The sequence below is a fragment of the Heterodontus francisci genome, chromosome 1 (genome assembly GCF_036365525.1).
Source record: "Heterodontus francisci isolate sHetFra1 chromosome 1, sHetFra1.hap1, whole genome shotgun sequence".
Taxonomy (NCBI): Eukaryota; Metazoa; Chordata; class Chondrichthyes; order Heterodontiformes; family Heterodontidae; genus Heterodontus; species Heterodontus francisci.
Window position 1 is genome coordinate 113,614,860 of NC_090371.1, and position 576,716 is coordinate 114,191,575.

Sequence of the window (576,716 nt, forward strand, 5' to 3'; positions counted from 1 at the left end):
TGTAACAAAAGCTAACATACCATTTTCTTTCCTAATTGCTTGCTGTACCTGCATGTCAACTTTCTGTCATTCATGCACAAGGACACTAGGTCCCTCTGAATGCAAGCATTTCCCTGTTTCTCACCATTCAAAAAATATTCTGCTTTTTATTTTTCCTACCACTTCGCCACATTGTATTCCATCTACCATGTTCTTGCCCGCTCACGCAACCCGTTAAACATGATGTACCTTTCATAAATGTGTGGTGACTCTGCTTAATCATATTATAATTTTTTAAGTGGCCTGTTACCATAGCCCTAATAATAGATTCTAGCATTTTGTCTACGACTGATGTGAAAATAACTGGCCAATAGTTCTCCTTTTTCTCTCTTCCTCCTTTTTTAAATAGTGGGGTTATGTTTGCTACTTTCCAATCCTTGGGAACTGATCTATAACCTAAGGAATTCTGGAAGAACAAAACCAATGCATTCACGATCTCTGCAGCTGCCACTTTTAAACCCTAGGATGCAGGTTGTCAGGTTCAGGGGATTTGTCGCTAATTAGTCCCATTAGTTTCTGCAGTACTATTACTTTATATATAAAGTTCCTCATTCTTGCACTCAGTTCATTGGGCAGCAACTTGCTAAACACCAGAATGCATGCGAGCTGACCTCCTAAAATGTCCATAGTTTTCCCTAGCATTGTCAGAGTAAGTGAACGGTCGCTACAGTGAGACACAGCTACCCTCACATATGGGGAAACATTCAGATGGGGACATCATTGAAGGGATCATCAGGCCACATGTATGTCATAGAAGCATAGAATCATTACAGCACAGAAGAAGGCTATTTGACCCATTGTGTCCATTCTGACCCCCCTAAGGAGCAATTTATGTACTGCCACTCTCCCACCCTCTCCCCAAATCCCTGCACATTCCTCTTCTTCAGATATTTAGAATATTTAGAAACTGTCGAAAAATATACAGTCTGCGCCTACCGAGAAACAAACCACCCAGCCTAATCCCATTTTCCAGCACTTGATCTGTATCCCTGGAGGTTACGGGACTTCAGGTGCATATCCAGACACCTTTTTAATGAGTTGAGGGTTTCTGCCTCTACTATCCCCTTACCAGCAGTGAGATCCAGACCCCAACTACCCTCCGGGTGAAAAAAAAATTTCCTCATTTCCCCCCACTCTCTAATCCTTCTACCAATCACTTTAAATCTATGCTATCTATATCTATAAATCTATAGTCACTGACCTCTCTGCTAAGGGAAATAGATTCTTCCCATCCACTCTATCCAGGCCCCTCACAACCTTGTACACCTCAATCAAATCTCCCCTCAGCCTTCCCTGTTCCAAAGAAAACAACCCGGGCTTATCCAATCTTTCCTCATAGCTGCAATTTTCCAATCCTGGCAACATCTTCGTAAATCTTTGCTGTACCCTCTCTAGTGCAGTTATATCCTTTCTGTAATGAGGTGACCAGAACTGCATGCAGTACTTAAGTTGTGGCCTAACTAATGTTTTATATATAGCTCCAGCATAACCTCCCTGATCTATATTCTATGCCTCGGCTAATAAAGGAAAGGATTCCATATGCCTTCTTAACCACCTTATCGACCTGTCCTGCTACCTTCAGGGATCTGTGGACATTCACTCCAAGGTCCCTTACTTCCTCTACATCTCTCAGTATTCTCCCATTTGTTGTGTATTCCTTTGCCTTGTTTGACCTCCCCAAATATATCACCTCACACTTCTTTGGGTTGAATTCCATTTTTCTGCCCTTTTCTGCCCATCTGACTAGTCCATTGATATCTTCCTGCAGTCTATAGTTTCCCTCCTCGCTATCAACCACGAGACCAATTTTTGTGCCTGCGAACTTCTTGATCAAGCATCCTACATTTAAGTCCAAATCCTTATATACCACAAAAAGCAGGGGTCCTAATACTGAGCCATGTGGAACCCCACTGGTAACAGCCTTCCAGTCACAAAAACACCTGTCAACAATTACCCTTTGTTTCTTGACAACTGAGCCAATTTTGTATCCACCTTGCCACATTTCCCTGGATCCCATGGGCTTTTATTTTTTTAACCAGTCTACCATGTGGGACCTTGTCAAAAGCCTTGCTAAAATCCATGTAGACCACATCAACTGCACTACCCTCATCAGTCCTCCTTGTTACTACTTCAAAAAATTCAGTCAAGTTGGTCAGACACGATCTTCCCTTAACAAAGCCATGGTGACTATCCTTGATTATTCTGTACCCTTCCAAGTGACAATTATCCTGACTCTCAGAATTGATTCCAATAATTTGCCCACTACTGAGGGTAGACTGACTGGCCTGTAAGTATTTGGTCTATCCCTCGTTCCCTTTTTAAATAGAGGTACTACGTGAGCAGTTCTCCAAACCACCGACACCACACCTGTATCCAATGAGGATTGGAAAATGATGGACAGACATTCTGCTATTTCCTCTCTGGCTTCTTTTAAGCCTGGGATACACTTCATGTGGGCCTGGTAATTTAACCATTTATGTCATGATGGAAGAGATGAGAGAGGGAAGCTTACTTATGAATCTTTCTCCTCTCGCTCTGCAGGATAAGAGAGCCGATAATACAAGGGAGATGGCCAGAATGGGAGGTGGAGTGGACCAGCTCCCCACTCTAACATCAGTGGATCGCTGGAGATTGCCAGCACGCCATCGAGGCAGTTGGTGGGGAAGGCGAGAGGGAAGGCCATGAGCAACAGTGTCATTGGATATCTCTTTCTTGAGGTGAAGGGCATGGAGGAGACTCCTGTCCAATGTGGACTATGGATCTTAGATCACTGTCATCTGAGGGGCAGATTGTGCTAAGGCACTTGTTGATTAGGACCACTTCTCATTACAATAGGGCCAGTTGCAGAGCGGGACCAAAGTGGACCTGCCGTATCGGCACCGACATCCACGGCTTGGGGGGAGTCCATGAAATCTGCACCATCTGATCCCACCTTGGCACTCTCCACCAGCACAGAGGCACTCACTTCAGTTGGGCCACAGATTAGCCTAGAGAGGGGAGCATTAAGTGAAAAACACATCACACGTGAGCAAGAGGAGGAGGGTGTAAGTGGTTTTCTCCGGCGTACAGAAAACACACCTCTTACTACAAGATCTGGACGATGGGGATTATATGGACAACTCAGACTCAGACCCATGTTTTTCAGGCTCAACCGAATTGTGTTTAATAAGATTAACTGTAATACTTGTAAACAGTACAAAACAGTACAACCTTGGCTTGTCCAACAAACCCTACTGTGCTAAATTACCACTACCTAATAAAAGAACCGTCCCGTGAAATAAACTAACACAGGACCCCCAGCACTAAGCCCTACTAAGGTTTGGTTGGGACTTACAATCACCCCCTCACACAGTTAAGGGTCTTGTGGATGTGTAGGCGCAGGCAATATGCTCATCCTGATTGCCCATTGTCTTGCTTGCAGCTTCTTCCTGTACGTCTCTCTCCTGGTTCCGTACCTCCGACGCAGTTTGAGTCGAGGTCCGTTGATGAGGGATGAAGAGCAGCGCTCAGCTTCTGGCAGTATTCTGTTGAATCGAGCCGAGCCCCACTCAGGAGACTCGCGGTAGATTGATGCCGAGGAGAAAAGAGAAGAGCCAGGACAGGCTCCATATATATCCAAAACCCATCACCTTTTCTGCAGCAAATACTGATCGATGTATTAACTCAGGTGATCTGTCTGGAACCCCCCCACCCCACTGTGGCCTGGAGTGACTCATAACCTTTGAAATCTTTGTGAAAAATTGTATATTGTTTTTCTGCTCCCAGGCCTGGCACCTGGAGAGACAATGAGTGCTGATTACTGAATGTCTGTCCTTTGCTGAGTTGTTGGCCCCCATTAGCAGGTAATGGGTTTCAATCTCAAACCGATCTTGCTTAACTGGCTTATTTCCTGCAAGACAATGGCCCGGCCATCTCCTGCCTTCCGCCTTTAAGTCCAAGGCGTCATGCTTTATGCGTACTGCAACGCCATCGGGTATTCACGCATGCGTCAACCTTCGGCGCAAGTTTCTGAAAGTCATTGCATTTTCTGGCATTTTATTGGAAAGAGGAGGGTTCTCTTGTAGCCATAGTCATTTTGGAGATTTCAGTTTGCTTCATTTTTATTGGAAAGAGGAGATTGCTTGAAGGTAAGTTGATCTGCTGTTGTTTGCTCTGAGATGCATCCCATTTCCAAGCCAGTGCATTGCACTAAAATCCCTTTTCATTGTCTGGGGCTGTGTGCAGGCAGTACATGTGCTCCAGTCCAGCGCACTGCACTAAAACCCATTCACAACTAGGAACAGCTTTCCATCTCAATGGTCATGTTAATTTCTGTAAAGTTAGTAGGAAGTGCCTTCTGTATTTCTCATCTCATCTCATGTTTCCCATGTGGTCCCTTAATAACCTTCCTGAACTGCAAACGTCGATGATGGCTACTTCAGTAGAGTCCACAGAGCAGTTCCTTGCCACCTACAGCTGAGGTGGGTACTAAGTGTTTCATTGGCGATGCATTTACTGCAGAACTTAAAGTGTGCTCAACAGTAATTTCATTGGAGGGAGGGAAGCTCTGACACTGATGTTCTTTCTTTATTTCTTTTCATGTAAAACATGCCCTCGAGAAAACAATCCTTGAAATTTAAGGACGGCATTCAAACAATGGAGGCAGTGCAAGACAAGACACAAGGATGTGCTGAGCAACCGGTTCACGGTGCGGAGCTTGTCACGACGTGGAAAGGAACCTTGCATTTATGGATGAAGTGGACATCGGGATGAATCATCTGCAGCCCAGACTTGTGACTTTGCCTTCTTCACATGGACAATACAGTAGTGGAATAGAGAGCCAAGCGTTCATTCACCGCAAGGCTCTCCAGGAACAATCTCTTCAGTTCTGCATAGCAGAGACTCGGCTGTCTGTTTCACAGGAATGTCGGCGACACAAAACTCATGTATCCATGCACAGCAGTGCCTCGAATGCCTCATGTACTTAATAAAATTTCTCAATAATTAGACATGGAATTGTTGAGGTTACTTTGTTGATATTGTTCCCTACTTTACAACTGTACTTCCGATATTTCAACAGTGGTCCTTGTGCGGAGGCGGAAGGAGTTAAAATCAGAACTGCCTGAAGATGGGATATGCAAAAGGTAGGGACCAGAGACCCGGAATACCTGGCGTACAGTTGTGAAGTAGGGGAGTGAGCGGCCAGGTGGGGGGGCTCTGAACCTGGACGGAGCGACTGGATGGGGGGCTCTGAACCTGGAAGGAGCGACTGGATGGGGGGCTGTGAACCCGGAGGGAGCGACTGGATGGGGGGCTGTGAACCCGGAGGGAGCGACTGGATGGGGGGCTGTGAACCCGGAGGGAGTGACTGGATGGGGGGCTGTGAACCCGGAGGGAGCGACTGGATGGGGGGCTGTGAACCCGGAGGAAGCGACTGGATGGGGGGCTGTGAACCCGGACAGAGCGACTGGTTGGGTGACTCTGAACCCGGAGGGAGCAGCTGGACAGGGGGCTGTGAACCTGGACGGAGCGGCTGGACGGGGGGCTCTGAACCTGGACGGAGCGGCTGGACGGGGGGCTCTGAACCTGGATGGAGCGGCTGGACGGGGGGCTCTGAACCCGGAGGGAGTGGCTGGATGGGGGGCTGTGAACCCGGAGGGAGTGGCTGGATGGGGGGCTGTGAACCCGGAGGGAGCGACTGGATGGGGGGCTGTGAACCCTGAGGGAGTGACTGGATGGGGAGCTGTGAACCCAGAGGAAGCGACTGGCTGGGGGGCTGTAAACCCGGACAGAGCGACTGGTTGGGGGGCTGTGAACCTGGACGGAGCGACTGGTTGGGGGGCTGTTAACCTGGACGGAGCAGCTGGACGGGGGGCTCTGAACCTGGACGGAGCGGCTGGACGGGGGACTCTGAACCCGGAGGGAGCGGCTGGACAGGGGGCTGTGAACCTGGACGGAGCGGCTGGACGGGGGGCTCTGAACCCGGACGGAGCGGCTGGACGGGGGGCTCTGAACCCGGAGGGAGCGGCTGGATGGGGGGCTGTGAACCTGGAGGGAGCGGCTGGACGGGGGGCTCTGAACCCGGAGGGAGTGGCTGGACGGGGGGCTGTGAACCCAGAGGGAGTGGCTGGATGGGGGCTGTGAACCCGGAGGGAGCGACTGGATGGGGGGCTGTGAACCCAGAGGGAGCGGCTGGACGGGGGGCTGTGAACCCGGAGGGAGCGGCTGGACGGGGGGCTCTGAACCTGGATGGAGCGGCTGGATGGGGGGCTCTGAACCCGGAGGGAGCGGCTGGATGGGGGAGCTGTGAACCCGGAGGGAGCGACTGGATGGGGGGCTGTGAACCCAGAGGGAGCGGCTGGATGGGGGGCTGTGAACCCAGAGGGAGCGGCTGGACGGGGGGCTGTGAACCCGGAGGGAGCGGCTGGACGGGGGGGCTGTGAACCCGGAGGGAGCGACTGGATGGGGGGGCTGTGAACCCAGAGGGAGCGGCTGGACGGGGGGGCTGTGAACCCGGAGGGAGCGGCTGGACGGGGGGGCTGTGAACCCGGAGGGAGCGACTGGATGGGGGGCTGTGAACCCAGAGGGAGCGGCTGGACGGGGGGCTGTGAACCCAGAGGGAGCGGCTGACGGGGGGCTGTGAACCCGGAGGGAGTGGCTGGACGGGGGGGCTGTGAACCCGGAGGGAGCGACTGGATGGGGGGCTGTGAACCCAGAGGGAGCGGCTGGACGGGGGCTCTGAACCTGGATGGAGCGGCTGGATGGGGGGCTCTGAATCCTGAGGGAGCGGCTGGACGGGGGGCTCTGAACCTGGACGGAGTGGCTGGACGGGGGGCTGTGAACCCAGAGGGAGCGGCTGGATGGGGGGTTGTGAACCCAGAGGGAGCGACTGGATGCTGGGGGCCGGAAGTGAGAGGCCGGAGAGCGGTGCGGCAGCTGGAAGCAGGAAGCGAGTGAGCTGCCGGAGAGAGCGGGGTGGGGTGGGGTGGGGGGGAGGCGGGGAGCGAGCGGCCAAAGACCTTGGTGGCGGCGGGTGCGGGGAGCAGCCGGAGAGCAGTATGTTTTGCTGTGGCAGGGCTAACTGGCGCATGCACAGGAAAATGCTCTCCTCCTCCCCACTCCACCCCCCCACCTCGGCCACTGACTGCAGCCGATCGATCTCTGCTTCCTCCCCGCTCTCTCTGGCCGCTCGCTCCCCGCTTCCCCCTCGCCCCCACTTCTCCCCTTCCCCCTGCTTCCCCTCCCCTCCTTCCCCCTGCTTCCCTGCTCCCCCATTCTTTCCCCCTCACCCTGCTTTCCTCCTCCCCCCCGCTTCTCCCTCCCCCTCGCTTCCCCCCTCCCACCCTGCTTACCCCCTCCCCCCCTCAACCCTGCTCCCCCCTTCCTCCCGCTTCGCCCCCGGCTTCCCCCCTCCCCTGCTTCTCCCCTCCCCCATCCCTCTTCCCCCCCGCAATCCCTCCAGACACTAGCTCTGGGCCGCGCCCCTTCCCTCCTCTCGGGCATGTGCTCCTACATCGCCTTGCTTCTTCAGGCGGCACAGTACAGTAGGGAAGCAGGGAGCGAGCGGCCAGAGAATGGGATGGCGCTGAAACCTCACAGAATTAAGGATGGTGTGCAGCACTGTCAGTGGTGCTGTACTTCCGATGAGACTTTATACGTTCTCCGAGTGTCCAACATTTCCATTTTGTGCTGCCATGGGTTTAAGTTGCCTTTCTGTGATTATTTGAGCAGCGCCATCTTTAGTCCTGGCAGCTGCCTGAACGTCGCAGACTGCGACATTTTCGTGGAACAGGCTGCATTTGTGCATGTATCAGTACAGCGCCATCTAGTGGTTGCATTGTCAGCAAACACAGCCTTTAAAATATGATTCATAAAAATGGCCAGAAAGCTGGTGCTACAAGGGTGAGGCAGAGTCAGCTGTGGGCAGTCCTCCACAGGGGTCGGCAGCACATCCGTACACGGACACCAGTGTCGTGGTAAAAGTTTTGAGGTCCGTGGTAATTTTTTATGTTTTGCTCCAAGCCTTTAAACTTGTGTTTTAATTGCAAGGCTTGGTGACAATCAGGTGAAGGGCTGCTGAATCAGCGTGGCCCTTGCTGCCATGCCAGCCTGCAGTTCATCCTGGGCATCCTCTGCTTCCTGGTCGCTGGCTACCTCGGGAGTGAGCCGTTCCCCCTCCTGTTTCTCCTCTTCTTCCTGTTCCCAGTCCTCCTCTGAGTTGGAGTGACATTCTAGTTCCTTCTCCTCATCCATCTTCAGGCCTCTTTCCAGTGTCATGTTGTGTAGGGCTCAGCAGACGACCATGATATGACACGCTCTGGCTGGCTCGTACTGAAGGGCACCACCCAACCAGTCAAGGCTGCGGAAGCGTGTCTTCAGAAGGTCAATGGTCTCTTCAAAGCAGGTCCATGTTAGGAGATGGTTCAGGTTGTAGCTCCTCTCTCCATCTGTGTCTGGGTACCAGACAGGTGTCAGGAGCTACCTCCTTAGGGATAACACTTATTAGCAGCAGCCACCTATGGAGTCTGGATGTGGGCCTGCAGAGGTGCGGCACCTAGGATTCTCACAAGATGAAAGAGTCATGACAACTGCCTGGGAACCGGGTACAGACCTGCAAGATTCACTTCCAGTGGTCACTGACCAGCTGGACATTCAATGAGTGGTAGCCCTTTCTGTTGAGAAATCTGGCTGGCTGGTCTGTGGGTGTCTTGATGGCTATATGGATACAATGCCCTGGACCTGCGGGAATCCATTGATGGTAGCAAAGTCCAATGCCCTCTGTGCCTGCACTGGCCCATTTGTGTCAAAGTGGATGTTGTCCCCCGCCCTACAGAATATGGCATCCATGACCTGCCTGATGGCGTGCTGAGCTGCTAACTGAGAGATGCCACCTAGGTCTGCAGCTGATTCCCGGAACGAGCTGGTTGCATAGAAATTCAGGGCATTGGTGAGCTTGATGGCTGTAGGCAAGTGAGTGTCATGGGGACCCTGAGGCCTCAGGTCCTGTGGATCGGAACACACAGGTCCGAGACCATCTACCTGGAGAGGCGTGGCATCCTACAGCACTGGCGCTTTGTCATTTGCAGGTAGGGGACTCTTGGCCAGTAGAACTGATGTGTTGGGTACTGCCTTCTTCCCCTTGCAGCCCCTGCTGTGCTCCTCTGGCCTCCTTGAATCCTCCAGATTCTACCTGGAGGTTGAATCTGCTCGAGGGCACAGAGTGTGAAGAGGGGTGTTTGGGTAATGAGGGAGTTCGGTAAGGAGGGAAACTGTAAATTAATTAAGAGAAAATAAATGTAATTCAATTAACACAATAAAGCTGACAGGACAGGTGATGTGTCGTGGCTGCAGTATGTGGGAGCTCCTGGATGCCGCGGCAAGCCATGGTAACCACATCTATAGTGAATGTTTGTGGCTTGAGGAGCTTTGGCTCAGAGTCATTGAGCTGGAGGCTGAGCTGCAGACACTACGATGCATCAGGGAGGGGGAAAGTTACCTGGACTCTTTGTTCCAGAAGGTAGTCATACTCCTTAGGAGAGGTTCATCTGTTTTGGTCAGTGGTCAGGGACAGGAGGGTGTGACTGCGAGTCAGGCAGGTAAGGGGATCGAGAAGGTGGGAGTGGAGGAGTCTCAGCTCTTGCAATTGAGCAACAAGTTTGAGGTTCTTGTAGCTTGTTTGGTCAAAAGCGAGGGCTGTAGTGTGGATGAGCAGACTAACCATGGCACCATGGTACAGGAAGCTGTTCAAGTAAGAGGAGCAAAAAGGAAATTAGTGGTAGTAGGGGACAGTATAGTGAGGGGGATTGACATTGATCTCTGCCGCAAAAGACGAGAGTCCAGAAGGCTGTGTTGCCTGCCTGGTGCCAGGTTTTGGGACATCTACTCAAGGCTGGAGAGGAACGTATAGTGGGAGGGGGAGGATCAGTCATTGTGGTCCATGTAGGTACCAAAAACATAGGCAGGACAAGGAAAGAACTTCTGCATAGTCAGTATGAGGAGCTAGGCACCAAATTAAAAAGCAGAACTTCAAAGGTAATAATCACTGGATTATTACCTGAGGCACATGCAAATTGGAGTATGGCAAATAAGATTAGAGAAATGAATGCATGGTTCAAAGACTCGTGTGGTAGAAATGGGTTCTGGTTCGTGGGGCACTGGAACCAATACTGGAGAAAGTGGTGGCTGTACTGTTGGGACGGTCTACACCTGAACCGTGCTGGGACCAGTTTTCTAGCAAGTCGCATAACTAGGGAAGTAGAGAGGGTTTTAAACTAAATAGAGGGGGCAAGGAATCAAATTTGGGAAGATATGGTAAATCAAATAGTAGAGACAAGGCAAGAGAAAAAGGTATTAATATGAGAAAAGGTAAACAGACTGTGACAGGAAGGGACAGTGATTACAAATCTAAGAGTAAATCAGCAGACAGAACAGCACAACAACACAAGAAATAGGAGCAGAAGTAGACCATATGGTCCATCGAGCCTGCTCCGCCATTGAATACGATCATGGCTGATCTTGGGCTTCAATTCCACTTTCCTGCCAGCTCCCCACATCCCTTGATTCGCTGTAAGACCAAAAATCTATCAATCACAGCCTTAAATGTATTCAATGATGGAGCATCCACAACCCTCTGTGGTAGAGAATTCCAAAGATTCACAATGCTTTGAGTGTAGTAATTTCTCCTCATCTCAGTCCTGAATGATCGGCCCCTTATCCTGAGACTGTGTCCCTGTGTTCCAGATTCTCTGACCTGCGGGAATAATCTCTCAGCTTCTACCCTATCAAGCCCTTTTGGAATCTTATATGTCTCAATTAGGTCGCCTCTCATTCTTCTAAACTCCAGAGAGTATAGGCCCAATTTACTCAGCCTCTCATCATTGGACAACCCCCTCACCCCAGGGATCAATTTAATAAATCTTCACTGCACTGCTTCCAGTGCAATTATATCCTTTCTTAAATGTGGAGACCAAAACTGCACACAGTATTCCAGGTGCAGTCTCACCAAAGTCCTGTACAATTTTAGTAAGACTTCTTTATTCCTGTACTCCAATCCCCTTGCAATAAAGGCCAACATGCCATTTGCCTTCATAATAGCCTGCTGCACCTGCATGTTAACTTTGTGCGTTCCTTGTACGAGTGCCCCCAAGTCTCTTTGAACATTAACATTTACCAGTTTCACACCTTTTAAAAAGGCTAGACGTTACAAAAATAATTAAAGGACAAATCTAAAGGCTCTGTATCTGAATGCATGTAGCATTCGAAACAAAACAGATGAACTGATAATGCAAATAGAAATAAATAAGTATGATCTGATAGCCATTACAGAGACATAGCTGCAGAATGGCATAGATTGGGACCTGAATATTGAAGGGTACATGACATTTAGGAAGGACTGGAAGCTAGGAAAAGGTGGAGGGGCGGCTCTGTTAATTAATGATGGTATTAGCACAATAGAGAAGGATGACCTAAGTTCAGGAAACAAGGATGTAGAAGTGGTTTGCGTCGAGATGAGAAATGATAAAGGCAAGAAGTCACTTGTGGGAGTTGTGTAACCCCTAACAGTAACCACATGGTAGGACGGGGTATAAAGGAAGTAGTAATGGGTGCTTGTCAGAAAGGTACAGCGATAATCATGGGGGATTTTAATCTACATATAGATTGGAAAAATCAGATGGGCAAAAGTAGCCTAGATAAAGAGTTCATTGAATGTTTTCGGGATAGTTTCTTAGAACAGCACATTCTGGAGCCAACCAGACAGCAGGTTATACTAGACCTGGCATTGTGCAACGAGATAGGATTAATTGATGACCTCTTAGTGAAGGCACCCCTAGGCAGCAGCGATCATAATATGATTGAATTTTCACATTCAGTTTGAGGGAGAGAAGAGTGCTTCTAAGACTAGCATTTTGAACTAAAATAAGAGAAACTATGAGGGCATGAAAGCAGAGCCAGCAAAAGTGAACTGGCAAAGTGCGGCACAGTGGCGCAGTGGTTAGCACCGCAGCCTCACAGCTCCAGCGACCCGGGTTCAATTCTGGGTACTGCCTGTGTGGAGTTTGCAAGTTCTCCCTGTGTCTGCATGGGTTTCCTCCGGGTGCTCCGGTTTCCTCTCACATGCCAAAGACTTGCAGGTTGATAGGTAAATTGGCCATTATAAATTGCCCCTAGTATAGGTAGGTGGTCGGGAAATATCGGGACAGGTGGGGATGTGGTAGGAATATGGAATTAGTGTAGGATTAGTATAAATGGGTGGTTGATGGTCGGCACAGACTCAGTGGGCCGAAGGGCCTGTTTCAGTGCTGTATCTCTAAATAAATAAAAAATAAAAATAAAAAAGTAGGTGAAGGGATAGGTCAATAGAGATGCAGTGCCAGACATTTAAGGGGATATTTCAGAATACACAGAATAAATACATTCCAACAAGAAAGAAAAATTCCAAGGGGAGGACCCACCATCCATGGTTAACTAAAAAAGTTAAAGGTAGTATCAAACTTAAAGAAAAAGCATATAATTGCGCAAAGATGGGAGGCAAGTCAAAAGATTGGACAGAATATTAAAAGCAGCAAAGGACGACTAAAAGATTAATAAGGAGGGAAAAAATAGAGTACAAGAGAAAGCTGGTGAAAAAGATAAAGACAGATAAGTAAGAGTTTCTATAGATATTTTAAAAAAAGTAAAGTTAACAAAGTGAGCATTGGTCCTATAGACAGTGAGTCTGGGGAATTAATAAGGGAAAATAAGGAGATGGCAGGTGAATTGAACAGGTATTTTGCATCGGTCTTCACCATTGAGGATACAAGTAACATCTGAGAAATAGCTGTAAATCAGGAAATGGAAGGGAGGGAGGAACTCAAGAAAATTACAATCACCAGGGACATAGTACTGAGCAAATTGTTGGAGCTGTGGGCTGACAAGTTCCGGGTCCTGATGGACTTCATCCTAGGGTCATAAAAGATGTGGCTCATGAGATAGTTGATGCCTTGTTTTTGATTTTCCAAAATTCCCTAGATTCGGGGAAGGTTTCATTAGATTGGAAAATAGCGAATGTAACTCCTTTATTCAAAAAGGGAGGAGACAGAATGCAGGAAACTACAGGCTAGTTAGTTTAACATCTGTCACAGGGAAAATGTTAGGAGCTATTATTAAAGACATGATAGCAGGGCACTTAGAAAAATTCAAGGTAATCAGGCAGGGTCAACATGGTTTTATGGAAGCGAAATCATGTTTAACCAATTTATTGGAGTTCTTTGAAGAAGTAACGTGGATAAAGGGGAATTGGTGGATGTACTGTACTTAGATTTCCATAAGGTATTTGATAAGGTGCCACATCAAAGGTTATTGCAGAAAATGAAAGCCCATGGTGTAGGGGGTAACAATTTGGCATGGATAGAAAATTAGTTAGCTAACAGGAAACAAAGAGTAGGCATAAATTGTTCATTTTCTGGTTGGCAAGATGTAATGAGTGGTGTGCCACAGGGATCAGTGCTGGGCCCTCAACATTTTGCAAGTTATATAAATGACTTGAATGAAGGGACTGAAGGTATGGTTGTTAAATTTGCTAATGACACAAAGATAGATAGGAAAATAAGTTGTGAAGACATCATAAGGAGGTTACAAAGGGATAGAGATAGGTTAAGTGGGTGGGTAAAGATCTGGCAAATGGAGTGTAATGTGGGAAAATGTGAAATTTTCCATTTTGGCAGGAAGAATAAAAAAGAAGCATATTATCTAAATGGTGAGAGATTGCAGAGCTCTGAGATGCAAAGGGATCGGAATATAATAGTGCATGAATCACAAATGGTTAGTCTGCAGGTACAGCACGTAATTAGGAAAGCTAATAGAATGTTATCATTTATTGCAAGGGGAATTGAATACAATAGTAGGGAGGTTATGCTTCAGTTATACAGGGCATTGGTGAGACCACTTCTGGAGTACTGTGTACAGTATTGGTCTCCTTATTTAAGGAAGGATGTAAATGCATTGGAAGCAGTTCAGAGAAGGTTTACGAGACTAATACCTGCAATGGGTGGGTTGTCTTATGAGGAAAGGGTGGACAGGCTAGGCTTATATCTGCTGGAGTTTAGAAGAGTAAGAGGCGACTTGATTGAAACATATAAGATCCTGAGGGGTCTTGACAGGGTGGATGTGGAAAGGATTTTTCCTCTTGTGGGAGAATCTAGAACTAGGGGGTCACTGTTTAAAAATAAGGGGTCGCCCATTAAGACAGAGATGAGGAGAATTTTGTTCCCTCAGAGGGTTGTGAATCTTTGGAACTCTCTTCCTCAAAAGATGGTGGAAACAGAGTCTTTGAATATTTTTAAAGTAGAGGTAGATTGATTCTTGATAAGCAAGGGGGTGAACTGTTATCGGGGGCAGGCGAGAATGTGGAGTTGAGGTTAAAATCAGATCAGCCATGATCTTATTGAATGGCGGAACAGGCTCGAGGGGACGAAGCTACTCCTGCTCCTAATTCATCTGTTCATATGTATCTGCTGTTGCTCATCCCAGCTGTTTTGTCCAATGTCAGAGTAGCCTGTTTCCATCTGAACTCCCTCAATTGGGCTTTGTGCATTCACCAGGCCTTCACTGCCAATTCCACCTGCTGAAGTGATACCAGCAGACCCAATTCCCTCTCTGGATTTCTGCCACTCTCCACAGAGGAAAGCTACTCTTAAAGGGGCAGATAGGGTAGATAGGAAGAAACGTTTTCCGTTAGCGGAGGTGTCAATAACCAGGGGGCATAGATTTAAGGTAAGGGACAGAAGGTTTAGAGGGGATTTGAAGAAAAAAAATTTCACCCAGAGGGTGGTTGGAATCTGGAATACCCTGCCTGAAGGGGTGGTAGAGGCAGGAACCCTCACAACATTTAAGAAGTATTCAGATGAGCACTTGAAATGCCATAGCATACAAAGCTATGGACAAAGTGCTGGAAAATGGGATTAGAATAGATAGGTGCTTGATGGCCAGTGCGGACACAGTGGGCCGAAGGGCCTTTTTCTGTGCTGTATAAATCTATGACTCTATGGCTGTAGCAATGGCTGCTCTGAGGCAATTCTGAAGCAGCTGTGCTTTATTTGCTGCCTCTGCTTTTTGTTTATCAGCCCTTCCCATAGGCCTCATGGCCCTTCACATTGTTCACGTCTTCAGAATCCTGTTATGTTTCACACATGGCGTCTTCCCCATTCCCAGTCTTTAAAAATTATGCACTGCTCCTTGCAAGCTTATTAATGAGCTCTTCAATGAGCTCAACAGGCACTTAATTGGAGGCGTGCAGGGTTGGCGTTCCTCCATCCTGGTGACCCTTAGAAAATGACTTTGCATTCTCGGAGACAGCGGGGCCCAGTGCCAACGTCCGAGTACATTGCCTTCAAATTGCCTTCGCACCCAATCCTGCTCCCAGCAGACTTTAAAAATCTGCCCTAACCTATTTGTTTAATGTTTCAGCCATTTCCTTATTTCTCATTATAATTTCACCTGTCTCTGCCACTAATGGACCCATGTTCACATTCACTAATCTCTTCCTATTTACATACCATTAGAAAGGCTTGTCAGCTACTCACATATTCTCTTTCTCTTTCCTTATCAATTTCTTGGTCCTCCTTTGCTGAATCCTAAATTCCTCCCAATCTTTCGGCTTACGATACTTTTTGCCAACTTTACAAGCCTCTTCCTTTGATCTAATATTTTCTTTAATTCAGTTGGACCACTTTTTCTGTGGGGGTTTTGTGCTTTATAGGAATGCATATTTGTTGCAAATTATCTATTAATTCTTTACATGCTAGCCATTTCTTGTCTGCTGCCATACCTTTTAATGTATTTTCCCAATCTACTTCAGCCAACTTGCCGCTCATACCCATGAGGTTTGCTTTGTTCAGATCTAAGAAACTATTTTCAGACTTAACTAAATCACTTCAAACTCAATAGAAAATTGTCCTTGGAAGGAATGCAGTGCAGATTCGCCAGAATATTACCAGGACACCAAGGATTACATTTTGAGGAGAGGTTACATAAACCAGGATTATGTTTCCTGGAATATAGAAGGTTAATGAGCGATTTGAACAAACAAAGAACAAAGAACAATACATCACAGGAACAGGCCATTCGGCCCTCCAAGCCTGCATCAATCTTGATCCCTGTCTAAACTAAAACCTTCTGCACTTCCGGGGACCGTATCCCTCTATTGCCATCCTATTCATGTATTTGTCAAGATGCCTCTTAAACATCGCTATCGTACCTGCTTCCACCACCTCCCCCGGCAGCAAGTTCCAGGCACTCACCACCCTCTGTGTAAGAAACCTGCCTCGCACATCCTCTCTAAACTTTGCCACTCGCACCTTAAACCTATGTCCCCGAGTAACTGACTCTTCCACCCTGGGAAAAAGCTTCTGAATAGCCACTCTGTCCATGCCACTCATAACTTTGTAAACCTCTATCATGTCGCCCCTCCACCTCCGTTGTTCCAGTGAAAACAATCCGAGTTTATCCAACCTCTCCTCATAGCTAATACCCTCCAGACCAGGCAACATCCTGGTAAACATCTTCTGTACCGTCTCCAAAGCCTCCACATCCTTCTGGTAGTGTGGCGACCAGAATTGTACGTAATATTCCAAGTGTGGCCTAACTAAGTTTTTTAGAATTAGAATTAGAATTAGAACATTACAGCGCAGTACAGGCCCTTCGGCCCTCGATGTTGCGCCAATCTGTGAAACCATCTGACCTACACTATTCCATTTTCATCCATATGTCTATCCAATGACCACTTAAATGCCCTTAAAGTTGGCGAGTCTACTACTGTTGCAGGCAGGGCGTTCCACGCCCCTACTACTCTCTGAGTAAAGAAACTACCTCTGACATCTGTCCTATATCTATCACCCCTCAACTTAAAGCTATGTCCCCTCGTGTTTGCCATCACCATCCGAGGAAAAAGACTCTCACTATCCACCCTATCCAACCCTCTGATTATCTTATATGTCTCTATTAAGTCACCTCTCCTCCTCCTTCTCTCCAACGAAAACAACCTCAAGTCCCTCAGCCTTTCCTCGTAAGACCTTCCCTCCATACCAGGCAACATCCTAGTAAATCTCCTCTGCACCCTTTCCATAGCTTCCACATCCTTCCTATAATGCGGTGACCAGAACTGCACGCAATACTCTAGGTGCGGTCTCACCAGAGTTTCTGTACAGCTGCAGCATGACTTTCCAATTTTTATACTCTATGCCTCGACCGATGAAGGCAAGCATGCCGTATGCCTTCTTGACTACCTTATCCACCTGCGTTGCCACTTTCAGTGATCTGTGGACCTGTATGCCCAGATCTTTTTTTTTATTCATTCATGGGATGTGGGCGTCGCTGGCCAGGCCAGCATTTATTGCCCATCCCTAATTGCCCTTGAGAAGGTGGTGGTGAGCTGCCTTCTTGAATCGCTGCAGTCCATTTGGGGTAGGTACACCCACAGTGTTGTTAGGAAGGGAGTTCCAGGATTTTGACCCAGTGACAGTGAAGGAATGGCGATATAGTTCCAAGTCAGGATGGTGTGTGACTTGGAGGGGAACTTGCAGGTGGTGATGTTCCCATGCATTTGCTGCCCTTGTCCTTCTAGTTGGTAGAGGTTGTGGGTTTGGAAGGTGCTATCTAAGGAGCCTTGGTGCATTGCTGCAGTGCATCTTATGGATGGTACACACTGCTGTCACTGTGCGTCGATAGTGGAGGGAGTAAATGTTTGTAGATGGGGTGCCAATCAAGCGGGCTGCTTTGTCCTGGATGGTGTCGAGCTTCTTGAGTGTTGTTGGAGCTGCACCCATCCAGGCAAGTGGAGAGTATTCCATCACACTCCTGACTTGTGCCTTGTAGAGGGTGGATAGACTTTGGGGAGTCAGGAGGTGAGTTACTCGCCTCAGGATTCCTAGCCTCGGACCTGCTTTTGTTGCCACGGTATTTATATGGCTACTCCAGTTCAGTTTCTGGTCAATGGTAGCCCCTAGGATGTTGATAGTGGGGGATTCAGCGATGGTAATGCCGTTGGATGTCAAGGGGAGATGGTTAGATTCTCTCTTGTTGGAGATGGTCATTGCCCGGCACTTGTGTGGCGCGAATGTTGCTTGCCACTATCAGCCCAAGCCTGGATATTGTCCAGGTCTTGCTGCATTTCTACACAGACTGCTTCAGTATCTGAGGAGTCACAAATGGTGCTGAACATTGTGCAATCATCAGCGAATATCCCCACTTCAGACCTTATGATTGAAGGAAGGTCATTAATGAAGCAGCTGAAGATGGTTGGGCCGAGGACACTACCCTGAAGAACTCCTGCAGTGATGTCCTGGAGCTCAGATGATTGACCTCCAACAACCACAACCATCTTCCTTTGTGCTAGGTATGACTCCAACCAGCGGAGAGTTTTCCCCCTGATTCCCATTGACCTCAGTTTTGCTAGGGCTCCTTGATGTCATACTCGGTCAAATGCTGCCTTGATGTCAAGGGCAGTCACTCTTACCTCACCTCTTGAGTTCAGCTCTTTTGTCCACGTTTGAACCAAGGCTGTAAATGAGGTCAGGAGCTGAGTGGCCCTGGCGGAACCCAAACTGAGCGTCACTGAGCAGCTTATTGCTAAGCAAGTGCCGCTTGGTAGCACTATTGAAAGCACCTTCCAACACTTTACTGATGATTGAGAGTAGGCTGATGGGGTGGTAATTGGCCGGGTTTGTCTTGTCCTGCTTTTTGTGTACAGGACATACCTGGGCAATTTTCCACATTGCAGGGTAGATGCCAGTGTTGTAGCTGTACTGGAACAGCTTGTCTTGGGGCGCGGCAAATTCTGGAGTACAGGTCTTCAGTACTATTGCCAGAATATTGTCAGGGCCCATAGCTTTTGCAGTATCCAGTGCCTTCAGTCGTTTCTTGATATCACGCGGAGTGAATCAAATTGGCTGAAGTCTTACATCTGTGATGCTGTGGACTTCAGGAGGAGGCCGAGATGGATCATCAACTCGGCACTTCTGGCTGAAGATTATTGCAAATGCTTCAGCCTTATCTTTCGCACTGATGTGCTGGGCTCCCCCATCATTGAAGTTGGGGATAATTGTGGAGCCACCTCCTCCAGTTAGTTGTTTAATTGTCCAACACCATTCACGGCTGGTTGTGGCCAGACTGCAGAGCGTAGATCTGATCCGTTGGTTATGGGATCACTTAGCTCTGTCTATTGCATGCTACTTATGCAGTTTGGCATGCAGATAGTCCTGTGTTGTAGCTTCACCAGGTTGACACCTCATTGTGAGGTATGCCTAGTGCTGCTCCTGGCATGCCCTCCTGCACTCTTCATTGAACCAGGGTTGGTCTCCTGGCTTGATGGTAATGGTAGAGTGGGGGATATGCCGGGCCATGAGGTTACAGATTGTGGTTAAGTACAATTCTGATTGGCCCACAACGTCTCTTGGATGCCCAGTTTTGCATTGCTAGATCTGTTCGAAATCTATCCCATTTAGCACGGTGGTAGTGCCACACAACACGATGGAGGACATCCTCAATGTGAAGGCAGGACCTAGTCTCCACAAGGACTGTGCGGTGGTCACTCCTACCAATACTGTCATGGACAGATGCATCTGCGGCAGGCAGATTGGTGAGGACAAGGTCAAGTATGTTTTCCCCTCATGTTGGTTCCCTCACCACCTGCCGCATACCCAGTCTAGCAGATATGTCCTTTAGGACTTGGCCAGCTCGGTCAGTAGTGGTGCTACCGAGCCACTCTTGGTGATGGACCTTGAAGTCCCCCACCCAGAGTACACTTTGTGCCCTTGCCACCCTCTGTGCTTCCTCCAAGTGCTGTTCAACATGGAGTACTGACTCATCAGCTGAGGGAGGGCGGTAGGTGGTAATCAGTAGGAGGTTTCCTTGTCCATGTTTGATGTGATGCCATGAGACTTCATGTGCTCCACAGTCGATGTTGAGGACTCCCAGGGCAACTCCCTCCCTACTGTATACCACTGTGCCACCACCTCTGGTGGGTCTGTCCTGCTGGTGGGACAGGACATACCCAGGGATGGTGATGGCAGTGTCTTGGACACTGTCTGTAAGGTATGATTCCGTAAGTATGACTATGTCATGCTGTTGCTTGACTAGTCTATGGGACAGCTCTCCCAACTTCGGCACAAGCCCCTAGATGTTAGTAAGGAGGACTTTGCAGGGCCGACAGGGCTGGGTTTTCCGTTGTCGTTGTATTGATAAAACATCTTTGGGTTCACCTTGATTTTGCCTGCCAATGTTTTTTTATGACCTCTCTTTGCTTTCCTAATTTCCTTTTTGATTTCTCCCCTCCACTTTTTTTAAATTTAGAGAAAGAGCACTGAAACAGGCCCTTCGGCCCACCGAGTCTGTGCCGACCAACAACCACCCATTTATACTAACCCTACAGTAATCCCATATTCCCTACCACCTACCTACACTAGGGGCAATTTACAATGGCCAATTTACCTATCACCTGCAAGTTTTTTGGATGTGGGAGGAAACCGGAGCACCCGGCGAAAACCCACGCAGACACAGGGAGAACTTGCAAACCCCGCACAGGTAGTACCCAGAATCGAACCCGGGTCCTTGGAGCTGTGAGGCTGCGGTGCTAACCACTGTGCCACTATACTCCTCTCGGCTTTCTGTAGTATTGAGTTCTCGGTGTCGGACATAAGCTTTCCTTTACTGCCTTATCTTACCCTGTAGGCTCCTTAACAACCATGGGGCTCTAGATTTGGCCATCTCACCCTTTTCCTTTGTGGGAACATGTTTACTCTGAATCCCTTGAATCTCCCCTTTGAATGCCTCCCACTGCTCTGACACTGGTTTACCTTCAAGTAGCTGTTTCCAATCTTCTTTTGCTAAATCACTCCTCAGCTTAGTAAAATTGGCCTTGCCCCAATTGAGAACGCTAACTCCTGTTCTATCTCTGTCCTTTTCCATACTATGTTAAAACTGACTGAATTATGATCACTACCACCAAAATGCTCTCCCACTGCCACTCCTTCCACCTGCCCAGCTTCAGTTCCTAAAACTAAGTCTAAAACTGCATGCTCTCTTTATGGACTTGCTACATACTGGCCAAAACAATTCTCCTGAATGCACCTCAAGAATTCTGCTCCCTCAGTTCCTTTCACACTAAAACTATCCCAGTTAATATTGCGGTAGTTAAAATCCCCTACTATTACTGCCCTATTGTTCTTGCTCTTCTCAGAGATTTGCCTACATATCTGCTCTTCTATATCCCTCTGACTGTTTGGGGGTCTATAGTACACTCCCAGCAGTGTGATTGCCCCTTTTTTGGTCCTTGCCTCAATCCATATGACCTCATTTGATGAACCTTCCAACATATCATCCGTCCTCTCAGCTGTAATAGTTTCTTTGACCAAAATTGCCACTGCCCCTCCTTTCTTAACCCCCTCCCTATCATGTCTGAAAGGAAGATGGTTGTGGGTGTTGGAGGCCAATCATCTCAGCTGCAGAATATTGCTGCAGGAGTTACTCAGGGTAGTGTCCGAGGCCCAAACAATTTCAGCTGCTTCATTAGAAGATCAGAAGTGGGGATATTCGCTAATGATAGCAAAGTGTACCATTTGGAATTCCTCAGATATTTGTTACGGACAGGCAGGTGGTTTCCATTTTTGCCTCTCAACTTGTAACATGAGGCGCCCTCCCTGCAGCCTTGTGGGGTGGGGGGGAGGCCCTCGTCCCTGGGCAATCTGAACCCTCAGAGGACTCCCACCAGGAACCAGTTTACCCCCCATGACCCCCCCTCCCCTGGACTGCATGATTACCCTCCCAGCCCCCCATTGCTGTGACCTTTCAGACTGGCCCCAGCGGCCCTGCCTCACCTACCTCTGGTCTGAGGTTCCAGCACTGGACCTGGTCTGAGGCCTCTGCAGTACTGGCAGTGGCCACCGCTCCTGGTAGCGCTGTTAATTCTGCTGAGCTGCCAGTCCTCTGATTGGCCAGCAGCTCTTGGAGGTGGGATTCCCGCTTTTGAAGGGATGGGGATCGGGGCTCCTGAAAGATTGATTGAAAAAGATCAGATGATCGCTACAGGGGGCGCAAAAAGGCTGAGGCTGGGTTCCTCCCACCTTTTCAATCCAGTCCTGGGAGCCCTGGCTCCAGCACAAGGTCCAGCCCTCTATGTCTGCAAAGGTCATTGTTAGTCCAATTGGTTGAAAAAGGTAGCTATTAACATTGATTGGGGCCATTAGTATTTCTACTGCTTTCCTCAAGGCTGGTCCAGACATAATGATCGGTTCAGTCTCCAGCAGTCACGATGTATATTCGCAGTACAGGCGAGGTCACCTGACCTCTTACACCATTTTGTCTTGTAGCAAAAGCGTGTCCATTCTGGGAGGCTAATTCATCAGTTCATTTTTATAGTTCATAATTGCTCCTTGTGTGAGCATGATATTTTGAAGCAATTCATGTCTGCATGCAGCAAGACTTGGATAACATTCAGGCTTGAGCTGATAAATGGCAAGTAACGTTTTTGCCACACAAGTGCCAGGCAATGACCATTTCCAACAAGAAAGAATCTAATCATCTCTCTCTGTTATTCAATGACAATACCATCGCGGAATCCCCCACCAACATCCTGGGAGTTACCATTGATCAGAAATGTAACTGGACCAGCCACATAAATGCTGTGGCTACAAGAGCAGGCCAGAGACTGGGAATTCTGTGACAAGTGGCCCACCTCCTGACTCCCCAGAACTTGTCCACTATCTACAAGTCACAAGTCAGGAGTGTGATGGAATACTCTCCACTTGCCTGGATAAGTGACGCTCATGGTTGGGTCTAGGACACTGCCTTGAGGAACCCTAGCAGCAACATCCTGCCTTCCATCCAATCACACACCAAAAAGGAAGCATTCGTAAGGGCTAGAAGGCCGGGAACAGACGAAGCCCTTGAGGAATATAAAGAAAGTAGGAAGGAACTTAAGCAAGGAGTCAGGAGGGCTAAAAGGGGTCATGAAAAGTCATTGGCAAACAGGATTAAGGAGAATCCCAAGGCTTTTTGTACATATATAAAGAGCAAGAGGGTAGCCAGGGAAAGGGTTGGCCCATTCGATGACAGAGGAGGGAATCTATGCGTGGAGCCAGAGGAAATGGGCGAGGTACTAAATGAGTACTTTGCATCAGTATTCACCAAAGATAAGGACTTGGTAGATGATGAGTCTAGGGAAGGGAGTGTAGATAGTCTGGGTCATGTCGTTATCAAAAAGGAGGAGGTGTTGGGCATCTTGAAAAGCATTAAGGTAGATAAGTCCCCAGGGCCTGATGGGATCTACCCCAGAATACTGAGGGAGGCAAGGGAGGAAATTGCTGGGGCCTTGACAGAAATCTTTGTATCCTCATTGGCTACAGGTGAGGTCCCAGAGGACTGGAGAATAGCCAATGTTGTTCCTTTGTTTAAGAAGGGTAGCAAGGATAATCCAGGAAATTATAGGCCGGTGAGCCTTACGTCAGTGGTAGGGAAATTATTAGAGAGGATTCTTCGGGACAGGATTTACTCCCATTTGGAAACAAATGGACTTATTAGCGAGAGGCAGCATGGTTTTGTGAAGGGGAGGTCGTATCTCACTAACTTAATTGAGATTTTTGAGAAAGTGACAAAGATGATTGATGAAGGAAGGAAGGATGTTGTCTACATGGACTTCAGTAAAGCCTTTGACAAGGTCCCTCATGGCAGACTGGTACAACAGGTGAAGTCACACAGGATCAGAGATGAGCTGGCAAGATGGATACAGAACTGGCTCGGTCATAGAAGACAGAGGGTAGCAGTGCTTTTCTGAATGGAGGGCTGTGACTTGTGGTTTTCCGCAGGGATCAGTGCTGGGACCTTTGCTGTTTGTAGCAAATATAAATGATTTGGAGGAAAATGTAGCTGATCTGATTAGTAAGTTTGCGGACGACACAAAGGTTGGTGGAGTTGTGGATAGTGATGAGGATTGTCAGAGGATACAGCAGGATATAGATTGGTTGGAGACTTGGGCAGAGAAATGGCAGATGGAGTTTAATCTACACAAATGTGAGGTAATGCATTTTGGAAGGTCAAATACAGGTGGGAAGTATACGGTAAATGGCAGAACCTTTAGGAGTATTGACAGGCAGAGAGATCTGGGCGTACAGGTCCACAGGTCACTGAAAGTGGCAACGCAAGTGGATAAGGTAGTCAAGAAGGTATACAACATGCTTGCCTTCATCGGTCGGGGCATAGAGTATAAAAATTGGAAAGTCGTGCTGCAGCTGTACAGAACCTTAGTTAGGCCACACTTAGAATATTGCATGCAATTCTGGTCGCCACACTACCAGAAGGACGTGGAGGCTTTGGAGAGGGTACAGAGGAGGTTTACCAGGATGTTGCCTGGTCTAGAGGGCATTAGCTATGAGGAGAGGTTGGATAAACTCGGATTGTTTTCACTGGAACGACGGAGGTGGAGGGGCGACATGATAGAGGTTTACAAAGTTATGAGTGGCATGGACAGAGTGGATAGTCAGATGCTTTTTCCCCGGGTGGAAGAGTCAGTTACTCGAGGACATAGGTTTAAGGTGAGAGGGGCAAAGTTTAGAGGGGATGTGCGAGGCAAGTTCTTTACACAGAGGGTGGTGAGTGCCTGGAACTTGCTGCCGGGGGAGGTGGTGGAAGCAGGTACGATAGCGACGTTTAAGAGGCATCTTGACAAATACATGAATAGGATGGGAATAGAGGGATACAGACCCCGGAGTGCAGAAGGTTTTAGTTTAGACAGGCATCAAGATTGGCGCAGGCTTGGAGGGTCGAATGGCCTGTTCCTGTGCTGTGCTGTTCTTTGTTCTTTGTTCCCTTTTGTTTTTTCCTCCACACCTCCTTCCCTGCTTTCCTCTGTACATGCTTAAAACCTGTTGCATCTCTAATCTTACCAGTTCTGACAAAAGGTCATCAACCTAATGTGTTAACTCTGTTACCCTCTCCACAAATGCTGCTGAACCTGCTGAGTATTGCCAGCATTTTCTGTTTTTATTTCAGATTTGCAGCATCCTACATTTTTGGTATATTCCATTGAGAAAGAAAGACTCAGAGAAGGATGCATCAGGTGTGGCTAACTAGGGAAGTTAAAGGTGGTATCAAATTGAAAGAAAAGGTGTTCAATGTTGCAAAGATTAGTGGTAGGCCAGAAGGTTGGGAAAATTTTAGAAACCAGCAAAGGACAGCTAAAAAATTAATAAAGAGGGAGAAATTAGAGTATGAAAGTAAACTAGCAAAAAATATAAAAACAGATGATAAAAGCTTCTACAAATATATAAAAAGGAAAAGTGTAGCGAAAGTATGCATTGGTCTCTTTGAGGATGAGACTAGGGAACTAATAATGGGAAACAAGGAAATGACAGAGACTTTGAACAAGTATTTTGTATCTATCTTCACATTAAAAGCATCCCAATAATAGTGGAAAATCAGGGGGCAAAAGGTGGGGGGAGGAATCTGAAACAATAACTATCACTGGAGAAAAAGTACTTCGGAAAACAAATGGGATGAAAGGCTGACAAGTCCCCTGAACCATTGGCCTGCATCCTAGGATCTTAAAAGAAGGTGCTGCAGAGATAGTGGATACATTTGTTGTAATCTTCCAAAATTCCCTAGAATCTGGAAAGATCCCAGTGGATTGAAAAACGCAAATGTAACGCTCCTATTCAAGAATGGGAGAGACAGAAATCAGGAAACTATAGGCCAGTTGGCGTAACACCTATTATTGGGGAAATACTGGAATGCATTATTAAGGAAGTAATAGCACAACATTTAGAAAATTATGGTCAACATGATTTTATAAAAAGGAAATCGTGTATGACAACTTTATTAGAATTCGTTGAGGAGGCGTCGAGCAGGGTGGATAAAGGGGAACCAATAGATGGAGTGTATCTGGATTTCCTAAAGGCATCTGATAAGGTGCTACATAAAAGGCAACTACACAAGAGCTCATGATGTTGGAGTTAATATATTAGCATTGTTACGCCAATGTGCTTTGTTGAATGATAATTTTCTTTAATCCACTGATTGGAGATCTGAATTTTTTTTTTGATGAAATTTAAAAGGAACAGGTAAAAAGGAAGATGATTTTGCTGGCAGCTTAGGATGGTCACCTAATTTGCAACACTATATCCTACATTGCAAAGGACTGTGAGGAGGGAGACGAAATGTCTGCTCGTGTCCCAGCAAGAGCCAAGACCCAGGAAGTTGAAGGGAACTGCTTGTTCTTTTTCTTTTTGAAGTGAATCCTGACAACGCAGCCCAGTGCAGACATCATCAGAGCACTCCCAGCTTCGCACATGCACAGAATGGACCCTTGCTGTTAGTATGGTGCTGCGCATGTGCAGCCTACATCAGTACCCAGCTTGCCAGGACTGATTCGGCATGTGTGCGAAAAGGTCATCGCATACTGCAATGTCTTCTCGCTGCTCCGTCCCCACCTCGTCACTGCTCCTCCCTTGGCCACTCGTTCCCCACTTCACCCCCCCACCCTCACCTACCTGTGGACCACTCACTCCCGGCCTCGCTGCTTCCTACCCTCTGCTCTGCCCCTGCTTTCCCGCTCCCTCCCACATCTGGTCCCCGCTCCCTCCCGCTTCTGGTCCTCACTCCCTCCCGTGATTGCCGCCATTCTTCTCCGCACAGGGGAAGCGGGGGAGAGAGAGAGTGATGAGATAGGCAGAGGAGGGGAAGGAGACTGTGAGTGGGAAGCAGAGGCAGAGCAGAGGGGATGAAGCGGCGAGGCTGGGAGTAAGTGGCCCACAGGTGTGGGGGGGGGGGGGGGGGGAGGAAAAGCTGGGAGTGAGTGGCTAAGGGGAGAGAAGTGGCGAGGCGTGGAGCAAGCAGCAAGCAGACAGGCACTGGAGGCAGCGGCAAAGAGAAGCACGATATCAGGAGGGAGTGGGCTACTGTTGGGGGTCGAATGGAGGTGGCGATTGCAGCCACTGTGGGCATTTGGGTTTCATTTGTTTTTGTTTTTGTGCTAAATTGAGCAGCGCCATCTTTGCTATTGGCAGCTGCCAAAAATATCGCAGACAGTGACATTTCAGTGCATGAGGCTGCATTTGCATATGTGCAAGTACTGCACCACCTAGTGGTTGCATTGTCAGCAAGCACAGCATTTTCTTTTTAGCAAGAGAGGAATACTGCTAGCTGCTATGTTTAAATGACTGATTGACTGCCATGTGACAAGCCCCTCCCCATCTGTGGATTTAAGCTTGTGTCTTTCTGCAGCAGAGAGATGGGAAGCAACTGGACTCTGACACGTGCAGACCTAAGTCGGGGTCCCCCTCTCTCTGTCTCTCCATTCCAGCTTGAAAGCTTTCAAATCCTGCTTGTTGACCGACCACCTTTGCATACTGTGGCTGCAATCAGAATCTCCATGGGAGGAAATCATCTGCATCACTATCTCCAAGAGACCCACCAAACCAGTCACAGAATCACAGAATAATACAGTGCAGAAGAGGCCCTTCGGCCCATCGAGACTGCACCGATGCATTAAAACACCTGACCTGTCTACCTAATCCCATTTGCCAGCACTTGGCCCATAGCATTGAATGTTATGACGTGCCAAGTGCTCATCCAGGTACTTTTTAAAGGATGTGAGGCAACCTGCCTCTACCACCCTCCCAGGCAGGGCATTCCAGACTGTCACCACCCTCTGGGTAAAAACGTTCTTCCTCAAATCTCCCTTAAACCTCCCGCTCCTCACCTTAAACTTGTGAATCCTCATAACTGACCCTTCAACTAAGGGGAACAGCTTCTCCCTATCCACCCTGTCCATGCCTCCCATAATCTTGTACACCTCGATCAGGTCACTCTTCAGTCTTCTCTGCCCCAGTGAAAACAACCCAAGCCTATCCAACCTCTCTTCATAGCTTAAATGTTCCATCCCAGGCAACATCCTGGTGAATCGCCTCTGCACCCCCTCCAATGCAATCACATCCTTCCTACAATGTGGCGACCAGAATTGCACACAGTACTCCAGCTGTGGCCTTACCAAAGTTCTGTACAACTCCAACATGACCTCCCTGCTTTTGTAATCTGTGCCTCGATTGATAAAGGCAAGTGTCCCATATGCCTTTTTCACCACCCTATTAACCTGCCCTTCTGCCTTCAGAGATCTATGGACAAACACGCCAAGGTCCCTTTGTTCCTTGGAACCTCCCAGTGTCAGGCCATTCATTGAATACTTCTGTGTCACATTACTCCTTCCAAAGTGGATCACCTCACACCTTTCAGCGTTAAATTCCATCTGCCACTTTTCTGCCCATTTGACCATCCCGTCTATATCTTCCTGTAACCCAAGACACTCAACCTCACTGTTAACCACTCGGCCAATCTTTGTGTCATCCGCGAACTTACTGATCCTACCCCCCACATAGTCATCTATGTTGTTTATATAAATGACAAACAATAGGGGACCCAGCACAGATCCCTGTGGTACACCACTGGACACTGGCTTCCAGTCACTAAAACAGCCATCTGTCATCACTCTCTGTCTCCTACAGCTAAGCCAATTTTGAATCCACCTTATCAAGTTACCTTGTATCCCATGTGCATTTGCTTTCTTGATCAGTCTCCCATGTGGAACCTTGTCAAAGGCTTTGCTGAAATCCATGTAAACTACATCAACTGCACTACCCTCATCTGTACACCTGGTCATATGCTCAAAAAATTCAATCAAATTTGTTAGGCATGACCTCCCTCTGACAAAGCCATGCTGACTATTCCTAATCAAATTTTGCCTCTCCAAGTGGAGATAGATTCTCTCCTTCAGAATTTTCTCCAATAGTTTCCCTACCACTGACGTGAGACTCACTGGTCTGTAGTTCCCTGGCTTATCTCTATAACCTTTCTTAAATAGTGGGACAACATTAGCTGTTCTCTAGTCCTCTGGCACCTCCCCCGTGGCCAGAGAGAAATTAAAAATTAGGGTCAGAGCCCCTGCAATCTCCACTCTCGCCTCCCACAGCATCCTGGGACACAAATCGTCCGGACCTGGAGATTTGTCCACTTTTAAGCCTTCCTTCCAAAACCTCCAATACCTTGTCACTCCCTATGACAATTTGCTCAGAACCTCACAGTCTCTCTCTCTAAGTTCCATATCTACATTCTCTTTCTCTTGGGTGAAGACAGATGTGAAGTATTCGTTCAACACCCTACCAATGTCCTCTGGCTCCACCCACAAATTTCCCCCTTGGTCCCTAACGGGTCCTACTCTTTCCCTGGTTATCCCCTTCCCATTGTTATACTTATAGAATATCTTGGGATTTTCCCTACTTTTACAAGCCAGAGCTTTCTCATATCCCCTCTTTGATCTCCTAATTGCTTTCTTAAGCTCCATCCTACACTTTCTGTATTCCACTAATGCTTCCATTGATTTGCTCTCCTTGTATTTGCTAAAAGCCTCTCTTTTCCTTCTCATCGTACCCTGAATGTTTCTGGTCATCCATGGTTCTCTGGGCTTGTTGCTCCTACCTATTACCCTAGAGGAAACATGCTGGGCCTGTACCCTCCCCATTTCCTTTTTGAATACCCCCCACTGCTCTTCTGTAGATTTCCCGACAAGTAACTCTTTCCGGTCTACCTTGGCCAGATCCTGCCTTATTTTACTAAAATTCGCTCTCCCCCAATCCAAAACCTTTTTTTGCAACTTGTCTATTTCTTTCTCCATAACAAGATTAAATTGTACCATGTTGTGGTCACTGTCACCAAAATGCTCCCCCACCAACACATCAACCACCTGTCCGGCTTCATTCCCCAGAATTAGGTCCAGCACTGCACACTCCCTTGTTGGATCCTCTACATATTGAGCTAAAAAGTTCTCCTGTATACATTTTAAGCACTCCACTCCATCTAAGCCCTTAACATGATGACTATCCCAATTAATGTTGGGAAAGTTGAAATCACCTAATATAATTACCCTATTATTTTTACACACCTCTGCAAATTGTGCACCTATTTGCTCCTCAATTTCCCGCTGACTATCTGGGGGTCTATAATAAACACCTAGCAATGTGGCTGTCCCTTTTTTATTCCTAAACTCATTTGATGCCCCCTCCAAGATATCATCTCTCCTTACTGCAGTAACTGACCCCTTAACTAATATTGCAATGCCCCCTCCTCTTTTACCCCCTCCTCTGTCTCGCCTCAAGATTCTATATCCCAGGATATTGAGCTGCCAATCCTGCCCCTCCCTCAACCATGTCTCCATGATGGCTACTATATCACAATTCCATGTGTCAATCATTGCCCTTAACTCATCCGTTTTACCTGTAATACTCCTGGCATTAAAGTAGAGGCCTTCCATTCTGGTCTTACTCCCTTGAAACTTACTTCTGCTGTATTCCCTCTGACTTGTCATCTACCTCTTCAGACTAAAAACCTCAGGACCACTGAATTCAGCTCGAAGCCAGCCGAATCACCAAATGCCACAGACTGTATACTTTTTTATTGACTCTAACTCAGCCAATCAACCTTTCCCCACTTTGTAACCTATTTGTATATGTGTAAACCTCCAGAGTGTGTGTGTGTGAGTGAAAGTTGGCACATTATTTTTATTAGTTTGGTTTAGCTACAATAAAGTTAACCTCTTTCTTTGTTAATTCAAGAAAGCCTGTCTGATTGGTTCCTGTTATGATCATAGCAAGTAAGTAATAAACACCTACTGAATTGGCCAGTACATCCACTTAAGAAAGAATTATACCTACTGTGGTCAAACGAGGAGAGGGAAAAGAGGGAAGCCCTTCTACCCCTCCTCAGTTGACCATATCAGGAATTTGGGGAGTCATGTCCGGGATCAAACCAAAAGACAAATGGGAAATGGGAAGTGGGAAACCAAACTGATCCCTGGTAATAATTTAAAAACTTCAGTACAGGATTTCTTGTGGTTTTCAGTGCTAGAGTACTAAAATGGCCACATTCGAGGCCGGAACCTTCCCAGAACAGAAGTGGAGTAACTTCGGCCAGGTTAAAAGCCCTATCTGTTGAAGAGCTGAGGATTGTAACTGGGAAGTTAGAAATTACTATTCTTCCAAAAGCTAGGAAGCTTGAAATCCTAAAACTTGTGGCCAACCATTTAAAAATTGACACTGAAGAACCGGAGACAGGCATAGAATCTGAAACAGTCAAAGTAACATTAGCTAAGGTACAATGAGAACAGAGAAGACTAGAATTAGAATTTCAGGAAAGAGAGAAAGAAAGAACTTTCTAGGAAATGGAGAAAGAAAGAAAATTCCAGGAAATGGAAAAAGAGCTTTTCAGAAGGAAAAGGAGGAAAGGGAGTTAAGGTGGCTTGAGCTAACTAGGGGAGGACCCAATACAATCAATGAAGGCACCACTAGTGAGGGAGTTATGCCTAGCTCAGGACCAGGTGCTGAACTCTTAAAGTTCTCCCAGTTGATACCAACGTTCAATGCGGGTGGGGGCGGGTGCGGTGATGTGGAAGCATTTATTGTCTCTTTTGAAAAGCTTGCAAAACAGTTTAAGTGGCTGGCTGAGAGCTGGCCACTGTTATTGCAAACTAAAAGGAAAAGCTCATGAGGTTTATTCACTGTTGTCTAATGAGAGTTCATCAGACCATGAGATGACTAAAAATGCTATTCTGAGTGCATACAAGCTAGTACCGGAGGCGTAATGCCAAAAATTCCGAACCCTCCGAAAGCAGTCTGAACAAACTTACCTCGAGTTTGAAAGAGTTAAGCAGCTTGTTTTTGACCAGTGGATACGGGCACTTAAGATAGAGTCCACCTATGAAAACCTCAGCTAGGTGATCTTCCTCAAGGAGTTCAAAAACTCACTTCCCCTTTCCATAAGAAACCACGTGGAGGAACAAAAGGTTCCAAGAGCCAGGCAGGCAGCAATCCCGGATGATGATTATACACTTATTCACAAGCTCTTTCCCTAAGGGAAACCCTTCCCTGGTTACCTCCAAGAACCTGAAACGGACAGAAGGTGGGAGGGTGATAGGAGGATGAAGAGCCATGAGCGAGAAGGACAGCTGAAAACACAGGGGGCCCTCCATAGGCCAAAAAGGAAGGTGCTGAGAACAGGAGTGATGCCCAAAAGCCTATATGTTTCCATTGTAACATAGCACCGTTGAGCTGACTGCTGGAAGTTACAGGGAAAACCCATAGGTTTAGTCAGGGTATACAAGACCATTGCAGGAAAAGGGGCCTTGATGGAAAGCACAGTGGACCAGGCTGTGGCTTTAACTGCGGCAGTAAAACCCAGTAAACCTACTGCTGAGAGTGCAGGAAAACTTAACAAATTCCCTGAGAGTTACTGGGATTTTGTGTCCAGAGGAAAAGTGACTCCATACTCCTTGCATGAGGCAGGTAAGCCCATAGTCATACTTAGAGATACAGGGGCCACCCAATCCGTTCTGCTGGGAAAAGGCATGACCTATCCCCCAGAGTCTGCATTTAATGCTAGAGTGCTAGTGAATTATATCGGAGGAAAGTATATGCCCATACATTTATACTGGGTGCACCTGGAGTGCAACCTTGTTTCAGGACCAGTAACCATGGGGGTTGTCCCAAGTTTACCTGTGGGTGGGGTCGGCCTGCTCCTGGGTAATGATATGGCGGGGGCGAAGGTGGTAGCTTCCCCAGTAGTTTTAGGAAGACCAAAGAGGTCAGGGAGACAGGACAGTTACAGGAAAAGGTCCCTGGCATTTTTCCTGAATGTGTGGTGACCCAGCCCATGGCCAAACAAGCTCTATCAGAGGAGGCTGAACTGGCACTGCAGACAGATGACCGTACTATCTGGTTATCTGAAACTTTCTTGGGGAAGTCAGAGGACCTAGAGGATGGGTTAAAGAGGTCTTCCTTGGTTGAGGCTCAGCAAGCTGACCCAGGATTAATAAAGTTAGCACAGACTGCCCAAATTAAAACTGAAGCAGAGGGAGTTCCAGAGTGCTACTTAAGGGATGAGGGGCTAATGAGGAAGTGGAGACCTCCTCACTGACCTGCAGATGAAATGTGGACAGTGGTTCACCAGGTAGTGATGCTGCCAAGGTACCATCGGGAAATATTGAGAATAGCCCACAAGCTTCCAATGACTGGACATCTCTGTATCAAAAAAAACCAAGCCCACATTAGACAGCATTTTTACTGGCCAGAACTCCACAAAGATGTGGTGGAGTTCTGTAAGACTTGCCACACGTGCCAGGTTGTGGGGAAGCCTCAACCTGCATTAAAACCTGCACCCCTAATTCCCATACTGGCTTTTGGGGAACCGTTCAGCAGAGTGCTGGTAGATTGCGTGGCATCCCTGTCGAAAATAAAAGGGGACTACCAGTATCTTCTCACCATTATGGATGTGACTACCCGATTTCCAGAGGCCATCCCTCTAAGAACTATCTCCGCCAAAGTAGTGGCAGATGGGCTAACCCAATTCTTCACCGATATGGGCTGCTTGCCGCGATCCAGTCGGATTAGGGCACAAATTTTATGTTCAGTATTTTTCAAAAGGTCATGGGTAATCTAGGCATAACCCAGCTAAAATCCTCAGCCTACCACCCACAGTCACAAGGGGCTTTGGAGTGGTACCACCAGACCCTAAAGACAATAATCAGGGGGTATTGCTTTGAATATCCCCATGACTGGGACAAAGGGCTGGGATTTCTTCTGTTTGCTACCAGGAACTTATCCAATGAGTCCACTGGCTTTAGTCCCTTTAAATTAGTTTATGGACACAAGGTGAGAAGTCCTCGAAAACTAGTCAAGGAGAGGTTTTTGGGACACAGGGACGAATTTTCCCTGTTAGACTGCATCTCCATGCTCACGAGAGCCTGTGCAGTGACTCAGAAACATACACAAACCTCCCAGACAGCTATGAAAAGGCAGGCGGATAAACATGCCAAGGCCAGAACATTTCAGTCCAGAGACCATGTGTTAGTGCTACTACCAATACAGGAAGAACCACTGAAAGCCTGGTTCAATGGCCCATACATAGTAGTAAAGAGAATTAGCCAGGTGAATTATATAATTGACATCCTAGATCGTAGGAAAAAGCAAAGGCTGTGCCGCATCAATAGGTAAAAACAGTATCACAGCTGGGAAGGGGACAAACAAGCACAGGTCTGTCAGGAAATCAGGTAAGAGGAGGGTGAAAGGGACGGTGAGGATGCATTAGAGGGAGGCCTGGACGATTCCCAAATCGAACCCCCTATCGTCTGGTTAGCTAACACTGAAATGTTTGGGAGATTACACACCGTACACTCCCATTTAAATGCAGAACAGAGAGAAGACCTAACAAGGCTGCTCACAGCATTTAAAGGGATCTGCAGGGATAAACCAGAGTGCACAACCCTAACTCTACACGATGTGGATGTAGAAGAGACCCCTCCCATAAAACAACAAGGTTGTTATGGCAGATTTGGAGGGTGGTGATAGTGGTGGTGACTGCAAGTCAAGTAACCTAACTGAGGAGTATTTGTGTACCAGGCTGGATGAGCTGGAACAGCAGGAAGAGATGCAGGACTTCAGATCATCTTTTACAGCAGCTGTGTATCCTACAACCAAAGCTGGGTATGTGAATCGAAGTTAGAGACAATTCAATGACATACAAGATAATTTTTAACCAGACCAGTGTTTATCCAATGTTTCAAACTCTTTGCTGTTTTCTAAATATAAAATGCATGAATTACATTTCCTAAAATGTAACTGATGTATTGAAAGGTTCTTCCCATAAAGTTGTTCAGTTGCTCATATATTAACTGCATTTTTTATCAGTGAATTTAATGGAACATTCATCTTCAGTTTTCATCATTAGTGGATGATTGAGTCAATATTTGCAAATGTGGGCTAAGTGCATGGGGGTGAGGTGCTTTAAAAAAAACAAATATCCATTGAAGTAATTCTTCCATTATTACTATATTAGAAATACAAGATGCTAAGTTCGTAACAGAAAAAAGCACTATACATTTTGGTAACTAGTAACCCAATTTTACAAGAATATGCACACAAATTCTTTAAAGCACAACTGATTGAATCTTACAATTTTATATTATATGCATCACAGGCGTATTATTTTTAATGCCTTTGTTAGGGAGTAATTTCATCCTTAATGTCATCATTACAACAAAACTTTATAAATTATAAAAAATAAATTATCCCATTAGCTTATCTCTACCGTTAACTGTAAATGGTTCAAATATTCAGTTAGTTTTCAGAAGAAACTTTCCAAGTTAGCCAGCAAATGAAGCCATTTTGTTAATTTAATCAGCAATTATCCTCCCTGTCTCCTCAAGGCATTAACCCTACTGAGGGACAGTATCACAGGAATTGGGCACCAACCGAAACTATGCCCAAAAATATCCATTCTTTGCAGAACAGTTCTGGAAATAGCAAGTTCATCAGCTTCCACGAAAAGGCAGGAATTACACCCAAACTGTAAATGCCTTTTCTCTTCACCACTGCTGGCTGTCCTGCTGTATGCTTCCAGCATTTTGTTCTTATTTCAGATCTCCAGCAATTCCTTTTTTCTTCTTAGCTCAGGCTATTCTTCATGAGAGAGGCTGAAAGCCAATATCGAACCTCAGTGCTGGCAGGTTATTTGACCACAGGGTTATCACAGATGAGAAATCAATTGGATTCAGTTGACAGTTACACACATACTTCCAGCAGGGGTCTTAGAAAAGGATCACAATGGGAATTCTGGCCAATTTTTCTCTCCTAAACTTGGGTACTGTGTCCAATTTCCCCAATTGTTATCAGCTAACTCAGCACAGACTGGCCTTGAGCCTGGGACCTCAATTTGATTTACCATTGGAGGTGTCAGTATTGGCTCAGTGTTATCACTGGTTCAGAAGGCTGTGGTTCAGAGACTTCAGCACATAATCTAGGCTGGCACTTTTGGTGCAGTATTAAAGGAATGCTGCACTGCCAGAGATGCTGCCCGATTTTAACTCTCTGCAAGTGGATGGGTTTTGAATGAGTTAAAATTTCACCTGCTATCTTTGGGATGAGATGTTAAACTGAGGCCCATTCAAGTAGATGCAAAAGATCCCATGGCACTAAGCAATAAAAAGCAGGAGTGTTCTCCTGGTGACCTTGCTGTGCGCAATTGGCTGTCATTGCTCTCTATACTTCAAAAATATTTCATTTGCTATAAAATGGTTTGGGACATCCTAAGGTCATTAAAGAAGCTATAGATATATTAACCCTTCCCTATTTCCCTCCTTCCCTATTGGTACCTCCCCACCAGCATGCCTTTTCCTTCTATCAGGAGAACCTGCAGCGCTGATTTCTTGCAGTTAATGCCCCTCAACTATTGACTACAGGGGATCTTTTATAGATGGATCTGGTCCAGGCAGCCATTTTTTTTCCATAACTGATGAACCACTTCATGACAGTGCCTTGATAAATACATCCAAATAGGGAGAGTTTTAGCCTCAACTAAAGTCTAGATCATAACTTGCAGCCCTCTGCTAGGAATTATGTGCTCTATACACTTTCCATGTGGTGCCATTTCATTATGGAATTTTCTTTAAAAAAACCAAAAGTTTAATTCTGAATTCTTTCCTCCAAAATGTTCTTCTCTCCTGAAGGTGCCAACTCATGTTGGTTTCTGACCCCACAAATGTAGCCTTTCAGAAGCAGAGGAATGGAGGATTTAGGGAGAGAGTTCTGAAAAGTAAGCTGAGGCAGCTGAAGACTGCCACCAACATTGGCTCTCTGTTTAGATGAAGAAATCCATCAATCACTGTCACTTGGTTTTGCAGAGGACAGTGGAGGGGATGGGGATAGTTGTGAAAATAGGAAATGCTGGTTAACATAGCTGAACAAATAAACAATTCTCCAATCCTTTCAAGAGCTTTTAACATTTTTGATTTAAAAGATAAGGATTTTTGAAACTAGGCAGAAATATCTGTGCGTTTGAGTATATTTTCACATATCAGCAAACAAAAACTGCTATACAGAGTCTATTTAAAAATACTCTCCCCCAAAAACTTCTTATCCTTTGGGAGTCAGGGTGGAATTATACAGAACATTTTCAAAAACAGCTTAAGCAGGTGAGTAGCCTTTGACATAGCAGATTGTACATGGTCTATGGAACCAGTAATGGGTGCAAACATTCTTAAATTTCACTGTGTAATGTTCTTATCCTCACAAACATATCTGTACATTATTTTGCATCTTAGGTTTTTAAAAGATACTCCAAAGACACACAAAAAAAGTACTGGTGAGTTTTACCAGAGTATTTGCCAGACCTTTTGCAACTCATCAGTGGCTGCCCTCGTGTTTTGCAATGATTACCTCCATTGCACCCACTGGGTTTCATTTTCAACTTTGTTGTCTGTGCAGTAATCTGGTGGAACAGATTCTCTGCCTGTTGTATCACCTATCTGATTTTTCCATTCTGGGTGCGTGATCTGCTCCGCCAGGTTACCTTGCACTTTGAATATTAGCTCATTGTCTCATTTGCAGAGCTCTATATCGCTCTACTAACACCGGCAGTGCGGGGTGAGTTTCCCTTAACTTCAGTAATTATTGAAAATAAAATTATTAATTTTTTCAAGATGCAAAAAAGACTTTTGGTTACGCAGCAATAGTTCAAAATAAATTTTGGGTCTGAACTGCAATTTATTTAGAGATACAGCACTGAAACAGGCCCTTCGAGTCTGTGCTGACCAACAACCACCCATTTATACTAACCCGACATTAACCCCATATTCCCTACCACATCCCCACCACCTACCTACACTAGGGGCAATTTACAATGGCCAATTTACCTAACAACCTGCAAGTCTTTGGCTGTGGGAGGAAACCAGAGCACCCAGCAGAAACCCACACAGTCACAGGGAGAACTTGCAAACTCTACACAGGCAGTACCCAGAACTGAACCCGGGTTCCTGGAGCTGTAAGGCAGCAGTACTAACCACTGCGCCACCCAATTGGGAGCATTACAAATGGTGCTCACTGATGGATTACAAAATAAAATAACTAATTAAGCAGAGTTCTTGATAAGGAATTGGCGAACGTTCAGATTTTACAGAAGTATTTCTTTAATTATTTTTAAACTTCTTGTTAATCAAAAGTAGTTTTTCTTCCTACATATAATTTGCTATGTTCCAGCTTACTGGGCGGACAGGCAAATTATTCTCGCCTAGTGCCAACTGCTCATGAGGAGGTTTAACAACAGTAGCCTGAAATAAACCTTCTTTTAAACTTGTCTTCCTTCCTGTTATAAGGTCCTACTCTTCAGCTATTCTTGATGACGTGACCGCAATTGGGAACTATGTGGAGAATCATGGGAATGTGCCAACACCCTGCCACTTGCGTATACAGGAAAATTAGTCCTCAGTTGCAGAGCTAAATTCAAATAAATCAATGTCTTCATACATACAATTACACTGTGAATTCTTCTTCTCAACACTTGCCTAATCACTTTCATCCAGTAAAATCTGATACAAAATTATTTTGTCTTCTATCTTCTTGAAACGGCTTCATTAATCATAATGCACCAAAATACAGTTAAAGTATATTGCTCTATTGTACAAGTAGTGATTCAGCAGCACTGTGAATGAAATACATTTTTATAAACTGTCTCTTTAAGGCTTCAGTAATTTTATCAAATGAAGTAAACTAATCAGGATTAATTTAGGAAAGTAAAAAGGACAATTTGTGCCTTTTCCCCCCAGCATATTTTGTGTTTCAGCACAATGAGCAGTGAAAACAGTACATTTATTACGAGCAGCAGATCCTGATATGACAATAGCATTTTTTGTAAGTCTTTCCCAATGTTAACCGATTATCGTTGTAGCTGAGGACAACTTAATTTTAATGAAATAGATAAAGGTTAATGATGTTCAAAAGATTTGAATTGGCAGGCTCCTTTTGTTCATTATACATATGATTTTGTTGCCCTCATATTGAACAAGTAGTAACATTTTTGATTAAAAATCAACATGTTACTTCCTAGGATGGTGGAACTTGTCTACCGCAGCCCTTAAAATAGTGCCCCTTTAGTTATAGCTCTACTGAAGCTTACAGTCACCAAAAATATGTCAAGGAACTGTACGCATATATAATGAACAAAACTACAACTGGGAACAAAGCAGAAAGTACTAGCAGATTCCATCAATTCAGCAAGTAAATTAGGAACTCACAGTGTTTGAATGAAGAACTGACAAGATTCATCGTGAAGGTAATTTTTGCTTTTGGTGTGGGCAGTGAAGAAGTGGCTGCAGATCAGGCCCTCTACCCCCTGCCACCCCACCAGACCCATTCTATATCCCAACCAAAAATCAAAAAGGGTTTATAACAGATAGTTGATCTGCAAATGCTAGTCTACCACCCACATCGGCACGTTTTACTAAACACTTGATGTAAAAACTTGCCATTTGGATGATTGCTGAATTGTAGTATGTAATAGCTATCAATTTCCCAGTATCACTGCAGCAATAATATTCCTCTATCACCAGCTGTTTATGTTACATGACTTTAAATATTCAAAAATTTAAAGGCAGAATAGTCAACTGAAAGAAGTTACTGTAGTGCTGGCGGGGGCGGGGGGAGTCTTGGGGAGTCAGAATTGGTTAGATTTTCCTGCCCCTATAATATTATCCCTCACCACCTACCACAGAATTGTGAAAACTACTTCAATTGAGGCAGTAAAGGTTGAATGACAGGAACAGAGGGATCGGGGGTAATACGTGCACAAATCATTTAAAGTGGCAGGGCAGTTTGAGAAAGTGGTTTTAAAGCAATACAGGACCCTGGGCTTTATAAATAGAGGCATAGGTCACAAAAGCAAGCAAGTTATGATGAACCTTTAATAAAACACTGGTTCAGCCTCAATTTGAGTATTGTGTCCAATTCTGGACACCGCACTTTAAGAAGGGCGTGAAGGCTTTAGAGAGCATGCAGAAACAATTTACCAGAATGGTTCCAGGGATGAGGACATCAGTTATGTGGATAGATTGGAGAAGCTGGGGTTATTCTCCTCAGAGCTGAGAAGGTTGACAGGAGATTTGATAGAGGTATTCAAAATCAGGAAGGGTCTATTGGTAGAAGGGTCCCATTGGCAGATGGGTCGAGAACCAGAAGGCACTAATTAAAAAGGCATAGGAAGCAACAGCAACATGAGGAATAGCTTTTTTATGCAGCGAGTGGTTAGGATCTGGAATGCACTGCCTGAGAGTGTGGTGGAGGCAGATTCAATTGTGGCTTTCAAAACAGGAATTGAATAAGCACCTGAAGACAGAAAAGTCGCAGGGCTACAGAGATAGGGTTGGGGAATGGGACCAGCTGAGTTGCGCTTGCCTGTGTTGTAATAATTTTATGACTTTATAATTCATTTTTGAGAATTACTTCAATTCATCACTAAATGGGAGGTTGGTGTTTAAGCGTTTTCTTCTATGTTCCTATGAAGGTGACTTATGATCATGATCTTACAAAAATACAGCACCACAAAAATAGATAGAAACATCCCTTATAAGGACTTGCCAACACGAAATCACTTGCTAATTCACAGTAAATGCTTTCTGTATAGCTTTTGAACTTTAGAAGCATGAATAGTTGTCACACATTTTCAGATAAAACTGAAACACTGTGATCTGAACTTTTTTGTCATAAAATGATGGATTACTAATATTTAGTGGATATAAACTGGAATTTGCAGGTAAATGGAGGTTTAAAAGTTTAGAATACTAAACTTTTAATTCATTTAGGGTGGCATTTTCCTGAGATTGCTGAGTTTAGTGAATGGAGAAAATATACATTTCTTCCCTCCCCCTATTTGTTTCTAAATTCAACTGACTCTGAGATCACTTTCTGATTTAATTTTTTTTAAAAACTGAATGTAAAAAAACTCAACAATGCCACAGTGATCTAACTCAGTGGAGCAGGCTCGAGGGGCCATATTCCTATTTCTTATGTTCTCATATCCCACATTCTGAACAAATGCAATAACACCCACAGAATACTCTAAAATAATTTGGAATAATTATAGAAAATCTTAAGGACAGTAATACATTTTGTATTACACTGCCAAATGGTTAAAAAAATTCATATTTTCTTTTGCTGCTTTTCAAAAAAACAATATGCTGCAAATTGGAAATTAAAATCTTTGCAGCCACTTGCCTCCCAGTAGATAGTCTCTTCTCATGGCAGAGATCCTTTTGTTTTGGGAAAATATATTTAGCTTTTCACTCAACATTATTTTGATGAGACTAAATCAGCCATGGAGCTGCTGCACGTGGTTATAGAGATACCTGCAGCTAATCAGCACACATTCAGTTCTCCTATAAGTAATTTCAGGTGATCTGCTGCAAAAACACTCATTTGTTAGTACAATTTGTCTATTAAGAGTTTTAACATAATTCTGAGGCCAAAGTCAATACAGCTTCACTGCTCCTGATAACACAAACATGTCTGAGGTGGCAAACTGGCATGTTATATTGCTCTTTAAAGCTAACATTCGCTTGTCTTTTCATGCAGAATAAACTGGTCAAGCTCAGTTGCCATTTCATTGTCGTCCATTCCTTCTAAATTCTTTATGTTCTCAGGTTCGCTGTGCACTGATTCATCATCGTGGTGACCTTCCACACTATTTCTGATGCCATAACCAAAATAGATTGCAAATCCTTTAAACAGAAAAAAATTATTAAATAGAGCAAGGAATGTGAAAATACAGTTATTGTTTCGCAGTGTAATGTACATTGTAATATACAAGGAAATTTGACTAAAATTCCAAAAATATTGAAATATTTTCTAAAGTTTTCTTTATGAAAGTCAAAAAGTTCAGGAAAGCTAGGAAATTCTGCATTTACTACTGCGATAAGATGCTGAATTTTGATAGGATGTTTGAAAATAGTTGCAGGTAGGCTGTGTATCAGTAAAGTCACCCCTTCCATCTTTTTGTCATGTGCAGTGGACATACTCGAGTATGATGATTAGCTATAACAAAGGTTCACGCGAATAAATCTCCTATTGGGAAGCTTAGAAAAAAAACAAATGAGTCTCTGCAAGACTGGAAAACCTTTTTGGTTACCTGACATTATTGAACCCTTCCAGTCTGTTAAAGCCTTAGAAATCACCTCAGCTACAGTGCATCAACTTATGACTGAATTTTTAAAAATAAATCATGCAGTTGTTAACTATAACCAGAAGATGGCATCATTACATAGAAATCACACCAGTCTCTCCTCCCTGGATTTTTTTTACCAAGCTACTCAACCTCCTCTTGCATTGCACATGTAAAATCTGATTATGGTCACTTTCTCTTACAGTCTCTGATGACTTTGTTTCTCTGTGTTTCTCTTCTGGTTCTGTCTCTCTTTTTCTCTTCTCTACTGCATTTCTCCTCATAACTCTTTTTACTTCTCTCCGTCCTCTTCTGCACCTGTCTTTTTATTTTCCTTTCTTCTTTCCTTTTGAATGGCAGGTGGTGTGTGGTGTGACAGTGAAAGCAGCCATCAATGGCTGCAGGCTGCATTTGGTTTGGGGAGGTTTGGAGGGAAAATGTCGCCCTCAGTGGCTCCTATTGCATCTCTAGCCCCCTTACTTTCCCACTAACCGTTCCAACCAACCCCTACATCTTGCCACTTAAACCCTTGAATCTTCCCCTTTACCTTAATCGTCCATCCACTCCCTCTGGAGCCCCCTTCACCCTAAATCAATTTTCGTCCCGCTTTCTCTCCCACCCCCATTCTTACCTGGTTCCCTGTTTGCTTTCAAAGTTTAATTTTTTTTTGAAAGAAATCAAATTAGAATGAGGAAAGTGTTAATTGTATATCAATTGGGTGTTGTTGTATTCAGGTAATTGGGGTCTTACCTGTGCTCATATATATATATATTTATATTATATTATATATATATAGTAGATTGAAAGAGAAGTTGTTAGTTGGAGGTGCAGAATATGCAATGTGTGTCTCTCTGTAAATAAAAACTTGTAAATGTATAAAGTCTAGGTCCAATGTTCTATTTTTCACTGTCTGTCTATTCGAGTTCTAACATGGTAGCAGAGGGTGTTTGCCTAAATGTGAAGGTTGGAAACTATGATATTTTTTCAAACATAAAACTAAAATCCAAGTGGAAAAAGGCAGAAAGCATGTTTAAATCATCAGGGTATGATAACCCTCTGATATTCTCAGTCTGAACCATATGACAAGTGAAAGAATGAGGCTGATATATGGATACAGGTTACAACTCTACCAAAAGGAAAACAAGGCATGGCCTTCCTGCATGAGGTAAAATCAGAAGAAAGGCATTTTTTGAGATGGATGCCAGTTAGATAGTGATGAAGGTTTGAACTCTCTGATAGAATTTCTGGCTGAAATCTATAAGAAAGATAACCTATTTAAATGCCTATGAGACCTGGTCAGAATTTGATAACTTTTGGAAAATTCATGGTCATTCCATGGAAGAATGTATCACAGACTTTAACAAATTAGACAAAAAGTTGACAAAGTTCAAGTTGGGGATCCCTGGATTGGTACTAGCATTTAAATTACTAGATTATGCTAATGCAACTGCTCCTAACTGCCATTCAGTTCTTGGAGAAGGGGATGCTAGTGAATTAAACGTCTGCTGCTTTAAAAAAAATTCTGGAGGAACTGTCATTCCCTTCAGCCGTCATGGAACAAATGAAGCATTCTGCTGTGATACAAAAAAATCAGACTCAATGGCTACCAGGTACCGGATGCAGGCATCAATCTAACAGAATGATTAAAGGCAGACAAAATAGTGATAAAAGCACATAGCAAATTTGGTTATATCAGCAGAAGATGAAATTGAAACAGTAATATTGGGTGAATGAATTTGAGAAATGCCCAAGGAAAAGTTGAGATGTTTTTTGATGTGACTGAGAGTATTGTTAATGTGGCAAATTGTGCAGAGCAAAGAGGCAGAGTCCTCGAAATGATACATGAAAATCATTCTGAGGAAGAGGATGATGATATGATGAATCTGAACACATTATACCGCTCACAAGTTTTATTTGCTCACTCAACTTGCTATCAGTCAAAAATCCTTCTAAAAATTAAGTGTAGTTGATGCAGAGATTATGAGGCTAATACAAGAGATTAGTGAAAATGGTGAAATCTGCAAGCAGTATCGAAGGATGTCCCATGTCTTATTGTAAGCCTTCCATTGGCACGTGACTTTAACAAGATAACTGTAATGAATCTAAAGGTATGCGACAAAGACACATTTTTTTTATTGAAATAGAAACAAGAAATGCTGGAAATAATCAGCTGAGTATTTCCAGTATTTCTTGTTTTTATTTCAGATTTCCAGCATCTGCAGCATTTTGCTTTTATTTTAATGTTTTTTATTGACCTGGTTATGAGATTTAATATTTCTACACTAATGTAGAGTAAGGAAGAGATAGTTACAATAAAATATGGAAAAATGGATAGGGGTCATCCGTAAAGTTTATGGCCGATAATGGAAATGAATTTGCTAATAAGGAGTTAAGAGTTAAGTATAATATAGGTATCACTGTCATGAATACAGCAGCTGGGAGTCCTTTTAGCAATGGTCTTTTGTGAAAGGAACCTTGCTATGTTTGACAAAATGGTGAGTAAAATATTGGCTGATTGACTAGAATGTAAATTATCAAAGCCCTGACATAGGCAGATCATGCAAAGAATTCTCTTCAGATGATTGGAAGATATAGGGCTCGATTTTACCTTAGGCGGACGGGAATTCGCCACCGACGTAAATTGTCCCGAGGTAGGACTTCCACCCACTTGAGGGAGGAAGTCCCGCCTCAGTGAGCTGCCGGCAAATCAGCGGGCCAGCAGCTCTTAGTCCCAGCAGTGGTGGCCACTGCTGGGTCTGCAGCCCAGCCGGCGCAATGGGGCCTGGAGATGAGGTAAGTTGGGCTTGCCTCACCAGGGGGATCGGTCCTTCCCTTGTGAGTCTGGAGTGGCCGTTTGGAGGGAGGGGGGTGTCTTGGGTCCCAGGGTTGGGAGGTGTGGGCAGCCCTCAATTGGGCACCCTGTGCCTAACTGCCATGGCCCTGCACCTCCCCCCACACACGGGGCACGGAAAGGCTGGCAGCTATCGCTGGGTGACCTTTTATGTCCCCAGCATGCCTGCTTGCCATGCGTAAAATACCCGTGGAGGCGGATGAGGGCCCCTAAGTAGCCGTTAAGTGGCCACTTAAGGGCCTTGACTGGCCTGTGGCGGGCGGGCCATTTACCCCCCTACCTGACCACCATAATGTTGACCGGAGGCATGTGCAGGGCGGGTAGGCCTCCCGGAGCCTCCCGCTCAATTTTATGCTGCCCCCACGACACCATCCAACCCACTGGGGTGGTGTAAAATTCAGCCCATAATTCTTACCAACTAGTCTGTAGGCAAAATCTTAAATTACCTTCTGTTTTTTGTGATAATCCTCCTACTCTAGAAGATACTACAATTAGTCCCTTTTTTGAGCATTTAAATTCTTTGTACACAGGGAGACAAGGCTGAGATATCAAAGAAAATGTGTACAGCACTGAGGCATTGTATTAGACCATCTTAGACAGAGTTCAATTGAGGAGATTTGGTATACTATAAGAGGGAGGGTCACAGGGAATGGAAAGGCCCTGGTAAGGTAATAGGTCATGATAGTCAGACAGTACTTGTTAAACATGACAATCAAACTGTTAAGGTTCATTTCTCATAATTAATCGGAATTCATTACAAATTCTCGTACTCTGAGCTGATAGAAGTAAACGAGGAACCTTTTACCTCAAATGCTGGTGCTTTTTGTGTTGAGTGTCCAGAGGCATAGAATGTGGTAGGTCAAGGGCTGGACAGTGGTAATGTGAATGATTATGACACATGACAGAGCTATTACACTCACAGATCAATTATCCACAGAGTGTATATAAACAGGTGACATATCATCCAGAGGCGATGAATGAATGGAGAGATGCAACGATTATGGGATATGTAGGAAAAACTACTGGCAAGTTTAAATATTAGTTGAATGTTCAGGATGATGGAAAAGAAGCGAGATCCATGCACTGGCAAAACGAGGTGAAAGAGTGTAAAGTAAGAAAGCGCAGTAAAATAACGATAGCGACTCCAGATGTGACTCTTGCATCAGAAAATGATACCAACTAGAGAATAAACCTTCGATAGTACAAGAGGGAGGGAACTAAGCTGGCAGTTACGGAAAAATGACCATTGCATCTTCAGATCATTTCTGCTCACCAACTGATATCTTGGACCTTTACTCAACAATTTTATTCACTACTTTAGCTCTCCAAATTTCTCTCCTTCCTTCTGTTTAAAAGGCAATGATTCTCTTGCTGGATACAGCTGCACAGGTAGGTACTGATCATCTTCCAGTAAGTACATTACCTAAGTGTCCATTGCTCATGAGTGACCGTTGACAAGTGCTGGCAGACAATTTGTTTGTGGCAGACATTGCAATTGATCCTGAGCGATTTCAGCTGACATTCATACAAATCCAGTGGCGCAATGGCCCACCAGGATTTCAGGGCTGTGAAACCTGACATGTGATGGGCGCTTTCAAAAATTTGAAATAGATAAATAGATAAGAAAAATTATACCACTGGTGCTTACCAACAGCCATCCAAATAGAAAAACGAATCCAAGTGTCCCCACTCAGCTGCATCATCAGGTAGATATTGACAAAGATGCTGATAATAGGCAGGAATGGTAAGAGTGGCACCTAAAATATATCAACATTGTTTCGGTTAACTTTCTGTAGAAGGCATACACAAGTCTTGAAATCCTACAACTTAATCTTTCATAAATTGCAATTCACAGAAAATCCATAGTAACATTATTGACATAGCTGTGTACGTTGTAAAATAATAAAATGCTATTGGATACCTGAAACAAAAGATGATAACTAAGAGTCAAACAGAATCCAGAAGGTCAAACCCTGGTTTTATTTAGTTAAGCTAATCTCAGCAGACAATAGCAATAAGGGAGTGACAACCTGCATTTATCTCTCCGTGTTAGGCAGGAAAAAAATAACTAGTAAGTAAGGTTCTTGTTGCTGTTCACCATCAGTGACGCCTGCTGGAAAGTGCATGTGTGGACGCCTGGTAAAGACAGCATCAAGTTTGGCCGCACTTCCCCACAATAAAATAATCTGCTGACATACAGGTCCTGAAAATTATTTGGGCCTACTGCGCCAATGTAAGTGCAGTGGAATAGAAATTCTACTCTTCCCCAGACCACCACTCTTCACCCTGACAGATTTTCTGGGGTTATCTAAGTTAAATAATCGCATCAGGGATGTGCAATTGTATAGGTGTATCTTGCCCACAAACAGATGAAAGAAGAAGATGGCAGCTATGTGACTGCTTGGAGATGCTTTTACAACCGAGGCAACTGTCCTTCTCTAGTTCCACTTCTCCATGGGTCACAACATATATTTAAATGTTTATCAATTTACTGATATGGCCAATTATATACTCTTTTTTTATTTCAAAATATAATCCACCAACCAGGTTTCTTTAATAAACAACAGAATTATTAATTTATTATGAAACAAGACTTATTCAATAAAGATGCAAAGCTTAATAACACACAGGTTGAAATATGAAAGTTCCCTTCTAAATTTTAACTCAACACACATGCACACCGGTTAAAAAAAAAAGTTTTCTCTGCAGAGATCTCTTTACAAAAAAACCCCCAAAAAATCTTTGGCCAAATACTTGCTAATTTGTGGAGGAAAAGGATAAGATATGATATGTTCCAAGCTGGTCCTTTATTGTGGCGTCCAGATACGTGTAGACGTCTGTCACTGGGATCTTTTTTGGAGCAGTTCTCTTCACGTGAGGTTGAGGATTAGTCTGGCAGGCTTTTCAGGAGAAATGCGGCATCAGGGGTTTTGGCTATCACACTGGATTCTCAGGGTTTCTCAAAAAGGTGGAAAAAGATGAGCTGGTGGCTTCTCTCTTAGCAGACTTACCCCCAAGTGACTCAACACAATATCCAAACATGAAACCAACTCTTGACCTCCGTAAATCTTGACATGTCACTTCTCTGTGAACAACTCCCCTAGTCACCAAGGCTCCTGCTGTTTACGTAGCTTTAGGCATGTAACTTGCAGCAAGGGTTTGTTTTTAAACCAAGTTCCAAGTCCTTCCAGTGACCTTTTTTTAAAAAAAACAAAGTCTAGCATCTATGGAATCTCTTCAGTCTTTCAAATGAATCGATTTCCACAATTTTTAAACGCGAGTCCTCAAAAAATATTTAAAAATGGAAGCACTTTCATAACAATGCAGCTGATGAACTCTACCAGAAGGTACGCAAAGCAAGTCATTGGTCCCCTTTGTAAAAGCTGACAAAATAACTGTTTGTATCAATTCTGGTTTCCTGCAAGCCATGACCAGAGCCTGGAGACTGTGGTGGCCCCACTTCTGCTGTTACAATGACAAGGATACTGGTTCTTCCCAGCCTCAGATTGCTGGGCAGAAAGGAGATGGGAATTCTGGCAGAGGACGCTGTCTCACTGGTCCAGCCTCCTCATGATGGGAGGGGCCTTGTATGGGACAGACAGAATTTTCACCTGTTCCAATAGAAACTTGCTTCTGTTGCTCTTCTGGGCAGTGATGCACATTTCCAAGGTCTGTCTGATTTTCCTTCCTTACCACTGCACCTACAGGAGTGGTAGTATCCCAGAAGCAATCATGGTTTCATTTAACTAAGCTAATCTTAGCAGGTATCTAGGCACCAAGGAAGTTTGGGACCTCACTAGTTGGGCTCATAAGTGTGTAACGGTCACTTGTGTAAGGTACTGGAAGGTGCCAAGAGGCATTTAAGCTGCATTCTTGCATCAGCCATCATATTCACGAGAGCAGGCGAGCCAGGAGAAATGGAAATAAATAGCATTACAAGCTACAAAAAAAAAACTTGAGGTTGGCACCCATTCCATTCTTTTCAATTTAAGGTTTATTGTTGAAATTTGAAGTTTGTTCATTAAGATTCATTTACCTTTATTCCCACTGCCAATTACATAGAATATACAACACAGAAACAGGCTAAGTGGCCAAAAAGGTCCATGCCAGCACTTTTGTTCCACACAAGCTTCCTCCCATGTTATTAGCATAATCTTCTATATCTTTCTCCCTCATGTACTTATCTAGTTTCCCCTTAAATGCATCCATGCTATTTCTCCCAACTACTTCTTGTGGTTATGAATTCCCCATTTTTACCACTCTTTGAATAAAGAGTTCAGCTGGGTGGAACCACACTTGCCTGGTTCCATTCTCATCCATTTAATCATAAGCCAGAGAATCGCCTGCAATAGTTTCTCTTCCTGCTCCCACACCGTTACCTCTGCTGGCCTCCAAGGATCTATCCTTGGAGTTCTCCTATTTCTCATCTGTATGCTGCCCCTCAGTGACATCATCCAAAACACAGCATCAGTTTCCACATGTTTGTTGACAACACCCAGCTCTACCTCACCACCACCTCCCTTGACTCCTCCACTGTCTCTAAATTATCAGAATGCTTGTCCGATATCCAGTACTGGATCAGCAGAAATTCCCTTCAACTAAATTTTGGGAAGATTGAAGCCATCATCTTCGGTCCCTGCCAGAAACTCCATTTCCTCTTCCTGGCAACTGAGGCTGAATCAAACTGTTTGTGACCTTAGTGTCATATCTGACCCAGAGATGAACTTCCTCCACATATCCGTGCCATTACTAAGGCTGGCCATTTCCACCTCTGCAATAGCACTTGTCTCTGTCCTGCCTCAGGTTATCTGCTGCTGAAACTCTCAACCATCCATTTGTTCCCTCTAGGCCTGACTATTTCAACACATTCCTGGCCAGCCTCTCACATTCTACCCTCCATAAACTTGAAGTCATCCAAAACTCTGCTGCCCTTTGTCCTAACTCACACCAAGTCCCTTTCCCACATCACCCTGTTCTCGTTGACGTACACTGGCCCACGGTTAAGCAATACCTCAATTTTAAAAATATCATCCTTGTTTTCAAATCCCTCCATGACCTCGCCCCTCCCTATTTCTGTAATCTCCTCCAACTCTCCGAGGTATCTGCGCTTCTCTGATTCTGGCCTCTTGAGCATCACTGATTTTAATCGCTCCAACACTGGTAAACATGCTTTCAGCTGCCAACGGCCTAAGCCCTGGAATTCCCTCCCTAGATCTCTCTGCCTCTCTACTTTTCTTTCCTCTTTTAAGATGCTCCTATCTGCCCAAATACCTCCTTATGTGACCCTGTGTCAAAATTTGCTTTATAATGTTCCTGTGAAGTTCCATGGAACATTTTATTATATTAAAGACATTATACAAATACAAGTTGCTACTGTGAAGAAGTTTTTCCTGAAATCCCCATAGGATATATTAGTGACTATCTTATCCTAACAGCCCTGTGAGTGTACCAACATCTCAAGGACTGCAGTGGTTCAAGAAGGCAGCTCACCACCATCTTCTCAAGGGCAATTAGGGATGGGCAATAAACGTTGGCACAGCCAGCGATGCCCACATCCTCCGAACGAATAAAAAAAAATTATGGCCTCTAGTTTTGATCTCCCCAACAAGTGGAAACATTTTTTCACGCCTACCCTAGCAAACACTTTCATAACCTTAAAGACCTTTATCAGGTCACCCCTCAGCCTTCTCTCTTCTACAGCAAACAGCCCCAGTTGTTTAATTTTTCCTGATAGGTATAACCTCTCAATTCTGGTATCACCCATTTAATTTTTTTTTGCCACTTTCTCCAGTGCCTCTATATCCTTTTTACAATATGGAGACTAGAAATGAGCACTGTGTGGTCTAACTAAAGATCCATATAAGTTCAACATAACTTCCCTGCTTTTAATTCTATCCCTCTAGAAACAAGCCCCAGCACTTTGTTTGCTTTTTAATGGCCTTATAAACCTGCAACACTAATTTAATGATCTGTGTTTCTGTACCTTTGCTCTTCCACCCCATTTAGACTCTAGTTTCAAAGCAGTAGGTGGTCTCCTTATTCTTCCTACCAAAATGCACCACTTCACACTTATCTATACTGAAATTCATTTGCCATCTATTGTGCTGACCACGTGGTGTTTCCATCTATATGAGCAACTAGAAAGAAAATACAAACTGTAAATTGTCAGGAAAATTTGAAAAGACATGATGCAAATGATCACGGACAAAATTTACTTTTTGTCAGTGATACTAAATTGCAGCTTACACTAAACTAATGGCTGCAGTAACACATGTATGCACTACCCATTGTTGTTCTCCTGTTTTTTAAAATTCATTCTCAGGATGTGGACACTGCTGGCAAGATCAGCATGTAATACTCATCCTTAGCTGACCTGATAGTGGTGTGTCTTCTCGAGCCTCTGTGGTCCATACGGTAACTCTTGTTATTCTTTGTTAGGGTTTGATTTAACTGAGTGGCTTGCTAGACCACTTCACAGGGCAGTTAAGAGTCAATCACATTGGTGTGGGACTGAACTCATATACTTGCCAGGACATTAGTCTAAGCGACATTAGTGACCAGTTGGATTTTTACAACATACTAACAGCTTCATGGTCACTTTTTTTATTTCCAGATCTTTAGAACAGTATTCAACTTGCCATGATGGGATTTGAATGCATGTTCTTTGGCTTACTAGTTTGGTAACATAACCTCCATGCTACTGTACCCAATATCTACTATATATCATCCAGTTACCCTCTCAGGAGATCCCACAAAATCAGTTAACCCCTAGTGGAATTCAGCAACAGAAACTCTACAATAGAATGCTGATCAATTACCATGAAAACCACTTTGATCTGACTTTGAGGTTGTTTCTGGATGATGAAAACAGAGACACCAAGCATGACCAGGAGTACAGCAAGAATCCCTATGCTCCAGGGGACCGCAGAAAGAATTGCTTCATTGGCATAAGTAATCAGCACACTGAGTGCACAAATGACAACAGCTGAAAAAAAAATGAAGCAAATTAGAATAGTCAGTTAAAATAATACCTTACATTTAAGTACAAGCATTTAAGGGGTAAATTTTGGATCACCTCGCCTGTCAATGGTGCATATCAGAAAGTTGTGAACATACTACCCGTGATTTTCTGATATAGATTTCAGCAGGCCAGGGTCCTCGTGTCAATACGCTGCAGGAAATTACCCCCTTAACATTGTATTATCTACATCCAACCTATCCATTTTCACAGAAACAGATAATGCTAGAAATACATAACAAGTCAATCAGCACCTGAAAGAGAAAGTAAATTTTTAGGTATTACCTTTCATTCAGGTGTCCAGCATCTGCACATTTTTTACAACTTCTTATTTTCATTTCTCTATTGTCATTCTTCCCCTTTTCTTTTAAATAGTTTTGCCACCTCTTCAGGTCTCCCAGTATAACACACCATTCCCATAGCTCATAGGCAGTTTTCTCTCTTGCATCTTGCAAAGCTGCAATGACCAACCCAAAAATTTCCTACTGTTCCTCTGACGAAAGATCTCTCATCTGCCTATAATCATTCTCATCCCACTGCGTTATCACCAACAGTTGCTGTCCAAAAATAAAAAAAAAGTAAAATAAAAAGTGGGCAGAGTTTATGATCTGAAATTGTTGAATTCAATATTGAGTCCGGAAGGCTGTAAAGATGAAATGCTGGGCTGAATTTTACCGGCGCCCCCCCAACGTCGGGGGTCGTGGCGGGGGGTGGGGGGGGGGCGAATGCCACCTCCTCAAGGGCAATTAGGGGTGGATAATAAATGCTGGCCTCGCCAGTGACGCCCACATCCCATGAACGAATAAAAAAAATTCCAAAAATGGTGATTCTAGCAGTGGGGCGATGGAGCTGATAGATTTGTTTGACAAAAAGTGGAAAATTTTGGGCTAAAAATTCATTAAGGCCCATATTCAGGGATGGTAATGATGATTTGCGATCTGCCTACACCCATTTCTGTTGAGGCAGGGAACATGCAAACTTTGTGCTGCCTCATTTGCATGATTTCCGTTTGCAGCCCAATGCGACCCCCACTGATAGGGGGCCGAACAACATAGGAAGCAAGCATGTGTTCCAGCTAGTCTCCAGCTCTGACCCTCTTAAAGGGAAGCTTAACTGAATCATTGGAGGGCTGCTGCTAATTATCATGACTGCAATTGGAGAGAATGGGATTGGAGCACCAGGGCAGAGACAGGGCTCTGTGATTCACAGATGTGGAGCTCGAGACCTTAGTCATGGAGATGAACAGGAGTAGAGACACTATGTTTCCACAGAGAGGCCAGCAGGCCAGAAAGGAATGCCCTCCAAAGGCAATGGGACCAGCTGGCTAGGGAGGCCATCTCCTGGAGTGGCTTAGAGGACCTGGCAGCAGTGCCAGAAGGGCTTTCAGGATCAGTGAATGCCACACCACCAACCTCTCATGCTGCTCAATGCACCACACCCCATCACACACTCATCAGTCCCTAGCATATACTCCACCTCACTCTCACACACCTTCCAATGATGCCAGCCTCCCACCCACCTCTTGCTACCTCCAAAGAGCTCCAGATATTCAGCTGTGGCAGGCACATCACCCACACACAGTGCAAGACAATCACTCAAATTCTGCCCCTTCTCTCTTATAGGACAAGGTGGCATGAAATACAAAAGAGGTGCAGATAACGGGGGGGAGGGGGGGGCGCCTTTATCCTGAGCCCAACGGCCATGAGCCCATATTATCCGACATCGCAGAGTGCATTCAGGAAGATGATATGTTGCTACCTCATGCCCCTTCTCACCCTGCTATATGGCATGAAGTGCAAGCTGCAGGTGGTCTTTTTGCTTTACACCCCATCCTCCCTCCCTTATCCCAACCCTCCCCTCCTTTCCTTCTGATCTTATGCTTTCAGCTACCCAAGAACTGCCACCTGGCAAGCCACAGCAGTCCAAGGCAGAAGAGAGGGAGCTGCACCAGACCTCTGAGGAAGAAACATTATCACTTCATCTAACGCAAGTGGCCACCAGCTCAGATATTAGCACTGCATGACCTAGAGGCTAGAATTTGGAATTGGTATCTGTACATGGTGAGTCATTGGGCACAAATGGGCTGCAACCTGGCTATGGGGACAAGATTTACTCCCATTTGGAAACAAACAAACTTATTAGTGAGAGGCAGCATGGTTTTGTGAAGGGGAGGTCATGTCTCACTAATTTCATTGAGTTTTTCGAGTAAGTGACAAAGGTGATTGATGAAGAAAGGGCAGTGGATGTTATCTATACGGACTTTAGTAAAGCCTTTGACAAGGTCCCTCATGGCAGACTGGTACAAAAGGTGAAGTGACACGGGATCAGAGGTGAGCTGGCAAGATGGATACAGAACTGGCTCGGTCATGGAAGACAGAGGGTAGCAGTGGAAGGGTGCTTTTCTGAATGGAGGGCTGTGACTAGTGGTGTTCCGCATGGATCAGTGCTGGGACCTTTGCTGTTTGTTGTAAATATAAATGATTTGGAGGAAAATGTAGCTGGTCTGATTAGTAAGTTTGTGGACGACACAAAGGTTGGTGGAGTTGCGGATAGTGATGAGGATTGTCAGAGGATACAGCAGGATATAGATCGGTTGGAGACTTGGGCGGACAAATGTGAGGTAATGCATTTTGGAAGGTCTAATGCAGGTGGGAAGTATACAGTAAATGGCAGAACCCTTAGGAGTATTGACGGGCAGAGAGATCTGGGCATACAGGTCCACAGGTCACTGAAAGTGGCAACGCAGGTGGATAAGGCAGTCAAGAAGGCATACGGCATGCTTGCCTTCATCGGTCGGGGCATAGAGTATAAAAATTGGCAAGTCATGCTGCAGCTGTACAGAACTTTAGTTAGGCCACACTTAGAATATCGTGTGCAATTCTGGTCGCCACACTATCAGAAGGACGTGGAGGCTTTGGAGAGGGTACAGAAGAGGTTTACCAGGATGTTGCCTGGTCTGGAGGGCATTAGCTATGACGAGAGGTTGGATAAACTCGGATTGTTTTCACTGGAACGACAGAGGTGGAGGGGCAACATGATAGAGGTTTACAAAGTTATGAGCGGCATGGACAGAGTGGATAGTCAGAAGCTTTTTCCCAGGGTGGAAGAGTCAGTTACTACGGGGCATAGGTTTAAGGTGCGAAGGGCAAAGTTTAGAGGGGATGTGCAAGGCAAATTCTTTACACAGAGGATGGTGAGTGCCTGGAACCTGCTGCCGGGGGAGGTGGTGGAAGCAGGTACGATAGCGACGTTTAAGAGGCATCTTGACAAATACATAAATAGGATGGGAATAGAGGGATACGGACCCCAGAAGTGCAGAAGGTTTTAGTTTAGACAGGCATCAAGATCGGCGCAGGCTTGGAGGAGGAGCTGCTGCCTCCTGCAGCTAGGGGCTGCTCCTCTGCCCCTCTGGCAGTATCGTCAGATCCTCCTTAATCCCTGCCAACAGAGTCGTGCTGTTGCTGTGCTGGAGGCCCTCGGATGCTGGGGCCCCCCAGCCTAAGGCATCCAGAGAACGACTGCCCAGCTCATTCCTAGCTAAGGAACAACAAGGGCAGCAGCCTGCACCACTTCAGCTGACACTGAAGGGGGAGCACCGCATAGGCTTTCATGCAAGAGAATAAAGAAAAACAAATAGATTCATGGGGTTATCATGTGCACAGAGTAGGGTCTGTTGTAAATGTGAATAAATTGTTTCTTAAAAGCATGGATGAGCTCCCTTCTCTTCTGTCAGGCCTTTGGTCCTTTGCTGCAACCCAGCCTCTGTGAAGAGGCTGAAGGCGAAACAGCATGTTGCGAGGGCCAACTCTGGAGCCTGGCCAGTTCAGCGCTGGGAGGGAAGGGAGGGGAGGAGGGAAGAAAGCAATGTGGCTGCATAATCCGATGGCCATCTCAGCTTGAGTTGGGATCCGTGTGGAAGCACACAGTTGTTGGCCCGCCTGAAAAGGCATTGGTGACCTCTTTGATGCACCAATGGGCTGTTGACTGCGAGATCTCACACATGTCCCCAATGAATCCCTGGACTGATCCAGAGACATAGATGTTCAGCACCAGCTGAACTTGTATTGGATTCCCACCAAATCCCCTGGGGCACAGCTTATCCTGCATCATAGTGCAGAGATCAGTTCTGCCCTCCCTGGAGAGGGGAATCTTCATTAGCACTGCCTCTCGGACATCTGTAGGTAGTTGAGTCTCAATCTGTAGATCCTCTATGGATGGTGCCTCCTTCTGTTTGGGGAAACCCTTTCACTTTCTCCTCTGCTCCCTTCTCCACCCACTGGAGGCTGCTGCAGCTGACCCTTCTGTGGGCTCACAGGCCATTGTGGTACAGCTGCAGTGCCTGTCCCTCCCTCCCACTCTGCTGCATCTCCACGTCAATAGGATCCCCGAAGCCTGGATGAATGAGGTCCATGATAGGTGGCCTCTCCCAAAATCCTAGTCCATCATTGCCAGCAGCTCCCCCTTCTTACACCCATTTGTGAGCTTTGCTGAGGTGGTACTTGCCTACTGCGCCCTTGCAATGGCCCATTACAGGTCAGATACACTTGCCCTCATGCCTCACACAATGTACAATGTCCTCCTATTACCACCCTGCCTAGCAGTCGATGGTTGCCCTCTCCATGGCCTCCCCTAGCAGCCAGCCATGCTCTCCCACCTCCATGTTGCATCCTTGAAGGAGGCAAGCCTCTGAAGTCCTGTGAAACCTATGTGCCATTTATAAAATTCAATCCCAACCATTAAATCCCTTTTGAATGGCCTCTTAACTACCTTAATTACCTGCCTGCCACATCGCCATCAGAACACCCTTCCATGCTTGCCGCCATCGGTAAAACCGAATGGGACGTCATGCGCAGGGTTCCTGTCTGACGCATCCCATCTTGATTTTACGTCCCCCCGCCTCCATTCCTGTATCCTGGGACCGCTTGAAATTCGGCCCCAAATACACAAAATGGAAAATGTTCCATTCTTCAAAACCACACCCTTCAGCTCAATGAATGCCAAATGCACATAAATAGCACATTTGTACTACCTGTACCTCAGACCATTAATTCAACTTTTTGTGAAACTGAATGAGGTCATAGTGAATGACCTAGCCAGTTTTATGCAGGAATAGGTGACAAAGTTAATCAATGTACATGGTCGGAGCCTGTTTCTTTTGTGTTCCAACTTCATATGTTGGTAATTGGGGCTCAACAAGAGTGGAAACATTTGGATGGATTTGGAAATTCATTAGTAGGGCTTTTAGTTAAAATATTCCTGGTCAACATCAAGGAATTTCCTTCCCTTTGTAGCTGCTAAAGTTCAATATTGTCTTTGACCATTTTTCTTCTGATATTTTTTAAGTATATTCTCCCATTAGTAAGGCTATACTATATACAGAAATTTAAAAAATAAATAAGTACAAAAGAAAGGCAATTCAGGTGCTAAATTTGTGGGGATCCATTTTTTTTTTTATCATGCTCTGGTGAATGCCTTAAACAGCTATTAGGCTCCTGGATGTGTAAATTAGGGACCCAACACCTGTTCAAAAGACAATACATCATTACAACCTGGTTGCAAGTTTAACCTCAGGCCTGTGAGGAGAAAGCCCTGTAGTTTACCCAAAAGATGAACCTAGTGTCGAGTGAATCTGGGGCCAGAAGTGGCCTATAAAAGTTAGTTGTTTTCATTTATTTGTAAGCCAGGAGAAGCAGGAGAGCAAACCTGGGGCTTCCTTCCTCCTCCTCTTTACAGTGATGCCCTCCCATCCTCACTCCATTGCACTCACCTAGATTGCAGGGGATTGTTTCTTCAGGTCCCTCGAGGTGGCCTCCTGAATCTGACATCCCACTCCTACCCACCAGCCAGGTAGGGCTTCCCACTGGGTTTGGGTGGGAGACTTGACTTCCAGATGCAGATGAAGCCGAAGAGTTAAAATCTCCTGGACCTCACGCTGCAAAGACACAGAGGGCTTGCCATCGTCCTCAGCCCCTTCCCTTACAACTCCAGCTGGGAGTTAAAATCCAGGTGTAAATTCTTCCACATTGAAACCCATTTTCAATTCCTTCATACATCCCCTTAATTTGCCTTGATCCTTTGGAATACTCTCAATCTTGCTTACATGTGTTGTCTGGCTTCATAGTTTGTAATCATCAACAGGTTTCATTATCTAAAACACGTGGCCCCCAGTTCAAATTGGTCTACTATGCTGGGGAACTGAGTCGCACCTGCGCCATTACTTTTATTATTCGTTGGTCTGTTCGTTTCAATTTTGTGATCAAGGAGGTCTAGAAATGGCTATTCTCAGCAATGCTGCCTAATTGACAGATAAGTCCTATGTTATGCATGCTAAGTTCTTAGCATCAATAACTTGAGGTATATCTAAATTAATAGGAATATGGAGTTAAACATGTGGTCCCCGAATTTCAAAGATATTACTTAATTTCCCAAAATGACAAAAGCCTTAGACCTCTTGGTCTTGAGGTCTCCTGACATATTATTTACAAACAGCACACAACAGCAGAATAGTTAATAAAAACAAAAATTGCTGGAAATACTCAGCAGGTCTGGCAGCATCTGTGGAAAGAGAAGCAGAGTTAACGTTTCAGGTCAGTGAGCTTTCATCAGAATAACTTCAGCAGAATAGTTAACAGTGGAACCTTTGTTTTAGGATGACAAGTGTTTTGTGTTTTGGGATACACTTCCCTTGTGCTCACAGTGGGTGGGTCTGTGAATTGCATAGAGGTGCCAGCAACCATATCTTCAGAATATAACCATGGTTCCAAGGATACAGTCCTTTCATTTTGTTCAAAAGCTCTCCTCATCCCAAAATAGGCAGCCCAAACTAATCCAGGAAGCTGGCAGTTACTGATCATGTTGTACACTGTAATCTGCACAATGACACAGTATCCCTTGCAAATAATGCAGGTTAGTTGTGTCAAGGGATCCTATTTTCTACACATATATAGTCAATGATTCAAAGCACAATCAGAATGTAGCAACACCATAAACACATTGCACCTCTACTGCTCTTAGGAATTATATCTATCTATGTCTTCTCAGCAGAAGTGTGTATGTCATCCTTTTGATTGCACCGTGTCACAAAACTCCCTCCTGGAGCTTTGAAAGTTGATTGCAACAACAACTGCTGCTGTTACAGTCAGTGCTGTAACAATGTTAACTCAAATCACTAGCTCTGTGTGTGGAAATTGTTTGTAATAGCATGTCTGGAGAGGCAAAACTGACTGCAAACTCCGTGACAGCCAGGCTAATTCTTGGCCGATAAATCTCTGAAAATGATTCTCTTGAAGTTGTCCACAATGGATGGCATTAATGAACAATGTAAAATTTCACTCTGTAAGGCACTTCTGTTCTCAGAAATATGGCAAGAGCAGTCAGTGATTGGGTACTGCACCACAACTAAATACTGCATTGGGATTTGAAAAAGGAATTTCAATACAAGAGCTTTCTTAACCTAATCAGATCCAGCTCTCAGTAACTGCCTTGCATGATGTTTCAGTGAAATATTTCAGTTGAACTCACCATAAAACTGTAGTAGCTGCCAAAACTACTGCAGTAATATGGTAACAGTACTCTACACTGAATGATCCAATAAATGTTTTCATGATCACAAAGATAAGTACAGAAGACCATTCAGCTCATCTTTCTACAGAGCTTCAGTCTACCTATCACAGCATTGAACTACCTGTTTGAATTATCAAGCAGGTATTATTTACTTCAGGTGAAGAAGTGCTTCCCAGATATCAGTATTGAATTTGCCCTTTAACAGCTTGTGTCTAGGTCTCCTTGTCCTGCAGTCCTAGCTCAGTTTGAAAAACCCTCCAGATTAACCTTTTCTAATCCATTTAGTATCATATACCTCTATAATGGCCCCCGTCTCTTTTGCTGCTCTTCGAAGATTTTAAAACTTTTCCTCATGGCTCAGTCCTCTGATGCTAAAAAAAAATCAGCCTTGTGGTTCCTTTCTCCACCACTTCAAGGTAATGAGATATTTCCCTTGTGACTTGGTAACCAAAACTGAATACCTTACAAAGAATAGAGTACTCAAGGTTTGAAGCATAATGATCTTAGACTTTTAGGTTCTGATTTTATGCAACCTGCAATATTTGTAAACATTAACAACATTAGCTGGAAACAGCTAATCCAAAAACTGTGTACAATTTAGTGGATTCAGATCATTTGTAGTTTGCATAAAATCCCAACACAACTTTGGCTTTGTTGCTGGCAGTTAGTCTAATGAGGCAACGTATTAAGGCTTATTATTCAAATTTAAAGGAAAGTGCCCACTTACAGTTAAATGGCTGCATTTTGCAGCAAATATAAATTCAGCCTTTATAAAGTTTCAAAATCAATTTGAAATGTTTGCCAGCTTTTGGCAAAGTTGTATTAAAGGCAGGGAAGAATGAAAATTGATAGGCAAAGATGAATGTACATAGAAAAGTTAATTGGGCAACACACACACTCTATGAATTATATTGAAATAGCCAAGGGTGAAATTGGAAAAGAGCCAAGCATGTTAGTAGACTTGACAATTAATATTTCCAATCAATGAAGAGCAGCAATCAACAAAGCCAATAAAATGCCAAACTACACAGACAAAATAGTAGAATATAAATCAGAGAAAGTCAGGATCAAACTATGGTGCAAAATTCCCAGGGCTGGAAAGGGTGATTGTCGCATTTACGTTGGACAGGGAGGGATTCCGACCGAATATGAGCTGGATCCTGCACCTTTTTATTATTTGTTCGTGGGATGCGGGCATCGGTGTCTAGGCCGCAGTTATTGCCCATCCCCAATTGCTCTTGAGAAGGTAGTGGTGAGCTGCCTTCTTGAACCGCTGCAGTCCTTGGGGTGTAGGTCCACCCACAGTGCTGTTAGGAAGGGAGTTCCATGATTTTGACCCAGTAACAGCACATCTTGTAGATGGTACACACTGTGTCACTGTGTGTCGGTGGTGAAGGGAGTGAATATTGAAGGTGGTGGATGGGGTGCCAATCAAGCGGGTTGCTTTGTCTTGGATGGTGTCGCGCTTCTTGAGTATTGTTGGAGCTGTATCCATCCAGGTAAGTGGAGAGTTTTCCATCACACTCCTGACGTGCAATGTAGATGGTTGACAGGCCTTGGGGAGACAGGAGGTGAGTTACTAGCAACAGAATTCCTGGCCTCTGACTTGCTCTTGTAGCCACAGCATTTATGTGGTTGGTCCAGTTCAGTTTCTGGTCAATGGTAGCCCCAAGGATGTTGATAGATTCCGATCCATGTTGGATCAGACCCTTAAATTTCAGTTGGGGAATGTGGGTGGATCATCTGCCTGTGTTCCCTATGTAAAAGGGGAATATTAGGGGGAGTTCCTGGGCTTCCTTGAGAAATTCCTCCCTTTACACATTGAAATGCCTCAGTGGAACCCAGCCAGTTGAAACGGAATGCGAGTATTGTGAGGCCTTCTGAAGACCCCAAACCTTCACTAGAGTAAGGTAATCGATCCTGGAGGGGATCAATCATCTTCTCTAGTTGAAGTGGCTCTACAGGAAACTGAAGAGTCTCAGCAAAAAAAACCTTCTTTAGCCATTTGACCCTCCAAAGAACTCCACTCTGCCTTAGAAGGGTGGACCGGCTTAGACTGAGGTGTCTGCTGCTTATGCAGTCTTGCAGGCGCCTGTAACCCACACAGCTATGCAAATGACCCCATCATCAAAATTTGCTTTGGGCCAGAATCTCCTTCAACTGTTTTCTCAGCTTGGCCATTTTCTAGCCTTTCCTGTGGAAAAGTGATCAAATGGGCCTTAGGTACACTTATTGGCAAATATATAGATTTCAGTAATTTCCTTGGGATGGTGCATGTCCAGGTGGATGCCCCAAATCTGTAAGGATGCATTAATGGTGCCTACCTGAAGGAGTATTGAAAAACTGATGTAGTGCCCTGACAGAGGTTTTAAACCGAACTGAATCAAACCAAGTTATAAATAATGATTGAAACTTTTAAAGTTTAAGGGCCCCAAATTCCATCCTGAACCTGCAAATTGCTGGAGGATCTGGAAAATGGGGCGGACCACATTTCTGCTGGGACTCTACCCCACAGAGAGAAAGTTAGCATATTCTGATGGGCTTCATCAAACATAACAAATATCTGGTAATTTCTTTCTTCTTTCCCCCAAGGTGAATAGGCATAGGCCTCATGAAGTGCTGTTGTCCCTCTGGGGTTGATTAACTTTCCCCTGAAGCATTAAGGTCCATAATGGAATGTGTACTGACTCTCTGCAGGCATGAGTTCTGTTGAACCCATCAGGTAGCATACTGAGTGGAATTTTGTTGAGAAAGCACAGGAACGCACATCTCCGCAGCCAACCCCTTGACACGGTATAAATCAGGAAATTAGAGGTGCATGTAACATGGATAATCCAGTAATAATGGGCAACTTCAATTTACATATACACTGATCAACCTAATCTGTATTAATGCTGTGGAGGATGAATTCCTGGTGTGTGTACGAGATGAGTTTCTGGAGCAGTATGTTGAAGAACCAACTAGGGATCAGGCTATTTTAGATTTAGTATCATGTAAGGAGAAATGGCTAATTAATAAACTTGCTGTAAAGGAATCTTTGGGAAATAGTGACCATAATATGGTTGAATTTTACATTAACTTTGAAAGTGATTCAAAAATCACTCATTTTGAAACTAGGGTCTTAAATCTGAACAAAGGAAACTATGAAGGTATGAGGGGCAAGTTGCCTATGGGGGATTGGGAAAATACACTAAAAGATTTGACAGTAGACAGACAATGGCTCATATTTAAGAAATATTACATGGTCTACAACAAATATACATTCCTCTATGACACAAAAACCCAATAGGAAAGATGAATCAACCGTGGCTAATAAAAGAAGTTAAAGATTGCATTAGCTGAAAGGAAGTGGCTTATAAGGTTACTAGAAAAAATGGTAAGCCTGAGGATTGGGTGCAATTTAGAATCCAGCAAAGGATGACCAAGAAACTGAAAGAAAGGGAAAAGAGAATATGAATACAAACTAGCGAGAAACATAAAGGTGGATTGTAAACACTTCTCTAGGTATGTAAAAAGGAAAAGATTTGCAAGAACAAATGTGGGTCCAATATAGGCAGAGACAGAAGAATTTGTAACGGAGAATAGGGAAATGGCAGAGAAACTAAACAATTACTTTGTGTCTGTCTTCACAGAGGAAGATACAGAAAATTTCCCAGAAATACTAGGGAACCAAAGGACTTGTAAAAATAAGGAACTGAAAGAAATTAGTATTATTAAAGAGGTAGCACTTGAAAAATTAACTGGATTGAAGGTTGTTAAATCCCCTGGACCAGATGAGCTACATCCCAGAGTATTGAAGGAGGTGGCTATAGAGATGCGTTGGTGGTTATCTTTCAAAATACTATAGATTCTGGAAAAGTTCCTGCAGACTGTAAAGTAGTAAATGTAACCCTACTATTTAAGAAAGAAGGGAGAGAGAAAAAAGGGAACTACAGACCTGTTAGTTTGACGTCTGTAGTAGGGAAAATGTTGGAATCTCGTATAAAGGATGTGATAACTGGACACTTAGAAAATAATGGTAAAACTGGGCAGAGCCAACATGGATTTATGAAAAGGAAATCATGTTTGACAAACCTGTTGGAATTTTTTTGAGGATGTTACTTGTAGCATAGATAAAGGAGAACCAGTGGATGTGGTGTATTGGGATTTTCAGAAGGCTTTTGATAAGGTCCCACATCGGAGATTAGTATACAAAATTAGAGCACATGGGATTGGGGTTAATATACTGGTATGGATTAAGAATTGGTTAACACACATAAAACAGAAAGTAGGAATAAACAGGTCATTCTCAGGATGGCAGGCTGTTACTAGTGGGGTACCGCAAGGATCAGTGCTGGAGCCACAGCTGTTTACAATCTATATAACTGATTTGGATGTGGGGACCAAATATAATATTTCCAAATTTGCTGTTGACACAAAACTAGGAGGGAATGTAAGTTGTGAGGAGGATGCCAGGAGGCTTCAAGCAGACTTGGACAGGCTAAGTGAATGGGCAAGAACATGGCAGATGGCATACAATGTGAATAAGTGTGAAGTTATCCACTTTGGTAGAAAAAATAGAAAGACAGAGCATTTCTTAAATGGTGAGAGGTTTGGAAGTGTTGGTGCCTAAAAGGACCTGGGTGACCTTGTTCATGAGTCACTAAAAGCTGGCATGCAGGAGCAGCAAGCAATTAGGAAGGCAAAAGGTATGTTGGCCTTCATCGCAAGGGGTTTTGAGTACAGGAGTAAAGAGTAATTGTATAGCGCCTTGGTGAGACTGGACCTGGAGTATTGTGCACAGTTTTGGTCTCCTCATCTAAGGAAGGATATACTTGCCACAGAGGGAGTGCAAAGGAGGTTCACCAGACTAATCCCTGGGATGGCGGAATTGTCTTGTGAGGAGAGATTGAGGAAACTGGGCCTGTATTCTCTCGAGTTTCGAAGAATGAGAGGTGATCTCATTGAAATTTACAAAATTCTTACAGGGCATGACAGGGTGGATGTAGATAGGATGTTTCCCCTGGCTGGTGAGTCTAGAACCAGGAGGCACAGTCTCAGAATAAGGGATAGGCCATTTAACACTGAGATGAGGAGGAATTTCTTCACTCAGAGGGTAGTGAATCTTTGGAATTCTCTACCCCAGGGGGCTGTGGAAGCTCAATCATTGAGCATGTTTAAGACAGAAATTAATAGGTATCTGGATACTAATCAAGAGATTATGGGGAGAGCGTAGGAAAGTGGCAAGTAGGCTCGAAGGGCTGAATAGCCTACTCCTGCTCCTACTTTCCTACGTGGGAGGAGGGGGATGGAGAGGGGAATGAGGGGGACAAGCGAAAGAGCTACATCCTGATCCCTCACCACAATTTCCTAGGTTCTTCTCTATAAGGTAGAATTCTAGTGTAACTGGCTTCTACCCTATTTTCCACTCTCTGCACACTGACAACGGCACCCAGACTCAGGGCAAAACTTTAAGCCTTTAGATTTCACGAATTCCAATTGTCTGTTTCTTTTTTTAAATTCTTTCATGGAATGCAGGCGTCGCTGGCTAGGCCAGCCTTTATAGCCCATCCCTAATTTCCCTTGAGAAGGTCGGGGTGGTGACCTTCTTCAACCCCTGCTGTGATCTTGCCTTGATGCAAATTGATTTAAAATCTCTGTCATTTTAACAGAAAACTGTCACAAAATTAGTGCTATGTTTCCTGAATTCCACAGTACAGAAATAACATGACTGTTCATAATCAAAAACGTTTTCAAAGTTTACCTATAAGTCCAACACAACCGTATACTACAGTTGATGTTTGTTCGGTTGGGATCATAGAGGGATTCAACAAGAAAGAACAGAAGATGTCTGGATTTTTGAGCATGGTCATATGGGAATCTGATTCATTTTCGTCTAAATCACCATCTTCTTCCGCTGTGAGATTCAGTCTTTCCGAAGAGCATTTTTGTTTTGTATAGACTGAATCTGGCTGATACCTAGCAAGTTTAAAAACAAAATATAATTGAGAAACAGGTTAAGTTCATTTAAAAGCAATAAAAGTACATGCTACAAATTCTGCAAACCCAATGTAAAAATAAAAGTCAGATTGTATGCTTTTCGTAGTACTTCTGATTGTTAATTGACCAGGACAGCAGATTTCCTTCCCTAAAGGACATTAGTGAACCAGATGGGTTTTTACAACAATCGACAATGGTTTCATGGCCATCATTAGACTAGCTTTAAATTACAGATTGAAAAAAAAAGTGACTTCAAATTCCACCTTCTGCTGTGGTGGGATTCGAACCCATGTCCCCAGAGCAATACCTGGGTCTCTGGGTTACTAGTCCAATGACAATACCAATACACCACCGCCTCCCCTGTCCACCCAACAGGAAATCTAGTCGAAGGGAACTTCTCTTCCATACCTGAAACAAATAACCAACTATCTAAAGTACAAATAAGATCCCCCCTCTACTCTTTTTCAGAAGGTAGTGAATTCATGCTGGATACATTTCCACAAGAATCAGAGGCCATCTGGAATCTCAGAGGAATGACAATTCTTCACATTGTGCATAAGCTTTTTTTTAAGTGATGCTTAATTTATTCTTTGCTATCTATTCCATGTATTCGAGCCAATTTTGAAGCATTTCACTTACTTTTCTTTCTCTGTCTCTGCTCCAATCATTTATTTTGGTATGGGAGTGGGGAAGGGTTATGGTTAGCCAGAGCATAGTGGGAGATGTTGTAAGAGAACTAACCCTCTGAATGATTGCTGGCTTGTGATTGTAACAACAACATTTAGATTAGATTAGATTAGAGATACAGCACTGAAACAGGCCCTTCGGCCCACCGAGTCTGTGCCGAACATCAACCACCCATTTATACTAATCCTACACTAATCCCCTAATCTTACCAAACATCCCCACCTGTCCCTATATTTCCCCACCATCTACCTATACTAGTGACAATTTTTAATGGCCAATTTACCCATCAACCTGCAAGTCTTTTGGCTTGTGGGAGGAAACCGGAGCACCCGGAGAAAACCCACGCAGACACAGGGAGAACTTGCAAACTCCACACAGGCAGTACCCGGAATCGAACCCGGGTCCCTGGAGCTGTGAGGCTGCAGTGCTAACCACTGCGCCACTGTGCCGCCTTAAGGCCAAATAGCCAAGCAAAAAGAAGCACTTTCTTCACAGTGGGGTAATTGCTCACAAAAATAATTGCATAAACTAAAAATGAATTATCATGACTCATGGTACTATGTCCAAAATGTCCTCTGATCACAGTGGTGAAGAACAGGAATACTATCTACTGAACTTGAAATATTGCATAGAGGGTCCAAATACGTACCTAAGGAGGAGTACACATGCAGCTACCAGAGTGTATGCCAGGAGTGTTCCAATAGACATCATATCCACCAAGGCTTTAAGATCAAAGAGGAATGCCATGATAGCTGCCAAAAAAATCACCAGGGTATGAACAGTCGTGTTGAAACACAAGTCTGTAGCTTGTGTGGGAAAATACACACAAGTCTAGAAATGACTATTGCTAATATTAATGGATGATCAGTTAACATATACAGGAAACATTCCTGTCCGCTGTTTTAACACAGGCACCAATCCTTTCATATAAAATTATTTAACGCCTCTGCCAAAAGAGAAAATAAACAAATATCATGCTCGCCTGTTAAGTGTTTTTCAGTAATTTTGTATAGTTGTATAGTCATTTTAACCTAATTTGCACAACTACTGTGCAATTTTAGAATTCTCTACAAAGCGTAAGTGGGGGTTATAATGTCATTCAATTTCTTCAAAGATTCTTCTTTAAAGAGTTAATGACGCATGTGAGAATACATAGAACCAGTAATAATTTAGTTCTGCAGTATATTTCTTAAATCATGCTAATCATTACAGCCTGTTGCATGCAATTAGCGAAGCTTCAATTATAGCACACAATATGGGTTTTATCTCTACTACTGACATGTTGGCAGATTGTGTCTTAGATCTAATGAAAGTATACTACAATGAAATAAAACACACAATGGGTTAATTCATTAATAAATAAGACATTAAATAAATAAATTTGAAAGTGTTATGCTGGTGTTACCATTGATAGGTAAGATAGAATGAATGGTTTCCTAGTGTTTGGAAACAACCAATGCCACAGCCAATAATTAAGTTGCAAACATTAACACACATTTAAACTTAACAAGAAAAATCCCCAATCATGCTTAAATTTTCTACTATGACCTTTATTCACAGGTAAACCTGAAACAATGATGGAGATTAAAATGTGGATTATAGATCCCAGCCAGTGAGAATTCCAAGGGGAAAAAAAAAGGTGTGTTTGAAAAATTCAAATGCTGATTGGAAATGAAGCTGCTCTTCTGCCATAAAAACAGCTTCAACTGCTTTATCTTCAAGTAAAGTTCTGAAACAAATGTACAGCAACTGGGAAATCAGAAATTTCTAATTTATGGGTTTACTACAAATTTCTAACTTACATTGCTATTTTGTCATGTGACACTATAAGGCAAAGCTTTCCTAGCACAAAATTAAAATAACAAATGCAAACACACTAAACTACACACATCACAGTGCACACCATGAGTCAACCTTAACTTTCCTAATCACAATAAACTTGTGACACTTTAGTCCACTAATTTACTTCACATGTCTCTAACACAGACTCCCAAAAAACAGAAGAGAACAATATTAGACCAGATGCTTTGGGTCTCTTGTCTTAATCTAATGAAATCAGTCAGTGTGCAATATTTCTTCCTTCGAAACAAACTCCTTATAATCAATGCAGCATCTGCATAGAACCATGATAATCTGTGTAAATTCCCTTCCTCCTTTTTTTCTTCCACAGCAAGTAGTCACTACAATAAAATTGTAAAAACTGCATGAACAAACAGCAATAAAAAGAGAATGAGTACTGTAAGCAGTCAATTGTGGTTTGGTTAGAAAGTGTTGTAACAGATGGATATATAGGTACACAAGAACACAAGAAATAGGAGCAGGAGTAGACCATATGGCCCATCAAGCCTGCTCCACCATTCCAAACGGTCATGGCTGACCTTTGGCTTCAACTACACTTTCCAGCCCACTCGCCACATCTCTTGATTCCTTGAGAGACCAAAAACTGTTTATCCCAGCCTTAAATATATTTAAGAGCGAAGCATCCACAATCCTCTGGGGTAGAGAATTCCAAAGATTCACAACCCTTTGAGTGAAATAATTTCTCCTCATCTCAGTCCTAAATGATCGGCCCCTTATCCTGAGACTGTGCCCCCATGTTTTAAATTCTCCGACCACCGGAAACAATCTCTCAGTGTCTACCCTATCCAGCTCCTTCAGAATCTTGTATGTTTCAATGAGATCGCTTCTCATTCTTCTAAACTCCATAGAATATAGGCCCAATTTACTCGGCCTCTCATCATAGGTTAATGCCCTCATCCCAATGACCAATTTAGTGAATCGTTGCTGGACTGCCTCCAATGCAAGTATATCCTTTCTTAAATGTGGAGACCAAAACTGCACACAGTACTCCAGATGTAATAATAGATTCCAGCATTTTCCCAACGACTGATGTTAGGCTAACTGGCCTGTAGTTCCCTGTTTTCTCTCTCCCTCCATTCTTGAAAAGTGGTGTAACATTTACCAACTCACAATCTGATGGGACCATTCCCGAATCTAAGGAATTTTGGAAAATTATAGCTAATGCATCCACTATCTCTGCAGCTATCTCTTTTAGAACCCTAGGGCATACGCCATCAGGTCCTGGGGATTTGTCAGATGTTAGTCCCTTATGTTTCTCCAATACTTTTTCTCTGCTGATATTAATTTCCTTAATTTCCTCATTCATTTTAGCCCCTAGGTTACAGTCTATTTCTGGTATGAAACTTGTGTCTTCTACTGTGAAATTAAACACAAAATATTTGTTCAATGCCTCTGCGATTTCTTTATTTCCCATGATAATTTCTCCTGTCTCTGTTTCTAAGGGACCAATGTTTACTTTAGCTACTCTCTTACTTTTAAATACCTATAAAAGCTCTTATAATCTGTTTTTATATTACTGGCCAGTTTACTCTCACTCTATCTTTTCCTTTTTTATCAACTTTTTGATGGCCCTTTGTTGCTTTCTAAAACACTCCCAATCCTCAGACTTGCTACTCTTTTTTGCAACACTGTAAGCCTCTTCTTTTAATTTAATACTGCCTTAACTTCCTGAGAGAGCCACAGGTGGGTCTTTTTTGCTGAGTTTTTGTTTTTCAATGGAATGTATTTTTGTTGAACATTTTGAATTGTTTATTTAAAGGTTTCCCACTGTTCATTTATCACCAAGCCTTTTAGTCTATTTACCCAATTTACCTCAGCCAGTTCTCCCCTCATACCTACATAATTGGCTTTGTTTAAGTTTAAGATTCTTGTTTATGATTGGAGCATGTCACTTTCAAACTTAACATGGAATTCAATGGTATTATGATCACTATTTCCCAGTGGATCTTTTACTATGATATTATTGATTAGCCCTGCTTCATTACACAACACTAGATCTAAGATAGCTTTATCCCTCGTCGGTTCCACAACATACTGCTCCACAAAACTGTCCTGAAATCATTCTACAAACTCATCTTCTAGAACACTCTTGCCAATTTCATTGTCCCGGTCTATATGAAGATTAAAGTCCCCACCTTTATTACACTGCCTTTGTTACAAACTCCATTAATTTTTGTTTGTCTGTCCAACGATATAACTACTGTTAGAGGGCCTGTAAACTATTCCCACCAGTGTTTTCTGATTTTTGCTATTCCTAATTTCTACCCATACTGATTCTACTTCATGATCTTCTAAGGCCAGATCCTTTCTCACTAATGTCCTTATGTTATCCTTTACCATCAGTGCTACCCCTCCTCCTTTGCCATTCTGTCTGACTTTCCACAATATTGTGTACCCTGGAATATTTATTTCCCAATATTGATCACCATCTAATCATGTCTTTGTAATGGCGATTCGATTTAAATCATTTACCTCCATTTGTGCCACTAGTTCATCTATCTTATTGCAGATGCTTCGCGCATTCAGATAAAGAACCTTTAATTTCATTTTTTAACTTCTATTCCCTGCAATGACCTTATTTGCTGATGTACAATTTTTGTTAAATTCTCTGTCCCTTCCTGTCCCATTCTGTTTGTCTTTACCCACAACGCTATACTGTTCCGATGCCTCGACCTCTCTCTTTGGATTTCTAAATCTCCCTGCACCTGAATCTTCTCCCCACTCTGTTAGTACACAACCTCTAGCCTTATCTGCTGGCGCACTCTTTCTCTTAATTTTGTGCGCTCTGTCCCTTCCTGCCACACTCTGATTATCATTACCCTTATTGCTATCTTGCTCTCTTGCCTTCTCCTCTCTCTTTAAATTATCACACCTTCCCTCACTTGATCCCTCGCCCCCACTACTTAATTTAAAGCCCTCGCTACATCCCTAGTTATACTGCTTGCCAGAACACTGGTCCCCACACAGTTCAGATGAAGACTGTCCCAATGGTACAGCTCCCACTTTCCCCAGTACTGGTGCCAGTGCTCCATGAATCTAAACCCATTTCTCCCACACCAATCTTTCAGCCATACATTTAACTCTCTAATCTTATTTACCCTACACCAATTTGCTCGAATCTCAGGTAATTACCCAGAGATTATTACCTTTGAGGTTCTGCTTTTTAATTTAGCCCCTAGATGCTCATACTCTCTATGCAGAATCCCTTTCCTAGTCCTATCTATGTCGTTGGTACCCATGTGGTCCATGACAGATGGATTCTCCCCCTCCCACTGCAAGTTCCTCTCCAGCCCTGAGCATATGTCCCAAACCCTGGCACCAGGCATCAACACAGCCTCTGGACTCTCATTATTGGCCACAGTGAACGGTGTCTACCCCCATGACTATACATTCCCCCAATACCACTACATTCTTATATTATTCCCCCAGCTTGAAAGGCTTCCTGTACCACAGTGCCATGGTCAGTTTGCTCATCCACGCTACAGCCCTTGCTCTCATCCATAAAAGCTGAAAGAACCTCAAACCTATTGAACAATTGCAAGGGCTGAGACTCCTCCATTACTGCCTTCTCGATCCCCTAACCTGCCTCATGCGCAGTCACACCCGCCTGTCCCTGAAACCTGACCAAATCAGAAGACCCTATCCTAAGGGGTCTGACTGCCTTCTGGAACAAAGGGTCCAGGTAACTTTCCCCCTCCCTGATGCATCGCAGTGTCTGTAGCATGGCCTCCAGCGCATTGACTCTGAGCTGAAGCTCCTTAAGCCGCAGACACTTACTGCAGACGTGTTTGCCATGAAACACACTGGCATCCAACAGCTCACACATACTGCAGCTGCAACACATCACCTGCTCTGTAAGCAGTCAATTGCAATTTAGCTAAGAAGTGCTGCAAAAGCTGGTTATATAGCTAGGATCTTAGTCTGGGTGTTTGGTTCTATTTTACTTATGTAGGTTTGTGTGAGTCAGCCATGTTAAATCCAAAACACTTGCATGTAGACAATGCAAGGAGCTGGCATAGCTACAGTGAACTTGCTATATGTAAGAGATTAATATGAACAAATTTTAAACACATGGCTGGAGCTAAATGGCCTGTCTTGGGCTATATTTGCTAAGAGCCCATTTTACTGAGAAGCATAGAAACTTTATGACACAGAAGGTGGCCATTTGGCCCATTGTGGCTGAAAAAGAGCTGTAAGAGCCTAATACAGAACAGCCTAATCCCACTTTCCAGCTCTGATCTGGAGTCACATGTAGGCCAGATCAGGTAAGGACGGCAGATTTCCTTCCCTAAAGGACATTAGTGAACCAGATGGGTTTTGACAACAATGGTTTCATGGTCACCGTTAGACTAGCTTTTTAATTTCAGATTTATTAACTGTATTCAAATTTTACCATCTGCAGTGGTGGGATTCAAACCCAAGCTCTGGGCCTCTGGATTACTAGTGCAGTGACATTACCACTATGCCACTGCCTCCCCTCAAGGAAAGTATCCTATATGACTTCTTAACCACCTTATCCTGCTACCTTCAGGGATCTGTGGACATGCACTCCAGGTCCCTTTGTTCCTCTACACTTTGCAGTATCCTACCATTTATTCTGTATTCCCTTGCCTTGTTTGCCCTCCCCAAATGTATCACCTCACGCTTCTCCGGATTGAATTCCGTTTGTCACTTTTCTGTCCAACTGAGCAGTCCATTGATACAGGTTGGACATCCAAAATCCAGCACCCTCAGGACTGAGACCGTGCCAGATTTTGGATTTTCCTGGATTTTGGACAATAAAATGAGGTGGCCTATACTAGGCCAAATTCAATGAATAACAGATACACAAAAGAGCTCAAAGAGATAACAGAGTTCCAATGTACATCCACCCAAACTTCAAAAGCATTCGCTACTTCACTGCTTCTATTTCCTATGGCAGCCATTTTGTAACCCCTCTTGGTTAGATTGCCAATTCGTGCAACTGTAAAGGTTCCTGAATTGATTTTCACAGTGAGCATCAGATGATTCCGAAGAGACTTTCATTTGGTTCATATCGGCTTATTAAAACACAGCTCCTGATGGTGAACGATAGTATCCTCAATATTTTCAAAAATGTCCAGTTTACGGACAACCAGATTTTGGACGTCCAACTTGTATCCGCCTGCAGTCTGCAGCTTTCTTCCTTGCTATCAACCACACAACCAATTTTTGTATTATCTGCAAAGTTATTAATCATGGATATACAGAATGAAAAGCAAAGGACATTGTACTGAGCCCTGCAAAGCCCCCTGGAAACAACCTTCCAGTCACTGAAATACCCATCGGCCATTACTTGTTGCTTCCTGACACTGAGCCAATTTTAGATCTAACTTGCCACTTGCCCTTGGACCCATGGGCTCTTACATTTCTGACCAGTGTGCCATGTGGGACCTTGTCAAAAATCTTGCTAAAATCCATATAGACCACATCAAATGTGCCACCCTAACTGTTGCCCTTGTTTCCTCCTCAGAAACTTCTGCTAGTTTACCCAATCTTTTTTTATCATTTAGAATGTTCTTGGGATAGAAATTTATTGAGGCTTGTAAATTTTAGCTTATCCAGAGCTCTGCTGCCGATATCTTGTTCCACACCAAGTCCCACTCACCTATCATCTCTGTGATCACTGACCTACATTGGCTCCCGGTCCTCCAACACCTCAAATTTAAAATGTTCCTCTTCACGTTTAAATTCTTTCATGGTCTCACCCTTCTCTATCTCTAATCTCCCCCAGCCCTATAGCCCTCCATGAGCTCTGTGTTCCACCAACCCTGGCTTCTTGTATATCCTCCACTCCCTTTGTCCCACCATCAACTGCTGTGCCATCAGCCATCTAGCCCCCGAAGTTCTGAAACTTCCTCCCTGAACCTCTCGGTTCTCCACTGCACTCTCATCCTTTAAGACACTGCTTAAAATCTACCTCGGTAATCCATCTTTTAGTCACCCTTCCTAATATTGCTCATTGAGTACAAGAGTTGGGACGTCATGTTACAGTTGTACATAACGTTGGTTAGGCTGCATTTGGAGTACTGTGTGCAGTTCTGGTCGCCGCACTACAGGAAAGATGTGATTAAGCTAGAGAGGGTGCAGAAAAGATTCACAAGGATGTTGCCTGGTTTGGAGGGCTTGAGTTATAAAGAGAGATTGGATAGGCTGGGTCTATTTTCCCTGCAGCGAAGGAGGCTGAGAGGGGACATGATAGAGGTATATAAAATTATGAGAGGCATAGATAGGGTAGATAGCCAGAGTCTGTTTCCCATGGTAGGGGTGACTAAAACTAGAGGGCATAGATTTAAGGTGAGAGGGAGGAGGTTTAAAGGGGATCAAAGGGGTAAATTTTTCACACAAAGAATAGTGGCTATCTGGAATGAGCTGCCTGAGGAGGTGGTGGAGGCAGGAACAGTAGCGACATTTAAGAGGCATCTGGACAGGTACTTGAATGAGCAAGGCATAGAGAGATATGGAATTAATGCAGGCAGGTGGAATTAGTACTGATAGGCATTATGGTCGGCATGGACGCGGTGGGACGAAGGGCCTGTTTCTACACTGTACAACTCTATGACTCTAATATCTTCTCCTCTGGCTTGATAGACATTTTTTCCTAATTATACTTTTGTGAAACACCTTGGAATAATTCTTCTATATTGAAGGTGCCACATAAATGCAAGTTATTATCATTGTTGTTCAAGGGCCACCACCCATTTGAGTGCAACTGGCACTTGAAATCCTAACTCCGCCAATTTAGCACTTTTCCACACATTATGCAGTGGAAGCATTTGAAGTGCTGAAATAAACTGATCGTCCCTTGGTGAACAACGATCCCAGCAAGGACCACATTATCAGCCCTCATGTGTATTAGGAAACCCAATAATCTGTTTCAGGCACATATCACAAGATATGGCATTAAAAGTTAAATATTATCAAATGGAACCATGTGCCTTCAAATCCCTGGAATTAATGCCTATTAGAATTAATAACATTTGTCAGGCTGTGCAAGATTAGTAAAAAGTAAGTAATGAGTTGCAAAATACTTTCATATCAACATCAGTTCGCTCCAGAATAGACACAACTGGGTCACTATGAAAACATATGACTTGACATTGACTGGGCAGATTTGATATGTCTGTTTACAAAAGGCCATATTTTAATCTCATCATCACTGTTTAATATCCATGTGAACAACTGCCACCAGAGGCTAGGTATGCTAGGTTATTTCTGTACACATTCTTTGATAAAAAGATATTTTTTCCTTTCAGAAGGTATTTTCATTTCATGAAATTAAGCATTCTCATTTAGTCTTTTAAACTGATGCCAGATTTTTTTTAATCCACTTATAAAATATAAAGGAGATTACAATGTCTGCTACTATAAATTTGTTTTACAGAATTGTAATTGTTGCTTCTTAGAACCGAGCATACCCACTTGTAGTACAATCCTAACCACCTGATTAATGAAGGCACCAGGACTCTGCATGCTTCAGGAAACAGCGCATCAAGCCCAGGCATGCTTATCGACAGAGGATGTCCCATTGGGGGAAGGGACAAGTTGCATCAGCTTACCAGAGATGACCCCTGATGCCAGTGTTGCAACAACTGGTGTTTGCCTCTTACTCACTTTTGCCAGAACACTGAACAGTAAACCATCTCGTGCCATTGCAAAGAGAATTCTGGGTAAAGGGAACATAGACCCCAAAAGGCTAAAAAGAAAAAGGTCAAAGTTCAAATAAAAACACATTCAGTGCTATGTACATGTAATGGATACATTGAGCAAATGTAGAATTGCCAAAGTCAATGGTCAGGTCACTTTTGTATCTTTGATGAATTGTCTTTTTGTTCATTGAGATGCACAATGTTTATGTGGAGAATAAAACTCTCTCTACCCCATTCTAACAACTTTGCTTAACCCCTAACTCAGATGACTAATCTCTATTGCAAAATGCAAATTTGTTTTCTTCCCACACCAGCGATCTTGAGCAGACTATGCAATAAATGAGAATTTATACTGTATTTTTGGTAGCATTTGTAATGTTGGACTTTACTGCTGGGAGCTGGGTTTGAGACAAGCCAAACTCATTAACCTTCCAACATTTGCGTGCTGCCAGATATGTCTCGCATTACTTTATATGGTTGGAAGCTAAAAGGTAGTGCGCACCGAAATTTCTGTCATGTATTCTTTGCTGTCAGTTCACCTTGGGCTGGGTTTTATGGGCCCCCTCTGAGATGGGGTTGGAGGCAACGAGGCCCGTAGAATCATGATGGGTGGCGGGGGTCGGAAGGCCTGTTGCCGCGCGATTTTGCCGGGGGCGGGATAGGCCGATGACAGCCTTTCCGCCCAGAGGACAATTGACGCCCTTGAGTGGCCTATTTACGAGCACTTAACGGCCTCTTCCTGCTGCTGCTGAGATCTAGCCAGCGGTGGGTGTGCCTCTGCCATGCAGGGAGGGTGCCTTGTAAAATGAGGCAATCTGTGACCCATGGAGGACCCCTGCCGCCAAAACTGCCACTTCCATGGGCCCCCACGCACCCCCTGGACTTCACACCCAGCCCCCCACATCCCCTCACCAGGGAAACTGGACTGGCCCCCAACAACCCTGCCTGACTTGCCTGAGGTCCAGGGTTCCAGCGCTGGGCCTGGGTCCAAGGCCTCTGCACCACCAGCAGTGGCCAATGCTAACAGTGACACTGCCAATACTGCCGAGCGGCCAACCCTCTGATTGGCCTGCAGCTATTGGAGACAGGATCCCCAGGGAAGGAAATCTCGGCGTTGGAATTTTCGCTTCCAGAACAACAGAGGATCGAGCCAGAGTGGTGCGAAAAGGCCGAGGTGGGGTTTCCCCAGCCTTTTCAGCCTGGTGCCGGGCACCCCACCACCCCTACAGGATCCTGGTCTTCGTATGCAGCTCTGATGCAGAAAATTACATCTATGCTGCCAATTCGGTCAGTTTTGATCCCATTAATCCAGGTTAAATTTAAACTCAGGTCTAAGCTGAAATGACTTTGTGGTAACAAAATTTAAAGGTACAACATGCAAGTTAAGTATTTCCCTTTAAACCAGACCAGATCCTTAATATAGGTATTGTTGCTCCATATTTCATTGTGCACTAGTTAAGAACAACAAACATTTATTCCGGTCAGAAGGACGGACTCGAAGAGAACAATGAACCACCCGTGGACAACAAAGGGAGTTAACGAGAGTATCAAATCCAAAACAAAGGCATACAATGCGGTGAAAGCTAGTGGTAGGCCAGAGGATTGGGAATTTTTTAGAAACCAGCAGCGGATGACTAAAAAACTAATAGAGAGAAAATTAATTATGAGAGTAAGCTGACAAGAAATATAAAAACAATCAGTAGGAGCTTCTACAGGTATATAAAAAGAGAGTAGCTAAAGTAAATGTGGGACCCTTAGAGGATGAGACTGGGGAATTAATAACAGGGAACAGGGAAATGGTAGATAATTTAAACCAATATTTTGCATCGGTCCTCACGGTGGAGGACACTATAAACATCCCAACAATAATAGATGAGCAAGGTGTAATATCACGAGGGAAAAGGTGTTTGACAAGCTGATGGGACTAAAGGCAGACAAATTGCCAGGACCTGATGGCCTACATCCAAAGGTTTTAAAAGAAGCGGCTGCAGAGATAGTGGAGGCATTGGTCATAATATAACAAAACTCACTGGATTCCGGTAGGATACCAGCGGATTAGAAAACTGTTAATGTGACACCCTATTCAAGAAAGGAGGGAGACAGAAAGCAGGAAACTACAGACCAGTTAGCTTCACATCTGTCATTGGGAAAATGCTGGAGTCCATTATTAAGGAAGAAATAGCAGGACATTTAGAAAAACATAATGCAATCAAACAGAGTTAACATGGTTTTATGAAAGGGAAATCATGTTTGACAAATTTGTTAGAGTTCTTTGAGGATATAACAAGCAGAGTGGATAAAGGGAAACCGGTAGATGTAGTGTATTTGGATTTTCAGAAGGCGTTCGATAAGGTGCCACATAAAAGGTTATTGCACAAAATCAGATTGATATTGATATTAATTGGCATTGATAAATTAGATAGTAAGAAACTTTTTCCCTTAGCGGATGGGGTCAATATCCAGGGGGCATAGATTTAAGGTAAGAAGCAGGAGGTTTAGAGGGGATTTGAGGAAATGTTTTCACCCAGAGGGTAGTTGGAATCTGGAACGCACTGCCTGAAGAGGTGGTAGAGGTAGGAACTATCACAACATCTAAGAAGTATTTAGATGAGCACTTGAAATACCATAGCATACAAGGCTACGGGCCAAGTGCTGGAAAATGGGGTTAGAATAGGTAGGTGCTTGATGGCCGGCACAGACACGATAGGCCGAAGGGCCTGTTTCTGTGCTGTATGACTCTAAGAGCTCAGGGTATTGGGGGTAATGTGTTGGCATGGATTGAGGATTAGCTAACACACAGCAGGCAGAGAGTTGGGATCAATGGGTCTTTTTCAGGTTGCAAAGCCGCAACTAGTGGGGTGCCACAAGGATCGGTCCTAGGGCCTCAACTATCTATATTAATGACTTGGAGGAAGGGACAGAGTGTAGTGTATCCAAATTTAATGATGATACAAAAATAGGTGGGAAGGCATGTTGTGAATGAGGACACAAAGAATCTGCAAAGGGATATAGATAGGTTAAGTGAGTGGGCAAAAACTTGGCAGATGGAGTTCAATGTGGGAAAGTGTGAGGTCATCCATTTTGGTAGGAAGAATAAAAAGGCAGATTATTATTTAGATGGAGACAGACTACAAAATACTGCAGTACAGAGGGATCTGGGTGTTCTTGTAAATGAAACACAAAAAGTTAGCATGCAGGTACAGCAAGTAATTAGGAAGGCAAATGGAATTTTGGCCTTTATTGCTAGGAGGTTAGAGTTTAAAAATAGGGAAGTCTTGTTACAACTGTACAGGGTGTTGGTGAGGCCACACCTGGAGTACTGCGTACAGTTTTGGTCCCCGTATTTAAAGAAGGATATACTAGCATTGGAGGCAGTTCAGAAAAGGTTCATTAGGCTGATTCCTGGGATGAAGGGGTTGTTTTATCAAGAACGGCTAAACAGGTCAGGCCTTTATTCATTGGAGTGTAGAAGAATGAGAGGTGATCTTATTGAAACATATGAGATTCTAAGGGGGCTTGACAGGGTAGATGTTGAGAATATGTTTCCACTGGTGGGGGAATCTCAAACTTGGGGACATAGTTACAGAATAAGGGGTTACACATTTAAAATTGAGATGCAAAGGAATTTCGTCTCTCAGAGGGTGGTGAATCTCTGGAATTCCCAACCTCAGAGAGTTATGGAGGCTAGATTACTAAATGTATTTAAGGAGGAGGTAGATAGATTTTTGAAATCTCGGGGAGTCGAGGGTTATGCGGAGCAGGCCCGAAAGAGGAGTTGAGGCCTGGGACAGATCAGCCATGATCTTATTGAATGGCAGGGCAGGCTTGAGTGGCTGAATGGCCTACTCCTGCTCCTATTTCTTATGTTCTAATCATGAGAGCAATTCGGGTAGAAACTAGACTTTGTCTCATGCCAACCAAATCACATAATCGGTGCTGAATGATTTTAAAACAGTAATATATTCTTTTTCAAAAAAGAGAACATCGCAACATATGGGATTTAACAAGAACTAATTTAATTAAAAATATTTGAGTTAATGATGCATCTTTAACCTAATCGACTTGGTGAGCTTAAGCACAGTCAAATCTGTTACTGTACTAATGGGCAGCATTTGAAATGGAAAACAAAACAGACAATGCTGGAAATACTCAGTATGTGAGGCATCATCAAGAAACAAGAGTTAATAGTCATAAATTTAACTGCCTGGGGTGTGGGGGTTGGTTGGGGGGAGGGTGTGGTTAAAGCTCCGAAAAGCGGCATTGGATTGGAAATCTGACATGATCCTGCCCACTTCCTGTTTTAACCCGGGTGGCTTTGCAGGCGAGCGGGAAACCCCCATGGAGCTGTTGGGTTCTGTAAAGTAATTAAAATATTAAATTCCCAATTAACTCAGGATTTAACTAAAATTCTGGCTTTAACAGTCGGTGCATGGGTTTCCCAAGCTGTGTGGAACTCACCAGGGTCAACCAGGCTAAAGCACAGCAGGGAGTGCTTCTTCAGTGAATTGACAGACTGGAAGCCTTCAAACAGTGCAACTGAATAGCTGCAGCTATGCCTAGGTGAGAGGTTGGTGCTCACAGCACTTCTCCCAAGAGGGTGCTCTTACTGCTTGACAGGTGATTTCCAATTTCTTGGAAGTCATTTCACCTGTCTTGGACTTCACTCACCTTGCTCTAAACTTCCCTGCTGTCAACTTTCAGTGCAGTATGGGAATAGCTGATGCAGCTCTACCTTGCACCTCTGATGAGGAACAAGAGGAGCAGCATCATCAACACCAACAGCACCAGTAACTGCCTTCTCCTCAGCCCCATGCCACTCCACAGGACAGAGGGGACGAACACAATGATCCAGCTTGAAGGAGGCGAGACCCCCAACTTAACAGGCAGAGGATCAGCTTTCTGGACATGTCTGAACACCATTGCCTCAGCCTTTCACAGCATGCCATTGCTAATATCATGGAACAAGACTTCCTTTTCAGTGGAAAAGGTGGGGGCTTTCAATATGGTTATCACTGGAGGGGCCCCCCACTCCCCTACCTCCACAACGCTCCCCCTGGTTCTCTGACTCTCCCTGGAGTTGTGCGCTCTTTCTTCTGCAAGGAGAGAAAGCAGAGAGGTGTGATTCGATAGTCAGGGGAACAGACAGGTGTTTCTGTGGCTGCGAACGTGATTCCAGGATGGTGTGTTGCCTTCCTGGTGCCAGGGTCAAGGATATCACTGAGCGGCTGCACAGCATCCTGAAACGGGGAGGGTGAACAGCCAGCAGTCGTGGTCAACATCGGAACCAACGACATAGGCAGAAAGAGGGATGTGGTCCTGCAGTCAGAATTTAGTGAGCAAGGTAAAAGATTAGCAAGCAGGACCTCTAAAGTAGCAATCTCCGGATTACTAGTGCCACGTGCAAGTGAGTATAGGAATAGGAGGATAAGACAGATGAAGGCTGGAAAGTTGGTGCAGGAGGGAGGGCTTTAGATTCTTGCGGCATTGGGACCAGCTCCAAGGGAAACAGGACCTGTACAGGCTGGACGGGTTACACCTGAACAGAGCCGGGACTGAGTGCCTTGCAGGACGTTTTGCTAGTGCTGTTGGGGAGGGTTTAAACTAGATTGGCAGGGGGAGGGGGACCTGAGGGTAGACTCAGTTGGGACAAAATCAGAATTGAAAATGGAAGGCAGAAATTTAGTGGATGAGTCTGGAAGACAGAGGAAACAAGGGTTTGAAAATAAAAAGAATTTGGCAGTTCTCAAGGGTATCTACATCAATGCAAGGAGTACAGCAAATAAAGCAGATGAGCTGAGGGCACAGATAGACACATGGCCGTATGATATCACAGCTATTACAGCAACATGGCTTAAGGAGGAACTGGAATGGCAGCTCAACGTTCCTGATTACAGGATTTTGAGACGTGATAAGGAGGAGGATAAGAAAGGAGGGGGAGTGGTAATTATGGTCAAGGAAACTGTGAGGAGGGATGATATGTTCGAAGGATCATCAAATGAGGCCATATGGATTGGGCTAAGGAACAAAAAAGGGGCAATCATACTGCTGGGAGTGTACTATAGACCCCCAAATGATCAGTGGGAGATAGAAGAGCAAATATGTAGGCAAATCTCTGAGAAGTGCAAAAACAATAGGGTAGTAACAGTAAAGGATTTTAACTACCCCAATATTAACTGGGATAGTTTTAGTGTGAAAGGAATTGAGGAAACAGAATTCTTGAGGTGCATTCAGGAGAACTTTTTTGGTCAGTATGTAACAAGAGAGGGCGCAGTGGGAGAGCATTTTGGTGGTCGTGATCATAATTCAGTCAGGTTTACCATAATTATGGAAAAGGACAGAGATAGAACAGGAGTTAGAGTTCTCAATTGGGGCAAGGCCAATTTTACTAAACTGAGGAGTGATTTAGCGAAAGTGGACTGGAAACAGCTCCTTGAAGGTAAATTAGTGTCAGAGCAGTGGGAGGCATTCAAAGGAGAGATTCAAGGGGTCCACAGTAAACAAGTTCCCACAAAGAGAAAGGGTGGGACAGCCAAATCTAGAGCTCCCTGGAGCTTACAGGGTAAGATAAGGCAGAAAAGGAAAGCTTATGTCCGACACTGAGAACTCAATACTACAGAAAGCCGAGAGGAGTATAGAAAGTGGAGGGGTGAAATCAAAAAGGAAATTAGGAAAGCAAAGAAAGGTCATGAAAGAATATTGGCAAGCAAAATCAAGGTGAACCCAAAGATGTTTTATCAATCCATTAAGAGCAAGAGGATAACTAAGGAGAGAGTAGGGCCCATAAAAGACCAAAAAGGTAACTATGTGTAGGGGCGGAAGAAGTTGGTATGGTTCTTAATGAATACTTTGTGTCTGTCTTCACAGAAGAGGGGGGAACGATGCAGACATTATAGTTAAGGAGGAGGAGTCTGAAGTATTGGATGTGATAAACACAGGGAAAGAGGAAGTATTAATGGGATTAGCATCCTTGAAGGTGGATAAATAACCAGGGCCACATGAAATGTACTCCAGACTATTAAAAGAAGCCAGGGAGGAAATAGTGGATGCTCTGATCATCATTTTGCAATCCTCACTGGACACAGGTGTTGTGCCGGAGGATTGGAGGACCGTTAACATTGTACCTCTGTTCAAAAGGGGAACGAGGGATAGACTGAATAATTACAGGCCAGTCAGTCTAACCTCAGTAGTGGGAAACTTATTGGAATCTATTCTGAGACAAAGGATAAATTGATAATTAGAAGGGCACAGATTAATCAAGGAGTGTCAGCATGGCTTTGTTAAGGGAAGATCGTATCTGACTAATTCGACTGAATTTTTTGAAGGAGTAACAAGAAGGATTGATGAGGGTAGTGCAGTTGATGTGGTCTACATGGATTTTAGCAAGGCTGTTGACAAGGTCCCACATGGCTGACTGGTTAAAAAAAAAGCCCATGGGATCCAGATAAATGTAGCAAAATGGATACTGTTACAAGAGTTTTGTTTTTGTGTTGAAAACTTAGAATTCTGTGTGTTTTTAAAAACTGAGGAAAGGATTTTTCTCTGTGGACATTGATTGCTGAAACTTGTGTTTGAACTGAGTGGAATACACAGACTGCAAGAAACCTGTTTCCAAACAAATCAGCACTGGAATAACAGGTCAAGGTTTATGATTATCATGTGACTTGATTGTTGAAGTTAGTTTCACTTTTGGATTGTGAAAAGACCAGTGAGTTGGACAAGGAGCAGGCAGTTTGAAATCTGGCTGTGACCTGCCTGAAGACTGGAGAAAGACCTCTCTCTGTAAAGGAAGACTTGTATCTCTTGAAAATAAATCCTGCATTTGAAATGTGGCTGTGATTTGCCTGGAGAGAGAAAAAAGACCCAGGAAAAAAAGTTATTTCTCTCTGTAGAGGAAGACTGCTTTTCAGAGTAAAAACCTTTATACGTCAGAGGTAGCAGATTCCTATCGCCTCCAGTCTTTGAAGAATCCCTACCTCAAAAGTGGTTTCAGTTGCCTCCTGTGTTTTGGGAAACTCTGAAATCTCAAGACAGCTTTTAGTGCTAGACTGCTGCTTTTTAAAAACCCAAGCAGACCTGTTATTACACCCTTTAGTGAAAGACCTGTTTGATGCCTGCTGCTGTTAAATTGCCGTGAACACCTACCCATCACAGACTGTTCATCAACCTTGCTTGGAGAGACGCTGCTACACCTCACCATATCGAAAACATCCTACCAGAACGTGATAAGCTCAATCATTTTATTTTTTCCTAAGAAACAGCTGCAAACCAAAAATCTCTTTTCCCCGGTTAACCAGTTTTTGCATGTATGTTTGTATGCTTGAGGGCTAGGAAGAATAAGGAGTTTTTAAAAATCTTTTCACATATTGATTTATCTCAGTATTGTTTAAGACTTATTATTTCTTTTCTAATAAATAGTTAATACTGTTGTTGTTTGAAGAAACCTGGTTTGGTGTGCTTTATTCTGGGGGACAAATAGAGTGTCTAATTGGCTATTCTTTGGTTGGTGAAAAAACTTTCTTGATATGCTGTGACCCGTGGAGTAGTGGGACTAAATTAACAGTTCATTACTCCCACCTTGGTCGTAACAATACAAAATTGGCTCAGTGGCAGGAAACAAAGGGTAATCGTTGACGGGTATTTTTGAGACTGGAGGGCTGTTTACAGTGGCGTTCCGCAGGGCTTAGTACTAGGTCCCCTGCTTTTTGTGGTATATATTAATGATTTGGACGTAAATGAACAGGAATGATCAAGAAATTTGCAGACAACACAAAAATTGACCGTGTGGTTGATAGCGAGGAAGATATTAATGGACTGGTCAGGTGGGTAGAAAAGAGAAGTGTGAGGTGATGTATTTGGGGAGGTCAAACAAGGCAAAGGAATACACAATTTGTGGGAGGATAAGGAGAGGTGTAGAGGAAGTGAGGGACTTTGGAGTGCATGTCCACAGATTCCTGAAGGTAGCAGGACAGGTCGATAAGGTGGTTAAGAAGGCATATGGAATCCTTTCCTTTATTAGCCGAGGTATAGAATATAAGTGCAGGGAGGTTATGCTGGAACTGTATGACTCATTGGTTAGGCCACAACTTGAGTACTGTGTGCAGTTCTGTTCACCTCATTACAGAAAGGATGAAATTGCACTGGAGAGGGTATAGAGGAGATTTACGAGGTTGTTCCCAGGACTGGAAAAATGCAGCTGTGAGGAAAGATTGGAAAGGCTGGGGCTGTTCTCCTTGGAACAGAGGAGGCTGAGGGGAGATTTGATTGAGATGTATAAAATTGTGAGGGGCCTAGATAGAGTGGATGTGAAGGGCCTATTTACCTTAGCAGAGAGATCAGTGACTAGAGGGCATAGATTTAAAGTGATTGGTAGAAACATTAGAGGGGAGATGAGGAAAACTTTTTTCACCCAGAGGGTGGTTGGGGTCTGAAACTCACTGCCTGTAAGGGTAGTAGAGGCAGAAACCCTCAACTCATTTACATGATGTCTGGATATGCATCTCAAGCGCAGTAACCTGCAGGGCTACGGAACAAATGCCGGAAAGTGGGATTAGGCTGGGTGGCTCGTTTTTTGGCTGTTGCAGGCACAATGGGCCAAGTGGCCTCCTTCTGTGCCCTAAACCTTCTATGATTCTATGTGAGTGTGAGAAATGGATTGTGTGGAGAGGAGGGAAGGACAACATTTGTGGAGGGTGACTATGATGCACGGGCATGAGATCACATAAAGATGAGGGTGAGTTTCAGTTTTGGCTGTTTAGATGGAGATGTGAGAAAGTGTCTTAAGATGAGGAATGATTGGAGCTGTAAGGTCTGAAGAGTTTTGTGCAGGAGAATGCTGGGAAAGTCAAAATGTGGGGATTGTCACTGGAAAGTGTTGTATCACTCGCTATACGTGCCCTCCTGACGTTCTTGAATCTCTTGGGACACTGGATCTACATTTCAAAGACCATACTCCTGCTGCCTACTTCCTTGCTACTTACATCCGTGCCTGCTTGGTTTGTGAGGCTGGCCTCTTCCTCCCCTTACTTGGGAACATCACCTCACTTTGATCCCTCAGAAACCCCAGCAGGACCCCTGGTCAAGAATCAAACACCTGGGGCGGGAACCAGCCTTCCCAGGTTTCCTTTGCATTCCTGTGGCTGCTGAAGCCTCAGGAATCAATGTACTGTTCAGCCATTCTGACTCCTGACGGGGTCCCTTTAACTAGAAATCCTTCCTCTGACAGAATAGGTGCGTCAACCCACCCACTGTGATTGGTTGAGTAACCCAGAAGTGGGATTCTAATGCCATCGCTGAGTTAAAGAGCCACAGTATCGCCTGCTTCAATTAGCAATAGGTTACTGACCCGTTACCAGCACTCCCGCTGCATGCAGGTCTGTTTCGTTCAGATTCTGCCCAACCTTTCAGGTTGATAACGTTTCATCAGAACCAGATAAAATTAGAAACATTACAGGTTTTAACAAAGTTTACAGGCAGAAAAAGGGAACGTCTGTGATAGGGTGGAAGGCAGGAAATTAAATGAGATAGGGATTGATGGTGCAAGGTCAAAGTGGGTGGTAATGGGTCAGGAAAAGATACAAAAGATGAGTCCAGAGGAAGTGTAAATGGCAATAGCAAAATCATTACCAACAGCTGCTGTCCAAGAAAGGAAGCAGTGGTTATGGTCTGAAATTGCTGCACTCAATGCTGAGTCCAAAAGGCTGTAAAGTGCCTACTCAAAAGATGAGGTGCTGTTCCTCAATCTTACATTGAGTTTAATTAGAATAGTGTAGGAGGCCAAGGACAGAGAGATCAGAATGGGAGTGGTGTGAAGAATGAGAATGCAAATTTTAAATTAAACTCAGCAACGAATTAACACACTGACCATCTGACAATTTTGTTCTACATTTGCTTGTCTTAACACAAATTCCCTCTTTACTTTCCTTCTTCCATCCATCCATAAAATCTCACCTGCAACCACACCTGATGACATTGTAGCAACAGCTGGAGTCTTCGTCTTAGAATTGATGTGGGCTAAAACTTTGAAAAGCAACCCATCTTCAGCCATAGCATAGATTACACGGGGCATGGGGAAAATGGAACCAAGCAGACTGAATGAAGAGCAAAGACATGCGCAATGTTGGAAGTCAGAGTTGCAGCCGGTATGTAGTAAATTAATGAAAAATCAACATTCACTTTAGGGCTCTACATAAAACTCACAAATTCTCCTTGTTCAGTGGGGAAGTGATTTGAATAATCCACTTAGCTCTTCTCCCCAAAAATAAGATGACAAGGATTTTTTTAATTAATGCAGAATAGTTTTACATAATCAAAACATGGCATGTTGAATTCCACCAATGCACTAGTGGGCAACACGCTACCTGGTGTAATGCGAAGACATATAAAACAGCATATTCCAATTTTATTGCCAGCCTATATCTGGTTAGATGATCTGAGCTGGGGTCCTACAATTAGCCTCAATATCCTGGCCTATGCTATGGAGGGGATTATGGGACTCTGCTGGAAAGTGAGTGTATGCACAGACTTCAGCTGACGACATGATTGTGTTTGGCTTTGATGACACCTCTGCAGAATAAATTCATGGTCAACACTGATATCTAGGCTTATATAAAAAAGGATGACTACTTAGGCGAGGTTCAGGAGGGTTGCCAGCCCCTCTGGCCTCATATCCTAGAAAGAGTCTGCAGCTTCAAGAGAGGAGATGAAAAACTGAGAAATTAAAGCAGATTATAAAATGTACTTGATTGCCTGGATTCTCTCCCACTGTAACTTCGGCAGAAACTCTGGAGAAACACCTATAGCCATTTAAGCCATTTCTCTGGCAATTCCACCAAAATTATGGCTGGAAATCAGGAGACACCCCACCTCCCAAACAATACTAGGCACCTCAGTTTATAAAGCTATTCTGTGGACAAGTTGGAGAATCAGAAATGCAATGATGTTTAGACTAGATTAATCTAAGAGTGCAACTTCTTTTATTTTAGGATATTTTTTTAAACCAGTTTCTTTAATCTCTAGGTCACCAACAACAATGATATATCCATCATCACAGGCCTTCACCAATGCTGGCTACAGCGAGTTATACAAGAGTGATACGAGGGCAGCTCCACCAATGCCATTCGAATTCATAACTATGACTTTTTCATGACTTTATTTAAGATGGGGTTTCAAAATTTTTTGTTTGCTTTAATAAAAAGAGTGATAATGTTTGGTTGTGTTCAACCACTTGAGCATGCTAGACAAACTTTAGTTGCCAAACATGATTTATGTTTATGCTCGTCAAACAGGCAACAGTCCTACAGTGTAATCACTTAGTAAAAATTATCTTGACTTGGAAACAGAAAAATGTAGTGCTAGGCTTACCCAGAAGTTTTGAAAACTGTATTCTCCTCAATGTTCTCACAAACAAACAAACATTTTATATTGAATGTTTCCACAAGAAAGTCACAAAAATGCAATATGTATTGCATACTAAAAAATGAGGGGGCGGGGGGGGGGAGGTGGACTTTATCTTTCTGCAATGGATGGTAAACTTGGCGTTGGTGGAAATTTGCCAATTATACACTCCACTCGATCTATGCAGGTACAGCAAGTGTTGAGGAATGCAAATGGAATCTTGGTATTTATTGCAAGGGGAATCGAATATAAAAGTAGGAAAATGTTGCTCCAGCTGTACCGGGTATTAGTGAGACCGTATCTGGAATACTGCGTATAGTTTTGGTCTCCTTTCTTAAGAAAGGATATAATTGCATTTGAAGCAATTCAGAGAAAGTTCACTCAACTGATTCCAGGAATGAAGGGATTATCTTATGAGGAATGGTTGAGCAAATTGGGCTTATACCCATTGGAATTTAGAAGACAGAGGGGTGATATTGTTGAAATATATAAGATCCTGAGGGGACTTGACAGGATGGATGCTGAGTGGATGTTTCCCCTTGTGGAGGAGTCTAGAACTCGGGGACACAGTTTAAAAATTAGGGCTCTCCCATTTCAGACTGAGATGAAAAGAAACTTTTTCTCTCAGAAGGTCATTAGTCTGTGGAGTTCTCTCCCACAAAGAGCAGTGGCGGCTGGGCCATTCAATATATTCAAGGCTGAGTTGGATAGATTTTTGATCAACAAGGGAATTAAGGGTTATGGGGGGCTAAAAGGAAAATGGCGTTGAGGGCACAATCAGATCAGGCATGATCTTATCGAATGACGGAGCAGGCTCAAAGGGCCGAATGGCCTACTGGCGTTCCTAATTTTTGTGTTCTTGTGCTTTCTTTTCCACTGAAATCAATGCAATGAAAAATCAGGTGGGGTGTATAACTGGAGGCCAAACCACAAATTCTAGTTTACCACCTTGGAAGTGAAAATTAAGATCTACCCCAGGGTGTTTTAAACACCACTACTAGATAGCCAAACGCCAGGGCATCAATGTCTGGGAACAAGGGCCTCCCTCAAAACCATGAATAATGCCCTTATGAGCTCTGCTGTAAATTCACAACTTCACAAACTTCTAACAGGGTGCAGAGAAATACCCAAAAGTATCTTTGACAATCTGGAGGGAAGCCTGCTTCACACAAGAAGTGACAGTGGTTCTGTCAATCTGCTCCCTGCTGTGGGGAATAGTCACACCGTGGCATGAGGGGAGCATTACGGAGTTGGGAAAACCTCTCCACTAAGGCTAGATCATGTCCTTCCAGCAGCTGGTTAGAAAATCTCAGACCTCTGTTCAACACTGTGAATGGAAAGGTGTGCAACAGGTGCCTGATGTGCCACCATCCATTTTACACCCTGCCAAAGTTGAAAGTTCCACTCAACCGCTTCAAAATATTGCTTGCTCAATTATTTCTTAAAAGTTCTCTCCCTCTTACTTTTATTCTTAGCTCACAAAATACGCTAGTTCAAGAATTACTATTATTCAGAAGCAAGGGTCAATTAAATCAGCAACATTTTTTCATCCACTGAATACTGGAGCTTCATATTTGTATGGTGGCAGATCTCTTTTGATTTTAAAAATATCATGTTGAAACACAAAGTACACTCACATTGTTAATCACCTGTTTCAAACCGACTGGACTTATGCCACAGAACAAAGTTTTTCATACACAGATATACACATTAATGCTAGAGATCAAAGCAAAACCAAATGCTTTAGGATTCATAAGATGCTTAAGAGGCTGCAGGTTATCCACAGAGAGGATTTGAACTGATTGTGGAATCTTGGTTTTCTCAGCAATTGCATGAAGGTGCATTAACACAGGAAATACATTACTAAATCTGTACAGCACAAACCCAATTGGGGAAAACATACATTTTCTCTCCCAGGTTAAAACAAAATAATATATTTCTGTACGTATTATATTGTGAAAACAAATGTCATGAAAACTTGGAAAACAAAAACGGTAATAGTGACCTCAAAAACCAGCATCATCAGACTGACCTGGGTCTTTCAATGTCCTCAGATGCACATAAGATAAAATGGCACACATTTTCTTGGGTCCCGATGTGTGATGAGGAAGGTATTAGGAGGAAGTAAATAAGGTGTAAGGAGTGTGTCTGAGATTTCCGTTTACACCAATCATAGCCAATAATGTCACAGGAGGTTGGGTAGGCCTGTAGGCAATGGGGGTCTAGGCCACCGGCTGAAGAGTCAATGAGAGCCCCGCATTGCCTCCTTTGAGGAAGGCCTGCTGCATTACATACTAACTAGTAAATAGGGAAGAAATTGCTGGGGCCTTGACAGAAATCTTTGTACCCTCATTGGCTACAGGTGAGATCCCAGAGGACTGGAGAATAGCCAACGTTGTTCCTTTGTTTAAGGGTAGCAAGGATAATCCAGGAATATATAGGCCGGTGAGCCTTACGTCAGTGGTAGGGAAATTATTAGAGAGGATTCTTCGGGACAGGATTTACTCCCATTTGGAAACAAATGAACTTATTAGTGAGAGGCAGCATGGTTTTGTGATGGGGAGGTCGTGTCTCACTAACTTGATTGAGTTTTTGAGGAAGTGACGAAGATGATTGATGAAGGAAGTGCGGTGGTTGTTGTCCATATGGACTTCAGTAAAGCCTTTGACAAGGTCCCTCATGGCAGACTGGTACAAAAGGTGAAGTCACACGGGATCAGAGGTGAGCTGGCAAGGTGGATACAGAACTGGCTCGGTCATAGAAGACAGAGGGTAGCAGTGGAAGGGTGCTTTTCTGAATGGAGGGCTGTGACTAGTGGTGTTCCTCAGGGATCAGTGCTGGGACCTTTGCTGTTTGTATAATATATAAATGATTTGGAGGAAAATGTAGCTGGTCTGATTAGTAAGTTTGCGGACGACACAAAGGTTGGTGGAGTTGCGGATAGTGATGAGGATTGTCAGAGGATACAGCAGGATATAGATCAGTTGGAGACTTGGGCGGAGAAATGGCAGATGGAGTTTAATCCGGACAAATGTGAGGTAATGTATTTTGGAAGATGTAATGCAGGTGGGAAGTATACAGTAAATGGCAGAACCCTTAGGAGTATTGACAGGCAGAGAGATCTGGGCGTACAGGTCCACAGGTCACTGAAAGTGGCAACGTAGGTGGATAAGGTAGTCAAGAAGGCATACAGCATGCTTGCCTTCATCGGTCGGGGCATAGAGTATAAAAATTGGCAAGTCATGCTGCAACTGTACAGAACCTTAGTTAGGCCACATTTAGAATATTGCGTGCAATTCTGGTCGCCACACTACCAGAAGGATGTGGAGGCTTTGGAGAGGGTACAGAAGAGGTTTACCAGGATGTTGCCTGGTCTGGAGGGTATTAGCGATGAGGAGAGGTTGGATAAACTCAGATTGTTTTCACTGGAACGACGGAGGTGGAGGGGCGACACGATAAGAGGTTGACAAAGTTATGAGTGGCATGGACAGAGTGGATAGCCAGAAGCTTTTTCCCAGGGTGGAAGAGTCAGTTACTAGGGGACATAGGTTTAAGGTGAGAGGGGCAAAGTTTAGAGGGGATGTGCGAGTCAAGTTCTTTACACAGAGGGTGGTGAGTGACTGGAACCTGTTGCCGGGGGAGGTGGTGGAAGCAGGTACGATAGCGCCGTTTAAGAGGCATCTTGACAAATACATGAATAGGATGGGAATAGAGGGATACGGACCCCGGAAGTGCAGAAGGTTTTAGTTTAGACAGGCATCAAGATCGGCGCAGGCTTGGAGGGCCGAATGGCCTGTTCCTCTGCTGTACTGTTCTGTGTAACTAGGCACTTAAGTGAACAGTGGCAGGCCTTCCCTGAGATTAAGGATGCCAGCGACAGAAGTCCTGTCTGCTGAGAGTTGCCAGCCAGAGAACTGCTGCTCTTTTACTGAGCAGCCCCACTGCGGCCGAGGATTGTTGAGGGACTCAGGCCACAGCTGACTCATGGCGGGAGGGGTTTTACGGTCTGGGGGGGATCACAGGGGAAAGGGGTTCGGCAGCAATGCGGGGTGGGGGTAGGGGGGGTGGCACGCAGCGGGCCCCCCCCCCTTCCCGATGCCTGGTCCCGCGATCAGGCACTAAGTGTCTTCGACCGAGGGACGCCCACCCCCCGGAGCCAGCAAGCAAGCCACACAAGTTTGCTGGGCGTGCTCCTGCATAGCGGCAGGCCCGCCCACAGCTGGGCTAATACTGGTGGAGGTGGAAAGAGACCCTTAATTTGGCATTAACTGCCCAATTAAGGGCACAACGGCGGTAGGACGGGAAGGCTATCCATGGACTGAAAGCGCTGTAAGATTCAAAACTGACACTGTGAGCCACTTAAAACACCATCCCACAATCAAGCCCAGATTTACACATGGAGAGGCAAGTGATATTCCCACAGTAAGCAAGTGGTTGAGTAGATAGGCAGTTACAGAAGTATTCTTGTGAAAGACTGGACAGTTGGAAGTTTGGAAGTATAGTGGTAAGTGACTTGGGGAAACATGTATTGCAGCAGTGGATGCAGATGGGAGTGGGTTAAAGTGGATAGGGGATGTGGGTGGTGAAGGATACAAGGAGAGGTCCTTGCCTGCAATTACGACCGTGGGAATAGAGAGACTCTGGAGCAGAGAAGGAGTGGTGAAACATATGAGTAGATCAGTTTATATGGAGGGAGAGGTTTAAGGAGGACAGGAGAGTAATTAAATCAAATGGATTTAAGTGCAGTGCCACGGCTGAGGGAATAGAGAAGGGAGAATATCTTGGTGGGAGTGACAGTAGAAAGGTAGACAAGATAAGGTGCTCAAATGGACATACTAACCATTAAACGCAAACTGTAGGGATGAGCTCTTTCCTCACTGAGGAAATACATCACAATTTTAAAGATGATCAATTACGAAACAACTTCAACTGATGTAAGGAAGCAGAAATTCTGAATCTAATGTGTGTTTGTATGCATACTACGCAATAAGCCATTCCAATGGTCTGTTATGAAAAATAACTGAATTTTCTCTTCATACCTTGTTGAAAGTGCACAGAGGGATCCCACTGCCACTAGGTATTTTGCAGGATCCCAGCCAACATATGCAAAGGCAACTGGAAGTGGGCTTCTTGCATCCAGTAGGTAGTAAGGCATCATGAGGGTCAGTGCTGCGGAAACTCCAAAGTAAGCCAAGAAGCAAACCAAAAGGGAAGTCACGATTCCTATGGGAATAGCCTTTTGGGGATTTTTCACCTCTTCACCTGAAGTGGAACCAAAGAACAATGTTTGGTTTGAATACAAATAGATGGGATGGTAAGATGAGCTTTGTTAGGTGAGTTGATCTTCGAAAACCCAGACCCAGAAAATTCTTCTGAGCTGCTCCTGCTCCACATTTACCAGATGATTAATTTCTGATCTCAATCATACTGTCATTTAGATGATGAGGAGAGGTTCAGTGCTTGCATTTGGATCAAAAGAGGGAGAAAGCAACATGAAAAGGAGGAAAAATAGGCTGAGCCTCTTTGGGCTATATTTGTAGACTGTATAGTATACAACCCAAGGTCTGGGCATAGAACATTTGAATGTTCTCTCATACATGAAGAGTAATGGAAGGGGTTGCAATAATATAATAGGGCCAAGTATAATGATATTTGGGACATAAATGAAGCATCAATACATTTCATGACAGAATTTATTTACTAAATTCCATCCAAAAGGAATAAAATATTAGGAGATACAAAATATTAAGTCGAACATTCTTTGGTGTAGAAGCAGCATGAAAAAATTCTGCGTGGTATATATTTACACAGTAACAAAAAGACAATTAAGTACTGATGTTATCTTGCATCCCATAAACTGTAATTCCTTATGAATTTGACATTGTGAAACAGATTGTAGTAATTCACTCCAGAATTGGAACTGCTTGAACATTAAAAATTCTTGAATTTTCCTTAATAATTTACAAATCAAAATATATTTTGCATGTTCTTAAGTTTACAATCACCTTTGTTTGACAAACATGTAAAACTGAAAGTCTGAGAAATGTGTTTGTGCTGTCTCAACTCAGTTCTTAATGGGTGCCGACACAGAACAAACTACCCACAAGTTGCCATAAATTGACATGGGAAGAGGGGAACTTCATTTCTTAGCACATTGGTAAACACATTTGTGTAAAATTCCTTTGTGTATTATTTAACACAGTAATTTCCCATTTAAAATAAACAAGTTAACAACTGCACTAAAATAGTGCACAAAGGAATTTTATGCAAGAGTAGTAACCAGTATGCTACCAGTAGAAATCAAACTCCTGGACTGCGAAGCCAAAAAGATGACTGTGGGGTGTGAAACTGAATAAAGAAAATCACACTTATGCAGTGGAGTACTTGTCTGACATCAGAGCTAAGCATATTGTTGGGGCAGATTAGAAACTTTAGTTTGTATATCACATGATATGCATTTGATAATGACAATGAATGGTGAAGAAGGAAAAGCATTTCATTCTCTAGCACCTACACCACATGTTAATAAACACAAAAATTGACTAAGAAATAATTATGGGGCCAAGTCTAGAATTGTAATTGCACATAGAAGATCCCTACAATGGGATAGAATGTGAAATTGTGATTATTAGTTTTAGCCCCTAATTGCATGGGATTGTTGGGGATCAATTACAGGGTAAATTTAGCTCTCTCAGAAGGGAGCCATGTTCAAAGGGAGCACAGATTAGAGAAGCAGGGATATGGCGTTATAGTCCAATATCTGATCCATGCTTCGGTACTAGAGTGTGGAAGCACTAAATTTATCAATGCAGTGTTCAAATTAAAAATCACTGCAGATGACAGGTTGTTGCTGCATAAACCATCAGACTAAATGATGCAGTGATTAATATACTCATGGTCCTTACCTGTAGTAGCAATACAGTCAAACCCAACAAAGGCATAAAAGCAGGTAGCAGCACCAGCTAATGTTCCAGCTAATCCATATGGTGTAAAACCACCTATACCATAAATGCTGGTGACATTCTCATAAGATGACAGATTGCTACAAAACATAGGAAAGGGAAAAAAATGTACATTATATTTACAGAACACATTCAACTTTCAGCTACTTATGCAACATCATTTTGGAAAAAATATTTTCAATGCAAGATATTTAGGCAACTGCACAGATACATGAAAATAACATTTCTTTTTTAAGGATACAACAGACAAAAAGGTGTGGTAATAACAGAATTACATAGTGTACATAGTTGAGCTTTTTATTAATACATGATCAATACTTTTTACTGGTCATTTTCTCAAGTTTGTTATTGGAGGCTGTTACCATGTAACAATCCAATTATTGAATTGCTACTTACTAACTTAATTGTAGTTATATTTTCTACATTTGTATTATTGAAAAAAACTATTTGTATTTAAAAACTGAAATGTAAGTCATAAAATCTGTCTCTCTACTTGAAATTTCTACTCAAAATTACACAAATCTTGTAAAAGGTGATGCTCGGAGAGTTTTCCATATGCATAACTGCAGACAGTTTTAGGGTTGTGAAAAACAAACTCAGCTGCCCAGCAATCCATGGCTCAGTTGGTAGCACTCTTAGGGGAGGCGGTGGCGTAGTGGTATTGTCACTGGACTAGTAACCCAGAGACCCAGGGTATTGCTCTGGGGACATGGGTTCAAATCCCACCACAGCAGAAGGCGGAATTTGAATTCAATTAATAAATGTGGAATTAAAAAGCTAGTCTACTGATGGTCATGAAAACATTGTCGATTGTTGTAAAACCCCATTTGGTTCACTAATGTCCTTTAGGGAAGGAAATCTGCTCTCCTTACCTGGTCTGGATTACATGTGACTGTAGACCCACAGCAATGCCCTCTGAAATGGCCTAGCAAGCCACTCAGTTGTATCTAACCACTACAAAGTCATTAAAAGGAATGAAACCGGACAGACCACCCGGCATTGACCTAGGCACCGGAAACGACAATGGCAAAACCACCACTGTTGACCCTGCAAAATACTCTTTACTAACATCTGGGGGCTTGTGCCAAAGTTGGGAGAGCTGTCCAATAGACTAGTCAAGCAACAGCCTGACATAGTCATACTCACGGAATCATACCTGACAGACAATGAACCAGACTCTGCCATCACCATCCCCGGGTATGTCCTGTCCCACCGGCAGGACAGATCCACCAGAGGTGGTGGCACAGTGGTATACAGCAGGGAGGGAGTTGCCCTGGGAGTCCTCAACATCAACTCTGGACCCCATGAAGTCTCATGGCATCACATCAAACATGGACAAGGAAACCTCCTGCTGATTACCACCTACTGCCCTCCCTCAGCTGATGAGTCGGCACTTCTCCATGTTGAACAGCACTTGGAGGATGCACTGAGGGTGGCGAGGGCACAGAATGTACTCTGGGTGGGGGACTTCAATGTCCATCACCACAAGTGGCTCGGTAGCACCACGACTGACCGAGCTGGCCGAGTCCTAAAGGACATAACTGCTAGACTGGGTATGTGGCAGAAGGTGAGGGAACCAACAAGAGGGGAAAACATACTTGACCTCGTCCTCACCAATCTGCCTGCCACAGGTGCATCTGTCCATGACAGTATTGGTAGGAGTGACCACCGCAGAGTCGTTGTGGAGACGAAGTCCCGCCTTCACATTGAGGATACCCTCCATCGTGTTGTGTGGCACTACCACCGTGCTAAATGGGATAGATTTCGAACAGATCTAGCAATGCAAAACTAGGCATCCATGAGGCGCTGTGGGCCATCAGCAGCAGAAGAATTGTACTCAGCCACAATCTGTAACCTCATGGCCCGGCATATCCTCCACTCCACCATTACCATCAAGCCAGGAGACCAACCCTGCTTCAATGAAGAGTGCAGGAGGGCATGCCAGGAGCAGCACCAGGCATACCTCAAAATGAGGTGTCAACCTGGTGAAGCTACAACACAGGACTATCTGCATGCCAAACTGCGTAAGCAGCATGCGACAGACAGAGCGAAGCAATCCCATAACAAATGGATCAGATCTAAGCTCTGCAGTCCTGCCACATCCAGCCGTGAATGGTGGTGGACAATTAAACAACTAACTGGAGGAGCTCGCTCCACAAATATCCCCATCCTCAATGATGGAGGAGCCCAGCACATCAGTGCGAAAGATAAGGCTGAAGCATTTGCAACAATCTTCAGCCAGAAGTGCCGAGTTGATGATCCATCTCGGCCTCCTCCTGAAGTCCACAGCATCACAGATGCCAGACTTCAGCCAATTCGATTCACTCCGCGTCATATCAAGAAACGACTGAAGGCACTGAATACTGCAAAGGCTGTGGGCCCTGACAACATTCCAGCAATAGTACTGAAGACCTGTGCTCCAGAACTTGCCGCACCCCTATCCAAGCTGTTTCAGTACAGCTACAACACTGGCATCTACCCTGCAATGTGGAAAATTGCCCAGGTACGTCCTGTACGCAAAAAGCAGGACAAGTCCAACCCGGCCAATTACTGCCCCATCAGCCTACTCTCAGTCATCAGTAAAGTGATGGAAGGTGTCATCAACAGTGTCATCAAGCGGCACTTGCTTAGCAATAACCTGCTCAGTGATGCTCAGTTTGGGTTCCGCCAGGGCCACTCAGCTCCTGACCTCATTACAGCCTTGGTTCAAACATTGACAAAAGAGCTGAACTCAAGAGCTGAGGTGAGAGTGACTGCCCTTGACATCAAGGCAGCATTTGACCGAGTATGGCATCAAGGAGCCCTAGCAAAACTGAAGTCAATGGGAATCAGGGGGAAAACCCTCCGCTGGCTGAAGTCATACCTAGCGCAAAGGAAGATGGTTGTGGTTGTTGGAGGTCAATCATCTGAGCTCCAGGACATCACTGCAGGAGTTCCTCAGGGTAGTGTCCTCGGCCCAACCATCTTCAGCTGCTTCATCAATGACCTTCCTTCAATCATAAGGTCAGAAGTGGGGATGTTCGCTGATGATTGCACAATGTTCAGCACCATTTGTGACTCCTCAGATACTGAAGCAGTCCGGGTAGAAATGCAGCAAGACCTGGACAATATCCAGGCTTGGGCTGAGAAGTGGCAAGTAAAATTCATGCCACACAAGTGCCAGGCAATGACCATCTCCAACAAGAGAGAATCTAACCATCTCCCCATGACATTCAATGGCATTACCATCGCTGAATCCCCCACTATCAACATCCTAGGGGCTACCATTGACCAGAAACTGAACTGGAGTAGCCATATAAATACTGTGGCTACAAGAGCAGGACAGAGCAGGGAGAAGACTCAGAGGGCGGAGTTCCGGACCGGTAAGTATAAAAAACTTACCTCGGGGATTCGCGGCCTACATCCAGGGAGAAGACTCGGAGGGCGGAGTTCCGGACCGGTAAGTATAAAAAACTTACCACGGGTAAAAAAAACTGGGAAAATAAACTAAAAAAACTGAAAAAGTGATGTCACAGGAAAGCTGTGACCTGATTGGCTGTTAGGGAATCAGTACTGAATTTGAAAATAAAACATTGATAAAAATTGATTAAAACCCTAATTAACTAATTAATTAATATGTAGAGTAACTAAACCGGAGGGAGGAGATTGCTGTATTAGTTAGCATTTAATATTTATAGTAGAAATCTAGCACTAGGGACGATATAGTTAATTCTAATATAATTTAGTAAGGATTTAATAAGTATTTATTTATTTTAAATTAATTTATTAATTAGTGCTAGAAATGTCAGTTAGAGGGGTAAAGTGCTTCACCTGTGAGATGTGGGAGGTCCGTGACGCTTCCAGCATTCCGGACGACTACATCTGCAGGACGTGTACCCAGTTGCAGCTCCTCACTGACCGCATGGATCAGTTGGAGCAGCAACTGGATGCACTTCGGAGCATGCAGGTGGCAGAAAGCGTCATAGATAGGAGTTTTCGAGAAGTGGTTACACCCAAGGTGCAGGCAGAGAGATGGGTGACCGCTAGAAGGGGCAGGCAGTCAGTGCAGGAATCCCCTGTGGCTAACCCCCTCTCGAACAAGTATACCGTTTTGGATACTGCTGGGGGGGATGGCCTATCAGGGGAAAACAACAGCAGAAGCCAGAGCAGTGGCACCACAGCTGGCACTGTTGTTCAGCAAGGAGGGACAAAGCGCAGAAGAGCAATAGTTATAGGGGACTCTATAGTCAGGGGCACAGATAAGCACTTCTGTGGACGTGAAAGAGACTCCAGGATGGTATGTTGCCTCCCTGGTGCCAGGGTCAAGGATGTCTCTGAACGGACAGGGGGCATTCTGAAGGGGGAGGGTGAACAGCCAGAGGTTGTGGTACACATCGGTACCAAGGACATGGGCAGGAATAGTGACAAGGTCCTGCAGGGGGAGTTTGGGGAGTTAGGTAGAAAGTTAAAAGACAGGACCTCTAGGGTTGTAATCTCGGGATTACTTCCTGTGCCACGTGCCAGTGAGGCTAGAAATAGGAATATAGTGCAGCGAAACACGTGGCTGAACAGCTGCTGTAGTAGGGAGGGTTTCAGATATCTGGACCATTGGGATCTCTTCAGGGACAGGTGGGACCTGTACAAGAAAGACGGGTTGCATCTAAACTGGAGGGGCACAAATATCCTGGCTGCGAGGTTTGCTAGCGTCACTCGGGAGGGTTTAAACTAGTGTGGCGGGGGGGGGGTGGGAACCAGAGCAGTAGGTCAGCAGGTGAACTAACTGAGGGGGAACTAGTAAATAAGGCCAGTGAGACTAAGAGGAAGAGCAGGCAGGGAGATGTTGCTGAGCACAGCGGGACTGGTGGTCTGAAGTGCATTTGTTTCAATGCGAGAAGTATAACAGGTAAGGCAGATGAACTTAGAGCTTGGATTAGTACTTGGAACTATGATGTTGTTGCTATTACAGAGACTTGGTTGAGGGAAGGACAGGATTGGCAGCTAAATGTTCCGGGATTTAGAAGCTTCAGGTGGGATAGAGGGGGATGTAAAAGGGGTGGGGGAGTTGCATTCCTGGTTAAGGAGAATATCACAGCTGTACTGCGGGAGGACACCTCGGAGGGGTCATGCAGCGAGGTAATATGGGTAGAGCTCAGGAATAGGAAGGGTGCAGTCACGATGTTGGGGGTTTACTACAGGCCTCCCAACAGCCAACGGGAGGTAGAGGAGCAGATATGTAGACAGATTTTGGAAAGATGTTCTTTGTACTAAGACTACAGTGCTGGTACCAGTTACATAGCATTTTACATTTTAAAATCAGTACATTTCATAGAATCAAAAATGGTTACCGCACACTGATCTGGCATACATATTTGAATGAATCAGTTTCACTCATAAACAAAGATTTGGTTAATTACACTTAAACTGAACAAGCTCATATTTTCATGTACTTACTTGTTGCATGGTTGTTCCACTAATCTGATTTCAAAGGTCTACAGTTACTTAACAAGAACCTCAAAATGTATGACCAGCTCATTTGTAATAAACATGGTATGGATAAACAAATTTGTTGTTTCACTTTGACAGAAAACACTATTGTTAAGGTCTTTTCTAATACAGTTTCAAATATTCAAATACAGTTGTATTTATTTTTAAGTATTTTTGATTCTGATAACTTTCCTCTTTCCAATCTAATTATGTCTCCTGTTCTATAAAACAATCCTCAGTGCAGAGGAAGAGCAGCTTTCCTGTTCCCAGGTTCTTGCAGCCAACTGTTGGGAGACATATGAAAAAATGCCCAGCTCACTTACTGGACTGTTTAAAACATCAGAAAACAGAATGGAAACGTGGGCACAGCATTGCATCCCTGGAACAGGACACCAAATTGATGCGCCACAGTCTACGTTGGTTAAAAGCATCCCTGATAAAAAGGCCATGGCTATATACGCAATTGTGCTGCATAACAGCAGAAAGGTAAATTGTTTACCAAAACTGTGTTTCTTAACAGCTAAAGGTTTTCTGTGTCTCCCAACAAGATTCAAAACTTTCTCATATTAAATATCCTACTGTATTAAATGTGTAAATAACTACTGGAATAAATTATTTCTGTGGTATCCAGTTGCTTTCAACAAACTTACTTTGTAATAGCTGTGAAGTTTATGAGAGTCTCCTCGCTGATCTTCCAGTTCGCAGTGTCTCCTTTCACAAACCCCGTGATCATAACAAATATAAGGACCACGATGTTGATGGCTGTAAATATTTTGGTGACCCATGCAGACTCCTTCACACCAAATGACAGAAGACCTAAGGTGCACAGAACATTAAACGTATAAATGCATCAACGTACAGTTTCGTCACACACAGCAAAGTATTTTCACAGCAGACAGGAGTAATTACAAAAGGATATAGCCGAGATATTGGCCGGAATTTTATCCTCGGCGGATGGGAGCTGCCACTGACTGAAAAATCGGTGGCAATCCTGCCTCCGCCTGGCCTGGGGATCCAGACCACATTTTGCGGTTCCAAGGCCCTTAACAAGTCTGGGGTGGTCCTTCCACTTCATTAAAGCAGGAAGTCCCACTTAATGCTGGCCAATCAATGGGCTGGCAGTGCTCTGTCCCAGCAGCGCTACCAGGGATCAGTGGCCACTGCTGGGACTGCAACCCAGCTGAAGACGGAAGATGTCGAGGCGCCCCGGAGAACCGGTAAGTTTTTGGGGCCTCGCCGGGGGCATCAATCGGGCCTCGGCAAGGCAAGAGTGGTTGATTGGGGGGGACAAGGGGCATGTTGGGTGTTGGGGGTGGTTAGGGCATCAGGGGCAGCCCTCCGTCGGGCACAGAGTGCCTGATCAGGAGGCACCCCCCCACCACCCCCACCCCCAGAAAACCGCCTACTTTTAACAGGCAGCTTTTCTCCAGCCTGGGCCGTCCGCCAGCCAAGGGTAAAATCCCCATGGCGGTGGGTGGAGGCCCTTAAGTGGACATTAACTGGCCATTTAAAATCCTGGATTGGCCTGGGGCAGGCGCGCTGCTGCCCTGCGTAAAATGGCGGCAGAGGTGGGATCAGGTTGGGAAGAACCCCCCGAACCTCCTGCTCCATTTTACGTCACCGCCCACCCACCATCCCCCCCCACCCCACCCACCGCCACCATCCTGTTCTTTGAGGGGGCGTAAAATTCCAGCCATTGTTTAATGTTAATTGCACAAAATTAGCAAAATTCTACTCTGGTTCAGAAAATGGGAAAGGACATAGTCATGGCAAAGACCTGTACCTTTTGCTCTGTGCAGCAAATTCCACCTAAGGAGAAGGTGGGGGGGGGGGGGTGTATTTCCTTTGCCCACAAAATTTACATCCCAGCAACAGTTTGACATCTTGTCTAAGGTATTCCCAGGTTATCTGAGAATCTGTCCAATATACCTCTGATAGGCATGGTGGTACCTGAGAGCAGACACAGGTGCCATTCTGGCCACTAGTGGGTCACACAGCATTGGATGAAATAAGAATGTCAATGAATGATTTTGGAAAAAAATGACTAAGACAGCTGTCCTGAAAATATTTTTTTCCTCTCTGCAAAGAATAATGGTTTTAACCCAGAACAAACAAAATAAAGGCTCTCCGTCTGAAATAACAACTAATATATTAATATCGTCTTCATGTGAAATTTTACTTCAAAAACCTTAAATTCATTTTACCGTAGGTTTTCAAATCATTTGGAAAAATCAAATCAAATACTATTATTGGCTGAGGAAAGAGCTGATTCCACTTGAGCGTGCAGAAAGAAATTCTATCACTGATCACTATGAGAATTCTCAGCATAAAGAAAACTACAACATCACTGTCTCTGTTCTTTTTAATTCATTCATGGGGTCTGGGCGTCGCTGGCCAGGCCACCATTTATTGCCCATCCCTAATTGCCCTTGAGAAGGTGGTGGTGAGCTGCCTTCTAGAACCGCTGCAGTCCATGTGGGGTAGGTACACCCACAGTGCTGTTAGGAAGGGAGTTTCAGGGATTTTGACCCAGTGACAGTGAAGGAACAGCGATATAGTTCCATGTCAGGATGGAGTATAGCTTGGAGGGGAACTTGGAGGTGGTGGTGTTCCCATGCATCTGCTACCCTTGTCCTTCTAGGTGGTAGAGGTCATGGATTTGGAAGGTGCTGTCGAAGGAGCCTTGTTGAGTTGCTGCAGTGCATCTTGTAGATGATACACACGGCTACCACTGTGCGTCAGTTTTGAAAGGAGTGAATGTTGAAGGTGGTGGATGGGGTGCCAATCAAGCAGCCTGCTTTGTCCTGGATGGTATTGAGCTTCTTGAGTGTTGTTGGAGCTGCACCCATCCAGGCAAGTGGAGTGTATTCCATCACACTCCTGACTTGTGCCTTGTAGATGGCGGACAGACATTGGGGAGACAGGAGGTGAGTTACTCGGTGCAGGATTCCTAGCCTCTGACCTGCTCTTGTAGCCAGTATATTTATGTGGCTGCTCCAGTTCAGTTTCTGATTAATGGTAACGCCCAGGATGTTGATAGTGGGGGATTCAGCGATGGTAATTCCATTGAACATCAAGGGGAGATGGTTAGATTCTCTCTTGTTTGAGATGGTCATTGCCTGGCACTTGTGTGGCGTGAATGTTACTTGCCACTTATCAACTCAAACCAGGATGTTGTCCAGGTCTTGCTGCATATGGACACTGGCTGTGTCAGTATCTGAGGAGTCACAAATGATACTGAACATTGTGCAATCATCAGCGAACATCCCCACTTCTGACCTTATGATGAAGTAGCTGAAGATGGTTGGGCTGAGGACACTACCCTGAGGAACGTATGCAGTGATGTCCTGGGACTGAGATGATTGACCTCCAACAACCACAACCATCTTCCTTTGTGCTAGGTATGACTCCATGTGGGCCCCATCTGAGAGTCTAGACTCCAATCAGCTATATTTGTGCCAGAATTCATGCCCTTTGGGTCAAACTGCATGCACTAGATGAACTCCTTGTTGTGTGGGCATCAGTCAATGTCATGGGAAGTACGAGATGTGTCCCTGACCCTGTAAAGTTTGGATAGACTGGTGGCAGAAGTCTGGGAGGGAACAGTGTATTTTCCGTATATTATTGTGGCACATGGGGAGTCATCAGATATGCACATTTGGCCGATCACATCTATACTAATTCAAATTCCTCAACTAAAATGATTCATTCTCATTTCATTTTCCCATATATGTCCCAGAAAAGTCACCCAGTCTGGTTGGGATGTATCTTAGCTTGCTGAGGGAAGTAAGGGTGGAAATTGCAAAAGCTATAATCTTCCAATCCTACCTCCCCTCCATCACCCAGCCAGCGGATTGGATGATTGCAAATTTTACAAACCTGTTCAAAAAAGGGGAGCTATTACAGGCCAGTAAGCCTAACATTGATAGTGGGGAAACTTAGAGAGATATTAAAGCCAGCACAGAGTTATTAAAGGCAAATTGTATTTGACAAACTTGGTTGAGTTCTTTGATGAAATAAAGGAGAATGAGGGTAATGCTGTTGATATTGTGTATCTGGACTTGCAAAAGGCATTTAAATTGTACCATATCATGGATTGGTCAACAAAATTGAAGCCCATGGGATTAAAGGGGCAGTGGCTGCGTGGATATGAAATTGACTAAAGGATAGCAAGCAGACATGAATGGTTGTTTTCATACTGGAATGAAGTGTGCAGTGGTATCCCACAGTGGTCAATGTTGGGACTATTAATAATAGATTAATGATTTGGACGTGAAGACACTGGGCAAAACATCAAAGTTTGCAGATGACATGAAACTCAATGTAGTAAATAATCAGGAGGATACAGACAGACAGACTGGTGAAATGGGCAGACACATAGATGAAATTTAGTGCAGAGAAGTGTGAGTGAATCATTTTGGAAGGAAGAATGAGGAAAGGCAACATAAACCAAATGCTACAATTTAAAAAATAGAGACACCTGGGAGTGTACACAACTAAGTAACAAGTCTTTGAAAGGGGTAGGACAAGTTGAGAAGGATATTAAAAAGGCATATGGGATGCTTTGCTTTATAAGTAAGAGATGATGAGCACAAAAGCAAGGAAGTTATGCTAAATCTTTATAAAAGACTGGCGAGGCCTCAGCTGGAGTACTGTGTTCAATTCTGGAAACCGCATTTTAGGAAGGATGGAGAGGGTCAGTGGAGATTTACTTGAATAGTAACAGGGATGAATGACTCCAGTTACATGGAGATACTAGAGAAGCTGGGTGTTCAAATTCATGAAAGGTTTTTGTTGAGTAAATAAAGAGAAACTGTTTCCAGTGGCAGAAGGGTTGGTAACCAGTGCACACAGTTTTAAGGTGATTGACAAAAAAAAAACAAAAGCAACAAGAGAAAAAACCTTTATGCACCAAGTTTTTAAAATCTGGAATGCACTGCTTGAAAGGTCGGCAGAGGCAGACTCAATCATAACTTACACGAGGGAATTAAATACTCTGATAGAGTTTGTAGTGCGAGACTGGTGGAGGAGCGTCTGCAGGCCATTATCTAAAGAGATGACTTGCTAAATGAACTGTTAGTTGCTATGACTTTGGATTCCAAGTTTGTGATTTTTCTGAGGCAATAATGTTGGTTTGATGGTGATCTCCACGGAGATCATAACAATACTTGAAAATGAAAAACTTGCAGGGCTATAGGGAAAGAGGAGGGAGTAGGACAAATTTGATAGCTCTTTCAAAAATAAAGCCAGCACAAGCAAAATGGGTCAAATGGCCGTCTTCTGTGCTGTATTTGTCTATGATTGTATGATTTATTTTCAAATACCGGCTGGAAGTTTTAGTTGGAGGGGGCCCCGTCCACCGGCTGAAAAGTCGGTGATGAGCCCGCCTCCACGGGCCTGGGGAGCCAGACCGGATTTTACGATCCCCAGGCCCTTAATTAGTCTTGGACCAGTCTTCCACCTCATTGAGGCAGGAAGCCCGCCTAATGGAGCTGCCGGCCAATAAGCAGGCCTGCACATCTTAATCCCAGCAGCGCCACTGGGAGCGGTGGCCAGTGCCGGGACTATAACCCAGCTATCTGAAGATAATGAAGGACGGCCCCAGAAAAAACATAAGTTTTTAGGGCCTCACTAGGAACAATCCGTCAGGCACTGGCGAGGCAAGGGGGAGTGTTGTGCATTGGGGGCAGTTGGGGCTTCGGGGGCAGCCCTCCGTGGGGCACAGGGTGCCTGATAAGAGGGCTGCCCCTCCACCCCACCACAAGGCCACCTGGTTTCATCAAGCTGGCTTTTTGAGGCCTCTGCCGCCTGCCAGCCAAGGGTAAAATACCTGTGGTGGTGGGTGGAGGTCCTTAAGTTCCAGTTAATTGGCCACTTAAGGGCCTTGATTGGCCTTAGGCAGGCGGGCTGTTTCTTGCCGCCGCCCTGCGTAAATTTACAGAGGGGATTGGGAAGGAAGCCCCACCCCCAGCCTCTCACTCCATTTTATGCACCCCCCCCCACCCCAACCACCAGCCCACCCTTTTGGGGGGCCTAATATTCCAGACATCATTTTTTTTAAACAAAATTGTTCTTGGGTTGTCTACCATACTGGTATGACAGCGTTAACTTCCCATCCCCAGAGAAGGTGGTGTTGAGCCTTTTCATTGAGCCAGTCCTTGTGATGATAGTGCCCCCACAATGTTTGGATGATTTTATGTGGGAAATTTCAGGATTTTGACCTAATGAAATTGAAGGAATGACAACATATATCTTAGTTAGGATGGTATGTGATTCGAAGGGAAACTTGAAGGTAATGGAGCTCCCATGAGATTGTTGCTCTTTCCCACGACGTGGTGCAGGGTACAGGGAAGAAGGTGCTGAGTGAGGTGTACAAAATCATGAGAGGTATAGACAGGGTGGATAGCAAGAAGCTTTTTCCCAGAGTGGGGGATTCAATTACTAGGGGTCACGAGTTCAAAGTGAGAGGGGAAAAGTTTAGGGGGGATATGCATGGAAAGTTCTTTACGCAGAGGGTGGTGGGTGCCTGGAACGCGTTGCCAGCGGAGGTGGTAGACGCGGGCACGATAGCGTCTTTTAAGATGTATCTAGACAGATACATGAATGGGCAGGAAGCAAAGAGATACAGACCCTTAGAAAATAGGCGACAGGTTTAGATAGAGGATCTGGATCGGCGCAGGCTTGGAGGGCCGAAGGACCTGTTCCTGTGCTGTAATTTTCTTTGTTCTTCTTTGTTCTTTGAAGTAACCTGGTGAATTGCTGCCATGTATCCTGTAAGTTAGGGTTCCCAATTAAGCAAATACTGCTGGACAGCTCATCAGAAAAGTTGTTTATGGAGCTGAGCACAGTGAAATTGTCAAACAAGCCACTCCTGATCTTGTGAAGGAGATAAACCAATAATGAAGCAGCCAAAGATGGGTGATTTAAAGGTGCAGTGATGACTCACTCAGTCATGACTGAACTCAGACCATTGTGACCATCTTCCTTTACGCTAGGTAGGACTGCAGCCACTGTGGTTGGGGGGGAGGGAATCCTCCATTGACCTCAGTTTCATTAGAGATCCTTGGTACTTCAGGTGGACGGATGTTGCTTTGTTGAAGGCAGCTGCAGTCACCACTGCTCAGGCTTGGGCTCGTGTCAGTGACTGAATCAAGGCCGTGATGAGACCTGAAGCTAAGTGGTTCTGGTGGAACCCAAAAGAGTGTCTGTGAGTAAGGTGCCACTTGATAACCTATTCTACCACAAACTGTTCAAGAATGGGGAAAGAGAGGAAGTTGGAAAGTTCAGGCAGTCAGTCTTAACTCAGCCGTGAGTAAACATCAAGGGTCCACAACTTGGAATAAAATTAGTGAAAAATTACAAGTCAATGGAAAAGAAAATTGGGTGAGGTGTAAAACCGTGTTGCCCACTCACTACCATTCATTTTTTTGATTGGTGATAAAAATTAAAATCAACCCCACCTCCCCCCTCCCCACCACCCCCCCCGCACTGTTCCTTCACTCTGATAGGAACTCTATCTGCCACCTATATGCCGCAGCGATCGGTGCTGGGCCCTCTGTTGTTTGTCATATATATTAATGACTTGGATGTGAATGTAAGGGGCATGATTAGTAAGTTTGCAGATGACACCAAAATTGGTGGTATAGTGGACAGTGAAGAAGGTTGTCCAAGGTTACAACAGGATATAGATAAACTGGGAAAGTGGGCAAGGGATTGGCAAATGGAATTTAATGCAGACAAGTGTGAAGTGATGCATTTTGGGAAGTTAAAGCAGGGCAGGACATATACAGCGAATGGCAGGGCCCTGGGGAGTGTTGTTGAGCAAAGAGACCTTGGGGTGCAAGTACATAGTTTCCTGAAAGTGGCAACACAGGTAGACAGGGTGGTGAAGAAGGCGTATGGCATGCTTGCCTTCATTGGCCGAGGCACTGAGTACAAGAGTTGGGACGTCATGTTACAGTTGTACATGACGTTGGTTAGCCCGCATTTGGAGTACTGTGTGTAGTTCTGGTCGCCGCACTACAGGAAAGATGTGATTAAGCTAGAGAAGGTGCAGAAAAGATTCACAAGGATATTGCCTGGTTTGGAGGGCTTGCGTTATAAAGAGAGATTGGATAGGCTGGGTCTGTTTTCCCTGGAGCGAAGGAGGCTGAGAAGGGACATGATAAAGGTATATAAAATTATGAGAGGCATAGATAGGGTAGATAGCCAGAGTCTGTTTCCCATGATAGGGGTGACTAAAACTAGAGGGCATAAATTTAAGGTGAGAGGGAGGAGGTTTAAAGGGAATCAAAGGGGTAAATTTTTCACACAAAGAATAGTGGCTATCTGGAATGTGCTGCCTGAGGAGGTGGTGGAGGCAGGAACAGTAGCGACCTTTAAGAGTCATCTGGACAGGTACTTGAATGAGCAAGGCTTAGAGGGATATGGAATTAATGCAGGCAGATAGGATTAGTATAGATAGGCAATATGGTCAGCTTGGACACGGTGGCCCGAAGGGCCCGTTTCCATGCTGTACGACTCTATGACTCTATAAATGCTGTCTCCTATGCTCAGATGGTGCAGTCCAAAACCAAGCCTTCTAGTCCCAGAGCTGCTCAAGGTATTCTCCAAGGCAATTTCCAGCCTCCTTCACTGAAAGTCAGCAGCCTTTCACCAACCATGCTGCAGCCCCTGTGAAAGCAACAGTAGGAGCAACTGCACTTGCTAGCGACGCCCCCATCCCATTACAGAATAAAAAGAAAGGATATGGGTGTTACACGTTCGGCCTGCATTTATTGCCTATTCCTAAACTGCCCTTGAAACACTGTGTTGCTTATTATACTTTGTCGTAGTTTTTTTGATGCAAATGAATGGCTTACTTGACCACTTCAGAGGGCAGTTAAGCATCAACCACATTGCTATGGGTCACATATAGGCCACACCAGGTAAGAATAGCTGATTTCCTTCCCGAAAGGACGTTAGTGAACCAGATGGGTGTTTACGACAATACAGTAGTTTAATAGTCACCATTACTGATAATAGCTAATTTTTTCAAAAAATTCCTGATTTATTAAAATAACTGAATTTAAATTCCCCAGCTGTCATGGTGTCTTTGGAACTCTCATCTCTGAATCATTAGTCCAGGCCTCTGGATTACTAGCCCAGTAACAGAACTTCATTTCATTCCCTCTTGTCAGAGAGAATCAAGCAAAGCAAGCACGAGGATTCGCAAGGATTGCAGGCTTCGCCATGGTGCAGGATGACTTTGCATGCACATTGCTTTGCGTGCGCCTCATGTCAACTCTGCCATGTACTGGAACCGAAAGGAATTCTACTCCCTCAACATGCAGCTGGTATATGACCATAGGCACCGCATCATGCAGGTCAATGCCTACTATCCTGGCAGCAGTCATGATGTATTCAATTTGCAGTCATCCTCTGTGCCAGCTGTATTTCACTCATCATGGCAAACCAAAGGGTGGGCTACTGGAAAACAAGAGTCATCCGCTGACGAAATAGCTCATGATAGCTCGCAACCCACACATGTGCGCAGTAGGCACACCAGAACAGTCATGCTGCCACAAGAAATCTGATAGGGCAGGCCACAGCATCCTGAAGCAATGGTTCCTCTGCATGCAGCACTCTAGAGGAGTACTGTAGTACTCAGCTGAGCAGGTCTCAAGATTTGTGGTGGTCTGCAGTATGCTGCACAACCATGCCATCATGAAGGAACAGCCCTAGACACCAACTATCAAGTGAGAAGATGAGGAACAGGAGGACAAGGGAAAGGAAGGGGCAGAGTAGAGAAAATGAAGAGAGGCTGCAATCTAGGCAGCCCCTTTCTGTCCGTGCTGTACTTGAAGAAGTAATTCAAGAATGACACCAAGTCCAATTCACCATTCACCAACAATCCCACATTGTCCACCTTGCCCCGCCACTCACCATTACATCATTCTCTTGGCCATAATGCAAAAATAAAAGCCAACACAAAATCCACATTTCAATCCAAATTTATAAATTATGTCATACTGCGTACAAAGAACAAAGAAAAATGACAGCACAGGAACAGGCCCTTCGGCCCTCCAAGCCGACGCCGATCCAGATCCTCTATCTAAACCTGTCGCCTATTTTCTAAGGTTCTGTATCTCTTTACTTCCTGCCCATTCATGTATCTGTCTAGATACATCTTAAAAGACGCTATCGTGCCCGCATCTACCACCTCCGCTGGCAACGCGTTCCAGGCACCCACCACCCTCTGCGTAAACAACTTTCCACGCATATCCCCCCTAAACTTTTCCCCTTTTACTTTGAACTCGTGTCCCCTAATAATTGAATCCCCCACTCTGGGAAAATCTTCTTGCTATCCAACCTGTCTATACCTCTTATGATTTTGTCCACCTCAATCAGGTCCCCCCTCAACCTCCGTCTTTCTAATGAAAATAATCCTAATCTACTCAACCTCTCTTCATAGCTAGCGCCCTCCATACCAGGCAACATCCTGGTGAACCTCCTCTGCACCCTCTCCAAAGCATCCACATCCTTTTGGTAATGTGGCGACCAGAACTGCACGCAGTATTCCAAATGTGGCCGAACCAAAGTCCTATACAACTGTAACATGACCTGCCAACTCTTGTACTCAATACCCCGTCCGATGAAGGAAAGCATGCCGTATGCCTTCTTGACCACTCTATTGACCTGCGTTGCCACCTTCAGGGAACAATGGACCTGAACACCCAAATCTCTCTGGACATCAATTTTCCCCAGGACCTTTCCATTTACTGTATAGTTCACTCTTGAATTGGATCTTCCAAAATGCATCACCTCGCATTTGCCCTGATTGAACTCTATCTGCCATTTCTCTGCCCAACTCTCCAATCTATCTATATTCTGCTGTATTCTCTGACAGTCCCCTTCACTATCTGCTACTCCACCAACCTTCGTGTCGTCTGCAAACTTGCTAATCAGACCACCTATACTTTCCTCCAAATCATTTATGTATATCACAAACAACAGTGGTCCCAGCACGGATCCCTGTGGAACACCATTGGTTACACGTCTCCATTTTGAGAAACTCCCTTCCACTGCGACTCTCTGTCTCCTGTTGCCCAGCCAGTTCTTTATCCATCTAGCTAGGACACCTTGGACCCCAAGCGCCTTCACTTTCTCCATCAGCCTACCATGGGGAACCTTATCAAACGCCTTACTGAAGTCCATGTATATGACATCTACAGCCCTTCCCTCATCAATCAACTTTGTCACTTCCTCAAAGAATTCTATTAAGTTGGTAAGACATGACCTTCCCTGCACAAAACCATGTTGCCTATCACTGATAAGCCCATTTTCCTCCAAATGGGAATAGATCCTATCCCTCAGTATCTTCTCCAGCAGCTTCCCTACCACTGACGTCAGGCTCACCGGTCTATAATTACCTGGATTATCCCTGCTACCCTTCTTAAACATGGGGACAACATTAGCAATTCTCCAGTCCTCCGGGACCTCTCCCGTGTTTCAGGATGTTGCAAAGATATCTGTTAAGGCCCCAGCTATTTCCTCTCTCGCTTCCCACAGTAACCTGGGATAGATCCCATCCGGACCTGGGGACTTGACCACCTTAATGCCTTTTAGAATACCCAACACTTCCTCCCTCCTTATGCCGACTTGACCGAGAGTAATCAAACATCTGTCCCTAACCTCAACATCCGTCATGTCCCTCTCCTCGGTGCAAAGTACTCGTTTAGAATCTCACCCATTTTCTCTGACTCCACGCATAACTTTCCTCCTTTGTCCTTGAGTGGGCCAATCCTTTCTCTAGTTACCCTCTTGCTCCTTATATATGAATAAAAGGCTTTGGGATTTTCCTTAACCCTGTTTGCTAAAGATATTTCATGACCCCTTTTAGCGCTCTTAATTCCTCGTTTCAGATTGCGCCTACAATCCCGATATTCTTTCAAAGCTTCGTCTTTCTTCAGCCGCCTAGACCTTATGTATGCTTCCTTTTTCCTCTTAGCTAGTCTCACAATTTCACCTGTCATCCATGGTTCCCTAATCTTGCCATTTCTATCCCTCATTTTCACAGGAACATGTCTCTCCTGCACGCTAATCAACCTCTCTTTAAAAGCCTCCCACATATCACATGTGGATTTACCTTCAAACAGCTGCTCCCAATCTACATTCCCCAGCTCCTGCCGAAATTTGGTATAGCTGGCCTTCCCCCAATTTAGCACTCTTCCTTTAGGACCACTCTCGTCTTTGTCCATGAGTATTCTAAAACTTACGGAATTGTGATCACTATTCCCAAAGTAGTCCCCTACTGAAACTTCAACCACCTGGCCGGGCTCATTCCCCAACACCAGGTCCAGTATGGCCCCTTCCCGAGTTGGACTATTTACATACTGCTCTAGAAAACCCTCCTGGATGCTCCTTACAAATTCTGCTCCATCTAGACCTCTAACACTAAGTGAATCCCAGTCAATGTTGGGAAAATTAAAATCTCCTATCACCACCACCCTGTTGCTCCTACATCTTTCCATAATCTGTTTACATATTTGTACCTCTATCTCACGCTCGCTGTTGGGAGGCCTGTAGTACAGCCCCAACATTGTTACCGCACCCTTCCTATTTCTGAGTTCTGCCCATATTGCCTCACAGCTCGAGTCCTCCATAGTGCCTTCCTTCAGCACAGCTGTAATATCCTCTTTGACCAGTAATGCAACTCCTCCACCCCTTTTACCTCCCTCTCTATCCCGCCTGAAGCATCGGTATCCTGGGATATTTAGTTGCCAATCATGCCCATCCCTCAACCAAGTCTCAGTAATAGCAATAACATCATCCTCCCAGGTACTAATCCAAGCCCTAAGTTCATCTGACTTACCTACTACACTTCTTGCATTAAAACAAATGCACCTCAGACCACCAGTCCCTTTGCTTTCATCATCTGCTCCCTGCCTACTCTTTCCCTTAGTCACGCTGACTTCATTATCTAGTTCCTTACAGGCTTTAGTTACTACCTCCTTACTGTCCACTGACCTCATTTGGTTCCCATCCCCCTGCCACATTAGTTTAAACCCTCCCCAACAGCGTTAGCAAAAGCACCCCCAAGGACATTGGTTCCAGTCCGGCCCAGGTGTAGACCATCCAATTTGTAATAGCCCCACCTCCCCCAGAACCGGTCCCAATGTCCCAAAAATCTGAACCCCTCCCTCCTGCGCCATCTCTCAAGCCACGCATTCATCCTGACTATTCTTTCATTTCTACTCTGACTATCACGTGGCACTGGTAGCAATCCTGAGATTACTACCTCTGAGGTCCTACTTTTTAACTTGGCTCCTAACTCCCTAAATGCTGCTTCTAGGACCTCATCCCGTTTTTTACCTATATTATTGGTGCCTATGTGCACAACGACAACTGGCTGTTCACCCTCCCCTTTCATAATGTTCTGCAGCCGATCTGAGACATCCCTGACCCGTGCACCTGGGAGGCAACATACCATTCGGGAGTCTCGTTTTCGACCACAGAACCGCCTATCTACTCCCCTTACAATCGAATCCCCGATGACTATAGCCCTTCCACTCTTTTTCCCACCCTTCTGAACAGCAGAGCCAGCCACGGTGCCATGAACCTGGCTACTGCTGCCTTCCCCTGGTGAGCCATCTCCCTCAACAGTATCCAAAACGGTATATCTGTTGTGGAGGGAGATGACCACAGGGGACACCTGCGCTGCCTTCCTGCTCTTTCTCTGCCTTTTGGTCACCCATTCCCTTTCTCCCTCAGCAATCCTAATCTGCGGTGTGACCAATTCACTAAACGTGCTATCCATGACCTCCTCAGCATCGCGGATGCTCCAAAGTGAGTCCATCCGCAGCTCCAGAGCCGTCATGCGGTCTAACAAGAGCTGCAGCTGGACACACTTCCTGCACGTGAAGGAGTCAGGGACATCAGCCGTGTCCCTGAGCTCCCAAATTGAGCAAGAGGAGCATAACACGGGTCTGAGATCTCCTGCCATTTTTAATCTTAAGCTTAATTTAGTCTGAAACTTAGATAAATGAAAAAGGAACGAAAAGTTTTTACCAATCACACGATAAAAAACAAAGTAGAAAAAGCCTTACCTTATCTACACACCACCGAGTCCTTTTTTTTTGGTTAGAGGAGGAGGGCGGGTGGGAGACACTACCCGTGTAGCGTCTCGGGTTCAGAAACGGCCCAAATATATAGGGTTTTACTTACCCAGCAGCCCCTTGGTCTGCCAAAAACAAAAGGAAATTAAGTTTAAGCTGAAACTGACCTTCCCGGCTGCTCACTCGCTCGCACTCTCTGCTCCCGAATAAGCTGCTGCAATGAAAGGCAAGTTATTTTAAACGGCCCAAATATATAGGGTTTTACTTACCCAGCAGCCCCTTGGTCCGCCGAAAACAAAAGGAAATTAAGTTTAAGCTGAAACTGACCTTCCCAGCTGCTCACTCGCTCGCACTCTCTGCTCCCGAATAAGCTGCTGCAAAATTAATACAAAATTAATACAAAATTAAACTAATAACCCTTGTGCATTCTCTTAGTGTCAGTGTTCCATATGCCTTTGCCTGTCCTAGTGCTCCTACTGGTGCTACCAAAGTGACTGCAGCATGGCTGGTGAAAGGCTGCTGACCTTCAGTGGAGAAGGCTCCAAATGGCCTTGCAGGACAACCTTGAGCATCTCTGGGACTAGACGGTCTGGTTTTGGATGCACCAACTCAGCACAGGCGACAGCAGTCTGGGCTGGCTGACTGACAGGCAAAGCAAAGGGCACGGAAGGAGTGACAGGGCTAGGAGCAATACTGTCATCCTGAGAGAGGACAGTAGGTTCATGCTCCATGGAGCCACTGCCAATCCCCTGAGGTGGTGCTTCAGCATTCCTAGCAATCTGTTGGAGTACAGATTGCTGGACTGCAGTGACACACTGCAAGCCCATTTGCACTTTGTAATCTACAGCCATGATGACAGCAGTCTGAGCTTGCTTGGCAGCACTCAGACTTTGGAAGGATGATGCTTGTGCTGCAGTGGAAGCTGCAACATCAGCTGCATCATAGTTGGGTCCACAAGTGCATGAATAGAGTTGGCCACCATTTCCATGCTTGAAAGGATGGGCCCCAAGTTCTGCACTAAGCAGCATGCCAAGATGGTGCTGGACTTCTCCATGTTCCTTGACATCAAACACAGGCACATCTCCCAATGCACCAAGTATTTTGTTGTGCATACCCATCGGTGTTCTTCTGTAGGCTGCCCCATCTAAGACCTCATCTGAGTCCTCTGCAGTGGAACCAGTGTGTGACCTCGTCCTCTAGCAAGCTGGCACCTATGCTATCCTTGTCCCCTGTCCTGGCAGCAGCCCACTTTCTCCACATGTTTAGATCCCGCTTCTAATCTATTCCCTGAGACGTGCAGTGTCAGCATCTGAGCTGGTGGCTGTGAGTGCAAATCCAGCTGATGCTGCTGTGTCTTCATCATCATTCGTTTGTTCATGTTCCTCCACTACCCTGCCAGACTGCAGCTCTTGGGTATCTGAAAGGAAAAAAGCACAAAGGTAAGGTTGTGGTGTGGGGGAGGGGTGGGGGAAGGTGCAGGGGTTAAGTAAAAGGTGCATGGTTGCACCATTTGTAGCTAGCAATTCAGAAGAAAGTGCTTGTTGAGAGGGAAGTGGGATATGAGAAGGAAAATTAGGTTTTAGCATACTTTCATCTTTGATGGTCTCAGCCCTGCTGCTGGTTGCGACCTCAGCAAAGGCCGTCCCAATAATTACCAGCATGGTGTCTTCCATCGAGGTTAGGAGAAGCAGGCCTTGCCCCCCCCCCCACCCCGCAGTTAGCTCCTGCTGCTTCCAGTTGTGCGCCACCCTGTCCTGCAAGTTAGTGCCATCCAATCTGTTTGACTGAGTTAGCTGTCATGATTGAATAACTGACCGTCTGTGCAAGGAGTGAGACGTAGGGTATGTGGCTTGCAGCAGTGCTGAGTGTATGAGGCTGAGATGAAGCATATGAATTTAAGGTTATGAAGATTTGTTGAGAGAGATTGTTGGTAGATGAGAAATGGGGCTGTGGTCGTTTGAGCAGTGGCTGGGGCTACTGATGCATTTGGTAGGATATGGCATTTTATGATGCATTCATGGACCTTGGCCACTCAAGTGAGGAGACAACTTCATCTAGCTCACAGAATTCACAGAATTGTTAGAGTGTAGAAGGAGCTAATATGGCCTATTGTGTCTGCATCGGCTCTCCGAATGAGCAATTCACTTAGTGCCTTTCCCCCACCTTCTCCCCATAACCCTGCGCATTCTTCCTTTCCAGATAACAGTCAAATTCCCTTTTGAATGCTTTTTTTTTTACAGATACAGCACTGAAACAGGCCCTTCGGCCCACCGAGTCTGTGCTGACCAACAACCACCCATTTATACTCTTTCTTTTGGGCCTCCTTATCTTGAGAGACAATGGATACGCGCCTGGAGGTGGTCAGTGGTTTGTGAAGCAGCGCCTGGAGTGGCTATAAAGGCCAATTCTAGTGACAGGCTTTTCCACAGGTGCTGCAGAGAAATTTGTTTGTCGGGGCTGTTGCACAGTTGGCTCTCCCCTTGCGCCTCTGTCTTTTTTCCTGCCAACTACTAAGTCTCTTCGACTCGCCACAATTTAGCCCTGTCTTTATGGCTGCCCGCCAGCTCTGGCGAATGCTGGCAACTGACTCCCACGACTTGTGATCAATGTCACACGATTTCATGTCGCGTTTGCAGACGTCTTTATAGCGGAGACATGGATGGCCGGTGGGTCTGATACCAGTGGCGAGCACGCTGTACAATGTGTCTTTGGGGATCCTGCCCACTTCCATGCGGCTCACATGGCCAAGCCATTTCAAGCGCCGCTGACTCAGTAGTGTGTACAAGCTGGGGATGTTGGCCGCCTCGAGGACTTCTGTGTTGGAGATACGGTCCTGCCACCTGATGCCAAGTATTCTCCGGAGGCAGCGAAGATGGAATGAATTGAGACGTCGCTCTTGGCTGACAGACGTTGTCCAGGCCTCGCTGCCATAGAGCAAGGTACTGAGGACACAGGCCCGATACACTCGGACTTTTGTGTTCCGTGTCAGTGCGCCATTTTCCCACACTCTCTTGGCCAGTCTGGACATAGCAGTGGAAGCCTTTCCCATGCACTAGTTGATTTCTGCATCTAGAGACAGGTTACTGGTGATAGTTGAGCCTAGGTAGGTGAACTCTTGAACCACTTCCAGAGCGTGGTCGCCAATATTGATGGATGGAGCATTTCTGACGTCCTGCCCCATGATGTTTGTTTTCTTGAGGCTGATGGTCGGCCAAATTCATTGCAGGCAGCCGCAAACCTGTCGATGAGACTCTGCAGGCACTCTTCAGTGTGAGATGTTAAAGCAGCATCGTCAGCAAAGAGGAGTTCCCTGATGAGGACTTTCTGTACTTTGGACTTCGCTCTTAGACGGGCAAGGTTGAACAACCTGCCCCCTGATCTTGTGTGGAGGAAAATTCCTTCTTCAGAGGACTTGAACGCATGTGAAAGCAGCAGGGAGAAGAAAATCCCAAAAAGTGTGGGTGCGAGAACACAGCCCTGTTTCACGCCACTCAGGATAGGAAAGGGCTCTGAGGAGGAGCCACCATGTTGAATTGTGCCTTTCATATTGTCATGGAATGAGGTGATGATACTTAGTAGCTTTGGTGGGCATCCAATCTTTTCTAGTAGTCTGAAGAGACCACGTCTGCTGACGAGGTCAAAGGCTTTGGTGAGATCAATGAAAGCAATGTAGAGGGGAATCTGTTGTTCAAGGCATTTCTCCTGTATCTGACGAAGGGAGAACAGCATGTCAACGGTCGATCTCTCTGCACGAAAGCCACACTGTGCCTCAGGGTAGACGCGCTCGGCCAGCTTCTGGAGCCTGTTCAGAGCGACTCGAGCAAAGACTTTCCCCACTATGCTGAGCAGGGAGATTCCACGGTAGTTGTTGCAGTCACCGTGGTCACCTTTGTTTTTATAGAGGGTGATGATATTGGCATCGCGCATGTCCTGGGGTACTGCTCCCTCGTCCCAGCACAGGCATAGCAGTTCATGTAGTGCTGAGAGTATAGCAGACTTGGCACTCTTGATTATTTCAGGGGTAATGCTGTCCTTCCCAGGGGCTTTTCCACTGGCTAGAGAATCAATGGCATCACTGAGTTCCGATTTTGTTGGCTGTACGTCCAGCTCATCCATGACTGGCAGAGACTGGGCTGCATTGAGGGCTGTCTCAGTGACAACATTCTCCCTGGAGTACAGTTCTAGGTAGTGCTCAACCCAGCGGTCCATTTGTTTGTGTTGGTCAGTGATTATGTCCCCTGATTTAGATTTGAGGGGGGCGATCTTCTTGATGGTTGGCCCAAGAGCTCTCTTCATGCCATCATACATTCCTCTGATGTTTCCGGTGTCTGAGGCCAGCTGAATATGACTGCATAGGTGTTGCCAGTCGTCGTTTGCGCAGCGCCTGGTTATTCTTTGTGCAGTGCTTCTGGCTGCTTTAAGTGCTGCGGATGTTAAATCGCTGGGGGCTTTCTTGTAGTTCAACAGTTCAACAGTACTAACCCTACAGTAATCCCATATTCCCTACCACCTACCTACACTAGGGGCAATTTACAACAGCCAATTTACTTATCACCTGCCTTTAATTGAACCTGCCTCCACTGCATTATCAGGCATAACATTCCAAACCTTAACCACTCGCTATGTGAAAAGTTTTTATTCATGTCTCTTTTGCTTCTTTTACCAATCACTGTGCCTTCTCATTCTTGATCCTTTCATGAGTGGGAACAGTTTCCCACTATTTACTTTGTCCAGACCCATCATGATTTTGAACACCTCTATCAAATCATCTCTCAGCCTTCTTTTCTCCAAGGAAAACAGTCCTAACTTCTCCAATCTATCTTCATAGATCCTCACCCCTGGAACCATTCTGGTGAATCTTTTTGTACTCTCTCCAATGCCTTCACATCTTTCCTAAAGTGCGGCGCCCAGAACTGGATGCAATACACCAGCTGAGGCCGAACTAGTGTCTTGACAAGTTCAACATAAGCTCCTTGCTCTTGTACTCTATGCCCCTATTAATAAAGCCCAGGATACTGTATGTTTTATTAATCACTCTCTCAACCTATCCTGCCACCTTCAATGACTTATGCACATATACACCCAGGTCCCTCTGCTCCCCCTTTAGAATTGTACCCTTTGTTTTATATTTTGTCTCTGCATTCTTCCTACGAAAATTAATCATCTCAAATTTCTCCACATTGAACTTCATCTGCCACCTGTCTGCCCATTCCACCAACTTGTCTATGTCCTTTTGAAGTTCTATAACACTATCCTTCTCACAGTTCACAATGCTTCCAAGTTTCGTATCATCTGCAAACTTTGAAATTGTACACCAAGGTCAAGGTCATTAACATACATCAGGAAAAGCTAGGGTCCCAACCTTAACCACTACAAACCTTCCTCCAGCCTGAAAAACATCCAATAACCACTACTGTCTGTTTCCTGTCACTCAGCCAATTCCTTATCCATGTTGCTACTGTCCCTTTCTTCCATGAGATTTAACCTTGCTCACAGGTCTGTTGTGCGGCTCTGTATCAAACAGGCGAATGTAAAAGCCGAATGCTGGAAGTTAAAAGGGAAACCTTAAATTTTGTAAGTGTTCACAAGGCTAGCCTAGAAAAGAATGCCCAAGCAGGCAACAAGGCAGACAAGCCTGTGACCCTAACCACAGTAATGGACCGCTCAAAGGATACCACCCTAGGTGTGGCAGAAATAGAAAAGGTCCCAAAGGTTATCAGGATTTTGTTTCAAAGGGAAAGTTGTACCTATACCCCACTAATGAGACAGGCAAGTCCACTGTCCTGCTCCAAGATATAGGGGCCACTCAATCCTTAATGCTAATGTCAGGCAAGCCCCCCACCTACCAAGAATGAGACACATATTTCACCATATGAACACTGAAACTTAAAATTGGTGCTGGGAAGAGGGCCTATCACAAGGAATTGCCAGGCCCCTCGCCAGAAAGACCTTTTTTGCAAGCTAGCAGACAATGTTGGAACAAGGGACCCAATCCTTGCTTCCCCAATACACAGAAGAAGTGGTCAGATCAGTTTAGTCACATGATGAACTGGCTGTTGGTTTTTTGAATCTGAACTGGCTGCAGAGCTTTGAACTGACCGGAAAGCTGTTTGCTCCTGGACCGAGAACATCTCTCTCCTGTTTGGTCCCATCTCTTTCTCACAGAACTGAAGACCCACAGAAGACACGTGAACTCAAAGAGAAAAGTCTCCTACGTGAACAAGGTTTAAGAAGAATCCTGGGCCCCAACGAAAAGTAAGACCTGTCTGCAATCAAAGACTCTACAGCGAGCTGGAAACACAGAAACAGTAACAAGAAATCCCCTTCAGAGACTGCCTCAAACTTCTCTACTTTGTTTTTCTTCTGCTCTTTTCTGTCCCTATTTGCATGTGTGTATCACGTGTGCATGCTAGCATGGGTGTGTTGTATATCCGTAGGCGTTAACCGAATTAGAGTTTAAGTAAGTTTGATAAATTTCACTTTTCTTTTTTAAACCTAAGAAAACCTGGTGTGCTCATTTCTTTGCCTTATAATTGGAAAGCTGTGAACAAGGATTCACCAAGGGGGAGCTCAAAACACTGTGTATTTAAAAAAAATCAAACCCTGTTACAATAAGACCAGGTGAAAACAATAAAAGACCCCTAGACACCTTTCTCACCTGGTCGTAACACTAGGTAAAGGCATAACCTTTCCACCAGAGCGCGCGCTCAAGGCAAAGGTTCTGGTAAGAGGCATTGAAGGAGGATACGTGTCAGTGCCCTTGTATCGGGTCCACCTGCAGTTGGACCTCCTCAGGGTTTGACTCCTGGCATTGACCTCCTATCTGCTCTGCTTTCACTGTGTGTCTAGAGGGCCTCCTGTGGACACAGAACATCGCTCCTCCTTTCCACCTCCTCCACAAGACCTCCAGAACAGTGCCTGCAAACTCTGGAGCTTGTTCTCTCTCCTGTTGGACCATTTCTCACTCTTTCCCAGTTCTGATTTTCTAAAACCATGACTTCCAGCACCTGCTATGGCCACAATGCACCTTCCTTTTAAGTTGTGCCAGCCACTCATGACACTCTGCTGATCCATCTGGCCAATGAATAGCACGGTTAGCGTTGGCTGGATAGAGAGATCACAGAATCATAGGAAGTTTAAGGCACAGAAAGAGGCCACTTGGCCCATCATGTCTATGCCAGCCGAAAAACGATCCACCTATTCTAATCCCACCTTCCAGCATTTGGTCTGTATGAGCAAGGAGCACAAAGTTGGGCTGTTACCTGCATTGCAATCAATGGGCGTGGGTTAATCACGCATTGTGATCCTGTGCCCATTTTTGGAGGCTATCCAATTTAGCCCTCCCCACTACAACCCTGTATTTTTAAATGTGAATGTATGACCCTGCCCTGCATGAAAGCAAAATAGACATTTCTGCCATTTTATAAGCATCATAATGAATGTCTTTCCCAGCTTACTGTAAAATGACATATACTAAAACTTCACTTTCAGCATACCTGCCAATAATAATATAAGACACACTGCAAAGAAGTCTGGATATTCTGCTAATCCTGGTGAATTCATCCTGAAGTATGTGCCAAAGAAATTTCCAATCTGTTTGCCAACAAGTTCATCAAAGGTACCACTCCATGCCCTGGCAACACTTGAAGTACCTAGGTGCAAACACAAATGAAAAGTAAACATTCACGTTAGTGTTTCACTGGAAACCTGCAGCAACAAATAAAAGCACAGTATATAACTAAATGAACAAAATGTTCATTAAATGAATAATTGTAGCTTGAATCCATTGCAGGCACCCACTAGTTGGGTTCCCTCAATCAAATTCCACTTGAGAAGGCTCCATCTGTTCTTCCTCAATTTTTGGAACTGTTCCTGGTAAGGTTGGCTTACACAAACTATAATTATTGATCTATAAAGGACAATGCTTAAATAATTCACTGGAACCCTTCGAATTTGTGACATTAAAAAAGTGTTACTCAAACAATTGAGCAAACATCTGCAAGAAATCTGTATATTTTAAAAAGATGAGCTACAAATTAGTGAGGCTATGGTATAAATGCATTTCTGGCTTCTCTGCCATTTTAGTGGAAATATTATTTTTAAAAAATAATTAGCCATTAAAATCAAGGGTTAACCCCTCCACTAAAACATTGAGAATAACTTGAATTGAACTCATTAAGCATTTGCAAAATTGTATCCAATTATAATTTCCAGGCTACATTATTCAAAAAATTACACCTGTTGCACTCTAAATGCTTGCACCATTTTTTCAGTATATAACTGCTATGGGTTATTATGGGTTACAACAGTTATATAGTGCTCTGGGGTAGGGGAGTATTTTCATGCTGAAGTATTCCCTTCATAAACACTGCCACTAAGCCAATTTTGGATCCAATTTGCCAAATATGCCCTGGATCCCATGGGCTCTTACCTTCCTAACCAATCTCCCTTGCAGGACCTTGTCAAAAGCCTTACTGATGTCCATGTAGACTACATCAACTGCCTTACCCTCATCAACACATCTAGTCACCTCCTTGAAAAATTCAATCAAGTTTGTTAGACGTGATCTCCCCCTGGCAAAGCCATGCTGACTGTCCCTGATTAATCCCTGCCTCTCCAAGTGGAGATTAATCCTGTCCCTCAGAATTTTTTCCAATAGTTTCCCTACCACTGATGTTAGACTCACTGGCCTGTAATTACCTGGTTTATCCCTGCTATCCTTCTTGAATAATGATACCACATTCGCTGTCCTCCAGTCCTCTGGTACCTCTCCTGTGGCCAGAGAGGATTTGAAAATGTGTGTCAGATCCCCTGCTATCTTCTCCCTTGTCTCACATAACAGCCTGGGATACATCTCATCTGGGCCTGGGGATTTATCCACTTTGAAGCCTGCTAAAATGCTAATACTTCCTCCATTTCAATGCTAATTTGTTCAAGTATATCACAATCCCACTCCCTGATCTCTACACCTGCATTGTCCTTCTCCAGAGTGAACACAGATGAAAAGCAATCATTTAAAATCCCACCTATATCCTCCGGCTCCACATACGGATTGCCACTTTGGTCCCTAATGGGCCCTACTCTTTCCCTGGTTATCCTCTTGCCCTTAATATACTTATAAAATGCCTTGGGATTTTCCTTTATCTTGCCCGCCAGTTTTTTTCATGTCCCCTCTTCGCTCTCCTAATTACTTTTTTCAGTACCCCCCTACACATTCTATTCTCCTCCAGGGCCTCCACTGTTTTCAGCGCTTTGAATCTGCCATAAGCCTCCTTTGTTTTCCTTATCTGATCCTCTATGTCCCTTGATATTCAGGGTTCCCTGGACTTGTTGGTCCTACCCTTCACCTTTACAGGAACATGTTGGCCCTGAACTCTCACTATTTCCTTTTTGAATGACTCCCATTGGTCTGATGTAGACTTTCCTGCAAGTAGCTGCTCCCAGTCCACTTCCGCCAAATCCTGTTTTTATCATATTGAAATTGGCCTTCCCCCAATTCAGTACTTTTATTTCCAGTCCCTCCTTGTCCTTTTCCATAACTATCTTAAATATCAGAGTTATGGTCACTATCCCTGAAATGCTCCCCCACTGACACTTCTACCACTTGTCCGGCTTCATTCCCTAGGATTAGGTCCAGTACCGCCCCTTCTCTTGTAGGACTTTCTACATGCTGGCTCAAAAAGCTTTCCTGTATGCACTTTAAGAATTCCGCCCCCTTTAAGCCTTTTGCACTAAGACTATCCCAGTTGATATTGGGGAAGTTGAAATTCCCGACTATTATTACCCTATTATTTTTACACCTCTCTGAGAGAACTACTAGTCCACCATACCCATAGATAGATACAAAACAGGCAGTAATTAAAATTAAATCCCTGCCTAGCAGCTTAATGAATGGAATAGTTTCTCTTCAACTTTACTCAGAATCTAGCTCCAATAAAACAAACATAAGCGGATGCTCTGAGGATCATCTTCAAATCCTGACTGGATACAGGCGAGGTACCAGAGGTTTGGAGGACTACAAACATTGTACCATTGTTTACAAAGGGTGAGAGGGATAGGCCAAATAATTATAGGCTGGTCAGTCTGACCTCGGTACTGGGCAAATTATTAGAATCAATTCTGAGAGATAGGATAAACTGTCACTTAGAAAGGCACGGATTAATCAGGGATAGTCAGCATGGATTTCTTAAGGGAAGGTCATGTCTTACTAACTTAATTGAATTTTTTGAAGAAGTAACAAGGATGATTGATGAGGGTAGTGCAATGGGGATGTTGTCTATGGATGGATTTTAATAAGGCATTTGACAAGGTCCCACATTGCAGACTGGTCAGAAAAGTAAAAGCCATGTGATACACGGGAATGTGGTGAGTTGGATCCAAAATTGGCCCAGTGACAGGAAACAAAGGGTAATGGTCGACGGATATTTTTACGAATGGAGGAAGGTTTCCAGTGCCGTTCCACAGGACTCAATGTTGGGTCCCTTGCTATTTGTAGTCTATATTAATGATTTGGACTTCATTGTGGGAGGCATGATTGGGAAATTTGCAGATGACACAAAAATTGGCCACATAGTTGATAGTGAAAAGGACAGCTGTAGACTCCAGAATGATATCAATGGTTTGGTTGAGTGGGCGGAAAAGTGGCAAATGGAATTAAATTTGGAGAAGTGTGAGGTAATGCATTTGGGGAGGGCAAACAAAGCAAGGGAATATACAATAGACGGGAGAATATTGACAGGGGTAGAGGAAGTGAGAGACCTTGCAGTGCATGTCCACAGGTCCCTGAAGATGGCAAGACAGGTAAATAAAGTGGCGAAGGCGGCATTATGGAATACTTTCCTTTGTTGGTCGAGGTATAGAATACAAAACCAGGTATGTAATGCTGGAACTGTATAAAACATTGGTTAGGCCACAGCTGGAATACTGCATACATTTCTGGTCACCACATTACAGGAAGGACATAATTGCTCTGGAGATTTACAAGAATGTTGCCAGGGCTTGAAAATTGCAGCTATGAGGAAAGTTTGAATAGGCTAGGGTTGTTTTCCTTAGAACAGAGGAGGCTGAGGGGTGACTTAATTGAGGTGTACAGAATTATGAAGGGCCTGTTTCCCCTAGCGGAGAGGTCAATTACCAGGGGATACAGATTTAAGGTGATTGGTAGAAGTATTAGAGGGAACATGAGGAAACATTTTTTCACCCAGAGTGTGTTGGGTGTCTGGAATTCACTGCTTGGATCAGTGGTGGAGGTAGAAACCCTCAACTCATTTAAAAGGTACCTGGACCTGCACCTGAAGTGCTGTAACCTGCAAGGCTACGGACCAGTGGCTGGAAGGTGGGATTAGATTAGGTGGATAGCTTTTTTCAGCCAGCACAGACTCAACGGGCTGAATGGCCTCTTTCTGTGCCCTAACTTTTCTATGGTTCTACGGTTAATTTTTAAAAAGATAACCATTAATTTACCTTCTACTGTAATCTTTAGCAAAACTAGGATAACTGAAGATTTAGAAATGCACAAAAATAAGTGAAAAGTGAATCTTAGTTATATACATCAGAAACACTTACCAATGACATAAGAAAGAATTAAGTTCCAGCCAGTGATGAATGCCCAGAGTTCACCAACAGTCACATAACTGTATAGATATGCAGAACCAGTCTTTGGAACACGGGCCCCAAATTCTGCATAGCACAGACCCGCCATCACTGAAGCCAATGCCGCAATTAGGAAAGAGATGATAATGCTGGGTCCAGAATCCCATTTAGCAACCTCACCAGCTAGAACGTAAACACCAGCTCCAAGAGTGCTGCCAACTCCCAGCGCTATGAGGTCTATGGTGGACAAACAGCGACATAGTTTGGTTTCTTCAAGGCTATTTTGGCTTATGATTTTTCTACGAACTAAACATCGAGTGAAAGACCACACAGAGCCACAATGAATCATCTTTGATGGGGATAGCTGAAACAAAAAGAAAAATACTTTAAAACGCTTTAAATAGGCTATCTTTTTTTTTGCATCTTCAATTTCTTCTGTGTGAAATAGGCTTAGTCAGTCATACCACTGCCCAGAAACCTTTTTCTAAATATCTGCAATGCTAGATTATAATTGAATGACAGAATGAAGCATTTCTCTTTTTCTCATCAGACTAGGTAAACAAACAGTATTAAAAACATAGGTGGATTCCCTTTGGCATTGCTATGATGCTGTTTTATAATGCCAAGATGTTTTTTTTAAATGTACAATGTATTATTCTACTGCTGAGATGCAGCTGTATTTAATCTGACCTTTTAAGACTACAAACTGTAATAGATGCTCAAGGTACACAGCAGTGACTTCCCCCCACCTCGAATTATGTTCCCTGGCATTGTTGTCTCAACAAATAATATTAACATTAATTAACCCAGGAAATTCCACCTAAATCAGCGCCAAGAGCCATTGGTGTGGACAAATCTTGATCTGTTGCGGATCTGGTGGGTTTACCACTGAGGAAGACTATCCAGGGGTCTAAATTCAGTCATTTCTGCAGCAGGGGAATTTACTGGCCATTACAAATGACCACTTTTCTTTCCTGAAAAGGTGTGACCCAATAAAGACACCATATTTATGATATACCAATTTAACCAACAGTAAAGAGGATAGACTGCTATATCAGCATAGTGTAAAATATTACATCAGGGATAGTGTTTTACAGCAATTGTATCACTCAAACTACATCTTTATCACATGGATTTTTTTTCAACTGTTACTTCAGCTATTTTGTTTATTGTAAGTTCCTGGATTATGTATTCTATTCATATATTTTCTTTTCTTCAAAGCCTAGGACATTCAACAAGATGTGGGTGTTGTTTGTACTGGTTCATGGCATTGGGGCATAGGTTGACTCATGGCTTTAGTAATTTTGTAAAAAAGGTGTGTTGGGGTGGGGGGGGGGGGGGGTGGTGGTTGGAGTGCAGGGGCTGTTGTGTTAATGTGGTTTAACCACAATGGTGATATTGGCAGGACATGGGAGCACTGCAGTGGGTAACCTAAGATTTTGCAGCACTAGAGTGTGTCTGGGGATTTTGCAGTGCTGAAGGAGGATCCTAAGGTTTAGCAGCATTAACATGAGCGAGACGCTGGTAGAACTGGGGAGTGGGGAGCACCGTGGGGTGGGTGTGCTGTGGTAGCAATGCACTGTGGAAGAACTATGGTGTCATTCTGGAGAGTTGGGACTACAAGCCTAAAGGTGGAAGATCAGTGGTGGTGGTGGTGGCGGGGAGGGTGTGGGGGGTGGGCGGTGGTGGTGCTTGGGAGGAGTCCCTGATCTTTAGAGGTAGTGGGGCAGCTCAGGCTGGTTTTATGGAGCCTGAAGGAGCATCCCTGCTCTTCCTGACCTCACAAATTTAAAGAGAAACTTCCTTTTGGGATCCACTTTGGCCCAATATGTATTTCTGCTCGGCAGAAGAATTGAATTTCCGCCCAACATCTTGACATGCCCATCTAACACCATCAATACACAGGACATGGACTGTAGGTGTTTTAGGGCAAAAAAAAAGTCGGCAATAAATTTGTTACTCACATCCGAGAAAAAATTTAAAGAAAATTTATCAGAACATTTACCCTGACTGAATGAGTCAAATTCTGTCTATTACATGGAACTATGGTGATTTTACCAATGATTTAGACATCAAATTCCATAATACTGCACATTTTTAGATAAATGTGTCTTGCTTAAGTTTTTTGCTTCTATATTCAATTTTCCTACTGTGACTTTTTAAAATGTCCAGGATACAGAGTAAAATAGTGGGCAGCACGGAACAGATTGGAAATAGGTATGTAGAATTTATTAGTAATAAAGAAGAAGGAGGGCATTAAGGAAGAGAGGACATGAGTGGGGATGCTAGGCTTTGGTAGCATTGTAGAGTGTGGCTTTTGGGTCCCACAGTAGCAAAAGCTGGGGTTTGGTGGCAGTACGTAGCAGTATGCATGGTTTCTTTTGCTTGTCAATTCCTGAGATCTGGCAATAGTGAACTGTTCCACAGTTTAGTTGGATTTATTTGGACTGGTCAGTCCATTTTGCTGACTTCTCACCCCTGTGTGTCAGAAGCTGCACCTTCTACAATCCATTCGAGCATACATCTAAAATAAGTCCATTCTGGTATACTTACGTGATGATACAAGATTAAGGAATTTTGACCCTTTTATTTTCAGCCTAAGCCGGTAGATGAGAATTATCAGAACAAACTAAAAAATATTTTGAAAAATTTCATAGAATCATACAGCATGGAAGGAGATCATTGTGTCTGTGCCAGCTCTTTAAAGAGCTTTCTAAATAATCCCACCCCCCTGCAAATTTCTCCTTTTCAAATATACATCCAACACCCTTTTAAAAGTTACTACCGAGTCTGCTTCCACTACCTTTTCAGGCAGTACATTACAGATCATCATAATTAATTGCATGAAAAACTTCACATCTCCCCCTGCCCTTTTTGTCAATTATCTCAAGGCTGTGTTCTTTGGTTACCGACCCCCCTGTCCGTAGAAATAGTTTTGTTACATCTATTCTATCAAAACTCCTCATGATATTGAACACCTCTATTAAATCACCCCTTAAATAATTCCAGCATCTCTAATCTTCCCACATAACTAAAGTCTCTCATCCCCGGAACATTCTGGTAAATGTCATCTGCACCTGCTCTAAGGCCTTGGCATTCTTCTTAAAGTGTGATGCCCAGAATGTAACACAATTCTCCAGTGACTTATAAAGGTTTACCACAACTTCCTTGCATTGTTTGTCTTCTCCATGCATTTTTTATTCATTCATGGGATGTGAGCATCGCTGGCAACACCAGCATTTGTTACCCATCCCTAATTGCCATTGAGAAGGTGGCAGTGAGCCACCTTCTTGAACCGCTGCAGTCCATGTGGTGTAGATACACCCACAGTGGTTAGGGAGAGAGTTCCAGGATTTTCACCAAGTAACAGTGAAGGAACAGCAATATATTTCCAAGTCAAGAAGCTGTGCGGCTTGCAGAGGAACTTGCAGGTGGTGGCAGTCTTATGCATCTGCTGCCTTGTTCTTCTAAGTGGCACAGGTTGTGGGGTTGCTAGGTGCTGTTGAAGGATTCTTAGTGAGTTGCTGTAATGCATCTTGTAGACAGTACACAATGCTGTCAGTGTGCGTCGGTGGTGGAGGGAGTGAGTGTTTAAGGTGATGGATTGGGCGCCAATCAAGTGGGCTGCTTTGCCCTGGATGGGGTTGAGCTTCTTGACTGTTCTTGGAGCTGTACTTATCCAGGCAAGTGGAGAATATTCCATCACACTCCTGACTTGTGCCTTAGAGATGGTGAACAGGCTTTGGGGAGTTAGGAGGTGAGTTACTTGCTGCAGAATTCCCAGCCTCTGACCTGCTCTTGTAGCCACAGTATTTATAAGGCTGGTCAAGTTAGGTTTCTGGTCAATGATAGGACATTGATAGTGTGGGATTCAGTGATGGTAATGCCATCGAACATCAAGGGAAAATGGTTAGAATCTCTCTTGTTGGAGATGGTCATTGCCTGGCACTTGTGTCGTGCAAACATTACTTGCCACTTATCAGCCCAAGCCTGAATGTTGTCAAGGTCTTGCTGCATGTGGGCACAGATGGCTTCAGTATGCGAAGTTGCAAGTGGTACTGAACACTGTCCAATCATCAGCAAACACCTGCTGCAACCTCTGTTCTTCACCATTTACGTTAATGACTTGGACTCAGAAATCGAAAGTACCATTTCAAAATTTGTGGATGACACCAAATTGGCAGCTGTAGTTAATACAAAAACAAGGAATTGGTAAAATACAGGAAGATGTCAATAAGATTTCAGTAATTGGCAAATGAATTTCCATTTGAAATTTGTACAATGGTGCATTTTGGCAGGAAGAACAGGTAGGCCACATGTTATGAACGCTTAACTTTGTAACATGATTATGTTTTAAAACTATGCTTTTTAAAAGTTTAAGATGGAATCCGGACGAATCCACTCTGCTAAAAGATAAGTCAGATAAAAGACTTTTTTTTTTGAAAAAACTGAGACTGCGGGGGTAACACCTGAAGAACAATGGGTTTCATCCTCCGAGATGTTCAGGTTGTAAAACATGGAGTCAGTGATTTTGAAGATGTAAGTGTGCCAAGCAGCTGTTAACATCTGGGAACAATGGAAGGCCCAGGTGGCTCTGAAACCAGACTTCTGGACTTTGCATATTGGAACAGGACAATAAGCTATTGATGTGTGGTTCCAGATAAATGTTAGAGCTTCTGACGGTGGACAGGCTGTAAGAGAGAGTGAGAGTGAGTGAGTGAGTGAGTGAGTGAGAGAGAGAGAGAGTGAGAGAGAGAGAGACCTGCTCTCGGACGCCTGATACAGTAAAAGGCTGCAAAGACTTCAACCTATCTTGAAATTTGAAGCTTTCGGAGCAGTAGAAGACCAGCAGGATCAACAGGAATTGCCTTATTCACGGACATCCATGTCAAAAGTGCTCAATAAGCAAAGAGAACATTGATTTTTGAAAAGGTCTGGGAGATCCAACCTATTGCAACTGGGAAGAGTTTGGGACTTTTAACCACAAAGATTTCGCCAAAGAGGATTGTGTAATGTATAAGTGTGGTGTGACATTTTCAAGTATTTTAATAAGTAAAGAATACACCTACCTTTCTTTGTAATTTGGTGTAACAGTTACTAACAAAGTTAATGGGGATTTACTTAACAGGGGTTTTTAAAATTTAGTTGTTATAAATCTTAAAATGTGAAATTTTGTGTAATTCTTTAAATTGGTCTGGGAGTTCGTATTTCGTATTTTTCATGTTTAACAATCTCACTGAGGTCGTAACACCACATGATCCTTAGCTAATAAGAGTCTAAATGGGGTAGAAAAACAAAATGATCTAGGGGTACACAAGTCGCTGAAAGTAGCAACACAGATGAACAAAGCCATAAAAAAAGACATAAAAAAGACAGAAGTGCAAAGAGAGAGCCAACTGTGTAACAGCCCCAACAACCAATTTTATCTGCAGCGCCTGTGGAAGAGCCTGTCACTCTAGAATTGGCCTTTATAGCCACTCCAGGCGCTGCTCCACAAACCACTGACCACCTCTAGGCGCTTACCCATTGTCTCTCGAGACAAGGAGGCCAAAGAAAAAAAAGAAGAAAAAAGGATAGAACTGAAACGTTATGTTAAACTTGTATTGTATCTTGGCTAGACTACATTTGGAATACTAAGCTCAGTTCTGGTCTCCATATTACAAAAATATAGAGGCATTGGAGAAGGTGCAAAATAAATTCACAAAGGTAATAAACAGAACTGAGAAGATATATGTGTCAGGAAAGGCTGAACAGGCTGGGACTCTTTGAAGGCTGAGGGGTGACCTGATAGAGGTCTTCAAGACAGTGAAAGGGTCTAAAAGGGTAGACAGAGAAAATGTTTCCACTTGTGGCGGGGGGTGGGGGGGGCGTGGAGTCCAAAGGTCATAAATATGAGATAGTCACTAAGTAATTCAATAGCCAATTGAAGAAAAACCTCTTTATCCAAAGAGTGGTAGGAATTTGAAATACACTACCATAAGCAGTAGTTGAGGCAAATAGCACAGATGCATTTAAAGGGGAAGCTGGATAACAGCATGAGGGAGAAATAAATAAAAGGAAATGCCAATGAAAACAAGAAATGCTGGAAATACTCAGCAGGTCTGGCAGCATCTGTGGAGAGAGAAGCAGAGTTAACGTTTCAGGTCAGTGACCCTTCATCACAACTGGCAAATATTAGAAATGTAAAAGGTTATAAGCAAGTAAAGCGGGGGTGGGGCAAGAGATAACAAAGGAGAAGGTGTTGATAGGCCAAGGTAACAGAATAGCTGACCAGAAGGTTGTGGAACAAAGGCAAACAATATGTTAATGGTGTGTTGAAAGACAAAGCATTACTATAGATAGGGTGTTAATGGACTGAAAATTGAACAGGCGCAAGTACAAACATGAAAAAAAAGTAGGTAAGCAAACTGAACAAACTAAGATGAAATAAAATAAACACAAAAAAATATATATATATAAAAAAGGAAAAAGAAAAAAATAACTAAAAATAAAAGTAAAATGGGGGGCCCGGCATGCTCTGAAATTATTGAACTCAATTTTCAGTCCGGCAGGCTGTAGTGTGCCTAATCGGTAAATGAAATGCTGTTCCTTGAGTTTGCGTTGATGTTCACTGGAACACTGCAGCAATCCCAGGACAGAGATGTGAACATGAGAGCAGGGGGGAGTGTTGAAATGGCAAGTAACCGGAAGCTCGGGGTCCTGCTTGCGGACTGAACGGAGGTGTTCCGCAAAGTGGTGACCCAGTCTGCGTTTGGTCTCCCCAATGTAGAGCAGACCACATTGTGAGCAGCGAATACAGTATACTACATTGAAAGAAGTACAAGTAAATCGCTGCTTCACCTGAAAGGAGTGTTTGGGGCCTGGGATAGTGAGGAGAGAGGAGGTAAATGGGCAGGTATTACACCTCCTGCGATTGCAGGGGAAGGTGCCATGGGAAGGGGATGAGGTGGTGGGGGTAATGGAGGAGTGGACCAGGGTGTCACGGAGGGAACGATCCCTTCAGAATGCTGACAGGGGAAGGGAGGCGAAGATGGGTTTGGTAGTGGCATCACGCTGGAGGTGGCGGAAATGGCGGAGGATGATGCTTTGGATATGGAGGCTGATGGGGTGGAAAGTGAGGATAAGGGGAACTCTGTCACGGTTCTGGGACGGAGGGGAAGGGGTGAGGATAGAGGTGCGGGAAATGGGCCGGACATGGTTGAGGGCCCTGTCAACTACGGCAGGGGGGAATCCTCGGTTGAGGAAAAAGGAAGACATATCAGAAGCACCGTCATGGAAGGTAGTATCATCAGAGCAGATGCGTCGGAGACGGAGAAACTGGGAGAATGGAATGGAGTCCTTACAGGAGGCAGGGTGTGAAGAAGTGTAGTTGAGGTAGCTGTGGGAGTCAGTGGGCTTATAATGAATATTAGTAGACAGCCTATCCCCGGAGATGGAGACAGAGAAGTTGAGGAAGTGAAAGGAAGTGTTGGAGATGGACCATGTAAAGGTGAGAGAAGGGTGGAAATTGGAAGCAAAGTTGATAAAGTTTTCCAGTTCAGGGCAGGAGCAGGAAACGGCACCAATACAGTCATCAATGTACCGGAAAAAGAGTTGGGGGAGGGGGCCTGAAACAAGGAATGTTCGACATATCCCACAAAAAGACAGGCATAACTAAGACCCATGTGGGTACCCATAGCAACACCTTTACTTGAAGGAAGTGAGTGGAGTTGAAGGAGAAGTTGTTCAATGTGAGAACAAGTTCAGCCAGGCGGAGGAGGGTGGTGGTGGATGGGGACTGTTTGGGCCTCTATTCAAAGAAGAAGCGGAGAGCCCTCAAACCATCCTGGTGGGGGATGGTGGTGTAGAGAGATTGGTCGTCCATAGTGAAGAGGAGGCGGTTGGGGCCAGGAAACTGGAAATTGTCAAAATGACGTAGGGTGTCAGAAGAGTCACGGATGTAGGTGGGAAGAGACTGGACCAAGGGAGAAAAGATAGAGTCAAGATAGGAAGAAATAAGTTCAGTGGGGCAGGAGCAGGCTGACACAATGGGTCTGCTGGGACAGTCCCGTTTGTGGATTTTGGGAAGGAGGTAGCAGCGGGCTGTCGGGGGTTGTGGGACTATGAGGTTGGAAGCTGTAGAGGGAAGATCTCCAGAGGAGATGAGGTCAGTGATAGTCCTGTGGACAGTAGCTTGATGTTCAGTGGTGGGGTCATGGTCCAGAGGGAGGTAGGAAGAAGTGTCTGAGAGTTGGCGTTGAGCCTCTGCAAGGTAGAGGTTGGTACGCCATACAACAACAGCACCACCCTTGTCTGCGGGTTTGATGACCATGTCGGGGTGAGACCTGAGAGAACGGAGTGCCTCAAGTTCAGAGGGGGACAGGTTAGAGTGAGTGAGGGAGGCAGACAAATTGAGATGACCAATGTCTCACCGACAGTTTTCAATGAAAAGATCAAGAGTGGTTAAGAGGCCAGAGGGAGGGGTCCAGGTAGAGGGAGAATGCTGGAGGCGGATGATTGGGTCTGCTGGTCGGGGGGAGGACTTTTGGTCAAAGAACTGAGCCCAGAGGCGGAGGCAACGGAAGAAGAGCTCAACGTCAAGCCGAGCACGAAATTCATTGAGGTGGGAGCAAAAGGAAATGCTAATTTAGTTAGATGAAGGGTGGGAGGAGGCTCATGTGGAGCATAAACACTGGCACAGACCAGTTGAGCTGAATGTCCTGTTTCTGTTCTGTAAACATGATGTAAAATCAAACTGAACTCTTTAGGGTTGAGTTTGATTTGTATTATCAGGTAATAAAAAACAAACTCAATTAGATTGGCTATATCTGTTTATGACAAACTGTATTAGCACACATCACACAAAGTGGCAATATGAAATATTAATACAGAAATTATGACCTGCATTTTTCAGGGGTTGATGGCAAACTGCAAGTGTCAGCTGATAGCGTTGCGGCTGTCCCTCGATTCGAGGATGACATCTAATCAGGGCGCGAATTTCTGCCATGGTCTTCCTGTGACTGAACAGGCTGATTCTCGAATCACAAATCTTTGGGCACACAGGGCTGGATGTCCCATGAGGTAGTGGGATCCGGAGTGCAGGATTTTCTTCCTTTTTTTTCCTTCTCTGCTGCCGCTCTGCCTCATCATTAAGGCGTTTGGACTCTCAGCATGATGCAGCTGAATGGACAAGTTGTCGCCACTTTGAACGATTGGTAGCAAGCTCCTCCCAGTCTTCAATGTCAATGCTGCCATGATTCAAAGAGAGTTTCAGAGTGTCTTTGGAGCGTTTTCCTTGTCCTCCCCAGAACGCTGGCATTTGAGAGTTGAGAAAACAGAACCTGGCTGGGGAGATGGTTTTCGGCCATCCGGACACAGTGTCCAGTCCATCAAAGTTGATTTTGCAGGAGTTTTGCCTGAACATTTCTGGAGCTGGCTTCAAGAAGGAGACTAGCGTTTGTTTGCCAGTCCTTCCATTGAATCTGGAGGATGCAGCGGAGGCACAGCTGATGGAATTTCTCTGGTGCTCTTATGTGTTGCTGCTACACAGTCCAGGTCTCATTACAGAACAGGAGTGTGGTGATGACAACTGTTCTGTACACTAGGACTTTTGTTGACTTGCGGAGATCTTTGTTGTCAAACACTCACTGCTGTAGTTTGTAGAAGGCTGAGCTAGCGCAACTGATCCGATGTTAGATCTCCTCATCAATTGTGGCCTTTTGAGATAGGTGGCTGCCAAGATATGGGAAATGCTCAACATATTCCAGAGTCTCTCCTTCAACATATATAGGAGGGCGAACATTTGGCTGCCTAGGTGTGGATTGATGTATGAGTTTTGTTTTGGCAACATTCAAGGACAGGCCAAGTCTCTTGTATGCAGAATTGAAGAGATCGAGAGTGACTTGCAAATCTGGTGTAAAGTGGGCAACGACACTGCAGTCATTCGCAAACTGTAGACCATGTATGCCTATGGTGGTCAGTTTAGTTTTGGCACGGAGGCGACTGAGGTTAAAGAGTTTTTCATCTAGGCAGTATTTAATACTCACACCGGAAGGCAGTTGATCTTTGATGAGGTGAATAGCCACTGTAAAGGTAGATTGAATCTGACCGTAACTTCAGGATTTAGCGCAAGTGCAGATTACTGCAGAAATCCTGAAGCTGCAGTCTGTCATTGGTTGCTTCACCACAGGCTGTATTGTGGGACCCCTATCCCCGCCACATGGACAGAAATCAGTGAAGTTAGTTGATGTGACAGGAACATTCCCTTTCCTGCTCTTGCATCACTGTTAGAAACATCATAAAAAGTTGCACCTTGTTCAATCAGCTGTGACTGGGTTTTCAATGGCGATCTGAGTAATGACTATTGCTGAACAACAGATCTGCACCTGAAAAATTTATTTTGTATTGTGGAACGTTGCTAAATGGCTCCATTATGATTAATTACTAGATTTTTGAAATCAATTTTTAAAAGTTTTTTCATATTTCAGATTCTACCTTTACTCCATATATATTTCCCAATCTTTATTTTGCTCTATGTAATATTTTTGAAAAGTGATTTGATTTTAGTGCTTTTCATTTCCTGGTTGGCTGTAAGAATTCTTTAATGTGATTGGCTGCTTTGACAGCTTGATGCTATCATCGCAGCTCCATGCTGGGAATATCCATTAAAGAATGCTGCAATTAACTTCACTTTGAGAACAGCAAAGTTCTCACCAGAGAGATCGACTCAGTAAGGTTTTCTTCAAACCCTTGCTTTGCCGCTGACCACAAATTCCAGACCAATATCTTAAAGGTGACTTAAAAATACTCACATTTACCAATTCAATCAGATAAAAACTACAGCTGATACCCAATATCTTCTGACACATATCAAAGCCAGATTTATTCCCTTCTGCTGCTGGATTTAGCTCACTATCCTACCTCCCACTCTGAACTTCAGTAGGTGGGACTAACTATTCTATTCAGTTTTGATGCCACTGAATTTAACAGCAATCTTCAGTCAAGTCTCACAAAGGAACAATGGGTGCTTCAGTGAAGCACTAAACAGATGCTGCAAACCTTGAAATTGTATTCTAGTTCAAGTCATTGCTTCCAGGAGAAGAAGACATGGAGAAAAGATATAAGGGAAAAAGTAAGAGTTGTACACCATGTTATGTAAAGTGAAAGCTATGTTAGTCACCACGTTGCCAACCTAAGGTTCAGATGAAAACTGTTGCTGTCAAACTATTAAAGAGTAGTGCCACATATTTCCATTAAACCTACTCTATTTGTCGGGGGATAAGGAGGAAAGTCAAAGTTGGCATCCTCCCATCTACAAAAGATGATGGGACATGCAGCAAACAACTTATTTAGGTGGGGTGTCTTTTCTTGGTGCACCTTTGCTGATGCCTGTGAAGGCCAATCCTTGAGAGGTAGGTTTTGCCACAAGTGCCACATGTGAAGCTGCCAAGTGACGCTGTGAGTTGCTTTTGACGTTGGCGCCTGTTGCCAAGCTGCTGTATCCCCTGGTCGTTGTGGTAGTGCACGTCCGTCCACAAAATGTACCGCCATTTCCCTCTTTCATCAGCTAGTGACACCCTGGTCTGATAGTTGACATTTAGGGTCTTCATGTCACTCTTGCAAGCATCCCTGAAGCAGAGCTTTAGGCACCCCGCTGGTTGTCTGGCCCTGGCTACCTCACCATATCTCACCTCCTTGGGTATGCGACCATCTTCCATCCTGCGGACATGTCTGATACACTGAAGCCGGCTCTGTTTGATTAGTGCCAACACACTTGGGACCTCTGCCTTTGAGAGAACTGCTGCATTTGTGACTTTGTCCTGCCAGGATATACCCATAATGCACCGCACACAGCAAATATGGAAATTATTGAGCTTCTTTTCCTGGCAGCTGTAAGTCAGCCATGTTTCACAGCCATGCAGCAAGACGCTGAGAACACAGTCCTTATAAACCATCAGCTTGGCCTTAAGGGTCAGCTTGGTGTTATCTCATGCACGTTTTGGGAGTCGACCAAAGGTGGTAGCTGCTTTTCCTATGCGTGTAACGAGCTCTGCATCAAGGGACAGATTGTCTGTCACCATGGACCCAAGGTAGTAGAATTTGCTAACCACTTCCAGTGAGGTATTATTTAGTGTGATCAGGGGCAGAGATGCAACACCTTGTCCCATGGCCACAGTTTTCCTGATGCTTACAGAAATGGAGAACAAGTTACAGGTACGGGAGAGACAGTCCATGTATCTTTGTAGCTGAGTTTCCATGTGAGTGACCAATGCAGCATCATCAGCATAGAGGACTTCTATGATCAGGGTGTGATGAGTTTTTGTCTTCACTTTCAGCCTTGATAGACTGTAGAGCTTGCTGTCTGATCTAGTGTGCAAGTAGACTCCTTCCATACTTGAAAGTCAGGAGCATGGAGAAGATGATGCCAAACAGAATGGAGGCTAGGACATAACCCCGTTTTACTCCATTCTTCACTCCGAAACTGTTGGAAGTGGAACCATCAAACTGTACAGTGAAGTGAATGTTGTTATGGAAGGAACGGATAAGACTGAGAAGCTTCGGTGGACAGCCAATTTTTACCAAAATCTCGAGCAACCCTGCTCAGCTGATGATGTTGAATGCCTTAGTGAGATCGACAAAAGGTAGAAGAGGAAAGTACGGCAAACAAATTATAAATGCAGGAAGTGGATTTTTGTTTGAGTTCAAACATCAATGATATTCACACTTGGAAGCATTGTGAACTGTGAGGAGGATCGTGCAGAACTTCAAAGGACGTAGACAAGTTGGTAGAATGGGTGGACAATTGGCAGATAAAGTTCAATGTGGAGAAATGTGAATTGATTCATTTTGGTAGGAAGAACATGGAGAAACAATATAAAATAAAGGGAACAATTCTAAAGGGGTGCAGGAGCAGGGGGACCTGGGTGTATATGTGCATAAGTCATTGAAGGTAGCAGGACAGGTTGAAAGAGCGATTAATAAAGCATACAGTATCCTGGGCTTTATTAATAGGGGCATAGAGTACAAGAGCAAGGAAGTTATGTTGAACTTGTATAAGACACCAGTTCGGCCTCAGCTGGAGTACTGTATCCAGTTCTGGGCGCAGCTCTTTAGGAAGGTTGTGAAGACATTGGAGAGAGTACAGAAAAGATACACAAGAATGGTTCCAGGGATGAGGAACTTCAGTTCCTCAATAAGATTGGAGAAATTAGAACTGTTTTCCTTGGAGAAAAGGTTGAGAGGAGATTTGATAGAGGTATTTGAAATCATGAGGGGTCTGGACAGAGTAGATGGGGAGAAACTGTTCCCACTCGTGAAAGGATCAAGAACGAGAGGGCACAGATTTAAAACGATTGGTAAGAAAGCAAAAACAACATGAAGAAAACCTTTTCATGCAGTGAGTGGTTAAGGTCTGGAATGCACTGCCTGACAGTGTGGTGGAGGCAGGTTCAATTGAAACATTCGAAAGGGAATTAGACTGTTATCTGAAAAGGAAAAATGTGCAAGGTTATGGGGAGAAGGTGGTAGAATGGCACTAACTGAATCATTTGGAGAGCCAGTGCAGACACGATGGGCCGAATAGCCGCCTTCTGCACTGGAACGATTCTGTGATTCATGCAACCTGCAATTGCTAAATTAAGACATACAGTGAAATCTCCACGATCTTTGCTCCAATTATCGACCAGAATATTCATATTGCAGTGGCATACATGAGATGTTATCTCATGGAACACCTGCTAACACCACAAATCTCCTGTCTGATCCAAATTAACCCCACAACCCGTGTAAGGTTAGATTAGTCAATGTGATTGACAGGGGGAAATCATGACTGAGTACAATAATGTCTTCACTCTTTGAGCAGCAGTTACCGAATAGTGATCTGAAACAATAATCCTGAATGGTTTTTCCCCTCTACTCTAACCCAAGCACAGTACACTCAGGCCTATTTTAGCTCCCTTTGCTATTCCCACAAATATAATTTAACTCAGCATAGTCCTGTGCCCTGATGGTTCAGCAAGTTTATCCAATGAATAGCTGTGCTATATAGACCAGGTACCACAAGTAGCTGGTCTGTATGGCTCAGCTACTTACCAGATAATCTTGCAAACCCACCAGCACACACAAATCTGTTTTTAACAGATACATCACGTGTCAGCCAGAGCCATAAGTTTTGCTTCCTGTTTAAAATATGCCTACAATCCTGCCGGAGAGTGCACCTGTGCAAATGTCAGGTCCCAAGGCGATGGTTGGGTTTTGCTGTGGTGCATCTTGCAGTTCAATGATTTGCCAATGCTTGTTAACATTGGAAAATAGTCACATGGGCAAGGAGTCATGCTCCTGCTGGTACGTATGAAGCTATATTGCAGCATGTATTGTTGCCATTGGGAGGATAAAGCAGGAAAAAGGGGAGAAAAATTGAGATAAAACATAACAAGCAAGATCTAAAGTTACTAACAGGCTGTGAGAGTTCTAAAACAGCTATCTGTTTCAGGTATGTTGTAGCACCTAATTCAACTTCGAAAGCTAATTGTTCCAAATCACTGGAAAATCACTTGCCCAGCAGCACTAGGAATCACAACCAATTATTTCAGTTGGAGTATTAAGGAACAGAACATTATCTATAGAGCTCAAAAGCAGGCTAAATATTTAGCTTTACAAGTACAAATATTTGCTTTGCCTGTGTAATAGGGCAAGGTTTCAGAACCAAGAGAAGTAAAACAATGGTATTCACGCAAACCTTTCCACATTTCATTAATATTTCAAAAAGTGTACTGTCTTTATGAAACTTGAAGGATAGACGTATTATGCTTACAAGATACAATATATTAACAAAATAGGGTAATTCAACCTGAAATCAGGTTAATTTAAAAAACAGGCTTGTTTCTATAACTAACAAAATGATAATAGGAGTATCTAGCTAAGGAGGGTTGAAAATGATTTAACCTGTGCACAGTAACGTCATCGACTAGGGACACAACTCCAGCTATGGGAAGCACCATTTAAAAAAAAATTTATTCAGCATTTTAATTAAAAATGTCCTTTATAACGCAGCTTTGATAGTAATGGAGGTGCGTGAGCGGGCTTACAGCTGTGAAGTCAATTTCTGTGTAAGTTTAAAAGTGAATTCCCTTTTGTTTTCGGAGGACCAGGGGACTGCTGGGTAAGTAAAAAGTATATATTTGTGTGGTGGCTGTACCCGAGACACTACACGTGTAGTGTCTCCCACCCACCCTCCTCCTCTAACCAAAAAAAAAGGACTCTGGTGTGTTGATAAGGTAAGCTTTTTATTTAAGAAGTTCTGTCCGTTGGATTGCTAACCTAACAAGTTTTGACTTTTTGTTTTTGGTTTTTCAGATTTGTTGGGAATTTGGAATAGTGGGAATGGAGGTTAAGGCAGTTGTATGTTCCTCCTGCAGAATGTGGGAGTTAAGGGTCGCCAAGAGTGTCCCTGCTGACTGCATCTGTGGGAAGTGCACCCAACTCCAGCTCCTCGAGAACCGCATTAGGGAACTGGAGCTGGATGAACTTCGGATCATTCGGGAGGCGGAGGAGGTTATTGAGAGGAGTTATGGGGAGGTAGTCACACCTCAGGTAAAAGAAGTAGGTAGATGGGTTACCGTCAGGGGAAGGAGAGGGAACCAGCAGGCAGTGCAGGGATCCCCTGTGGCCGTTTCCCTCAACAGGTATACCGTTTTGGATACTGTTGCGGGGGACGACTTACCAGGGGTAAGCAATGGGGTACAGGTATCTGGCACAGAGTCTGTCCCTGTTGCTCAGAAGGGAAGGGGGAAGAGGAGCAGAACATTAGTCATTGGGGACTCCATAGTTAGGGGAACAGATAGGAGGTTCTGTGGGAACGAGAGAGACTCACGGTTGGTATGTTGCCTCCCAGGTGCCAGGGTTCGTGATGTCTCGGATCGTGTTTTTGGGATCCTTAAGGGGGAGGGGGAGCAGCCCCAAGTCGTGGTCCACATAGGCACCAACGACATAGGTAGGAAGAGAGATGGGGATTTAAGACAGAAATTCAGGGAGCTAGGGTGGAAGCTTAGAGCGAGAACAAACAGAGTTGATATCTCTGGGTTGTTGCCCGTGCCACGTGATAGCGAAGCGAGGAATAGGGAGAGAGAGGAGTTCAACACGTGGCTGCAGGGATGGTGCAGGAGGGAGGGTTTTGGTTTCCTGGATAATTGGGGCTCTTTCTGGGGTAGGTGGGACCTCTACAAACAGGATGGTCTTCACCTGAACCAGAGGGGTACCAATATCCTGGGGGGGAGATTTGCTAGTGCTCTTTGGGGGGGTTTAAACTAATTCAGCAGGGGAATGGGAACCTAAATTGTAGTGCCAGTGTACAGGATGTTGAGAGTAGTGAGGTCAGGGATATGGTTACAAGGATGCAAGAGGGCACTGGCAAGCAAGAACCTGGTTTAAAGTGTGTCTACTTCAACGCCAGGAGCATCCGGAATAAGGTGGGTGAGCTTGCAGCAAGGGTTGGTACCTGGGATCTCGATGTAGTGGCCATTTCGGAGACATGGGTAGAGCAGGGGCAGGAATGGATGTTGCAGATTCCGGGATTTAGATGTTTCAGTAAGAACAGAGAAGATGGTAAAAGAGGGGGGGGTGTGGCATTGTTAATCAAGGAGAGTATTACAGCGACAGAAAGGACGTTTGAGGACTCGTCTACTGAGGTAGTATGGGCCGAGGTTAGAAACAGGAGAGGTGAGGTCACCCTGTTGGGAGTCTTTTATAGACCTCCGAATAGTTCCAGAGATGTAGAGGAAAGGATAGCGAAGATGATTCTCGACAGGGGCGAGAGTAACAGGGTAGTTGTTATGGGGGACTTTAACTTTCCAAATATCGACTGGAAATACTATAGTTCGAGTACTTTAGATGGGTCAGTTTTTGTCCAGTGTGTGCAGGAGGGTTTTCTGACACAGTATGTAGACAGGCCAACCAGGGGCGATGCCACATTGGATTTGGTACTGGGAAATGAACCCGGCCAGGTGTTAGATTTAGATGTAGGTGAGCACTTTGGTGATAGTGATCACAATTCGGTTAGGTTTACCTTAGCGATGGGCAGGGACAGGTATATACCGCAGGGCAAGAATTATAGCTGGGGGAAAGGAAATTATGATGCGATTAGGCAAGATTTAGGATGCGTAGGATGGGGAAGGAAACTGCAGGGGATGGGAACAATCGAAATGTGGAGCTTATTCAAGGAGCAGCTACTGTGTGTCCTTGATAAGTATGTCCCTGTGAGGCAGGGAGGAAGTTGTCGAGCGAGGGAGCCGTGGTTTACTAAAGAAGTTGAAGCGCTTGTCAAGAGGAAGAAGAAGGCTTATGTTAGGATGAGACGTGAAGGCTCAGTTAGGGCGCTTGAGAGCTACAAGCTAGCCAGGAAGGATCTAAAGGGAGAGCTAAGAAGAGCAAGGAGAGGACACGAGAAGTCATTGGTGGATAGGATCAGGGAAAACCCTAAGGCTTTCTATAGGTATATCAGGAATAAAAGAATGACTAGAGTTAGATTAGGGCCAATCAAGGATAGTAGTGGGAAGTTGTGTGTGGAATCAGAGGAGATAGGGGAAGTGTTAAATGAATATTTTGCGTCAGTATTTACAGTAGAGAAAGAAAATGTTGTTGAGAATACTGAGATTCAGGCTACTAGGCTAGATGGGATTGAGGTTCACAAGGAGGAGGTGTTATCAATTTTGGAAAGTGTGAAAATAGATAAGTCCCCTGGGCCTGATGGGATTTATCCTAGGATTCTCTGGGAAGCTAGGGAGGAGATTGCAGAGCCTTTGTCCTTGATCTTTATGTCGTCATTGTCAACAGGAATAGTGCCGGAAGACTGGAGGATAGCAAATGTTGTCCCCTTGTTCAAGAAGGGGAGTAGAGACAGCCCTGGTAATTATAGACCTGTGAGCCTTACTTCGGTTGTGGGTAAAATGTTGGAAAAGGTTATAAGAGACAGGATTTATAATCATCTTGAAAAGAATAAGTTCATTAGAGATAGTCAGCACGGTTTTGTGACGGGTCGGTCGTGCCTCACAAACCTTATTGAGTTTTTCGAGAAGGTGACCAAACAGGTGGATGAGGGTAAAGCAGTGGATGTGGTGTATATGGATTTCAGTAAGGCGTTTGATAAGGTTCCCCACGGTAGGCTATTGCAGAAAATACGTAAGTATGGGGTTGAAGGTGATTTAGAGCTTTGGATCAGAAATTGGTTAGCTGAAAGAAGACAGAGGGTGGTGGTTGATGGCAAATATTCATCCTGGAGTTTAGTTACTAGTGGTGTACCGCAAGGATCTGTTTTGGGGCCACTGCTGTTTGTCATTTTTATAAATGACCTGGAAGAGGGTGTAGAAGGGTGGGTTAGTAAATTTGCAGATGACACTAAGGTCGGTGGAGTTGTGGATAGTGCCGAAGGATGTTGTAGGGTACAGAGAGACATAGATAGGCTGCAGAGCTGGGCTGAGAGATGGCAAATGGAGTTTAATGCGGAAAAGTGTGAGGTGATTCACTTTGGAAGGAATAACAGGAATGCAGAGTACTGGGCTAATGGGAAGATTCTTGGTAGTGTAGATGAACAGAGAGATCTTGGTGTCCAGGTGCATAAATCCCTGAAGGTTGCTACCCAGGTTAATAGGGCTGTTAAGAAGGCATATGGTGTGTTAGCTTTTATTAGTAGGGGGATCGTGTTTCGGAGCCACGAGGTCATGCTGCAGCTGTACAAAACTCTGGTGAGACCGCACCTGGAGTATTGCGTGCAGTTCTGGTCACCGTATTATAGGAAGGATGTGGAAGCTATGGAAAGGGTGCAGAGGAGATTTACTAGGATGTTGCCTGGTATGGAGGGAAGGTCTTACGAGGAAAGGCTGAGGGACTAGAGGTTGTTTTCGTTGGAGAGAAGGAGGAGGAGAGGTGACTTAATAGAGACATATAAGATAATCAGAGGGTTAGATAGGGTGGATAGTGAGCGCCTTTTTCCTCGGATGGTGATGGCAAACACGAGGGGACATAGCTTCAAGTTGAGGGGTGATAGATTTAGGACAGATGTGAGAGGTAGTTTCTTTACTCAGAGAGTAGTAAGGGCGTGGAACGCCCTGCCTGCAGCAGTAGTAGATTCGCCAACTTTAAGGGCATTTAAGTGGTCATTGGATAGACATATGGATGAAAATGGAATAGTGTAGGTCAGATGGTTTCACAGGTCGGCGCAACATCGAGGGCCGAAGGGCCTGTACTGCGCTGTAATGTTCTAATTCTAATTCTAATTCAGACTAAATGGGAAGCAGGCAGCAATTTTAATAATGTATTAAATACATTATAGTAACTTCATTCATCAAATCAACAGTGGCAAATAAATATTTTGGGGTTAACTGACTGAAAAATTGGCCTATTGGAATTTTAATATTCTAATCTAACACAAGCAAATGGACCGCTGGGTGGAGCACTACCTAGAACTGTACTCCAGGGAAAATGTTGTCACTGAGACCGTCCTCAATGCAGCCCAGTCTCTGCCAGTCATGGATGAGCTGGACGAACAGCCAACAAAATCGGAACTCAGTGATGCCATTGATTCTCTAGCCAGTGGAAAAGCCCCTGGAAAGGACGGCATTACCCCTGAAATAATCAAGAGTGCCAACCCTGCTATACTCTCGGCACTCCATGAGCTGCTTTGCCTGTGCTGGGATGAGGGAGCAGTACCACAGGACATGCACGATGCCAATATCATCACCCTCTATAAGAACAAGGGTGACCACGGTGACTGCAACAACTACCGTGGAATCTCCCTGCTCAGCATAGTGGGGGAAGTCTTCGCTCGAGTCGTTTTAAAGAGACTCCAGAAGCTGGCTGAGCATGTCTACCCTGAGGCACAGTGCGGCTTTCGAGCAGAGAGATCCACCATTGACATGCTGTTCTCCCTTCGTCAGATACAGGAGAAATGCCACGAACAACAGATGCCCCTCTACGTTGCTTTCATTGATCTCACCAAAGCCTTTGACCTCGTCAGCAGACGTGGTCTCTTCAGACTACTAGAAAAGGTCGGATGTCCACCAAAGCTACTAAGTATCATCACCTCATTTCATGACAATATGAAAGGCACAATTCAGCATAGCGGCGCCGCATCAGACCCCTTTCCTATCCTGAGTGGTGAAAAACAGGGCTGTGTTCTCACACCTACACTGTTTGGGATCTTCTTCTCACTGCTGCTCTCACATGAGTTCAAGTCTTCAGAAGAAGGAATTTTCCTCCACACAAGATCAGATGGCAGGTTGTTCAACCTTGCCCATCTTAGAGCAAAGATCAAAGTACGGAAAGTTCTCATCAGGGAACTCCTCTTTGCTGACGATGCTGCATTAACATCTCACACAGAAGAGTGTTTGCAGAGACTCATCAACAGGATTGCGGCTGCCTGCACCGAATTTGGCCTAACCATCAGCCTCAAGAAAACGAGCATCATGGGACAGGATGTCAGAAATGCTCCATCTATCAATATTGGCGCCCACGCTTTGGAAGTGGTTCAAGAGTTCACCTACCTAGGCTCAACTATCACCAGTAACCTGTCTCTCGATGTGGGAATCAACAAGCGCATGGGAAAGGCATCCACTGCTATGTCCAGACTGGCCAAGAGGGTGAGAGAAAATGGCGCATTGACACGGAACACAAAAGTCCGAGTGTTTCAAGCCTGTGTCCTCAGTACCTTGCCCTACGGCAGCAAGGCCTGGACAACATATGTCAGCCAAGAGCGATGTCTCAACTCATTCCATCTTCGCTGCCTCCGGAGAATCCTTGGCATCAGGTGACAGGACCGTATCTCCAATGCAGAAGTACTCGAGGCGGCCAACATCCCCAGCATATAAACACTACTGAGCCAGCGGTGCTTGAGATGGCTTGGCCACTGAGCCGCATGGAAGATGGCAGGATGCCCAAGGATGCATTGTACAGCAAGCTCGTCACTGGTATCAGACCCACCGGCCATCCATGTCTCTTCTTTAAAGACATGTGCAAACTCGACATGAAGTCCTGTGACATTGACTACAATCGTGGGAGTCAGTTGCTGGTGATCGCCAGAGCTGGTGGACTGCCATAAAGGCGGGGCTAAAGAGTGGCAAGTCGAAGAGACTTAGCAGTTGTCAGGAAAAAAGACAGAAGTGCAAGGGGAGAGCCAACTGTGTAAGAGCCCCGACAACCAATTTTGGAAGAGTCTGTCACTCTAGAATTGGCCCCTATAGCCACTCCAGGTGCTGCTCCACAAACCACTAGGCGCTTACCCATCGTCTCTCGAGACAAGGAGGCCAAAGAAGAAGAAGAATGTAGTGAAAAAGGCAAGAATTATGCTTGAGTTGCAGTAGCTGAGGATCAAATACAAGTTAAAGGAAATTATAATGGGTAATAGTCAGACTTTATCTGAAGTGCAGAGTGGAGTTTTAGTCATCTAACTTTAAGAAGAAACTTCTTGTTCTGTAAGAACATACAAAGATGAGCAATGATGGTGATGCTGCTTTGAGAAACAGTAAAGGAGGTTGGGCTTGTTGCTTTCTTGGAAAGGGAAGACCTCAAGATGATATAATTGAAGTTTTAAATATTACATGAAGGAAATTGAAAAAACTGATCGAGACAAATAGTTATGATGTGGGGTGGCGTGGAGATGGGGGAACCATAGATGAAATACATTTTTTAAACTCAGAGAAAGGGATATTTGGGGATACACACAGAGCCAGAGCCAGAGTGACAGAAGACCATGTAAGGAGTGCTGCATTCAGGCAAGAAGCCACAGCTCCAGTGGCTGTCTTGTCTTGTTTTGTCCTCTCCACAGCAGCAGGAACCTCTTCTTCATGTTGCTGAATCATTAGCATTGTGAATAAAAGTTATGGAGTAGCGTACATCAGATGGGCATGAAATCAAGTCTATCTGTTCAGATGGATTCTAAAGATCCCATGGTACTATTGGAAAGCAAGGAGTTCTCTGCGTGTTTTAGCCAACATTCCTCAACCAAATATTGGTCATTCATATAATTCCTAGTTATGGGATCTTGCTGCGCACAGTTTGGCTGCTGCGATTGTCTCCCTAACCATAGCATCTCCAGTTCAAAATAACTGCTTGCATATGAAGTGCTCTGGGCTATTACCAACAAAATAAGATAAATAGAATGCAAATCTATACAGGGCTCACATTAATAACCTTTACCAGTTCCTAAAAATACTTACAAGTTCACTTCAATTACCATGTTGCGTTTTTAGTGTCAAAGATTTTTCCCTACATTTGCCATTGTATAGTCAAAACCTGAAACACAGGTCCACTATCTAGAAAACCACCATCATTTCAACACTGCACATGTGATAAGAAAACAGGTTAGCAATTTCCAGAGAGGGTGGAGGTACAGAACAACTGGCCGTTGGCCAGTGCAGTACCTAGTTATCTTGTCAGTACATAAGGGCCGCTTGCTACTCCATTACTTGGCTACTACGCTTAACGTCATTTATTTACACTTATTTGTTTAGTGAAGCAAGGAACAAATTAAAAAAACATTTACTTTGGAGTTTTGTGTCCCTACAGGGTGAACATCTCAAAATAAATTTATATATTTACACATTACAGTCATATTCATTTAAGCAATAATCTTCATTTGTCAGCACAGAGTACGAATGGAATAAATTATCTCCATGCTAATTACATGTACAGCGCACAGACAAAGTACAACAGCTGTTTACTGCTAAGGAGATTTAGGCCACAAAATTCAGCTCTGTAGCACTGGTAGGTTTGGTGCTACGGGTGCAGGTGTGGGACAGCTTTCATGTGGGCATTATGTGCATTAAAGGCCTGCTACCCGACCCGAACCCGACGACATGTGTAGGATTCGGGTCAGGTCGGGTCGCTCTTCCAGGTCCGGCTTTCGAGCTCGGGTCGAGTCGGACCGGGTTGCACACACAGTCTTAATTGGACTTGAAAGGTTGCTTAAAGAGAAACGGATTTGGAATCGGAAGGTAGGTAAAGTGAACATTCTGGTGGTCGAGTTGGGCTTGGGTTGGGTTGGGCGCGGGAAAAAAAAATAGAGGGACTCGGGCCGGGCTCAGGTCTGATGTGGTTCTGTCGGATTCAGGTCAATTTTTTTTCTCTGACCTGAGCAGGCCTTTAATGTGCATGCACCAGAAGTATGTAGAGTAGGCAGAACGTGACAACACTCAGACCGTAATGCTGATTTGACGCCCAACCTGCCATTTTTGACCTCACTACTCTAGTTAATAATGTCTTCTCAAATATGCACAGCTGAACATGTCTTCTTCAACATGAGGGACCCCTTCCCCCACTACCAGCGCTATTTAAAGGGATCATCGGCGAACTTGAAGGTTAGTTGCTTGTTACTTTCAACTGGCTTTTGCTCAGTTAATTGAAGTACTGTGTGTTTAGAGGAGTTGATAAGAGTTGGTAAAGTCTGCAGGGTGAGGTGCATCACATGGGGAAGGTGTTAGCTGCTATTGCAAGGGCTTTGAGCACACCACTTGCTCTCAGTCATGGGGGCTAGGGCAGCAGTACCCATTCCACTGCAGCATCAAATGAAGATGCAGCAGTGACAGCAAAGAAGACAAGCTGCTCGCAAAGAGAGGGGGAGGATAATGATGTGGAGAAGGCCTCATGGCAGGAAGCCTTACCTGTCTAGGGTCTTCCAGAAACACTTCTGTTGTCTCCACCTAAGCCAGGAGCAGTGTGCTCAGTGTTTGCGATTCACCGAGGTGGTCACAGAATCATACCACCTCTTGGAACCAGACCTGCAGCCTCATAACTTAAGAACAACGTTGCCAGTGGCAGTGATGGCCCTGATTTTTTTTCAAGAGCAGATCCTTCTAGGCTGGAACAGGCAACATAGGTAGCATTTCAGTTTGGCATCCATTGCTGCATCTGGGAGGTATAAATGCTCTGTATGGCAGGAGAGGGCACTTCCTTGTATTCTGTCTGAACAGAGAGAAGCAGGCGGAGCACGCACGCGGCGTTGCCAGGATAGCGGGTTTCGCCATGGTCAGGGCACCAACGACTGTACACACCTGGGTTTCCGGGCACCGCATCTCAACAGTGATATGAGGGAAAACGATAACGTTGCCACTTACTCAACTTCCAGCACAGCAGGCTGGTGAATACCCGTTATCCCAGAAGCACTCATGATGCATTCATCCTGCGCTAATTTGCTGTTCCAGCAATCTCTCAGCTTCCATATCAAACCAGAGGAAGGTTGCACGCTAGCAAGAGCAATCCTCTCTACGCCCACTGATGACTCCCATCTGCAACTGAACCACACACGGCCAGCACTCATATAATGACAGCCATGCTGCGACTAGGAATGTCGTCGAGCAAACAACTAAAGTGCTGAAGAAACAGTTCTGCTGCCTCAACTGTTCTGGGGAAGCCCTCCAATACTTGTTGGAGCAGGCGTCCTGATTTATGGTGGCCTGTTGCATCCTCCACGATCTTTTCATCATGGGGGCACAGTTCTTGCCACCACGGATTTGCTGAGCACCTCAGCAAAAGGAGGAAGAGGAGGAGGGGAAAGGGAGGAGACAGCTGGTACATCTACATTCTGGACTGGCTGTCCGTAGCAGTGCTTAACAGTTCCACGCCTTCTCATTCCTCAAATATGAACCATCAGCATGTCTTCTTGGCCACAATCCTGACATAAAAGCCACCATAACTCAATCATTCCTCACCAATTTTATTCCACAAAATCTCCAATACATTCCCTTAGTGCCCGTCTTGTGGGTGCCTTTGCCTTGCTTACTGCTCCTGTGCAGTGCTACCCCAGTGGCTGTAGCATGACTGGTAGAAGGCTACTGACTTTCACTGGGGGGAGACTGCACATGACCTTTAAGGAAGCCCTTAAGCAGCTCTGAGCCTGGGCGCTGACTGGCTGACAGGCAACAGCAAAGGTACTGGTGGGATAACAAATCCTATAACAAATGCTGGGAATTACAGACCAGTCAGTCTTACGTCGGTGGTGGGCAAATTATTGGAGAGGATTCTGAGAGACAGGATTTATGATTATTTGGAAAAGCATAGTTTGATTAGAGATAGTCAGCATGGCTTTGTGAGGGGCAGGTCATGCCTCAAAAGCCTTACTGAATTCTTTGAGGGTGTGACAAAACACATTGATGAAGGAAGAGCAGTGGATGTGGTGTATATGGATTTTAGCAAGGCGTTTGATAAGGTTCCCCATGGTAGGCTCATTCAGAAAGTAAGGCGGCATGGGATACAGGGAAATTTGGCTGTCTGGATACAGAATTGGCTGGCCCATAGAAGTCAGAGGGTGGTAGTAGATGGAAAGTATTCAGCCTGGAGCTCGGTGACCAGTGGTGTTCCGCAGGGATCTGTTCTGGGACCTCTGCTCTTTGTGATTTTTATAAATGACTTGGATGAGGAAGTGGAAGGCTGGGTTAGTAAGTTTGCCGATGACACAAAGGTTGCTGGAGTTGTGGATAGTGTGGAGGGCTATTGTAGGTTGCAACGGGACATTGACAGGATGCAGAGCTGGGCTGAGAAGTGGCAGATGGAGTTCAACCTGGAAAAGTGTGAAGTGATTCATTTTGGAAGGTCGAATTTGAATGCAGAATACAGGCTTAAAGACAGGATTTTTGGCAGTGTGGAGGAACAGAGGGATCTTGGGGTCCACGTCCATAGATCCCTCAAAGTTGCCACCCAAGTTGATAGAGTTGTTAAGAAGGCGTATGGGGTGTTGGCTTTCATTAACGGGGGGATTGAGTTTAAGAACCGCGAGGTTATGCTGCAGCTCTGTAAAGCCCTGGTTAGACCACACTTGGAATATTGTGTTCAGTTCTGGTCGCCTCATTATAGGAAGGATGTGGAAGCTTTAGAGAGGGTGCAGAGGAGATTTACCAGGATTCTGCCTGGACTGGAGGGCATGTCTTATGAAGAAAGGTTGAGGGAGCTAGGGCTTTTCTCATTGGAGCGAAGAAGGATGAGAGATGACTTGATAGAGGTGTACAAGATGATGAGAGGCATAGATAGCCAGAGACTTTTTCCCAGGGCGGAAAGGGCTATCACCAGGGGGCATAATTTTAAGGTGATTGGAGGAAGGTTTAGGGGAGATGTCAGAGGTAGGTTCTTTACACAGAGAGTGGTGGGTGCGTGGAATGCACTGCCAGCGGTGGTAGTAGAAGCAGATACATTAGGGACATTTAAGCGACTCTTGGATAGGTACATGGATGATAGTAGAATGAAGGGTATGTAGGTAGTTTGATCCTAGAGTAGGTTAAAGGGTCGGCACAACATCGTGGGCCAAAGGGCCTGTACTGTGCTGTACTGTTCTATGTTTTATGTTCCATGTTCGATCGTCCCGAGAGATGACAACAGGTTTGTGTTCCTCAGTGCCACTGCCACTCCTCAGAAGGGTGGGGGGAGCATCCCAGCTATCTGAGTAATCCAGCAGATTGATGGACTGCTGTGAGATCCTGAAAGCCCCTTTGAGCACTGGTATCTGCAGCCATAATGGCAGCAATCTGAGCCCGTATGGCAACAAGCTGATATTTCATGAGGTCAGTCTGAACTTCCATTGCAGCACTCAGAAGGTGTTGCTTCTGCTTGTGCTGCAATGGAAGCTGAGACATCAACCATTAGGCGCTGCATGATGGTTAGATCTGTAAGTGTTTTCATGGAATTACCCACCACTTTCACGCTGGAAAGGATGGGCTCCAAGCTGCGCGTAAAGCCCTGTGCCAAATTGGAGCGGGTCTCCTCCATGCTGCTTGACAATGACTGGAGGCTTTCCGGCAAGCCCGTCAATGCAGCAAGTTTATCTGTAGATGTGGATGACTCTTAGCAATCTGGATGGCTCTTAACTGCCCTCTGAAATGGCCCAGCAAGCCATTCAGTTGTGAAGGACAATTAGGGATGGGAAACAAATGCTGGTTTTGGCAGCGACGCCCACATCCCATGAAAGAATTTTTAAAAACCAGAAGTTCCTGTGCAGGCCATGCACAGGTCAGCCCCTTTACGTTACTGCAAGTGTGCAGTAACACCAGAAAATGTAAAGTGCCCGCGCACTTAAACAAAGCACCCGCACATTACAAAAAAAAAATTGAGAGTACAAGGTATGCCACCCGACCAAAGTCCTCATCTGAGCCCTCTGCATCAGAACTTGTGTGAGACCTTGCTCTCTAGGGAGCTATTACATGAGTAATCCTGGCCTGGTTGCAGCCCACTCATGTTCAGTGACTCACCACATACAGATCTCACTTTATGGTACCCTCCAAAGTTCATACAGTGCCAGTGTCAGAGCTGGTGGCTGTGAGTGTGAGATCAAGAGTCAGTGTTTTTTCCTCCTCAGTCTATTCTCCCTCTAGACCTTTAGCCTTCCACATTGCTGGCAGGACAGGTGGCAGTTCCTGCATATCTGAAAGCATAAATACACAAGGGCAGAGTTGGGATGAGGGGAAGGGGTGGAAAGCAAGAGGTGTATGGTTACACCATCTGCAGCTTGTACATCATAATAGTTGGTGCGATGAGGGTGAAGTGGGATTTGAGAAGGAGCATTCGGCAGGACCATATAGGCATCCTCGAATGCTTCAGCGGCTCACCAGCCACAGACTCAGTGGGAGCTGCTCCAATTACTCCTAGCACTATCTCCTCCATGGGGGTGAGCATATACAACCATGCCTGGCTCCCCTCTCTTCTGGTTAGTTACTGCTGATGCCAATTATCAGCCACTTTATCCTGCAAGAGAGGCAAGTTGACTAGCTGGCAGCACGCGCAAACAGTGAGATGCGAATGGAAAGTGCGTCAGTGAGTGTGGTGCAATATATTTGGGTAGTTGAATGGCTGGCAGTTGACTAGCTGGCAGTATGCGCAAGCTGTGAGAAGTGAGTGTACGGTTTTCAGCATTACTGAGTATGTGAAGGTCAGGTGAAGCATTTGAAAGTGAGGTTTGAATTATGGTTGATAGAAAATGTTGGCAGGCAAGTGAAGGTGAATGGAGCAGTACAGGAGGTTAGTGGTACAGTTGGTAGGATATGGCATGTGAGGATGTATTCACTGACCTCGACCACTCATAGGTCATTAAATGTATTTTGGCACTGCATCCAGGTACATAGGGCATTGACCGCTACGGCTACCTGCTCCCACTGCCTTCTCAGTATGTTTCTAGAGGGCCTCCTTGCCCTGTGGAAAAAGGCGGTTTCTAATCCTGTCCATCTCCTGCACCAAAGCCTCCAGTGCAGCAGCTGAGAACCTTGAGGCCCACTCTCTGGCCTGTTGTACTATTTCTGTAGCTTCCTCCTGCTCTTTCACTCTTCTTTAAACATTTCCAGTCCCTGCTGTAGCCAGAATGCACCTCATCTTTAAGAGGTCCAGCTGGCTTCCAATAGTGCAGGCTAGCTTTAAGTAGTGCTAGCCTTGTACAAGCTTGGGTTTACTGCATAAATGTGCAGCCACTCAGCAGAATGACTGGCACTGGGCTCCACACCACAATCATTATAATTAGCAGGCAGCACGAAGTTTGCATTCTGCTTGCATCACTTTGAACCGGTGTGGGGCAAGAGCACATTGCGATCCCCTGCTCAATTTAGCCCACTTAGTTCCAATCTACCATCAAATCAATCTGAAATTTGGATTGCAATAGCTGGTCAAATAGCAAATGCGAAACACATAAACCTATGGCTTACTGTGGACAATAATATATCACTTGTTTTTATCAAATTCCTCATTCCACTAATTTAACCAAACTGTTAACCCATTTAAAATAGTTTAACACCCCTGCTAAAGTAATGAAGAGAGCCATTGCAGAAAAACTTGTGAAACATCTGAACGCTATTATCTCACAGCATAATTTAAGAGCTTAAAAAGTTCACTATGTAAGGATATCTGGTATGTTTCAAATATTGCACAGTTCAAATTCGAGACTAACAAAATCCCTTTAGTTGACAGCTCATCACTTCATCTTGTCTATTGTAACTTCAAGACAGAAACCTCCATAATAAACAAGGGATGTATGTACTTAAGTAAATAATAAAGACATTTATAAATTGGACCAATGTAGTAATTCTGCAAGTAGTATTCAGCCTGAAATCCGGATAGTATTTAATCTGATCAAATCAATATGTCTGAAATACAGACATACACCATTAACTGGAGGATGGGGGTTAATACATCAACCATCCATAAACTATAGAGACATAGGAATAAAAATTCTTGCTTTTGACTATGTAAAATTGCTGTTATTTGTGCAGGAGGCTGAGGAATTTGGGGATGGACACCGTTCTGCCAGGTCCCTACTCCTTTCACTGAAGTTCTAATGGGACACAGGTGGGATGTTTCTTGTGTTGAACTCTATGTTCATGTTGGAAAAGGAAGGCATTACCCAGCAAAAATCCTATTGGGAGGCCCCCAATAGTCAGGATATCTGCTTGATTCAGGCACACTTCACGTGCTAGGATGACATCTTGGCAGAAGCGGTGCTCACAATACCAGTTTCTGAATGGCAAAAATTATTAATTGCCATTATGAAAGCAGCAAATGTCATTTAATTGCAATTTTTAAAGAACAGCCTGACCCTAATGGGGCAGAAAGAAACTGCACTGAAATTCTTTGCCTTCCCCACTCTCTCTGGATCCAGTGGCATAAGCGAACATGTCCTTTATGCTAGCGACCTCACCCCTGAGACTTCAGATGGAGGCACAGTAAAGCAAACTGGTGGATAACATCCCTGTCCAGCAAACTTGAGGTTGCTCAAGAGCCTACCAGAAGATTACGGTGTCATACTACCAGCATGATCTGGAATTTGACTCCAAAATCAAAATGATGAGACCTTATCATTGTTTTCCCACTTCACCCAGTTAAATCTACTTCACTGCTGTGTGAGTAACTTGGTTAGTGAATTTATAAACAATTTGTAGGAAACAATACATGTTAAAATGGATAAGCACACTAAACTTGGCAAGACCAGTTTGTGTCTTTAAAAAAATGCACATGTGCACAACAATCCTAGCCATCAGTAACCTCTTTTCAATTCAGCAGAACCTCATTTCAACTCTTTAAATGCTAATGCTTTTTCCATGTATCAAAGTACGTAGTCGAGTTGGTAATCAGAGCAGCAAAATGGGTTTTCTGTGAATCTTCTTTCTGTTCCAGCTTCTCTTCTTTCTGTTCTGGCTTCACATTACAGTATGTAAAGCATTCCTCCACCAAGTCAAATGAGGAAAGAGCTCACAAATCAAAATGTGGTTAAGCTCACTTGCAAGCAACCATCAATCAATCTTTCAACTCGATGGGTGAAAGGCCCTCGTGCAGATGAAAATAAGTCTGACCTTCTGTCTGGTATATTGATCCGTACGTGGTAAGAGCCCCTACATAAAAATAACCCCTTAACAAATATTAAAATGATCTCCTGATGGAAATCACCTGCTTTGTACCAAAAACTTCTGGGGTTAAAAAAATCTTTACATATAGAGATGAATGTGTTGATTTGTTATTTTTGGGAAAGTATTGCAATTAAATAAAGTCAGAGGTCTGACTTGATGTGGATTTTTAAGAAGATGTAGATCACCTCTGCCACTTTACAGGGGACACAGGAACAGAGAGCATTGGGATTTCACAGACTTAAATCTTTGAAGGTGGCAGGACGAGTTGTTAAGGCTGTTACATCAAATGGGATCCTTGGCTTTATAATTAGAGTCATAGTCATACAGCACAGAAACACTGTGTCCCTGACGGCCATCAGGCACCTATCTATTCTAATCCAATTAGCAGCATACACTACAAAAGCAACAAATTTATGATAAACATTTATAAATCGCTGGTTAGGCCCCTGCTGTAGTACTGTAGTTGTCTAAGTGCTCAGTCACTGTGCCCGTAATAGGCCTATAATTTCTTACATTATCTCCTCTACCCTTCTTAAATAATGGATGACATTGGCAGTTTTTCAATCGAAGGGAACAATTCTGAATCAAGAGGGTTTTGGGAAATCATGACGCGAGTAGTTACAATTTCCTCATCTACATCTTTAATATCCTGGAGTGGAAACCATCATGTTCTGGAGATTTATCTAGCTTTAACCTCATTACTTTCTCCCTTCCCTTTTGTTAAAAAAAACTTATAATAAATCTAAGACTGAACATCTAATCCTCTCCTAAGCCAATGGCCACATATGAGGGGGGCAGAGGTTTTGCCCCTAAAAATTTCCAGCTTCACTTTTGTGAGACTGGAGAATGGTAAGGCACAGTAAAAGTGACAGCTTCCTATTTTTATACACATGGATCCCAATCGGGTCCTTACCACTCTAATAACAAAAAAAAAAATGAGCAGGATTTGATTGTTAGACTTTAAAAAAAAAGACAACACACTATGTACAGTGAAGATACATTGATTGAATTGTAATACAATTTATTATGCCCTTTTGCTTGCACGTGAGAGAGTGATCTCAACGGCAAGGATGGTCCTTGCAGTCTTCGTGTAGGGAGCGAGGCATTTCATCTGCACACTTTCACTGTCTATATTCCATTGCTCAGCATAATTAAAGACAAACTCAGGGCAGAAAGGGAAAAATTAGACGCTGATATGTTAATAATGCTGTACTTTCAACATACTTTTAATAACTGCATTTGCAAAAGGTGCAAACATTGCTAATAGACGCAACAAAAGCAGTTTTAACATGGTAGCTTTTTAGTTTTAGAGATACAGCACTGAAACAGGCCCTTCGGCCCACCAAGTATGTGCCGACCATCAACCACCCATTTATACTAATCCTACACTAATTCCATATTCCTACCTGTCCCCACCTGTCCCTATATTTCCCTACCACCTACCTATACTAGGGGCAATTTATAATGGCCAATTAACCTATCAACCAGCAAGTCTTTGGCTTGTGGCAGGAAACCGGAGCACCCGGAGGAAACCCACGCAGACACAGGGAGAACTTGCAAACTCCACACAGGCAGTACCCAGAATTGAACCCGGGTCGCTGGAGGTGTGAGGCTGCGGTGCTAACCACTGCGCCACTGTGCCGCCCGGGAGCTTGCTGCTCCATTCTGTATTAATTCAAAGAAATGTAAAATCCAGAACAGGAAAAAGCATAAATTCAGGAGTACCTCACAACAACAACAAAAATTCATTACCTGGGGTATGATTGTTAAGCACGATTTCAGGGCCATGATGCACTACAGCCCCAGCCTCAGAAACAGCACAAGAGGTATCCCAAATTGGGAGGACAATCACTGCATGGTAGCAATTAATTTCAGATTTTAATGACGTATTTTCCATAATTTGAAATAGCTCCTTTAAATGATTAAATAAAAAAGTACAACAGAAAACCATTTACGTACGATATGGAATTGCTGTATAACAGCACAGTGGTGCAGTGGTTAGCACCGCAGCCTCACAGCTCCAGCGACTCGGGTTCAGTTCTGAGTACTGCCTGTGCGGAGTTTGCAAGTTCTCCCTGTGTCTGTGTGGGTTTCCGCTGGGTACTCCGGTTTCCTCCCACAGCCAAAGACTTGCAGGTTGATAGGTAAATTGGCCATTGTAAATTGCCCCTAGTGTAGGTAGGTGGTAGGAGAATGGTGGGGATGTGGTAGAGAATATGGGGTTAATGTAGGATTAGTATAAATGGGTGGTTGTTGGTTGGCACAGACTCAATGGGCCGAAGGACCTGTTTCAGTGCTGTATCTCTAAATAAATAAATAAACTCAAATAAGACATTCATTTAGATCCTAAACTAAGAACTTTAAATGTGGAATCTACTGAAGGTTTCTAGACTACAGAACACATTCTTTTATACCACATACACTTGTACAAATTTTTAAAAAATTCATTCATGGGATGCGAAACTCGCTGGCAAGGCCAGCATTTATTGCCCATCCCGAATTGCCCTCAAGAAGGTGGCGGTGAGCTGCCTATTCCTGCTCCTAAGTCCTATGTTCCCATGTTCTTGAGTGGTTGCAGTCCATGTGGTGTAGGTACACCCACTGTTAGGGAGTGAGTTCCAGGTATTTGACCCAGCAACAGAGAAGGAACGGTGATATAGTTCCAAGTCAAGATGGTGTGTAACTTGGAGGGGAGCTTGAAGGTGGTGGTGTTCCCATGCACCTGCTGCCCTTATTTTTCTAGGTGGTAAAGGTTGTGGGTTTGGAAGGTGCCGTCGAAAGAACCTTGGCTAGTTGCTGCAGTGCATCTTGTAGATGGTACACTGCAGCTACAGTGCGCCGGTGGAGGAGGGAGTGAATTTTTAAGGTGGTGGATGGGGTGCCGATCAAGTGGGCTGCTTTGTCCTGGATAAAAATATAACTTCTACAAATGCATTGTACAGTATGAGCTGGATTTTATAAGCATGCCGCCGGTGAAAAAAATGGTCGCGGAGCCGCCGTAATATTAAGCGTGGCGGCTCATGAACATGCCCATGTCGCGTCGCGCCACCCCCCCACCCACCCAATAATGTGGAGGGGGTGGGCCTGACGCCACCGTGAATGGGGTCAGCCGACAGGCAAGCAGGTGCTGGCACCATATTTAAATGGAACCAGCCCTGCATTCATTGAAAACCTGAAATAAAACTGTTTTGTCTGCTGCTGCACACTAAAGAAGCCACAGAAATGTCTTGACAAAAACATCCCTGCGATTTTGAGAAGATGTCAGAGGCGATCCAGGGTGGCCCCACGGTTCAGCGATGCCTCCCTGCTCAGTCCCCTCCAGGCGGTGTGGGCAAGGTGGGAGGTCCTTTTCCCCAGCGAGGTAAGAAACAAGCAAGCCTGGGTGGAGACGGCAGAGGAGGTTGGTAGCCGTGGGGCCATTCGCCGAGACTGGGGGCAGTGCCGCAAGAGGATGAACCATCTCTTGCACTCTGCAGTAAGTGGCACTTTGTTGCATGGCTCCGCTGAACCAGGGTGTCCCCACACAGAGTGGCACGTGTGTGCCACTGCCAAGCCAAAGACAGGGAGGTCAGGCAGGGAGGAATGACGTAACATGAATGGATGTATGTATAAAAGAACTCATCCTTGTCTGCTGTTCTGAGCATGGCACCAACATGACAGGCTCACTCAGTAGTGCAGACTGATTCTCCCCCACTTTTGGGCCCAGCACCCCTGTTGTGACATGTGTCGTGTTGTTGCTTTGCAATGCTCAATATCTGCCTCCTTGCTCTTCCAGGCTAAGAGGGCCCACAATGCGCGTGAGGCAAACAGGACTGGTGGAGGTCTGCCCACTTACACAAGTTGCAGAGGAGGCTATGGAACTCGCTGAAATCCATATGGAACGTTCCGTCGGTGACATTGAGCTCGGGGTCCTGGGTGAACAGATAGCCATTTGATATACACAATGATTATTGTGAAAATCTTATTGTTTGAGACAATCCTATGATAATCGTTACATGCACACCTTAAAGACTGACAGTCTGCTCTTCATATTGTATCTTGCAGATCCACGCTCCGGATCCAACCTACTGGCTCAGGACTCCTCCCGCACCTCTGAGGAAGAGACAACCTCAGAGGAAGTTGTGCACAGCACAGCAACGATACGAGCTACCCTTTCTGGTGCGTACTGCAGGGCACCACCCTATCTATCCAGGCAGTGGATGTACATTTTCAGAATGCCGATTGCCTGCTCAATGGTGGTTCTTGTCGCGCCATGGCAGGCATTGTATCTCTCCTCTGCATCAGCAGCCATGTCTGCAAGAGGTAGCCGTAGTCTTCAACAAGCCACCCCTCGATATGAGGCCAGTTCAGTGAACAGCAACAGCACCTGGGACTGGCGCAGTATGAAGATGTCATGGCAGCTACCTGGAAAGTGGGCACAGATTTGCATAAAGCGCTTACGGTTTTCGCATACTAGCTGCACGTTGAGCGAGTGGAAGCCCTTTCGGTTGAGGTATGCGGGAGCCTTGATGGTCACATGGGTGCAGTCTATGACCTGTTTCACCTGTGGGAATCCCGCGATGGACCCAAATCTGACAGCTGTCTGGGTCTGGCTCTCAGGGTCCGTCCTGAAGTGGACACAGTCATCAGCCCTATGGTATAGGTCATCGGTGACCTCCCCGATGCAGCGGTGCACTGCTGACTGTGTCACCCCACATAGGTCACCAGTGGGTCCCTGAAATGATGCAGAAGCATAGATGTTAAGAGTCACTGTCACTTTGAGGGCCACGAGCATAGGATGTCCACCAAAGCCCATTGGCTGCAGGTCATCGTTCAGCATGGATGTGTCACCGCCTCTCTCAACACCCACAGTCACCTCAGACACTGGCACTCAGACATTTGCAGGTATGTCATGTGGGACCTGTAGATGTACAGATTCTATAGTGGTGAGTTTGCCTTGGGGGCTGCTGCTGCTCATGACCAGGGGCTTCCACATGGGCTGCACCTGCCTCTTGGTTCTGCCTGTGGCGCATATGGCTCCTCATGACAAGCAGATCAATGAACACAGGGTGTACCATCCCCACCTCCAAGTTGCAATTAAACTCAGTTCCTACACTACTTCAAAGGCACCTAGCAGGGCTAAGAATGGCATTGATTGGTACATCAGGTTCTTTCATGCATCAACTATGTGACATTGCATGGCATTGCCCATCTTAGCTTCCACTAAGAGTGGCTGAGCATATCCACATTCAGATTGGAGCTGCATCGATTGGCCCACCAGCCAAATTACCTTGAACCGCCTACCATTTGTAGCCCCAAACCCACACAAAGGATTCCTGGAGTGTCAGTGTTCCTTCACTCCCACAAACATTCAAAGGCGCAGTGTGTCACCCTTTACAGACGGAGGGGATGTGGTGCCTCCATACATGACTGCAAAGTTGTGCCCCAGTAATACCATCCCTCTCCCACCTCCCTTCATGACTGCAGGATTGTGCCCCTGGTATTATTATCCCCCTCCCACCTCCCTTCATGACTGCAAACTTGTGCTCCTGGTAATACCATCCCTCTCCCACCTCCGTACACATGCATGTAGAGTTGAGACCCGTCTCGCAAGTCCAACCTTCACAGACTCCGAGCACTGCAATTTTTTTCCCGCCAGCTTTTATCAGTCAGGAATGGAAAGGCACGTGAGAGACGCCCATTCAGCTGAATATTCAAAAGTGTTTGAGAAGTCACAGCGGGATGTATTATGCGGAAAGGTAAGTAGCTCTTTGCATATTTAAATTGGGCTCCCGTCACCGAGCGGCGGGCGGGGGCTGCCACGCGGCCTTGCCACACTGGCGATATTGGGCCAGGCCTACCCGGTGTCGAGATCCGTGGCAGGCCTCTCCCGGAGACATTTTCCGGCTGCCCCACCACGATCCCCAACATCGGAGGGTCTGTAAAATTCAGCCCTATGTCTCACTGTTCTGAAATAAGAGTTTCACAAGTTCAACAACTACTGGAAATTAGAATTTACTTAACAAAAGAAAAGCCATCAAGCACAGGCAGAGTGTTAGTAAATAAGATAATATCTAAACATTACTTACCCAAGTATACAGGCTGGGTTATTGAACCCGAAAGGAATTTAAATACAAACACAGAAAAAAACTCCTCCCAATAATTTCAAATAGCGCACTGCACTTTTAACAGCCACAATATAACCGTCACTCACCCTGAAACACAAGGAAACACAATGTGCAAGTGTACAATGTAGCACTCAGCAACTGACAAGACTTAATGACTGGGCAGAGTAAGATCCCCAAGATTATGCATCAACATTTGCCAACACTGGATATTTTTATCCGTTCCAGCCAACTGGTTATAACAGGTTTGCCACTTGCCTACAGATGATTAATAAAAAATTTAGATCACAGGTGCACTGATACACTGGCAATATGATATATGTATGGATTCATATGGAGGTAATATATGGTTTCCTAAATAAGGTATTACAGCTATAGGCTAGAGAGGCAAGGGTTGTTATTCTTAGAGCAAAGAAGCATAAGAGGAGATTTGATAGAGGTGTTTAAAATCATGAGAGGTTTAAATAGAGTAAATAAAGAGGAACTCTTTCCAATGGCTGAAGGGTCAATAACCGAGAAGGTTCAGATTTAAGGGAATTGGCAAAAGAACCAGAGGTGACATGAAGAAAAACATCTTTACACAATGAGTGGTTAAAAATTGGAATGTATTGTCAGACAGGGTGGTGGATAAAGATTTAATAGCAGCCTTCAACAGGGAATTGAATGAATACATGAAAGAGAAAACTTTGTAGGGATATGTGGAAAGAGCAAGGAAGTGGGACAAACTGGATTACTCTTCATAAGAGCTGGCACAGATTCAAGGGGCCTAATGACCTTCTGCTTTACTGTTCTATCCTCTGATTCAATGGTAGGCCCCACACATTTGCATATTGCTGTGTGACACTCATTTCCTCTCCTTATAAATTTGTGCAGTAGCTGTAACTGAGATAGGAGAAATATGGGAAGTACAGTACTCCCTGATTTCAGGAAGAAGCACATGCAGGAGATGGCTGGATGGCTTCCTCCACCGAACCTGCATGGATGGAGATAACATAGTTAGTGAATAATTTTACGGATCTATAGGGCCTGGATATTATTTTTAAAAATGGAACCGAGGAGTGCGAAAGTAAGTGCTGCATATTTTGTTTATGGATCCAGGAGAATGCTCATCGCCAAAATGACTGTTTAAGTGCAGGTACATACATGGCACGGCAGTAGCATAGCATACATTAGCATTGTATCTGCTTTAAGACATTCTGTCAAGGAATCAGAATAATACAACTTCCTTTTCTCCTCTTACACACTCTTCCCAAGATGAAACGGAAACAGTTGGTGACTGTCAGCAAAAGGCCATTTCACAGTGTGTCCTCTTTCACAATCCAATAGGTGCAAGCAACACAGATCAAAGTACGCTGGAGCATTAAAAAAAGTCATTTCAATAAGAAGCACAGATCATAATTGAGGAGGAACAAGTTGAAATTGCAGATAAGAACAGTCAGCAGCTGATGAGATTTCCAATTCACAACGTTCCTCAGTTGCATGAGCAAAGGATTGCTACCCTACTGGAAAAGCACTTATGACATCCTCTGGTCTAGCAATAAGGATTTTCACAGTGCACTGTGGAGCACTACTACATGGTAATCTACAGGGAAACCCCAGAGGACTTAGGAGCTAAATACTCACACAGATTGTCTCTCAAACAATGCGAATCAGGCAATTGAGACCTTGGATTCCAGCTGTTTGTTACAGCTGGTCATACAGATTCAGAATTTAGCTCAAAGAGTCCATGTTGGCAAGATTCACACACCTCAGTAATATCCTATAGTCTATTCTCATTCAGATCACAGGTGACTTTTTAAAATTTATTATGTGGGCGTCACTGGCAAGGCCAGTATTCATTGCCCATCCCTAATTGCCCTCGAGAAGGTGGTGAGCTGCCTTTGTGAACCGCTGCAGCCCATGAGGTGTAGGAACAGCCACAGTGCTGTGAGGAGGGGAGTTCCAGGTTTTTGACCAGCAATGTAGTTCCAAATCAGGATGGTGTGTAGCTTGGAGGAGAACTCGCTAGTGGCGGTGTTCCCATTTGTGAGCTGCCCTTGCCCTTGTGCTAGAGGTTGTGGGTTTGGAAGGCGCTGTCGAAGGAGGCTTCATAAATTGCTGCAGTGCATCTTGTATATGATACACACTGCTGTCACTGTGCGCCAGTGATGGAGAGAGAGTGAATGTTTAAGGTGGTAGATGGGGTGTTGATTAAGTGGGCTGCTTTGTCTTGGATGGTATGGAGCTGCTTGAGTGTAGTTGGAGCTGCACCTTTCCAGGCAAGTCGGGAGTATTTCATCACACTCCTAACTTGTACATTGTAGATGGTGATGGACAGGCTTTGGGGAGTCAGGATAGGAGCTAACTGCTGCAGAATTCCTGCTCTTGTAGCCACAGTACTTATGTGGCCGGTACAGTTAAATTTCAAGTCAATGGTAACCCCCGGATGTTGATGGAGGGAGATTCAGCAATCATAATGTCATTGAAAGTCAAGGGGAGCTGGTTAGATTCTCTCTTGTTGGAAATCATCATTGCCTGGCACTTGTCTGACACAAATGTTACTTGCCATTTATCAGCTCAAGCATGAATGTTGTCCAGGTCTTGCTGCAAGTGGGCAAGCACTACTTCAGTATCTGAGGAATTGCGAATGGTACTGAACACTGTGCAATCAGTGAACATCCCCACTTCTGACCTTATGATGGAGGGAAGGTCATTAATGAAGCAGCTGAAGATGGTTGGGCCTAGGACACTACCCTGAGGAACTCCTTCAGCAATGTCCTGGGGCTGAAATAATTACCCTCCAACAATTACAACCATCTTCCTTTGTACTGGGTATGATTCCAACCAGTGGAGGGTTTTTCCCCTGATTCCCACTGACTTTAATTTTGCTAGGGCCCCTTGATGTCAGGGGCAGCCACTCTCACCTCACCTCTTGAATTCAGCTTGTTTATCCATGTTTGGACCAAGGCTGTAAGGAGATCTGAAGATGGGTGGCCCTGGCAAAACAGAGCATCAGTGAGCAGGTTATTGCTGAGTGCCGCTTGATAGCACTGTCAATGACACCTTCCATCACTTTGCTGATGATTAAGAGTATACTGATGGGGCAGTAATTGGCTGGATTGGATTTGTTCTCCTTTTTGTGGACAGAACATTTGTGGGCAATTTTTCACATTGCCAGTTAGATGCCAGTGTTGTAGCTGTACTGAAACAGCTTGGATAGGGATTCACCTAGTTCTGGAGCACAAGTCTTTGATACTACAGCTGGGATGTTGTCAGAGCCCAGAGTCTTTGCTGTATCTAGGGCCTCCAGCAGTTTCTTGATATCACTCCACCTGATACGCAGGTTTGTCTAGAATGTTGGACATGACAAGGGACACTATTGCTTTATCTCAGGGGAACTGAACATCTATTCAAACCAACCATTCCCAAAGGATGAACAAAGTGCCAGTTATTGGGCAGGCAGTTGCAGTCACTGTCATTTTCATTAGGGGAGGCGGTGGCGTAGTGGTATTGTCACTGGACTAGTAACCCAGAGACCCAGGGTACAGCTCTGGGGACATGGGTTCAAATCCCACCACAGCAGAAGGTGGACTTTGAATGCAATTAATAAATCTGGAACTAAAAAGCTAGTCTAATGATGGCCATGAAACCATTGTCGATTGTTGTAAAAACCCATCTGCTTCACTCATGTCCTTCAGGGAAGGAAATCTGCTATCCTTACCTGGTCTGGCCTACATGTGACTCCAGACACACAGCAATGTGGTTGACTCTTAGATGCCCTCTGAAATGGCCGAGCAAGCCACTCAGTTGTATCTAACCGCTACGAAGTCAATAAAAAAGGAATGAAATCGGACGGACCACCCGGCATCGACCTAGGCACCGGAAACGGCAACGGCAAACCCAGCCCTGTCAACCCCGCAAAGTCCTCCTTACTAACATCTGGGGGCTTGTGCCAAAGTTGGGAGAGTTGTCCCACCAGACTAGTCAAGCAACAGCCTGACATAGTCATACTCACGGAATTGTACCTGACAGACAATATCCCACACACTGCCATCACCATCCCCGGGTATGTCCCGTCCCACCGGCAGCACTGACCCAGCAGAGATGGCGGCACAGTGGTATACAGTAGGGAGGGAGTTGCCCTGGTATTCCTCAACATCGACTCTGGACCCCATGAAATCTCACGGCATAAGGTCAAACATGGACAAGGAAACCTCCTACCGATTACCATCTACCGCCCTCTCTCAGCTGATGAGTCAGTACTCCTCCATGTTGAACAGCACTTGGAGGAAGCACTGAGGGTGGCAAGGGCACAGAATGTACTCTGGGTGGGGGACTTCAATGTCCATCACCAAGAGTGGCTCAGTAGCACCACTACTGACCGAGCTGGCCGAGTTCGAAAGGACATATCTGCTAGACTGGGTATGCAGCAGGTGGTGAGGGAACCAACAAGAGGGGAAAACATACTTGATCTCGTCATCACCAATCTGCCTGCCACAGATGCTTCTGTCCATGACGGTATTGGTATGAGTGACCACCGCACAGTCATTGTGGAGACAAAGTCCTGCCTTCACATTGAGGATACCCTCCTTCGTGTTGTGTGGCACTACCACCATGCTAAATGGGATAGATTTCGAACAGATCTAGCAATGCAAAACTGGGCATCCATGAGACTCTTTGGGCCATCAGCAGCAGCAGAATTGTACTCAACCACAATCTGTAACCTCATGGACTGGCATATCCCCCACTCTACCATTACCATCAAGCCAGGAGACCAGCCCTGGTTCAATGAAGAGCGCAGGAGAGCATGCCAGGAGCAGCACCAGGCATACCTCAAAATGAGGTGTCAACCTGGTGAAGCTACAACACAGGACTATCTGCGTGCCAAACTGAGTAAGCAACATGCAATAGACAGAGCTAAGCGATCCCATAACCAATGGATCCGATCTAAGCTCTGCAGTCCTGCCACATCCAGTCGTGAATGGTGGTGGACAATTAAGCAACTAACTGGAGGAGGTGGCTGCACAAATATCCCCATCTTCAATGATGAGGGAGCCCAGCACATCAGTGTGAAAGATAAGGCTGAAGCATTTGCAACAATCTTCAGCCAGAAGTGCCGAGTTGATGATCCATCTTGGCCTCCTCCTGAAGTCCCCAGTATCACAGATGCCAGACTTCACCCAATTTGATTCACTCCGCGTGATATCAAGAAACGACTGATGGCACTGGATACTGCAAAGGCTACTGAATAGTACTGAAGACCTGCGCCCCTAGCCAAGCTGTTCCAGTACAGCTACAACACTGGCATCTACCCTGCAAATGTGGAAAATTGCCCAGGTATGTCCTGTACACAAAAAGCAGGACAAGACCAACCCGGCCAATTACCGCCCCATCAGCCTACTCTCAATCATCAGTAAAGTGATGGAAGGTATCATCAACAGTGCCATCAAGCGGCACTTGCTTAGCAATAACCTGCTCAGTGACACTCAGTTTGGGTTCCGCCAGGGCCACTCAGCTCCTGACCTCATTACAGCCTTGGTTCAAACGTGGACAAAAGAGCTGAACTCCAGAAGTGAGGTGAGAGTGACTGCCCTTGACATCAAGGCAGCATTTGACAGAGTATGGCATCAAGGCGCCCTAGCAAAACTGAAGTCAATGGAAATCAGGGGGAAAACTCTCCGCTGGTTGGAGTCATACCTAGCGCAAGGGAAGATGGTTGTGATTGTTGGAGGTCAATCATCTGAGCTCCAGGACATCACTGCAGAAGTTCCTCAGGGTCGTGTCCTCGGCCCAACCATCTTCAGCTGCTTCATCAATGACCTTCCTTCAATCATAAGGTCAGAAGTGGGGATGTTCGCTGATGATTGCACAATGTTCAGCACCATTCATGACTCCTCAGATACTGAAGCAGTCCATGTAGAAATTCAGCAAGACCTGGACAATATCCAAGCTTGGGTTGATAAGTGGCAAGTAACATTCGTGCCACGCAAGTGCCAGGCAATGACCATCTCCAACAAGAGAGAATCTAACCATCTCCCCCACTATCAACATCCTAGGGGCTACCATTGACCAGAAACTGAACTGGAGTAGCCATATAAATACCATGGCTACGAGAGCAGGTCAGAGGCTAGGAATCCTGCGGCGAGTAACTCACCTCCTGACTCCCCAAAGCCTGTCCACCACCTACAAGGCACAAGTCAGGAGCGTGATGGAATACTCTCCACTTGCCTGGATGGGTGCAGCTCCAACAACACTCAAGAAGCTCGACACCATCCAGGACAAAGCAGCCTGCTTGATTGGCACCTCATCTACAAACATTCACTCCCTCCACCACCGACGCACAGTGGCAGCAGTGTGTACCATCTACAAGATGCACTGCAGCAACGCACCAAGGCTCCTTCGACAGCACCTTCCAAACCCGCGACCTCTACCAACTAGAAGGACAAGGGCGGCAAATACATGGGAACACCACCACCTGCAAGTTCCCCTCCAAGTCACACACCATCCTGACTTGGAACTATATCGCTATTCCTTCACTTTCGCTCGGTCTAAATCGTGGAACTCCCATCCTAACAGCACTGTGGGTGTACCTACCCCACATGGACTGTAGCGGTTCAAGAAGGCAGCTCACCACCACCTTCTCAAGGGCAATTAAGGATGGGCAATAAATGCTGGCCTGGCCAGCGACGCCCACATCCCATGAATGTATATAAAAAAATTTTTTAAGTTGTAGCGTCAGCTACAGCAGTGTCATCTGATGAATTCTCCAACCACAGTCTTCCACCAGCCTCACTGCTTTGAGCATTGAGAAGTAACACTAGATTAAGACATAAAAGGAAAAGGACAGTAGGGAGTAACTACAGACAGTATAATCGCAGATCGATGGAAAATGCAAATATTATGCAATAAATTTGGAGCACTTTATTTCTTAGCTTGGACTGCTTCTGTTAGGAAAGGCAATTTTAACATTACAACTGAATATAGGATGGTTTAATTAAGATGGCAGTGAATCTGTAATAAGTGGAAATATATACAATGATATTTCTGGATAATACCATGCGGCGTTTCATTTGTCTCCGAAACTTGTGCAAATATTTATCTGAAAGTTATCGACAGCAAAGTTCCTAGCTGTAACTGAATTTCCTCACTGAAACTGAATTTCCTATTCTTTTTCCTTATCTTTCACCTACCCTGCTATTGTTTGCCATGTGCTACCTCTTCCTCTGGCAGCAGGTTAAACCATCCAATTATTAGTAATCATAGTGAAGTACTTAAACTCATTGTACCCGATACCAAAATGCATAAGGTGGGTTTACAATTAGTGCTTTAAGTCAAAAGAACAAGCAGTTTTAAAAGAATGAAACAAGCACAAGAAGCAATGGCTTAAACATGCTGACAAGCTGCTGCATATCATAGAAATGACTTGATTTTCAGAACAATTCTCACTCATCTAGATATCACTAAGGACAAAAGTGGAATTTTTACCCATGGCTTATCTGGTTTTCATTTAGTTTTAAACAATTGCTTTAAACCTCAACACTCACTTTAAATCAATATGCTTACTTGGAAATCTGAGTAGTAGCTTTACAAAGTTCCAGCATGCAGCTTTGCTCAGTGGGAGAACATATCAGGAATAGTCATACTAGGTCCCCACCTGCCAAGAATGAGGCACATTAATTTTGTCATGAACATTGATTTTAAATTGTACTGGAGTGAAGAAAGGACTTGTTAAACAGATCAGCCGTGGCTGGAAAAGACATTTGCATATTAACAGAGGGTGCTTGGAAGGCCAAAGGACCATTCCCTGACGTATTCAATCCACAATGGACCTTGATCACCAAGAGGAGCATTCCAGAGTCTGCTAAGGTGATTCAATCCAAGACTTGATCAGACCAGTTAGTTACGTGGCTAACCTGCTTGGCAACCTGTGTTTTTCTGAATTGCAAGAACAGTTCGAACTCAAAGACTGTTTGCTCCTGGACTGAGAAGATCTCTCCTGTCTGCTCCCATCTCTCTCACAAGCCTCTGAATCCACTGAAAACACATGAACTCCAAGAGATAAAAGTCTCCTACAGGGAACAAGGTTTAAGAAGAATACTGGGCCCCAATGAAAAGCAAGATCTACCTACAATCAAGGGCTCTACATGAGCTCGAAGGACCATAACAAAAACTCTTCAGATATTTTTTCCACTTTTCTTCTGCTCTTTTCACTCTCTATCTACAAGTGTGTATCATGGGTGCATGCTAGCGTGGGCACGTCATATATTTGTAAGCGTTAACCGAATTAGAGTTTAAGTTTAATAAATTTCAACTTCTCTTCTCTAAGAAAGCCTGTTTGTGCTGGTTTCTCTGCCTTATAATTGGAAAGTGGTGAACAAGGATTCACCAAGGGGGGAGCTAAAAACACGGTGTGTTTAAAATTACACCCTGTTACGGCAAGACCAGGTGAAGGCTGAGAGGGATCCCTAAACCCCTTTCTCACCTGGTCATCACAGGAATTCTAATGCACGGTTCACATGACTTTCTGCCCTATATATAAAATGGTGAATAATGCATGCCTGAATTTATGATATCTTCTCTAAGTGGATGAGGTGCTGTGCCAAGAGCCGGATTTTGTAAAATTACTCCTGAAGTGTTTTATCTACTGCCTTTGAAGGGGGCAAATATTTTGATATGCTGATCTCTCAGCAGCAATGTTGTTAAGACTTGGAAGCTATCCTGTACAAGAAGCTATCCTGTAATCCCATTGGAGTAGGCAGTAGAAAGGAAGCTTCTTCCTCTAATCGGAAAACAAAAATTAAGTTGATGGCCTTGGTCTCAAATGGAATGGTCTATACCTGGTTAATACTGTATGTCTACACAATCATGGTCTTCAACATCCCCCAGCTAGTCATGCTGATGCCTTTACATCTATAGGTTGCTGATGCTGCTCAGTTAATCACCTTTAATAAACATAGTGATCTTCAAGAAAGTGAAAATTCATTTGCAGAACAGGCACTATGAAAAGTAGCACGTTTTGTGTAATAGTAGCTTACAGCTCATCCAGTCTTGCATGTGCTACAATTTCCTCCATCCTTTTTGGCCCTCACTACAACTCCATATCTTTAGCACCAATTTAATTCACCGTTGTCTTAGGCTAAACCAGACTGTTCACAGCCTTGGTGTCCTACTCAGTCAAGAACTGAGCTTCTGACTCCATATACTTGCCATCACAAAAACTACCTCCCCCCCATCTCTGAAGTCATCCACCTCCATGCCTACAGAAACAATAGCAACTTGTATTTATATAGCACATTTAATGCTTCACAGGAGCTTTATCAAAAGAAATTTGATCGAGCCAGGGATATTAGGGCAGATGATTTTTTTTTTCTGCTGATGAAACCTAGACCTCATTATTCACCATGCATTAACTTCAACTCATCTACAGCTCTGCTGGCACTATCCTATCCCTTTCCAAGTCGACTCAATTATCACCCTGATTCTTCTTAACCTACATTCAGTCTTGGTTCCATAAGGCCTCCGATTTAAAATTCTCAACTTGTGTTTGAACTTGTGTTTGACTGGCCTCACCAGTCCCCTACCTAGCTAACTCCTGCCCCAGCCTGACAACCTTCCCCATCCCTGGTACTCACGATTGCTCCAACTCTGCCTTTTTGTGCAACTTTCCCCTTTTATCTCACCACTGGCTGTGCTTTCAACCAATTCGGCCACATTTTCCTGTATTTTTTCCTAAGCCACTCCACCTCTTCATCTCCCTTTCATCCTTTAACTGCCTTCTTAACACACCTGTGATCAAGCTTTTGACCCCCCATCTAATATCTGCTTCGTTAGCTCAGCATCCATTTCTTTGATTATGAGACCCTGTGAAAGGCAATATATAAATGCAAATTGCTGTTGTTATAGTCTTCTCCCCATGAGGGTAGTTAGCAACATTTTACACTGGAAGGTTTTGATAAACGCATATCATTAGAGACAGCGCACAGGCATCAGTTGTAATACATGCAATTACATAACAGTTCAAGCACACTGTCAAAATTATTCAGCTGATCTGACAATTTCGAACCGCTGTCTCTGTACTGGACTTTAGTCACTTTCTTAATTGTTGGCATTTTACTGTTTCCTAATCCAAACAGAAAAGGGAAGATGACACCAAAATTGGTGGTATAGTGGACAGTGAAGAAGGTTGTCTAAGGTTACAACAGGATATAGATAAACTGGGAAAGTGGGCAAGGGATTGGCAAATGGAATTTAATGCAGACAAGTGCGAAGTGATGCATTTTGGGAAGTTAACGCAGGGCAGGACACATACAGTGAATGGCAGGGCCCTGGGGAGTGTTGTTGAGCAGAGAGATCTTGGGGTGCAAGTACATAGTTCCCTGAAAGTGGCAACACAGGTAGACAGGGTGGTGATGAAGGCGTATGGCATGCTTGCCTTCATCGGCCGAGGCATTGAGTACAAGAGTTGGGAAGTCATGTTACAGTTGTACATAACATTGGTTAGGCTGCATTTGGAGTACTGTGTGCAGTTCTGGTTGCCGCACTACAGGAAAGATGTGATTAAGCTAGAGAGGGTGCAGAAAAGATTCACAAGGATGTTGCCTGGTTTGGAGGGCTTGAGTTATAAAGAGAGATTGGATAGGCTGGGTCTATTTTCCCTGGAGCAAAGGAGGCTGAGAGGGGACATGATAAAGGTATATAAAATTATGAGAGGCATAGATAGGGTAGATAGCCAGAGTCTGTTTCCCATGGTAGGGGTGACTAAAACTAGAGGGCATAGATTTAAGGTGAGAGGGAGGAGGTTTAAAGGGGATCAAAGGGGCAAGTTTTTCACACAAAGAATAGTGGGTATCTGGAATGAGCTGCCAGAGGAGGTGGTGGAGGCAGAAACAGTGGCAATATTTAAGAGGCATCTGGACAGGTACTTGAATGAGCAAGGCATAGAGGGATATGGAATCAATGCAGGCAGGTGGGATTAGTAGAGATAGGCATTATGCTCGGCACGGACGCGGTGAGCCGAAGGGCCTGTTTCTATGCTGTATGACTCTATAAAAATTGGTGTAATGTTGGAAATCAGTGTGAAGTAGGCGATACACCGGGAATGCGTGTCCAAAGAAGCTGGTTGGAGGATTTCTTTGAATTGGGCCTCAGGTTCATCTCCATAAACTCAGTGAGTCATGGACAGCAATTGGGTGTCCCAAGGAGCTCACCAGTCCAGGCTTTGGAAAATCTAGCCGTCTCCAATGTGGAGCCATGTAGACTCCACCCAATTTATGCAGAATTTGGAAGCAGCGTCCTAAAATAGGTATTAGCATCTTCAAGAGGTCTCATACCAGTTTCAGGAGGGCACATTGGACACCTGGAATTCATTGGCTTTGAATTTGGCAGATGGTGCACTCTCAGAAAAATTGGAGGTGTGAGATTGCACCTGAAAATTGGTCACCTTGTCACAATATGCTGCCCTACAATGAACAATTACATCACCATACTGCTGCGACCTCAGTGAGACCATTAACAAGAAAGTATGAGCTATCAATCTCCAGACCAATTTAAAGAATTACACAAGATTTCACAAATTAAGTCTATTATGACAACTAAGAAATCCCCAATTAACTGAATAGTACTTTGTAAGTACCCAAATACCCCAAATTACAAAGAAAGATATTTTCCTTACTTATTACAAATACTTAAAAACTTCACAGCACACTTATATGTTACACAGTCCTTATTGATGACAAAATACTTTGCGGTTAAAAGTCCCAAACTCCTCCCAGCTGCAATGGATTGGATCTCCCAGACTATTTCAAAAATCAATGTTCTCTTCCCTCACTTCAAGCACTTCTGATCTGGGCATCCATGAACAAGGTGTTTTCTGGTGATTTTGCTGCTCTTCTACTTCTCTGCAAGCTTTAACCCTCAAACAGGTGCAAGGCTTGCTGTCTTTTACTGTAACAGCTTCCAAGAACAGGTGTCTCTTCTCTCCCTCTCTCGCGAGGCCACAATGCTCGTTTCTTCTGTTACAGTCTGCTGTGAGATTGCAACCACTGAGTTCCCTTCTTCCAGCCTGTCTTGAGGCCACAGTCGTTGGTTTCTTCTTACAGCCTGTTTGCCTTCAGAAAGTCAGGAGTCAATAGCTTATTGTATTGTTTCAAAAATGCAGAGTTTAGAGAGCCACTTGGGCCTTTCCATTGCTCCCAGGTGCTAACAGCTGCCTGGTACATTACATCTTCCAAATTATTGATTCCTTTTGTTTATGACCCAAAAGTCTGGGAGGGCGAAACCCACCATTCTTCAGTCAGCCCTGCAGTCTCTGTTTTCCAGAAGAAAGTTTTTGATCAGTGTTTTCTGCTGTAGCCTTTCGCAGGATGGAGGTAAGGTCACCTGACTTTCTGGACTCGAACTTTTAAAAAGCACAATTTTTAAAAACATAATCATGTTACAAGGTCCAGCATTCATAATACATAATAGTTGCAAAAAAAACTGAAGCCTGAAATGGAAAAATAAAAAAATGCTGGTGAATATATAAAATAAATTGGAAAAAATTAGCACAATTAATGGAAGAACTAATGAAATCGCCAAATGGAAAGTGCAAAGCAAGACTGCTGAACCACTCTCACCTGAAAAAACAGATTCCTAAAATCATTCAAGCCAGTTACTAAGTGAGTTCTAAAATTTGCTACAAACAAACATTTTAAAGATCAAAGAAAGTTGATATGGGATAGCTTCTCACAACTTGGCATTCTGGGGAAAATTTATGTTGAATATCAATACAGGTTGATTTCCGTATCATAGTTTAGTCAATGATACTGATATTCAGGCCAAAGATTTAAAAATCAATATACTATTTGTGCCAGTGTCATAGGATGTAAAGCTTATGCACACAACTTGCTACAATCAGAATTACAATCTTGGCTCAGTTGTCAGTGAATGACATGAGCTGATGTGAGGCCCTTTCCCAAGCAGGAGGGAGCAGAAAGTAAACCAAAATTCAGGACAATGTTATGGTTGCCTCTCTCCCATCCAGGAAATCAGGATGAGACCGACACCTGTTCCTTGATCAAAACAATTACAAAAAAAATTGTGTCCGAGGGGTTGTGGCTGGACAGGGGAGGTTGACGCAAGGGCTGTGAACCAATTTTCAGGCACAATCTCACAGCAAATTCCCCTGAAAGTACGCCATCTGCTAAATTGAAAGCCAGTGACTTACAAGCGTCTAGCCCTCTCGTCTGAAACAGGCCTGAGGCCTCCTGAATATGCTAATCAGAGTCTGTTTTAGGATCCCACTTCCAAATTCAGCATTGGAGCTGGACAAATTTTCCTAAGCTCGGGCCAACGAGTTCCCTTTGGCCTCCCCACTGGCTTCCATAACTCATCTGGTTTATGGAGATAAGACCTGAAGCTCAATTCAGAGAACCTCCACCCAACATCTTCGGACATATGCTCCAGGTGCGTCACCCACTTCCCGTTGATTTCTGCTGCCAAAACAATTCCTCTCCCATTGTCTTTTCTTTTCATTGGGAAACAATAAAGTACCAACAATTAAGAATGCAACTCAAATGCATTACAGAGGCAGTGGTTGGAAACTGTTTTCAATCCATTGTCTTCAAGCCTGTATAAACAAAATCAAACCCAATTTATGATCAGTCAGTTTCCTGTTACTTTTTTTTCAGATCATCTCCATTTTAACAACGCTCCGTCCCCACAACCCAGTTATCACTGGGCCGGGCGTTAATGATCCACGCTAAGAATCAGGTAACTGTAAAATATTTTATGCCTAAATTACAAACATGGTAATTGGGTTTGATCCCTTGAAATTCTGTTTTATTAAGCAGTTTTGCATTCGGAGTAGATGGCATAATTCTCTTGAAAACACTAATTTATTATCAGTGTGTACCGCAGACTAAGCAGCCACAGCATGTGGCTATTTCCAATAACTCAAAATTACTAGAGTTTCAATTTTATGCTGTGTGAAAAAGAATTTCCTCATGTCACTTTTGCTTCTCTTACCAAATACAGTAAATCTGTGTCCTCTCTTTCTTGATCCTTTCACGAGTGGGAACAGTTTCTCTCTATCTATTCTGTCCAGACCCCTCATGATTTTGAATAACTCTATCAAATCACCCTCAACCTTCTCTTCTTGGAAAACAGTCCTAACTTCTCCAATCTATCTTCATAACTGAAGTTCCTCATCCCTGGAACCATTTTCATGAATCTTTTCTGTACTCACGTCTTTCCGAAAGTGCGGCGCCCAGAATTGGATGCAATACTCCAGCTGAGGCCGAACTGGTGTCTCATACAAGTTCAATATAACTTCCTTGTTCTTGTACTCTATGCCCCTATTAATAAAGCCCAGGACACTGTATGCTTTATTAATCGCTCTCTCAACTTGTCCTGCCACCTTCAATGACCTATGCACATATACACCTAGGTCCCTCTGCTCCTGCATCCCCTTTAGAATTGTACCCTTTATTCTATATTGTCTCTCCATCTTCTTCCTACCAAAATGGATCAGTTCACATTTCTCTACATTGAACATCATTTGCCACCTGTCGGCCCATTCCACCAACTTGTCTATGTCCTTTTGAAGTTCTACACTATCCTCCTCGCAGTTCACAATCCTTCCAAGTTTCGTATCATCTACAAACTTTGAAATTGTGTCCTGTACACCAAGGTCTAGGTCAGGAAATATCAGGAAAAGCAAGGGTCCCAACACTGATCCCTGGGGAACTCCACTCCAAACCTTCTTCCAGCCTGAAAACCATCCATTAACCACTAATCTTTGTTTCCTGTAACTCAGCCAATTCCATATCCATGCTGCTACCGTCCCTTTTAGTCCATGAGCTACAAGTTTGCTCACAAGTCTGTTGTGTGGCACTGTATCAAATGCCTTTTGAAAGTCCATGTACGCCACATCAACAGCATTGGCCTCATTAACCCTCTCCTCAAAAAACTCCAGCAAGTTAGTTAAACATGATTTTCCCTTAAGAACTCCATGCAGGCTTTCCTTAATTAACTCACATTTGTCCATGTGACGATTGATTTTGTGCCGAAATATTCTTTCTAGAAGTTTTCCCACCACCAAAGTTAAACTGACTGGCCTGTAATTGTTGGGCTTATCATTACACCCTTTTTTGAACAAGGGTGTAACGTTTGCAATGCTCCAGTTCTCTGGCACCACCCCCGAGTCTAACGAAGACTGAAAGATTATGGTCAGTGCCTCTGCAATTTCCACCCTCACTTCCCTCAGTATCCTTGGATGCATCTCATCTGCTCCTGGTGTTTTATCCACTTTAAGTACAGGCGGCCTATCTAATACTTCCTTTTTATCAATTTTAAACACCTCTAGTGTCTGACTTACCTACTTTCAACATTGCCTGGGCTGCATCTTCTTCCTTGGTAAAGACAGATGCAAAGTATTCATTTGATACCTCAACTGTGCCCTCTCCCTTCATGTGTAAATGCCCTTGCTGGTCCATAATCGGCCCCACTCCTTTTATCACCCTTTCAAGCACTACTTAAAAAGAAACTCACTATTGCATTGCTAGTGGAGCTGTGATGAGAACTGTAGTGTATTTTTTAATTATTCATTTTATATGTAGTGTATTGTTCATTTGAGGTCACCGTACATCCTTGGTATAGCATGTGCAGTGTGCCACTAGAGGGTGTTGATAATAAAGTTTTGGTTTAGAGCAGCAATCCAGAGGTTAGTGCCATGTGTTCCTTCCAGAGATTTACATTAGCAGAGATACCATGTGAGATCTTATAATGGCTACAAGGTCTGAATCTTCATTTACTTTATAGCCAGGTATACTTTGCTGTGCTTTCAGTCGTCAACTCCATGTAATGCAGATCGTCAAATACAGACAATATCTGCGGTTTGTGTATCTTTGTGCAGCTAATGCAGGACACCAATGCAAGGGTAGCTTGGTCTGCTTAAATCTTCAGCCATCTGGCAACGTGCCACCCAGAGCATTCCACATCTGCAGTGGAAGTTGGTGCAAACAGCTCACATATATGGCTCCATGAAAACTGCACCTAATCAGCACTTGAATGCTCAAGCTACAGGTGTCTGGTTTAGCATTTCCAGGCAAATTCAAATTATGGTAATCAGCAATTAGGACCAAAACTCTGTGCTAAATCCAAACTTTCCAATAGGCTAGTCTTAGTAGCACTGCACCCATTTAGAGTCATTTAAGGCACAGAAGGAGACCATTTGGCCCATCATGTCTATGCTAGCTCTCTATGGAGCACTGCAGTTAGTCTCACTCCCAGCTTGATTGCTGTAGATCTGCGAGTTTATTTCTCTCAGGTGTCCATCCAATTTCCTCTTGAAGTCATTGATTGTTTCCACCACCCTTGTGGGCAGAGGGTTCCAGGTCATTGCCATCCGCTGCATAAAAAAGTGCTTTCTCATATTCCCTCTGCATCCTTTGCCCAAAACTTTCAATGTGTCGACTAGTCCTTGTACCATTTGTTAAAGGGAACAGTTTTACCTTATCTAAACCTATCATAATCTTGTACACTTCTATTAAATCTCCCCCAATCCTCTTTGTTCCAAGGAGAACAAATCCAGCTTTTCCAACCTAACCTTGTAACTAATATCCTCCATCCTTGGAAACATTCTGGTAAATCTCCTCTACACCCTCTCAAGGACTTTCACATCCTTCCTGAAGAGTGGTGACCAGAACTGGGCACAATACCCCAGCTGAGGCCTAACCAGAGCTTTATAAAGGTTGATCACCACTTGGAGGAAGCAGTGAGGGTGGCAAGGGCGCAGAATGTACTCTGGGTGGGGGATTTCAATATCCATCACCAAGAATGGCTTGGTAGCACTATTACTTACCGAGCTGGCCGAGTCCTAAAGGACATATCTGCTAGACTGGGTCTGCGGCAGGTGGTGAGGAAACCAACAAGAGGGAAAAACATACTTGACCTTGTCCTCACCCATCTGCCTGTCACAGATGCATCTGGCCATGACAGTAGGAGTGACCACCGCACAGCCCTTGTGGAGACAAAGTCCCATCTTCACTTTGAGGATACCTTCCATCGTGTCGTATGGCACTACCCACAGTGTTAAATGGGATAGATTTTGAACAGATCTAACAATGCAAAACTGGGCATTCATGAGGCGCTGTGAGCCATCAGCAGCAGCAGAATTGTACTCAACTAAAATTTGTAACCTCATGGCCCGGTATATTCCCCACTCTACCATCACCCTCGAGCCAGGGGATCAACCCTAGTCCATTGAAGAGTGCAGGAGGGCATGCCAAGAGCAGCACCAGGCATAATTCAAAAGCAGGTGTCAACCTGGTGAAGCTACAACATGGGCCTATTTGCATGCCATCAGTGCAAGCAGCATGCGATAAATAGAGCTAAGCGATCCGATAACCAATGGATCAGATCTAAGCTCTGCAGTCCTGCCACATCCAGCCGTGAATGGTGGTGGACAATTAAACAACTAACTGGAGGAGGCGGCTCCACAAATATCCCATCCTCATTGATGTGGGAGCCCAGCACATCAGTGCGAAAGATAAGGCTGAAGCATTTGCAACAATCTTCAGCCAGAAGTCCCAAGTGGATGATCCATCTCGGCCTCCTCCTGAAGTTCTCAGCATTACAGATGCCAGACTTCAGCCAATTCAATTCACTCGCGTGATATCAAGAAACGACTGAAGGCAGTGGATACCGAAAAGGCTATGGGCCCTGACAACATTACAGCAATAGTGACCTGTGTTCCAGAACTGGCCGCGCCCATAGCTAAGTTGTTCCAGTACAGCTACAACACTGGCATCAACCCAGCAAATTGGCAAATTGCCCAGATATGTCCTGTACACAAAAAGCAGGACAAATCCAACCCGGCCGATTACTGCCCCATCTACTCTCAATCATCAGTAAAGTGATGGAAGGTGTTGTAGACAATGCCATCAAGCGGCACTTGCTTAGCAATAACCTGCTCAGAGATGCTCAGTTTGGGTTCCGCCAGGGCCACTCAGCTCCTGACCTCATTACAGCCTTGGTTCAAACATGGACAAAAGAGCTGAACTCAAGAGGTGAGGTGAGAGTGACTGCCCTTGACATCAAGGCAGCATTTGACTGAGTATGGCATCAAGGAGCCCAAGCAAAACTGGATTCAATGGGAATCGGGGGAGAACTCTCTGCTGGTTGGAGTCATACCTAGCGGAAAGGAAGATGGTTGTGGTTGTTGGAGGTCAATCACCTGAGCTCCAGGACATCACTGCAGGAGTTCCTCAGGATAGTGTCCTAGACCCAACCATGTTCAGCTGCTTCATCAATGACATTCCCTCCATCATAATGTCAGAAATGGGGATGTTCGCTGATTGCACAACGTTCAGCACCATTCGCGACTCCTCAGATACTGAAGCAGTCCGTGTAGAAATGCAGCAAGACTTGGACAATATCCAGGCTTGGGCTAATAAGTGGCAAGTAACATTCGTGCCACACAAGTGCCATGCAATGACCAGCTCAAACAAGAGAGAATCTAACCATCTCCCCTTGACATTCAATGGCATTATGATCGCTGAATCCTCCACTATCAACATCCTGGGGATTACCATGAACCAGATATTGAACTGGAGTAGCCATATAAATACCGTGGCTACAAGAGCAGGTCAGAGGCGAGGAATCCTGCAGCGACTAACTCACCTCCTGACTCCCCAAAGTCTGTCCACCCATCTACAAGCCACAAGTCAGGAGTGTGATGGAATACTCTCCACTCACCTGGATGGGTGCAGCTCCAACAACACTCAAGAAGCTCAACACCATCCAAGACGAAGCAGCCCGCTTGATTGGCACCCCATCCACAAACATTCACTTCCTCCACCACCGGCGCACAGTGGCAGCAGTGTACACCATCAACAAGATGCACTGCAGCAACGCACCAAGGCTCCTTAGCCAGCACCTTCCAAACCCACGACATCTACCAACTAGGAGGACAAGGGCAGCAGCTGCATGGAACAGCACCACCTGCAAGTTCCCCTCCAAGCCACACACCATCCTGACTTGGAACTATATCGCCGTTCCTTCACTGTCGCTGGGTCAAAATCTTGTAATTCCCTTCTTACCTGTATTGTGGGTGTACCTACAACCCAAGTTCTGCAGCGGTTCAAGGCGGCGGCTCATCATCACGTTCTCAAGGGCAATTAGGGATGGGCAATAAATTCTGGCCTAACCAGCAATGCCCATACCCCATGAATGAATAAAAAAGCATAACTTCCCTGCTTTGGTACTCAATGCCTCTATTTATGAAGCCCAAGGTCCCATATGCTTTACTAACCACACACTCAATATGTCCTGCCACCTTCAAAGACTTATGTACATGCACTCCCAGGTCCCTCGGTTCCTAAATTTGCCATTTACTATTTTGAAACCATGTCACCTTTCCTACTCTCAATTTATTTTTAAATCAGTTTTTTTGTGTACCTGCACTTTTTTGAACGGTGCTATTAAGTATATATTGCCTCTCCCGACTCCTTCTGCCAACATGCATCAACTCACACTTGTCTGCATTAAATTCCATCTTCCACCTCTCTACCCATTATGCTAGCCAGGTGTTTCATATCATCCACATTGTTTGCCACACCTACAAGTTTGGTGTCATCAGCAAATTTTCAGGTTCTACTCTGTATTCCAAGATCCAAGTCATTTATATATAGCACAAAAAGTGGCCCTTGGGGAACACCACTGTCTACCATCCTCCAGTCTAAAAAGCTTTTTTTTTCTTTACTATGACTCACTGTTTTCCGTCCTTAAGCTGATTTTTTAAAATCCAATTAAAATTGGAGACTGATCCTCCTATTCGAGGAGCCTCAATGTTGTTAACCAACCTGTTATATGGCACCTTATCAAACACTTTCTTAAAATCCATACAAACAACATCCACCGCATTCTCTTCATCAACCTTCTCTGTTACTTCATCAAAAAATTCAATTAGATTAGTCAAGCATGATCTGTCATTTACAAATCCATGCTGGCTATCCTCAACTCAAACCTGTCTGAATGTCCGTTGATATTTTCCCTGATTATTGTTTCTAAAACTTTACCTACCACTGATGTTAAACTAACTGACCTGTAGTTGCTGGACTGTCCTATTTGCCACTCTCCAATCCTCTGGCACTCCCCCATATCCAGGTAAGATTGGAATATTATGGCAAATCCTTACGCTATTTCTGCCCCCACTTCCTTTAGCAACCTGGGATGCAAACCATCGGGACCAGATGACTTATGTACCCTAAACATAGGGTACCTCCTCCCTCAATCTTTTAGCACCTAATTACATTCTTTGACCAAAATAACCCCCAAAACTCTCCTGCCCATATCCTAACTCACAAGAAGTCCTATTCGCCGATCACCTCCATGCTTGCTGACCTTCATTGGCTCCCGGTTAAGAAATGCCTCTTTTAAAATTCTCCTCCGTTTCCAAATCCCTCCATGATGCTGCTCCTCCTGATCGCTGTAACCTCCTCCAATCCTACAACCCTGAGATACCTGCACTCCTCCAATTCTGGCATCTTGTGCATCCCCAATTTTAATTGCTCTAAATTGGTGACAATGCCTTCAGCTGCCCAGGACCTAAACTCGAATTCACTTCCTAAATTGGGGTGGCACAGTGGTTAGCACTGCAGCCTCACAGCTCCAGAGACCCAGGTTCAGTTCTGGGTACTGCCTGTGTGGAGTTTGCAAGTTCTCCCTATGACTGCGTGTGTTTCCGGCAGGTGCTCCGGTTTCCTCCCACAGCCAAAGACTTGCAGGTTGATAGGTAAATTGGCCATTGTAAATTGCCCCTAGTGTCGGTAGGTGGTAGGAGAATTGACGGAAGGTGGGGATGTGGTAGGGAATATGGGATTAATGTAGGATTAGTATAAATGGGTGGCTGATGGTCGGTACAGACTCGGTGGGCCGAAGGTACCTGTTTCAGTGTGTATCTCTCTATGACTCTAAATCCCTCTCCCTTTCTTTCCTCCTTTCACACACTGCTTAAAACTTGCCTCTCATCTGCCCCATCAAATTTTTTTGATAACGCTCCTGTAGACCTTGGGATGTTTTACTATGTAAAAGGCACTATATAAATGCAAGTTGTCGTTGCTAAATATGTGTATTTGGTACCTTATCTGTAGGATTATTTGAACTGGTAATAGCTTAATTAATTGGTTATATAAATGGTGTGATCCGCTGTTCTCTGACTAATATTACCCGTGAGAATTGGATTATTATGTTAATTAAAATAGTGCAAAATTGAGGTTATTGGTGAGAGATTAGTCTACAACTGCAAAACATCAGTGCAAAAGATGTCATGGTATTTATGGATAAGGAATGCTATTTGTCCTATTTTAGTTCTTCTATCTAAAAAAGCTCTAAAGATTCCCCAAGAAAGCATTCAATTGTCCCCACAATCATTCCATGTCCATTACATGTATTGATTACTATTTGTGTGAAGAACTTCCTAATATCGGTCCTAAATTTTCCATTTACTATTTTGAACCCATGTCCCCTTTCCTACTCTCAATTTACTTTAAATCAATTTGCATGGTGCATTACCTTTTCCATACTATTATCTGTCTTGTAAACCTCTGGTTACTGATCCAGCCATCAGCAGAAACAGATTCTGCTTATTTGTTCTGATAAAACCCCTCGTTTTTTTCCTTACTTGGCAGCCCACAGAAGAAATAAAGGCTGGCAATTGGCCACCGGTGTCTTCTGAAATTCCTCATTTGGAAGCCCAGCTTCAGTTTTGTGGAGAAATTAGTCTGAGATGCTATCTACAGCGCTAGCCATGGTGCATTACCTTATTTATTATGATAAGTACAGAATTACAGTTGTGAATTTATTGAAAAATTACCATGTCTGTTCTGAAGCCTAATGTGGGCAAAAGCAAAAGGATAAAGTTAAAAGAAAATGCTAAATCTAACAGAAAAATGTTGCTAAACTGGCTAATGTCATGACAACTGTGCCCTCACTGAAACTAGCTCCCTGATCTTTAGTAAATAATGCAGATTCATAACTGTCGATGTTCTAGAGAACTGACCACTTGACTCTGAAAAAAAAAAGAGCTCCAGAAAAAAAAAAATCAAACTGTGAAAAGCATGAGAGAAATCAGGCAAATCAAGTTGATTTTAGTTGAAGATGCATATTAAGCACATCAAATAATTACCTGGTTATTTTTCAAGTCTGCACCCACAAGAAAACTGCCTTAAATGCATATTAAGTATGACTGTTAAAAGCACTTTGTACAGCTCACAAATTAAAAAAAAAATTGCACCTGAATAAAATAGGACACATATTATGGTAACTACACCATGATTGACAGTTTATTTTAAAATTTTGATGAATGATATTTAAGATAACCATGAATAAATCCTTCAATAGAAGCATTTTGGTGACCTCTTTTACCCTAATGGGTTTTCTTTTAAATCATGAGTCAGGAGAACTGAAATGTTTACTAAATTACTTTTAGTTGAAGTGATTAAGCAATATGGGCATATCACTTACGCTTTCTGCATGTAGACCAATTTGTCATATCAGTGTCACATTTAAACCTGCTGCTCTTTAATTTTCTTAAAGCTATTAAGGGTGAAATTCCTCTTTGCACATGGAATATCGATTCAAGCTGGGGTATTTTACTTGTGTCAGACAAACCCCTACCTGCTAAGACTTCGCCACATGAATAAAAACTTTAAATTACAAGCCCTGACTGGAAGGACATTTGCATGGTACCAGACAATGTTGAAACACTGGGGACCCAGTAGTTGCTTCCCCAATACACAGAAGTGGTCAAACCAGTTTTAGTCACATGACTAGCTGGCTGGAGTTTTTGAATTTGAACTTCCAACAAAGGATTTGAACTCAGAATGCCGTGTGCTCATGGACTGAGAACATCTCCTCTCTGTTTGCTTGCCTCCATCTCTTTCCCACGGAACTGAGTCTTGTGAAGACACGTAAACTCAGAGAACAGTCTCCTATGTGAACAGGGTTGAAGACGAATACTGGGCCCCAACGAAACGCAAGGCCATATCTTCAATCAAGGACTACAGCGAGTTGAAGAAACAGTACCAAGATATTACCTATTGCCTCAAACTGTTCTGCTTATCTTTTTTTCTGCTCTTTCCTATCCCTATTTGCATGTGTATTGCATGTCATGCTAGTGTAGGCGCGCGTATATCCATAGGCGTTAAGCACATCAGAGTTTAAGTTTAAGGTTTAATAAATTTCATCTTTCTTCTTTAAACCAAAGAAAGCCCGTTTGTGCTCATTTCTTTGCCTTATAATTGGAAAGTTTTGAACAAGGATTCACAAAAAGGTTGCTCAAAACACAGTGTGTTTAAAATAAAACTCTGTTACAATAAGACCAGGTAAAGACAGCAAAAGACCCTTTGATACATTTCTCACCTGGTCGTAACACTTGACATTTTAACTCAGAGAAATTAGCTATTTTAAACAGCACATAAATTTCATGCTGTCAGTTAATTTAAATGATAGCAACTTGCAGCCCAGTGCTAAATGAGTATGCCTCAGTAGGGGGATGGGTTTGTGCCACTTAAAGCCAGTCTGTTCCTTTTAAAAGGGAGGTGCATTCCAGCTCCATCAGATGCTGGAAGTTGTTTGGGGAAGACTGTCTGACTGTCAAGACGATTGAATATGGTGCTACAGTGCAGAATGCCTACTCCAAGATTCTCTGATGGAAGCCTTGGTGAAGGAGGTGAACAAGAGAGAGGTTTTCTGTTCAGCGGGACCAAGGAGGCCCTCTAGACAAACTTTGCGAAGGTAGTGGATGCAGACAGCCATCGCTGTCAATGTAGCCCCAAAGGACCTGGATGCACTGCAAGAAGTTTAATGACCACACACAAAAGTGGTCAAGATCAGGGAGTTCATCTTCAAATGACATATCCTTACAAATGAATCACGAGCATCACACACTATTCCATTATCCAAACTGCCTTCACTTGCATACCAACAATTGAGAACGAGAGGGCACAGATTTAAAGTATTTGGTGAGAGATTCAAAAGTGACATGAGGAAAAACTTTTTCACGCAGCAAGTGGTTAAGTCTGGAATGTGCTGCCTGTGAACGTGGTGGAGGCAGGTTTAATTAAAGCATTCAAAAGGGAATTAGACAGACAGTTATATGAAAAGGAAGAATGTGCAGGGTTATGGGAAAAAGGCAGGGGAATGGAACTGAGGGAATGCTATTTCAGAGAGCTAGTGTGGACACGATGGGCCGAATGGCCTCTTTTTGCTCTAACACTTCTGCGATCTCTATCAACCACACTCACATTCAGAGCTACATCTCACCCTCAGAGCATTGCTGAACACCCACATCTCCCAGTTGCACACACAGCCAGCTATTCAACCATTCCAGACACATCAGTCAAACATAGTGAACCACACTTGCTGACACACTTTCCTCTCTCTTGCAGGATAAGGTGGTGCACATTCACAGGCTTCAGGATTTGGCCAGTGGGAGACAAGCACGGTTGCATGTCCTCATCCCAATGGAAGAGACAGTACTCACCATCATTGGAGCAGCCATGAATGAGGCCATGACCAATGGGAGACTGAAACAATTGAAGATGATAGTATAATCATATCTAATCCTCCTTCTCACATCTCACTTCTCCCTCATCCCACAATCTCTTCTGGTTTACGAACTGCAGATGGTTTAAGGATGCACCTCTTGCTTTCTCCCACTCCCCTCAAGACAACCCTACCCAAGGGCCCAAGAACTACAACCTGGTCAGAAGTGGTGTAGAAGCAAGAAGTGGGAGAGGAACAAGACGCTGAAGAAGGAAGTCCATCACTCGCTCTCATGCCAGAGCCACCAGTTCAGGTACTAACGCTGCATGCACATTAAATGGAGCAGAGAGACAGCATCTACACACAGTGAGATTCTGGGCCTGCAGCCAGGGTCGTGCAGGTGCCATCTCTGTGGAGGCCAAGGTCACACATGAATTCTGTTGCAGAGGATGCAGATGAGGACTTCAATGGGGCAGTCTGCAGAAGAAGGCTGATGGTATGCACAGTGAAATGCTTGTAAGTGTCATGCACAGAAGAAGCTGTGATGAAATGGAAGAATTATGAAGGAAAAAAGTCAACTGTTAAACAAAACCACAGGAACATGGACATTTGGATCACAGTCAAGATGGAGAAGCGGTCATGTGACCCCCTCCTGTACTGAAAAAAATCAACAAACCTGTCTGCAGAGCTGAACCTCATGAACCTTATCTGAAATAGCTCTGGGGAGAATCCCTTTGAAATTGAAAAGAGCGCTATTGCATATTAATGACTCTTATCGACATGAATGAACTAACAAAGGAGACAGACTGACTCACAGCCCAAATCAAAATAAACGGGTGTGAACTAGCACTGTTCGACCAGAATGGTCCCCATTCAGACATCAATCGATAGCCATGATCATCATATCCTGGTCCATTGTGTGGTCACACCAGGGGAGTGGGCCATGTATCTCCTAACAGAAACTCTAATGTGATGGATTCTTACCTTAAAAAGGTAACCCTCTAAAGAGAGAGAGATATGGGAAATCATACCAACACCTTCAGAAAGCAATCCAGCCAGAGGCTGTTCAAGCGATCTAGCCAAGCAAGAAACCTGCTGAACAATAACTAAACGACTATAGCAGAGACATCACAAAGTGATTGCAAGACTCTTCATCTATGTAGGTAATAAAAATCCACACCACCAGCTTTCTGTTGCGTTGTAACCACGAGAACTCTACAACACCTCATCAACAAGTTTGAGACTACAAACACCAGGCCTGCACCTTTAAAAGAGACTGTCCTCCTGAGAAGATTCAAGAGGTTTATTGTAAACCATGAACAGTTTTTTTTTTATTCGTTTCATGGGATCTGGGCTGGCCAGGTCAGCATTTTTCTTTTCTCTCTATCTCTTATGTATATGTGTGTGTGAGAGTGATTATGTCAATGGGTGAGGTTGCGATCATTTTGGGAATAGGTTAGAAATAGTTATTTTTATTAAACCTACGAGAAACCCTATCATTTGTCCGTTCATTTGACCTGAAAGGCACTCAGGGCCAAAACATTATTTTTAACAAAATATGACTGCAGTCAGTTGGGAGATGAACAGTGGGAACTGTTAATGGTTAATTATGTTGTTCCAGCTGAAGGGCATTATTAAATTAAGGATTCGAAGAGAGCCTGCTGGACACAAAGGTGGTTGGTAAACAGAAAGCAGAGATGTGTAATGCTGCATTCTATTTATATTTTATTTAGAGATACAGCACTGAAACAGGCCCTTCAGCCCACCGAGTCTGTGCTGACCAACAACCACCCATTTATACTAATTCTACATTAACCCCATATTCCCTACCACATCCCCACCACCTACCTAAACTAGGGGCAATTTACAATGGCCAATTTAACTATCAACCTGCAAGTCTTTGGCTGTGGGAGGAATCCAGGGCACCCGGTGGAAACCCACGCGGTCACAGGGAGAACTTGCAAACTCCACACAGGCAATACCCAAAACTGAACCCGGGTCGCTGGAGCTGTGAGGCTGCGGTGCGAACCACTGCGCCACTGTGCTGCCCAATTCTGTCAATAACCTGACTATCAAGAAAAGGATCTATGTTTAGTTTCATTCTTCACTGTTTGGCTTGGATCCATTTAACTTGGTAGCAGAGAATGATTGCCTAAAGAACAAAGAACAGTATAGCACAGGAACAGGCCATTCGGCCCTCCAAACCTGTGCCGATCTTGATGCTTGCCTAAACTAAAATCTTCCGCACTTCCGGGGACCATATCCCTCTATTCCCATCCTATTCATGTATTTGTCAAGATGCCTCTTAAACGGCGCTATCACACCAGCTTCCACCACCTCCCCCGGCAGCAAGTTCCAGGCACTCACCACCCTCTGTGTAAAGAACTTGCCTCGCACATCCCCTCTAAACTTTGCCCCTCTCACCTTAAACCTATGTCCCCTAGTAACTGACTCTTCCACCCTGGGAAAAAGCTTCTGACTATCCACTCTGTCCATGCCACTCATAACTTTGTAAACCTCTATCATGTTGCCCCTCCACCTCCGTCGTTCCATGAAAACAATCCGAGTTTTTCCAACCTCTCCTCATAGCTAATGCCCTCCAGACCAGGCAACATCCTGGTAAACCACTTCTCTACCCTCTCCAAAGCCTCCACATCCTTCTGGTAGTGTGGCGACCAGAATTGCATGCAATATTCTAAGTGTGGCCTAACTAAAGTTCTGAACAGCTGCAGCATGACTTGCCAATTTTTATACTCTATGCCCCGACCGATGAAGGCAAGCATGCCATATGCCTTCTTGACTACCTTATCCACCTGCGTTGACACTTTGTGACCTGTGGACCTGTACGCCCAGATCTCTCTGCCTGTCAATACTCCTAAGGGTTCTGCCATTTACTGAATACTTCCCACCTGCATTAGATCTTCCAAAATGCATTACCTCACATTTGTCTGGATTAATCTCCATCTGCCATTTCTCCGCCCAAGTCTCCAACCGATCTATATCCTGCTGTATCCTCTGACAATCCTCATCACTGTCCGCAACTCCACCAACCTTTGTGTCATCCGCAAACTTACTGATCAGACCAGCTACATTTTCCTCCAAATCATTTATATATGCTACAAAGAGCAAAGGTCCCAGCACAGATCCCTGCGGAACACCACTAGTCGCATCCCTCCATTCAGAAAAGCACCCTTCCACTGCTACCCTCTGTCTTCTATGACCGAGCCAGTTCTCTATCCATCTTGCCAGCTCACCTCTGATCCCGTGTGACTTCACCCCTTGTACCAGTCTGCCATGAGGGACCTTGTCAAAGGCTTTACTGAAGTCCATATAGATAACATCCACTGCCCTTCCTTCATCAATCATCTTTGTCACTTCCTCAAAAAACTCAATCAAATTAGTGAGACACGACCTCCCCTTCACAAAATCCTGTCCCGAAGAATCCTCTCTAATAATTTCCCCACCACTGACGCAAGGCTCACCGGCCTGTAATTTCCTGGATTATCCTTGCTACCCTTCTTAAACAAAAGAACAACATTGGCTATTCTCCAGTCCTCTGGGACCTCACCTGTAGCCAATGAGGATGCAAAGATTTCTGTCAAGGCCCCAGCAATTTCTTCCCTTGCCTCCCTCAGTATTCTGGGGTAGATCCCATCAGGCCCTGGGGACTTATCTACCTTAATGCTTTGCAAGACACCCAACACCTCCTCCTTTTTGATAGTGAGATGACTGAGACTATCTACACTCTCTTCCCTAGGCTCATCATCCACCAAGTCCTTCTCTTTGGTGAATACTGATACAAAGTACTCATTTAGTACCTCGCCCATTTCCTCTGGCTCCACACATAGATTCCCTTCTCTGTCCTTGAGTGGGTCAACCCTTTCCCTAGAGGAAAGAGGATATCACAGCTGTGCTGAAGGAGGGCACTATGGAGGACTCGAGCAGTGAGGCAATATGGACAGAACTCAGAAATAGGAAGGGTGCGGTAACAATGTTGGGGCTGTACTACAGGCCTCCCAACAGCAAGCGTGAGATAGAGGTACAAATATGTAAACAGATTATGGAAAGATGTAGGAGCAACAGGGTGGTGGTGATAGGAGATTTTAATTTTCCCAACATTGACTGGGATTCGCTTAGTGTTAGAGGTCCAGATGGAGCAGAATTTGTAAGGAGCATCCAGGAGGGTTTTCCAGAGCAGTATGTAAGTAGTCCAACTCGGGAAGGGGCCATACTGGACCTGGTGTTGGGGAATGAGCCCGGCCAGGTTGTTGAAGTTTCAGTAGGGGACTACTTTGGGAATAGTGATCACAATTCCGTAAGCTTTAAAATACTCATGGACAAAGACGAGAGTGGTCCTAAAGGAAGAGTGCTAAATTGGGGGAAGGCCAACTATACCAAAATTCGGCAGGAGCTGGGAAATGTAGATTGGGAGCAGCTGTTTGAAGGTAAATCCACATGTGATATGTGGGAGGCTTTTAAAGAGAGGTTGATAAGCATGCAGGAGAGACATGTTCCTGTGAAAATGAGGGATAGAAATGGCAAGATTAGGGAACCATGGATGACAGGTGAAATTGTGAGACCAGCTAAGAGGAAAAAGGAAGCATACATAAGGTCTAGGCGGCTGATGAAAGACGAAGCTTTGAAAGAATATCGGGAATGTAGGACCAATCTGAAATGAGGAATTAAGAGGGCTAAAAGGGGTCATGAAATATCTTTAGCAAACAGGGTTAAGGAAAATCCCAAAGCCTTTTATTCATATATAAGGAGAAAGAGGGTAACTAGAGAAAGGATTGGCCCACTAAAGGACAAAGGAGGAATGTTATGCTTGGACTCAGAGAAAATGGGTGAGATTCTAAACGAGTACTTTGCATCGGTATTCACCGAGGAGAGGGACATGACGGATGTTGAGGTTAGGAACAGATGTTTGATTACTCTCGGTCAAGTCGGCATCAGGAGGGAGGAAGTGTTGGGTATTCTAAAGGGCATTAAGGTGGACAAGTCCCCAGGTCCGGATGGGATCTATCCCAGGTTACTGAGGGAAGCGAGAGAGGAAATAGCTGGGGCCTTAACAGATATCTTTGCAGCATCCTTAAACACGGGTGAGGTCCCGGAGGACTGGAGAATTGCTAATGTTGTCCCCTTGTTTAAGAAGGGTAGCAGGGATAATCCAGGTAATTATAGACCGGTGAGCCTGACGTCAGTGGTAGGGAAGCTGCTGGAGAAGATACTGAGGGATAGGATCTATTCCCATTTGGAAGAAAATGGGCTCATCAGTGATAGGCAACATGGTTTTGTGCAGGGAAGGTCATGTCTTACCAACTTAATAGAATTCTTTGAGGAAGTGACAAAGTTGATTGATGAGGGAAGGGCTGTCGATGTCATATACATGGACTTCAGTAAGGCGTTTGATAAGGTTCCCCATGGCAGGCTGATGGAGAAAGTGAAGGCGCTTGGGGTCCAAGGTGTCCTAGCTAGATGGATAAAGAACTGGCTGGGCAACAGGAGACAGAGAGTAGCAGTAGAAGGGAGTTTCTCAAAATGGAGACGTGTGACCAATGGTGTTCCACAGGGATCCGTGCTGGGACCACTGTTGTTTGTGATATACATTAATGATTTGGAGGAAAGTATAGGTGGTCTGATTAGCAAGTTTGCAGACGACACTAAGATTGGTGGAGTAGCAGATAGTGAAGGGGACTGTCAGAGAATACAGCAGAATATAGATAGATTGGAGAGTTGGGCAGAGAAATGGCAGATGGAGTTCAATCAGGGCAAATGCGAGGTGATGCATTTTGGAAGATCCAATTCAAGAGTGAACTATACAGTAAATGGAAAAGTCCTGGGGAAAATTGATGTCCAGAGAGATTTGGGTGTTCAGGTCCACTGTTCCCTGAAGGTGGCAACGCAGGTAAATAGAGTGGTCAAGAAGGCATACGGCATGCTTTCCTTCATCGGACGGGGCATTGAGTACAAGAGTTGGCAGGTCATGTTACAGTTGTATAGGACTTTGGATCGGCCACATTTGGAATACTGCGTACAGTTCTGGTCGCCACATTATCAAAAGGATGTGGATGCTTTGGAGAGGGTGCAGAGGAGGTTCACCAGGATGTTGCCTGGTATGGAGGGCGCTAGCTATGAAGAGAGGTTGAGTAGATTAGGATTATTTTCATTAGAAAGACGGAGGTTGAGGGGGGACCTGATTGAGGTGTACAAAATCATGAGAGGTATAGACAGGGTGGATAGCAAGAGGCTTTTTCCCCAGAGTGGGGGTTTCAATTACTAGAGGACACGAGTTCAAAGTGAAAGGGGAAAAGTTTAGGGGGGATATGCGTGGAAAGTTCATTACGCAGAGGGTGGTGGGCACCTGGAACGCATTGCCAGCGGAGGTGGTAGATGCGGGCACGATGGAGTCTTTTAAGATGTATCTAGACAGATACATGAATGGGCAGGAAGAAAAGAGATACAGAACCTTAGAAAATAGGCGACATGTTTAGAGAGAGGATCTGGATCGGCGCAGGCTTGGAGGGCCGAAGGGCCTGTTCCTGTGCTGTAATTATCTTTGTTCTTTGTTCTAGTTACCCTCTTGCTCTTTATATACGTATAAAAAGCCTTGGGATTTTCCTTAATTCTGTTTGCCAATGACTTTTCATGACCCCTTTTAGCCTTCCTGACTCCTTCCTACTGTCTTTATATTTCTCAAGGAATTTGTCCGTTCCGAGCCTTCCAGCCCTTACGAATGCTTCCTTTTTCTTTTTGACTAGGCTCACAATATCCCACATTATCCAAGGTTCCCGAAACTTGCCAAACTTATCCTTCTTCCTCACAGGAACATGCTGGTCCTGGATTCTAATCAACTAACGTTTGAAAGACTTCCACATGTCAGATGTTGATTTACCCTCAAACAGCCGCCCCCAATCTAAATTCTTCAGTTCCTGCCTAATATTGTTATAATTAGCCTTTCCCCAATTTAGCACCTTCACCCGAGGACTACTCTTATCCTTATCCACAAGTACCTTAAAGCTTATGGAATTATGGTCACTGTTCCCGAAATGCTCCCCTACTGAAACTTCGACCACCTGGCTGGGGTCATTCCCCAATACCAGGTCCAGTACGGCCCCATCCCTAGTTGGAATATCTCCATATTGTTTCAAGAAGCCCTCCTGGAAGCTCCTTACAAATTCTGCCCCATCCAAGCCCCTAGCACTAAGTGAGTCCCAGTCAATATAGGGGAGGTTAAAATCACCCACCACTACAACCCTGTTACCTTTACATCTTTCCAAAATCTGTCCACATATCTGCTCCTCTACCTCCCGCTGGCTGTTGGGAGGCCTGTAGAAAACCCCCAACATCGTGACTGCACCCTTCCTATTCCTGAGCTCCATCCATATTGCCTCGCTGCACGACCCCTCCGAGGTGTCCTCCCGCAGTACAGCTGTGATATTTTCCTTAACAAGTAATGCAACTCCCCCACCCCTTTTACATCCCCCTCTATCCCACCTGAAGCTTCTAAATCCTGGAACATTTAGCTGCCAATCCTGTCCTTCCCTCAACCAAGTCTATGTAATAGCAACAACATCATAGTTCCAAGTACTCCAAGCTCTAAGTTCATCTGCCTTATCTGTTATACTTCTTGCATTGAAACAAATGCACTTCAGACCACCAGTCCCGCTGTGCTCAGCAACATCGCCCTGCCTGCTCTTCCTCTTAGTCTTACTGGCCTTATTTACTAGTTCCCTCTTATTTATTTCACTTGCTGTCCTACTGCTCTGGTTCCCACCCCACCTGCCACACTAGGTTAAACCCTCCCGAGTGACACTAGCAAACCTCGCAGCCAGGATATTTGTGCCTCTCCAGTTTAGATGCAACCCGTCCTTCTTGTACAGGTCCCATCTGTCCCTGAAGAGATCCCAATGGTCCAGATATCTGAAACCCTCCCTTCTACACCAGCTGCTCAGCCACGTGTTTAGCTGCACTATCTTCCTATTTCTGACCTCACTGGCACGTGGCACAGGGAGTAATCCCAAGATTACAACCCTAGAGGTCCTGTCTTTTAACTTTCTACCTAACTCCCTAAACTCCCCCTGCAGGACCTCGTCACTCTTCCTGCCTATGTCGTTGGTACCGATGTGTACCACAACCTCTGGCTGTTCACCCTCCCCCTTCAGAATGCCCTCTGTCCGTTCAGAGACATCCTTGACCCTGGCACCAGGGAGGCAACATACCATCCTGGAGTCTCTTTCACATCCACAGAAGCGCCTATCTGTGCCCCTATAACTATTGCTGTTCTGCGCTTTGTCCCTCCCTGCTGAACAACAGTGCCAGCCGTGGTGCCACTGCTCTGGCTGCTGCTGTTTTCCCCTGATAGGCCATCCCACCCAACAGTATTCAAAACGGTATACTTGTTAGAGAGGGGGATAGCCACAGGGGCTTCCTGCACTGACTGCCTGCCCCTTCTAGCGGTCACCCATCTATCTGCCTGCACCTTGGGTGGAACCACTTCTCTAAAACTCCTGTCTATGACGCTTTCTGCCACCTGCATGCTCCTAAGTGCATCCAGTTGCTGCTCCAACCGATCCATGCGGTCTGTGAGGAGCTGCAACTGGGTACACTTCCTGCAGATGTAGTCGTCCGGAACGCTGGAAGCGCTTCACCCCTCTGACATTTCTCGCACTAATTAATAAATTAATTTAAAATAAATAAATACTTATAAAATCCTTACTTCTTTTTCTTTTGGGCCTCCTTATCTCGAGAGACAATGGATACGCGCCTGGAGGTGGTCAGTGGTTTGTGAAGCAGCGCCTGGAGTGGCTATAAAGGCCAATTCTAGAGTGACAGGCTCTTCCACAGGTGCTGCAGAGAAATTTGTTTGTCGGGGCTGTTGCACAGTTGGCTCTCCCCTTGCGCCTCTGTCTTTTTTCCTGCCAACTACTAAGTCTCTTCGACTCGCTTACTAAATTGTTATAATTAACTATATGGTCCCTAGTGCTAGATTCCTACTATAAATATTAAATGCTAACTAAATACAGTAATCTCCTCCCTCTAGTTTAGTGACTACTTGTTAATTAGGTTTTTAATCAATTTTTATCAATGTTTTATTTTCAAATTCAGTAAAAAAATTCCCTACCAGCCAATCAGGTCACAGCTTTCCTGTGACGTCACTTTCAGTTTTTTTTACCAGCGGTAAGTTTTTTATACTTACCGGTCTGGAACTCCGCCCTCCGAGTCTTCTCCCAGTCAGCTGTGCTCTTTGGAAGCTCTCAGCTCCCCTCACTCTGAGGACAGGTAGGAAATGAAAGGAGCTCCTCACTCCCTCCTTACCGAACTTCCTCACTTACCAAACTTCCACTGTAGCACTCTAATACAACCCAAGTCAGCACTCCAATGCAAACAAAGTCAGCACTGTAAGATGGCTCACTTTTATACTGACTGACTCTAGCCCCCTGAAAACTGGTTTAAGCCAATTTTCTAATTAACACGGTGCAGCTGCAAGCAGAGCCTGAGTGAACCCTGTTTAAAGCTGGTCTAAAACTCACCTTCCCCAACCCAAACAGCAACTGTTAAGTTACTCTGCTAAATAAAAGACAGATTAGATTTAAGATAAAATTAACCCTTAATTATCCTCAGTTACCAAACTTCCACTGTCGCACTCTAATGCAACCCAAGTCAGCACTCCAGTGCAAAAAGGTGAAGATTGGAAACTATTTTTTTTCCAGATGGAAGGTTGCAATCTGAATTACTTTTGAGAAGAATGGCTGAAACCAACTGCGAAATGTCAGGGTATGATTTCCCACCAATGTTCTCTGAATCTGAATCTTATGACCAATGGAAAAAAGAAAACCAGGTATGGCCTTGGCACTGTCCCTTCCTAAAAAAAAGCAAGATCAGGTGCAAAGTGTTTTGTGAGGCTCGTCAGTTGGACACTGAGGAAGGTTTGGAGCTTCTATTCAGCTTTATGGATAAAATTTATAAGAAAAATGATTTTATTAAATGCATACCAGGCATGATCAGAATTTGCTAAATTTAGAAAGACAGATGATCATTCCATAAAGGGAAAAATTATGGAATTTTACACACTATATAACAGACTGCAGAAATTCTACTTTGAAATTCCTTGTTCAGTGCATGCTTTCAAATTGTTGGATTGTGCTAAAGCAGAGGTGTCCAACATACAGCCCGCAGGCTAGAATCTGGCCTGCTGAAGGTTTCCATCCAGCTCGCTGGTCCCCTGTGACTGACAGCAGGCTGCAAGGGGCTCACCTGTACAGTCGTGTATGTCAGGTGGAGGGCTGGATGGGGCCTGCGTCTAAAGGATGGTGGACGTCTGTCAGTGATTGGTCACTGTGTGATTGACAGAGGGTTGCTCATGTGGTGGTGAACGCTGATTGGCAGTTCGCAGCGCAGGCGTACTGAGATCAGCCACCCCTGCTGTTTTTGCACGGTTCAGGGACCGGGCGCAAATGCAAGCGGGGAATGCGAGAGATGTATGGAAGGGGGTTGAGAGAAACAGATGGAGAGCGAGACAGGGAGACAGACAGATAGAGAGGGGGGGAAGAGAGAGAGAGACAGCTGGGGGGAGAGAGAGAGAGACAGGGGGTGGGGGGAAGTGGAAGATGATGATATTGATCAGTCTGAGGGAACTGTACTGGTCACAAGAAGCTTCAGTCCGGTAATGAGGGTATTAGTCGCAGATTCATTTAATTGCTCCATGTTGAATAGTGTTCCACAGTATGTGGAATGGATTGACTGAAGTGTTATTTCAATTCACTAAGTAGTAAGGATCGAAATAATATCAGGGAGTATGAAAGTTCGACTTTGGGGATTGTAACACATGAAAGTCACTGAAAAGAGCGGTGATTCCATGTAGAATAGCTGGAGTAAGCCACTTATTAGTACAAATGTGGTATCTAGTGAGATGCCCTTGCTGCTGAGCAAGCCTTCCATGAAAGAGGCACAAATTAAATTGGACATGGAACATGATAAAGCAATTTTCCTTGAGTAAATTGCAAATCTACTGACTTTCCAATCAGGACGTTATTGCAGCCCTTTAACAGAAACTAGCATCTCAAATAGGAATGTTAAAGCAGTGTTAGTGGCATCAGGTGATAGGAGTTTGACAGACAAGAAGCAAATTGTCTTAAAGTTACTTCGCTAAATTGTTATGTAATTTAAAGACAATTTTCTCATCCCTCGTCACAGATTCAATTCCTACTAAAAGATGTGGGGGTCGATGATGACTACACAAAGCTTATTGAGATTAGTGAAAAATATGATACATGTAAAAAGTATTGGGGGACGCCATCACAGCCTATTGTAAGTCATCCATTAGCAAGAGACTTTAATGATGTAGTAACTATGGATTTAAAGGTGTGGGACAAGGACAAACATTTTCATTTTGCATTTCATAGATATGGCAACAAGATTCAGTCATTTTACAGGATTACATGGTAAAAGACAAAACAGTAACTGTAGATAAAATAATGGAAAAATGTATACAGACTCGACTGAGGACACCAGCAATTCCTGACTGACAATGGTGGGGAATTTGCCAATGATGCGTTCGGAGACATGTGCGAAAATATGAACACTGTAGTGATGAACACCACAGCTGAAAATCCTTTCAGTAATGAACTTTGTGAAAGAAATCACGCAGTGATTGATGAGATGCTCCAAGAGATTTTAGCTTGCAATTTGGTTGGTTGGCTAACATCTGCTATAGCGTGGGCAGTCCATGCGAAAAATTTGCTCCAAAAGGTTTGGGGGCTATAGTCCGTAACAGTTCGTCTTTGGGAAGAATCCCAAAATACCTTCTGTACTGCTTGATCATCCCCAGCCATAGAAGGGACTACAATTAGTTCCACCTTCTCTGAGCATTTGAGTGCCCGACATGTAGGGAGATGGGCGTTCATCAAGGCAGAAGACTCAAGAGAAAATTTGACGAGCTTTATGGCATTGCATAAGACCGTCAGAGATAAACTTTAATCCTGGGGATTTAATATACTATAAAAAAAGAGGGTCAGAAAGTGTGGAAAGGTCCAGGTAAAACGATGGGAAGACTTAGATTCTCCAACATCTTCCCTTGATATTCAATGGCATTACGATTGCTGAAGCCCTCACTATCAACATCCTGGGGGTTACCATTGACTAGAAGCTGAACTGGAGTAGCCATATAAATACCTTGGCTACAAGAGCAGGTCAGAGGCTAGGAATCCTGTGGCGATTAACTCACCTCCTGACTCCCCAAAGCTTGTCCACCATCTACAGGGCACAAGTCAGGAGTGTAATGGAATACTCTCCACTTGCCTGGATGGGTGCAGCTCCAACAACACTCAAGAGCCTCGACACCAACCAGGACAAAGCAGCACGCTTGATTGGCACCCCATCCATAAACATTCACTCCCTCCACCACCAATGCAAGATTTTTAAAAATTCATTCATGGGATGTGGGCGTCGCTGGCCAGGCCAGCATTTATTACCCATCCCTAATTGCCCTTGAGAAGGTGGTGGTGAGCTGCCTTCTAGAACCACTGCAGTGCATGTGGGGTAGATACACCCACAGTGCTGTTAGGAAGGGAGTTCCAGGATTTTGACCCAGCGACAGTGAAGGAACAGCAATATAGTTCCAAGTCAGGATGGTGTGTGACTTGGAGGGGAACTTGCAGGTGGTGGTGTTCCCATGCATTTGCTGCCCTTGTCCTTTTAGTTGGTAGAGGTCGCGGGTTTGGAAGGTGCTGTCTAAGGAGCCTTGGTGCATTGCTGCAGTGCATCTTGTAGATGGTACACACTGCTGCCACTGTGCGTCGGTGGTGGAGGGAGTGAATGTTTGTAGATGGGGTGCCAATCAAGCGGGCTGCTTTGTCCTGGATGGTGTCGAGCTTCTTGAGTGTTGTTGGAGCTGCACCCATCCAGGCAAGTGAAGAGTATTCCATCACACTCCTGACTTGTGCCTTGTAGATGGTGGACAGGCTTTGGGGAGTCAGGAGGTGAGTTACCCGCCGCAGGATTCCTAGCCTCTGACCTGCTCTTGTAGCCACGGTATTTATATGGCTACTCCAGTTCAGTTTCTGGTCAATGGTAGCCCCTCGGAGGTTGATAGTGGGGGATTCAATGATGATAATGCCATTGAATGTCAAGGGGAGATGGTTAGATTCTCTCTTGGTGGAGATGGTCATTGCCTGGCACTTGTGTGGCACGAATGTTACTTGCCACTTATCAGCCCAAGCCTGGATATTGTCCAAGTCTTGCTGCATTTCTACACAGACTGCTTCAGTATCTGAGGAGTCACAAATGGTGCTGAACATTGTGCAATCATCAGCGAACATCCCCACTTCTGACCTTATGATTGAAGGAAGGTCATTGATGAAGCAGCTGAAGATGGTTGGGCCTAGGACACTACCCTGAGGAACTCCTGCAGTGATTTCCTGGAGCTCAGATGATTGACCTCCAACAACCATAACCATCTTCCTTTGCGCTAGGTATGACTCCAACCAGCGGAGGGTTTTCCCCCGATTCCCACTGACCTCAGTTTTGCTCGGGCTCCTTGATGCCATACTCGGTCAAATGCTGCCTTGATGTCAAGGGCAGTCACTCTCACCTCACCGCTTGAGTTCAGCTCTTTTGTCCATGTTTGAACCAAGGCTGTAACGAGGTCAGGAGCTGAGTGGCCCTGGCGGAACCCAAACTGAGCGTCACTGAGCAGGTTATTGCTAAGCAAGTGCCGCTTGATGGCACTGTCTACAACACCTTCAATCACTGTACTGATGATTGAGAGTAGGCTGATAGGGCTGTAAGTGGCCGGGTTGGACTTGGCTACTTTTTGTGTACAGGACGTACCTGGGCAATTTTCCACATTGCAGGGTAGTTGCCAGTGTTGTGGCTGTACTTGAACAGCTTGACTAGGGGCACGGCAAATTGTGCAGCAACGCACCAAGGCTCCTTAGACAGCACCTTCCAAACCCGCCACCTCTCCCACCTAGAAGGACAAGGGCAGCAAATGCATGGGAACACGACCACCTGCAAGTTTCCTTCCAAGCCACACACCATCCTGACATGGAACTTTATTGCCACTCCTTCACTGTCGCTGGGTCAAAATCCTGGAACTCCCTTCCTAACAGTACTGTGGGTGTACCTACCCCACATGGACTGCAGCGGTTCAAGAAGGCAGCTCACCACCACCTTCTCAAGGGGAATTAGGGATGGGCAATAAATGCTGGCCTGCAATGCCCACATCCCCATGAATGAATTAAAAAACGATTAGGGTCCATTCATCTAGGTTAATAGGGATTGATTATAAACTTGCAGAATCTGAACAATTATTAGAAGGTGATGCACTAGTCGGTACTAGGGTAATGCACATACCAGAGGGATCCACTGAATGGAGGGATACAACCATTGTAGTGAGAGCAGGGAGAGCCACCTGCAAATTCAAACATTGGCTAAACATCCAAGATGATGGACCAGAGGCAAGATCTATGCACTGGCAAAATGAAGTGAAACAGTGGAAAGCGAGAAAAAGCAGTGCGAGTCCCCATAGTGAGTCTGAAAGTGACTACGGCACTCGGAAACTATCACGTGCTGGTGACAGAACCTCTGATCATAGGAGGGAGAGATCCTGTAGGAGAGGTCCAGAAAGAGATAAGAGGGCAAGTAGAGGCCGTAGCTTGACTAGAACAAGGATTACAGAACAATCTAGGAACACTACTAGAAGTAGAAGGCCTTATGATCGGCAAGTTATGGTGGTTGCAAATAAATTAGAAGAAAAACTGATGAGAGACACACAACAAAAAGTTGGAGGGAATTTGGTGTCTATTCTGAAGTGCAAGATAGGGGACAGCCAGTCTCATCATACAGATGGATATGTACGGAAAAGTACTCCCAGATGGGAAATAAAGGTTAAAGCGAGACTAGTGGCTCGGGGTTTTGAAGAGAGACTTGGTGATCAAGATGTGACACTGGACGCCCTCACGGCAGGAAAAGTGATCTTGTAAATTTTCTTCGCTCTTTTAGCCACATACTCTTAGGAATTTAGGTTGATTGATTGCAGGGTGAAAAATTGCAAAGAGAAGTGTTTTTGAAATCACGTAGAGAAGCGAATGATGTAGAAGGGAAGCTGTGGAAAGTAAACAAATGTGTTTATGGATTCAATGATGCGTCAAGAGTATGTTATTTCTCTGTTAGGTCTGTCTTCTTGAAAGTAGGCTGTATTGAGCTGAAAGCAGATCCAGCAATGTTCTACTGGCATCACAAAGAGAAACACGCAGTCATCTTTATGATGCATGTCTATTTTCTATGGGAATGTTCTGCAGAATTTGAGCAATTGGTTATAGATAAATTAAAAGGGGAGTTTAAGATTGGAAGCCAGGCTTCGGGGGCTATTAAAAAGGGTTAGAAATTGATCAGAATAGGTTGGAAATTACCCTTGAAATAACAATCATATTTAGAAAGCGTTAATCGGTTCCCCATAAATTGGACCAGGTCGTCAAAGAAAGGTGATCTTACGACCAAAAGAGAAACAGCAGCTAAGAAGCCCGATTGGGTGGTCCAGCTGGTTATTTACTCAGAAGTATCGGAACTCAGTACTATAATGAAACACACGACAATTGAGGAAGTTTTGAGGGCAAATAAAACATTAAAGAAATTAAACTGAGAAATTCATACTCAAGTTTCCATCATTGGGTGATCCGAAAACAAGAAATTAATAATTTTTAGAGACACTTCTCATGCCAATCTTCTGGATAGATAGTCAAGTACAGCCGGGTTTATCATATTCTTGGTGGGAAAACATGGGAAGTGTTGTAAGCACTCTAGCTGCAGAAACACTGTTCGACACTGCTAGAGGCGTTAAATATGGGATTTTACTTACCTAACATTTAGAATGAAATCTTATACAAGGGGCATTCTGAGAAAAGTTTGCCCATTGAATTTTATGTGGATAACTGTTCACGTTGAGATAAAGTTCATTCGACAAAGAGTGTCACTGAGAAAAGATTACAGATTGACCTTGCTAGCATAAAAGAAATGTTGGAGAGAAAAGAAATCTCTCAGATTAAATGGGTCATCGCAAGTCACCAACTTTCAGTCTGTTTTACAAAAAGGAATGCTAGATCCAAGAAATTTTTGGAGGAACTAGAAGGAGGACATGAGTTGTATGAAATATGGAAAATCATTTTTTTCTCTTTTTCTTTGTAATTCTTTAAGGTTCCTTTAAAGAAAATGATTTTTTTAATGGTTAATTATGTTAACGGTAAACAGCTGAAGGGCACTGTTCAATTAAAGAAAGTGAATATAAAAAGAGATTGTGCTGGACACAGGGTGTTGGTGAACAGAAGGCAGAGATCTGTAATGCTGCATTCTGTGAATAAACAGACGATCAAGTAAAGGATCTGCGTCTAGTTTCATTCTTCGCAGTTTGGCCTGGATCCATTTAACAGAAACCACCCAATCCTTTCTACCTGTCTGTCACAAATTGGGGACTCGTCTACGATATTTTTGACCAATCAAATTAAAGGAAAGATTTGGAAACACGAGCAAAATTGACCTCGTGGAAAACTGAACAAACAGGTTTTCACGTATCATTCTGTTCTTCTCTACAGTGCTAGAAACAAAAAGACAGTCACATTTAGAGCAGGGAGCTTTATCCCATGATAAGTTAAATCAATTAAGTATTGAAGATTGAAATGTTGTAACTGCCCACGTGGGAGTCACTTTCAAAACAAAGAAACCTGAAATAATGAAAAAAAAAAATAGCTAGCCATTTTAATCCTACCCCAAACTAGAAGAAATGGGCATGGAACCTGAAACGAATAAAAATTACACTAGCTAAGATTCAAGTGGAAAGGGGCCTTGCTATGAGAAAACTGGAATGACAAAAGGAAAGAGAGGAAAGAGTTTCAGTTGAAAATCAGAGAAAATACAATTGCAGAGAAGGGAAGAAGAGGTGAAGACTGCTGAGTTAGAAAGGCTGCACGCACAAGGTGAGAATGCCACCAGACACTCAAACCTTATCCCAAATCAGAGCAAAACTTTGATGTATTGAGACACTCACGGTTAGTACCAAAATGTAATGCGGAAGAGGTCACGTCCTATTTTATCTCCTTTTGAGAAAATAGCTAACAGGCTAAACTGGCCAAAAGAATATTGGACCCTCCACTTACAAAGCGAATTGGTGAGTTTGTGAAGCTCAGTCCGTTATCAACAGAAAGCTCCCTCGATTATAAACAGACAAAAACTCCAATACTAAATGCATACGAGTTAGTTCCTGAAGCCTACTGAGAACAGTTTTGAAATGTTAGAAAATGACCTATCCAAACCTTCATCTAATTTGAAAGAATTAAACATATGACTTTTGATCACTGAATCTGATCTCTTAAGTTAGAGGTCTCATATGAAAATTTGAGAGAAGTGATTTTACTAGAAGAATTTAAAAATAGCATTCCCTTTAACATAAAGACTCATTGAAAAACAAAGAATTACAAGAGTAAGAGAAGCAGCTGCAATTGCAGATGATTATCAGCTTACGCATAAATCCTTTTTTCAGGGAAAACCCTTCCAGGAACCCTTCTGGGAAGGACAGAAAGTGGGATAATGATAAAAGATGGGGTGCTAGTGAACAGTGAACCAAAAGTGAGAATGCAAGAAGCTCTCCGCCAGTAAAGAAAGAGCAGAGGGCAGGAATGTTTTCCACAGATTGTGTGTTCCCATTGCAGCAAAACAGGGCATGTAAAAGCCGAATGCTGGAAGTTAAAAAGGAAACCCATAAATTTTGTAGGTGTTCACAAGGCTTGCCTAGAAAAGGATGTACAAGCAGGCAACAAGGCAGACAAGCCTGTGACCCTAACCACTGTGATGGACCCCTCAAAGAATACTGCTCTAGATGTAGCAAAAATAGAAAAGATCTCTGAAGGTTATCAGGGTTTTGTTTCAAAGGGAAAGGTGTCCCCATACAATTCTAATGAGATGGGCAAGTCCATTGTCCTGCTCCAATATACAGCCGCCACTCAATCCTTCATGGCATGACCTTTCCACCAGAGAGCTTGCTCAAGGCAAATGTTCTGCTACGAGGCATTGGAGGAGGATACATGCCAGTGCCTTTGAATCAGGTCCAACTGCAGTGTGACCTCGTAGCTGGACCAGTTACTGTAGGGATTGTCCCTAGTCTACCTGTGGCCAGAATAGATTTGCTGCTAGGTAATGATTTGGCTGGAGGTAAAGTGATAGCAGCTCCAGTGGCCTTAGACCAGCCAAATGAGGCCAGTGGGACAGAACAAATACAGGAGAAATCCCTGGAATCTTTCCTGCCAGTATAGTAACCAGATCCATAACTAAGCAAGCTCCAACACAGCAGCATGAGCCAGTAATTCAGCCAGATGACCCTGAGGTCTGGCTGGCTGAAACTTTTTTTTTGGACATCTAGGGTAGGCATACAACAGATCCTCCTCAATGAAGCCTAGCAGACAGACCCTGATTTAAGAAGGACACCGCTAACAGAATATTCTGAGGTAAAGACAGAGAAACTGCCTGAGTGCTATTGTTCCAAAAATGAAATCCTGATGAGAAAATGGACACCCCCACAGCAACCTGTAGAGGAGGAGTGGACAGTAGTTCACCAAATTATAGTTTGCCCTAAATATCGTAGGAAAATTTTGAGAATTGCCCATGAGATCCCTATGGCTGAGCAAGTGGGTATCAGAAAGACCCAGGCCCGGATAAGCCAACACTTTTACTGGCCACAAATCCACAAAGATGTGGTTAACTTTTGCAAGACCTGTCATACCTGCCAGGTTGTTGGGAAACCGCAACCTACAATCAAACCTGCTCCACAGATCCCCATTCCTACTTTCGAGGAGCCTTTCAGTAGAGTTCTAATCAATTGCATGGGACCCCTACCTAAAACCAGAACAGGTTATTGACACCTCCTAACCATCATGGATATAGTCATCTGATTCCCACAAGCCATACCCTTGAGGAAAATTACTGCCAAAGCGGTATTCTAGGGACTCCGACAAGTGACTTCTTTTTATTCGTTTGTGGAATGTGAGCGTCGCTGGCTCGGCCAGCATTTATTGCCTTTATCATTTCTTATCTTGACCCAAACCACTTCTAAATACCTGAGCTTAGGTCATCCCTCTCTATTGTACGGCACAGTGGTGCAGTGGTTAGCACTGCAGCCTCATAGCTCCAGCGACCCGGGTTCGATTCTGGGTACTGCCTGTGCGGAGTTTGCAAGTTCTCCCTGTGATCGTGTGGGTTTTTGCCGGGTGCTCTGGTTTCCTCCCACAGCCAAATATTTGCAGGTGATAGGTAAATTGGCCATTATAAATTGCCCCTCGTGTAGGTAGGTGATAGGGAATATGGGATTACTGTAGGGTTAGTATAAATGGGAGGTTGTTGGTCGGCACAGACTCCGTGGGCCGAAGGGCCTGTTTCAGTGCTGTATCTCTAAATAAATAAAAATAAATAATACCATTATTAATTTAAAAAGCCACCCCTCCACCTTTCCCAGCTTCCTGTTCTTCCTAAATGTTCTGTACCCTTCAATCTTCAGGTCATCCTGCAGCCATGTCTCTGTAATGGCTATCAGATCATACTTATTTATTTCTATTTGCGCTCTCAGTTCATCTGTTTTGTTTCGAATGCTACATGCATTCAGATACAGAGCCTTTAGTTTTGTCCTTTTATTATTTTTGTAACCTCTAGCCTTGACTGCTGATTTACTCTTAGATTTGTAATCACTGTCCCTTCTTGTCACAGTTCCCATATTAATACCTTTCTCTCTTGCCTTGTCTGTACTATTTGATTTACCATATCTTCCCAAATTTGATGCCTTGCCCCCAAAATTTAGTTTAAAACCCTCCTTACTTCCCTAGTTATGCGGCTCGCTAGAACACTGTCCCAGCAAGGTTTAGGTGTAGACCGTCCCAAAGGTACAGCCACCACTTTCCCCAGTACTGGTGCCAGTGCCCCATGAACGAGAACCCACTTCTACCACACCAGTCTCTGAGCCACGCATTCATTTCTCTAATCTTATTTGCCCTACTCCAATTTGTACGTGGCTCAGGTAATAATCCAGAGATGATTACCTTTGAGGTTCTGCTTCTTAATTTGGTGCCTAGCTCCTCATACTGATTAAGCAGAACCTCTTTCCTTGTCCTGCTTATGTTGTTGGTACCTACATGGACCATGATAACTGGATTGTCTCCCTCTCACTGTAAGTTCCTCTCTAGCCTTGAGCAGATGTCCTGAACACTGGTACTGGGCAGGCAATACAGCCTTTCGGACTCTCACTCTTTGCTGCAGAGAACATTGTCAATCCCCCTCACTATACAGTCCCCTTCTACCACCACCTTCCTTTTCGCCCCTCCCGCTTGAACGGCTTCCTGTACCATGGTAGCATGATCAGTCTGCACATCCACATTACAGCCCTCGCTCTTGTCCACACAAGCTGCAAGAACCTCTAACTTGTTGCTCAATTGCAAGAGCCGAGGCTCCTCCACTCCCACCTTCTCGATCCCCCTTACCTGTCTGACCTGCAGTCACACCCTCCTGTTCCTGATCACTGTGCCATAACTTATCTATGGTTCTATAGTACCTAAGGGAACTTTTTAAGGGTTTACAGAGACCTCACCTAGAGGTCAATCTAGCAAAGAGCGAGTTCACTAAGGCTAAAGCAACTTATTTAGGTCGCATCTTAGGCCAAGGTCGCGTGTTGCCAAGGACAACAAAGGTGCATGCCCTGGTAGATTTCTCCAGTCCCAAAACAAAGAGAGAAATAATGCCTTTCCTAGGAATGTGCGGGTTTTATTGAAAATTTGTTGAAAATTTCAGCACCATAGCTGCACCTTTTATTGACTTGTTGAAGAAAAGTGTAAAAGTGGTGTGGTCAGAGCGATGCCAGCTAGCCTTTGAAAATTTGAAGGCAATCTTAACAAATGACCCAATACTGGCAGCCCCAAATTTCAACAATCAATTTAAAATGGCTATTGATGCCAGTGATGTCGGAGTGGGGGCCATCCTACTCCAAGATGATGATTCAGGCCTAGAAAGGTCAATTGGTTATTTTTCCCAAAAAAATTAAACATAATCAAAAAAGAAATTCCACCATAGAAAAGGAGATATTAGGGCTCCTACACGACCTTCAACATTTCCAAGTCTATGCCAATAACAGACATGTAGAAATTCAAATTTACACCAACCACAACCCCTGAACATTCCTTGAAAAATTCAACAATTCCAGACAGTTTTGATGGAGCTTGATGCTCCAGCCATTCAACCTGAAAATTGTACTTATAGCTGGGAAGAACAACATTATAGCAGACACCTTGTCCAGAAAGTAAAATACTGTACAGCTAAAAAGCCTGTACAGAAGTCATGAGTGGAAGCCTGAGGAATGCATAGGATGAAGGTGTACATGTGTCCATGTGTCCTACTTTCCTGCTTTCGGAGAAAAAACAAAAAGGGAAGGTGCCATGCAAAGAAGGAGCTATGACGAAGTAAACAATGAAATGGAAGAATTATGAATAAAAAAAAGTTAACTGCTAAATAAAACCACAGGAACATGGACATTTGTATCACAGTCAAAATAGAGTAGCGGTCATGTGACCCCCACTCCTGTACTAGAAAATCAACAAACCTGTCTGCAGAGCTGAACCTCATTAACCTCATCTGAAATAGCTCTGGGAAGAACTCCTTTGAAATTGAAAAGAGCACTGCTACATATTAATGACTCTTACCGACATGAATGAACTAACAAAGGAGTCTGGAGACAGACTGACTCACAGTCCAAACCAAAATGAATGAGCGTGAACTAGCACCATGCTACCAGAATGGTCTCCATTCAGACATCAATTGATAGCCATGGTTATCATATCCTGGCCCACTGTGTGGTCACACCAGGGGAGAGGGCCATGTATCTCCTAACAGATAGATTCTTACCTTAAAAAGGTAGCCCTCAGGAGAGAGAGAAAGAGGGATGGGAAATCAAGCCAACACCTTCATAAAGCAGTCCAGCCAGAGGTTGTTTAAGTGATCCAGCCAAGCAAAAACCCTCCTGAACAATAACTGTACAACCACTATAGCAGAGACATCATAAAGTGATTTTAAGACTCTTCATTTGTAAGTAATAAAATCCACACCACCAGCTTTCTGCTGAGTTGTAACCACTAGAACTCTACAACACCTCAACAAGTTTGAGACTACAAACACCCAGGCCTGCACCTTTAAAAGAGACTGTCCTCCTGAGAAGATTCAAGAGGTTTATTATAAACTATGAACACTTACCTCACTTTGAACTATAAACTACCTACCCTTTTCTCTCTATCTATTCTTGTGTATATGTGTGTGTGAGTGAATGTGTGTGTGGGTGAGGTTGAGACCATTTTGGGAATTATGTAAAAAAAGTTATTTTTATTAAACCTACAAAAAAACCTGTCATAAGCAGGACGTTCTTTTGGCTTGCGGCAGCATCCTGTTAGTGGCGAACACCACATCTGGTGCTACTGCATTGTAGTAGTGTGGAACAGCTAGCTGTTGCTCAGATCTTTGGGATACATTACCCTTCCAGGGTAATTTGAGGTAGATTGGGCACTTTTCTGGGCTGAAAATGACGTCTTTAGGCCTGTTCATAAGTTTGTGCGATATACAGCGAGAAATGATCTGATCAGGGTAACCATTGTCATGCAGGATGTCTTTGATTCGCCCTATTTCAGCATCAAACTTGCATGATGAGCAAATGGCTCAGGCCCTATTTTGAGGTTGCCGTCCTGCCTATCACACAAATGAGTAATGTGATGTATGAATTTCAATACCAGTGTGATGCTAGGTACATCGGCCATACGTCCCAAAGACTGGCGGATTGTATCAAACAACATGTCCCTTCTGCTGTTCACAAGGGGCAAGATACAGGCCGTACCCAACCAGCCCGTGCTTGCAAAACTTAAAACACAGTGTCCAACATTAGATGTGATTCTGCGATTGGACAACATTTGCTAAATAATGCTGACAACCAATTTAAGATGGTCAGTAGGGCTCACAGTGTGGTGCATTTACGCGTACTGCAAGATACATATATTAATACACAGGGCCCTGTTCTTTGCAGACAGAAAGAATATGTACAAGCATTGCACCTGTTTCAGCTAAACAAAATAAGTGACAGCCATTCGCTGGTTCATTCCTCAGGGCAATGCCTTGACCAATCAGAGTCAAGCTGCCTGTTTTAAATTTCAAACAAAGCTTGGCAGTTAACTGTCAGTCACCGTAAACTGCTACGTTCTCCATGGCACCACCTCTACTAATCAGAGTTCACTTGCCAACCCATCAACACTCTCCACTTGCCAACCAATCAGCACTCTCTTCCCATACTGTATAAAGTTGTTGTTTTCCCTGACCTTGGTATTCCGGCTTATTGTCCTGATCAGTACAAGACGAAAAGTTTCGGCATGTCTCTATTTTCAGCAATACTTTAAATCTGTGCCCTCTCATTCTTGATCCTTTCACGAGTGGAAACAGTTTCTCCCTACCTACTCTGTCCAGACCCCTCATGATTTTGAATAACGCTATCAAATCTTCTCTCAGCCTTCTCTTCTCCAAGGAAAACAGTCCCAACTTCTCGAATCTATCTTCATAACTGAAATTCCTCATCCCTGGAATCATTCTTGTGAATCTTTTCTGCTTTCTCTCTAATGACTTCACATCTTTCCGAAAGCACAGCGCTCAGAAATGTACACAGTACTCCAGCTGAGGCCGAACTAGTGGCTTATACAAGCTCAAAATAACCTCCTTGTTCTTGTACTCTATGCCACTATGAATAAAGTCCAGGATACTGTATGCTTCATTAACCACTCTCTCAACCTGTGCTGCCACCTTCAATGACTTATGCACATATACACCCATGTGCCTCTGCTCCTGCAGCCCCCATTAGAATTGTATCCTTTATTTTATATTGTCATTCCATGTTCTTCCTACCAAAATGTATCATTTCATATTTCTCCACATTGAACTTCATCTGCCACCTGTCTGCCCATTCCACCAACTTGTTTATGTCCTTTTGAAGTTCTACATTATTCTCCTCACAGTTCACAATGCTTCCAAGTTTCGTACCATCTTCAAACTTTGAAATTGTTCCCTGTACAACAAGGTCTGGGTCATTATTAAATATCAGGAACAGCAAGGGTTCCAACACTAACCCCTGGGGAACTCCAATACAAACCCCCCTCCAGTCCGAAAAACATCCATTAATCACTACTCTTTGTTTCCTGTCACAGTCAATTCCGTATCCATGTTGCTACTGTCACATTTATTCCTGAGCAATAACTTTGCTCACAAGTCTGTTGGCTGGCACTGTATCAAATGCCTTTTGGAAGTCCATGTACACCACATCAACTGCATTGCCCTCATCAACCCTCTCTATTACCTCCTCAAAGAAACTCCAGCAAGTTAGTTAAACATGATTTTCCCTTAAGAAATCCATGCTGGCTTTCTTTAATTAACCTACATTTGTCCATGTGACTATTAATTTTGTCCCAAATTATTCTTTCTAGAATTTTCCTCACCACCAAAGTTAAACTGACTGGCCTATAGTTGCTGGGCTTATCTTTACACCATATTTTGTACACGGGTGTAACGTTTGCAATTCTCCAATCCTCTGGCACCACCCCTGAGTCTAAGGAAGACTGAAAAAGTTTGGCCAGTGCCTCTGCAATTTTCATTCTCAGTTCCCTCAGTATCCTTGGATGCATCTCATCCAGTCCTGCTGGGAAATACTCACCAGCTAATCACCTACCTACTTTCCTGTAATGTCACATCTCAATTTTTCTTTCTGAACACCAGTGCTGAACCTACAAACTGGCAGCAACGGCAACAGCAGCAGCAGTTAGCCCCACACAGCTCTCGCTGTTTATACCTGCTCCACTCTCACTGTTTCCCGCTGCTCTCTCTGCGAGCTCTCACTCTCCTCCTCCTAGGTTCTTTATGCCCTGCTCAGCTCTCGCTGCTTCCCGCCGCTCTCATTGAGTTCAAGACTACAAACATCCAGGCCTGCAACTTTAAAAGAGACAGTCTTCCTGAGAAGATTTAAACAGATTTAATGTAAACCACGAAAACTTACCTCACTTTGAACTTTAAACTACCTGCTCTTTTATCTCTATCTATTCTTGTGTCTGCGTGCAACTGAATTTGTGTGGGGATTAGGTTGCAACCACTTTGGGAATTGTGTAAAAAAAAGATACTTTAAAAAAAAACTGTCATTTGTCTGTTTATTTGAGCCAGAAGACACTCCGGGATCAATACATTATTTTCAAAAAAAGACAATTGCAGTTAGTTGGGAGGTAAAAAGTCGGAAACACACATACCCCTTACTAACTGCCCGTAACATAATTCTGCAGTCACTTTCAAGGAACATGGAGAAGTCTGACACTGTCTTAGCACAGGGCTTTATGCAGAGCTTGGAATCCATCCTTTGTCAGCATGCAAGTGCAAATGCAAGAACACTTGCTTCCATTGCAGCACAAGCAGAAGCCACCAACATCTGGGTGCTGCATGAAAGCTCAGACTAAAGTAATACAAGCTCAGCTTGCTGTCACACAAGCTCAGACTACTGCCATCATATCTGCAGATACCAGTGTGCACAAAGGGGCATGCAAGGTCTCACAGAATCCAGCAATCTGCCCTCCAACCTGTTGCTAAAGTGCCACCCCATGGCAGTGGCAGAGGCTATATGGAGCAGGAACATCCAGTCCTCTCTCATGTTGACAAAATGTATCCTCCAACCAAAGTCACTCCACCAATTCCTATGCTGTTGACTGTTACCCAGCCAGCCTTGACTGCTGCCAACATACTTAGGTGATGCAGTCCAAACCCAGGCATTCTAGGCACAGGGCTGCTCAAGGTCATCCGACAAAGCCATTTGCTGTCTTCCCCACTGGAAGACAAAGCTTTCTGCCATCCATGCTGCAGCAACTGGGAGTAGGACTTTGTAGGAGCACTAGGACATGCAAAGACACATGGAAGACAGGCAGTAAGAGAATGCACAAGGGTGATTATTTCATTTGAGTGGAATATTGAATGGCTTGTTTGTTTGTTTGTTCTGATGAAGGGTCACTGACCTGAAACGTTAACTCTGCTTCTCTCTCCACAGATGCTGCCAGACCTGCTGAGTGTTTCCAGCATTTCTTGTTTGTGTTACAGATATCCAGCATCTGCAGTATTTTGCTTTTATTTTACTGTTTGTTTGTTTGTTTAGAATTAGAATTAGAATTAGAACATTACAGCGCAGTACAGGCCCTTCGGCCCTCGATGTTGCGCCGACCATCTGACCTACACTATTCCATTTTCATCCATATGTCTATCCAATGACCACTTAAATGCCCTTAAAGTTGGCGAGTCTACTACTGTTGCAGGCAGGGCGTTCCACGCCCCTACTACTCTCTGCGTAAAGAAACTACCTCTGACATCTGTCCTATATCTTTCACCCCTCAACTTAAAGCTATGTCCCCTCGTGTTTGCCATCATCATCCGAGGAAAAAGACTCTCACTATCCACCCTATCTAACCCTCTGATTATCTTGTATGTCTCTATTAAGTCACCTCTCCTCCTCCTTCTCTCTAACGAAAACAACCCCAAGTCCCTCAGTCTTTCCTCGCAAGACCTTCCTTCCATACCAGGCAACATCCTAGTAAATCTCCTCTGCACCCTTTCCAAAGCTTCCACATCCTTCCTATAATGCGGTGACCAGAACTGCACGCAATACTCAAGGTGCGGCCTCACCAGAGTTTTGTACAGCTGCATCATGACCTCGTGGCTTCGAATCTCGATCCCCCTACTAATAAAAGCTAACACACCATATGCCTTCTTAACAGCCCTATTAACCTGGGTAGCAACTTTCAGGGATTTATGTACCTGGACACCAAGATCTCTCTGCTCATCTACACTACCAAGAATCTTCCCATTAGCCCAGTACTCTGCATTGCTGTTACTCCTTCCAAAGTGAATCACCTCACACTTCTCCGCATTAAACTCCATTTGCCATCTCTCAGCCCAGCTCTGCAGCCTATGTCCCTCTGTACCCTACAACACCCTTCGACACTATTCACAACTCCACCGACCTTCGTGTCATCCGCAAATTTACTAACCCACCCTTCTACACCCTCATCCAGGTCATTTATAAAAATGACAAACAGCAGTGGCCCCAAAACAGAACCTTGCGGTACACCACTAGTAACTAAACTCCAGGATGAACATTTGCCATCAACCACCACCCTCTGTCTTCTTTCAGCTAGCCAATTTTTGATCCAAAGCTCTAAATCACCTTCAACCCCATACTTCCGTATTTTCTGCAATAGCCTACCGTGGGGAACCTTATCAAACGCCTTACTGAAATCCATATACACCACATCTACGGCTTTACCCTCATCCACCTGTTTGGTCACCTTCTCGAAAAACTCAATAAGGTTTGTGAGGCACGACCTACCTTTCACAAAACCGTGCTGACTATCGCAAATGAACTTATTCTTTTCAAGATGCTTATAAATCCTATCTCTTATAACCTTTTCCAACATTTTACCCACAACCGAAGTAAGGCTCACAGGTCTATAATTAGCAGGGCTGTCTCTACTCCCCTTCTTGAACAAGGGGACAACATTTGCTATCCTCCAGTCTTCCGGCACTACTCCTGTCGACAATGACGACATAAAGATCAACAACAACGGCTCTGCAATCTCCTCCCTGGCTTCCCAGAGAATCCTAGGATAAATCCCATCTGGCCCAGGGGACTTATCTATTTTCACTCTTTCCAAAATTGCTAACACCTCCTCCTTGTGAATCTCAATCCCATCTAGCCTAGTAGGCTGTATCTCAGTAATCTCCTCGGCAACATTTTCTTTCTCTACTGTAAATACTGACGAAAAATATTCATTTAACGCTTCCCCTATCTCCTCTGATTCCGCACACAACTTCCCACTACTATCCTTGATTGGCCCTGTTCTAACTCTTATCATTCTTTTATTCCTGATATACCTATAGAAAGCCTTAGGGTTTTCTTTGATCCTATCCGCCAATGACTTCTCATGTCCGCTCCTTGCTCTTCTTAGCCCTCCCTTTAGATCCTTCCTGGCTAGCTTGTAACTCTCAAGCGCCCTAACTGAACCTTCACGTCTCATCCTAACATAAGCCGCCCTCTTCCTCTTGACAAGCGCTTCAACTTCTTGAGTAAACCACGGCTCCCTCGCTCGACAACTTCCTCCCTGCCTGACAGGTACATACTTATCAAGGACACTCATTAGCTGCTCCTTGAATAAGCTCCACATTGCGTTTGTGCCCATCCCCTGCAGTTTCCTTCCCCATCCTACACATCCTAAATCTTGCCTAATCGCGTCATAATTTCCTTTCCCCCAGCTATAATTCTTGCCCTGCGGTATATACCTGTCCCTGCCCATCTCTAAGGTAAACCTAACCGAATTGTGATCACTATCACCAAAGTGCTCACCTACATCTAAATCTAACACCTGGCCGGGTTCATTACCCAGTACCAAATCCAATGTGGCATCGCCCCTGGTTGGCCTGTCCACATACTGTGTCAGAAAACCCTCCTGCACACACTGGACAAAAACAGACCCATCTAAAGTACTCGAACTATGGTATTTCCAGTCAATATTTGGAAAGTTAAAGTCCCCCATAACCACTACCCTGTTACTCTCGCTCCTGTCGAGAATCATCTTCGCTATCCTTTCCTCTACATCTCTGGAACTATTCAGAGGTCTATAGAAAACTCCCAACAGGGTGACCTCTCCTCTCCTGTTTCTAACCTCAGCCCATACTACCTCAGTAGACGAGTCCTCAAACGTCCTTTCTGCCGCTGTAATACTTTCCTTGATTAACAATGCCACACCCCCCCCTCTTTTACCCTCTTCTCTGTTCTTACTGAAACATCTAAATCCCGGAACCTGCAACATCCATTCCTGCCCCTGCTCTACCCATGTCTCTGAAATGGCCACAACATCAGGATCCCAGGTACCAACCCATGCTGCAAGCTCACCCACCTTATTCCGGATGCTCCTGGCGTTGAAGTAGACACACTTTAAACCAAGTTCTTGCTTGCCAGTGCCCTCTTGCGTCCCTGTAACCTTATCCCCTACCTCACTACTCTCAACAGCCTGTACACTGGAACTACAATTTAGGTTCCCATTCCCCTACTGATTTAGTTTAAACCCCCCCGAAGAGCACTAACAAATCTCCCCCCCAGGATATTGGTACCCCTCTGGTTCAGGTGAAGACCATCCTGTTTGTCGAGGTCCCACCTACCCCAGAAAGAGCCCCAATTATCCAGGAAACCAAAACCCTCCCTCCTGCACCATCCCTGCAGCCACGTGTTCAACTCCTCTCTCTCCCTATTCCTCTCTTCGCTAGCACGTGGCACGGGCAACAACCCAGAGATAACAACTCTGGTTGTTCTCGCTCTAAGCTTCCACCCTAGCTCCCTGAATTTCTGCCTTAAATCCCCATCTCTCTTCCTACCTATGTCGTTGGTGCCTATGTGGACCACGACTTGGGGGTGCTCCCCCTCCCCCTTAAGGATCCCAAAAACACGATCAGAGACATCACGAACCCTGGCACCTGGGAGGCAACACACCAACCGTGAGTCTCTCTCGTTCCCACAGAACCTCCTATCTGTTCCCCTAACTATGGAGTCCCCAATGACTAATGCTCTGCTCCTCTTCCCCTTTCCCTTCTGAGCAACAGGGACTGACTCTGTGCCAGAGACCTGTACCCCATTGCTTACCCCTGGTAAGTCGTCCCCCTCAACAGTATCCAAAAACGGTATACTTGTTGTTGAGGGAAACGGCCACAGGGGATCCCTGTACTGCCTGCTGGTTCCCTTTCCTTCCCCTGACGGTAACCCATCTACCTACTTCTTTTACCTGAGGTGTGACTGCCTCCCTATAACTCCTGTCAATAATCCCCTACGCCTCCCGAATGATCCGAAGTTCATCCAGCTCCAGCTCCAGTTCCTTAACGCGGTCTGCGAGGAGCTGGAGTTGGGTGCGCTTCCCGCAGATGCAGTCAGCAGGGACACTCTTGGCGACCCCTACCTCCCACATTCTGCAGGAGGAACATACAACTGCCTTTACCTCCATTCCCACTATTCTAGATTCCCAACAAATCTACTGAAAAACCAAACGAAAAAAAAAAAAGTCAAAACTTGTTCGCTTAGCAATCCGACGGACTGAACTTTTTAAATAAAAAGCTTACCTTATCAACACACCAGAGTCCTTTTTTTTTGGTTAGAGGAGGAGGGTGGGTGGGAGACACTACACGTGTAGTGTCTCGGGTACTGCCACTGCCCAAATAAATAGTTTTCCCTTACCCAGCAGTCCCCTGGTCCTCCGAAACAAAAGGGGATTAACTTGTAACTTACTCTGAAATTGACCGCGAAAGAGTTGTTTGGAACCTTATTTGTGGTGCCTTTTATTTCAGCAATGTGGCCAAGAAGAAGCTGTGATGGTTGTAACAGAGATGGTAAATTGTGCAAATGTTATTGCTTGGGGAATTGGGGTTTTACTCAATGGTACCACAGTCAGATGAGCCTATCACGGACAGTTGGCTACAAAGGGAATGTGTTAGCTGCTTCCACCCCTCAGCTACCTGATGGCAAGGGTTGTGCCTCACAATGGCAAAGTTGTGCAACATGCAGCTGACCATGACAAATCATGACATGTGCTCTGGAGGGCTCCTGCAGAGTGGTCCAGGCAACGGAAGCGTTGGTTAAGCACCTCAATGGTCTGAATGATGACATCCAGTGTGGCAGCATGGCTCTCATTATATGCTTACTGCCCATGTATGTGTGTGAGTTGCACACCAAAATCATGATCCAGGTAGTCAGCGATCAGCCCTTTTAGCCACACTCTGGTCTTTTGTGGTGGCTCAAGTGCTGATGGTACAGCAGAGTGGCACAGAATAAAGGCATCATGACTGCTGCCTGGATACCGGGGATTGACCTGCACAATGTGCTAAGCATGTTTTTTTTATTCTTTCACAGGGTGAGGGCATTACTGGCTAGGCCAGCATTTATTGCCCATCCCTAATTACCCTTGAGAAGGTGATGGTGAGCCTCCTTCTTGAACCGCTGCAGTCCATGTGGTGTAGGTATACCCATAGTGCTGTTAGGAAGGGAATTCCAGGATTTTGACCCAGCGACAGTGAAGGAACGGCGATATCGTTCCAAGTCAGGATGGTGTGTGGCTTGAAGGGGAACTTGCAGGTAGTGGTGTTACATGCAGCTGCTGCCCTTGTCCTTCTATGCGGTAAAGGTCACGGGTTTGGAAGGTGCTGTCTAAGCAGCCTTGCTGAGTTGCTGCATTGCATATTGTACAAGTGTGAACGTTGAAGGTGGTGGATGGATGCCAATCAAGCGGGCTGCTTTGTCTTGGATGGTGTCAAGCTTCCTGAGTGTTGTTGGAGCTGCACTAATCCAGGCAAGTGGAGAGTATTCCATCACACTCCTGACCTGTGCCTTGTAGATGGTGGACGGGATTTGGGAAGTCAGGAGGTGAGTAACTCGCCGCAGGATTCCTAGCCTCTGAATTGCTCTTGCAGCCACAGTATTTAAATGCCTTCTCTAGTTAAGATTCTTATCAATGGTAACCCCCCAGGATGTGGACAGTGGGAGATTCAGCAATCATAATGCTGTTGAATATCAGGGGGAGATGGCCAGATTCTCTCTTGTTGGAGATGGTCATTGCCTGGCACTTGTGTGGCATGAATGTTACTTGCCACTTATCAGTCCAAGCCTGGATACTGTCCAGCTCTTGATGCATTTCTACACAGACTGCTTCAGTATCTGAGGAGTCGCGGATGGTACTGGACATTGTGCAATCATCAGCGAACATCCCCACTCAGACGTCATGAAGGTCATTAATGAAGCAGCTGAAGATAGTTGGGCCTAGGACACTACCCTGAGGAATGCCTGAATGATCCCCTGGAGCTGAGATGATTGACCTCCAACAACCACAACCATCTTTCTTTGTGCTAGGTATGACTTCAACCAGCGGAGAGTTTTCCCCAATTCCCATTGAATCCAGTTTTGCTGGGACTCCTTGATTCCACACTCGGTCAAATGCTGCCTTGATGTCAAAGGCAGTCACTCTCACACCTCTTGAGTTCAGCTCTTTTGTCCATGTTTGAACCAAGGCTGTAATGAGGTCAGGAGCTGAGTGGCCCTGGCAGAACCCAAACTGAGCGTCACTGAGCACGTTTATTGCTAAGTCAGGATGGTGTGTGACTTGGTGGGGAACTTGCAGGTGGTGGTGTTCCCATGCATTTGCTGCCCTTGTCCTTCTAGTTGGTAGAGGGCGCGGGTTTGGAAGGTGCTGTCTAAGGAGCCTTGGTGCGTTGCTGCAGTGCATCTTGTAGATGGTACACACTGTTGCCACTGTGCGTCAGTGGTGGAGGAAGTGAATATTTGTAGATGGGGTGCCAATCAAGCGGGCTGCTTTGTCCTGGATGGTGTCGAGCTTCTTGAGTGTTGTTGGAGCTGCACCCATCCAGGCAAGTGGAGTGTATTCCATCACACTCCTGACTTGTGCCTTGAAGATGGTGGACAGGCTTTGGGGAGTCAGAAGGTGAGTTACTCGCCGCAGGATTCCTAGCCTCGGACCTGCTCGTAGCCACGGTATTTATATGGCTACTCCAGTTAAGTTTCTGGTCGATGGTAGCCCTTAGGATGTTGATAGTGGGGGATTTAGCGATGGTAATGCCATTGAATGTCAAGGGAAGATGGTTAGATCCTCTCTTGGTGGAGATGGTCATTGCCTGGCACTTGTGTGGCACGAATGTTACTTGCCACTTATCAGCCCAAGCCTGGATATTGTCCAAGTCTTGCTGCATTTCTACACAGACTGCTCCAGTGTCTGAGGAGTCACAAATGGTGCTGAACATTGTGCAATCATCAGCGAACATTCCCACTTCTGACCTTATGATTGATGGAACGTCATTGATGAAGCAGCTGAAAATGGTTGGGTCCAGGACACTACCCTGAGGAACTCCTGCAGTGATGTCCTGGAGCTCAGATGATTGACCTCCAACAACCACAACCATCTTCCTTCGCGCTAGGTATGACTCCAACCAGCGGAGGGTTTCCCCCCGATTCCCACTGACCTCAGTTTTGCTCGGGCTCCTTGATGCCATACTCAGTCAAATGCTGCCTTGATGTCAAGGGCAGTCACTCTCACCTCACCGCTTGAGTTCAGCTCTTTTGTCCATGTTTGAACCAAGGCTGTAATGAGGTCAGGAGCTGAGTGGCCCTGGCGGAACCCTAGCTGAGCGTCACTGAGCACGTTATTGCTAAGCAAGTCCCACTTGATAGCACTGTCTACGACACCTTCCATCACTTTACTGATGATCGAGAGTAGACTGATGGGGCGGTAATTGGTCTGGTTGGATTTGTCCCGCTTTTTCTGTTTAGGATATATCTGGGCAATCTTCCACACTGCAGGGTAGATGCCAGTGTTGACGCTGTACTGAAACAGCCTGGCTATGGGCGTGGCAAGTTCTGGAGCACAGGTCTTCAGTACTATTGCCGGAATGTTGTCAGGACCCATAGCCTTTGCAGTATCCAGTGCCTTCAGTTGTTTCTTGATATCACGCGGAGTGAATCAAATTGGCTGAAGACTTGCATCTGTGATGCTGGGGACTTCAGGAGGAGGCTGAGATGGATCATCCACTTGACACGTCTGGCTGAAGATTGTTGCAATTGCTTCAGCCTTATCTTTTGCACTGATGTGCTGGGTTCCTGCATCATTAAGGATGGGGATATTTGTGGAGCGAGCTCCTCCAGTAAGTTGTTTAATTGTCCACCACCATTCAAGACTGGATGTGGCAGGACTGCAGAGCTTAGGTCTGAGTCGTTGGTTGTGGGATTGCTTATCTGTCTATTGCATGCTGCTTACATTGTTTGGCATGCAAGTAGTCCTGTGTTGTCGCCTCACCAGATTGACACCTCATTTTGAGGTATGCCTGGTGCTGGTCCTGGCATGCCCTCCTGCACTCTTCACATGGTCTGAGCACAAACCTTGCAGTCAGAACTCAAGCTTTCACCACTTACCAGACCACTCCCTGTTGAGTTCAGCAAATTTAACTCATAGTACAAACCACCAAACATATCTACAAACTCAGCAGCAGGCAGTGAATATCAGATCAGCAACTAACCTCAGATAGGTTGATGATCTCTTTAAATAGTGCTGGTGGCGGGCGGTGGGGCTGGCATGGTCCTTCCTGCTGCTGAACACACATTCAACTGGGTAAGGTTAAGAGAGGGCAATGGCTGGAGCACTGAGGTCAAAATGGCACAGCCAGAGGCAAATCAGTGTTATGTGCTGAATGGCGTCGCGATCTGCCTATTCTGCATATTTCCTAACGACTGCCCTTTCAACCTACCCAAATTGGTATACAGTGCAACCCGCATCAGAACTGTGACATGGAGACCATTTTGGACCTGAAACTACACCTGTAGTGTCAAAGATACAGGCACTTTGGTGCCAAACTTTGTGGCCTTAGGTTCCTGCAATATTGAAGGAGCTAGAATGCATGCATAATTAAACATCCAATCAAATGTGGCTCAATTCACATTAATGGGAAGCTCTCCTAATTTTAATAAAATCTGAGGCCTTAATGAGCCATCCATTTAGAGCATATGCAGCATGCATTTTCATGCATTGGGTGCTGATTATATTACAAGCTTCAGCATCGGATACTAAGTATGTAAGGAAACTGAAGTTAAGTATCAGAAAGGAAAAGAAACACAGGAATGCAAAAATAGAGGGCTACCCAGCAAAGCCAACTAATATGTAGATCAAATTGCAAATAAATAGAAGTACAAAAGAATCTAAAATAAAAACTGCTTTCAGTAACAACCATCTTGGGGATCACTAAAATAAAAGCAAAATATGACAGATGCTGGAAATGTGAAATAAAAACAGAAAGTGCTAGAAATGCTCAGCAGGTCAGGCAGCATTGTGGAGAGAGAAGCAGAGTTAACGTTTCAGGTCCTAAAGCATGACCCCAGCTTCCCAATGCTTGCCATTTCAACAACCCCCACCCCCCACTTCCTTGCTTTCATGCCCACATTTCTGTCCTTGGCCTGCTGCAGTGTTCCAGTGAACATCAATGCAAGCTCAAGGAGCAGCACCTGATCTTTCTACAGCCTCGCAGACTCAATGCTGAGTTCAACAATTTCAGAGCATGACTGGCCTGTTTTTATATTTTTATTATTTTATTTTTTAAACATTTGCCTATTTTTTCATGTGGTCAGCGATGCTCATTACTCTGCCATTAACACTCTATCTGGACTAATGCTTTGTCTTTCACCGCAAGCATCAACACACTCTTCATCCCATTACAGCTTTGTTATTTAATCTCTCCTGCCCTCTGCCCTATCACACACCTTCCCTTTTATTCTCTTCCCCACCAAACACCACCAACTCCGCCCCCCCCACCTTCACTTGCTTAAAATCGAATTCTTTTCTAACCTTTGCCAATTCTGACAAAAGGTCACAGACCTGAAACGTTAACTCTGCTTCTCTCTCCACAGATGCTGCCAGACCTGCTGAGTATTTCCAGCACTTTCTGTTTTTATTATCTTAGGATCGATCACCTTGAGCTGATCAGAACTGGTCCTAATATTCCCCCAAGCCCAGATTTAATGGACAGTATTAGTGATATGCAGAATCTTTTCCACAGTTTGCTTGGAACCCTTTTCATACATGTTTTATATGTAAATGAGGTGGAGCATTCCACAAACATATATTTGTTGTCTTAAATGATCAAGCGGAAAATCAGGCATATCACATGTGGTCCCGTTCCTTCACCTCTCTGTCTGCACTACAGCTAGAACTTCCAAGCCTGATGCCAACAGTTTGCCTGCCTACTTCCTCATATCATAGCCACACACTGCAACATACTGCTTCCTCCTCCAACCAACATCCTCTCCTCTCACCCCCAACTCCCAAGAAGAAATATATTTGGGATCCAGAAGTGCCTAGCTCAACACAGATAGCCTCTTCGACATAAAAATACAGTAAAACTAGGGAAATCTAGAGCTGCAGCCCATCTCTGGAAATGCTGAATCACAGGGCTGAATTTTATGGACTCCTAAGGACAGGAATAGAGGCAGGGGAACCCATAAAATTGTGTGGGAAGGCAAGGGGGTGGAGTGCCCGTCACCTTCCAATCTAGCCCGACTACGGCCTTCCTGCTTCAAGCCAATTGAGGTCCTTAAGTGGCCAATTAATGACCACTTAAGGGCCTCTTCCTGCCACCACCTCAATTTAATGGAAGACAGAGGTGCCCACCGTGGTGGGGAGATGCCGCCTGGTAAAACTTAGCAGCCTCCTAGCGAGGTCAGGGAGGGGTGGGGGGTGCCTCCTTTGGTGGCAATCCAGGGCCCCCAGTGGGGGCCTGCCCGGTGTCGATGGCTGCCCCAACCCAGGAACACACCCTGAACCTCACTGACACCTTCCCCCACTGTGTCACCGGGCCTGCCTGAATGGTCCTGGCAACCCCCACCCCACTTACCTGTCCCCTCCTGGTGGCACTGCTAATACAGCAGAGCTGCCGGCCTTCTGACTGGCCAGCAGCTCTGGAGGCAGGAGCTCATCCCTTAAAGGAATGGCAGCCCGGACGGTGGGCTGTTAATTGACTGCCCGCCATTAAATAGGACCAGGGGTCCGACCGAGGGCCAAGGCAGGGTCCCCGACACCTTAGAGGAAGCGAGTCATTTTCGGCACAGAAGGCCATTCAGCCCATCGAGTTCAAGCCGGCTCTTAAGAGCTATCCAGTCAGTCCCACTCCCCAGCTCGATCCCCCTAGCGGTGAAAGTTTATTTTCTTCAGGTGGTCATCCAATTTCCTTTTGAGTCACTGATTGCCTCCGCTTCCACCACCCTTGTGGTCAGCGAGTTCCAGGTCACTATCACCCACCATGTAAAAAAAAATTCTTCCTCACATTTCCCCTGCACTTCTTGCCCGAAACTTACATCTGTATCCACTAGTCCTTGTACCATTGTACCTGAGCATGTCATAATCTTGTCCACCTCTGTTAAATCTCCCCCCAATCTCCTTTGTTCTAAGGAGAACAAACCCAGCTTTTCCAACCTAACCTTGTAACTAGAATCCTCCATCCCTGGAACCATTCTGGTAAATCTCCTCTACACCTTCTCAAGGACTCATCTTTCCTGAAGCGTGGTGACCAGAACTGGATGCAATACTCCAGTTGGGGCCAAACCAGAGCTTTATAAAGGTTCAGCATAACTTCCCTGTTGTTGTACTCAAGGCCTCTATTTATGAAGCCCAAGATCCCAGATGCTTTACTAACTACTCTCTCAATATGCCCTGCCATCTTCAAAGATGCATGCACATACACCCCCAGGTCCCTCTGTTCCTGCATACTCTTTAGAACTGTGCCATTAAGTATATATTACCAACAGCTCTCAGGCATATCTAAAATATTAATGCATCATCTCACACTTATCAGTATTAAGTGCAATCCGCTACGTGTCTGCCCATTCTGCCAGGCTATCCATGTCCTGTTGCAGGCGATTCATATCATCCTCACAATTTGCCACACCTCCAAATTTGGTGTCATCAGCCAATTCTGAGATTCTACTCTGTAATCCAAAATCCAAGTCATTTATATATAGCAAAAAAAGCAATGACCGTTGGGGAACACCACTGTTTACCATCCTCTAGTCTGAAAAGCAACCATTTACGACAGCTTGCTGTTTTCTGTCCTTAAGCTGATTTTTTAAAATCCAATTGGACACTGATCCTCCTAATCCAGGAGCCTCAAGTTTCCTTAACCAGCGTTTTATGTGGTATCTTATCAAACACATTCTTAAAATCCATATATACATCACATTCCCTTCATCAACCTTCTCTATTACTTCATCAAAGAAATTCAATTTGATTAGTCAAGCATGATCTCCCTTTTACAAATCCATGCTGGCTCTCCTTAATTAATCCAAATCTCTCCAAGTGTGTGTTGATATTTTCCCTGATTGTTTCTAAAACCTTACCCACCACTGATGTTAACTAACTGGTCTATAGTTGCTAGGACTGTCCTTACACCCTTTCTTGATTAAGGATGTCACATTTGTCACTCTCCAATCCTCTGGCATCTCTCCCGTATCCAGGGAAGACTGGAAGATTATGGCAAACCCTTCTGCTCTCTCCACCCTCACTTCCTTTAGCAACCAGGGATGTAAGCCATCTGGACCAGATGACATATCTACCCTAAGCATAGCCAGCCTTTTTAGTACCATCCCCTCTAAAATTTTACCCTATACATTAAAGCCCTGCTACCTGACCCAAACCCAAAGGGACCCTACGACATGTGTCGGGTTCGGGTCGGGCCCATCTTCCGGGTCCGGCTTTCGGGCTTGGGTCAGGTCGGGCCAGACACACACGGTAGGTGTTCTGCTGGTAAGTATTAAAAATAAAAAACTTAGCTGAGCTGGGAGTCCAGGACGAAACGAAGTCTGCGCAGTGAGCGAGTGGCGTCACTATGACGTCATCACGCATGCGCTGCAGTTTCGTGCAGCTTCCCTGTCGGAAGGTAAGTAAACGGATGTCGGGTCAGGGTAGAGTGGGGTCGGGCTTGGGCTTGGGGCGAAACTGGAGGGTCTCGTGTTGGGTCCACTGTGTATCGGTTGGGTTCGGGTCGGGTTCTTTTTCCTGTCCTGAGCAGGCCTTTACTATACATTGCATCTAATCTCTCTGCTTCTACCAATATTGTGTCAGATTCCAATTCCTGAAGGAGTACTTTGTATTAGTGTTCACTAAGTATATTAGCCTTGCCTCTAAGCACATATTATCCTCAATGTCTGTTACAGGTTCCTCTCCTCCTTTTACTACCTGCTTACTATTTACATGCCGGTAGAAGATCTCTGGGTTGCCTTTTATGTTGACTGCCATTCTATTCTCATGTTCTCTCTTTGCCAGTCTTCTTTTTCTCTTCACCTCCTTTCCCAACTTTTTGTATATGGCCTGGTTCTCACTTGAAGAATTCACCTGACATGCATCATACACTCTCTTCCGGCCTGCTATCGCCAGAATAAAATCCAGCCCACAGTATCTAACTTGCTTAAAATAAAGTACATTATACTTGAACATTGTTTTCTTTCCTTTCATGCTCCTTGTAAAAAAACTCAATGGCTGATGTTTTAGTCTATTCTACATCCAAGAATTTACATTTTATGATATTTAGTTACCCTCTTTAGTGTTCTTTAATTGCTTTAAATACAAATATCTATTTTTTCTATTATTCCTTAAAAAAATTGTAATTCCAATTTTAATGTTTTAAATACACGAACTTATTTTATAGGGTTTATTTTCTTTTACTGTTCAAAAATTAGACCTACTTTCATTCTCATTCTTCAGCTAATACAAGCATACTATAGGTATAATTTTTTTAAATTAAACTTCACACCTACCAACCAACATTTAATACTCTATTCCTATTAGTTCATTAAATATTTCAAGTTCAATTAATTTCTTTGCTCTATCTTTTTCCTCCAACCTCCAGTCAGCAGGTAACAAGAAATCTAGTGGTATCTGTAATATATTAAGATTTGTTCATAGTCCACAAGAGTCATACTTACTTCCTGTAATGCTTTTCCATTGTTGATAAAACTATCAATCCCCTCACCACCATGGAGTAGCACCATGTTACTATACAATTACTCGATCACCCATGACATTTCATGCAAGGGAGTAGAAATTCCTCGGGACCTGGTAAGAGCCAGGGGATGGACAGAGAGCGAGACCGAGAGCGAGACCGAGAGCAAGAGCAGACAGTCAGGAGGTAGGCAGGCAACAGCTCTCAGGCATATCTAAAATATTAATTTGTATGTATATATTAAACACATTCACATAGAGACACTTAATATTTTTGTTTTTTTCTTCTGGCTTTATGGAGCAGATGGAAGCATGTTTCACGTATTATGATACAGAATTAATATACTCTTGTTGAGTTGTTCTTTTGAATTAAAACTGATTTATCAATTTCAGAAAGCAAATCCTCAAACCAAAAATAAATTGGTTTCATATTACTGGCTTCAACTGTGTTCTACCGAGTAGGATAGTTTTTCATTATTCACTAATGAGTTATGAAAAGAAACTGTGATTCTGCAAGAATTTCATGCAAGGGAGTAGAAATTCCTCGGGACCTGGTAAGAGCCAGGGGATGGACAGAGAGCGAGACCGAGAGCGAGACCGAGAGCAAGAGCAGACAGTCAGGAGGTAGGCAGGCACAGTTCTGCAACATGGGCGGCACAGTGGCGCAGTGGTTAGCACCGCAGCCTCACAGCTCCAGGGACCCGGGTTCGATTCCAGGTACTGCCTGTGTGGAGTTTGCAAGTTCTCCCTGTGTCTGCGTGGGTTTTCTCCGGGTGCTCCGGTTTCCTCCCACAAGCCAAAAGACTTGCAGGTTGATAGGTAAATTGGCCATTATAAATTGTCACTAGTATAGGTAGGTGGTAGGGAAATATAGGGATAGGTGGGGATGTTTGTTGGGAATATGGGATTAGTGTAGGATTAGAAGAAAATGGGTGGTTGATGTTCGGCACAGACTCGGTGGGCCGAAGGGTTCTGTTTCAGTGCTGTATATCTAATCTAATCTAATCAAGAATGCATTTTTCTGATTACACATTTTAGGCTTCTTCACTTTTGGTTGATATTTGACTATTCCGATGATATTCGGATGAATGGGAAAGTACTGATCACAAATGCTAAGACGACATTAATCAAATCAAACCAATGTGCGGTACTCATTATTTGTTTGTCTGTCTCAAAGAAAGAAATAAAACTACAAAATCATAAAGAAGAGTGACATTTTAGTTTTAGGTGGTGAAGTAGCTGAGCTTGAAGAAAAAACAATATCCTTGCACCTGACAGCTCAAATCTTGCAAATCTCATTGAAACAAAGTAAGCTTTATTTTGCATGGGTCTGTGGCAGATGTTGTTATTAAATATGTAATCTCTATCGATTAATATTGCACATTAATACTGATGCTGATTGATTAGAGCACTGTACCTTTAAATGAATGCATCTAAAGATCCAGGTAATTACAGAGCTGCTCTTTATACTTGCCAATGATGTTAGAAACAATTCAGTTGCAAGATGGACAAGATTACCTCAAATTTGTAGTGAATTTTGTATTTCAGAAACTTATTAGGCATCAATGGCCTGAAATATTAATACATAGCACAGAAATACAAGAGGTATAAAGCACAACTGCCAAGGATCATCAATGAAAGTTTGGAGCTATGATTCTAATTAGCAAACATCAGGGTGGTCAATCCATGGTAAACATTCAAATAGAGAGTAGACAAAATGCGAAACAATTTAAATGTAACTTTATTTATAATGATGGTTAAAAGCACTTACCTCCATAACTTTCGTTGGTTCCCTTCTTCAGTACAGAACATCAAGGCATGCCTTATTAAGACACTACGTAGGACTGTTGAATGGCAATAAGCAGTGCAGCGTGCCAATTTTTGATGAGGACAGCCCCCACTAGAACAGCCTGCACTGATTTCACTTAGAATACTAATAGTCATTGAGGATAGTTCATCCCATTTGTCTGGGTTGAATGAATTCAGAGCCATGTCCTGAAGGTTAAAAGCCTACAATATACTTCATTAAAACTCAGACCATGATTTGAAATGCAGAGAATTAACACTCAACATGTGATCATAGTTTGTGTACAACAAATAAATGATGTGTTATACTAATAGAAACACTACTCCTTGTTATCAGACAAAGCAAGCAAAGCAAAAACATCCATTCTAAGTTATGCCTGCTTCAAGATCCTGTCATGCAGCATTAGAGGCTATTGTAATTGCACAATGCTATACTATGACTGTGTCCTTTATCCATTTGATTCTTACAATTTGAACTTTTGTTCAGTGCTTTGGCCACTTGTAAATATCAGTGGCTTCAGGGAAAATATAGCCATTGTTCAATCAAATGATTTCCCTTAGAAATGATCTTTAAAAGTAAAAATATGATTTGATTGATTAAAGAAAAAAGGTTTAATCTACCTGCTTCACAGTATTTCACAAGGTAATGCAATAAAACAATATTTTAGTTCTTAATTGTGCACAAATATTTAAAATTACTTGATATCTATCAGATAAAAGGATTTTGAATTGACAGATTATTTTGCAGCTTATATGGATTGTCTCCAGAGAATTCAATGTCTACCGACATTGTCAAGTTTGTTCAGTTCATGGCTACTGAACAGAGGCCACCTCAGCTTCGAAAAGCAATCTTGAAACCTTTGATCTATTGTCTACTTTGAGACAACCTTCTCTCAAAGCAAACAGAGTTAATATTGATGCTATCATCGTCGTGCTTTATCAATGAAGAGCATGAAGTGCTTCTGACATCCTTCTTTAGTCTTTTTAAATGTTCACTAGGCTAATGCACAGCATTTCCCCAGCATGGCTAAAATGTCTAGACTGATGTGATCACGTTATAAATTGTAAGAGAAATCTGACAGCTTGGCAAATTATTTCCACAGGCTTATGTCAAACCAACGATCAGTGCAATGCAAACACAACAAATTAGCTTTTGGTTTAAAGATTTCATGATAGACTCCCACGCAATACATAATGTGAAAAAGATGCAGATCTTCTAGTTACAGCACAGAAAATTATACAAAGTAAAAAATATCAAAATTTTTCATGCTATTCCAAGGTACTTGACTGGCAATGCATTCATAGTAATTTATTAACCAATGCAACAAATTAAAACACCTTTGTCTATGAATCAAAACTAATGCACCAAAAAACTTACCAAATTTGCTCCTTTTTTAATAGTACCTAGTGAAGTACAACTGCAGAGTTATGAGAACTATGCTTTAAAATAAAAAAAAGCCTGAACGTTGAATAATCACCATGACATCGCCCTCTATTTGTGCGGACAGGGAAAATATAGCTAATTGAAGCAATTTGAGCAGTGACCCTAAAATGTACATTACTCTCCTTTAAATTCATTTAATTTAAACAAAAAAAGGGAGAGGATCAAAGGAAAGACAAATATTACGATATCATGTATCCACTATGCAAAACCATTGTTCTGTAAGACATCAATAACTCTTACCCCCTAGGCAGAGCAGATACTTACTAACCAATGTAAGCAAGTTTGTTAAATTTTGTGAAAGATGCAAACATTTCTAAGATGAGAATCGTAGTGTGCCAATCCCTGGCTTCCCAATTTCTAAATTGAAAAAAACTACAAATTAACTGGAAAACTTTTTAACAAAAAAATTATGTATTTTTCAGACTATAAAAAGTAGTCAAAGTAATTGTGAGCCAACGACCACTACACAGGCATATTAATTCAATATTACTTTCACCTTCTATGTTTGTAGTTATCTAAATATTGCCAGTTGCTTCAATATTAAAATATCTATATTAATAACTATTCTAAGCTGTATTTTGAAATCAGCCTGTATTTGCATGTACTGTAAAACCCAGTGTGCAGGTCATATCTCTTGTTTATAGAGGGCTATAGTAGAATCAAACAAGATTGCCTTAGTGTGCAAATCAAAGACTTCACCTTGCAGGGTGTAAAATAATCTGCATAAAGATTGGGTGTATATACTGGATTTTAGGTAAATAACAGTATGTTATAAATAGATTCTGTGCCTTGGTCTGGGATGACGAAAATCATAGCCAACTGTCCTGGTCACTATCTAACAATCCTTGCTGTAAATGGGTGTGTGTAGACATCAAATGAGAACAGGAAAAAAGGCTTGGCGATGTTGCCCCCACAGCCGGATAGTACTGTCACGGTCCATACATGAATATGGCCATTTGGCAAAGTGGAGCTACTGCCTATGGAGCTTCACGCCAGAAGGGAGATCAGAGGGAAGAGAACTGATGATGCGTAAAGAAAACAGATGTTGACTTAATCTACACACTGATCCAAAGTATTTTGAATTCTGAAATCATTCACACAAATACGTTAACACTATTCCCAAATTTTATAACTAATGATTTGCGCCACTAGAAATAATCGAAGAAAGAGTCATCTCTACAGTTTAATTACAGAACTCAGTTTGAATCAGTAGCTCTACGTTAAAAGTAATGCACAAAGCTTTTGCTTCAATTTTTTTCTTTACAAGATTTTGTATAGTGAATGCATTCATTAGGTAAATAGATACAAATATACTTTTGGACTAAACATATGGCATCATTTCCAAATAACTTTCAAGAAATTACCTTAATTATAATGCTTGTATTAAGTCTATAATTAAGAATAGTGTGACAGAAAACCATAAAAATTTCAGCTGATCTGAGCAAGCCAGTGTTGGTTTGTAAAGGGTAGGTCATGCCTGGTGAATCTGGTTGAAGTTTTTACAGAGGTGACTAAAGTAGCGAGCAGGGGAATGCCTATGAATGTTATTTATATGGACTTCCAGAGGGCATTTGATAAAGTCCCTTATAAGGGACTGTTAGCTAAAGTTGAAGCTCATCGAATTGAAGGCAAATTATTGACCGGTTTAGGAAATTGGCTGAGCGACAGAAGACAGAGAACAGAAGACAGGGATTATAGGCAGGTTCTAATTGGCAGAAAGTGACTAGCAGTGTCCCTCAAAGATTTGTGTTGGGGCCTCAATTACTCTCCGTATTTATTAACGGCTGAGATGATGGGATAGAAAGCCATATATCCAAATTTTCTGATGACACAAAAATAGGCTGCCATGGAAGCCTAACACTTCAAAGCAATATTGATAGATTAAGTGAAGGGGAAAAACTGTGGCAAATGGATTTCAATGTAGGCAAATATGAGGCCATCCACTTTGGACCTAAAAAGGATAGTACAGGGTACTTTCAAAATGGTGAAAAGCTAGAAACATGGAGATCCAAAGTGACTTGGGGGTCCAGGTACATAGACAATCAAAATGCCAGGAACAAGTACAGAAAATAAATCAAAAGGCAAATGGAATGCTGGCCTTTATATCGACAGCACCAGAATACAAAGGGGGTAGAAGACATGCTTCAGCTATACAAAGCCCTGGTTAGACTACACTTGGAGTACTGTGAGCAGTTCCAGGCACACCACCTGAGGAAGGATATATTGATATTGGAGGGAGTGCAGCATAAATTTAGAACCAGGGGACATAGTCTCAGAATAAGGACTGAGATAAGGAGGAATTTCTTCACTCAATTGTGGAGGCACTGGCCATAATTTTCCAGTCTTCCTTAGACTCAAGTGTGGTGCCAGAGGACTGGAGAATTCCAAATGTTACACCCAGTCTGGCCTACATGTAACTCCAGACCCACAGCAATGTGGTTGACTCTCTGATACAGAGATGTATCATCCGCTGTATTGGTAAAGGCTCCTGCGTAGTTGTCCAGGATCCGCACCTCAAAGGCCCAGCAGGCCGTTTTTCTATGCAAATAGAGGATCTAAGGCATGTTTCAGGCCCCCTTTTCAAAATTTGCTCTGGTACATGCTACGGTCAATATCTTCAAATGCTTGACAGCCAAACCAGCATTTGCTAAAAAGGTTAAGTTGTAACTTTTTTTTAAAAACTAATTTTATTGTGGATCCAGGTGAAGCACGATGGTCCAAGTGGCTCCACATTAAATTTGCGACTGCTTCCAGCCACTGCTCACCTCACACTTGATGACACATCCCCACCTGCTAGATTCTCCTTACCAGCTGCACGCTGGCCGACCTTCATGTTTCTTGGTATCAGCGATCTGCCTCTGGGGCTATAACTGGCCTACTGCTCACCACTAAATAAACAAATGAGGTCAGTGGACCAATATTCCACTTTTCTGTCACTGATCTTATAAGCCACATGGAACATGTGCTATCTTGGAAACGCACCTCGATTCAGATGCAAATCAATTGCTAGGCCTGTACGTTCTTGTAATTAGAGGTGAGAAAATTATTTTGTGAACTGTATTTTATTGATAGTTACCATCCATATGGATATAATAAATGGGAGCAGTAGACCATTTCAGTCCCTCGATCCTGCTCAGCTATTCAATACGATCATGACTGGTCTTCTACCTCAACTCCACTCTCCTCCCTGCTACTCATATTCCTCGATTTCCTGAGAGATCAAAATTCTGACTATCTTAGCCCTGAATATATTCAACAATGGAGCATCCACAACCCTCTGGGGCAGAGAATTCCAAAGATTCACAACCCTCTCAGTGAAGTAACTTTTCTTCATCTCAGTCCTAATTGATTGACCCCTTCTCCTGAGACTGTTTCCGTGTTGCAGATTCCCCAGCCAAGGAAAACAACCTCTCAATGTCTACCCTATCCAGCTCCTTCAGAATTTTGTATGTTTCAATGAGATTACTTCTCATTCTTCTGAACTCCAGAGAATACAGGCCCAATTTATACAGCCTCTCATCATAGGATAACCCCCTCATCCCAGGAACCAATCTAGTGAATCTTCACTGTACTACCTCCAAGGCAAGTATATCCTTCCTTAGATATGGAGACCAAAACTACACAAACTATTCCAGGTGCAGTCTCACCAAAGCCCTATACAATGTGACATCATAAAATTCCATGCCAGTGACAGTGACTTCAAGTGGTGAATTGATGTCAAATCTGGAGATCCATATGAAATGCTTGTTTCTAGACCGCAGCTTTCCAGCAGTCTTCAATGACAATAGATAACAATGAGGGATGATTGAGAAACACTACTAGCTGTAAAACTTTCTTATCTCCATTATTGTCATTGTATAGGTCAACAAAACTAAATTAACAATGTTGATTCCAACACCAATCTGTTAACTTCCCTTTTTAAAAATGTTTCTGTAATGCCTACAAAGCAATATATGATGTGCTATGTACAATTTGCTGACTGTCTTATGTCAAAGGTAGAGCACTTCCCCAGCACAGATATTCTCCACCTTGAAGCAACATTGTCCACATAAACAGGTACAAGATTAACATACACGGATTTGAAAAATAAAAAATCTCAAAATATCATACAAAATCTGACAAATTATGTGGACAGAATCTAATGATATGCACTGTAACTGGTGACAGATACAGAAGAGACAGGTGGTGCTGACATTACATGGTGATTTTGCTGAAATCTCCCAAAAAATTTTTTTTAAATCAAGTCAATTTTCTATTTTTAAGATTTCCTGACACAGTAGAAACTCTTCATGTCGTGGTCAATGTTCACTTAGTCCCTAAAAAATCATTCACAAAGACACACTGTTCAAACAGGTCCCACGCCGTCTGGACTCTTGTGCATTTTCCCACAATAATTTGCCAAAATGTTTCAAATGTAAACAAATATAATGGGTACTCAAGCATTAATCAAGCTGAAGAGATGCTTTTTGTGTGCACACATACACTCAGAAAACAAGCTTCCAACTTGCTCTTTTTATGGGCTTAAGTAAATTAGGCAGAAAAATCACTGAGCTATCATTTAGAAATGTGCTGATGCTAGCAGTGATTCTAATATGTCCATCCAATTTTTTACCATAGCTTCAGCTTTGTAACATTTTCTAACCTTTATGTTTAAGTGGATTAATAAGAATAAGCAAGCGAGGTGAGTATTGCAATGAACCTATTCAAAGAATTTTTTTTAACCTAGAAGCAACTGTATTAACCCCGTGCAATTTTTGACTGATTTAGTAACAATTTTGTTTCAGATGTTCCCCAACGCTGGTTTCCTTTATCACAGGAAAAGGGTGAGGCAGTTCACTTTCTCGAGCCTATTCCACCACAGGTTTAAACCATGGCTGTTCTTTATCTCAATGCAAATTTACCCTCCATTGCTCCAAACTCTTAGATTTATCTATGCTAAGGGCGTCAATCAATCTCAATCTCGAATACTTCAATTGACCCAGCATCAACAGTAGTTTGAGGCAGAGAATTCCAGATTTCCACTACCCTTTGTTTCAAAAAACAAGAGTCTGTTTCGGGACCTCTTTCTTTTAATATCTTCAAAAGTGATCTCGAACTCTTATCAGGAGCTGAGAATCAAAAAACACAATGACTAAATATGCGATGATACAAAGGTGTAAACTCCAAAAGTAAATGGAATAAGCAACAGGAGAATTTGAACATTTCTTCCAACTCTATATTGTGGAGACCAAAGCCATAGTCTTTGGCCCCGCCACAAATTCCATTCCCTAGCCATGAATTTCATCCCTCTCCCAGGCAACTGTCTGAGGTTGACTCAACCATTCGCCACCTTCATGTCATACTTGACCTCAGGATGAGATTCTGATCAAATATCCACGCGATCACAAAGGCGGCCTGCTTCCAACTTGGTAACATCACCCAACTCTGCTCCACCTCAGCTCATCTGCTGCCGAAAATCTCATCCATTCCTTTGTTACCTCTAGACGTGACTATTCAATGCACTCCTGGTCAGCCTCCCATCTTCCACCCTCGATAAACTTGATCGCGTCCTAAACTCTGTTGCCCGTATCCTAACTTGCGCCAAGTCCCATTCATCCATCACCCCTGTGCTTGCGGACCTGCATTGGCTCCCCATCTGGCAGCGCCTCAATTTTAAAATTCTTATCCTTTTCAAATCCCTCCATGGCCTCACCCCGTCCTTTCTCTAATCTCCTCCAGTCTTACAACCCTCCCACATCTCTGTGCTCTTGCGCATCCCCTATTTTAATCGCTCCACCAATAGTGGCCATGCTTTCAATTGCCTGGGCCCTAAACTCGAATTCCATGCCTAAATCTCTATGCCTCTCTACCGCTCTCCTCCTTTAAGATGCTCCATAAAACCTACATCGTTGACCAAGCTTTTGGTCATCCTAATCCTCTCGTGCTCAGTGTCAAATTTTGTTGGTTAACGCTCTTGTGAAGCACCATGAGACATTTTACTATGTTAAGGGCACTATTTAAATACAAGTTGTCATTGTAGTTGAATATACTTGGCAAATTGGACAGATAGGTGGGAAACAAAGTTCAATGTTGAGTAATGCAAAGTGCTTCACATATGGACAAATCTCCAGGTAGGTACTATTACTTAAATGGGAAGAAAATAATATGCGTAGAAAATGAAAGCGATCTGCAGGATTACATTGGATAGCAATCAAAAACAGGGGCGAGGTTCACAATGCGTGATTAACCCATTCAACATAATGCAGGCAGCAGCCAACTTCATGCTGCCTCCATTATTATAATGATTTCTGCATGTTACCAGTGCTAACCATGATTTTCTTTTGGCTGTATGCAGCAGTAAGTGGCTCAACATTGTTAATGGCTAAAGCTAGCCTGCACCTATTAAAAGGGTGGTGCATTGTGGCTGGAGCAGATGCTGGGAGTCATTCTGCAATTAAATATGACCTGGGAAGGAGTGAAGAATGGGTGACTATGGGAGAGTGCAGACACACAGATTTTCCGATGCTGCACTGGAGATCTTGGTGCAGGAGATGGAAGGGAGATGTCCTCCCTCAGCGTGATAGGAGATTTTCCAGACACAGGATGAAAAGGCAGTGGGAACAGATATCTGGCACGGTCAATGCTGGGTGTTCATCCCCAAGGACCCAGATGTAGTGCTGCAAAAAGGTTAGTGACCTCACATGCGTGGTCAAGGTTAGTGAATGCATCTTCAAATGTCATCTTCAACTGTGGCCCCTGGTGGGCTGAATCCATTGAAGTATCCTCATATCTAATCCTCCTTCTCACATCCCACTTCCTCCATCATCCCTAATCTCTTCTCATTTACAAGTTGCATATGATGTAAGCACGTTCTTATTTGCTCCTCTTCACACACATACAATTTAACCCTTGTTCCTTTTACATTTCAGATACTCAAGAACTGCAACCTGCCCAAGCAGTGGTGGAAGAACAGAAAGACACTCATGATGAAACACACCATCACTCAATTTCACACATGCAGGCACCAGCTCAGGCACTGACATAGCGCATATCTTAGAGAACAGCATAGAGGTGAGATCTGAGACACTGGGAGTAAGTGTGCTACAGCCAGGGAAAGAGGCAAGAACAGTGCAGGAATCATCACAATGGGGGGGCGCGGTCGCACACCAATTCTGCTGTAGAGAACTCAGGTGAGTACATTGATGGGCCAGGCTATAGAAAAAGGCTGATGGGTGTATACACTCAAATGGTTGAGAAACCTGCAGAAAGCCTATCTTTAATGCCAAGGAGCATGGAATAGTCCAACACCAAATTGGCACAGGGCTTTGCACAAAGCTTGGAGTCCATCTATTTCAGCATGGAACTGGTTGCCAACTCCATCAACACAATTGTGGAACCAATCATTATGCAGTGCCTGATAGCCAATGTCTCAGCTTCCACTGCAGCACAAGCAGCAGCCACCAAACATCTGAGTGTTACAGTGGAAGCTCAGACTGTTGCCATCATGGCTCCAGATACCAGTGTTCTAAGGTGCTTGCAGAGTCACCCAACAGTCCAGCAATCTGTCCTCCAGCAGATTACTAGGATTGCTGAGACACCACCTTGGGGGAGTAGCAGTGACTCCCTGGAGAACAAACTTACTGTCCTCTCTCAGGAGGACAGTGATCATACTCCACACACTGCCACCCCACCAGTGCCCTAGCACATCAGCCAGATAGCTCAGACTGCTGCCACCCACGCTGAGATGGTGCAATCCGGTGTTGGGCCTTCTAGACCCATAAAGTGCATAGCCATGGTCACCTTCACAGCTGCTTGTGATGTGGTCCTTGCCCTACTCGTAAGTTGGAGTCATGGCTGCAGCAGGTGGCAGATTTCAGTGACAACCTCCTTAGTGAAACGCAGACGTCTCAAAAGTTGATTGTTACTGAAGTTCAGGTAGGAGGGTTGCTCCTTGAACAACTTTGGCGAATATAGCCTCTTGCTGACAGCCCTTCCCCTCCTTCTCCCTCTTCCAACAGCTTTCCCTGTTCTGCTTATTCTGCTAGTTATGTTCGATTCCAAGATGAAAGTCTACTAGTGCGTCCATGGCTGGGAGCAACTGGTTTGTGTAGAAGCCTTGAACTCAGCAAATAGTACTTGAGCATTTGCCATGCCACCCCCTAATGACATTTTCTTTTTTTGCAACGACAGGAAATGTAAACTCATTTGTAATTTGGATCAATGGCTTAGGTGTATAGTTAGTGTGGTATCTTACACTGCGTAGTCAGGCCCTGTACTGTTTTAATTGTAAGTATCTGTGGAAAGCAGATAGATTGATTCATTCAGATGTAAATTAGATCAGATTTCTTTCAGAAAATATTTTAGGATACAGTGGATGAGTAATTTGAGCTGTAACATATGGTACATATGAATGTTTGGGAGGAACAAATGACTTTGAATCAATAAACCTGCAGAAAGGTAAGGTCACCCAAAACTCTGCAGCCTGTGTCCTAACTCATACCAAGTCCAGTTCACCCATCACCCCGTACTCACTGACCTACAGTGGCTCCAGGCTAAGCAATACCTCAATTTTAAAATCTTCATCCTCATTTTCAAATGCTTCCTTGGCCTTGCTCCTCCCTATCTCTGTAACCCCTTCCAGCCTTACTACTGTCCCGATATCCGTGTTCCTCCAATTCTGGCCTCTACTGCATCCCCAATTTTAATCACTCCACTATTGGTGGCTATGCCTTCAGCCGCTTAGGCCCTAAGCTCTGGAATTCACTCCTTACATTTCTTCATTTCTTTACCTCTCTCTCTTCCTTTAAGATGCTCCTTAAAAATTACTTCTCTGACAAAGCTTTTGGTCATCTTACCTAATATTGCCTTATGAGATCAGTGTCAAATTTTGTTTAATAATGCTTTGGTGAAGCACCTTGGGATGTTTAACTACATCGAAAGTGCTGTATAAATGCAAGTTGTTGTTGTTGTGGTTTGACTAGTCAACAACTCCATTACGGTTATATCATGTGACGACCAGGAAAACAGAAGGTGAACTGGATGGATCTTGGTCTTTTTTTTTTGCATCTAGCAATTCCTACGTTCCTAAGGAAGGACCATATTGCATCCTGCACCCATCTCACCAAAGTCTGCAATCACTAACACAGCTACACACATCCTAGACAAAATGAAGACATAGTGCTGGTTGAAGTTGAGTGCAGAGGTGAGGAGCAGCAAACTTTAGTGACATTGGATGAGTAGCAATCTGATGGCAAAACAGAACAGTACAACGCAGGGAGGCCATTTGGCCCATCAGGTCTGCACTGGCTCTTTCGAAGAGCAATTCAGTTACTCCTACTTCTCTGGTCCTTCCCCAAATCTCTACAATTCCTTCTCCTTCAGTCTTTATCTAATTCCCTTTTGAATGCTACTACTGAAACTGTATCAGGCAGTGCCTTCCACACGTTGCACAAAAAGTTTTTCTTCATGTTGTCTCTGTTCTTTTGCCAATCACCTTAATTTGGCCCTCTGGTTATCAACGCTTCAACCACTGAAAGCAGTTTCTATTTATTTACCCTACCTAAATGCGTCAAGATTTTATATACTTTTATCAAATCTCCTCTTAGCCTTCTCTGCTCTAAAGTAAACGCCCAAGCTTCTCCAGTCTATCCACGTAACTGTAATACCTCATCGCTGGAACTATTCTAGTAAATCTCTTCTGTACCCTCTCCAAAGCCTCCACACATCCTTTCTAAATTGTGGTGCCCAGAGCTGGACAATATTCCAGTTGGGGCTAAACTAGTGTTTTATATAGGTTAAGCATAACTTCCTGTCTTTTGTATTCTATTCCTCTATTTATAAAAGCCCAGTACCCCACATGCATTATTAATCTGTTCTACCACCTTTAAAGATTTATACCCAACTACCCCCACGTTTTTCTCTTTCTGTGTCTCCTTTAAAATTATACCATTTAGCATGTACTGTCTCTCCTTATTCTTCCTACCAAAATGTATCGCCTCACACTTTTTTGCATTGAATTTCATTTGCCTTGTGTCCGTCCATTCCACCAACCTGTCCATGTCCTCTTGAAATCTATTAATATCTTCCTCAGTGTTCACTACACTTAGAAGTTTCATGTCATCTGCAAATTTCAAAATTATGCCCTGTACTCCTCCATCCAAGTCATTAATCTAGATCAAAAAGAACAGTGGTCCTAGGGGACTACAGCTTGGGAAACTCCACTGTATACCTACCTCCAATCCAAACAGCAGTCATTCACCACAACTATTTTCTATCCCTTAGCCTATTTTGTTTGCATGTTGCTACTCCCTCTTTTATCCCATGGGCTTCAATTTTGCAAACAATCTTAATATGTGGTATTTTATCAAAAGCCTTTTGAAAGCACAGTAAAGTTCAGAGAGTTAAAAAAGAACTCTCAATCAGCCAAGCAGTGGGGTTTCAAAAACAGCACAAGAGGCAGGGCTTCAAAAAAAAAGTAAAGGAAGTGGAACTGCAAAAGGAATGTGAGGAGTAGGAAACGGACGAGCCAGTTCCTACTAAATGCTGGTTGAAGTTTCAGATACGGACAATGAACAACTATGCAGGAGCCTTTACCAATATGGCGGACACACCCAAGGCCAACAGGTTCACTGCAGTAGGAACCTTCATACACACAGGATTAGCCATCCCTATTGTATCAGTTGCCTCTGCGTTGGTCTTCAAGATAGGGCATAGTTCTATGACAGCAGAGACAGCAAAGACAGTTGTCCTTTGACATGCCCAGGTAGAACTGCCTCAGTCTACAAGAGTGCATAGGACAGGTCCACACATAATTCCTATGGAATAACTGCATCTGCCTTTCTTGTTGCCTCAAGACCTGATTTTCTTCCTCCAAATCTGGGAGGAACAGAAATGTAACTTACACTTTCATCTGTTTCTGAATTATCTAAATTATTCAAGTATTTTACAGCAGCACCGAAAGGCAGTAGTGTATAGCTGAATACAAAGTGCATTTCAATCGAAGGTGATGTGTGTTACCAAGTGTGCAGATTGCCATATAAATATTATCAGATGTCATGAAACAGTACAGTCAGCAAGAACATGCTGAAGCCTTGGTCCTCTTAACTACAGTTCAGTGAACAAAGTGTCTGCCATCTGTCACTGTATAATGAAAACATGGTCCGGATATCATTGATCGACAGTCATATTACAACCGTTTACTGCTTATAGCATTAGTGTCACTCTGGCACTTTTGTTACAATTGTTGCAAGTTTGCATTCTCCACATTGAATTAAATGCAGTCATAATGGACTGGTGCACAATAATTAATACATTACTGAAACCACTAATTAAAACTAAAGTAAGCCAACTAGCCATTTTGTGCTTTTTTTTGGTGAGCTCAACACATGTTCTTTTCAAATCCTGAAATAAAATTTACTGTAGCATTAACAATTATAGATTTGTCAGAACAAGAATTCTGAATATTCATAAATGTATTTTGTTTTATACTCCCTACTCCTATGCAATGTATAGAGGCCCACATTATTAATGGTATTATACAAATATTTTTGTAGGTCAGATCATCGAGTGAAAAGCATGAAAATAATTTTACCTGAAAAATAACCAGTTCTGCAGCAATATCTCCCGCATTGCACATTTGTTTAGTCACATGCATCTTGATACATTTGACTGTTTCTAAAAATGCTGTAGTTTATACGAGTGTAGGAACTCATTAGTATAGACAATGATACAATCTCACATGGAATTTTAAGATTTAAAACCAATTACAATTGCAATCGTAGCAGAATACTGTTGCAACCCATGCAGAATTTCAGCTCCCTGTTCCTCGTTCCTCTTGATATGCTGCAAAGCAGTCACCATTTTCATTAATATTGATCTACAAAATGAAGTCATAACAGACATTTTGTTAACAGGCAGTGTATTTAAAAGTTCATTTTTGCTCAATTTTGCATCAAATAACACAATCTCTTGGAGCCTCTTAATAGAGAGACATAGGTCAGGAAAAGTTCCAGCAACTGAACAGGAGCAGCAGCAAAGAAATTACTGGTGATATTAAATATTATATTTTTACTTAAGATTCAGGAAGGGATTTGTATGAAAATGTCATCTTTAGAAAGGATATGTGAACCCCATTGTAAATTCAGCAACAAGATTGCTTCTGATCATGATTCTGAGTAAAATCATTCGAAAAGAAGTTTACAATTTTGCTGGAGACAGCAATCAGACAAAATAGTCCCTCCAAAAAGCCAAATTTCTTCATTGCATGTTTACTGTGCAGATTAAGTAAAATGCCAGTTTCAAAGGTTATTTTGTTATTTAAATACAGTGATAAAAGACTTGCATAATTGTGCTCATAAGGGGTTGGCCCAAAAATCTGGATTGCAATTCTATATTTTCAATTAATAGGCTACAAGAGATTGTGATGTTATTTGTTGTAAAACTGATCAAAAATGATCTTTTAAATACACTTCCAGTTAACAAAATTTCTAATCTACCCCTCCCCAAGTATCCCAAGTCTATTAACATTAAAAATGTTAGCTAGAACAGTACAAATATTTCGTTGATATTACTCACATACATTCCACAAGCTTCCAAGCTGTTCCAAACCTATTAGCTTTCAACAAGGCAAACCCTATTCTATTGTATAAGCATGTTACAGCACACAAAAATGGATCAAACCATATTTGCATACTTAGGATTGGTTACTACATACCAGCTCAGACTTCAAATCAATAACAAAGTGGGAGTTGGTAAATATTTAACAGCGTGGAAATCGATTTGACTTGTCCAGTTAAAATCTTTTAATCCTTCTATGAAGTGTAGGTTTCACTAAACTAGTACTTCATCAAGGTATTTATTTTACTGTTATTTCATTTCATCACATCAGGCTAAGTCTCCAAAATGGGAGACTGGGCAAATCTGAGCACAGTGGAATCTGATGATAGGCAGTAAAACAGGAAAGGTGTTAAACATAGGCATACTACATAAATTGTTAAATAATGATATAAATTTCAAGAAAATTATTAATTTCCATATGCTAGATATATCAGAGCAGTCGTTGCCACTAATTATTTTTAATCACAGATATTGCAAAAGACAAAGAGATCATTTGATCCATTCGACCTGTGCTGATACTACCTACCTCTTTAGCTAGTGCAACTACTCTAATCCCATTAGCCCCTGTCCCTATTGCTACATGCAGCCTCCAGCCTTGGGCTCAGTCCCTTTTCCCAAAGCCGTAGATATATCATTCTAACTATAACTTAGAAAAGAAAATGCATTAATCAAAATCCCCAAAAATTAACCAATCAAAAAGATATTGTCGGTCTGGCAGCATATGTGGAGAGACAAACAGAGTTAATATTTCAGGTCTGTGACCTTTCATCAGAACTTGCAAAGGTTAAAAATGTAACTGGCTAACCTTTGCCAGTTCTGTTGAAAGGTCACAGACCTGAAACATTAACTCTTGTTTCTCTCTCCACAAATGCTGCCAGACCTGCTGAGTATTTCCAGCACTTGCTGTTTTCATTTCAGATTTCCAGCATCCGCAGTATTTTGCTTTTATTAAAAAGACATTGGTAATATGCGATGGAAAATAAGGATTGTAATCTCTCAGGGAAATGGTGTTCATTTACCTTTAGACTTTAGAGGTATTTTCTGATATTCACTGTTGACAAAGATCCTGCCAACAACATAGACTCAGAATTAGCTCTTGTGTAATCTTTTCACATGCTCCCCTTTCAATTCACAATGTGATTGCATAATGTTCAGCACCATTTGCAACTCCTCAGATACTGAAGAAGCCCATGTCCATATGCAGCAAGACCTGGACGACATCCAGGCTTGGGTTCATAAGTGACACGTAACATTCGCACCACACAAGTACCAGGCCATGACCATCTCAAGCAAGAGAGAATCTCCAATTGATGTTCAACGGCATCACCATCGCTGAATCCCCCACTATCAACATCCTAGGGGTCACCATTGACCAGAAACTGAACTGGACCAGCCACATAAATGCTGTGGCTACAAGAGCAGGTCAGAGGGTGGGAATTCTGTAACGAGTAACTCACCTCCTATCTCCCCAAAGCCTGTTCACCATCTACAAGCCTCAGGTCAGAAATGTGATGGAATACTCTCCACTTGCCTGGATGGGTGCAGCTCCAACAACACTCAAGAAGCTAGACATCATCCAGGACAAAGCAGCCCTCTTGATTGGCACCCCATCCACCACCTTCAAAATTCACTCCCTCCATCACAGATGCTGAGTTGCAGCAATGTGTACTATCTACAAGATGCACTGCAGCAACTCACCAAGGCTCCTTTGACAGAACCTTCCAAACCCACGACCTCTACCACCCAGAAGGACAAGGGGAGCAGCATGAGAACACCACCATTGCAAGTTCCCCTCCAAGCCACACACCACACTGACTTGGAACTATATCGCTGTTCCTTCACTGTCGCTGGCTCAAGATCCTGGAACTGCCTTCCTAACAGCACTGTGGGTGTACCTACACCCCAAGAACTGCAGCGGTTTTAGAAGGCAGCTCACCACCACCTTCTCAAGGGCAATTAGGGATGGGCAATAAATGCAGGCCTAGCCAGCGATGCCCACATCCCCCAAATGAATACAAACAATTGTTTCCAGCCTCTTGTGACTAAGTAGTTGATATCAGTAACCATCTAAAGCTGTTTTTGGCAAGCAGCCAAGGAGTACTTGGGAGCAGCCTGGTAGACATCACCCATCAGGTTTTTCCTTCGCTCTCTGTGTAAAAATTGGTAACAAACTCAAGATCGAAATAATTTGTGCAGCTTTCACCTTCTCCCTGCTGGCATACCTATAATGCCTGGAAGTACTATAAATTGTGTGAAGGTTTGTCCACGTGCTTGAACACATTTGTGTACATACATTCACTTGAGTAAACATGAAACATACAAGTTCTATGTCTTAAAGCTCTAGAAAACATCATGGTCTCTGAATACAATTTAAATTAGTCTTGTTAATTGAAGGAAAAGCCACTTTAGTAGCTGAATCTAGTCATTGGCACTGATGTTTTCGGGTTTTCTTTGGTCAGCTGTGTGTCTGACACAAGCAAATATCAAACACTGTGGTTAAGACTAGAGAATTCATACAATTATTTTCTGTTTGATCATGAATTATACAGTTCCTCCCTGTTAGGATGCATTCCTCTGAGCTGAGCCCAGAAACCATAGGTTGCTAAGAGCTAAGGCTCAGGGGTACTGTTGAGTTTAGCCAGGTCAAACTGCACAGTTTAATAGCACAAAAGACTGCTAAGCTTTCTGCTGTTAATCCAGATAGGACTAAACTAGCTATTAGTGTATTATTTTGTAGAGCCAAGTCAAAAGTTGGCCTCAATGTTCTAACATTGAGCCTGACCAATCAGGGACAGTGCTGTGGGGTACAGTGGACCTGTCTGGCTCAATTATTGGATTATCTTCTCTGCCTGAGGTTCCAATCTCCCATCACCAGGCAAGAGTCATCTTGGTGCCAATTTGATGCAAAACAATCCTACTTCAACTCATTCTCTTTTTTGCCTCCCAAGTGGATAGTCACCAGTTGCTCACAAGCATAGTTTCAGCCTTTCCTTTGTGGTTATCAGGCACCAGGCATGCTGTGGAGTACATCTCGCCAAATAAACATGAGTGCAGTCAAGACATGGACACACCAGTTCCACAAGTTAAAACATGCACAACTTGAGCAGCAACTGTTTGCCCCTTTAAAATCAAAAGCAAAGTTCACAAAATGGATATGTGAGTGCAGGTTCACAAGCTTGGCCTCCAGGACTTGCATTCCAAACCCAAGTTTTCTCATCAGACATTTGATTTACATCTCTGCTTTCAGTGTAGTGCAAGGACCACACCGAACAGCTTGAGACTTTTCACCCTCTGATACTGTGCAAGTCCAACTTCCTTCCCAAGTGCTGAATCCAGCTTTTCATTGCCTTTGGCAAAGAGATGTGCATACATGATACTGACTCCTATATAAGAGTGCTGGTAACAGGGTTGTTTAGGTCAAAGTCCTTCAATTCTGCAATCATTTCTTTTTTGCCACAAATCCATACCATAAATTGATAACTGGATCTTGATCATGGGCTGAAGGAAACCTTTCTGTTGCAAGGCCAAGAACTCTAAATCAAAAAGGGGAAATACTTGGCCACATGTCTTAAAGAACACAAGTTGAACCTGCATCAGATCTTTTGCTGAGGAGAATGACCAGGGTGCATCTTTCACCCCTTTCCCAGCACATTGCCAAAGAACTATGCCCAAATTAAAGCTGGCATTCCCAGATCCACAGATATTGATGGAAATCTAAACCTGGGACAGGTGCCCAAGTACCTTCTGATCAATACCTTAGGGAGGCACTCAGAGCCATAATCTTGCAGCTGGGGACACCCATCAGTAGAGCCCTCTGTATAGCCACTTTTCACAATATCAAATGGAGCACAGATTCCCAGCAAATCCACCAACAATCATCTGCAAAACTGTAGGGAGAAGTGGCCTTGCAGAAGTCAGCTGCTGGCTCCCGAGTCAGAAGCAAAATATTTCTCAGCCTGAAACTGCTGTAAGACAAGAATTGCAGAATTTATTTTTACTTAGAAAACCAAACCTGCTGCTTCAGATAAATAGTCAAAGCCTGTGAACCCAACCATTTTCAGTTTGACAAATCAACACAGGCAACTTTGTCTCTTTTCAACAGGCTAAACGTGTCAGGTTCAATGCTGGTGTAAATGGTGGAAAGTCTGGGACAGTGGGTTTTGCCCTCTATTATCATTTGCAAATATTCACCACTTTCGGGGCAAGTCCACATTCTTGTCAGCAACCCATTCTACTGGAATTTGGCATGAGTTTTAGAATTGTGTAACTCTGACATATCTGACTTGTGCCACAAATTATGGTTCCTCAAGCCAGAACTACTACACTTTAGGGTAGTATAATGTAATAGAGTGAATTGGGTTGTTACTGGGCAGATTATGTAAACAGACTGTGTGCATCATCATAGGAAGTGATGTAATGTAATCTGTACAGAACCTCGTGGAGAGTAGTAGAGAAAACCTTATATGCAAGACGTGTTCAATAAACTCCTGTTATTTCAACCGTCAGACTCATATATATTCTGTACTAAGCCTTAATAGTTATCAGAATATTGAAGATGGAGAAATCTTTGCCTTTACCGGAGGACTTCGAAAAGGTAGCGGGACCGAACCAAGCCGAGGCGTGGTCGAAATGGGTTCGGAGGTTTGCAAGGTATCGTAATGCATCGGGCCTCGCACAGCAGCCAGACCAGAAGTAGGTCAGTATGCTATTGGGGAGTGTGCAGACAACATCCTCATTACTTAAGGCATAGATGAAGAGAAGGCTACATATGAAGAATTTATTAAGGCACTCGAGACTTACTTTAATGTAAGGAAAAGTGTCATCGTGGAGCACGCCAAATTTAATAAGTGTACCCAGCAGAAAGGGGAGAGCATAGATTCATTTATCAATATTGCAGCTTACAGGAACAGCTGATTAGAGACAGGATTGTTATCAGTGTATTAGGTGACGCCTTTTCAGATCATCTATAGTCAAGGGATGATCTCACATGAACAAAAGCAATTTAATTGAGCAGACAAGCCGAGGTTAGATGGTTTAACTGATTCAAGGGGACTGGGAGAGTTTGATCTGAAAGACAAGAAAGACGGGAAGCGCATCAGATAGCAGCAACCAATTGCAGTACGCATGACCGAGTGAGGCACAAGCGGAAAAGCTGCCCAGCCAGAGGAGTGTTTTTCTGCGAAAAGGGATACTTTCAGTCAGGATGTCGCAGTAAAAAACCAAAACTGCATATAACGAAAGAAAAATCCCACACAGGAGCAGCAGTTTCAGTACTAACAGACACAGAACCGTGGCTGAAAAAGAAAACTCTCAAACCAACAGCTAAAAAATTATATGGGTCTGAAGGCATCGACTTGTAGGTAATGGGAGAGTTAGAGACAGCATTGCATTACCGCAGAGAGGAAATTTCTGAGAACATACACATAATTAAAAATTAAAGTTGTTCACTCCGAAATAGGAAGGCTTGCATAGACCTGCAACTCAGTGGAAAAGCTCGAATGCAAGGAAGATCGGCCTAGAAATTTTACAGCTGAATTTCCAAAATTATTTAGAGGACTGGGGAAGTTAACAATGGCATACCATATTACTCTAAGGAAGGAAGCACAGCCAGTGTGTTTGTTCGCACCTAGGAAAGTCCCACATCCACTTCCACAAAAAGTAAAAAGGGAAACTGAATTAAATGACAAAACAAGGAGTCATTTCACCTGTAACAAAACCTACAGGATGGTGCACCGGTATGGTTCCAGTGAAGAAACCCAACGGTTCAATGAGAATTTGTGTTGATCTCACACAACTGAATAAGGCAGTTCAAAGTGAAATACATCCAATGTCGTCAGTAGATGAGAGTTTGGCAAAGCTAGGGAGGAGCTCAATCTTCAACAAATTGCACGCAAACAGTAGATTTTGGCAATTACCCTTAGATTAGGAATCTAAGCTTCTAACAACATTTATAACACCATTTGCAGGATTATGTTACAACAGATTACCATTTGGAATAACATCAATGCCAGACATCTTTAAAATGACGATGTGGAGGATTTGACGGAATTATTTGCCATATGGATGATGTCCTAATCCATGGAGCCAATTAAAAATATGATGCTAGAGTGAGAGCAGTATTACAAAGATTGGAAGAAGCAGGTCTCAAACTGAATTAAAAATGTGTTTTCTCGCAGCCAATGGTAACATTTCTTAGACATATAATAGATGAGTCCGGTATTAGAGCAGATCCATAAAAGACAAAAGTGATAAGGGAATTCCCAGAGCCTAAAAATGTGACAGAACTTAAGGGGTTGATTAGAATGGTGAATCAAGTGGGAAAATTTCTACCCAATTTAGCCATGATCAATGAGCCGTTACAACAGTTGTTGAAAAACAACAATGCTTGGTGAAAGAAGCACAGCAAGAATCATTCGAGAAAATCAAAAGAAATGTTAACATTGGAGGTGTTAGCCTATTACGACTCGGAGCTATTCACCATCATAGCTGCAGATGCAACATCTATAGGATTGGGAGCAGTCCTATTTCAATTGCAGAGAGATGGGAGGCACAGACCAGTATATTTTGCTTCTCAATTGTTGACAGAAACCAATGAGATACACAGTAATAGAACAGGCAGCACTTGCAGCAACTCGAACATGTGAAAAATTTTCACATTATGTCCTAGGACTTCAATTCAAAATTGAAACCCATCACAAACCCTGGATTACTCTATTAAACTCAAAGGAGCTTGCGAAATTACCTCCAAGAGTACAAAGGTTTAGGTTAAGATTGATGATATTTGATGCAAAAATTCAATATGTTCCAGGAAAACAACAGATCACAGGAGACACTATCATGTATTTAAACAGCAGGACCAGAAAAAGGATATATTTTGCTCTTGAAGAAGTAGAAAAGTTTTGGCGATGACAATAACTTTACCTGCTGCAGTTCAGAAATGGAGATCAGGAATGCGTAGAAAACAGATTAAGTAGGAGCGAAAATCAGGGAATATTGCTTGAATGGATGGCCATAGTACATGCCACATAACCCTGTTACAAGACAGTATAATGAACAGAGGGGTTATCTAGGCATAGTTGATGATTTACTGATCTATGATGAGAAATTAGTTATCCCTAGAGTCTTGAGATTAGACATCTTGGAGAGATTGTACCAAAGTCATCTGGGTGTTACAAAGTGTACAGCAAGAGCAAGACATTCAGTATGGTGGCCTGGTATATTGAAAGGAATTGAAGAGATGATATCGAGATGCATCATGTGTGCCAATCATCATGAGACGAAAGTACCACTCATGTTATGTTCTTTTCCATTGAGATCATGGGAGCAGCTAGGAATGGATCTTTTTGAGCATAGGAGTAAAATGTTCCAAATAGTAGTTGATTATTATTCAAGGTGAATTGAAGTTAAACAACTACAAGGCCAAAGTTCAGAAGCTGTAATCACATCCTTGAGAGAAATTTTTGCTACGCATGGAATTCCAGATATTGTGATATCTGACAATGGGCCCAATTTGCAAATGAATGCTTCAGAGAGTTTACAGAAGTATACGGATTTGTCCATATCACTAGTTCGCTAAGGTACCCTCAGGCTAATGATGAAGCAGAGAGAGAGGTGTAAGGACTGTGAAGGCATTGTTGAAAAAGAATGAAGATGTTCAATCGGCACTTCTAAATTATCGATCGGCACCTCTTCGGAATGGTTTAGCCTCATGCGAATTGTTAATGTGAAGAAAGTTTGCTCCTCTTGCTGCATGTGGGAATCCGGGAACATTTCCAGTCCCCGGGATCAGCATGTGTGCAGGAAGTGTGTCCAGCTGCAGCTCCTGGAAGCTCGGGTTTCAGAGCTGGAAAGGCGGTTGGAAACACTGTGGAGCATCCGCGAGTCTGAGAGCATCGTGGATAGCACGTTTAGAGAGGTGGTCACACCGCAGCTGAAGGGACTTGAGGAAGGAAGGGAATGGGTGACCACCAGGCAGTCCAAGAGAATCAGGCAGGTAGTTCAGGAGTCCCCTGGGGTCCCGCTTGCAAATCGGTATTCCATTTTGGAGGCTGATGAGGCTGGTTCCTCCAGGGAGTGCAGACAGAGCCAAGCTTCTGGCACCGCAAGCAGCCTGTCTGCACAGGAAGGGGGAAAGATAGGAAGAGCAATAGTAATAGGGGATTCTATAGTCAGGGGAACAGATAGGCGCTACTGCGGCCGTCAACGTGATTCCAGGATGGTGTGTTGCCTCCCTGGTGCCAGGGTCCGGGATGTCACTGAACGGCTGCAGGGCATCCTGAAGGGGGAGGGTGATGAGGCAGAGGTCACGGTACATGTTGGTACCAATGACATAGATAGAAAGAGGGATGAGGTCTTGCATCAAGAATTCAGGGAGTTAGGCAGCAGACTAAAAAGCAGGACCTCTCGGGTTGTAATCTCTGGATTACTCCCAGTGCCACGTGCTAGCAAGTATAGAAATAGGAGAAAAGCACAGATGAATGGGTGGCTTAAGAGTTGGTGCAGGAGGGAGGGTTTTAGATTCCTGGACCACTGGGACCATTTCTGGGGAAGGTGGGACCTGTACAAACGGGACGGTCTACATTTGAACCAGAGGGGACTAACATCCTTGCTGGTGGGTTTGCTAGTGCTGTTGGGAGGATTTAAACTAATTTGGCAGGGGGAGGGGACGCAGACTCCCAGCAGAATAGGGATACAGCTAAACACAGGAAAGCAAATAAGTCAGAGGGAATACAACAGAAGTAAGTTTCAAGGGAGCAAGACCAGGATGGATGGCCTCTACTTTAATGCCAGGAGTATTACAGGTAAAACGGATGAGTTAAGGGCAAGCATTGACACATGGAATTGTGATATAGTAGCCATCACGGAGACATGGTTGAGGGAGGGGCAGGAGTGGCAGCTCAATATCCCGGGATATAGAATAGTCAGGCCGGGACAGAGGAGGGGGTAAAAGAGGAAGGAGCATTGCAATATTAGTTAAGGAGTCAGTTACTGCAGTAAGGAGAGATGATATCTTAGAGGGGGCATCAAATGAAGCTTTATGGGTAGAGTTTAGGAATAAAAAAGGGACAGCCACATTGCTAGGTGTTTATTATAGACCCCCAGATAGTCAGCAGGAAATTGAGGAGCAAATATGTGCGCAATTCGCAGAGGTGTGTAAAAATAATAATAGGGTCATTATATTAGGTGATTTCAACTTTCCCAACATTAATTGGGATAGTCATCATGTTAAGGGCTTAGATGGAGTGGAGTTCTTAAAATGTATACAGGAGAACTTTTTAGCTCAATATGTAGAGGATCCAACAAGGGAGGGTGCAGTGCTGGACCTAATTCTGGGGAATGAAGCCGGACAGTTGGTTGATGTGTTGGTGGGGGAGCATTTTGGTGATAGCGACCACAACATGGTACAATTTAAGCTTGTTATGGAGAAAGAAATAGACAAGTTACAAAAAAAGGTTTTGGATTGGGGGAGAGCGAATTTTAGTAAAATAAGGCAGGATCTGGCCAAGGTAGACAGGAAAGAGTTACTTGTCGGGAAAGCTACAGAAGAGCAGTGGGGGGCATTCAAAAAGGAAATGGGGAGGGTACAGGCCCAACATGTTCCCTCTAGGGTAACAGGTAGGAGCAACAAGCCCAGAGAACCATGGCTGACCAGAAACATTCAGGGTACGATGAGAAGGAAAAGAGAGGCTTTTAGCAAATACAAAGAGAGCAAATTAACGGAAGCATTAGTGGAGTACAGAAAGTGTAGGATGGAGCTTAAGAAAGCAATTAGGAGAGCAAAGAAGGGATATGAGAAAGCTCTGGCTGGTAAAAGTAGGGAAAATCCCAAGATATTCTATAAGTATATCAACGGGAAGAGGATAACCAGGGAAAGAGTAGGACCCATTAGGGACCAAGGGGGAAATCTGTGGGTGGAGCCAGAAGACATTGGTAGGGTGTTGAATGAATACTTCACATCTGTCTTCATCCAAGAGAATGAGGATGTAGATATGGAACTCAGAGAGACTGTGAGGTTCTTGAGCAAATTGTCATAGGGAGTGACAAGGTATTGGAGGTTTTGGCAGGCTTAAAAGTGGACAAATCTCCAGGTCCAGACGATTTGTGTCCCAGGATGCTGTGGGAGGCAAGGGTGGAGATTGCAGGGGCTCTGACCCTAATTTTTAATTCCTCTCTGGCCACGAGGGAGGTGCCAGAGGACTGGAGAACAGCTAATGTGGTCCCACTATTTAAGAAAGGTTGTGGAGATAAGCCCGGGAACTACAGACCAGTGAGTCTCACGTCAGTGGTAGGGAAACTATTGGAGAAAATTCTGAAGGAGAGAATCTATCTCCATTTGGAGAGGCAAAATTTGATTAGGAAAATGGCTTTGTCAGAGGGTGGTCATGCCTAACAAATTTGATTGAATTTTTTGAGCATGTGACAAGGTGTGTAGATGAGGGTAGTGCAGTTGATGTAGTTTACATGGATTTCAGCAAAGCCTTTGACAAGGTCCCACATGGGAGACTTATCAAGAAAGCAAATGCACATGGGATACAGGGTAACTTGATAAGGTGGATTCAGAATTGGCTTAGCTGTAGGAGGAGACAGAGAGTGATGACAGACAGTTGTTTTAGTGACTGGAAGCCAGTGTCCAGTGGTGTACCACAGGGATCTGTGCTGGGTCCCCTATTGTTTGTCATTTATATAAACAACATAGATGACTATGTGGGGGGTAGGATCAGTAAGTTCGCGGATGACACAAAGATTGGCCGAGTGGTTAACAGTGAGGTTGAGTGTCTTGGGTTACAGGAAGATATAGACGGGATGGTCAAATGGGCAGAAAAGTGGCAGATGGAATTTAACCCTGAAAAGTGTGAGGTGATACACTTTGGAAGGAGTAATGTGACACAGAAGTATTCAATGAATGGCCTGACACTGGGAAGTTTCGAGGAACAAAGGGACCTTGGCGTGTTTGTCCATAGATCTCTGAAGGCAGAAGGGCAGGTTAATAGGGTGGTGAAAAAGACATATGGGACACTTGCCTTTATCAATCAAGGCACAGATTACAAAAGCAGGGAGGTCATGTTGGAGTTGTATAGAACTTTGGTAAGGCCACAGCTGGAGTACTGGGTGCAATTCTGGTCGCCACATTATAGGAAGGATGTGATTGCACTGGAGGGGGTACAGAGGCGATTCACCAGGATGGTGCCTGGGATGCAACATTTAAGCTATGAAGAGAGGTCGGATAGGTTTGGGTTGTTTTCGCTGGAGCAGAGAAGACTGAGGGGTGACCTGATTGAGGTGTACAAGATTATGAGGGGCATGGACAGGGTGGATAGGGAGCAGCTGTTCCCCTTAGTTGAAGGGTCAGTTATGAGGGGACTCAAGTTGAAGGTGAGGGGCAGGAGGTTTAAGGGGGATTTGAGGAGGAACTTTTTTACCCAGAGGGTGGTGACTGTCTGGAATGCCCTGCCTGGGAGGGTGGTAGAGGCGGGTTGCCTCACATCCTTTAAAAAGTACCTGAATGAGCACTTGGCACATCATAACATTCAAGGCTATGGGCCAAGTGCTGGCAAATGGGATTAGGTAGACAGGTCAGGTGTCTTTAATGCATCGGTGCAGACTCGATGGGCCGAAGGGCCTCTTCTGCACTGTATTATTCTGTGATTCCGTGAAGGTTGAAGACACAACTTCCTACACTCACAAGTACACTCAAACCACAATTACATGCAGAAGATTTGGTAAAATTGAGAGAGAGAGATTGCTCAAATCAAATTAGAAAATTATGGCAAACATCATAGAACAGGCAACTTATCAGAAATTCAACCAGGGGAATCGGTTTGGATTCGAGACCAAAATTGGTAAGGAGAAGTGATCAATTAATCACTATATACACGATCATACATTGCCCAAACTGACCACGGGATGGTAAAAAGAAACAGGAGGTGGTGATACCAAAGAAGCAGCAAATACAGGAGAACCAATCATTTCAAAAGGTGTGATGAACCAGTGATGCTGCAATCATTCAACCACCCAGAGAACAACCTGCATGAAGAACGTGAGTCATCAAGCAGTTCTACTTAAGCACTGCAGAGTCAGAAGGAGGAACAAGAAGACTCAAAACCTCAAACCCCTTCAAAAGAAAGAGATACTAGTTATGGCAGACTTGTGAAAACGCCACAGCGATTATCAATCTGAAAAGGGAAGTCAAGAGATGTAGTACAATGCAATATTGTCGGCATTGGTTTGTTACTGGACAGATTATATAAATAGACTGTGTGCATCATCACAGGAAGTGATGTAATCTGTACAGAAGCTCGTGGAGAGTTGTAGAGGTAACCTTAGATGCAAGAAGTGTTCAATAAACTCACGTTATTTCAACCGTCAGACTCTTAAACATTCTGAACCAAGCCTCAATAGTTATCAGAATATTACATTTAGCACCAGAGAAGAATGCCATTTCAAGTCCATGTACCCTAAATTTTGTTAAAACCCAAATGCAGTGAAGAACCACCTCTATCTGGTCATCAGTGAGGCCAATAAAACCTATATCTACACAGCCGATAGTTAGGGGATGGGGTCATTTCTATGATCAAGATGGGTGCATCACACCAGCAAAGGTACTTCAGCATTTCCTGTCAAAACTGTCTGATAAGAAATAGGAGCTGGAGTAGGCCATTTGGCCCTCCGATCCGCGTTGCCATTCAAAAAGGATCACGGCTGATCTTTTATCTCAACTCCACCTTCCCCCACTATCCACATATTCCATAATTCCATTAGCACCCAAAAATCTATTAGTATCTAGCTGCTCCGAGAGTAAAAGCCAAAGGCTCAAAAGGGTGTAAAAAAGAACAAAGTAAGTGAATGTTTTGCTCCTAACAGGGTGACATTTCACCAGTAAGCCATAAACTTAGTATCCTAGCCACTTACTCCATCCCTTCCCTGACCACTGTTTGAGACTGAACCAGACTTTTGGTAACCTTGGTGCCATTTCTAACCCCGAGATGAGCTTCTGACCACATATCTACACCATTAAGAGCATCTATTTCCACCTCCGTAACATCACCCGACTCCACCCCGGCCTCAGCTTATTTGCTGCTGAAACCCTCATCCATACCTTTGTTACTACTAGACTTGACTATTCCAATGCACTCCAGGCCAGCCACCCCATCTTCCATAGTCTCTGCTGCCTGTATCATAACTTGAACAAAGTTTTGTTCACCCATGCCCGTGTGATCACTGATATACACTGGCTCCCAGTTTAGCAAAGCTTCGATTTTAAAATTTTCATTCTTGTTCTCCAATCCCTCCATGGTGTTAGGTCAATGTGTTTTGTTGAATGATAATTTACTTTAATCCACTGACTGGAGATCTGAAATTATATATTGTCTTTAAAAAGACATTTAGATGGCTACCTAATTTGAAACGCTGTATCCTACACTGCAATGCTTGTAAGGCGGAAATTGAAATGTCTGCTCATATCCCAGCAAGAACCAAGACCCAGGAAGTTTAAAGGAACAACCTGTTCTTTTTAGCAAGACAGAAATACTGCTAACTGCTATGTTTTGAATCAGAGTTAGTCATGTGACAAGCCCCTCCCCATCTGTGGTTTTAAGCTTGTGTCTTTCTGCAGCAGAGAGAGGAGAAGCAACTGGACTCTGACACATACAGACCCAAGCGGGGGTGGGTGGGCGCGGTGTCCCTCTCTCTCTGTCTCTCTCTCCATTCCAGCTTGAAAGCTTTCTACCTTTCCACCTTTGCATACTCTGGCTACAATCAGAAACCCCATTGGAGGAAATCATCCACATCACTGTCTCCAAGAGACCTAATGAACCAGTAAACTACATCTTCAAACTAAAAGCCTCAAGACCATTGAATTCAGCTAGAAGCCAGCCGAATCACCAGACCTCACAGACTATATGCCATTTTTTTCCTGTGGACTGTAACTGAACCTCAATCTACCTTTCCCCACTCTGTAGCCTATTTGTGTATGTGTAAACCTCCAGACTGTGTGAGTGAAAGGTGGCGTGTTGTTTATCGTTTTTATTAGTTCAGTTTAGGTACCTCAGTACCTTGCTCGATGACAGCGAGGCCTGGACAACGTATGTCAGCCAAGAGCGACGTCTCAATTCATTCCATCTTCGCTGCCTCCGGAGAATACTTGGCATCAGGTGGCAGGACCGTATCTCCAACACAGAAGTCCTCGAGGCGGCCAACATCCCCAGTTTGTACACACTACTGAGTCAGCGGTGCTTGAGATGGCTTGGCCATGTGAGCCGCATGGAAGATGGCAGGATCCCCAAAGACACATTGTACAGCGAGCTCGCCACTGGTATCAGACCCACCGGCCGTCCATGTCTCTGCTTTAAAGACGTCTACAAACGCAACATGAAATCCTGTGACATTGATCACAAGTCGTGGGAGTCAGTTGCCAGCGTTCGCCAGAGCTGGCGGGCAGCCATAAAGACGGGGCTAAAATGTGGCGAGTCGAAGAGACTTAGTAGCTGGCAGGAAAAAAGACAGAGGCGAAAGGGGAGAGCCAACTGTGCAACAGCCCCGACAAACAAATTTCTCTGCAGCACCTGTGGAAGAGCCTGTCACTCTAGAATTGGCCTTTATAGCCACTCCAGGCGCTGCTTCACAAACCACTGACCACCTCCAGGCGCGTATCCATTGTCTCTCGAGATAAGGAGGCCAAAGAAGAAGTTTAGGTACAATAAAGTTAACCTCTTTTTTTGTTAATTCAAGAAAACCTGTCAGATTGGTTCTTGTTATGATCATGGTAAGTAATCAAACACCTACTGAATTGGCCAGAACATCCACTTAAAGAATTAAACCTGCTGTGATCAAACAAGGCGAGGGAAAAGAGGGAAGCCCTTTGACCCCTCCTCATTTGACCATAACAGAAATGTGGGGGCTCATGTCTAGAATCAAACCCAAAGACAAATGGAAATCAAATTGATCCCCAGAAATAATTTAAAAACTTCAGTTTTCAGTGCTAGAGTACTAAAATGTCCACATTCGAGGCCAGTACCTTCCTAGAACAGAGTGAAGTAACTTGGGCCAGGTTAAAAGCCCTATCTGTTGAAGAGTTGAGGAATGTAGCTGGGCAGTTAGAGATTACTATCCATCCAAAAGTTAGATTAGATTAGATTAGAGATACAGCACTGAAACAGGCCCTTCGGCCCACCGAGTCTGTGCCGAACATCAACCACCCATTTATACTAATCCTACACTAATCCCATATTCCTACCAAACATCCCCACCTGTCCCTATATTTCCCTACCACCTACCTATACTAGTGACAATTTATAATGGCCAATTTACCTATCAACCTGCAAGTCTTTTGGCTTGTGGGAGGAAACCGGAGCACCCGGAGAAAACCCACGCAGACACAGGGAGAACTTGCAAACTCCACACAGGCAGTACCCGGAATTGAACCCGGGTCCCTGGAGATGTGAGGCTGCGGTGAACAAAGAACAAAGATAATTACAGCACAGGAACAGGCCCTTCGGCCCTCCAAGCCTGCGCCGATCCAGATCCTCTCTCTAAACATGTCGCCTATTTTCTAAGGTTCTGTATCTCTTTTCTTCCTGCCCATTCATGTATCTGTCTAGATACATCTTAAAAGACGTCATCGTGCCCGCATCTACTACCTCCGCTGGCAACGCGTTCCAGGCACCCACCACCCTCTGCGTAAAGAACTTTCCACTGCGCCACTGTGCCGCCCTAAGGAAGACTGAAATCCTAAAACATGTGGCCAATCATTTTAAAATTGACACTGAAGAACTGGGGACAGGCATATGATCTGAAACAGACAAAGTGACATTAGCTAAGGTACAACTAGAACAGAGGAGACTAGAATTAGAATTTCAGGAAAGAGAGAAAGAAAGAGCTTTCCAGGAAAGGGAAAAAGAGCTTTCCAAAGGGGGTTAAGGCAGCTCGAACTCTATCAAGGAAGACCCAATGTACCCAGTGAAGGCACCGCCAGTGAGGGAGTTACTGCTAGCTCAGGACATGGTGCTGAGCTCTTAAAGTTCTCCCAATTGATACCAAAGTTCAAAGAAAGGGATGCGGAAGCATTTTTCGTCTCTTTTGAAAAGCTTGCAAAACAGTTGAAGTGGCTGGCAGAGAGCTACACACTGTTATTGCAAAGCAAACCAACAGGAAAAGCTCATGAGGTTTATTCCCTGTTGCCTGATGAGAGTTCATCAGACTATGAGATGACTAAAAATGCTATCCCGCCTGCATACGAGCTAGTACCGGAGGCGAACAGCCAAACTCTCCGGAAGCAGCCGGAACAAACTTACCTCACGTTTGAAAGGGTGAAGCAGCTTGCTTTTGTCCGATGGATATGGGTACTTTAGAGTCCAGCAAAGAAAAACTCAGAGAGATGATACTCCTCAAGGAGTTTAGAAGCTCACTTCCCCTTTCCATTAGAAACCACATGGAGGAACAAAAGCTTCCTGAACCAGGCAGGCAGCAATCCTGGCTGATAAGTATACACTTATTCACAAGGCCTTGCCCCAAGGGAAACCCTTCCCTAGTCACCTCCAAGAAGCTGAGAAGGATAGATGATGGGAAGATGATAGGAGGGTGAACAGCCATGAGCGAGAAGGGAGAGCTGGAAACACAGGGGGCCCTCCACAGGGCAAAAAGGAAGGTGCTGAGAACAGGAGCCCAAAAGCCTGTATGTTTCCATTGTAACAAGACAGGTCACCTTTGAGCTGACTGCTGGAGGTTATGGGGAAAACCCATAGTTTTAGTCAGGGTACAACAGACCAGTGCAGGAAAAGGGGCCCTGATGGAAAGCACAGCAGACCAGGCTGTGGCTTTAACTGCGGCAGTAAAAGCCAATAAACCTACCGTTGACAGTGTGGGAAACTTAACAAAATCCTTGAGAGTTACCAAGATTCTGTCCAGAGGAAAAGTGACCCCATACCCCTCAGGTGAGGAGAGTAAGCCCACAGTCATACTTCGGGATACAGGGCTATCCAATCCCTTCTGCTGGGAAAAGGCATGACCTTTCCCCAACAGAGTGCACTGAATGCTAGAGTGCTAGTGTACAGTATCGGAGGAAAGTATACACCCATACCTTTATACTGGATCCACCTGGAGTGCAGCCTTGTTTCAGGACCTGTAACTGTAGAGATTGTCCCTAGTTTACGTCTGGACCGGGTTGACCTGCTCTTGGGTAATGATCTGGTGGGCGAAGGTGGTCAGGGAGACAGAGCAGTTACAGGAAAAGGTCCCTGGCATTTTTCCTGACTGTGTGGTGACCCGGTCCATGGCCAAACAAATTCCGTTAGAGGAGTCTGAACTGGCACTGCAGACAGATGACTCTACTGTCTGGTTATCTGAAACCTTTGGGAAGTTAGAGGACCCAAAGGATGTGTGTTCAAAACTGGGCATCCAAAAGGCAAGATGGACCTGCAGCAGTAGGATTGTAACCTCATAGCCAGGCATATCTCTCACTCTGCCACTACCATTAAGCCAGGGGACCAGTAACATAACCACTATGCTATTGTATGCATTTGCCAACAGATCAGATCAAAACTCTGCTGACCTGCAACATCAGTCATGAATGGTAGTGGACAATTAACTAAAAGGAGGAGAGGGCTCCATGAATACCCCGACCTCAAAGATAGCACACACCAACACGTGAGTGCAAAAGACAAGGCTGAAGCATTTGCAGCCATCGTCAGCCAAATGTAAAATAGATCACAGTCTCCTCATGAGGTCCTCACATCAAAGAAGCCAGTCTTCAGCCAATTTGATTCACTCCACTGGATGTTAAGAAATGGCTGAGCACACTGGATACAAAAAAGGGTATGAGCCCCAACAACACCCTGGCTGTAGTACTGAAGACTTTGCTCCAGAACTAGTTGGGCCTCTAGTCAAGCTGTTCCAGTACAGCTCCAACACTGGCATCCTTGACAAAGTGGAACATTGCCCAAACATGTCCTGTCCACAAAATGCAGGATAAATCTAATCCAGCCAATTACTGCCCACTTTCAATCATCAATGATGGAAAGGTCACTGACAATGCTATCAAGTGGCACTTGCCAATAACCTGCTCACCAAAGTCAGTTTGGGTTCTGCCAGGACCATTCAGCTCCAGAACTCCTTAGTCCAAACATGGACAAAAGAGCTGAATTCCATAGGTGAGATAAGAGTGATTGTAAAATGCTGCTTTGATGTTACAGGCAGTGTGTGAGATCAAGTAGCCGTAGTAAAATTGAAGACAGTGGGTCTTCCTTTGTGATGTATATGACTCCAGCCAGTGGCAAATTTCACCCCGATTCCCACTGTCTTCAATATTACTATGGCTCCTTGATCCCACACATTGTCAAATGCTGCTTTGATGTTACGGGCAATCACTCTTGTGGTTGTTGGAGGACTATCATCTCAACCCTAAGGTATCACTGCAGGAGTTCCTCAAAACAGTGTCCTCGGCCCAATCACCTTCAGCTGCTTCATCAATGACTTTCCCACCATCACAGGGTCAGATTTTGGATGTTCATTGTTGATTGTAGTGTTCAGTTCCATGTGCAGATCCTCAAATAATGAAGCAGTCTGTGTCCACATGAAGCAAGACCTGGACAACATCCAGGCTTGGACTGATGAGTGGCAAGTAACTACACAACACAAGTTGCAGGCAATAATCATCTCCAACAAGAGAGTTTAACCAATTCCCCGTGACATTCAATGACACTAACATTGTCGAAAACCCCACCGTCAACATTCTGGGGGTTAACATTGACCAGAAACTTAACTGAACCAGTGAGGCTGGGAATTATATGGCGATTAACTCACCTCCTGACTCTCCTTTCCACCATCTGCAAGGCACAAGTCAGGAGTGTGATAAATGCTCTCCATCTACCAGGACAAATACAGCTCCAACAACATTCAAGAATCTTGACACCATCCAGGATAAAGCAGCCTGCTCGACTGGTACCCATCCACCACCTTAAACATTCACTCCCTCCTCCAACACCAGCGCATCGTGGCAGCTGCATATACCAATTTTTAAGATGCACAGCAGCAATTCATCAAGGCCTCTTCAGCAGCACCTTCCAAATCCATTATCTCGACCACCTAGAGGGATAAGGGCAGCAGGTGCATGGGAACACCGCCAGCTCCGAGCTCCCCTCCAATTCGCACACTATCCTGATTTGGGAATATATCACCGTTGCTCAAGGGCAATTAGGGATGGGAAATAAATGCTGGCCCTGTCAGCGAAGACTACATCCCATAAATGAATAAAAAATATACTTAATATCTAAGCAAATGTGGCAACCATTCTGCCCAGCTACGCCCAAACAGGTATGAGATGGTGTGACCAGTTAATATATATGTTTCTTGGTAGTGTTGGTTGATGAAGGAATGTTGTCCAGGACATAGGAGGCAGGGGGAGCTACATGCTCTTCTTCTAATAGTTCCCACATCGCCCTTAAACCAGCACAACTGGCAGAATGGATGTTTTAACATCTCATCTGAACTAGCAATGTAATTGAGAAGAGGCAACTACATCACAAACTTGTGCAATCAAAGCTGTATTGGTTTATATAGTTAACCAAACTATGGGAATAGATTACATTAGTGAATAAATGGCTTGACATTTTACAATATACCCCATTTATCTTTTGAAGGTTTCCTACTGGAGTTTGCATTTATCATAACTCCAATCCAGTTGCTAAGCAGTAATGACCACAAGTTATAATTTATGGTGTCATATTTGCAGGAGAGAAATTGTCAAAATGGGTATTAATGTTAAAAGGTGATAGCCTAGGGTGTAAATAGGGTCACAAAGCAGGAAGAGGCTTATAGGAACATAGGAGCAGGAATAGGCCATTCAGCCTGCTCTACCATTCAATACAATCATGGCTGATCATCCACTTCAATGCCTTTTTCCCACACTATCCCTATGTCATTGGTATTTAGAAATGTGTCAATCTCTGCTTTAAACACACTCAATGACTGAGCTTCCACAGCCCTCTGGGGTAGAGAATTCTAAAGTTTCACAACCCTCTGAGTAAAGAAATCTCTCCTCATCTCTGTCCTAAGTGACTTCCCCCTTATTTTGAAATTGTGTCCCCTGGTTCTTGACTCCCCAACCAGGGGAGACATCATACCTGCATCTATCCTTGCTACCCCTTTGTGAGAAACGTAGCCCACTTGATAATTTACACCAAGTCAAACTCTGAAGAAGTAAGTTTATTTAACGTTCTTGCAAGATCGGGTGTCCTACAAGCAGGCACACCGATCAACATATTCAGTTCATGTTTATACAATACAAATCCATTTGTCCACGCCTTTATTTTACATTATTGGTTATAACGTATTATGACACTAACCTATCCTATGGTTGCTACAGTCTCCTCCTCTGTTTACTTCTCCCCCTACTCTAACTTTCTAGCCCCTAACTCTTGTTTTTGTTTTACCTTATTTGGCTCTCCATTATGTGTTTTAACTTGCAGCTGTCAGCCTTTATCTTAGTGGGGCAGTTTCTTATTCACTACATCCGTTGTTCTAACTCTTGCTGTTTCTCTGTTATCTGCCTAAGCACAATTTTTAAGTGATGTACTGTCCCAAGGTCTCCACTTACATACCCTTATCAATTCTTTGTCAGTGATGTACTGTCTTAAGGTCTCCACATACCCTTATCAGTTCTCTTTGTCAGTGATGTACTGTCTTAAGGTCTCCACTGACATATCCTTATCAGTTCTCTTTTTCAGTGATTTCATTATGTTGTGCACAAATGACTTCTTGGTAACTTTCCACAAGCTGTAGAAACAACATTTCAGTATTTCTTATTCTCACACCCTTGAAGTGTTTTGTAGGTTTCAAATGAGATAAGATCATCTCTCATTCTTCGAAACACTCGAGAATACAGGCCTAGTTTCCCCAATCTCTCTTCATAGGACAGTCCCGCCATGCCAGGAACAAGTCTGGTGAACCTTTGTTACACTCCCTCTATGACAATAATATCCTTCCTAAGGTAAGGGGACCAAAGGTGCACACAGTACTCCAGGTGCAGTCTAACCAAGGTTCGATACGATTGAAGCAAGATTTCGCTACTCCTGTACTCAAATCCTCTGGCAATGTAGGGTAACATACCATTAGCCTTCCTAATTGCTTGCTGCATCTGCATGGTAGCTTTCAGTGACTTATTGATGAGGACACCCAGGTCCCTTTGTACATCTACACTTTCTAGTCTCTTACCATTTAAGAAATACACTGCACATCTGTTCCTCCTACCAAAGTGGATAACCTCACATTTTTCCACATTATATTCCAATTGCCATGTTCTTGCCCACTCACTAAGTCTGCCGAAATCCCCTTGAAGCCACTTGGCATTTTCCTCACAACACACATTCCCACCTGATTTGGTGTCATCCATGAACTTGGAAATATTACATTTGGTCCCGACATCCAAGCCATTGATTTATATTGTGAGAGCTGAAGTACTGATCCTTGCAATACCCCACTAGTCACAGCTTGCCAACGTGAGAATGATGCGTTTATTCCTACTCTCTGTTTTCTGCCTGTTAATCAATCCCTACTCCATGCCAATATCTTCTTCTTTGGCCTCCTTGTCTCGGACGACAATGGGTAAGCGCCTGGAGGTGGTCAGTGGTTTGTGGAGCACATTGGCATGTGGAGCATGCCAATATATTACCTCCTATACCATGTGCTTTAATTTTACTAAACAACCTCCTGTGGGGGACTTTATTAAAAGCCTTCTGAAAATCCAAATATACTATGTCCACTGACCCCCCTTTATCAAATTTGTTAGTAATATCCTCAAAAAGCTCCAATAGGTTCATCAAACATGATTTCCCATTCATAAATCCATGTTGTCTGTGCCCAATCAGATCATTATTATCCAAGTGTCCATTTATCACATCCTTTAGAATAGATTCTAACATTTTCCCTCTTACTGATGTAAGGCTAACATGTCTGTAGTTCCCTGTTTTCTCTCTCTCCTTTCTTAAATAGTGGGGCTACCTTTCAATCTGCAGGAACTGTTCCAGCATCTATAGAATTTTGGAAGATGATCACCAATGCATCCACTATCTCCATAGCAACCTCTTTCAACACTCTTGGATGTAGAATATCAGGTCCCAAGGACTTAACAACCTTCAGCCCCATTAATTGCTCCAATACAAACTTCTTACTAATACTAATTTCCTTCAATCGCTCATTTTCCTTAGTCCTTGGATGTCTAATTCTGGGAGAGTTGTTGTATCTTTGTCAGCAAAGACAGACACAAAGTAATCATTTAGCTCCTCTGCCATTTCTCTATTTCCCATTATAAATTCTTCTGCCTCTGCCTGTAATGGACCCACATTTGTCTTAGGGAAACGTTTCTTTTTAGGTACGTATAGAAGGTTTTACAGTCGGTTTTTATATTTTTTGCTAGCTTACATTCATATTTGATTCTCCCTTTCTTTATCAGTTTCTTGGTCCTCCTTTGCTGTATTCTAAAATCCCCCCAATTCTCAGGTTTACTACTATTTCTGGCAACTTTATAGGCCTTTTCTTTTAATCTTATACAATACTTAAATTTGTCTGTTAGCAAAGGTTGACTGCCTTTTCTTTTGGGGGTTTTGTGCCTTGAAGGAATGTATAGTTGCTGTAAACTATGTAATATTTCTTTAAAGGCTATCCATTGCCTATGTACTGTCATACTTTTAAATGTATTTTCCCAATTCACCTCAGCCAATTTGCCCCTCATACCTTCATAATTTCATTTGTTCAAATTTGACAGCCTGGCTTCAGATTGAACTACCTCACTTTCAAACAAATGTAAAATTCTACCATATTACGGTCACTCATCCTTAAAGGTTCTTTTACAAGATAATAAACCCTTTCTCATTACATAATATTAGATCTAAAAGAGCCTGTTCTCTAGTTGGTTCCTCAACATACTGCTCTAGAAAACCATCCCTAACACACTCCAGAAACTCGTCCTCCACAGCATTAGTGCTCATGAGGTTTACCCAGTCTATGTGCAGATTGACGTCACCCATGATTACTGTATTACCCATGCTGCATGCTTCTCTAATCTCCTGATTAATACCATGCCCCACACTACCACTGCTGTTTGGTGGCCTATAAACAACTCCTACCAATGTTTGTTGCCCCTTGCTGTTTCTTAGCTCCACCCAAACAGATTCCACATTTTGTTCTTTCAATCTGAGATCTTCAGATCGATGTGAGAAATAATGACCCAGATTTTGATGGAGTAAGACACGCATGGCCTTTTAGACATTTCATGTACTTTTAGGTCTTAAGAAATTTTGTCCACAAAAGTTGCTAAAAGCTGATAAGAGCACGGTGAGGAAAACAGGGTACCAGGGATCTTAGTGAACAATAGGATAAATAGTGCATCTCTTAACCAGTGAGATTCAAGGAGTAAAAAATAAAACAGAGGAAAGTCTGAATGATGATTAATTAAAGTGGGTGAATTCAGAGTCAAATCAGATAGAGAAAGACAAATAAAGAGACTGAAAGAAAGTTTGTATTAGGAGAAGAAAAAGTAAAAATATAAAAAATGAAAATTTGGCATTTTCAAAATCTCCAATAACTATTCACAACCTGAAGGAATGAGACTTCACACTTTTAATTGTTCATTATCTGGGCAGGAAAGGTTGACAATTAAAAAATCATATTGATCAAAAGGACACAAAAGCTGTTAATAACTGTATTAACTTTCTGTGTAAGTTTAATGGGCATGTGCAAATGCAGCAATTTCGTGCAAAATGGTGGGGAGGTTAAAAGTGAGATGCCGTTTTCACAAAACTAACAGTACTGTGGTGCAAATTAGGTACTTGCTTATGCTGATTAGCAATTCACGCCATTATTTTTTCAGCAACTTCTGGGCCAATATGTTTACTGAAGTATGTGCTGCTGCACACACCATTAATCAGCTGTTAGAAGGAGATGACTCATAAATTAAATGGTGTAGACTTGAGCAATTACTGATAAGACAGCAATAAAGATTTGCCATCAACAGTATTCAAATAAACAATGAAACAATTAGAAAGTCCAGGCACCAATACTAAATGCCAGTACAAAATATGTACAAATACAAACCAGGTTTTGAAAAAAAAGCTTATTCATGCATCATGAAGCATTGTTTCTTTTGCTCGTTTTTGAAAACAAATTTGGGTGTGTTTATGCGTGCGTGTATGTGTGTGATGTCATAGTAAGAGATCCACTGAGAAACTATTATCATAATACCACTGAATTCCATGTTAAGTTGGAAAGTGACATGCTCTGATCACAAACAAGAACCTTAAACTTAAACAAAGCCAATTACGTAGACATGAGGGGAGAACTGGCTAAACTGGTAAATTGGGTAAATAGACTAGAAGGTATGGCAGTAAATGAACAGTTGGGATCTTTTAAAGCAACAATTCAAAATGTTCAACAAAAATACATTCCTTTGGCTCACTCAGGAAGTTAAGGACAGTATTAGATTGAAAAAAGAGGCTTACAGTGTTGCAAAAAAGAGTAGCAAGTCTGAGGAGTGGGAGTGTTTTAGAATGCAGCAAAGGACCACCAAAAGTTAATTTAAAAAAAAGGAAGAAATAGAATGAGAGTAAGCTAGCCAGTAATATAAAAACAGATTATAAGAGCTTTTAAAGGTATATCAAAAGGGAGAGAGTAGCTAAAGTAAACGTTGGTCTCTTAGAAACAGAGACAGGAGAAATTATCATGGGGAATGAGGAAATGGCAGAGGCATTGAACAAATATTTTGTGTCTGTCTTCACAGTAGAAAACACAAGTTCCATATCAGAAATAGACAGTAACCTAGGGGCTACAAAGAGTGAGGAAATTAAGGAAAATCATATCAGCAGAGAAAAAGTATTAGAGAAACTTAAGGGACTAAAATCTGACAAATCTTTGGGAGTTGATGGCCTACACCCTAGGGTTCTAAAAGAGATAGCTGCTTAGATAGTGAATGCACTAGCTATGATTTTCCAAAATTCCTTAGATTCAGGAATGGTCCCATTGGATTGGAAGTTAGAAAATGTTAACAGACAGGAAGCAACGAGTGGGCATAAATGGGTCATTTTCAAGTTGGCAGGCCCGTAAATAGTGGAGTGCAGCAAGGATCAGTGCTGGGGTCTCAGCTATTTACAATCTATGTCTCTTCATCTAAGTCATTAACAGAGAGTAATTATCTAAGTTTGATGATGAGGCAAAGATAGTGGAAAGGTAAGCTGTGGAGGGGACACAGAGAGGCTGCAAAGAGATATAGATGGGTTAAGTGAGTGGGCAACAAGATGGCAGCTGGAGTATAATGTAGGGAAGAGTGAAGTTATTCACTTTGGTCATAAGAATAGAAAAGCAGAACATCTTATCAAAGGTGTGAAACTTGTAAGTGTCGATGTTCAAAGAGACTTGGGTGTGCTTGTACAAGGAATGCAAAAAGTTAACATGCAGATACAGCAAGCAATTAGGAAGGCAAATTGCATGTTGGCCTATATCACAAGGGGACTGGAGTACAAGAAGAAGAAAGTATTGCCACAATTTTACAGCGTTTTGGTGAAACCACATCTGGAGTTGTGTGCTCAGCTTTGGTCTCCATATTTAAGGAAGGATATACTTGCATTAGAGGCAGTACAACGAAGGTTCACTAGATTGGTCCCTGGCATGAGTAGGTTGTCCTATGATGAGAGGCGAAGTAAACTGGCCTATATTCTCTGAAGTTTAGAAGAATGATCTCATTGAAAAATATATGATTCTAAAGGGGCTGGGTAGGGTAGACACAGAGATTATTTCTGTTGGGGAATCTAAAACACAGGGGCACAGTCTCAGGATAAGGGGACAAACATTTAGGACTGAGATGAGAAGAAATTACATCACTCAAAGGGTTGTGAATCTTCATAATTCTCTACCCCAGAGGGTTGTGGATGCTCCATCATTGAATACATTTAAGGCTGGGATAGACAGATTTTTGGTCTCTCAGGGAAGCAAGGGATATGGAGAGCAGGTGGGAAAGTGGAGTTGAATCCTAAGTTCAGCCATGATCATATTGAATGGTGGAGCAGGCTCGATGGGCCATATGGTCTGCTTCTGCCCCTCCTGTGTTCTTGTGAGAGAGAAACAAATGACACACTGTACTGAATACTCATTGGTTAGCTGATCAAATGATTAACATTCTGTAAACTTCAGTAAGTGTATTAAGTTGAGAGAGACACAAGGAAAGCCAGACACAAAAATACCTTTCCTCAACACAGACATGTCCATAGTCTGTCCTCCACCTCTCCGCCAGCCCCAACACTGGGAATGGAAAGGGCGTGCCATCCACTGCATTCATCCTGCCATAGTCCTAACCTATTTTCCTAGGTTGGGCTCATCTTACACACAGGCTGGACCTCCAGCAGGATCATCAGCACTAAGAAGAGCTTGCTAATTCATAGAGAAAGATGCAGTAAGAAATAAAAGCTGGCAGAAGCACTCTGAAGCAAATGTAGAATTATTTTTAAACCTTGACTAAGATCAAGACCTAGAAAGATCCACTGAGCCCATATGGAAGGAAAGGACACCACTACTAGGCCTTCTCTGTCCATGCTGTGAATGAAGGGTGCTTACCACCACTACGCAAGGACTACTGTAATTTTTTTTCCTGGTGAACACTGGGGTTGTTAGGATTGGCAAAGACAGTAGTGGTAAGCAAGGAAACACAGCAAGATAGCAGAGGAAAATCCAGCCTAGGGCGCCATTCCACAGTCTTATTTGAGTTTTTTTCTTCCAAAAAAGTGAATTTTCAAAAAAATATAGCAAGGCTCTGCTCATTAGCTGATTATGGTAATGTTGATAGTAAGAAAACATTCCTATAACTAACAAAAAGAATGAAACAGAGCAGTCAATTGTAACTTTCCCAATTAGTGTTGAAGTGCTGTAATAGCTTCAAAATGGAGTTAGTCGACTTACTATCCCATTAAGGCTGAGCTGTACTGTTGGGCAGCCAAAGCACCTGCCTGTTTAAGGTTGTAGTCCTCTTATAATATGCAAACTGGGGTCCTAAGATCTGCTTAGGATGCCAATCATGATTTTGTTCGGGTTCACGCTTCACTCTTTGACTAGTTTTGCTGATCCCTAAAATGTAAATCACCCTATCCCTGGTATTTCAGATGGAGCCATGGTAAAGCCAGAGCTGTGGTGAGATGGTCTGTCCTGTTGCACTTGCAATGGTACTGTTGGAATTTCTATGCATATATCCATATATTAAAAATATTATATTTGCAAGCATTTCCCATCCACAAAACTTTACTGAAACAATAGTTATAATGGGAACTTTAATTATCCAAATAAAAACTAGGATAGTAATAATGTAAAGTTGAGTTTCAGAAGTGTGTTCAGGAGAATTTTCTAGATTAGTATGTTTGTAGTCCAACGGGGAAGGAGGAATACAATGGGAAGTGGATCAAGTATCAGTAAGGGAACATTTTGGGGACAGTGATCATAGTATCATAAGGTTTAGATTAGCTATGGAAAAGAACAAGGAGCAATCCAGGGTAGAAATATATTGGGGTAGGACCAATTTCAATGGAGTGAAAACAGATCTGGCCCAGATAAACTGGAATCAAAGATTGGAAGGTAAAACTGTAATTGAACAATGGGCTGCCTTTAAGGACAAGATATTTTGGGTACAGTCAAGGTATATTCCCACACATCGGAAAAGGTAGGACAAAACATAGAACATAGAATATAGAACATTACAGCGCAGTACAGGCCCTTTGGCCCTCGATGTTGCGCCGACCTGTGAAACCATCTGACCTACACTATTCCATTTTCATCCATATGTCTATCCAATGACCACATAAATGACCTTCAAGTTGGCGAGTCTACTACTGTTGCAGGCGGGGCGTTCCACGCTCCTACTACTCTCTGAGTAAAGAAACTACCTCTGACATCTGTCCTATATCTATCACCCCTCAACTTAAAGCTATGTCCCCTCATGTTTGCCATCACCATCCGAGGAAAAAGACTCTCACTATCCACCCTATCTAACCCTCTGATTATCTTATATGTCTCTATTAAGTCACCTCTCCTCCTCCTTCTCTCTAACGAAAACAACCTCAAGTCCCTCAGCCTTTCCTCATAAAACCTTCCCTCCATACCAGGCAACATCCTAGTAAATCTCCTCTGCACCCTTTCCAAAGCTTCCACATCCTTCCTATAATGCGGTGACCAGAACTGCACGCAATACTCCAGGTGCGGCCGCACCAGAGTTTTGTACAGCTGCAGCATGACCTCATGGCTCCGAAACTTGATCCCCCGACTAATAAAAGCTAACACACCATATGCCTTCTTAACAGCCCTATTAACCTGGGTGGCAACTTTCAGGGATTTATGTACCTGGACACCAAGATCTCTCTGCTCACCTACACTACCAAGAATCTTCCCATTAGCCCAGTACGCTGCATTCCTGTTATTCCTTCCAAAGTGAATCACCTCACACTTTTCCGCATTAAACTCCATTTGCCATCTCTCAGCCCAGCTCTGCAGCCTATCTATGTCCCTCTGTACCCTACAACATCCTTCGGCACTATCCATAACTCCACCGACCTTCGTGTCATCCGCAAATTTACTAACCCACCCTTCTACACCCTCATCCAGGTCATTTATAAAAATGACAAACAGCAGTGGCCCCAAAACAGATCCTTGCGGTACACCACTAGTAACTGAACTCCAGGATGAACATTTGCCATCAACCACCACCCTCTGCCTTCTTTCAGGTAGCCAATTTCTGATCCAAAGCACGAAATCACCTTCAATCCCATACTTCCGTATTTTCTGCAATAGCCTACCGTGGAGAACCTTATCAAACGCCTTACTGAAATCCATATACACCACATCCACGGCTTTACCCTCATCCACCTGTTTGGTCACCTTCTCAAAAAACTCAATAACGTTTATGAGGCACGACCTACTCGTCACAAAACCGTGCTGACTATCGCTAATGAACTTATTCTTTTCAAGATGATTATAAATCCTGTCTCTTATAACCTTTTCCAACATTTTACCCACAGCCGAAGTAAGGCTCACAGGTCTATAATTACCAGGGCTGTCTCCACTCCCCTTCTTGAACAAGGGGACAACATTTGCTGTCCTCCAGTCTTCCGGCACTATTCCTGTCGACAATGACGACATAAAGATCAAGGACAAAGGCTCTGCAATCTCCTCCCTGGCTTCCCAGAGAATCCTAGGATAAATCCCATCTGGCCAAGGGGACTTATCTATTTTCACACTTTCCAAAATTGCTAACACCTCCTCCTTGTGAACCTCAATCCCATCTAGCCTAGTAGTCTGTATCACAGTATTCTCCTCGACAACATTTTCTTTCTCTACTGTAAATACTGACGAAAAATATTCATTTAACGCTTCCCCTATCTCCTCTGATTCCACACACAACTTCCCACTACTATCCTTGATTGGCCCTAATCTAACTCTAGTCACTCTTTTATTCCTGATATACCTATAGAAAGCCTTAGGGTTTTCCTTGATCCTATCCGCCAATGACTTCTCGTGTCCTCTCCTCGCTCTTCTTAGCTCTCCCTTTAGATCCTTCCTGGCTAGCTTGTAACTCTCAAGCGCCCTAACTGAGCCTTCACGTCTCATCCTAACATAAGCCTTCTTCTTCCTCTTAACAAGCGCTTCAACTTCTTTAGTAAACCACGGCTCCCTCGCTCGACAACTTCCTCCCTGCTTGACAGGTACATACTTATCAAGTAGCTGCTCCTTGGATAAGCTCCTCATTTCGATTGTGCCCATCCCCTGCAGTTTCCTTCCCCATCCTACGCATCCTAAATCTTGCCTAATCGCGTCATAATTTCCTTTCCCCCAGCTATAATTTTTGCCCTGCGGTATATACCTGTCCCTGCCCATCGCTAAGGTAAACCTAACCGAATTGTGATCACTATCACCAAAGTGCTCACCTACATCTAAATCTAACACCTGGCCGGGTTCATTACCCAGTACCAAATCCAATGTGGCATTGCCCCTGGTTGGCCTGTCTACATACTGCGTCAGAAAACCCTCCTGCACACACTGGACAAAAACTGACCCATCTAAAGTACTCGAACTATAGTATTTCCAGTCAATATTTGGAAAGTTAAAGTCCCCCATAACAACTACCCTGTTACTCTTGCTCCTGTCGAGAATCATCTTCGCTATCCTTTCCTCTACATCTCTGGAACTATTCGGAGGTCTATAGAAAACTCCCAACAGGGTGACCTCTCCTCTCCTGTTTCTAACCTCGGCCCATACTACCTCAGTCGACGAGTCCTCAAACGTCCTTTCTGCCGCCGTAATAGTCTCCTTGATTAACAATGCCAGATCTTCATGGATGATCAGAGATAGAGAGTAAGATGAAGCAAAAAAAGGGTGCATTTGACAGATGTCAGGTTGATAATACATGTGAGAACCAGGCTGAGTATAGAAGGCTCAGAGGGAAACTGATAAAACAAATAAGAGCAGCAAAGAGAGTGTATGAGAAGATACTGTCAGCCAACAGAAAAGGGTCTACGAGACAAAGGTCTACTACAGGAATATGAATAGTGAAAAGGGTGGTAAAAGGAGGAGTAAGGCCAATTTGAAACCATAAAGGGGATTTGTGCACAGAGGCAGAGGCATGGCTGAGGTACTAAATGAATACTTTGTTTCTATCTTTACCAAGGAAGATGCTGCCAAAGTTGTAATGAAAGAGGAGTTAGCTGAGATATTGAATGAGTTAAAAATTGATAAAAAGGAGGTATTAGAAAGGCTGCCTATAATTAAAGTTGATAAGTCATCAGGACCAGATGGGCTGCATCCGAGGATACTGAGGGAAGGAAGGGAGGAAACTGCAGAGGCACTGACCATAAACTTCCAATCCCCCTTAGATACAGGGTGCTGCCTGTGGACTAGAGAACTGTAAATGTTATACCTTTGTTCAAAAAAAGGTGTAAGGATAAGCCCAGCAACTACAGGCCAGTTAGTTTAACATCAGTGATAGGAAAGCTTTTAGAAACAATAATCCAGAACAAAATTAACAGTCACTTGGACAAATGTGGATTAGTTAAAAGGAAAGCCAGCATGCTTTTCCATTATCAATTACTTATATCCAGAATAGAAACTGCCTATATAAACATGCCACGCTATAATTAGTTTCTCACTCTGTAGTATCTCAGGTTTGCGTATTCTGGCTCCTCAGCCTGCACTGCCCAGAAACTCAAACTGTAATCAACTCTTCTCCTCTGCTTCCCAAATAGCCATAAATTGCTTTTTGACTGTAAGCAATAATATTAAAACCAAAGTATTATATAAAGAATAAAGCCAGACAAATGAATTATAAATGGGGGGCTGAATTATGTCCTTGCACACTTCTCCAGTTATCCCTCACTCTCGAGCTCTGGTTCACCTGATCACTAACTACACTTAGTCAAGACTGTCCATAAAGCCTAAGATACACAGCAAAATGGTACATAATATTTACAGATTAGAAGTATTAATGGGGAGCCATAATTATACAGTTCTTGTCATATTCCTGCTGTAACTCCAGCAGGAGTCCACTGAATGGGCAAAAAAATAAAATTAGCCAGAGACACGGAAAGTCCCGGAGTTTCCCACCTCTCTGGCCCTCGGCAGCATTACACCCCAGGCACCTTGACCCCACCTGGGGACACAGGTCAGGATTGTGGCCTGAACCTTCAAAGCATGGGCAAGATTTTTTAAATTATTAAATGCGGCTTATAAGAACACAAGAGGAGCAGGAGTGTGCAATAAGGCCTTCCAGCTTGCTCTGCCATTCAATAAGATCATAGCTGATCTTATACCTCAACTCCACCTTCTGCACTATACCCATATCCCTTGATTCCCTTAGTATGCAAAAATCTATCCATCACTGTCTTGAACATACCCAACAAAGAGCATCCACAGGTCTCTGGGATAGAGAATTCCAAAGATTCATAACGTGTTGAGCAAAGAAATTTCTCATCTCAGTCCTAAATGGACTCTGAGACACCGGATTCTGAGACTGTAACCTAGTTCTAGACTCCCTAGCCAGGGGAAACATGCTCCCAGCATCTACCAAGCCAAGCCCCTTAAGAATTTTATACGTTTCAATGAGCCCACCTCTCATTCTTCTAAACTCCAAAGATTATAGGCTTAATCTACTCAATCTCTCCTCCTGGACAATCCCCTGACCCAAGGAATCAGTCTAGTAAACCTACGCAGCACTCCTTCAAAGGCAAATATATCCTTCCTTAGTTAAAGAGACCAAAACTGAAAACGGGACACCGACGTCCCTTTGAATACCAACATTTCCCAGTTCTGATGAAAAGTCATCGACCTGAAACGCTAATTCTATTTTTCTTTCCATAGACGTTACCTGACCTGCTGAGTATTTCCAGCATTTTCTGTTGCTGCTTTCCAGTCCCTCACCATTTTATAAAAATATTCTACTTTTCAATCTTTCCTAATGGCAACTTCAAACTTCTCCACATTATATTCCATGTGCCATATTCTCGCCCTATCACTTAAATTGTCTAAATCTTTTTGCAGCTTCCTTGCATGCTCCTCACAGCATAATTTCCCACCTAACTTTGTAATGTATCCCCAAGTTTGCTGATGATGCACTCCATCCCCTCATGTTAAGCCATTGATATAAATTATAAATAGCTGAAACCAAAGCACTGGTCCTTGCAGTTACTAGTTGCAGCCTGCCAACCTGAAAATGATCCATTTATTCCTACACTCTGTTAACCAATCCTCAAGCTAATATATTACCCCAATCCCAAGAGCCCTAATTTTATGTACTAACCTCTTGTGTGGCACCTTATCAAATGCTTTTTGAAAATCCAAATATACTACATTCACTGGTTCCCCCTTATCTACCCTGCTAGTTAAACCACAAAAACCACCAAGACATTTGTGAAACATGGGGCTCAATTTTACCGAACCCCCGACATCAGGGGTCGTGGCGGAGGGGGATGTGGAGTGGGGAGTTGACAGTAGGAGGCCATAAAATGGCTCCGGGAGAGGCCCGCCACTGGCCTCGACGCCAGAAAGGCTCGGCCCCATATGGCCGGTGGCTGCGAGGCCTTGTCGGGACCCCACCACCACTCGGCAATGGCAGCCACATTTAAATATCATAATTAATGTTAATTACAGAATTAGTGACTGACCTGGTCCGGCCGGCCGTCTCGCTCCGATATTGCGGTTGGTGACCAGCACTCCCGCGCCATCGGTTCGCCGACCAGTGTTGTAAGTGGGGAGAGGGGAGGAGGTAAGCATATCAGTGCGGCAGTGGGTTCAAATTTTCCTGATTGGTCTAGGGGGTGATGGGAAGGATTAAAGTTAAAAGTTTCTGAATTTCGGTGAAGCAGGGGGTGGGGGGTGGGGGGGGGGGGAGGGAGCAGGTCAGGTAGACAAGGTAAATATTTGGGCGGGGGGCGAAGAGGGCAAGGAATGAAATGTAAGGTTATTGGGGAGGAGGGGTGGGAGGGGGGCTGGGAACATTTACTTAATTATTTTTAATACATTTTAAGACAATGTGTCTTTAAAAATTTAAATTAAATGTTAGGGCTGGAAGTCCGTTAAAAAGGACACAGGCACCGGACAACGTTGCTGGATCGCTCGCCCCCTCCATGTCATCGGGAGAGCAGTCCGCCCGGCCATGTAAATGAGCCACCGCGTATAATATCGTGGCAACTCTGTGGGAGTAAAACCCATGCATGCGGGCTGCCATCTTTTACGGCCGCCGCACAAAAAAAATCCAGTTATCACGTCCCTAATAATAGATTTTAACATTTTTCTATTAATGTTCGGCTCTCCTTCCTTTCTCGAATAGCAGCAGCATTACATTTGCTACCTTCCAATCCACAGGGACTGCTCTGGAATCTAGACTATTCTGGAAGGTCAAAACCAATGCATCATCTCTGTAGCCACCTCTTTAGAATGTCAGCCATCAGGTACAGGCGATTTGTCAGCTTTTAGTCCCATTAATTTCTCCAATACATTGTCTTTTTAAAAAAAGATACAAATTTCTTTCTTCCCTGTTTTCCCCACTATTTCCAGAAAGTTTTTTTTGTGTCCAATACCATGAAGGCAAATCCAAAGTATTCATTTACTGCCCTCTGCCATTTCCTTATTTCCCATTATAAGGAGGCATAAATATAGGTTTGCAAAATAAGGGATCAACACTGAACCCAAATATTTTCATGGCATCAGTAGTGCAGGTGCATCCCAACACTTATGCCAGGATGGACTCTGCCAATACCTAAGGACTTCCAGTCCCTTGGGGAGGAGTTTAGAAGTACTAGAGGGTGCAGTTGTGGGCTTTGGCAGCACCATGGGAATAGTTTGTTTGGTAGAATTGAACTGGGGTTTGTAGAATTTCACACCACTGGAATGGTGTGGGCGAGGATCGTTATGACTATGCACCTATTAAAGCAAGTGTATATTATAGGCAGGATACATATTTGTGAACTTGAATTCACAATTTACTCCAGCTGAATTGTTCCAATTTTGGTTAATGAAGATACAAAGTTCATGAACAACAATAATATTTAAAAGGTCTCCACATTCAAAGCACCTAAGTCTGAATGTTCCACATTACTGACACTGAAAAGATAATTAGGTTTTATTTCAAAGAGTGTAATAATTTCACCATCAGATGGCAGTACTATAGCAGGTCACATTCATGGTGTTCTCTTACCATGCCCCCAGGGTAGCAGATGTGGGAAATAGAACAATTCACACTGGTGCAATAGATGTTTTTTTTTAAAGCAAGCAGATCTACTATGATCAGAGAGGGAAAATGAAAAAAAGGCTGCACTGTTCCATTGAATGAATTTGAAAAGAAGTTCCAAGAGAGAAATGTTCAAAGACAGCGAAGCAAGTTTTTTTATATTCTAAGAAAAATTACCTTGCTCACTGATTACAAGTAAATAAATACATTCCTTTTCTATGCCAGAGCTGGACATAAATAAACCTGTCTGAATAACATAGAGAAGAGCACTTTGATGAGAAAGGAGTTATTGAGAGGCTATAAAATTTGCATTGGGCAAGCAGATGCAAGTTTCACTGAGTGCGTGTCTACTGCTTACCCATCCCATGCAGCTGGAATATCTAGTGCCTGTTCAGGCATTCAGAACAAAAGCAAGATACTGTGGACGCTAGATATCTAAAATCCACATTACAAAGGAGTTGCTTGGCTTCTTCCTGACCTCAGCCAGATTTTTGCACTTATCTAACTCTAGCATGACTTTTACCACTAATCCCATAAAGAACATAAGAAACAGGAGCAAGAATAAGCTGTTTGGCACTTCGAAGCCTGCTGTGCTATTCAATAAGATCATGGCTGATCTTCTACCTCAATTCCACCTTCCTAGACTATTCCGATACTCCTTGATTCACTTAGCACAGAAAAATCTATTGATCTCAGTCTTGAACATACTCACAAACTGAGCTTCTACAGCCCTCTGGGGTACAGAATTCCAAGGATGCACAACCCTTTGAGTGAAGAAATTTCTCTTCGGGCTGAATTCTACCAGCCCCTCAACACCGTGGGTCGTGGCACAGGGGCCGGTAAAGTTTTGCGTGGAGAGGCTCACCTCGACCCACAACGTCGAGAAGGACCCGCCGCATAATGCCGGTGGCGGGGGACCTCGGTGCGGCCCTCCCACCGCCTGACGGTGGGCCTTTCATCTGCATAATCAAATGAACCTCAATGAGATGTAAATAAACCTACCTGCAGGCAGCGGACGTCCCATGCTGATTTTATCGACTCCAAATGCAGCTCGTGCACCTTCGGAGTTCTGAGGCGGGAACCTGGTTGGGAGGGGGAGAGGAATAAAATTTTCAGGGCAAGAGGGGTGGAGGAGCCGGGAAAACATTGTTCATTGGCTGTGGGGATGATGGGAAGGGATTGAAGGGCAAAGAGTGCAAAGTTTGGGATTTAAAGGTCAGGACTGTCAAGAATGTTTTTTTGGGGGGAGGGGTGGAGGGAAAAGGGAAATAAATTTATTGTGTGATTATTGGATGGGATGGAAGTGGTGCTTTTATGTGAAATGTACTGTTTTGATTAGAAATTAAAGTCTTGGTCCCTCTAAAAATAAAAATTTCTGCTAACGGCTTAAAGCCCTTTAAAAATGGTGCTGGCGCCTGCACAGTAGTGCTGGATGCCGTTGTCATCGTGGGCGGCCGCTCCTACCCCACTATTTAAATCAGCCCCCACGTGTAATATCGCGGGGGCTCCTCGGCGGCACTTACGTGTCGGAAGGCCGCCGAGTTGAAAGCGCGTCGCCAAGGAGCATGGAGCACGATTAAAATTCAGCCCTTCATCTCAATCCTAAATGGACAACCCCTCATTCAGAAACTGTGACCTCTTAGTTCTAGACTACCCCAGGCGGCAGGGGGGAATATGCTCCCAGCCTACCCTAAAAAAAAACCCTCAAGAATTTTATATGTTCCAATGAGATCCCCTTTTATTCTTCTAAACTCTAGGGAATATAGGCCTGTTCTACTTAATCCCTCCCCATAGGACAATCCCTTCATCCCAGGAATGAGTCCAGTGAACTTTCATTGTCCAGCAAGCCTTCATTGCACTCCCTCTAAGGCAAGTACATTGTCCTTAGATAGGGAGACCAAAACTGTATGCAGTATTCCAGGTGTGGTCTCACCAGGGCCCAATATAATTGCAGTAAGATTTCTTTACTCTTATACTCCAATTCTTTTGTAAGAAAGGCTAACATGCCATTTGCCTTCCTAATAGCTTGTTGTACCTGTGTTTTTCTTTTTTTCTCTTTTATCCCCCCTTGTATTTATATGGTGCCTTTCCCAGGACATCCTAAAGTGCTTCACAGCCTATGCAGTACTTTTTAAAGTGTATTTTAAACTCTTGTTATGTAGGAAACCCTGCAGTCAATATAGCACAGCAAGGTCCCATAAACAGAAATTTTTTGACAATTACATATGTATCTGATCTGCTGTGGGATTGTGAAGTCAGTCGCACTGAACTCTGATAGGTTTCCTCCTACTTGTCTCCACTTAAGCAATCCACATAGTTATTTGAGTCAATCAGAAAAGGTGAGACTTTTTTATGCTACAGCCATATTTGAAGTACAAGACTTTAGTAAGATGAGCGAATCTCCCTTAGCCTTGCTCACTGCTAGTCAGGAGAATGGTCCATCTTTTGCTGTAACAGATCAAATGGTGGGTCAAATAAGGCAACTCACACCAGTGGTGAAAGGCCTGAACTGCAGGCAATGCAGGGTTATCTATTAAAAATAAGAGCAGCAGGAATTCCAGTCCCTTACATCAAAATTGCACTATTTTGCACCCAAAAAAAGAACTCAGGGCCCTAAGTGTTGCACTGTTTAAACATGCAAATAAAATTTAAACAGGATGCTAAGTCTAAGATTATTTGACAACTATAAAAGCTATTTTTAACTTTTTGACACGATAGTTGCTTTTTCATTTCTTTTACTTTGGCAGCTTCTGGGGAGTGACTTTAACATTCTATAAAGTAATTGTTATGAAAGTGATTCTGTTTTTGTTAAGATTTTTTTGAGGAATTCATAGTCAAACCGAAGAAATGTTGGACCGGTTTTTTTCACCAAGTGGGTCATCAAAAGGAAACTGATAGAACTGGTTTGGCAACAATGTTTACTGGTTGTCATATGACTCAAGTTAAAAATAGAACAGAAACCCTAGTAACTGAGGAAGATGTGCCGAGAGAAGTGACAGTCGCGCATCCTTTGACAGGACAAGCAGCAGCGCGCATCTGAGATAGCAATAAACTCGCAAGCTTTTGGTTGTAGTGTCAGTGTATACCTTCCGGAATGAGATAAAGTTAGTGCCTGCCGCAGAAGAAGTGTCATGGAGGAAGAGACCAGATTCTTGCTGAATGTTTAAAGAGTCAAGCCTGCAGAAGAAGGGGAATTCCCAAGGAAGGAGAGAAGACTACAACCCAAGCTCAGCTTTCCAGCACCTCTCAGAAAGACCCTGAGAAGTCCACTCTGTCAACTCATCTCATCTCCTGTCTTTGAAGAAAAGCCTGCTAAACTAATTCTCAATGCTGCCTGAAAAAAACCATTCTAAAAGATCCCAGTGACCCATCGATGTGTACTCAGAGGCAAGACTGTATATCAGTTTTGGAACACAACATATCTCATCTGCTGTTTTCTTCAAGAATGAGCAAGTATTCAGCCCAAGTTTTTTTTTGGTCTGTAACAGAGCTCTGAACAAAAATCCCTTTTATTTTTCCGGTAACCAGTGCATGTGGGTGTGCATACACACGTGTGTGAGAGTGTGAGTGGCTAAGGTAAAACGGGAACTTTAAAATTTCAATCTGTGCGTTTCTGCTTTACTTCATTACTGGTTATGACTTGTTTTATAATAAACTGATAATTTTGTTGTTCGTTAAAGAAACCTGGTTAGTGTTTTATTCTGGGAAAAATAGAGTATATGATTGACCATTTGGTAAGTGGGAAAAGTTAAATACATGTTGTGACCTGTGGAGAAGTGGAACTATAATAAACAGTACACACCTCCCGCCTCGGCTGTAACAATGTTCACTTGACCTATTTACAATAAATATACTAAAAATCTGTGTGTAGTAAAAGTGCAGTTATAGATCTTTGGTATGGTTCAGGGAGCTATGTGACTTGGCAATAATACTTTAAAAGGAAGAGGCTGAATGGGAACATTATGCAATTAACAAACATCACAATGAATAAAAAGATTACAGACCAGAGGTTTTTTTCTAACATGGTATACCACCAACTACAACAAACAGTATCCATTTTATTTCCCCCCCCCCACCCCCACCCGGTCAATATGTAGAGTTTGTGCAATGTGCGACATTGTAGGGAAGATGGCATGGAAACAAGAACTAATGTGAAATAGAGAGAAAAAACAAAAATAGACAAGATTTCCACTTCTAATCAGTACTATATTTTCTACAAAATGAACATATGCAAACATCAGTAAGAAAAGTTTGATCTGACTTAGGGTCACACCAAGAATGTTAACCTGACTTTTCTCTTTACAAATGCTGACCTGCTGCACATTTATTTCAGATTTCCAACATCTGCAGTTTCACTTTTCTCAACCACTTTTCATTTTAGCAAGCATCTTCAAAGTGGACGACTGCATTATGAAGAAAATAAAGCTGTGCTTTTAACCAAGCCCGCCTGGTGTGAACGGAGGAATAGGTACTTAAAATAGTGATGGGGGTCATCAAAAACCACCTGTATTTATATCCTGACATGGTCTTATACAACGGCAAAAAAATCTTGCTCAGGAGGCAGGAGCTTACATTAAATTTAAAAATCATGGCCTGATTTCTTTTTGAATTCTTCTGCTCGGAGTTCTTCAAAAGAGAACTCGTGTAGTCCAGTGTAGATCTGGTCTTTTGAATACATGGACACTTCCTTCTTTTCATTGCAATTTTGTACTTGCACCCTGACCAATGGATTCAATTCTTTGCTGGGCTTCCGAGCACTCAAAACTGGGGTGAACAAGTGTTCAATCTTACGAGGTGTCATAGTCTCCTCATTAGCAGATTCTTCCTCATAAAGCTTGAAGTCAGGTTTGTTGGCTGATAAGCCTGTAGAAAAGGGAACTGCATGCATGTTGGAACGTCGAGGTATCAGAGATGCCACAACAGAAAATGTTGACTTAAAAATGTCATGAGGCTAGCACATCAGTAGGCCTGCCACATAAACCTGTCAGGACATCAGCACAGGAATCGTATAAAATGCGAGGCACTTTTAGCAATTAAACATGGAGTTGGCTACAGTATCCAGAACAAAAGGAATAAAATGAATTAACTGCTTTACAAGTTTAGTAGCTACAGAATAACAAACTTATTAATCTTAGATTTTACTAAGGTAACAAAAATAAAACTAGTTGTTTGACAGCAATTAACCTGTATGATTTAAAGTTGTCTACTTGTCATTTTTATTCTTCCAGCCAAAATTGCTTTGTCACAATAATTTTTACCTAATATCCCTGCATAAGAATAGTGGATGTGCTCAGCTGCTGTTGAAAGCAATGGAGCAAGAACCTATCCTACATCTGCTCATTGACTGAAGAACCATACAGCTCTGGCTGGCCTGCAAATTGTATTTTACACTCTCACAAGTACTGCTGCTGCGATTACTCATACTGGCCAGATGCCAAGGCTTCATTAAAAACCAACAGCCACAGGATTTTCACAGGTGACCCTCAATATAAATTATTGGTTACAAGGGCAAAGTACTTTGTTCCATGTTTCCTGTTAACTTGCTTTGGAAATGAATGCAACTGCTGCAGGTTTGTCCTTGTATCATCCAGCATCTACAAATCAAGTTAAAAACTAGAGCTGCCACTCATGCTTTTTATTTCAGAAAATAAAAACAAGTATGTTGCATCCCATGTGGGAACTCCTGTCATAAGCTCCATGAAGACTGGTGTATGCATCACTTTGTTACATTTGGATTGACAAACCAAAAGGATATTTGTGTTATAGTTTCACTATTTCCCGTTAAAAGGTATACCAGGCTTCCCACATATGAGCTGTATCCCGTGTCATCCAATAATTAAAATCATAGGTTATGTAGCTCAACTAACAACAGCTTTCCTTTGCAGAAGCAATTAGATCACTTACTATAGGCTCCCTCTCCCTTTCCACACCACACCCTCCCTGGTAGCAACGTTATGCCATGGGACATTTGCTTGTGCTCCTGGTGGTGTCCAGCTTGCAACACTGTTCCTGGGGTGCAACTTCAGGTGATTTTGGACAAGAGACAGAACTGAACAACTCAAATGAGGCCAGTAAGTTACAAAGGCTTGGGTCGCAAGTCAAGGAGTCCATGGGAGAGTTAAAATTCCGTCTTAAGAGTCACACAATAGGTTTTGTTGTAACATCACTGGCAATGTGAAGCCCCGCCTTCACATTGAGGATACCCTCCGTGTTGTGTGGCACTACCACCATGCTAAATGAGATAGATTTTGAACAGATCTAGCAATGCAAAACTGGGCATCCATGAGGCGCTGTGGGTCATCAGCAGCAGCAGAATTGTATTCAACCACAATCTGTAACCTCACGGCCCGGCATATCCCCCACTCTACCATTACCATCAAGCTGGGAGACCAACCCTGGCTCAATGAAGAGTGTAGGAGGGCATGCCAGGAGCAGCACCAGGCATACCTCAAAATGAGGTGTCAACCTGGTGAAACTACAACCCAGGACTACTTGCGTGCCAAACTGCATAAAGCAGTATGCGATAAACAGAGCTAAGCGATCCCATAACTAGTGGATCAGATCTAAGCTCTGCAGTCCTGCCACATCCAGCCATGAATGGTGGTGGACAATTTAAACAACTAACTGGAGGAGGTGGCTCCACAAATATCCCCATACTCAATGATGGGGGAGCCCAGCACATCAGTGCAAAAGATAAGGCTGAAGCATTTGCAACAATCTTCAGCCAGAAGTGCCGAGTTGATGATCCATCTCAGCCTCCTCCTGAAGTACCCAGCATCACAGATACCAGACTTCAGCCAATTCGATTCACTCCGCGTGATATCAAGAAACGACTGCAGGAACTAGATACTGCAAAGGTTAAGGGCCCCAACAACATTCCGGCAATAGTACTGAAGACCTGTGCTCCAGAACTTGCCACGCCCCTAGCCAAGCTATTCCAGTACAGCTACAACCAGCATCTACCAGGCAATGTGGAAAATTGCCCAGGTAGGTCCTGTACACAAAAAGCAGGACAAGTCCAACCCGGCCAATTACCGCCCCATCCGTGCACTCTCAATATTCAGTAAAGGGATGGACGGTGTCATCGACAGTGCTATGAAGCGGCACTGCACAGCAATAACCTGCACAGTGATGCTCAGTTTGGGTTCCGCCAGGGCCATTCAGTTCCTGACCTCATTACAGCCTTGGTTCAAACATGGACAAAAGAGTTGAACTCGAGAGGTGAGTTGGAAGTGACTGCCCTTGACATCAAGGCAGCATTTGACAGAGTATGGCAACATGGGGCCCTTGCAAAACAAAAGTTAATGGGAATCTGGGGGGAAACTCTCCGTGGGTTGGAGTCATATCTAGCGCAAAGAAAGATGGTTGTGGTTGTTGGAGGTCAATATCTCAGTTCCAGGACATCACTTCAGAAGTTCCTCAGGGTAGTGTCCTCGGCCCAACCATCTTCAGCTGCTTCATCAATGACCTTCCTTCAATCATAAGGTCAGAAGTGAGGATGTTCGCTGATGATTGCACAATGTTCAGCACCATTGATGACTCCTCAGATACTGAAGCAGTCTGTGTAGAAATGCAGCAAGACCTGGACAATATCCATGCTTGGGCTGAAAAGTGGCAAGTAACATTCATGCCACACAAGTGCCAGGCAATGACCATCTCCAACAAGAGAGTATCTAACCATTTCCCCTTGACATTCAATGGCATTAAGATCGCTGAATCCCCCACTATCAACATCCGAGGGGCTACCATTGACCAGAAACTGAACTGGAGTAGCCATATGGGGGATTCAATTACTAGGGGTCACAAGTTCAAAGTGAGAGGGGTAAAGTTTAGGGGGGATATGCGGGGAAAGTTCTTTACGCAGAGGGTGGTGGGTGCCTGGAACGCGTTGCCAGCGGAGGTGGTAGACGCGGGCACGATAGCGTCTTTTAAGATGTATCTAGACAGATACATGAATGGGCAGGAAGCAAAGAGATACAGACCCTTAGAAAATAGGCGACATGTTTAGATAGAGGATCTGGATCAGCGCAGGCTTGGAGGGCCGAAGGGCCTGTTCCTGTGCTGTAATTTTCTTTGTTCTTTGTTCTATAAATACCATGGCTACAAGAGCAGGTCAGAGGCTAGGAATCCTGCGGCAAGTAACTCACCTCCTGATTCCCCAAAGCCTGTCTACCATCTACAAGGCACAAGTTAAGAGTGTGATGCAATACTCTCCACTTGCCTGGATGGGTGTAGCTCCAGCAACACTCAAGAAGCTCCACACCATCCAGGACAAAGCAGCCCGCTTGATTGGCACCCCATCCACCACATTCAACATTCACTCCCTCCACCACCGACACACAGTGGCAGCAGTGTGTACCATCTACAAGATGCACTGCAGTTGCTCACCAAGGCTCCTTAGACAGCACCTTCCAAACCCGTGACCTCTACCACCTAGAAGGACAAGGGCAGCAAATGCATGGGAACACCACCACTGCATGTCCCCCACCAGGAGTGAGTTACTCGTCGCAGGATTCCTAGCCTCTGACCTGCTCTTGTAGCCATGGTACTTATACACCTATTCCAGTTCAGTTTCTGGTCAATGGTAACGTCCAGGATGTTGATAGTGGGGGATTCAGCGATCTTAATACCATTGAATATCAAGGAGAATTAGTTAAGATTCTCTCTTATTGTAGATGGTCATTGCCTGGCACTTGCATGGTGCGAATGTTACTTCCCACTTTTCAGCCCAAGCCTGGATATTGTCCAGATCTGACTGCATTTCTACATAGACTGCTTCAGTATCTTAGGAATCGCGAATGGTGCTGAACAATATGCAATCATCAGCGAACATCCCCATTTCTAACCATATGATTGAAGGAAGGTCATTGATGAAGCATTGATGGGCGGCACAGAGGCGCAGTGGTTAGCACCGCAGCCTCACAGCTCCAGCGACCCGGGTTCAATTCTGGGTACTGCCTGTGTGGAGTTTGCAAGTTCTCCCTGTGTCTGCGTGGGTTTCCTCCGGGTGCTCCGGTTTCCTCCCACAAGCCAAAAGACTTGCAGGTTGATAGGTAAATTGGCCATTATAAATTGACCCTAGTATAGGTAGGTGGTAGGGAAATATAGGGACAGGTGGGGATGTGGTAGGAATATGGGATTAGTGTAGGATTAGTATAAATGGGTGGTTGATGGTCAGCACAGACTCGGTGGGCCGAAGGGCCTGTTTCAGTGCTGTATCTCCAACAAAACAAGCAGCGGAACATGGTTGGGCCAAGGACACTATCCTGAGGAACTCCTGCAGTGATGTCCTGGAGCTGAGATATTGACCTCCAACAACCACAACCATCATCCTTTGCGCTAGGTATGACTCCAACCAACGGAGAGTTTTCCCCCAGATTCCCATTAACTTCAGTTTTGCTAGGGCTCCTTGATGCCATACTCGGTCAAATGCTGCCTTGATGTCAAGGGCAGTCACTTTCACCTCATTGAGTTCAGCTCTTTTGTCCATGTTTGAACCAAGGCTGTAATGAGATCAGGAACTGAATGGCCCTGGCGGAGCCCAAACTGAGCATCACTGTGCAGGTTATTGCTGTGCAAGTGCCGTTTGATATCATTGTCGATGACACCGTCCATCACTTTACTGAATATTGAGAGTGCACTGATGAGGCGGTAATTGGCCAGGTTGGACTTGTCCTGCTTTTTGTGTACAGGACATACCTGGGCAATTTTCCACATTGCCGGGTAGGTGCCATTGTTGTAGCTGTACTAGAACAGCGTGGCTAGGGACGTGGCAAGTTCTGCAGCACACGTCTTCAGTTCTATTCCTGGAATGTTGTCAGGACCCATAGCCTTTGCAGTATCAAGTTCCTTCAGTCGTTTCTTGACATCACGTGAAGTGAATCGAATTGGCTGAAGTCTGGCATCTGTGATGCTGGGGACTTCAGGAGGAGGCCGAGTTCGTTCATCAACTCGGCACTTCTGGTTGAAGATTGTCGCCAACTAGAAGGGCAAGGGCAGCAAATGTATGGGAACACCACCACCTGCAAGTCCCCCATCCTGACTTGGAACTATATTGCTGTTCCTTCACTATCGCTGGGTCAAAATCCTGGAACTCCTTCCTGTGAGCATACCTACCCCACATGGACTGCAGCAGTTCAAAAAGGCAGCTCACCACTACCTTCTCAAGGGCAATTAGGGATGACAATCAATGCTGGCCTAGCCTGCAACACCCACATCCCCATGAATGAATAAAAAAAAATTAGAGTTTTCATCAGGACACCAAACTATTTTACCTTCTCTTCCAACCTTCCCTGTAATTTTCTTTCTTACATCTCTCCTAATGGCAGTAACTCATGCTGAGTTATGGTTACGCAAGCAATGATCAATTTCTTGTTCAGATAGCCTTTCTTCATTGGGAACCTAGACACTGGGGTCAAAGAACAAAGAACAGTACAGCACAGGAACAGGCCATTCAGCCCTCCAAACCTGCGCCGATCTTGATGCATGCCTAAACTAAAACCTTCTGCACTTCCCGGGACCATATCCCTCTAATCCCATCCTATTCATGTATTTATCAAGATGCCTCTTAAATCTCACTATCGTACCTGCTTCCACCACCTCCCCCGGCAGCAAGTTCCAGGCACTCACCACCCTCTGTGTAAAGAACTTGCCTCGCACATCCCCTCTAAACTTTGCCCCTCTCACCTTAAACCTATATCCCCTAGTAACTGACTCTTCCACCCTGGAAAAAAGCTTCTGACTATCCACTCTGTCCATGCCGCTCATAACTTTGTAAACCTCTATCATGTCGCCCCTCCACCGCCGTCGTTCCAGTGAAAACAATCCAAGTTTATCCAACCTCTCCTCATAGCTAATGCCCTCCAAACCAGGCAACATCCTGGTAAACCTCTTCTGTACCCTCTCCAAAGCCTCCACGTCCTTCTGGTAGTGTGGCGACCAGAATTGCACGCAATATTCTAAGTGTGGCCTAACTAAGGTTCTGTACAGTTGCAACATGACTTGCCAATTTTTATACTCTATGCCCCGACCGATGAAGGCAAGCATGTCGTATACCTTCTTGACTACCTTATCCACCTGCGTTGCCACTTTCAGTGACCTGTGGACCTGTATGCCCAGATCTCTTGCCAGTCAATACTCCTAAGGGTTCTGCCATTTACTGTATACTTCCCACCTGCATTAGATCTTCCAAAATGCATTACCTCACATTTGTGCGGAAGATCTTCCAAAATGCATTACCTCACATTTGTCCGGAAGATCTTCCAAAATGCATTACCTCACATTTGTCCAGACATTTGTCAAAGAGAATATTCAACTGGGGAGGGTAAGGGGCAGTGCAAATCAGAGGCAGGCATGAATATATCCAGCAAGATGAGGAATTCCTGCTGGTTTTGCTCTCCCCTCCCTACTCCAGAGATGCCAAGGCAACTCAATGTCCCACCACCACTGGTTAGAATTGGCTAACTCAGCACAAACTAAGGATTAAGTCAGGTTGGGGGTGGGTAGATCCCATTCCGTATGGCTCAACTTGACACCATGATATACAGTGAGTCATTAAGCCATCAGGGAAAACATGCCACTTTGTCAATATTTTACAAATATGTTGATGGCACTGTCTTACCTGTTGAATTCTTACATAAGTTCACAATTGCACTTGGAGATTACTATGTCTCTGAGGGAGCAATTCACTTATCAGTTCTTGAATGACATCTCCTCAATAAAGCCTGCAGAACTATGTCCAGTACCTTCAAGATTAAGGAGAAGATTTAAAGAAAAATAAAAACATAAGCATCATTTCTCATGTGTGGGAACATAAATTGCAATGTATGGAAAAGAACCAGAAGAGGAGGCTGGTAATAGTACATCAGTGAAATAGGTCCATGCAAAGAGTTGTAGAAAAAAAAAATAAAGGCTCTTCATCTGAATGCACAAAGCCTTCATAATAAAGTAGATGAACTAGCGCCACAAGTACAGATAAATGGTTTAGATCTAATCGTCATGACAGAGACATGTTTACAAGGTGACCAAGGTTAGGAAATAAATATTCCAGAGTACACAACAGGCTGAATTTTAAGGGGCAGTTTGAGACAGGAACAGAGGTGGGTGGGGCCATAAATGAGGGATGGAAGATGTCAGGCAGGACGTCTGATGTCGTGATGTCCCTTCCAGAGGGAGGGCAGACTTCACACAATCAGGAGATGGGAAGCCAATTAAGGTACTCAACACCTTAATACACTGCAATTTTATTCACCGTTTTGAATTTTTCTGATGGCTGGTTGATAAGGAGACAGGAGCTCAATGTTGGCTTCAGTGGGAAGCCATCAAGTGAGGAAGCGTCGCTTGGCAGGAAAGGTGGAGGAGGGAGAGCATTGGGAAACACTAAGGCGTGGAGGCCAAGGTGTCAGCTCTATGGGGCAGCCATACCAGGGTGCCATCAGGATAGTGCCACTCATCGAAAGTCACAAGTAAAGGGAGGGTGGAAGGTCTGTTTCACCTGAAGGGAGAGGCAACCTCACATGGGCCTCATTCACCCTGGCTTTGAGACCCCAAAGAGGAAGAGGAACATTAGAGAGGGAGGAGAATGAAACAGCAGGGCACCACCGCCATCTTGCTGCACATACGAGGGCCAGCCTAGGAACAGGAGGTGGGAGAAGGATGCAGAGGGACATGCCAGCTGGTTCCAAGGCACAAAAGCTAGCCTCCAGAGAGGGTCTACCAGCTGAGGCTCCACTACCTGCAGATGTCCAAGTGGCAGTGTCGCCAAAGACTGTGCCTCTCCAAGGAGGCTGTCAATGATCTATGTGTCATGATGCAGGATGAGCGGAGGCTTATAGGACTTGGTGGGTAGCCAATGTCAGTGGTGCTTAAGGTCACCACTGCACTAAACTTATATGCCATTGAATCATTCCAGGGATCCACTGGAGACATGTGTGGAATCTCCCAGTCTGCGGCGAATTGCTGTATCAAGGTCACCAATGCCATGTTCAGGAGGGCCAGCGACTATGGGCACTTCCACACCGATCTGAACAGTCAAGCTAAGAGGGTTATCACTGGATGCTCCCAGATGCAGGGGGTCATCGACTGCACATAAATGGCGTTAAGGCTCCCACTGACCAGCCTGCAGCATTCATTAACCATAAGGGCTTCCACTCCCTCAATGTGCAACTGGCCTTTGATCACCACCATTGGATCTTACAGGTGTGTGTACAATTCCCAGGAAGCAGCCACGATACCAACAAACTAAGGCAGTCCCAGGTGCCAGAACCTTTCCATGCCCTTGCACACTTTCAGGGATTGATCCTTGGAGGCAAGGGCTACTGACATGACGCCCGAAAGGGACACACACACGAATGTAGAGGAGAGGTACAACATTTGCCCTGGGTCAACCCAAGTGATAATTGAGCAGGCCATAGGTGTACTCAAGATGAGAATCATGTGCCTGGATTGATCCGGTGGAGTCCTTTAGTATGTCTCGGTGAGGGTCTCATGTATTGTGGTGGTCTGCTGTGCACCACACGATCTAATGCTAGAGAGGGAGGTGTTGACCAGTGAGGATATCGTGGAGCACAATACATCCTCTGATGTTGAGGATGTGGAGCAGGATGATGCCCAGGCGGTGCCAGATGAAGGGCAGCAGGAACTGCAGGAAAGGTGTCATGAGATACGCGTAAGCGAGGCACAAGACGCCTTTATACATTTACATTTCCTTCAAGTCTTACCACCTTCTGGAATCGCAACAATAAAGCCTTACCTATAAGCAGCCCTGTCGTCGCCTTCTTCCTTTGATACTGCAGCACCCAGGTGTACTTCACACTGTGGCAAGGTGGAAGCATTGAGCGCTCACTACTTGGTCCCTCACTTTCAGCCCCTTGGGAGGAAGGGTTTAAATGAATTCCCAAAAGGCATCAACAAAAGAAAGGAGATGCAGTGAGTGAACATCTTGATTTTATTGTGTCACTGCAAACATACTATGACTGATTTCAACTGTATCTTCACCTGCGATGGTCTAAGTCCATCTGGATGCTCTCTATAAATCTTTTCTGGGTGCTGTTATGTGGTGCTCCCCTGTGCTATCTGCTAAGGTGGAGGCAGACTGCTGACTTGGCTGACCCTAGCTGGGATGACCTTGACAGCCATCCTGTGGCTGCCTGAGGCCTGGAGGGCCCAGGCACACTGAGGGCCTCCTGCAAAGCTGCAGGAACAATCTCAGTTGGCAGGATGATGGAGGCTCTGGCATCACAGGCAGAGGGGCTTTGGAGCTACTGTCCAAACCAGGAGCACCCAGAGAGGAGCCCCCAGATGCAGCAGGCAACTGCTCCTCCCACCTTATAAGGCACACCTGTACCTCCCTGCTGACCTGAGAGGGACGTGGACCTCATGGAAATTCCATGTGATACATGGAGCTCATCACCAAAGCAACAGTGTGCAGGTCTGCACGCATCTCTGGAAACCACTGATTTGTCTGCAAGATGTGGCTCTCCATGAGAGTCGCCAATCTCTCAATGGAGGAAGCCAGTCACACAACTGGCAGAGACAGTGCAGCACCCAAGACCTGGATGGACTCCTCCATCATCCATCTTTGCCAGATGTTGCCTGACCTCTCCTGCAGCTGCAGCATTTCCATGTTGCATCCAACACCAGAGACATGTCATCAGCATGAGCCTGACCTCCCACAGTCTTCCGACTTGGCCTGGTCAGTCATGGCCTCAGTAAGTTGGCCTGGGTAGGTCTGTGCTGTGGTGACTAGGTTGTGTGCCTGAATCTTAACACATGCAACCCCCCACTGATGCGAGAATGGCTGTGGGGGAATGATGTGACGGTGCACCTTCTGAGGCTCCCTCCTTCTCCTGAGGTGGCCAACTATTCCACAGTCTCTTCAGCTTCTCTCTCTTGTCATTCATCTTGATCTTCATGAGAAACCATACACATTGAAGAATTAGGGTCTGCCCTACTGTGCAGCTCCATTGAGGCAGTGGTGATCACATGCACAGCATGACTCTTTGGTACCAAATACACCTTTGTGCCCCAGGAGATGCTCACTCACTCTCTTGGGCAGGTGCCCTGCCTCACCATCAGCTATGGCACAGCTTCCTAGTTGCCCTGCCAGTTCCATGGTCTCCTCCTCCATTAGGGTGAGGGCATGGAGATAAGGCACTTCATCACCAGTCTTGGTACATTCCTTCCTTTTGTGGGTGGTCTTCTCCTGTAGACAATGATGAACAAAGTTAGTCTCCCAGCGGGGAAAAGCCCCAGACCTCGGATGATGATAGTCCAGCGAGCCATAATGGAGATACACGTATGCCTCCTGCATGGGACCACACTCAAGGAACTATGCAGGTGTTACAACCTCAGTGAGACTGTTAACGTTAAAATACAAGATATGAACCCCAGATCAATTTCAAGGATTACACAAGATTTCACATTTGAAGACTCTTATTAAAACTAAACTAAAAAGAAACCCCTATTAACTAAATAGTACTTTGTAAGTAGCTAACATCCCAAATTGCAAATTTATTAAAATATTTGAAAACCTCACACCACACTTATATGTTACAGTCCTCTTTGCTGGTGAAATCTTTGTGGTTAAAAGTCCCAAACTCCTCCCGGTTGCAAGGAGTTGGGTCTCCCAGGCCTTTTCAAAAATCAATGTCCTCTTCGCTCACTTGTCACAACACTTCCAACCTGGTGGTCAGTAAATAAGGCATTGTCAGGTGATCCTGCAGGTCTTCTACTTCTCCACAAGCTTCAACTTTCAAAATAGTTTCAAGTCTTCACAGCCTTTTGCTGCATCAGGCTTCCAAGAGCAGGTGTCTCCTTTCTCTCTCTGGAGGCTCGAGGCTGCCACCACTGGTTATCTTCCTTACAGCCTGCTCTGTGGCTGCAACCGCTGGGTTTCCTTTTTACAGCCTGACACCATTGCCATCGCTGGGTGGTCTCGCTCTCCACCAAATTTAGCCTTTCACTCCGACATAAGCTAGGCCCAAAGGATTGCAAGTGTACAGAGCACACACCTTAGCAGACCGAAATCAGGTCATTGACCCTTTTCTGGCACTGGATTCAGGTCCTGTGGGTGACCCCATGGCTGCTGACCTCCTCTGCTATCTCCATCCTGGCTTGCTTGGTCTCCTCCTCCCATCCCTGGGGAAAAAGGACTTCCCTCCTTTCCCTTGCAGCCTGGAGGAGCATCTTGAGGGAGGCATCAATGAACCCTGGTGCCACCCAGGATCTTTCTTCTGCCATTTTTCCTACAGGCTTCCGTTCAGTTCCTTGGCAGTGCTGAGCACTGGGTTGCCAACCTTTTAAATATGGTGCTTTGAGCTTCTGCAGTGTCTCCTGATGCTGCTACCTATGTCCTCTCACTGGAGAGCTCCTGTGTCTCCTAACTCTCAATTGCCTGGCCGCCGCTTAATTGCGTTCGACCAGCCGTTCATTGCTCCAACCAATGCCGCATCCGCTTCCAGTCCTGATGTCGGGACCCACGGCCTATTAGTAAAATGCAGCCCAACATTTTGAAAAGACAGGCTGAAAAGGAGGAGGAGTAGCCCTGATAACGTAAGGACATTAGCAAGAAAGGATCTTGGCTCAGAACATAAGGAAGTAGAACCAGTATGATGGAGATTAGGAATAACAAGGATCAAAAAACACTGGTGGGAATGAATTATAGGCCCCCTAACAGTAGTTATACCATTAGACAGAGCATTTAGCAAGAAATAATTGGAGGTTTACCTTGAGACCACAGTGACAGACAATCTGTCCCTTAATGCAGAGATCGATACACTCACAGGGAAAGTAGCTACTACATTTGGCCGACTCACAAACGTGCATGGGATAACACCAAGCTGATGGTTTATAAGTTCTCAGCACCATGCTGTATAATTGTGAAACATGGGTGACTTACAGCTACCAAGAAAAGAAGCTCAATAATTTCCATCTTCACTGCCTGCGGTGCATTATGGGCTTAGCCAGGCAGGAGAAAATCACAAATGCAACAATCCTCTCAAAGGCAGAGCTCCCAAGTGTGTTGGCACAAATCAAACAGAAGCTGCTTTGGTGGATCGGACATGTCCGTAGGATGGAAGACGGTAGCATTCCTAAGCAAACTCTATATAGTGAGGTAGCCAGGGCCAGACAACCTGTGGGGTGCCCAAAGCTCCACTTCAAGAATGCTTACATGAAGGCCCTATGTGCCAACTATCGCACCCGGGAGTCACTAGCTGGTGTAAGAGGGAAATGGTGGCACAACCTGTGGACTAGCAATGCACTACCACAATGACCAGTAGCTACAGCAGCTTGGCCAATGCCGAAAACAAAATCCAGCATCTCTTAGCAGCTTCACATGTGCACTTGTGGCAGAATATGCCTTTCAAGGATTGGCCTTCACAGCCATCAGCTAAGGTGCACCAAGAGAAGATACCCCATACAAATGAATTGTTTGCTGCATGTCCATCATCTTTCATAGATGGAAGGATGCCAAACAATAAAAGGCAACATAAAATTGTGGGAGACTTTAATATTCATACAGACTCAACAAAACAAATTGGCAAAGATAGCCTGGAAGATGAGTTTGTAGAATGCTTCTGCGACAGTTTTCTGGAACAATGTGTGGTGGAACCTACTAGAGCTAAAGCTATTAGATCTGGTATTGTGCAATGAGGCAGGTTTAATTAATAATCGCATAGTGAAAAATCTTCTAGGAAAGTGACCATAATACAACTGAATTCCATATTAAGTTTGAAAGCGACATGCTCCAGTCCCAAACAAAAATCTTAAACTTAAAGCCAACTGCATAGGTATGACAGGAGAGCTTGCTAAGGTTGATTGGGTAAATAGACTAAAAGGTAGGACACTAAATAAACAATGGGAGATATTTGAAGAAATAATTCAAAATATTCAACAAAAATGCTGTCCATTAAAAAACAAAAGCTCAGCAAGAAAGATACATCTGGGCTTTCTAGGGAAGTTAAGGACAGCGTTAGATTAAAAGAAGAGGCTTATAATGTTTCAAAGAATAATAGTAAATCTGAGGCTTTGCAGACTTTTAGAAACCAGCAAAGGGCAACCAAAAGATTGTAAGAGCTTTTATATGTATCTAAAAAGAGGAGTAGCTTAAGTAAAAGTTGGCCCCTTAGAGACAAAGATAGGAGAAATTATCAGGAGGAATGACGAAATTATCATGAGGCTGAAACGTTGAACAAATATTTTGCATTTGGCTTCACAGCAGAAAACACAAATTACATATATGAGAAAGAGAGGGTAACCAAGGGGCTAATAAGAGTGAGGAACTTAAGGTCATTAATATCAGCAGAGAAAAATGTATTGGAGAAACTTAAGGGACTAAAAAACTGACAAGTCCCCAGAACCTGATGGTCTATATCCAGAGGTAGCTGCAGAGATAGTGGATGCACTAGTAATAATTTTCCAAAATTCCTTAGATTCTAGAACAGTCCCAACAGAATAGAAGTTAGCAAATGTAACACCACTATTCAAGAAAGGAAGGACTACAGGCCAGTTAGCCTGACATCAGTTGTTGGGAAATGCTGGAATCAACTATTAAGGAAGTCTTAACAATACACTTAGAAAATCATAGTATGATCAGACACATTCAACATGGATTTACAAAAGAGAAATCATCTTTGACAAATTTATCAGAGCGTTTTGAAGATATAAATAGTAGGGTAGATAAAGAGAAAAGTAGTAGATATAGTATACTTGGATTTCCAAAAAGGCATTCGATAAGACATCACACAAAAGGTGAATATCCAAGATAAGGACCATTGGAGTTGGGGTAATATATTAGCTGGATGAAGAATTGGTTAACAGACAGGAAGCGGAGAGTAGGGATAAATGGGGCATTTTCAAGTTGGCAGGTGTAACTAGTGAAATACTGCAAGGATCAGTGCTGGTGCCTCAGCTATTTACAAGCTATATTAATGACTTAGACAAAGACAGCAAGAGTAATGTATCTAAGTTTGCTGATGGGAAAGCTAGTTGGGAAAGTAAGCTGCGAGGACACAAAGAGGCTGCAAAGAAATAGACAGTTTAAAGGGAGTGAGCAACAAGGTAGCAGATGGAGTATAATGTGGGGAAGGGTGAGGTTATCAACTTTGGCAAGAATAGAAAAGCAGAATTTTGTGGAAAGGTATGAAACTTCTAAATGTTGATGTTCAGAGAGACTTGGGTGTATGGGTACAAGGATCGCAAGGTTAGCATGCAGGTACAGCAAGCAATTAGGAAGACGAATTGCATGTTGGCCTTTATCACAAGGAGATTGGAGTAGAAGAACAAGGGAAGTCTTACTACAATTGTATAGGGCTTTTGTGAGACCACACCTGGGGTATAGTGTACAGTTTTGGTTTCCATATCTAAGGAAGGATATACTTGCCTAAGAGGTGGTAAACAGAAGGTTCACTAGATTGGTTCCTAGGATGAGAGGGGTTTCCTATGATGAGAGGCTTAGTAAATTGGGACCAAAATCTCTGGAGTTTAGAAGAATGAGAAGTGACCTCATTGAAACATACAAGATTCTGAAGGAGCTTGACATAGTAGACACACACAGAGGTTGAATGTCCTGGCTGGGTTAACTAGAATATAGGGGCACAGTCTCAGGATAAGTGGTCAATCATTTAGGATTGAGATGAGGAGAAATTCCTTCACCCAGAGAGAGGGTTGTCAATCCTTGGAGTTGTCTATGCCAGAAGGTTGCAGATGTTCCATCACTGAGTGTATTCAAGACTGAGATGTATAGATTTTTGATCTCTCAGGGAATCAAGGGATATGGCGAGTGGGCAGGGAAAGTGGAGTTAAGGTAGAAGATCAACCATAATTGTATTGAATGGTGGAGCCAGTTTGAGGGGCTAAATGGTCTACTCCTGCTATTTTGTGTGTTATTTGTTTGATGGTGGCATCATGTTGGAGGTGGCAGAAATGGTGGAGGCTGATCCGCTGAATGTGGAGGCTGGTGTGGTGCAAGGCAAGGTCAAGGGGAACCCGATGCTGGTTCTGGGAGGAAGAGGAAGGGACGAGAGCAGAAATGCAGGAAAGAGGATGAACATGGTCAAGTGGACGGGAATCCTCGGTTGAGCAAAACAGAAGGCACACTGGAAGCACTGGTATGGAAGTTGGCATCATCAGAACAGATGCAACAGAGACGGAGAAACTGGAAGAATGGAATGGAAACAGGAAGCAGGGTGGGAGGAGTAATCTGTAGGAGTCAGTGGGCTTATAGTGCATATTGGTGAAAAGCCTATCCTCAGAAATGGAAACAGAGAACTTGAGGAATGGAACGGAAGAATTGGAGATGGACCATGTGACGGCGAGGTAGGGATGGAAATTGGAAGCAAAGTTGATTACATTTTCCAGTCTGGGGTGAGAGCAGGAAGCTGCACCAATAAAGTTATTCAATGTACCAGAGAGAAATTATTTTGAAAAAGTGTAATTTTTGGCTAGACAGTAATATCAGCTCTCCTTACAGTACATAATGAGTCGAAGAGACAAGGAGAATGAAGTGATCGGGCGGGAGCTGGAACAGAGACCTGGAATAGTCAGCAGCAACAGCAGTCACCAAGCAACAGTAGCCAACTGCAACAACGAGGCAGTAAGCAAGACGTTCAAATGAACCTAAGGAGATTATTGTAAATATTGACTGTACAAGTTGCATTCCTGTTCTACTGGTGCGATTTAGAGTAAGTTCATAAGTTAATAATATGAAAGTTTCAAACCTTTGCTCCAAAATCAATGGTAGCAGCAAGGCAAGAAAATAGTAAAAACTTGTCCTCAGAGGCTGAACAGTAACAGAGTGAGAATGCCAAGAATACAATTAGCATCGACAGTAAAGTCCTGAATTAATACTGAAGACCTGGGCTCTTATCCATGCTACATCCCATGGAATTCAAGTGAGTCTGGCATCAAATTCAAAATTCTGCCTTGTGCTGCCCATAAAAACATCAAGCTGAAGGTTTTTTTTTTCTTTGGCCTCCTTATCTTGAGAGACAATGGTTAAGCGCCTGGAGGTGGTCAGTAGTGTGTGGAGCAGCGTCTGGAGTGGCTATAAAGGCCAATTCTGGAGTGACAGGCTCTTCCACAGGTGCTGCAGAAAAATTTGTTTGTCGGGGCTGTTACACAGTTGGCTCTCCCCTTGCACTTTTGTCTTTTTTCCTGCCAACGTCTAAGTCTCTTCGACTTGCCACACTTTAGCCCCGCCTTTATGGCTGCCCGCCAGCTCTGGCGAACGCTGGCAACTGACTCCCACGACTTGTGATCAATGTCACAGGACTTCAAGATGCGTTTGCAGATGTCTTTAAAGCGGAGACATGGACGGCTGGTGGGTCTGATACCAGTGGCGAGCTTGCTGTACAATGTGTCTTTGGGGATCCTGCCATCTTCTATGCGGCTCACATGGCCAAGCCATCTCAAGCGCCGCTGACTCAGTAGTGTGTATAAGCTGGGGATGTTGGCTGCCTCGAGGACTTCTGTGTTGGAGATATGGTCCTGCCACCTGATGCCAAGTATTCTGCGGAGGCAGCGAAGATGGAATGAATTGAGACGTCGCTCTTGGCTGACATACGTTGTCCAGGCCTCGCTGCCATAGAGCAAGGTACTGAGGACACAGGCTTGATACACTCGGACTTTTGTGTTCCACGTCAGTGCGCCATTTTCCCACACTCTCTTGGCCAGTCTGGACATAGCAGTGGAAGCCTTTCCCATGCACTTGTTGATTTCTGCATCTAGAGACAGGTTACTGGTGATAGTTGAGCCTAGGTAGGTGAATTCTTGAACCACTTCCAGAGCGTGGTCGCCAATATTGATGGATGGAATATTTCTGACATCCTGCCCCATGATGTTTGTTTTCTTGAGGCTGATGGTTAGGCCAAATTCATTGCAGGCAGCCGCAAACCTGTCGATGAGACTCTGCAGACACTCTTCAGTGTGAGATGTTAAAGCAGCATCGTCAGCAAAGAGGAGTTCCCTGATGAGGACTTTCCGTACTTTGGACTTCGCTCTTAAGGTTGAACAACCTGCCACCTGATCTTGTGTGGAGGAAAATTCCTTCTTCTGAAGACTTGAAGCAGCAGGGAGAAGAAAATCCCAAAAAGTGTGGGTGCAAGAACACGCCACTCAGGATAGGAAAGGGGTCTGATGAGGTTCCGCCATGTTGAATTGTGCCTTTCATATTGTCATGGAATGAGGTGATGATACTTAGTAGCTTTGGTGGACATCCAATCTTTTCTAGTAGTCTGAAGAGACCACGTCTGCTGACGAGGTCAAAGGCTTTGGTGAGATCAATGAAAGCAATGCAGAGGGGCATCTGTTATTCGCGGCATTTCTCCTGTATCTGACGATGGGAGAACAGCATGTCAACGGTTGATCTCTCTGCACGAAAGCCACACTGTGCCTCAGGGTAGACGCGCTCGGCCAGCTTCTGGAGCCTGTTTAGAGCGATTCGAGCAAAGACTTTCCCCACTATGCTGAGCAGGGAGATTCCACGGTAGTTGTTGCAGTCACCACGGTCACCTTTGTTTTTATAGAGGGTGATGATATTGGCATCGCGCATGTCCTGAGGTACTGCTCCCTCGTCCCAGCACAGGCATAGCAGTTCATGTAGTGCTGAGAGTATAGCAGACTTGGCACTCTTGATTATTTCAGGGGTAATGCTGTCCTTCCCAGGGGCTTTTCCGCTGGCTAGAGAATCAATGGCATCACTGAGTTCCGACTTTGTTGGCTGTATGTCCAACTCATCCATGACTGGTAGAGGCTGGGCTGCATTGAGGGCAGTCTCAGTGACAGCATTCTCCCTGGAGTACAGTTCTAGGTAGTGCTCAACCCAGCGGTCCATTTGTTTGCGTTGGTCAGTGATTATGTCCCCTGATTTAGATTTGAGGGGGGCGATCTTCTTGATGGTTGGCCCAAAAGCTCTCTTAATGCCATCATACATTCTTCTGATGTTTCCGGTGTCTGAGGCCAGCTGAATATGACTGCATAGGTGTTGCCAAAGGTTAGGGCCTAGATATTTGGCCATCCAGCACCTGTTTTTCAACCTCTAAATAGCCTAAGCCCCAAATATGGCAGGTAAAAGGTGCAAACACATTATGAGTCAGATGGTTCCACTGCCCATGATATTAGTAAAGGCCAAAAAAAGCTAACGCACAGTGCCCGCACCTGAAACAGGCATCAAAATCCTTTCACCTATTCGTCTGAAGCCACTTTATAGAGCACTATGAGAATTCTAGAGCCATCTGGACTTTAGAAGCAACAGCAATATTAAAGGGGTGGGTCACATGGAAGCACCAACAAGAAACCCAGAATATCTTTGGGTTTTTTTTGCAGGTAATGGTCAGGAATTTAACTGTTTCAGTTTCTGAGGAATTATGGCAAGTTTATAATTGTCAGAAGCTGTGATTTGTGTGACAGTGGTCTACAAGTGCATGTAAAGATTCCATCCAGTGAAGAGTCCGTGCTGCTGTGCCATGCTTGGCATGACGGCAGTTGAGAGACCTCCAAAGTTTGCCCTGGAGGGTCTGGTAAGAGGGCTGTACCATGGGCGGCACAGTGGTTAGCACTGCAGCCTCACAGCTCCAGCGACCCGGGTTCAATTCTGGGTACTGCCTGTGTGGAGTTTGCAAGTTCTCCCTGTGTCTGCGTGGGTTTCCTCCGGGTGCTCCGGTTTCCTCCCACATGCCAAAGGCTTGCAGGGTGATAGGTAAATTGGCCATTATAAATTGCCCCGAGTATAGGTAGATGGTAGGGAAATATAGGGACAGGTGGGGATGTGGTAGGAATATGGAATTAGAGTAGGATTAGTATAAATGGGTGGTTGATGGTCGGCACAGACTCGGTGGGCCGAAGGGCCTGTTTCAGTGCTGTATCTCTAAACTAAACAAGCTGGAGACAAAGGGATGACAACTATATAAGAATAGGCGCAGCGTGTTGGCTTTTATTTACACGTGGCACAAAACAGCAAGACATGAAGTGGGGGGGTGGGGGGTGTGGCGGGGGGGGCGGGGTGTGGTAGTGATTGGGAGTTCCTACTCTGTGGTAGGAGATGGCCAGGCAAATGACTGTCATGAGTCCATGAGGATGTTGCTCCTTGTCTGCTGCCAAATAAGCCGCATTTCAAAAGGGGGTGTGACACTTTGTTAAACGCAGACTCCATCACTTAGTGTACACTTCTAACCACATTCAGAAACAAGTCCTGAAGCATTATCATGATTTTTGTGTTCAAAAGGTGATGAATAATGACATTTCCATACAAAATAGTCTATTACTTAGGACTGGAAACACCTTGACAGCTGTACAGGTGTCAGTAGCACCAGGCTTTTATGGGGTCAGTTTGCCTCTGAATTACACTCAGTACTATTAGAAGTCATCTGACATTAATTTTCATAAAATTTACATTGTATTGGAAGTGTGTAGAACACAATACAATCAGATGCAGATGCCAGAAAATCATACAGGAAACTGGGTGTGCATTATTCAGGTTCAAAATTGGAGCAAAGGAATAGTGCTCATTTTGATTCTGCATCACACCTATTTTTTGGGCACTATTTCCAAGAAGGGTACTTGAAAACTAACTACCTGATTCACAATTAATTCAATCAAAATGAATTCTGGGCTAATTAAGTGCACGAATCCTCTGACCTCTCATTAAATAATTTTATTAGTCAAGATGGAATAGGTTACAGGTCAAGAAGTATGGCTTAAAACGATTTTCTTGATTGTATGGAATGAAGTCATGGGGGGGTCTGAAAATGAGAAGGATCTTAAAATTGATTTGCAGAGCCAAAGGGAACTAGTAGAATACAGTGAGGATCAGTGTTTTTAATTCATTCACAGGATATAGCCATTGCTGGCATGGCCAGCATTTATTGTCCATCTCTAATTGCCACTGAGGCAACCAAGTAGCTTGCCATTTCAGACTGTTCCTCTCTTGCCATTTCAGAGTGCACCATATTGCTGCAGGTGTGCAGTCACATAAAAGCCAGACCAGGTAAAGACAGCAGATTTCCTTCCCTAAAGGACATTAGTGAACCAGATGGGCTTTTATGACAGTCCAATAATTTCAGTCACCATTACTGAGACTAACTGTTGTGGGAGCATTTGAGCTCATGCCTCGCGATCAATAGTCCAGCCCTCTGGATCACAAGTCAATAACACAGCCACTATTCAACCATGCCTGTTGCGGGGTGCTCGGTGTGTGGTACTTTGCATGCGTGATGACTCAGGTTGTAGAGTACTGGATTAGCTGAAATGCTTGAAGGTTTGGCACTAATGTCCTTACATTAAAAAGACAGAAAAGAGGAAATACTCCTATGCAGTAAGCTCAGCCAGAAAGTATGCATGTTTGTATTTGGTGAGGACTGAAACATATAAAATAGGAGCAGGAGTAGGCCATTCGGCCCTTCGAGCCTGCTCCGCCATTCATTATGATCAACGCTGATCATCCAACTCAGTAACCTGTTCCCGCTTTCGCCCCATAGCCTTTGATCCCTTTATCTTAACAGGCTTAACAGTGATGTCCCAACAGTGATCAAAACTTATGAATGACTGCTTGAGCAGAGCAAGGTTTTGAAGAGAAAGGGAGAAAACTCAAAGAAAAATCTAACTATTTCCAAGGGTTACAAACATTGCAGGCAGCTCGTGTGAAGCATGGAATGGTTGGGCCAAGTGTCCTGTTCCTGTGCTGTATATTTTATGCAATTCCATGTAGGAGTATTATCATTCCCTGTCCAGATTAATGTCAGTGACCAGTATGAGCACAGCTCCCCTTTCACAATGGCTGCAATAGCTGGCAATATGTTGTCAATTTTACAACAATGAGTACAATGTACTAGCACCCCCAATTCAAAATGATTTTGCAGATGTACTGAACAAATTTGTTTCTAGTGTGAAGATATAACCCTGGCTTAAACCTATTTATAGAGCCATAGAAAGATACAGCACTGAAACAGGCCCTTCAGCCCACTGAGTCTGTGCCGACAAACAACCACCCATTTATACTAATCCTACATTAATCCCATGTTCCCTACCACATCCCCACAATTCTCATATCATCTACCTACACTGCGGGCAATTTACCATGGCCAATTTACCCATCAACCTGCAAGTCTTTGGCTATGGGAGGAAACCAGAGCACCTGGCAGAAACCCACACAGTCACAGGGAGAACTTGCAAACTCCACACAGGCACTACCCAGAACTGAACCTGGGTTGCTGGAGCTGTGAGGCTGCAGTGCTAACCACTGCACCACCCTAAAGTAGTTAAATTAGTACCAATATCTTTCTACAGTCACCTAATATCAACAGAAAAGAACACAATTTTTTTGCACTTGCATCTACATTTAAGTGTACAAATTGCACTACACTGCACTCCACTGAAATAAAAAAGCCTTCATACCTGATTTTAAAATCATACTGGCTCAATTGGAGATATCACATGCATAGATTATATGTAATCCATAGTAATCCATGTTGAATTTAAACTGTAAATACAATTTTACCATATTGAACTAAAAGTTCATGTCAGTAAAGGTACCACTGAAAGTGGACTCCTGAACCCACACTATCAACAAAAATATCTACAAATGCAAACTGCACAAACATAGAGCATACACACCAGAACTGGTAGTCTAGGAAAAATAAACTGAATGATAATGATCACACATCAAGTGAATTGCATCATCTGCATTACAAGTGGTTTACTGTCTATAAAATATCGGTTTCCAAGTGAATTCTACTGATACAATCTTTGTACTATAATATCAACATTTTCATATTTTTAGCATGTCACTCTTCTTGAACTTACTCAAGATTCTGGCTATGATTTGTTGCATATTTTGAGATCATGTTATACATTTTTCCATACCTATGGAAACAAAGCGGCCACCAAAGGCAAGTGCTGAATTCTTGTTGGCTCAAGAGGCATATGATCGCTACCAACCTCGTGGCCAGCTGTCCTGGCCCAATTTTGAGGCCTCAATCCAATCAGCTGCACTGGACGCCTCAGCAAGCTCGCTTACCAAATGCAAATAAGACCAGCGCCTCAAATTCTTGGGGGCCATCTTGTCCTTGGAAATGGGTGGCCGGCCAGCCAAAAATCAATACAGACTCCTTGGGGCCCAGTTTTAATTGTGTAAGTTAATGGATTTTGAAAGGGTTAAAATGGGACCCCTTGTTGTGAGGACAAGACTACACATCAATGTGATGCACACCAATGCTGGCACTCACCCTCAAGCTTCACACATCAAGAATGACCTTCTTGTGGAACCATTGCCTAAATTTTGTGTATGTGTCTTGCAACAAGAAACCTAGCCCACCACAAGTGTGTACTTGGAAAATTATCTCCCCACCCCCACCCCCTCCCCCAGTTGTCAATCAGGAGTCAGTAAAGAAAGAAATTAAGGGGAGGCAGAAAAAATAAACCAACTTGTTTAAACACATTAAAAAGCCAAAGAACATACAAACAAATTTGTTCAGTTCCAACAGTTCCGAGATCATCGACCTCTGTTTCCGTCTCTACACATACTGCCTTACCTGCTGAGCATTTCCAGCATTCTCTTTGATAAATACAAAAATATTTTTTGACTTGAATGTGTCGTTTGGGCTCAACCTCCTGAATCCCCCTTGGCCGATTCAACAATAAGCTGCTCTCGACCCCACCGTCAGTACAATTCGTGTAGAAGTATTTAAAGTGCGTACAATGCATGCGAGTTACTGGAACACAATAACAAACTTTAATTCCGTGCCAAGTTGCCCGCGAAGTGTGTGAGCCGTGGGCAATAATAACTAAAGATGCATACGGTTTGAAACACAAGCATCGTCACACCCTTCAGGCTACTTAGACAGTTTACTCTAACACACTGCTTTTGCACAGTAGTCATAAACTTATCAAAAACTACATACACAATTTACTGAGGAGAAGTCGGCGCTAACCATCTACTAGAAAGTTTGTCTCGTAGTTTCCTCACACAAGCAAACACTTCAGCAAGGAGCGAAAAAGAGATTGCAGTATTTATAAGGTGGAAACACAGCCACCAATCGCCCCTTCTGTTAATAGAATTACAAGTCTTAATGAATAACTTACTTTTCTTTCAAAAGTGCACCTACAGGTAACAAGAAACGATTCCCGAAAGTGCGGTAACCTATTAAAAAAGTACGCTACACCAATCTCCAAAGACGGATACACACAGTTGTTTCCACTCCTACCTCTGCTCCACGATCTCACCCAAAGTGAACGCCGACAATTGCTGCCAGATATAAAGTGAGGGCGTCCACGTGCCCAGCCTCTCCAGGCAGTAGGCGAGGAGGCGGTGCCCACCCTCTACACCAGCACTGCCAGTACTCTCAAATCCAACCAGAAGCAACAGGTCATCAAAACTGAGGTGACCTTGCTTCTCAAATAGACTTCACATTCCCGTTGGGTAAACTATGTTTGTTGAAGTATTGTGTATTTTCAGAGCTTTAAATTATTGACCCAGTTATGCTTTTTTCTTGCAACCAACTGAAAAAAACAACCCTGAATAAAGGTTTCCAAAGTCACTGAATAAAGTTACATTTACATTTTTTATTCCCTTGGATTTCAAGGTTTTTATTAGTATTTCGACATCACATTTCACAATGCAGTTGTTCTGTGAATGACGAAACACAATGGCCTCATGCATTATATGCGGATAGTGCAAGCGTCATCCACGGCCTGGTTGGTAACACTTCTCTGAGTCAAAAGGTTTTGGGTTCAAGTCTCACTCCAGAACTTGAGCACAAAAAACTCCAAGGCTGATGCTTCAAAGCAGTAGTGAGGGAGTTTGCTGTGTGTAAAATTGGCTGCTGAGCTTCCTATACAGAGTCCACACCTCAAAAATACTTCATTAAGTGTAAAGCGTTTTGGAATGTCTTGTGGTGGTGAAAGACACTATATAAATGCAAGTTTTTCTTTTCGTCACAATGGGAGTGCAGGGTGTCATGAACTTGCCATGACCATACACAATATAATTTTTACTGTAATAAAAACAAGAAATGCTAGAACCACTCAGCAGGTCTGGCAGCATCTGTGAAAAGAGAAGCAGAGTTAACGTTTCAATTCAGTGACCCTTCTTCAGAACTGACAAATATTACAAAAGTCACAGGTTATAAGCAAGTGAGGTGGGGGTGGGGCAAGAGATAACAAAGGAGGTCTAGATTGGACCAGGCCACATAGCTGACCAAAAGGTCATGGAGCAAAGGCAAACAATATGTTAATGGTGTGTTGAAAGACAAAGCATTAGTACAGATTAGGTGTTAATACACTGAATATTGAACAGCAGCAAGTGCAAACCTGAAAATAAACAGTGGGTAAGCAAACTGAACAAACTAAGATGAAATGAAATAAATGCAAAAAAAAAGATTGTAAAAAATGTCAAAAAAGAATGTAAAAACAAGGAAGAAAAAATAACTAAAAATGAAAGTAAAATGGGGGGCTGTCATGCTCTGAAATTATTGAACTCAATGTTCAGTCCGACAGGCTGTAGTGTACCTAATCGGTAGATGAGATGCTGTTCCTCGAGCTTGCGTTGATGTTCACTGGAACACTGCAGCAATCCCAGGACAGAGATGTGAGCATGAGAGCAGGGGGGAGTGTTGAAATGGCAAGCAACCGGAAGCTCAGGGTCCTGCTTGCGGACTGAGCGGAGATGTTCCACAAAGCGGTCACCCAGTCTGCGCTTGGTCTCCCCAATGTAGAGGAGACCACACTGTGAGCAGCGAATACAGTATACTACATTGAAAGAAGTACAAGTAAATTGCTGCTTCACCTGAAAGGAGTGTTTGGGGCCTGGGGTAGTGAGGAGAGAGGAGGTAAATGGGCAGGTATTACACCTCTTGCGATTGCAGGGGAAGGTGCCATGGGACGGGGACGAGGTGGTGGGGGTAATGGAGGAGTGGACCAGGGTGTCACGGAGGGAACAATCCCTTTGGAATGCTGACAGGGGAAGGGAGGGGAAGATGCGACTGGTACTGGCATCACGCTGGAGATGGCGGAAATAGCGGAGGATGATCCTTTGGATATGGAGGCTGATGGGGTGAAAAGTGAGGACAAGGGGAACCCTGTCACGGTTCTGGGAGGGAGGGGAAGGGGTGAGGGTAGAGGTGCGGGAAATAATTTTTACTGTGGTGGATTTAAAAATTTTTTGAAAGGGAAAATGAGTCCTGCAAAATGTATTCTGACGTGGCCTGCTTCAAAAGGGAATTTTGGTTCTGTGCACATTTTGGTGCACTTTACAGAATTTTGTACTATACTATAATTCTTTTTCTTGCCTGATCTTTCTGTTCTTTTCCTGTGCTTTCTCCTTTCCACATAAATTAATTTTTTTTTAAAAATCATGCAATTGAAATTCAGCCTAATCGTGCATCTTTATTACCTTCCATGCATGTGTCCCGTTCCTTTAGCCCATGAGCAATGGCATATAATGGCAATTAAGCTAACATGTAGTTTGACTAAATTTGGAATCAAATAACCAGGGAGAGTTTATACATAGTGTTATAAATATCTTACTGCTGTTGAGGACCATATTCACTCAGCTTTCATCTTTAAAATAAAACGGTCACTTCTATTTTCTGTGCTGAAGCTCTCAAGTCTTTCAATTCTTGTTTCTTTTTGTTTTTTGTATAACTTCATATTTTTAATAAATAAATTTTGTTTTTACCACTTCTTCTCTGCTTCTTTTGTTATAACAACCAAATGTTAAATAAAACCATCTACAATGAGTGCTTATGAAATAAACTGATCAACAAAGGGAGTTGCAACCGAGCTTATATTGTGATTAGATAGGAAAACTGCAATACAAGGGAAGCAGTGTGCTTCACCCTACCTATAAATCTTAGGTTAATCTATATTTTAGTTTATGAAACAGATTATACGCATTTTTGTTACATAATGTATAACAAAACTGTAAAAATGAGGGTTAATATTATTTCACACAGATTTAGAAAGCGGGTAAGTGGATCTGAATCCACAAAAAGATCAGCCATGATCTTATTGAATGGCGGAGCAGGCTCGAGGGGCCGGACGGCCTACTCCTGCTCCTACTTCTTATGATCTTATGATTAGTTATAAAAGGCACTGTTTATTTTTATTGGGGCATGATAATCTGTCATCAATTAATTGTTTTTGAAAAGATTTGTAACAGTAGACTATACATTTTCTTTACTGCTTCTCGGAGGACAAGACAGTCTATGCAAATCTAGCCATTGGAATTGTTATGTAATTTCAGTACTTGAATACAGCAATACCTCAATTTTAAAATTCTTATCCTTGTTTTCAAATCCCTCCATGGCTTCACCCTTCCCTACCTCTGTAACCCCTCCAAGTCTACAACCCTCCACGATCTCTGTGCTCCTCCAATTCTGGCCTCTTGCACATTCCCAATTTTAATCAGTCCATCATTGGTGGCCGAGACTTCAGCTGCCTTACCCTAAGCTCTGGAATTCCTAAACCTTTCCCCTGCTCTACCTCTCTCTCTTCCTTTAAGATGCTCCTTAAAGCCTATATCTTTGACCAAGCCTGACCTAATATCTCCTTATGTGGCCTGGTATCAAATTTTGTTTGAAAATGCTCTCGTGAAGCACTTTGGGACATTTTACTAGTATAAAGGCATTATAAAAATACAAGAAATATTGTGTTTGAGGTCAAAGTAATCCCAAGATATACGAGTTGTTCAGGGTAAGCACTTGCAAAGTCAGATGCATTGTGGAATTAATTAACCCTGCGGAAGGGATGAAAACATTGATGTCCCACTCTAAAAGTTCAACTATGCAATATGTTTACTACCATTTTCTAAGTCCTTTCCACTTCCTCAATAATATTTTCTAATTGTGCTGATCATAATTCATTATGTAGTGTTTTTCTCAATTTTCAAAAAAATCAGTAGTTGAATTTTGAAACCAACAAATTAGTACACTATTTTTTTTTGATGGCTAGAAAAGGTCAAAGCTTTATACTTGGGAGACAGAAATTCTAATTTCTAACACTTATGAGACAGGATGTGATAGGAAGGGGAATGGTTAGTGAAAAATATAAATCATAAATGGTTGAAGAAGGACAGAAAAGAAACCTCTAAGTGACTTTTTCTCCCTTAAACTCCTCATCTCAATGGCTGCAGATTCGGTGGCTCCTTTTCCCATCGTAGCATTGCCTCACTATCCATCACCTCCCACTGAAATGAAAGCAAAATAAAAAAAGACAGAAAGGAAAGCAAATAGAGTACCAAAGGAAACAGAAGCAAAAGAACTAGAGAGACTGAACCAGAGAAGAGACAAAGAACGAAACAGCAACACAAAGAGAGGTTGAGAAAGACAAAATTCTCTGATTTACCATGTATAACAACACAGGAGACTGACTGGCCTATATTATAATTGCAAAATAGTCAAGTGCAGGAAGATCCCTAATTGTTCCCTTTGATCTGACATTATTGGCAAGATTGACAGTGATATGCAGGTAATCAAAGTAGCTGAACAACAAAGATCAAATGGAGCTGAATGTATGTGGCCCTTTTGGTGCACTCCTGCTCTAACTCTGATGGCAGTGTGCTGATGGGAGCAGCAATCTCTCTCCCTTGTGTGTAAGAACCTGATCATCAGGTGTGAGGCACTCACGTTGTTGCTGTATGTGGAGCAGGTCTGGCCCATACCCCACTCCTATGCTGTGGCAGTCACCCGAGCCATTTTCCACTTCATTTGGGGATCCAAAATGGACTGGGTCCGGAGGGACACGATGTTCAAACCTCTGGATAAGGGCGGGAAAAATGTACCCAATGTCGCCTTCATCCTGATGACCACCTTCGTGTGTGGCTGCATCAAGCTGTGCATAGATCCCCAGTACGCAAACACCAATTGTCACTACGTCTGAGGTTCCATCTGTCCCCGGTGTTGCGAAGGATGGGCCTGGTCACATTCCGGCAGAACGTTCCAGCCAGTTGGACCGTGCCATATCAGCTATCCTTTGTGGAAAAGTTTCAGCGGAAAAACACCTTTGACCACCAATCCATCAGGCAGTGATCTGCACGGAATGTCCTCAAGGTCCTACAGGAAAAGGAGATGGTGGATCCTGTCAGATGGTTCCCCGAGCAGACTGCCAAAGTCATTTGGCAGAATGTCTCATCACCAGAACTTTCAAACAAGCACCGAGATGTAGTTTGGCTGGTGGTGAGAAGAGCCCTCCCTGTCAGATCCTTCCTGCATGCCCGGATTCTCACCCCCTCCGCATAATGCCCTCAAGGTGGCTGTGGTGGGGAAGAGACGATTGCCCACCTCCTTCTGGAATGTGTCTTTGAAAAGCAGGTGTGGAAAGAGATGCAGTGGTTTTTGAGTCGCGGTTTATCCCAAGCAGTTCTAACACAGGAGTCTGTGCGCTACGGGCTGTTCCCAGTGACGCACACCGAGATAAACATCAACTGCTGCTGGAGGACTATCAATTCATTGAAAGATGCTCTTTGGTCTGCCCGAAACTTGCTGGTCTTCCAAAACAAAGAGTTGTCCATGACCGAGTGTTGCAGACTGGCACGTTCCAAGGTCCAGGACTACTTGCTGAGGGGCGCACTAAAGCTTGGGGCAGCCGCGGCAAAGGCTCAATGGGGAAATACCACTGTGTAAGGTCCCCTCACCAAAGTGAACTGAGGGGCTGGATCCATGGAAAACCCCTCGGGCTGTATCCAGCAAATATGGGTTTGCCGCAAAATGTACATGGCATGTAAAATGAAATGGAAGGGTTGTTAGGCAACTCACTCCCGTATTGAAGGAAACAATTAGAGGGGAGATGAGGAAAAACATTTTCATCCAGAGGGTGGTGGGGGTCTCAACTCATTCAAAAGGAGTCTGGATATGTACCTCGAGTGCCTTAATCTGCAGTGCTGCAGACCAAATACTGGAAGGTGGGATTAAAATAGGAGGATCGTTTTTCGGCCGGCACAGACACAATGGGCCAAGTGGCCTCTTTTTGTGCCTTAAACTTTCTATGAAACTTTATATGAAACTTTCTAAACAAATCGCTGTGTGAAAGTTTTTCCTCATGTCTCCATTGCTTCTTTTGCCAATTACCTTAAATCTGTGCCTTCAAGTTCTCGATCCTTCCACCAGTGGGAACAGTGTTTCCTTATCTACGCCGTCCAGACCCCTCAAGATTTTGAACACCTCTACCAAATCTCCTCTCAACTGTCTCTTCTTCAAGGAAAACTGTCCCAACTTCTCCAATCTATCCACATAACTGAAGTTCCTCATCCCTGGAACCATTCTCATGAATTTTTTCTGCACACTCTCCAATGCCATCACATCTTTCCTAAAATGTGGTGCCCAGAATTAGACACAATACTCCAGTTGAGGCCAAACCAATGTTCTATACAAGTTTAACATAACTTCCTTCTTTTTGTACTCTATGCCCCTATTAATTTGTTACCCATTCCTAGTTGCCCTGAGTGCATCAAGAGTCAACTGGACTGGAATCACATGTAAACCAGACCAGGGAGAGGTGACGGTTTTCCTTCTTTGACAGACAGGGTTTTTATGATATACTGGGAACTTCCACTCACTTTTTCAGGTGCCATTTTGGAAAGCTCCTAAAATTGATTGAAGAATACTGCTGAATATGTTTCATCAAAAAAAAGCTTGTCCTGCTTGGGTTGGAAGTCTACATATATATAGAGAACTGAACCATTTGTCAGCAATGTGTCAAAAATCCAGAAATCAGAACCAGGGCAAACACCGGTCATATTCTGGAGATGGGAATAGGCGTTCTTAGTGATGGTGTGGATATGTGTTCGGAGGCTCATCTCAGGGTCAAATTTGACACCAAATTTGCAAACAGTCTGGTTCAGTCTCAGACAATTACCAGGGAGAAGGATGGAGTTGGTGGCTAGGGAACGGAGCTTGAAGTGGGGACAGAAGACACTGTGTGATAGTAGCTTAACAAGTGTGCTGGTGCATTTGTATCCCAGTTTTTGCAATTCTAATGCTTTTGTTAACAAAACATAAATTGAGCTGCAATAATAGGTTCATGTGTTAATTCAACACATACATTTCCACCTCATAGTCTGGTGAACCTTAGAGTGGATAAGTGTGGAATCATGGAATCGTAGAAACTTATGATACCAAAGGAGAACATTTGGCCCATCGCGTCTGTGCTGGAGCTATCCAGCCTAAACCCACTTTCCAGCTCTTGGTTTGTAACTTTGTCTCTTGGCATTTCTTTGCAGACGAAGGTTTTAGGAAGGTTATACTCATCTGTTGCAGGCCCACTGGTGGCTAGTCAGGCCTATCCATGACCAGCAGATTCTCCCACAGCGGGTGCAAGTGAAGGTGTAGTCGCTGCTGAGGGCAATTGGATCTATCCTTCTCCTACTTTTCTCTTTCATGCTGGTTCTTCACTCATTCTCAAAGGTGTCTCGAGCACTCCTGATGTAGCATCTCCCAGCTTCACGATCTATGGCTGCACATTCCACTGGTGATGGTGGTTGTGGCACACAGAGAGGGACTTCTTCAGGGAGTCATTGTAATGTTTATGTGGGGCCCCACTGTTCATTTACCAATGATCAGCTCTCCATACAACACGATGTTGGGCAGGCGACTGTCATGTATCTGGGCAATGTGACCCGCCCAACACAGTTGGCTTTGCAGGAGGATGGCCTCGATGCTGGTGATGTTGGCTGTTTCCAGGACTTCAACGCTTGTTATGCGGTCCTGCCAGTGATCTTGAGGATGCTGCGGAGGCGGCGCTGATGGAAGCGCTGTAGAAGGTTTACATGATGATGGTATAGGACCCATGACTCGGCGTCATACAGAAGGGTGGTGAGGACTACGGCTTTGTACACATTGAGTTTGATCTGTGCTCTGAGGCTGTGGTTGCTCCACACATGTTTGTAGAGTCTGCACTGTTTGCTTTTAAAAGCCTATTGTCCGCTTCCTTGTCTATGGTGACATCAAAGAGATAACCCTCCCCAAATAGGTAACTTGCTTGATGGCATTCAGCTCGGTTCCCTCGATGACAATGTCTATATTCTTCTTGGGGTGCAGGTTAATACAGAACTTCAGTTTTTTTCAAACTGAATTTTAGTCCAAAGAGTTGTACTACCTTGGAAGAACGTCTTGTTATACGTTGCAGGTCTGAATGACTGTGGGCCAAGAGAGTGCAGTCATTGATGAAAAGAAATTCATGGATGAGTTTTTCTTGTGTCTTTGTGTGAGCCTGAAGACACCTAAGGTTGAAAAGGCCTCCATCAGTCCAGAGGTGTACATATACTCTCTCCATTTTCATTAATTCATGGGATTTGGGCGTCGCTGGCCAGGCCAGCATTTATTGCCCATCCCTAATTGCCCTTGAGAAGGGGGTGGTGAGCTGCCTTCTTGAACCGCTGCAGTCCATGTGGGGTAGGTACAACCACAGTGCTGTTAGGAAGGAAGTTCCAAGATTTTGACCCAGCGACAGTGAAGGAACGGCGATATAGTTCCAAGTCAGGATGGTGTGTGACTTGGAGGGGAACTTGCATGTGGTGGTGTTCCCATACATTTGCTATCCTTGTCCTTCTAGTTGGTAGAGATCGCGGGTTTGGAAGGTGCTGTCAAAGGAGCCTTGGTGCGTTGCTGCAGTGTATCTTGTAGATGGTAGACACTGCTGCCACTGTGCGTTGGTGGTGGAGGAAGTGAATGTTTGTAGATGGGGTGCCAATCAAGCAGGCTGCTTTGTCCTGGATGATGTCGTGCTTCTTGAGTCTTGTTGGAGCTGCACCCATCCAGGTAAGTGGAGAGTATTCCATCACACTCCTGACTTGTGCCTTGTAGATGGTGGGCAGGCTTTGGGGAGTCAGGAGGTGAGTTACTTGCCTCAGGATTCCTAGCCTCTGACCTGCTCTTGTAACCACGGTATTTATATGGCTACTCCAGTTCAGTTTCTGGTCAATGGTAGCCCCTAGGATGTTGATAGTGGGGGATTCAGGGATGGTAATGCCATTGAATGTCAAGGGGAGATGGTTAGATTCTCTCTTGTTTGTGATGGTCATTGCCTGGCACTTGTGTGGCATGCATGTTACTTGCCACTTATCAGCCCAAGCCTGGATATTGTCCAAGTCTTGCTGCATTTCTACACGGACTGCTTCAGTATCTGAGGAGTCACGAATGGTGCTGAACATTGTGCAATCATCAGCGAACGTCCCCACTTCTGACCATATGATTGAAGGAAGGTCATTGATGAAGCAGCTGAAGATGGTTGGGCCTAGGACACAACCCTGAGGAACTCCTGCAGTGATGTCCTGGTGCTCAGATGATTGACCTCCAACAACCACAACCATCTTCCCTTGCGCTAGGTATGACTCCAACCAGCGGAGAGTTTTCCCCCTGATTTCCATTGACTTCAGTTTTGCTAGGGCTCCTTGATGCCATACTCGGTCAAATGCTGCCTTGATGTCAAGGGCAGTCACTCTCACCTCACTTCTGGAGTTCAGCTCTTTTGTCCATGTTTGAACCAAGGCTGTAATGAGGTCAGGAGCTGAGTGGCCCTAGTGGAACCCAAACTGCACATCACTAAGCAAGTGCCGCTTGATGGAACCGTTGATAACACCGTCCATCACTTTACTGATTGATGATTGAGAGTAGGCTGATGGGGCGGTAATTGGCCAGGTTGGACTTGTCCTGCTTTTTGTGTACAGGACATACCTGGGCAATTTTCCACATTGCAGGGTAGATGCCAGTGTTGTAGCTGTACTGGAACAGCTTGGCTCGGGGCACGGCAAGTTCTGGAGCACATGTCTTCAGTACTATTGCCGGAATACTGTCAGGGGCCATAGCCTTTGCCATATCCAGTGCCTTCAGTCGTTTCTTGATATCACGCGGAGTGAATCGAATTGGCTGAAGTCTGGCATCTGTGATGCTGTGGACTTCAGGAGGGGGCCGAGATAGATCATCAACTCGGCACTTCTGGCTGAAGATTGTTGCAAATGCTTCAGCCTTATCTTTCGCACTGATGTGCTGGGCTCCCCCATCATTGAGGATGGGGATATTTGTGGAGCCGCCTCCTCCAGTTAGTTGTTTAATTGTCCACCACCATTCACGACTGGATGTGGCAGGACTGCAGAGCTTAGATCTGATCCATTGGTTATCGGATCGCTTAGCTCTATTTATCGCATGCTGCTTATGCAGTTTGGCACGCAGATAGTCCTATGTTGTATCTTCACCAGGTTGACACCTCATTTTGAGGTATGCCTGGTGCTGCTCCTGGCATGCCTTCCTGCACTCTTCATTGAACTAGGGTTGATCTCCTGGCTTGATGGTAATGGTAGGGTGGGGGATGTGTGGGGCCATGAGAATACAGATTGTGGTTGAATACAATTCTGCTGCTGATGATGACCCACAGCGCTTCATTGATGCCCAGTTTTGCATTGTTAGATATGTTCAAAATCTGTGCCATTTAGCACAGTGGTAGTGCCACACAACACGATGGAGGGTATCCTCAATGTGAAGGCGGGACATCGTCTCCACAAGGACTGTGTGGTGGTCACTCCTACCAATACTGTCTTGGATAGATGCATCTGCGGCAGGCAGATTGGTGAGGACAAGGCCAAGTATATTTTCCCTCTTGTTGGTTCCCTCGCCACCTGCCGCATACCGCATACCCAGTCTAGCTGCAATGTCCTTTAGGACTCGGCCAGCTTGGTCAGTAGTGGTGCTCCCGAGCCACTGTTGGTGATGGACATTGAAGTCCCCCACCCAGATACATTCTGTGCACTTGCCACCCTCAGTGCTTCCTCCAAGTGCTGTTCCACATGGAGTAGTACTGATTCATCAGCTGAGGGAGGGCGGCTGCCTGCTGCAGCATCATGCTGAAAAAGATGGTGAGTAAGCACACATCCTTGCTTCACGCCATTGGAGATTGAGAAGGCACTCGAGAGGTCGCTGTCTTGCTTGACTTTTCCGTACTGATTTTCATGAAGCTGCTTCACCATGGCCAGGAACCTGGGTGGGCATCCAAGTTTATCAAGGATTTTCCAAAGTCTTTGTAGGTTTGTAGGTGCTTGTTAATAGCATGCCTTGCCTCTTATAAATGAACAGAACGATAATAAAATAGTGTTTAGAGTAAAATTCTTTGAACTCCAGTGAAATAAATCAAAGCCACTCTATTTCTTGGTTTCTATATTACAGGAGAAGTGGCATATGGAATGATGATAATTTTTAATTAATGGGAGGCGTTAGGACCCGGAGGAAACAAATGCGCAGAGGCTGCTGGGGGAAGTGAATGTTCGCTTGCAGAGGAGAGTGATGGCTGCAGGAGCATCCATTCATTGATAGGAACTCAGATACTTGTACTGCATCGTCCAGAGAAAAGAAGCACAATCTTTGCAGCCAAGTCAGTTCCCTTTCGCTGCCAAAAACAGGAGTAGTGATTGCATTGGTGGCACTGTGGTCTTTTTTCAGGGAAGGGATGGAGCACATCAGAACCCCAAAGGTAAAGGAAGATGCTTAAGATGCGCCTGGCATCACTGATGTGGTGATATTCTGGATGACGTTGGCGTTTGTTGTTTTGACCTTGTAATTTGTGAAGCATTGGATTTGGATAGGTTTAAAAAAAAAATTGCGTAGTTTTACCCCTTCAGCTGTATATGCATAGGATGAAAACGGATTTTAAAAAAATTCTAAAGGATGAAACAGTCTCATTCCAAATACTGTATGTGGCGTTTTGAATAGCTTTAAAGGGTTAATGATCTCTTTTGAAACGAAATTTCTTGTACAGTTTCGAATTCTAAATGCATTGGCCTATACCTGTTCCTGTGTTCCATCTGTCATAAACTCAAGAAGAACGATTTGCTCCTTCAGTGTGAAGCTGTCTATGTGTCTTAGATTAATGCTGCAACAAGGCCAGGGACATTTTTTCACCTTTTTCGAGGCAGGCATAACAGGGAGTTGTTTATTCATTAGTAATGTTTGAAATAACTACTGACATAATCATATCTGTAACAACATCATCTGTCAGTAAGGTGTAAGAAACAAGGGTAATGTTTCAAATGATGCTGATTCAGGGAGCAATTAAAAATGTGGGCTGGAATTTTACAGCCGTCAAAAGAGTGGGCTGGTGGCGGGATGTAAAATTGAGTGGGAGGCGGGGAGTGGGGGGCCTTGACCCCCTCCCGTCCCCACTGCAATTTTACATGGGGCGTCAGCAAAAAACAACCCAGGCCAATCAAAGCCCTTAAGTGGCCAATTAACTGGCATTTAAGGGCCTCCTCTCGCTGCCACGGATATTTTACCTTCGGCAGCCGGATGGCAAAGGCCCCAAGAACCCTGCCTGGTAAAACCTGGCGGCCTTCTTGTGGGCTGTATGGGGGTGGGGCACTCCTGATTGGGCACCCTGTGCCCCACAGAGGGCAGCCTCCAAAGCCCCAATGCATAACATTTCCCCGACCCCACTCCCAGTGGCGCTGCTCAATTAGATGGGACTCCTGCCTGAAGGAGGTGAAAGTCCCACCCAAGACCAATTAAGAGCCTGGGGAGCAAAAAATTCTGGCCTGGTGGAGGCGGGCTCACCACTGACTTTTCAGCCGGTGGGTGGGACTTCCCGCCCAACGAAAAATTCCAGCCATGCAATTACCATTTATATCCATTATAACAATAGTTTTTTTTTCTCTCTGTCTGGATCGGTCATTTTAAGGGGTGCATCTGTTGGCTTTATTTGGTGGGCAGTACCCGGTGCATGCGGAGGACTGGAGTATGTGACGCAATGTGACTGCCAAAGTTTGGTAGTGGCAGTAGCAGGGTGGGGTAGGGGGGATGGTAGGGGGTTGGTGGATGACATAAACAGTGGAAGGTAAAGGGAGCCCAACAACAAAGTTACCCTGGCTTCCAGGAGGGATGGGGATAGCATGGGAGGGATGGCAGGAATGGGATGGGGATGTCATGTGAGGAAGGAGATGGCATTGGAGGGGTGAATGAGATGATGGAATTAGTCATGTAGCAAAATGGGGGGGGGCAGTTATTTGATACAACTTATTATTAGAAAGCTATTATTTGTGCTCAAAATGATGATCCACTAGATTTGAATGAAAATGTTTTAGAAAAGCTGTCAGGTGAATTAAAAGATCATATCAGTGTTGATTCTATAGATGAAGATGATGAAAACAGTCTATACCCTCCAGAGTTTCTACACTGTCTAACTCCAACGGGCATGCCACTGCACAAACATAGACTGAAGGAAGGAACAGTTATAATGTTGCTTTAAAATTGAATCCTAAACAAGGACTTTGTCATGGAACAAGATTGGTAGTGAGAAAGCTGTTTTCTTTGATGACCGATGAGGTGATAGGAGATTTACCAGAATGGTTCCAGGGACGGAGGATTTTAGTTACGAGGTTAGGTTGGAAAAGCTGGAACAAAGGAGATTGAGGGGAGATTTAATAGAGGTGTACAAGATTATGACAGGCTTAGATAAGTTAGACAAGGAAATGCTGTTCCCGTTAAAAAATGGTTCAAGGACTAGGGGACACAGATCGGAGGTTTTGTGCAAAAGATGCAGTGGGAATATGAGGAAGCACTTGTTTTAAGCAGCAGGTGATAATGACCTGGAACTTGCTGCTCACAAGGGTGGTGGAAGTGGAGACAATCACTGACTTCAAGAGGAAGTTGGATGGCCACCTGAGAGAAATAGACTTGGAGAGATATGGGGATTGAGCTGGGGAGTGGGACTGACAGAATAGCTCCATGGAGAGCCACCATGGTCTTGATGGGCTGAATGGCCTCCTTCTGTGCCGTAAATGACTTTATGCTGAAATTTTAACAGGCAGATTTAAAGGAAATAGAATCTTGATTCCTCGAATAATATTGAGCCCATCAGATGTAAACCTGCCCTTTCAACTCAAGAGAAAACCATTCCCAATTAGACTTTCATATTCTATGATTATAAACAAGTTACAAGGCCAGACTCTCGACAAAATTTGTATTTATATTCCTAAGCCTGTTTTTACACATGGTCAGCTTTATGTAGCTTTTTCCAGTGTGAGGAGTTTTCATTCTGTTAAAGTCTTTGGTAAAAGAATAAGTACAAATCCTGTATTTAAAGAAGTACGGTTGTAATAAAGATACTAATTTGACCACTGATGTTTTGTGGGTCTCTGCTAGTTTTATTCTATTATAAAATCAGTACAAGTCAAACCTGTACACAAGCTGGTGAATTTTATATGGATCATCTGAATTGCTGTGTTGATGTCCTGTAAACATATCAACGGGCATAACTGCTCCCACCAGTACTATAGTGCAACTCGATAAAGAATTGACATCTTCCTCTTAGTTTAGATAATGTTAGTGAATGTATTCTATCGGGTCTCAATTTTGTATTTCTAACAATGAAGGCAATGCCTTATTCATTCTGCAAATTAATTGATGCCATACACAATGTGAGTTCACTGATGCCATCTCAGGACTAATTTTTTTTGAAAAGATAAAGCTGTGGTTACTTTATTTGCATATCAACATGAGGCAGTTAGTTTGATGTTTGATGAAATTGCCTATTGTAACATAAAATTATGTCAAAGAATGACCGTAGTTACAATATGCTTAGGGCTGGGTCTTTTTGTTCGAAAAATGCATAGACTTGGGAGATTTGACTGAAATGTTATTTAAAAGAAGAAGGGACTCGGTTCTGTCCACGTGGATTGCCTATTTAAATTAGATAAATTAGGCAGGGAATATGCATATAGGCTGCGTTTGCTGACAACGTCACCACTAGGTGGCGCAGTACTTGCAAATGCAGCCTCTTCCATTGAAATGTCTGCGACGTTTCAGGCAGCTGCCAGGATTAAAGATGGCGCTGCACGATTTATCACAAAAACAAATTTCAACCCGAAAATCCCCTCAATGGCTGCCACTGCTGCCCCCATCCCACTCCCAACAGTCCCTGCTCCCTCCTGCCATTGCGTTTCTCTTTGCTGCTCCCTCCTGCACCTGTCTTCTGACTGCTCTCTCCCTGCTGCCTTCCCTTAGCCACTCGCTCCCGGCTTTCCCCACCCTGCTCTCCGGCTTCTTGCTTCCTGCTCCAGCTACTAGCTCTAGGTCCGGGCCGTGCTGTTTCCCTCCTCTCGGCCACTTGCTCCCACATTCGATCGTTTTCCGCCACGCAGCCCGAAGAAGCAAGTGGGCTGCCAGGGGTGACGTAGGAGTGAGTGACTGCAAGGAGGGAAGCGGTGCGGCCTGGAGCTAGCGGCTGATATGGGGGGGGGGGCGGGGAGCGAGCAGCTGGAGAACGGGGTGAGGGGGTGGTGGAAGTGGGGAACATTCGGCCGAGGGGAGTGGGGGGCAAGCAGTGATGTGGTCTGAGGCAAACAGCTAAGGTGGGGGACGTAGCCGGTGGGGAGGAGGGGAGAGGGAGGAAGGATCAAGGGTGGGAGCTAATGACTGAGAGAGGGGAAGCGTGGAGGACTGGAGAGAATGTCCGAGGGGTAGAGTGGCTAGTGGAGTGGGGTGAGTAGCTGGGAGGAGGGAAGGTTTGGGGGGGGGTGTGGTTTGGTGGAGAAATCTGGCAGGAGGAGTGAGTGGCTGAGGGAAGGCAACGCCATGGCGGGGATCGATTGGGATGAAGCGGCGATTGACGCAGGGATGGTGGGGGGGAGTGGGGTACTTAGTTTTAGTTTTAGAGATACAGCACTGAAACAGGCCCTTCGGCCCACCGAGTCTGTGCCGACCATTAACCACCCATTTATACTAATCCTACACTAATCCCATATTCCTACCACATCCCCACCTGTCCCTATATTTCCCTACCATCTACCTATACTAGGGGCAATTTATAATGGCCAATTCACCTATCAACCTGCAAGTCTTTGGCATGTGGGAGGAAACCGGAGCACCCGGAGAAAACCCACGCAGACACAGGGAGAACTTGCAAACTCCACACAGGCAGTACCCAGAATTGAACCTGGGTTGCTGGAGCTGTGAGGCTGCGGTGCTAACCACTGCACCACTGTGCCTCCCACAAGTTCAAGGGAATAGAGCCGGGTGAATGGAGACTGCTTTTGAGGGGTGGTGACGTCATGCACGCATTAATACTGGCAGGCTGGCAAATGTTCGCACACATTGGCTTACGGCATCCGCAATCGCTCTGCGCATGCTCTGTGTTGTCAGGAGTCACTTTGATAACATAGAGATCAGGGAGGGGGATTGTGATATACTTGAACAAATTAGCATTGAAAGGGAGGAAGTATTAGCTGTTTTAGTGGGCTTAAAAGTGGATAAATCTCCAGGCCCAGATGAGATGTATCACAGGCTGTTATGTGAGACAAGGGAGGAGATAGCAGGGGTTTTGACACAAATTTTCAAATCCTCTCTGGCCACAGGAGAGGTACCAGAGAACTGGAGGACAACGAATGTGGTATCATTATTCAAGCAGGGTAACAGGGATAAACCAGGTAATTACAGGTCGGTGAGTCTAACATCAGTGGTAGGGAAATTATTGGAGAAAATTCTGAGGGACAGGATTAATCTCCACTTGGAGATGCAGGAATGAATCAAGGATAGTCAGCTTGGCTTTGTCAGGGGAAGATCGTGTCTAACAAACTTGATTGAATTTTTTGAGGAGGTGACTAGATGTGTAGATGAGGGTAAAGCAGTTGATGTAGTCTACATGGACTTCACTAAGGCTTTTGATAAGATCCCGCATGGGAGATTGGTTAAGAAGGCCCATGGGATGCAGGGCAATTTGACAAATTGGATCCAAAATTAGCTTAGTGGCAGGAGGCAGTTTGTAATGGTCGAGGGTTGCTTTTGCGATTGGAAGCCTGTGACAAGTGGGGTACTGCAGGGATCTGTGCTGGGACCCTTGCTGTTTGTAGTGTACATTAATAATTTAGAGGTGAATTTAAGAGATATGATCAGTAAGTTCGCAGATGACATGAAAATTGGTGGTGTCGTAAATAGTGAGGAGGAAAGCCTTAGATTACAGGACGATAAGATGGGCTGGTAAGATGGGCGGAGCAGTGGCAAATGGAATTTAATCCTGAGAAGTGCGAGGTGATGCATTTTGGGAGGACTAACAAGGCAAGGGAATATTCAATGGATGGTAGGGCCCTAGGAAGTACAGAGGGTCAGAGGGACCTTGGTGTACTTGTCCATAGATCACTGAAGGCAGCAGCACAGGTAGATAAGGTGGTTAGGAAGGCTTATAGGATACTTGCTTTTATTTGCTGAGGCATAGAATATAAGAGCAGGGAGGTTCTGATGGAGTGGTATAAAACGCTAGTTAGGCCACAGCTGGAGTCCTGTGCACAGTTCTGGTCACCGCATTATAGGAAGGGTGTGATTGCACTGTAGAGGGTGCAGAGGATGTTGCCTGGACTGGAGCATTTCCACTATGAAGAGAGACTGAAAAGGCTAGGGTTTTTTCCTTAGAGCAGAGAAGGCTGAGAGGGGACATGATTAAGGTTTACAAAATTATGAGGGGCATTGATAGGTTAGATAGGAAGAAATGTTTTCCCTTAGCGGAGGGATCAATAACCACGGGGCTTAGATTTAAAGTAAGGGGCAGCAGGCTTAGATGGGATTTGAGGAAAAGTTTTTCACCCAGAGGGTGGTTGGAATCTGGAACATACTACCTGAAGGGGTGGTAGAGGCAGGAACCCTCACATAATTTAAGAAATATTTAGATGTGCACTTGAAATGCCATATCATACAAGGCTACGGGCCAAGTGCTGGAAAATGGGATTAGAATAGATAGGTGCTTGATGGCCGGCACATATACGATGGACAAAGGACCTGTTCTGTGCTGTATAACTCTATGACTCTATAAGCATAGAGCTATGTTCGTTGTTGGGCTTTTTCTATCTGTACATGGTCATCGGCAATGGAACAAGTTGTCTGCTCGTGCAGTGTATGTCGATTTGCTCCAGGCATTCAAAAGGGAGCTGAATGAGTTTCTGGCTGAAGCAGCTATTAATACATATAAAGGGTGTTGGGTGATAGAAACATAGATTTATGGCACAGAATGAGGCCATTCTGCTCATCATGTCTGTGCCAGCCAAAAAAAGAGCTATCGAGTCGAATTCCACCTTCCAGTTTTTGGTCCATAGCTGTGTAGAGTTGGGCTCCTCAAGTGCACGCCAAAGTGTTTTTAAAATGCAATATGGATTTCAGCCTTTACAACCTTTTGAGGTAGTGAATTCCAGACACCCACCACCCTCTGGGTGAAAAAATTACTCTGTAACTTTCCTTTAATCCTTCTACCAATTTCTATACCCCCTGGTTATTGATCTCTCTGCTAACAGAAATAGTTGATATGCCTCAGACAATGTAATCTGGAACTAATTTTGATTGCCTTTGGCAGGTGGATGGAAGAGCAGGGAAATTTCTGAGAACTAATTTTTCACCTTAATTGGCCTAGAGGTTTTTGTTTAATGTTTCTTGCCTCCTCCAGGAGACTAAATGCTTCTGGTGGGTGAGGTGCATTGGAGGTCATGTTGCTTAATTGAAACATAACTTATAGGACAGGCTTGAGGAGCCAGTTGATCTTTTTCTCTGCCATTTTCATGTAACAACAACAACAGGAACTTATATTGCACATTTAACATAATACATCCCAATGTGCTTCATTGGAGCATTATAAAACATAATGTTAAGATACATAAGGAGATATTATGTCAGATGACCAAAAGCTTGGTCAAAGTTATAGGTTTTAAGGCGTCTCTTAAAGAAGGAAAGCGAGGTAGAAAGGCAAAATGGTGTAGGGAGCGTGTTCAAGAGCTGGAGGCCCGGTCACCAATGGTAGAGGTTAAAATCAGGGATGCAAAAGAGACCAGAATTAGAGGAGCACAGATATGGTCAAGGGCTGTGGGGCTGAAGGAGATTACATAGATAGGGAGGGGTGAGGCCATAAAGGATTTAAAAACAAGGATGAGGTTTTTAAAATCAAGACATTGCTTGACCAGGAGCTGATGTAGGTCAGTGAGCACAGGGGTGATAGGTGAATGGTATTTGTTGCAAATTAAGACATGGACAGCAGAGTTTTGAATGACCTCAACTTTAGAACATAGAACATTACAGCGCAGTACAGGCCCTTCAGCCCTCGATGTTGCGCCGACCTGTGAAACCATCTGACCTACACTATTCCATTTTCATCCATATGTCTATCCAATGACCACTTAAATGCCCTTAAAGTTGGCGAGTCTACTACTGTTGCAGGCAGGGCGTTCCACGCCCCTACTACTCTCTGTGTAAAGAAACTACCTCTGACATCTGTCCTATATCTATCACCCCTCAACTTAAAGCTATGTCCCCTCGTGTTTGCCATCACCATCCGAGGAAAAAGGGTAGAATGTGGGAGACCAGTCAGTCTAGAGGTAACAAAGGCATTAATGAGTTTCAGCAGCAGATGAGCTGAGACGGGCATGATTTGAATAATACTTTGACTATTTCATTGAGCACACAGACATCACCATGGCACTAGTCCACCCTGTTATTTGGATACTGTAGAGTGTAGTATCCGGATAATTCAGCACTAAGTGTTGGTAAAGCCTTATATTTAGTATATACTCCAGGTACAAGTAACTTATGAGACTCAGAAGAGTTAATGTACTTTTTATATGGTAGATTACAAATCTATTCCATTTAGCTTCATTATGTGTACATCTGTGTATTTTGCATTTATAGTTACAGAAGTAAATTTCATGCTGACCTGCTATTATGGATTACATCCAGTCAGGAAGAACTTTTCTTTTAAAAAGTAATAATTCTCAAGTGGGCATCACCAGCAGGATTGGCCAAGATTTATTGCCCATCCTTAGTTGGCCTTGAGAAGGTGGTGGCGAACTGCGTTCTTGAACTGCTGCAGTCCATGTGGAGTATATACATACAGTGTGTTAAGGAGAGAGGTCTAGGATTTTGAGCCAGCACTGATGAAGGAGCAACCATATATGTCCAAGTCACGATAATGTATGAGTTGGAGGGGAACCTGGAGGTGATGGTGTTCCCATGCACCTGCTACCCTTGTCCTACTAGGTGGTGAAAGTTTGAGGGTTTTAGAGGTGTTTTTGAAGAAGCCTTGGTGAGTTGTTGCAGTGCATTTAATAGATGGTGCACTTTGCAGCCACAGTGTGTCAGGATTGGAGGGAGTGGATTGTAAGGTGGTGAATGGGCTGCCGATGAACGTACTGTTTTGCTCTGAATGGTATCGAGCTTCTAGACTGTTGCTGCAGCCATCTAGACAAGTGGAGAGTATTCCACCACTGTCTTGAATTGTACCTAGTAGATGGTGGAGAGACTTTGGGGAGTCAGGAGGTGAGCCACTCAGCACAGCTAACCTAGCCTCTGACATTTTCTAGTTGCCAGGGCATTTGTGTGGCTGGTCCAGTTGAGTTTCAGGTCATTGGTGATCCCTAGATTGTTATTGTAAAAGATTTGGTGATTGTAATGTCATTGAATGTCAATAGGGGGTGGTTAGACTCTTGTTGGACTCTTGTTGCCTGGCACTTGTGTGATGTGCATATTACTTACCATGCATCAGTTCAAGCATGAATGATGTCCAGGTCTTGCCTGTGATGTGACCCATTGAAGTGACTTGTAAACATTGCTGAATGGAGAAATTAACTGCATTGCAGATCTTGCCTCCCCTAATGTGGGATGATGCATTGTTGTACCCGGGCTATGGGTGACAGAGTGGTTCTGTGAATTGGAGATCTGACATGTATACCACAGAATAGTAAGTCTCAGATTTACATTCACCATTTACCACATGGCAAGTTTCTTATCCTGGTACTGCCTGTGTGGAGTTTGCAAGTTCTCCCTGTGTCTGCGTGGGTTTTCTCCGGGTGCTCCGGTTTCCTCCCACAAGCCAAAAGACTTGCAGGTTGATAGGTAAATTGGCCATTATAAATTGTCACTAGTATAGGTAGGTGGTAGGGAAATATAGGGACAGGTGGGGATGTTTGGTAGGAATATGGGATTAGTGTAGGATTAGTATAAATGGGTGGCTGATGTTCGGCACAGACTCGGTGGGCCGAAGGGCCTGTTTCAGTGCTGTATCTCTAATCTAATCTAATCTAATCATATCTTGGAAGCAAGTTAGTCAGAGGCTAAGAGATTCCCTTTAGGGATGGATAGAAAATTGGAGGTTGTACTGCCCCGACTGTGAAGTGCTTTGGTTTAGTTTCGTATGTTAAAGGTGCTATATTAAGGGGATATGGTGGTGTAGTGGTAATGTTGCTGAATTAGTAATCCAGAGGCCCAGGCTAATGTGTTGGGAACACTGGTTCAAATCCCACCATGGCAGCTGGTGGAATTTAAATTCAAATAATTACTAAAAACAAAATCTGAAATTTGAAGCTAATCTCAGTAATGGTGCCATGAAACTATCATCGATTGTTGTAAAAAAAAAAATGTCTGGTTCACTAATGTCCTTTAGGGAAGGAAATCTGCCGTCCTTACCTGGTCTGGCCTACATGTGACTCCAGACCCACAGCAATGTGGTTGACTCTTAACTGCCCTCTGAAATGGCCTAGCAAGTCATTCAGTTAACAAGGGCAATTAGGGATGGGCAACAAATGCTGGCCTTGCCAGTGACGTCCATATCCCATGAAAGAATTTAAAAAATGTAAATGCGAGTAGGTGTTTGGCTCAGGAGACTGCTCGCAAGGCAGCGGTGTTAGTTGCGTGTAGCTGGGTTTCTGGCTGTCAGTTTCCTTCTGCTTGAGCCAACGCCCTTGGAACATGGAAAGTCACCTTGTTTGCTGACGATTATGCTTTTCTGACGCACACGCGGTGCAGCTTTTGTAAACTTTTTCTGTGAGGCAGCAAATGTTTTTGGCCTTACTATTAGCTTAAAGAAAACAAGAAGTGCTGTACCAACCACGGCCTCAAGGAACTTACTGCAGATCTGCAGTGACAACAGCTACAACAGTTTACCTGTTTATATAGCATTATCTCAATCGACTGTTCAAGGCCGACAGTTCCTTTGCCTGCCTCTTGAGGTGTGTCTGGAGAAACTATTCACTATGCATCTGTGCCAGAATTCAAGTATATAGAGTGGTTCTCATCACCACCCTCTTTTGTGGTTCAGAATCATGGGTTCTGTACAGAAAACAAATGTGACTGCTGGAGCACTTCCATCAATGCTGTCTTCGATCCAGCATGAATGTCAGATGGCAGAACTACATCACAAACAATGAAGTCCTCAACAGAGCCAATATGCCCAGCATTGAGTGCACTCACTTACAATGCCAATTGCGCTGGGCAGGACATGTGTCACACATGGAGGATTCCAGAATATCAAAAGCAGTGCTTTATGGAGAACCGTGCTTTGGTAAGCAAGATTGAGATGCACCTCGCAAACGCTTCAAAAGCCAGCTGAAATTTACCAGTGGATGTGGGAGCAGGAAGCTGCTCACAGAGACCAATGGCATACAACTACCAGGAAAGCAATCTACAAATTCGAAACAAAACAGATGTGAGGCTGCTGAAGAAAGGTTCAGACAATGGAAGGAGTCTGCTTATACCAGAGCCCCTCCAAGCCAGGTGTTCTTGTGCCCCAGCTGCTCAAGAACCTGTAGGTCAGGAATTGGCCTCTTCAGTCACAACGATCATGCCAACTACCACAGAGACAAGCCTTCCCATGATCTTTGCCTGCGAAGAATCTGCCACCGTCAACATCCTCATAAATGAGTAGTAGTTGTTAACAGTCACCTCATGTACATCCAACAATTGACAAAATTGGAGGTCTTTAGCCTCTACTTTCAGCTGGAGAAAGTACATAGCATTGGGATAAATACAAAAGAAAGGTGAATATATAGCACAAAAATAGCCAGTTGAAATATGAAAGACAGGCCATTACAGTAGTGGTGATCAGAATGGCAAAAGGACTTGTGACTCAGCTGGCTGTGACTGCTGTAAATGTTTTTGTTTGTTTGAATTGAAATGTGAGTTACATTTAAACAATTAGTTTATAAAATCCCAATATTTAAGATTAGAGCAAGTTCCAAAAGTTATTGCAAATAATGTTTGAAATAACAATTACAATAATTTGATTACAGGAAACTCATTTCAATGAAAGCATTACTATTTTAGTATTTCACTTATTTCAATGTATTTTACTGTATTCGTTTTGTGTCAGTTTGTGGTAAATTGAGGGCAGTTTTGCACTGGCCATGAAAGCATGTTTTTTCAAAATGTAAGAAAAAAGTGCTGCTTTATGGAAACCATTGCAAGTTCATTCAGGCCAAAGCAAAACCTGGATTCACAACAGCCACGAGTGTATGCCTCAACTTTCAGTGAGAGAGGCTGGTGAACCTGGAGCCAAAGGGGGCATGAGAAGTCAGTAAACAAAAGCTAACATTTTTCCCCTATGCTTTCCTAAACACGCTGACTCATTCTGGTGCACAATTACACAAGTACTGGCTTCTTGCCATTCTTCATGTGTGAGTCGAAAAGCAGGTGACAGCTGTGGAAGGCATCATAGCTCAACTTGATGCTGGCATGGGTCGCATGGGAGCAGTGAAGAGTGGAAACCTCTGACTGCTTTTCTCCACCTCCCCTAGCCCAAGGGTATTGAGAACTCGCCACCAGTTCTTAAGGGCAATTCGGGACGGGCAATAAATGCTGGCCTAGCCAGCAACACCACATCCCGTGAAAGAATTAAATTCTATTACCGTCCCTCAGTGAGACTAGCTAACTGAGTAGGAACTGAATTTGGGACCTTCTGATTTGTTTGACTTAGCGCATAAACCTGATGGTGCATTCTCCCAGCAAGTAATGAAAGATCACTTTCATTAATACCATAGTAGTGATATTTTGTACAAGTTGGCAAGTTAAGCCAATATGGAATAATGTGATAGCATCTCATATTAAAACTCTCTCTGTATATCATGAAATAAAATATAACTAAGTTATTCTAAGCAGTCTAATAATCATCTGCTAATGCTAATTTCAACATTTAGGCGGGGTCAGAAAACAGGCAGTTTCAGATCAGCTGCCTGCTTTGCAGCTCACCTGATTTTTTACGTTGAACCGGGCGGCCGACCCGATTAATGTCAATTTTCTGCCCCTTTTGAAGTTGAAAATGACCTGCAGCGTCTCGCCATGGCAATGATTTCCAAGTCCATCCAACAGGTATAACCAGCACTATCCAATCACCCTTAGATGGCAGTTCATGAAAGTAGCTCAGGAAAATGATTGCACGGAGGCTAGCAGTCCTCTAGTGCCTCTGACACAAATTTTCAAATCCTCTCTGGCCACAGGAGCGGTGCCAGAGAACTGGAGGACAGCAAATGTGGTACCATTATTCAAGAGAGGTAGCAGGGATAATCCAGGTAATTATAGGCCTGTGAGTCTAACGTCAGTGGTAGGGAAATTATTGGAAAAAATTGAGACACAGGATTAATCTCCACTTGGAGAGGCAGGGATTAATCAGGGATAGTCAGCATGGCTTTGTCAGGGGGAGATCGTGTCTAACAAACTTGATTGAATTTTTCGAGGAGGTGACTAGATATGGAGATGAGGGTAAAGCGGTTGATGGAGTCTACATGGATTTCAGTAAGGCTTTTGATAAGGTCCCGCATGGGAGATTGGTTAAGAAGGTAAGAGCCCATAGGATGCAGGGTAATTTGGCAAATTGGATCCAAAATTGGCTTAGTGGCAGGAGGCAGAGGGTGATGGCCGAGGGTTGTTTTTGCGAATGGAGGCCTGTGACCAATGGTGTACTGCAGGGATCCGTGCTAGATCCTTACTGTTTGTAGTGGACATTAATGATTTAAACATGAATATAGGAAGTACGATCAGTAAGTTCGCAGACAACACAAAAATTGGTGGTGTCGTAAATTCTTTCTTTTCTCTTTTTTTCTTCTTTTTTTCTTTTGGGCCTCCTTATCTCGAGAGACAATGGATACGCGCCTGGAGGTGATCAGTGGTTTGTGAAGCAGCGCCTGGAGTGGCTATAAAGGCCAATTCTGGAGTGACAGGCTCTTCCACAGGTGCTGCAGAGAAATTTGTTTGTCGGGGCTGTTGCACAGTTGGCTCTCCCCTTGCGCCTCTGTCTTTTTTCCTGCCAACTACTAAGTCTCTTCGACTCGCCACAATTTAGCCCTGTCTTTATGGCTGCCCGCCAGCTCTGGCGAATGCTGGCAACTGACTCCCACGACTTGTGATCAATGTCACACGATTTCATGTCGCGTTTGCAGACGTCTTTATAGCGGAGACATGGACGGCCGGTGGGTCTGATACCAGTGGTGAGCACATTGTACAGCGAGCTTTCACTCCATACCCTTTGATCCCTTTAGACCCAAGAGCTATATCTAACTCCTTTTGGAAAACATACAATGTTTTGGCCTCAACAGCTTTCTGTGGTAGCATATTCCACAGGCTCACCACTCTCTGGGTGAAGAAATTTCTCCTCATCTCAGTCCTGAAAGGTTTACCCCGTACCCTTAGACTATGATCCCTGGTTCTGGACTCCCCCACCATCGGGAACATCCTTCCTGCATCTATCCTGTCAAGTCCTGTTAGAATTTTATAGGTTTCTATGAGATCCCCCCCCTCACTCTTCTGAACTCCAGCAAATATAATCCTAACCGACTCAATCTCTCCTCATACGTCAGTCCTGCCATCCCAGGAATCAGTCTGGTAAACCTTCACTGCATTCCCTCTATAGCAAGAACATCCTTCCTCAGATAAGGAGACCAAAACTGCACACAATATTCCAGGTGTGGCCCCACCAAGACCCTGCATAATTGCAGCAAGATATCCCTGCTCCTGTACTCAAATCCTCTCGCTATGAAGGCCAGCATACCATTTGCCTTTTTTACTGCCTGTTGCACCTGCATGCTTACCTTCAGCGACTCGTGTACGAGAACACCCAGGTCATAAGATCATAAGATCATAAGAACTAGGAGCAGGAGTAGGCCGTCCGGCCCCTCGAGCCTGCTCCGCCATTCAATAAGATCATGGCTGATCTTTTCGTGGACTCAGATCCACTTACCCGCGCTCCCACCGTATCCCTTAATTCCTTTATTGTTCAAAAAGATATCTACCTTAGCTTTAAAGACGTTTACTGAAGAAGCGTCAACTACTTCACTGGGCAAGGAATTCCATAGATTAACAACCCTCTGGGTGAAGAAGTTCCTTCTTAATTCAGTCCTAAATCTACTCCCTCTAATCTTGAGGCTATGCCCTCTTGTCCTAGCTTCACCTGCCAGTGGAAACATCCTCTCTACTTGTATCTTATCTATTCCCTTCATGATTTTATATGTTTCTATAAGATCCCCCCTCATTCTTCTGAACTCTAATGAATATAATCCCAATCTACTCAGTCTCTCCTCAAAAGCCAACCCCCTCAACTCCGGAATCAACCTAGTGAACCTCCTCTGCACCCTCTCCAGTGCCAGTATATCCTTTCTCAAGTGAGGAGACCAAAACTGCACACAGTACTCCAGGTGCGGCCTCACCAGTACCTTATACAGCTGCAACATAACCTCTCTGCTTTTAAACTCAATCCCTTTAGCAATGAAGGACAAAATTCCATTTGCCTTCCTAATTACTTGCTGTACCTGCAGACCAACCTTCTGCGATTCATGCACTATGACACCCAGGTCCCTCTGCATAGCAGCATGCTGCAACTTTTTACCATTCAAGTAATAATCCTTTTTACTGTTACTCCTACCGAAATGAATGACTTCACATTTACTAACATTGTATGCCATCTGCCAGACCTTTGCCCACTCACTCAATGTATCTATGTTCCTCTGCAAAGTTTCACAGTCATCTGCACACTTTGCTCTGCCACTCATCTTAGTGTCATCTGCAAACTTTGACACCCTACACGTGGTCCCCAACTCCAAATCATCTATATAAATTGTAAATAATTGTGGTCCCAACACCGATCCCTGAGGCACACCACTAGTGACTGATTGCCAACCAGAATAGCACTCATTTATCCCCACTCTCTGCTTCCTGTTCGTCAACCAATCCTCTATCCATGCTAATACTTTACCCCTAACGCCATGCATCCTTATCTTATGCAGCAGCCTCTTGTGCGGCACCTTGTCGAAGGCCTTTTGGAAATCTAGGTACACCACATCCACTGGGTCCCCATTGTCCACCTTGCCCGTAATGTCATCAGAGAATTCCAAAAGATTTGTCAAGCATGACCTGCCCTTCGTGAACCCATGCTGCGTCTGCCCAACGAGACAATTTCTATCGAGATGCCCTGCTATTTCTTCCTTGATGATAGACTCAAGCATCTTCCCCACCACAGAGGTTAAGCTAACCGGTCTATAATTCCCCATCTTTTGTCTACCTCCCTTTTTAAACAGTGGTGTCACATCTGCTGTTTTCCAATCTGCTGGGACTACCCCAGAGTCCAGCGAATTTTGGAAAATTACCGTCAGTGCACCTGCTATTTCTCCCGCCATCTCTTTTAGAACCCTGGGATGCATTCCATCAGGGCCAGGAGACTTATCAATCCTTAGCTCCATTAGCTTGCCCAACACTACCTCTTCCGTAATAATGATTGTTCCCAGGTCCTCACCTACGTTCGTATCTTTGTCAATTACTGACATGTTATTAATGTCCTCCACTGAGAAGACCGATACAAAATACCTGTTCAATGCCTCGGCCATTTCATCATATCCCATAACTAAATTCCCCTTCTCATCCTCTAAAGGATCAATGTTTACTTTAGCCACTCTTTATCATTTTATATATTTATAGAAACTTTTGCTATCTGTCTTTATATTCTGTGCTAGCTTTTTCTCATGTTCCATCTTACTTTTCTTTATAGCTCTTTTTGTGGCTTTCTGCTGACCTTTAAAGTTTTCCCAATCTTCTCGTTTCATGCTGCTTTTGGCCACTTTGTATGCCTTCTTTTTCAATTTTTGATAGCCTCCCTTATTTCCTTAGACACCCATGGCAGATTACCCCTTTTCTTCCAGTCCTTCCTTTTCACTGGAATATACTTTTGCCGAGCACTTTGAAAAATTGCTTTGAAAGTTCTCCACTGCTCGTCAACTGTCCCACCGTAAAATCTTTGTTTCCAGTCTACTTTAGCCAAGTCCTCCCTCATTCTATTGTAGTCCCCCTTGTTCAAGCACAGGACCCTGGTATTGGATTTTATCTTCACACTCTCCATCTGTATTCTAAATTCAACCATACTGTGATCACTCCTTCCAAGAGGATCCCTAACCATGAGGTCATTAATTATTCCTGTCTCATTACACAGTACTAGATCTAGGATAGCTTGCTCCCTCGTCGGTTCCATTACATACTGTTCAAGAAAACTATCACGGATACACTCAACGAATTCCTCCTCAAGGCTACCCTGAATGAGCTGGTTCGACCAATCTACATGTAGATTAAAATCCCCCATGATAATTGCCGTACCATTTTTACAGGCATTAGTTATTTCTTTGTTTATTGCCCGCCCCAATGTGATATTATTTGGTGGCCTATAGACTACGCCTATCAATGACTTTTTCTTCTTAGAGTTTCTAATTTCCACCCAAATGGATTCAACCTCATTCTCCATAGAACCTATATCATCTCTCAGCAGCGCCCTGATGTCATCCTTGAATATCAGAGCTACACCACCTCCCTTACCTTCCTGTCTGTCCTTCCGAATAGTCTGGTACCCCTGGATATTTAACTCCCAGTCGTGACCAACCTGTAACCATGTCTACGTAATGGCTACCAAATCATATTTATTCGCGATGATTTGTGCCGTTAACTCATCAACCTTGTTACGAATGCTACGAGCATTCAGGTAAAGTGCCTTTATGCTAGCTTTCTTACCCTCATGATTCCCAACATCTCTAATAATAACTCCTGAGTTATCCTTCCTTTCTGCCTCTTTCATCATCTGCCTTGAACCTAAACCCTCCTGCACACGTTAGCCTGCTGCTTACCTTTTTATTTATCATCATACTCCCTGTAGTTTTCCCTTTCCCTTCCCCCCCGAGTCACTAATTTAAAGTCCTAGAGACCACCCTATTTATCCGTTTCGCTAGAACACTGGTTCCAGATCGGTTCAGGTGGAGACCGTCCCATCGGTACAGATCCCCCCGGTTCCAAAACTGATGCCAATGCCCCATGAAATGGAACCCCTCTTTCCCACACCACTCCCTTAGCCACGTGTTTACTTCCCTAATATTCTTATCCCTAAGCCAATTTGCACGTGGCTCGGGCAGGTCTCACTGCGTATTCCCTTCTCTCAGTTTATAGCCGTTCAGATAATACTCTGCCTTCCTGTTTTTGCTACCAAAGTGGATAACCTCACATTTATCCGTATTATACTGCATCTGCCGTGCAATAGCCCACTCACTCAACTTGTCCAAATCACCCTGTAGCCTCTCTGCATCCTCCTCACAACTCGCCCTCCCACCCAGTTTTGTGTCATCTGCAAATTTGGAGAAATTACATTTAGTTCCCTTATCTAAATCATTAATGTATATTGTGAATAGCTGGGGTCCCAGCACCGATCCCTGCGGTACCCCACTAGTCACTGCCTGCCATTCGGAAAAAGACCCATTTATCCCTACTCTTTGTTTTCTGTCCGCCAACCAATTTTCTATCCATCGCAATACACTACCCCCAATCCCATGTGCTTTAATTTTACATGCTAATCTCTTATGTGGGACTTTGTTGAAAGCCTTCTGAAAGTCCAAATAAACCACATCCACTGGCTCCCCCTCATCAACTCTACTAATTACATCCTCGAAGAATTCTAGTAGATTTGTCAAGCATGATTTCCCTTTCGTAAATCCATGCTGACTCTGCCTGATTCTACCACTGTTCTCCAAGTGCTCTGCTATAAAATCTTTGATAATGGACTCTCGAATTTTCCCCACTACTGACGTCAGGCTGACTGGTCTATAATTCCCTGCTTTCTCTCTACCTCCCTTTTTAAATAGTGGGGTTACATTAGCTACCCTCCAACCTTTTAGGAACTGTTCGAGAGTCTATGGAATCTTGGAAGATGACCACCAATGCATCCACTATTTCTAGGGCCACTTCCTTAAGTACTCTGGGATGCATCCCATCAGGCCCTGGGGATTTATTGCCTTCAATCCCATCAATGTCCCCAACACCATTTCTCTGTTAATACTGATTTCTTTCAGTTCCTCTCTCTCACTAAGCCCTGTGTTCCCCAACATTTCTGGTATGATATTTGTGTCCTCCTTTGTGAAGATAGAACCAAAGTATGCATTTAGTTGGTCAGCCATTTCTTTATTCCCCATTATAAATTCCCTTGTTTCTGATTGTAAGGGACCTACATTTGTCTTCACAAATCTTTTTCTCGTCACATACCTATAGAAACTTTTACAGTCAGTTTTTATGTTCTCCGCAAGCTTGCTCTCGTATTCTATTTTCCCCTTCTTAATCAATCCCTTGGTCCTCCTTTGCTGAATTCTAAACTGCTCCCAATCCTCAGGTCTGTTGTTTTTCCTGGCAAATTTATATGCCTCTTAGTTTGATCTAATGCTATCTCTAATTTCTCTTGTAAGCCTGGTTTGGCTACCTTTCCCATTTTACTTTTGCGCCAGAGAGAGATAAACAATTGTTGCAGTTCATCCATGCGCTCTTTAAATGTTTGCCATTGCCTATCCACCGTCATCCCTTTAAGTAACGTTTCCCAATCTGTCATGGCCAACTCGCACCTCGTACCTTTGTAGTTTTCTTTACTAAGATTCAGGACCCTTGTCTCAGAATCAACTACATCACTTTCCATCTTGATGAAGAATTCTATCATATTATGGTCGCTCATCCCTAAGGGGTCTTGCACCAATAGATTGTCAATTATTCCTCTCTCATTACACAATACCCAGTCTAGGATGGTCTGTTCTCTCATTGGTTCCTCAACATATTGGTCCAGAAAACCATCCCGTACACACTCCAAGAATTCCTCCTCTACGGTATTGTGACCAATTTGATTTGCCAAATCTATATGCAGATTAAAGTCACCCATAATTACAGATGTTTCTTTATCACATGCATCTCTAATTTCCTGTTTAATGCCACTTCCAACATCACCGCTACAGTTTGGGGGTCTATATACAACCTCCACTAATGTTTTTTGCCCTTTAGTGTTTCTCAGACCTTGGGGTGCTTGTCCAGAGATCACTGAAGGCAGCAGCACAGGCAGATAAGGTGGTTAGGAAGGCATATTGGATACTTGCCTTTATTAGCTGAAGCATAGAATATAAGAGTGGGGAGGTTATGTTAGAGCTGTATAAAACGCTGGTTAGGCCACAGCTGGAGTGCTGTTTGCAGTTCTTTTCACCACACTATAGGAAGGATGTGATTGCACTGGAGAGGGTGCAGAGTAGATTCACCAGGATGTTGCATGGGCTGGAGCATTTCAGCTATGTCAAGAGACTGGATAGGCTGGGGTTGTTTTCCTTGGAACGGGGAAGGCTGAGGGGGCACCTGATTGAGGTATACAAAATTATGAGGGGCATTGATAGGATAGATAGGAAGAAACTTTTTCCCTTAGTGGAGGGGTCAATAACTAGGGGGCTTAGATTTAAGGTAAGGGGCAGGAGGTTTAGAAGGGATTTGAGGAAAAGGTTTTTCACCCAGAGGGTGGTTGGAATCTGGAACACACTACCTGAAGGGGTGGTAGAGGCAGGAACCCTCACATCATTTAAGAAGTATTTAGATGAGCACTTGAAATGTCATAGTATACAAGGCTACGGGCCAAGTGCTGGAAAATGGGATTAGATTGGATGGGTGCTTGATGGTCGGCGCAGACGGGTTGGGCCGAAGGGCCTGTTTCTGTGCTGTATAACTCTATGACTGTATGACCTCATTCAAATGCCCATGCTTCATATGAGGCGAGCCAATTAGTGTGGGCAGGCTATTTGAGTGTGGACGTCATCACCTTTGGATGCTGTTCTCACCCAATGTCCACAGGCATAATCTTTCTAGCAGGGGTGCGGTCACTGTACAGTGGTTATTAGTTCCAGTCTCCTCTCCTTAGCCTGGGGGCACTGGCAATCAACTAACTTGGCAAAGGTCAGAGATTGAAACTGGAACCCGGAACTAGGAGTTCAACAGATAAACATTCCTCCCTCAAAAAACAAATTAACTTGCCAGTTATCTCATTTTGATTTGCTGTAAAATGAATGCCCTGTTGACAAACACAAGATTAACTACGCAGTGTAATTCATTGTCTGTGAAGCCCTTCAGGGTGCTTCTGACAGATGTGATAAGGTGCTTTACAAATGCAAATCTTTCCTTCTTTAATTTGGTCAATATTAGGATATTAGTTTAATTGTAACCTAGTTGCCCTGTATAACTATTGAATGCAGGGATCAGTCTGCACACTATCCCTAACCTTCCTTATCTGCTCTTATTAATGAATCAGTACCTTACTCTATTTTTCAAATCCTCCCATTTGCCTTATTTCCTAGACTTCTTGCATTGAAGCATGTACTATTCAGCACTGCCAAACTCCCTTGTCTATTTTCTAGTTTTTGTTTCTTCTCTCTTCCAAACACACCTACTAATTTTCTGCCTTCCATTTACAATTTTTCTTCTGTCCCTTCTGAATTTACTCTCAGGTTCCCATTCCCCTGCCAAGCTAGTTTAAATCCTCCCCAACAGCACTAAAAAACCCACTTTGAGGATATTAGTCCCGGCCCTGTTGAAGTGTAACCTTTCCGGCTTGTACTGGTCCCACCTCCCCCAGAAATGGTACCAATTCCTAAGGAATCTAAAGCCCTCCCTCCAGCCACATATTCATCTGCTGTATCTTCCTATTTCTGAACTCACTAACATGTGGCACCAGGAGTAATCCATAGATTGCTACTTTTGAGATCCTGCATTTCAGTCTCTCTCCTAGCTCCATATGCTCTGCTAGCAGGATCTTCTCCCTTTTTCTGCCTATGTCATTGGTGCCGATGTGGATCACAACCTTTTGCTGTTCATCCTTCCCCATTCTGTAGCCGCTCAGTGACATCCTTGACCCTGGCACCAGGGAGGAAATGTACCATCCTGGATTCATGACTGTGGTCACAGAAGCATGTGTCTATTACCCTCACTATCAAATTCCTTACCACTATTGCTGTTTTATTTTACTCTCCCACATGCAGCTGAGCCACCAAGGGTGCTGTGGACTTGGCTCTGCCTGCGCTCCCCCAGAGGAACCATCATCTCACCAGTATTCAGGACTGAATACCTGTTGGAGAGAGAGATGCACTCATGGGGTCCCTGTCCTACCTGCCTGGTTCTCCTTGTCCTCCTGGCGGTCACCCATTCCCTCATATTTTTAAGCTGTGGGGTGACCATCTGCAGAAATGTGCTATCCACAAAGCTTTCATGGCACCGGATGCTCGTTCCATGGGGCAGAGGTTCCCAGCCATGCCTTTACTTTCTAGACTATTTATTAGAAACACTTAGCAGCTCCTTACCAATCAGCTCCTTCCCTCGTTGGGACGTCCCTATAGCCTTTTTGCAAATGTTGCTTTCGTTGGTGATTTTGCAGGAGGCTGTCTCCCTTGCTTTAACTCCTCGGCTGCTTTGGTCAGTCTCCAACCAGTTCCATCACCACCCCTGCTGCAGGTGTCTGCTGATTTGCCGCTGCCAGTGTTTCCTGTGCTGTTTTTAAATATTCCTGTCTCCCGCTGTGCTTTGCTGCTCTGTCTGATCTCCTTAAGTGTTTGTATGGTGAGCTCCACTGAGCCTGTGACTGACTACTGCGGGTCCTGGTCCAGATATCAATCGCCTGGGCTGAAGAACAAACCTCTGCTGCTTCTGGATTTTATGTTGTCCTCCAACTTTGCCATTATTTTTTTTTTATCCTACAACTGACTCTATACACCTCCTGCATCTTCGTTCCTATGAAAATACCTCCTTCAATGTATCCTCCGACACTCTACCCTTAAACAGCTTCTGGACTTCACTCTATACACCTGTCTGCAAACTGGGACAACAGCTTGTTGATGCTCCATGCTGATTCCACCCTACCTAAGTCTTCATTATTCCACCGTGGGACCTCCAACTTTAACTCTGGACTCATTCCTATTATCTCCATCTATTTCCTGTTTACTATCATGTTTTTATGGACCATAATTTTTATGTAACTAGACCTATGTAATAAGCTTTCCCTGAGTCCATTCGCATGTGCATTTTGGCTGCTCTGGACCGAAGGCCATCACTCTATTTCCACTATTGCTCTTTCTCTTTAACTGCTTATCTTTTTATCGCTCTCTTCTATTGTCATGACTCCTTTCACTTCTCCGCTCTCAGATACTCTGCCCTCTCAATTCCCTACCCCAACCCTTTGGTACTCCTCGACCTTCCAACTCACCCCTCCCACTGCTGATCCTGTGGATTCTGCCAGCGGATCGCTCTCACCACCCTTTATGCATCTTCCTCCTTAATGTCTGTTCACTTGTGAACAAGGCCCTTGCCATCCACGGACTTATTGTAGATGATTGCATCGACATCATGGCCTTAATAGAAATCTAGCTGAGGGGTGATGATACCTTGCCACTTAATGAAGCCTCCCCACCTTGGATACATTTTTCACCACTTGCCCTGCCAAGGCCATCCCGGTGGCAGGGTGGCACTTATCACCAGATCACACCTTGGCCTGACTCCTCTGGTACTTTCTCCTCCTCTTGAGCATCTCTCCTTGTTCCACCCCCTCACCTCTCCTTCAAAGTCATCGGTCTCTACTGCCCTCCCAAGTATGATAATTTTATCACTGAGATATCTTCACTGCTTTCCTCCCTCAGCCTCTGCACGGAGCGATTTCTCCTCCTCGGTGATTTCAATCTCTGTCTCAACTCAGCATTTTCTTTCTTTCTCTAAGTTCACTGCCCTTTTATCCTCCTTAAATCTCTCCCTCCATGTAAACTCCCCAACCCATATTCACAGCCACCATCTTGACCTTGACCTCTCAAGTGGTCTTCCTAGTCCCATCGTATCAATTACAGATAAGGCCATCTCTAATCACTTGCTTATCACTCTCCACCTTCTTCCTTCCGTGTCCTAACCCTACTTCATTCTGAATCCATCCCTGGAAAAACTATTCCCCCTATTCACTTATAACTGCACTTTCAAAATGTTAACTTTCTAGCCTTTGGCCCTCTCTTTGCTGCAGCATTTCTGGAGCTACTGATTTTCTCAACCACATTCTCACCTCCGCCTTTGATGCTGGAGTCCCCAGTAAAATGATCAGTGTCTCTCACCCTGGCTGTTCCCCTGGTAGGGCCCTCATCTCGGCTGCCTTAAATCCAAGGGCCTCAGACTTGAAAGGATATGGCGACAACAGGTTTAGCCATCCACCGCTAGATCTGGCTGGACCACTTAAAACATTATCTGGTCCTACTGTTGTCTGCTAAAACTGTTCACTATTCCAGGATCATCCTCGAATGCAAAAAGCCCCGGCTTCTTTTCTTGACAGAAAACAGTCTTCTTAAACCCCTTTCCCCTGTCCTCTCAACCCTCACCTCCAATAAGATGTGTGAGGAGCTCATGGACTTCTTTGTCACTAAAATCAAGATCAGCTTTCTATGTTGCATCCCTCCGTTCCACTAGCCCACCTGGCTAAACTTCCTATAATGCTACCCCCTGCCCCAGCCCTGAAGTTGCATCATTCTCTAGTTTCTCTGCTATCTCCCTTCATGCCCTCTCTGAGCTCATCTTATCCATGAGACCTACCTCCTGTTCCCTCGATCCTGTTCCCACTGAACTGCTGATCACCCAACTTCCCCTCCTGGTTCCCATCTTAGCTGAAATTGTAAGTGGCTGCCTCTTTTCAAGCGTTGTCCCCCTCTCCTTTTAAATCAGCCCTCATTACCCCTCCGTCATAAAACCAACCCTTGACTCTACCGCCCTTGTAAACTGCCGTAAACCTTTCCCAAGTCCTTGAATCTTTGCCAGTTTTGAAGAAGGGTCACTGACCTGAAACATTAACTCTGCTTCTGTCTCCACAGATGCTGCCAGACCTGTTGAGTAGTTCCAGAACTTTCGGTTTTTGTTTCAGATTTCCAGCATCTGCAGTATTTTGCTTTTATTTGTCCTTGAACGTGTTGTCTCCCAAATCTGTTCCCATCTTTTCCAGACCTCCATGTTTGAATCCCACCAATCAGGTTTCCGTCCCTGCCAGAATACTGAAAAAGCTCTCATCAAAGTCACAAATGACATCCTATGTGACTGTGACAAATATAAGCATTCCCTCCTTGTCCTTCTCTGTCTGTCGGCAGCCTTTGACATGGTTGACCACACAGTCCTCCTCAAAAGCCTCTCCACTGTCGTCCAGCTGGTTGGAACTACTCTCCCCTGGTTTAATTCTTAGCTATCTAATTGGATCCAGAGAATCACTTGCAATGGTTACTCTTTCTGCTCCCGCACGTTACCCTGGTGTCCCCCCAGGATTTGTCCTTGGCTCTTTCCTATTTCTCATCTACGTGCTGCCCCTCGGCGACATCATTCGAAAGCACAGCATTAGCTTTCACATGTATGCTGATAGCGCTCTGCTTCACCTCACCACCACTTCACCTCACCACCACTTCACCTCACCACCACCACTCCACCACCTCACTACCTCACCGCCTCCTCCTCGCCGCCGCCGCCACCACCTCGCCGCCGCCTCCTCCTCGCCGCCACCACCACCACCTCGCCGCCACCACCACCTCACCACCACTTCCCTCAACTCCGCCACTGTTGCTAAATTATCAGATTGCTTATCCAACATCCAGTACTAGATGAGCAGAAGTTTGCTCCAATTAAATATTTGGGAAGACTGAAACCATTGTTTTCAGTCCCTGTTGCAAATTCCATTCCCTAGCTACCGATTCTATCCCTCTTCCTGGCAACAATCTGAGATTAAGCAAGTCTGTTTGCAACCTAAGTGTTGCATTTGACCCTGATTTTAGCATCATCATCCGACTTCGCCCTTGTTTCAGCTCATCTGCTGCTGAAGCCCTCATTCATGCCGTCGTTACCTCTAGACTTGACAATTCCAATGAGCTCCTGGCTGGTCTCCCACATTCTACTCTCCATAAACGTGAGGTCATCCAAAACTTTGCTGCCCGTGTCTTAATGCGCACCAAGTCCCTTTCCTCTATCATCCCTGCGCTCGCTGACCTACATTGGCTCCTGGTCAAACACCATTTTGATTTTTAAATTCTCGCCCTTTTTTTCAGCTCCCTCCAGTGCTTCACCCCTCCCTATCTCTGTGATCTCCTCTGAGATATCTACACTCCTCTAATTCAGGCCTCCTTGTGCATCACTGATTTTAATCACTCCACCTTTGGTGTCTGCGCCTTCAGTTTCCTAGGCTCAAAAGCACTGGAATATCCTCCCCACACCTCTCCGCCTCTCCACCTTACTTTCCTCTTTTAAGACTCTCCTTACAACCTACCTCTTTGACCAAGCTTTTGGTCATCTGACCTAATATCTCCTTTTGTGACTCGGTATCGCACTTTGTTTGATAATATTCCTGTGAAGTGCCTTGGAATATTTTATTACGTTACAGGCATGATATAAAAATAAGTTGTTGTCGTTCGGAGGATCTTGGAGTAATTGCAAGGATCTAAATCGAATAAACAATCGTGATTTGTGAGACTGTGGTGTGTGCAACCCTGGAAGATAGCGTAGCACAAGAATTCATTTGTATCTTGGGATTTAAATTATTCAGAGAAATAGAGAATAGTTTTGGCTCATTAATTTCCATTGATTTGTATTTCTTCTTTCTTTTCCCACCCCCCTGTATACCTTCACATTTTTTTCACCTTTGTGCCTGCCTTACATTATCGTGCTCTCCCCCCACCCCACCTTCTGACCCTGTGCCTGTTTTAGAGTTCCTTCTTCCTTGTTCCTGAGAGGAATGCATCCAATCCCCCTCCTGTGCCTGCTTTGGGTTCCCTCCTTCCACTCTATCTGTCTCAGTTTCCCTCCTGAACAAGTCTGGGAAATCCTCTCTCCTTGCCTTACACCTCAGATTTCCTTCTCTTTTATATATATCTGCCTTGGAGGCCTGCCTTCTCTCCCATATCTGTGCCTTCCAACCATATATATCGTTTTATGATGACTTGGGAAAAGATATCAAATGATTAGTGCAAAAGATATTGCTTTATTAAAATCAACATTAGGTATTGCTTGTTAACAGGGATGCTGAAGAAACATGCAGTGTAAGTAGATATTGTTCGAATTCATGATTAAGATCTGGTAAAGAGACACTAAAAAATCCAATGTTATCTTATGTATATATTTACATCTGATATTTTGAGTCTGACATAACATTCCATGCTGTTTTTTTGTTTTTTGTTGTATTACAGGGTGTGTTCCAGAGGGCAATAGTCCTTTTTGGATATCATCAGAATCAGTCCCTGGAAAGTTGTACAGTGATTTTCATCTGCTGCTATGAACATAAGAAATAGGAGCAGGAGTAGGCCATTCGGCCCCTCAAGCTTGCTCCGCCGTTCAATAAGATCATGGCTGATCTGTCCCAGACCTCAACTCCTATTTCGTGCCAGCTCCTCATAGCCCTCAACTCCCCAATATTTCAAAAATCTATCTACCTCCTCTTTAAATACTTTCACAGGAACTCTTTGATAAAACAGAAAGAAAGAACTTATGGAGTAGAAGTTAGGTGCCAGCTTTGGATCAGTGGTATCACTCTCAACCTCTGAGTCAGAAGCGCTTTGGGTTCATGTCTCACACCAGAGACTTGAGCACAAAATTTACTCTGACACAGATGAGATGCTAAACCCAGTCTGCCCACTCAGGTCATCCCACATCTCCTATTTTGAAGAAGAGTGGGGAATTTACCCAAATGTCCTGACCAATATGTATTCATAAACCAACATCACCAAAAAACAGATTATCTGCTGTATGCAAGACCTTACTGTGCTCATATTGCTGCTTTGTATTCTACATTACAACAGTGACTACACTTAAGTATTTCATTGGCTGTAAGCTGTTTTGGGAAGTCCTGAGGTTGTGAAAGGCGCTATATAAATCAAGTTTCTTTCTTTTCTTTTAGATGACTGAGTGCATCAATGCACCACGCTTTCTCCGCTGTGACCTGTGTTTGAATCTGACAGAATGTTGGGATAAAAATCTAATTTCTCTACTGCTTAAAATATCCTTGTTATACTAACCTGCATATGGCAGCAGGGAGCATTACATAATGCTTTCTCACTTACAACAGCCACTCAGTTCAGATTATACTGGGCAGCACAATTGGGCACTTTGGCTTTAAGTGAAAAATGGAATAGCAGAGCACGTGCATAGGCATGTATATGTTGTGTATTTGCCTGTACATGCTTATATGATATTTTAAGTTTCAGAAGAATCTGTGATGGATAAGATGCCCAAACACTATAACCTGGCCACAGTGTACTTACCTATGTAAGAATTGTATATCAACAATAGATACAAATGCTGGCTCCGATGCACATTATACTGTCAGGTTCTGAAGAATTTGGTAGCAGAATTATTTACATTGAGAAATGTACATGAAGTGCCAAGGCCAGTAGCCACGGGCTACCACCAGAGTTGAAAAGGGTAGGAGAGTCAAGATGTGATACATCAAAAGGTAGCAATTAGATGTCAGGAAACTAAGGCTTTACAGACTGCAGGTTGTGGGAGGACTGCAGGAAGCTGTCGGATTATGATCAACATAGATTATTTCCTGCTAGACCACCACTTTACTTTTTCTTTACTCCTTTCAAAGTTTTACCAATTAGTGTATAAATGTCCTATTCTTACTCTTCTTCCCAAAATGTATCCCATTCTACTAGCATTACATTTTTTTTTTACTGAAATCTCTTTTGTCGATTTACAGTTATTGAACTGAGGAAAATGTAGCCCAGAATTGGCAATCTCACTCAGACCAAAGGAGTTTGAATGAAGCCCAAACTAAAGTGAAATTCTGTTTGTCGGCTTTGAAGGACCGAAGCGGAATAAGTATGCAGTTTGACCTAGTTTCTAATGAGCATGAATTCATAGCACGTCGTTGAAAATCTCACCCAAAGACAACATAACAGTGGCTGGTGTGGGAAACAGAAAAATGACACTGGTACGGGACGGGGTTATGGGTTTGACACTTTGTTGGAACAGTGTAAGAAGAGCTTTATCCTGTATTTTGCTTGTACTGTACTGAACCTAAACTGCTTGATTCTGGCCCTTGTTTAGAAAAAAGTGGAAATCTATTCTCTCCAGTGCTAATAATATATCTAATTTTTGATGAGCATAAAGAAGTGCGAGGTTATGCTGTACAAGTGAGATGATATCTATCTGTACTTGCACAAATAACTCCTCGTCGGTTGCCTAGGTAAGAAAAAAAACCTTTGCACTTATAACTAACCTGCTTGCAGATTATTTATTTTCCTTTGCTGAAAGCTGTGATGTATTGTTATTTCTTAGACTGCCCCGTGTTTTATACTATTCATGCGGACTGTATCTGCCTTTCATATTATGGGAAAGAGCAGATGGTATTCTTGTTCTGAGGATACATTTTGAGAAATCAACATTTACACTTAAAACGCCATCTGAAAAGCGTAGCTTTTAACAAAAACAGTCGATTAGAACATAGCATGGTTTTGCTTCACAAAGAATGAACTCCTTGGGTGGTATGTGGGATTGACTTATTGTGTTTCCAAAGTTTCTTGTATTCAATCCAATCTGTCAGTCCACAAAATGAGAAAAATCTATTCCCTATTGGGTCACAAAAGCAACTGCACCTTTTTTTCATCCTGATGGCCGTTTTAGAGTGTAGCTATTTTTATAGTTAATTCTATGGAATTGGAAAGGCATTTTCTAAACTAATATAGTATTTCTTGTCTAATTTTAAAAATTCACAATTTTTGAAATCCAGCTTGCTTGTACAGCATCGCTTCACCTTCTGCTTGTCCTAAACGACCATGTATTACTTGTGGGTAACCTGCTGTCCGAGGTTCTTCTGTGAGCTAGCTGGCTCAAAGTATACAAATGTCCTGCACATTATTGTATCTTTATTTTTCCTCTACTCTCCCTGTGGAAGTGCACTTGGCATCTCTTACAGGAAGTACAGCCAAGATATCAGCAGGATGGTGGGATGGGTTTGCAGTGTGTTATGTAGTGCTCCAATGCTCTGAACAGTTGTAAAACCATTTCTTTTCAAGTATGGTGGAATGCACCTTCAATAAATAGTTATTTTTATAGTCAATTTTAAAAGGATGTACTTTTTTCCATGTTTAGCCAAAATGTTGTTATTGAATCCCCAAAATGGCAATCAGACCAAAGGGAAGGGGAAGGTTTATGTGCTGTAAAATTGCAGTTATGTTTATAAAGAACAGTGGACAACTGAAATCTATTTCTAACTTTATTACTTGCTTTTGTGAAGTAGGAACGCAAGACAATTGATATTACTATTAAGTTTTAAGTTGCAGTTTTATTTTCTGTGCTTGTGACACCAAAAAACTACAGGTCTGACATCTGGTGTCAAGGAGAGGTCATCTCATTTAATGCTGTGCAACTATGGGTACACCTCGGTTGCCTGCCTGACTGGAGAGGTTGGTAATTCTGCCAGAAGTTGCCTGCTTTGGGGTTCAGTGGTTGATTCTTAACTGCCTTCTGAAATGGCCTAGCAAGCCACTCAATTGTCGAGGGCAATTAGCAATGGGTAACAAATGCTGTGCTTGCCAGCGATGCCCGCATCCCATGAAAGAATATAAAAACAAGTGTTACCACCCCCCCCCCCCCCCTCCACCCTCAACCCCCCCACCCATCCAGAACATGACACAAGAGTGCATGGAAAGAACATTTCTTTTGGTGTTGGGGGGTTTCCAAGTCACAAAACAAGGCGTGCATCCCAGCTGGTCCTTATCTTGCAGCCTTTGGTAGGCATCCTTTCACTGGGCACTGTTGCTGTTTCAACAGGCCAGGACTGAGAAAACTCCATACCTGGGCTTCCCTCTCCCTGCCCTTGTCTCTTTTAATGTAAGTGACCTTATTTGGGGTGGAGAGTTTCAATCTTAAACAAGGCTCATGGAAATTGGTGAGGATGGCTGGGACCCAGCATATTGAAATCACGAGCCTTCTGCTGCACTTCTGTTGGTCTTAGTGAGAGTGCATTCACCGGACCGTTGATTTTTGGCATCTGGTGGTCTTCTTATCTACGTAAGTCCATTATAGTTCTAATATTAAAAGTTTATTTTAAAAAAAAGAGAAAGAGAGGAACCAGTTAGACTGTGCAATCTTAAAATGATACGGCAGGTAGAAGAACACAGCTGTGCCTTAGGTGCAGAATAAGACATTGGGCAGGAATTTTCCCACAGGCTTCAGGAGTCCACTGTCAGGTTTAAATGGGGGTTAGAAGCCCAGACTTGTGTGGGGAACAGTCACTCATCTGTGATTTTCCTTGAGTTGGCCAATTAGTGACCAGAGGGTGGCTTCGCTGTCCAAATAAGGATGGCGCATGGGCTTTCGAAGCTGGAGGGCCAATAAGAGACTCGATGGCTCAGAAGCTGGCCTTTTCAGATAAGTGAGAGAGAGGGCGCCCCAAGATGGAGGTGCTCACCAACTTATTAAAATTTAAAATAAAAAATATCCCCTCAGCAGCTGGGCCACTATTGTGGACGGGAAAGTCTTTCACAGGGCGGCCTGCAGCTGATGCCAGGCAGGCAAAGCGGGCTCTTAAGTCTCCCTGGAGTGCAGGCCTCCTGGTCTGCCACTGGGAGGTTACCTCCAGGCAGCTGCCCTGTTCCCCCTCGCCTCTGAGAACCTGGAGGCCGACTGGAAAATTCCAGTTGACCTGACAATAGGCCTTAATTGGCTTTTAACCAGTTGAATCAGTTACCCGCTGCTTGTGGGCGGGTAGCTCTGCTGACCACCCCCCCCCCCCCCCCCCCCCATCCCGCCCTCTGGGAAAATGCCCAGGAAATGGGATGGAGCCGTGGAACCGGCATGCTGGTTGTCAGCATGAAATTTCATGCCTGCCTGTTGGGGTCTAAAAAGTCAGACTATGTATTTCATGGTATATTGATTATTTAATAAGAAAAAAATATATAGTACAATTTACCATGAGCAATGCAATGTGAAATTTGCCAGTTTTGCAGGTTTTTAAAATTGGTGGAGTAAGTTGTGTAAAAATGAGGCATTTGCAACGTGCCGTCAGTACTTTTGGTTGGTTACAACGTCAAATAAAAGTTGCATACAAAGATGAGCTTGAATTAAGTGTTTGCATAGTATGCAAATAGCATTGCCTAGTAGCAATGGTGAGTGCTAGACTATACACTGTTATATAAATTTTCATTGTGATTAAGATTGAGAACATAAAGTATGGGGATTAAATGAATTTGTGGTGTGAAACACAGCTTTAGAAAACAAAAGTAGTACTGTAGAAGACAAGAGGTCATTATTGTAGTGAATAATTTTGCAGTTTTGCCTTACAGTATTCTGTTTCCAGTAATTCTCCCTCAACTCTGCATTGTCTGTTTTCATCACTGGGACACACATTTTCTGCCAAAACTTACAATTTCGGAATGGAGTATAGAATGGAATATCGAGTATAATGGATAATATTGGTTGATTATTAGGGTATGATCATATCAATACATTCAGATGGTGCCTTAAACTTATGAAACGAAGCTGGAGTTATTTATTACTGAACTGTGAGATTGGCCCAGATTGATGAAGTGATGGTGTTCACTGCTGACCGCGAAGAAAACTGTCCACAAAGATCTACTGAGCTCTGTGGCATGGATTTCACCTTTCCCGAAGTTAATTTCATTCTGCCGTCAGCTATAGGGGATCTCTGGTGTCCAGCAACCGTGATGTCATCAAGCAGTCTATGCTGCTAGTCATATTGAAGAATTCTCATGAACTGCAAACTAGGATGTAACAGGCAGGTTTTATCATTCACTTTTTATACTTTTACAGCAAGTTAAATTAAGATTGGGACATACAAGTAGAATTAAGGTAGAAGTTGAAATATCATAAACTTAAAAAATCTAAAAATCAATGGAATTTTGATCATGAATGGAGAAATTTAACATGCCACAAATATAAAACTAGTTTGTCAGGGCCAGGGAGGTGGTTCAGAACTAATTAAGACTTTGTCTGCCATTAAAAACCCAGTTACATCTCATTCAACAAGACATAACTTTTGCAAGGATATTTACAGCAAGAATACTACCGTAAGAAGTGGAAGTTGACATCAATTCAGTGATTCCTAATTGATTACTATCTGCGAGGGCTTTGACAGCGCACCCTGGGAAGAACGGGGTAATCACTGACTGTGACTTCTAGATTTCTACAGTTAACTGCACGTGTGTGGATGCCAGAAGTTGCTGTCAGTTTCACAGGTGGCAAATGCTGACAATTTCGCCATCATAGCTAGGCAAAATCTGGGCCATTATGTTACTAAATTGTTATTACTCCTGTACATTGGTTTCTTTATATCAAATGGGGGAAGGTGGTGGTGTAGTGGTAATGTCACTGGACTAGTAATCCAGAGGCAAAAACAAAAAGTGCTGGAAATACTCAGCTGGTCTGGCAGCATCTGTGGAGAGAGTAGCAAAGTTAACGTTTCAGGTCTGTGACCTTTCATCAGTAATCCAGAGGCCGAGGCTAATGCTCTGGGGACATAGGTTCGAATCCCAGCATGGCGGATGGTGAAATTTGGAATTAAAAAGCTAGTCTAATGGTGGCCATGAAACCATTGTCGATTGTTGTAAAAACCCATCTGGTTCACTGATGTCCTTTTTAAGGAAAGAAATCTGCCGTTTTTTTCTGGTTTGGCCGACATATGACTCCAGATCCACAGCAATGTGGTTGACTCTTAAATGCCCTGAAATAGCCTAGCAAGTTGTATCAAACCGCTACGAAGTCTAAGAAAAGGAATAAAATCGAACGCACCACCCGGCATCGACCTAGGCACTGGAAATGACAATGGCAAACTCAGCCCTGTCGACCCTGCAAAGTCCTCCTTACTAACATCTGGGGTCTTGTGCCAAAATTGGGAGAATTGTCCCACAGACTAGTCAAGCAACAGCCTGGCATAGTCATACTCACGGAATCATACCTTACAGATGATTGCACAATGTTCAGCACCATTCGTGACTTCTCAGATACTGAAGCAATCCGTGTAGAAGTGCAGCAAGACCTGGACAATATCCAGGCTGGGGCTGATAAATGGCAAGTAACATTCGCGACACAAAAGTGCCAGGCAATGACCATCTCAAACAAGAGAGAATCTAATCATCACCCCTTGACATTCAATGGCATTACGATCATTGAATCCCCCACTGTCAACATCCTGGGGGTTACTATTCACCAGAAACTGAACTGGAGTAGCCATATAAATACCATGGCTGTAAAAGCAGTTCAGAGGCTACGAATCCTGCGATGAATAACTCGCCTCCTGACTCCCCAAAGCCTGTCCACCATCTACAAGGCACAAGTCAGGAGTGCGATGGAATACTGTCCCACTGCCTGGAAGGGTGCAGCTCCAACAACACTCAAGAAGCTCAACACCATCCAGGACAAAGCAGCCCGCTTGATTGGCACCCCATCAACAAACATTCACTCCCTCCACCACCGATGCACAGTGGCAGCAGTGTGTACCATCTACAAGATGCACTGCAGCAAGGTTTCTTAGCACCTTCCAAACCCACAAACTCTACCACCTAGAAGGACAAGGGCAGCAGATGCATGGGAACACCACCACCTGCAAGTTCCCCTCCAAGCCACACAGCATCCTTACTTGGAACTATATCGCCGTTGCTTCACTGTCGCTGGGTCAAAACCCTGGAACTCCCTTCCTAACAGCACTGTGGGTGTACCTACCCCCACATGGATTGCAGCGGTTCAGTGGTAGGGTGTAAACCTTCTTTGATTCTATAAAAGCTGGAAGAGGGGATTAGAACGGGTAGAACATTTTTCAATGGCATAGGCACGATGGGCCAAGTGGCCTCTTTCTGTGCCATAGAATTTCTATGATTTTAAGAAGGTGGCTCACCATCACCACCTCGGGGGCAATTATGGATGGGCAATAAATGCTGTCCTAGCCAGCGATGCCCACATCCCATGAATGAATAAAAAAAAGTCTATGTCCCAGACACCACCTTCACCATCCCTGGGTATGTCCTGTCCCATCAGCAGGACAAACCCACTAGAGGTGGCGGCACAGTGGTATACAGTCGGGAGGGAGTTGCCCTGAGAGTCCACAATATTGACTCTGGACCCATGAAGTCTCATGGCATCAGGTCAAACATGGACAAGGAAACCTCCTACTGATTACCACCTACTGTTTCCGCCCCCCAGCTGATGAGTCAGTAATCCTCCATGTTGAACAACAATTGGAAGAAGCACTGAGGGTAGCAAGGGCACAGAATGTACTCTGGGTGGGGGACTTCAATGTCCATCAGTAAGAGTGGCTCGGTAGCATCACAACTGACCGAGCTAGCTGAGTCCTGAAGGAAATAGCTGCTAGACTGGGTCTGCGGCAGGGGGTGAGGGAACCAACAAGAGGGAAAAACCTACTTGACCTCCTCACCAATCTGCCTGTCGCAGATGCTTCTGTCTATGACAGTATTGGTAGAAGTGACCACCGCACAGTCCTTATGGAGACGAAGTCCCGCCTTCACATTGAGGATACCCTCCATCGTGTTGTGTGGCAATACCACCGTGCTAAATGGGATAGATTTTGAACAGATTTAGCAACTCAAAACTGGGCATCCATGAGGCAATGTGGGCCATCAGCAGCAGCAGAATTGTATTCAACCATAATCAGTAACCTCATGGCCTGGCATATTTCCGACTCCACCATTACCATCAAGCCAGGGGACCAACCCTAGTTCAAGGAAGAGTGCAGAAGGACATGCCAGGAGCAGCACCAGGCATACCTCAAAAATGCAGTGGCAGCCTGGTGAAGCTACAACACAGGACTACTTACATGCCAAACAGCGGAAGCAGCATGCGATAGGCAGGATGAAGCGATCCCACAACCAACAGATCAGATCCAAGCTCTGCAGTCCTGCCACATCCAGTCATGAATGGTGGTGGACAATTAAACAAGTAACAGGAGGAAGAGGCTCCACAAATATCTTCCCCGCTAACTGTGGGGGAGCCCAGCATATCGGTGCAAAAGACAAAGCTGAAGTATTTGCATCCATCTTCAGCCAGAAGTGCTGGGTGGATGATCCATCTTGGCTCCTCCTGAGGTCCCCAGCCTCACAGATGCCAGTCCTCAGCCAATCCAATTCACTCCGCGTGACCTCAGGAAATGGCTGAAGGCACTGGATACTGCAAAGGCTATGGGCCCTGACAACATTCCGGCAATAGTACTGAAGACTTGTGCTGCGGAACTAGTTGTGCCCCTAACCAAGCTGTTCCAGTACAGCTACAACTCTGGCATCTAACCGGCAATGTGGAAAATTGCCCAGGTATGTCCTGTACACAAAAAGCAGGACAAATCTAATGCAGCCAATTACCATCCTGGCAATCTACTTTCGATCACCAACTAAGTGATGGAAGGGGTTGTCAACAATGTCATTCAGCGGCACTTGACAGCAATAACCTGCTCATTGATGCTCAGTTTGGATTCCGTCAGGGCAACTCAGCTCCTGACCTCATTACAGTCTTGGTCCAAAGATGGACAAAAGAGCTGAACTCTAGAAGTGAGGTGAGAGTGACTGCTCTTGACATCAAGGCAGCATGTGACTGAGTATGGCATCAAGGAGCCCTATCAAAACTGGAGTCAATAGGAATCGGGGAAAGCTCCCCACTGGTTGGATTCACACCTAGAAGAAAGGAAGATGGTTGTGGTTGTTGGAGGTCAATCATCTCAGTCCCAGGACATCACTGCAGAGTTCTCCAGGGTAGTGTCCTAGGCGCAACCATCTTCAGCTGCTTCATCAATGACCTTCCCTCCATCATAAGGTCAGAAGTGGGGATGTTCGCTGATTGCACAGTGATCAGCATTTAAGACTCCTCAGATACTGAAGCAGTCCACATTCATATCCAACAAGACCTGGACAACATTCAGAGTAGTAAGGGTGTGGAACGCCCTGCCTGCAGCAGTAGTAGATTCGCCAACTTTAAGGGCATTTAAGTGGTCATTGGATAGACATATGGATGAAAATGGAATAGTGTAGGTCAGATGGTTTCACAGGTCGGCGCAACATCGAGGGCCGAAGGGCCTGTACTGCGCTGTAATGTTCTAATTCTAATTCTAATTGGGTTGATAAGTTCAAGTAACATTCGCACTACACAAGTGCCTGGCGATGACCATCTCCAGTAAGAGAGAATCTAACCATCTCTCTTTGACATTCAACAGCATTACTATCGCTGAATCCTGGGGGTTACCTTGACCAGAAACTTAACTAGACCAGTCATATAAATACTGTGGCTAGAAGAGCAGGTGAGAGGTTGGGAATTCTGTGGCGAGTAACTCACCTCCTGACTTGCCAAACCCTGTCCCCATCTGTAAGTGTTACAACCAAGGTGGGAGTAATGCACTGTTAATTCTGTCCCACTACTCCACAGGTCACAGCATATTCGTAAAGTTTCCCACCTACTGGAAAACTAACCAAATTAATCACTTTTATTATCCTCAGAATAAGGCACGCCAAACCAGTTTTTTTTAAACAACAACAAAATTAACTATTTATTAGCAAACCAAGTTTTAAATGATGATGAGAGGAATCTATATGTATGAAAAGATCTTATAACTCAATCTTCCTAACCCTCATGCATACACACATACATTCTATTACCAACAGTTCACTGGCGTAAACGGAAATATTGACTTTACAGCAGCTTCTTAGGAATAATAAAATAACTGGGTTGTATCTTCTGGTAGTATTTTCTGGATTGGTGAGGTGTCCCAGAGTTGAATAGTCAGATGCCACTCAATGTCTCTCCAGGTTAAATTAATGAGCAGTCTGTGGTGGCTGAGCGTTCAAGGTAGTTCATCTGCAGCAACTTAGTTGTGAATTCAGGAACTTCCATAATACAAAAGGCAACAGGATTTACTTTCAGCAAAGGAGCCTTCTCCACGGAGTACAGCAACTACAGACTCACTCTTGAGGCAGGGATTCTTGACTGGAGGCAACAGCAACCTGCCACACCCAAGACACAGGCTTTCTTTCTCCAAAGCAGTGTTTCTCCACAGAGTGTAACAATTCCTAATTTCTCTGGGTCTCTTCTTCTCTTCAGGCATAAACGGCAACAAGGGTTTTAGCTCCCATAAATTAGATTTGCAATTCCTTCAAAGGTCTTTTGACTTCATGAAGAGATTAGAATTTTACTTGATACAGGAATTATTTTTCAAGAGAAAAAGTTTTCTCTGGGTGCTATTCCTGGCCAGTCTTCAGCAGCAACTCTTTTAACTGCTCACAGCTTCCCTGGTCTCTTTTTCAACACTGCCAAAATGAAACTGAAAGCCTCCATCTATCCAAATCACAAGACTGCTGCAAACCTTTCTGGTTGCTTAGATACAAATTGTCCTGCAGCCAGCACTCCAAGTACCAAATGTCAACATTCAGTCACTGTTCACAGAAAATAGCAACAGGTCTTAAAGGCACACAGACCTCCCAGTTTAAAAAAAAACTCCTATGACACAAGGCACAAGTCAGGAGCGTGTTGGAATACTGTCTACTTGCCTGGATGATTACAGCTCCAACAACACTCAAGAAACTCAGCACCATCCTGGCCAAAGCAGCCCACTTGATCAGCATCCCTTCCAGAACATTAAACATACACTCCCTCCACCACTGACCCGCAGTGGCAACAGTGTGCACCATCTGCAAGATGCACTACAGCAACTCGCCAAGCCTCCTTCTACAGCACGTTCCAAACCCGCAACCTCTTCCACCTAGCAGAATAAGGATACAGACGCATGGGAACACCACCACTAGGTGGGATTGTATGTTGTGAGGAAGATGCCAAGCGGCTTCAAGGGGATTTGAACAGACTAGTGAGTAGGCAAGAACGTGGCAGATGGAATATAATGTGGAAAAATGTGAGGTTATCCACTTTGGTAGGAGGAGTAGATCTGCAGAGTATTTCTTAAATGGTAAGAGATTAGAAAGTGTAAATGTACAAAGAGACCTGGATCTGCTTGTCAATAAGTCACTGAAAGCTAACATGCAGGTGCAGCAAGCAATTAAGAAGGCTAATGGTATGTTAGCCTTTATCGCAAGAGGATTTGAGTACAGGAGTAGTAAAGTCTTGCTTCAATTATATAGAACCTTGGTTAGATCGCACTTGGAGTACAGTGTGCAGTTTTGGCCCCCTTACCTTAGGCAGGATATTATTACCATAGAGGGATTGCAATGAAGGTTCACCAGACTTGTTCCAGGATGGCAGGATTTTCCTATGAGGAGAGATTGGGAAAACTGGGCCTGTATTCTCTAGAGTTTTGAAGAATGAGAGGTGATCTCATTGAAACCTACAAAATGCTTAAAGGGATAGTCAGGGTCGATGCAACTAAGATGTTTCCCTGGTTGGGGAATCTAGAACCAGGAGACACAATTTCAAAATAAGTGGGAAGCCACTTAGGACAGAGATGAGGAGAAACCTCTTCACTCAGAGGGTTGTGAATCTTTGGAATTCTCTATCCCAGAGGGCTGTGGAAGCTCAGTCATTCAGTATGTTTAAAGCAGAGATTGACAGATTTCTAAATACAAGTGACACAAGGGGATATGAGGATAGTGTGGGAAAAAGGCATTGAAGTGGATGATCAGCCATGATCATATTGAATGGCTGGGCAGGCTCGATGGGCTTAATGGCCTACTCCTGTTCCTATGTTCTATATTCCCATGCAAGTTCCACTCCAAGTCACATCCCATCCGTTCCTTCTGTGTCGCAGGATCAAAATCCTGGAATTCCCTACCTAACTGCACTGTGGATGTCCCCTCTCCAGATGGACTGCAGCGGTTCAAGGAGGCTGCTCACCACCTCTTTCTCGAGGGAAATTAGGGATGGGCAACAAATGCTGGCCTTGCCAGTGATGCCCACATCCCATGAAAGAGTATAAAAAAGAAACAGGCTTTGGGGAATCGGTGGGTGAATTACTTGCTGCCGAATTCCCAACCTCTGACCTACCCTTGCATCCACAGCATTTATGTGGCTGGTCCAGTTAAGTTTCTGGTCAACGGTAACCCCCAGGATGATGTTGGTGGGGGATTCAGTGATGGTAATGTCAAGGGGAGATGGTTAGATTCTCTCTTGTTGAAGGCGGTCATTGCCTGGCACTTGTGTGGCACGAATGTTACCTGCTACTTATGAGTCCAGTGCTGAATGTTGTCCAGGTGTTCCTGCATGCGGCCACAGACTGCTTCAGTATCTGAGGAATTATGAATGCTGCTGAACTCTGTGCAATCATCAGCACACACCCCCATTTCTGACCTTATGGTGGAGGGAAGGTCATTGATGAAGCAGCTGAAGATGTTTGGGCAGAGGACACTTCCCTCAGGAACTCCTGCAGCAATGACCTGGGACTGAGGTGATTGGCCTTCAACAAGCACAACTATCTTCCTTTGTGATAGGTATGACTCCAGCAACTGAAAATGCAATCCTGCTCTATAGATAAGGATGACATAGTAAGCTGATGTTGTTTGACTGAAGAACAAATGGGATTTAATTATACAATGAGTACAATTTTTATTATTCAAAGTCCTTCTAGGATTGCTGAAAGTCTCTATTTGCTTTCAAAGTCATTTTACTGTTCAGTTGTAACTTCATACTTCTTTGGCTGTAGATTTTAAGTGAGTCTTTGTGAATATTTTTTATGTTTGCAGGTTGAAAATGTCCGTTTGGTGGATCGAGTCTCCTTGAAAAAGGCATCAGTTGGTTCGCTGTATCTGACGGCAACACACTTGATTTTTGTGGAGCATTTGTCTGAATCTCGTAAAGAAACCTGGGTATGTTATGTTTAGCTTTCGCAACTGAGTGGCAACTTAAAGGTTTTCTGTGTTGCCTGTATGATAGATGTTTGTGTATTTGGGTAGATGTTTCCTTGCATGTTATTATGTTTGTTCACTTTTATTTATCATTGTGATGTCTTTGAAAAAGGGAAAATAATAGAGTTTACATATTTTCTTCTAGCCACGTACTGCGAGTAATAAAGAGCCTGAGGAGCAATTATATCAGCTTCTGCCCAATGTTGGATGTAATGTTGTGGAGTGTCGCTTCATCAAATCTTAATTTGATGGAATATTCATCAATTTGCAATGGTCTGTTAAAAAGAAGAGGCCATCGTGATAGCATGGGGTCTACTGAGGATTACACTGAAGCTAGGGAAAATTTAATTCTCCCGAGTTGCAGAGATGAAGACTGATTTTCCCTCTCCTGCTGTGCTGCCTATCACACTAGATTCTAGACAGGCCAGAGGACATGTCAGCACCTGGATTTTGCTGTCACAGGCCATTAGTATGACCCATACGCAGCCCTGCACAGGCTAACAATCATCTCCAGGAGCTGACGGTTGCCACCCCAGGGTAGTAAAAGAAATAGGTGAGGAAATTGCAGCTGCTTTATTCACAATTTTCCACAACTCTCTCGATTGTGCCTTTTGAATTGGAAAACTCCAAATGTCATTCCATTGTTTAAGAAGGGATTCAGGAAGAAATCAGGTAACTAGAGACCTGTCAATGTTGCATCATTTGTGGGAAAATGACTGAGCACATTGGACAAGTAACAGCTTATCAACGAGGGTCAAAAGAGGATTTGTGAGGGGTAGGTTATGTTTGGCTAATCGAGTTCACTTTTTTGAGGAGCTTGTTAGTGTGGTGCATTGGGGAGATTTATAGATGTTGCCTATGTGGACTTCCAAATCGCATTTGATAAAGTTTTGCGCAGGAGATTATTAGCAAAAATAAAAGCGCATGGAATTGTAGGTAACCTTGTGATAATAGGTTGACAACTTGTTAGGAGGTAGGAGACAGGAAGTAGGGATACAGCATTCGTTTTCTGATTGGCGGGATATGACAGTTGGCGTGTCCCAGGGGCCTGTACTGGGGCCTCAGCTTTTTAACCATACAAAGAATATTTATACGGTCTGTGTGGAACTTTAAATTTTAATAACTTAATAGGAGCAAACTGTAATTGGTTTAGGAAAGCAGAATTCATAAAGTTGTTAATGTTAATGTTTTTCTGATTGAAAATAGAGCTAGTGGAAAAAAAGGTGAACTCTATGTTACACCTAGCAGAACTGAAGTCCATAGTAGCTGTGGGAAGAAAATTCACTGCTCATTAGAGGAAAGCTCCACCTTCAACAAGAGAGAATCTGACCATCTCCACTTAACATTCCACATGGCATTACCATTACTGAACCCCCACCATGAACATCCTGGGGATTAACATTGACCAGAAACTTAACTGGACCAGCATATAAATACTGTGGCTACAAGAGCAGGTCAGAGGCTGGAAGTTTTGCAGCAAATAACTCGCCTCCTGTCTCCCCAAAGCCTGTCTACCATTTACAAGGCACAAGGGGAGACGGTGACGTAGTGGCAATGTCACCAGGCTAGTAATCCAGAGGCCCAGGCTAATGCCCTGGGGACTTGGGTTCAAATCCCACCATGGCAGCTGGTGGAATTTAAATTCAGTCAATTAATAAAAATCTGCTTGTCTCTGTAATGGTGTCATGAAACTATCATTTGATTGTTGTAAAACGCCATCTGGTTCATTAATGTCCTTGAGGGAAGAAAATCTGACGTCCTTACCTGGTCTGGCCTATATGTGACTCCAGATCCACAGCAATGTGGTTGACTCTTAACTGCTGTCTGAAATGGCCTAGCAAGCTCAGTTCAAGGGCAATTGGGGATGGGCAACAACTGCTCACCTTGCCAGCACCGCCCACATCCTGTGAAAGAATTTTTTAAAAAGTCAGAAGTGCCTGGATTAGTGCAGCTTCAACAGCAATCAAGAGGCTCAACACCATCCAAGACAAAGCATCCTGCTTGATGGGCACCCCATACACCACCTTAAACATTCAGTGCCTCCACCACTGCCGCACAGTGGCAGCAGTGTGTACCATTTACAAGATGCACTGCAGCAACTCTCCAAGCCTTCTTTGACATCAACTTCCAAACCCGCGATCTCTACCATCTAAAGAGCAAGGGCAGCAGATGCAAGCAACCACCACCACTTGCAAATTCCCCTTCAAGTCACTCACCATCCTGACTTGAAAACCATTCCTTCACTGTCACTGGGTTAAAATCCTGGAAATCCCTCCATAACAGCACTGTGGGTGTACCTGCTCCACATGGACTGCAGAGGTTCAAGAAGGTGGCACACCACCATCTTCTCAAGGGCAATTAGGGATGGGCAACAAATGCTGGCCTAACCAGTGACGCTCACATCCCAAGAATGAATAAAACAAAAAAATGCACCATATAGGTACTCAATTAACAATTGGATGAAAAAGTTTCTGTGATGTGTACATCCAAAGTTATTTGAAGTTTAAAGTTGCACAAGGTCTTTGTAAACACTCATAATCTATTAATGACTTGGTTGAAGGAATTGAGAATTGAATATTCAAGTTTTCTGATGAAATTGAAGGCACAGTTGCTTAGGGGAATAAATACATGCGTTTTTTTTGTTGTTGGTTAGATTCTGAGACAACATGTATAGTTCTACTTGTTTCTGATGATTTCCTTAAAAATAAGCAACAGATGTTTTACAGATATGTGTGGCTGTTTACCTTTCCCACTAGATACTTCATAGTCAGATCTGTGCTGTGGAAAAGCAAGCAACAACTGCAACAGGCTGTCCCCTGCTTATTCGCTGCAAGAACTTCCAGGTCATCCAGTTCATCATTTCACAAGAAAGAGACTGCCATGATATTTACATTTCGTTAATTCGTTTATCACGCCCAGGTACAATTTTCTAGTTGATTAGCTTGTTTTGAACAGAAACTGTGATATTGAAAACAAAGGCTTGTTGTATTTAATCAAGGTCTGAATTAAGATTGTAAATAAACTCCTTCAAGCAGACTTAAAATGCTAGAAAATAACCTGAGAAGAGAAAAAATTAGTTAATACTTTGACCTGGAATTTCCTGTGTATTTGTGTTCAGTGATACGCGTAAGCATGGAAACCAAATATGCAGGCGAAAAGATCACAGAATTATGGGTGTGTGTAAGTTACTCCCAAATCTCCTCTATCCTTTACAATCATTCATCGATCCTTCCGTCCGAACACATCTCTGCCCAAAATCCTGGTCCTGTCCCCCAAGTTACCGAGCCTCATATACGAGTTTCCTGTAATTGTACTTGCTCCAAGTTTCTCTTTAAATTATGGCCATGTTTTCAGGTCCAGTATAAACAATAATTTTTCTAATCTTTCATCTCCGTGAGCATTTTCAAAAATGTATCCTCGGTAGGACCTGCATTGTATTTTCAATGTTTTTAAATGCATTTTAATGGCAATAGTATAAGTCATGTTGAAAACTGAAGAGCTTCCCAATTGTAGGTTCATAAACGTGCTATGTCTGAAGTGTATAAATGCTGGCTAAATAAGTTGAAACTTTCAGACCCAATGGAATATATGGTGTGAGTTTGGCACTTCCCTTGTGCCTTGATTGGCTATGCTGATTTTTATGTTTTTTACAGAGGTGTGGAGAAATTTTTTCTCTCCAGGTCCTGAGTCTTTGGAATTCTCTTCCTCAAAAGGCAGTGGAAGCAGAGTCTTTAAAAATTTTTAAGGTAGAGGTAGATAGATTCTTGATAAGCAAGAGGGTGAAAGCTTTTTGGGGGTAGGAGGGAATGTGGAGTTAAGGTTACGATCTGATCAGCCGTGATCTTATTGAATGGCGGAGCAGGCTCGAGGGGCTGAGTGGCCTACTCCTGCTCCTAATTCGTATGTTTTAGATTTTTCCAAATTCTAATGAGATTTGAGTGTAACTTGACATCGTCAACATGGGCATGGGAATGTACGGAGGGAAATTTTATGCTGTTCCCCCTTGGCAGGTTTTGCGGTGGGGAGAGCATATAATTGAGAGCATATAACGTGTCCGGGGAACCCCGCCATCTTCCTGCCTCCGCCGAAATTAAGTCTCGGGCAGGAAGGCCTGTGAACGTCCTTCCCACCCTGCCACCAATTGAGGCCCTTAACTGGGTAATTAATGCCCAATTAAGGGCCGCATCCCACCGCTGTATTTAGATGATCGGTGGACAGCTCTGTCGCCGCACGGGAAGCATGGCACGGAAAACTGTGCAGGCTACTTGCCGGCTTGGGGGAGTGGGGGTGGGGGCGGTGGGGGGTGGCGTCCCTTTGTTAAAAGACACACAGTGCCTGATCGAAGGACCCGGTATCGGGAATGGGGGGTCCTGCTGAGAGCATCCGCCCTTGCTGCTGACTCTCCTACCCGCCCCTCCCCTGTGACCCCCACCCCATGAAACCCCTCGTGCCCTGACCTACCTGTGGCCTGGGTCCAGCACGGCTCCTCGGCCTCGGGTGGGTGCTCCACCGCCTCCACGGTGGTGCTGCTCAGTTAAAGAACTGCCAGTCTCTGAATGGCCGGCAGCTCAGAGGGCAAGACTTCTGTCACCGGGGTCCCTGATATCTTGGAAGGCCCCCGCTGTCTAGTTAAGTGCCTAATTGGCCTCCCACAGAAGAGGTGATGCGGGGTTCTCAGTGTTGCTTTTGCCTGATGTCGAGACCCCCATTGCCCGGATAAAATCCCAGCCATGTGTTTTCAAAGTCTCCACTTTGCATTCGTGGAAGAAATTTTAGGCTTTTGGATGAAAATGCTGGGTCAAAACTCCTGGATTCTGGTTGCATAAAATTGCCATTCTCTGAGTAGGTGGGAGAGTAAATTGGAGCAATACTTGTTTCTGCAGCCTCCATCTTTTAGCCACTTATCAGAGTTGATGAGCACTTCTTGTGTCTGCCCACCACCTTGTGCTCACATCAGAAGAGGAGACTGGACTGGCAAGATGATATCATATGCCAGGAATCTTGCATTTCCACCTCCTTTGCCTTCAGCAGAAAATATGACCGCATGGTATAAATGGACTATGGGGATAGTGCGGGAAGGTGGAGTTGAGGTAGAAGATCAGCTATGATCTTGTTGAATAGCGGAGCAGGCTGGAAGGGCCAAATGGCCTACTCTAGCTTCTTTTTCTTATGTTCTTTGTTTGTCAGCCTTGCATACTGGTAGAAATGGGGCCTATCTTTCAACTTTCTGACCCGCATTTGATTGCCATTAGGAAAGTAGAAAATGTCAATTGACTTGGCTTAAGAAAAAGTCAGGATCTTTGGCAAGTCCCAGACAAAGTACCATTCCAAAATTCTGAGGTGGGCACACAGGGTGTACTGTAAATATTACACTGTCCATTCCTTTGGTGCTACTTTTCCTAGGATGGAGCAAGCGCTAGGGTAAACATGTGGGCAGAAGCCCTGACCAGCTACAACTCTGATTACCTAGTGGCCCACCAGAAATTTTGTGTATCCACCAAAACATTAAAATGTCTTTTCAAATGCTGAGTGATCCCTCATATATTTCCAGCATTTTATACTTTTATTTCAGACTTCCAGCATTTGCAATTTTTTTTATTTCCTATTTTCACTCTTTCAGATGAACTTTCAGATGGGCAATAAGTTCTGGCCTTGCCAGCGATGCCCACATTCCACGAACGAAATAATAAAAAAAAGAACTGTGTGCTAGTAGGATCTTCAGTGTAGCTGTTTGTAATTAGTGTTGTTGCTGAAACGCACATGGGGAGCAAATGGAAGCTTGTATTTGAAGTGATAATCTAAATGTGATTCCAATGAAAAACTAAGTACACAATTGAAACCTTTGTATTCATAGTCCGCAGAATGTGACCTTTATTTTTATCTCTAGACAAATTGGAATGCTTGCTTAATACCTTATGTCTAGCATATCGGCCATCTTACAAATCCTGATGTTTTCTATGTTCCTAGATCTTTTGATTACATTGTATGCAAGAAGTTGGGATAACCAGATTTGCGCATATTAAAACTGAGCAATTGCATCATTACTTGTTATACATAAAGCAAAATTCATAGTTACTATCAAGTGCTGCTGCATGGTTACTTATATCAGTATTATGCTGTATGTCTTTGGATCTATCTTATCTGGATATGCACTCTAAAACACTCTGTTCTATGCAAGTATTTCACATTTCTGAATCTGTATTCATGACTGATTTGGAAGTAGTGAAGCTTCCCACATATTGCATTTTTCCCCATCATTTTTGTGTAATAAAATGGCTCAGTAGAACACTATACAATTCATTGGCTCACCATGCTAACAGGGCAGCCCCACAAGTGTATTTTTAAACAAAAATAAGACTTTAAGATGGGTACTTTTAAGGTGATATAGCATTAAAATTGACATGCCAAAGCCATAATACAATGCTTCATACTTCGACATGTTTGCTGATTATAGGACATATACTGTTAAGCAGTGCAGGTTCACAAAACCTCCTCAAAAGGTCGTATTGGTTTTGGTCAATAGTTATGGTACACGGAAGAGAAGTTGAATTAAGAATGAGGATATCTTGAAATGACTATTAATTTGCCTTACTATACTTAACTTTGCATATTTTCACTGTTGAATGTATTATATTTTTTCAAAAATTATAAACTAGCATGCATTCTGTATTGTAACTTTAAAATGGCAAAATGGTATGGTGATTGTGCTGCAAAGGTTAAAGTTAGGGTAAGTTAGATGAACAGAAAATGAAAGTGTAATAATTTTTTTGTCTTTGTGCAATTTTCAGTAAAGTACGAAGAATTGTATTGCTTCTCGTTTAACCCAAAGGAAGAAAAAAATGAGAGAGAACGAGGCTGGAAAGTGACTGATCTCAAGGCTGAATACAACCGCATGGGAATTCCTAATAGCTTATGGCAAGTTTCTCATGTAAATAGAGACTATGGGGTAAGTTTAGAAATGGAAGTGATTACATATCTGACATTTTTTAAGCTCTCTCATTGCTTCTTCATTAGCTGAATGTTCTGAATATTTTAGCATGTTAAATGTAGCAGCATTGATCCTGCATACCAAGGTTTAATGAAATGAGTCTAGAAGCTGTTGACAGTTCAGTAGAATAAAATCATTCCATAGAAAATACATTGACCCCTACCACGCAAATCAAACTACAAGAGGGCATTCAGTGAAGTAGTTTAGATTTATCTTGCTGTATAAAGAATCAAATATTTAGCAAAAATATTTAGAAGGTGGCTGTACTGTTCAGCTGACTCTTCACCTGCTTCCATATCCTTTCCAGTATTCTCATAAACAGTTGAGAGAATATTAAGTGAGCAAGTTCCCTGGTAAATCAACAAATACAAAAGTGTAAAGAGTGTGCAGATAGAGATGAAGGGGTCAATTTTAATTTTGGGCTGAAGTGCTCGTGCCGCCCATGCAAAGTCCTTGCTGAGAGACCCTCAAGCCATTCTTAGGACCAAGCCTTCACTGCAATATTGGCAGCGAGCTGCAACTGGCCTATTCCTAATTGTGGCTCACAGAAGCAGTTTGCCAGTCAAGAAGGACAGGTCAGGAATTCTGGGTGATCCAGCATGAAAACGAGCTGGAAATCTTATCCACTGCGGTCAGGGAGAGACACAGTGATGGCTGAAACATTTTTGTGGAGGCGGGAGGAGAATCCATGTTTGTCATGGCTCCACAAAAATCTTCTATATAAACCACCCTCTCACTTCCCCCACCCACAGGAAACATACCTTTTCCAGAGAAGCCTTTTAAGGACCACTGGTTGGGCTGCTCGAAACCTGGTACCAGTGGGTGGTGTAAGCAAGGTGCATGTTCTCTCCATTGGTACTTCACAATTATAATAGGCTCTTAATTCGGTTCCTGGTGGAAACCTGCAGAGGCCCTTGTGAGAAGTATATACCTGTGAATTTCAGGCGCTGCTGCCCTGTACTAACTGGACAGAGAGTTATAATTGACCCTAGAGAAACAATAGTTGGTCACTTCTAATTGATAATTGACTGGTTGGAAAGGTCACTGACACATGAGAAGGTTTTAAAATTTTCCACAAGCAAAATATCATCTTTGTTGCTGTCAGTGGGACCGTGTATAATTTTTCAGTGTTTGGGGCATAGAATGTATTTTAAAAAAATCAAAGACCTCTTTGAGTGAGAATCAAATGTTCAACTAAATACTTGATGTTCTTGATCTTCTGTAAATTTCTGCTCCAAAGATGCAAATAATGTTCATGTATTTCTGCATTCTGAATGTGGACTGCACTATTTAATGTAAGTGTTTTGTGTTGAGCATGAGACTGTTAACATCTATATACCTCTGTGGCAATATGATGTGTAAGTTAATATGATGAATTCAAAAGATTGCATGTCACTTTTATTTAATACAGAAATATCAAAGGCATCTGGTAATATGTAGATTTGTTAGCAGTTCTTGATGCACTTATTCCTAAACAGCTTTTTAATTTTCTATCAAAAATTTACAATGATTTGATCATGAAAGGCCACAATACTAGCAGCAACTGCTTAAATTTCTGTTCATTGTTAAATTCTTTTTTCCATCACAGGTTTGTGATACGTACCCTGCGGAGTTGTATGTACCAAAATCAGCCTCAACACCAGTTATAGTTGGGAGCTCCAAATTCAGGAGCAGAGGTCGCTTTCCTGTTCTCTGTTATTTCTGCCAGGATAATAATGTATGTACAATTCCTCCAACATAACTTTTTTTAAAAAAAACTTCATTTCCTGTCCAAATAATAACTCCTTTCCTTGTGTATTGCATGCTGGAAATCTCTTGAATACTGTTGTGGTTTTTTAACATATTTGTGTACAGGTGTGAAGTAATATTTTGGGAGGAAAAACAATGATTGAGAAGTATGTGTTTAATGCAAAATGCTGAAGGGAGTGCTGAACAGAGGCATTTAGGAATTCAAAAACATAAGTGCAAGTAGATAAAGCCTTAATTATAAGTTTTGTTAATAGATCCATAGAATACAAGAGTAAACAGCAACAATTTACATTTATACCTTTAATGTAATAAAACGTCCCAAGGCACTTTTCAGGAGCATTATAAAACAAAATATGACATCTAGCCACATAAGGAGATTATATAATCAAAAGCTTGGCCAAAGAGGAAGGTTTTAAGGAGTGTATTAAAAGAGGAAAGTGAGGTGGAGAGGCAGAGAGGGTTATGGAGGGTATTCCAGAGCTTGGGGCCCAGTCAACTGAAGGTGCAGCTACCAATGGTGGAGCGATTAATATCTTGGAAGCTCAAGAGGCCAGAATTCAAGGAGTGCGGCTATCTTGGAGGATCGAGGGGCTGGAGGACATTACAGAAATAGGGAGGGGTGAGGCCATGGAGGGATTTGAAAACAAGGATGAGAATTTTAAAATCTCAAGACATTGCTTGACCGGGAGCCAATATAGATCAGCGAGCACAGGGGTGATAGGGGAACAGGACTTGTGCGAGTTAAGACATGGGCAGCAGAGTTTTGGATGACCTCAAGTTTATGGAGGATAGAATGTGGGAGACCAGCCAGGAGTGCGTTGGAACAGTCAAGTCTAGAGGTAACAAAGGCATGAATGAGGGTTTCAGCAAGAACTGAGGCAAGTGTAAAGTTGGGCGATGTTATGGAGGTTGAAATAGGAAGTCTTAGTTATGGCACGAATATGAGGTAGGAAGCTCATCTCAAGGTCAAATGTGACAGCAAGGTTACGAACAGACTGGTTTAATCTCAAACTGTTGCTAGGCAGAGGGATGGAGTCAGTAGCTAGGTAATGGAGTTTGGAATGGGGACTGAAAACAATGGTTTCAGTCTTCCCAATATTTGTTGGAGGAAATTTCTGCTTAACCAGTACTGGATGTCGGATAAGCAGTCTGATAGTTTAACAAAAGTGAAGGAGTCAACAGAGGTGGGGGGGGGATAGAGCTGGGTGTCATCAGCATGCGGGTGAAAACTAACACTGTAAAGGAGTAATAATGTTTCACATGATAATGGTTAGGCTACAGTCAGAGCTTTGGCTGCCCTATTACAGAAAGGATATTAAAGACATAGAGAACATTCAACGCTGATCCACTAGGATGGTAATAAAAACAGAAAATGCTGGAAATACTTGGCAGGTCTGGCAGCATCTGTGGACAGAGAAGCAGAATTAACTTTTCAGGTCTGTGACCTTTCATTGGAACAGCATCCGCAGTATTTTGCTTCCACTCAGATGATACCAGGGACGAGAAACTCTATAAGGAGTGTTACGAGCAGGTGAGAAAGAGGCCTTTACCTGGTCTTGCTGGAACAGGGTTCTATTTTTAAACACACTGTTTTTAGCTCCCCCTTGGTGAATCCTTGTTTACCGCTTTCGAATTATAAGGCAAAGAAACCAGCACAAACAGGTTTTCTTAGGTTTAAAGAAGAAAAGTTGAAACTTATTAAACTTAAACTCAAACTCTAATTCGGTTAATGCCTACGGATCCACAACACGCACAAGCTAGCATGCATACGTGATACACACATGCAAGAGACAGAAAAGAGCAGAAGAAAAATAAAGTGGAAAAGTTTGAGGCAATATCTGAAGGCTTGTTGTTACGGTTCTTCGAGCTCACCTGTAGAGTTCTTGATTGTAGGTGGATCTTGCTTTTTGTTGGGGCCCAGTATTATTCTTAAACCTCGTTCGCTGTAGGCGACTTTTCTCCCTTGGGGTTCATGTGTCTTCAGTGGATTTAGAGGCTTGTGAGAAAGAGATGGGAGCAGACAGGAGAGATCTTCTCAGTCCAGGAGCAAACTGACACTCTGCCTTCAAACTCTCTGTGGCCAGTTCAAAAGAAAACCCTGGAACAGCCAGTTAGTCATGTGACCAGCTAGTCTAACCAGTCCTGGCCCTTGTGGATTGTATCCTCCTTAGCAGGCCCTGGAATGCGCTTCCTCACCTTCGATGTCTGTTAGTATGTAAATGTCTTTTTCCAGCCGCAGCTGATCTGTTTAACAAGTCATTTCCTCACTTCAACAGTTAAAAATCAATGCTCATGACAAGATTGATGTGCCTCATTCTTGGCAGGTGGAGACCTAATATGACAGGAGCAACTTGGGATTATTTCTACCAGAGCATAGAAAGCTAAAAGTAGAGTTAATAGAGGTCTTTATAATTATGAAAGGTTCTAATTGAATTAATAGGGAAAGACTATTTCCTGTTTTTGGGGACACAGGGGCCTGGATTTTATGCTAGTGATGGTGGTCTTGATGTGCGGAAAATGCGATGCCTAGAACCCCGCTTTGCCTCTTCTCCGGAAGGCCCGCTGAATCTAGTGCCATCAGGCACTTAAGTGGACAGCGGTGGGCCTTCCACAGGATCAAGGACACCTGTGCTGGAAGTCTTGCCCTCCGAGAGCTGCCAGCCAATCGGAGGCCAGCAGCTCTTGCACTGAGCAGTGTTACCACGGAGCTGGTGGCTGCTGTTAATGGAACAACTAAATGAGGCCCAGGAGTGGCACTGGACCCAGGCCACAGGTAAGTCAGGGCGGGAGGGCTCCTATGGGGGAGTGGGGTGTCGGGGGGGTTGCTAGCAAGGTTGGGGGTGCGGAGGGTAGCTCTCAGCGGCCCCTGCCCATCTTCCCGATGCCAAGTTCAGGCACTAAGTACCTTTTAATGAGGGGATTTCCTCCGGAACCAGGAAGCAGCCTGCAAGGTTTTTTGTGCGGCGACAGGGCCGTCTGCTGCACTGCTTGTTGCAGCAGCAGTGGGATTAATTGGGCATTAATTGCCCAATTAAAGGCCTTAAGTGGCAGTGGGGCAGGAAGGCCATTCACAGGCTTTCCTGCCCCCGATTAAGTTTTGGTGGAGGTGGGAAGGTGGCGAGATTTTCCCTCCCCACTCCTGCCACCATCCCACCTATTTTGCGGCATGTTTGGAGGCGGGGAGAGCATAAAACTCCCGCTGGAAATAGGTGTTATCAATTTAAAATTATCATTGAGAATGAGAATATAGAAAGATTTAAGAGCAAGGAATGCTTTGCAGTGGTCGATGCAGAGATTTTTGAATATTTTTAAGGGAAAATTGAATAAATATTTAAATCAGAGGAAGATACCCAAGGAGAGAGCAGGACAGTGGAATGAGTCTTGGATTGCTATAGCAAAGAGCCAGTGCAGGCATAGTGGTCCAAATGACTTCCTTCATTACTCTAAACTTCTATGGTTCAAGAGCTGGGAAAGGGACAATCTTCACAATTCAAGAGGTATTTTAATTTGTTATGGATGGCTTTTTATTCAGATATAAATATGCTGCTGATTGGAAGTTGCTTGCATATCTCTTCTGGATTTTTGCTTTTCCGATAAGTTACTTTCAGTTCGCTCTTCAGTACGCTTCATCACAGCATTCCGCAAATAAAGATTAGAATGTGCCTGTTTCTAGGTCATTGCCAAAGTCCATTTTTGACCTGGCCATTGAGAAGTGGATAAGAGCACACAGATTGAAGTGCTACTTCTTCTCTCCCCATGTTTTGAGAAGCATTTTGCACTTTACAGGATGGTTCACATACCTTGAGCTGAATTTTACTGGCTCCTCGACGCCGCGGATCGCAGCAGGGAGAGGCCCGCCACTGCCTATGATGTCGAGAAGGGCCCACCGCATATTGCTGGCAGTGGCCGGACCTCGGTGCGGCCCCCCCAGCTGCACAGCGGCGGCACCACAATTAGCATATGGTAAGGAGTACTTAGTTATGCTGATTATGCAGCCGCCGCCTCTCCACTGACACTTCCAGATTTTTTGCTGAACGGGTGGCCGTCACGTACCATTCCGTTCACGATCTGAAAAGCCGGCGGGTCTTCAGAGGCAGAAGTTGTCGCCAGCAGAGGTAAGTTGTGTTATTCAGGGGTCTAACTCTGCATTCTGGAAGGGAAGGGGGGACACACAGGGGTCACACTCTGTATTCTGAAAGGGAGGGGGTCAGGGATTACTGGAGGGAAAGCTGTGCTGGCATGAAGGGAGGCACTGTGTACCATCCCTCCATTAACAGTGTACGCTCTGTGTTTATGTTGGAGCACTGGCACTAAAGGCACCCTGTATGTAGGGAGGGTGCCAAAAAGGGCAGGAGCATTAACGTTACATGGATGGTGGGGGCAATCGATTCAGCTGGTAGGATCTTGATGTGGTCATGCTGTGCCACTCTGAGTGTTGGCCAAGATGGGCAATGCCATGGCACGCCACATAGTTGATCCAGGAAAGCAGCTGATGTACCCGTCAACACCAATCCATGTCCTGTTAGGAACCTTCGAATACATGCAGGATTCAACTTTATTTATCACATGGAAATAGGTATGGCTCATCCTACATTTTGTGATTCTCTGCATGTGAGGATCCGTATGCGCCAGAGGCAATACCAACAGGCAGGTGCGATCCACATAGAGGCCCCTGGTCGGGAGCAGTAGCCCCCAAGGGGAGCTCGCCATTACGTTTGCCATGCATCTACAGGCCACACATGACGTGCCATTGGATGTCAGCACCAGGGTCAGAGGAGATTGCACATATAGAGAGGGTGGTGATACCTCTCTGTGCCCTGCTCAAGGATGACCTGCAGCCCATGGGCTCCAGTGGTCATCCTATGCCTTTGTTCCTCATAGTTGCAGCGGTTCTCAAGCCTGACGCCTCTGAAGCCTTTTAGCGGCCCACCAGAGACTTTTGTGGGGTCACAGTCAGCAGTGCATCGCTGCATCAAGGAGGTCACCAATGCCCTGCACCGGAGGGCCAGTGAGTATGTCCACTTCCGGACGGACTCTCACAGCCAGACCCAGAGGGCCATTGGTTCTGGCATCATTGCCGGAGAACCATAGGTTGTAATGTTCATAGACTGCACTCATGTGGCCATCAGGCCTACTGTCAGGCCACCACCTGCAGACATCACCATTGAAGGAGCCCTCTCAATCTCGGTGAAGTTGGTATGTGATCACCGCAGATGCTTGCAGTGAATGTGTGACTGCTTCTCAGACAGTTGCCATGACACCTGGGTCTTGCGCCAGTCCTGGCTGCCACCGCTGTTCACTGAACTGGCTCAAATGGAGGGGTGGCTCCTTGGAGATAAGGGCTATCCTTTGCAGACATGGCTTCCGACACTGGTGAAGACTCCATCACTGCTGCAGAGGAGAGATACAACGCCAGCCACTGAGCTACATGAGCCACCATTGAGCAGGAGATTGGCATGCTGAAAGAGCGCCTCCAATGCCTGGATGGATAGGGTGATGCCCTGTACTATGGGCTGAAAAGGTCAGCTCCTTTCTTTGCTGCTCTGCACAAATGCGCAACCAATAGGGGCCAGGCCTGGCATGATGAGGAGAGACGTCAACAGGATTCCTCCTTGTACTATGAGGATGCTAAGCACATACAACATGAAAGACGCATGGGAGGGCAGATGGCACCCAGGCTCTGCACGCAGGGCTAACAGTGAAGTAGGGATGTATGGAAGTGGCTTATCAGACAAAGGCTGTCTGCTCCAAAGGAATTAACATGAGCTCTGCAAGCCACACATCACCCTCGCTCACCTGCTGTGCACCAGTCCACATCTGCAGCATCCCTGTGTAAACCATTAGAGGCAGCAGCTGACTGAGCCAATGTCCATGTCACTGAATCCGTGGAGACGCTCATGGGTAATGGTGGTATGGTAATGATGTTGCATACGTTGGCTCTCCTGAAGGGCCAACGATGCAAAGGGATGTGACATTGGCGCTACATGCTGGCACACATCATTCACACAGAGAAAAGGACACACATTGCTGTGATGCCCGTGCATTCCCATTTGTGTCAGTGTGTTCTCTGCAAACCTGTAATACCTTTTGTGGTCTATTTAAGTCTCATGTCCTAGAATGTGCAAATTTAAGATTATTCACCCAGGTGCGGCACGCCTACAAGAAATAATGTTACACTTGAATGGGAGAAGAGGATCGCAACTTCATAGGGCACTGGGACACAGCAGGTTAAGTATGTGGCAGCAAAGCGGAAAGTGCTGGGGTCACTCAGCAGGTCAGGCAGCATTTGTGGAGAGAGAAGCAGTTAATTTTCAAGTCCGTGAACTTGGACAAGTTAACTCTGCTTCTCTTTCCACAGATGCTGCCTGACCTGCAGCGCTTTCTGCTTTGCTGCCAGATTGACAGCAGCCCCACTCTTCAGTAGTCAGGTAAGTATTCTTCGACAGCTTTCAGGAAGCAGGTGCTGGGGCGCTTAAAATAGGGCCCCAGCACCTGCTGCACAACTGTCAAAAACTCTCTCACTGTGCCGAATGTCCCGCCTCCCCCCACGTAATATGAGGAGAGCGGCTTGCCGTCGTGATTCCAATGAGCCCCACGCGTAATAATGCGGGGACTCTGCGGCGGCCGCTGCACTGAGTTGAAAGGGCGCTGCTGTGCAGTGCGGCGCCCGAATAAAATTCAGCTCCTTATGTGCAAAACAGCAAAGTCAAATGTAGATCCTTGTCATTTTGGAGATGGTTATACATTTACGGAAATTAATTTTAATTTGGAATTGGGGGAACGATGAAACATCTTGAGTAAAAGAAGAATAATGATTTATTTTTAAACAAATTCCTTTGGTTTCTGCTTTTTTGTGTCCAGGGTGCTATTTGTAGAAGTAGTCAACCTCTATCAGGTTTCAGTGCTCGGTGCCTTGAAGATGAACAGATGCTTCAGGCCATCAGGAAGTCAAATCCAGGAAGTGATTTCTTGTATGTTGTTGATACCCGGCCAAAGGTAAGCAGCATTACAGTCACAACAAAGGAATTCATCATTCAAATTGTGCGCTGTAATATTTTCCTGTTCTAATTCAGCTGGATAGACAGTAAGTACCAAATCTTGCAGATCAGGAAAGTCCTTGGCCTGTGCTGAGTATCTTCTCTCCGATGGGTGGTGGTAGGGACTTTGCAGTGGCCTTGGCTCTTCTGAGTGAGGAAGGGGAAAATGGCCAGGGTTGTGAGGATCATTATCAAGTAATCCACGCTGCATGTGTGTAAGGCTTAGTATTATTTGGGTGGTATCAGTATCCACTGAGCCTGATCTTGAGGCTAGATCAGACCATTTATTAAAATATTGTTGGACATCTACATGACTGAATTGGATGAGTTTATAAATAACTGATTAGTAGAAAGAGGAAATGTAAATTCAAATATGCTTTTTTTCTCAATAGTGTTATGCAAATAATTCATAAGACTGCATTTTTGGATCAAAACTAATACTAATTTTGCAATATTTACTTGTTCCTAATCTAAAAATATCCAGAATATGTACATTCAAGCCTGTTTTTAGATAAGTGGGAATAAATAAACCAAAGAAGTTGCATGTTTTCCCACAGACATCAGCAGGGAGCCAGCAGAGTTTGTAGTATCAATGTCTAATAATTTAAATTGCATGTAAAAGGAAAATAATTGACCAGACCAATTGTAAATTGTAAGTAACCAGCTCTTTGAGTGATAATATAATTATATATTTTCATTCTGACTCAGATGGTTAGGAACAGGAGTAGGCCATTCTGCCCATTGAGCCTGCCCTGCCATTCAATATGATCATGGCTGATCATCCACTTCAATGCCTTTTCCCCCACACTATCCTTATATCCCCTTATGTCATTGGTATTTAGAAATCTATCAATCTCTGCTTTAAACATACTCAGTGACTGAGCTTCCACATCCCTCTGGGGTAGAGAATTCCAAAGATACACAACCCTCCGTGTAAAGAAATTTCTCCTCATCTCTGTCCTTAGTGGCTTCCCCCTTATTTTGAAATTGTGTCCCCTGGTTCTAGAGTCCCCAACCAGGGACAACATCTTACCTGCATCTAGCCTGTCTATCCCTTTAAGTACTTTGTAGGTTTCAATGAGATCACTTCTCATTCTTTGAAACTCTAGAGAATACAGGCCCAGTTTCCTCAATCTCTCTTCATAGGACAGTCCCGCCATCCCGGGAACAAGTCTGGTGAACCTTCGTTGCACTCCCTCTATGGCAATACTATCCTTCCTAAGGTAAGGGGACCAAAGCTGCACACTGTACTCCAGTTGCAGTCTAACCAAGGTTCTAAACAATTGAAGCAAGACATCGCCACTTCTGTACTCAAATCCTCTTGCGATAAAGGCTAACATACCATTACCCACCTTAATTGCTTGCTGCACCTGCATGTTAGCTTTCAGTGCATTATTGACAAGGACACCCAGGTCCCTTTGTACATCTACACTTTCTAATATCTTACCATTTAAGAAATACTGTGCACATCTATTCCTCCGACCAAATTGGACAACCTCACATTTTTCCACATTATATTCCATTTGCCACGTTCTTGCCCACTCACCTAAGACTGTCCAAATCCCCTTGAAGTCGCTTTGCAACTTCCTCACAACACACATTCACATTCAGTTTTGTGGCATCCGCGAACTTGGAAATACTACATTTGGTTCCCACATCCAAATCATTGATTTATTGTGAACAGCCGGGCATCGAGCATTGATCCCTGCGGTACCCCACTAGTCACAGCCTGCCAATGCGCGAATGGCCCATTTATTCCAAATCTCTGCTTTCTGCCTAGTAACCAATCCTTAATCCATGCCAGTATACTACCTCCTATCCCATGTGCTTTAATTTTGCTAACCAACCTCATGTGGGGGACTTTATTAAAAGCCTTCTGAAAATCAAGTATACCACGTCCACCGACTCTCCTTTATCAATTCTGTTCGTAACACCCTCAAAAGAACTCCAACAGGTCTGTCAAACATGATTTCCCATTCATAAACCCATGCCCAATCATATCATTATTATCCAAGTGTCTGTTTATCACATCCTTTAGAATAGGTTCTAGCATTCTCCCAATGACTGATGTAAGGCTAACAGGTCTGTAATTCCCTGTTTTCTCTCTCCCTCCCTACTTAAATAGTGGGGTGATTTTGGAAGATGATCACCAGTGCATCCACTATCTCCATAGCTACCTCTTTCAACACTCTTGGATGTAGAATATCAGGTCCTGGGGACTTATCAACCTTCAACCCCATTAATTTCTCCAATATAACCTTCTTACTAATACTAATTTCCTTCAATTCCTCATTCTCCCTCATCCCTTGGATCTCTAATTCTGGGAGATTTCTTGTATGTTCTTCAGTGAAGACAGACACAAAGTAATCATTTAGCTTCTCCGCTGTTTCTCTATTCCCCATTATAAATTCTCCTGACTGCCTGTAATGGACCCACATTTGTCTTAGCCAAACATTTCCTTTTTACATACCTATAGAAGCTCTTCAGTCCATTTTTATATTTCTTGTTAGCTTTCATTCATCTTCGATTCTCCCTTTCTTTATCAGTTTCTTCATCCTCCTTTGCTGTATTCTAAAATCCTCCCAATCCTCAGGTTTACTACTATTTCTGGCAACTTTGTAGGCCTTTTCTTTTAATCTTATACAATCCTTAACTTCCTTTGTTATCCACGGTTGACTGCCTTTACTTTTGGGGTTCTTGTGCCTTGAAGGGATGTATAGTTGCTGTAAACTATGTAATATTTCTTTAAATATAAGCTATTGCCTGTGTACTGTCATACTTTTTAATGTATTTTCCCAATCTACCTCAGCCAATTTGCCCCTCATACCTTCATAATTTCCTTTGTTCAAATTTAACAGCCTGGCTTCAGATTGAACTACCTCACTTTCAAACATAATGTAAAATTTTATCATATTATAGTCACTAATACCTGAAGGTTCTTTTACAACAAGATTATTAATTAGCCCTTTCTCGTTGCATAATACTAGATCTAAAATAGCCTGTTCTCTAGTCGGTTCCACAGCATACTGCTCTAGAATACCATCCTAACACATTCCAAAAACTCGTCCTCCACAAACTCATCCTCCACAGCATTAGTGCTCATTAGGTTTACCCAGTTTATATGCAGATTGAAGTCACTCATGATTACTGTATTACCCATGCCACATGCTTCTCTAATCTCCTGATTAATACCATGCCCCACACTACCACTGCTGTTTGGTGGCCTATAAACAACTCCTACCAATGTTTGTTGCCCCTTGCTGTTTCTTAGCTCCAGCCAAACAGATTCCACATTTTGTTCTTCTGATCTGAGATCCTCCCTTACCAAAGTACTGATCCCATCCCTTATTATCAGCACAACACCACCTCCTTTTCCTTTTTGCCTGTCCTTCCTAAATGTCGAATATCCTTGAATATTCAGTTCCCAGTCTTAGTCACTGTAGCCAGATTTCCGTAATGGCAATACATCATAGAAACAAAAATAGGAGCAGGAGTAGGCCATTCGGCCCTTTGAGCCTGCTCCGCCATTCATTATGATCATGGCTGATCATCCAACTCAGTAACCTGTTCCCACTTTCGCCCCATATCCTTTGATCCCTTTAGACCCAAGAGCTATATCTAACTCCTTCTTGAAAACGTACAATGTTTTGGCCTCAACTGCTTTCTGTGATGGCGAATTCCACAGGCTCACCACTCTCTGGGTGAAGAAGTTTTTCCTCTTCTCAGTCCTGAAAGGTTTACCCCGTATCCTTAGACTATGACCCCTGGTTCTGGACTCCCCCACCATCAGGAACATCCTTCCTGCATCTACCCTGTTAAGCCCTGTTAGAATTTTATAGATTTCTCTAAGATTCCCCCCTCACTGTTCTGAACTCCAGCGAATATAATCCTAACTGACTCGATCTCTCCTCATACGTCAGTCCCACCATCCCAGGAATCAGTCTGGTAAACCTTCGCTGCACTCCCTCTATAGCAAGAACATCCTTCCTCAGATAAGGAGACCAAAACTGCACACAATATTCCAGGTGTGGCCTCACCAAGGCCCTGCATAATTGCAGCAAGACATCCCTGCTCCTGTACTCGAATCCTCTCGCTATGAAGGCCAACATACCATTTGCCTTTTTAACTGCTTGTTGCACCTGCATGCTTACCTTCAGCGACTGGTGTACGAGAACACACCGGTCTCGCTGCATATTCCCCTCTCTCAGTTTATAGCTGTTCAGATAATAATCTGCCTTCCTGTTTTTGCTACCAAAGTGGATAACCTCACATTTATCCACATTATACTGCATCTGCCATGCATTTGCCCACTTACCCAACTTGTCCAAATCATCCTGCGCCTCTCTGCATCCTCCTCACAACTCGTCCTCCCACCCAGTTTTATGTTGTCTGCAAATTTGGAGAAATTACATTTAGTTCCCTCATCTAAATCATTAATGTATATTGTGAATAGCTGGGGTCCTAGCACCGATCCCTGCGGTACCCCACTAGTCATTGCCTGCCATTCAGAAAAGACCTATTTATCCCTACTCTTTGTTTCCTGGCAGCCAACCAATTTTCTATATATCGCAATACTTTACCACCAATCCCAGGTGCTTTAATTTTACGTGCTAATCTCTTATGTGGGCCTTTGTCAAAAGCCTTCTGAAAGTCCAAGTAAACCACATCCATTGGCTCCCCCTCTTCAACTCTACTAGAATTCTAGTAGATTTGTCGAGCATGATTTTTCTTTCGTAAATCCATGCTGACTCTGCCGGATTCTACCACTGTTCTCTAAGTGCTCTGCTATAAAATCTTTGATAATGATCATACCCATTTACCTTTATTTGTGCCTTTAAATCATCTGTCTTGTTGCGAATGCTGCGTGCATTCATGTAGAGTGCCCTTAACCTTGTCGTCATGACATTCTGCATTCTCAGCCTAGTTGATACTCACCTTTGTTTCGTCTGCCTTCTAACGTCGCTTGCTATTTTTCTACCTCCTGTTACCAGCTTTACTTCCTTCCAATTTGAGCTCCCCCTCAGCTTCCCATCACCCTGACAAGCTAGTTTAAACCCTCCCTAACAGCACTAGCAAATTTCTCTGCGAGGTTGTTCGTTCCGGTGCTGTTAAGGTTTAGCCCGTCCATCTTGGTAAGTTGCAACCTGCCCCAGAACTGGTCCCAATACCTCAGAAATCTGATGCCCTCTCTCCTGCACCAATTCTCCAGCCATGTGTTCATTTGATCAATCCTCCTATTCCTATGCTCACTAGCATGTGGCACTGGGAGTAATCCTGAGATTACTGCTTTGGAGGTCCTGCTTTTTAATTTTCTTCCTAACTCCCTAAATCTGCTTTCAGCACCTCATCTCTCTTCCTACTGATGTCATTGGTACCAATGTGGACCACGACCTCTGGCTGTTCACCCTCCGCCAGAAGGATGTTCTGCAGCCGCTCTATGACATCCTTGACCCTGGCACCAGGGAGGCAACACACCATCTTGGAGTCACGTTTACTGCTGCAGAAATGCCTGTCTGATCCTGTGACTATTGAATCCCCTATCAGCATTGCTCTTCCGCTTTTCTTCCACCCCTCCTATGCAGCTGAGCCACCAGTGGTTCCCCGGACTTTGCTCTGGCTGCACTCCCCCGAGGAACCATTGTTTTCACCAGCATCCAAAATTGAAAATTGATTAGCAAGCAAGATAGACTCAGGGGACTCCTGCACTACCTGCCTGGTTCTCTTAGACTACCTGGCGGTCACCCATTCCCTCTCTGCCTGCGTGCTCCTAACCTGTGGTGTGACCACCTCCCTAAACGTGCTATCCACGTAGTCCACTGCCTCGCGGATGCACAACTGTGACTCCAGCTGCTGCTCGAGTTCCGAAACCCAGAGCTCGAGCTTCTGCAGCCGGTGACACTTCCTGCAGATGTGTTCGTGTAGGACACGTGGTGCATCCATGACTTCCCACATATCGCAGGACGTAGATTCCGCTTGGCAGAGCTGACCTGCCGTAACACAATTTTAAAAACTGTTTATTACAATGAGAAGTAAAATAACTTACCAGTTACTCACCAATCAGCCTCTCGTGGTTGTAAGAAAAGAAGAAAGAATTTGCATTCATGCAGCATCTTTTACATCCCCACAATGTTCCAAAGTACTTCACAGTCAATAAAGTACGTTTAAAATGCAGCTACTATTTTAATGAAAGAAAATGTGGTGGCAAATGTGGTAAGGTGCCACAAGCCACAGAGAAATAAATTATTAATTAATTCGTTTTAATGATGTTGGCTAAGCAGGAAACATTGGTCAGCACACTTGTTCTTCTTGGAATAGTATCATTGGATCTTTTAGATCTACCCTAGACAGTCACCTGGCCCTTGGCTTAACATTATATGTGAAAAACAGCACCTCTGACAGCACAGCCAGTACTGCACTATTACTGCATTGAAGTGTCAACTTAGATTACGTGTTGTCTTTGAACTGACATGTTTATGACTTAGAGGTGAGAGTGCTGCCAATGAGCCATGGCTGACATTTGAGTTGCTCAATGCATTGCATAACATGGTTAATAGGTCAGACATTGATACTAGGTAGAGATGTTATTGTAGTTGGTGTTGTTGAAGCAGTGCAGTATAAGTATTGCTTATGAGGCAAGAATTGCTTTGAGATAAACTGAGTGCTTATTTGTGCCAGATAAATTTTGAGCAAAATATATTTTTTAAACATGCCTTTGGAATTTTTCAAATATTATCAGTATTGCAGACCAATCTTGCAGGTTCCTGGCGATGGCGTTCTGCTGCCTGAATTCTTGTTTCTGCCCACCTGATAGGCAGTAATTCCTTCTGTGTTGTGCAAGAGTCTGAGCCTGAATATTTAAATGAGGCCAGTAGTTAAAGGGCAGAAATCAGATTTGAGTGGTAGCATAAAACAGGTGGTATTGAACAGGCCACCCATAATACACTGGACAGATCACCCCCTAAAATATTCAGTTCCATTGAACTAGTTACCAAGCAGGACATATAACGAGTGGCCAATATGGTAATACCCGTCCAAGATGAATTTTTTTCCCAAAATCATCCTATACCTTGGCATGCAAATCTCTCATTCACCAGGCACCCCTACATGCACTGGCCTGAATTTTACAACGGGCCCCTCGTTGCAGAGCCGCTGTGATATTAAACGCGGCGGCTCATTTAAATGACCGGGGCAGATGTACCCCCACCCCGATGGCATGGATGGGGCAGGTGTTCCGTCCCCGGCAATGGTGTCCGGCACCTGTGCGCCAACACCATTTTTAAAGGGCTTCGAGCCCTAGAAGACCATTTCAATATTTAAAGAAAAATCAGATGAAACTTTATTTTAAAAATTTTTATTCATGTTTCTCGCCCCTCTCCCACCCCTGCAACAGACATACGCTTCATTCCATGCCCTCTTCCCCCCCCCTCCCCCCCAACCCTCACAAAATACCTTGTGTACCTGACCTTCCCCCTCCCCCTCCCCGCCCCCACACCAACACTCTCAAACTTTTTTGTTTAACCCTTCCCACCATCCCCTCCACCAATCATATTAGTTTGACCCCACTCCCTGCCTCCTGCACTGAAATACTTATCTGCTCCCCGCTCCCCACCAGTGTCCCGCATCGGATTTCTGAACGGAGATCCAAAGGCATGGGAGGGCTGGCCACTGGCTACAAAATCTGAGCAGGACAGACGGCAGGAGCAGGTAAGTATTTAATTCATTTGTTTTAATGAATTTAAATAGATAGCTTGGCCTCCCATTGCCGAGCAGCAAGGGGGCCACCATGAGATCTTGCCGCTGCCAGCAATATCCGCTCGGGCCTTCCCGTCGCCAAAGCCTTTGGCGAGCCTCTCTCAGAGACATTTTCCACTGTTTTCCCCCCCCCACCACCCCCAGCCCCGATCCCCGAGGTTGGGAGGGTGCTGTAAAATCCAGCCCACTGATTCTGCTCCAAATTAACAACAAGGCCATTGATCCAGTTTATTGTTTGCTACTACATTAAATGTGCTTGGTATTCATTTGACTTACTCTAATTTCCCATTTAAACTTGAATTTTCTGATTACGGTCATCTTTTTAAAAAAAAATGTTGACCAAAAAAAATTTCTATTTGCTCACAGGTGATTTGATTTGCTTTGTTAACCTTAATCTGGGAACAAAATTGCACCCTGAAGGCAGTGTAATGGTAATGATGCTACCCAGATATAAGATATTTCTCTCTTTTGATGTAAGAATTAAAAAAATGTCCTAAATACAAAATGCAATTCATAAGTGATTTGACTTGAGGCTGTTTGAAACTCTTCACTTGATTTTTATTTTTCCCCAGTTAAATGCAATGGCAAACCGAGCAGCAGGAAAAGGATATGAAAATGAAGACAACTATTCAAACATCAAGTTTCATTTCATAGGGATAGAAAACATCCATGTAATGAGAAATAGTCTGCAAAAACTGCTGGACGGTAAATATTTGTTGTGGGGACAAATGCACACTTGCATAATAAACCATCCTGAGACAAAATCTTTACCCAACCTTGGCATTTTGTTTCTTAATTTTTATTCCGATTCTTGATGGCTTGATGGGCATATTCAGCACTCCGTATGGATGTGAGCCATGCCTCTCAGGAATGACCCAGCTTTGATCCTTGATCTGTGCTGATGTAACTTATCTCAGCCAAGACAATCATTGGGAAGGAAACTTGGACCCAGAGGGGACGAAATTAGCTGAGGCTACAGTTCCTGATTGTGGACCTCTACTGGAAAACATACATGTATGAATTACAGATTAAGGATGAGGTTGTACTTGCCTGTGATGCATCCTGTGGTAAAATAGCCTTTAGTCAGTCAGTAACTATGCTGATACATGCGGAATAGTCACTTGGACAAGAAGGATAGCACTTGTGGGACTCTACCCCAATAGGTCTCTGAGCAGAACTTGCAACTTTGACGGTGGCATAAACAGGTGCTAGCGATCGCCTGCCCATTTATATGCTGTCCCTCTGCGCATTTACAAGCTTACCCTCGGCCCATTTAGATGCTCCTCTTCTGCCTGTTATACGCTCTCCGTTTGCTCTTTATCTGCTCTCCCTCTACCCATTTTACACTGTCCACTGCTCATTACGCACACCACGCAAAGTCAAGGGAAAGAAGAATCTGGTGGGGTGTATAATGGGTGGCTGATTAGCTACCATGTGATTTATCCTCCACTAAATTGTAAGGGTGGATTCTGAAGCTGGTGCTGTCCTAGTTTACAGTCTCTGGTTGAGTCTAACAATGTTAGTTTTCAGAAGGTTAAAACTTAAAACATTACAACATCAAAGGCACAACCTGTTGATGAATTAGTGCATTTACGATGCAAAACAAATTTGTATTCTGTGATTTTTCTTACTTGGTGAATTCTTCAACTTATTCAAGCAATAAGCAATCTGCAGGAGATGCTAAATAAAGTTGTTTTCCTAAAAGTGGGTAAAAGTGAATTAGTTTATAACACTGGCATGCATCTCCCATGTTCTGGTGTGAACAGCATTGACGGAGGCTTGGGGCAGGTTATTTTGGCATCCTGTTGGGGTATAGTGCATTTCCTGTCATTGATATTGGCTAGAACCAGATCAGCATTCTCTTCCAATTAAAAGATAACCTTCCGGAGAAGGGAAGACAGCAGAAATGGGAGAAATGTTATCTTTTAAACCACAGACTTCATCGTTTGACTTTTACTATCAGTATATGGTATTGAATTATACATGCTGGAAGGCCAACATTCTGACTTGCTGAACGATCCACCAACACAGTGGCTGGTGCAAAAAAATTGAGCTTTGTGGATTGGGGGCACAGTAATAAGTATCCAGTTGGAAGAAATAGAGGGAGAGACATGTATTTTTTTTTGTGTGGGCCCTGTTTCATGCTGTGTGTATTTTGATATGGCATTGAACGGCCATCTGAAGATTGCATGGTGACTACATAGTCACACTACTGGGTAGAAGCAGAGAAGAAGCCCTTTTGATAAGGTGGTGGAAAAGCTATGATGAACTCCACTTAGGATGTGAAGAGTGGTCGGCTGATTATAAGACATATCCTTCAATTGGCTTGTCTGTTTTCAGTTTCATAATGTAATTATTTAGTGAAGTGCAGGTATACTAGACAGTTGCTCAGATAATAACATCATGTTTTATAGAATCATAGAATGGTTACAGCACAGAAGGAGGCATTTGGCCCTTTGTGTCCGTGCTGGCTCTCTGCAAGAGCAACTCACCTAGTCCCAGTTCCTGCCTTTTCCCTGTAGCCCTGCAACTTTTTTCTCTTCAGATAATTGTCCAATTCTCTTTTGAAAGCCATGATTGATTCTTCCTCCAGCACACTCTCAGGCAGCGCATTCCAAATCTTAACCATTCACTGTGTAAAAAAATCTTTTCCTCATATCGCCTTTGCTTCTTTTGCCACTTGTCTTAAATCAGTTCTCTGGTTCTCAATCCTACTCTGTCTAGACCCCTCATGATTTTGAACACCTCTATCAAATCTCCTCTTAATCTTCTCTTCTCCAATCTATCCACATAACTGAAGTCCCTCGTTCCTGGCCCCATTCTCGTGAATCTTTTCTGCATCCTCTGTAATGCCTTCACCTCCTTCCTAAAATGTGGTTCCCAGAACTGGACACAATACTCCAGTTGAGGCCGAACCAGTGTTTTATACAGGTTTATCATAACTTCCTTGCTTTTGTACACTATGCCCCTACTTATAAAGTCCTGGATCCTGTATGCTTTATTAACTGCTTTCTGAACCTGCCCTGCTACCTTCAGTGATTTGTGCACATATACCCCAGGTCCCTCTGCTCCTGTACCTGCTTTAGATTTGTATCCTTTATTTTATATTGCCTCTCCTGTTCTTCCTACCAAAATTAATCACTCCACACTTCTCTGCATCAAATTTCATCTGCCACTTATCTGCCCATTCCTTCGACCTGTCTGTGTCCTCTTGAAGTTTATCACTCTCCTTCTCACAGTTCACAATACGTGAAAGTTTTGTGTCATCCAAAAATTTTGAAATTGTGTCCTGTACACCCAAGTCTAGGTCATTAATACATATCTATCAAGAAAAGCAGGGGTCCTAACACTGACCCCTATGGAACCTCACTGTATACCTTCCTCCAGTCTGAAAAACAGCGTTCACCACTACGCTCCATTTCCTGTAACTCAGACAATTTTGTATCCATGCTGCTCGTCTCCCTTTTATTGCATGGGCTCTAACTTTGCCAACAAAACTGTTATGTGGCACTTTATCAAATGCTTTTTGGACGTTCATGTAAATCACATCAACCGCATTACCCTCATCAATCCTCTCTGTTACCTCATCAAAAAACTCAATCAGGTTAGTTAAACATGATTTTCCCTGAACAAGTCCATGTTGGATTTCCTTAATTAATCTACATTTGTCCAAGTACTATTAAAGTTTTATTGCTGAAAATAGAAACATGTTGTCGAAGCTTTTTGTCTTGCACTCATCTGGACAATCCGCAAGAATACTAATGTAAGGGAAATAACTTTATACTATATGAGAAGAAAGTGCTAATTGGTTGGCAAGTGAACTCTGGTAGAGGCATTGCCTTGAAGAATGCACCAGTTTATGGTGACTGACAGTTTACTGCCAAGCTTTGTTTGAAATTTAAACCAGACAGCTTGACTCTGGTCAAGGCATTGCCCTGAGGAATGAATCAGCGAATGGCTGTCACTTATTTTGTTGAGCTGAAACAGATGCATTGTTTGTACATGTTCTTTCTGTCTGCAAAGAAAAGGGTCCTGTGTATTAATATATGTAGCTTCCAGTACGCGCAAAGGCGCCACACTGTGAGCCCTATTGACAATCTTAAATTGGTTGTCAGTGTAATTTTTAGCCCACTGAGGATTATTTGGCAAATGTTGTCCAATTGCGGAATCTCATCTAATGTTGGACACTGTTTTGAGTTTTGCAAGCACGGGCTGGTTGGGTACGGCCTGTACCTTGCCCGTTGTGAACAGTGGAAGAGACATGTTGTTTGATACGATCCTCCTTGACCAATCAGAGTCAAGCTGCCTGGTTTAAATTTCAAACGATGCTTGGTAGTAAACTGTCAGCCACCATAAACTGGTGCATTCTGCATGGCAATGCCTCTACCAATCAATCAGCACTCTTGTCTCATACAATATAAAGTTGTTTTCCCTTACATTGGTTTTCTTGCGGATTGTCCTGTTGAGTGCAAGATGAAAAGCTTCGACAACATGTCTCTATTTTCAGCGATGCTCAAGCTCTGCACTACCAAATGACTATTTATTAATTTTGTCTTGAATTATCATTTCTAAAAGCTTTCCCACCACTGCAGTTAAACTGACTGGCCTGTAATTGCTGGGTTCATCCTCACATTCTTCCTTGTACAAGGGTGTAACATTTGCAGTTCTCCAGTCCTCTGGCACCACTCCTGCATCTAAGGAGGATTGGAAGATTGTGGCCAGTACCTCTGCAATTTCCACCTTTACTTCCCTCAGTATCCTTGGATGCATCTCATCCGGTCCTGGTGACTTATCAACTTTAATTATATCCAGCCTATCCAATACCTCCCTTTTATCAATTTTTAGACCATCCAAGTGTCTGAACTACCTCCTTTTTCGCTATGACTTGGGCAGCATCATCTTCCTTGGTAAAGACAGATGCAGACTTCTCATTTAGTACCTGAGCAATGCCCTCTGCCTCCATGCGTAAATCCCCTTTTTGGTCCCTGATAGACCCTACTCCTCCTTTTACCACCTGTTTACTATTTATATGCCTATAGAAGACTTTTGGATTCCCTTTTATGTTAACTGCAGTTGGACAACCTAAAGCCAATTTCTAATGGGCTCACAGCCCAACATCTAGAAATTTGGCAATCTTACTCAAAGGTGTCACAATGATGGTGTGTATGCAAAATGAACAATTGATCATGCAGCAGGGAATGATTTTGCATATTTTAAGGCAGAATTGGTGAGGGTTTGACCTTGTGTTCTGTCTTGTACATGAGTGCTTGATGCTGACGTTGGAAAACAAAAAAATGGCTGTTATCATTGTGTGTGCTGTTTCTTTCTCTTACTCTTAGGTTTCAGTTTAGTTAAATTATGAAATCTTATTGGGTTGGTCAAGTAAAATATCCAATTTAATTCCAAAAAATTTATAAAATATTTTTGATCAGCTTTGCATATGAAATTGTTTAGCAATCTACATATGTTGCTTTTTTATATTGTAAGTGGTAATTTAATGAATTCACTTGTTATCATTTTTGGATTAACTATTTTTGCATAACAATATTTTTGGTAAAATAGAATTATAAAATGATACAGCACAGAAGGAGGCCATTCAGCCCATCATGGCTGTGCCAGCTCTTTCATAGAGCTGTCCGATTGATCGCACCCCCCTGCTGTTTCTCCATTGCCCTGTACATTTTCTCCCTTTGAGTATTTATCTAATTCTCTTTGTAATGTTATTGAATCTGCTTCTACCGTCCTTTCAGGCAGCGTATTCTAGATCACGACAACTTGCTGTACAGAAAAGTGCTTCCTTATGTTGCCTCTTTTTTTTGACAATCACCTTAAATCTGTGTCCTTTGGTTACTGACCCTTCTGCCATTGGAAACGGTTTCTCCTTATTTACTCTATCAAAACCATTCATCATTTTGAACACCTCTGTCAGATCTCCTCTTCATCTTCTCTGCTCTAAGGAGAACAACCCCAGCTTCTTCAGTCTCTCCACATAATTGAAGTCCTTCATCCCTGGTATCTTTCTAGTATCTTTAATGCACCTCTTTTAAGACCTTGACATGCTTTCTAAAGTGTGGTGCCCAGAACTGAACCTAACACTCCATCTGAGGATTATCCAGTGTTTTATGGAAGCTTAGCATAACCTCCTTGCTTTTGAACTCTCCAAGACAAGAATCTGGTATGCTTTTTTAACAACCTTCTCAACTTGTCCTGTCATCTTCAAAGATTTGTGTACAAATGCCCACAGTTATCTCTGTTCCTCCACTGCCTTTAAAATTGTACCATTTAGTTCATATTGCCTCTCCTTATTCTTTCTACCAAAATATATCACTTCATACTTCTGTGTTAAAATTTTATCTGCCATGTGTCTTCCCATTTCACCAGACTGTGTCTGTCCTGCTGAAGTCTGTTACTATACTTCTCATTGTTTTCTACATTTACGAGTTTCCTGACATCTGCAAACTTTGAGATTATGCCCTGTATACCCAAGTCCAGGTCATTAATATGTATCAAAAAGAGCAGTGGTCCTAATATTGACCCCTGTATACTTTCCTTCAATCTGACAAACAACTATTCACCACTATTCTCTGCTTTCTGTCCTTTAGCCAATTTTATATACATGCTACCATTGTCCCTTTAATACCACAGCCTTTAATTTTGCTAACAAATCTATTATGTTTTACTTTGTCAGTCACCTTTTGAAAATCCATGTGCATAACATCAGCTGCACTACTGTCATCCACTCTGTCCATTACTTCATCAAAGAACTCAATCAAATTAGTCAAACACAATTTGCTCTCAGCAAATCTGTGTTGATTTTCATTTATTAGCCCATACTTTTCTAAATACCAATTAGTTTTGGGGGGAAATTTCATTTGCATAGTGCCACTTCAAAGCAGCGCTAGGCAGACCATGTCGGTTCCCCAGGGCAGACGACACTGCTGGCTGCTACCTGCGCGGCCCATGGCGGGTTTGTCCATTGATACGATTGAGAAAACCCATCTTCCATCCTCACCTTCTCTTCCTCTTCCGTCCTCCCCTTCTCTCCCTCTTCCATCCTCCCTTTTGCACCCCCTTCTTCCTCCCCCCCCCCCCCCCATACTTCTATTCACCCTCCCTCCATGCTTCACTTTCCTCCCCCTCTACCACAGTCATCCTTCTAGTGTCTTCTGCATAAACCTTTGTTTGTTGCCCAAGCCAAGTTCTTATATAATTTTTGATTCTTTGCATTCTGGAACCTTCTGTTATTCCTCTCAATCAACTCATCTCTGCTGTTAGTATCTTTTGCTTGTCAACTTTACTTATATTCTAAAACTTAGATTTGTTTAATAATAAGGAATAATCATATATTTGTATACTTGTACCTTTTTTCGCAAAATATCATCTATATTCTGCTTAATCTTTCAAAAGCAGTAGAAGCAATTCCAATTCTTATTTTGATGTCTTCTTCACAACTTCCATTCCCTGACACTAACCCACCAAGGCTATCAGACTTTCCAGCTGTCCAACTGCAGCCCTTCAGCTGTAACTTGACCTTTACCTTTTTGTTAATATGTAATCCGATTTTTCTGCTCTCCACATATACCATATCATTTGCTACAAATCTGTTCTGGATGTTACTATAAGCTCAATGTCATCAGCAAATCTGAGATCGTTTAAAGTCTTGCCATGTAAAGAGAACTCATCCAATATCACCTTTTAGAGCAAGATTCATTACTGCTTCCAGTACTAGATTAAATAAAGCAGGTGACAGTGTGCATCCTCATCTCTCCTTGACTGTTGGTCGAAACTATTCTGTTAGCTTCCTAACCACTCTAACAGCACTCAGGGACTTGTTATAGATGTTTTCTCTCAGTCTCAGGAGTGCTATGCATCCTCAAGATATACCTATTCCCTTCTTGCTATGCACCATCAGAGATTGTTTACTCCAAAACAACTGGTCGCTGTTAAGAGAGGATATTGGGACAAGCGCTAACCACAAATACCATGCAGCCTCCTTAGTGAGCACGAACAGGCATTTTAAGTGACAATCAGCCCCTTACTGAGCCTTTGGGTGACCATTCCTAACACATGTTTTAACTTCTTTACCAAGATGGTATCTTGCACTAAATATGGGTTAAACTGGAGTTTCAGCGCCATCTTGGCTATCTTGGAAGATTTTAAGTGCCTGAATGCGCAGGAAAATCTTGCCCCTATAGTCTACAGGGAGTGCTGGTTCTGAAGTACTTCTTTGGTGGTTAAATGTCTTGTGCTGAAACAAGTTGCTTCCAACAAGTTGCTTCCAAACATGAACATGACTGGGAGAATGAACAGAAGCTATGCAGAGCAGGACAAGATCAGAACAGAGGAGGAAGAAGGGCACTCAGAGGGTGGCCATACCGCCCAGGGTCTTTAAAGAGCAATTCTCTTACCTGAACTTCATTGAGGACCAGTGCATAAGACATCTTCGCTGTTACTGAAATCTTCCAACTTTTACAACCACATCTGCAACCGCAGAGCAGAGCAAGGGTTGTACTGCTTGTGGCTGTCAAAGTGACTGTGGCTGTAAACTTTTATGCATCTGGCTGTTTCCAGGCTGGTTCTGAGATATAAGCAACATTTCGCAGTCTGTAGTACATTGCTGCATAAGGAGGTCACTGAGGCTCTCAAATAGAGACAGCTTCATTGAGTTTCCTCTTGCCAGAGACAAGCAGACAGAACAAATATGAGTATTTGTATGGATTACAGGCTTCCCCATGGCAGAGGATGCCATTGATTGCATACACATCGCCTTGCCTGTGTCTCATGTGAACTTTGCCATTTTCCTCAACTGAAAGGGATTCTACTCTTTCAATCTGCAGCTGGTGTGTAACCAGTATCCTGGCAGCAGTCACAATTCCTTCATTCTGTGGCAGTTCTCTGCCAGCAACATTTGTCCTACCATGACAAGTCAAAGGCTATGGGCAATGAGGGTTGTCCACTGATGACATGGCTCATAACCCACGCTCACTTGCATAGCCAGGCATACAATGAGAGCCAAGCTGCCACAAGGAGCATTATAGAGCACATCATTGGCACCCTCAAACAATTCCGCTGCCTGGACTAATCTGTAGGAGCTCTACAGTAGTCGGCTGAGTGGGCATCAAGACTTGTGGTATTATACTGCATGCTGCACAATCTGGCCATTATGAAGGAACAGCCCTTGCCACCACCTATCGGGCAAAAAGCTGGGGAGCAGGAGCACGAGGAGGAGGGTGGAGTGCAATAAGAAATGGAGATACAAGAACAGCAAAAGGAAGAGGAAGGGAGGATACGATATAAACAGCCCTTTCTGACTGCGCTCTACATGATCAAATAATTCATGAGCAATGCCAGTAATCTCAAACACAACACCCAATTCACCAACAGTTCCTTACATTACATTTCCTCTGTCATTGGCCATCATATCATTCTCTTTCGAACAATATGAAGATAAAAGCCACCAGAAAGTGCAATCCAATCCAGATTTGTAAATTCGGTCATGACATGGATGACATATACAAAAATAATCTAAATCACCTTTTGAGCATTCCCTTAGTGCTTCTTCTTTGTGACATTGCCTCTCCCAGTGCTCCTGTGTGATTCTTCCCCAGTGGTTGCAGCATGGGTGGTGGAAGACTGCTGATCTCTAATTGAGGCCTTACAGGACAACCTTGAGCAACTCTAGGCTGTGAAGGTCCGACTTCAGACTGCACCATCTCAGAATGGGAGGCAGCAGCCAAAGCTGGCTGACTGACTGACAACAGCAAGGACACTGAAGAGGTGGCAGATGTGAAAGGATGAATGTTTTTATCCTGAGAGAAGATAGCAGGTTTGTATTCCATGGAGCCATTGCCACTCCCCTGGAGGCAGCGCCTCAGCAATCCTAGTAATCTGTTAGAGGGAAGATTGATGGACTACTCTTCAATGCTGGAAGCCCCTTTGAACACTGGTATTCACAGCCATGATTAACATAAGAACGTAAGAAATAAGAGCAGGGTAGTTCATATGGACCCTCAAGCTTGCTCCGCCATTCAGTACAATCATGGCTGATCTTTTGCCTCAACTCCACTTTTCTGCCTGCTCCCCATATCCCTTGATTCCCTGAGAGACCAAAAATCCGGTGCCACATCTGATGGCAGCAGTCTGAGCTTCCACTGAAGCATTCAGACTTTTGGTGGAAGCTGCTTGTGCTGCAATTGAATCAGCCATCAGATGTTGTATCATGCTGGGTTCCACAGGTCTGTTGATGGAGGTGACCACCAGTTCCATGCTGGAAAGGATGGGCGCCAAGCTCTGCACAAAGCCCTATGCCAAATTGGTGCTTGACATTGAGCGCAGACTTTCTTACAGGCTTTCCAGTGCACCAAGCATAAGGATGTGTACACCTATCAGCCTTCTTCTGTAGTCTGGCTTATTGAAGTTCTCATCTGAGTCCTCTGCAGCAGAACTGGTGTGCCACTTACCCTCCATTGAGCTGACAACCGCACTATGTGTTTCCCCCAACCCTGGCTCCTGCGTACTTACGCCTGGTGTGTCTCCACATTCAGATTCCCCCTCTATTGTAGCCTCTAAAATATAGGCTGTGACAGTCTCTGAGCTAGTGGCTACAAGCGTAAGATCGATTAATGGTGTTTCTTCATCTTCACTTTCTTCTTCCTCTTCCTGACTGGGAAGTTTCTAGTTTTTGGGTATCTGAAATTAAAAAGGGACAATAGTTGGGTTGTGGTGAGGGCAGAGGGAAAATATGAAGTGAGTGCTTACACTCTCTGCAATTTCTCAGCCAGAAGAAATTGTGAGATGAGGGCACGAGGATTAATGTATGCGGATACGCTCATCATTAATTGCTTCAGCGCCGGCAGTGGCCACCACCTCAGCAATGCCCCTTCCTATGATGGCCAGCACTGTCTCCTCTGTGGCTGTTAAAACATGCAGGCATGCTTGTTCTCCAGTTCTTTGCTGTTGCCTTGTTTTGTACCACCTTCTCCAGCAAGAAAATGGGAAGTGTGTCAAAGAGTGTCGTGCAATATGTTTGGATGATGTGCCCATCATGGTTGAAGAGTTGCCAGTGTATGTTAGCTGTGAGTTGTTGGTGTGGGGTTTGCAACAGTGCCAATGTGTGACGGTACGGTAAAGCATATGAATGTTAGGATTGAGTAGGTGAGTGAGGGGGGAGGGGGTGTAGTGAAGTGAGTAGTGGATGAGGCTACTGGTGCTTTTGCGAATAAGAAGTCATTCATCTTAACAACTTGTATAGGATCATTAAACTTCTTCCTGCACGGCATCCATGTACGATATCATTAACCTCTGTTCCTACTTCTTCCCACTGCCACCTGAGCATGTGTCTGGAAGGCTTTCTGCTCCCCTAAAGATACAGGACATCTCTCCTGCAATCCACTTCTTCCACCAAGGCATTATCTGAAAACCATGGTGCATGCTTTCCACCATATTCACCCATTATTCAATGTTTAGCAGCACAGATTCAGCTCAAAAAAGGATTGCCACCACTTCCTGCAGCCACAATGAACCTCACCTTTAAGAGGAGCAGGCTGCCTTGAAGTAACACTAGCCATCTGAAATATTGAGTCCCCTCAATATGTGTGCAACCAATAAATAACATGGGTAGTGCTGGCTGCATGCAGCAGTCATTTTGAAAAAGCAGACAACACACATTTAATATACTGTCTGCATTGCAATGAACTGACAAGTGGTCAATTGCACACTGCGATCCCTGCACTCGTTATCAAGTTATATCCAAGCTCTTACCCTAGATTTCTATCTTCTATTTACTGTGATGAAATTAATCTTTTTTTTTTGTTTGCCCATTACTTGACAACCAAGTCCACTTTCTTGTGGCTTTCCTTGATATAAAACTGTTCTTGCTCTCATCAGAATATTACTTGGGCAGAAGGAAAGTAACTTCTGCTTATCAAATCCAAATTTTCTTCCGGCATGATTCTGACTATGACAATTTAGCTTTTAGCATACAAGGGATGTGGGATTGAAAGAAATGAATGCTTGACTTGCACCTGGTTTTAAGATAAACGCCACTCCCTCCTGATGTAGACCACTTTCCCTGCCAGACACTAAAACTCTGGGCGGAGTCTTATCAGCTGTGTGGAGGTGGTTTTGGAGGCAGGAGGGTGGGGAATTTCAGAAAGTTGTGCAATGAGTGCAGGCGGGACTCGGAACCCAATGTGTTCTCACCTCCCAGCTCTCTCGCCAGAGGTGGGTCAGACCGACACCCAGCTACCCAACAGCAGTGGGTAGCTCATTAAGATTAGTTAAGTGCCCACTTGGGGGGAAATTGGTAATGCCACTAGGATCTTCCCAGCAGTGGACAGGGCCCCCCACTGAGGCTGAAGCCCAGCAGGTGCGTAGAGGCGGCCTCCCGGCCTGGCAGCGGTGGCCATACTTTTTAAAAAAAATAATTTTTGAAGTCTCCAGAGGACGCCTCTACCTTGAGGCAGTCTCCCATCTACATCGGGCGCACCCACTTCTCACTTTGGTGCTGTCGGCTGCCCACAGCCTCAGGTGGTTCTCCCACCTGCCATCCTAATTTGATGGGGCTCCTGGATGCGACCTGTTAATTGGCGGGCGGGACCCGGATGCCATCGGGATATGGCCCCGATCCCCGTACAAAAACAATGTCAGTAAGATTCTGCCCCATGTGTCCATCATAGGGCGGCGCAGTGGTTAGCACCGCAGCCTCACAGCTCCAGTGACCCGGGTTCAATTCTGGGTACTGCCTGTGTGGAGTTTGCAAGTTCTCCCTGTGTCTGCGTGGGTTTTCTCCGGGTGCTCTGGTTTCCTCCCACAGCCAAAAGACTTGCAGGTTGATAGGTGAATTGGCCATTATAAATTGCCATTAGTGTAGGTAGTAGGGGAATATAGGGACAGGTGAGGATGTGGTAAGAATATGGGATTAGTGTAGGATTAGTGTAAAAATGGGTGGTTAATGGTCGGCACAGACTCGGTGGGCCGAAGGGCCTGTTTCAGTGCTGTATCTCTAAATCTAAATCTAAATAGTAAAACACAACTTTACCATTCCGTCTTGTCTCTTAAAACTACTATTCCCTGTGGGTATCTCTTTAGTTCATTAATCCACATTACCAGGGCTCCACTATGATGTAGAATCAGAACATTCAATATTCTTATAGATACCTTATTTCCTGAACTGATTTTAAAAACTTTTCACTCCCGCCTTGCTCCCTGAACGGTGATGCTGCCCTCATTTATCTGAATGACATCTGATCTAGCATTTCTCATCTTTTATAATGTATTTATTTTCAGAGGTCTTGAATTCTCCAAGTGTTCGACCATTACTCCTGTGCTACTCTCACTAGGTTTAGCATGCCAAATGAGGGAACATTCCCAGGGTGTCGCACTTGGAGCCACCTATGAAAGCTGGGTGAGTCTCCAGGAGCAACTGCTAGTAAGGTCACCCTTCTCGGCACAATTGTTCCTCATGTGGAGGTGCTACCTTTTAAGGCTCACCTCAGATTTAGAATATCAGCAATATATATGGAATACTAGTTGATCTCCTGTGCTGTTGCAAATGGAGAGAACATCAAGTGAAGTTTTCAGCTGGCAGTCATTGTAATTTAACAGCCCGAAGCCAAGGACAGTGGTTTGCAGCAGCATTGCCTGCAGGCTATGTAATTTTGAAGCAAGGCATGTGGCAGGCTGATAATGGAAAATTAGCAGCACAATAAGACGGTGTAGAGCCATCCATAATAATTACCAAGGAATTAAAAGTATAGTAGTACCAAACATGCCAGAGCAGAGCTGGGGCAGCCAGCAAACTTTGTAGGCTGTGGCTACAGCTGGGCGAGGAACAAGGCTGGGAGCAAAATGCAGAGAGAAATTGTGGGGGGAGTTTGCAAATATTAATTTGTCTATGATACATGTAAATAGTATTTTTAGTAAATAGAATTTCATGTCAGCTTTGTGTTCGTTGGCAGATAGGCTGAGCTATTCAAGTGTTAGTGGCTGTGTTAGGAGTAGGGGATACTCTGCATCTCCATTTGACAGTACATTTCTACTTGGTGCTGGAGGATATCAAGTTGAACGCCGCTATCTGGTGGTACAGCTGGACCTGCTAGCCTGATGGCACGCAACTTATTGACCAGATTAAAGTGGAAAATACTGTTAAACCACCACTTACAGGCCTGACACAAAATCATGGCATTTAATTGTGGACAGTGTAATATTGGAGTTCCCATTGGGAGCGTTTATAATATGCAGTTTTTGGTGAAGCACTTGACCCACATAAAAATTCCAATAAATTAGAGGCATTACACTATGGCCAGACTTTGAGTTTGCACCAAGGGCAGGGAGCTTTGCCCACAGCAGCATATGTTGGGAAGTTGCGGATGCACTCCTCATACTTTTTCACGCATTCATTTTAATTGACAAAAGATTGTTTTCCTGTGATTTCCTGATCACTTGCACCTGGGAGGTGCGGCTCCTGGTGAAGACAAATTTTGGAAGTCCCCTCTGACACTTTGGGATATTTCCATTTCTAATTCATATTGTATTTTATATTTGTGTGTGTGTGTGTACACGTGCCGAGTGGGAAGGGAACTGTCATGATGGCTGTATATTGGAGATTATTTTGTCTGCAGTATGATTGTCTCTAATTTTGTTTTGCTGATCTGTGGTGCAGACAACATTTTTTGTGGTGAAGCATGATTGCAGAAAAAAGCTTTAGCAGAGGAACAGTTTTGTATAATGCTGTTAGATAACGTAAACAGAAAATAGCCAATTAGACAACAAAAACATAGAGACTATATACACTCAACCAATAAAGAAGAAGAATGCCAACAGATGTGGATGATAGATACTAGGGTCATGATATTCACCCGAGAAAGAAAACTTATTGTATCGAGAGAAACAATCCATACGCAGTATTTCCCTTGTCCTAGTCCAATGTAGTTGCCATTACTGTTGTCAACACCTGATAGTTACAAGTGATGCACAATATATTTTTATTCGGAATAGTTCTATAGAGCAAAAGGCTTTATTTGCTGGTGTGTAGGGCATGCATTGTTCAGAATGTAGTATTTTATATAACATTACTGAAATTTGTTTTTCAGTCTGTGAGCTTCGATCACCTTCAATGAATGACTTTCTATGGGGTTTGGAGAATTCAGGCTGGTTGAAACACATTAAAGCCATCTTGGATGCTGGTATATTTATTGCGAAAGTAAGTTAATTGACCTAAAGTTGCTTTAATGATACTGTTTCCAGGTTTTTTTTGCAGTTTGTTTTTTCTTCTCCTGACATTGCCACTATCCTCAGTCCTGATTTGGACTGTCAAACTTGCGAATATCTCATTAAGGACTAGAATGCTAAAATCGACAGTTTTAAATGTACGAAACTTTGAGACCAACATGACACTAAAAGCACCAGGCAATGCTCATACATAAATGTAGGAAAGTCTTTTAAGAGCCCTAAGCATGTTCAAGTTTTCTTCAACATAAAAAGTCTTCCCCAGTTTTAATGACACAAACAATCCAATAAACTGTCTCCGGCAATGCCTTTTGGTTTCTTAAGGTACAAAACATAATTTTATGAATATAGTACCATCATGTAATATGGGGTTCTTTATCCTCATATGCTGAAGTTGAGAGATGAACCACATGCCAGCCAAAACATTGACTTTTCCTTTGATCTCAGGCGTACAGATCAAAGGAACAGTGAAGAATAGCTTCATATTTCTTTAAGATTAAAGTAAAAATAATGAAAAACCCATTGTTATAGAATGGCAATGAATTCAGCTGCCTGCAACCTTTGTAGATACAGCAAGTCCATGAAGCTGTTAAATATAATGATACACAAGATGAATGTTTAAATGGGCATGGTGTTAATAAAATGTAAGTTAATTCCAGAACTAGCCATGCCTCCAGCATCGGATCAAAATGAGCAAGGATAACACCTGCTGATTATCACCTACCACCCTCCCTCAGCTGATGAATCAACTCCTCCACATTGAATACCACTTGGAGGAGGTAGCAAGGGTGTAGAATGGATTCTGGGTGGGGACTTAAATGTTCATCATCAAGTGTGACTTGGTAGCACCACTACTGACCAAGCTGCAAAGGATGTATCTGCCAGACTGGGCAGGCGGCAGGTGATGAGAGAACCAACACGAGGGAAAAACCTACTTGACTGCGTTTTCACCAATCTACCTGGTGCAGATGCATCTATCCATAACAATATTGGTAGGAGTGATCACTGCACAGTCCTTGTGGAAATGAAGTCCCATCTTTATACTGAGGGCACCCTATATTGTGCTGTGCGACACTAAAACCACGCAAAATGGAATAGATTCAGATCAGATATAGCAGCTCAAAATTGGGCATCCATGAGAAGCTGTGAGCTGTTAGTGGCAACAGAATGGAACTCCACCACAATCTGCAACCTCAAGGCCGGTGAGATGGTGGCATAGTGGTAATGTCACTGAACTAGTAATCCAGAAGCCCAGGTTAATGCCCCAGGAACACTCTTTCAAATCCCACCACAGCAGCTGGTGGAATTTAAATTTAATTAATAAATTCAATTAGTTAATAATCTGGAATTGAAAGCTAGGCCCAGTAATGGAGCCATTAAACTATCATCAATTGTTGTAAAAACCCATCTGATTTACTAATGTCCTTTAGGGAAGGAAATCTGCTGTCCTTATGTAGTCTGGCCTACATGTGACTCCAGACCCACAGCAATGGGGTTGACTCTTAACTGCCCTCTTAAATGGCCTAGCAAGCCATTCCGTTGTCAAGGGCAATTAGGGATGGGCAACAAATGCTGGCCTTGCCCGTGTCACCTACATCCCAAGAAAGGATCAAAAAAAATTATCAAGCCAAGGGACCAACCTTGGTTCAGTGAGGAGTGCAGGAGAGTATGCCAGGAATAGCACCAGGCATATCTAAAAATGAGGTACTGACCTGGTGAAGTTACAACACAAGACTACAAACATGCTAAACAGCGAAACAGCATGCTATCGATAGAGTTAAGCAATCCCACAACCAGTGGATCAGATCAAAGCTCTGCAGTCCTGCCATATCCAGTCTTGAATGGTGGTGAACAATTGAACAATTAACAGGAGGAGGAGGCTCCATAAACATCCCATTCTGAATGAATAAAGAGTGCTGCAAAAGGCAAGGCTGAAGCATTTGCAACCATCTTCAGCCAGAAGTGCTGAGTGATCCATCTCGGCCTTCTCCTGAGGTCCTTGCATCACAGGTGCCAGTCTTTACCCAATTTGATTCGCTCCATGTGATATCAAGAAACGTGTGAGTGTTCTGGACACAGCAAAGGCTATTGGCCCTGACAACCTCCCAGCAGAAGTAGTCAAGCCTCTGGCCAAGCTGTTCCAATACAGCTATGATACTGGCATCTACTCAACAATGTGGAAAATTGCCCAGGTATGTCCTGACCACAAAAAGTAGGGCAAATTCAATCTGGTCAGTTACCACCCCATCAGCCTACTCTTAATCATCAGCAAAGTGATGGAAGGTGTTGTTAGCAGTGTTGTCAAGTGGCACTTACTCAGCAATAACCTGCTCACTGATGCTCTCCAAAAATAGGTCTTCATAGGGCCTTCTGTCACTGCTGCATGATCTCCTACTTCTGGCAATCCCTATGGTTGATGGCAGTAGCAGTGAAGGCAGGAAAATCAGTTGGGCACCTGATCCTCACTTCCTTGCCATCATTTACCTGTGGCAGCTATAGGAATGACCAGCTGCCTTACTTATAGCATATAAAGGTAAATAACCAAGTAGATGAATTTTGTAGTGCAGTGTATGTAGGCTTTGGGTTTTTTGATATAACTCTGATGTAACACATTGCTCTTTCAGGCCGTTGCTGAGGAGGCAGCCAGTGTACTCGTTCACTGCTCAGATGGTTGGGACAGAACTGCACAGGTTTGCTCCATAGCAAGCCTGCTACTTGACCCATTTTACAGAACCCTAAAGGGATTCATGGTAAGCAGAACGTAATATACCAAAGGGTAAAGGGGGAGCTGACATGATGAGTACATTAGAAGCAAGTCTTCATGATGTGTTTATTATTTTTTCTCTTTCTCTGTTCTCAATCCCTTAAATTGAAGACTCAAAATTGTGTTGAAGTGTTCAAAAGCAAAGTACTGTGGATGTTGGAAATCTGAAATAAAAGCAGAAAATGCTGGAAATATTCAGCTGGTCAGGCAGCATCTATGTCGCAAGAAAAACAGTTAACGTTTCAGGTCAATGACCTTTCTCCAGGGTGTGGTTCCACTGCCACTAATAACCATCTGGTACTTTGCTTATGTGACCATTCTTCATGTGTAATACTTGACAGTGATCACTGGTAGTAAATTTTGCCATTGGTTATATCACAACTAAAGCTGATGCTAGCTCCAGACCCATACATGCATTTTGCATCATGTATCTCAATATGTTTGTTGTTTTTCCTGGCTTTAGGATTCCCTCTTCTGCCTCTTGTTGCAAAGAGGACATGATGGCTTTAACTAAGGACTTCACTGGCCAAGGTCTACAGTGTCATGTAGCTGAGCTGCATGAAAAGTGCTTCTGTTGTGTGGATCAGAATGGGCACACTTAATTTTATGGCAGAAAATCCCAAAGCTCTGAAACAAAATTATTTCATTTTCATATTTTATAAAGCACACCATTATAGGTGGCTTACTCATGCAAAAGTCCATCATGCACATCTATGTCCTTGTGTTTGTCTGTGGTTACCTACTCTCTATATACATATATATCTATGTATGTTTTTGGTTTCTTTCTCTTCCTTAATATTCTAGTGTGTATCTGTGGTTGATTCTCTCACCATACATGTCGGTGTTTTTATCTCTTTCTCCCTTTGTGTATCTTTGCTTCCTTGTCTACTGTTGTGATTGAATGCCCTTCTATTTCAGTCTTTTTGACCCTTTCTCCATATTGTGCTTCTCTCTACATGTGCCAATTTTCTGTCACGTCCCATCTCCCTATGTATCTAAATCACTCTCTGAACTTGTATTCTCTCTCTCCTTCCACGTGTCTGAAATTCTAGCTCTCTCTCCCTGTGTGTCTGAACTTCTCTCTCTACTTGGCTGAGTTTTTATCTCTCCCTCCCACTCAAATTACCTGTTCCCATCTCTGTTGTCTGTGGGACTTGTGCAAATTGACTGCCATGTATACTTAGCAAACTATAGTGGCTGCACTTTAAATGTAATCCGTGAGTTGTAAAGCATTTTAGTACCACCTGATAAGGCACTATAATAAATGCAGGAAACTCGCCACATGCTGTATGCAAACAAACATTTCCAGGTAATTTGATGGGCTGTATAAAACAATCAAAATTATCTCAAGTAAAACACCTGCAGTCTTATGTTTCTTGAGTTTTGTTGCCCACATCTGTAGTTCTCCAGTCCACCCCTTTATCTCTTTTCAGGCTCTTTGTGTCCTACTCACAGCTTACATTCCCTCCTAGCTTTGTATCGTCAGCAAAGTTGGATACATTACTCTTGGTCTCTTCATCTAAATCATTAATATTTATTGCAAATAACTGAGGCCCCAGTACTGATCCCCATCACTCCACTAGTCACAGCTTGCCGACCTGAAAGTGCCCCGTTTATGCCCACTCTTTGCATCCTGTCCGTTAACCAATCCTCTATCCATGCCACAATATTACCCTAGACTCCATGAGCCTAATCATGTGTATTAATCTTTTGTGTGGCACTGTTACGGCTTCAGTGACTGTGTTAATGTTACAATGTGAGATATAAACTCCCCAGACCAATTTAAAGAATTACATGACAAGATTTCATGTTTTAGGACTTTTATTATAGCAACTAAACTAAAATTCCCCATTAACTAAATAGTCCATTATAAGTAGCTGATACTCCAAATTACAAAGGTATTTTCTTCATTTATTAAAACACTTGAAAACCTCACACCACATTTACACATTGCACAGTCCTCCTTGAAGCGAAATCTTTGCAGCTAAAAGTCCCAAACTCCTCCCAGTTGCAATGGGTTGGATCTCCCAGACCTTCTCAAAGTCACTGTCTTCTTTGCTCGCTTCTTCAGAGCACTTTCGACCTGGACGTCTGTAAATAAGGCGATCTCTGGTGACCTGTTGGTCTTTTCCTTCTCCACAAACCTCAACTTTCAAATCAGGTTCAAGTCTTTGCAGCCTTTCGCTGTATCAGTGTTCTGAGACTAAGTGTTCCCTCTCTCTCCTTCCTGAGGATGCCACTGCTAGTCATTGTCTTCGGGTCTTCCTTACAGCCTCCAGATTTCTCAAACTCTGTAGAATTTATCCAGAGACAAAAAGTCAATAGTCATTCATTTTTTCAAAATGCAGAGTCCACCAGTCTGGCCACAGCCAAACCACCTGGGCCTTCCTTTGTTTCCAGGTGTTCATAATTGCAATTCACATTTGCATTTTCAGAGCCAGTGGCTCCTTGATTACGATCTGGGAAAGCAAAACCCATTGTCCATTAGGTGTTATAACCTTACATTCTCTGTTTTTCAAAAGAGTCTTTGATCTGAGCTCCTTGCTAACCAAGATTCCTGTCTTATCTTTAAACAAAGTTGATGTGAGGTCACATGGTTTCTCTGACTCCATCTTACATTGTTTTCAAAAAAACTGATTTTTAATGTAATCATGCTACAAAGTCCAGCGTTCATAACAGGCACCTTGAAAAATGCCTTTAGGAAATCCAAGAATACTACATGTACTGGCTCCCCTTTATCTACCCTACTTGTTACATCCTTAAAAAAACTCATAAATTTGTCAAACATGATTTTCCTTCATAAAACCATGTTGGCGCTGTCTGATCATACTCTGATTTTCTAAGTGCATTGTTAAGACTTCCTTATAATAGATTCTAGCATTTTCCCGACAACTGATGTCAGGCTAAGTGGTCTGTAGTTCCCTGTTTTCTCCCTCCTTTTTTGAATAGCAGTGTTACATTTGCTAATTTCCAATCCATTAGAATCTAGGGAATGTTGGAAAATTACAACCAGTGCTCACTATCTCTGCCATTACCTCTTTTAGAACCCTAGGGTAGATCATCAGGTCCTGGGGACTTGTTAGTTTTTAGTGCCTTAAGTTTCTCCAGTACTTTTTCTCTGCTGATATTAATTACCTTACGTTCCTCACTCTTATTAGACCCTTGGTCACCCTCTATTTCTGGTATTTCTATTTCTGGACACTTGTGTGTATGCAGAAAAGCAAATTCCCTATCCCTCACCCCCACTAGCACACTGCAATAATGAATTCTACTCTCCGGATGATTATTGATATCCATATTTGATGAAAGTATCTGTTTTGGTTATTACTGGTATTGAAACATTACAGGTTTGTTTTAAAAGGTTGGCAGAGGAAGAACAAAGCCTTTACCAGAGGACCTGGATACTTTTCTCATTCGTGTTTGACTACCAGTTCGGATCACAATAACTATTTGGATTTGTACAGCAACTTCTAATGTAGTAATATATCCCAAGGCAAAATTGACACTGAGCCAAGGAAGGAGACATTAGGGCAGGTGGCCAAAAGCTTGGCTAATGAGTAGGTTTTAAGTACTGTTAGTGGGGAGGAGGAGACATTTAGGGAGGGAATTCCAGAGCTTAGGGCCTGTCCGGCTGAAGACACAGCCACCGGTGACGGGGCAAACAAAGTTGGTGATGCAGAAGAGGCCAGAGTTGGAGGAACACAGGACTGGAGGAGGTTAAGAAGTTATGAAGGAACGAGGCCATGGAAGAGTTTGAACATGATGAGAAATTTAAAAATCGAGGCATTGCTAGATATTCGGTGACGAAAAGCTTGCTTAAAGAGGTAGGCTTCAAGAAGCGTCTTTATAGGAGGAGAGAGAGGTGGAGTGACGAAAAGTTTTGGGGAGGGTATTCCTGGTAATCCACAGTGATAACTCAAAAATTCGCTATTGCTTTCCAGTCCTTCATCATGGTCTGAGCATGGGTTGTGGTATGCTGGCTTTACTAGACAGTGCTCTCACCAGACCAGGCCTTGAGGATTATATATAGTTCTAGTCACTAAAACTTCAAGCTCTGAAACTGCTACAAGAGCCATGGAAGTGATCATTAGTATCTGAGGTCTGGGTTATGGGGGAAGAGTGGAGAAACTCATACTTTTCAACCTTGAAAGGAGATAATTAACGAGTGATCTTATTGTGATATAGCAGTGTATGCATGCGTTTGAAGTAAATGGAGTGCAAAAGGTAAATCCCAAACACTAAGTCGAAAACACAACATTAGAACAAGGGGCGCAGGTTCCGACTAATAAAAGGCAAACTCGGGTCTGATATCAGTTACTATGAATACAGAGTAATCTATATGACTGACCTGTTTGGTGCTGATGGAGAAGCTCCTTAAGCACAATTTTACACAGACTTAGGAATATCGACCGCCTTGCCATGGAGTGGGGACTTTTCAAGCAGCTGACCAGTTACACTAATGGAGCAGTCCAATTAGGAGCTAGAATTCCTGGCAATACAGTACCAACAGTACCTTCAAAAAGAAAAGTAATATTGGAGTATTACAAATTTAAAGTTGCATTGGAGCAGCATATATGGTGCTAGTAAATGTTAAGTTCACCGTTTAACTAGACCACCTGTAGTAAAACAGATGATGTCCAATCTTGCCACAGAAGCTGTGCAAAGAAGGCAACCTTATCTCGACAAAATTAGCAGGAGTAGCAAGAAGCTGCAAATCAATGAACGCTGAAGGATGCTTTTATTGGGAACAAAAATAAAGTCCATCGATCAATCCATTAAGCCCAGATGTCTCATGTAATTTCTACTTTCAGGTATCTGCCTTAGCTCTGTGATATCACTGTCACCCCTTAGATGGTTGTGGGTTCAAACTCCACTCCAGCGACTTGAACATATAATCTAGGCTGACACATCAGGACACAGTGCTGAGGGAGTACAATAATGTTGAAGGTGCTGTCTTTCAGATGATCCCACTGTGATTGCTCATAATGGTCCCAAGTGAATGATCAGAATGGTCCCAGTGCGAATGATCGAGGCCCTGTTTGGACATTATTGATCCCATGGTAATATTTGAAGAAGTTCTAGCAGTGTGAAGTAACTTAAGGTGTCCTGAGGTCATTAACAAATGCAATATAAATGCAAGTTCTTTCTTTACTTGCTACAAATTGACAGGTTATTCTGATCCTTCAATCATGATACTAGCGATCTTTCAATATCGATTGTTTTACGTTATTGTTACTGATTATATTTTTATAAAGCTCTTCTCATAATGTGTTTTATGTAGGTTTTGATAGAAAAAGACTGGGTTTCCTTTGGACACAAGTTTAACCACAGGTAAGCAAAATTATCAGTATTTAATTTGTCCTTCAGAGCATCTTCATTTTCTATTTCTCATTCTAGAAAATATTCAATGGATTTTTAAAAAAGCAAATCAGGGTTAGAGAAATATGAGTTCCCAGAGAAGAAATATTCATTAGTTATTATAACAAATTTGATCTGCATTTTCCTGTTTTTCATTTCTTGGATAAAATGGTGGGCAGATTATCTCTTCCAAGGCTTCTGTTAGTTGCATGCCACACTCACTGCTAGAGGTCTGAGTTTGGGATAGATTTACTCTTGCAATTTGATCTCTCTGCCTAGCTTCTGACAGCATAATTGAGCTTGGGAATTTGTTTATTCCTACATTTATTTGTGTTAAAATCTATCTACAATTTGTCAGTCCAAGTTTGTCTGAAAATAGTACACTCATTATCTGTCTTCAGAACTTTGCGTCTTCAGTAAATTTAATAATAGTTATGAATACCCTGTTTTATTTTATGTCATTCACAAATATTGTTAATAGCAGGGATCCCAGAACAGTTCCCTGTGGCGTATCACTAGTTTGTTTTTCCCAGACAGCACACTTTCAGCTTATTGGCAATCTTAATCCTCTGTTGCCAAGGCAATTGTCAAACCTTTGAGAAGACTTGCCAACTATTTCATGAGCTTTCATACTAGTCTCACATGAACTTTGTCGAATGTCTTTAGAAAATCCAAGTAAATTACTTTTACTGAATTATCCTTTTCCATTAGCTGAGTTATTACATTCAAATCAATAGGTTTGTAAAGCATGGCCAGAAAGGCATTGATCTTTTATATATCTTCATCTACTTGCACTTAGACTTTCAGGGAATTATTCATTTAAACCTTTTTTTTTTCTGTTCATCACCCCTTCAGTGTCTTTCCGTTGAGTGCATATTGCTATTAACATAACAACTAGACTAATGTAAGCCTGACAAGTGACAGGTAACATTTGTACCACAGAAGTGCCATTCAGTGACCATTTTAAAAACAAAAGACCTAATCACTTAGCCCCCATCCACAACTTTTAACTTCAGCACTGTCAACATGTCCCCCACCATCAACATCCTAGGGTCATGATTGAACAGAAACCTAACGGAACAGTAATATAAATTTTGTGGCTGCAAGAACAGGGATGAGTGGCTCACGTTGATGTCATCCATCGATTGGCTGTTACTGATGTGAATGTTCAAGTCTCAAAGCTGGCACACTGTGCCATCATTGTGTGCCAGGTACAGGATGCACTGCAGCAAATTTCAAAGCTGAAATAATCACTTTTTCCTCTAAGTTACTTTGTTGAACTGAAATCCTGATGTAAATGTCTAAATTGGGACAAACTGAAAAAGTTTCAAAAAAATTAAAAAAGAGAAAATTTTAAAAAAGAGATGAACTTGTCAATTCCCACTTCCTTCCCTGCATGAATCTTGGATCTAGTTGGAGACTGTCACATATTGGAACACTCAGTGCTATTTTCATCCAATGAGCCATCAAGGTAAAGCTGAAATAAACACTTGAAGTTCATGCAATTTTAGAAGTGGAAAAGAAATGGATAAATTAAATGTGAATTTTCTGGCAAATCAAGCAAAACAATGAATCAATCCCAGAAATAATAAGCATTCTTGTAATGTAATACAGGCGAAAACAGCTCAGTGTCTAGATTAAAACAAAATACTGTGAATGCTGGAAATCTGAAATAAAAACAAAGTGCTGGAAATGCTCAGCAGGTCTGGCAGCATGCGTGGAGAGAGAAAGAGTTGATGTTTTGAGTCGGATATGACTGTTCTTCAGAATGGGATTAGGATGTGTCTTGATTGTCATATTCTGCTCAGAGGTAAATTTGCATAAAATTGCTAGAAGTTGGGAATTCATTGCCACAATTTTTGAAATATTGAAAACATAAATGACTAGTAAAAAGACGGAGTGGGTGGAGTGTTAGAATATAAGAACACAAGAAATAGGAGCAGGAGTAGACCATATTGCCCATCGAGCCTGCTCCGCCATTCAGTAAAATCATGGCTGATCTTGGGCTTCAACTCCACTTTCCCACCTACTTGCCATATCCTTTGATTCCCTGAGAGACCAAAAATCTGTTTATCCCAGCCTTAAATGTATTCAACCATGGAGCATCCACACCCTCTGTGGTAGAGAATTCCAAAGATTCACAACCCTTTGAGTGAAGTAATTTCTCCTTATCTCAGTCCTAAATGATCAGCCCTTATCCTGAGACTGTGCCCCTATGTTTTAGATTCCCCGACCAGCAGAAACAATCTCTGTGTCTACCCTATCCAGCCCCTTCAGAATCTTGTATGTTTCAATTAGATCCCCTCTCATTCTTCTGAACTCCAGAGAATATTTACTCAGCCCCTCATCCCAGGGACCAATTTAGTGAACCTTCGCTGTACCGCCTCCAATGCAAGTATATCCTTTCTTAAATGTGGAGACCAAAACTGCAGACAGTACTCCAGATGTGGTCTCACCAAAACCCCGTACAATTGTAGCAAGACTTCTTTATTCCTGTTCTCCAGTCCCCTTGCGATAAAGGCCAACATGCCATTTGCCTTCCTAATTGCTTGCCGTACCTGCATACTAACTTTCTGCATTCCTTGTACAAGCACACCAAAGACTCTTTGAACATCAACACTTACAAGTTTCATACCTTTTGAAAGATATTCTGCTTTTCTATTCTTAGACCAAAGTGAATAACTTCACACTTCCCTACATTATACTCCATCTGCCATCTTGTTGCTTATTTAACCGGTCTATATTTCTTTGCAGCCTCTCTGTGTCTCCCCACACCTTACCTTTCCACCTACCTTTGTATCATTAGCAAACCTAGATACATTACTCTCTGTCTCTTCATCTAAGTCATTAACATAAATTGTAAATAGCTGAGGCCCCAGCACTGATCCTTGCTGCACTCCACTATTTACTGCCTGCCAACTTGCAAATGCCCTGTTTATGCCGACCTGTAGCTTCCTGTCCATTTATCAATGCTCTATCCATGCTACTATATTACCCCCAACTCCATGAGCCCTTATCTTGCCGATTTAAGCTTTTGTGCAACCTTATCGAGTGCCTTTTAGAAATCCAGCTATACATCTACTGGTTCCCCTTTATCTACCCTACTAGTTACATCCTCAAAAAACTCTAATAAATTTGTCAAACAGGATTTCCCTTTCGTAAAACCATGTTGACTTGCTTTAATTATACTGTGCTTTTCTAAGTGCATTGTTAAGACTTCCTTAATAATAGATTCCAGCATTTTGCCAATAATGGATGTTATGCTAACTGGCCTATAGTTCCCTGTTTTCTCTCTCCTTTCTTGAAACGTGGTATAACATTTGCTAACTTCCAATCTGATGGGACTATTCTCGAATCTAAGGAATTTTGGAAAATCATAGCTAGTGCTTCCATTATCTCTGCAGCGATTTCTTTTAGAACCCTAGGGTGTAGGCCATCAAGTCCAGGGATTTGTCCCTTAAGTTTCTCTAATACTCTTTGTCCGCTGATATGAATTTCCTTAATTTCCTCATTCTTTTTAGCCTCTAGGTTACCATCTGGTATGAAACTTGTGTCTTCTACTGTGAAGACAGACACAAAATATTTGTTCAGTGCCTCTGCTATTTCCTCATTCCCCATGATAATTTCTCCTGTGTCTGCTTCAAAGGGGCCTATCTTTAGCTACTGTCTTCCTATTTATATACCTATAAAACCTCTTACAATCTGTTTTTATATTACTGGCTAGTTTACTCTCATGTTCTATTTTTTCCATTTTTATAAACTTTTTGGTGGTCCTTTGCTGGTTTCTAAAACACTCCCAATCCTCAGACTTGCTATTCTTTTTTGCAATATTGTAAGCCTCTTCTTTTAATCTAATTCTATCCTTAGGATGTGTTAGTTGTCACATAGAGTTCATATTTTTTGTTAAAACTTGGAATCTGTATTTTTAACAAACTAAAAAAAATTTCATGAACATTGAAACATCTGGAGATTTATGAATGCTTTTTTTAAATTAAAAAAAAAGCAAGGTCAACAAGAGATTCCTGGTTTTGACCATTAAACAAATACTGGAAACCAGGTAATTTCAAGGAACCAGCAGGAGGTTTTGACCTAAAAACTACCCTCTGTTGTGACGAGAGAATTTATGATTGCCATAGGACTTGCTTTGAAAATCTTAGTTTCACTTTGAACTGTTAAAAGAAGCTGGGTTTTGAACTAAAAGCAGGCAGTTGGAATTTCAGATGGACGTGCCAGGAGACCAGAAGAAGAACCAGACAAGTTTGACCTCTTTGTAAAGAATCCTTGCTCTTGAAAAACAAAAGCTTGTATGAAGTGGTACTGTTGCCTCCTGCATTTTTGCAGAAACCCTGAATATTTGCAGAAACCTTGCATCTTTAAAATGACTTTTGCATGGAATGTGAATACTGACACCTGTTGCTACACCCTTGATATAAGACCTATGTGAAGCCTTCTACAATTGAATTTCTTTGACCACCTACCTAACACAGACTGTTAAGACCTCACCTGGAAAGACTTCGAGTGGCATCCAACTATTTGACTTTGGGACACCTCGCCAAACCAAAGAACTTCCTTCCAGATCATTGCAGTCTAGGTTTTATTTATTCTTTTTATTCCTTTGAAACAGCTGTGGACAAAAATCCTTTGTTTTTGGTTAACTGGTTTTTGGATGTATGTGCGTGTGCATGAGGGCTAGGGGAAAAATAAGGGGCTTTAATATCTCGATTTGTGTATATATTTACTTCATTATTGGTTAAGACTTGGTTTTATAATAAACAGATAATTTTGTTGTTTATTAAAGAAACCTGGTTGGTGTGCTTTATTCTGGGGACAAATCAAAGTATTTAAGTGGCTGTTTCGGTAAGTTGGAAAATTTATTGATATGCTGTGATCTGTGGAGAGGTAGGACTGAATTAACAGCGCACTCCTCCTGCCTCGGTCATAACCTAGTACATACAGTTTTACCCATTCACCAGTTTTCAGGCTCACCATAGTTATGCATTTCTATTATATATTCATAATTGTGCTCAAAATCCTACTTATTATTTTCTTCAATATTTTGTAAAATTACAGTTTACTGATGATTCTTAGTGTTAGCTCCCTATATCAAACATGTTTTGAGGAAACATGAAAGGCAAGCTACTGAACTGAATGTTCATTTAAAGAAACACAACAGAAGAACAAAGCACAGGAACAGGCCATTCGGCCCTCCAAGCCTGCGCCGATCTTGATGCCTGCCTAAACTAACACCTTCTGCACTTCCGGGGTCCGTATCCCTCTATTCCCATCCTATTCATGTATTTGTCAAGATGCCTCTTAAACGTCTCTATGGTACCTGCTTCCACCACCTCCCCCGGCAACAAGTTCCAGGCACTCGCCACCCTCTGTGTAAAGAACTTGCCTCGCACATCCCCTCTAAACTTTGCCCCTCTCACCTTGAACCTATGTCCCCTAGTAACTGACTCTTCCACCCTGCGAAAAAGCTTCAGACTATCCACTCTGTCCATGCCGCTTATAACTTTGTAAACCTCTATCATGTCGCCCCTCCACCTCCGTTGTTCCAGTGAAAACAATCCGAGTTTATCCAACCTCTCCTCATAGCTAATGCCCTCCAGACCAGGCAACATCCTGCTAAACCTCTTCTGTACCCTCTCCAAAGTCTCCACGTCCTTCTGGTAGTGTGGCGACCAGAATTGCACACAATATTCTAAGTGTGGCCTAACTAAAGTTCTGTACAGCTGCAGCATCACTTGCCAATTTTTATACTCTATGCCCCGACCAATGAAGGCAAGCATGCCGTATGCCTTCTTGACTACCTTATCCACCTGCGTTGCCACTTTCAGTGACCTGTGGAGATGTACGCCCAGATCTCTCTGACTGTCAATACTCCTAAGAGTTCTGACATTTACTGTATACTTCCCACCTGCATTAGACCTTCCAAAATGCATTACCTCACGTTTGTCCGGATTAAACTCCATCTGCAATTTCTCCGCCCAAGTCTCCAACCGATCTATATCCTGCTGTATCCTCTGACAATCCTCATCACTGTCCGCAACTCCACCAACCTTTGTGTCATCTGCAAACTTACTAATCAGACCAGCTACATTTTCCTCCAAATCATTTAAATATACTACAAACAGCAAAGGTCCCAGCACTGATCCGTGCGGAACACCACTAGTCACATCCCTCCATTCAGAAAAGCACTGCTACCCTCTGTCTTCTATGACTGAGCCAGTTCTGTATCCCTCTTGCCAGCTCCCCTCTGATCCCATGTGACTTCACCTTTTGCATCTGTCTGCCATGAGGGACCATGTCAAAGGCTTTACTGAAGTCCATATAGATAAAATCCACTGCCCTTCCTTCATCAATCATCTTCGTCACTTCCTCAAAAAACTCAATCAAATTATTGAGACATGACCTCCCCTTCACAAAACCATGCTGCCTCTCACTAATAAGTCCATTTGTTTCCAAATGGGAGTAAATCCTGTCCCGAATAATCCTCTCACTAATTTCCCTACCACTGACGTAAGGCTCACCGGCCTATAATTTCCTGGATTATCCTTGCTACCCTTCTTAAACAAAAGAACAACATTGGCTATTCTCCAGTCCTCTGGGACCTCACCTGTAGCCAATGAGGATGCAAAGATTTCTGTCAAGGCCCCAGCAATTTCTTCCCTTGCCTCCCTCCGTATTCTGGGGTAGATCCCATCAGGCCCTGGGGACTTATCTACCTTAATGCTTTGCAAGACACCCAACACCTCCTCCTTTTTGATAATGAGATGACTGAGACTATCGACACTCCCTTCCCTAGGCTCATTATCCACCAAGTCCTTCTCCTTGGTGTATACTGATGCAAAGTACTCATTTAGTTCCTCGCCCATTTCCTCTGGCTCCACACACAGATTCCCTTCTCTGTCCTTGAGTGGGCCAACCCTTTCCCTAGTTACCCTCTTGCTCTTTAACACAGATGGTAGCTGAGTGGTACCTGTTCATCCATATGTCAGCAGGGGTTTCTACAATAAAATTGGCCTGTTTTACCACCGGCTCTTTAAAAAGTGAAAAGTTTAATTGTTTTTTCTATTTCAAAATGGAACATTTTTGAACCCTTTTTCTAGTGGTTTATTATATTCAGATGATCAATTAAATGTTCCTCTTTTACTCACAGGTTGACCTTGCTCCCTGAATAAATAGTGCAGACCATGTTTAGCTTTGATTGTCCTTGGACTGATGCATCATATAGCATTTTTAATAATTCTTTTAGTGGGGTAGGGGAAAATTAGAAAGACAGTAAAAGATGCTTGATTAAATAAATTTAATGGTTTCACTAAGGATTATTAACGGGTCTTGGAAGAAAGAACAGTGTGAAAAAAATCCAGTAAAATTTTAAAAGTTTAAAATTCCTTGCATGCAGAAAAATGCTACTAAAATATTTATATCTTAAAATATTTCTACTTAAAGAATAACCTGAAATTGGGGAAAAAAGAAAATTCCTAAAATATTAGAATTATTTGAGCACAAAACGTGAATACATGTGAGAATCGCATTACTACGGCCTGTAAACTTCTGAAGATGCAAAAGGGTTCAGAAATATAAGATAGTGATTAATAAATCCAATAAGGAATTCAGGAGAAACTACTTACAGAATGGTGAGAATATGGAATTCACTACCATATGCAGTGGTTGAGGCAATTAGCATAGATGCATATAAGGGGAAGCTAGATACATACACGAGGTAGAAAGGATTAGAAGGATGTGTTGATAGGGTGAGATGAAGTAAGGTGGTAAGAGGTTCATGTAGGGCACAAAGACTGGCATAGACCTGTTGGGTTGAATTGTTTGTTTCTGTGCTGTAACATTCTATCTAATACCATGTAGTAAAATATTTTGTACAATTATCGTGGGGATTACTTAAGATAGTGTAGAAACTCGCAAAAATAGTCAGCAGTGAGATGTGATTTAGATAATCTCACAGCTGTGTTCAACAACAGAAATGTGACTAAAGCAGAGTGGGTGTCAGTTATGACATCATAATTAATTACTGCACTTTGGTCAATTTGCATTTCACATTTGGGTTCAAAAGGCCCTATTTTCCAAATGTGTTCTTTAAGCCTAGAAATTACTATTCGTGAGGAAATGCTTAGTGTGTTCATTCCTTCACTATTTTAATACAAATATTAACCTGTTTTAAGTTCCCTGATACTTGACAGGGAACAATAGAGACATACATAAGGACATAACTGATGCATTGCTCGGAGGGCAGATAGATTTATTAATTTCTTAAGCATTGCAGCAGGACAGTTGGCCATACAGCAAAGCTGTACACTATTATTGGATATCCCAGATTACGAGGTGTGCTGGAATAGAGTCTCATGGATACTTCCTTTAGTCTAGGTTACATATATAAACCAGAAGGGATTCTCATCACTTAGCAATCAAGTGCTTTACTATGCCCTTCTGGTAACTTAAAACTCATAGCCAGGCAGTGAAGGATGTAACTGGAGCCTAGTCTTTATCGTGTACAAGCTTTTACTTACAGAGACACACATTACATACTTATCATGCACCTCCAATCCAACAGCCACAGTTTCAGCCTGTTTCTATATATATATATAAGCACAGGTGAGTCCCCAGTTAATGCCCACGAGCTGGATTCAAATAAAACCCCTAACTAATATACGATTAACGGTGACAGCATATATCTTGAACTCGTCACTTGTCCCTCTGTTGTCTGGACAAGGCATAGATAACAAGGATAACTTTATATCAAGGATAACAAGATACAAGGATAATTACTTACTGATTGTGGCTGTTAATGTCAGTTACCAACATACACAGGAGCATATATTGGTATAATTGCCCACATGTGTTTGAGTACTCTTGTCATAAAGCAAATCTGAGCAGACATTTAGGTTGGTTATTCTCAAGGGGTGCCTTACCTTGTGTTTGTAAATTCTTTGTGGCTTGCTGCCGAGTAGTTTGAAGGGCATCCAGGCCCTTCAAAGAATGCACCTGTGCCCTGGCAGTGAAGAAGGAGAAGCTCTAAGAGTATCATTGGGGTGGAGGGAAATGTGCTTATAAGAGAAATTGGAGGAAGCTCATGTACCATTTTGATTAAAATAATTTCTCCAATGAAACTGGCATCAATCAAGCTGGTTACATTGGCCTGAACTTTGCACTGGTAATGATGGTAAAACTGTCAGCATTCACTGTCATTATTCCACCGAAACTGACAGCATCTTCAAGAGTCCATACGTGCAGAATAATGCGAAAATCCAGAATTTGCTCAATGCTTTTATACTTCTCCAGAGGTTGCACTGTTGAGAACTCCAAGACTGCAACCAAGGGAAATCAATTGAACTAATGAAAACTTGTACTCCTATGCTTAGTCTTATTGTAAAAACCCTTGAAAAAGTTGCATCTTGTTAAATTAGGTGTAATTGGGTTTTTAATGGTGTACTAAGTTCATAATTACTGCTAAACAGCCTCATTTGCCCTGAAAGAGTAATTTTACATTTGTTGAAAATCAAATTTCTCCAATATAAGAAATTCCACATTTTAAAAATAATTTGTTTATATGGTATTTTAGCTTCTGTCTTACTCTAATCGTAATTATTTTGTTGTCTGAAAACTTAAATTAATTGAGGAGATTCAGTGCATTTTACTTCCTGGTTTTCTGTCTGTGAGACTACTTCAATGTGATTGGCTGCTTACCCTGCTTGTTGACATCACTGCTGCTGCATGCCAAGAGATCCCTTTGACTTAGTGCCAGATTTTAAACTGCCAACGGAAAAGAGGAAGTCGCCGCTGATGGGAAAATCCAGACCAATAAGTACAGTAACTCAAAAATAAAATCTCCAAACATAAAATACTATCAACTACAATTCATGAGATTGAGCCTCAAAGGGTATCCACTCTCTGCCATATTACATTCTGTAACGATACCTGGCCAAAATTTATATTATCTTGCTGCTCCAATTCAAGTAGCCTCCAGACGTGGTCATTGATCTTATCATCCATCTGCTAATTTACATGTCTGAGGTTTACAGTGCCTGCAGCCAAATACAGGTCTTTCTATTCACCTTCGTGCATTAATAGTTGTACATCTAATGTGCTAGTGCATGCTCTTGGAATTATTGGAAGGAAGGGACCAGTGGTGTCACTCAAAAATGTGAGCCGAGGCCTCGCATAGTCACTACATTTATTAATGACATGGATAATGCAACAGAGAGCCACATATATAAGTTTGCCAATGACACAAAGATTGGTAGCTTTGTAAGTAGTGAAGGCAGGAGCATAAAATTACAAAGAGACATTGATAGGTTAAGTAAATGAGCAAAGCTAAGGCAGATGGATTTCAACGTAGTTCATCCATTTTGGACCAAAAATGGATAGATCAAGTATTTTTCAAATGGTTAAAAGCTACAAATAGTGGCAATCTAAAGAGATTTAGGGGTCCATGTTCCCAAATAACTAAAATGTTGTAGTCAGGTACAAAAAATAAATAAAAAGGCTAGAGTATTTGAATATAAAGGAGAGGAAGTTTTATTCGAGGCTAACAAGAAGCCCAGCCAGAACAATGCTTTGGCTAACTGAGTAGATTATGCAGGTAATCCTTGTTAGTGGGAAAGTCAAAGCAATCTTGAAGCATTCATAAGTGGAGATGTCCCTCCAGGAGGTAAACACTGACAACCCTACCAAAGGGAGGTTTTGGGTTTTAGATTTCCGATCTCACTAAAAACAAAGGGGATTGAGAGAACCATGTGACCGTCTGTCCATCTCTGAAAAAACTGGGAGTTTTGTTACACTCACAGAAGACAAGAAGTAACTGAGTGCGCAGCAGCTGAGGAGGCTGCGTGCTTCCCTTTCTCTCTCTCTCTCTCTCTCCAGAAAACATCAAGTTTGAAAATTGTCTGCAACTTTGGACCTTGCAAGCCTACAGACTGCTACAGCCAGAGACCAGGGGACGAGAGCTACCTACCAGTCTGCTTTCAAGAAAACCCTGAGCAAAGCAGGCCAACCACAAAGTGCACTTTGTATTTTAGGCACTATTGGCACCATTTTGGTGTGGGCATTACTGTGGATGTTTGGAGCATGTGCCGGAAGTATATAGAGTATGCAGATTGTGACATTGGTCAGTGTGTAATACTGATTTGACGCCAATGTTGCCATTTTCGACCTCGCTGCTCCAGCTAACGCCGTGTCTTAAACATGTATAGCTGAACACGTGTTGAGCAGCAGGAAGAACCACTGCCTCCCCCCCACCCCCCCCCCCCCACCACCAGCACTATTTAAGGGGATATCATCGACTACTTTCAGTTTAGTCGCTGATTAATTTTTAAAGGCTCTGTCTGAGTTTGTATTAGTGTTGTCAGTTTTCTCGTGCTATTTAAAGATGGTGATGTCAACAGGGAATGGTGTTGTTTATGTAAAGGCTTTGGTTCTGACTTCAAGGCTTCTGGTGAGATTACTTGCTCCCGGTCTGGGGTGCTTTAGATATCGTACCTCTTGGCCTGCAGCCTGACAGGGAGATTGAACAGAGGAAAAAAAGCAGCTTGCCAAGGGAGGAAGAGGGGGACAAGCGCTCTCAGCAGGTAGTCTTATCAAACCAGGGTCCTCAGGGAGCAGTTCTCTTAACACAACCTAAGCCAAGAGCAGTGTGTTTGATGTCTCTGTTTGACGAAGGAGGTGTTCACTGAAATCTACCACCTGTTGCAGACAGACCTGCAGCCTCAGAGCAGTGACTGTGAAGGTGCCCATGGCCATGCATTCCTTTGCATCGTATCCTTCCAGGTTGAAGCAGCGGACATCTCTAACATCTTCCAGTTTGCTTGTCCACTGCTGTATAAGGGAGGTGACTTGTGCTATTTATGCCGTGAAAGGGGATTACATTGCGTGCCCAGTAATACTAGCCGGCCTCCTTGTGGTCCCGGGTGAGGACTTTCCTGATCAGGCACCCAGTGCTCCCTCCTGCAAAGGGCTCCCCCAGCAGCACAAGCTGCCCCCGCTAGAGCATCTCTGCCCACCCTCCTGATTGACCCCCACCCCCCTTGCTGGGGTCCAGTCTGTTGTCCCTGGCAAGGCTGGAAACTCCGCTTACCTTTATCGGAGCTGGCATCCATGCTGTTCCTCATGTTGGGTGCAGTCCCAGCAGTGGCCACTGCTCACAGTGGCCCTGCTGTGACTGAAGAGCTGCTGGCTTGCTGATTGGCTGGCAGCTCTTGGAGACAGGACCTCCTGCCTTAGAAGGGCAGAAGTCCTGACCGAGGCCAATTAAGGGCCGGGGCCACGCAAAATTGCTGCGTGACTTCCAGGCCTGGCGGAGGCGGGCTCTCCCCCGACCTTTAAGCCGGTGGACGGGGCCTCCCGGAGTAGCCCTGCAGTACTCACCAGAGCGTCTGTTACGATTTATCGTGGTCTGCTGTGTTCTGCAACACCTTGCAATCATGAGGGTACTGCCCTTGCCACCAGGTATACGACAAAGAGCAGGAGGAAGGGAGAAGATAACCAACACATTTCCTTTCTGAACAGGCTGTCCATGATCACCACATTCAACTGTAGTACCAGTGACAACCCCAATTCCCCATTCTACAACAGTCCCGCACACTTCACCTTTTCTCTGTTACTGATCATCACAGTGTCCTCTTGCCCGCAATGCTGAAATAAAAGCCATCACGAAACAAATGTTCCAAATCAACTTTATCAAACATACCATTCAATATTACATACAAAAGTCAACTAATCACCCATGTGTATTCCCTTATTACCTGCCTTGTGGGCACCTTTACCTGACCTATTGTTCCTATGCAATGCTACCCCAATGGCTGCAGCATTGCTGGCAGAAGGCTACTGACTTTCAGTTGGGGAGACTGCAGATGGCCTTGCAGGGCAACCTCAAGTAGCTCTGAGATTAGAATTCCCGGCTTTGGAATACCCACCTCAGCATAGGCAGCAGCCATCTGGGCTGGCTGGCTGACAGGCAACAGCAGGGACACGGGGGGACTGGTAGTGGTGGGAAGACAAATGCCATAATCCTAAGAGAGGGCAGTAGATTTGTGCTCCACTGGGCCACTGCAACTCTCCCTGGACGGTGCCTCAACAATCCTAGTAATCTGTTGGAGGCCAGATTTCTGGAGTGCTGAGACACCCTGAAAGCCCCTTTAAACACTGGTATCTGCAGCCATGAGGCTGTATGGCCCTAAGCTGGGCCTGCATGACCTCAATCTGAGCTTCCACTAATATGTTGGGTGGCTTCTGTTTGTTTATGCAATGGAAGCTGAGACATTGCCATCAGATACTATATCGTGAGACTGCATGTGTTCCCATGGAGTTGGCCACCACTTCCACTCTGGAAAGGATGGGTTCCTAGCTCTGCAAAAGGCCCTGTGGCAAATTGGTGCCGGACTCCTCTATGTTCCTTGTCAGTGACAACAGGCTTTCTATAGGCCTGCCAATACACCAAGCATTTCTGGGTGCCTGCCCAGCAGCTTTTTTTTGAATGCCGCCCCATCGATGTCCTTATCTGAGTCCTCTGCAGCAGAACTCATGTGCGACCTGTCCCTCTGGGGAACTAGCACCCATGCTACCCTTTCCCCATAACAATAAAAGCAAAATACTGTGGATTCTGGAAATCTGAAATAAAAACAAAGTGCTGGTCTGGCAGCATTTGTGGAGAGAGAAACACAGTTAACGTTTCAGATCTGTGACTTTTCATCAGAACTGGCAAAGGTTAGAAATGTAATATACTTTGAGCAAGTGAAAAGGGGGAGGGGGCAAGAAGAACAAACGGGGAGGTGTGTGATAGGGCAGGGGGCTAGTGGTGACTAGTGGTGCACCACAGGGATCAGGGCTTGGGCTGCAGCTGTTCACAATATATATCAATGATTTGGATGTGGGGACCAAATGTAGTATTTCTAAGTTCGTGGATGACACAAAACTAGGTGGGAATGTGTGTTGTGAGGAAGATGCAAAGTGACTTCAAGGGGATTTGGACAGACTTAGTGAGTGGCCAAGAACGTGGCAGATGGAATATAATGTGGAAAAATGTGAGGTTATCCACTTTGGTAGGAGGAATAGATGTGCGGAGTATTTCTTAAATAGAGATTAGAAAGTGTAGATGTACAAAGGGACCTGGGTGTCCTTATGAATAAGTCACTGAAAGCTAACATGCAGGTGGAGCAAGCAATTAGGTAGGCTAATGGTATGTTAGCCTTTATTGCAAGAGGATTTGAGTACAGGAGTAGTAAAGTCTTGCTTCAATTGTATAGAACCTTGGTTAGATCGCACTTGGAGTACTGTGTGCAGTTTTGGTCCCCTTACCTTAGAAAGGATATTATTGCCATAGAGGGAGTGCAACGACGATTCACCAGACTTGTTCCCAGGATGGCAGGACTGTCCTAAGAAGAGAGATTGGGGAAACTGGGCCTGTTTTCTCTGGAGTTTCGAAGAATGAGAGGTGATCTCATTGAAACCTACAAAATACTTAAAGGGATAGACAGGGTAGATGCAGGTAAGATGTTTCCCTGGTTGGGGAGTCTAGAACCAGGGGACACAATTTCAAAATAAGGTACTTAAGACAGAGCTGAGGAGAAATTTCTTTACTCAGAGAGTTGTGAATCTTTGGAATTCTCTATTCCCGAGGGCTGTGGAAGCTCAGTCATTGAGTATGTTTAAAGTAGAGATTGACTGATTTCGAAATACAAATGTCAGAAGGGGATATGAGATTAGTGTGGGGAAAAAGGCATTGAAGTGGATGATCAGCCATGATCATATTGAATGCTGGGGCCGGCTCGATGGGCTGAATAGCTTATTTGTTGTTCCTATGTACACTGCAACAACTCGCCAAGGCTCTTTCCTCAGCACCTTCCAAATCCAGGGCCTCTACCACCAAGAACAACAACAGCAACAGACACATGGGAACACCACCACCTCCAAGTTCCCCTCCAAGTTACACACCATTCTAACTTGGAAATATATCAGCATGCCTTCACTATCGTTGGGTCAGAATCCTGGAACTCTCTCCCTAACAGCACTGTGGGTGTACATACACCACAAGGACTGCAGTGGTTCAAGAAGATGGCTTACCACCATCTTCTTGAGGACAATTAGGGGGGGGACAATAAAAGCTGGCAAAGCCAGCGATGCCCACATCCCCTGAATGAATTTTTAAAAACCATCTCGCACTTCTCCAGATTGAACTCCATTTGGCACTTTTCTGTCCACCTGACCAGCCCATTGATATCTTCCTGCAGCCTACAGCTTTCTTCCTTACAATTGACCACACAACCAATTTTTGTATCATCTGCAAACTTCTTAATCATGCCCCCTACATTTACATCTAAATCATTGATATATAGCATGAACAACAAGGGACCCAGCACTGAGCCTTACAGAACTGGAAATAGCCTTCCAGTCATAAAAACACCTGGTGACCATTACCCTTTGCTTCCTGCCAGTGAGCCAATTTTGAATCCAACTTGCCACTTCTGAGATGCCCAGCCATGCCTCTATTTATTAGACAACTATCTAAACTTACCAGAAATAAACTTAAGACTTGTCACTGATCGGGACAAAAAAAAACACTCACCAGTTATTTATCAGTCAGCTCCTTCCCTTGTGCTGACATCATTTTAGGCATGTTTTATCTCTCCCTGACACTCCCACTCCCTTAGCTCTGGGCTCTCCGATTGAGTGCTACTTTCAGGAACTCGCTAATTATAACTCTCCTGATGCTCTTCTGCTCCACCCAAAAACTTTCACAAGTTCGCACTCCCTTACCTCTGGGTTCTATGATTCTTAGAAACTGACCTCTGAAAGTCACTTGTACCGACTGTGTTGTCGGTTCTCCCACCTATACCTGTTGATCTCTGGTACTGTTTCCCCTCAAGCTCACCCTCTCTGCTCTTGCTGAGGTTTGCATGCTGCCTGCATCACAACAAATGAGCTTGGGTTAATTGCACATCAGGATCTCTGTGCCCGTTTTCAGGCATGATCCAATTTTTCTCCCACATTCTTCCTTTTAGTCTAGAACAGTGTTGTCGAATATGTTAACCACAAACCATATGTGGCTAATTGGGAATCAAGATGTTGCTAATTGCATTTCTGATTACTACAAAAAAAAGCAAACACCATTGTTGGTTATATAATGTCAGTACTTACATTCCTGCACTGTATACATCTGTACTTTAACCTTTTTTTGTGTTTGTTGGCAAATGTTAAGACTAAAAGAAGACTGCAAGTGTTTTTTGATCGTTTTGAGTGCTTTGCTTTCTAGGTTACTGAATAGGAATAGAAGTATGTCCAGAAAATATACACATTAAGTGCATTTACCTCTATTGTGTGTGTATGTAAGGCATTTTCTACTGAAATTAGTGGCTAAAATGATGTCGCTGCAGCAACACCTATGGCTAGTCACCAACTTCATTCAGTTGGAGGATACCAGTCTAATCTATGTTAACAGAGCATATATATGAATCCTTTGTTTTTTTTAATATTGTTTAATTTTCCAAGATTAAGCTGATCTCTTCACCTAGTCCTTTATTTTACAGATACAGTCACTTGGATGGTGATCCCAGGGAGGTTTCACCAGTAATTGTTCAGTTTTTTGACTGTGTCTGGCAGCTGCTGGAACAATTCCCATGTGCCTTTGAGTTCAATGAAAGATTTCTGGTGCACATTCATCATCACATCTACTCCTGCCAATTTGGCAACTTTATTTGTAACAACAATAAAGAGAGCAAAGAGCTGAGGTAAGGTGAATTTTAAACATTTCATTCGTAGTTTGCCATATATATTCATTGAATCACAGAATTGTTACAACACAGAAGGAGGCCGTTTGGCCCGTCGTGTCCATGCTAACTCTCTGCAAGAGCAACTCACCTAATCCCACTTCCCTGCCTTTTCCTTGTAGACCTGCAATTTTTTTCTCTGCAGATAATTAGCCAGTTCTCTTTTGAAGGCCTCAAGTGAATCTGCCTCCACCACACTCTCAGGCAGTGCATTCCAGATCCTAACCACTCGCTGTGTAAAAAAGGTTTTTCCTTATGTTGCTGTTGCTTCTTTTGCCAGTCACCTTAAATTGGTGTCCTCTGGTTCTGCATCCTTCGGCCAATGGGAACAGTTTCTCCCCATCTAATCTGTCCAGACTCCTTATGATTTTGAACATGTCTGTCAAATTTCCTCTTAATCTTCCCTTCTCCAAAGAGAACAGACCAGGCTTCTCCAACCTATCCATGTAACTGAAGTTCCTCATCCCTGGAGCCATTTTCATAAATCTTTTCTGCACCCTCTCTAATGCCTTCACATCATTTCCTCATCCTTGGAGCCATTTTCATAAATCTTTTCTGCACCCTCTCTAATGCCTTCACATCATTCTTAAAATGTGGTGTCCAGAACTGGACACAATACTTAAGTTGAGGCAAACCAGTGTTTTATCCAGGTTTATCATAACTTCCTTGTTTTTGTACTCTATTTCCCTATTTATTCCACGGACTCCAACTTTGTTGACAAGCCTGTTATGTTGGACTTTATCAAATGCCTTTTGGAAGTCCATGTACACTGTTACGAGCTCACAGGGCGCCAGTCTGGTGTATACTGAGTCTTTAATGAAAACTGACTGTAATGGCTGCCCCAGTCAGAGTACCTCATGGTAGAGGTTACATGACTATGGCAAGCCAGGAGGCACATTCGTACAGTATTGCATTTCTATCCCAAACATCCCCCTTTCATACAAAAAAAAATTTGCATGTATCATCATTTACACTGTGAGGTGCCCAAGTTACCCTTTATGCGCACAACTGTTCTCAAGCATTAGTAGTTCGTCATTCTTGTCAGTCTCTGCTCATGCATTGCACACATAGTCATTAAATCGGGCCGGTCTCTTAATTGTGCGTGGCATGTTGTCGTTGGTTGCTTATCTGGTTGATTTTCCTTCTCTGGCGACTGTCATTCCCTTGTCACTAGTTGCCGTGGTAACTGTTGTTCCATTTCCATTGTTGGGGTGCTGTGGACCGCTGGGGCTGATGGTTGTTCTGTGGTCTGTGCAGTTGGTGAGTTCTCATCTTCCTGATTGATCTCCTGGTTTGACTCAACAGCTTCTCCAGTTGTGCGTATGTGTCTGCGATTGCGACGGTATCTCTGGTCGTTCACTTCCACCGCATATGATGGTTACGACCAGGTGAGGTAGGGGTCTAGGGCTCTTCTCTCATTCTTTTCCTGGTTTTGCCGTAACAGGGCTTAACTTTTAAAACACAGTGTTTTTAGCTTCCCCTCAGTGAGTTTTTGCTCACTGCTCTCTAATTGTAATTATAAAGGAATCAGGCAGGTAGGTTTTCTTAGGTTTAAACAAGAAAGGTGAAAGTTTATTAATCTTAAAACTCTAGCTCAGTTAAAACTAAGAATATGCAACACAACCATGCTAGCATGCATACGCGGTAAACACACACACAAATAGAGACAGAGGGGGAGAAAGAATTAAAGGGGAAAGGTTTGAAGTAGTAGATGGAATTCAGTTACTGGTTTTAGGTTGGATGTAAAATCTTTGATTGAAGTTAAGTCTTGCAATTCTCATTGGGGCCCAGTGCACACTTTCAAACTGGTTTTTCTGGTCTTCTGTCTTGAGGCTTAAGTTACTTCCATGGGTCCCTGGACCTTTGCATGAGAGAGAGAGAGGGAGATCTTCTTCCTTGGTTCTCAACTTGCAGTCCGTTCCTTTCTGTGTCAGGCACAATTAAAAAATGCCCAGGTTGACCAGCAGGTTAGAACATAAGAACATAAGAAATAGGAGCAGAGTAGGCCATTCAGCCCCTCAAGCCTGCCCTGCCATTCAATAAGATCATGGTTGATCTGTCCCAGACCTCAACTCCTCTTTTGGGCCTGTTCTGCATAACTTTCGACTCCCCAAGATTTCAAAAATCTATTTACCTCCCCCTTAAATACATTTAATGACCCAGCCTCCACAACTCTCTGAGGTAGAGAATTCCAGAGATTCACCACCCTCTGGGAGAAGAAATTCCTTTGCGTCTCAGTTTTAAATGTGTGACCCCGTATTTTGTAACTATGTCCCCTAGTTCGAGTGTCATGTGACTAGCTCCTTGTTTGAAACAGCCTTGCCTGCGAGGTTTGTAGATACCTCCAAGCTTACCAGTGGGGGATGGGGATGGGGCGTGGAATGCTGGCTCTTACACATTCAATGACTCTCAATGTCTTTTGATCACCACTATTGACAAATCACATCTGGCTAATTGGATCTTCCATTGTCTCTCTGGGCAACTGTCTGTCGGAATGCAAATGTGCAGCCATGTTTTCAGCCACTCAGTCCTCAAGTTATTTCAATGTCCAGTAAACGTTCAAAAATAATATTTCATGTGACAAAATTAATATGTTTCCATTTGGCAGGTGTGGTTTCTGTCACATGATCGAGGTGACAACTGCTTTATGGAGTTTCCAAGTTGCCACTTAGGCTGACTCTTGTTGAGAGCATTGAAAGTTTATACCCTGATTGGCTGCCCAATGCTCAATTCTAGCAATGGTTTGGCAGTTTTGTCAAAGTGAAACTTGACTTTCTGCCGTTTCACCTCGATTTTGTACTTACGCCTTTTACTACTTCTGGCTTCAGTAGCTTTTTTGCTATTGGAAGAGTAGTTTGGGTGCAGTGTGACATTAGTCTTTGTACCAGACTACTTTCTATACCTTCGGTAGGTGTGTTTCTCCACTCGAGGATTGCCTTGTATACATCTGTGCCAGATTTGCTTGATTTCGTTATGATTCCTTGGTGATTTTCACTGCTGCGTCAGCCTTTCCATTGAACTGAGGATAGCGTGGAGATAGAAAGATAGAAACATAGAAAATAGGAGCAGGAGTAGGCCATTCGGCCTTTCGAGCCTGCTGCGCCATTCATTATGATCATGACTGATCGTCCAACTCAGTAACCTGTTCCCACTTTCCCCCCATATCCTTTGATCCCTTTCGCCCCAAGAGCCAGATCTAACTCCTTCTTGAAAACATACAATGTTTTGGCCTCAACTGCTTTCTGTGGTAGCTAATTCCACAGGCTCACCACTCTCTGGGTGAAGAAATTTCTCCTCATCTCAGTCCTGAAAGGTTTACCCCATATCCTTAGACTATGACCCCTGGTTCTGGACTCCCCCACCATCAGGACCATCCTTCCTGCATTTACCCTGTCAAGTCCTGTTAGAACTTTATGGTTTTCTATGAGATTAAGCTTGTTATGGAGAAAGAAATAGATAAATTGCAAAAAAAGGTTTTGGATTGGGGGAGAGGAATTTTAGTAAAATAAGGCAGGATCTGGCCAAAATAGACTGGAAAGAGTTACTTGTCGGAAAATCTACAAAAGAGCAGTGGGGGGCATTCAAAAAGGAAATGGGGAGGGTACAAGCCCAACATGTTCCCTCCAGGGTAACAGGTAGGAGCAACAAGCCCAGAGAACCATGGCTGACCAGAAACATTCAGGGTACGATGAGAAGGAAAAGAGAGGCTTTTAGCAAATACAAAGAGAGCAAATCAATGGAAGCATTAGTGGAGTACAGGAAGTGTAGGTTGGAGCTTAAGAAAGCAATTAGGAGAGCAAAGAGGGGATATGAGAAAGCTCTGGCTGGTAAAAGTAGGGAAAATCCCAAGATATTCTATAAGTATATCAATGGGAAGAGGATAACCAGGGAAAGAGTAGCACCCGTTAGGGACCAAGGGGGAAATCTGTGGGTGGAGCCAGAGGACATTGGTAGGGTGTTGGATGAATACTTCACATCTGTCTTCACCCAAGAGAATGAGGATGTAGATATGGAACTCAGAGAGAGAGACTGTGAGGTTCTTGAGCAAATTGTCATAGGGAGTGACAAGGTATTGGAGGTTTTGGCAGGCTTAAAAGTAGACAAATCTCCAGGTCTGGATTTGTGTCCCAGGATGCTGTGGGAGGCGAGGGTGGAGATTGCAGGGGCTCTGACCCAAATTTTTAATTCCTCTCTGGCCACGGGGGAGGTGCCAGAGGACTGGAGAACAGCTAATGTGGTCCCACTATTTCGGAAAGGTTGTAGAGATAAGCCAGGGAACTACAGACCAGTGAGTCTCACGTCAGTGGTAGGGAAACTATTGGAGAAAATTCAGAAGGAGAGAAGCTATCTCCACTTGGAGAGGCACAATTTGATTAGGAATAGTCAGCATGGCTTTGTCAGAGGGAGGTCATGCCTAACAAATTTGATTGAATTTTTTGAGCATGTGACCAGGTGTGTAGATGAGGGTAGTGCAGTTGATGTAGTTTACATGGATTTCAGTAAAGCCTTTGACGAGGTCCCGCATGGGAGACTTACCAAGAAAGCAAATGCACATGGGATACAGGGTAACTTGATAAGGTGGATTCACAGTGGCGGCACAGTGGCGCAGTGGTTAGCACCACAGCCTCACAGCTCCAGCGACCCGGGTTCAATTCTGGGTACTGCCTGTGTGGAGTTTGCAAGTTCTCCCTGTGTCTGCGTGGGTTTCCTCCGGGTGCTCCGGTTTCCTCCCACAGCCAAAAGACTTGCAGGTTGATAGGTAAATTGGCCATTATAAATTGCCCCCAGTGTAGGTAGGTGGTAGGGGAATATAGGGACAGGTGAGGATGTGGTAGGAATATGGGATTAGTGTAGGATTAGTATAAATGGGTGGTTAATGGTCGGCACAGACTCGGTGGGCCGAATGGCCTATTTCAGTGCTGTATCTCTAAATAAAATAAAAATAAATAAAATAAAATTGGCTGAGCTGTAGGAGACAGAGAGTGATGACAGACGGCTGTTTTAGTGACTGGAAGCCAGTGTCCAGTGGCGTACCACAGGGATCTGTGCTGGGTCCCCTATTGTTTGTCATTTATATAAACAACATAGATGACTATGTGGGGGGTAGGATCAGTAAATTCGCTGATGACACAAAGATTGGCCGAGTGGTTAACAGTGAGGTTGAGTGTCTTGGGTTACAGGAAGATATAGACGGGATGGTCAAATGGGCAGAAAAGTGGCAGATGGAATTTAACCCTGAAAAGTGTGAGGTGATACACTTTGGAAGGAGTAATGTGACACGGAAGTATTCAATGAATGGCCTGACACTGGGAAGTTCCGAGGAACAAAGGGACCTTGGCGCGTTTGTCCATAGATCTCTGAAGGCAGAAGGGCAGGTTAATAGGGTGGTGAAAAAGGCATATGGGGCACTTGCCTTTATCAATCGAGGCATAGATTACAAAAGCAGGGAGGTCATGTTGGAGTTGTATAGAACTTTGGTAAGGCCACAGCTGGAGTACTGTGTGCAATTCTGGTCGCCACATTATCGGAAGGATGTGATTGCATTGGAGGGGGTGCAGAGGCGATTCACCAGGATGGTGCCTGGGATGGAACATTTAAGCTATGAAGAGAGGTTGGATAGGCTTGGGTTGTTTTCACTGGAGCAGAGAAGACTGAGGGGTGACCTGATCGAGGTGTACAAGATCACTATGGACGTCCAATCGCTCTGCACCTCCATCCCCCACCAGGATGGTTTGAGGGCTCTCCACTTCTTCCTGGAACAGAGGCCCAACCAGTCCCCATCCACCACCACCCTCCTCCGCCTGGCTGAACTTGTTCTCACATTTAACAACTTCTCCTTCAACTAAAAGGTGTCGCTATGGGTACCCGCATGGGTCCTAGTTATGCCTGTCTTTTTGTGGGATATGTCGAGCATTCTTTGTTCCAGTCCTACTCAGGCCCCCTCCCCCAACTCTTTTTCCGGTACATTGATGACTGTATCGGTGCCGTTTCCTGCTCCCGCCCCAAACTGGAAAACTTTATCAACTTTGCTTCCAATTTCCACCTTTACATGGTCCATCTCTGACACTTCCCTTCCCTTCCTCGACTTCTCTGTCTCCATCTCTGGGGATAGGTTGTCTACTAATATCCATTATAAGCCCACCGACTCCCACAGCTACCTCGACTACACTTCTTCACATCCTACCTCCTGTAAGGACTCCATTCCATTCTCCCAGTTTCTCCGTCTTCGACGTATCTGCTCTTATGATGCTACCTTCCATGACGGTGCTTCTGGTATGACTTCCTTTTTCCTCAACCGAGGATTCCCCCCCACTGTTGTTGACAGGGCCCTCAACCGTGTCCTGCTCATTTCCCGTACCTCTGCCCTCAACCCTTCCCCTCCCTCCCAGAACCGTGACAGGGTTCCCCTTTCCACCCCATCAGCCTCCATATCCAAAGGATCATCCTCCGCCATTTCCGCTACCTCCAGTGTGATGCCACTACCAGTTGCATCTTCGCCTCCCTTCCCCTGTCAGCATTCCGAAGGGATCGTTCCCTCCGCGACACCCTGGTCCACTCCTCCATTACCCCCACCACCTCGTCCCCATCCCATGGAACCTTCCCCTGCAATCGCAGGAGGTGTAATACCTGCCCATTTACCTCCGCTCTCCTCACTATCCCAGGCCCCAAACACTCCTTTCAGGTGAAGCAGCGATTTACTTGTACTTCTTTCAATGTCGTATACTGTATTCGCTGCTCACAATGTGGTCTCCTCTACATTGGGGAGACCAAGCGCAGACTGGGTGACCGTTTTGCGGAACACCTCCGCTCGGTCCGCAAGCAAAAACCTGAGCTTCCAGTTGCTTGCCATTTCAACACTCCCCCCTGCTCTCATGCTCACATCTCTATCATGGGATTGCTGCAGTTTTCCAGTGAACATCAACGCAAGCTCGAGCAACAGCATCTCATCTACCGATTAGGCACACTACAGCCTGCCGGACTGAACATTGAGTTCAATAATTTCAGAGCATGACAGCCCCCCATTTTACTTTCATTTTTGGTTGGTTTTTTTTTTCTTCCTTTTTTCTTTTTTACATTTTTTACAACCTTTTTTTGCATTTATTTCATTTCATCTTAGTTTGTTCAGTTTGCTTACCCTCTTTTTTTCATGTTTGCACTTGCTGCTGTTCAATATTCAGTCCGTTAACACCTATTCTGTACTAATGCTTTGTCTTCAACACACCATTAACATATTGTTTGCCTTTGCTCCATGACCTTTTGGTCAGCTATGTGGCCTGGTCCAATCTGCACCTTCTCCTTTGTTATCTCTTGCCCCACCCCCACCTCACTTGCTTATAACCTGTGACATTTTTAATATTTGTCAGTTCCGAAGAAGGGTCACTGACCCGAAACGTTAACTCTGCTTCTCTTTCCACAGATGCTGCCAGACCTGCTGAGTGGTTCCAGCATTTCTTGTTTTTATTTCAGATTTCTAGCATCCGCAGTATTTTGCTTTTAAGATTATGAGGGGCATGGACAGGGTGGATAAGGAGCAGCTGTTCCCCTTAGTTGAAGGGTCAGTTACGAGGGGACACAAGTTTAAGGTGAGGGGCAAGAGGTTTAAGGGGGATTTGAGGAGGAACTTTTTTACCCAGAGGGTGGTGACGGTCTGGAATGCACTGCCTGGGAGGGTTGTAGAGGCGGGTTGCCTCACATCCTTTAGAAAGTACCTGGATGAACACTTGGCACGTCATAACATTCAAGGCTATGGGCCAAGTGCTGGCAAATGGGATTAGGTAGACAGGTCAGGTGTCTTTAATGCATTGGTGCAGACTCGATGGGCCGAAGGGCCTCTTCTGCAATGTATTATTCTGTGATTCTGAGATCCCCCCTCACTCTTCTGAACTCCAGCGAATATAATCCTAACTGACTCAATCTCTCCTCATACGTCAGTCCTGCCATCCCAGGAATCAGTCTGGTAAGCCTTTGCTGCACTCCCTCTATAGCAAGAACATCCTTCCTCAGATAAGGAGACCAAAACTGCACACCTTATTCCAGATGTGGCCTCACCAAGGCCCTGTATAATTGCAAGAGATCCCTGCTCCTGTACTCGAATCCTCTCGCTATGAAGGCCGACATACCATTTGCCTTTTTTACTGCCTGTTGCACCTGCATGTTTATCTTCGACTGGTGCACGAGAACACCCAGGTCTCATTGCATATTCCCCTCTCTCAGTTTATAGCCGTTCAGATAATCTGCCTTCCTGTTTTTGCTACCAAAGTGGATAACCTCACATTTATCAAATCCCTCCAAACCTCTCCCTATCTTTATAATCTCCTCCAGCTCCACAACCCTCCAAGAGATCTGCACTCCTTGTGCATCCTTGATTTTAATTGCTCCACCATTGGTGGCTGTGCTTTTAGTTGCCTAGGGCCCAAGCACTGGAATACCCTCCCTACACCTCTCTTCCTTTCTACCTCGCTTTCTTCCTTTAAGACACTCCTCAAAACCTACCTCTTTGACCAAGTTGGTCATCTAATCTAATATCTCCCTTTGTGGCTCCGTGTCATATTTTGTTTTATAATGCTCCTGTAAAGTGCCTTGGGACATTTTATTATGTTAAAGGAATTACATAAATATAAGCTGTTGTTGTTTTGGGCAAAAGTTGCAAAGGGGGGAATGTGAGGAAGAGCTTTTTTACGCAGCAAGTGGTAATGACCTGAAACCCGCGGCCTGCGAGGGTAGTGAAAATGAAAGCGATCAATAATTTCAAAAGGAAATTTGATGGGCACGTGATGGAAATCAACTTGCAGGGCTACGGGGATAGAGCGGGAGAATAGGACTGACTGGATTGCTCTACAGAAAGCTGGCATGGATTCGATAGGCTGGATGGCCTCCTTCTGTGCCCTAGTATTGACTCTATGACACTGCATAGCAATGAGATTATGGTCGGCCTTCTGATATTGGTACTCCTGATGAGGTCAATACATATCCTCTAGCTCTGCAACCAGTATCTGTTTACTGTGCTGGTAGCGTGCTTTGACGTTATCTATCACCTGCTGCGAAGTGACCACATAATGGATGGCTTTTCCATTTGTTGAGAAGCAGTTCCACAGGTTCTTTGTACCCTGCCAAGTTCTTCATGTGCAGGAGAGACAGTGAAGCCTTGGCATATGTGACTTTACAGGGCATCCCAGCTTGGCTAGCTTCTGTCCTTATCACACACCCATACAAGCACTTTCTCACAGATCACTGGATAGCAATCAGTAGCATGAGCGTTGGTGGATTTCTCACCAGCCCTAGAGATCACAGAGGCCAGTGTAGTGTCCACTCAGCTAACTCAGCACAAACAAAAATTGAATGTGGAACCATGGTGGTCTTTATTTCTCAGTTTCATACTGACAGTGTACTTATCCAGTTAGGTATTTTGGAAACGAACATACTTTCTTTAAAGAACTTTGGATCTAGAAAGATTGCTGATCTTTAAGGTTGTGGTAGAAGTAGATATAAATTTTGGGGTTTTCTAACTTGTTACTAACATGATTTTCTTTTTGTGCCTTCTTCAATTTAAGCTCCGACATTTCTTAGGGAGGCGAATTGGTACAATTTTTTGGATTTGTGCTTCTAGAGCCAAGTGAAGCTTTGCTTGCTGGGTGGACATATTGGGAAACTGAACAAACACCCCTTCTTGATATTTACATACATTTGGGTGAAGAATTCTGGGATTTGAGTACCTGAAATCCAAGTGGATTTCTGGCAGGCTAAGCTGCACATCTGGAGTACAAACTTGTAAAATTATCCCTTACCGGTTTTGTTGAAGGTGGATACTCTTTTTTTTAAAGTAATGATGGTTAAATCTTTTATATTAAATATGTATGGGTATCACAGACCATGAATTGCACAAATACTTATTGCTGGAAGCGGCAGCATATGAACTCTGAAAGCTCGTCATCAAAATAACACTTCCATTCTTTGGTTCTTTTTAAGTAACTGGAAGGAAAAGAGCAAGAATTCATATTGTCTATCAACATTTTACCTGAGAAATAAGGCAGAATTCACAAAACACTTCTCTTTTAAGCCCTGTCCTGTTTTACATCCCCTTCCTTCCAGTGCCTTGCAACATGAAAAAGCCCAGGGACTGGATTTTCAAATTGGGGTAAGGAACCTAACACCCGGTCAATTTCCAGGTTCCGACCCCATGCTGCCACTACATCACTCACACAACACTATCTTTGAATGTGAATTCTCTGACTGGGCTGAAGGTGAGCTTGGCGCCCAGTTAGTGACGCCGAGTGTCACCAGGTATTGCCTGCAGAAAAGAGGGCCAGCAGCCAAATGGCCAAATGTCAGGTAAATTACACGATCTGGCGCCAGATCCCCCAGCTCCCAAAATTTGTCATCACCAATAAAAAAAAACTTTTAATAATTTTCCCACTTTAGCTGTGCACTAAGGTGCACCAGACTGTTCAGGTTCTGCGATCCAACTTTTGAAAATTGCCCTCTTGCCCTCCCCAGCCCATTAACAAGTTCCTTAAGGAGCTTAATGGGTTATTAATTGGAGGGGAGTGGGTTCCCTGACTCCGCACTGCCTCACCCCGTCCCCCTCTACCATTCCTTTGAAGATCGTACCATCTCCGGCAATGAGATTTTCAAATTGCGCTTGTGCCCCTTCCCGACCCCACTAGCAATTGAAAATCCCGGGGTTGAATTTTATGTGCGGCGGCGGGTGGGAAAAACGATGGCCCTGTCGCAGAGCCGCTGCAATATTCCATGCAGCGGCACATTTAAATAGCTGGGATGGGCTGCCCTCCCTCCCCCAACCCCAGATCATGTGGAGGGAGTGGGCTGTCCATTCCCAGCAATGGTGCCAGCTGCCTGTGTGCAGGCGCTGACTCCATTTTTAAAGGGCTGTCAGCCCTACCGGGAAATTTAAATATTTAAAGGTGAAGTGAATAAAAAAACACTTTTCTTTTGTCCCTCTCCCACCCCTCCAATAACAATTAAATAATTTACCCTTTCACCCCCAAAAAACACTTGCCTTTACAATCTGACTTTCCTCCCCCCACACCAAACTGCAGAAACTTTCAACTCCAACCCTTCCCACCATCCCTTACACCCATGATGTTAATTTGACCCCGTTCCCCCCCCCCACCCAACCCGCACTGATAAACTTACCTCCAACACCCACCCCTCACCAGTGTGGCACCTCGTTTTACCGGACGGGGATCCAAAAGTGTGGGAGTACTGGCCATCGGGCCGAAGATTGTATTGGGATATCTGGCGGCAACGTGATATTCATTAAATCATTCATTGCCACCGCCGGTAATATTGGGCCGGACCCTCCTGGCGTTGAGGTGCATGGCGGCCCTCTTCGGAGGCATCTTCAGGCCCTGCCCCGCCATGGAACCTGCACCTGGGGGAGAACAAAATCCAGACCCTGGTTGCTCCTGCTTTCTGACCTTAACACTTTTTTGTCTGTCTCCTCGACACGTTAGCTGTGATGGAAAACTTGATAAGGGAAACTGCAGGTATTTTAACAATGACTCACTGTGGTGGAAAATCAACAATTTGGCACAATCATCCGTAATATGATATATACAACAGATTGTTCTCAGCTGCAGTTTGATAACTTTATATGTTCTGATTGATTTTTCTTCCAAGAGATGGATGTGTTCAGTCTTGTTGTAGTTGTTTTTTTGTGGCAGAATTCAGGAGAAAACTCATTCACTATGGCCTCACCTGTGGAAAAATCATGCAGATTACAAGAATCCCCTCTACAGAAAAGACCACAGTCAGACTCAGGGAGTCCTGAGGCCACACACAGCTCCATCTATCTTCAGGTTTGTATACTGGCTTTATATTTAATTAGATCATATCTTATTGTTACCTTACATCTCCCATATGGGCAAATTAGAAAGAACTTGTTTTTATGTTTTTTTTTATTCTTTCCCGGGATGTGGGCGTCGCTGGCAAGGCCATTATTTATTGCCCATCCCTAATTTGGCTTGATAATGTGCTGGTGAGCTATCTTCTTGAACTGCTACAGTCCATGTAGTATAGGTACACCCACACTGCTGTTAGGAAGGGGGTTCCAGGATGTTGACCCAGTGACACTGAATGAACAGCGATATAGTTCCAAGTCAGGATAGTGTGTGGCTTGGACAGGAACTTGCAGGTGGTGGTGTTCCCCTGCATCTGTTGCCTTTGTCCTCCTAGGTGGTAGAGGTCGCAGGTTTGGAAGGTGCTGCCAAAAGAGCCTCAGTGAGTTGCTGCAGTGCATCTTGTAGATGTTACACACTGCTGCCACTGTGCGTCGGTTGTGAAGGGAGTGAATGTTGAAGGTGGTGGATGGGATGCTAATCAAGTGGGCTGCTTTGTCCTGGATGGTGTCGAGCTTCTTGAGTGTTGTTGGAGCTGCACCAATCCAGGCAAGTGGAGAGTATTCCATCACATTCCTGACTTGAGCCTTGTAGATGGTGGACAGGCTTTGGGGAGTCAGGAGGTGAGTTACTCGTTGCAGAATTCCCAGCCAACAGTATTACTGTTCATGTCCTCAGATCATCCCAAAGCACTTTACAGCTAATGAATTACTTTTGAATTACAGTTTTGTATTGAATGTAAATGTAGAAATCAATTTGTCCCACATAACAGCAATGTGATGAATGACTAGTCAGTCTAACTCTGGTGGTGTTGGGTGAGGAATATATATTAGCCAAAAGGAAAACTAGCCTGCTCTTTCTACAAATAGTGTTTGGCAATCTTTTACATCCACCCTAGAGGGAGGATGGGTCCTATATTTAATGTCTCATTTGACAATGCTATCTCTGACAATGCTGGACAGAATTACTTGTTTAAGTCCTGGAGAGGGGCTCCTATGACATTCTGACCCAGGTGCGAGAGTGCTATCACTTAGAATTATTAGAAATATTTCAGTATTGAATATTCAAAGTCCATGACATAACTATTGATGTTCAGTGATCTCTAACACAGATCGCTAGCCTTTCTACATAATTGGGTACATTTTATAAATTTCTGGTCTCAGCCCACGAAATCAAATTTGTAAAATAAACTCTGATATGTTGTTAGGTATCAGATGTTGGGTACAAGTCCAAAGTCACCTTCCAGTTCTTCTATCACCGGCAAGGTTGCTTGGAGATAGGAATGCTTTGGGTTGGCTACCGGCGTGCTATTCCAAGTTTCTTCCTGGTCCCGCAGAGGCGGGACTGGGAAAATATCACCCACAAGGTGCAGAATTTCCATGATCTGTGGGCAGAGGTTAAAGGGATTTATCTAGTCTAGAGTATTACTTAATGCAATTTTCATCCACTTCATAGAATCTACTTGTAGAAAAATTATTCTTCAGAACTGTTGCTTTTGAGGACAAAGATTTTATATCTGTACTTGGTTTCATAACCATTAATGTTCCTACTTTATCCTGAAGTAATCTTTGAGTTAATGTGAAAAATAGAACATGATTATAGATGAGTAGACTGCATATTTCCCATCATTTAGGTTCTGTGCTCATGTAAAGCAACTTTGTTTTTTTGTACTGGCTTTAATGTAATAAACTTCCTGATATCAGAGGGAAGGACACGCATCAAGCATGAATAGTAGGAGAGTTGACTGAAAACATGTAGGATTTCACAGTTGAGTGGGAGATATGGTATAATTTAGCACAATCATGCTGTTTTATTGTACAGAATTATTATTCCAACTCAAAAGTATTTTTCTTCAAACCAGATTAACCTCTGTGTAATATGACTTCAAAGTATTCATTTCTCCCTCATTATTTCACAGGTCAAATGCTTAGGTTTGACTCAATTATTTACTGCCATATAGAAATCCTAATTAAAAGGCCTTGTTTTAAGTAGGTTTTGGAGGAACATGTACAACGGGTTTGAAAAAGGCATGCATCCTCGACAGTCTGTTACAGAATTCTTGATGGCTGTGAAGGAGGAAACCCAGCAGCTGGAAGAAGAACTTGAAATGCTAGAGGAGGTAATTTTTTAACTGATTAGGTCCCACAGAAGAGATTTAATTCACAGCAAAACTAATGTCACATGGAATTAAAAGAATGTGGCTAAATAGAGAGAGAAATGTTTGGAGGGCAGAAGGCAGTAGATAGGAGAACATTTCTCTGACTGGAAAGGTATGATTCGGTTAGGTCTTCCACGAGACTCTGTTGAGGTCAATCATTTAAATAAATGTTCTGGAATTAAGAATTGAGGGAACAATAATGAAATTTGCTGATGACAGCAATTTTTTTGTGGGTGGGTTTGGCAAATTGTGGCAACAATTGTGAAAGACTGCAGATGACTTTGCTAGGCCAGCAGTACGGGTACATGGTTTTCAAGTAAAAAAAAAAGTAAATATATTTTGAAATTACCCAGAATTTCCACCTCAGAAACAGGCCATTGGCCTAATTGGTCCATGCCAGTGTGGTACTGGAGAAAATAATGAGACTTAAAGCCAACAAATCCCTGGACCTGATGGTCTACATCCTGGGGTTCTAAACGAGGTGGCTGCAGTGATAGAGAATGCACTGGTGGTGATCTTCCAATATTCCATAGATTCTGGAATGGTCCCAGTGGATTCAAAGTCAGCAAATGTAATACCGTTATTCAAGAAATGAGGGAGAGAAAAAGCAGGGAACTACAGGCCAGTTAGCCTGACATCAGTCATCAGGCAAATGGCAGAATCCATTAATAAGGAAATGGTAACAGGGCACTTAGAAAATCATATAATACGGCAGAGTCAACACAGTGTTATGAAAGGAAATCGTGTTTAACCAGTCTATTAATAGTTTTTTTTGAGGATGTAACTGGCAGGTAGATGAAGGTAAACCAATGGATGTAGTATATTTGGATTTTCAAAAAGTATTCAATAAAGTGCCACACAAAAGTTTGTTGTACAAAATAAGGGCTCATGGGATTGTGGGTAATATGAATCTTCTTCTTTGGCCTCCTTGTCTCGAGAGACAATGGGTAAGCGCCTAAAGGTGGTCAGTGGTTTGTGGAGCAGCACCTGGAGTGGCTATAAAGGCCAATTCTAGAGTGACAGACTCTTCCACAGGCGTTGCAGATAAAATTGGTTGTCGGGGCCGTTACACAGTTGGCTCTCTCCTTGCACTTGTCTTTTTTCCTGCCAACTGCTAAGTCTCTTCGACTCGCCACTCTTTAGCCCCACCTTTATGGCTGTCCGCCAGCTCTGGTGATCACTGGCAACTGACTCTGACTTGTGGTCAGTGTCACATGACTTCATGTCGCGTTTGCAGACGTCTTTAAAGCGGAGACATGGACGGCCAGTGGGTCTGATACCAGTGACGAGCTCACTGTACAATGCGTCTTTGGGGATCCTGCCATCTTCCATGCGGCTCACATGGCCAAGCCATCTCGAGCACCGCTGGCTCAGTGGGCTGTATAAGCTGGGGATGTTGGCCGCCTCGAGGACTTCTGTATTGGAGAAACGGTCCTGCCACCTGATGCCAAGGATTCTCCGGAAGTAGCGAAGATGGAATGAGTTGAGACGTCGCTCTTGGCTGACATACGTTGTCCAAACCTCGCTGCCGTAGAGCAAGGTACTGAGGACACAGTCTTGAAACACTCGGAATTTTGCGTTCTGTGTCAGTGCGCCATTTTCCCACACCCTCTTGGCCAGTCTGGTCATAGCAGTGGACACCTTTCCCATGCGCTTGTTGATTTCCTCATCGAGAGACAGGTTACTGGTGATAGTTGAGCCTGCGTAGATGAACTCTTGAACCACTTCCAGAGCGTGGTTGCCGATATTGATGGATGGAGCATTTCTGACGTCCTGTCCCATGATGTTCGTTTTCTTGAGGCTGATGGTTAGGCCAGATTTGTTGCAGGCAGCCACAATCCTGTCAATGAGTCTCTGCAGACCCTCTTCTGTGTGGGATATTAATGCAGCACCGTTAGCAAAGAGGAGTTCCCTGATGAGGACTTTTCGTACTTTGGTCGTCGCTCTAAGACGGGCAAGGTTGAACAACCTGCCGTCTGATCTTGTGTGGAGGAAAATTCCTTCTTCTGAAGATTTGAACGCATGTGAGAGCAGCAGTGAGAAGAAGACCCCAAACAGTGTAGGTGCGAGAACACAGCCCTGTTTCATGCCACTCAAGATAGGAAAAGGTCTGATGAGGCACTGCTATGCTGAATTGTGCCTTTCATATTGTCATGGAATGAGGTTATGATACTTAGTAGCTTTGGTGGACATCTGTATGAATAGAGGATTGGTAAAAGGACAGAAAACAGAGAGTAGAAGTAAACCGGTCATTTTCAGGTTGGCAGACTGCAAGGATCAATGCTCGGGCCTCAGCTATTTACAATCTATATTCGTGACATAGATTGTCGGTAGGTGGGTAATGAGGGAATAGTGATTTGAGCAGTGAATGAAGCTATTGGTGCAGTTGGTATTTTATGCCATTTGAAGATTGAACTTTCTTACCTTGATAACTCACGTTAAACTTATTCCTGTACTGCATCCATGTTCTTGGATCAATACTCCTAGCATTGACCTCCACTGCTACTTCTTCCCACTGCCTCCTGAACGTATGTCTCAAGGGTCTCCTGCACCCCTGGGGATATAGGATGTCTCCCCTCTCCATATCTTGCACCAAGGCCTCCAGTGCATTATCAGAAAACCTTAGTACACACTCTGTCACATGTTCAGCCATTCTTCAATAATTTACAACGCTGATTTTCTTGCAGCCACAATGCACATTCCCTTTAAGCAGCCTTTAAATAGCCACTGGTGATATCAGGCCCCTGTTGGTGCATGCAGCCAATGAACAGCATGGGTAATGCTAGATGTGTGCAGAAATCATTTAAAACAGCAGGGAGCACAAATTTAATATGCTGCCTGCAATGCAAACATTGGGGACTGGTAATCATGTACTGTGATCCCCACACCCATTTTTGGGGGTTATCCAATTTAACTCCCTATGTGTCATGGTTCAAAGTTTGAATGTATAATTTTAGATCTGATATGGCCAATCCACCCTTTGTCCCTCTGCATTTAAGTTAAATTTATAATCCAGAGATTTTTCCTTCGAAAGCAAGTTCAAAAACTTCTGTTTGATATTCTTTAACCAGTCTGCCTGGACCTCCAGGGAAAGCATATAAAAAATGTACTGCAGCCTGACATTTATGTTAACCTTTGGTTGACATTACTGGTGAACTTGACCTCCTCCTCACCTGAAGTCCAGCAGGTTTACAGGTTGATAATCAAAAGTGACAAGTCTTGCTGATCCCTTAATGGCACTGAGAACAATTCTAGTACAGTCGACTTGATGAGCAAACTATTTCAGCGCATTTAACACTGGACGTTCTCATCTGTACAGCTGAACTGCTCACTGGATACAGTTACTTACTCTCCAGTGCCTCTCAGCCACTTTTAAGAGGTTTTTGCATTGTTTATTTGTAATTGAAGAGCCAGGTGGCTTCAAGCTTATGTTTAATAGTTGTAGTTCAAATTGCCATCAAGGGAGTTAAAGATCAACCATGTTTTGAGTTGGGGTGGTATAGCAGTTGCCATGGTTTTTTTAAAAAAGAAAAGGACATAATGAAGGCTTACGAGCTATACAGGCCTGTGGTTACTAGCTTTTTAATTCCAGATTTATTCAATTAACTGAATTTAAATCCAGCAGTGATAGGATTTGAACTCGTCTTTGGAGTTCTAGTCTGGTAACATAACCAGTGTGCTACTGATCCTTCATGCCTTTTGTCTTGCAGCTATGATGGAAATGGAATCCAGCATTTCTCATTAACTGGGAGTTGTCATTTGTCACTGCCTCTCTCAGCTGGCTATTGTTTTGCACAGCCGGCTGTTCTGCATTCACTGTATAGGTTGTAAGCTGTTTTTTTAAACAAAAAAAAAAATCATTGCGATGTGAGAATGCTTGGTCAGCAAGTGCAATTCAGGTAGCTCAATTCACAAGTATTTCACAATGTGTCATGCTTGTATTAATAGTTGTCTCTTATTTGCTTTTCAATCTGGGGCTTTTAAGTTTGACTGGCAATGTAGAATTTATTTGTATCAGTCAGAAATTAATGCAGTACCTGTGAAAGAAAAGGGCTATGTGGTGGTGGTGGTGGTGGTGGAAGCTGAATCCACAACGTCTATCATCACGTTTCCCTACTTTCTCAGATAGTCATTCCCATTTCCTCCCTCATACTCTGATTCAAACTCCAACCTCACTTCCTTCTGCATCTGATGCTGGAAAAATGAATTCTACCTCAAATTACTTTTAACTGTAGTTTCAACCCCCTAACTACCCCACCATTCACTGGAGATTTCTCTAGCCATCAATTTGCTCAACTATTCCATCACTTTCATCTTAACAAAACCTTCAGTCTCAGATTTTGGTCATTCCCCCAGGTATTGGCCCCTAGTTCAACAATGCAGCACATTTAATCTAGGAGTGTAATTTTTTTTAATCGTTCGTGGGGATGTAGGCAGTGCTTGCTGGGCCAGCATTTATTGTCCATCGCTAATTGCCCTTGAGAAGGTGGTAGTGAGCTTTTATTAGACAGTAATTGACAGTGAAGCAAAGAAGGTGGGGTGATCAAAAGTGTAGTAGTCAAAGAAATAGATTTTAAGGTAGACCCTAAGCTCTGGCATTGCCTCCCAAACCTCTCTTCCTTTAAGTTGCTCCTTAAAACTTGCCTCTTGAACTAAACTTTTGGTCATTTGTCCTAAAATCTCCTTCTGTGGCTCAGGCTTCTGTGAAGCACCTGGTTTTTTAGATTAGATTAGATTAGAGATACAGCACTGAAACAGGCCCTTCGGCCCACCGAGTCTGTGCCGAACATCAACCACCCATTTATACTAATCCTACACTAATCCCATATTCCTACCAAACATCCCCACCTGTCCCTATATTTCCCTACCACCTACCTATACTAGTGACAATTTATAATGGCCAATTTTACCTATCAACCTGCAAGTCTTTTGGCTTGTGGGAGGAAACCGGAGCACCCGGAGAAAACCCACGCAGACACAGGGAGAACTTGCAAACTCCACACAGGCAGTACCCGGAATCGAACCCGGGTCCCTGGAGCTGTGAGGCTGCGGTGCTAACCGCTGCGCTATTACTATTACTAATGTAATAGTAAAATTACATTACTATATAAATGTAAGTTGTTCTTAAAGAGGGTCTTCAAATTCATTCATGGGATGTAGGCATTGCATTTATTGTCCATCCCTAATTGCCCTTGAGAAGATGGTGATGATCCACCTTTGTGACCTGCTGTAGTTCATGTGGTGTAGATGCAGCCATTGTGCTGTTGGGGAGTTCCAGGATTTTGATCCAGCTACAGTCAAGGAACAGCAATATAGTTCCAAGTCAGGATGGTGGGTAACTTGAAAGGAACTTGCAGATGGTGGTGTTCCCATGCACCTACTACCCTTATTCTTCTAGGTGGTGATGGTCATGGGTTTAGAAGATGCTGCCAAAGGACACTTGGTGAGTTGCTGCAGTGCATCTTGTAGATGGCACACACTGCAGACGCAGTGTGCCAGTAGTGCAGGGAATGAATGTTTAAGGTGGTGAATCAGTTGCTAATCAACTGAGCTGCTGTGACCTGGATGGTGTCAAGTAGAGGCCTGCTACCCAACCCAAACCCGCCATGTTGGGTCGGGCCGGTAAGTGCTCTACTGTTAAGTATTAAAAATAAAATACTTACCTGAGCTAGGAGTCCTGGATGAAACTGAGTCTGCGCAGTGAGCGAGTGATGTCACTATGATGTCATCACGCCTGCGCTGCAACTTCTTGCAGGTTCGGTGTCAGGAAGGTAAGTAAAGGGATGGTCGGGTCGAGTAGTGGCGGGTTCGGGGCAAAATCGGAGGGACTCGTGCCGGGGCCGCTGTGGTTTGGTGGGGTTCTTTTTCCTGACCTAAAGCAGGCCTCTAGAATCAAGCTTCTTGTGTTTTGAGCTGCATGCATCCAGCCAAGTAGAGAGTATTCCATCACCGTCCAGACTTGTGGCTTGTAAATGGTGGACAGGCTTTGGGGAGTCAGGTGGTGAGTTACTTGCCACAGAATTCCCAGCCTTTGACCTGCTCTTGCAGCCAGAGTACTTAAGGCCAGTTCTGTTTCTGGAGAAAGAGATGGGATGAAGGGAGTGGGAGATTCACAAGATCTGGAATGATGTAGAACTGGAGAAAGTTATAGAGCTAGGGAAGGGCAAGGCCCCATGGTGGGATGAGAATGTGATGAGAATTTTAAAAACAAAGCATTACTGGACCATGATCCAATATAGAATATCGAGCACAGGGGTTATGGGTTGCTGCTGCTTGCTGTAGTTAGCATACAAGCAACAGAGTTTTGGACGAGTTCAAGGTCATGTATGATGGAAGATGCAAGGCCAGCAAGGAGAGTATTGGAATAATCAAGTCTGGAGGTAAACAAAAGCCATGGATTAGTGTTTTGGCAGCAGATGGGCTAAGGTAGAGCAGAGGTAGAAGTAGGCAGTCTTTGTGATAGAGAATTATGGGTTTGGAAACTCAGTGCAGGGTCATTTAGGACACAGAGAGTCTGGTTCAGCATGAGCTGTTGACCAGAAAAGGGGATGGAATTGGTGAAAAAAACAAGAGCTTGTGATGGGGGCCAAATACAGTGGCCTCAGTCTTTCCCATGGTTAGTTGGAGGAAATCATGGCTCATCCAGGACTCGATGTCTGACAATGTAGTGGTGGAGTTGAGAGAGGTAGTGGTGAGGTAGAGCTGGATGTTGGTGTACTTGTGAAATCAGACATTATGGCTTTGGATAATATTGCTGAAAGGTAGCATGGAGAAGAGAAACAGGAGCGGTCAAGGATGGATACTCGGCAGACTCCAGTGGTAACAGTATGGGGTTGGGAAAAGAAGCCATTGCAGGAGTTTATCGGGCAATGATTGGATCGGCAAGAGTGAAACCAGCCAAGGGCACGTCCATCCAGCTAGATAATGGAAGGGAGGCATTGCAATAGGATGGTATGCTCAGCCATGTCAAAGGCTATAGAGAAGGAGGAGGTGGTATAATCCACCTGTCAGATAGGATATTGTGTGATTTTGATTCAGACTGGAAACCTGTGATTGGAGAGATTCAAATATTAATTGCGGAAAAAGAGGGCACAGATTTGGGAAGCAACAACACATTCAACCACTACTGAGGTCGGCGATGGGAGATTAGTTATGGGGCAGTAGTTTGCAAGATAGAGGGGTCAAGGGAATGGCAGCATAGTGGTTATGTTACTGGACTAATGATCTGGAGACATGAGTTCAAATCCTACCACAGCAACTGGGGAATTTAAATTGTTAATGAAATAAATTTAGAATGCAAATCTAGTGTCAGTACTGGAGACTATGTAATTACTGGATTGCTGTAAAAACTCATCAGGTTCACTTATGGCTTTAGGGAAGGAAATCAGTCCTCCTCACCCGGTCTGGCCTATATGTGACAGCAAAGTGGTTGACTCTTAACTGCTCTCTGAAATGGCCTAGCAAGCCATTAAGTTGTCAGTGAGGCGACTCACTGCTAAGGCCAATTTGGGATGGGCAACCAATTCCGGCATCACCCACATCCAGTGAACGAATTTTAAAAAAGTGGGTTTTTTTGGTGGTTGATGATGGCAGGTTTGAAAGGTAGGAGGACAATACCGGAGGAGAGGGAACAATTTAAAATGTCAGCTTGCATAGAAGCCAGACAGGAGGTTGGGTGGTTAGTGGAAATGGATAAACAAATGTAAGGACCTGCCAATAACTCTCAGCAAACATGAAATGCATGTTGGTAACATATAGGTGTGTTCCCATGATTTTCTATTAATATGTGAAATTGACTCCAGTATTTCTATAATTTTAATTTTTGCTTTCATTTGATCAGCTATTTAGTAAAATCTTTCTTGACATGCAACTTTGATTATTTTTAAACAGAAGTTAGTAAGACTGGATAAATCCCATCCGAGGAACAGAAAAGAGAAAATCGCACTGCCTCACACACTGGAAATCTCCACTTCTGAGCAATGTTTAGTGAACACCCCTCAGGATTACACTGACAATGGGAGACCACTCACTTCTTGTAGCCCTTCACAGGCAGATGAAGATTCACAAACTACAATTCTGACACGTGGCATGAAGCATTCAGACACTGATCTTTCTGGCAATAGTGACCAGGAGTCAGGTGTCGCCGACTTGAGCTGCAGATCACCAAGTGGTGGAGACTTTCTGTCTAGCGAAGACAGCAGCAAAAATCTGTCAGAATACCCAGAGGAAGTTGCCTTTGCTGTTGCATGAGAATTCAGTGATACCTGGTTAGAAAGGACCACAGTTCATACATTGTGGAAACAAAAGATGCATTTTATATTAAGTTATATACTGGTAAATAAGGTTTTTGGTATACTTATAATTTATAATTCAAATTCCATCTCAAATCTTACACATAAAGGACTCTATTACTCAGAGGGAGAAACAGTTGGACAAGTTAGTTTTGGTTAAAAGGGAAGGAAAGCTCAGACTGGAGTCTTGAGTTTCCTTTCCCACTGGGGTGCTCTAGTAAGGTCAATTACAAAACATCCTTTACCAGGTCGATTGCAACCAGCAGGAGGCATGACTTCAAACCAGTCTGGGAGCTGACCAACATTATGAAGTCATGCAACTTGTCCAGCATGTGACTAATTTCTTGGACTCGAGCAGTTCCAAAGTTGTAACTGCTGTCATCAGAGTGAACCAGGAGATAGAAGGATCCGACTCCAGGGTCTTCATACTAGCAAGACAATGGAAATTTTCAAAAATGTTTTTAAACACGGAGCAGCTAGAATTTCCCTTAATTATAACTGGACCAATATTATCTAAAGTATATTCCTAGATTTTCCAGACAACTACAGTTGCACAAAAGGAATTAAATGAAGTAAACAAAAAATGTACTTGTATAGCTGTAAATTTTGTTAGAGTATTTAAAAGCAGACTTTTGGGCAATTAAATATTTGGCTTCCTTTTTATATTTACAATTATGAGGTTTTTCTCATGAAATTGGGTGATTTATTAAATTTATCACCTTATAACTTATGGAAAGAAAATTCAGGTAACTTGCAAAATGTGAATATGTAATAAAACACAGGAGTACCTCTAAATGCACCCTCCTGCCAAAAAACTGGCTGATTTAGTTGACTTAGCAACTTTGATTGAAAGACATAGGCTAAGAAATTTTGCTATTGCAATTAACACACTTGCTTTGATGTACCAGTATTTTTTAACCCCATTCCAATTATTTAATAAATGGCTATTCGTCCCCAGTTGTGTTTCTACAAAGGCTGAGCAAAGATCAAGAAGTCTAAACAATCATGGGTGAAACAAATTATGACAATGCACAAGTATGTCAACATATTTTACCACTGGATTTTTAAAAAAAAAGAATGGGTTACTTTTCAGTAAGTTTAGCATCCAAAACAAATGCTGATTTATTAACCAAGCCAACAGATACTCATTTATGTTTTATTAGTTACTAAAAAGTAGATTTTTTGAAAGTGTCCATTGTGCAAATGAACTCCATTTCAATAATGACGACTCTGCTCTACCTTTTATATCTGCAACTTATGAATGCATGAGTCAACGTCCCACATTAGAAAACTCAACATGTGCAAACTATTACATGTTGGAGTTAAGATTTTATTCCCTCTTATGAAAACAGTATGCTAGTAAATATATTTGTTATTTAACGTTGACAATCCTGTTGTATATCTTAACATTCTGTAAATAGAAAAAATCTGTCACATTATTGTAACATATCATGGTATGCTTAATGTACTAATTATATACAAAAATGTGAAGTGATGTAGGTTGTGGCATTTCCATATTTCAAGTAAAGTGAATTAAAAAAAAATATATATGTAGTAGACATTTACTTTGTAAAGTCGTGAGTCGCTGCACTTTCATCTGATTATCCTAAATAAATTACCTCAGCATGACCTTTAGACTGCTTATCTGTAATGTACTTATGGAATGCCACAGCAATGTTGAATTCTTAAACTGAAAATTTCAACTGAATAAATTTCAACAATTATAAAACTGTTTAAAAACTTTTCATAAACACGTAAAGCAAATGTGCAATCAGTAATAGTGCAATAATGCTATATTTAATACAGGAACCCAAACTACAGAACTTAAATTTAAACAGTATTTACTAATATTGAAACCTAATAAATACAGGAACAAATTTAGGTAAACTTGTTATTTAGAACTGCATTTTAATACCGGAAATTGTGGTTTTACAAATATCACCATTTCAAAAAGGTCATGCTGTATGTATAACATTCCTTAAATGTATGGATACATCTGCAATTTTCACTTTGCAGTTTAAATGCATTTCAACTTGTCCAGAGCAGGCTTTTGAATTCATGCCAACTTAAAAGCTGTTGAGAAAAAAGATACTATTAGCAATGCCAGCATGGTTCAGGAGTGCGTGATTTTAATTGTGAGGAATAGATTTAATATTAAAGTTTGCAGAAATACAAACCAGAGGTATTGCTTATTTTGAGATGGAGAAAATATATAATAATGGGCATTGGGCGTGAAGTTATTATAACCGACAAACAAATGGCAAACTTACCCATGCCTATTTATCTTTTAACCTTTTGCAGTGTAAGTTGCTGCAAGTTAGATATACAAATAGAATAGTGCCCTCTACAGGACATTTTTGACCTGTGTGAACAAGACAAGCAACTGTGTCTCCTCAACCAAATGAGAGTTTTGCTGATGAACAGCAGAATCTGAACAGGAAGTGCAAGTCAGAATATTGACTTTAATCCCAAAGCAGGTTCAGAAAGTAAAATAAAGTATTGAGTAAAAGATAAAATAAAAAAAATCTCCAGTTAAAATCTGAAAGAATAAGGCTCCACACTTGTGTAAGTTAATTTTCAGTGCCCTAGATTTGGCAGTGATTAAGATTTATCACACCATTAAAAATGTGAACTTAGACTGAAAAGGACAAGCCCTAACTTTGTGCAAATTTAGTTTACATCTACCATGCAAGCACAGGAACTTCATGCACATTCAGTATATCTGAATGGAAAGCCAGACAGTGAGATGCTGTATTTTTTGCACAATTTACAGAACAGCAACTCTGGATTTTCACAATCTCTGCATCTGTGCTCACCTGAAGTCACTGTTCAATCTGCCCATAAGGCAGAGCTGTTAGCCTCACCATTACTTTTACAATAAATTCTGGTCTATTCAAAAGAATTTGGATCAGTACTATCACTGGGATTTCAGTGAAATGTAGTGGTGGGCATGCAAAAATATTACTGGAAAAACACTAGGCAATAAAGAAGCTATTTCCTTTGTGAACTTGAGTTGTGATGAGACAGGGTATTTTGGGGTGAAAAACCAGAGAAAGTATTGGTGATTAAAAGGTTTGTCATTAACAATGCAATGGTCAAAACATTAAATTGCACTCGGCAAGTGCAATTTTTTCTAAAATGCATTGGTATTAATAAACTGAATATACATAGTGGGTCTTTCCGTTAACGGCCAGTAGGTGCTGGAAAATTACTAAATAATTACTTTGGTAGAGTGGAACTGAAAGGAGGAGAATATGGTAATGGAAGAACTTTGCTCATCAGAAAAGAGATCTAGGGCATAATGTGAACTAATTTAAAATCTTCAGTCCAGTGTTTGGCTGCAGTAAAAAAAAAAGAGAAAACCAGGAGGAACAGGAGCAGACTATTCAGCATCTCAAACCTGTTCTGGTACTCAGTTACATCATGGCTGATCTCCACATTACCTCCATGTACCTGTCTTTGCTCCATTCAGCCATGATACCCTTACCCAAGAAAAATCTATTAATCTTAGTCTTGAAAATTGCGACTGGCCCAGTATCTGCAGCCTTTTGGGGTAAAGAGTTCCAGATTTCCAGGAGTCTTTGTGTGCAAAAGTGTTTCCTGATTGCAGTCCTAAATGCCTAGCTCTAATTTAAAATATTATGCCCCCTTGTCCTGGATTTTCCCACTAGTTTCTCCATCTATCCCATTGTGTCCCTGTATCATGTTAAACAACTGGATTATGAGACCCTTCAAATATCTAACCTCAAGGAAGTGCAAACAAAGTAGATACAACTTGTCTTCATAATTTAACCCTTCAACATGGAATTAAGGGGAACATGGCCACAGAAATATAGAAGTGGATGGAGGGCACAAAACAATGGGAAGACCCAAAAGAAAGCTCCTCAGACAGGATAGATATGGCAAGTAGTGGTCTACAGATGTCTACTAGGGTATTCTTAGTTACGATATACATAAATGAGCTGGACTTCAGAATTGAGGGAGCAATAATCAAAATTTGATAACGCTTAGGTAGTCCCTGGAGATCGAGGATGACTTGCTTCTACTCCGGTTCGAAGTGCATCGAGATGGCTGATAAGTCCAATGCGTGATCTATAGACTCTGCCAGATAAGGGGCAGGTGGTGCTTGAAGGGCCAGGTAGATGAGTAGTTTGGAGGTTTGTGTGCTCCCTCTGATGCCTCGACTTCGCCTCCGCATGTTCCTGCGAAGTCCCTCGAGGTGCACAATGCCATCCTGAATGAGCCAGGAACTCCCACAAGGCGACGGGGATGTTTCATCTCTTCAGGGATGCTTTGAGGACATCTCTAAAGCATTTCAGCTGTCCTCCTGGGACTTCCAAGTAGAACAGCTGCTTCAGGAGTCTTGTGTCTGTCAGGCATGTGGATGACATGTCTCGCCCAGCGGAGCTGGTTTTGGGTGATTTGGCAGCCTGGTGCTGGGCAGGCTGGCTTGGGAGAGGACGCTGCTGTTGGGCTGCCATTCTTGCCACCAGATTTGGAGGATCTTGCTGAGGCTCCTTTGGTGGTACTTCTCCGGTGCTTTGAGGTGCCTGCTGTAGGTTGTCCAAGTCTCCGAAGCATATAGAAGTGCAGGGAACAATACCAAATTAGGTGGGGGTGTGGCAAGTTCCAATGAGGATTGTGGAAGACTGCAGGACGACATTGAAAAGCTAGCATGAAGGCAGTTAGGTAGCAGACATTTCAATGTAGAAAATTATGACATGTAGGATATAAAATTAGCAAAGGCTGTAGTGAAGATCCACTAGATTGCTACTGGTACCGAGGGCTACACCTATGAAAGGAGAATTGTGAAGTCGGTGCTTTTTTCCAGTGCAGATGAAATTAAGGAGCGAACTGATGGGTACCTTAAAAGTCATAAGGTTGAGTCAAAAAGGAAGTATTTTTGTCTTTAAACTTGCTTTTCAAATCTTGTTATTTATAGCCACAGAACATACAAGTTTAGTGTCTTTTACTACTTGGTATTTTCTGCGAGCTATTTTATATTACAGTCTGGTTCACTCCGAGGGAAGGCACAGACATGCATTTCTGGGAGTCTCAGGAATGCATGGACAGACTGCTATCACTGCATGGTGATGGGTCTAGTCTAACAAATCATTTAAAGTAGTTGGCACACATGAATTAAACTGATTCTAAAACTTTATAGACAACTGACATTCTGAGTTAGTGATTCTTGCTCAACATAAAATCAGCAGTGAAGACACAGGCCAGATCTGAGAGATGGGGCAGTACCTACAATTCTTTGTCATCCTTCAGATGGATAACTCTTGCCAAATAATTGTAATTATAGGCTCTGTTTATTTATTTTTAAATACATTCCTGGGATGTGGGCATTGCTGGCTAGGCCAGCATTTATCGCCCAACCCTAGTTGCCCTTGAGAAGGTGGTGGTAAGCTGTCTTCTTGAACTGCTGCAGTCCATGTGGGGAAAGTACACCTACAGTGCTGTTAGGAAGGGAGTTCCAGGATTCTGACCCACCGATTGTGAAGAAACAGCGATATAGTTCCATGTCAGGATGGTGTGTGGCTTGGAGGGGAACTTGCAGATGGTGGTATTTCATTCATCTGTTGCCCTTGGCCTTCTTGGTGGTAGAGGTCACGGGTTTGGAAGGTGCTGTTGAAGGAGCCTTGGTGTGTTGCTGCAGAGCATCTTGTAGATGATATACACTGCTGCCACTGTGCGTTGGCGGTGGAGGGAGTGAATATTGAAGGTTGTAGATGGGGTGCCAATCAAGCAGGCTGCTTTGTCCTGGATGGTGTCGAGCTTCTTGAGTCTTGTTGCAGCTGCACCCATCCAGGCAAGTGGAGAGTATTCCGTCACACTCCTGACTTGTGCCTTGTAGATGGCGGATAGGCTTTGGGGAGTCAGGTGGTGAGTTTTTCACCGCAGGATTCCTAGCCTCTGATCTGCTCTTGTAGCCACGGTAATTATATGGCTACTCCAGTTGTTTCTGGTCAATGGTAACCCCCAGGACGTTGAAAGTGGAGGATTCAGTGATCGGAATGTCATTGAATGTCAAGGGGAGATGGTTAGATTCTCTCTTGTTGGAGATGGTCATTGCCTGGTACTTGTGTGGCGTGAATGTTACTTGCCACTTATCAGCCCAAGCCTGGATATTTTCCAGCTCTTGCTGCATTTCGACACTGACTGCTTCAGTATCCGAGTCGTGAATGCTGCTGAATATTGTGTAGTCATCAGTGAACATCCCCACTTCTGAAAGTATGATTGAAGGAAGGTCATTGATGAAGCAGCTAAAGATGGTTGGGCCTAGGACACAACCCTGAGGAACTCCTGCAATGATGTCCTAGAGCTGAGATGATTGACCTCCAACAACCACAACCATCTTCCTTTGCATTAGGTAAGACTCCAACCTGCGGAGTATTTTCCCCGATTCCCATCGAATCCAGTTTTGCTAGGGCTACTTGATGTCTCGGGCAGTCACTCTCACCTCACCTCGAGTTCATCTCTTTTGTGCATGTTTGAACCAAGGCTGTAATGAAGTCAGGAGCTGAGTGGCCCTGGCGGAACCCAAACTGAACGTCACTGAGCAGGTTTATTGCTAAGTGCTGCTTGATAGCACTGTCAACGACATCTTCCATCACTTTACTGATGATTGAGAGTATTCTAATGCGGCGGTAATTGGCTGGGTTGGACTTGTCCTACTTTTTTTCTACAGGACATACCCGGGCAATTTTCCACATTGCTGGGTAGATGCCAGTGCTGTAGCTGTACTGGAACAGCTTGACTAGGGGCACGGCAAGTTCTGGAGCACAGGTCTTCGGTACTATTGCCGGAATGTTGTCAGTGCCCATAGCCTTTGTAGTATCCAGTGCCTTCAGTCGTTTCTTGATACCATGTGGAGGGAATAGAATTAGCTGAAGACCGACATCTGTAAAGCTGGGGACTTCAGGAGGAGGCCGAGATGGATCATCAACTCGGCACTTCCGGCTGAAGACTGTTGCAAATGCTTCAGCCTTATCTTTTGCACTGATGTGCTGGGCTCCCCCATCATTGAAGGGGGGGGGGGGGATATTTGTGGAGCCACCTGTTTAATTAGTTGTTTAATTGTCCACCACCATTCATGACTGGATGTAGCAGGACTGCAGAGCTTCGATCTGATCTGTTGGTTAGCTCTGTCTATTGCATGCTGCTTACACTGGCACGCATGTAGTCCTGAGTTGTAGCTTCATCAGGCTGACACCTCATTTTGAGGTATGCCTGGTGCTGCTCCTGGCATGCCCTCCTGCACTCTACAGTGAACCCCAGTTGGCCCCTCAGCTTGATGGTAATGGTGGAGTGGGGGATATGCCGGGCCATGAGGTTACAGATTGTGGTCGAGTACAATTCTGCTGCTGCTGATGACCCACAGCGCCTCATGGATGCCCAGTTTTGCATTGCTCGTTCTGTTTGAAATCTATCCCATTTAGCACGATGGTAGTGCCACACAGCACAGTTCAGTCTGTCGTCTACAGCCTAAAGTGTATGTTAATTTGACCTCATGTAACAATTGATAACACAAGAAATGAGCATGTTTTCAAGGTTCAATGTAGAGAGAACTAGCTTAGACAGAAGCGCCTTTATATAGTTTTGAAATGTATTGTGAAAGATAACCAAGGCTATTTATTGTAAATCTACTGTTTTGTAGTGGATACTGTTAATTAACTATATTTATTCTATGTTGTGTAAATAGTTCAATTTATAGTTTGAGGCTGGGTCTGATAAGAATGTATATTTCCACCTACCGATCAGGAGTACCACGTGCCAGCAAGTGGTGTTTCCAGTACGGCAAGAATTCTCTCTTCAATTCCTGCGTCTTGCTATTGTTAATCTAAATATTGGACACATACTAGACCCTAGGGGATACGAGTACTGCTAAATGGAGTAGTTGGTAACACTGAATCTAAATAATATCTAGTGTAAAATTCAACCATGTAGGTTATAAGATAAATGATAGACTGTGCCACTGGTCAGAGAAGGGGAGTCACCTTTCATTATCTTAAGTATGTTCACAAAAGTTAACAGAGATTAGAAAAATCAGAGGATGGCCAGAATGCCAAAACTTGTTGAAGCAAGGTTTAAAAAAAAAATTATACAGTTGCTTGAAAGAGTAATATTCATGGGTATTGTGAGTGAGCAAGAGTGGGCCGAGAGTATGTGGAGAACATTACAGACTTAATTAAAAGCCCTGATGTTGTAATGACTTAATAAACTTAACTGGCATATTCAAGATATAGAAATGATGGCACATTAGTAAACCATTGTAGAAACAACATTACAGAACCGTAGATTCCTGCAAAAGAATGGAAAATGCAGAGTGTGCACGAACATCCGACTGAAACATTAAAAATAGGAAGTGACTAGAATACATTCTCATCAGCTGACCACCAATGATAAAGATTTAGTTTACACTACCTTAAGATTCTTAGGGGAATCCATACAATCAAACCTTACCTATAGTGTGTGAAACTGTCCATGTTGTATCAAATGCTGAAGCTTCTCTTCCTTCGCCCGTCTACAGTGACAAATCTGATAAAGCAAAGAAAGCTTTATAAGGGTGCAAGTGATAATTTTGGTGTACTTTCTAAAAATATCCACACTCATGTTGCATATTCTCAACTAATGACATCAGAAACAATAAAAGGTATAATCTAATATTCTCCACGTGTTGGAAATTATAGTATCAAATTGGGAAGCACTGTGTCCTACAATTATTCTGTGCCATTTCCAATTAAAATTTTAAAACTACATATTAATTTAGATGCTATGGGGACACTAACATCCCTTTATTCCTTCACCGTTAGGCCCACCTCCTACTTCCCTCACACCAATGCCACTAAACTGTTGACCATCTAATCGTGCCCCCACCCCCCCAGGCTCATATGCTATTCACACTGTAAATGGTTCTCTCCCTTCCGGGACTGTCCCTCCCTCTTTCAAAGCCACTGAGCTACTGGCACTTCCAGAGGCAGCTCACCCAATATTGGGATATTTGGTATGCTGCATCACCTGTTGGTGCGGGAAATTTTCAACTTCATGTTCAACTCTCACTATGGCCTCGTCCCTCTGTATCTAGCCTCCTTCAGCCCTACCACCCTTGGAGAACTTTGCATTTCTCCAATTCTGGCCTCTAGTGCACTTTCGATTTCATTCCCCCCACCATTAGCAGCTATACCTCAAGATATCTGGAATTCCTTCCCCAAACTTTTCTGCCTTTCCTTCTTTATGATGCATCTTAAAACCTATCCCTTTGACCAAGCGTTTGGTCACCTATCCTAATATTTCCTTATGTGGTTTGGTGCCAAATTTTGTCTGAATGCTCCCATGGAGTGCCTTGGTTCTTTTTCTAGATCAAAGGCATTACTTAATGCAAGTTGTTGTTGTACTTTGGAAAATGTGAAATCTTAGTAAACAACATAATCACTATGCACTGGAATTAGTCACTGAAGGATTGATCATCAGGGTGTACAGCTTTGAATTTGGATGGCAAACTGATGCCAATCAGGTGCTTGAGTATAACAGCCAGCAGGTAATGAATTCACGTCAAGTAAGACACATTCTAAAATCAGATATCATTCCCAAGTATTGTTAAGAAATGGTGTGAACAAAGCAATAACTTTGCAATCCTTTTGCACAGTTAGTAAAACTATATAACATGATTTTAGTTGTGAAGAAACAAAAAGGCAGTGGAGAACTACTTTTCATGAACTAGCAAAAAAAAGCAGAAATATTAAAAATAAGGAATTTTAATAAAAATCAGGTTCTGGGGTTTGGGCAAATCTTCCAATTGCAATTTACAAGAAAATTGGCTGTATTAATTCCTGTGTTAAATGAATGTCCTTTGCCGGAATTTGAAAACTGTGTGTTGGTGAACGATTCTGAATGCCTTATTGTGTCTACCACCCTCCTCAACCCACTATTGGTTATGGATTCTCATACAAGGAGCTAGTATGTTTGTCTTCTATATAGCAGCATGTTTGAAGGGGATGGTATAATAGGATCTATCTTCTCTGTTTTCCATGTTGAAAAATGATCTGCATATTTTATGCAAACACTGAAGAAGGAAAATCCAGTGGGATTATTTATTCAAAATATACTTCTATTTTCAAAAGATGACCTCCTATGATGTTAATTCCCAAATAGTCAAATCCAGAGGTCAATTACCAACTTACAAACTAATGATTTTTGCTGTTAAAATTTTCTCCATGATAATTGGCATAGGTCAGGTAATGACCAGCTTTCTTCCCCTTAGTGAATGTTTCAAAAATATTGTTTGTTATTTGCTCACATTTAACACAAAGTGCAACATCTTAAGTACACACATAATACTCTAGACAGAACTGTTTCAGTATAATAGAGTAGCTTCTTCTATTACTAGGCTGCAACAAAGCTAAGTCTTTCATAGGTTGGGCAGCTCTAGAGCTGCTCCCAGGCCAATCTGTAACTATGATCATGCTGTTTCTAGTGGAGGCACTATTTCTCAGTGACATCAGAAATGAGGGAGAGCAGACTCAAGACAGCAAAACAAAAAAAAACAAGGATTTCTTTTAGCAAAAATATAAAAGAAAATCTGCTTGTATATTTACTTCTGTAAGAAATGGGAGCAAACTTTGAAGAAAAAGTACTCTTTTTTTTTAAACAAAGGAATAAGTAAATACACTTCTCCCCCTGAGGGAAGCAGCACAAACTGATCATGTATCCATAGAAAGTTGGTTTTGGTACATACTGTTCTTTTTTCCATGAAACTACTGAGAAAATCATCGATTTCAACCTTGCCCTCAAGGAATTCCTCAGCAATCACATCAGATTCCTCTTCTGCTTGATGAGCTGCTACTTTCAACCTGGCCTGCAGGGCACTTAAACTGCAACCCTGAAGGAACCCAAAATTTCAGTCATTAAAAGTCTACACTTATTTAAAGCTGGTGGTTGCTTAGTACATGGTCTCATAATACTTAATACATATTCCTGGATATTTCACACTCGAGGCTACTGCTGGAAGTACACCACTTCCCTCCACAAAGGGCAGGAGGGGGTCAGGGGTGGTGGGGTGAGGGTTAAAGATTTAAATATGGGGATAGTGTCCAATGCGCTGTGAGCATGCACCCACTATTTTTTTTTTAAACTGACAGAATTGTGCCATTGGTGTGTCCCATCGTGTAGAGGTGGGACAATCCAATAAGGGGCGGCACAGTGGCGCAGTGGTTAGCACCGCAGCCTCACAGCTCCAGGGACCCGGGTTCGATTCTGGGTACTGCCTGTGTGGAGTTTGCAAGTTCTCCGTGTCTGCGTGGGTTTTCTCCGGGTGCTCCGGTTTCCTCCCACAAGCCAAAAGACTTGCAGGTTGATCGGTAAATTGGCCATTATAAATTGTCACTAGTATAGGTAGGTGGTAGGGAAATATAGGAACAGGTGGGGATGTTTGGCAGGAATATGGGATTAGTGTAGGATTAGTATAAATGGGTGGTTGATGTTCGGCACAGACTCGGTGGGCCGAAGGGCCTGTTTCAGTGCTGTATCTCTAATCTAATCTAATGTATTGAAATCAGGCTCCCACAGTGCAATTGGGAGCCTGAATTAAAATTAACTGCAGTTGCGCGGGTTTGCTAGGGATCAGGAAACTCAGCAAAGGGAGGCTGGAGCTGCTGGCTGCACATGTGAGGTGCCTTTCGGAGTGCTCCTATGGGCGCAAAGGAAAAGTGCTCCTCCCGGCCCACAAGGAATCCTTGGCCTCCCTCCCTCCCCGACTGCTGACCTCTCTCCAACCCTGAACTCTCCCCACGTCCTGATAGCCGACCTTCCACCTTCTCCTCTGCCCTGATCATCCCCCTCTGTATTGCCGGTGATAGTCTCGAAGGGTCCCCAACTGTACATACATACAAACTAGTAGGAGTAGGCCACTTAGCCCCTCAAGCCTGCACTGCCATTCAACAAGATCATGGCTGATCTGATTGTAACTGAAACTCCACATTCCCTAACCTCGATAATCTTTCACCCCCATGCTCATCAAGAATCTATTTACCTCTGTCTTAAAAAATATTCAAAGACTCTGCTGCCACTGTCTTAGACCCATTCTTCTCTCCCTCAAACTGTATGTAAAATTCAATCATATGATCGCTGCTACCGAGGAGCGCCTTCACCATGAGGCCATTAATTAATCCTAACTTGTTGTACAATACCAGGTCTAGTATAGCCTGCTCTCTGGTTGGCACCAGAACGTGCTGTTCTCAGAAACTATCCCGACTAGTGCTAGTTCTTCTCCCAGCCACTGGCCAAGCCACCAATTTAGCCCACTGCCAGGTGGGGAATGGTACAAAAAAACAAGGTCCTGCCATTAAGTTCGGCAGGAACTCCATGTCTCGAGCCTTTTCAGGTTCTTCAACCATTTACGGCCTTCCCCGCCTCCCTGTAAATAATCAAGGCCAATGATTCAACTCATATTGAAGTAGGTTGGTTAATAATTATTTCAACAAATCAAGAGAAGCTCCATGGTTTTGCACAACAGAAAATATGCACCAATCATTCTGGATATAGACTGATTCATGATTGTCCCCCCCGTCTGTACTATGCTTTGCTGGTTTAGAGAGATTGGCGGCATACATCACTACATAAAGCAAAGATGAGAAAAGATCTTTTCATTCATCAAACCTGGTCTTTCTGCAGATCATCTACAATTCTGCCTTTGTCTACTAAAAGTGCCAAGAATGTAGAATTCTGAAAGGGTTAAGCAATGATGTATCTGATTCAAATCCTTATTAAAACAATGCCAAGATGAAAAGCAGCATTTTTAGGATGACATTTAACAGCCTTAATTGTGTATTTAAAACTGGTAGAGATATCTAATTTCAATTCAATAAGAACTGTACTTTATTAGTAGATAGTGAGCTTTATATACAATTGCTCTATAGAATGAGGCAAAATTACTGCAATGATTAGAAAAGGCTGCCTAACGTTTATGCAGCAGGCCAATAATCCATACTTCTTTGTGTGCAATTATTCAATAGAAAATGTGGAATAATAAAAGTGCACGGCTGAAATTATTTGCTTATGTGCAAAATTAACATGTAAAAATCAGATTTTTTTTCCCAAATAAATTTCCATACTATTAGTTTATACTAAAGGAAATGACAACAAAAAGTGCAAGTATTGCTGAAAAAGAGACATGCTGTCAAAGCTTTATGTCTTGCACTGATGAGTATAGACTCAAGAATACCAAATTTCAAAAGGGAGCAACAAATTATACTGATCATCTTAAATTGGTTGTTAGTACAATTCTTAGCACACTTGGGGTTGTTCAGCAAGTGCTGTCCAAATGCAGAATCACATTATACTGTAACAAAGAATTACACTAACAATTTATCATCAGTTGAGCTCGCAATGTGGCTCACTTATGCTTTCTAGAAGCTACATATATTCATACTCAGGTATGCATGCTCTGCAGGCAAAAGAAACATGTCCAAGCATTGTGCATTTTTTGAATGAAACAAAAGCGTGGGGGACAATAGCTCCCTAGTGCATTCTCCATGGCAACGCCTCGAGCAGAGTTGACTTGCCAACCAACCAGCACCCCTTTTCTCATGCCGTTTAAATCGTTGCTCCCTTTGAAATTTGGCATTCTTGTGTCTGTCCTGATGAGTGCAAGATGAAAAACTTTGACAGCATGTCTCTTTTCAGCAAAAATTGGCTGAATTTTTTTTTAAAACTACACAATTTACAGTGAAGCAAAAAGGACATCACTTACTTCACTCAGTTCATGTTGTCTTTGCAATTTTTTCTCAAAGATGCATTTGAGCTGAGTTAGCTGATCATACTGAAAACAAACAAAACGTATTAAACACAACATATATTTTAAAATACAAAAAAGTAAAAATAAAATAACCAGTGCCTTACTTTATCTAACAGCTCTTGTCTTTCTGCTTCCAACTGAGGTTCAAGCTGCAGGTTTTTTTCTTCCAAGAAACACAAAAGGTTTAGGCTACTACATGCTCATTAATCAAACAAAAAACATGTAGACATAACTAGAACTAAACATACTTGCTAGCTCCTCGATGTAGTTAACTAGATCATCTTTGTCAGTGCAAATCTGCTTCAGTTGTGGCAAACCAATGAAGTGTTCCAGTAGCAGGTCCTCATTATCATTTAAGTCTGTCAATTGTGATGTACTATAAAACGAAATAAATTGTGAAAATTGGTAATAAAAATCAAAATTAAAATGAACATAACTGTCTATTCAGCCATATGAATATATTTCTGAACAAATTAAGACAAATAATTGAGATCATGGGCACTTTATCAATTTTCTTTTTTATTCAAGATCTCATTAGAATCTCAGTTAGGTAAATTTTGTGTTTCAAATATAGCTAACAATTTTAACCTCACTATGAAACAACAGGCAGCTACTTAAACTGTACCAGGGCGTGAGGAATGGGTGTGTAGTTTGAGTCCTTCAATTAAACTTGCACCCATAATTCTCTGAACCACAGACAGCCATCTATTTTCTATTGCTATTTGATTAAGGAAGTTTTTTGGACAACAGCTGTTCACCATTCTGCCATCCTCAGCTCCTCTAAGCACATCTTTGTTTCTTTACCTGTCCCATTACCACTCCCCTTGGCCTTGCACCACCATCCCTTTTTGTCATTTAATGTACATGTGTCTTCCACCCTATCACAAACCTTCCCTTTTGTTCTTTTCTAACCACCCCGCCCCCCCAACTTTCACTTGCTTAAAACCTATTATATTTCTAACTTTTCCCAGTTCTGATGAAATGTTATCTATCTGAAATGTTAAAACTATTTCTCTCTCCAAAGTTGCTGCCTGACCTGCTGAGTATTTCCAGCATTTTCTATTTTCATTATATAAGTTATTTGGCATGTTAGGTATGTGTGTGACCCAGCATTGCTCAATACATTAGCTACTCATGACATGTGGCTAAAACTGGAAATCCAAATGTGGTTAATTGTATTTCTGATTAGGAAAAAAAGTAATAAGACAGCAGTTGTGATCACAATACTCAGAATCTCATGGTCTATTTTACCAACAAACACACAATGGTTAAAGTAGAGTGACAGTTCTTATTATTTTAATATTTGGGCATTTACTTCTCTTGGTTACTGACTGGTAGATGTTTAAGTCAATACACACACATGTACATTAAAATGCAAGTGCATATAGGACCTATTAAAAAGAGTGTGTAAGTGCATGCAAGGCGTTTCTATTAAAACAAGCGTGTGTGGCTAAAACAGTGTTACCATAACCACATCTGTGACTAGTTAGCAATTTCAATTACTAAACACTGGTGTAACCTGTATCAGTGGTTTTTAAATACTCTTTTGTGGGGTCACATCCAGGGAACTCCTATCTTATGATCTGAAAGATAGCATCAATTAACCAAAGGAAAACGGTTATTGCACGTTTATTAGTATGCAGGAACAGAGTCAAAACCAAGTGTTGTCTTCAGGTGAAGCAAGGTTATAAGGCCAGGACAGCGCACAAACTTAATTCAAGCTACAAGTCACATTAATATTCATAGTTAAATAGTGAAACCCACAGCAATTTCAACAAGATGTTCAATGTAGTAGAAGTGCGACACAAAACTGCATTGCCACCTCAAATGGAAGGTGCAATTACAATGTGACAGGTTTACATATGGCCCATTTATAACAGAAAAATGGGATGTAGGAAGTGCATGTAGATGCAAGATTTGTAACATAGTAATAGATAAAGATTATTTGAGACACTGTACTTGTAGCATATAATATATCCGGTCCCAAATGGACAGAAATCTGATTACCTCAAGCACCCTCTGGAATCCTTATCTACCTTAGTTTTGATTATAACTTTCAAATGCTCACAACACACCATTCTCCAGAGGACTGGTATATCAGGACTACGTAAATGTATTTTTTTTTGCTGGAGTCCTCAATATTGGGGATAACCCAAAGCAGCAGTTTTTATTAAATAATTATGCCACTATTCTATTGGACTACATCTAAAATCAATTCTGGGTGGTACAAAAGGTTGTACAATGACAACCTAAAATCTATATACTGTACCCAAGTTCATGGAGCTCTGAAAAGCGGTCAGGGACGTCTGGCATCTTGTAACTATGGCCATTCAAACCTAACTAAAACAGACAAAAAATAAATACATTTGCATCCTAACTTCAATTGGCATGCTTTCAAGATTGTAACAATATTTCTGAATGTTAGCACAGCACGAAAGAAGCAATTTGCTACAAATGGATTACATTGGTTCGGCCACATTTGGAATACTGCGTGCAGTTCTGGTCGCCACATTACCAAAAGGATGTAGATGCTTTGGAGAGGGTGCAGAGGAGGTTCACCAGGATGTTGCCTGGTATGGAGGGTGCTAGCTATGAAGAGAGGTTGAGCAGATTAGGAAAGTTCTTTACGCAGAGGGTGGTGGGTGCCTGGAACGCGTTGCCAGCGGAGGTGGTAGACGCGGGCACGATAGCGTCTTTTAAGATGTATCTAGACAGATACATGAATGGGCAGGAAGCAAAGAGATACAGACCCTTAGAAAATAGGCGACATGTTTAGATAGAGGATCTGGATCGGCGCAGGCTTGGAGGGCCGAAGGGCCTGTTCCTGTGCTGTAATTTTCTTTGTTCTTTCTACATACCTTCAGTGCAGTCTCTCATTTTTAAGCTGCAGTTTCTGGTCTACCCTTAAGATAGATGGACAAATCACCCAACAAGGGAAAAATCACTGATTAAGCTCTTGATTCGATTTTTAAATTTTTAAAAGTTAAAAAATGTTTTTCCCTCATTCTTCTACTGCATAAAAAGACTGAACATAGACTAGTATTCAATGAAACAATTTGACAATATGTAAGGAAAGAAAACTCAATGTCGAATTACAGTTATCGAATTACAGTTAGATTGATGAATGGCCTGTTCCAATGGTCAAAAGTTAATGGAGAGTGAATTACATTAAGGAATGAAGACAGTTATAGTCTTATTTCTCACTCATACTTCAGGATTATAGAATAGTAGTGCCAAAAAAATAGGCATTGGTTAACCATGATTTTCACCACTAAATACAGTGAGCTTAGTTAAATGTGCATTGTTGATCCACCCTATTACTGCTTTCTAGGTTGGACTAATCTTAGCTATTATTGGAGTTTCTCCATCCTTAAAACTCTTATTAATCACTGTTTTAATAGTGTAACCTTTTATTGCCCTAGACCAATCTAATCTGCACTGAATAGAATAACTACTGTCTTTAAAGGCATGACTTGCTGAGTAAAAGGGCACTGATGCAAAATTATTTTGAACTATCTTTCTTACTTCTAAATTTAACAATATAAATATTCTTACATTCCCTCTCAACCACCAGCTAGATTGTAAACAAAGGAGACTAAAATAAAGTGACCAGAGTTTTGGGCAGGGATTCCAAGATAGTCATGCATCTTCTACTGCTCGCCTAATTTCCTATTTGGTATATACCCAGGCATATTAGGAACATAGTAACAAGCCACTTAGAAAATCATTACATAATTAATCAGATCAACACAGATTTATGAAAGAGAAATCGTGTTTGACAAGTCTGTTAATGAGTTTTTTGAGGATGTAACTAGTAGGATGGATAAAGGGGAACTGTGGATGTAATGTATTTGGATTTTTAAAAAGTATTCAAGAGATTATTACACAAAAATAGGACTTATGGGATTGAGGGTAATAGATTAGCATGGATTGAGGATTGGTTAATGGACAGAAAACAGTAGGAAGAAATGGGACATTTTTGTCTAGCGGGGTACCACAAGGAACAGTACTTGGGTCTTAGCTATTTACACTCTATATTGACTTGGATGAGGAGACTGAATGTAAGGTATTCAAGTTTGCTGACGATACAAAGTTAGGTGGGAAAGTAAGCATGAGGAGGTCACATAACGATTACAGAGATATAGGCAGGTTGGGCGAGTAGGCAAAAACATGGCAGATGGAATACAATGTGGCGAAGCGTGAAGTTATCCACTTTGGTATGAAAAATAAGAAAACAGAATATGTTTTGAATTGAGAGGCTGGGAAATGTCTGCATTCAGAGGGATCTGGGTGCCCTTGTGCATGAATCACAAAGTTAACATGTAGGTATAGCAAGTGATTAGGAAGGCAAACAGTATGTTAGCTTTTGTTACAAAAGGATTGGAATACACAAGTAAAGAAGTCTTACTACAATTATACAGGGAATTGGTGAGGCCACAACTGCAATATCACATGCAGTTTTTGGTCTCCCTATTTAAGGACGTCCTTGCCCTAGAGGAAGTGCAATGAAGGTTCACTAAACCGGTTCCTGGGATGAGGGGACTATTCTAAGAGGAGAGATTGAGTAGACTCGACATATATTCCCTGGAGTTTAGAAGAATGAGAAGTGATCTAATTGAAACATATAAAATTCTAAGGGGCTGGACAGGGTAGATGCTGAGAAAATGTTTGCCTGGACTGGGGAATCTAGAGCACTGGGCTAGTCTCAGAATAAGGTGTCGGCCATTTAGTACTGAGATGAAGAGAAATTTCTTCACTCAAAGGGTTATGAATCTTTGAAATCCTCTACCTCAGAGAGCTGTGGATACTCAGTTGTTGAGTATATTCAAGACAGAGGTACTAAGGAAATTAAGGGATATGGGGATAGTGCGGGAAGGTGGAACGAGGTAGATCAGCCATGATCTTACTGAATGGCGGAGCAGGTTTGAATGATCAAATGGCCTACTCCAGCTCCTGTTTCTTGTGTTCTTATAAAGAGAATATATGATTGGGAGGCAGGTTCATAGACTGCTGTTTCAAGTTGCCTGCCCCTTGGCTGATCACTCCCAATGTGGTTCTTAAAGTTTTTTTTTGTCATTTTCTAAAACTTGACAAGGTTTCTTCAAACCAGTTTTCCCATGAAAGACTATCCAAAGGCTTTATTTGAAGACAGGAGGATTTAAAATATAGAACAGGTATGTCTGGTAAGCAGGACACACTACAGTATAGACTAAATATTTTTGAGGTGGTCTGCAATCTGTGTATTGTCAACTTGTGAAAACAGCTTACTCTATTTGAAGGCGTTCAAGATGTGACTCGAGTAGATTCAAGCTTGCAAGCTCTCATTACCTGATTCACTATAACCTGGGCCTTCTTTTCCTTTTATTTATGCACTTGTTTGCACAAGTTTCTTCTTCGGTTGCTGACAATGCTTTAGCTCTACAGGCTTGGAAAAGACTTATTCCTCACTGGTGGACTTAGACAAATGAGGGAGTAATCTTTTCCCATTAGTGAGAGAGAAGCTTTACCAATTCTCCAAGGCTGTGCATCTTGAAACACAGTAGCCAACAGGAGAAGACAATGTTCAGAGAGTAGGTGGAGGGGATAAATACACAGCCTATTGAGCGGAGTGGATCAAGCATGGCAGAGCAGCACAGTGTGAGCTGAATCCAGGGTAGCGACTAACAGCTAGCCAAAAAAGCAAGGAACATGCAACCAGAGAATTTTCAGGCTATAGTCTGAATTTTATTTTTTTGAGAGGTCCTGATATCTTTTATCTATTATTCTCACTATTTTTCATTAAATGCAAGTGAAAAACTGAGCACGCTGAACTGCCAACACTCTCAAATATTAAACAAAGGCTAAATACCAAAGATGCTGGAAATCTGAAATAAGAGAAACAGAGAAAGTGCTGCAAATACTCAGCAGGTCTGACAGCATCTGTGAGAAAGAAACAGCTAACATTTCAGGTTGATGACCTTTCATCAGAATTGATGATAGGTCGTCAACCTGAAACATTAACTCTGATTCTTTCTCCACAGATGCAACCAGAACTGCTGAGTTGTTCCAGTATTTTCTGTGTTTATCTCACAAATCTTGTGTTTGGAATGCATTATAATGCTTCGCCAATAAAATATAGGATGGTTTTATGAAAAGTGATTGTGCTTGGACATGGTGTTTAACCTCCTTAAAATATGCAGTGTTTAGTTATTTGAAGCCAAAGAAGTAACAAGGTTATGGGAAGGGAGCAGTAAAAGTGATTAGTTTTGGATTGTTCTAGCAAAGATCCAGCACAGACATGATGGCTGAATTGCCTCTTTTTGTGCTGGAAGCTTCTCTGGCACTGACTGAGGACATTTCTATTGACCCTTTTAAAACAAAGGCTGAAACCAAACAAACAATGTATAAAGAACAAAGAACAGTACAGCACAGGAACAGGCCATTCGGCCCTCCAAGCCTGCACCAATCTTGATGCCTGTCTAAACTAAAACCTCCTGCACTTCCGGGGACCGTATCCCTCTATTCCCATCCTATTCATGTATTTGTCAAGATGCCTCTTAAACGTCACTATCGTACCTGCTTCCACCATCTCCCCCAGCCGCAGGTTCCAGGCACTCACCACCCTCTGTGTAAAGAACTTGCCTCGCACATCCCCTCTAAACTTTGCCCCTTGCACCTTAAACCTATGGCCCCTAGTAACTGACTCTTGCACCGTGGGAAAAAGCTTCTGACTACCCAGTCTGTCCATGCCGCTCATACTTTGTAAACCTCTATCACGTCGCCCCTCCACCTCCGTCGTTCCAGTGAAAACAATCCAAGTTTATCCAACCTCTCCTCATAGCTAATACCCTCCAGACCAGGCAACATCCTGGTAAACCTCTTCTGTACCCTCTCCAAAGCCTCCACATCCTTCTGGTAGTGTGGCGACCAGAATTGCACGCAATATTCCAAGTGTGGCCTAACTAAGGTTCTGTACAGCTGCAGCATGACTTGTTAATTTTTATACTCTATGCCCCGACCGATGAAGGCACGCATGCCGTATGCCTTCTTGACTACCTTATCCACCTGCGTTGCCACTTTCAGTGACCTGTGGACCTGTGCGCCCAGATCTCTCTGCCTGTCAATACTCCTAAGGGTTCTGCCATTTACTGTATACTTCCCACCTGCATTAGACCTTCCAAAATGCATTACCTCACATTTGTCCAGATTAAACTCCATCTGCCATTTCTCCGCCCAAGTCTCCAACCGATCTATATCCTGCTGTATCCTCTGACAATCCTCATCATTATCTGCAACTCCACCAACCTTTGTGTCGTCCACAAACTTACTAATCAGACCAGCTACATTTTCCTCCAAATCATTTATATATACTACAAACAGCAAAGGTCCCAGCACTGTTCCCTGTGGAACACCACTAGTCACAGCCCTCCATTCAGAAAAGCACCCTTCTATTGCTACCCTCTGTCTTCTATGACTGAGCCAGTTCTGTATCCATCTTGCCAGCTCACCTCTGATCCCGTGTGACTTCACCTTTTGTACCAGTCTGCCATGAGGCAGACTAATCCTACATTAATCCCATATTCCTACCACATCCCCACCTTCCCTCAATTCCCCTACCACCTACCTATACTGGGGGCAATTTTCTCATGGCCAATTTACCCATCAACCTGCAAGTCTTTGGCTGTGGGAGGAAACCAGAGCACCCAGCGAAAACCCACGCGGTCACAGGGAGAACTTGCAAACTCCGCACAGGCAGTACCCAGAATCAAACCTGGGTCACTGGAGCTGTGAGGCTGCGGTGCTAACCCCCAATCTAAATTCTTCAGTTCCTGCCTAATATTGTTATAATTAGCCTTCCCCCAATTTAGCACCTTCACCCAAGGACTTATCTTTATCCACAAGTACCTTAAAACTTACGGAATTATGGTCACTGTTCCTGAAATGCTCCCCTACTGAGACTTCGACCACCTGGCCAGGCTCATTCCCCAATACCAGGTCCAGTTGGACTATTTACATATTGTTTCAAGAAGCCCTCCTGGGTGCCCCTTACAAATTCTGCCCCATCCAAGCCCCTAGCACTAAGTGAGTCCCAGTCAATATCGGGGAAGTTAAAATCACCCACCACTACAACCCTGTTCCTTTTACATCTTTCCAAAATCTGTCTATATATCTGCTCCTCTACCTCCCACTGGCTGTTGGGAGGCCTGTAGTAAACACCCAACATCGTGACTACACCCTTCCTATTCCTGAGCTCTACCCATATTGCCTCGGTGCATGACCCCTCTGAGGTTTCCTCCCACAGTACAGCTGTGATATTCTCCTTAACCAGTAATGCAACTCCCCCACCCCTTTTACATCCCCCTCTTCGATGGTTAGATGACAAATCCTTATAATCAGGCACTGAAACAAATTCTTTCATACTGGAGGAACATCCAGCTTGAGTTCTTTGAATCACATGGGCTATGATTTTTAGCTCTTTTCTCTAAAGGCACCTGCTGCAAAAAAAAATTATCGTACATCCTAATCAGAAAGCTATGCATGCAGTCTGGGGCTCGGATGAACATGTTACTTCTTTTCTTTTTGTTTGAGGTCAAATTTGACTCACGAGGATTGACTAAATGCAATCCTCCAAAGAAATCTTTTGTTGCAGTCATTTTGCCCAACTTGTCTTTTTTTGGATTTTGTGGTGGAACTGGTGCTCTGCCCTGCACTGATGATACATTCCATTTAGCACATATACAGAATTCCAGAGTACAAATACCTTCTGCGTTGAGCTTAATACAGTCTAGAGTCATCACTACTAGTGGAAGGCAAGTAAATGGAGTATCTGTAAGACATCTGTCTGCAAAAGTGTGTTTTATTTTTAAAAAAGGGTGCTTTTAAATACAAATATAAAATTATGTGTTAGGAGGCATGGTAGCATGACAGTATCGACAAAATTCTTTGACGTGCATCAACGTGGCTCTTTGATGGTCCATTGCTTAACTTTTCTTTTCATAACCCAGATGACCTGGCCGAAACTGGCTAATTTCTCCCAAAGCAATGTCAAGTACATCAGAATTTAGATTAAAACTGTATTCTGGAAAATCCATCTGAAAAAGTTTCTTTTAAATAATGGAATGGTATCATTTAGAGACAAATCTTCCCATTAATACAGCTAGTTGATCATTCATCCTTTAGATCGAGAACTCCAGTGTAGATTTTTTTGGGTATGATTATGGACTTGCTACATGCGTCACATTTGGTCTAGTTTTTACCAATAATACATTTTCAGGTTCAGCGGAAAAGGATGAACATTTGAAATCGGACAAGCTGTAACATGTTGGTCAGTGAAATGAGAAACAGCACGTATAAGTAGTTTTCCTCTGCACTAACAACTGAGTATTGTAAAAGCATGAGATAATGTTTTGTATTTTAAATATTAAACAGGTTTCAAATTTACCTGTTCTGATGAGTCAGCTGCAGGAACTGGTAAAGGCAAGTCCGTAATCAAGCCATAAGCAGGAGCAGCAGGTTTGGGACTAAAGCCTGGGCCTGGAACTGAATCCGGAAGACAAGGCACACTTGACTCCTGAGTAGGAAATGGGGCAATAAATGGATATCCCTGGGGAGGGTAAGGAGCCATTCCAGCAGGGCCACTGAAATGGCTAAGAGAGCAAATTTGTAAAGATTACAAAACAGAAAAGGGCAAAACATCACGGTCTTAAATTCTAAAATTATTTTCAATTGAACACTGAGGTAAATGAGTACAGCATAGTAAAAGCCAGACAGTCATGTGCAGTTTCTAACAATCCAAGAAGCCAGTAGTATCTAAAAGAATGTTTACAAAATGAAGTAGGCGGTGGCGTAGTGGTATTATCACTGGACTAGTAACCCAGAGACCCAGGGTATTTCTCTGGGGACATGGGTTTGAATCCCACCACAGCAGAAGGTGGAATTTGAATTTAATTAATAAATCTGGAATTAAAAGCTCGTCTAATAATGCTATGAAACCATTGTCGATTGTTGTAAAAACCCATCTGGTTCACTAATGTCATTTAGGGAAGGAAATCTGCTGTCCTTATCTGGTCTGGCCAACATGTGACTCCAGACCCACAGCAATGTGGTTAACTCTTACATGCCCTCTGAAATGGCCTAGCAAGCCACTCAGTTGTAACTAACTGCTACAAAGTCTATAAAAAGGAATGAAACCGGACGGACCACCCGGCATCGACCTAGGCACTGGAAACGACAACGGCAAACCCAGCACTGTCGACCCTGCAAAGTCCTCCTTACTAACATCTGGGGGCTTGTGCCAAAGTTGGGAGAGCTGTCCCACAGACTAGTCAAGCAACAGCCTGACAGTCATACTCACGGAATCATACCTTACAGACAATGTCCCAGAAACTGCCATCGCCATCCCCGGGTGTGTCCTGTCCCACTGGCAGGAGACCCCCACCAGAAGTGGTGGCACAGTGGTATGCAGTAGGGAGGGAGTTGCCCTGGGAGTCCTCAACATCGACTCCGGACCTATGAAGTCTCATGGCATCAGGTCAAGCATGGGCAAGGTAACCTCCTACTGATTACCACCTACTGCTCTCCCTCACCTGATGAGTCAGTACTCCTCCATGTTGAACACCACTTGGAGGAAGCACTGAGGGTGGCAAGGGCACAAAATGTACTCTGGGTGGGGGACTTCAATGTCCATCACCAAGAGTGGCTCGGTAGCACCACTACTGACCGAGCCCTAAAGGACATAGCTGCTAGACTGGGTCTGCGGCAGGTGGTGGGGGAACCAACACGAGGGAAAAACATACTTGACCTCTTCCTCACCAATCTGCCTGCCACAGATGCTTCTGTCCATGACAGTACTGGTAGGAGTGCCACTGCACAGTACCTGTGGAGACGATAGAGGATACCCTCCATCGTGTTGTGTAGCACTATCACCATGCTAAATGGGATAGATTTCGAACAGATCTAGCAATGCAAAACTGGGCATCCATGAGGCGCTGTGGGTCATCAGCAGCAGCAGAATCGTATCATCCACAATCTGTAACCTCATGGCCCGGCATATCCCCCACTCTACCATTACCATCAAGCCAGGAGACCAACCCTGGTTCAATGAAGAGTGCCAGGAGCAGCACCAGGCATACCTCAAAATGAGGTGTCAACCTGGTGAATCTACAACACAGGACTACTTGCATGCCAAACTGCGTAAGCAGCATGCGATAGATAGAGCTAAGCGATCCCATAACCAACGGATCAGATCTAAGCTCTGCAGTCCTGCCACATCCAGCCGTGAATGGTGGTGGACAATTAAACAACTAACTGGAGGAGGTGGCTCCACAAATAACCCCATCCTCAATGATGGGGGAGCCCAGCATATCAGTGCGAAAGATAAGGCTGAAGCATTTGCAACAATCTTCAGCCAGAAGTGCCGAGTTGATGATCCATCTCGGCCTCCTCCTTAAGTCCCCAGCATCACAGATGCCAGACTTCAGCCAATTTGATTCACTCCGTGTGATATCAAGAAACGACTGAAGGCACTGGATACTGCAAAAGCTATGGGCCCTGACAATATTCTGGCAATAGTACTGAAGACCTGTGCTCCAGAACTTGCCGCGCCCCTAGCCAAGCTGTTCCAGTACAGCTACAACACTGGCATCTACCCTGCAATGTGGAAAATTGCCCAGGTATGTCCTGTACACAAAAAGCAGGACAAGTCCAACCCGGCCAATTACCGCCCCATCAGCCTACTCTCAATCATCAGTAAAGTGATGGAAGGTGTCATCAACAGTGCCATCAAGCGGCACTTGCTTAGCAATAACCTGCTCAGTGACGCTCAGTTTGGGTTCCGCCAGGGCCACTCAGCTCCTGACCTCATTACAGCCTTGGTTCAAACATGGACAAAAGAGCTGAACTCAAGAGGTGAGGTGAGAGTGACTGCCCTTGACATTAAGGCAGCATTTGACCGAGTATGGCATCAAGCAGCCCTAGCAAAACTGAGGTCAATGGGAATCAGGGGGAAAGCTCTCCGCTGGCTGGAGTCATACCTAGCGTAAAGGAAGATGGTTCTGGTTGTTGGAGGTCAATCATCTGAGCTCCAAGACATCACTGCAGGAGTTCCTCAGGGTAGTGTCCTCGGCCCAACCATCTTCAGCTGCTTCATCAATGACCTTCCTTCAATCATAAGGTCAGAAGTGGGGATGTTCGCTGATGATTGCACAATATTCAGCACCATTCGTGATTCCTCAGATGCTGAAGAAGTCCGTGTAGAATTGCAGCAAGACCTGGACAATATCCAGGCTTGGGCTGATTTTTTTTTTTTAAAAAGGCATGGAACTTGCAAATGTTGATGTTCAGAGAGACTTGGATGTGCTCGTACAAGGAACACAAAGTTAGCATGCAGGTACAGGAAGCAATTAGGAATGCAAATGACATGTTGGCCTTTGTTGCAAGGGAACTGGATTACAAGAGTATAGAAGTTTTTCTACAAATATATAGGGCTTTGGTGACAGCACAGCTGGAATACTGTGTGCAGTTTTGGTTTCCACATTTAAGGTAGGATGTACTTGAATTGGAGACATGTAGGCCTGAGGCCTGCAGCTACTAGTTTTTGCACCTTTATATTCTTGTATTTTACTTCTGCTTTGCTCGATTTATAAAAAAGATACCTGCAAGAATTTTTAAAGGTTACTTTCTAGACATTCAACTGGGGTGTGGAGTCAGAAGATGGAGTTTAATTAATAGACAGTATTACCTAATTGATGGCAGGCGAGCGGCACTATCAAAAGGATGCGTAAACAGCCTGAGCAGCCTTGTAGTGCCCGAGAGAAGAATTCAATAAGGACTCACGGTTGTCAGACTCTTGTTTTGAGAAAGTCTGATGGAGGCCTCAGAAAGCTGAATTTGAGTCAGAAATTGGACTTAAAGGGGTACAGCATCCAATGTTCAGGGCTGCAGCCAGAGTGGACTTGTCAATGACTGAAGACTACGGAGGAGGGGACATCGAGGGAGTGACTGACCAGACAGTCCACTCCTGTGCAAGGTTTCCTGGAGACTTGCTGATGTATGTACCAAGGGGGAATGGTACCATTTTAGGGAGCTGTCTTGAACAGACTAATTTGGGGTTGTAGTAGTTTTGCTATAAGATTGTTGTCTTTCTATATTCTTTTCCTTCCCTTCTGCGTAATAAAGTTATCTTTCTTTCCATTTTTATCATAATTGTTTAATAATTATTTGATAAAAATTGCTGTTTTAACATCATTTGGTGTTGAGTCACTCATTCCTGTTACATTCGAGTACAGCTCTGAACCCAAGTGAGACTCCGCAAGGGACTCTCGCCCTACAGGCAGTAGAGAAGGTTCACGAGATTGGCCCCTGGAATGAGAGGGTTGTCCTATGATAAGAGGCTGAGTAAATTGGGCCTATATTCTCTGGAGTTTAGAATAATGAGAGGTGATCTCATTGAAACTTACCAGATTCTAAAGGGGCTTGATAGGGTAGACAGAGAGATTGTTCCCGCCGGCTGGGGAAATCGAAAACACGGGGACACATTCTCAGGATAAGGGGCTGTTCATTTAGGGCTGAGATGAAATTTCTTCACTCAAAATGTTGTGAATCTTTGGCATTCTCTAATCCAGAGGGTAGATGCTCCATCGTTGAATATATTTAAGGCTGGGATAGGCAGATTATTGGTCTCAGGGAATCAAGGGATATGGGGCACAGGCGGAAAGTGGAATTGAAGCCCAAGATCAGCCACGATCATACTGAATGCTCAACGGGCCGTATGGTCTATTCCTACTCCTATTTCTTATGTTCTGATGAAAGTGCCCATGCTACATGAGGGTTTCTCCACAAGTCACTGGTGTGCCATATGTAACGTTCAAGTGTTCTTGCACAATCATGCTTGGATACCAAAGTGTTTATATTCCACATCTGCAAGATGCATCCAAAAGTTATTCACAACCCTTTGAGCTATTTTGCTGAAGTTACTGGTGTTACATTGACAAGTATGGCATAAACATGGCTGTTTACAGGACCTTGATGTGCACAATGAAATAAAGAACCAGTTATACTGTTTTTTTTTCATGGTGTTGATCAAGGGAGAAATATTGGCCAGGACAACAGGGGAGCTCTCCTACTCTTTGAATAGTTCCATGGGTCCTTTCCATTCAACTGAACAGGCAGGCAGGTGGAAGCTCAGTTTAATGTAACATCTGGACGGAGTAATAACCAAGAACTAAGAGCAGCTTGTAACACAGGCAATGCAATAATCATGGAGGAATTTAATCTTCATAAGGACTGGACAAATCAAATTAGCAAAAGCAGTCTGGCGGACGAGTTCATGGATTGCATTAGGGACAGTTTCCAAGAACAATACGTCATGGAATCAGACAGGGAAGAGGCAATTTTAGGTCTCGTCTCATTTAATGAAACAGGGTTAATTAGTAATTCCACTAAGAAATCCTCTGGGTAAGAGTGATAATATGATGAATTTAATATTGAGTTTGAGAGAGGCATACATTAAGTCTGAAACAAGAGTATGAAACTTAAATAAAGCCAATTAGAGGTAGGAGGGACGATTTGACTAAAGTAGATTGGGAAATTAGATTAAAAGGTTGATAGTGGATAAGCAATGGCAAATAAAGAAATATTGCATAATTTTCAAATAATATACATTGTTGAAAAACAAAAATTCCATGGAAATGTGATCCATCTGTGCCAAACTAGAGGGGTTAAGGACAGTGTTAGATTAAAAAAGTGGCTTACATAATAAGCCTGAGGATTGGGTAAGTTTTAGAAATCAGTAAAGGATGATCAAAAAAATTGGTTAAAAAAAAAACTAAAATAGAATGAGCGTAAACTAGCAAGAAATGCAAAAAATGGGTTAGTAAGAGCTTCTGCGAGTTTTCAAAAAGAGAGTAGCAAAAGTAAGCATGGGTCCTCTTCATGGCTGAGACATAGAATAAAGAAATAGAGACATTAAATATCTTGTGTCTGCCTTCACAGTAGGAGACAGCAAAAAAAAAGACTAGAAATAATGGGGGACCAACAGTCTAACAAGAGTGAGGAACTTAAAGTAATTAATAAAGAATAAGGAAAGAAAACATACTGGAGAAATTATTGGGACTAAAAGCCAACAAATCCCCTGGACCTAATGGCCTACACCCTGGAGTTCCGAAAGAGGTAGCTGCAGAGATAGTGGATTCACTGGTTGTGATCTTCTAAGATTCTGGAATGGTCCCAGTGATTTGGAAAGTAACAAATGTAACACTGCTAATTCAAGAAAGAACAGCGAGAGAAAACAGGCCAGTTAGCCTGACATCAGTTGTCAGAAAAATGCTGGAATCATTTATTACTGAAGCAGTTAATAAGCATTTCAAAGGGAAATCATATTTGACTAATCTAATAGAGTTTTTTGGGGATGCAACTAGCAGGGTAGATAAAGGGGAACCAGTGAATGTAGTAGTTGTACAAGATAATGGCACATGGAGTTGAGGGTAATATATTAGCATGGATATAGGGTTAAAGGACAGAAACAGAGCAGGAATAAATAAAAGCAAAATACTGCAGATGCTGGAGATCTGAAACAAAAACCAACAAATGTTGGAAAAACTCAGCAGGTCTGGCAGCACCTGTAGAGAGAGAAGCAAAGTTAACCTTTCAGGTCTGTGACCTTTCATCAGAAATAGATGAATCACTTTTCAGGTTGGCAGGCTGTTGCTTGTGGGGTGTCATAAGGATCAGTGCTGGGGTCTCAGCTATTTACAGTCTGTATTAATGACTTAGATGAAGAGGCCGAGTGTACTGTAACCAAGTTTGCCAATGCTATAAAACTAGGCAGGAAAGTAAGCTGCGAAGAGGACACAGTCTGCAAAGGAATATAGATAGGTTAAGTTTAGTTTAGTTTAGTTTAGAGATACAGCACTGAAACAGGCCCTTCGGCCCACCGAGTGTGTGCCGACCATCAACCACCCATTTATACTAATCCTACACTAATCCCATATTCCTATCACATCCCCACCTGTCCCTATATATTTCCCTACCACCTACCTATACTAGGGGCAATTTATAATGGCCAATTAACCTATCAACCTGCAAGTCTTTGGCATGTGGGAGGAAACCGGAGCACCCGGAGGAAACCCACGCAGACACAGGGAGAACTTGCAAACTCCACACAGGCAGTACCCAGAATCGAACCCGGGTCACTGGAGCTGTGAGGCTGCGGTGCTAACCACTGCGCCACTGTGCCGCAGTGAGGGGAAAAGAAAGTGTGAAGTGAAGGATAATGGTAGAAAAATTTGAGGTTATTCATTTTGGTAGAAACAGAAAAACAAATTATTAAATGTTGGTGTTCAGAGGGATTTGGGTGCCCTTATATACAACACAAAGTTAACATGAAAGTACAGGAAGCAATTAGGAAGGGAAATGGTACATTGGGCGTTATTGCAAGCGTACAACAGTAAGGAATTGTACTGCAATTGTACAGGGCTTTGTTGAGTACAATTATGGTCCCTGTACCCAAGGAAGAATTTACTTGCCTTTAAGGGAGTGCAATGAAGGTTCACCAGATTGATTTCTGTCATGAGGGTTTTCCTCAGAAGAAAGATTGAGTAGAATGAGCCTATTACTCTGGGGTTTAGAAGAATGAGAGACAATCTAATTGAAATACAAGATTCTGCAAGGGCTTTACAGGGTAGATCCTTAGAGGCTGTTTCCCCTAGCTGGAGTGTCTATAACTAGGTCTCAAGATAAGGGGACAGCCATTTCAAACTGAGATGGAGAGAAATTTCTTCACTCAGAGGGTTGTGAATCTTTGGAATTCTCTACCCCAGGGGCTGTGGATGCTCAGTCACTGATTACATCCAAGGCTGAGAGCGATAGATTCTTGTGCACTAAGGAATTCGAGTGATATGGGAATTGGGCAAGAATGTGGAGTTAAGGACGAAGATCAGCCCCAATCTTATTGAATGGTCGAAGCAGCTTGAGGGGCATATAGCCTACTCATGCTCACAATTCCATGCCCCAACCCTACCTTCTGCTGTATCTGTCCCTGAAAAAACTATCCCCTAATTCACGAACAACTGCACTTTCAGAATCCCAACTGTTCAGCCTTTGGACTTCCATACACACATTTCTGCAGCTACAGATTTACTCAACTGCACCCTCACCTCTGACGCCTTAGTCCCCCAATAAAACCATTACTCTCTCTCACCATGACCATTCCCCAGGTATGGCCCCCATCTCCACTCCCTCAAGTCCAAGAAACGTAGACTTGAAAGTATATGGTTGACAACTGGTTTAGCCAACCATTGATAAATCTGACTGGACCACTTAAAACACTATCAGGTCTTGCTCTCGTCTGCTAAAACCACTCACTATTCCAGGATCAGCCTGGATTGCAAAGATACCTCAGGCTTCTTTTCTCTACTGCAAACTGTCACCTTAAACCCCTCTCCGTCTCCTCCACCCTTACCTCCAACAATAAGTGTGAGGGGCTCATGGTTTCTTTGTCACTCAGATCAAGATGATCCGATCAGCTGCCTCTGCATATCCTTCTTTTCCACTAGCCCACCTGGCCAAACTTACTCTAATGGTCCCCCCTGGCCTAGCCCGGAACTCACATCTTTCTCTAGTTTCTCTCCTATCTCCCCTCATGCCCTCTCTGAGCTCACCTCCTATCTCCCCTCATGCCCTCTCTGAGCTCACCTTGACCACAAGACCCACCTCCTGCTCTATTGACCCTGTTCCCATTAAATGCTGACCATCCAACTACCCCTCCTGGTCCCTATGTTAGCCAATATTGTTAATGGTTCGCTCTCTTCAGGTGTTGTCCCTCTCTCCTTCAAATCTGCCGCCATCAGCCCTGTCCACAAAAAAACTAACTCGTGACCCCACCGTCCTTGTAAATCACCATCCCATCTTCAACTTCTCTTTCCTTTCCTAAGTCCGTCAGTGTGTTGTTGCCTCCCAAATTCGTTCCCATCTATCCTGGAACTCCATGTTTGAATCCCTCCAATCAGATTTCTGCCCTTTCCACAATACCAAAACAGCTCTCAAAGTAACAAATAACATCCTATGTGACTGTGATTAAATAAAACTTTCTCTCCTCATCCATCTCAACCTTTGCAGCCTTTGACTTGGTTCACCACACCTCTCCACTATCATCCAGCTGGGTGCGCCTGCTCTCACTTGGTTCCATTCTTAGCTATCTAATCGGATCCAGAGAATCACTTGCAATGATTTCTCTTCCTGCTCCTGAACCGTTATCTCTGGTGTCCCCCAAGGATCTATCCTTGGTCCGCTCCTATTTCTCATTTACGTGCTGCCCCTCAGTGACATAATCCAAAAGCAGTGTTAGTTTTCACACGTACGCTGACAACATCCAGCTCCACCTCAGCACCACCTCTCTCGATTCCTCCACTGCTACTTAATTATCAGACTGCTTATCTGACATCCAGTACTGGATGAGCAGAAATTAACTCCCTATTAAATATTTGGAAGACCGAAGCCACATCCCTCGCCCTGTCTGAGATTCAACCAGTCTGCTCACAACCTTGGTGTCACATTTGACCCCAAGATGAGCTTCCAACCTCACATTTGCGCCTTCACTAAGACCAGCCATTTCTACCTCCAACCGTCTCAGCTCATATACTGTTGAAACTCTCATTCATGCTTTGTTACCTCGAGACTTGACTACTCCAATGCACTCCTACTGGTTTCCCACATTCTACCCTCCATAAACTTGGTGATCCAAAACTCTGCTGCCTGTGTCTTAACTCACACTATGTCCCATTCCCCTACCACCCCTCTGCTCTCTGACCTACATTGGCTCCCAGTCTTGATTTAAAAATTTTCATCCTTGTTTTCAAATACCTCCATGGCCTCACCCCTCCCCACCTCTAATCTCCTCAAGCCCCACAACTCTCCAAGATATCACCTCTCTAATTCAGGCCTCCTGAGCTTCCTTGATTTTAATCACTCCACCATTGGTGGCCGTGTCTTCAGTTGCCTCGACCCCAAACTCTGGAATGCCCTCCTTACATCTCTCTATCTCGCTTTCCTCCTTTAAGACACTCCTTAAAACCTAACTTTTTGACCAAGCTTTTGGTCACAAAATCTAGGGTCTCCTTATGTGGCTCGGTGTCATTTTTTGTTTTATAATGCTCCTGTGAAGCGCCTTGGAACGTTTTATGTTAAAGACACTACATAAACATCAGTTATTGTTGCCTGATGTTATGTCCTTATCTGAAAACATCATCCTTGACAATGCAGCACTCCCTCACTACCACACTGAAGCGTTACTCTGGATTATGTGCTCAAGTCCTAGTTTGGGGTTTGAAATCACAACCTTCTAACTCATATGTGAGATTGTTACCATTGAGCCAAGCTGAAGCATACATGGTCATACTTACTATGGAAAGGATGCTGAGCTTGAAACCAACACTGGAGGGTTCTTCCAAAATTCCTCGAGAACTGTCTGAATGATTTTTCCAAGGTCTGAATGCATTGTGAACTTCAATATTAGATTGTTCAACAAAAAATGAAGAGATTTTAATTAATAAAAACCACTAAGAAATTAGGATGTAAATGGAACAAATTAAAATACATAAATAGAATGAATAGCAACCATAAACTAATTAGCTTCACATTCAAATAAAAAAAGGAGTGCAAGATAAAGATGCTGATCTGGAAATTAAGCCAATTTCAAAAGGATGAAAAGGGACCTAGCCCAGATGCATTTGTTGAAAAAAATGACAAGTCAAACAGCAGACTAGCAGTGGGGAAATATTTGAGTTGGTTAAGGTATAGACTGAATCCATTCCGACTAGCAGTAAAAGAGCTACATTAAAAGTAGGGCTTCCATGGATAAATGGACCTTTTTGTTCTTATTTATACATAAATGCAAGGAATTACAGGAAGACATTTATGACTATCAAATTGCAGATTTTTTTCTTGCTCATCTCCTTCCATTCTGTTTTCCAACTGTGCTGCTTGGAATTTGGATATATAGTGACAATTTTATTCTATTTCATGTGTGCATGATATTACTTCAGAATTTTCCAGTCTTTTGCATTTTGCTTTTGATCAGCAATTCATTTCCACTATTTTTTTCAATTATATTTTAAATTTTATTCACAAGTTTGGTATTTCCCTAGCACAACTCCACTACCCCCCCATCCCTCCCCCAAAATCATGTGTAATCCACATGACATTCTGGCACAAGGTGGCCTCTGCAGGGATCTTCAAAGTAAAGTTACTAAGTTGCTCATGTTACTTTCAACCTTTCCAGTGGTTCTACCTGTCTTATACAATACATTTCTTTTAAATGGTAAAAGCTCCTATTGTTATAAAACAGCATATATCCAGAGTGCTGTGGGCAATGCCATGCTAATATCCTTTTAAAGTGTGACATACTAGACATAAGTCTTTTGAATTTAAAGATTAATAAGCACAATGAAAGGCAAAGCAATTATATACTTTACAAAATATGAGTGTTATAAAAAAAAAAGTGAGATTGTCTACATACATTTGTAATCAGCGGGCTCGTCACCACTGTCCCAGTATGCTTGTCCACCAAATGATGCCTCACTGGAGGGAAGACTGAGACCACAGGCTTTTCTTGTGGAAACTGAGGAGGAAGCAAGCTAGATTTGCAGAGGGAAACGTTTACAGTAAACTTGGTATCCATTCCTTCTAGATCTTATTGTGGCTACAAACAAAAAGCCACTTTTGTAAATTACAAAATGTTAACTCAAAAACAAATGCATTACAGCATACAAGTATAAACGTAGACATTAATTTCCATTAGCATTCTGCAAACCTCTTAGGCAGTAGTGGTATAAATTTATCTCCCTCCAGACACCCAAGTCATTCATTCCTTCAGATGGCAGGCCTGGCTGGGCCAAACTGATTTTTAAACAAGCTAAATATAGAGACTTACAATTCTCTTTTGTAATTCAGAACAGGTTCCAGTTGCTTTTCTTCATCTAATACAAAGCACTTTAAAGGCTTAACAAAACTAGCAATGTGGTTAAAAACTGAAAACTCTGGAAACACAAGGTCATCTGATATTTGTGGAGAAAAGGCAGGTCAATATTTTGGACAGGATCCTTCTTCACAATTGAAAAATGAAAGATAGTCAAGCATTTTAATAAGCCAGGAAAAGGAGAGGAAAGGAAAAACAAAAACAGATAGTCCAAGTCTAAATTGGTTGTGTAACCTATAACCTTAAAACAATATGTGCATTCCTTGCTTTTTATTAATATATATTTACTGCTGCTCATATGAATTAGGAGCAGGAGTAGGCCACTCGGCCCCTTGAGCCTGCTCCACCATTCAATAAGATCATGGCTGATCTGATTGCAACCTCAAATCCACATTCCTGCCTACCCCCGATAACCTTTCATGCTCTTGCTCATCAAGAATCTATCTATCTATCTCTGCCTTAAAAATATTTAAAGACTGTGCTTCCACTGCCTTTTGAGGAAGAGAGTTCCAAAAACTCACAACCCTTGGAGAGAAAAGTTTCTCCTCATCTGCTCCTCATCTGTCTTAAATGGGAGACCCCTTATTTTTAAATAGTGACTCCTAGTTCTAGATCCTCCCACAAGGGGAAACATCCTTTCCACATCCAACCTGTCAAGACCCCTCAGGATCTTCTATGTTTCAAACAAGTTGCCTCTTACTTTTAAAAGCCTCACCTGTCCAACCTTTCCTCATAAGACAACCTGCCCATTCCAGGTATTAGTCTAGTAAACCTCTCTGAACTGCTTCCAATGTATTTACATCCTTTCTTAAATAAGGAGACCAATACTGTACACAGTACTCCAGATGTGGTCTCACCAATGCCCTATATAACTGAAGCATAATCTCCCTAGTTTTGTATTCAATTACCCTCGCAATAAACTATAACATTCCATTAGCTTTCCTAATTACTTGCTGAACCTGCATACTAACCTTTTGCAATCATGTACAAGGACACCCAAATCCCTTTACATCTCAGAGTTCTGCAATCTCTGACCATTTAGATAATATGCTTCTTTTTTATTCTTCCTGTCAAAATGGACAACTTCTCATTTTCCCACATTTTACTTCATCTGCCAGATCTTTGCCCACTCACTTAACCTATCTATTTCGTAGCCTCCTTACGTCCTCTTCACAACTTATTTTCCTATCTATCTTTGTGTCATCAGCAAATTTAGCAACCATACCTTCGGTCCCTTCATCCAAGTCACTTATGTGAACTGTAAAAAGTTGAGGTCCCAGCACTGATCCCTGTGGCACACCACTCGTTACATCTTGCCAACCAGAAAATGACCCATTTATGCCTACTGTTTCCTGTTAGCTAGCCAATCTTCTATCCTTGCCAATATGTTACCCCCGACACCTTGAGCTTTTATTTTCCGCAATAACTTTTGATGTGGCACCTTATCTAGGCGCCTTCTAGAAATCGAAGTACAGTATATCCACTGGTTCCCTTTTATCCACAGCACGTTACTTCTTCAAAGAGCTCTAATAAATTGGTTAAACATGATTTTACTTTCACAAAACAATTCTGACTCTACCTGATTACCGTGACTTTTTCTAAGTGCCCAGCTATAACATCTTTAATAATAGCTTCTAACATTTTTCCTAAGACTGGCCTGTACTTGCCTACTTTCTGTCTCCCTTTTTGAATAAAGGAGTTACATTTGTTATTTTCCAATCGAATAGAATCTTCCCCGAAACTAGGAAATTTTGGAAAACTAAACCAACACATCAACTATCTCACTAGGCACTTCTTTTAGGACCCTAAGATGAAGTCTATCAGGAGCCGGGGACTTGTCAACTGCAGCTCCAACAATTGCTCAGTATCACTTCCCTGGTGAATGCCATTTTCTTAAGTCTTCCCTCCCTTCCATTTCCTGATTTACAGCTATTTCTGGGATGTTACTCATGTCCTCTATTGTGAAGACTGATGCAAAATACCTGTTCAATTCATCTGCCATCTCCTTATTTTCCCTCATTAATTTCCCAGACTCAGGAATGCAAGGCATAGGGATGTTCTTTCCCCTCTGAGAAACACAATGGTCTTGCGTCCTGTTCACCTCCATTTTTATCTTTTTCCCTTTTTGAGTGTATTTACTGAAATTCACTTTTTCAACAAATATACTTTTCAGGACTGGCAATGCACTGTTCAAACCTCATGGCTTGATCTGAAGGTTTTCTCGGACTTTCAATTTCTTCTATTTTCTCACCTTTTCCCTTCAGTGGGCCTCTTGTCACAGCTACTCGTCCTTTTAAAAAATGTTTCTCTATTGCTTGACAGATGATCTATTTGAACTAAATCTCCTTTTTTAAAAAAAACAGAATGGAGGGAATTCAACACAATAACTTCCTTTTGGTATTTGTGAGTTTCTATTTGCTCTTTTCCTATCTCCCTTTCTTCTGACTCTAATGAAATGCTTGCTTATCTTTCATTTTCCCAGTTCTGAAGAATCCTGCCTCAAACCTGGCATCTCTCCACAGATCTGACCACCCTGTTGTGTTTTTAGATTTTTTTGTTTTTGTTTCAGAGTTGCATCTTTTTAATCAAGGAAATAAATCAGTCAATTTGATCAAGTGTTGTGAACATTTGAACTCAGCCCTTCTTGCTGGGAATGTCAAACCTCTATTCATAGAGCTTTCAGACCAACCAACATACCATTCTTCAAGAAAAAAACTCTGGGCTGGATTTTAAAGCCTCTCCGACACCGGGAACGGCGGCAGGGGGCGCAATTAAGATAGGAACGGAGGAGGCTCGCCACCAACCAGGACGCCGGCAGGCCCCGTACCGATCTTGGCAGTGGCAAGGCTTCGTGGCGGCTGCCCCGCCGCTCGGTGACGCGACCACGATTTCCATATGTGCCTTCGCATCCCCATTTGGGGAAACGAGGGGCAACTCATGTGGGGAGCGGGGAGGAGGAACATTATTCCAGCGTGGGAGGGTGGGGAGAGAGGGGTCAACCTCCTTGGATTGGTTTGGGGGGGCGTGATGGGAAGGGGTAAAGAATAAAAGCTCTGAACTTTGGGGGGGTGGGGTGAAAAGAGGTTATTTAATGACGGTAAGTATTTGGGGGCGGAGAGTGGGAAGGCTGAATGGGGGCCGTGGAGACGGCATGGGAAAACTTTTAAATTCATTTTTTTAAAATGTACACTAACCAGCCCTTTAAGAATTTTACATTGCATTTGGGGCTCGAAGCCCTTTAAAAATGGCAGCGGCGCCTGTGCATTGGCACCGTTCGCTGTTGCAGGCGACATCTCGACCGCCCCCTCCACACCACTGGTGAGGGGTGGGGGGGGGGGGGTGCAGCCACCCTGGCCATGCTAATGAGCTGCTGCGTTTGGAATCACGGCAGCTCCTTGACGTGGGCCCCGTGCATGCAGGTCGCGTTTTTTTCTGCCCTCTGGCGGCGGGCGGTTAAAATCCAACCCTCTAAGTCTGTCAAACTCTCCACCGCAATGACTTTTAAAGTAATAGCAGGCTGACAATATGGCAGGGGGAATGTTAAAGCTATTAGAGTCTAGTTAGTTCTTCTAGATTTTCTTATCATATACTATAAAAATGTGAAAAAATCTGCTTGCATGAATGTACTTTATATAAAATTAATATCGCCAACTTGAGCTTGATTATACTTACATGTTTAAATTGATTGTTTTATTGTTTGCTGTAAAAGGCAGTCTGTATTCCACATCCTTCTGTATTTCCACTATCCTATACAGAAATAAATATTTGTAATTAGTGATATATGAGTAATTATACTTTCTGTTGACATGAAAGTTTGACCAAAAATCATGACATTTAACACAAACTGCTGATATAAATATTTTTAATGGAAATCTGTATATAAACAATTGCTTGTAATGATGTACTTGCAGACTTTGGTGCTGTGGAGTGATTTTCCAAAGCCTCATTCCCTCCTCCATTACATATATACACATACACACACAAAATTATATTCATCTGGGCAATTATACGTAACCGGGGTGGGACAGTGGCGCAATGGTTAGCACCGCAACCTCACAGCTCCAGCGACCAGGTTTGGTTCCAGGTACTGCCTGTGCGGAGTTTGCAAGTTTTCCGTGACTGCGTGGGTTTCCTCCGGATGCTCTGGTTTCCTCCCACATGCCAAAGACTTTTGGGTCGATAGGTAAGTTGGCCATTGTAAAAAAAAAAATTGCCCATAATGTAGGTAGGTGGTAGGAGAATTGAGGGAAGGTGGGGACGTGAGGGGAAAATGGGATTAATGTAGGATTAGTATAAATGGGTGGTTGATGGTCCGCACGGACTCGGTGGGCCAAAGGGCCCGTTTCTGTGCTGTATCTCTCTATGACTTCTATTATTCTGTGAATTGGTTTAATTGAATGGTATAGCAAAGAAACGGGCTATTCAGCCAATCAAGTTTTTGCTGTTTTTCCCAACCTAATTTAATCCCATTCTTCTATTTGTTTCCCAAATTCTTCAATATTTCTTTTCTCCCCAGTAGCTATCTCATTCCTCTTTTAATTAATTCATGGAGACTGCTTGAACAATGATTTGTAGCTGCCACAATTTTACTACCTTCTATGCAATGATCTTTTCCTAACCTCCCCTTTAGTTCATTATGTGAATGTTACATTTCTGTACTTTTTCCACTGGTCAGCAGAGAGAAAATCACTATCTATCTTAGTGTCATCCATCATATCCTTGAAGGCCTCCATTGAGTTACCCCTTAAATCACATTGGCTATGAAGAAATTCCTAACTTTACAAGCCTCATTTCATAACTAATTCATCATCTCCAGTGAATCCATGCTGCAGCTTTTCCATTGCTTTTATCTCTTTGGCCTCCTTGTCTCGAGAGACAATGGGTAAGCGCCTGGAGGTGGTCAGTGGTTTGTGGTGCAGCGCCTGGAGTGGCTATAAAGGCCAATTCTAGAGTAAGACTCTTCCACAGGTGCTGCAGAACAAATTGGTTGTCGGGTCTGTTACACAGCTGGCTCTCCCCTTGCACTTGTCTTTTTTCCTGCCAACGGCTAAGTCTCTTCGACTCGCCACACTTTAGCCCCGCCTTTATGGCTGCCCGCCAGCTCTGGCGATTGCTGGCAACTGACTCCCATGACTTGTGATCAATGTCACAGGACTTCATGTCGCGTTTGCAGACGTCTTTAAAGCGGAGACATGGACGGCCGGTGGGTCTGATACCAGTGGCGAGCTCACTGTACAATGTGTCTTTGGGGATCCTGCCATCTTCCATGCGGCTCACATGGCCAAGCCATCTCAAGCGCCACTGACTCAGTAGTGCGCATAAGCTGGGGATCTTGGCCGCCTCGAGGACTTCTGTGTTGGAGATACGGTCCTGCCACCTGATGCCAAGGATTCTGCGGAGGCAGCGAAGATGGAATGAATTGAGACGTCGCTCTTGGCTGACATACGTTGTCCAGGCCTTGCTGCCGTACAGCAAGGTACTGAGGACACAGGCTTGATACACGCGGACTTTTGTGTTCCACGTCAGTGCGCCATTTTCCCCACACTCTCTTGGCCAGTCTGGACATAGGAGTGGAAGCCTTTCCCATGCGCTTGTTGATTTCTGCATCGAGAGACAGGTTACTGGTGATAGTTGAGCCTAGGTAGGTGAACTCTTGAACCACTTCCAGAGCGTGGTCGCCGATATTGATGGATGGAGCATTTCTGACGTCCTGTCCCATGATGTTTGTTTTATGGCGGCTGATGGTTAGGCCAAATTCATTGCAGGCAGCCGTAAACCTGTCGATGAGACTCTGCAGACACTCTTCAGCGTGAGATGTTAAAGCAACATCGTCAGCAAAGAGGAGCTCCCTGATGAGGACTTTCTGTACTTTGGACTTTGCTCTTAGACGGGCAAGGTTGAACAACCTGCCCCCTGATCTTGTGTGGAGGAAAATTCCTTCTTCAGAAGACTTGAACGCATGCGAGAGCAGCAGGGAGAAGAAAATCCCAGTGTGGGTGCGAGAACACACCCCTGTTTCACACCACTCAGGATAGGAAAGGGGTCTGATGAGGCGCCGCTATGCTGAATTGTGCCTTTCATATTGTCATGGAATGAGGTGATGATACTTAGTAGCCTTGACGAACATCCGATCTTTTCTAGTAGTCTGAAGAGGCCACGTCTGCTGACGAGATCAAAGGCTTTGGTGAGATCAATGAAAGCAATGCAGAGGGGCATCTGTTATTCGCGGCATTTCTCCTGTATCTGACGAAGGGAGAACAGCATGTCAATAGTCGATCTCTCGGCACGAAAGCCACTGTGCCTCAGGGTAGACACGCTCGGCCAGCTTCTGGAGCATGTTTAAAGCGACTCGAGCAAAGACTTTCCCCACTATACTGAGCAGGGAGATTCCACGGTAGCGGTCACCTTTGTTTTTATAGAGGGTGATGATATTGGCATCGCGCATGTCCTGAGGTACTGCTCCCTCGTCCCAGCACAGGCAAAGCAGTTCATGGAGTGCTGAGATTATAGCAGGCTTGGCACTCGATTTCAGGGGTAATGCCGTCCTTCCCAGGGCCTTTTCCGCTGGCTAGAGAATCAATGGCATCACTGAGTTCCGAATTTGTGGCTGTACGTCCAGCTCATCCATGACTGGCAGAGACTGGGCTGCATTGAGGGCAGTCTCAGTGACAACATTTTCCCTGGAGTACAGTTCTAGGTAGTGCTCCACCCAGCGGTCCATTTGCTTGCGTTGGTCAGTAATTGTGTCCCCGATTTAGATTTGAGGGGGGTGATCTTCTTGGTTGGCCCAAAAGCTTTAATGCCATCATACATTCCTCTGACATTTCCGGTGTCTGAGGCCAGCTGAATATGACTGCATAGGTGTTGCCAGTAGTCATTTGCGCAGCGCCTGGCTGTTCTTTGTGCAGTGCCTGTCGGAAGACCTTACACAAATCAACGATTCTCGGAAGACCGCCATCATTAACAACGAGCTCAGTTGACTCAATGTGGACATTACAGCACTTCAGGAGACTCGCCTCCCTGCGAGCGGATCTCTAAGAGAGCAAGACTACACCTTCTTCTGGCAGGGTAGGGATCCTGAAGAACAAAGACAGCATGGAGTGGGCTTCGCCATCAGAAACTCCTTGCTCAGCATGATAGAGCCACCCTCAAATGGCTCGGAACACATACTGTCCAGCCGACTGCTCACCGACTCTGGTCCACTACACCTACTCAGCATCTATGCTCCAACACTCTGCTCCCCACCTGAAGCTAAAGACCAGTTCTATGAGGAACTCCATAATATCATTAGTAGCATCCCCAATACCGAACACCTGTTCCTGCTGGGGGACTTTAATGCCAGGGTTGGGGCTGACCATGACTCATGGCCCTCCTGCCTTGGGCGCTATGGCGTTGGAAGGATGAATGACAATCGACAGAGACTGCTTAAGTTGTGTACCTATCATAACCTCTGCATCATCAACTCGTTCTTTCACACTAAACCCTGTCACCAGATTTCATGGAGGCACCCAAGATCGCGTCGTTGGCACCAGCTGGACCTCATCGTCACAAGGCGAGTCTCTTTAAACAGCGTTCAAATCACACACAGCTTCCACAGTGCGGACTGCGACACCGACCACTTCCTGGTGTGCAGCAAGGTTAGACTCAAACCAAAGAAGCTGCATCACTCCAAGCAGAAGGGCCACCCGCGCATCAACACGAGCAGAATTTCTCATCCACAGCTGTTACAAAAATTTCTAAATTCACTTGTAAAAGCCCTTCAAAAACACTCCCACAGGGGATGCTGAGACCAAGTGGGCCCACATCAGAGATGCCATCTATGAGTCAGCTTTGACCACCTATGGCAAACGTGCGAAGAGGAATGCAGACTGATTTCAATCTCATTTTGAAGAGCTGGAACCTGTCATAGCTGCTAAGCGCATTGCACTGCTGAACTACAAGAAAGCCCCCAGCGAGTTAACATCCGTAGCGCTTAAAGCAGCCAGAAGCATTGCTTTTATACCCTTCCTATAATGGGGTGCCAAAACAGTATACAATGTTCCAATTGCAACCTTGTGAAATCTAATATTGTTTTTACTTGTACATTCTATGACTCTAGATTGAAAACCAAAAGATTCAGGTTGTCTCTTTTTTAAAAAAATCCTGCTGCCTTTAATAACCATATCTCAGATACATCGAAGGAAAGCTAGATAAGTATGAGGGAGAAAGAAGGATATGCTGTTAGGGAGAGAGGAAATGGTTGGAGGCGGCTCATGTGCAGCATAAACACTAGCAGACCTGTACAGCTGAATATCCCATTTTGGTACTGTAAATTTATATGAGCTGTAAGCTCCTGCTCTAGGAATTTTGTAGCTTGGCTTGGGGAGAATTATAAATAATGCAAGAAGGTTGGATATATATATTATATATACACACTGGCATGGAGTAAACAGGTCATTCTCGCATTGGCAGGCTGTGACTAATGGAGTACCGCATGAACATGGCAGATGGAATATAATGCGCAAAATGGGAGGTTATCCAGTTTGGTTGGAGGAACAGATGTGCAGAGTATTTCTTAAATGGTAAGAGATTAGAAAGTGTAGATATACAAAGGGACCTGGGTGTCCTCACCAATAAGTGACTGAAAGCGAACGTGCAGATGCCGCAAGCAGTTAAGAAGGGTAATCGTATGTTAGCCTTTATCGAGAGAGGATTTGAATGCAGGAGTAGCGATGTCTTGCTTCAATTGTATAGAACCTTGGTTAGACTGCACCTGGAGTACTGTGTGCAGTTTTGGTCCCCTTACCTTAGGAAGGATATTATTGCCATAGAGGGAGTGCAATGAAGATTTACCATATTTATTCCCTGGTTGGCAGGACTATCCTATGGAGAGAGATTGGAGAAACTGGGCTTGCATTCTCTAGAGTTTCAAAGAATGAGAGGTGATCTCATCGAAACCTACAAAATGTTTAAATGGATTGACAGGCTAGGTGCAGCTAAGATGTTCCCCCTGGTTGGGGAGTCTAGAACCAGGGGACGCAATTTCAAAATAAGGGGGAAGCCACTTAGGACCGAGATGAGAAGAAATTTCTTCACTCAGAGGGTTGCGAATCTTTGGAATTCTCTATCCCAGAGGACTGTGGAGTCTCTGTCATTGAGTATGTTTAAAGTAGAGATTGACAGATTTCTAAATACCAATGACAAAGGGATATGTGATAGTGTGGAAAAAAGGCTCTGAAGTGGATGATCAGCCATGATCGTATTGAATGGCGTTGCAGGCTCATGGGCTGAATAGTCTGCTCCTATGTTCCCCTTTTATGGCATTCTAATAGATGAGAAATCTTATGTCTTCACACAATTTCTGCCAACATTTTTCATTATAAATTTCTTTGACCACACTTATAATAGAAACTGCAGATATAACTTAATTACACTCTTATACCAGTACAGGTGCTGCATTAGATGGACAGTTACACTGCTGCCAATGAATCCATTGTAGTTGTAAGATTATTAGGTTACTAAAAGTAACTAACCAGAGTACGAATTGTTAAAATCTAGCTATTATAAACGAACAACTGACAATATTATAAACTAACATTTAACTTTATTAGAACCCTTCTTTGTAGTACGATAAAGTGGAAAAACTTAGGAAATACGGCACAGCATGGACAAGATGTCAGGGTAGAGGGATTCTGGGAGATCACATCAAGTTTTAAAATGCTTATTTGCAGTAAAAGGGTGAGACTTTGAGAGCAGACAGTAAAAACAGCTTCTGTGTAGATTTGTCTCGTAATGAGTTAAGGAACCTTGAAATGCAGCAGCATTGAGCTGACACAAAGGGGTACAGGCCTGCTACCCGACCCGAACCAGACGACTTATCGTCGAGGTCGGGTCGGGCCCGTCTTCAGGGTATGCCTTTCGGGCTCGGGGCTCAGGTCGGGTCGGGCCGAGTCGGGCTGGGCCAGGCCGGACACACACAGTAAGTGCTCTGCTGGCAAGTACTGAAATTAAAAAAAAGACTTACCTGAGCTAGGTGTCCAGGGCGAAACGGAGTCTGCGCAGTGAGCAAACGACGCCACTATGACATCATCACGCATGCGCTGCAGCTTCTTGCAGGTGCGGTGTTAGGAAGGTAAGTAAACGGACAGTTGGGTCAAGCTCGGGTTGGGGTGGGTTCGGGTCCGCTGTGGTTTGGGTCAGGTTCTTTGATTCCCGACCTGAGCAGGCCTCTACAAAGGGGTACAACTTACACAAATTTGAAAGGTTTGCAACCATCATAAAATGCTCCTTGGTTGGTTGGCCATGAAAGGCATACTTTAATACAAGACTAATCACTGATTGGGAGAAGGGAGGGTTAATTGGAAAGTTGCAAGGATAAAAGAAGTCTTGCCTTTGATACTGGACAGCAGAGAATTTTCGAACAACAAGAAACAAGAGAGACCAACCAAAAACTTGAAGATCAAAAGTTGCAAGAGAAAGAGTCATGCAGTCTGCTGTTCAGTTTCTAATATGGGTATTATCTGTGTTAAGACAGTTAATTACTGCCTGAGTTTGTGACTATGGTTAATCTGAAAACTTAATAAACTTGTCTTGACCTTTATCTCAATAAAGTCGATTCACAAGCTTTGTGCTGCCAAGTCTGTTCCCACCTTAGAAGGGGGTATAAACCACACCTGTTTTATGTAACCTTGCACAGTATTTAGTTGGTTCTTCAACAATTCCAGGCCTCCATCACTGACATGTTTACACAAAAGGTAATCAACATACAGAATGAAGAAAAACTTTGATAATCAGTCCTATATTTGCCTTTTAAGGTGACTCTTTGTCCTACTCTTCCAATTTAAAGTAATTTTCCCAATTTATTTTTAGTCTTTCCTGATAAGTGGTACCACTTATACAGGAGATCAACCTCATTGCCCTTCTCTGCGCTGCACCCAGCACTTGACTCTTCCCCTCATTTCTTGGTGACCAGAACTGGAGATAGTACTTGAGATGTAGCACACTGGACAGTATACCCGTTTGCAGTCATCCCCATAACATTTTGAGTCATCTGATGCTCCTAGATTCTGAGCTAAAGCCTGCCTTAATCCAAGTTTGTTTTCCTCTCGTGGTATAATGAGTGGTTGTGGATTTCAGGATCAGCCTATCCATTATGTTTGTTGTCCCTGGTCATATGGTGGCTATCCTCTGGGTCCCCATTATCCTTTGTGATGGCGAAACCAATGTATGCAACTATACCTATATTATTCTATATAAGTCGCAGACACACACACAACACAACACACATGCATTCGTTCTTTCACAAAGCCTTTTTTGTAAACTTAGCTTATAGGGTTAGAAAATACAATAGTCACTCTGTTTTGAAAAGTAAATGGCTGCTGAAACCAACTACTGGTGTCCACTACTTGATTAATTTCTTGGTGTTCGGCTGCTCAAATGAAGTTATTAATATCTCTGATGCCTACTGTTCCATTAATTTGTTCATTTTTGTTGTTCCTTTACTGCATTAATTACTGCTACCCAATGCTGCATTAATTTAATAATTCACTGGTACTACTGCTCCCTTTTGAAAAAATTCATTGGTGTATCCACTGCAAAAATGTTCTGTATTGGTTTTCTGAGGTCAGTTGTCATAAAAATGAGCACATTTTGTTCTAATTTAAATTTGTTGTAACAAATTCTGCTGTTCGCTGCTTTAGGACGTCTTGTCATTATAATCATATGGTAGAAATATACAGTACAGAAGGCAATCATTGTGAAAGTGCTATTGGATTAGGCCCACAACTTATAAGACTCTTTTCTCTCTAACCATGCTATTTTTCCCTTTTTCAAATACATATCCAATTCCCTCCTGAATGTTACTATTGAATCTGCTTCCACCAGCCTCTTGAACAGTGTATTCCAGATCACAACAACTTGCTGCATAAAAAAAAACTCATTTCCCTCTGATTTTTTCCCCCAATTCTCAAATTTGTCCCCTCTGGTTACTAACCCTTTTGTCAGTGGAAACTGTTTCTCTTTATTTACTCTATCAAAACCCCTCACAATTTTGAACACCTGTTAAATCTCCCCTTCACCGACTGAAGGAGAGCAATCCTTCTCTCGTCTCTCCACATAACTGAAGTCCCTCATCCCTAGTATTATGCTGGTAAATCTCCTCTGCACCCTCCCCAAGGCCTTAACATCCTTCCTAAAGTGATCACAAATGCTTTTTTTTTAAAAAAAACCTTACCAAACTGTGCTGCTGCCTTCAAAGATTTGTGTATGTGAACCCCCTAGGTCTCTCCGTTCATACACCCCATTAAAATTGTACCAATTTGTTTTCCTTCACACATCTCGCATTAAGTAGCATCTGCCATGTGTCTGTTCATTTCACCAGTCTGTATGTCTTCCTCAAGTCTGCTTCTCTGCTAACTGCTAAATATATTTCTATGCAAGTTCCAAAGCTTTCCACTACATTTCTTTAATATATTTACTTATAAGTCCACAAGACAGGATTGAAGTGTACATGCATAAAGCTCTGCCTTGCCCAAGTACAGAGGTCAAAGTTGGCAGAACTTGGTGCTACTGGCTTTTATCACTAAAGGTCACTGACCTGAAATGTTAACTCTGCTTCTCTCTCCACAGAGGCCGCCAGACCTGCTGAGTATTTCCAGCATTTCTTGTTTTTATATCACCCATTTCAGGTATTAGTCTAGTAAACCTTCTCTGAACTATTTCCAACGCATTTCAATCCTTCCTTAAATAAGGAGACCAATACTGTACACAATACTCCAGATGTGGTCTCACCAATGCCCTGTTTAAGTGAAACATAGCCTCCCTACTTTTGTATTCAATTCCCCTTGCAATAAACAATAACATTCTATTAGCTTTCCTAATTACTTGCTGTACCTGCATACTAACTTTTTGTGATTCATGCACTCTGACACCCAGATCCATTTGTGTCTCAAAAAACATGCTAATTTTTATAACTGGCGCATAACAGAATCTGAGAATATTAAATTTACAACTAATTTAGGATGTTAAGAGGAACAAATAATGCACATTTTAAGAGATGTAGAAAAAGTCCAAATGTAGATTTAATGCTGGTAAATCAGTTTAACTGAGGAACAGACAATAGCAGTGTGTCACAGGACTAATTGGGAGTTTAAATAACACAGCTTTTGGCTTTGAAATATTTTTAAAGTTGCTGGTCACAAGATATTGACGCAGAGTCAGGCATGTACCTTTACAAAATGAAACTAGATCCTAAAGTCATATTTCACAAACAGGAAATGAGGCAACATTCCAGTCCTTTCAGTACATGCACAATTTCTCGAGCCTTATTGAATTGGTTTCCTTAAGAAAATCAGATAAACATGCTCATATTTAGCAAAGGCTTGAGTAATTTTTTAATTTTAAGCTCCTGGAGTGAGATGGATACCAGCAACCAAACCTAAATTCCTCCCATTTCAAACTATGCAAGGGACATTTGAGTTACTGAAATTTGAATGATTGAGAACACAAAAAAAACCGTAAGCCCTAAAACCAATGGGTTAATAACTTCCACCAATGCAGCCAAAAATCATCTCCACATAAGAAAGTAAGCATTTCTACTCAACTATGACGAAGAGTGGTGTAACCTCTATGGAACTATCCGCTTTTGAAAAGACCCGAAAGATTTGTTTTGTTTACAATATATGCTATCTCTTCTTTATGGCCCTTTCAAAAATATATACCTCCAAAACCACTTGTCAAGTAATCATTTTGCTTTCAATTACTGGAGTCAGGCAAATACGACCTTTAAGCGTGTTGGACTGCCTGTTCTGCTGAATAAGAGCTTGATCTGCTGATTCATGTCATAGAGATTAAAAAACTAAAAATAGGTGGTTTTCTGAAATTAACACCCATTAGTTACTAACATGTTAGGCTAAAACACGGGGTGGAGTGAAGGAGACGTACTTCTTGCTTTTCATCATTATGAACTAATCCACATCAATGCCATCTATAGTGCATATGTTAGCATATTCACCTAAGGTTATAAATATAATCTTTTAGATACACATACACAATAATCAGACAGACACCCAGGAGAAATTTGCAGGGCTGATCGTTGATTGACCTCAGAAACATCTACAGAAACTCTCCCATTTACTGTGACTGCGGCCGCGGCCGCGGCCGCAGCCGCTCTGTTCACAACGCCGAACACCAACACAAACGGGGCTAAAGACCCAGGCCGGGCGGGACCCCTCACTCACCCGCTGTGCGAGGCTTTCACCGACTCTATCTGACGCTGACGTTGCTGCTGTAAGTTGGTGAGAGGCGGCAGGTGTCCTGCGCCACTACCGCCGCTTTTCGATAACGGGAAAATCCAGTTCATACTACTAGCTCAGCGTGACCACGGGCCCAGGCTCAACAACCAGACTCGTTAACTAACAACTGCTATGCCTGCCATTTGCTAGGCCACTCTTACGCGCGACTGCAGGCAGAAATCAGATAGCAAATGCAGCTGCGCATATCCCGCTTCCACCCACCGAGCACACTGTGTAGTGTGTCATCAACATCTGTGTAGACGTCCATCCCCACATCTGAACCGAATCAAATAAAAATCTTTCAAGAGTCAAACTGTGAATCTTTAACTTTTTAACACACGATGTTTGGTTCTGTCCAATGGAAATTCGTATCAATTGTGTTTTTTTCAAAACTCGGCGGTGGAAAGTTGAAAGGTGAATGCGCATGATTCGATGTCGTCAGAGGGTTGCGCGGTGGCCCTAATGGAGGATGTGAATGGGGTGTTGAGACAGTGAGGAGACGGGCTCGTTTTTTAATAGTTAAAGAGTTACCAGAGCCTGCTGTTATCTGACGCAGGTAAAACCAACGCCCTACAAACGGCAACTCTTAAAATGTGTGTTCACCATTAATAGAGCTGCATTTTTTTTTGTTTGGAATGTTCACTTTCATCTAAAAGGGACGGAATTCCCACTTCCACAGTCCGTGTGTCTCACTGATAATAACAAACAACTTATCTTCGGAATTGGACCTTCTCTAAACTAAGCTGGTGTGTTATTAAAGACAGTCAATGTGACCAAAACATGGCTGCAGGCTTCCGCATGTGCATAACATGATTAATATGTTGGGAATGGATTGTAAAGCAAAGTTAATTGTTTACTTGGCGAGGTAGAGAGTGTGGGTGGGACTTGTTTTAAAATAACCTACGCGTCCTGATATTTAAGGCGTTCAGACATCCAGTTTTATCACTTAAAGCAAACGATCAAAATTTGTGTTGAAAAGAATTGGATATAAGTAATTCTCATCGGCAAGAGCCAGTTTGGTGATGGAGTTTTAAACATAAGTTGTATGTTTAACATAAGTTTTATGTTTAAAACTTCAGGCTCAAATATTGCAATGACTTTTGCAAGGATCAGTCGTTATATGTAGTATAACTATGTTGCGATTTTGCGTTGAGTAGTATTATTGACATGGTTAGTTTTATTTGGAAGTAAGGTACATGGATATTTAAACCTAAAGTGCATTGAGAACTTGACTTTAAAGTCCTGTCATGTTCTCAACAAAGTATCTGAAAGTACAGCTGAATTATATGGAAATGACTTCAAATGAGATGTGTCTTCATACATAGACCACCATTATAGAAAGATCCTTAGTTTATCTGTATTGGCTGTAACAACTTTTAGCTTGGAAGATGTTCTAAAGATTTCCTCCTTAGAGGGTGTTGCTTGTATGAACACATTCCCAGATTATTTTGTAGTGTTTATTGTATTTTTCAAGCTTTATTGTATCATTCTATTGTTTATTGCTCCCCCTCTTAATGGCTACAAAGTTTCTCTGTCATGTCTGGTTGTTTTGTAACATTGGGATGCTGAATCAGGGTTCAAATGGAGTTACTGTCAGAAATATTAAGTTTCATTCTGAAATTATACTGTTCCATTCCTACCTAGGCAGGTGACATGTTGGAAAACTGCTTTAAGTGGTAACTCAGAAGACGAGTTAGAGTACTTTGCAAAAACTCTCCCTCAAATATTTTCTCCCTGTGTGAAGTTAAAAGCCTCTACTTTAATCTATTATCCATATTTTTTATTTGTTCTTGACTTGTGAGTATCAGCATTTATTGCTCAGCCCTACTTGCCATGGAGAAGTTGCTGTTGGCTTCTTGAACTGTTGCAATTTGTGGTGAAGGGGTGTTTATAGTGCTTTTAGGTAGGGAATTCAAGGATTTTGGCCCAGCAACAATGAAGAACCATGATATATGTTTAATTCAGTCAGGTGTGTGACTTGAAGGGAAATTTGGAGGCGATCCTATTTTTCAAGGTGATGGAGGTCATGGGTTTAGGAGATGCTGCTGAAGTATACTTGGCAAGTTGCTGTAGTGGATTTTGTCATATGAGCTGCAGCCACGGTACGCCAATGGTGGAGGGAATCGATGTTTCAGCTAGTGGGGGGAGTTCCAAGCAAGTGAACTGTTTGTAGCAGCTGCACCCAGCCAGGCAAGTGGACAGAATTCCAGCACATTCCTGGCTTGTACCTTATGGGTGGTGGAAAGGCCTTGGGGAGTCAGGAGTTGAGCAACACAGGGCAGAATACCGAGTCTCTGACCTGCTTTATGTTGCTATTGGATCAGATGCATGTGTAACAAAACAAAAATTTCCAATCTTAAAAGAGGAATAAAATGTTACATCCTTTCCTCTATTAATTTTTAAAAAAATACACTATGTTGAAAGGGATGATTTTCCATCGCTGTAGAAAACTGCTGTTTTTGGGGTATGCACTCTGGTAAAATTCTGAGCAGCTTTGCATTAAATATAGCTGACTGCATCCATTCTGATGCTGAATATGGAACAGAATTCTGAGCAGCATTTCTCCACTCCAAACCCAAATACTTTGATTTTTCCTGGCAATTTTCTTAATTTTTCTAGCCAACCTCAAACAGAGATTCTATTTATAAGCTACTTGTTAGAAAACAGTACAACAATCTACTTATGACCCACAAATCTTCTGTCTTTGCAAAACTATCACTCCCATCTCTAGCAGCCCAAACTGTACCCATCTTTTCTGCAACTCCATGTTTGAATCTCTTCAATAAGATGTCCATCCCTACTACAGCACTGAAATTAGCTTAATCAAAGTCACAAATAACATCCTCTGTCACTTTGACCATGAAACACTATCCCAACATTCCTGGACCTCTCTGTTGCCTTTGACATAGTTGACCATGCCATTCCCTGCCATTGCGTCTTCTCCATTGTCCAGCTCAGTGAGACTATCCTCACTTGGTTCCATTCTTAGCTATCCTGTCATAGCCAACAGCTCCAGTAATGACTTTTCTTTCTACTCTCACATTGTTGCCTCGAGTCTTCCAAAGATCTATCTTTGGTCCCCTTCTCTTCCTCTTTTGCATACTGCTCCTAAATTACACTATCCAAAGACCCAGGACCAGGTGCCACATGTATGCTACTGTTGGCACCCAGCTCTACCTGATGACCACCACCCCTCTCAACTGCTTCACTGCCTCAGTTGTCAGACAGCTTGTCTCAAATGCAATTCTGGATGAGCTGCTATTTCTTTCAGTTAAAAGTTAGGAAGCCACCACTATCGTCTTTGGCCTCTCACAAATTTCGTACTCTATCCAAGAATTCTGATGAAAGGTCACAGACCTGAAACATTAACTCTATTTCTCTCCACAGATGCTGCCAGACCTACTGAGTATTTCCAGCATTTTCTGTTTTCAATTCCACCCTTGATCACTGTTTTAGGTTGAGCCAGTCTGTCCACAACCCCTGCATCCTATTCAACCATGAACTGAGTTTCCAACCTCATCCTCCCCATCACAAAGATCACCTACTTACACCTCTAACATCAATTGGTTTCCTCTGCTTTAGCCTATCTGCTGCTGAAACACTGATTCATTCCTTTGTAACCTCCAGACTTGACTATTCCAATGCTGTCCTGATTGTTCTATCCTTCAGCTCATTCAAGAAGGTGCCCGCTGACCTAAAATTCTACTTATTTCTGTTTAAATCCCTTCATGGTTTTGTCTATCCCTATCTCTGTAACCTTCTCCAGCCCTACAATGCACTGAAAACTCTGTATTCCTCCAATTCTGGCTTGTTGTGCAACCGCATTCTTTTCATCCCACCATTGGCAGGTGTGCCTTCATACATCTACGCCCTACACTCTGGAATTCCCTCCCTAAAACACTGTCTCTGCGCTTCCCTCTTTTCCTTTAAGACCCACCTCTTAGGCCAAACTTTTATTTTGAGCCACTTCCTTTTGTTCAATGTTGATACTTGTTTGATTATGCTTTTGTGAAGCACCTTTTTTTATGTTGAAGTTGGTATATAAATGTAAGTTATTGTACTAAGAGTGCAGTCAGGTATTTGCTGATGTGGTTACATTTTATCCTGCCTTTCTGGATAATTGTTTTTAGGGTCATAATCATTCATTTATGTTTTGCAAAGTACTCAATGAAATGAAAAAATAAAATCTGCCTTTGGTTTGGTGTATGATGAGATCAGGTGTATTATTAAAGTTCTTGGGTAAGTCTTCAGATATTAAACATATTTGTTCCTCTGAAAAAAATACACATTTTCTTACAGTATTCAAAAAGACTCTTCAGGTGTTGAGGAACTTGCATTTGGAGAATTTTTCTTTATTCATTCCTGGGATGTGGGCATTGCTGGCTAAGCCAGCATTTATTGTCCATCCCTAATTGCCCTTGAGAAGGTGGTGGTGAGCTGCCTTCTTGATCAGCTGCAGTCCATGTTGGGTAGGTACACCTACAGTAGTGGTGGGAAGGGAGTTCCAGGATTTTGACCCAGCGACAGTGAAGTAATGGCAATATAGTTCCAAGTCAGGATGGTGTTCCCATGCATCTGATGCCCTTGTCCTTCTAGGTGGTAGAGGTTGTGTGTTTGGAAGGTGTTGTCTAAGGAGCGTTGGTGTGTTGCTGCAGTGCATGTTACACATTGTAGATGGTACACACTGCTGCCACTGTGTGTCGGTGGTGGAGGGAGTGAATGTTGAATGTGGTGGATAGGGAGCCAATCAAGGGGGCTGCTTTGTCCTGGATGGTGTTGAGCTTCTTGAGTGTTGTTGGAGCTGTAGCCATCCAAGCAAGTGGAGAGTATTCCATCACACTCCTAACTTGTGCCTTGTAGATGGTGGACAGCTTTTGGGGAGTCAGGAGGTGAGTTACTCGCTGCAGGATTCCTAGCTTCTGACCTGCTCTTGTATCCATGGTATTTATATGACTACTCCAGTTCAGTTTCTGGTCAATGATAACCCCTAGGATGTTGATAGTGGGGGATTTAGCGATTGTAATGCCATTGAATGTCAAGGGGAGATGGTTAGATTCTCTCTTGTTGGAGATGGTCATTGCCTGGCACTTATGTGGCATGAATGTTACTTGCCACTTATCAGCCCAAGCCTGGATATTGTCCAGGTCTTGCTGCATTTCTACACGGACTGCTTCAGTATCTGAGGAGTTGCAAATGGTACTGAACATTGTGCAATCAGTGAACATCTCCACTTCTGACCTTGTATTGGAAGGAATGTCATTGAAGCAGTTGAAGATGTTTGGGCCTAGGACACTACCCTGAGGAACTCCTGCAGTGATGTCCTGGAGCTGAGATGATTGACCTGCAACAACCACAACCATCTTTCTTTCAGGTGAAGCAGCGATTTACTTGTACTTTCAATGTAGTGTACTGTATTCGCTGCTCACAATGTGGTATCCTCTACACTGGGGAGACCAGACGCAGACTGGGTGACTGCTTTGCGGAACACCTCCGCTCAGTCCGCAAGCAGGACCCCGAGCTTCCGGTTGCTTGTCATTTCAACACTCCCCCCTGCTCTCATGCTCACATCTCTGTCCTGGGATTGCTGCAGTGTTCCAGTGAACATCAACGCAAGCTCAAGGAACATCATCTCATTTACCGATAGGCACACTACAGCCTGTCGGACTGAACATTGAGTTCAATAATTTCAGAGCATGATGGGGCCCCCCATTTTACTTTTATTTTTAGTTATTTTTTTCTTTTTTTATATATTTTTTTGTTTATTTTATTTCATAGTTTGTTCAGTTTGCTTACTCACTTTTTTTTCATGTTTGCACTTGGGGCTTTTCAATTTCAGTCCATTAACACCCTATCAGTACTAATTTTTTGTCTTTCAACATGCCATTAACATATTGTTTGCTTTTGCTCCACGACCATCTGGTCAGCTATTCTGTGACCTTGTCCTATTTACACCTTCTGCTTTGTTATCTCTTGCGCCACCCCCGCTTTACTTATAACCTTTTACATTTCTAATATTTGAAGAATGGTCACTGACCTGAAACGTTAACTCTGCTTCTCTCTCCACAGATGCTGCCAGACTGTTGAGTATTTCCAGCATTTCTTGTTTTTATTTCATCTTTCTTTGAGTTAGGTACGATTCCAACCAGCAGAGAGTTTTCCCCCTGATTCCCATTGACTCCAGTTTTGCTAGGGCTCCTTGATGCCATACTCGGTCACATGCTGCCTTGATGTCAAGGGCAGTCACTCTCACCTCACTTCTGGAGTTCAGCTCTTTTGTCAATGCTTGAACCAAGGCTGTAAGGAGCTCTGGAGCTCAGTGGCCCTGGCGGAACCCAAACTGTGTGTCAGTGAGCAGATTATTGCTAAGCAAGTGCTACTTGATAACACTGTCGACGACACCGTCCTTCACTTTACTGATGATTTGAAAGTAGACTGATGGGGCGGTTGTTGGCTGGGTTGGTCTTGTCCTACTATTTGTGGACAGGACATACCTGAGCAATTTTCCACATTGCCGGGTAGGTGCCAGTGTTGAAACTGTACTGGAACAGCTTGGCTAGGAGAGCGGCAAGTTCTGGAGCACAGGTCTTCAGTACTGTTGTTGGAATGTTCAGGGTGCATAACCTTTCCAGTATCCAGTGCCTTCAGTCATCCCATTTTATCACGTGTAGTGAATCGAATTGGCTGAAGTCTGGCATCTGTAATGCTGGGGACTTCAGGAGGAGGCTGAGATGGATCATCTACTTGGCACTTCCAGCTGAAGATTGTTGGAAATGCTTCAGCCTTATCTTTTGTGCTGAGCTCCCCCATCATTGAGGATGGGGATATTTGTGGAGCCTCCTCCAGTTAGTTGTTTAATTGTCCACCACCATTCATGACTGGATATGGCAGGACTGCAGAGTTTAGATCTGATCCGTTGGTTATGGGATTACTTTGCTCTGTCTATTGCATGCTGTTTGGCATGCAAGTAGTCCTGGGTTGTAGATTCACAAGGTTGACGCCTCTTTTTGAGGTATGCCTGGTGCTGCTCCTGGCATGCTGTCTGGCACTCTTCTTTGAACCAGGGTTGATCCCCTGGCTTGATGGTAATGGTAGATTGGGGGATATGCTGGGCCCTGAGGTTACAGATTGTGGTTGAGTACAATTCTGCTGCTGCTGATGGCCCACAGCACCTCATGGCTGCCCAGTTTTGCATTACTGGATCTGTTTGAAATCTATCCCATTTAGCATGGTGGTAGTGCCACACAACACAATGGAGGGTATCCTCAATGTGAAGACGGGACTTTGTCTCCACAAGGACTGTGTGATGGTCATTCCTACCAATACTGTCATGGAGAGATGCGTCTGCGGCAGGCAGATTAGTGAGGTTGAGATCAAGTATATTTTTCCCTCTTGGGTCCCTCACCACCTCCCCCAGACCCAGTCTAGCAGCTATGTCCTTTAGGACTCGGCCAGCTTGGTCAGTAGTGGTACTACCGAGCCATTCATGGTGATGGACATTGACGTTCCTCACCTGTGTGGTCCGTTTCATTCCTTATTGACTTTGTAGCAATTAGATCCAACTGAGTGGTTTGCTCGGCCATTTCAGAGGGCATGTAAGAGTCAACCACATTGCTGTGGGTCTGGAGTCACATATAGGCCAGACCAGGTAAGGACAGCAGATTTCTTTCCCTAAAGGACATTAATGAACCAGCTGGGTTTTTACAACAATTGACAATGGTTTCATGACCATCATTAGACTAGACTAGCTTTTTAATTCTAGATTTTTATATGCTCATGAACTAGAATTTCAGAAACTTGCACAGTGATTATTTCAACATTGTGTTTGTATTGAAATCCTATTGCTTGATTTGTTTCATTTTTTTTTCCACATTCTGATTTTCACCATTTTCTGTTTTGAAGGTAAATATAGGGTGTGAGGTCAGTAATAAGTTTGGACTTCCTCATAGACAACTGCCCCACCTGAAGGTGTAGTGCTTTGATGACTGCTATTTGAATTCGGCAATATGCCAGCAGCGACAGTAGATCACAGCCAAAGAATCTGTGAGGTCTGGGCTTGTAACCTGGATGAAGAGATGAAGAGAATACGTCAAGTAATTCGTAAATTCAACTATGTTGCAATGGTAAGTCAGTTATTTTGTGTGTTTCAAAAAAAACCTTTCAGTCATGTAGATTTTGGGCAATATATAATAAAATGTTGGCCCCTCAGCGTAGGACATTTTCCAGTAAATTTTAAAGTATTCATTGCATTGAAGTTTTGTCATCACTGTCAGCTATTTCATAATGGGAGGCAGTCATTATTTTCTGAATAAGGAAATCTATGCATTAAATTCCTTTTCTTTCAAAATGCAATTAATTGGTTCAAAGGTATTTTAAACAGCTGATGCTTTTGCACTAAGTTTGCAAATTATAGGCAACATAGCTATTCATTTTGGAACGCTATTTATGTGAACACTTGCTTAAATAAATATCTAAATATCCTAATGAGTGCATTTTAGTTTCTACATTGATATTTCCTATCCTCGTGTCAGTAACTGGTAACTAAAACAATGTTGGACGACATGGTAGACTAATACTGATGTAAATCTGATCTGAAGAAAGCTATTGAATATAGGTTGGAATCAGCTGCAAAATATTGTATGAAGAAACTGTGTGGGAGAGAAGACAAAATCACAAAGTTTATGGAGAAAGAATCTGAGGATGAGAAATCATTTTGAGCACAAATGGTCATTTGAAAGGAAACTAGATAGCTGTGAGTTTAACTTTGGTGTCGGACCATATAATTGGAACTTTTTTGTCAATTATCACCCTTTTCTTGCCTCCTCCTGGGCTGTGGTTTCACTGATGATAGCAGCAGCCCTCTGGTACCTTGCCAAGTAATCATTGTTCATGTGAATGTTGATTTGGATTTTCACCCTTGCAGAGCGTAATATCTGAGCCTGATCCTGTTCTTGTCCAACTTTCCTCAGGACTGGGCCTCTTGGAAGACATTTTCTTTTCCTCCTTCCATAGTCGAAAGGTACTGGGACCATTTTATTTTGAAGCTCTGTTGCTGTTTCAACTGAGCACAACTAACTCAGCAGATATCCAGAACTGAACATGACACTTGCCTGGTCTTTATCTGAACTTACCTTGCCCTGTCTCCCCTTTTAAGCCACAAAACACAAGAAATAGGAGCACAGATAGACAATATGGCCCATCAAGTCTGCTTCGCCATTCAAAACCATCATGGCAGATATTGGGTTTTAACCTGCCCACTCGTCGTATCCTCTGATTCCCTGAGAGATCAAAAATCTGTCTATCCCAGCCTTAAATGTATTCAACGATGGAGCATTCACAACCCTCTGGGGTTGAGAATTCCAAAGATTCACAACTCTTTGAATGAAGTAATTTCTCCTCATCTCAGTCCAAAATGATCGGCCCTTTATCATGAGACTGTGCCCCCATGTTTTAGATTCCCCGACCAGTGGAAATAATCTGTCTACCCTATCCAACCCTTTTAGAATCTTGTATGTTTCAATGAGATTACCCCTTATTCTTCTAAACTCCAGAGAATGTAGGCCCAATTTACTTAGCCTCTGATCACAGGACAACCCCTCATCCCAGGGACCAATCTAGTAAACCTTCACTGTACCGCCTCCAATGCAAGTATATCCTTTTTTAAATGTGGAGACCAAAACTGCACACAGTACTCCAGATGTGGTCTCACCAAAACGCTGTACAATTGTAGCAATACTTCCTTATCTATCATCTATCCATGTACTCCAGTCCCATGGTAATAAAGGTCAACATGCCATTTGCCTTCCTAACATGCAGGTACAACAAGCAATTAACTTTCTGCGTTCCTTGTACAAGCACACCCAAATCTCTTTGAACATTGACACTTACAAGTTTTACACCTTTTTTAAAAAAAAAATCTGCTTTTCTATTCTTACGACCAAAGTGAATAACTTCACACTTCCCTACATTATACTTAATCTGCCATCTTGTTGCCCACTCACTTAACCTGTCAATATCTCTTTGCAGCCTCTGTGTCCTCCCCATGGCTTACCTTTCCACCTACCTTTGATCATCAGCAAACCTAGATACATTACTCTCTCTCTCTCCGCCTAAATCATTAATATAGATTGTAAGTAGCTGAAGTCCAGCACTGATCCTTGTAGCACTCCACTGCCTGCCAACTTAAAAATGCTCTGTTTCTGTCCACTTGTTACTTCCTGTTAACCAATCATCTATCCGTGCTAATATATTACCCCCAACACCATGAGCCCTTGTCTTGCCTATTAACCTTTTTTGTGGCTTTTGGAAAGATACTACATAGACTGCTTCCCCTTTATCTACTCTACTAGTTATATCCTCAAAAATCTCTAATAAATTTGTCAAACAGAATTTCCCTTTAGTAAAACCATGTTGACTTATTCTAATCATACTGTGCTTTTCTAAGTGCCTTGTCAAGATTTCCTTAGTAATAGCTTTCAGCAATTTCCAAATGACTGATTTTAGGCTAACTGGCCTGTAGTTATGTTTTCTCTCTCCCTCCTTTCTTGAAAAGTGGTGTGACATTTGCCAATTTACAATCTGATGGGACCGTTCCTGAATCTAAGGAATTTTGGAAAATCATAGGTAGCGAATCCACTATCTCTGCAGCTATCTTTTTTAGAACGCTAAAGTGTAGGCCATCGGATCCTGGAGACTTGTCAGGTTTTAGTCCTTTAAGTTTCTCCAATACTTTTTCTTTGCTGATATGAATGTTCTTAATTTCCTCACTCTTTTTAGCCCCTAGGTTGCTGTCTATTTCTGGTATGGAACTTGTATCTGCTACTGTGAAGACAGACACAAAATATTTGTTCAATGCCTCTGCCATTTCCTCATTCCCCATGACAATTTCTCCTGTCTCTGCTTCTAAGAGACCAATGTTTGCTTTAGCTACTCTCTTCCTTTTTATTTACCTATAAAAGCTCTTACAATCTGTTTTTATATTACTGGCTAGCTTACTGTTTTTTTTTTCCTTTTTGTCAACTTTTTGGTGGCCCTTTGCTGGTTTCTAAAACACTCCCAATCCTCAGATTTAGCTACTCTATTTTGCTAAATTGTAAGCCTGTTTAATCTGATACTATCCTTAACTTCCTGAGTGAGCCACGGATGGGCCTTTGTTGCTGACTTTTTGTTTTTCAATGGGATGTAATTTTGTTGAACATTTTATAGAGTCATACAGCACAAAAACAGGCCCTTCGGCCCACCGTGTCTGTGCCGGCCATTAAGCATATCTATTTTAATCCCATTTCTTTTTCTTAATCCCAGGCTTTGTATGCTATGGCATTTCAAGAGCTCATCTAAATACTTCTTAAATGTTGTGAGGGTTCCTGCCTTGACCACCCCTTTAGGTAGTGTGTTCCAGATTCCAACTACCCTCTGGGTGAAATTTTTTTTTTTCCCTCAAATCCCCTCTAAACTTCCTGACCCTTACCTTAAATCTATGCCCCTGGTTATTGACCCCTCCGCTAAGGGAAAGAATTTCTTCCTATCTACCCTATCTATACCTCTCATAATTTTGTATACCTCAATCAGGTCCCCCCTCAGCCGTCTCTGCTCTAAGGAAAACAACCCAAGCCTATCCAGTCTCTCTTCCTAGCTGAAATGCTCCAGCCCAGGCCACATCCTGGTGAATTTCCTCTGCACCCTCTCTAGTGTAATCACATCCTCCCTATAGTGCGGCGACCAGAACTGTACAATGTAATCCTGCTGTGGCCTAACTAGTGTTTTGTACAGCTCCATCATAACCTCCCTGCTCTTATATTCTACGCCTCGGCTAATAAAAGCAAATAACCCATATGCCTTCCTAACCACCTTACCTACCTGTGCTGCTGCCTTCAGTGATCTATGAACAAGTACACCAAGGTCCCTCTGACCCTCTGTACTTCCTAGGGTCCTACCATCCATTGTATATTCCCTTGACTTGTTAGTCGTCCCAAAATGCATCACCTCACACTTGTCAGGATTAAATTCCATTTTCCACTGCTCTGCCCATCTTACCAGCCCATCTGTATCATCCTGTAATGTAAGGCTTTCCTCCTCACTTATTACGACACAACCAATTTTCATGTCACCGAACTTACTGATCATACCTCCTATATTCTCGTCTAAATCATTAATGTACACTACAAACAGCAAGGGTCCCGGCACCGATCCCTGCAGTACACCACTGGTCACAGGCTTCCAATCGCAAAAACAACCCACGACCATTACCCTCTGCCACTAGCCAGTTTTGGATCCAATTTGTCAAATTGTCCTGGATCCCATGGGCTCTTACCTTCTTGACCAATCTCCCATGCGGGACCTTATCAAAAGCCTTACTTAAGTCCATGTAGACTACATCAACTGCTTTACCCTCATCTACACACCTAGTCACCTCCTCGCAAAATTCAATCAAATTGGTTAGACATGATCTCCCCCCTGACAAAGCCATGCTGACTATCCTTGATTAATCCCTGCCTCTCCAAGTGAAGATTAATCCTGTCCCTCAGAATTTTTTCCAATAGTTTCCCTACCGCTGATGTCAGACTCAATGGCCTGTAATTACCTGGTTTATCCCTACTGCCCTTCTTGAATAATGGTACCAGGTTCGCTGTCCTCCAGTTCTCTGGCACTTCTCCTGTGGCCAGAGAGCATTTGAAAATTTGTGTCAGAGCCCCTGCTATCTCCTCCCTTGCCTCACATAGCAGTCTGGGATACATCTCATCTGGGCCTGGGGATTTATCCACTTTTAAGCCTGCTAAAACTGCTAATACCTCCTCCCTTTCAATGCTAATTTGTTCAAGTATATCACAATCCCCCTCCCAGATCGCTACACCGACATCGTCCTTCTCCATAGTGAATACAGATGAAAAGTAATCATTTAAAACCTCACCTACGTCCTCAGGCTCCACACACACATATTTTGAATTGTTTCTTTAAAGGCTTCCCATTGTTCATTTACCGTCATACCTTTTAGTTTATTTACCCCATTTACCTTAGCCAGTTCTACCCTCATGCTTACGTAAATGACTTTAAGTTTAAGATTTTTGTTTGTAATTGGAGCATGTCACTTTCAAATGTAACATGGACTTCAGTGGTATTCTGTTTCCCAGTGGATCTTTTACTATGACATCGTTAATTAATCCTGCTTCCTTACACAATACTAGATCTAAGATAGCTTTATCCCTAGTTAGCTTCACAATGTATTATTCCAAGAAACTGTCCCGAAAACGTTCTACAAACTCATCTTCTAGACAGCTCCTAACAATTTCATTGTCCCAGTCTATATGAAGATTAAAACCCCCCACAATTATTACATTGCCTTTGTTGCAAGCTCCAATAGTTTCTTGTTTAATGCTTTGTCCAATAGTATAACTACTGTTTGGTGGGAGTAGTTTTTGGGCCACCTGTGTTTTCTGAGTCTTTCTCTTCCTTATTTCCACCCATACTGACTCTACTTCATGATCTTCTGAGGTCAGATCCCATCTGACTAATGCTCTTATGTCATCCTTTATGATCAGTGCTACTCCTGCGCCTTTGCTATTTTTTATATTGTGCACCCTGTAATATTTCCTAACCTTGCTCACCATGTAACCATGTCTCTGTAGTGGTGATTAGATCTAAATCGGGTACCTCCATTAATGCCACTAGTTCATCTCTCTCATCGTAGATGTTTCACGCATTCAGATATAGAACCTTTTAATTTCCTTTTTTGCCTCTATTCCCTTCAATGAACTTATTTGCTGATGTACAATTTTTGTTAAACTCTCTGTCCCTTCCTGTCCCATTCTGCTTGTCTTTACCCACAATGCTATACTGTTCCATTTGCCTTGACCTTTCTCTATGGATTTCTAAATCTCCCCTCTCCCCAGTCTGTTGGTTCACAACCTCTAGCCTTATCTGCTGGCTCTCTCTTGACTTTGTATGCACTGTCCCTTCCTGCCACACTCTTGATTATCATTATCCTTTTTGCGATATTGCTCTCTTGCTTTCTCTTTTTAAATTATCACATCTTCCATCACTTGATCCCTCAGCCCCACTATTAAGTATAAAGCCCTCTCCACTGCCCTAGTTACACAACGTACCAGAAAACTGGTCCCAGCATGGTTCCGGTGTAGACCCTCCCAACGGTACAATTCCCACTTTCTCCGGTCATGGTGCCAGTGCCCCATGAATCGAAACCCATTTCTCCCACAGCAATCTTTGAGCACGCGTTCAACTGTCGAATCTTATTTACACCAATTTGCTCATGGCTCAGGTAATAATCAAGAGATTATGACCATTGAGGCTCTGCTTTTTAACTTAGCCCCGAGCTGCTCATACTCCCTGTGCAGATCTTCTTTGCCAGTGCTATCTATGTCATTGTTACCTATGTGGACCATGACAACTTGGGTCCTCCCCCTTCCACTGCAAGTTTTCCTCTCCAACCCTGAGCAGATGTCCTGAACTCTGGCACCAGGAAGGTACCACAGCCTTCTGGACTCTCTTTCTTGACTGCAGAGAATGGTGTCCATCTCCCAAACTATACTGCCCCTACTACCACTACATTCCTATTTACCACCCCCCCCTCCCCCACTCCTGCTTGAAGGGCTTCCTGTACCATGGTGCCACAGTCAATTTGCTCATCCAAAAGAAGATATTAGGGCAAATTACCAAAAGTTTGTTCAAAGAGGTTGGATTTAAGGAGTGTCTTAAAGGAGGAAAGAGAAGTAGAGAGGCTGAGTGTTTTAGGGAAGGTGTTCCAGGGCTTCAGTAACTGAAGGCATGGTGGAGCAATTCAAATTAGTTAAAGTCACCAAATAATTCCCAACAATCTAGCCTTTGGCACTCTATTTGAAATGACCACCTCCTCTATCTCACCACAACCTCTTTGACCCCTCCACTGCACCTGTGTTGTCACCCTGCTTGTCTGATATCAAGTACTGGATGAGCCACAATTCCCTTCAGTTAAACACTGGGAAGACCAAATCCATTGTTTTTGATCCCCACCACAAACTCTGTTCTTCCGTCACCGATTTCCATCACTCTTCCGAGCCACTGGCTCAGGCTAAACCAGACTGTTTGCAACCTCGCCATCCTATTTGACCCTGAGCTGGGCTTGCAAACCTATATTTTTTTCCATCACCAACATCGCCTACTTCCACGGCCGTAACATTGGCAGTCTCCTCCCCTGCCTCAGCTTACCTGCTGCTGAAACACTCATCCATGCTTTTGTTAGACTTGACTATTGCAATGCTCTCCTGATCTGCTCCTCCCATCTTGCAATTTCATAAACTTGAGCTCATCTAAAACTCTGCTGCCCATATCCTAATTTAATTCCTGCTCACCCATCTCCCATGTGCTCGTTGACCAACATTGGCTTCTGGTTCACCATTGCTTTGACATTAAAACTTTCATCCTCATGTTCAACTCCCTGCATCATCTCTCACCACCACCGACCCCATATTTTTTTTTAACATCCTCCTGTTATGCAACCCTTCAGGAACTCTGTTTTTCCTACTCTTGCTTCTTGTGCATCCTGCACTCCCTTCAACCCACCATTGATGGCTACACCTTCCAGCATTTAGCCTGTAAGCTCTAGAAATCACTCCCTAAACCCCTCTGCCTCTCCACTCCACTATCCTCCTTTTACTTTTTCTTGGCATTTCTTCATGGATAAAGGTTTTAGGAAAGTTGTACTCATCAGTTGCAGGCCTACTGGTGGCTAGTCAGGTCTATCCGTGACCGGCAGATTCTCTCTCAGCGGTTGCAAGTGAAGGTGTCGTCCCTGCTGGGGGCAATTGGGTCAGTCCTTCTCTTCCTTTTCTCTTTCATGCTGGTTCTTTGCTCAGTCTCAAAGGTATCTGTGGCACTCCCAGTGTAGTATCTCCAGGCATCACGATCTGTGGCTTGCATTTCCCACTGGCCATGGTTGCTGTGGCACACAGAGAGAGACTTTATCTTCCTTTAAGTAGCTGCTTAAAACCTACCTCTTTAACCTAGCTTTGGATCAGAGTCAATTTTGTCTGATTATGCTCGTGAAGTGCCTTGGGACATTTACTTGCATTAAATGCAAGATGATGATTGTGGCTTTGTATTGCTTTGTATTTTTCCAATTAAATTTTATTTAATATGCGAAATGGATTATTCAGTAAGTTGAATGACTATTTGAGTGCAGTTGTGAGTACGTATGTGAGTCGGTGTATATGTACTGTCAATTAATTGCAGTTAACTTCTGCAGTTAACCCGTTAATTCTTTATTCTGCTAAAGCGCAGGTGTCTGACATTTTAAGACAACAGTGCGTAAATGATAAACACTGTAGTCAATGCATTCATATGTCTATTAAGAAGATGCAGAAATTCTAGCTCTGGTATGTTGTGCTGCTGCAGAGCTTTTCTGTATATTCCAAATGCTGCCGTTCTTTCTTTATAATCCACCTCTCCAAGGGTAACCCAGATATTTGCAATAACAGTCTAAGACGTCGAGAACAAAGAACAGTACAGCACAGGAACAGGCCATTCGGCCCTCCAAGCCTGCGCCGATCCTGATGCCTGCCTAAACTAACACCTTCTGCACTTCTGGGGCCCATATCCCTCTATTCCCTTCCTATTCATATATTTGTCAAGATGTCTCTTAAACATTGCTATCGTATCTGCTTCCACCACCTCCCCTGGCAGCAAGTTCCAGGCACTCGCCACCCTCTGTGTAAATAACTTGCCTCGCACATCCCCTCTAAACTTTGCCCCTCGCTCCTTAAATCTATGTCCCCTAGTAACTGACTCTTCCACCCTGGGAAAAATCTTCTGACTATCCACTCTGTCCATGCCACTCATAACTTTGTAAACCTCTATCATGTCGCCCCTCCACCTCCATCGTTCCAGTGAAAACAATCTGAGTTTTTCCAACCTCTCCTCATAGCTAATGCCCTCCAGACCAGGCAACATCCTGGTAAACCTCCTCTGTACCCTCTCCAAAGCCTCCACGTCCTTCTGGTAGTGTGGCGACCAGAATTGCACGTAATATTCTAAGTGTGGCCTAACTAAGGTTCTGTACAGCTGCAACATGACTTGCCAATTTTTATACTCTGTGCCCCAACCGATGAAGGCCAGCATGCCGTATGCCTTCTTGACTACCTTATCCAGCTGCGTTGCCACTTTCAGTGACCTGTGGACCTGTACGCCCAGATCTCTCTGCCTGTCAATACTCCTAAGGGTTTAGTGGCAGGAGGCAGAGGGTGATAATCAAGGGTTGTTTTTGCAAATGGATGCCTGTGACCAGTGGTGGACTGCAGGGATCGGTGCTGGGACCCTTGCTGTTTGTAGTGTACATTAGTTATTTAGATGAGAATATAGGAGGTATGATCAGTAAGTTCGCAGGTGGTGTTGTAAATAGTGAGGAGGAAAGCCTTAGATTACAGGACAATATAGATGGGCAGAGCAGTGGCAAATGGAATTTAATCCTGTGAAGTGATGTGATGCATTTTGGGAGGACTAATAAGGCAAGGGAATATACAATGGATGGTAGGACCCTAGGAAGTACAGAGGGACCTTGATGTACTTGTCCATAGATCACTGAAGGCAGCAGCACAGGTAGATAAGGTGGTTAGGAAGGCATATGGGATACTTGCCTTTATTAGCCGAGGCATAGAATAAAAGGGCAGGGAGGTTATAATGGAGCTGTATAAAATGCTAGTTAGGCCACAGCAGTAGTACTGTGTACAGTTCTGGTCACCACACTATAGGAAGGATGTGATTGCAGTGGAGAGGGTGCAGAGGAGCCTGGCTGGAGCATTTCAGCAATGAAGAGAGTCTGGAAAGGCTAGGGTTGTTTTCCTTAGAGCAGAGAGGAGTGGAGCCCAAGGAACAGCAGGACCGGAGGTATAAAAAGCGTGCCAAGAACCTGTTAGGAGAAAGGCAGAGAGGAGCGGAGCCTGAGGAGTGGGGGAGAAAAAAATCGAAAAATGACATCAGAGTGCCATCACATTGAACAATGAGAGCAGGGAAACAGAAAGCAGCTGGGGTCAGTATTCAGTTAAGTTTTTAATTTAATTTAATTGAATCAACATAGAGTAAGACTTGATTGATTTATAAGTATATAAACTCAAGACTAAAGCAGTTTTAAAAAAATAACTAAAGACCAGTCAGAAATTTAAATAACAAATTAAAATCTAATTATATAAAATAGAGATGCAGGGCCAGGTGATGTGTTGTACCTGCATGATGTGGGAGCTGGTGGACTCCATTGTGGTTCCTGGTGAACACATCTGTAGCAAGTGTTGGCTGCTTGAGGAACTCCGTCTCAGAGTTGATGAGCTGGAGTCTGAGCTTCGGACACTGATATATCAGGGAGAGGGAGAGTTACCTGGACCCTGTGTTTCAGGAGGCAGTCACACCCCTTAGATTAACTGCCTTGTGGTCAGGGACAGGAGGGTGTGACTGAGTGAGGCAGGTAGAGGGATCCAGGAGGTAGTGCTGCAGGAGCCTCGGCCATTGTCCTTGTCCAACAGGTTTGAGATTCTTGCTCCCTGTGTGGACGAGAGCAGGGACTGTAGGGAGGATGAGCAAACTGACTACAGCACCATGGTACAAGGAGCCATTCAAGTGGGGAGAGAAAAGAGAAATGTAGTCATAATCGGGGATAGTATAGTTAGGGGCATAGACACTGTTCTCTGTGTCCAGGATCAAGAGTCCCGAAGGCTCTGTTGCCTACCTGGTGCCGGGGTTCAGGATATCTCATCTAGGCTGCAGAGGAACTTGGAGTGGGAGGGGAAAGATCCAGTTGTTATGGTCCACGGAGGTACCAACGATATAGGTAGAATGAGGGGAGAGGTTCTGCAGAGGGAATATGAGCAGCTAGAGGCTAAATTAAAAAGCAAAACCAAAAAGGTGGTAATCTCCGGATTACTACCTGAGCCACGAGCAAATTGGCAAAAGGTCAATAAGATTAAAGAGGTAACTGCGTGGCTCAAAGATTGGTGTGGGAGAAATGGGTTTGAATTCGTGGGACATTGGCACCAGTACTGGGGAAGGAGGGAGCTGTTCCGATGAGACGGGCTCCACCTGAATCATGCTGGTACCAGAGTCCTGGCGAATCGCATAACTAGGGCTGTAGATAGGGCTTTAAACTAAATAGTAGGGGGGAGGGTTCAGTTCCATGGAAAAGCAGGAAGTTAAAGGAGAAGGTAGGAGTGCAGGTTAGTGGTGAAACTGATTGTTACCAAACTGCAAGAAGGATACTGGTTAAACCAGAAGAGAGAAATAATAAACAGGCAGAATAAAGCATCAGTGCTGAGGGACAGGTTAGTGGGTATAGTCCAAATAAGAGTTCTGTATACAAATGCACGGAGTGTAAGGAATAAACTAGATGAGCTGCAGACACAAATTCAAATGGAAGATTATGATGTGGTGGCCATTGTGTAGATGTGGCTGCAGGATGGTTGGGATTGGGAACTAAATATACCTGGTTATAAAGTTTACAGGAGAGATGGAAAATGGCAGAGGGGGTGGAGTAGCCTTACTGATTTAGAAATAATATCACCTCATTGGTGAGGGTGGATATAATGAGGGGGAAGTATCCAGTGGAGACCTTATGGGTGGAATTGAGGAACAGAAAAGGATCTAAAACTGTAATAGGTGTTGTGTATAGACCCCCTAGTAGCAGTGTGTTAGATTGTATAAATGCACAAATTAGGCAAGTGTGTAACAAAGGCAGAGTAGTAATAAAGGGGGGTTTTAACACACTTAGATTGAGAGAGGCAGACTAGCACCTGTCAGAAAGGTAGTGAATTTCTGGAATGTGTCCAGGATAGTTTCCGACAGCAATATGTCCTAGATGTAACAAGGGGACAGGCAATATTAGATTTAGTTATGAGTAATGAGCCATATGTAATTAGTAGCCTAACTGTGCGTGAACATTTATCAAATAGTGATCACAGCATGATCGAATTCAAGGTAGCGTTTGAAAGTGAAAAGCATGAATCAGCTACTAGAATTTTAGACTTGGGTAAGGCTGACTTTACCGGGATGAGGCAGAGACTGTCCACGGTAAACTGGGTAGATTTGTTAATGGGCCAAACGACTGAAGAACAGTGGAGAATATTTAAAGAAACATTTAACGAAATAGAGCGAGTATATACCCCTGAGAGGAAAAAGCTCCACTTCACAGAAAAAATAGCCATGGACAACTAAAGAGGTTAGGGATAGAATAAAACAAAAAGAAATGGCTTACAAAAATACAAATGCAGCACAGATCCGGCCGAATGGGATCGATACAAAGACCAGCAAAGCGTCACAAAGCAGCTTATAAGAGCTACTAAAAGAGATTATGAAAGGAAACTTGCAAGGGACATCAAAATCAATAAGAAGAAATTTTATAGTTACATAAAGGGAAAGCGGGTGGTCAAGAGCAATGTAGGCCTACTAAAGAGTGAGAAATCCCCAGGACCTGACAATTTCCATCTGAGGGTGTTAAAGGAAGTAGGGGAGCACATTGTAGATGCCCTAACTATAGTCTTTCAGAGTTCCCTAGATTCAGGAGTGGTCCCTCTGGATTGGAAAGTTGCACATGTCACTCCAATTTTTAAGAAGGGTGAAAGGGGGAACCAAGGAAATTACAGACCAGTTAGCTTGACATGTGTGGTGGGCAAGTTGCTGGAGTCTATATTCAAGGATAGGGTGACTGAACACCTAGAAAAATTTCAGTTAATCAGGGACAGCCAGCATGGATTCATGACAGGAAGGTCATGCCTGACAAATCTAATTGAATTTTTTGAAGAGGTGACTAAGGTAGTGGACAGGGGAATGTCCATGGATGTTGTTTATATGGACTTTCAGAAGGCATTTGATAAAGTCTCACATAAGAGACTGTTAACTAAGGTAGAAGCCCATGGAGTTGAGGGAAAATTATTGACATGGTTAGGAAGTTGGTTGAGTGGTAGGTGACAGAGTGGGGATAATGGGTAAGTACTCCGATTGGCAGGATGTGACTACTGGTGTCCTGCAGGGATCTGTGTTGGGGCCTCAATTATTCACATTATTCATTCACGACTTGGATGATGGCATATATAGTAAGTCATATATCCAAATTTGCTGATACAAAGTTAGGTGACATTGTAGACAGTCTAGATGATAGCATAAAATTGCAAAGAGATATTTACAGACTAGGTGAGTGGGCATAAGTGTGGCAGATGGATTTCAATGCGGGCAAGTGTGAGATTATCCATAATGGACCAGAAAAAGGATAGAGCAAGGTACTTTCTAAATGGGTAGAGGTTAAGTACAGTGGATGTCCAAAGAGACTTGGGGGTTCAGGTGCATAGATCTTTAAAATGCCACGAGCAAGTGCAAAAAATAATCAAAAAGGCTAATGGAATGCTAGTCTTTATATCTAGAGGATTGGAGTATAAAGACAGAGGTTATGCTGCAGCTGTACAAAACCCTGGTTAGACCCCACTTGGAGTACTGTGAGCAGTTCTGGGCACCACACCTTAGGAAGGATATATTGGCCTTGGAGGGAGTGCAACGTAGGTTTACAAGAACCCCTGGACTACAGGGGTTAAGTTACGAGGAGAGATTACACAAATTAGGCCTGTTTTTGCTAGAATTTAGAAGGTTAAGGGGTGATCTGATCGAAGTCTTCAAGATATTAACAGGAAAAGACAGGCTAGATAAAGATAAACTATTTCCACTGGTTGGAGAGTCTAAAACTAGGGGGCATAGTCTAAAAATTAGGACCAGACCGTTCAGGAGAGTTGTTAGGAAGCACTTCTTCACGCAAAGGGTGGTAGAGGTTTGGAACTCTCTCCCACAAACAGCAGTTGAAGCTAGAACAGTTGTTCATTTTAAATCTGAGATCTTTTGTTGAGCAAAGATATTAAGGGATATGGGCCAAAGGCAGATATATGGAGTTAGGCCACGGATCAGCCATGATCTCATTGAATGGCCTACTCCTGTTCCTATCTTCCTATGAACAGAGAAGGCTGAGAAGGGACCTGATTGAGGTATACAAAATTATGAGGGGCATTGATAGGTTAGATAGGAAGAAACCTTTTCCCTTAGTGGAGGGATCAATAATCAAGGGGCATAGATTTAAGGTAAGGGGCAGGAGGTTTAGAGGGGATTTAAAGAAAAATCATTTCACCTCGGGGGTGGTTGGAATCTGGAACACCCTGCCTCGGGGGTGGTAGAGGCAGGAACCCTCACAACATTTTAAAAAGTATTTAGATGAGCACTTGAAACGCTATAGCATATAAGGCCAAATGCTGGAAAATGGGATTGGAATGGTAAGGTGCTTGATGGCTGGCACAGATACGATGGGCTGCAGGGCCTGTTTCTGTGCTGTATAACTCTGACTCTAAATCAGGTTAATATAGTTGTAAACACAAGGTAAAAATGAAATGTATATATATTTAAATTAAGTATACATTTGATGGTAATGTATAGTTTAATTTGGGTCAGACTCCAATGCTCACCAGCAACTCGTGTCGTGCAGGTGCCAGTTGCCATTCTATCAGCTAAACTCTACTGGTCATGGATCAAAAAAAACTTGCATTTACCTTTCATGACCTCGGAATGTCCCAAAGTGCTTTACAGCCAATAAAGTGCTTTTAAGGTGCAATCACTGTTCTAATGTAGGAAATGCGGCACTCAATTTGTGTACAATAAGCTCGCACAAACTGCAATGTGATGATGACCAGATAATCTGCTTTTGTGATGTTGATTTATTGCAAGAGGACCTTGGTTAGACTGCACCTGGAGTAGTGTGTGCAGTTTTGGTCCCCTTACCTTAGGAAGGACATTATTGCTATCGAGGGAGTGCAACGAAGGTTTACCAGACTTGTTCCCAGGATGACGGGACTGTCCTATGAAGAGAGTTTGTGGCAACTGGGCCTGTATTCTCTAGCGTTTCGAAGAATGAGAGGTGATCTCATTGAAACCTACAAAATACTTAAAGGGATAGTTAGGTAGATGCAGCTAAGATGTTTCACCTGGTTGGGGAACACAATTTCAAAATAATGGGGAAGCCACTTAGGACCGGGATGAGGAGAAATTTCTTTACTCAGAGGATTGTGAATCTATGGAATTCTCTACCACAGGACTGTGGAAGCTCAGTCATTGAGTATGTTTAAAGCAGAGATTGACTGATTTCTAAATACCAATGACATACAGGGATATGGGGATAGTGTGGGGGAAAAGGCACTGAAGTGGATGATCAGCCATGATCGTATTGAATGGTGGAGCAGACGCGATGGGCTGAATGGCTCCTGTGTTTCTATCATTGAGGGATAAATATTAGCCAGGTCACCAGGGATAACTTTCATGTTCTTCAAAAAAGTGCCATGGGATTTTCTCTGTCCACTTGAGAGTGAAGACAGGGACTCGGTTTAATGTCTCATCCAAAAGACAGCACCTTCGAATCATAGAATGATGCAACACAAAAGGAGGCTATTCGGTCTGTTATGCTTGTGCTGGTTGTTTGGCTGAGCTGTCCAATTAATTGAACTCCCCGCTTTTTCCATTTCCCTTCAACTAGGAATCCAATTCTCTTAACTGAATCTGCTTCCACCACACTTCCATGGAATGGCCGCCTTCTGTATGTAACCATTCAGCCATTGTGTCTGTTTCAGCTCACTGCAAGAACAATTCAGCTAGTCCAACTCCCCCACCCTTTCCAAATAGCTCTGCACATTTTATTCTCTTCAGGTGCATATCCAATTCCCTTTTGAAAGTCGTGATTGAATCTGCCCGCACCACACTTTCATGCAGTGCATTTCAGATCCTAATCACCTGCTGCATAAAAACAAAAAAATTCCTCATGTTGTTCATTCTTTTGCCAATCACCTTAAATCGGTGTCCTCTGGTTCTCAACCCTTCCACCAATGGGAATGGTTTCTCTGTCTACTTTGTCTCGACCCCTTATGCTTTTGAACATCTCTCAAATCTCCTCTGAACCTTCTCTTTTCTGAGGAGAACAATCCCAGCTTCTCCAATACAAAAGCAAAATACTGTAGATGCTGGAAATCTGAAATAAAAACAGAAAATGCTGAAAGTACTGGGCAGGTCAGGCAACATCTGTGGAGAGGGAAACAGTTAACATTTTAGGTTAATAACTTTTCATCAGAAGGTTATTGATCTGAAGCATTAACTCTGTTTGTCTCTCCATAGATGTTGCCTTATCTGCTGAGTATTTCCAGCATGTTGCATATTCTGTTTTTATCCCAGCTTCTCCAATCTACCCACATAACTAAGTCCCTCGTGTCTGGAACCATTCTCGTAAATCTTTTCTGCACCCTGTCTAAAACCTTCACATCCTTCCGAAAGTGTGGTGTCCAGAATTGGACACCGTACTCCAGCTGAGGCTTAAGCAATGTTTTATAAAGGTTTAGCATAACTTTCTTGCTTTTGTACTTTATCACTCTATTAATAAAGCCAAGGATCCCTTTTTTTTTAAACTGTTCTCAACTTGAAGAATTTGTGTACATACAGTCCCTGGTTCCTCTGATTTTTAAAAAAATTCTTTCGTGGATTGTGAGCATCACTGACCAAGTCAACATTTGTTGTCCATCCCTAATTGCCTTTGAGAAGGTGGTGGTAAGCCACCTTCTTGAACTGCTGCAGTTCATCTGGTGTCGCTACACCTGTAGTGTTAGGAAGGGAGTTCAGGATTTTGATCCAGTAACAGTGAAGGAATGGTGATATAGTTCCTACACCCCTTTAAAATTGTACCATTTAGTTCATATTGCATCTCTTATTCTTCCTACCACCATGTAAAAGGCTGCAGTGTCAAGGTGGAATAATGTACATAGTAGTTTACAGCACAGAAGGCCATCGGGTCCATGCTGGTTCTCCACGGAGCTATGCAGCCAATCCCACTCCCAGGCTTGATTCCCGTAGCCTTGCAAGTCTATTTCTGTCAGGTCACTAACCAACTTTCTCTTGAAGTCATTGATCGTCTCTGCTTCAACCAGCCGTGTGGGCAGTGCGTTTCAGGTCATTATCACACGCTGCTTAAAAAAAAAAGTGCTTTCTCATATTCATGATTACAGTCTCAGAAAATGTTGTTTGTGACTTAGCTTAAGAGCTATTTCATTGGTTTGGGAGGTGTAGAAACCTGATTATTGAAATTTAAACAGGGATTTGCGAGGGAGATGGATACTTATCTCGGAGGCTACAAAACGTAGATGAGATGGTAGCTTGCAAGGCCAGAAAGGTCCAGGATGGGTTTTTGACTAGGTTTTGTGATGAGGCTTTGGTAGGGAGGGAGATTGTGTCTGAGTAGAGGGAACTGTTTACAAAGGCAGTTAACATCAGGGTCAGGAAGGGAAGCTGGGTGGTGAGCATTTTAGCGGTAATTGGATCGATGGAGAAAGCGATGGGTCTCATTTATAAGATGAGCTTGGAAAGGATAAGGCATGGGATGTGGTAGAGAAACAAGAGAGAATGTGGAGGGTAAGTGGATGTTTTGGCTTGGTGAGCACGAGGATGATGCAGCAGCAGAGGCTGATGAAAACAAAATGTATTTGCAAAGCTGAATACCAGAGTTGTTGTGGATCATGGACAGATCACGTAGGGCATAATTGTCCTTGGCTCATATTGTTGAAAGAACTGTCGATATTGAATATTCGTTAACTTTCAAAAGAAAAACTAAACTGGTACAGTGAAAAGATAAAGCAATAAAGTACCACTTCTGGAAATCAAACGAAATCAAAATGCTGAAAATACTAAATAGGTCAGTCTATTCCTATTGTGAGGATAGACAAATTAATGTTTCAGATGAAGGCCCTTTATTATAACTGCTATAGCGCGTGATCTTCAAGTCGGGAGGCATTTGAACAGTTTCTATTTGCTTAGACATACTGTAAAGAAGAGTCCTGTGACAACAGTTGTTGCATGATCCTTATGCAATTGTCAGCTGATATTTTCCTAATCACATTACACAAATTGGATTGAAGCAACTATACAAGGGCATGACCTTCCAGTAATCACTGAGTTCATTTTATTCTCTTGCCATATCCTGATCTTACCACAATCAGTCTTTTCAGACTGCATAAAATCTAACTGCCATGGAACAAAAGTCTTTTTCTCTTGCAGCGCATAAGGAGTAACACTTGGTGAGAACTAGTGCTATTTATTGCCACATTCATATCTGATAAATATAAGAAATGTTGTTCAAGAATTGATTGTACTTGTCTTTGAATTCAGTGTATTGTCATGCTAGGCCCCCACCTGCCAAGTGATTTTGGCATGAACATTGATTTTAAACTGTTACTAGAGTGAGGGGAGTTAAACATATCAACTGTGGCTGGAAAAGACATTTGCATATTAAGATGGTGTTTGGAAGTACAAAGCAGCCATTGCCTGACAGTCAACCCACAATGGACTTTTGATCACCAGACATTGAAGATGGGGGAGCTCGCATTCCAGGTTGACTGCTCAAATGGCCGAATACACAGACAGACATGGTCAAACCAGCTAGTCACATGACTAACCTGCTGGGCAATCTGAGGTTTTTGAATCTGTACAAACAGTTTGGGCAGAAAGCTGTTTGCTCCTTGACTAAGAAGATATTTCTCCTGTCTGCTCCCACCTCTTTCTCACAAGCTTCTGAATCCACTGAAGACACATGAATCCCAAGAGAGAAAAGTCTCCTACAGCGTTCAAGGTTTAAGAAGAATATTGGGTCCCAGTGAAAAGCAAAATCTATCCACAATCAAGGACTCTACAGTGAGCTCGAAGAGCCATAACAACAACCCTTCAGATATTGCCTCAAAGCTTTCCACTTTATTTTTCTTTACTGTCTCTATTTGCATGTATCGCGTATGCATGCTAGCGTGGGGCAGGGCGTGTATCCAAATTAATCGAATTAGAGTTTGTTTAATAAATTTCAACATTTCTTCTTTAAACCTAAGAAAGTCTGTTTATGCTGGTTTCTTTGCCTTATAATTGGAAAGCAGTGAACAAGGATTTACCAAGGCGAAGCTAAAAACGGTGTGTTTAAAAATTAAAGCCTGTTACAGTAAGACCAGGTGAAGGCTGAAAGGGAACCCTGGACTTCTTTCTCGCCTGTTCGCAACTGAAATTTGAGTACTAGCGTCTGGAATTGACTCTCAGGAAAACGAGAAATTGGAAGTGGGAAGCCAAATTGTTCCCAATCAAAAGAGAGCAAGATTTTTTACGGGTATACTTGTGGTTGTGTGTGGTTGAATACTAACATGTCTGCAACTGAAGCAAGTAGCTTTCCAGGCCAGGGTGAAGTAACTTGGGATAAGTTAAAAGCACTGTCTATGGAGGAGTTGAGGAAAATGGCTGAGCAGTGTGGGATCACTGTATGTGGCAAAGGTAAGAAGTTTGAACTCCTAAGACTAGTGGCCAACCATTTTTCCCTTGAATCTGAAGAAGCAGAAACTGGGTTAGAAGCAGTCTCTGACAGAGTATTGTTAGCAAAGATACAATTGGAACAGAGGAAACTTGAATTTGAGGAGAGGGAGAGAGAAAGAATATACCGGAAGGAATGCAAAGAGAGAGTGTTGAAGCGGCTTAGTTAACTAGGGGGCGACAGAGTAACCCCAGTGATAGCATGGCCAATTTGGAGGAGCATAATTTAGGGCTGGGTACAAAATTGTTAAAACTAGCTCCACTAATTCCAAAGTTCAATGAGGAGGATGTAGAAGATTTTTTGTGTCCTTTGAGAAACCGGCAAGGCAGCTAAAATGGCCATCTGAGACCTGGTCTCTTTTTACTACAAAGCAAGCTAACTGGAAAAGCCCATGAGGTTTATTCCCTGTTGACAGATGAGTGTTCATCAAATTATGAACTGACCAAAAATGCTCTCCTCTGGGCATATGAATTAGTATCCGAAGGCTATTGCCAAAAGTTTAGAACCCTCGAAGCAAGCTAATCAGACTTATCTGGAGTATGAAAGAAGTAAGCAGCTGGCTTTTGACCAGTGGTTGAGGGCTCTTAAAGTACAGCTCAGCTATGAGAATCTCGGAGGTAATTCTGTTCGAGGAGGTTAAACACATTCTCCCACTCTCAGTAAAGATCCATGTCGAGGAGCAGTGGGTTCAGAGACCCCGGCAAGCGGCCATTCTAGATGATGAGTTTGCTTTAATTTATAAGATGGTTTCCCAGGGGAGAACCTTTCCTAATCACCCCCACAAATCTGAAAAGGACAAAGGGTGTGAAGGTGAAAGCAGCCCAAGCAGTTCTGGGAGAGAAAGGAAAGCAGGAGACACGGGGCCACCCTCTTGCCAAAAAATAAGGTGCTGTGAGTAAGAGTGAATCCTGGAGACCTGTGTGCTTCCATTGTAATAAAGCAGGGCATTTAAAAGCTGACTGCTGGAAACTAAAGGGAAAATTAGTAGGGTTAATCAGGGCCCACCCCCTCAGTGAAGATGGGACCCTGATAGAAAGCACATTAGAACAAGCTGTGACTTTAACTGCAATAAGAGTGAGACCAAGGAAGTCTACCACTGCAAGTGCAAGAAAATTTAATAGTTTCCTGAGGGTTATGTGTCTGAAGGAGAGTAACCCCATACCCCTCGAGTGGGGCAAGCAAGCTCATAGTGATTCTCGGACACATGGGCCACTAGATCTCTTTTACGGGAACAGGCTTGACCTTTCCCCCAGAGAGCGCAGTGAACAGCAAAATGGTGGTGAATGGTATTGGAGGGCAGTGTATACTTTACCTGAAGTGTGATCTAGTTTTGGAACTGGTGACCAAAGGGATTGTCCATAGTTTGCCTGTGATCAGGATTGACCTGCTCCTAGGTAATAATCTGGCGGCGGCGAAGTTGGTAGAACCCCAGTAGTGAAAGAAAGACGGCAGGAGGTCAGAGAGACAGGGCAGTGGTGAGAGATGGACCCCTGCGGTTTCCCTGAATGTGCAGTGGATCAGGCCATGATCAAACCAGCTCCCCCAGAGGAGACTGCATTGGCACTGCAGGCAGATGACCATGAGGTACGCCTGTCCGAGACTTTCTTTGCAAAGTTAGGAGACCCAGAGAATGAATTAAATGGATTTTCCCTAGCTGAGGCTCAGCGAGCTGACCCAGTATTGCGAGAGTTTGCACAGGCTGCCCAGTCTGAAAGTGAAGCAGAGGGAGATCCTGACTACTACTATTTAAAGAATGAGGAGCCTATCCGCCATCTGTTAGAGAAACTTCCGAGCCTGTTTGTGAAAGACACTGAGACTAGGATGCTTTGGTGGAGACTTTGTTTGTTTGTTCATTTATTTCTTACCACAGAGCTCACTACTCCACTCCGAACAATCTCCTGCCAGTGCTGGCTGTCTCTTTCTTTATATAGAAACATAGAAAATGGGAGCAGGAGTAGACCATTTGGCCTTTCAAGCCTGCTCCACCATTCATTATGATCGTGGCTGATCATCCAACTCAGTAGCCTGTTCCAGCTTTCGCCCCATATCCTTTGATCCCTTTAGACCCAAGAGCTATATCCTTAGACTATGACCCCTGGTTCTGGACCCCCCCCCCCCCCCCCATTGGGAACATCCTTCCTGTTAGAATTTTATAGGTTTCTATGAGATCTCCCCCTCACTCTTCTGAACTCCAGCGAATATAATCCTAACCAGCTCAATCTCTCCTCATACGTCAGTCCTGCCATCCCAGGCATCAGTCTGGTAAGCCTTTGCTGCACTCCCTCTATAGCAAGAACATCCTTCCTCAGATAAGGAGACCAAAACTGCACACAATATTCCAGGTGTGGCCTCATCAAGGCCCTGTATAATTGCAGCAAGACATCCCTGCTCCTGTACTCGAATCCTCTCGCTATGAAGGCCAGCATACCATTTGCCTTTTTTACTGCCTGTTGTACCTGCATGCTTACCTTCAGCGACTGGTGTACGAGAACACGCAGGTCTCGCTGCATATTCCCCTCTCTGTTTATAGCTGTTCAGATAATAATCTGCCTTCCTGTTTCTGCTACCCATATACATCTAAGTACAATTTACTAATCAACACCCAACACCTGTTCACCCTATTACCTTTAACTATTAGGTATTTAACATCCATTAACAGAACATATTAGACACTAACACCATCTACAAGGCACAAATCAGGAGTGTGATGGAATATTCTATGCTTGACTGGATGAGTGCAGCTCCAACAGCATTCAAGAAACTTGACACCATCCAGGGCAAAGCAGCATGTTTAATTGACACCCCATCCACCACCTTAAACATTCACACTCCACCATAGGCACCACCATGGCTGCAGTGTGTACCATCTACAAAATGCACTGCAGCCACTCGTCACGGCTCCTTCAACAACATCTTCCAAACCTGCGACCTCTACCACCTAGAAGGACAAGGGAAGCAGACGCATGGGGACCCCACCACCTGCAAGTTCCCTTCCAAGCCACACAGCATCCTGATTTGGAAATATATCATCATTCTTTTGCTGTCACTGGTTCAACATCCTGGAACTCGCTCCCTAATGGCACTGTGCGTATGTACACCACATGGACTGCAGCAGTTCAAGAAGGTATCTCTCCACTACCTCCTTAAGGGCAATTCGGCTTGCCAGTGGTGCTCACGTCCCAAGAACGAATGTTTTTAATAATCCACAAATTTCATTGCATTATTTAGACCTTTTTATCCCTGTAAACTTGTAAGCTTGTTCTTAATGGATCTTCAAAGTAACTTGAAACTGAGCTAAAAGTAGTTAATAACTGAAATGAGTACAAAAGCAAAGTACTGCAGATACAAGAAATCTGGAAATGCTGGGAATATGCTGGTCAGGCAGCATCTGTGGGAAGACAAAGTTAGCTTTTCAACTCGAACACTGAAACGAGTAATTGAATTACTAGCTCTCATAATGACATGGTTTCGTTTCTGGTGTTTATTTAGAAATGTTGTGGAATGATTCCAGTTAATCAAACGATGGCTTAGTGATTACATCCTTAAGTTCCAGTACTACATTATTTAACAATGAACAAGACTTGGGCATTAATTGGTGTTAATAATGGAGTGGTACCGATGGTGTATGAAGCTGTATTGCCTTATTGGGAAAATGTGACTTGCTTGTTCATAATTTTTGAAAAAGGAACATTTGCTAGGGCCTTGGTTTAGTCGCCTCCAAAATGTATAAGATAATATTGGGAGAAGAGGCGACCATCTGCATTATCTCCCAGAAAATATGGATAGAAAGCAGGCAGTTCATTAAATGTATTCATACAAAAACATGTGGAGCAATTTACCTTCTCATGTCTGGTCCTCCATGCTGCTGTGGTTATAAATTTTGCATAAAAAGTCTACAAATGAACACTTCCTTGCCTACTCCTAATTGTGCTGTTTCTATAGAGGTTGGTAGCTTAGTGGGGGATCAGGATTGAGTTGGTTCCAATGCAGTAGAAGAACTGAATGTGCTCCAGATTGGCATTGTGATTTCATGACTGCTCTTTATCATGCTATTGTGCAGTTATTGGTATTCTTTGAACTGTGTGTAGTAAGCAAAGCTCGTATAGTGGTCACATTTCTCTTAAAGGAGTATGAAACATTATAAACAAGTAGCGGAAGTGCAGGATATGTTCATGCTTTTCATTTTTAAAATGCTGTATTTGTAAAGCATCTCTTTACACAGTCATGCACTGGAGCAATGTAGGTGAAGAAGATTCCTGCCCCTGAAATTGCCTAGTGTGATTAAAAATAAGCAAGAAAATGGCCTAACTTGATTCACTGACCATGTTTTATTCATCAGTGTTGAAAGTGTTTCTTATAACTATTACCAGAAATGGTCATTCTAAGTCAGTAGAGAATTATTACCGACCAGTGTCTCTAGCTGCTATTTAGAACTAAATGAATGTTTTGATTGAGCAAATGTTTTGAACTTTTATGCTCATCAAAGTGAGGGAGGAAAATACTGAAGCACAAATGAGCATTTCACGTTAGCAGCAAGTGTCTGCATCAGGAACTTCAAATCACATAACATGTACCAGATGCAGTAATGTGTTTAAACTTCATTGTCAGATAATCCTCTTTGACTGCATTAATGTCAATTTACCACAGCAGTCAATCCTTAATAACTTTGTGTTCTAAAATCACAAAACATCTATTGTGTTTTTAAAAAAAAAAAGTTTCCTATTCACATCAGCATCGTTTTGGAGTTGATTTGGCACTTCACAGTAAACCAATGAGTGCTAGATAAATAATTGTGGACTTTACAGTCGGGCTGTAGTATAACTGCAGTCTGATGCAAAACCATACATAAAAGGTGACCAGGCTTGAATCTACCAAGAACTTTATAAACCAGGGTATTATGGCTGGACTCGCAACCCAGAGATTGTGAATTCAAATCTCACCATTGAGAGACTGAATTCAGTAAATCTAGGAAACTAGTGAATTGGTTCTAGAACAAAAATGACCATTATACCGGTAACTCAACTGATTCACTGATGTGCTTCAGGGAAGGGATGTGTCAACCCAACCTGGTCTTGCCTACTTGTAACTTCAATCCAAAACTATATAGCTGACTCTCAATGTCCACACGGCAACCAGAATAGGCAATAAATATTGCCTTGCCCACAACCCAAGATTTTTTAAAACCCTTCAGTGCTTTCAATGATCCTAATGTTGAATATTTATTGCTGTGACTTTTATAACATTTAATTATTGAACTGGGCCTGCAGTGAGGACAGTTACAGGTGTTATTTTGTCACTGAGCTCACATCTGCTAGCAGTATAATTGGACCTGTCAACCATACATCATTCTTAAAGAAATGTCTGCCCTGAGTCATGGGTAGTTCTGTGCCATGATCTGAGATCCAGTAAAAAGACTACCTAAACTCATTTCATGTAGGCACGTTTAAACTCTGAGGTTGAATAGGGCTTTCTTCCATCAGTCAGAGTTGAATTCAGATACAGGTCCTGAAAAAATATTCTCTTCTTGAGAAAGCAGTTAGGAGTGGCTAGGCCACGGATGTCTCTATGGGTCTATTATCAACCAACAAGAAGTGGATGCAAGACCCAAGACACTCTCTCAATTCTTCTATGGAACTCTTCTCTACCGGTCCTATAGAAAGTGAGTCTGGGGAATTAATAAGGAAAAATAAGGAGATGGCAGATGAATTGAACAGGTATTTTGCATCGGTCTTCACAATAGAAGATCTAAGTAACATCCCAGAATTAGCTGCAAGTCAGGAAATGAAAGGGAGGGCGGAATTCAGGAAAGTTACAGTCACCAGCGAAGGGGTACAGAACCAATTGTTGGAGCTGCGGGCTGACAAGTCCCCAGATGGATGTCATCCTAGGGTGTTATAAGAAGTGGCTAGTGAGATAATTGATGCGTTAGTTTTAATTTTCCAAAATTCCCGAGATTCGGGGAAGGTTCCGTTAGATTGGAAAATAGCGAATGTAATTCTTTTATTCAAAAAGGGAAGGAGCCAGAAAGCATGAAACTACAGGCCAGTTAGCTTAACATCTGTCTTGGGGAAAATGTGAGAAGCTATTATTTAAGACGGTATAGCAGGGCACTCAGAAAAATTCAAGGTAATCAGGCTGGGTCAACATGATTTGTGGAAGGGAAAGCATGCGTAACCAATTTATTGGAATTCTTTGAGGGAGTTACATGTGCACGGATGAAGGGGAACCGATGGATGTATTGTACTTGGATTTCCAGAAGGCATTTGATAAGGTGCCACAGTATTGCAAAAAATAAAAGCCCATGGTGTAGTGGGTAACATATTGGCATGGATAGAAGATTGGCACACAAACTGGAAACAGTAGGCATAAATGGGTCATTTTCTGGTTGGCAAGATATAATGTTTGGTGTGCCACAGGGAATCTGTGCTGGAGCCTCAACTTTTTACAATTTATATATATGACTTGGATAAAGGGGCCGAATGTATGGTTGCTAAATTTGCTGATGACACAAAGATAGGTAGGAAAGTAAGTTGTGAAGAAGATATAAGGAGGCTACAAATGGATATGGATAGGTTAAGTGGGCAAAGACCTGAAAAATGGAATATAATGTGGGAAATGTGAAATTGTCTATTTTGGCAGGAAGAATTTAAAAAAATAGTATATTATCTAAATGGTGAGAGATTGCAGAGGGATCTGGGTGTCCTAGTGCATGAAATGCAGATACAGCACGTAATTAGGAAAGCTAATAGAATGTTACCATTTATCGTGAGGGGAATTGGATACAAAAGTAGGGAGGTTATGCTTCAGCCATACAGGGCATTGGTGAGACCACATCTGGAGTACTGTGTACAGTATTGGCCTCCTTGTTTAAGGAAGAATGTAAATGCGTTGGAGGCAGTTCAGAGAAGGTTTACTAGACTAATATCTGGAATGGGCGGGTTGTCTTATGAGGAAAGATTGGACAGGCTAGGCTTGTATCTGCTGGAATTTAGAAGAGTAAGAGGTGACTTGATTGAAAGATACAAGATCCTGAGGGGTCTTGACAGGGTGGATGTGGCAAGGATGTTTCCCCTTGTGGGAGAACCTAGAACTAGGGGTCACTGTTTAAAAATAAGGGGTCGCTCATTTAAAACAGGCGAGGAGAAATTTTTTTCTCTGAGGGTCGTGAGTCTTTGTAACTCTCTTCCTCAAAAGGCAGTGGAAGCAGAGTCTTTGAATACTTTTAAGGCAGAGGTAGATAGATTCTTGAAAAGCAAGGGGGTAAAAAGTTATCGGAGGTAGGTGGAAATTTGGAGTGATCAGTTCAGCCATGTTTAGTTTAGTTTGTTCATTGAGGGCATTTGTATGTAAGATAAAGCCCCTTGAACCCTGGGTTTCCTTTAAAAGGACCTAACTAACTATTTTTTCCAATTTCATTAAATATTATAAAACCTATGTATAATTGTCTTCGAGACTAGCTAATACATGTTATATAGATTTCTTAATTTGTATAGGAAAGCTGAATGTTCATTTGACACAACCGGTGAGTCTCCATATACATTGCTTGAGAGGGTTCTTGTGATTTTCATAGAAAGTGGTAGCTTATACTGTAGTTCTGTTGCTCGGCCAAATAAAATGCAAATTACTCTTGGTAATTTCTGCTACAACATAGTTAGCTCAAGCTCTTTCTAAATATAGTGCTTTGTTTCTGGAGGGGTGAAATCTATGTAATTTGTTCTAACTGCCATCATTTGTATTGGTTAAAAAGGATTTTTAAATTTGTTTTTATATTTTCAAAAATTTACCAGGATACAGAATTTCCAGGTGTCGTAGCACGACCAATTGGAGAATTCCGAAGCAATGCCGACTATCAGTACCAACTATTGCGCTGTAATGTAGATTTACTGAAGATTATACAGCTGGGGCTAACGTTTGTAAATGAACAGGGTGAATACCCTCCAGGCACCTCCACGTGGCAATTCAACTTCAAATTTAATCTTACGTAAGTGCACCTCACGATCTGTTGTATCTGTTGTTTGCTGCTTAGACAGGTTTGTCCAACTGTTGATGGCAGTTTTGTTAGTGTCTGTTTATTATTTTCTGATAGTACAAGTCCTGGTCAAAGGCAAAACATTTTCCAAAATAGATTGAGTAGGAATGTGATTCATCATGGTGTGTAGATTTCTGAACAATCATACGTGTTCACTTCCTTGAAGATCTGAAGGAGAGAGGGGGTAGTAAGCAGAAGAGTACTCATAAAGGCTGTTGTTACGACCAACTGCTGCTGTCAAAGCCCCAATCAAAATATACAATTCTGATTGTGGTGGGAGAGACGCACTAATAATTCAATCCTGTCGCTCCACAGATCGCCTAACATATCGTTTTTAAAAAAAAGTTTTCCATATAAAGAAAGACCCAGCCAAATTGTACCATCTATTAACCCCCGAATGAGGCTAACCAAACCAGGTGTCTTTAAATCAATAAATTAATTCTTTAATTAGAAGAATTAAATTCTTAAACACTATGAAGATATAAACAACATTTCAAATAGAAAAAATTAGAGTCCTTGCAAATTTACAGTTCAGTGCTGCTTGAAGTCCTCACAGGATGCTGTTTTCCTTCGCCAGCGAATTTTAATAATTAACGACTTGCAAATACTTTCAATGGAATCAATCTGACTTGAGTTTTTGAGGGATAAAAGATTGTCACAGTCTAACTTCCCGTCAATTTAAATTACCAGAGATCTCTGTTTTGGCTTGACTTTTTTAGAATTTTGATAGATAATAAACAGACTGAAATCCTCTTCCTTCAGTTTAAATGCTTGAGAGCTCTTTTTCAGGTATCCTCATCACAACTGTGTCCTCTGTCTGTCTGTGTTAGAACAAACTGTCTTACTAATTGCCATTTCAAAACTGAATTGTAACATATGTATCGCATCAGGCTTACTCCCAGTGGCTATATCTGTGGTAACAAGGATACACCCTTTCAATCGCAGTCTCCAAATGGCTGTTTCTAAGGCAATGAAAATGCACCTTCCTATAACTCCTAAGGCTTGCTGGTTCTTAAAGCAATACTGATCCTTTGCAAGCCTTAAAGGCAAACTGCATATTCTGAAAAAAAACTACAGGACCATGACACTGTCTTGGCTTGAAGTTTGGCACAGCTGGTCCTCAAGTCAACAACAGGCAGTGGCTAGGTGTTGCGCGCTGGGATCGAGACTTAAGTTGGGAAAAGACCTCTGGGTCAGTGTGTGGGTGGTACGTTAAGATGAGAGTGCGGGCTGAAACTGCTATGGGCCAAAGTTTGACAGGAGCAGAGGCAGGAGTATACTCATGACCATCCTGGAGGTGCTGATAATGCAGCGTCACCTGGATAACAACATTGAAGAGACCTTGCAAGCATACACCTGCAATCATGCAATCGTACAGACTTCACATTTTAATGTAGCAGGATTACGAGTTTTTTCTTTGCACTTATTTCACACAACTATTTAAAATACATTTCATATTAACTCAGTAACTTTTATCAAGGTCTGGAAAAGTTTACCATTAGAAAGTAAAATTACTGGAGCTGAAAATCCATTTCGTGTCTTAATAAAGAAATGTTCAGAGAATTGTTTTGGTGTATGATGTACAAATGTATAAATACCCTTTGACAAGGATCAACTCCTGAAAGATTATTAAATTTGTGAAGTCTTCTGTGGTACTCTGAAGAATTTGGGTCAAGATCTGCAGACCCTACCAGTTAATTGCCACTTCAAGCTCTATTGGAACTTTTTCTTGAATGTTGATCATGGAGTGTCTTGGAAGACAGTAGTGGAAAGCTATGTACATCTGAACATCCTATCTCACTTCAGTATGATTAGTTGGTCATCGTCAATGTGCTTCAGACCACTATGGTAGGGCAGAATTCTATGATGGAATATCATTTAGGTTGGTGTTAAATTGTTGAAATTCCCATCAACAGGTGAAAAATAAATGAATAAATGCAAGTTGTGATTGTGAGCAAAACAATTGTGTCCTAATTTAAACATTTTGAAAAGTATGCAGTTTGAATGTAAAAATGTACTGCACTTAAGTCAAAGTTGTGTTGTGTATTAGACCATGGATAATGGATATAGAATTTTATACAGATTGTATTGTAACAAGTACATTTGCTTACATTTTATTTCTGTTTAAATTTTTCCTGTCGATTTTAGAGAGGACATGTATGCTCAAGACTCGATAGAGCTCCTTACAACTTCTGGTATCCAGTTTAAAAAACATGAGGAGGAAGGAATTGATACAATGTATTTTGCAGAAGTTCTTATGACATCTGGTGTAGTATTATGCGAAGGGGTCAAATGGCTTTCATTTCATAGGTAAGTAACCAGTACACATTGTTCATAGTTTGAGAAATCAAGGTTTCTGCTCATAAGCATTAGGAGCATTAAAGTGCAGCTTTAGCCTGTATACTTAGGGGGCGAGAGAGATGAACTTCAGGGAGCCAAATGGGCTTTTCTCCCAGGCTTTTTTATGTCCTTATTTCTTTTCTGATGAATGGCAGTGTATTATCTATTTTCCTGCTGTATTGTGTGCAGTTGAGATCGCATATTAAAATAAATTATTTACCAAATATGGGTGTAGGGATAAGGAGACTTGGGGGTTCACATCTACAAATCTTTGAAGGTGGCAGGACAGGTTGATGAGGCTATTTTAAAAAGCATACTGGATACTGGGCTTTATGAATAGAGGCATAGAGTGCAAAAACAAGCAAGTTATGTTGAACCTTCATAAATCACTCGTTAAACCTCAGCTGGAATATTGTGTACAATTCTGTGCATCACAATTTAGGAAGGATGTCAGATCTTTGTGGAGAGGGTGCAGAGGAGATTTACAAGAATGATACCAAGGATGAGGGAGAGGATTGAAAATCTTGGCTTCTCCTTAGAGAAGGTTAGGAAGGGTTGTGCGAGAATTGATGGATGAAACTCATTCCACTGGCAGGAGGACTGACAACAAGAGCGCACAACTTTAAAGTAATTGCCAAAAGAACCAGAGGGAGATGATAAATTTAATGCGGAAAATTATAGTGATGTGGAATGCATTATTTGAAAGGATGCTAGAAAGAGATTGAGTGGTAACCTTCAAAACTGAATTAGATATATACTTGAAAAGGAAACATTTGCAGGGTTATGGGGAAAGCAGGAGAGTGGGGCTATTTAGATAGTTCTTTCAAAGAGCTGACAGCCAAATGGTCATCTCCTGTGCTATGATTCTATGAAATGATGCTCGAAGTCATGAGATGGGAAGTAAGGTTTGTGGACAGGAAGTGTGTATCATATGTTTTTTTTAATGTGCTGAACTATGGTGTTGGTGAGTCAAATGATATAAGGACTATATAACAATATATTCTGTGGCTAAATTGAAACTGCCAGTTTCAGGCCAGAGTGTCTGTAAACACACCATTAGGCCATTTAGAGATTAATTGTTCTTTTTTGTGATTGACCTTTTGAGAATTGGAAAACCCCTTTAAATTTCAGATTCATGGTCAGAAGCATTCAGCATTATATGCCTAACTGACTTTCCTAAATGGTACTGTTAGTGCAGTTCCTGTTTACATACGTATTTCCTGCTGACTTTGTTACACTTAATAGGCAATTTAATCTAGGCAGTCTTTTGTAGCTGATTGGATTGTTAGAGAGTGCATTTATTATTAGATGTTCTACCTATCCTTCAGAATTAATGAAGTCTTGAAATGTTAAAGTCCACTGTTCACAGTATAAAATAAAATACTCGTTACTTAAACATAAACCAAATTGTAAATTTCTTGCAACCACATCTGATGGTTAGGGACTCAAATACATTAAAGTTCTGAGCTTAGTATTTAGGTTAGTCAAACCCTTGAAATCCATATTCTTGGTACAAGTAGGCACTTTTTATATTTTTCTCCTACCCCTGCTATGTGACCATTAGATGCAGGGAAAAACTAATAATTATTGATAACTCAGTCAACAAGCTAAATTTCTCCCCTAATGAGCTCCTTTTCCATGAAGCTCAGTATATCTCCTTATTTTGTTTCCACTTATTTCTTTCCTGTTACATTTGGTTGCTGTTTGACCAAGTAAAACTGTTAACTACTAGTCTGTCTTTGATTCTGTACCCCCTACTCACTAAGCTGGTCGTCATATCCTACAGAGACCTTGATTAAAAAGATAATGTTTTTTGCAGATATTTTCTTTTGCAGGATTAACTAGTGTTCTTGCACTGCAGATCAGTACTACAGTTCTCTCAAATTTGAGATCAACACACCATTGGCACGTTCCCAATGAACTTATCCCAATAAGCAGGTGATTACTTCATATTAAAAACAGTGCTGTAAGTGTTAGTCCCAGTGCAAAAGATCAGTGGGCACCATCTTAGCATTGCTGTGTAGTTGTACAATTGTAACATCAATTAGTTATATTAAGACATTTAGATTCAAGAATCGGACTCCCCTGATTACCAAACAATGGTTAAAAATTAACAGAAGTATAGTATTAAATCACCAATAGCAGACTTCTGTTACTCTGATTAACCCTTTCCTTACAGAATCATCTGCGAATTTCTTGTGATAATTTTACATCTTTTAAATAAAAAGTCTTTTGAAATGTTCAGAGAAATAAATGAACAGAGGGTACCTCACTAACACGAGTCAGAATGTCTGTAGACTGTGATTTTTAAATTAACCTTAGCAATTACTTGTTTTTGCCAGATATTTTATCCTCTGTTCTGACATGCAAGCTGAAAGGCAGTTAAACTTTGACCTCACCTACAGAATTTCATCAAAAAATTTAATTCTGACCTATTTAATCTTGTGGCCTTAAAGGGCCAGTGCTTCATCTTAGCAATGTCTAACACTGCATCATCTGATCAGCTCCTGCCCTTGTAAAACAATGCATTATCCAACTTATTTTGAACAATGGCACAGGAAATTCATATATAATAATTCTCTCGGAAACTATTATGTCTCAACAACTAAATGTTAATTTAGTCAGTTTTAATTGTTGAATTTGCATATATTACATCATACCTTTTAGATTTCTGTACACTTTACAGTATTCTTACCAGGCTAAAATCTATTCATGCCAATGCGATGTAGGAAAATAACACAAAATATTCAAGTTTGAAGTTCTATAAGTGGAACATTTTTGAACTTGGCAAACGTAACAACAAATGCATGGGAATTAAGTGGGGCAGCATGTTGAAACACAAAAAAGGTGTTTAAGGAGCAATAATATTTCAGTGGGTAGTTTGGCAATATATAATTGTCACCATTTTTAATCATAACTTTAAAACATTTTTTTGGAGTAGATGGGAACTAGTAGACTATATGAACTATCCAGGAATAATGCATTCCTGCATAGCTGGTGATACAAGGCATGTTTGAGAGTAAAGGACCATTTAGAGATTCCAGCTAGTAGTTATGCTGTGGCAATTTTTAGGGCCAATTTATGTGTAGTTTCTCTCAATTCTGTTTGTAAGACAGCTACTTGGAATAATTTGTGTGTTTTTGTTCAGCATTTTTGTCATAATTTGACTGTTCAACTGACAAGTATTTTGTGCTGGAGATCATGGGAACAAGCTAAGAAAGCTAGGTGGTGCTACAACTACTTAGTGTATAGTGTCTTTAATGCAGTAAACCGTCCCAATGTGCTTCATGAGCATTATCAAACAAAATTACACAGAGCCACATGAGATATTGGGACGGATGACCAGTGGCTTGGTCAGAAAGGTAGGTTTTTAAGAAGCATCTTAAGGGAGAAGAGCGAGATAGAGGCAGAGAGGTTTAGGGAGAGAATTCCAGAGCTTAGGGCCGAGGCAGCTGAGGCATGGCTGCCAGTCACAGAGCTTGTAAAATTGAGGATGCGCAAGAGGCCGGAATTGGAGAAGCTCCAATATCTTGGAGGGTTATAGGGCTGGCGGACAGTATATAGATGGGGAGGAGCAAGGCCATAGCAAATAACCCTGTATCCACAGAGAAGCAATCCTAATATCTTTTACTCAGGGATTCTTAAAACCAAAGATTGGCTACTATCTCATTCACTGGGCAGGACTTTCACATTAGAGAAAACTGCAATTTCTGTCTGGTCAGGTTTTATTAATTCCAAAATATGAGGGAGGATACCCTTCCCCTGGTGGAGGACTTTATGGACAACTTTGGATGTAACAAGTTGTTGTGGATATCCAGAATCTGAGTATAGTGTATGGGTCACATTAGTCAGATCTGTTGTGTTTTGTAATCTCAATCTTCTCAAAGACCTGCAGGTGAGCTGAAGATAAAAGACCATCAGGTGACACATTTTCTGGAGGTCCGGCAATAGTACTGAAGACCTGTGCTGCAAAACTTGCCTTGCCCCTATCCAAGCTGTTTCAGTACGGCTACAACACTGGCATCTAGACGGCAATGTGGAAAATTGCCCAGGTATGTCTTGTACACAAAAAGCAGGACAAGTCCAACTGGCCACTAACTCCCCCGTGAGTCTACTCTCAATCATCAGTAAAGTGATGGATGGTGCGTTGACCGTGCTATCAAGTGGCACTTGCTTAGTAATAACCTGCTCAGTGATGCTCAGTTTCAGTTCCGCCAGGGCCACTAAGCTCCTGACATTATTACAGTCTTGGCTCAAACATGGACAAAAGAGCTGAAATCAGGAGGTGAGTTGAGAGTGACTGCCTTTGACATCAAGGCAGCATTTGATCGAGTATGGCACCAAGAAGTCCCAACAAAACTGGAGTCAGTGGGAAATCGGGGAAAACTCTTCGCTGGCTGGAGTCATATCTAGCGCAAAGGAAGATGGTTGTGGTTGTTGGAGGTCAATCATCTGAGCTCGAGGACATCACTGCAGGAGTTCCTCAGGGTAGTGTCCTAGGCCCTACCATCTTCAGCTGCTTCATCAATGACCTTCCTTCAATCATAAGGTCAAAAGTGGAGATGTTCGCTGACGATTGCACAATGTTCACCATTCATGACTCCGCAGATACAGAAGCAGCTCGTGTTGAAATGCAGCAAGATCTGGACAATATTCCGGCTTAGGCTGATAAGTGACAAGTAACATTTGCGCCACACAAGTGTCAGGCAAGGACCATCTCAAACAAGAGAGAATAACCATTTTGCCTTGACATTCAGTGATAAGATTGTTGAATCCCACACTATATCAACATCGTAGGAGTTACCATTGACCAGAAACTGAACTGGAGTAGCCATATAAATACCATGGCTACAAGAGCAGGTCAGAGGCTAGGAATCTTGCACCGAGTAACTCATTTGACTCCCCAAAGTCTGTCCACCATCTCCAAGGCACAAGTCAGGATTGTGGTGGAATACTCTCCACTTGCGTGGATGGGTGCAGCTCCAACAACACTCACGATGCTCGATACCATCCAGAGCAAAGCGGCCCGCTTGATTGGCACCCCTCCACCATCGACTCACAGTGGCAGCAGTGTGTACCATCTACAAGAATTACTGAAGCAACGCACCAAGGCTCCTTAGACAGCACCTTCCAAACCCACGACCTCTACCACCTAGAAGGACAAGGAGAGCACTTGCAAGTTCCCCTCCAAGCCATACACCATCCTGACTTGGAACTATATCACTGTTCCGTCACTGTCGCTGAGTCAAAATCCTGGTAGTCCCTTCCTAACGGTACTGTGGGTGTACCTACCCCACACGGACTGCAGCGGTTTAAAAAGGTAGCTCACCATCTACTTATCGAGTGCAATTGGGGATGGGCAATACTGGCCTAGCCAGCCACAGCCGCATCCCATGAACAAATAAAAAAAAAAGACTGCAAAGTCCTTTTTTTACTGGGACGGCTTCTTTGGATGACCACACATATTTTCACTATATAGGCTAAGAAGGTGGTCATATCAACAGTTATTTTCAAAGCATTAAAGAACATCGAAACAGAAGTATGCCATTCAGCCCCTCGATCTTGTTCCGCCTTTCAGTGAGATCGTGGCTGATCTGTCTCTTAATTCCATCCACCCACCTTGCCTCCATATCCTTTTATACCCTGTCTAGCAAAAATCAATATATCTTAGCTTTAAAAATATTAGCTGAGATGGCATCTGATTTTTGTGGGAAAGAGTTCTACACTTATACCACTCTTGGAGTGAAGAAATGTTTCCTAACTTTTCTCCAGTATCGTGCCTCTGATTTTAAGGTTATGTTCCCTTCTTGTAGACTCCCCCTCCAGCAGAAAAAGTTTCTCTCTATCTACCCTACCAATTCCTTTCACTTCCTAACCTTCTCTATTCCAGGGAATACAAATCTAGTTTATCTAATCTCTTCTCATAATCTAATCCTTGAAACTTGAAAGCTCCATATCTGTTGTTCAGGCCATGACCAGTTGCCCTGTTGAGGAGTTAAGAACGCACCATTCTTATGTGCTAACCACCCAGTGGCGATGCCTTGCTCCTAGGGAAGTGGAAGCACTGTAATACCATTCTGTAAGACCCATAATTCTCACTTGCCTATAAATACGATGACTGCATATGTGCAGTAATTATCATGAATTGTAGGAATGTAGAATATATGGGATTAAGAATTTAATTGGTTTTAGATTGCAATTAATGCTTTCTCCCATAATTCACGAGTGTGATGTTGGTTGAGAACAGCCGTGCAGTTCATAGTGCAATGCATGGGGAAATGGCAGTATAGTGGTTATGCTACTGATCCAGGGGCCTGACTAATGATCTGGAGACACGATTCAAATCCTACCGTGGCAGTTAATGAAATAAATCTTGAATGAAAAACTAGGATCAATTAAACGGTCATCATTACTATCATATTGTCTTGAAAACTCATCTGGTTCAGTACCATCCTTTAGGGAACAAAATCTGCCATCCTTACCCGGTCTGGCCGATATATGACTCCAGACCCATAGCAATGTGGTTAACTGTACTCCCAAATGGCCTAGCAAGCCGCTCAGTTCTATCAAATGCTATGGAATGCAATAAGAATGAAACCAGTGTCAACCTAGGCTGGACGTGTCAAAGGCACATGCAGCCCAATCGACTTTGCAAAGTCCTCTTCCCTAACATCTAGGGACTTAGTTCCAAAATTTGGCGCACTATCACTATCAAGCAACAGCCTGACATAGTCATACTCACAGCATGATACTTTTCAGCCGACATCCCAGATTCCTCCATTACCATCCCTGGGTATGTCCTGTCCCACTGACCACTAGAGGTGGTGGTACAGTGGTATACAGTCGGAAGGGAGTGGCTCTGAGAGTCCTCAACATCAACTCCGAACCCAGTGAAATCTCATGGCATTACGTCAAACATAGGCGAGGAAAGCTTCTGCTGATTACTACCTACCTCCCTCAACTGATGAATCAGTGCTCCTCCAAGTTGAACATGACTTGGAAAAAGGACTGAGGGTAGCAATGGCACAGAATATACTCTGGGTGATGGACATTGAAGTCCCCCAACAAGAGTGGCTCGATAGCATCACTACTGGCCAAGTCCTGAAGGAAATAGCTGCCTGACCAGGCCTGCAACAGGTGGTGAGAGAATCAATATGAGGGAAAAGCTGACCTGACATAATTCTCACCAGTCCACCTGTCGCAGATGCATCTGTCCATGACCGTATTGGTTGGAGTGACCAGCACACAGTCCTTGTGGAGATGAAGTCTGGTCTTCATACTGAGGACACCTTCCATCGTGTTGTGCAGCGCTCCCACCATGCTAAATGGGATAGATTCAGAACAGATGTAGCAGCTCACAACTGGGCATCCATAAGGTGCTATGGGCCATCAGTAGAATCTTATTCATTCACAATCTGTAACCTTGTGACCTGGCATTCTCCTCACATTGCCATCAAGCTAAGTAACCAACCATGGTTCAATGAGGAAAATTAGGTTCCAACCTAGTTAAACTACAACACATCTATGCTTAGCAGTGGAAGCAGCCTACTGTGGACAGAGCGATCGCACAACCAATGTATCAGATAAAAACTCGCAGTCCTGCCACATTAGTTTAGGAATGGTGATGGGCAATGAAATAATTAACGGGAGGAGGAGACTCCATGAGCACCTACATCCTCAATGGTGACAGAGCCCAACATACAAGTCCAAAGAGCAAGATTGAAGCATTTGCAGCCATCTTCAATCAGAAGTACTGAGCGGATGAGCCATCTCAGCCTCCACATGAGGTCCCCACCATCACAAAAGACATTCTTCAGCCAATTTGATTCACTCCACGTGAATTCAAGAAACAGCTGAGTCCCAGTAAATCCCAGCTTTAGTGCTGATGACTTGTGCTCCAGAACTAGCTGCAAAACTTGCCAAGCTGTTCCAGTACAACTATAACTGTCATCTACCTGACGAAGTGGACAGTTGCTAATAGAATGTTATTGTTTGTCACAAGATGAATTGAATACAAAAGTAGGGAGGTTATGCTTCAGCTATACAAGGCATTGGTGAGATCACATCTGGAGTACTGTGTACAGTACTGGTCTCCTTATTTAAGGAAGGATGTAAATGCATTGGAGGCAGTACAGCGAAGGTTTACTAGACTGATACCTGAAATGGGCGGGCTGTCTTATGAGGAAAGATTGGACAGGCTAGGCTTGTATCCACTGGAATTCCAAAGAGTAAGAGGCGACCTGATTGAAGTATATAAGATTCTGAGGGTTCTTGACAGGGTGGATGTGGAAAGGATGTTTCCCCTTGTGGGAGAATCTAGAACTATGGGTCACTGTTTAAAAATAAGGGATCGCCCATTTAAGACCGAGATGAGGAGAAATTTTTTCTCTGAGGGTCATGAGTCTTTGGAATTCTCTTCCTCAAAAGGCGGTGGAAGCAAAGTCTTTAAATATTTTTGAGGCAGAGGTAGATAGATTCTTGATAAGCAAGGAGGTGAAAGATTATCGGAGGTAGGTGGAAATGTGGAGCAATCAGTTCAGCCATGAACTTATTGAATGGCGGAGCAGGCTCAAAGGGCCGAGTGGTCTACTCCTGCTCCTAATTCATATGTTCATATGTTTGCCCAGGTATGTCCTGTCCATGCAAGACAGGAAAAATCCATCAGTCTACTCTCAGCCATCAACAAAGGAGTCAACGACAGTACTATCAAGTGGCATTTACTTACCAATAACTTGCTCACCGATGCTCAGTTTGGGTTCCACCGGGGCCACTCGGCTCCAGATGTTATTACAGCCTTGATCCAACCATGGACAGAAGAACTGAATTCCAGCGGTAAGGTGAGCGTGACTGTCCTTGACAGCAAGGCAGCATTTGACTGAGTGTGGCGCATTCAACAACATTACCATTGCTGGAGCCCCCACCATCAATATCCTCGAGGTCACCATTGGCCAGAAACATAACTAAATCGTCCAGGTAAATATTGTGGCTACAAGAGCAGGTCAGAGTTCAAGTATTCTGCAGGAGTGGTTCAAATTCTGACTTCTCAGGGCCTTTCCTCCATCCACAAGTCAAGAGTGTGATGGAATACTATCCACTTGCCTAGATGAGTGCAGCTGCAACCGGACTTGAGCTCAAAACCATCCAGGATAAAGTAGCTGCTTGATTGGCATTCCATCCATCGCCTTAAATATTTTCTCCTTCCACCTCCGGTGCACTGTGGCAGTCATGTGTACTATCTACAAGATGCAGTGCAGCAACTGGCTTCTTCAGCACCTTCCAAACACATGACCTCTACCATCTAGAAGAACAAGGGCAGCAGGCACATGGAACACCACCACCTGCAAGTTCTCTTCCAAGTCACACACCATCCTGACTTGGAAATATATCACCGCTCCTTCATTGTTGCTGGGACAAAATCCTGAAACTCCTTATCTAAAATCACTGTGGGTGTATCTACATCTCTCAAACAGCAGCAGTTCAAGAATGTGGTTCACCACCACCTTCTCAACAGGCGTTACGAATGGGTAATAAATGGTGGCCTTACCAGCAACGTCCAGGTCCCATGAAGGAGAAATAAAAGTACCAACAGCAACTGTTTATCAAAATTTATGAATGGCTGTCACATTCAAGGGACATGGATATCTTTAAATAAAAAAAGGAAGCATATTCTTCCACTCTCTCTTTTCTTGGCCATCCACAGGTGTGTGTGGGAGGGAAACCTATGCCACTGATGCTCTGAAACCAACATTAAGTGATGCACAAAATAGGCCTGGGCCATCTCTGTAGCAGAGAGCAGGAACTTGTGTCTATAAACATGCATCCTGTCATTCAGTATCTGCAGATTGCAACGTTGTTAATGCATTGTTAAGCAGGTAACATTGAAGATGAGATTTTGGTAATCGAAGTGTGGTTTTCATTACAGTGGGTATGACTTTGGCTACTTGATCAAAATACTCACTAATTCCAACTTACCCGAAGAAGAACCAGACTTCTTTGAAATCCTACGGTTGTTCTTTCCTGTAATTTATGATGTGAAATACCTCATGAAAAGCTGCAAAAATCTAAAGGTATTGCTGTAATTTATCTAAAACTGAATCATGAGAATTTTTTTATATTTGAAGGTTTTAAATACTGTGGAAGTTTTAGTATTTGTGTGTTTCTGAAGTGTTGATTTATGGGAACTAAATGTTTAAAGGGTATGGCTGCTGAGAAATCAGTTTACAAATATTTACTGACAAGTGTACATGTCAAGCTTATTCAGTGTTAAATTCTTTGGTATATCTGGCACCGCAAATACCCTTGCTGCTAAAATAGTGTTCTCTCATAATTTTGTAAAAGTAAACTGATTCTCACACACAATAATAAATATTTGAAGCTTGGGTTAAACACAGTAGAGAGTATGTTTATGCTTGCCATGTCTCTGTGATTCAGCCATGTGAGCCCGTAGTACCAGAACCTTAAAGATTGAACTAATGTGAACACTTGACAAAAAACTTACAGCTGAGGTAAAAAGCAAAAAGGTATAAATTTTGGAAACCTGAAATAAAAACCAGAAAATTTTAGAAATAAAACATATCTGATGGCATCTAATGAGAGATGTCTACAGACATTAATCCATTTTTAAAAATTTGCTGACAGATCTGTACATTTTCAGAATTTTGCTTTTAATTACAAAACTTGATTGCTGACAACAGTCAATAGAGTCCTGAGAGATTGAGTATCTGGAATATAAGTGTACTACAATAAGTAGAAGTGTGTACTTCTGTAATCTTTAGCATGGAAAACTGACCTGGCTAATGAGTGAAGTGAGCAATTAATGGAATCATCATTGTATTTATAATAGCTTGTGTCAAAGGGTTAGCTACTCTAAATTATTCTAGAAACAATTTCACTCCAGATTTCCTGTTTGAGAATGGCATTTTTGAGAGGACAATGTGTTTTCTGAAACATTATGGCCCAATGATGCTTTTAAGACTGGTGTTAATTATTTACTGCACTGTCAGTATATGTCAATTTTTTATAAAATTGATCACAAAGAATAACAGCTAATATTTTTAAACTCTTAATAAAAACTGGAGTTTTAATTTGTTCTGTAAATGAATTTTCGTAAGCTTCCCCCCCCCCCCCTCCACCCAAAAGCACCTTTCCTCCCCCCCACCCTTTTCCTCGTATGCTTTCTGTGACCCAGTGGATACAAATTTTTAAAATTTATAATGCCATTCTAATGGCCTGGATTAGTTCATTCTGCTATCATGCCATCTTAAGAATTTTCTATCACTGATGTCTGTTCAGATAGATTATTTGAATGCCAGAGTAGCAAATTTGAGTGCAGTTATTGATATTTGTTTTTCTCATCTCTCTCTTTAAATTCTGCGTGAGTTATGTAAATAAAATGTGTCTAAATGAGATTTGTGTTTGTGCAGGGTGGCTTGCAGGAAGTAGCTGAACAGTTGGAGTTGGAGCGAATTGGGCCACAGCATCAAGCAGGTTCAGACTCACTATTAACAGGAATGGCCTTTTTCAAAATGCGAGAGGTATGCATATCAATTCAAAATACTTAAAAGTTAAATCTGTTTAAATCCTTTTGTAGTATTTTTAAGAACTAGAAGTATAATCTGAGAGTGGTTAATATCACCATAATCCAGTTTAGTCTCCCAAATAGCAGCATTTAGTGTTTACTTGTATAGTTAGAGATGTTCTTGAAAGGACGAAAAGAAACTTGCTGAAAAAGTACCTGTAAGTGTCTTAACGTCCTCGACACCCCAGTGTAAATCTTTTGAAATGTATATAAGCATGACAACCAATTTGCATATAGCAAGGTCCCACATGCAACAGCGTGATGAATGGCCAGTTAATTTATTTTGATGGCAATTATTTAGGGATTAATATTGGCTCCCTGCTGCTCTTCGAAAAAGTGATGTGTGATCTTTTATGTCCATCCGGACATGAGCTTAACATCTTGCCTGAAAGACAGTACCTTTGCCAACATGGCATTACTTCAGTACTGCACTGAAGTCTAATCCTAGATCATTTGCTCAAATTGGGGAATGTGCTTTGAACCCATGGCCTTCTAACTCTATCTACAGTACTACCAATGTAGCCTACCATTGTTCCAAGATAATCACATTTTATAAGGTGTGCTAGAGTCTAGGGATGTCATGCAGTACAATAGTAAAAGACAGTTTTGACTTACTTTCTTGTAATGCTAATCTAAAATCAAGATAGGTGTAAGAAAAAAAAGCCATTCAGTTAATTTTGTTGTTTAGGCCCTCACTCAGAATCACAGACCATTTTCTGATAATTCCTGCATTAGAATCAAACCTATATTCCTCTACTCAGTGAGTAATTTATTTCATTTTTGAATACTTCAACCCAAGTCCGTATTTACTTTGCTAGATGGAAATCTATTCAATAAATTAACAAATCTCTCAACTTAGAATTCAGTAGGGTGTTTATTTTTTTGGTTCTGCATATGTAAGTCTAATTTTTTTCTGTCAATGCTTCTCTGGATTGTTTATTGGCTGCAGTTCAATTTATATAAGCTGAATGATTTTAAATTTGAGGCCAAAAGTTGAAAAATTGAATTGGCCTTGAAGATTACAATTCTGCCATGTGTGCATTCCTTGTTAGTCTTCTGTGTAGTTAATACAATCGGTAGACTAGAGGAAGAAACCAAGTCTGAAATGTTTGTGTTAGTCAGGGTTATTGCCTTTAGTGCTTCTCTAATTTGAGAGCGACAATCCAGAATTGATGGAAAATTGATCAGAAAGTGTCAACTGTGCATTGTATATTCTATTTTCGCTAAAGTAATATATAAATACTTGCATTTGTGATGTCCAGTAATTTAATGTATTGTCCATTATGCTGTGATAGTTTGGCATTAAATTTTCAGTGCCTCAATTGTAATTTGTAGTCCTGCCACAAATTTTTAATATGTAAACCTAATTCTTTCTAAATTCTTTCCCCTTGGATAAACAGCATTTATGCTTAATGACGTTGTATAATCTGGTATAGTCTGTGAAGAAATAATGGTTTGGCAAGAATTCTTTGAAAAAGACCACAAATGTTTTCCCTATTGTTTCAGTCATAGTTTAGAAAAAGGTGTGTATTTTTATATTAGTAGTCTTTAGATACATAGGGGATTAAGAGTGGAATCCATATATGATGCGTGTTGATATGCAGTGAGTACAGAAAGCTTTTCTGAAAGGTCACAGAGTGGTTGTAAAAAGAAAGCAGTGTGAATAGGATGCAAAAGTTGGAAATTTCATGAGTGGGAACTAGATGCAGAGGGGGAAGGAAGTGCTGCTTTTTTGCCTCCGAAACTTTTATTGATTCATGTAAGCTTGAGGCAATAGGTATTTTACATTTTTGTCCCATTTATAATGCTTAGTACAATTTAGTGGAGAAAGAAAACTTACAACAAACTTATAAATTAGTTCGACTGGGAACATTGTGGAGCAAACTGTCAGCATTTCTCAAATAACAGTTCTGCCCCCTGACCTGCTTGGGGGAAGAGCCCTCAAATACGACCAGAAGATGTTTTCAAATTTATGGTAGTCTGCTGTGTTCTACATAACCTGGCAATCATGAGGATACAGATTCTGCCATCAGACCATCAACGAGCACTTCGGGAGGGAGAGGAAAGTAGGAGGCATCAGACTACAGTTCCTCTGCAAACATCCACTCATTACCGTTGCTGCACAATTCTCCACCTTTCCATCCCTCTGCTACGAACCATCACAGTGTCCTCTTGGCAAAATCTTGAATTAAAAACCACAAAAAATCCCATCCAACAAGACCTCAAATAATATATAGAAAGCATAACTACGCACTCCTGTGCTTTCCCTTAATGCCTTTCTTGCAGGTGCCTTTGTCTGGCCTAGTGCTTTTATGCAGTTCTACAGCAGTGGGTGCAGCATGACTGGTGAAAGGCTGCTAACCTTTAGTGGGGGAGACTACAGAGGGCCTGGCTTTGAACTACACCACCTCAGCATAGGCAGTACCAGCAGCATGGACTGGCTGGCTGGCTGTCGAAGAGTCATCAGCAAGGGCACTGGTGGAGTGTCAGTGAAGGGAACACAAATGGACAGCGTGCACCAAGGAACCACTACCAGTCCCCTGGGGTGGCAACTCGGCAATCCTAGTAATCTGTTGGACAGATTTCTGGACTGCTGGGAGAACTCTCTATGTCCCTTTTGAGCACTGAGATCTGCAGCCATGATGGTAGCATGGTAGCACATGCATGGCAAAAAGCATAGATCTCATGACCTCAGTCTGAAATTTCACTGCAGCGCTCAGACATGAGGTGGCTTCTGCTTGTGCTGCAATACAAGCTGAGACATTGGTCATCAGGTGCTGCATCACAGTTGGGTCCGCAGGTGCTGTTACTAAATTGGCCACCATTTTCATGCTGGAAAGGATGGGCTCCAAGCTTTGTGCAAAGCCTTGTGCCAAGTTGGATCTGGACTCTTCCATCTCCTTGACAGTGCCAACAGGTTTTGTGGCCGGCCTGCCAATACACCAAGCATTTCTTTGTGTATGCCCGTCTGTCTTTTTTTTTTTACGCTGTCTCATAGAAGTCTTCCTTTGAGTTCCCTGCAGCAGAACTTGTCTGTAACGTTGCTGTTCAGTGAGCTGGCGCACATACAGTCCTTTTCCCCCAGCCTGGCTGCAACCCAGTTGTGCCCATTGTCTCACTACGTGCTGATCCTGCCTCTATTCCACCCTCCAAAGCGCAGGCAGTGTCAGTATCTGAGCTGGTGGCTACAAGTTTCAGGTCAAGTTACGGTGCTTCTTCATCAGACATCTGCTGTTGAACTCTCCTTCCATCAGGCTGCACTGGCTGATGTGAAAGCAGTTATTGGGTATCTGAAAGCATAAATGCAGAGCAGTGGAGTTAGGGTGAGGGAAAGGCAGGATGGGTGGAAAGCAAGAGGTGCATGGTTGCAGCATCGGAAACTTGAATTTCATGCAAAATTGCAGGATGAAGCTGAAGTGCAATCTGAGAGGGTGTATCAGGCAGGAACATAGTCATCCTGGAGGTTTTTAGCGACGCCGGTTGCAAAGCTTCAGGTAATTGCCATGCCAATAATTCAGAGCACCGTCTCCTCCAAGGAGCTGAGGAGATACAACCGTGCCTGCTCCCCAGCAGCTCTCTGCTGCTCCCTTCTATTAGGTGCCGCTTGTCCTGCAAGAGGGGTAAGAGTGGCAGTGAGTGTGTTGTAATTTGCTTGGGTGATGTGCCTGTCAGTGAATAGCTGACAGTATGTGGCAGCTGCGAAATGCAGGTGTGAGGTTTGCAGCAGTGTTGAGTGTGTGAGGGTGAGGTGGAGCATATGAATGTTAGCCATGAGCCATGATTTCTAGACATTGCTGGTGAGTGAGTGATGGGGGTGTGGTGCATTGAGCAGTGTGTGAAGTTGGTCATGTGGTGGCTAGGAGATGTGTTTCAAGATGCATTCACTGACCTTGATCACTTGTGTGAGGTCATTGAACTTTTTGCGGTACTACAGCCAGGTTCTCAGGGCCAGGCTCCTTGTGTTGACCTCCATGGCTACCTGCTCCCATTTCCTTTGCAGTGCATGCCTGGAGAGCCTCCTGCAGAAACAGAACACCTCTGCTCCTTTCCACCTCCTGAACTAAAGCCTCCATGCTGCATTCAAGAACCTGGGAGCTCCCTGTCTCTAGCTTGCTGCTCCACTGGTATTCTTTATTTCTTTTGAGAAACAGATTCTGAAAGAGTTTCAACATTTGCTGCCAGAATGCATCATCCCTTTAATTAACTTCACAGAAATCTCAGCCCCCTGCTATGCATGCAGCCACTGAGCAGCACATTTCACCCTGGATTGCATGCTACAATCATGGAACAGAGTAGGCAGCACAAAGTATGCGTGCTGCCTGCATCACTTCAATCAGACGTGGGGTAATTGTGCATTGTAATTCCTGCACTCGCAAATCGGCCATATCGAATTTTTAGCCCTACATTTGTGATTGAAACAAAATATATTTGTCTTGCCTCACTTACCATTGTGGTATGTATATAGGTGGAAAGAAATAATTAGACACTGGGACAACTGCGAAAAGTACAGGAAACAATTGCTTCTACAGAAAACTGCATATACCAAATAAATATTAATTTCATCAGTTGGAAACCTGCATTAGATTTTTAATGGAAAAAGTCCTACAGTTAAGTTTCTAAAAAAAAAAAATGGCAGCCAAGTTGGTCACAATTTGCATCTGAAACACCTTTTCATATTCAAAAGATCCACCAGGAGCCAGAGGTTTGAGCAACATGGACCCAGAACAATGGCTTGCTCTAAGTGAGTGGATTACCTAAAATGGTTTCATTAGCATGGCAGTCAAGGCAATCCTAGCACATTGACGTTGAAAGAGCAAACCCCCTCCAAGTGTAAATTGGCATCCTGGGGCCTATGGAGCCAAATGCTAATCTTGAGTTTCATTAGAAGGTTCCAGAAAATCTGAAGCAGCCATGTGACCATCTGTCCCTCTCTAGGGAAGCTTTTTTTTTCTCATGGGCAAAGAGACCAGCAGTAACTCATCACCGACATGTCCAGCCATTGGAATTGGTCGGCCATTTTTGGTATTTCTTTACAGTAACTTGGCACACTATCTGGTGAACCACTTTACACTCTTCGTCTGCAGGTCTACGAGGAGGTCTGCACTTCAGGAAGCAATTAGGAAGGCTAATTGTATGATGGCCTTTATTGCAAGAGGATTTGAGTACAGGAGTAGTCAAGTCTTGCTTCAGTTGTGTAGAACCTTGGTTAGACTGCACCTGGAGTAGTGTCATTGGAGATACAGCACTGAAACAGGCCCTTCGGCCCACCAAGTCTGTGCCGACCAACAACCACCCATTTATACTAATCCTACCTTAACCCCATATTCCCTACCGCATCCCCACCTTTCCTCAATTCTCCTACCACCTACCTACATTAGGGGCAGTTTACAATGGCCGATTTACCTATCAACCTGCAAGTCTTTGGTTGTGGGAGGAAACTGGAGCACCCGGCGGAAACTCACGCGGTCACAGGGAGAACTTGCAAATTCCGCAAAGGCAGTACCCAGAATTGAACCCGGGTCGCTGGAACTGAGGCTGCGGTGCTAATCGCTGCGCCACTGTGCCGCCCATGTGTGCAGTTTTGGTCCCCTTACCTTAGGAAGGATATTATTGCCATAGAGCGAATGCAGTGAAGATTCACCAGACTTGTTCCCGGGATGGCGGAACTTTCATGTGAAGAGAGATTGGGGAAACTGGGTCTGTATTCTCTGGAGTTTCAAAGAATGAGGTGATCTCATTGAAACCTTAAATACTTAAAGGGGATAGACAGGGTAGATGCAGCTAAGATGTTTCCCCTGGTTGGAAAGTCTAGAACCAGGGGACACAATTTCAAAATAAGGGGGAAGCCACTTAGGACAGAGATGAGGAGAAATGTCTTCACTCAGAGGGTTGTGAATCTTTGGAATTTTCTACCCTAGAGGGCTGTGGAAGCTCAGTCATTGAGTATGTGTAAAGCAGAGATTGACAGGTTTCTAAATGCCACTGACATACAGGGATATGGGGATAGTGTGGGAAAAGGGCATTAAAGTGGATGATCAGCTATGATCGTATTGAATGGTGGAGCAGGCTCAATGGGCTGAGTGGCCTATGGCTGCTCCTATGTTCCTCATCACACCTCATTCTTGCTTGCTAATCGATTTTCCATTTTGGATACTGGTGAGAACAATGGTTCCTCGGGGGAGTGCAGCCAGAGCAAAGACTGTGGCACCAAGGGTGGCTCAGCTGCACAGGACGGATGGAAGAAGAGTGGAAGAGCAATAGTGATAGGGGATTCGATAGTCAGGGGATCAGACAAGCATTTCTGCAGCAGTAAATGTGACTCTAGGATGATGTGTTGCCTCCCTGGTGCCAGGGTCAAGGATATCATGGAGCGGCTGCAGGACATCCTTCTGGGGGAGGGTAAACAGCCGGAGGTTGTGGTCCACATTGGTACCAATGGCATTGGTAGGAAGAGGGATGAGGTCCTGAAAGCAGATTTTAGGGAGTTAGGAAGGAAATTTAAAAAGCAGGACCTCTAAAGCAGTAATCTCAGGATTATTCCCAGTGCCATGTGCTTGTGAGCATGGGAATAGGAGAATTGATCGATTGAACATGTGGCTGGAGAATTGGTGTAGAAGGGAGGGCATCCGATTTCTGAGGCATTGGGGCCGGTTCTGGGGCAGGTGGGACCTGTACAAGATGGATGGGCTACACCTTAACAGGACCGGAACTAATAATAATCTCTCAGGGAGATTTGCGAGTGCTGTTGGGCAGGGTTTAAACTAGATTGTCAGGGGGATGGGAACCTGAGGGGTAGCTCCAATTGGAAGGAAGTAAAGCTGGGAGCAGCAGTTAGAAAAGTAGCAAGTGACATTAGAAGGCATGCAAAACAAAGGCGAGTATCAACTAGGCTGAGAATGTAGAATGTCAAGAAGACAAGGTTAAGGGCACTCTACCTGAATGCACGTAGCATTTGCACAAAGGCACAAGTAGAGGTAAATGGGTATGATCTAATTGCCATAATGGAAATGTCGCTACAGGGTGACCAAGACTGGGAACTGAATATTCAAGGATATTCGACATTTAGGAAGGACAGGCAAAAAGGAGGTGGTGTTGCGCTGATAAGGAATGGAATCAGTACATTAGTAAGGGAGGATCTTGGATCGGAAGAACAAAATGTGGAATCTGTTTGGGTGGAGCTAAAAAACAGCAAGGGGCAGCAAACATTGGTAGGAGTTGTTTATAGGCCACCAAACAGTATTGGTAGTGTGGACCATGGTATTAATCAGGAGATTAGAGAAGCATGTGGCATGGGTAGTACAGTGATCATGGGTGACGTCAATCTGCATATAGACTGGGTAATCCTAATGAGCACTAATGCTTTGGAGGACGAGTTTCTGGAGTGTGTTAGGGATGGTTTTCTAGAGCAGTATGTTGAGGAACTGACTAGAGAATAGGCTATTTTGATCTAGTATTATGTAATGTGAAAGGGCTAATTAATCTTGTTGTAAATGAACCTTTAGAGATGACTGACCATACTATGATAGAATTTTACATTATGTTTGAAAGTGAGGTAGTTCAATCTGAAGCCAGGGTGTTAAATTTAAAAAAGGAAATTATGATGGTATGAGGGGCAAATTGGCTGAGGTAGATTGGGAAAATACATTAAAAGGTATGAGTGCATAGGCAATGGTTAGTTTTTAAAGAAATATTACATATGTTGTGACCAGGTGAGGAAAGGTGTCTAGGGGACATTTACTGTCTTCACCTGGTCTTATTGTAACAGGGTTTAATTTTAAACAGTGTTTTGAGCTCCCCCTTGGTGAATCCTTGTTCACTGCTTTCCAATTATACGGCAAAGAAATGTGCACACCAGGTTTTCTTAGGTTTAAAGAAGGAAAGTGAAATTTATTAAAACTTAAACTCTAATTTGGGTAATGCCTACTGATGCACGCTGTGCCCATGCTAGCATGCATATGCGATATGTACATGCAAATGGAGACAGAACAGCAGAGAAAAATAAAGTTTAAAAAAAAAAGTTTGAGGCAATCTCTGAAGAGGGGTTTTTGCTGTGCTTTGAGCTCGCTGTATTTCTTGATTGTAGGTAGTCTTGCGTTTCATTGGGGCCCTGTATTATTCTTAAACTTTGTTCACTGTAGGAGACCTTTCTGTCTTGGGGTTCATGTGGCTTCAATGGGTCTTCAGTTTTATGAGAAAGAGATGGGTGCAGACAGGAAAGAGGTGTTCTCAGTCCAGGAGAAAAGAGCTTTCTGCCTTTCAAACACTCTGTGGCAAGTTCATATTCAAACAGCCAGTTGGTCATGTGACTAAACTGGCCTGACCAGGTCTTCTATGTATTGGAGAAGCAGGGACTGGGTCCTTTGTTCCAACACTGTCTGCAAGTATGCAAAAAAGATCTTTCTGCGAGGGGCCTGGCAATTCCTTGTGATAAGTCCTCTTTTCTTTCCAGCAGCAATTTTAAGTTTTAATGTTCATGTGGCGAAATAATGTGTGCCTCATTCTTGGCAGGTGGGGGCCTGTATGATGCATAGTTTACAGCAACTATACATTCCCTCAAGGCACAAAAAACCCAAAAGTAAAGGCAGTCAACTATGGGTAACAAAGGAAGTTAAGGATTGTATAAGTTTAAAAGAAAAGGCCTATAAAGTTGCCAGAAATGGTAGTAAACCTGAGGATTAGGAGGATTTTTCGAGTACAGCAATGGAAAACCAGGAAACTGATAATGGGAGAATAGAATATGAATTTAAGCTAGCAAAAAATATAAAAATAGACTGAAAGCTTCTACAGGTACGTAAAAAGGAAACGTTTGGCTAAGACAAGTGTGGGTCCATTACAGGCAGGAGAATTTATAATGGGGAATAGAGAAATGGCAAAGAAGCTAAATGATTAGCTGAAGAAGGGTCACTGACCTGAAGCGTTAACTCTGCTTCTCTCTTCACAGATGCTGCCAGACCTGCTGAGTATTTCCAGCATTTCTTGTTTTTATTTCAGATTTCCAGCATCTGCAGTATTTTGCTTTTAATAAGCTAAATGATTATTTTGTGTCTGTCTTCACTGAGGAAGATGCAAGAAACCTCCCAGAATTAGAGATCCAAGGGATTAGGGGGAATGAGGAATTAAAGGAAATTAGTATTAGTAGGGAGGTTGTATTGGTGGAATTAATGGGGCTGAAGGTTGATAAGTTCCCAGGACCTGATATTCTACATCCAAGAGTGTTGAAAGAGGTAGCTCTGGAGATAGTGGATGCATTGGTGAACGTCTTCCAAAATTCTCTAGATTCTGGAGCGGTTCCTGCAGATTGGAAAGTAGCAAATGTCACCCCATTATTTAAGAAGGGAGGGAGAGAGAAAACAGGGAATTACAGACCTGTTAGCTTACATCAGTCATTGGGAAAATGCTAGAATCTATTCTAAGGGAATTGATAAATGGACACTTGGATAATAATCTGATAGTCAACATGGATTTATGAATGGGAAATCATGTTTGACGAACCTGTTGGCGTTTTTTTGAGGATGTTACTAACAAAATTGATACAGGGGAGTCGGTGAACATGGTATACTTGGATTTTCAGAAGGCTTTTGATAAAGTCCCCCACAGGAGATTGGTTAGCAAAATTAAAGCACATGGGATAGGAGCTAATATACTGGCATGGATTAAGGATTGGTTGACAGGTAGAAGGCGAGTAGGAATAAATGGGTCATTCTCGCATTGGCAGATGGTGACTAGTGGGGAATGAGCTTGGGCCCCAGCTTGACTAGCTTGGGCCCCAGCTGTTCACAATATATATCAATGATTTGGATGTGGGGACCAAATGTTATATTTCCAAGTTCGCAGATGACACAAAGCTAGGTGGGAACGTGTGTTGTGAGGAAGATGCAAAGCGGCTTCAAGGGGATTTGGACAGACTTGGTGAGTGGGCAAGAATGTGGCAGATGGAATATAATGTGGAAAAATGTGAGGTTATCCACTTTGGTAGGAATATTTCTTCAATGATAAGTGATTAGAAAGCGCAGATGTATAAATGGACCTGGGTGTCTTTGTCAATAAGTCACTGAAAGCCAACGTGCAGGTGCAGCAAGCAATTAGGAAGGCTAATGGAATGTTGGCCTTTATCACAAGAGGATTTGAGTAAAGGAATAGTGAAGTCTTGCTTCAATTGTATAGAACTTTGGTTAGACTGCACCTGGAGTACTGTGTGCAGTTTTGGTCCCCTTACCTTCGGAAGGATATTATTGCCATAGAGAGAGTGCAATGAAGATTTACCAGACCTGTTTCCGGCATGGTGGGACTGTTCTATGAAGAGAGATTGGGGAAACTGGGCCTGTACTCTCTCAAGTCTTGAAGAATGAGAGGTGATCTCATTGAAACCTTCAAAATACTTAAAAGGATAGACAGGGTAGATGCAGCTCAGATGTTTCCCCTGGTTGGGGAGTCTAGAACCAGGGGGCACAATTTCAAAATAAGGGGGAAGCCACTTAGGACAGAGATGAGGAAAAATGTCTTCACTCAGAGGGTTGTGAATCTTTGGAATTTTCTACCCCAGAGGGCTGTGGAAGCTCAGTCATTGAGTGTGTTTAAAGCAGAGATTGATAGATTTCTAAATGCCACTGACATACAGGGACATGGGGATAGTGTGGGAAAAAGGCATTGAAGTGGATGATCAGCCATGATCATATTGAATGGTGGAGCAGGCTTGATGGGCTGAATGGCCTACTCCTGCTCCTATGATCCTTAAATAGTAGCACTCTGGCTCCCTCTGCATCAGTTTCGGTTTGGGCAGTCTGTGCTAGCTTCTTCAATAATGGGTTGGCTTGCTGAGCCTGAACTAGGGAAAATCTGTCTAACTCATCCTTTAGGTTTTCTAACTTCCCAAAGAAGGTTTCAGATAACCAGACAGTAGGGTCATCTGTCTGCAGTGCCAGTTGGGTCATCTGTCTGCAGTGCCAGTTCAGCCTCCTCTGACGGAGCTTGTTCAACCATAGACCGAGTCACCACAGAATCAGGGAAAATGCCAGGGACCTTCTCCTGCAACAGCTCTGTCTCCCTGACCTCTTTCGCTCGCTCTAAAACTACTGGGAAAGCTCCCACCTTTGTCCCCACCAGATCATTACCCAGGAACAGGTCGATCCCGTCCACAGGCAAACAAATGACAATCCCCACAGTTAGCGGTCCTGAAACTAGGTCGCACTCCAAGTGCACCTGATATAAAGGTATGGGCATACACTGCCCTCCGATACCATTCACTGCACTCTCTGGGGGAAGGTCATGCCTTTCCCCAGCAAGAAGGGGTTTGGTGGCCCCTGTATCGCTGAGTATGGCTATGGGCTTGTTTGCCCCACTCGAGGGGTATGGGGTCGCTTTTCCTTGGGATCAAATCCTGATAACCTTCAGAGATTTTGTTAGATTTTTCTGCACTCTCAGCGGTAGGTTTACTGGGTCTTACTGCTGCAGTTAAAGCCACAGCCTGCTATGCTGTGCTTTCCATCAGGGCCTCTTCTGCACTGGTCAGGTGTGCCCTGATTAATCCTACAGGATTTCCCCGTAATTTCCAGCAGTCAGCTCGAAGGTGACCTGCCTTGTTACAATGGAAACATACAGGTCTTCAGGTTTCGCTCCTGCTCCCAGTGCTGTCTTTTTTGGCTTGAGGAGGGCCCCCTATGTGTCCAGCTTTCCTTTCTCACCCAGGGCTGCTTGGGCTTCTATCGGCCTCCCACCTTTTTATTCTTTTCGGGTTATGGGGGTGATGAGGAAGGGTTTTCCTTGGGGCAAGAACTTGTGTACAAGAGTAAATTCATCAGCCAGGGTTGTGGCTTGCCTGGCTCTATGAACCATTTGTTCCTCTACATGGGTGTTAATAGAAAGAGGAAGTGAGTTTTTAAACTCCTCGAGAAGGATCGCCCCTCTGAGGTTTTTGTATGTGGACTGTACCTTAAGTGTCCTTATCCACTGGTCAAAAACAAGCTACTTAACTCTTTCAAACTTGAGGTAAGTTTGGTCAGACTGCTTTCAGAGGGATCGGAATTTCTGACGTACGCTTCCGGTACTAGCTTGTATGCCCCAGGATAGCATTTTTAGTCATCTCATAATCTCATGAACTTTGATCTGGCAGCAGTGAATAAACATCATGGGCTTTTCCTGTTAGCTTGCTTTGCAGCAACAGTGTCCAGCTCTCGGCTGGCCGTTTCAGCTGTCTTGCCAACTTTTCAAAAATGGCAAAAAATGTTTCCACGTTCCCCTCATTGAACTTTGGAGTCAACTGGGAGAACTTTAAGACCTCAGCACAAGGCCCAGAGTTGGGATAGCTCCCTCACTAGCCATGCTTTAACTAGGGGGCGACCCAATACCCCTAGTAAGTTCTAATTGCCTTAACTCCCTTTGGAAAGCTCTTTCTTTTTTCCCTTTCTTGATACTCTCTCTGTTCTTTCTCTCTCTGGAATTCTAACTCGAGTCTCCTCTGTTCTAATTGTATTTTTGCTACCTTACCCTGTCTGTTTCTGACTCTAACCCTGTCTCTGAATCTTCAGGTTTAAGTGAAAAATGGTTGGCCACAAGTCTTAGGATTTCAGATTTCTTAGCTTTTGAATGGAGAGTATTTCCTAACTGCCCAGCTACATTCCGCAACTCTTCAATGGATAGGGCATTTAACCTGTCCCAAGTTACTTCGTCCTGGCTTGGGAAGGTACTGGCCTCGAATGTGGACGTGTTAGTGCTCTAGCAGCAAAAACCACAAGAAAACCTGTATTGAAGTTTTTAAAATTTGATGGGGATAAATTTGATATCCCACTTTCAATTTCTTGTTTGTCATTGGGTTACGATCCTGAACTGTAGCCCCCAAATTTCTGTTATGGCCAAGTGAGGAGGGGGTCACATTCTCCCCTCTTGCCCTTCCTCTTATTTGACCACAAACGGTTTGTTCCTTTTAAACAGCGATTGTCCTTACCACCTCTGAGTGTTTTACCTTTTACCTTTACTGTGATCCTGAAAGAACCAATCAGACAGGTTTTCTTGAGTTTAAACAAGAAAGAGGTAAGTTTATTATACTTAATAATTTAAACCCGATTTTAAAATTTTTAAAAATACACTACACATTCATGCACGCATTCACTTGAGAATCTCAGACACACAAATAGATTAGAGGGAAAAGTAGATTTGGTGGTTGGATTAGAGTCTATAATAAATGGAATTTAAATACACAGTCTGTGAAGTGGATGATCTGGTAGTAATCCGGCTGAAGCTGTATTCTTCAAGTCCTCGGCTGGTCAAAGTGCACTTTGTGGTTGGCCCGCTTGGCCCAAGGCTTTCTTGGAGGCAGACTGTGGTTGGTTCTCTTCCCCTGATCTCTGTAGCTATCTGTAGGCTTGGAGGGATTCACAGTCGCAGATGATTTTCAAACTTGTGTTTCTGGGGAGAGGGAGAAAGGGAGGCAAATGGCGCTTTCTGCTGCACAGTCTGAGTTACTGCTTAAATAAAAGCAAAATACTGCATATGCTGGAAATATGAAATAAAAACAAAGTGCTGGAAATACTCAGGTCTGGCAGCATCTGTGGAGAGAGAAACAGAGTTAACGTTTCAGATCTGTGACCTTTCATCAGAACTCTCAAAAATGTGGTGGAGTTCTGTAGAACTTACCACACATGCCAGGCAGTGGGGAAGCCCCAACCTGCAATAAAACCTGCACCCCTAATTCCCATACCTGCTTTTGGGGAACCCCTCAGCAGAGTGCTGGTGAACTGTGTGGGACCCCTGCTGAAAACAAAAGGGGACAGACAAGCACAGGGGTCTGTTAGGGAGGAAGGGGACGAAAAGGACGGAGAGGCCAGGTTGAAGGAGGGCTGGGAGGCTTCCCAACTGGAGCCCCCTACTGTCTGGTTAGCCAACCCTAAAATGTTGGGGAAATTAGATCACACTCTTCTAATTAATGCAGGCCAAAGAGGCACCCTACCAAGGCTGTTAACAGAATTACAGAAACCTACAGGGACATGGAAAGTTCCCAAAAAGACCAATCATCAGTGAGGGGAGTGCTTTGAAAGCTGGGCAGACACCTGTGAGCAGGAATGTCCCAGAGGACATGGGGCGAATTAGCAAAGAGTCCCACCCCACAGTGAAGGGAAAAGGGAAGGAAATTGCCCCTGAAATATACAGCACTTTTGTGACTCACCGGAAAACTAAAAGGGAGGTCTGTGAGAGTCTACCCACTGGGGAACCCAATGATCAGGTCCCAAACCCCCAGCTAATCAAATCCAGCAATTTCAATTCCGAATTCCGCAAGGACAAGGGCCCAGAGGAAATCTCGGGCACCTCACGAGCTAAAAAACAATTTATTACCCACTACCACTATAAGAGGAAAAAATTATCAAGGTACTGGAACCTGAATGGTTAGAGCCACGTGTTGCAAAAACAGCAGTTGAGGTGTTAAAGCTTGTACATACAGGAGAATTTGCCTTAAGCAATAATGGAAATTTGCTGACCCCAAGCTTCACCAACAACCACATGTTTACTGAGATGCACATCCCCAGGGTATTACAAATTGATACTAGAGAAACTTTAACCCCTTTTGACAACACGTAACCATCCCAGACAAACTCCAAAAAAAAAAGTAAATTAGCATAGCTGTTGCAGCCAAAGCCAGCTGCAGAAGTTCCAAGATTAATGAGTGAATTTGAGGAGTGAGTGAGAATGAACGTGTGTTTTCTTTTTCTTTTCCACCCGGAGATGTCAAGAAAACCCCATATGTCAAATAAATATTAATTTAATTGGTTGGAAACTTGCATTAGACTTTTAATGGAAAAAATCCAACAGTTAACTTTTAAAAAAAAACTGGCAGTGAAGATGGCCACCGCAATTTGTATCTGAAACTCCGTTTCATATTCAAAAGGTCCACCCAGAGCCAAATGTTTGAACAGCATGGACTCAGAACAATGGCTTGCTCTAAGTGAGTGAATTACCTAAAATGGCTTCATTAGCACGGCAGTCAAGGCAACATTGATGTTGAAAGAGCAAATCCCCTCCAAGTGTAAATTGGCATTCTGGGGCCTGTGACCGAGACTGGGAAGAGAGCCAACTACAGGTCTGCCTCCAAGAAAGCCTTGAGCCAAGCGGGTCAACCACAAAGTGCACTTTGACCAGCTGAGGACTTGAAGAATACAGCTTCAGCTGGAAGACCACCGGATCATCCACTTCACAGACTGTGCATTTAAGTTCCATTTATTCTGGACTCTAATCCAACCATTAAATCTATTTTTCCCTCTAATCTATTTGTGTGTGTGATTTTCATGTGAATGTGTGCATGAATGTGTAGCATTTCTTTTATTGCTTTTAAATCAGGGTTAGATTGTTAAGTATAATAAATTTACCTCTTTAAACTCAAGAAAACCTGTCCGATTGTTTCTTTCATGATCACAGTAAAAGTAAACAGTAAAGCACTCTGAGGTGGTAAGCACAACCATTGTTTAAAAGGAATGAACTCTGTTGGGTCAAATAAGAGGAAGAACGAGGGGCAACTGTGATTCCCCTCCTCACTTGGCCATAACACTTAATAAATGTCAAAATAGATGTAAGCAAGCTGTTATTCATGACTAGGTTTTATGATTATCCTACTTTTAGGGCAGAAATGTATAAATCAACATCAGAATTGCATTTTGGATTTTTTGTCATAAATTCTGCAAGTTATAATAAGCTAACATAAATCAATCTTACAAATACATTAATTCTGTATGATTGGTTTGAGAGTAACTTTTTAAAAATTGGGTTTTAATTGTCTTTTTAGGAAGCAGTTACTTAAACCAATCAAAAAGCCTGAACAACAGTGATTGGTGAGTTGTGAGCAGGTCGATCAGAACAGGAAGTGGTTGATGAACTGTTAAAAACTCATTGATCTCAAAACAATAGTTAATTTGGCTGCAGTGCTCTAAAGGTTAAGGTGCTAAAATAGGTTAAGAAAGCCAACATATTTGGATTAGAAGAATCTTTTGCCTCATGGTGATTTTTATGAATTTTGATTTGTTTTCTTGCCTTTGTTTTTTTCCTCCAGATGTTCTTTGAGGATCACATTGATGATGCCAAATACTGTGGCCATCTGTATGGTCTTGGCTCAGGCTCATCATATGTTCAGAACGGCACGGGAAATGCATATGAGGAAGAAGCCAATAAACAGCAGCCTTGACCTGAAATGGGGAGATTAATTTTTTGGGCCACATATACTGGATCTAATTTTTATCTGTATCTGAGTTTCTCAGACATTCAGGTTTCCTTCCTTTCCCTGTTCTTTCTGTTCACTAGATTTGTGCCAACATCTGGTCAATTTGGCCTTGGAAAGGAGACTCCATGTAAGTATAATTTGCCCAGTTAGTTCCAAGGCAGATTTTTTTATGAAAGGTTGCTGGAGAAAGTGGGAAGAATAACCACCTGGATGAATTTTCAAGCAGTTATTTTCCCCTCTTCTTCCTAAAAGCATGCAATAAGTATCAACTGGTTATTTACCATTCCTATCTAATATGTGGCACTTAAAATAAAAACAGGAATTTTAGCTATTCAGGATTGTGGACCATCGAATTTGCACTTTAGAGAGTGACTGGTTCCTCTATTTTATGGGAATTTTGCTGCTTCTTGTTCTCAAGAGAGATGAGAAAGCCCAGAAACTTGAACTACTTCATGCCATTGAGTTACTGTTTATGGATTTTCCGTGCCTACTGGCTTAGTGTGACAACATCTCCACTACCAGTTTGTGGTAACAAACAATATTACTGAAGCTCTTGTATTTGCTGCAGTTGAAGAAGGAGACCTGTAAGTGTTGCCTTACAATTTTTCCTTTTAACATCAGTTTCTTCTGGGAATGTCTCCCATACACAGTTCTAACATATCAGATGTGCAGCTAGCTGAACCAAAACCAGCATCTCTCACACTTAATGCTGCAGCTACAATGCTTGTTTGTACATTCTGAACTGCATTGTTGTAATAAAATAAAACTTGAATGAGTTTAAGTTCAGTTTAAAAAAAAACTTAGTTTATACTTATCACACATCAGCACTGATGTCATTAGTGCCAGATTATGTATGTGATGCAATATTGTTTATGACAATGAACCTTTTTTCAACTGAAGAATTTTTTCTGAGATTTTTAAAAGCTCTGCTTTATTACAAAAGGTATGTTTTCATTCTCAGTGGCAGTAATTAATTACAACAGTGCAAGAGCATCTCAGTTACACCAAAGCTAGGCTTTCTCCAAAGTTACAGCAGAAAAAGTTTAAAAAGGCACTGTCCAATTTACATGCAATTTTTATCTTCACTAAGGTTTTCTTTGATCAGATCCTTTTTCAAAACAAAGTAGTACAGAGATTTTGTCCTTTAATTACATTTTAACCAGTGTTTTTATTTTCGACTCGCCTTCCTGCCAACCTAGTGGAGAACCAGGCTTCAACATCTCTCTTGCTCATGGTTGCTTTGTTCCTGAAGATCAACTGGCAGGAAGCACATTCGCATGAGGGAAAGCAGATAGTGTTTTACTGTTGTGGAATACCACATCTTGTGGCTTAGCTGAGAGCTGATCAAATCATTTTAAGTGCTTTGGGTTGCTGGTCTGCAGAGCGGCAAGCCCTTGATTATGGAGAGGGAGATAATTGTTTCTCTACTAGCACAGTGCAAAGCCAAGACATGCATTGTAAAAATTGGATTGTAATGCTGTTGGGGCTTTCAAAGTGGCTGTTAACCACACACAACTGACATTAATGAAAATTCATAATCTACACTATAGTACTACTGTTTTATTTAGCATTTTACTACCATAAGATCAAGAAGGTGAAATTTTAAAAATCTTTGAAAAGGCAGACTTTGCCTTTTTACAGTATTGCAATTCAATGAGTCGCATTAAGTAAGTATATCAACTGAGTGATGCTGGTTTTGATGCAGCATGACTTGCTATGCAACCCCTTTCGTACATTATATATGAGCTGTAAACACCATGTAATATGTTATTGAGTCTTATGCATTGTATTCTGCATGCATCTAGAGCAGCTGTGCAGGAAGACCTTTAGTGAATAGTTGGTACTTGCCTGAAACCATCAAATGCATGTTGCAGAATTCAGTCCTTATTAGATTTCAAAGAGCTTGGCAAAAGGTCAAAATCCCCAGACCAATGTGACTATAATGTAATTAATGTGTTCTGTTTTTTCATTATGTTACAGCATTGTAACTTAATGGACCTTTTTTAAAGCAATTATGTGAAAAACAAGGTATTATTTGTTTTTAAACCTTTTTGTAAATAAAGGCTTCAAATTTGTTTCTTACTTACACACAGTATGGTTGCTTGTTTTTATTAGCTCAAGATGTTCATTAGAATTAAACAAATCCTAATGTTTCCAGTCTGACCACAGCAAACCTGGACTGCAAAAGTTATTTTGGGTTTTCCAGTCAAACCTTTGTAAAATAATGACTTGTTCTATCTCTTTCACTTCCTCCACCTGTTGTTGCCTCTGCAATCTGCGAGATAGCAGATTGTAATTGAAAGCCAAATTGTGCCAGAATTAGAAATACCATCGTCAACATGAGTGACCATTGACCAGAAACTTAACTGAGCCAGCCATATTAAATACTGTGGCTACAAGAGCAGGTCAGAGGCTGGAAGCTCTGCGGCGAGCAACTCTCCTCCTGACTCCTGTCCATCTACAAAGCACAAGTCTCCACTAGCCTGGATGAGTGCAGCTCCAAGAACACTCAAGAAGCTTGACATCATCCACCAACATAAACATTCACTCCCTCCACCACTGGCACACAGTGGCAACAGTGTGTACCAAATACAAGATGCACTGCAGCAACTCTCAGCCTCCCTAGTCAACACCTTTCAAACTTAGGGAGACAGCTAAGCGATCCCATAAATAACAGTTCAGATCCAAGCTCTGCAGTCCTGCTACATCGAATCATGAATGGTGGTGAACAATTAAACAGCTAACTGGAGGAGGTGGCTCCAGAAATAGCCCCATCTTCAATGATGGGGAGCCCAGCACATCAGTGCAAGAGAAAAGGCTGAAGCATTTGCAACAATCTTCAGCCAGAAGTGTCCATCTCTGCCTCCTCCTGAAGTCCCCGGAATCTCAGTTGCCGGTCTTCAGCCAAACCGATTCACTTCGCGTGGTATCAAGAAACAATTGAAGGTACTGGATACTGCAAAGGCTATGGGCCCTGACAATATTCTGGCAATATTACTGAAGATCTGTGCTCCAGAACTTGCCACGCCCCTAGCCAAGCTATTCCAGTACAGCTACGTCACTGGCATCTACCCAACAATGGAAAATTGCCCAGGTATGTGTACAGAAAAAGCAAGACAAGTCCAACCCTGCCAATTACCGCCCCATCAGTCTACCCTCAATCATCAGTAAAGGTGTTGTCAACAGTGCTATCAAGCGGCACTTGCTTAGCAATAACCTGCTCACTGACGCTCAGTTTGGACTCTGCTCCTGACCACATTATAGCCTTGGTTCAAACATGGACAAAAGAGCTGAACTCCAGAGGTGAGGTGAGAGTGACTGCCCTTGACATCAAAGTTGCATTTTGAGTGAGAATGGCAGCAAGGAGCCCTAGCAAAACTGGTCAATGGGAATCGAGGAAAACATTCTGTTGGTTGGAGTCATACCTAGCAAAAGGAAGATGGTTGAGGTTGTTGGAGGTCAATCATCTCAGTCCCAGGACATCACTGCAGGAGTCCCTCAGGGTAGTGTCCTCGGCCCAACCATCTTCAGCTGCTTCATCAATGACCTTCAATCATAAGGTCAGAAGTGGGGATGTTGGCTGATGATTGCACATTGTTCACTATTCGCGACTCCTCAGATATTGAAGCAGTCCGTGTAGAAATGCAGCAAGACCCGGACAATATCCAGGCTTTGGGCTGAGAAGTGGCAAGTAACAGTCGCGCCACACAAGTGCTTGGCAATGACCATCTCCAACACGACAGAATCTAACCATCTGCCCTTGTCATTCAATGGCAATATGATTGCTGAATCCCCCATTATCAACCTCCTAGGGGCTACCATTGACCAGAAACTGAACTGGAGTAGCTTTATAAAAAGCGTAGCTAGAAGAGCAGGTCAGAGGCTAGGAATCCTGCGGTGAGTAACTCTCCTTCCGGCTCCCCAAAGCCTGTCCACCATCTACAAGGCACAAGTCAGGAGTGTGATGGAATACTCTCCATTTGCCTGGATGGGTCAGCTCCAACAACACTCAAGAAGCTCGACACCATCCACGACAAAGCAGCCCGCTTGAATGGCAAACGTACTCTCCCTCCACCACCAGTGGCAGCAGTGTGTACCATACACAATATGCAATGCACCAAGGCTCCTTAGCACCTTCCAAACCCGTGACCTCTACTACCCAGAAGGACAAGGGCTGCAAATGCATGGGAACACCACGACCAAGTTCCCCTCCAAACCGCACACTATCCTGACCTGGAACTGCATCGCCATTCCTTCACTGTCGCTGGGTCAACATCCTGGAACTCCCTAACAGCACTGTGGGTGTACCTACCCAACATGGACTGCAGTGGTTCTAGAGGCAGCTCACCACCACCTTTTCAAAGATAATTAAGGATGGGCAATAAATGCTGGCCTAGCCAGCAATGCTCACATTCCATGAATGAATAATAAAAAACCTATCAAACCCACAATCTCTACCACCTAGATGGACAAGGGCAGCGGATGCATGGGGAATACCACCATCTGCAAGTTCCCCTCCAAGTCGCGCACCACCCTGGCTTGGAACTATATCACTGCTCCTTCACTGTCGCTGGGTCAAAAACCTGGAACTCCGTTCCTAACAGCACTGTGGCTGTACCTACACCAGATGGACTGCAGCAGTTCAAGTAGACGGCTCACTTTTGATGCCTGCACCAGATATTTTAATTGTGCTCTACAATTGCATGAGCACTTCCAGTAACCGTCATCTGTGTAAAGTTTGCAACCTTCCAGAGAAGCACCAATTCTTGTCTTCGCTTTTAGAATTGAAATGATTACAATGCTGCAAAGTGATCTTGAGCATGGGATGGTTTTGATGTATTTCTGAACATGTAGGTTATTTCATGAGTTGATATGAAATTTGGAAACTAAGAATTATAAATTGTGGATATCTGAGAAATTCATCCGTTGCAGGAACAGGACCAACCCTAATTGGCCAATGTAGATTGTTCACCTTGTAATGAGGCACAAACCATCTTGCAGCTGACATCCTGTTTCGGTGCTGGCAGATGCCTTGTCCCAGATCTTAGAATCTTCAAGTGAGGACAAAGTTTTGTATAGTTGCAACTTGCAAAGGAATGTCAATTAATGCCATAATACTGTATGATTTCTGTGCCAGCAATCTCATTGAATTTCTAAATTCATATAAAAATTTTGAAAGTCCCAATCAAAATCATTTATACCATTGAATTACACTCCATCGCTGCTTTGGTTGAGAAGTGAACTTTTCAGGGATGGTTGTTCTTAGTAACTCAATATTTGAGTCAACTCAGCTATTTGTTGACATTGGCACTGAGCGCAGATCAAGAAATGACAGTTTCTTGCCTGCATGCTGTCTCCTTCCTGCTGTACCGTTTCTGGGAAAAGGAACCTCTGCAATGATGTCCCAAGGCTGAGATGATTGGCCTCCAACAACCATCTTCCTTTGTGCTGCGTATGACTCTAGCTGGTGGAGAGTTTACCCCTGAGTCCCCCATTTACTTCAATTTTGCTATGGCTCCTTGGTACCACACTTTGCTGTCAAAGGCAGTCACCTTCACCTCACCACTGGAATTCAGCTCTTTTGTTCATGTTTGGACCAAGGCTGCAATGAGGTCCAGAGCTAAGTGGTCCTGGGAGAACCCATTATGTTGGACATTAATCACATTTGTGTAAAAATTGGTATCTAGCATTGTGAGGTGCTACATTGACTGTGGAATTTATTTTAAAGAACCAAAGCAGATAGTTTAAAAAAGAATCCTTTGCCTTATTCCTAAACCATATTCCTTGTTTAATTTTTCACTGCTAATGATACCTCCAGTGTCTACTGTGGCACCTTTTGTGGGGTTCTCATTTTTGCCTCTTCCCCATTATAATTTATTTAAGCTTGTGGAAAGAGGAACAGAGGGAAGAAAGGACAGTTAGGTATCACTAAAGGTGCATGGCATCCACCCTCCGATACCTGCAATTCAGAATATGCAGCCAAGGCACTCCTACTTCCAGTTTATTCAGAAGTGGTGCTTGAGGAAGCAGCATTTGACGAGCGAAACTGTCATGAGATGCTGCTCTGCAGCCCACCTCTACTGTAAGTATCACACTGCCAGTGACTTTTGAAGATTATCACCTCCTTGAATGTTTCAAGTTTGTTCAAAACTGCCCTGCCTGGCAACATAGATCAGCTATGTATGGACCTATTGTTTGCTGGAGGCAAAACCATTCATTGCTGTCGTCTTCAACAACCAACACTAGTGTGAAAGGGCACTGCAGTTTAACAGTCATAGATTGCACTCCCATGGTCGTGTCTGTGCCCTTCATCAGGCCTGTCACCTATGTCAATAAGAATGGAAGTCCGACTGGTCTGTAATCAAAAAGACAGCATCATAAAGGTAAATGCTCACATTGCTGGAAGTTGCCGTGATGCTTTCAATTTGAAGCCGTCTACTTCCTTTCACCAGAACTTGCTTCTCAGAGTTCAAAGTTGTGTGTTACAGGTGTCACTAGACATTGCTGTACGTTTGCCAGAACACCAGTTGAAGTATTAATGGGCCCATTTTGCCACCTGAGTTATAGAGCATACTACTGGAAATTTGAAGGTTCACAGCTGCGGGTGGGTGGATCAGCTTGGGGATGCTCTGCTATAGTTTTAGGTTCTAGATGATAATGGTGCTATGCTCTATACTGCGCAACTTTGCTGTACAGCAAGTGCCCTTGAAGGGTTTCATGGCATTTGTGAGATCAGCAGCAGTGATATGAAAATGAAGCAGAGCACAACCTGTTTCTGGTTGCAAGACATTTGTAACTCTAAGATGGGACTATTCATTACCCTGTTTACACACTACAGCAACAGTTGTGCCTACATTACCTCATCCCCTTGCCATTCTTCACATCACAGAAGTACTTTGGTTGACAGCCACCCCTGTGCACTGCTCCCATTCATGCTGTCTCACCTAAACCATTTCCAGACTTTGCCAAGAATAATGTCTGCATGCATGTCAGCTTTACTGCATCTATCCTTTTAATCAAAACCTCATACTGGGAGTATGCCTACTACTTCCTTTTAATCTGTTTGCTTGTTTCTAGTGTGTGATGTCTGGCCTATCATACTTGGCCTCAAACTTCTCCCAGATGCTATTGGAGTAGCAGCAGTGCAAGAGATGTTGTGTCCTTCTTTGATAGAGGTGGCCCTTGTCTCAAGATTGCTAAGTTCTAAGATGGTCTTGCTGCAGGTTGCACTTCTTGTAGCTTTACCTCACCTGCTTTCTTTCACATCTGCCAGAATCTGACTGGGCTGGTGGAAGGTGTGCATATGCTGTTAATCTAAGAGATAGTGCTATTGTGAGAGTGCTGTACCAGTGGAACTGTACATTGGCTCTGCACTGCTCCTGATCGGTGGTGAAACAGCCCTGATGAGTACAAACCTGGAGTCTAAAAAGTGTAGGGGTGAAATTAAAAAGGACATTAGGAAAACAAAGCGAGGGCATGAAAAAATTCTGGCAAGGAAAACCCAAAGATGTTTTTATGAATACATGAAGAGCAAGAGGATGACTAAAGAACAAGTAGGGCCTATTAAGGACCATTAGAGTGTGAAGGTGGAAGATGTGGCTATTTTGCATCTATTTTCATGAGATTGTTGAAACTGCCTTTGCAATCAGGGAAAGTGTGAAATATTAGATGAAATCAACATTGTGAAAGAAGTACTAAGGGATTTAATAGCTTTGAAAGTGGATAAATCCCCAAGCCTGGATGAAATATATCTTAGGCTGTTAAGTGAAGCAAGAAAAGAAATAGTAGAGGCTCTGGCCATCATTTTCCAATCCTCTCTGGCTATGGGTGTGGTGCCAGAGGACTGGAAGACAGGTAACGTTATACCACTGTTTAAAAAGGGAGAAAGGGATAGAGTGAGTAATTACAAGCCAGTCAGCCTAACCACAGTGTGGGAAAATTATTGGAAAAGAAAATCTGAGGGACAGGATAAATCGTTGTTTAGAAAGGCATGGATTAATCAAAGACAGTTAGCATGGATTTGTTAAGGCAAGGTCATGTCTAATATGATTAAATTTTTTGAGGAGGTAACAAGGAGAGCTGATGTGGGTAGATGATTTCAGCAAGCTTTTTGTTAAGGTCCCACATGGTAGACCTGTCAAAAAGAAAAAGCCCTTAGGATCCAAGGCAAAATGGCAAGCTGGATCCAAAATTGCCTCAGAGGCAGGAAGTAAAGGTTGACGGGTGTTTATGTGATTAAAGTTGTTTCCAGTGGGGTTCTGCAGGGCTCAGTACCAGGTTCCTTGCTTTTTGTGTTTATATTGTTACGACCAAGGCGGGAGGAATGCACTGTTAATTCAGTCCTACTTCTCCACAGGTCACAGCATATCAATAAGTTTTCCCACTTACCGAAACCAGTCTTAACCAATAATGAAGTAAACATATATACGAATTGAGATATTAAAGCTCCTTATTTTTTCCTAGCCCACATGCACATACATCCAAAAACCAGTTAACTGAGAAAAAAGGGATTTTGGTTTACAGCTGTTTCATAGGAATAAAAAGAATGCAAAAACTTAAACTGCCATGATCTGGAAGGAAGTTCTTTGGTTTGGTGAGTTATCTCAAAGTCGAATAGTTGGATGCCACTCTAAGGCTTTCCAGGCAAGGTTGATGAACAGTCTGTGATGGGTAGGTGTTCAAAGAACTTCAACGGTAGAGGGTTTCACATAGGTCTTCCATCAGGGGTGTAGCAACAGGTGTCGGGTCTCACATTTGTTGCAAAAGTCCTTTTTTAAAGATGCAAGATTTTTGCAAATTCAGGGTTTCTTCGAAAATGCTTGAGGCAACAGTACCACTTCAAACCAGCTTTTGCTTTTCAAGAGTACGGATTCTTTACAAAAAAGTAATAATTTTCTGGATTTTCTTCTGATCTCCAGGTGGGTCAAAATCAAATTCTAATTGCCTGCTTTAGTCCAAACCCACTGACTTTTAAACAGTTCAAAAATGAAACCAAAACTTTCCAGGAATATGTCACATGCCAAGTCATAAATTCTCTCTTGTCAAAGGGTAGAACTGAGGAAAACCCCCCTGCTGGTTTCCTTGAAATTACCTGGTTTCAAGTATTTATTTAGTGTTCAAAACCAGGAACCTCTTGTTGACCCTGCCAAAAGCATCAATAAAGTTCAGCACAGTGGCGCAGTGGTTAGCACCGCAGTCTCACAGCTCCAGCGACCGGGGTTCAATTCTGGGTACTGCCTGTGTGGAGTTTGCAAGTTCTCCCCGTGTCTGCGTGCGTTTTCTCCAGGTGCTCTGGTTTCCTCCCACAAGCCAAAAGACTTGCAGGTTGGCAGGTAAATTGGCCATTATAAATTGCCCCTAGTATAGGTAGGTGGTAGGGAAATATAGGGACAGGTGGGGATGTGGTAGGAATATGGGATTAGTGTAGGATTAGTATAAATGGGTGGTTGATGGTCGGCACAGACTCGGTGGGCCGAAGGGCCTGTTTCAGTGCTGTATTTCTAAACTAAACTAAACTCTCCAGATGTCTCAATGTCCACTGAAATCCTTTTCAGTTTTTAAAAAGAATAGAATCCCAAGTTTTAATACAAAAAAAGGAAATCCTCGCAACAATATCAATCATTTGAACTTGAATATAAAAGGTAAGATTAAGAATTTTGCAGATAATACAAAAATTGGCCATGTGGTTGATAATGAAGAAAGCTGTAGACTGCAGGAAAGATATCAATGGGCTAGTCCGTGGGTGGAACAGTGGCAAATGGAGTTCAATCCAGAGAAGTGTGAGGTAATGCATTTGGGAAAGGCTAACAAGGCAAGGGAATAGACGACAAATGGTAGGATACTGAGAAGCATAGAGGAACAGAGGGATCTGGCAGAGACTTTGAACAAGTATTTTGTATCTCTCTTCACAGTAGAAGACACAAAAAGCATCCCAAGAAGAGTAGAAAATCAAGATGCAGAAGAGAGGGAGGAACTTAAAACTTTATCACTAGAGAAAATGTTGTTATGGCCACATTGTGCAATGTCGGTGGTTCCCACTGTTCAACTCCCCACCTGACCATAGCAAGTGTATTTTTATTAGTGTTTAATCCCTTGGTGTTTTATTTTTTAAATAAACAGACAGCGACAGGTTTTCTTGGGTTTAAAAAACAGAAAATCTATTATTGATCAATACATCTTATCCTGAAATTATCGCAACTGCATCCACTCATGCATTTGCTTGCATGCATGCATGCATGCACGTGCACACACCGAAGAAAAGGTGGAAAGAAAAAAGGAAGGTGACTTTTAGTGGGTCACGATAAACCTGTTGAATTCTCTTGAAGTTCAAGTTCTTGATGTGTGCAAGCCTGAGATGATTGTAGTTTTCTGTCTTGATGGTGGGCCACTCATTGCTGCATAATGTAGATGTAAGTTTCTGCAGCAGGGCACATGCCTTCTGGCTTGCTGGAACGCAAGCTGCTAGAATGTTACTTCTCTCTCTGGCTCTAGGCTGTCTTTTTTAAGGTAAAGCCATGTTATCTCACACCTGCTTGTAGAAGAGGTTCTCATCTCTCGCACTTGGTGATTGCACAATGGCCCAGGACATGGCTACTTCAAACCTTCTTTGTTTCAGAAGAAGACATTCAATTCTCAACTGTTTTAGGTTGGAGTGCAATTGCCACCTCTTAGCTTTGAAGGTTTGTCCTTTGTCTTTGTCAGACAGTTTGAATACACAAAGGCCAGTCCCTTTCCTTCAGTGGCCATTTTGGGACCATTGTTCACTTTTTTAAAATAAAGGTTCATTTTTAAAAAAAAAGTCAGTCAGTTTTTCATAACTCCTCAGAGTTGGTCCATAGTTTGTATTATCGCACTTCTGGTGTGCGTGACACCTCCCCCAAAAAAGGGAAAAGAATGAAATTCCTTGGGTTTCATTTTTTATGTTCTTTTTTTAGAAAGAAGGAAAAAAAAAAAGTTTGGGATCACACCACCGTACACATTCATTTCATTTATTCCTTCATCTTTTCTTTGGCCTCCTTATCTCGAGAGACAATGGGTAAGCGCCTGGAGGTGGTCAGTGGTGTGTGGAGCAGCACCTGGAGTGGCTATAAAGGCCAATTCTAGAGTGACCGGCTCTTCCACAGGTGCTGCAGAAAAATTTGTTTGTCGGGGCTGTTACACAGTTGGCTCTCCCCTTGCGCTTCTGTCTTTTTTTCCTGCCAACTGCTAAGTCTCTTCGACTCACCACACTTTAGCCCCGCCTTTATGGCTGCCCGCCAGCTCTGGGGAACGCTGGCAACTGACTCCCACGACTTGTGATCAATGTCACAGGACTTCATGTCGCGTTTGCAGACGTCTTTAAAGCGGAGACATGGACGGCCAGTGGCTCTGATACCAGTGGTGAGCTCGCTGTACAATGTGTCTTTGGGGATCCTGCCATCTTCCATGCGGCTCACATGGCCAAGCCATCTCGAGCGCCGCTGGCTCAGTAGGGTGTATATGCTGGGGATGTTGGCCGCCTCGAGGACTTCTGTGTTGGAGATACGGTCCTGCCACCTGATGCCAAGAATTCTCTGGAGGCAGCGAAGATGGAATGAATTGAGACGTCGCTCTTGGCTGACCTACATTGTCCAGGCCTCGCTGCCATAGAGCAAGATACTGAGGACACAGGCTTGATACACTCGGACTTTTGTGTTCTGTGTCAGTGTGCCACTTTCCCACACTCTCTTGGCCAGTCTGGACGTAGCAGTGGAAGCCTTTCCCATGCACTTGTTGATTTCTGCATCTAGAGACAGGTTACTGGTGATAGTTGAGCCTAGGTAGGTGAACGCATGAACCACTTCCAGAGCGTGGTCGCCAATATTGATGGATGGAGCATTTCTGACGTCCTGTCCCATGATGTTCGTTTTCTTGAGGCTGATGGTTAGGCCAAATTCATTACAGGCAGACGCAAACCTGTCGATGAGATTCTGCAGACACTCTTCAGTGTGAGTTGTTAAAGCAGCATCGTCAGCAAAGAGGACTTTCCGTACTTTGGACTTCGCTCTTGGACAGGCAAGGTTGAACAACCTGCCCCCTGATCTTGTGTGGAGGAAAATTCCTTCTTCAGAAGACTTGAACACGTGAGAGCAGCAGGGAGAAAAAAATCCCAAAAAGAGTGGGTGCGAGAACACAGCCCTGTTTCACGCCACTCAGGATAGGAAAGAGGTCTGATGAGGTGCCGCTATGTTGAATTGTGCCTTTCATATTGTCATGGAATGAGGTGATGATACCTAGTAGCTTTGGTGGACATCCAATCTTTTCTAGTAGTCTGAAGAGACCACGTCTGCTGACGAGGTCAAAGGCTTTGGTGAGATCAATGAAAGCAATGTGGAGGGGCGTCTGTTGTTCGCGGCATTTCTCCTGTATCTGACGAAGGGAGAACGGCATGTTAATGGTCGATCTCTCTGCACGAAAGCCACACTGTGCCTCAGGGTAGACGCGCTCGGCCAGCTTCTGGAGCCTGTTTAAAGCGACTCGAGCAAAGACTTTCCCCACTATGTTGAGCAGGGAGATTCCACGGTAGTTGTTGCAGTCACCGCGGTCACCTTTGTTTTTATAGAGGGTGATGATATTGGCATCGCGCATGTCCTGAGGTACTGCTCCCTTGTCACAGCACAGGCAAAGCAGTTCATGTAGTGCTGAAAGTATAGCAGGCTTGGCACTTTTGATTATTTCAGGGGTAATGCTGTCCTTCCCAGGGGCTTTTCCGCTGGCTAGAGAATCAATGGCATCACTGAGTTCCGATTTTGTTGGCTGTACGTCCAGCTCATCCATGACTGGCAGAGACTGGGCTGCATTGAGGGCTGTCTCAGTGACAACATTCTCCCTGGAGTACAGTTCTAGGTAGTGCTCAACCCAGCGGTCCATTTGCTTGCGTTGGTCAGTGATTATGTCCCCTGATTTAGATTTGAGGGGGGCGATCTTCTTAATGGTTGGCCCAAAAGCTCTCTTAATGCCATCATACATTTCTCTGATCTTTCTGGTGTCAGAGGCCAGCTGAATATGACTGCATAGGTGTTGCCAGTAGTCATTTGCGCAGCGCCTGGCTGTTCTTTGTGCAGTGCTTCTGGCTGCTTTAAGTGCTACGGATATTAACTCGCTGGGGGCTTTCTTGTAGTTCAACAGTGCAATCCGCTTAGCAGCTATGACAGGTTCCAGCCCTTCAATATGAGATTGAAACCAGTCTGTATTCCTCATTCGCACGTTTGCCGTAGGTGGTCAAAGCTGACTCATAGATGGCGTCTGTGATGTGGGCCCACTTGGTCTCAGCATCCCCTGTGGGAGTGTTTTGAAGGGCTGTTACAAGTGAATTTAGAACATTTTGTAACAGCTGTGGATGAGAAATTCTGTTCGTGTTGATGCGCGGGTGGCCCTTCTGCTTGGAATGATGCAACTTCTTTGGTCTGAGTCTAACCTTGCTGCACACTTCATCTTACAACTGCTGCAATTGACATTGTTTGTAGCAGCCATTTCAGGTTCAAGTTTAAAGATTTTTCAGCATCCTTCCTTTGGATGAGGTACCATTAAAAGCGCATTTCCTTTGGTTACATGTTGTCAAATGGGGTAGTAGTTTCTCTCGCACCAGTCTGTACTACTTTAAGAACGTTACTCTCCAGGACATTGTGATTGGTGATGCTTGTAGTATGCAAATTTCCCTTACTGCTTGTGGCAAGGTTCACTGTGTGTACAAGCTTTCACTCCTTAACTTCTGCTTCCGCAATCCAAGGCATTAATCATTCAGGTTCTGGCACATAGTTTTTGTTTCTAGGTTGATAGTGGGGCATACATTGTTTTTTAGCCTCTGCGAGGCATTAGGGATTTCTTCCTGACCCTTGTTCTTGCTGAGTTCTGACTCTAAATTTTTGGGATTGATTAGTTTTGGATTTGGAACCTGATCATTTGATTCTTCAGTAGGTGTATCCATACTGACCTCGCTTTTAGTTTCCTTGTGATTTTCACAAGTGTGGTTCACTTTAGGTTATGTTACCTTCCCTTTTCCTTTGTCAGACAGTTTGTATACACAAAGGCCAGTCCCTTTCCTTCGGTGACTATTTTTGGACAATTGTTCACTTTTTTAAAATAAAGGTTCATTTTTTTTTTAAAGACAAAGTCAGTTTTTCATAACTTTTCATGGTTAGTCCATAGTTTGTATCATTACACTTCCCGTGTGCATGACTTAGTCAATTAGTCCATTAGGAAAATTAATGGGATTAAAAGCTCAAGTCCCCTGGAGCTGATAGCCTGCATCCTCGGGTCTTAAAAGAAGTCACTGCAGAGATAGTGGATGCCTTGGTTGTAATCTTCCAAAATTCCCTACATTCTGGAGAGGTCCCAGCAGATTGGAAAACCACAAAGGTAACACCTCTATTTGAGAAAGGAGGGAGACAGAAAACGGGAAACTATAGGCGAGTTAGCCCAACTTCTGTTATTGGAATAAATGCCAGAATCCATTATTATGGAAGTACTAGCAGGGCATTTAGAAAATCATAATACAATCAGGCAGAGTCAACATGGTTTTATGAAAGGGAAATCAACATAAAAGATTATCTATATGGACTTCCGTAAAGCCTTTGACAAGGTCCCTCATGTCAGACTGGTACAAAAGGTTAAGTCACACGGGATCAGAGGTGAGATGGCAAGATGGATACAGAACTGGCTCTGTCATAGAAGACAGAGGGTAGCAATAGAAGGGTGCTTTTCTGAATGGAGGGGTGTGACTAGTGGTGTTCCGCAGGGATCAGTGCTGGGACCTTTGCTGTTTGTAGTATATATAAATGATTTGGAGGAAAATGTAGCTGGTCTGAATAGTAGGTTTGCGGACAACACAAAGGTTGGTGGAGTTGCGGATAGTGATGAGGATTGTCAGAGGATACAGCAGGATCTAGATCGGTTGGAGACTTGGGCGGAGAAATGGCAGATGGAGTTTAATCCGGACAAATGTGAGGTAATGCATTTTGGAAGGGCGAATGCAGGTGGGAAGTATACAGTAAATGGCAGAACCCTTAGGAGTATTGACAGGCAGAGAGATCTGGGCGTACGGGTCCACAGGTCACTGAAAGTGGCAACGCAGGTGGATAAGGTAGTCAAGAAGGCATACGGCATGCTTGCCTTCATCGGTCGGGGCATTGAGTATAAAAATTGGCAAGTCATGCCGCAGCTGTACAGAACTTTAGTTAGGCCACACTTAGAATATTGCGTGCAATTCTGGTTGCCACACTACCAGAAGGATGTGGAGGCTTTGGAGAGGGTACAGAAGAGGTTTACTAGGATGTTGCCTGGTCTGGAGGGCATTAGCTATGAGGAGAGGTTGGATAAACTCGGATTGTTTTCACTGGAACGGTGGAGGGGCGACATGATAGAGGTTTACAAAGTTATGAGCGGCATGGACAGAGTGGATAGTCAGAAGCTTTTTCCCAGGGTGGAAGAGTCAGTTACTAGGGGACATAGGTTTAAGGTGCGAGGAGCAAAGTTTAGAGGGGATGTGCGAGGCAAGTTCTTTACACAGAGGGTGGTGAGTGCCTGGAACTTGCTGCCGGGGGAGGTGGTGGAAGCAGGTACGATAGCGACGTTTAAGAGGCATCTTGACAAATACATGAATAGGATGGGAATAGAGGGATATGGTCCCCGGGAGTGCAGAAGGTTTTAGTTTAGGCAGGCATCAAGATCGGCACAGGCTTGGAGGGCCGAATGGCCTGTTCCTGTGCTGTACTGTTCTTTGTTACTACATAAGGTAAGAGATGGTGTTGGGGTAGTATAATAACATGGCTCGTGGATTGGCTAACAGGAAACAGAGATAGGATAAATGGGGAATTTTCAGGTTGGCAAACTGTAACTAGTGGAGTGCCACAGGGGTCAGTTCTGGGGCCTCAACTATTTACAGTCTACTATAAATGACTTGGATGAAGGGATTGAATGCATTGTAGCCAAATTTGCTAACGATACAAAGATAGGTAGGAAAGCAAGTTGTGAGGTGAAACAAAGGGCCGGAGAATGGTGGCGAGCTTCAAAAATGCCAGCCCACCCAGCCACACGCCAAAGAGCTGTCACGATCTCAAGAGCAGCGGCTCATTTAAATAGCTGGCCGCTCACCCCGATCATGTGGAGGGGGCAGCCTGTCCGTCCCCGGCAATGCTGGATTGAAGATTGCAGCAGGCCATCGAAAGGAGACGTACGTATATTTAATTTAATTGCTTTCAATATTCAAATTGTGGCTCTGTCGCCGAACAGCCGAGGGGTGGGGCCGCTATGAGGCCGGCAATATTGTGCCGGACCCTGCCAGCATCTAGGGCCGTGGCGGGCGTCATCCGGGGCCATCTTCAGCTCCCCCCATTACGGATCCCGACATCAAGGGCGCTATAGAATCCAGCCCAAAGTGTCTGCAAAGGGACATAGATAGGTTAAGTGAGTGGTCAAAAATTTGGCAGTGGGAACTGTGAGGTTGTCCACTTTGGCGGGAAGAAAAGCAGAACATTATTTAAATGGAGCGAGCCTGCAGAATTGTGTGGTACAGAGGGATCTGGGTGTCCTCATACATGAATCACAATGTGGTCAAGAAGTCAAACAGGATACTTGCCTTTATTAGCCAAGGCATAAAATATACTAGTAGGGAAGTTATGCTGGATCTGTTTAAAACACTGGTCCAGCTACAGCTGGAGTAGTGTGTGCAGTTCTGGTCACCGCACTATAGGAAAGATGTGATTGCTCCAGAGAGGGTACAGAGAAGATTTACAAGAATAAACGCAAAATACTGCAGATGCTGGGAATCTGAAATAAAAACATTAAATGCTGGAAATACTCTGCAGGTCTGGCAGCATCTGTGGAGAGAGAAGCAGAGTTAACGTTTCAGGTCAGTGACCCTTCATCTGAACAGCAACAGGCAGTTCTGATGAAGGGTCACTGACCTGAAACGTTAACTCTGCTTCTCTCTCCACAGATGCTGCCAGACCTGCTGAGCATTTCCAGATTTACAAGAATGTTGCGTGGACTGGGGAATTTTAGTTATGAGGAAAGATTGGATAGGCTGGGATTGTTTTCTTTGGAACAGAGGAGGCTGAGGGGAGACCTAATTGAAGTATATAAACTTCTGAGGGATCTAGATAGAGTGGATAGGAGGGGCATATTCCCTTTGGTTGAGGGTTCCATTTAGGGTGAGTAGTAGGAGGTTTGGAGGGGATTCAAGGGGAAATGCTGCCATCTCATCCATCATCAATTCAAATTGACCAGCAATTTGCTCTACATTTGGGGAGCCTCTGTAAGCACCTATTTTTCAATCATAGAGCCTGTGATATCTGGATCCCAAGGTTTTTCAGGACATTACTCTGTGCACTCCCATCTGGCTCACTCCCCAATATCCCTTGGGTGGATTTCTTTGGGCTGGTGTTTTGCTGGGGGAGGGTGAATGACAGTGAATGCAATGCAGTGCTGATGTTCCCACAAGCATAAAACCTGGAAAATCTTCTACCTCTATTTTTTGTTATGTGACATCTATAAGAGAAGGGAGATTAGAATGGATTGTAGAGGAATAGAGTTCACATGTAAGTTGCAGCAGAAGAACGTACAAGAGGGTATTTGATGTCTTTTGCTGATGTCTTCTAAAATGATACTTAACCGAAGAAGGAAAAGAAGCAGAACATGATGACACTGCACCAGACAGCTTTTCTCCCATCTCTAAATGTCTCTTCAGTATGCCTGTCCAGCAGCCCCAAAGCCTCTTATTGGAGATGATTGACTAGAGGTTGGGTGTTTACCATCTGTTGTCAAATCTATTGCCCTCAAGTTGCTATGCTATGTTGTCAAATCAGACTGTTGATGACATACCATTAATGGGGATGATGACTGGTGCACAAAACAAGAGGTTGTGTGAGGTTTTAGTGAGTTCCATGCCTGAAAGACTTGTTGGGAAGGGCTATTTGCATGTGAGCAGTCTAAAGAGTCCTATGGTCTTATTCAGACATTAATGGAAAAATCTTGAAGCAGTTCAGTATAATGAGGGGAAGATGGCTGTAAGTGGTAAGCATACTTAGTACTGTGCATTCTTGGAGGAAGTGGTTGACTTTTTTAAAACCATACTTGGTAGTTATTAAACTTATTGCATCATTGAGTTGCCATACTTGGAGATGACACTGCCAGAATCACATCCTTCCACTTTGGCTGAACAGGAGCACCTGCAGGCCTTCTCCTTGCCATCTCAAAGACTGCATTTCTTCATAGACTTAGTAAGAATCAGCAGTACTTCAATGCATGCCTCTGAAAACTTTGTGCTCTGGAAATGCAGAGTGCCCACAAATTTGTAAGCCTGCTTTCAATCCCAGTGACCTGATGACCTGGGCGGGGGACTTCAATGTCCATCACCAAGAGTGGCTCGGTAGTACCATTACTGACCGAGCTGGCCGCGTCCTAAAGGACATATCTGCTAGAATGGGTATGCGGCAGGTGGTGAGGGAACCAACTAAAGGGGAAAACATACTTGACCTCGTCCTCACCAATCTGCTTGCCGCAGCTACGTCTGTCCATGACAGTATTGGTAGGAGTGACACAGTCATTGTGGAGACGAAGTCCTGCCTTCACATTGAGGATACCCTCCATCGTGCTGTGTGGCACTACCACCGTGCTAAATGGGATAGATTTCGAACAGATCTAGCAATGAAAAACTGGGCATCCATGAGGCACTGTGGACCATCAGCAGCAGCAGAATTGTACTCAACCACAATCTGTAACCTCATGACCCGGCATATCCCCCACTCTACCATTGCCATCAAGCCAGGAGACCAAAGCTGGTTCAGTGAAGAGTGCAGGAGGGCATGCCAGGAGCAGCACCAGACACCTCAAAATGAGGTGTCAACCTGGTGAAGCTACAACACGGGACTATCTGCGTGCCAAACTGCGTAAGCAGCATGCAATAGACAGAGCAAAGTGATCCCATAACCAACGGATCAGATCGAAGCTCTGCAGTCCTGCCACATCCAGCCGTGAATGGTGCTGGACAACTA

At 43.5% G+C, this 576,716-nt stretch overlaps 4 protein-coding genes across 15 annotated transcripts; 2 read left to right on the forward strand and 2 right to left on the reverse strand.

Moving 5' to 3' along the window:
• Positions 1-36,903: 36,903 nt before the first annotated feature.
• On the reverse strand, positions 36,904-305,669 carry slc7a2 (solute carrier family 7 member 2). 8 transcript variants are annotated; one of them, XM_068034645.1, is made up of 13 exons: positions 242,590-242,627; positions 241,783-241,891; positions 126,171-126,561; positions 122,102-122,257; positions 101,160-101,325; positions 94,990-95,126; positions 93,124-93,346; positions 75,602-75,738; positions 66,814-66,916; positions 65,242-65,456; positions 51,736-51,902; positions 46,566-46,674; positions 36,904-41,626 (listed from the first exon to the last, which is right to left on the reverse strand). In XM_068034645.1, the coding sequence occupies exons 2-13, from the start codon at positions 241,879-241,881 to the stop codon at positions 41,454-41,456; spliced, it is 2,076 nt and encodes a 691-aa protein (XP_067890746.1). In that variant the 5' UTR covers positions 241,882-241,891; positions 242,590-242,627; the 3' UTR covers positions 36,904-41,453. The 8 variants fall into 8 exon arrangements, with proteins under 8 accessions (XP_067890746.1, XP_067890756.1, XP_067890791.1 ...); XM_068034655.1 differs by having other exon boundaries at positions 242,594-242,622; XM_068034690.1 differs by lacking the exons at positions 241,783-241,891; positions 242,590-242,627 and adding an exon at positions 305,560-305,669.
• Positions 305,670-316,600: 10,931 nt separating this feature from the next.
• Positions 316,601-444,861, forward strand: mtmr7b (myotubularin related protein 7b). The gene is made up of 14 exons (XM_068034711.1): positions 316,601-316,807; positions 357,054-357,176; positions 359,972-360,134; positions 364,004-364,161; positions 365,792-365,920; positions 372,814-372,948; positions 381,314-381,446; positions 395,834-395,943; positions 398,594-398,719; positions 404,015-404,064; positions 420,633-420,833; positions 432,557-432,691; positions 434,723-434,849; positions 442,779-444,861. The coding sequence occupies exons 1-14, from the start codon at positions 316,784-316,786 to the stop codon at positions 443,136-443,138; spliced, it is 1,974 nt and encodes a 657-aa protein (XP_067890812.1). The 5' UTR covers positions 316,601-316,783; the 3' UTR covers positions 443,139-444,861.
• vps37a (VPS37A subunit of ESCRT-I) lies at positions 442,754-492,432 on the reverse strand. 4 transcript variants are annotated; one of them, XM_068034746.1, is made up of 12 exons: positions 492,144-492,431; positions 481,600-481,674; positions 477,469-477,586; positions 476,354-476,454; positions 466,399-466,603; positions 459,247-459,317; positions 457,226-457,353; positions 457,082-457,140; positions 456,933-457,001; positions 453,921-454,064; positions 451,649-451,723; positions 442,754-443,152 (listed from the first exon to the last, which is right to left on the reverse strand). In XM_068034746.1, the coding sequence occupies exons 1-11, from the start codon at positions 492,263-492,265 to the stop codon at positions 451,649-451,651; spliced, it is 1,167 nt and encodes a 388-aa protein (XP_067890847.1). In that variant the 5' UTR covers positions 492,266-492,431; the 3' UTR covers positions 442,754-443,152. The 4 variants fall into 4 exon arrangements, with proteins under 4 accessions (XP_067890847.1, XP_067890828.1, XP_067890857.1 ...); XM_068034727.1 differs by lacking the exon at positions 442,754-443,152 and adding an exon at positions 445,063-445,252; XM_068034737.1 differs by lacking the exon at positions 442,754-443,152 and adding an exon at positions 445,259-447,828.
• Positions 492,433-492,640: 208 nt separating this feature from the next.
• cnot7 (CCR4-NOT transcription complex, subunit 7) lies at positions 492,641-559,792 on the forward strand. Of its 2 annotated transcripts, none has more exons than XM_068034768.1 (7): positions 492,641-492,753; positions 500,097-500,317; positions 527,349-527,542; positions 529,739-529,900; positions 539,853-539,997; positions 541,354-541,464; positions 557,539-559,792. In XM_068034768.1, the coding sequence occupies exons 2-7, from the start codon at positions 500,201-500,203 to the stop codon at positions 557,668-557,670; spliced, it is 861 nt and encodes a 286-aa protein (XP_067890869.1). In that variant the 5' UTR covers positions 492,641-492,753; positions 500,097-500,200; the 3' UTR covers positions 557,671-559,792. The 2 variants fall into 2 exon arrangements, with proteins under 2 accessions (XP_067890869.1, XP_067890878.1); XM_068034777.1 differs by lacking the exon at positions 492,641-492,753 and adding an exon at positions 492,776-492,943.
• The last annotated feature ends 16,924 nt before the right edge of the window (positions 559,793-576,716 follow it).

Bases quoted from the DNA above. Each gene is read 5' to 3' on its own strand.
- mtmr7b (XM_068034711.1), top strand. From the start codon at position 316,784: ATGGAGCACATCAGAACCCCAAAG. The intron at 357,177-359,971 runs GTATGTTATGTT...CTTTCCCACTAG, and splicing joins AATCTCGTAAAGAAACCTGG to ATACTTCATAGTCAGATCTG. The intron at 398,720-404,014 runs GTAAGCAGAACG...TGTTTTATGTAG, and splicing joins GAACCCTAAAGGGATTCATG to GTTTTGATAGAAAAAGACTG.
- cnot7 (XM_068034768.1), top strand. From the start codon at position 500,201: ATGCCAGCAGCGACAGTAGATCACAGCCAAAGAATCTGTGAGGTCTGG. The intron at 539,998-541,353 runs GTATTGCTGTAA...GTGTTTGTGCAG, and splicing joins AAAGCTGCAAAAATCTAAAG to GGTGGCTTGCAGGAAGTAGC. The intron at 541,465-557,538 runs GTATGCATATCA...TTTTTCCTCCAG, and splicing joins CCTTTTTCAAAATGCGAGAG to ATGTTCTTTGAGGATCACAT.
- vps37a (XM_068034746.1), bottom strand. From the start codon at position 492,265: ATGAACTGGATTTTCCCGTTATCGAAAAGCGGCGGTAGTGGCGCAGGA. The intron at 481,675-492,143 runs GTGAGTGAGGGG...ATTTCTGTATAG, and splicing joins GTGAAAGCCTCGCACAGCGG to GATAGTGGAAATACAGAAGG. The intron at 457,002-457,081 runs GTAAGGCACTGG...GTTTGTTTTCAG, and splicing joins GACAAGAGCTGTTAGATAAA to TATGATCAGCTAACTCAGCT.
- slc7a2 (XM_068034645.1), bottom strand. From the start codon at position 241,881: ATGAAAATGGTGACTGCTTTGCAGCATATCAAGAGGAACGAGGAACAG. The intron at 93,347-94,989 runs GTAAGGACCATG...GTTCCACTTCAG, and splicing joins TGACTGTATTGCTACTACAG to GTGAAGAGGTGAAAAATCCC. The intron at 65,457-66,813 runs GTACGTATTTGG...TAAACTTGCTAG, and splicing joins GCATGTGTACTCCTCCTTAG to GTATCAGCCAGATTCAGTCT.